This window comes from Prionailurus viverrinus, chromosome D4 (assembly GCF_022837055.1).
Source record: "Prionailurus viverrinus isolate Anna chromosome D4, UM_Priviv_1.0, whole genome shotgun sequence".
Lineage (NCBI taxonomy): Eukaryota > Metazoa > Chordata > Mammalia > Carnivora > Felidae > Prionailurus > Prionailurus viverrinus.
The window spans coordinates 17,896,218-18,472,933 of record NC_062573.1 but is presented as its reverse complement, the minus strand read 5'-3'; the positions used below and the strand labels follow the sequence as shown (position 1 = coordinate 18,472,933).

General features: G+C 41.0%; 6 protein-coding genes, 1 long non-coding RNA gene and 3 pseudogenes across 14 annotated transcripts; 5 read left to right on the top strand and 5 right to left on the bottom strand.

The window, feature by feature from the left end:
- Positions 1 to 203,260: 203,260 nt before the first annotated feature.
- Positions 203,261 to 205,927, bottom strand: LOC125150507 (proteasome subunit alpha type-7-like; annotated as a pseudogene).
- A 56,699-nt stretch (positions 205,928 to 262,626) lies between these two features.
- Positions 262,627 to 264,201, top strand: LOC125150506 (keratin, type II cytoskeletal 8-like; annotated as a pseudogene).
- A 12,852-nt stretch (positions 264,202 to 277,053) lies between these two features.
- On the top strand, positions 277,054 to 277,515 carry LOC125150773 (ubiquitin-conjugating enzyme E2 N-like; annotated as a pseudogene).
- A 17,313-nt stretch (positions 277,516 to 294,828) lies between these two features.
- On the top strand, positions 294,829 to 303,143 carry LOC125150461 (uncharacterized). The gene is made up of 3 exons (XR_007146350.1): positions 294,829 to 294,999; positions 296,494 to 296,626; positions 303,019 to 303,143. It is a non-coding gene; the product is annotated as an uncharacterized LOC125150461 (long non-coding RNA).
- Positions 303,144 to 330,237: 27,094 nt separating this feature from the next.
- On the bottom strand, positions 330,238 to 343,946 carry ACTL7B (actin like 7B). Of its 2 annotated transcripts, XM_047829252.1 has the most exons (2): positions 343,852 to 343,946; positions 330,238 to 331,626 (listed from the first exon to the last, which is right to left on the bottom strand). In XM_047829252.1, the coding sequence occupies exon 2, from the start codon at positions 331,583 to 331,585 to the stop codon at positions 330,332 to 330,334; it is 1,254 nt and encodes a 417-aa protein (XP_047685208.1). In that variant the 5' UTR covers positions 331,586 to 331,626; positions 343,852 to 343,946; the 3' UTR covers positions 330,238 to 330,331. The 2 variants fall into 2 exon arrangements, with proteins under 2 accessions (XP_047685208.1, XP_047685207.1); XM_047829251.1 differs by lacking the exon at positions 343,852 to 343,946 and having other exon boundaries at positions 330,238 to 332,699.
- ACTL7A (actin like 7A) lies at positions 336,800 to 338,122 on the top strand. The gene has a single exon (XM_047829254.1). It carries the CDS (start codon positions 336,800 to 336,802, stop codon positions 338,120 to 338,122), a length of 1,323 nt encoding a protein of 440 aa, XP_047685210.1.
- ELP1 (elongator acetyltransferase complex subunit 1) lies at positions 343,871 to 401,507 on the bottom strand. 3 transcript variants are annotated; one of them, XM_047829247.1, is made up of 37 exons: positions 401,041 to 401,505; positions 397,057 to 397,219; positions 396,090 to 396,242; positions 395,774 to 395,855; positions 394,953 to 395,033; positions 391,634 to 391,719; positions 390,073 to 390,169; positions 389,662 to 389,752; positions 388,479 to 388,602; positions 386,781 to 386,874; positions 382,861 to 383,091; positions 381,404 to 381,574; positions 380,514 to 380,613; positions 378,171 to 378,353; positions 375,311 to 375,417; positions 374,886 to 375,004; positions 373,706 to 373,759; positions 373,516 to 373,621; positions 372,565 to 372,680; positions 372,159 to 372,232; positions 371,351 to 371,429; positions 371,173 to 371,252; positions 369,382 to 369,519; positions 369,173 to 369,258; positions 368,716 to 368,864; positions 366,617 to 366,740; positions 365,637 to 365,734; positions 363,920 to 364,121; positions 361,874 to 361,935; positions 354,932 to 354,994; positions 354,499 to 354,559; positions 352,863 to 352,976; positions 352,227 to 352,338; positions 350,790 to 350,917; positions 350,174 to 350,328; positions 347,287 to 347,362; positions 343,871 to 344,005 (listed from the first exon to the last, which is right to left on the bottom strand). In XM_047829247.1, exons 2-37 carry the CDS (start codon positions 397,204 to 397,206, stop codon positions 343,938 to 343,940), a joined length of 4,014 nt encoding a protein of 1,337 aa, XP_047685203.1. In that variant the 5' UTR covers positions 397,207 to 397,219; positions 401,041 to 401,505; the 3' UTR covers positions 343,871 to 343,937. The 3 variants fall into 3 exon arrangements, with proteins under 3 accessions (XP_047685203.1, XP_047685204.1, XP_047685205.1); XM_047829248.1 differs by having other exon boundaries at positions 374,886 to 374,989; XM_047829249.1 differs by lacking the exons at positions 343,871 to 344,005; positions 347,287 to 347,362 and adding an exon at positions 347,380 to 347,548 and having other exon boundaries at positions 401,041 to 401,507.
- A 37-nt stretch (positions 401,508 to 401,544) lies between these two features.
- On the top strand, positions 401,545 to 408,265 carry ABITRAM (actin binding transcription modulator). Of its 3 annotated transcripts, none has more exons than XM_047829255.1 (6): positions 401,545 to 401,692; positions 403,066 to 403,117; positions 403,819 to 403,948; positions 406,889 to 406,965; positions 407,043 to 407,112; positions 407,206 to 408,265. In XM_047829255.1, the coding sequence occupies exons 1-6, from the start codon at positions 401,614 to 401,616 to the stop codon at positions 407,341 to 407,343; spliced, it is 546 nt and encodes a 181-aa protein (XP_047685211.1). In that variant the 5' UTR covers positions 401,545 to 401,613; the 3' UTR covers positions 407,344 to 408,265. The 3 variants fall into 3 exon arrangements, with proteins under 3 accessions (XP_047685211.1, XP_047685212.1, XP_047685213.1); XM_047829256.1 differs by having other exon boundaries at positions 401,564 to 401,692; positions 402,982 to 403,117; XM_047829257.1 differs by lacking the exon at positions 401,545 to 401,692 and adding an exon at positions 401,833 to 401,954 and having other exon boundaries at positions 402,982 to 403,117.
- Positions 408,266 to 409,346: 1,081 nt separating this feature from the next.
- On the bottom strand, positions 409,347 to 472,253 carry CTNNAL1 (catenin alpha like 1). Its single transcript, XM_047829250.1, has 19 exons — positions 472,063 to 472,253; positions 452,584 to 452,773; positions 445,293 to 445,480; positions 443,523 to 443,642; positions 441,359 to 441,448; positions 440,187 to 440,357; positions 436,701 to 436,901; positions 434,125 to 434,211; positions 430,906 to 431,064; positions 429,220 to 429,312; positions 425,299 to 425,449; positions 419,776 to 419,813; positions 418,028 to 418,078; positions 417,781 to 417,935; positions 414,222 to 414,270; positions 411,395 to 411,451; positions 411,136 to 411,249; positions 410,386 to 410,469; positions 409,347 to 410,249 (listed from the first exon to the last, which is right to left on the bottom strand). Exons 1-19 carry the CDS (start codon positions 472,183 to 472,185, stop codon positions 410,184 to 410,186), a joined length of 2,187 nt encoding a protein of 728 aa, XP_047685206.1. The 5' UTR covers positions 472,186 to 472,253; the 3' UTR covers positions 409,347 to 410,183.
- Positions 472,254 to 477,532: 5,279 nt separating this feature from the next.
- TMEM245 (transmembrane protein 245) lies at positions 477,533 to 575,228 on the bottom strand. Of its 3 annotated transcripts, XM_047830475.1 has the most exons (19): positions 574,622 to 575,228; positions 564,253 to 564,370; positions 562,424 to 562,525; positions 548,786 to 548,902; positions 546,049 to 546,267; positions 543,473 to 543,642; positions 535,049 to 535,153; positions 529,077 to 529,159; positions 523,473 to 523,563; positions 516,387 to 516,485; positions 513,823 to 513,954; positions 509,966 to 510,088; positions 509,691 to 509,836; positions 496,412 to 496,512; positions 494,381 to 494,555; positions 491,932 to 492,126; positions 484,586 to 484,692; positions 483,050 to 483,141; positions 477,533 to 479,372 (listed from the first exon to the last, which is right to left on the bottom strand). In XM_047830475.1, the coding sequence occupies exons 1-18, from the start codon at positions 575,204 to 575,206 to the stop codon at positions 483,050 to 483,052; spliced, it is 2,760 nt and encodes a 919-aa protein (XP_047686431.1). In that variant the 5' UTR covers positions 575,207 to 575,228; the 3' UTR covers positions 477,533 to 479,372. The 3 variants fall into 3 exon arrangements, with proteins under 3 accessions (XP_047686431.1, XP_047686432.1, XP_047686434.1); XM_047830476.1 differs by lacking the exon at positions 484,586 to 484,692; XM_047830478.1 differs by lacking the exons at positions 483,050 to 483,141; positions 484,586 to 484,692.
- Between the last annotated feature and the right edge of the window lie 1,488 nt (positions 575,229 to 576,716).

Genomic DNA, 576,716 nt, shown 5'->3' with positions numbered 1-576,716 from the left:
GAGGAAAGCGGAAGATTTTTCAGGAGGAGGGAAACAGTTTCAGCAAAGGCAGGGAGACAATTATTTACAGCTTCCTAGATGTTTTCTAACCGCAGAAACCAAAACCTGAAGAATCTGTCAGCACATTCGAGGATTGCTGACTGAATCTTGAAAATTTATAAGCAACTGAAACAGGAGGGTTGAGCAATTACATTGATTTTATCATAGTACCTGTAATCTTACATGGAGAGCAAGAGGCATTAAATGCCTTAAAGATCTCAAAAGACTTTTCTTAGATTCTGCAATTTGAAAATTCTTTTGCAATGAAATACCTTAATGTGTTTATAAATACCATATTACAGTAAAGTGATCCCTTCCAGACCAGGCATTGGGAAGCAGGGGAGTAATTTCTTAATGGAAAATTAGGAAATTCCTGGAAAAATTAAAACTTAAATGACATTTAAGGTACTTGGTTTCTGGCCACATGTTCAAACCACAGCTGGCTTGGTTACCTTTCAATCCCCAAATATTGCAAGGTAGAAGAGTTTGCTTCTATTGATGCGAAATTCTTCCCCGTAACGACATTAGTGCACAGGAACTAATCCTCTCGATACTGAGAGGTGGAATAAAAAGAGGAAAATGTTGATCTTTAGAGAAAAATCTCAGGAAAATAGTAAATAAAAGGTATCTTCTTAACTCTGAAATTAAAGTGCTGCTTTTTTTTTTTATAATTAAAGTATAATTAACATACAATGTTATATTACTTTCATGTGCACAATATAATGATTTTAAGCAATTCTATAGATTACTTAGTGTTCATCATGATAGGTGTATTCTTAATCCCCTTTATCTATTTCACTTATCCCCCACCCCCCACCATCGACCTCCCCTCTGGCAGCCACCAGTCTATTCTCTGAATTTAAGAGTTTGGATTTTGTTTGTTTGTCTCTATTTTCTTTGTTCCTTTATTTATTAAACTCCACATAGGAGTGAAATCATATGGTTTTGTGTTTCTCTGTCTGACTTATTGCACTTAGCATTATATCCTCTAGATCCATCTATGTTATTGCAGATGGAAAAAATTATTTTTTTTATGGCTGAGGAATATTCCATTGTATACATATATCATATCTTCTTTATCGATTCATCTACGGATGGACACTTGTGTTGCTTCCATTTATCTCGGCTATTGTAAATAATGCTGCAGTAATCATAGGGGCACATACATATTTTTCAAGTAGTGTTTTCATTTTCTTTTGGTAAATATCCAGTAGAGGAATTATTGGACCATATGATAATTCTATTCTTAATTTTTTAAGGAACCTCCATACTGTTTTCCATAGCAGTGTACAAGGGTTCCTTTTTCTCCACATCCTCACCAGGACTTGTTATTATTGTCTCTCTGATTCTAGCCATTCTGATAGGTGCATGATGATATCTCGTTACGGTTTTCATTTTCATTTCCTTGATGATTAGTGATGTTGAGCATCTTTTCATGTGCCTTTTGACCATGGAAAGACGACCATGTCAACTTACAGTCAGACAGGGGCAAAGGTAAGTGTTAACTTACCCTTCAGTCTCTTCAGTGGCCTACCACTGGGGTCAACAATGGATGCTCTCGGGGATACTGAGGTGCACACAGCCTGGGCAGTGCTCATATGCAGCCTGTTATCTTGGCAGGAAGATGGACACTTGGGTAAGTCAGAAAATAAAACAGCATGAAATAAGTACTCCCACACCAGGACTGTGGGAATGCAAAGAAAGGACTGACTCTTCCTGATTAAGAGAGTCAAGAAAAGATTTGTGACAAAGGTGATTTTTAAGCCCAGCCTAGAAGGGTATATATGAGAAAGTGAGGAGGCTGTTGCTGGTCAGCATGAGTGACGACAAAGGTGCCTGACTTGAAGGTTCTGGAACACCATGCTCATGAACTGGGGCCTCATTCCATACACTGTGGACACATTGTCAAGTACTTTGAGAAGGGATATGATGTGAAAAGAGCTTTGCTTCTGAAAGCTCACGCTGGTGCCTATGCACAGGGTGAATGGGACACAGAGAGATGGAGCAGGAAGGCTGGTTAAGGAGCTGCCACCATATTCTGAGAAGACCTGAGGGACCCTGACCAAGATGGGGATAGAAGGACTGCAAGACAGAGACTTTAAGAAGGAAAAATCAACAGAGTTAACAATTGACTGGCAATGGAAGAAGAAGTAAAAGGAAGAATCAGGATGACTCTGAGCTTTAGAACAGTGAATAGAAGGAATTTTGTACTTATTAAAATTGGAAGCAAAAAAAATTGGGAGGGGAAAGATCATTTTTCTTTGGGTCATTCTGGCCTGGGGCTCATCATTACTTGGATAGATTACCAGAGCTGAACATCAGATTTTGCTATGACTGCCGGGAATGGTAACCGACTTTTTTTTTTTTTCCCAAATAGATAATACTTAGGACTGCTCTTAGGATAGGTCTGTTACCAATTCCTTCACTGACCGGCTCTAATATCAGTAGCCAAGGGGCTGTCAAGCTTATCACCATATTTCTGCCAATTTACCCCATCCCAACATATTAACTAACCCCTTTCCTTCAGCCCCAAAGAAAGCAATGAGAGGCACAAAGAATGCAAAACAAAAAGAACAAAAGCTTTGAATCAGATAGTACAGGACTCCAAAACCAACGCCTTCACCTCTCAGCTGCATGACCTTAGGCAAGTTTCTTAATGGGTCTGTGGATGCTAAGACTCTAAATGCAAATGGACTTTGTATTCTCCATCATAAGAGGCCGGTAGTGACGGCTTCTGTGACTACCCAAGATTGCCTTCACAGTGAGCGATGGCTTCATCCATTGCATGCTTATTGCAACATCATCTTTGTCATCAACTGCCAAGAGAGCAGACCAAATGCCCCACTGGGGGCAGCAGGGGAGGAAGAGCATTTATCAGCTAATTCCAGGCAGTGACAGAAGCCAGAACAGACAGATCAGGCCAACCATCTCAGAGGAATGAGCTGCTCCCTCAGCAATCACGCAACACTGGCTATATATGCGTGCCTGGGGAGCATCTCAGTTTTGAATGGGTCATTGTTATCATCATAATTAATATCTTACATCTGTACAATGTTTTCCAGTTTTAAAACACTTTTGTGTGCATTATTGGATCGTCACAGAAGCTCTCAGAGCTACAGATTTTTACCCCCATTTTACAGTTGTTAGTAATAATTATGACTATGATTAACAATACAATATGGCAATTACATTAAATTATTAATTAGTTTCTATATTCCATGCCTGGTGCTAAAAGCTTAGCTTGCATTACCTCATTTAATTCTCCTAACTCCTAGTGGTGGGCAAAGCTAGTATATCTGCTTAACCAAGGAGGAAACTGAGACACTGAAAAGTTAAGTCACTTGCATAAGGCCCTACACAAGGCTGCACCAGCTCCAGACCCTCCGTGTCAACCACTGACCAGATTGCTTTTCTAGGAGTAGCAGAAGGGGGCACAGTGTGGTTAAGAGCTGCTTCAGAGGTGACAGGATTAGTAAGTATAGATCTGCGACTCACTCTACCTATCTATTCTAGACTTCATGTTATCCCCTTGGCCTCCATGTGTGTTTGGAAGGACAAAATAGTGAAGACCAATTCCCATTACTGATGCAGGAGATAAGAGTATAAGAAGTGATTACTGGGCGCCTATGAACTCCTCTTCGGTGTCACTAATCACATAGTCAGTCCTTCCGCCCTCACAGATGCTATAGCTGAGGGCTGCTTGCATTGGGACAGCTGCTTCTTCCATACGACCTCTAGCTAACCCCTCTCTGGTTTTACCAGGCTTCATGGTCCCGGATTTCAGCTGCACTCTCATGACTTCTCCAATTGCTTGACCCCCACAGCCACTCCATGAGCCCTGGCAAATGTAAGCCCAGATATTGGTCATTCTTCCCAATCTTCTTGAGGTCTGTAAACATTCCTAAGATGATGCTCAAATAGTTTGTTCTGTCTTGATTGCTCGAAGGAGGCCATGGCCTCTGAGGGGGCAGCTAAGCAGTTTGTAGAATTGGTTACTGCAATTGCTTCCTAAATGGGCTCTTTTCATTCCTTCTCTTTGCCCATTCAGATATGATCTGATATCCCTGCTCAGAAACCTTTAGTGACTCCTAGTTGCATAAGAATACATTCCACACTTCTCATACCATATTGATTCAGAACATGACCCCTGCCTTCTTCCCTTCTGTTCCCAACCACTGCCATCATTTCAGGTATTCCTCATGGGTCCTGCACTTTCTTGCCCTCTACCTCTGCTCAGGCTCTTACCTCTGCCAACAATGTCTTTTCCCTCATGCTTAAATCTGGCCATCGTTTGCCAGGGCCTAGTTCAAAATAACACCCTTTCATCAATTCTTTCCAAAACACTCCTCTTGTAATCCTTTCTTCCTCATGGTTTTCCCAAATATGTTATTTGCACTCATCATACTATATACTACAAACCGTGCTGTGTTAGAATTATTTTTATGAATGAAAGTCACACATGTGTCTATAATATCCCCCACTTGATTGCGAGTGCATGGAAAAAAGCGATTTGGTATTATCTGCTTTCGTCTTTTTTTTCCACATATAAAATAATGCATGATGCAATATACAGCCTGACAAGGTGGGAATTAGTAGATGGGTAGATAAAATGTTAGCTGATGACTGATGAACATGAACTAGCAGAGAAGTGGCTCATCCTTTCTGGGTTTCCTTCCAGCCCCACACTAAGCCCAGGGTCCCAGGTTGTCTTCAAAGAAGTACCAGAGCTGGTGTGGGGTGAGCACTGATCCCTTCTCATTGCCACACCAGGCTCTGCTTCTCATTGACTCTGGCCACTATGTGATCACTGCCTCTTGGCAGCATTTCAGTCACCAAGCCAGGCAGGACTCTCACGTCTCTCCCCTGGTGATGAGCCCTGGCTGAACAAAGTGATTACTGCATTAGGAAGCATAGAAGGTACCAGGTGGAAGTGTTAGGAGTTCTTTCTCTCTCTCTCTTTTTGAAATTCAAACTGGGCCAACAGTTGATGGCATTCTAAACACTCTCTTCCCCTTAATCTGAATTTTCGCAACGAGAAAATTGGTGATCTTGTATCTCACTCACCTCATTTTGAAATTACAGAAACTGAGGTACAAAATAAGGGACTACATCTGTCAGGATCTAGTCAGGAAAATAAAGCCTAGTGTAGCTCTACAAGAAATCAGTCACAGTTTTCAGAAGAGCCTAAAAGCCAAGTACAGGATAAAAAGTCAAGCTAAAGATTATCAATAGCTAAAAGCCCACCACCATCCCAAGAGCTAGAGAAACGAAGGAAGGAGATAGAGGCAAAAAAAAAAGGTTGCAAAAAAGGCAGAGCTGCTTGGCGAAAGTGGGGACCATGATATGGAAAGGTTATCCGATGGCAGCGAGAGCTATGCAGGAGACTTGGCTACTTCCTGTTGGCGACACTTCCAGAAGCAGAGAAGGGGGGAGAGACACACCCTGGCCTCCCCCCTTCCCCTCCCGCCAATCTCTCACCAGTGCCTCTTAGTGGCTGATCTAACCAGAAACCAGATGGTAAGGGTTCTTGAGAAATGTAGTTTGCAGGGGTTGGGCCTCAGTTACACACAACAGAGCAAAGAAAGAACAAGAAAAGGATCTGAGACTTCTCAATGTCAGTTCTTTTCTAATTCATCTACCCAACATCTCTTATCCTTGCTGCCTGTGCCAATATTTCTTGAGTGTGTTTTCTGCACCATGCTCTGTGCCAGGCCCTGAGCACAGAAGACTTAGGTACAATGCTGTCTCTGCTTGTCCTAGAGGGCCTTTAAGTCCTGAGGGGGAGAAAGAAGGAAACAACCTTCATGTGATCAGTGCCGTAATAGGAAATTGGCAATAAGGAACACATGAGTGGACCCACGAGGCTAAGGAAAGATTTTACAGGGATGGAGACTTTTCATGTACAGGAAATCAGATAAAGCAAAGGTACAGAAGCCTAAAAGTACATGGAGAAGGCAGGGAAGAATAAGCCACTTCGCTTCAAGAAGTCATAGTGGGTAAGATCTGTCCAAGAGTGGCAGGAAATGAATTGGCGCATCAGGTAGGACCAAGAAGTAATAGGCTCAAACTGGATAAAGTTGACGCCAGGGTATAGGCAAAAGAGATTCCTCCGAGCTTTTTTGGTGAAAGAGCTTATTTTGTATCAGAACAAGGACTAAATAAGGGCACTTCAGTTTATCCTGTTCTAATTACATCCCCTCTTTGTGTGTCTATTCACTTCCCAATATTTTTAATGAAATTTTTGAACTGTACATGAAACTTGAAAGAGATCCATCACACATACCCATGATATCCACCACTCAGATTCTCCACTGGCTTTTACTACACTAGCTTCCTTACATACCTAACCACCTGTGCCTGTCTATCCATCAAGTCTTTTATTTCTGATGCATTTTAAGAAAAGTTACAGACTTTTTAAGAAAAGTACAGGTAAGTACATTTTACTTCTAAACACTTCAACGGGCACATAATTAACCAGAGTTCAATATCTGTTTGCAATTCTTAGGTAAAATTTACATACAATGAAATGTACAAACCTTAAATGCAGTTTTCAATGAGTTTTGACAAATGCATTTCCCTGTGTAGCTTAAGCCCCTATCATGACACAGAACATTTCTATCACCCCAGAAAATCCCCTTATGCTTTTCAAGTCATCAATCCCAAAGGTAACCACCGTTCTTATGTTTTTCTACCAACACAAGCCTGTTCTAGAGCTCCATTTAATGGAATAACAGAGTATGTACTCTTATGAAAGTATACACTCTTCATTCAGCATGATTTGGAGATTCATCCACGTTGTTGCACATATAAGAGCTCCTACCTTTTTATTGCTCAGTAATATTCCAATATGCCATAGTTTATTTATCTACTCTCCTATCAATGGATATTGGGAATGTTTTCAGTTTTGCTATTATGAATGAAGCTAATACTCTTATGCAAGTATGTTTGATTTCTCTCATGGAAATATGTAAGATCAAGAGTGCTGGGTCACACAGTATCTACGATAATCACATCTACCTCACAACGTTGTTGTGGGGATTAAATGGGATGATACATAGAAAGTAATTGGCATAGTGCCTGGCATGGAGAAATCGCTATAATGAGTTAGCAGCACCACTATTGAATGGATTTTCCTGGTAATAATAACATAGAGTGATAACATAGGACTGTTTCATCATGTTCTCATGTTTCAGAGTACTTCAAGACTATTCTTTTTCACAATCGCTCACCCACTCTCTCTCTGTTCCCTAGTTGAAGAAATTATACAGAAAACACAGTTGAAGTTGCCACTTCTAGACAGAATGTCAACATGAAACTAGTGATACTTCGTGTTGTAACAGATGAATTACGTGGCCTTTCTTTCAAAAGATAATATAACTGCTTCCAAAAATGTCCTCCACTTCTAATAGGTAAGTATCTCCCATCACCTGTATGTGTAGAAAGTATCAGTACACTGAATTTCAGCAGTAGGGAGTAATAGGAAGAGGGAGAGCTCTGGAATGAGGCTGCTCAGGTTCAAATCCTGGTCTGTCATGTGAAAGTGTATCACCTAAGATAACTTAGTTTAACCCTTCTAAGCCTTGCTTGCTCCACCAGCAAAATGGGTATATCAATACGTATCTCATGAAATTATTCTGAGGATTAGAAAAAAATGAATGCAGAGCATGGCACATGGTAGGACCTCAATCAGTGTCTACTACTGATGTGTAAAGGGACAGATGGAAATAAGCGGAAGTCTTCACAGCTGCAATTAATAATCCATTACAAATTAATTCATGAGTGGCACCAACTCAGCAATGAAAAGCTGAGCATATTAGGAAGGAATGTGGTCACTTATTATCATTACTTTGCTGATTCTCTTACAGAGGAATTCACTTTCATTTTGCCCTCAACCCTTTTCTCAAATGAAAAACAAAACATGTAGCAATATTTATTCATTCAACAAGACACTGAATGAAGCCCTCCCTTACAGTTGGCCTGTGCTAGGCATAGGGTCCACCCAGATGGCAGACAGAGCCTCTGGCCTTAAACTGCTCTCAGTCTACTGGAGGAGTCAGACACATACGTCAATAGCTACAAGGAAGTCACCTCTTACTTGGGGTGGAAGCTGTTTGGAGCAACTCTGATAGTACTTCCAAGAGAGGCTGCATAACTTGCCTGATAAGCAGGAAGTCCTGGAACGCTGATGTTGACGTGCCAGCTCTTAGTCAAGCAATTAGAGCATGTCAGGATAAGCGGCAGAATACAGCAGAAAGAGCTGTGGGAGCAGTGTCCATTAATCTGCCACCAGCACAGAGTTTCCTCACAACAGCCAACACAAGCAGAGCCCCAGCCTCCAGCTTTTCATGGGAGACTGCCTGAAAAGAAAATGTGCCACAAAGAGAAAAAAGAGAATCAGAGAAAATGGGAGTGGAGGAGATTTGGTTAGGAGTAAAGAGCGAAGAGAAGGAAAGGGAAAATAATATGAGGGGAGTAAGAAGAATGCAAGAAAAATGGGACAGGAGAACCCACAGAAATGATATACTGTGCCTAGAGACATTACAGACAAGGGGACACCTGAGCTTGGTTTTGTTTCATCTTTTTTATTTTAATTCCAGTTAGTTAACATACAGTGTTATATTAGTTTCAGGTGTACAATATAGTGATTCAGTGCTTTCATACATCACCGGGTGTCATCATTATTTGAGCTTTGTTTTGAAGTCTGAGTGGAAGTTTGAGAGAGTAAGATATTCCAAACAGAGTAAACAGGATAGAAAGGTGTACCTCTGTCATGGAAAGTGTTTGGGTATAGCTGGAATATAGCGTGTTTTATTAGGTCATGGACAAACGTGAGAAACATTGCCAGAAAGAAAGAATGAAAATGGGGATCAGATAGCAAAAGGCCTTGAATGCCAAAGTAAGGGTTTGATCCTTTTCCTATAAGCAGTGGAGAGCCACAGACGGGTTTTCAGAAGCAAGTGACATTCTTAAATTCATTTTTTAATAAAAAATAATCTGACTGTAGAATGGAGGTAATGTGCCACCCAGATCCCACTTTAAGAGTGAAGGACTTGAGGGGCGCTTGGGTGGTTCAGTCAGTTGGGCATTTGATTCTTGATCTCAGCTCAGGTCATGATCTCGCAGTAGTAAGACCCAGCCCCATGTCGGGCTCCACGTTGGGTGTGGAGCCTGCTCAAGATTCTGTCTCCCCCTCCATCTCCACCTCCCCTGCTCACACTCGCTCTCTCAAGCATGCTCAAGAGAGAGAGACAGACAGACAGACAGAGAAATTTCTGGGAATACTATCAGCTCCTTTTTGGGACAACTCAGCTGAAAAGATATCCCCTCACCCACAGTCATGCCCTTTCCCTGAGGTGGCCAGCTTCCAGCGTCTGAGTGATGTACGGTATAAAGGTCCAGCCCTATCACCCTAACTTCGAACAGCTCTGAAGGATTATTCTCTCATCTTGACAACTCTCTGCAGATCTGCTGAGGCTTCTACTGAGCCTGCATCCCAGCCTGAGTTCTCCCTAGACCCAGTTCTCCCTAGTTCTTCCTTTCCTCCCCTCCTCTTTCCTTCACGCTTTCCCCCTTCTCTTCTTCCCTTCCCTTCCCCAAACGTTGGTCCCAAGAACACTCTTCAGTACACCTCTTGTACACTAACCGAAGTCTCAGTCTGCCTTCCAGGAAACCTAACCTAGGACAGTGAAGTCGATTGAAAAGGAAAGAGAAAAGAAGCAGGGGGTGAGATCCTATTGGCTTGTGCTGTGCCTGCTGGGACCACACAGCTTGGACTTTCCGTGAAAATCCTCTGCCCAGTTGTAGACCCATCCGGCCACATATTTCCTGTGTTTTCCCTAACTCCTGGCTGGTCTCCTGGCTTCTGGATTTACCAAAATGCTCCAGTGACCGAATTAAATTTTCATCATTTTTTGGAAAACAGAAAGGAGAGTCTTCCAGAGACAACTAAGACACAAAGAGAAGAAAGCGGTGCTCTCACAGGGCAACACAGAGTAACAGAGGATGAATCAACCTTGCCAGAAATGGGGGGAAATGAAATAAACCAACAGGACAGTGGCTTGTAAAACCGATATTCTCTTCTGAAAACAAATGATTCAAGAGATAACCCCTTTTAAATACTGTAATAGACACTTCTCAAATCTTTTTAATGTATGCACGTAAACAAAATGTTTTAACAATATCAGAATGAATATGAATAGCAGAATGTCTTCATTTTTTTTTCACTTTACATTATTTCATTCCTATTTCCCATGTCAGGAAGAGAAATAACCATTTGATTCAACAGTGGCAGGTGGGGTCAATTTGTACACTTGAGTTTAATCACAAAATGTAAATCAATTGCTCATATAAGGAGACCAGAGTCATAGTGACTGACAGTAAGGTGGGAATCAATCAAATGTCCTTCCTTCAAATGTATAAGCATCAGACATACGCTTCCCTCCCTACACAAATCCTACCCCTGCTAGTTAGAAGAGTTCAGTTTATTAAACATGGTAGATGTAAGTAATATTCATAAAATACTTGTAACATATAAATGATTACCATAAAATGAATACCTCTGTTCTCACTGCCCATTTTTTAAAAAAGAACATTATCGGGGCACGTGGGTGGCTCAGTCATTTGGGCGTCTGACTTCGGCTCAGGTCATGATCTTGCAGTCTGTGAGTTCAAGCCCCACGTCAGGCTCTGCACTGACAGCTCAGAGCCTGGAGCCTGCTTCAGATTCTGTCTCCATCTCTCTCTGCCCCACCCCCACTCTCACTGTGTCTCTCTCTCTCTCTCTCAAAAATAAAATAAAAACATTAAAAAAAAGTTAAAAAAAAAAGAACATTATCATTACTTTGAAATCCCCTGTGGGTGTCCCAACCTATCTCAAACATTCCCTCTCTCTCAAAATTAGTAATTATCTTCTCAAATTTTGTGTTTTTCATTTCCTTGCTTAATTGCATACAAATATACATGTTTTCATCTTTATACTACACACGTGTGTGTGTGTGTGTGTGTGTGTGTGTGTGTGTGTGTGTGTGTGATTTAGTTGTATATTTTTTGAGTTTTGTATAAATGAAATCATACTGTCTGTATTCTTCCCTGGCTTTGTTTTTCCACTCAACAGTGTGATCCTGAGGTTAACCCATGTGTATTTTAATTGAAGGTAGAGTTATTTCATCAACTCTGAATCATAAATACCATGGTGTCCAATGTTAATAAAAGCTCCAGGTAGTCAGAGAAAAGAGACATTTGCAAATCAGTGTCAGGGTTTCCATAATGTAATGGTCCTGCTGAAAATATTGTTTTTTCCATTCCTCTCACCACTCCACTTCCTGCAGGGACACTGGGCACTACTGTCAATGTCACCATGGAAAAATGTGTCCGGTGAAACACCTCTCTCAATGATCCAGGGAATTCAACATCCTCTGCATCTGTAGGGGTGGGACAGGACCAGCACGCAGCCCCATCCCTCTCTTCTCTGCTCTGTGCCTCTCCTTCCCAGCTCTGCAACCAGCTGAAGGGTACCAAACGGTCCCCACTCATCTCACACCCAGATCATCGTGTGCATCATTGCCGAGCGCTGGAAGCATGACCATGCCTCTCTCATATAACACACATGAAGAAGAATGGTCTTGGGGAAACTACTATCCACTGATGTTCTGGACACATCAGTTCAACTGGCATTTTGTTTCTGAGCCAGTTTTTCCAAGTCCGAAAGGCAACCCTCCATGGAAGAAAGGTCATATCAAGAACCATTTCCCCCCTCATTTCAGCCACATAAAATAAGAGTCTGTTCTGTTGGCCTTCTACATTTAGCATTTCCACTGCAGCCGCTGCTGGGAATTTCCCCTCTCTGAAGACCAAATTAGATCCTCAGCCAGGCTGCCTGACCACGGAGCACTCTGGATCCCAAATGTCAAAGATTTCCACCCACAACGCTCTGATATCTTTTTCACATTACTCTGTCTGCAAAGGCATAATTAAAAAACCATTGACTTCTCCTTTTCAGAGAATCTATTTCCCAGTCTCAGGGAGGAAATTTGGTTCTGTAGGAGACATACTTTCTTCACATAGGATGTGAAGACTCAGCAATTTATCTCTGAAGCCTTCCCCAACAATCCCCACAACCCTGGTACAAATGAATTGTCTCCTCTCTATGCCCTTCTCTCACTCCCTATGAATTTCTTTCAGTGTACCCACCATACAGTACTACCTTTATTTATTTAGACAATTTTCTTCTCCACTAGATTATAGGTTCCTTTAGGGCAGGAGAGTATCTAATCCATCTGCACATTCCCAGATTAACCCTAGGCATGGCACAGTGGAGCCACTCAGGGAATACACCGTATTTGTCCTGAATTCCCTTCTCCTGACCTGTCCCAACAGGTAAAATGGAAGGCCAGCCACACAGTGCCAGATGAGCAACCTGGAACCAGAGAGTAAGTTCCAAGAGGCTGACATGGTATCTTTCTCCAGGAGAGAAGCTAAAGAACATGAAGTAAACCCCATCAAGTCCTTGAGACAAAGGTAAAAAACAGTCCAAACTGGGGATATTGAGTACTCATGTTGAGTATGAGATGTTAGGGTGGGATTAATTACTGGACACAGAGTCAAGTGTCATTTGGATACCAGAGTAAATCACAGCAGATCAAGAACAGGCTGGAAGACTTACAAGCATAAGCCAAACAGGCTTAAACAAGTTTAAAGCAAACAGGTTGTAACTAAAGTTTGAACAGCCTTGAATGCCATGCTATGGCGTTTGGATATTGTTCTGTGGGACAATGACAAAATGACTCTATGGCACCTGAGGTGAAGTGGCTTCCCTCAAATGGAGCCTGGTGTGAAGCAAGAATGTCTGAGAAGAGCAATGGCACTTCTTGGATCCACAGGAACTTAATTTGAATTCTGCCTCTGACTCTAACACAGGGGGAGACACCCATGTGGTTTACAGAGTCTTGGCATTAACTCCATAAACTTATGCTAAAATGGCAGGTTTCAAATGGGGATGGAATCAAGCCATCAGAGCTCTCACACTCATTCTCTGGACCTCAAGACCATCCAAGGATATGAAGCTTTCCTCAGAGTTCACCATCTATGAAGCCATGAGGCATGTTTTTATGTTTTTGTTGTTGTTGTTGTTGTTGTTGTTGATTTTAAGAAACAACCAGATAGAGTCTGCAAGTCTACCTGTTGACAGTTTGCTAAGGGTTGTTTGATACACTGAAAGCATCCATATTCCCAGCCTGTCAAATCATACACTGAGCAGTGTAAGAGCCACAGCACCTGACACAATGTCTACAGGGATCTGGAGTGGAGAGGGTTTTGCCTGGACAATTTCTGAGAAACCCGGACACCATATAAAAACTATCCCAAACTGAGATCATCTTGGCCAGACCCTCCTGGTTCCCACAGTCCCTTATCTAAAACAAGATAATCAAATCCTGCTAAACATTCCTAGACCAAAATGCAAGGAGAGCATTTCAGACCAGGAAGAGCCCTTACACGTCATCTGGTCTGACACCCTAATATTACAGGTGAATAAATTGAAGCCCAGAGGGGGACTAGGCTTAACCAATGTCACAAATCTGTAGAGAAGAAGAACTGGGAACTAAATCATGTCTTTCAGTCTCAGATATCATGTCTTAAACACTGACTCAAATATAGTTTTATTTCTTAAGTGACAGAATAATAAAAGTGTAATAAAATGGGAATAAAATAGGAGAAAAATTCAACTCAAATACTAAGGGGGAAAGTACAAATAACCAACAAGGGGGCCCCTGGGTTGCTCAGTCAGCTAAGCATCCAACTTTGACACAGGTCATGACATCATGGTCCATGAGTTTGAGTCCCACATGGTGCTCTCCGCTGTCAGCACAGAGCCTGCTTCAGATCCTCTCTCTCCCTCTCTCTTTCTGCCCCTCCCCTCCTCATGCTCTCTCAAAAGTAAATAAGGAACAAATAACCAACAAAATAAACTCTTCTAACAGATGATACAAACCACAGAATACTAAGGCCCTAATTACCTGCATTTATCTTATGAAAATATGAAATGAGGGTGATCAAACCTGGAGAAAACCTAAGGTCTCAACATATCTGGACAACTATTGTTGAGTGCAGGGGAAGGTGAAGTGATTAGGTTTGCCAAACTGAAGGAGACAAAGGAAAACCTGGATGGGCCCAAAATGGGGGCTCCGGATGAGAACATAGTAGGTGGAGGAAGGTGGGAGTCCCCAGTCCTATTGCTGCCTCTCTGAAACTTGACTTGCACAGAATTCCCTTCCTGAGCTGTAGTTTCCATAGCCCTGAAGTGGGGATCATAAGAACCATTTCCTACAGCATAATAGGAGCAGCATGAAATCCCCTGGTAAGCCATGACTTACAGGAATGTAAAGGCATTGTTACTCAAATGTCGATGGAACCAGAAGGTTTGCTTGCAATTCTATGATTTTGTGTACCTGCTTTTGGTAACAAATGACAAAAAAAAAAAAAAAAACCACAGAGAAATAGCAGAAAAATCTCTTCAGAAGGAAGTAAAAGACATATATAATAACCTAGTAAAACAACCATACATCATGCTGCCTGCCAGACCAGTAACAAACCATAAATTTAAATGGCAAAGCCACAAAAAAACAATGTGGAGTTTTTTAGAATAATGGAATTTCAATGTGCCATACATCTTCTGTACAATTATCTAAGCTGTTTCTTGTTTAGGATGATTTTTGGAATTACACTAGTCAAAAAAGGCAGCTGCTAACATGAATTGCTTCATTTAACATTGTTCCCAATCGTGTTACCTTGAGAGGGGCATCAACCTGGTAAACGCGGGAAGTGAGTGCTACTCTCAGTTCTACACTTACTTCACCGAATGGCCTCAAGCACATCCCATCTCCTCTCTGGGGCTCAGATTTCTCATCTATAAAATGAATGATCCAGAGATACCATCATTGTTAATGATGAATCTCTCATTCCAGCTATTGAGTTTGGCTTGTGGGCTTCCTAACATACCTGCGTGTGAAATCCTATAACGAGAAAGGCTGGGCTGCCCAAGTATGGGCACCAAAATGCCACCAAATGACAGATGGCTTGGCTTCCCCCTTCCTCTTCTTTGGACCATTCCCGAAGCAGATGAAATGAAAAAAACAGCTGATTGAGGGTCCCAGCTTAGGACAGTTTCCTCTTGTCAAATACTTTCCTTCTTCATTGTTCTTTTTATACCACCTCCCACCCCCACACGAACCATTTCAGAATGTCAGTCCCCTTTATGCTGCCCTTCTCAAAACCAGGATATAGAGAACTACACATTTACATATGACATTTGAAATACATTATTGACTGAAACTAAAATGCAGCTATTGCCTGGTACATGAGAAGACCTAGGAACCATTTCTAATCCTTGACAATCAATCATGGAGACATATTCTGAGTAGCCCCAAGAAGAGAGAACTAGGACCAATTAGTTGCAGGAGAATAGTTTTAACATAACACATACCAGTCCATTTTATGCTATTCCTAAACGGAGCCAATGTAATAAAACTTTTTGTCTCTGACATATTTTCTAAAAATAAATGTGTAACTATCTAAAAGCGCCCTGGGTGTATGTATTTTCTTAATATGCTCTACGTGCTGTTTTATGTTTTCAGCCAACACGAGCTATCAAGCAGGCTGTATCAAAGGGAACTCTACTGTCAATCTTGAAATGAGTGCACTCTGTAATGGGTATCGTTTATCTATCGTGGCTTTTTTAATGCTTCTATGTATGTGTGCCCACACATGTGCATACTGACAAAAATTTTGAGCCACAGTGGATTTCAAAAGCTATTTAACAACAGATCTGGACTTTGCAGATTTACTTTTCCTGTTGGTTGTTACTACAACTAAATTGTAAATTTTACCACATCTTAAGATTTCTTTTAAAAAATGGATAACGAAACCAAAGATGAAGATAAGCAGATAATCAGGAGGGTTTACCAAATTGTCTCTGTATTTAGTTTGCCTGTGCTACATGCTGATTGAGGAAGTTCCTGCTCTCCTCTCCATGCCTTACTACTTGATTCAACCAAGGTCACTCCTTTTGTCCCAGAGAAGTGTCTATGTGGGCCAACTCTTCCAAGCTGGAAGGTGTCCAGGGTGAACTCAGACACAGGAAATACAGAGTAGTTCACTGCTCTGACCACTTTCCGGCCAAATGTCCAGAATCTTACCTATACCATAGTCCTGCCAGATAGCCCAGCTATGGGAACTCCTTACATTTTCTAGCTCTCACTCAAGATCCTGCCCCCTGACTTCCTTGGCAAGGCATCTTCTGAATGTTCAGAGAAGTTCTCAAAGGCTATGTTCAGCTTGCCACCTGCTGGGAGCATCTACCTATCAGTGGCTTAGTGCTTTTTCTTACATAGTTAAGTTTGTGTTTATAAGTAAGCTTTTTTTTGCATTGCTTTTCATTTTCACTTACATGGACATAATCATTGATAAAAGCAATAAATTTGTGGTTGGGAAAAAGATGGCAACCTGTCAATTAGAAATTGGTGGAAGACCTTTGATACTGTGTGGCATTGTTAACATCACAAATGATCCTGCAGCCTGGGAGGACTAAGTAACCGCAGTCTGATGGAGGAAGCCATAACTGGAACCATGTGGTTGGTGACTTTAGAGAATATAAAGGGAACAGAAGAGCCATGGCAACACATATGACAGGAACCATGCTACAGAGACCCTATATCATACAGATTAAGAGTCTCATTTCCAGAAACCATGCCCTAGTGAGATTTGCTGTAGGTTGGTCAGGGGCAGGGGGCTGTTTCCCAATACTGGAAGTTTTCAAACATCAGTTGGGTGGGGAAAGATGTATGTATAAGGATGCTCCTTAACACCATTTATAATAGGAAAGATAGAAATAAACTAAAATCCAACAATAGGGAATCAGTTACAAAATCTATGGTAAACTCACACAATGGAACACTATAAAAATCAGATGTAGCTATGTATTTATTTATATGGAATAAATGTTCAGGGTTCCTGCATGGCTCAGTCAGTTAAGCATCTGACTCTTGATTTTGGCTCAGGTCACGATCTCACAGTCAGGACCTCATGGTCGTGAGATCAAGCCCTGCGTGGGGCTCTACGCTGGGTGTGAAGCCTGATTGGGATTCTCTCCCTCTGCCCCTCCCCCACTCACATTCACTCATGTGTGCTCTCTCTCTCTCTCAAAAAAAAATTTAATAAAAAATAAAAATATATGCGGGTGCCTGGGTGGCTCAGTCGGTTGAGCGGCCGACTTCAGCTCAGGTCACGATCTTGAGGTCCGTGAGTTCGAGCCCCGCGTCGGGCTCTGTGCTGACAGCTCGGAGCCTGGAGCCTCTTTCGGATTCTGTGTCTCCCTCTCTCTGACCCTTCCCCGTTCATGCTCTGTCTCAAAAATAAATAAACGTTAAAAAAAAGTTTTTTTAAATAAAAATATATGGAAAAAAGTTCAGAATATTTTGCTAAGTAAAAAAAAGCATAGTACAATCTCATTCAGAGAAGAGACTGAACAGTTATGTACCTAATTCCTAACTATACTTATTCCTGAGTGGCGAAATTATAGTTGTTTCCGTTTTGTTTATATGTGTATATTGTTTATATATGTATATGTGTATATATATATATATTTTTAAAGTCAACATATAGTTTATATAATATTTTGAGGCTAAAATAAATGAATACAGATTGATTGGTCTTGGTGGCATTTAAATACTCCTCCAAAAACAAGACTGTGAAACTAATTACCTGAAACTATAAATAACAAATGCCATGGCCTCCCCTCCCTGTAACCAACCAACCACACACATGCATATACACATGCACACATGCACACACACCGCTAATCAGGAGGCTCTTCAACTCCTAGATATATGTCACCAGCAACAGCCAGGAAGCCCACTCCTGGGACATTATCAGTCCTGAGCAATGGCAAAGATTTTGATGGCCACAGCATCACTGCAGCAGCACATTCAAAAGGACAACATGGCTGAAATAACACGAGCACTCTGCAAATAATAAACAGGATGGGCGCAGCTTGGAACAGGTGAACGCCATAGCTTGTTTTCTTTTTGTTGTAGCTCCCCTTTCACAAAACAAGAACTTGCCTTTGGACGTCCCAGGCTGAGCAATACTGTTATTTTGACAGTTGTTTGGTGGCATTGCAGAGGATGACAGGGCACTTGTTAGCTCTCCATCTAAACACACCGCCCACTCCAAGCAGCATACACACTATTATTTCGAGTTGATGGATGCGATTTATAAATACATATGCAGAGGGCAAGTTGAAAATTATCAAGGAGAAACAGAATTATAATGAAGATACAAATAAATATGATCCATTTTGTCTACAAAATAGGCCAAAAATTGGATTTTAAAACGAACTGGTGAAAAGAGAATACATTTTAAAATACATTTTAATTAGAGGTTAGTACTTCACATCTCAGGTCAAAGTTTAGGCCAATACTAAACACTAATCCTCATGCCTCTCAGGAGTGTTTCAGATTTCATTCTAAGTAGTTAATGGACCTGAGAGTCCTTTATGCCTCTTGTAAGGAGTTGTTATTGTTATATGAGTAACAGTAAGAAAACAATGTGTAATTATTCTCTAATTTCTTAAGAACACTTACTTACTCCAAAGGCCTGTTCTTGCCTGCTGTGTTAAGATACACAAAACCATGTTAGGAACATGATTGTTTTCCTTTGTTGAAAAACTGAACTCAACATCTAGAACCCTACAAAAACACGTTATTAAAATAGGAGGGAAAACATCTTCATTCAACTAGCCAGATCAGTCTTTTCTTCATATATTAAACATATTGTATCAGAAAGTAAGTTATAATTCAAAATGGTATCTGCACAAAGCCACTGCTGAGACAAATTTTAAGTCCTAAAAATTTTTTTTATACAAGTAATATTTTTGGAGTCTACATATGAGCGCTTCCATATGTTTTCCACTGTTGACCTATGAAAGGAATATCAGAACCATGTTTTATTGAAGAGGATTCTGAAGCTAAGGGTGATGAGGTGATCTGCCCAATGCTCCATAGGCAGACACTTTCAGGGCCGGGATTCCAACCCTTGTTTTTTATTCCAAGATTCATGCCCTTTCTGCTTTAAATGAGCTACCTCCCTTTTTCTGCCCCACTGGGTAGTGCTGTGACATACAGTATAGGTTTACTACTTGAAAATCCCTAGTTTCTACAGAGGAGTAGCTTATGGAAAATGGTTTGTACTAGACAGGTCACCCTATGCCCCACATATGACCTTCTAGTTGCCTAACTCATGATTGTGGTGAAGTCACATTTATCCTAATCTCCCATCATCTCATGACCAAGCCATACAGGAAAGGTGTTTCCTCACAAATACTGATTATTTGGAACATTGTTTATGATGGAAATAATGTGAGGGGCTGGCCCAAGATAAAACAGCAGTCATATAATTTTAAGTCACGTTCTATTAACAGGAAGATGTGCAGGTTACTGATGCACAGGGGTTGATTTCAACTGTCATTCTTACCCAAGTTCCATTTGAGTTGAAAAAAATGGAAATAATGAACTGAGGTCCACACTTACTTTGTTAAAATTAAGAGAAAATTTCCCTTCCCACCAAGAAAAACCAGTTGAAAGAAAACATTTGAGAAGTATTTGGGATAATGGAGAAAGCCCAAATTCTATAATCCCAATACCCGGCGATTTAATACTTACTGAGTTATAAGATCTTGAGCCAGTTATTCAACTTTTTTGATCTGTAATTTCTTCATGTATTAATGAGTTTCTATAAATCTCACAGCTAGGTCCTGACAGAGCCAGGACTCAAAATCAGATTCCATCAGACAGAAGACTGTTACACATCACTTGCGTGTGCATTTCAGAAGATGAGTGAGCCTACACAAGTGGAGGGTGAGCTGGTACAGAACAGGAAGCCTGAACCTTTCCCTGAAGAATACCAGAAACCAGGTATTGGTGGAAGGTACATGAGAGAAGTTGTTTTAGGAAAATAAAATGTTCATAGAAAGGTAGGTGTCCACATGAGGAATTCCAAGTCAAACTTAGTATAAGACTCAAAGTCCAGACGTTTTTGATGAGGCCATTTGAGGTTCCCAGGACATAGGTCTCTAAAGAAAATTGGTACACCAGTTTGTGGAGAACCAAAATTCTATAAGCTCCCCAAGCAAATTTCAGTCAAATGACTTCTATATCTGACCTTCATTAAGCATTTATGCTAGGCAGACATAGGGGTCTTGTGCATAGGGGAATTTAGAATCTGGGGGAGAAACAGACACACAGACATGTACACAAAAAATGTCCAGCTGTAAACTAAGTAGAGTGGAAAAATAAGAAGTATAAATGAGACCTAAGGAGAAAACTTGCCCAACGCGGGGCTTGAACCCACAACTCTGGGATCATGACCTGAGACGAAATCAAGAGTCAGACACTTAACCGACTAAGACACCCAGGTGCCCCAAGTTATGTTTTATCTCATGGAGTAATGTCCTCCTTGATCCACTTTGTTGTTTCCACATCATTTCTCCTCCCTACTCCTGAATTCCCACTCCAAAACAGACAAAATCCCAGCTTCACCGAAGGGTGTGCCATTAGAACTCCCTCACTGTCGGTGTCCTCATTCACAAGAGTTTAGAATATGGTTACTCTTTTTTTCCCACCACTTCCCTTAGCATCTGTCCTGGTGACTTCATCATCCATGTAGATCACTCATCCATTGCCTGACTTCTCACTGTCATCCTTAATTACACCTTATCAACCAATATCATACCAGGCTGAAATTTCTCTTCTGAACACTCTACTCTTAGATGCCCACCTTCTATCCTACCAGTTCACATCCTCTACCACATCCACATCGATAATTCTTTGGCCTAATTTAGAATTCTAATCCACTGGATCCACAAATTTGTCACCATCCTTCACCTCCATCATATTCTCACTTTTTTCACCCCCAGGTGAATTTCTATGATGTATTTCATAATTGCCCCCTTGTCCCTTATACTCCCTTGCCTCTCTCCATCAAACTCCCCTGGAAAAACTCCAACCCTGGTCTGCGTGTTGGGTAAACCCATCAGCACAAACTCTCTACATTTGTGAGAATGTATGGTTGTAGGAATTGGACCCCCGAAGAGATTCTCTCTGGTGTGGAAATTCCCTCCAGGTAATAAATTGTTTAGCTCTTGAAAACATGTTGTTACATGCAGGTAAAAGAAATTAAAGCATTATTGATAGAGACAGATTAGGTGAAGGAGACTGAAGGGAAGTAAAAAGGAGCATAATTTGAAATTACAACTGAAAAATAAGTCTCTAGTTTCAAAATTAATAAAGTAATCAGAACCACTAAAGCATTGCCAGGCAGAGGTCAGACCTATGAAATAATAAAAAGCTTTCTCATTTGCATTTAGCAAATTGTCAGATGACTTGTAAATGGTAGGTGCTAAATTTCTTAACAGAATTGGTCTCTTAGTCAAACATCAGTCACGGTCACCTGGTTAACCCTCAAGATTTAGTTAATATGCTTTTTGTAGAAAACAGAAAAACTTCAAAAGATAAAAATTTATGGGACTTCTATGATCATAAAGTTAATAAATGTTCATCATAGAAAATTTGAAAAAGAAGACAAGAAACTCCTGGAACAAAGTGAGCACCCAGTAATTATATTCCTACATCATTAAACATTGTAGATACCATAAGGACTTAATCCTATTGATATTACTAACATTGAATCATTCCCCTATTTTTTAATATTTATGTTGCTTTAAAAAAACAATTTTAACAAACACTGCCAAGAATAATTTTGTAAAAAAAAAAATAAGTATACAGAGTTTCTTTTTCTTTTTTTTTTTTTTTAGAGAGAGAGAGAGAGAGATGGTGCATAAGCAGGGGGTGGGCAGAGAGAGAGACAGAGGGGAGAGGGAGAGAGACAGAGAGACAGAGAAAATCCGAAGCAGGCTCCACACTCAGTGCAGAGCCCAGACTCAGGGCTCGATCCCACAACCCTGAGATCATGGCCTGAGCCAAAATCCAAGAGTCGGACGCTCAATGGACTGAGCCACCAGGCGCCCATACACAGTTCTGATTATTGGTTTTTGTTAGATCAGATTGGAAAAAAAAAAAACTGGAAAAAAAGGACTCAAAGGATATGATTAGTTTTAAGGCCTTTTATCCTGCAAAGCCAACTTGTTTCCCAGAAAGTTTGTACTTGTTAGTTAGTGGTTTTTACTCCCCATAGTGAGAGTTCCCTGGAGGGTAGATAAGCACACAAGCAGTTTAAAAAAATGAGGAGGTTTAAATCAGACACAGCCAACATTGGGCCCCTGGGATAATCGTGCAGCTCACTTCCCCTCAATGGAGTAATTTTATATAAGGATCATACGGTTCTAAAAGATGCACAATGGTGCCTGAGAGATGCCAGCATGAGAAGCCTTCTACAAGAAAATCAGCAAAGGTACTGGCTTGAGGCAGACCTGAGATCCCCATCCATACCATGATCTCCCCCCACGAGTAATTCTGAGACTCAAAGCCACATCCAAAGTCCTTGGGAGCATGTTAAAGTTCACCCCCTCCCCCAACACACACACACACAACCTGAGGAGATGTATCCCCTGAGGAATCTGACTTGGTAAATCTCAGACTGGGGCCAGGAATTCATATTTTGAACACTGTCTCTGTTCACTGGGCAATTCTGGCAGAGATGAGCCTCTTACAAGAGCTAACTTCTAAAAAGCTATCAAGCTTTAAATCTTCACAAATTTCTCATAACAAAGTTATCACTGCTTTTTTTCAAACTCCATTTTTAAGAAAGGGGTATTTAATTTTGCAAGTTTTTGAGAGTGATTTTGCCCTCATACTCTATTACCAGTTTCTTTCAAAAGATTCTCAAATGTGTTTAAACACTGATTTTCATAAGCCTGTGGTTTTGTAATCAAAAAGCCAAACGCTGGAGAAGAACTAACTGCAAGGGAGCTGACCACCAGCGAGCACCGCTACAACCAGATGCTTTCCAAACACTGCTCCTGGTAAGGTAAACGTTATCCGCTTCCTTTTACCAAATGAGGAGCCGAATTTTCAGTGGATGTAAGCAACCAGCCCGGAATCACAGAGGACGACACAGCAGGAACATTTGCACGGCAAAATTCACTTCAGTTGAAAACCATTCCTTCAGGCTGTTGGCCAACAGGAAAGCAAAGGTGCCTCTTGCATGATCTATCTTTGAACAAGACAAATCAGCAACGGTATGTGGACTCTGGTGTTCTAACCCCAAGACCAGACTCTTTGTCCTACTCCAGCAACCTGAGACAGAATGACAGGACCTCTAAACACTGTGGATATTCTAGTACCTAACAGCTCTATTCAGTCTGTGGTTCAAAAGGGAAGGCCTGCTTCTCTGAACACATTTTGTATTCTGGGTGTGTCCACACAAGAGTGTCCAGCTCCACCATATCTGCAGTTCCCCACTTAAATCACACAGAGGCCTCTCTAAACTCCAAATGCCCACACAAGTTTTGGAGAGAGCCTGGAACATATGTCTATTGTTTTTGTAACAACTGCTCTAATTCTGGATATGATGCTAATGAGAAGCAATGAGAATTTCATAAAACAATCCCTGCTCCCCATTCGCTGAGAGTTCATATTTTAAACCTTTGTAATTAACCATTCGACAGGTATATTACCAATGAGACTTGCCAAAGTATAAACAATGACCTGTCAAAATCCAGAGCTATGACAGGAAAGAAAAATAACAATTTAGCTGGCCATCCAAAAGCAACAAAAAAGATACAACTAACTTTTGAGAAAATTGACAAGCTAAATTTTACTGAGATTTATTTAGATGGAATGGTCTTGAGATGTGGTTAGTTCTGATGATCCACTATTGCCAGGGGCAAGAAGCTTTGTATGAATTAGTCTGAAAAACAGTTGTTATACTTGGTAAGTTTTCATCAGGGTTTAAGTGATCAATCTTAATATACTTAATATGCCTCACCTACTCTGGAATACGATTTGTAGATAAATCAACCTGACTTGCCTCACAGGGTCCGGTTTCTCAAAATTAAACACCATACTGGAACCACAGTGCCACATTTGAATGAATGTGGTGGACAACCCATCAATTCTCAGCTTTTTCCCAAGATAAACTCTCAACCATGCTTCGGTCATTCTTCTCTGGGCAATTAGCACTTGTTTGGAGTCAGAGTCCATGAATGGCACTGAGAACCCAGAAATAACCAAGGCACAGTCCTTTCCTCCAAGAAGCACAAAGTCTGCTTGGGGTACAATCAAGAAAACCATCAACTCCAGGGTAGTCTGATGGTGTAAATTCAGAGAATCTGTGGACATCAGGCTCAGAACCATCTTCCGCCAAATTGGGGAAAGGTTTTTAAGAAAAGGTGAAGTTTGATCTAAGTCTTGAAGAACAAGCAGAAGCTTACCAGATAGAGAAGGAAGACTAGAATGACAGGTAAAGGGAACAGCATGTGGAAAAGCTCACAGGTAGCAGAAAACACTGTTTGAATGAGGCATGGTGCAGAGTCCTCTAGTAAATGCACCATGGACAAATCACATGACCAAGAAATAAAACTTTGTTGTGCACAGAGAATTTGGTAATTCTTACTACTGCAGTATAATCTAGACAATCTTGGTTGATATAATAGCCATGTGTCCTTGGGCATAGAAATGCAAGCCTCAATTTCCTCATCTGTAAAAAAAAAAAAAAAAAAAAAAAAAGAAGGCAGGAAAAATGATACCACTCTCCTCTCTGGAGTAATATAACAATTAAAATAAACTAGTATATGTAAACTCGCTTTGTAAACTAACAGTTGATTTTCTTTATTCAGTAAACTCAAGGTAATATTTCTTTTTTAAAATAGAGCAAATAGCAAAAGACGGAAGAATCACTACCCAATGCTACTTTTTTCTTTCACTTAAAAGAAAACCTTGTTTTCCATTTTGACTAGTCTTCTACACTGCCCACAAGGTCCTTAGACAAAACTCTGTATACCTTGAGTGACAATTCAAGGAAGAATCACCTTATCCTTTGCTGACACAACATGAACAGACCACCAGCAGCCTAAGCCTCCTTTGATGAGCCTTTCTGAAATGTGTACATTAGTATTATTAGAGACATACCACTGTCAGCTTTGGTTAGAACAAAATTTCCTCTGATACGTGATTCTCACTTCCACCAAATTGCCCATTCTACCAAACTTTGAATTCATTTATTTATTCAGTTAGCAAACGAGAAATTGATTGAGTGCCTTCTCTATGCACAGAACATTGCTACAGTCAGGTGCCTGTATTTTCTGAAACTCAAATTAGGACAGATGTCCAGACAACTAAAAATGTATAAGCAAGACCAGAATGCATGAAATAAAGCCCATTGAGGATAATCTGACATACATGACGGCTAGGAGACATTTCTTCATTGATTCATTCAACAAATATTTATTGATTCCCTACTATGTGCTACGGCTTCAAATGATAAAAATAGACACCACTCCTGCCCTTGATTTACTTAACATCTGGATTAGAAAACAGACACAGACACAAGTAAATTGGCAACTGTGACAAGTGACATGGCAGCTATGATATCATGAAGTGTCAAGGTATTTAATTTAGTCAGGGAGGTCAAGGAAGTAATGCTCCAGCTGAAATTTGAAGGTAACCAAGTGGAGACAGGCAGGGACAGCATTCCTTGCAGAAGGAAAGCATATGCAAAGGCATTGTAGCAGGATAAGTAGAGGAAAGAAAGCTGAACAGAGAATGCTAGGAGGAAAATGATATGAAGGGAGATTAGATCCATGGAAGATCCAATAGGGAATGCTCAGCATTAATGTCCTTATACCAAGAGCAATCAGAAGCCACTGAAAGGATGAATAGAGGTATCAGACATGACATCAGCCTGACCTTGAGTAGCATGATATGTGTCAGGAGAACTAGATACGTCCAGCATTAGTAATAAACTATGAGAGACACCAGAAAGTAAACTCTCCAAAGTCAGGGATCTTTGTCCACTTAGGTACCCCAAATATCTATAATAGTGCCTCATTCATAGGAAGAACTCAATTAATATTTGTTCAGTGAATAATGAGACAGGCCTTTGAGGGGCCATAAGAAGGAGCATCACTTCCAGAGATCAGATATGATGTCAGGAGGTAGCATGTGAGTTGCATCTTTGAAGAGCACATAGAAGCAGACTAGTGGAGATGAAAAGTTCAAGTATTCCAGAGAAATATTCCAGGGAAAGAGACCTGTTTGAGCAAAGGCAGGGAGGCCACTGGAACCCAGATGGGATGAGCAGTTCGCTTTGGCTGGAACACCGGGTGCATAAAGGGACATCATCCAAGGAAAATCACAAAGGTAGGCTGAGGTTAAATACTAGGGGGCCACATTAATTGCCAAAGTTAGTTCCCAAGCTTATCCATATGGCTTCTCTTGGCACTTGGAATTCCTACTCATGGGAACACTGTGTACTGTAGCAGGAGGAGACAGGCTCCAGGAAATCCAATTCTTGAGAAGCAAGAACTCTACACCAATGTGATGATAGCTTTTGTTTGTTTGTTTTTATTCGAGAATTCCAACACATGAGCCAGCCCTCTTCAGCACACCCTCCAGGGAGCCATTGGGACTCTATCTGACACGTGGATCTCTCCACCCCAGCATGCACTTGTCCTACCCTTTGGGAGGCAGAGAAGAGGATGTGAAACTGAACAAATGTAATCCGGAATTCTGGGCACCATCTAGGAGGAGCATATGCAGCAGCTCAGTCATGCAGAACTTCTAAAAAAGTGCTTCCCCCATGGAGACTCCAGACTCTGTCTACTTGCCATTATTAATATATGTTGAACCGCACTTGGAGAAATCAGAACTGTTGGAATGAATTACTGATCACAAGAGTTGTGAGTGTTAGCTGGAGGCCAGGATGAAATTCAAGATATGCTGTTTTTCTCTGAGTGTGGGTGTATCTCATGCCTTTCTTAATTTTTAGATATTAGGTTCACCAAAGGAGTAACAGTCTAGCAGTCAGGAGCCCTAGATGGTAATCCTGGGTTGCCACAAACTAGCTTAAGACTTAGTTACTTAACCTTTCTGGGTTTCCTCATCTGTTAAAAACAAATAAAGTGGGGGGAGTAGAGAACTAGGGTAGAAAGGAGAATAACAGGAGGCCCACAGTGTCTGGAATATGCCAGAGTTTTTCATTATGAAACTAGCATTTGGGTGAGGGATGGTCTGGGACAGCAGAAAGTGCATGGTGTGTGGACTTAAATCTGGCTTTGAGTCCCAGCCTTCTACTTACCAACTATCTGTCCTTCCAAGTTAGGCTTGACTGAGTGCTCACTTTGCACCTATTCCAAATGCTTCATGGGGAGAATTATCCCATTTTACAGGTGAATAAACTGAGGCACAGAGATGACAACTTGTTCAAGGTAAGCAGAAGTGACTGCAGAGTCCTACCATTCCTTACCACTCTGCTCTTCTGCACCACAGGGAAGATGGTGAGTAACTCACTGAACCTCTGTTAAGATTTTATTTTCCCATAAGATATACAATTAACAATAATACCAATAACACTCACCTTATGAGATTATTGAAAAGATTAAGTGAGATATTAGACTCAGAAGTGTTTCTTTAACTCTATTATAAAGAAATGCTATAGGGGTGCCTGGGTGGCTCAGTCAGTTGAGCGTCCGACTCTTGATTTCAACTCAAGTCATGATTCTAGGGTCATGAGCTCCAGCCCCGTGTTGGGCTCTTTGCTGAGCATGGAGCCTCCCTGAGATTCTCTCTCCCCCTTCCTCTGCCTCTCTCCCACCTCATGTACTCTCTCTCTAAAATAAATTTAAAGAACAAATACATATTTAAAGAAAAGAAATAGTACATCAAGATGAGCCAGAAAACACTTTAGTCAGATCATAAACTGACATCTAAAGGACCTTCCAGCTCCAATTCAACAACATTAATAATCACATTTATTAACCACTTAATGTGATCCAAAACTATAAATCTGGTATCTTAACTCCTACTTTTCAGAAGAGGAAATTGAGGCAGCTGGTAAACACTGGTACTAGCATCTCTCTGGAGCATCTGAACCCAGTCTACTTGGGTTCTACAGGCCATATCCAGAATTCAATGCTGAGCACCTCCCAGAAAAGCCAGGAATTTCAGCACAAAGATGCCTGAGTACACACAGGTAAACTGGGACAATATGTGCCTAAAGTGTTTCCAGAATTCTTTGATCTTCAAACTGCTCTAAAGTGAGAAATGAGAAGGGCAAGGAGTGTCCCCAGGTCACTCAGTTGTGGAAGACAGATGTCCTCAGGAGCATTCAGAAGATGTTTTTACCTGCCTTCTACAGTCACAGAAGGATAGATAGGTCTCCACGCCAAGGACCTGATGCCCATTCTCATTCACACAGTCACCAGCCTGGAAAATCAAACTGAACACCCAGAGGACCAGAATATGACTGGCCAAGGTTGATCTGCTGCCTAGACCATGATAAGCAACAGCCCTCAGGTCTCCACACGTTTAAGACAGCCCAGGCAGATGACCTTGTACTAAGTGGGTGCTAAGGACCAGGCACCAAGAAGCTGCTCAGGTGTGTGTCCCTGGGGAGAACTGTAGGCCCGGCACAGAAGCCTGAGTCAGTTCTCACCATAACCCTGTCAAGAGGCCAACTTGGTGCAGTATACAGATGACCAAGTCTTCGGAGCCAGGTGGACTGAACTGTTCCAAATCCCTCCATGCCACCCACCAGCTTATGTCCTTGGGCAAGTGATTTATCAATAAGAACCTTAGTTTCCTCATCTGTAAAATTCCTTATACCTCCTTCACAGGGTTTATACGAGGACTGCCTACAGTAATATATGTAAAGTGCCTGGCACACAGCAAATGTCCGATAAATATCTTCACATTCCCTTCCCTGTTGAGGAAGAAAGGCTCTTCTCTAACACTTGGTCCAGACCAGAAGATGAGAGGTGACCAGGGAATGTGTCAAATCACTATATTGTACATCTGAAACTAATGTAACATTGTGTGTCGACAATACTTCAATTTTTAAAAAAAATATCAAAGCAGGATATTGATTTTTTAAAAAATGGAGTGACCAGAGAGACCTAAGATAGAATACCAGCTTCCTCAGGGTCAATATCAGTTGCTTAATACTTGTTCAATCCTCATTCATTTGTTTAGCTAAGATCTACTGAGCACCTACTGTGTGCTGAGCACTGTATTTTATGCTTGGGAGGAATTAGATATGGAACCTTGACAACAACACCCCACCACACTACATATACCATCCCACTCCTTGCCAGACCACCCAAGGCAGAGAAAAGTCTCAGAAAGAATCCTCTCCCTCTATAGAGGCAAGGAAGCCAAAGAACAGAGCTATTAGTCCAGTGAATGCTTGGTACAGCTGCAGCCAGGAAGGGTAGGAGTGTTCAGGCGCTCAGGAATCCTCTATCTGGAGAGAGAGATGGAACAAATGCCACTCCATTCACCCCTCCCTGCAGTCCTAACCCTGCATGCACTTAGAAGGTGCTTGTTAGGAAGACAGACCAGATACTAGGGCAAAGTAAATTGGAGAACATTGTGGATGAGGCATTTGGGGCCTAAAGCAAAGATCTGTAACTCATGATCCTAGCCTGGGGAGAAAGTCCCAGTAGGAACCCAGAGCATGCTCAAAAATTCCCTTGGAGACTGATCACTGACTTTTCTACTACATGAATCATAAAAGGTCTCAAAGGAGTTGGGGATTGTGAGGTGTCAGACTGGTGGAGGGGGTAAAAATTGTTTTGTTTTCTTTTAATGTTTGTTTGTTTATTTGAGAGAAAGAGCGCGTGCAAGCAGGAGAGGGGCAGAGAGACAGGGAGACACAGAATCCAAAGCAGGCTCCAGGCTCTTAGCCATCAGCACAGAGCTCAACCTGGGGCTCAAACTCACAATCCATGAGATCATGACCTGAGCCAAAGGTGGACACTTAACCGAGTCACCCAAGCATCCCAAAAACTTCTTTCTGATATTTTCCACATGTACCCCAAATCCAGTTCCATCTCTAATCAATACTGTGATCCACATTCTGAGCTATGTTAGGCCAAGGCACGGTCTCACTGTAAAGTTACACTATGAAGTTCAATAACACCTCTTTCATATCGGGCTGCTCATGTGTGTTGCCTTCTGGAAGCAATATGGACAAAGAGGAACATGAACAGAGCACCAGACATAGGATGTTAAGTCTCCAGCAAAGATGACCTGGGCCAATGGGCATGATCCCTGTTTTCAAATATTAGCATAGCTATAGAAGGGAGGAGGAAGTAGGATGGTTGCATTCGGGACACCAATGGGTAGATGTCTTGGAAGTTCAGTGCCATGTTCTCAGTGCTTAGCACATTGCCTGGCTCAGAGTAGATAGTCAGTACAAGTCTGTTGGATTTCATTGAATTGAATGGAGAGCTTTCAGAGAATCAGGCTGCTGATAGGCTGGGATGGGTAAGCCTGGAAGGATCAAGCAGAGCACTAGAGGTATGTAAGCCAGATGCCACGTGGCAGGCTAGGGGAGGCCAGACTGGACAGCCATCAAGGCTTCTCTCGACCTTGAGATTTCTCACCCTTGGCTCCAAGAGATAAAGGATTCCCATTCCCCCTGGATGCTTTGGGCCTCACTACTTTTATTCTGCTCCTTCCACTGCAAGCCAGTCCAAGAACACACATGGTTTAGGATCAAAGCTGCTGGGAGGGTTCCCACTGCACTCTGTGCTTGGCTGCTGACGGATGCCTTGAACTGCCAGGGAGGTCTGGGGAGTGACTGCCGGCTCCGCGGTGGGGCTCAGGCCCTCCATCCACAAGAGGCTGCCTGAGGGGAGAGGGGCCTCATTGTTCCGCAGCTTGGCTGTCAGCTTGGGCCCAAGAGGACTTCTTTCTCCTCTCCTTCAACAGAAATCAGGCTTGAAAGCAGAAATGACCTCAACCTGCATATTCCTTTGAGCTCTCACTTAGGAGCTGACAGTCCAGAGCCCTGAGGAGGAACAGGGGACCCTACGGCTTCTATGGGATTTAGAAAGTGCTTACCCCTGGTTTCACCCAGAAAACAGCACATAAAAAATAGCATCAGAGGCCATCTCTAAAGCTTCTCGACCCCTTGAAATAAAGGTGAGGCTAGTCCTTGAGGGGAGTGAAAATGGGAAATGGCTTATTAACTGCTGCTTCCATATCTGTCACCCCAAAGCCAGTGCAGAAATTGGCAAGGAACTCTGAAAGGGGCTTCACCTCATGTCTTGAATCCCAGGTAAAAATTTCATGCTGGGTGGTCAGGACGGTTTCAGCATGTGATCAGGACATTCAGAGGCAATAATGTTCAGTAACAAGCATGAGCATGAAATAAGGAATCTGACAAATGCTGAAAGAAAAAAAAAATCCCGGAATTATAATGTGTTATAACTATTTTGCTCTGCCATGTTTACTCAAGTATTTGATCTTTCCTTCCTCCCAATCTTCTGAATTTCGAGAAGGAAATACTTTTAAATGTTATTTTCATACCATATCCTCCCGCTGAGATTCCAAGGCTGTCAGCAGCATTACCTAATGCGGGAAGACTTGGGAAGAACATTTGAAGACATAAGAACAGTGAGGCATCAAGCATCACTGAGGGAATGGAAGAGAGCCTGACCACATCACCACCATTACTATAATAATCACTTCCTCTTTAGTTTAAAGGATAGCAATAACTTTCCTTTTGGTGCATTTCTGTAAAGCAGCTTATTTGCCTGTTAAAGAATAATAACCATCAAGAAAGGGAAAATTAGGAATTAGTCACATTTATTGTTAAATGAATAAATGTGCAGTAACTACCCTGGGCTTGGGTGCGGCAGCAAAATGGAGCCAACTGAACCGGCCTTAGGAAAGGGAGAAGGCAAGTTTCAGCGGTCCACGCACCTGTAATGCTGAGCAGAGCAGGTGGCCAGGCCCCATAGGCCTCAGGTACCTTGTCTAAAAACAGAATGATGGTCTCTTCTTGGCCTGAGGATTATTGTGAGGACCACGTGGGAACCTGGTAAGTGAAATGCCTTTGTAGTATACCTTCTCCAATGTAGGGCCTGACAGACACGAACAACAAGGTAAAGTAATAAGTGGTGATGATGATGCCAAACCTAGCAAGTTGAGCCTAAATTCTGCTGAACTGTTTTAGGTAAATGCCACCCTTCATTCATCTGGCACTTCTTTGGGGTGGTAAATGGAAACTGAGGCCCTAGTGTAAAGGGACCTGAAGAATGGAGCAAGAGGTGACAACAGCATGTGTTACAATATGGGTTAAACCTAGGGGAGGACACCTGACCCAGATTGGGGTGATCCAGGACAAATTCCCTCCGAAAAAGATCTGATGACTGAAATTCAAGGGTACACCCCACAGAAGCAGAATGAATCACCTTTCATTTGCTCCACAGTGCCCAAGTTCACCTTTCCTTTTCACCCCAGGAGCCAGCAGCCTGTGGGAACTATTTGGCATAATCTTGTCTTCACAGGGACACTTGTCATCCCCACTTGCTTACTGTGTTGGTATTTTTTCTGCAAGGCAGTCAGGTTTTAGCTACAGGGACTGAAGGCAGTGGACGTGGTGGCTAACATCAGGCTTGAGCTCCCAGGGAGACACTAACTAGGAGATACTCGTGCCATGTCCCAGGGGAGGTACCTAGGAGTGTCTGAGTGAAAGAGTCAAGTCCAAAGAACGCCTCCGCTATTGTTGGAGAGCTTCTCCTCCCGGCTGCTCCCTGTGTCATTTGGGCAGAGGATTAGGGTGTGCCTTAAGGTCGGCCTGGGGAATGCCCCATTTCCCCAAACACAGCACGCAATTATAACAGAGGGAGGTCACAGGGCATGATCTTGTGAGCAAATAATGCTGTCAATGGAGAATGGGAAGCTAATGATTTATGTCATTTCCCTCTAACCCTGTACTTTCACAGAGCCCCATTACTCAGACCTAAGACAAAGGTCTAAGAAAGCTGGGGCCCCACTCACACACAAGCCATGACATGATGAGCTGTTTTGGGTCTTGTGCATTCTGTGTAGAGGGCCCTACCTCTGCTTCTGGGCTTCATGGAAGCTCCTACTCAGACCACAAGGCCCCCCCTCAAACAGCACTTCCTGTCATGCAGTCCACATAAACCAAGCTACCTAAGCTACAACACCAAGCCCTGAAATGCCAGAGATTAGCTGCCAAGTGGCTGGGCATATGTGATGCCACAAGAAGAGGGGGTTCTTATAGGTAGGCAATAAACAGTGCCTGCCACCAAAATCCTGCATCTTATACACTCTACCCACAACTCTCCCTTTTGGGTGATCATAAGATATTTTAACATATTGAAGGTTTGAGAATTTCATATATTATGCCCAACATAAACTTTCCTACACTCATGTAGCCACAGGATAGATGTTTCTCTCACCTTCTAATAACACCTAACAAAAATCTATAGAATATACAGTGAGAAACACTAGCATGGTACATTTGAGCCTCATAGTATCCCTGTGAGATAAGCATTATGATTCCCATTTTATAGATGATGAAATCAAAGCATCAATGGATCAAGTGAGTTGCAAAAGTTCACCTCACCAGGAAATAGTGGAAGGTTGGATTAGAGCCCTAGGCTTCCAACTCCAAAGCTAGATCTTCTTCCATTAAAACCAGAGAGACAAAGAAACCAAGAGGAAAAAAGAAGGGTGGATTATGTTGGAATTATAAACATAAAGAACTACAAAAAGGAGAGAAAGTGAAGGAAAAGGTCCTTCTCTATTAAGGATATGTCTAAGTCAACAGATGAAAAGCAAAGAGCTGGCATCAGTAGCCCCAGCCCCATTACAATCTAACAGAGAACTGATTAAAGTGAGCTATTCAGGGCATTAAGACTTTCCATGCTTGCTTTCTTTCCTTCATTCATCCTACCACCAACAAATTTTGCAACAAATTATGACTGAACGTTCACTTGGGTTCAGCCCTTGCTGGCTCCCATGGAGAGGACGAAGCCTTTGGCCTCTGGCAGCTTCTGCTCTCCCCCAGCATCCTGACTTCCAGCCACATGAATCTGCTAACTATTTCCCTGATCATTTGAGTCTCTCAGGGTACCATCCTTTGTGCATGCCATTCCCTCCCCTGAGAAACCTCTTCCCCATGTTCTTACCCTGGAAAATTCTTGCTCAATTTTGCAAGTCCAGCCATATGGCTCATCTCAGGTATAGGATGGCCCAGGACCCCCAGGGACAGTATGGCTGCAAAGCCCCTCTGAGTCCCTCCTTGTAGTGCCCTGGCCTCTGCTTTGGCTCTGTGCTCTGCAGTCTATGTAGAGGAGCTCATTATTCAGAGCCCTATCCTTGTGGGGTAGGGGTGGCGGGGTGGGGGGTGGGGGAAGAATCAGGAAAAGTCCCTACAGCATGAAGAGACTGCCATCTTCCCAAGTCAATTTAACTTACCTTCCAACTCAAAGCTGGGGGAACAGAACACAACCATGCAATGATGAGGAAAGATATACACCAATCCATGTAAGTAATCATTGTGGAAGAGAGGCTGATTAAGAGAAGGAGGGGGTCTGTATTCTTTTGTAATTCAAAGCATCCCATGCCATATCATTCACCCTCAAGTCTGTGAAAGTATAATTGCTATAGTTCCATGTCAGTATTGTAAGTTAACATTCTGACACTCTGAATCTGAACCAGTACTCATATCTGAAGAACATGTATGAGTCTAGCAAAGACAACCCTAAAAGAAGAATTCGTCAGAGCTTGTGCATCACTGCCCAGGTAGCCAACACTGACCCTAGGTGACAATAGCCTTCTGGTCACTGGAGAGGAAGCTCTACTGTGGAGCAGGGGTTACCATGGCTCCAAATCATTCAACTCCACCTGCTTTGCTTCCATGTTCACCAATGTACTTTGAGGATTAATTTCCTCTCCTTGCTAGACTAGCAGAATGAGAGTGAGAAGAAGCATGGCCTATGATATCAAAATCTGCAGGATTCAAACCCAACATCACCATTTTCTTAAAGACCTTAGACAACTAACAGAAGCTCTTGGAGGCCCAGTTGCCTCATCTTTGAAATTGTAACACGGAGGTAAATACCAACATCCTGAGGTGGTTGTGAGATTTTAGATTAGATGGCATAATGCACAAGAAGTGCACAGTGCATCACATGTACTAGCCTTCAAGAGACAGCAATTATTATCAGTGATGTATTTCTATTGTTACTTCCCTGACACAGCATCTGGAAGTTATTTTTTCTATCTTATAAATTCAGTTGTTGACATTTAGCTTCTATATGACTATGAGAGGTAAGAGATCACTCAGCATCAGAGTGAACTTGCTAAGATCTAGGGGCAGTGACTAGATAATGTTCTTGGACCTCGAGGCCTTGGGTCAGTCCCCAGTGACATTACTACCCTAGCAGCAACTTCCACCCCACCCCACAGCCCCTCATTCCCAGTCGATTGGCCTTTGCAAGTTCTACATTGCTTTCTAGGCTCCCATGAACTGCAAATGTCCTTCTCGGTGAACGCTACCCCTATCAGAATATCAACTATTGGTGGCCAATGCATGTGCCCTTCCTTTTCTCTATAGCCCAGGATCTGGCCCAGAACAGATCTTAATTGTATATGGAATGGACAAATGACATTAGCAGGGAGACAGGAGTGAATCAATGAAGATATGGTTGGTTGATCCTACGAATGACCATGTTTGCTAAGACCAGAGTGGAAGACAATTACTTTAGAACATTTGTCATTCCCACAGTGTCCTATTCTGTCCTCTCCTTCCCACTCCTCTTTTTAACCTTTACTTCCCCCTCTACTTCCTATCCTCAAAGCCCCAAACTGGAAGATCAGCAAGGGAGACGAATATTATATGGGTTGTTGGCAGCACTCATCAGCCCAGAATTCGCAGAGCATCCGTCTGGAGAGTTCAGTGAGAACTGAGCCAAACTGAGACTGGCCATGAAGCGCCTTAGGTTACAAACAGAGAACAGAGGAACATGGGATTAAGTCATAAAAGGGACACAACATCCAGTCAGAGAAAGGAATGGGCCAGCCAGGTAGTTCCCAGGACACCAACTGTATGGTGTTAGGATGCCAAATAGATCTCCCAAATCTCAGGGACAGAACACCACAAAAGATTCCTTCTTGGTCATGGCACATGTCTAATGCAGGTTGGCAGAGACTCCATCTCCATCTAGTCGTTCAGGGACCCAGCCTAGCAGTAGAGCAGGCCATCATGTTATAACACTACTATGTGAACTCAGGGCTTCAGGGTTCAGCACTGCCAGGAGAGGGAGGGAGAATCACTTTTAAACCCCTTGGCCAGAAATGACATGTATCACTTACACTCAGTGCCCATTGGCCAGAACTAGTCAGTAATCCCTCTAACTGCAAGAAAACTGGGGTGTGAGGTCCTCTGTGTTGCTCATGAAGGAGAGAAGATGAGAGTAAATACCACCAGAAGTCTTCACCACAAAATTTTAAACATCACGGGATAAGTCAAAATATAGTGGCCTTTACCTCAGGTTTCCACTTACACAGACTGATACAAATGAACTTAGTTCTACCCTCATTGAAAAAGAACACCCTCAATTGGAAATTTATAACCACTGCTCACCAGGGTCACCCTATCTTTATTGGCTAGCTTTATTATGGAGGTTGTTCAGCATAACAACAGTCCGGCCATCAAGCTTGAGACCAGCCAGCTGAGAGTTAGTTCCTGGAAGCCAGAAGAAAATCTGCAACCAAAAAATACCTGGGGTCATGCCATTTACTGGCAACAAGTGACTTTGTGTAATGTTTAAATTTTAATCCCTCTAATGGGCTTCCCAAGAAGAGGTCTGGTTCAGAAAATCATGCAAAAAAAGCTGAAGACAGAATGAAAAGGAGAAACAGAAAAGCAGGGAACTTTTGCCAAAAGCAAACCAGGAAAAGCAATTTTTAAACTCCTTTTTAATTGCGACTGTGCAACTATATTCTTGGAAGTTACCTTGATCCCTCTGAGTGTGAGTGACTTACACAGCCAATTATGAGTGATGGGAAAACTGTGAACTGGACGGCTAGGCCAAAGACATTAAAACATTACATTAGCGTCAATGCATGTAATGAATTCCTCGTTTTACATTTAAACATAAGGAAAAAGGAATTCAACTTAATAGAAAATCAGTTTCTCTCCTCTCCCCCTAAAACAAATAACGAGCAAATGTATTTTAAACACTGACACAAGCAAATGACAAATTAATTGCCTGACGTACCCACATCTCAACACAAGCTTGGGCACAATGACAGAATCAGAACCAATTCTGTCCTTCCCCAGGTAAAAGGAGGTATTTTGATATAAACAAAGACACTGAATTTGGATACAACATTGTGTAAGTAGTTACATGGCAAGCCAATTTGAATATAATCTCTTTAAACTAGTAAATGGCAATAATAATGCTTTTCTTATAGGATTATTTGTTGGGTGAAATACATTATCTACTACATATGTAGCACCTAGCATGAGCCTGCTTGGTAGATAATAGGTCTGCAGTGCCTACTCTAAATTGGTTAATGAGTATTGTATCAGGTAGGAGATTTCAACTTGAGCCAAGCAACATCAACATCAAGTGGGTCAACTCACCAAAATGTGCCTCGGCTTTCCTTTCGCCAATAGGGATGATAACACCTGCTTTTGCTTTCACAACAGAGTTCTAGAGATAACCAAGATAAAGTAGATGAGAGACCTTTGAACTCTTAGACAAGAGACACTGGCGAAATCCAAACTATTATCACCTCCCTTTGCTGAGTAATACTAGGGTATTTTCCCTACCAGGAAACAGCTCTCCACTCCTGAGAATGCATATTGTCCGTATCAAGCAAACGCTACAGTGATGACCTATTTGCCAATGTCAAATAGAATCTTGGCAATGCTTTCAGTTAACCGAGTTCATTATGCTTAAGGACACAGCGTCAGGTGAACAGGAAAATACCAAGAGGGCCTCCTCTTGCATTCTGTGTGTGGGAGTGACACAGAACAGGTTTGGATGCTGACTTGTCAGCAACAAAAGAGAATACAACCAAGGCTTCTTTTTTAGCCTTCATGCTATTTTGACATGAGATTTCCCATTTTCTATTCCACCAGCCAATGGCAAAGCCTTTCTCTCCCAGGGAACATGGATCTAAGCACACTTTTCTTGGTGGCTTGTATTTGGCATTTGGCCAACAAGCATTCTGATAACTGCTCTTTTAGAACCAACAAATGGGATTTCAGTCAAATAAAAATCAGAATATTTACTTCCACAATGAGAGACAAGCATCCATGTAAACTTGGGTTTGAACTGATTGAGAGCCCACTTTGGCAAAGGGGGAAAATGTGTTTTCACAATTGCTCTGAATGGTAGCAAACCCTGACACAGGCCCACAGCCTAAAAGAGGCAGCTTGTAAAACCTGCTTAGAAACCTTGTCACTTAAACAAACTTTATTTCTCTAGGAATACCATGAAAACACCATGCCAGATCCTTACTGGAATTTTGAACCATGAGCATACTACTGAGAAAAATATAAGTCTCTGTCTTCAAAGAAACTAAAGTCTTTTAGCACACACTGTCTCATTAATCCTCATGACATATCTGTAAGGAAGTCAAAAACAGTCATTATTTTTTTCCCATTCTGCAGATTTTATGGGATCCAACACTTGTAAAAGGACCCATTTGTGGCAGAGCTCAGCCTCCAGGACTGGCCAGCCTCCTGGGAAATTAGTGCTTCCGGTAGGCTCTTGTGTCATCATATGGTCACTCACTTGTTCACATGCTGGGCAAACATTCATTGAATGCTGACTCCATGCCAGGCGCTAAGCTATGTGCCAGGGGAGGGAGCCAATTAAGGAAAAGTCCTGCCCCAGAGAAACTTACAGTCTAGGAGAAGAGTCTGAGAAGTAAAGAGATAATTCCAAGAAGATCCCAGAACTACAGGCAACATAAGTAAATGGTTAAGAACATGCCAGGCCTAAGGGAGATCTGGGCTCAAATTCCTGCTCAGCCTTACATTTGCATTTTTTCCATAGCACTTATCTCCTACTAACGTATTATATAATTTACCTTGCTTGTGTGCATACACACACACACACACACACACACACACACACACAACACTAGAATATAAATTTTATGAGGACAGGGATTTTTTGGCTGCTTATTCAGAAATGTGTCTCAGGACCTAAAACAGTGTCTGCATATAATAGGTGTTAAAAAAAATATCTTCTGAACGAATGAATTCACTCTATATGCCTGGGAAATGTTCTTATTACCCTCTCTAAGCCTCAGTTTCCTCATCTATAATGTAGGAGCTGTTAAGAGAATTGGACTAGATAACAGACACAAGTGCTCAGCATGGAACCTAGATCATAATAAACAAAGTAAATGGCTATAATTGCTAAATATTGCTGATTACAGTAGTCTCTGATGCTAAGGAAGCATGAATTAGCATTATAATCCCTGCTGGGGACATCAGGGAGACCTGTGGTACTAAGTCCTGAAGAATGAGGAGTAGAATGTTGCTAGAGGAGACAAGGAAAGGAAAAGGACTCAAATCAGCAAGAAAGATGGGACCAAGGCCGAGAAGCCTTCACTGGAAGCTTCTCTGGAGACCTGGTGTTATAAAACACTATCCTCCATTTTTGTTCCCCTAAAGACTCCTGTGCTTCAGACGTGCCTTCTCCTGGATCTTTTCCAGGGCCCAGCATAGAGCAAAAGTCCCCTAATTCCTCCTACCCAAGGGCCTCTCCTTCAGGACACCCGCCATGGGCTGGGTTCTGTGTGCTCGTACAAATCTACCCAGATGAGGCTGGCCATGTAATGACTGCAACAAGTAAAACAAGAGGCTTTCCGCTCGATGACACACCTCTGATTCAGTCTGCCCTGACAAAGCTGGAGATTAAGTTTCCTTGCCTAAAGCTGCAAGGAGAAACATGACACCCTTTACTGGCTACGAGTGGAACATGCTTTATTAACCCAGCCTTAATTATATTCCATTTTGAGATTCAATAGTTTCGATTGCAACACCACATGAAACCAGGGTGAGTTGCACCCCATGGGACTCCGGCCACAAACGAGATCGGAAAAGCGCCTCCGAGGCAGTGACCCGCTTCTGCCAGCCAGTCAACAGTGAGCAGCCTGGAGCCGTTGCCCAGCACTGGGGGAGCCCCAGAGGTGGCCAATCCAGGGCAGGGCTGGGACAGCAGTGAGCTGGGTCACGTGAATCCAGTCTCTATTTATGAAAGAAATGATGTCTCAGTGTGAAAAGTAAGAAGCAAATGTGGCAGGATTTACACACAGCCTAAACCTGCCAGGGAAACAATGAACACAACTATCTCCACATGGATGAAATTCTTTTTCATCTGATCCCAGCAATCTCTCTTGTATCCTCGCCCCCAGTTCTACATAGAGGCAGAAAATGGCCTTTTCAGTAGAAACATTAGAATCAACCTTATCTGAGGCAAGGGCACTAATCTTGCACTATTTTTTTTTTTGAGGTCAAATATTCTCCAAATATTTTGCCTGAACTCCTGCAATTTTCAAACATGCTTACTGAGGCAGCTGATTTGTCTAAGGGTTAAATGTCTCCATTAGAATACTAACAGCTGAAAATTACTGAGCATTTTCCAGGTAGTATGCATGGGTTTAGGGTTTTACATGAATTGTCTTATTAAATCTTCACAACAGCTTTATGAGGTGGACATATGCATTTCCTTGTTCTAGTTCCACAATCAGAAAGGGACAGAAATGCAGCTCACACCTAAATCAAGCTAGCACCATTACTGCTACACTCTGCCTCAGGATCCTAGATTGTAGGATCTAAGAAGACAGGGAGCATGCCTGAGTCATCTGGGTCCCCCAGTGGCCAGCAGAAGCCCGGATGCATGGATGGCCTCAGTGATCTTTGGTTGGTTAGTTAGTTAATTAATCAATTAATTGGATAATTTTAAAGAATCTTAGACTGGGAACAAAGGGGCTAGTTGGAAGCCGGCTCTTATAATAATAAGCACATGGACTTGAGCCAGGTACTTCCCCCTGGGCCTTGGCCTTCTCACTTGAACAATGAAAAGGTTGGACCAGATGATCTCTGATGATATCTGATTCAGGGTCTTGCCCCCAGTTCATCTAGCCAGCCAGCCTCCAAAGCCTGCATTGGAAGGCTTTCTACGTCCCCATTTCCCACCCCAAACTTGAATCTGTATTTACAGAAATGGGCCCTTAGCCTGACAGCACCTTGGCCTGAGCCCCGGTGAGTCATATGTCAAGCTAGGCAGGTAGGTAGGTGTACACATGAGTTACTGCTAAAAACACAAGCCTGGGGACTGTCTACCAAAGGGAAGAACAGTTAGCACAACCAGGAACCAGGGTTCTCTTTAAGCTCTCAAATGGGAAGGATGAGACTTTATGAACTCAAGGGGAACCCACCCCTCAAACAGGGAAATGTGCAAATGTCAAAGGAACCATCTTGGACACAGCTTAGGTATTTAAAATTAAAGCATTATCATTTAGTCATGGTCACTAATGAATTCAGGTCATTTTGCTACATTCAGCAAATTGTTTTTTAGTGCCCGCCCTGTACCAAGGACATGATGAGGCAAAGAGACTATAAAGGAGAAAAGATAAATTATTCTTGCCTCAAGAGCTAACAATCTTGTGAGATTCATCTATCATCCAAGTTGGACTTGTAGGAGAGAACAAAGAAAGCGTTAATTCTGACAAAGGAATGGGAAAGGAGGAAGGTAGCTGGACACTGGGGCTGGTTTCTCAAAGGACATGGCATTTGATTTAAACTTTCAGGAAGAAATGAGCTTCAACAGATGAAAGTGAAGGAAAAATATTTAACCAAAAGTCAATGATTAACGAGAGTTTGTTGTCTCACCAGGGCATGCACATATATGTACATGAGCATGCACACACACACACACATACACACAGGTTATCATATTCAGAATGTCCTTTTCCACACAGATGCACTAACTCAACTAGGTTTCTGTGGGCGCAGCCCCAGAAGTTCCCACTAGACATTAGGACAACTGGTCAACTTCTCAAAACAGCAAGACTGAAACACAGGTCTCTGTTAAATACAATTTAAACTATATGGAGACACCCATTCTGCCTTATTTCTGCCTAGTTCACCAAAATTATATTTTACATTTGAGTTCAGATATCCAGAAGCCTTCCAACATCTTTTTTTTTTTCTCCTTTGGGTGTGCAGGAAGTTGTCTTTTTCCAAGGGGAAACACACTGAAATCGCAAAAGATTCCAGGATGCTATTGGAAGGAACTAGATGTGTTTAGATTCACACACATAGTCTAAAAAAGTTGAAGATTCTTCCAAGTTGGGTTTATTCATTCTGCATGGTCCCAAAGTGCTCTGTGTTTTCCTCCATTTAATATTTACTGTAGTGTGAATATATCATTTCATAATGGGATACAGGGCCCTAGTGCACGGGTCAGCAAACCAGAGCCTGAGGACCAAATCTGACTGGCCACCTACTGATGTATGACCTGCAAGTTAAAACTGGTTTTTACATTTTTAAATAGTTTTAAAAATGGAAATAATAATACTATTTTGTACTATGTGAGAACTATAAAAAATTCAAATTTCAGTGTTTCTAAATAATTTTTTTTTTAGAATATAGCCATGTTCATTTATTTTTCTATGGCCATTTATTCATCTGTGGTCACTTTTACACCACCATGGCAGAGCTGAGTCATTTTGGCAGGGACTATATGACCCGCAAAACCTAAAATATTTACTATCAGGCCCTTTACAGAAAATGTTTGTCAACACCTGCTCTAAGGTAATGGGATTCTCTTGCTGAACTGAACACTAGGATTTTTTTTATAGGTCTTGCTGCTGAAAAAACAAAATCTCCTAAAAGTTCTCAGTAGTTTTTATCTTTTAGGAGCTAAAGGATTGAATTTACCTTTGGGTCACACTCCCCTTTGTCATTTGTTCTTTACAAATGAATCCAGTGGGCCCTTTAATTACCCAGATGTAAAGCAATATACCCTGCTATTATATTTGAGGAAAAATGAAGTCACCATTAATCTGAATGTAAATGTTTACACTAAGAAGTAAAGAATTCTCTTTGGTATATAAGTTAGATGTTTATTTTAACATAGCTGTATCTCTGCAGACTCCATAGCTTCTTTAGAGAAAACATTTCTTTAGTTTTAATCTTTCCTATGATTGTATATTATTGCTTATTCTTGGAGAGAGAGAGAGAGAGAGAGAGAGAGAGATTGAGTGTGAGTGTGTGTGTGTGTGTTCTGGAATTTTTTCACATGAGATTGGGTATACAGACCTAAAAAACTGCAGGAAAAATGGGGAAGACATTGTCTTTATTTTAAGCCACAGTTGAGACTAGTTGGCTATGTTTAAGTAATCTTGAACTTGAATGTGATGTTATTCAAGATAAACAATAGCTTAAATCAAAAAGAATGAAATCTTGCCATTTGCAACTACATGGATGGAACTAGAGGGTATTATGCTAAGTGAAATTAGTCAGGGAAAGACAAATATCATATGACTTCACTCATATGAGGACTTTAAGATACAAAACAGATGAACATAAGGGAAGGGAAGCAAAAATAATATAAAAACATGGACAAAAACATAAAATGTGGAGAACAAACAGAAGGTTACTGGAGGGGCTGTGGGAGACGGGATGGGCTAAATGGGTAAAGGGCATTAAGGAATCTACTCCTGAAATCATTATTGTACTATATGCTAACTAACTTGGATGTGAATTAAAATAAATAAAATAAAAAATAAAATAAAATAAATAAACAATAGCCTAGGCATTGTGAAATAATGATGAAATGTTGCATTTTGATATGATGGTCTTTTGAGGACCACAAGCCCAAGGGCAGAGTTCCTCTGTAAAAGACTGGATGTCCTGGTGGCACATTATCCTCTAAAGAAGGACAAGATATGAGGACTAAGGAGGCAATACTGGTGAGAGGGGGACAGGGGAATAAAACTCTTTTCTCACGCTGGGCCTTCATAAATTGAAGTCTAGAATCTGGGGAGGAAATATACTGTAGGCCAGAGAGACTCCCATAGAGAAAGTAAAAGGGTCTCTCTGAGATAGGTAGGATGGACCATGACCATTCAGAGGCCTATGGGGGTGAGTCTAGACCTATGGTCCTTGAAAGCAGACATAGCAACAATTTTTGTGTATTTTCTGCTTGTACTTATCTCCTAGAATCCCCAACATTCAATAAAATTGTATTCAAAATTTACAACCTAGGTTCAAATGTGTGGTAATAAATTAGGAGAAGAAATTACTGCATACATGGGTGAAATGATAAAGAGGAGAGTAGGACCCTCTCCTGAGACCAGTGAAGAGCTGAGATGGCCATGCCCAACAGAGCAGTGAGTGACAACAATAGAAGTTCCACAGCAAAGAGCAAAAAGGTCATAATAGGTCTAAGTGTCCAAAAGAGTTGTGAGAACCAACTGAGACTGTTTCAAGGAAGAGAGACATGTTGGCCATCAAAGCTGACAAAGGTTCAAACCAATAGCAACAGGTGTTAAAGGGATGTGACCTCATTTTACAGCCAGGTTGATGTGGCTTGATTGCACTAGTTACTTCTGCTGACAGCCTCCACACAAATGCAAGCTCCTCAAGAATGCACCCCACCATTACAATTCCTGACTCAAGGTAGGATTTGAATACAAAACATTTTCCAACAGAAAGATGTGGGGGTTATTCCCAAGCATTCGCATTCACATGACAAAGCAGCCCCCCCCCCCCCCCCCCCAGCTCAATCAGGCTCAGGGGCTTATGTAGGCACTGGAAGTTCTTTGGACAAACCATCTGATAGGTATTCTATTGTGAAACAGATACTTCTGCCTCCAATACTTATCTTAGAAATCTGTAAGATTAAAAGTGAATAATTTCTAATGCATCAAATGGCATATAAGCATATCTTAGAACATCTTAATTACCCAGAAGGTATTAAGGATTACAAATAAAATATTCCACAAATACAGCCTATCTACTTACTACTGTTTAATTGATTACGTTTGAGATTTTTTGCAGATTTGGGAGTCATATCAACATGTAATTAACACCCAATAGATTAACTATTAAAAACAATAATTACTGGGGCGCCTGGGTGGCGCAGTCGGTTGAGCGTCCGACTTCAGCCAGGTCACGATCTCGCGGTCCGGGAGTTCGAGCCCCGCGTCAGGCTCTGGGCTGATGGCTCAGAGCCTGGAGCCTGTTTCCAATTCTGTGTCTCCCTCTCTCTCTGCCCCTCCCCCGTTCATGCTCTGTCTCTCTCTGTCCCAAAAATAAATAAACGTTGAAAAAAAATTTAAAAAAAAAAACAATAATTACTTTCAGCTTGATAGATATAGTTTGTATACATACTAAACACACAGTCTCAGAATGTTCAAGTGGTAAAAGTTACACAGACCATCTAGCTCAATACAAAGCTCACACCCTGATGCTCCCCTTTCCCATGACTGTGGCAGACAATCATTCATCCCTCTTTCTTGCTAAACATGACTGTAGCATAGCAGCACAATCCCTATCAGCAGAGTCTTTTGGACCATACATTTTCAACCAGGCAATACAGCAACCAAGAAACCAAAACCTGGTTCTAGGAAAAAAAAATTTTTTTAGATATTACAATGGTGTGTTGCCTTCCAAAGGGTCACAGTACATAAACAGATATACAGTATATGTGTAGCATTAGAATTGTATGGGGATGGGGTGACTAGGAAGAAAGAGCCTCCAAAAGACTCCTTATGAGGCCAAGAACTATCACTCTGGGCAATCTCTGTCAACCCCATCCGTTTCACTGATGGGGAAAATGAGTCTCAGACAGATAAAATGAATTGTCCCAGGTGACATGTGTAACAATTAGCCAAGCCAAGTCTTGAATTCTGATTTCTAATTAAGTGCCCGGTTCACTTTACGATGTACCACTCATTACCAATGTATAACACTCTATATTACAAAGACTCTAGAATGTAGTAGACTTTAGAATGAGTTTACTTTGCAATCTATTCAGTTAAAATTATATTTCTTTTTAAAATACACAGGGGGCGCCTGGGTGGCTCAGTCGGTTAAGCGTCCGACTTCGGCTCAGGTCGTGATCTCGCAGTCCGTGAGTTCGAGCCCCGCGTCAGGCTCTGTGCTGACAGCTCAGAGCCTGGAGCCTGTTTCAGATTCTGTGTCTCCCTCTCTCTGACCCTCCTCCATTCATGCTCTGTCTTTCTCTGTCTCAAAAATAAATAAAGGTTAAAAAAAATTTTTTTTTTTAATAAAATACACAGAAAGCGGGGGGCACCTGGGCGGCTCAGTCAGTTAAGCGTCCAACTTCGGCTCAGGTCATGATCTCATGGTTCGTGTGCTCAAGCCCTATGTGGGCCTCTGTGCTGACGGCTCAGAGCCTGGAGCCTGCTTCAGATTCTGTGTTTCCCTCTCTCTCTGCCTCTCCCCTACTTATGTTCTGTCTCTTTCTCAAAAATAAATAAACATTAGGGGCACCTGGGTGGCTCAGTCAGTTGAGCGTCTGGCTTCGGCTCAGGTCATGATCTCACAGTCCGTGAGTTCGAGCCCCACGTCAGGCTCTGTGCTGACGGCTCAGAGCCTGGAGCCTGCTTTGGATTCTGTGTCTCCCTCTCTCTCTCTGCCCCTCCCCCACTCACGCTTTGTCTCACTGCTTCTCAAAAATAAATAAATGTAAAAAATTTTTAAAAAATAAACATTAAAAAAATAAAATGCAAGGAAAGGAATAATGTAATATACTAAAGGAAAGCTAAATTGTTAAATCACAGGGTAAATGGTATGGGGGAAATAGTACCACCTATCCTCAAAGCATCTGAGCATCAGCGAGTTGAGGGAATTGCAAACACACACACGTACACACACAGTCCCTGATCATTCAAGTTATTCAGTCAAAAGGAGGCTAAATTCCTTATTAATGTTTGGTTGTGAAATAGATGTTGTTGTTTTTTTCTAAGTTGCCTTAAAACAGCCCACATGGACTAGATCACTTTTATAAAGCAGTTTTACAACAGTAAAAATCCCACAGCAACTCCACCAAGGCCAAAGCAAAGACTCTCCATTCAGACCTCATCCACTCTGGCCAGAGTGGCGGCTACCAAAACTCTTTACATGGGCAAGGAGAACTAATGAATAGAATTTGCATGGAATAACTTAAGCTAATATTGGCATCCCAAGGAGACATCTGTGTTGACATCTTACTCTCTCCTCTCATCTCTTCTCACTATTACCAGAGTGACCTCTCTAAAAGGCATGTCTGAGCATGTCATTCCCCCGCTTATATATTCTGGATGGCTCCCTACTGTCTACAGGATCCGTCCAAACTCCCTGGCAAGGGATTCAAAGCTCTTCTCAAACTGGCGTGGGTCTACCACCTCTGCCTCCTTTTCTGACACCTCCCTACCCTAACCATCTCTCTCCCTTTTGGCTCTACACTTTAGCCAAATCAAAAAACTAGTTGTTCCTCAAGAGAACCATGCCTTTTCCTACCATTGTTACTTTGTAGAAGCTGTACTCATCCTGGGAGATACACAATTGTAAACCCTTATCCTTTAATAGCCAGCTAGGGTAGCACCACATATTTGGAGCATTTCCCTCCTTCACCCTCAAGCAAGGTTGACGATACATACCTCACAGTGGGCATCTTAGAAGTTCACACCATTGATAATATTAATGAGACCACAAACTCCCTTCAGGAAGTGTCGTATTCATCTTTGCATGGCCAGCACATAGTAGGTATTCATTAAATGTCACTGAGTAGCTGAACAGATACATATTGATTTATGGAACAGAACTAGCTAGCCCAACTACTACTGATATCTATGTAGTCCACCAGAACTACCCAACTTACAGTCAATGTTTACTCCTTAATTATGTAACTATGGGATTTTGTAGTGTTTCCCAGAGAAACAACATAAGAATTTTTAAATTATGTGTGAAAGAATTCTACACGGACACAATATTGAGTAAAACTGATTTGCATGTTGGAAAAGTTATTCCTTTTCCAATTCTGTTTTAGTCCTTCGGATGACATATAGGAGAAAGTCTCAGTTTGATGCCATAGGACTTCAACACCTCTCTAAAAATATGCTAAAATTTCCCTTTTTAAAAGAGAGAGCAGAACTTAGGCTTAGAGACTTCAACGGGAATCAAAATTTAGCTAAAATATAAGGACATTGCTTCATTCACATTTTTTTCTTTTAACAGTTACTTTCCAATTATAGAAAATGGTGTTTGTTTTTAATTTAATGTAGTGATACAAAATTTCCTTGTTAAATATATTTATTTAAGTTAAAAAATGAGTTTCCAAAAACACAAGAAGGAAATATTATTACAGGTACTTCTGAGTATTGCAAAAGAGATGATGGCATCCAATACCTAGCTATCTAGAGAGGATGGTCTTAGATGGCATAAGATCTGGGGGTTCATGAGTCCTCTACTTTTAAGTAAGTTACTAAACTTCTTTGAATATTGTGCTATGAATTAGCACGGCACAGGTAATAATCACAACTCTTCCGATCAAATCTGTTGTAAAACTCAAATTAAATAATGGGTGTGGAAATGCTCTGGACGTGCAGAAACCAACACTGACCATCAAACAACCAGCCCCAACACAGCACACGACTCCTTTCCATCCTGCTTCACCCAGGGTGGCTAAAATTTTGCTTTCTTGAGTTCTAGTTCAAGATATGCATTTGTGTCCGTGGATTTAATCCTTCTCATTCCCGAACTCCTGCTTAAAATGACCAAAGACATTTTAAAAAGAAAGAAAATATCACAGAAATCGTGCCATTAATTGATCAAATTATAAGAGGAATTACTGCCAGATGTAGGGCACATAGGCCCATTTGAGGAAATTGCTGATCAGCCCACCACCCAAAACAAGTAAAGGAGACCATAGGGCCTATAACAGCACCCCCAAGGCAGCCCCACATGCTGGGCAACAGGGGCAGGAGACCCCCCAGTAGGTTAGGATGCAGAATGGATTTAAGGGCCAACCTCAAACCCAAAACTGACTTGTGGGAATAGTCCAGGTGGGTTGGGACTGAGTTTGGGGGGTTGGAGGAGGTCTGTTGGGAGTCACCAGAGTTATTTCTGCCCTTCAACCACACACACAAGAAAGACAAAAACACTAAGCAAAAAAGTTATCTTTCAACTTCCAAGTAACTGGACCTCAGATTTAACATAAGAGAACAATAAGAATCTAACCTTTTCTTCCGTTTTCCCTGATACCTTTTCCAAAAAGCTTCAGTCAGGAATCCATGGAATCTGCGAATCGTAGAATCTGTGCCCACCTCAACCCCAGATCCTGGATAAGTTCCATGATGCTTTTGAGTTTGTGGAAAGTTTAATAGGAGACACCAGGAAATTGGTCTGACCAATCGTCAATGATATTTGAAACTCTGTTACTAGAAGTCATGCTAAGAAGAAGGGAGGTAAATGGGTTTGCTCTGCTTTGCATGGATCAGGCTTCACTTCCAGTCATTCACTCTGATGAATTATAAATCCATACAAAACAAAGATTTTTTTTTTAATTATGTGTGTGCAATCCCTCCTACCCACCTCACCTTCCCTCTGCCCCAATAACAAAGAACTGAGCCTAAGATGGGAGAGAACAGGAGACATTAAGAGAGTCTGGTTGGGCTGGTTTAGGAAGCTCTCAGAATTTCAACAGAGGAAGAAAAAAGACTAAAGTGGAAGCAGAGAAAAATAGAGAAAGATGGAAAATGTGAATTTCATATCTGGTGGTGAGTCAGGAAATGAACCCTTTTGGGGTTTTCAAATAATTTCATTAAAGATCTCAATTTCTTCTCAATCACTTCTGGTTGGTGACAAGGGCTTCTTTGAGTGTGACATGAGCCCTCCTGCTCTAACTGGGTTACACGTATTTCAAGAGGGCGAACTGGAAAGTGTTCAAAGAAGAATGGCTCAACTGGTAAAAGTCCTGAAATGGTGTCGTGGGAAGGAAAGCTTAAAGAAATGGACTATTTAGTGAAAAGAGCATAGCCTTGGGAATAGGGGCTAAAGGGACTTTTTTGTTATATGTGGCCCTGAGAGGCAGAATTGAAACAATCTGTAGAAACGACAGCAGGGACCAAAATCTGCTCAATATTAGGGAAAAAATGTTTGTTTGTTTGTTTGTTTTTAACTAACAGTGTTGTGTAAAAAAGAATGGGCTTCCTAGACTGGAAAGGGGAGGTGGGAGAGGTTGGGGGTTGCCTGTCAAAGAAAGTGTCCAAACTTAGTCTGGAGAACCACTTCACTGGGAAAATTCAAGCAAGAGGGAGCCAGGGGATGGCCCTGGGTTTAATGACTCCTCTAATAAATACAAAGATTAGTATAAAGGTGGTGAGGGGATGTATCTGAATTTTAAAGAGCCCAAAACTTTAAGAACAATAGATGCCCAATGCCAACCTTCAAATGCCAATGGCATTTTTCCAAATAGAGTCATTGGAAGGCATTCACTTTTACTAAATCAAAAATATTCCTCTCTGTTCTCTTGAAAGAAAAATAAGCAAATGGTAACTATCCCTAGCTTGCTTCTCCGATTCCCCTTAGGACTTAGTCCCAGACATAATTTGTCTCCTCCATGGTGACAAGTTATGTTTCCATAATCCACTATACTTCTGATCTGAGAAAGATCTTAGGCTTGCCTGGTAGGTCTGGGCTGCAGCTGAGCATTCATAATCTCACCTTGGCTTAAATACAGACTCCCAAAAGACAAATTCTTCCCTTAAGGTATCTACCTCAACAATCTCATCTCAACCAAACCCAACTCAAAATATCCCCAAAGAAGGCTAAGGTCAGGAGTTGAAAACAGAAGCTGAAATCTCCAGAAGAGACTTCAGGCAGGAGCCAGGTCTTCTCCATCCCTGGACTAAGACTCAGGCAATAGCTGGCTGAGCATGACTCAGAAGACATTTCTGTGCCTGTGAACAAAGCCCAGACCTCTGGGCTGCATGATCAACGCATCACATTCATATGGTGAGCCAACAGGTGAGCTGCTCTGACTAGCACATCAGATTGCTTTCTGGCCAGGATTTCTGCAGAGTTCGCTCCTCGCAGGGAAGGCAAGAAATCTGAGTAAGACAGCAGCAGCAACCACAATGAATCAACAATAGGATGAGTAAATATGCACATGCGCACCTACTACACCCTTGACACTCAGTAGGCTCAGAAGACTCACAGATGAAGGAGTGATGGCCGCTACGCTTGAGAAGACCACAGTCCATTCAAAAAAGCAGATAATCTCATTAGAGTAACATAAGGTGGTGATGCCATCATGAGGGTGAGTCCATTGCAGGAACACAGATAAGAGAGCAGTGTATTATTCATGGGGAGTTCTCATGGACATAATGTCATCTGAGCTAGAGCTCCCAGGTTGGTCCAAAAAGAAAAAGTATGCTAGTCAGAGGGAAAAACATAAAGAAAGACATGGAGGCAAGACATTTGTTACAGAGTAATAAGGGCCTTGAAGTTCATTTATGGAACTAAATAAAAATAAAACTTCCACAGATGATGATCCCAAAACTAAAAGTGTTTTTTTTTTTTAAAGTGTTTTTGATAAGTAGACCTAATGCCTTCCATGGATGGAATACCAGTGAAAACAGACTGGCCTGAAGAACATGTAAATTTGACTTTAGAGCAAATTATATATATTTATCCACAACCATAAAAATACACAAGGGAAGTGAATAAGAAAGGATAAACTTTAGTCTCTTGGTTATGTAATATTTAAAAAAAATGCTTGTTGGACAGAGACTTTCACTTTGGATGTAAAGAAGTAAAATAGTGGAGTTGAAGAGGAGTGGTTTAGAAAATGCTAGAAAAGTAGACAAGTCAGGCTATTAAACAGGAATATGACTTCTTTTGCTCTCTACAGGAACACTAAATAAATACATGAAAGATAAATTTCCATCAAAATTCAGCTGCCTCACTTCTTCTTTGACCACATTTTGGACGAAAATGTTTGACAAGATGCTCATGCATCTTGCTTTAAGCGGCTCATGCTTTAAGCTGACAGGCCCACTGGCTTCTATGCAGGATGAATACTGTCAGTAAAACTATCCCTTTCCAACCTCCCAGGACATTGCTGAATGGGGCTACCAGAATTCCCCAACTTTTTCTCCTTAAGAGAAAGAAATTACATCACAGGTCACCAAATGAGCTGTCATTGACTCGGTCAAAGGGAAAATGATAAACAGAACAATCAATTCCATCAAACACAGGGGGCACTGCTCTCATTTTATCACCAACTTTACCTGAGAGGCAACTGGACAAGCGTACTTTTCTTTATATTTCATTTTTGAAAGTATTTGAGGACAGTTCCCTCTCTTGGAAGATCAAAAGAAGTGTTTTTGGAATGATAGAATGTACTGTAGATCAAGAGTAAAACGTAACTGGGCTTACCTGAAAGCCACTGGATCTTTATGCCATCCTGGACAGGTCACTCTGCCTCTCTGAGTCTATTTCTCAGAAGATCTTTTCATTGATTCCAGTGTGTTTTAAGAGACTATAACTTTCAGGTTGACTGATAGATTTGTTTAAACATCAAATTCAATCTTCCGATTTAGATAAAAATACCATTTACTCATTTACTCAAAATTATTATAAGCTCCTACTATGTACTAGGAACTGTTCCAGACATTGCCTCAGATTTAATGTTTTTCCATTCCTTGTTCCAAAGAGAACTTGAAGCAGCTTGCAATAATAATTCAGTACAATAAATATAAAATCTGAGAAAAGTAAAGTAAAATCAAGCATAAAATCATTTAATTATCACATATAATCATTTAATTGATTATACACAATCACATATGATCATTTGATTATATAATGACATATTTAGCATAAGATCTTTCTTAGTTATTTGCTACAGATGGGCCACTATGTTATCTCTGAGCTTCCTAGCAGCCAATGCAAAGAAGGAAACACAATCTATTTCAGAATTTTCTATGTCTATAAGACACAGGTAGCATCAAAACTATTTCTGATGCTGAAACCTGAATACTTAAAATTGGCTTGACATAGTTGAATACCTCAAACTACAGAAACCTTAATTCAACAAACATTTACTCACACCTACTCTCTACCAGGACTTGTGGCAGGTATTAAAATGAGTGAAATGAGTAAGATCTAGTTTGTGCTATTAAGGTTCTTTCTTAAGCATAAACTGTAGATCAGGACTCACAAGATATCATTGTTGATACTTCCCTATTCCAGAATATGCCCCATCAACCCCCCACTTAAAGGGAGAGATTACGAAAACAACCTTCTAGAGGTCATCCTAGCTTAGGAAAAATTCCAACATTGTGTTGCAGCTAAGAATGGAGAGATGGAAGTAGGAATGGGGCTTGAGGGGGAGGAGGGTTATCTGTGGTCTGGAGATGCCCTCCTCTATCTCCAGTCACTGCTACTCTGGAATACATATCTGGAAAATAAGCACATGGAATTTGCGTATGTTCTTAAAGGCTGAACCACCAACAACTAATTTTCTCTATAACGAACTAAATGCTACCATTGGCAAATGAGGGGAGCCAGACCTCAAAGCAGCAGCAAGGACCCCTGTGTCCTGCCTGAAGTGCTGAGCCAATGCCAGCCCAAGAGAGTCCATCCCTTCCCCAAACAGCCAGATTGCTCCTGGGTACACAAGGAACTTGACTGAGGAAAGATGCTGCTCTTAGGAACACACACAGCTAAATGGATCATTGGAGACATCTAGCTCAACCTCCTTGTTTTTCCAGTGAAGAATTCCATCAAAACCCACTGAAGAAAGTATGTCATGGAGTGGTCACGCAACTTACTCGAAATCATGCAAGGTAGATCAGGGACTGCACTACAGGAATACTTCACAACATAACTAGGACCCTGTTTGGAATTTTAAATCTCAGCTCCCTTGAAACTGTGGCTTCTGGAGTACAGAGATCATGTCTTAATGTCTCATTCATTTCTGCAGCCTCAGTGCCTGGAACATCTTTAGGAACTCACGTTGTGTTGTTTTGATTGGGTTCTTGCAACCCTGGGGGCTGATGGCCTCCACCTAGCACAGATTATTGACACTGGGAGTACACTGGAGCTCCTGGGAAGCTTTAACAAAAAATACTGATGCCTGGACCTCACCCCAGACCAAGTGAAGTTAGAATACCAAATGACTCTGTCAAGTGGGGCTGAGAACCAATGCTCTAACTTGTCAGAGAACCAAAGCATAGCCATCCTGCCTCATGCTGGAGCTCAAAGTCACAATGATTTCCAAATTCACTGTCCTTGGAAGGTTAGCTCCAATGGGATGTCCTTGCCAAGGCTTTTACCATGGCACTCAGTCCCAAGGTACTCAAAATCAAGAAAAGGATCCTTTTCTCTGTTAATGTTCACACACTGCCATCTAGTGGTTTCTTTGGCTTTTCTGTGTCTCAAAAAGACATAATGATGCCTCAGTTGTAACTGAGACACTTCATGGGGTGCCAGAACCCCAAGCCATTTTATTATTTGAACACTTTTTGTTTTCAAAGTGTTCCATGATTTCTTCTCATAGGATATGTCCTTTGTTGTATTTGGATAGAAAGCCCAGGGTGGAATTGTTAAACTAAGAAGCAGGATGAGAGCTTTGCAAGTTCAAGAATCTATAGCTGAGCCCTGGCTCAACAATGTGCAGGTCATGTGGCCTTGGAAACATCATTTCATTCTCTATGCTTCAATTTGCTCATTTGAAAGACAGAAAGAATAACTCTTCTTTCTACATGGCCAAAAACATTTTACAATTAATGAGGTCACTAATCCATAAATTTGTTGCAAATATCCATAATCATTAAAATAAATAAATGCACACACACACACTGATAAGTAGATAATTGTTATGCAGGTTTTGACACATATGAAAACACGATCAATAACAATTTACTGATTAAATATCTGGGAGCTAATCTTATGATCTTGAGAATGACAAAATTATCTTTCCAATGGGTGACTATTACTTTTTTTATATATTGGATAAAATTCACACGCCATTGAATTTTAGTGAAGGCATATTTGCTTGACTGAAATATCACCAAAGCAGAGAACCCCTGAGATGAGGTCATCCATCAGAGGCTCCATAACCCCATTGTCAATTTAGAGAGATTACCAGGGAAGACCTGTGAGAGGACGTGAATCAGGAAACCCGGGTGGGACAATTCTAACAAGGAAAAGCCAAGGCAAAATCTTCATCCCAAGAGAGAAGTCCTGCAAGAGCATTCTAACCAGGGAAGTTCTGTGTGCTGGTTCTACCTGGGCACTGGGCTGCTTGATCAGGGGCACCTCAGCAAAGTCCTGCAATTTTGAGACCCACAGGAATATAAACTTATTCATTGCACAATTTATTATTTTTGTGACAAGTTAGTGGTTGGCCTAATTGTCCATCTTTGAACGATTACAGTGGATTCTAAGAGATAAGAGTCTGCTTAAGGCAACTCAAGGGGGAGACTTGAAAAAAAAAAACTGTTTCAGTGCTTTAGTTGGAACAGCAGCAACTCTTCGACTCTGGAATTTGTAAGAACACCTGAAAGCTAGTTTAAAATGGGCCTCACAGAAGAGATCCTAACTCCAGAATTCTGGATGGGAGCCAGGAATATCCATTTTTAACAGATACTTCCAGGTGATTCTGTCCAGGTGCTCCATAGACTGTACCCTGAGAAATCCCAGTCAAGAAGCCCCTTTTCTTCCAGGCTTCAGGTATTAGAGGGCCACTGATTTTTAGCCAGTGAAGTGGAGCAAGAAGTAGGTTAAGCTCAGAATGGGAAGCAAATTGCCCTAAACATGTAGACTAGAAGAAAATCCAGCTCAGCAAAACAGAGTAGCCAATAGTTTAGACATCAGACAGTAGGTGAAGGTCAGTATCAAAAGATGTCAACAGGCAGGTCACAGGACACAGTCTAGCACTGGATGTTTGACACGCAATTTCTCTGATTCTCACTATGGGATGGAAGGTTGCTATTGTCTCCATTTCACCATTAAGGTAGAAAGAGTTTACCCCTTGCTATTCCTGAAATGCAGCTACCCAAGGAATGCTGCAGCAGTTTCCGTGGTCCCCTCAACAGATCATCAAGACCTTCACATATGTTCCTTCCTAGACCGAGTATTCCCCTTCTAGTCTCCAACCCCACCTGCTTCTTCTGTCTGTGAGACTCAGATCTAAGGACTAAACTCAAACATCTATTTTCTTATAAGACCAAATAAGAACAATTATTGAGATTTTTAAGTAATTTTTTAACAACTAGTCATGGACTAGTTATGTTGCAAAGGTACCTTATATAATACAATGATTGCACAAGCTAGGAATCATCATCTAGAACAGAAGTTGGCACAATATAGCCCCCAGGCCAACCAGACAGGCACTGTTTTTGTAAATAAAGTTTTATTGGAACACAGGCACACCTAACTGTTTACATATTGTCTTTGGCTGCAGCAGAGTTGAGTAGTTGAATAACTGCAGAAACTATATGGCCTGGAAAGCTGAATATTTACTACCTGCCTCTTTACAGAAAAAGTTTGCTGACCCAGGTTTAGAAAGATGAGTAACACACCTAAGACTGTCCAGCAGGCATTTTGAATCCTTCCTAAAAAAAATAATTTGAAGCCAGGTTCTCTGACTCCTGAACTAATGCATAATCCTGTTTCAACTCCTGGCATCTTGTTTCTATCTCATTTAAAGTATCTGTTATAATTTTATTCCTATAGAGGCCATTCACTTATCCAACTAATTTTTATTAAGTTCTTACAAATAAGATAGGGTTCATGCCTTCCAGGATGTAACTACTAGAGCAATGACCCTCCAACTTTTCAGATTATTAATCCCTATCAGTAAAACAACTTGTGAACACACAATCACAAGACAGGCATATTTACTAATCATGAAGTACATATGTGTACCACTGTACCAACATATTAGGCATATGGCACACCAAAAAACAAAGATGGAAGTTCTATTTCATTTTTCCCATATCCAGCTCTGGAAACTACTGGACTAGAAGGTTTATAGGATGTTGTAGAAAGCATTAAGAAGAAAAGTGAACATGGCTGAGAGAGAAAAGAGGGACCAAATGCAAGAAGGGGATATTAGAGGAAAGATATTTGATCTGAGTCTTGAAAAAGGAGTAGGAGATCATCAGGCAAAGAAAGAGGAGAAGGCATTCTATACAAGGAAGACAGCTTGTCCAAAGACACAGAGGTGAGAGATAGCATGCTGTGTTCAAATAAATAGGGTATTGTTATTCATAAAAGAGGGACAGAGGAAGATGAAGCAGGTCCATGTGATTGAAACCAGACTCTGAAGGGCCCTGTGTGTCAGGTTAACTCTGAATTATATCCAGAGAGCAAAGAGGAGATATTTCACAGCATTAGCATTATTCGGTTTCTGTTAGAAAGATCTCTCTCGAAGGTGGGTGAAGAAAGGATTAAAGGGGGAGACTGATTGGCAGGATTAGTCCATAGTATTTACCACATACTTGTTTGTTCCAGTTATACAATCATATCTCCCTTTTAACTGAGAACTCCTCAAAAGTAATGGTGGCCATATTCATCTTTCTATTCTCTCCTCTGCACCCAACACTGAGCTGATATATAGAAGCTAATGACTGGGGCGCCTGGGTGGCTCAGTCGGTTAAGCGGCCGACTTTGGCTCAGGTCATGATCTCGCGGTCCATGAGTTCGAGCCCTGCGTCGGGCTCTGTGCTGACAGCTCAGAGCCTGGAGCCTGTTTCAGATTCTGTGTCTCCCTCTCTCTGACCCTTCCCCGTTCATGCTCTGTCTCTGTCTCAAAAATAAATAAACGTTAAAAAAAATTTTTTTTAAAAAGAAGCTAATGACTATTTGCTGAATTATACTGAATTGACACTTCCTCGCACTGCAAGAATGACATTTCCCAGAGTGAAATCTTTGCTGCCTCTGGAAAACCATCATGGCTCCAAGCTCTGCAGGAGATGGGGAGATAGAGATCTTGAGGAGACACGACTCCATCGTAGAGGATCACAGGCCTCATGTGACCAACACCTGGGCTGACTTGGCGCTTGGGGAAATTGCTGAGGATGCATGTCAGACCAGCCTGGCTGAACCCACACCTCCAGGCTGTGGTTCGGTGAATCAATGGGTGCCAGTCATGCCCTGGGCAGTGTGGGGAGGCTGTCTGCTAATGACTGCTCAATGGCAAGCAACTAAAAGACTGATATGAAGAAAAGTCAGGAAGGAACTCAGCAGTGCTGGGTTGTCAGAAATACAAATTCAAGAAATGGCTCTTCACCCTCCACCTCTTTCTAGCTGAGCATTAAAGAGTAAAAGGTTTGCCAAGGGCTGCAGAAAATGAGTTTCTCTAGAAGGAGAAATCAAACTTGAATGGAAAAACTACTCAGGTGGCTTGAACTAAGGGCCCTATTTAGGGGCTTTAAAGAATCTCAGAAAAGAAAAAGAAAAAAAAAAAAAAACAAAAACAAAACCACAAATGCATTAATACCCTGAATAATCTGCCTCCTGGGCCTTTAGCTGGTAGTGTAATGAAAATGACACTGAGGATTATAGAGGAAATCCTTCGCATACTAGATAGATATCAGAAGATGATTTCAAATATTCAGTTTAATATAATTCATCACAATAATAGCTCAAAGAGAAAGATCATATGCTGGTCCCAATAAACACTGGAGAAGTTGAAAAATTCAAAACTCATTCCTGATTTAAAAAAAAAAAAACGTAAAAGTAAGTACAGAGGGCTGCTGATTCAACACTAGAAAATATATATTTCAAACAAAACCCATCATGTTTATCAGGAAAACACTAGAAAAAGCATTTTATTAAAGTCAGAAGACAACAAAGTTTTTTGCCACCAATAATACTTACACTTATTCTGAAGCTACTAACCAACAAAATAGATAACACAAAGAAGTAAGAAACATAAAAACTGGAAAAGATATATAAAGCTATGAATACCTGAAAATATTATTTCCTTAGAAAATTCAAGAAAAGCAAATGGCAAATGTTTAAAAACAAGGAGAGAATTCATTAAGGTTGATAGATACAAAATTAATATACTGAAACTAATAGCTTTAATATATGCAAACACTAGTCAATTAGAAGGTATAATAAAAGGGAAAATCTCATTTACAATAGTAACAAAAAAGATAAAACACATAGGAATAAGCAAGATCTACATAAAGAAAACTTTAAAATGCTACTCGGAGACAAAAGGAAGCAAACAAATGGAGGGCATGCTGTGTTCTTTGATAAGAACACTCCATATCATTAAAAAATCAGTTATCTTAAATCAATCTATAAATTTAGCACACTTCCAATAAAAATACCAATGGGGTTTTCTTTACTCAGGCAAGCATAGAGAAGCACATTCTAAGGTTCAGATATGAAATAAACAAAAGTAATCCAAAAAAAAAAAATGTCTGAGGGGAAAAAAAAGAGAAGAATAATCAGTGGAGACCAGCCCTACCAGGTATTTAATGTTTCAAAAGCTATCAGAAGTTAAAATACTGTTAGAGATGCTCAAGAACAGCTAGACCAATGGAACAGAGTAGCAAGTCCAGAAATAGACACAATTATATGCTAGAATATATATATAGGAACAGGTAACATTTTAAGTCAATGGGTAGGAGGAGAATTATTTAATAAATGATGTTTTGTCAACTGAGTAGCCATTCAGAAAGAAAAGTTGGATTTATACCTCACATCTTACATGAAGATAAATTCTAGATATGCCAAAGATTTCACCATGAAAAATAAAAATGAAAAAATATTGGAAGTAAATAGAAGGGAACTCTTCCTTATATTTCAAAGTGGGGGACCAGGTGATTCTACATATAACAGAATACACACACAAAAACACTGATAAATGTAACTACATAAAAATGATTGTCTGACATTTTAAGACAAAAGTAAAACAATGTGGGGAAGAGGCTTGCAACTCACATCACAGACACATGACTAATTTCCTTTAATTTATAAAGAACTACCAATCAATAAGAAAGAAGATGAACAAATAGTTCTTGGAGAGGAAACGTGCCTGCCTCCTAAACAATGACTAAGATATCTCAGTATCACTCATAATACAAAATGCAAATTAAAACCACAATGAGCTATCATTTATCACCTATCATTTTGGCTAAGATCAAAGTGTTTGGTAACATAGGATATGGACCAGTGTCGGGAGAAAAAACAGCATCTCATATGTGGTTCGTGGGACTTCGGACTGCCACAACACCTATGGAGAATAATGTGGTACTATCTGCCAGAACTTTAAATCTATGTCTTGTGATCCCGCCATTCTGCTTCTAAAAATTTATCCTACATGTTTGAAATGAAGCATTTCACAGCAATGTTTTTCTTGTGCTAGCAAAATTTTGGAAATGATTACCAATCGATAGCATAGCATAATTATACCATATATAACTATATTAAATTATAATATATCTATATGCAGTTGCTTTAGTTGTACTAATATAAAATCATTTATATGATATATTTTCAGGTGAAAAAATCAAGGCATACAAAATAATAAAATAATAAAACACATGTTTGTACATGCATAAAATATATACACACATAAAAATAGGTAATAGTATTTCTATAGAAAGGATCAGGGTGGCTTAGGACACAAGAGAGGAAAATTTCTTTTTCACTGAGTACCCTTATGTGACTTTTAAATTTTGTAGCATAAGCACAACCAATTTTTTAAAAAGTACCAGTGTAACTTTTAAAATATGTACCACCCACCCTAACCCTACCCACCCCCCCAACTGGTACGCTTCCAATTTGTGGAACTGTGAATGATCTGTCTAGGCACGGATTCAAAAGATCTGGAGACTGAAGGAAAAACAAAACAAAACAAAACTCTGGAGACTACAGAGGTCCCACACCATATCATCTAGCCCAACCTCCACTAAAACTCTTAAATTTCCCCCACAATCATGTAACTAAAAATGTGGTCTGCAGACCAGCAGCAGCAGCATCACCTGGGAGCTTGTTCGAAATGCAGAACCCCAGGCCCCACCCTAGATCTACTGTATCAAAAACTGCTTTAATGGAGCACCAGTGTGGCTCAGTCAGTTAAGTGTCCAACTTTGGCTCAGGTCATGATCTCACGGTTCATGGGTTCAAGCCCCACCTCAGGCTCTGTGCAGACAGCTCAGAGCCTGGAGTCCGCTTCAGATTCTATGCCTCCCTCTCTCTCTGCCCCTTCTCTGCTCTCATTGTCTCTCTCTCTCTCATTCTCTCTCTCTCTCTCTCTCTCTCCCTCTCTCTCAAAAATTAATAAACATTAAAAATATTTTTTAAAAAAACCTGCTTTAACAAGAACCCCAGGTGATTTCTGGGCATGTCCAAGTCTGAGAAAGAACTCCCCTACTATGCTCTTGTTACATCACCAGGGAAGGAAAATTGTTTCCCTCTGAATTTGCTTATTCATTTTTAATAATTACCATATACTGAGCACTAGTAATGAGCCAGAAGGTCACATAAGTAATTAATCTTCATTAATCTTCACAATAACTCTATGAGGCACACAGTCTACCACGGTGAGGAACAGGTAGCACCAGCAGTGTGAGACAATTCTAGGCAGAACCTTTAAATTGCATACCATTTTCTTACAGAGGGAGAATATTACTCCTTTTCAAATCCTTTCAGTGCTTTTAATTATTCAAGAAGTCACAGTTTGGTGCTAGTGTGTCTTTCATGGCTCTTTAAATTTTTTACAATCACCCCTCCTATTTTCCCCTTTACAACTAGACTCTCTCTTTCAACAATTCAGTTATTTTCATAATGAGCCTAAGCTATCTTCCTGCAGCTCCCACTCATGGATTATAATTTCACCTCTTAGGTCCACATACAGAAAAGAACTGAGAAGGGAACTTGCCCAATGAGACATTAAATTGTCCACCGAGAAAACAAATGGATGGTACTGATGCAGAAAAAAAAAAAAAAGCAGGTTAATAGAAAGAAAAAGACAGTTCAAAACCAAATTCAAGTTTATTCTAGATTATGACTATCAAGTAGCCTTTAAAATCAAAAGTGGAAAAAATTTAATGGCGTTAATTGGAAAATACATTGGGAAAATGTACACAAATAATTATTGGATAGATAAAAGATTTAAATGTGAATAAAGCCTATATTAATGTGTATTATTTTAGAGAGGGGAGGATACCCCTAAATACAGCACTTAAAACACAACCTGAAGAATAAAACTGATCTAAAATTTTTAAATTTCTGGTGCAGCCCAACCTCTACAAACTTAAATGATAATTGATGCCTCAGATAAAATACCCACAATATACATGACATCATAAATATCCACACAATATAAATCTTACAAATCAGTAGGAAAATAAACCTTCTAAGTTTTAAGATGAGCAGAGAAGAGCAAACAAGACTAAAACAAGAAATACACAAAAAAAGCTTATCACTATTAATTAAACAAATACAATATAACACTTTATCAGCTATAAATTAGAAAATATTAAAGAGCATTAGGGGCACATGGGTGGCTTAGTAGGTTAAGCATCCAACTCTTGATTTTGGCTCAAGTCATGATCCCAGCAGAGTTGTGGGATCGAGCCTCACATCAGGCTGTGTGCTGAGCATGAAGCCTGCTTAAGATCCTCTCCCTCCCTCCCTCTCTCCCTCTCTCTCTCTATGTCTGTGTGTCTCCCTCTCCGCCCCCCCCCCCCCCGCCGCCAACTCGCTCACAGGTGCACAAGTTCTCTCTGTCAAAAAAAATAGATATGTAGATAAATAAATGATAAAAATAAAGAGCAATAAACCTGGATCTGTGAGGATATAGAGAAACTGGTATCCGTAGATACCAATGGCAGACATTTAAGTTAGTATGATTTTTCTCAAATGCAATTGATTATTTTTTTTAATTAAAAATAGTCTGACCTGGAAAATCTAGTTTCAGAAATTGAACTTGTGGAAATAAATGTAGGAAGGGAAGGGAAGGGAAGGGAAGGGAAGGGAAGGGAAGGGAAGGGAAGGGAAGGGAAGGGAAGGGAAGGGAAGGGAAGGGAAGGCAAGGCAAGGGAAGGCAAGGGAAGGCAAGGGAAGGCAAGGGAAGGCAAGGGAAGGCAAGGGAAGGGAAGGGAAGGGAAGGGAAGGGAAGGGAAGGGAAGGGAAGGGAAGGGAAGGGAAGGGAAGGGAAGGGAAGGGAAGGGAAGGCAAGGCAAGGGAAGGGAAGGGAAGGGAAGGGAAGGGAAGGGAAGGGAAGGGAAGGGAAGGGAAGGGAAGGCAAGGGAAGGCAAGGGAAGGCAAGGGAAGGCAAGGGAAGGCAAGGGAAGGCAAGGGAAGGCAAGGGAAGGGAAGGGAAGGGAAGGGAAGGGAAGGGAAGGGAAGGGAAGGGAAGGGAAGGGAAGGGAAGGGAAGGGAAGGCAAGGGAAGGCAAGGGAAGGCAAGGGAAGGCAAGGGAAGGCAAGGGAAGGCAAGGGAAGGCAAGGGAAGGCAAGGGAAGGCAAGGGAAGGCAAGGGAAGGCAAGGGAAGGCAAGGGAAGGCAAGGGAAGGGAAGGGAAGGCAAGGCAAGGGAAGGGAAGGCAAGGGAAGGCAAGGGAAGGCAAGGGAAGGCAAGGGAAGGCAAGGGAAGGCAAGGGAAGGCAAGGGAAGGCAAGGGAAGGCAAGGGAAGGCAAGGGAAGGGAAGGGAAGGGAAGGGAAGGGAAGGGAAGGGAAGGGAAGGCAAGGGAAGGCAAGGGAAGGCAAGGGAAGGCAAGGGAAGGCAAGGGAAGGCAAGGGAAGGCAAGGGAAGGCAAGGGAAGGCAAGGGAAGGCAAGGGAAGGCAAGGGAAGGGAAGGGAAGGGAAGGGAAGGGAAGGGAAGGGAAGGGAAGGGAAGGCAAGGCAAGGGAAGGGAAGGGAAGGGAAGGGAAGGGAAGGGAAGGGAAGGGAAGGGAAGGAAAGGCAAGGGAAGGAAAGGCAAGGGAAGGACATAGGGAAGGAGGAAGGAAAGTAAATAAATTAAAGAAGAAAGACAGGGAAGAAAGGCAAGGATGGAGGAAGAGGTAGTACATCTAAATGTCCAACAACAGGGAATTGGTTGAATAAATTATGGTATGTCTGTGTAATGGGATACAATGTAATCACTTAAAAGACATTATAGAAGTAGATTTATACAAGAAAAAATGGTCATGTATCACTGATGTAAAAAAAAAAAACCCTGAAAAGATCATTTTCAAAGTAATCCCATATACAAATATGTGTACAGGATTTCTATTGTTGCATTGTGATAATAGCAAAAACTAAAACTTGAAACAACCCATATTTCAAACACAGCAGACTGATTAAGTGACCTAACTATGATATAGCTATACCATACAAGCACTAAAAAGAAAGGGGTATATCTAATATATGCTGATAGGGAAAGATTTCTGAGATATTTAGGAAAAAAAAAAGGTAGAATACAGCATGAAGAATATGCTTTCATTTATAGAAACAAAAAGACTTAGTTACAGACATACTATGATTATATATCATCTACATAGATTTTATACATAGATATATGTATATACATGTATATATATGTGTCTATATGTATACATATATATACATAGATATATCTTCATATAGAGATAGACATAGAGATACAGATATAGATGATATAGATATATCTTCAAAGGATATCAAAATCTATAAACAATGGTTAATTACAGAGGTGGAAGCCTAGCTCAGAGGAATGGAAAGGGAGACTCATCATTGCCTAACTTTCTGTAGTGCTTTAATTTCTCCTATATGCAATTACTACTATGTTCTTATTACTATACATATACTACCATATTATATATATATATTATATATAGTATGTATACAGTATGTGTGTGTGTATATATATAGTATGTATATATATATATAGTGTGTGTGTGTGTATATATATATATATAATACGTATATGTATGTATGTATACATATATAAGGATAGAGCCCAAAAAGCTAACAGCAATTACCACTGGCTATTGAGACCACGATTTTATATATTTCCCTATTTTTCTATGGTTAACATGCATTAATTATGGAATTAATATATTTTAATCACTTCAAAAATAACTGATGAGGGGCACCTGGTGGCTCAATCATCCGACTCTTGATTTCAGCTCAGCTCATGATATCATGGTCCTGGGATAGTTCTGAGTTGGGCTCTGTGCTGACAGTGTGGGGCCTGGTTGGGATTCTCTCTTTCCCTCTCTCTCTGCATGCGCACACTCTCTCTCTCTCAAAATGAATAAATAAACATTAAAAAAAATAACTGATGACATGGGAAAATATGGTATAGGACATTATAGTAAATTTAAATTTCATATGAATATTTATTTTTAGTATATATTTAAATATGCATAGAATGACTGGAAGGAAGTGTAAATAATGGAATTATCTGTTGATGGCTTTAATAGATGATTTTTACTTTCTTCTTCATACTTTCCTTGTTAACCACTGTTTTCCATATTCAATATTCACTAGTTTATAATCATAAAATGACATGTTTTGAAATAAACACGTTTGAAATAAAAAAGGAATTAGCCCATCCCCATGTTGGAAGAAGTAGATTCAACAGAGCAGAGAGGACACAAGGAGAAGACTCTTGGCATTAATAGACAAGAGCACATGTCATAGCCTCCTTGGGCACAGTGACATTCAATAAAAGTGGGAGGGGAGGTGTAGGAGCCTGATGCATACTCAGAGAGCTCTAGAATCTTGAAACAGGAAGAGATTTTCTAGGTTACTTAATTAAATCCTTTAGTTGAAGTCTGATCTTGCAGAGGCCTCTGTTACTCCAGCTACATGAGAAATGCTGACCTGGTCCTTCACTGGTCAATATCCTTTAGGATAGGAAGGGAAAGTAGATGTTGTGCACTAATGGGACTGCCTGTTCCTTTGAGGGGGCCCAGTTCCCTGGATATGTCTTCCAATCATTTACCTTTCTAATAATACACAAAAGTATTAGATATGGTGAGCTCAGTCCCTACCTTCATCTTCTCCAAACTCTGGCTCCTCTGTTTCCCCTCCACAGTACTTATTTCTACTCAGGTGTGGGAGAGAGTAGGAAGTTTGTCTAGGAGAGCCTTCCTCCACAACTTAGGACCAAAGGGCAATTATGATACAAGGGTATTCTATAGAGGACCACAGTGCCCATGGGAGCATCTGACACAGCAGTCAAGTCCATGACACCCTGGTTGTGTGTGGGAAACCATTCAACTTCCTTTAAGTTCCAGCTTAGTTCAGATGGGATTGGGACACTCCCTAGTGACCAACCTCACACATTACTCACTCCTGCACAGGTAGGTGGAAGAGAGTTGGCCACCACAGTGTTTCCATGGGCTTTGGCACGCAAAGACATTCCATTAAGCCCAAAGGGCAAAGAAGTCCTTTGAGAAAGGAGGCAACCAATTTTAAAGGGAACCTATCTGTGTGGGCATGAAACAGTTAAATTGCAAAATCCCGAAAGGATACCAAGTAGGTAATTTTCACTCCCAGCTTCTCCAGCCCAAGGAGACATTTGCAAGTAAGAGACAGGAAGTAACCATTAAGAAAAGAGCTTCTGGGCTGTGATGGAGTGTATCCCATGTAGTCCTCAAACCAGAAGTTGGTTTTCCTCCAATAAAGTCAGGGATATTTGTAATATCCCTCCAATCACCAAAGTGCAAGAAATAAGGAACAAAGAATTTGCATATTGGGAGAATGATGGGGTTAGTGCTTACCTCCTAAATATAATTAGTTCACCAATCTCTGTGGTGACACACAGAAATAGTTCACAGTGGTTATCAGTCCTTAGGGTGCATCAGAATCACCTGAGATGCATCTCAAAAGTATAGATAACCAAGTTCAAATATTTTAATTTAACTGGCTGGAGACCACAGCTGGGAATTGGTGTTTTTTTCAATGATCCTCCCAAGTGATTCTAATGAATAGCTGGGATACGAACCACTGTGCAGGTGCCCAACAAAGTCTGATGGATGAAATCTGTGCATAGAAAAAGAACAGGCTTTGGGCATCTTTGCACAGAGAGGCTAACACCCAAGTTTGGACCCTATAATCCGCTTCCACTTAGTTGCTGGAGGGGTCTTTCTAAAAGGGAAATTTTCATCACCACACTCCCTGTATAGGACTCTTGGCCTATAGAATAAAAGCCTCCCCATGGCCTATAGAATGGCCTATAGAATAAAAGCCTCCTTAGCCTAACTTATAAGACCTCTCATGATCCAGCCCTTGCCTTCCTCTTCCTGCTTATACTCTATACTCTCACTGAGCTGAACTATATATTTCTCCCTAAAGCATCATGCTATATTAGGTCTCTGTTTCTTCTATCCAAAATTTCTTCTCTCAACGGGAACCCTCTTGCACTGTTGGTGGGAATGCAAATTGGTGCAGCCGCTCTGGAAAGCAGTGTGGAGGTTCCTCAGAAAATTAAAAATAGACCTACCCTATGACCCAGCAATAGCACTGCTAGGAATTTATCCAAGGGATACAGGAGTACTGATGCATAGGGCCACTTGTACCCCAATGTTTATAGCAGCACTCTCAACAATAGCCAAATTATGGAAAGAGCCTAAATGTCCATCAACTGATGAATGGATAAAGAAATTGTGGTTTATATACACAAAGGAATACTACGTGGCAATGAGAAAAAATGAAATATGGTCTTTTGTAGCAACGTGGATGGAACTGGAGAGTGTGATGCTAAGTGAAATAAGCCATACAGAGAAAGACAGATACCATATGGTTTCACTCTTATGTGGATCCTGAGAAACTTAACAGGAACCCATGGGGGAGGGGAAGGGAAAAAAAAAAAGAGGTTAGAATGGGAGAGAGCCAAAGCATAAGAGACTGTTAAAAACTGAGAACAAACTGAGGGTTGATGGGGGGTGGGAGGGAGGGGAGGGTGGGTGATGGGTATTGAGGAGGGCACCTTTTGGGATGAGCACTGGGTGTTGTATGGAAACCAATTTGACAATAAATTTCATATATTAAAAAAAAATTTCTTCTCTCACTCTCACACCAGACTCATATATTTATCTTTTAAGGCTCAGATCAAAATGTTCCTCTTTCCCATCCCTCTAGTAGAGCAGATCTCTCTTTTCTCTATATGCCCTATACAAACCTCGCTTTCAGCATTGGTTATTATAATTTTCAGTACATATATTACTGTGATTGGACATTTGCTTGTGGCCCCAATAAACAGAGCCCTTTGAGGCTTAGGGTCTCATTCATCCCTAAGAACCTAAATCAATGCAGAGCCTAGAGATACCACACTCAAATGAAGATCAGACCAGCACCTAACATTTGCAGGTCCCAGGTCAAGAATTCAAACAGAGGTCCAAATAGCAGGTATCTCAACTACTAGAAAGGTACAAGTCAAGCCAGCCCCCTGTTAAATAAAATATGCTCTTCTTCCTACCTTGAAATATATACCCTCAACATTCTGGAAGGTCAGGTTCAAGTGTAGACTTCCAGGACTACTCAGAGATCAGCACTAGAACTGGGAGACCAAGGGAAAATAGACTCTTGACCAAGCCCCCAGCCCACCTCCTTCCCTGAATCAGTTATTATTTGCAGTTTGAGGGCCCTCCCGTGAGCACAAGTGGTTGTCCAAACACCATCTACACCATCCCCAAACAACCACTCTTTGACCACCCTTCAACCTGAGGAGTTTACCTCTTGATGCAGTGAGCCCAAGGAAGACAGACCTGGCAAAGAGGCCTAGGCAGGATCTGGAAGCAGGCTCTGAGTTATTTGAGCAGAAAAAATTGGGTTCAGTGTATCCATGGAGAGCTTAAAAAGAGCCAGAATGAGGCCCTCCAAGGCTTGGAACTCAGGGCAAGCATCCTCCTCCTGAAAATCTAAGGGTAGTTCTGCTTAAGACTCATTTCAAGTATCATCATCTCCTCTAAGAAGCTTACCCAGATTCTCCAAGCTAGGAACTGTCCCTCCCTATTTTCAAAGTGCCTTGTGTTGTGGGTATATCAAACTCTGCATTTAGCCCAGTGTATTACGTAAAATTATCTTTTCCTAGGTCTCAAGAAGCAAACATGGACTATATTCATCACTGTGGACCCCAGGCATCCACCACAGAGTATGGCATAGGGCAAGACCTTAGCCAATGCCTAAAGAGTTGTAAATTCATGAAACAGATGACAACAGAAGGAGAGGATACCCACCAGACCCAGACACCAACTTCCTTTACCTCTCCAGCCTAAGAGTTTTACAGGAGACCTTTTGAAGGCAAAAAAGCAATTAAAATTTTCAACTGAAGTAAACTCTAGTCCTACCTATATACAACTTGTGATTTATTACAAACACATTTCCATGGGGAAATTGAACTGTTTCATTTTAGTTCAATAAAGTGACCCTCTAAAAAATAAAATGACACTCTGAGGTGCTCTTAAGAAGAACCTGAACCATAAGTGCATGGGGTAATCTCTGAACAAGCCATACAAACAACACTTCTCATCAACAGGATGTGAACTGAACTACTTCTAAATAAGTGAGAAGGGCTCTTTCGCTTATTGACATCCTTTATTCCAAAGGACAATCCAAGAATTTGCTGATAGAACCACCTTGGAGAAAGCATTTCCCTCCAGTAGTAAATGCCTCTACTAAATCTCTGGATGATGACAGAAGCAATTTGCAGATGAGATTAGAGTAACTCTCCTATGGTAGTATGCTTTTTGATTCATGTAGTAGTGACTGAATCCTTGGTCTGCTGGATTTTTTTTTCATCCTCTGACGATTCACCCAGAGATGTTCTGAAGTTGTGCAATAGGCAGATTGTAATCGCCTGCACCCAGGGAGCGGCAGAGGAGTGAGTGAAGTAAGTGAGTCACAGACCACAACAAAGCCCTTCCTGGCATGTCAGGCTCACTTGGCAAGCCCAGAGGATGTAAAATTGACAGTAAGACAAGGAGCATCTTTGTTATTTGTCAACAAATTGTGGTGGCCATTGCAGAGACTTGGCAACCTGACATGGGGAAGCCTTGAGGGAAAGAACGGGGGAGCAACTAAATAAGATGGTGGAAAACCCCATTCTCTGCATGACCAACTCTTAGACAAGTGTGTCAACAAGGATTTTTTTTTTACCCCAATGACCTATTTATTATGTTCAAGGAAATAAGAGGGTATTCGTTTAGTGACAGTGGGACCCTTAAATAGATACGAATAATCAACTGACCTTGAAATAAAAAGACTTTAACATCTGGCTCTATTAACTACCAGCTGTGTGACTTTGGGCAAGTTATGTGATATCTGAGCACCTGGTTCCATTTGTCTATAAAATGGGAGTGATATCTATCCTGCCCAACTGAGGGAGTTGTCTTCACTATCACATAAGATAATGGAAGTAAAACAGTTTGTTAACTACAAAGTTTAGTACAAATAACCTTTTTAGGGAGGAGCCAAGATGGTGGAACAACATGGAAGTTTTTTGTGTGTCTCGCATCCATGAAATAAAGCCAGACCAACACTAAACCATCCTCAACACCTAGAAAACTAACTGGAGGATTAACATAACAACCTTATGCACAACCTGAACCACAGAATTCAGCAGGAATTCACCCCAAAAGAAAGAGCATGAAGAAACGACAGCCAGGGATTTAACCAACACAGATACAAGCAAGATGTCTGAATCAGAATTCAGAATCACGATAGTAAGAATACTAGCTGGAGTCGAAAATAGATTAGAATCCCTTTCTGCAGAGATAAAAGAAGTAAAAAATAGCCAGAATGAAATTAAAAATACTATAACTGAGCTGCAATCACAGATGGATGCAGCAACGTCAAGGATGGATGAGGCAGAACAGAGAATCAGTGATATAGAGGACAAACTTATAGAGAATAATGAAGCAGAAAAAAAGAAGAAGATTAAGGCAAAAGAGCACGATTGAAGAATTAGAGAAATCAGTGATTCATTAAAAAGGAACAACATCAGAATCATAGGGGTCCCAGAAGAGGAAGAGAGAGAAATAGGGGTAAAAGGGTTATGTGAGCAAATCATAGCAGAAAACTTTCCTAACCTGGGGAAAGACACAGACATCAAAATCCAGGAAGCACAGAGGACCCCATTAGATTCAACAAAAACCAACCATCAACAAGGCATATCATAGTCAAATTCAAAAAATACTCAGGCAAGGAGAGAATCATGAAAGCAGCAAGGGAAAAAAAGTCCTTGACCTACAAGGGAAGACAGATCAGGTTTGCAGCAGACCTATCCACAGAAACTTGGCAGGCCAGAGAGGAGTGGCAGGATATATTCAGTGTGCTGAATCAGAAAAATATGCAGCCAAGAATTCTTTATCCAGCAAGGCTGTCATTCCAAATAGAAGGAGAGATGAAAAGTTTCCCAGACAAACAAAAATTAAAGGAGTTTGTGACCACTGAAACAGCCCTGCAAGAAATTTTAAGGGGGACTCTCTGAGAGGAGAAAAGATGAAAAAAAAATATATATATATATACACATACATACACATACACATATACATATACATAAACACACACATACCAAAAGCAACGAAGATTAGAAAGGACCAGAGAACACCATCAGAAACTCCAACTCTATAAGCATCATAATGGCAATAAATTCATATCTTTCAGTACTCACTCTAAACTTCAATGGACTCAATATTCCAATCGAAAGACACAGGGTAACAGAATGGAAAAGAAAACATCTAGATGCTGTTTACAAGAGACCCACTTTAGACCTAAAGACACCTTCAGATTAAAAATAAGGGGATTGAGAACAATCTATCGTGCTAATGGTCAACAAAAGAAAGCCAGAGTAGCCATACTTATATCAGACAATCTAGACTTTAAAATAAAGACTGTATCAAGAGACGCAGAAGGACATTATATCATAATCAAGGGGTCTATCCACCAAGAAGACCTAACAATTGTAAACATTTATGCACCAAATGTGAGAGCACCCAAATATATAAATCAATTAATCACAAACATAAAGAAACTCATTGATAGCAATACCATAATAGGAGACTTCAACACCCCACTCACAGCAATAGACAGATCATCTAATCAAAAAATCAACAAGAAAACAGTGGCTTTGAATGACACACTGGACCAGATGGACTTAACAGATATATTCAGAACATTTCATCCTAAAGCAGCAGAATATACATTCTTCTCCAGTGCATATGGAACGTTCTCCAGAATAGACCATATACTGGGACACAAATCAGCCCTAAGTAAGTACAAAAAGATCAAGATCATACCATGCATATTTTCAGACCACAACGCTATGAAACGCAAAATCAACCACAAGAAAAAATTTGGAAAGGTAACAAATACTTGGAGACTAAAGAACATCCTACTAAAGAATGAATGGGCTAACCAAGCAGTTAAAGAGGAAATTAAAAAGTAAATGGAAGTCAATGAAAATGATAACACCACAGCCCAAAACCTCTGGGACACAGCAAAGGTGGTCATAAGAGGAAAGTATATAGCAATCCAGGCTTTCCTAAAGAAGGAAGAAAGATCTCAGATACACAACCTAACCTTATACCTTAAGGAGCTAGAAAAATAACAGCTAGTAAAACCCAAAACCAGCAGAAGACAGGAAATAATAAAACATTATAATTTAAATTTTAATTATAATAATTTAATTGTAATAAATTAATTTATAATAAATAATCATATAAATATAAATATATTTTTATATATTTATATAAATATAAATGATTTATAATAAATATAATTTGATTATAATAAAAAATTAGAACAGAAATTAATGCTATCAAAACCAAAAAAAACAGCAGAACAAACCAATGAAACCAGAAGTTGGTTCTTTGAAAGAATTAACAAAATTGATAAACCACTAGCCAGTTTGATCAAAAAGAAAAAGGACCCAAATAAATAAAATCAAGAGTGAAAGAGATCACAACCAACTCAGCAGAAATAAAAACAAGAGAATATTATCAGCAATTATATGCCAATAAAATGGGCAATTTGGAAGAAATGGACAAATTCCTAGAAACATATACACTACCAAAACTGAAACAGGAAGAAATAGAAAATTTGAACAGGACTATAACCAGCAAGGAAATCAAATTAGTAATCAAAAATCGGCCAAAAAAACAAGAGTCCAGGGCCAGATGGCTTTCCAGGGGAATTCTACCAAACATTTAAGGAAGAGTTAACACCTATTCTCTTGAAGGTGTTCCAAAAAAAAGAAATGGAAGGAAAACTTCCAAACTCTTTCTATGAAGCCAGCATTACCTTGATTCTAAAACCAGACAGAGACCCCACTAAAAAGGAGAACTGTAGACCAATTTCCCTGATGAACATGGATGCAAAAATCCTCAACAAGATATTAGCCAACTGGCTCCAACAATACATTAAAAAAATTATTCACCATGACCAAGTGGGATTTATACCTGGGATGCAGGGCTAGTTCAATATCCACAAAACAACGTGATTCACCACATCAGTAAAAGAAAGGACAAGAACTATATGATCCTCTCAATAGATGTGGAGAAAGCATTTGACAAAATACAGCATCCTTTCTTGATAAAAACCCTCAAGAATGTAGGGATAGAAGGAGCATACCTCGAGATCATAAAAGCCATATACAAACGACCCAATGCTAATATCATCCTCAATAGGGAAAAACTGAGAGCTTTCCCCCTAAGGTCAGCAACAAGACAGGGACGTCCACTCTCGCCACTGTTATTCAACACAGTATCGAGTCTTAGCCTTTGCAATCAGACAACACAAAAAAATAAAAGTCATCCAAATCGGCCAGAAGGAAGTCAAACTTTCACTCTTGACAGATGACATGATACTCTATATGGAAAACCCAAAAGATTCCACCAAAAAACTGCTAGAATTGATTCATGCATTCAGCAAAGTTGCAGGATATAAAATCAATGCACAGAAATCAGTTGCATTCCTATACACCAACAATGAAGCAACAGAAAGAGAAATCAAAGAATCGATCCCATTTACAATTGCACCAAAAACCATAAAATACCTAGGAATAAATCTAACCAAAGAGGTAAAAAATCTATACACTGAAAACTATAGAAACCTTATGAAAGAAATTGAAGAAGACACAAAAAAATGGAAAAAGATTTCATGCTCCTGGATAGGAAGAACAAATATTGTCAAAATGTCGATACTACTCAAAGCAAACTACACATTCAATGCAATCCTTATCAAAATAACACCAGCATTCTTCACAGAGCTAGAACAAATAATCCTAAAATTTGTATGGAACCAGAAAAGACCTAGAATAGCCAAAGCGATCTTGAAAAAGAAAAACAAAGCAGGAGGCATCACAATCCCAGACTTCAAGCTATACTACAAAGCTGTAGTCATCAAGACAATATGGTACTGGCACAAGAACAGACACTCAGATCAATGGAACAGAATAGAGAACCCAGAAATGAACCCACAAACGTTTGGCCAACTAATCTTTGACAAAGCAGGAAAGAATATCCAATGGAATAAAGACAGTCTCTTCAGCAAGTGGTGCTGGGAAAACTGGGCAGCGACATGCAGAAGAATGAAACTGGACCACTTTTTTTACACCATACACAAACATAAACTCAAAATGGATGAAAGACCCCAATGTAAGGCAGGAAGCCATCAAAATCCTCGAGGAGAAAGCAGGCAAAAACCTCTTTGATCTTGGCCACAGCAACTTCTTACTCAACACGTCTCCAGAGACAAGGGAAACAAAAGCAAAAATGAACTACTGGGACCTCATTAAAATAAAAAGCTTCTGCATAACGAGACAATTGGCAAAACTAAAAGGCAACTGACAGAATGGGAGAAGATATTTGCAAACGACAAATCAGATAAAGGGTTAGTATCCAAAATCTATAAAGAACTTATCAAACTCAATACCCCAAAAACAAATAATCCAGTGAAGAAATGGGCAAAAGACATGAATAGACACTTCTCCAAAGAAGACATCCAGATGGCCAACCGACACATGAAAACATGCTCCACATCACTCATCATCAGTAAATACACATCAAAACCACAATGAGATACCACCTTACACCTGTAAGAATGGCTAACATTAGCAACTCAGGCAACAACAGATGTTGGCCAGGATATGGAGAGAGAGAATCTCTTTTGCATTGTTGGTGGGAATGCAAGCTGGTGCAGCCACTCTGGAAAACAGGATGGAGACTCCTCAGAAAACTAAAAACAGAAATACCCTACGACCCAGCAATTGCACTACTAGGCATTTATCCAAGGGATACAGGTATGCTGTTTCGAAGGGACACCTGCACCCCCATGTTTATAGCAGCACTATCAACAATAGCCAAAGTATGGAAAGAGCCCAAATGTCCATTGATGGATGAATGGATAAAGAAGGTATGGGGTGTGTGTGTGTGTGTGTGTATGTATGTATGTATGTATGTATGTATATATATATGTGTGTGTGTGTGTGTGTGTGTGTGTGTGTGTATATATATATTAGAGTATTATTTGGCAATCAAAAAGAATGAAATCTTACCATTTGCAACTACGTGGATGGAACTGGAGGGTATTATGCTAAGTGAAATTAGTCAGTCAGAGAAAGACAAAAATCATATGACCTCACTCATATGAGGACTTTAAGACACAAAACAGATGAACATAAGGGAAGGGAAACAAAAATAATATAAAAACAGGGAGGGGGACAAAACAGAAGAGACTCATAAATATGGAGAGCTGAGGGTTACTGGAGAGGTTGTGGGAGGGGGGATGGGCTAAATGAGTAAGGGGCACTAAGGAATCTACTGTTGAAATCATTGTTGCACTATATGCTAACTAATTTGGATGTAAATTTTAAAAAATAAAAAATAAAATTTAAAAAAGTAACCTTCTTATCATCATTATGTATAAAAGATGTTATACAAAAATCAAATCCAAAGAGACTAGACAGAAGCTGACTTGACTGTATTAGGTTTGCAGAAATAAATGCATTTATAAACTAACGCAGAGCCATCAGAATATTCACTGGTGGCCATACATTATATTTCTAAAACGAAAAAGATTATGGAAAAATGTCACTTATAGCCTCCCACAAGGGACTTAGCGCTAGCCCATCTGTGCAGTTTCACTCCTATGATGTAACTAAACCTTAGGTTCCAATTTTCTTTCAGTCAATATTTACTGAACACCTACTACAATCCAAATACTTTGCTGGCCACTAGGCATACAAATATAACCAAGATAGCCATGTTTCCTGTTCATGATGCAACGGGGGAGAGAGACAAGTAAAGCGTCCAGAGTACTACACGTTACAGGTACTTGTATGCAAGGTATGGAAAATGGGAACAGAAGATAGAAACAGCTATTTCTGCTGTGTAATCAGGAAAGCTTCAGAGAGAGATGATTCTTAAACCAAGTCTTAAAAGAGAAACTGGCTATGGGACACCTGGGTGGCTTAGTTGGCTAAGTGTCCAACTTCGGCTCAGGTCATCATCTCACAGTTCATGAGTTTGAGCCCTGTTTTGGGCTCTGTGCTGACAGCTCAGAGCCTGGAGCTTGCTTAGTATTCTGTGTCTCCCTCTCTCTCTGCCCCTCCCCCACTCACACTGTGTCTCAGTCTCCCTCTCAAAAATAAATGAACGTTAAAAAAGAAGCTAGCCAGGGGTGCCTGTGTGGCTCAGTTGGTTGAACATCTGACTTCAGCTCAGGTCATGATCTCATGGTTTGTGAGTTTGAGCCCCACATCAGGCTCTGTGCTAACAGCACAGAGCCTGAAGCCTGCTTCAGATTCTGTCTCCCTCTCTGTCTGCCTCTCCCCCACTCGTGCTCTCTCAAAAATAAACGTTAAAAAAATTTTAAAAATATTAAAAAAAAATAAGCTAGCTAAGTGAAATAAGTCAGAGAAAAAGACAAATAACATGATTTCACACATGTATAATTTAAGAAATAAAACAAGAAAAGGAAAATAGAGACAAACCAAGAAACAGACTCTTAACTATATACAAACAAGAGAACAAACTGATGGTTACCAGGGGGTTACCAGAGAGATTAAAATAGGTGATGGGGATTAAGGAGGGCACTTATAGTGATAAGCACTGGGTGGTTAAAGTAAAAACATAAATAATAGTAATAAATAGAAAGAGAAAAGGAAAAAAGAGAAACAGAAGCTGGCATTTACCAGAGAGCTGGCAGCTGGGATGAATACCCAGAGAGGAAGCTGTGAGATCAAAGGCTTGAGTATTCTTGGGAGAATGGGAAAATCATCGGACTATGAGAGGGAAGGGGACAGTAGTAGAGAAAGGTAAAGGGACAGGCAAGGATCATATCATGAAAGCCCCAATACGGAAGCTGACATTTATCCTGTAGGCAATGGGGATTCAAGAAACATTTTATGAACAAATCAGGAGACTACAGATGCTGGCGAGGATGTCGAGAAACGGGGGTTTCTTGCACTGTTGGTGGGAATGTAAACTGGTGCAGCCACTCTGAAAAACAGTGTGGAGGTTCCTCAAAAAATTAAAAATAGATCTACCCTATGACCCAGCAATAGAACTGCTAGGAATTTACCCAAGGGATACAGGAGTGCAGATGCATAGGGGCACTTGTACCCCAATGTTTATAGCAGCACTTTCAACAATAGCCAAACTATGGAAAGAGCCTAAATGTCCACCAACCGATGAATGGATAAAGAAATTATGGTTTATATACACAATGGAATACTACTCGGCAATGAGAAAGAATGAAATATGGCCTTTTGTAGCAACGTGGATGGAACTGGAGAGTGTTATGCTAAGTGAAATAAGTCATACAGAGAAAGATGAATACCATATGTTTTTACTCTTATGTGGATCCTGAGAAACTTAACAGAAGACCATGGGGGAGGGGGAGGGAGGAAAAAAAAAGTTAGAGAGGGAGGGAGGCAAACCATAACAGACTCTTAAAAACTGAGAATACACTGAGGGTTGATGGGGGGTGGGAGGGAGGAGAGGGTAGGTGATGGGCATTGAGGAGGGCACCTGTTGGGATGAGCACTGGGTGTTGTATGGAAACCAATTTGACAATAAATTTCATATTAAAAAAATAAATACGGGCACCTGGGTGGCTCAGTCGGTTAAGCGGCCCACTTCGGCTCAGGTCATGATCTCTCAGTCTGTGAGTTCAAGCCCCGCGTCGGGCTCTGTGCTGACGCTCGGAGCCTGGAGCCTGTTTCAGATTCTGTGTCTCCTTCTCTCTGACCCTCCCCCATTCATGCTCTGTCTCTCTGTGTCTCAAAAACAAATAAACTTTAAAAAAAAATTTTTTTAATAAATAAATAAAAGAAACTGAAAAAAAAGAAACATTTTTAACTTTGAAATGACATGATTACATTTTTATTTTATTTTATTTAACGTTTTATTTATTTTTGAGACAGGGAGAGACAGAGCATGAACAGGGGAGGGTCAGAGAGAGGGAGACACAAAATCTGAAACAGGCTCCAGGCTCTGAGCTGTCAGCACAGAGCCCGACACAGGGCTCGAACTCACAGACTGAGAGATCATGACCTGAGCCGAAGTGGGCCGCTTAACCGACTGAGCCACCCAGGCGCCCCTACATTTTAATTTTAGAAAAATTTCTGTTGTGTGTTTGGAATAATGGCATGGAAGGAGAAAAGCCTAGAAGCTAGAAATCCAGTCAAAGATTTTCTAGGCTTTTCTCCCTCCATGCCACAAGACAACCCATTCCATCTTCAAAACATCTCTGTTCAGAGGAACCAAGATGGCGAAACAGCATGAAAGTTTTTTGTGTATCTCATGTCCATGAAATATAGCCAGACCAACACTAAACCATCCTACACACCTAGAAAACTGATTGGAAGACTAACACAACAATCTGCACAACCTGAACCACAGAATTCAGCAGGTACCTGGCGCGGAGAGGTGAACTTAGGAAGAGAGAACCCAGTGGTGGGCAGGGAGCCGCTTTTGCAGGCGGAGAGAGGACGGAGATGGGGGGAGGGGGGGATACGGGAAAAGCACCCCTCCCCAAAACATCTCTGTTAAAAAGTTCTTTCTTGCTGAGCTAGACTCTTTCTTCCTGTAGCCTCCACATTAGTTCTTCCTCTTAGGGTCACACAAAGCTGGTTCATTTGAACATAAAAATGGTGTCCTCCCCCATGCTCTCTCAATCATGCTCATACGCTCTAAAGGAAACATATCAATCACTCTCTTCAATCAGTCCTTCTAGGGCATGATTTTGAGTCATTTCATCATCCCTGATAGCTCTCCTTTGAACAGGGTTACATGATTTATTCTAAACCAGCATAGAGAAGACAGGTTGCTTCAGCTTTTAGAGTAGCTGTGTAGAAATCATGTAGCACTAATCTGGAAATGCCTGTCTGGTCTCCATCTGTTTCCTCAGTCCAGCACCTCCACCCCGTCTCTGACCTCTCAGTCTGTGCATCCATGCTTAGCTTTTCCTCGTGTGGGAAGATTCATCCAGGTTTCCTGCTGCTAATGCCTCTGGCTTTCTCCTACTCCATCCTGCACCTCCATTTTGGAAAGGTAGGAAGAGAACTAACATATATTGACTACCTACTACGGGCCATATCCTGAGAGAGGTGTGTTTTCATGTGCCTCATCTCAGAAGTCTCATGGCCACCCTCCAAGATAGTAATTTGCTCAAAGGAAAGAAATAATAGAGTAGGCATTCAAACCCAGGCCTTCCTAATTCCAAAAATCGCCCTCATTGAAATCCAGAGCTGTACTGTTGAACACAAGAGGCATTTGCCACATCACCTATTGTACATGTGAAATGTGGCTGTTTGAATTGACATGTGATGTGAAGGTAAAAATACACACCAGATTTTGAATGCTTAGTTAAAAAAAAAGAATGCAGGGGCGCCTGGGTGGCGCAGTCGGTTAAGCGTCCAACTTCAGCCAGGTCACGATCTCGCGGTCCGTGAGTTCGAGCCCTGCATCAGGCTCTGGGCTGATGGCTCAGAGCCTGGAGCCTGCTTCCAATTCTGTGTCTCCCTCTCTCTCTGCGCCTCCCCCATTCATGCTCTGTCTCTCTCTGTCCCAAAAATAAATAAAGGTTGAAAAAAAATTTTAAAAAAATGCAAAGTATTTCATTAAAAGTTTCATGTTGACTACATGCTAAAATGATAACATTTTTGGTACATTCAGGTAAGTAAAATATTAGTTTCACCTGTTTCGGTTTTTTGTTGTTGTTTTTGTTTGTTTTTTTCTTGAGAGAGAGAGAGAGAGAGAGAGAGAGAGAGAGAGAGAGAGCCAGAGCATGAGCAGGGGAGGGGCAGAGAGAGAGGGAGACACAGAATCTAAAACAGGCTCCAGGCTCTGAGCTGTCAGCACAGAGCCCGACGTGGGGCTTGAACCCACGAACCATGAGATCATGAACTGAGCTGAAGTTGGACGCTCAACTGACTGAGCCACCCAAGCACCCATTTTGTTTTGTTTTGTTTTAATGTGGCTACTGGAAATTTTTAAGTTATGTTTGTGACTTGCATTGTATTTCTTTTGCATTGCACTGATCTAGAACACTAGAATGAAAAGTCCCAACTCTTTGGAAATTATCCTAGAATAAGAGCACATAATTGAAGGAGTAGCCATTTAATTAGTCTGGTATCAGATGGGATTAGAAGTTCCTACCACTAACAAAATCTAAGTTTTGCCTTTCTGTATTCTGTTGTTGTTTTATGTTTTCTTTTATTTTTCAAACTTCCCAAAGGCTTGGCATGAGTGTAGTTTTATAAATAAATGAAATAAACTCATATCTCTTGCGTCCATAGGTACGTGTATCTTTTCATCTAACTAACGTGTTATAACATGTCACAATATTCCATGTAACTTACTACATCCTAATAACACCATGTATGTTCAAATTGGGAATATTCTTAGCAGGGATGATTGAAGCTTTGGAGAAATAATCCTATATATGATATATTTTGTGTTCTTCTGAGTTATTTGGATGCTTTGTAACCTTATCATTGTTGTCATTACATTGCCTTAACCCTCTGGTAAAGAGAGCTTTGACTTAAAAACTCAAAATCTAGATGAAGGAAAATTAAAGGATAGGAAACCACCTGCTTGATGATTATCACATTTATTATCTAGAGTAAACCTCTTCATGGTGACTTGACAAACCATCAGGTTCTCTGTGAAATCCATATCACCAACCAAAACCTGCAAGGATGAAATGCAACAAATGCCAGTCATGGGAGCCTGCCTATAGCTGCCAGTGCAAGGCTTTGATATGAGAGAAACACAGAATAATCTATTAGGATGTCAACATATGATACTAATTATCATAATAATGACTTACATTTACAATTACTTTAGAGTGTAAGCAAAAAATGCTTTCACTTCCATAAACTCATTTAACTTCCAATTTACAGATTTGGAAGTTGAGATGTTAAATCTTGTAGAACCAGCCCAGCAACACAGGCTGCCTGCCTCTGATTATGTTAGTTGGGACTTTTTCAACTGCGAAGCTTTAACATTAAAAGTAAGTTTTTGACTTTGTAACAGAGAAGTCAAGAAATGGTGCCAGATTCATAGAAGCTTGATCAGGTCAATGATATGGCCAAGAACCTGACTTTCCCCATCTTTTCCCTCTGCCTTGTGCCAGGTCCACTTTACCCTAGACCACCCCCACATCATAGTTGCCAGACAGATGTCTATAATTCTGAAAGTCTTGCGTTTCTTCATCCATAACCAGCAAGAAAATTTTTGCCCCAACGCCCCTGGAAAAATCCCTAGGTTCACCCTGACTGGAATAACTTAGGTTATATATCTCCCCAAACCAATCACAGAGGCCAAGGGAAGAGATTCAGGCGGCTTCTATGGAACTATATGAAACCCTGTGGGAAACCAGGAGCCCTTGAGAAGGAATAAGGGGACAACAGAAGCTGAAGAGGCAAATCAACAAACGCCCACTACCCTGGTCTAGGGCTTTTCTCATTAATGCGCACTGGTAAGGAAGATAAAGTGGACAGTAAAGACAGATGTCCTGATATATTTTGTAGCATTGGAGATGAATTGGAGAGTCTATGGATATATGGGGATTTTCCTATTAGCTGTGTTAAGCTGAGTAGGCTAAAAGTTACTTAAAAGATTTGCTTCCTAAAGCACTTACTTACCCTGCATTCCTGAAGCAAAAGGAGACCAAAAGACACATGTCAACATTAAAACTTGTCTAACAATTGTGTAGGAGACAATGCTCTCTCCCTTGCTCCCTATGCATAATCAGAGCTAGGTGATGGTAGTATCTTAACTACAGACCACACCAATAACAGGCTGACTACTGCCTGGTACTAGAATCAAATGTCCTACACATTCAGTTAATACTCAAAAACAACCTTATGAAGTAGGTACTAATTACCATCCCTCATTTCACAGATGAGGAAACTGAAAATCAGAGAAGTTAAATGATTTACTCAAGCGTACTCTGGATAGAAATGCAGCTCCATTTCAGAGTCTATGCTCTTAAATATTGTGCTATTCTGTCTTAGGTAGACAGTGACAAATGTTGCTTCTCTCTGGCTCTCTTGGAGACTTGTGCCATTTGCAGGTAGGTTCTTGAAAATCAAAACACTTCTTTCATCACAATGCAGCTCTTATTTTAAAAAGGGGTGGGGGGGGGGGGAGGTGTCCAAAGAACCACTAGAATCTTTCTTCAGATTTTCATTGTTTTGAGACTTTCAAGAAAGTAGCAGGGTTCTGGGGTCCCACAGACCTGTATTTGAATCCTGACTTTGCTACTTACCAGCTGTTTGACTTAACAAGACAGTTAACCCTTGTGAGCCTCACCTTCTTTATCCGTAAGCTGTAGCTGTTACCTGCCCTCTGGATTGCCTGAGACATAAACAAGGTCACAGGCTGGTTCATAGAAAATGTGCAGCAATTATTAGCTGTTTTTCCCTCCTCTCCCATGAAGAATAGGAAGCTCAGAATGCATTTGCAAGGTCTTCTTTTTCAAAATATATTCCTTCCCAGAATTCTAGGTAAACATATACACCAAATAGGACAATTTTATTTAAAAGTCTTCACTCTTACTTACTGACATCTTAAAAATCTCTTTCCTATTGCCAGAATGGTGGAGAAAAAAATAAGAAAACTTGTTTTTTCACTGAACCCCTTGGGCTTGTTTTTAAAATGGATTCACATGCTGTTTTGTGGAAATGGGAGTATAGCCCATTTAAAGGGGGTCTTTCAGAGTGAGAGGAAAGGCCAGGGGCCAACTCAGGCCTTAATGAGTTAGCTTAAGTATGTAAGCTAATTAGTAAATTCAAGTTTCCAGGGCAAGGAGCTAAGCTAAAGAGAGGTAGCCAGGTGGTTTAAAAATGCCTCTGGAAAAAGCACATCATTGGGAAATCATGCTGTTGATAGACCTTAATCACTTTCTCTTCTAGTTTCTGCCAAATTATGGATAATAGAAGATAATTTCATTTTGTTATATTTTGGTTGGCTATGTTTCCCCTGAGCTAAGATGTGGGAAGAAACTGGGCAGATAGATCTGTGAGTGTTAATAACTAGGGAAGCCCATAGATGTCGAAGAAGAAAACACTTCCATAGAATAAAAGTTTGGTGCATGTGGTTACCCCTTGCTTGAGTTGACACCACAGCCCACTTGGTAGCAGCTTCCCCAAATTGCAGGCGGAGTAATTGATAGGGAACGACCAGAACTTCCCAGAAAGTAGGAGCATCACAGCAAGCCCTCAGGAAGTAGATCAGAAGAATTGAGTTCATGCGCCTGTGTTCTACACACTGAGTGGTATATGTGGATGAAGTTGAGTCCTTGTGGAGGGCCTTGATGCAGTGCCAACATGAAAATGCATATGCAACAAGGACAGAACTGAAGAGCAGTTTAGAAACTAACTTTCTTCTGGAGAATTTATTAAGTGGGAAATGTGCAATTAGAAATCTTAATATGAGAGAAGAGGCTAGTAAAAGCATGCCCGTTTTAGAATTCAGTTACTAAAGTGAACCATACAAAATTGCCATTTCATAGGTTGAAAATGGTTCAGGGGCACCTGGGTGGCTCAGTCAGTTAGCATCCTGCTCCTGATACTAGCTCAGGTCACAATCTCACAGTGGTGAGATCAAACCCCGTGTCAGACTCTGCGGTGAGCAAGGAACATGCTTGGAATTCCTTCTCTCTCTCTCCCTCCTTCTCTCTCTCTCCCCCCCCCCCCACTCTCTAAATAAATAAATAAATAAATAAATAAATAAATAAATAAATAAATATTTTAAATGGTTCAAAATTGGCAGTTTCCTGTGGCCTGATCAAATGCCATTTAGGCATTTTATAAAAACGGAGGATGATACAGACACTGACTGACACTTCGTAACCACTATTATGTGGAACCATGCTAAGTGAAAAAAATACACATGCACATACATATAATGCATATATATGCTATCTCACTTAATTTAATGATTACCACAATTCTGTAAGAGTAGTTTATTATTTTCATTTTCAGAAGAGAAAGCTAAGGAGCAGAGGAAGAGAAATAACTTGCCCAAGACCATACAAGAAATAACTTGCCCAGACAAGCTCTGGGACCATGTTGACAAAAACTAATGGTCAATTCTCAGTAGTAATGGACACAGCAGATCACTCCCTCCTCCTTGAAATAGTTTCTTCCTTTGGTCTCTCTTTGCTATCTCCTATCTCACCAGCCACATACTGGCTGGAATCTCATCTTCCCAACCTGTAAACATGCAATGGGTCCAGAGCTTCCGCCTCAGACCCACTCTCTTCTTTATACACTCACTTCCTAGATTATTGTATTCTGTCCTTGAGTTTTTAAATACCAGCTAATTACTGATGATTCTCAATTTTTTAAAGATTTTTTAAATGTTTTTTATTTATTTTGAGAGAGAAAGAGCGTGACAGGGAGGGTTAAGGAGAGCAGGAGAGAGAGAATTCAGCACTGACAGTGCAGAGCCTGATGCGGGGCTCGATCTCACAAACCATGAGATCATGACTTGTGCTGAAATCAAGAGTCGGATGCTTAACCGACTGAGCCACCCAGGTGCCCCTGATGATTCCAAAATGTATATCTCCAGGTCCAACCTCTCCTCTGAACTCCAGACTAGCACATCTAACCAAGTACTTGCCTCCTTCACTTGGAAATTCAATAAGCAACCTGAACCTACTATGTCGAGTATTGAACCCTGATCTCTACACCCACCCCCCCAAAAACACTAATCCTTCATCTGCCTTCTTAATCTTAGAAAATAGCAGTTCTATGCCTTCCTGCATAAAGACCAAAATAACCAGAGAGGAGGTATTTTTTACTTCCTCTACTTATGTCACAGCTCACATCTAATCCATCAGCAGATCCTGAAGTTCCTCCCTTCAGATTATATGCTGAATTGGAACACATCTCATGATCCCACTATACACTGGCCCAAGCCATCATCATCTCTCACTGAACTTTTACAAAAGCCCCCTAACTGGTCTCTCTTTCCACCTTCATCACTCTATAGTCTGATCTCTCTCTCTGTATTGCAGTCAATGTGACCTTTGTAAAACATAAACTAGGTCATGCCATTTGTCATTCAAAACCCTTCAATGACTTCTTATTGTACTCGGAAAAACATACTCCAAAGTTTTCTCCATGCCTTGAAATGACCCAAAGGATCTGACCCCTCACTACTTTTCTAATCTCCTCCGTGATGGATGAAAATTGGCCACTTGTCATTGAGAAGGTAGAATCTATTGTCCCTCCCCTTGAATCAGAGTACATTAAGACAAAGAGCATAATGGAAGTGATCCTATATCAGTTCCAGGCCCAGTCTTTATGAGGACTAGTAGCTTTGACTGCCTGCAAGGCATCTGAGAGTCCTGAGCCACCATGTTAGAAGTTCATTGCCCTCAGGCCACCATGCTGTTGGAAACCCAGACAATATGATAGCAGCAAGGCTCTGGGTAGGCACTCTAGACAACACCTGAAACTGAGATCCTGGGAAACAACATCAACTGCAGCTATGTAAGCAAGCCATCTTGTTCTCCCAGCCCAGTCAAGCCTTCATATGTTTTCATCCCCAAATGCTATTTGAGTGTAACCACATGAGTGACTCTAAGGAAAAAACACCCAGTCAAGCCCAATCAACCTACAGAATGATCACAGATAGTAACGATTGTTTTAGCCCACCATGGTATAGTTTGCTGCACAGCCATAGCTACCTGGAACATACTTTCCTACCATTCTCTCCCTTGCTCTCTCCACTCCAGTCACACAGACCTACTTACTATTCCTCTGACATGCCAAACACATTACTACCTGCAGTTCTTCATACCTGCTTTCCCTGTATGTGGCATGTACTTCCTCTGGATATCCTCATGGATTTAAAGCTCTGCTCAAACATCAGAGAGAGCTTCCCTGATGAATTTATCTAAAATAGCACCCCATTGCTGTCTCTTATCAAGCTTTTCTTCTAAGCATTTACCACCGCCTAACATATTTTAGACTCATTTATTATTTGTCTCCTACTAACAAAATGAAAAATTTGCAAGAACAGTGAGACTGACAGTTTTCACTTGTAGCTCTTTCTTTCACTGCCTGGAGCACTTCCTGGTATATCCTAGGTATTTAATATACATTGGTTAAATGAATAAGTGATATTCCATAGGCCAAGCACTTCCTCTGCATTACACTAGTATGCAGAGAAAAGAACAGAAGAAAAGAAAAAAATGTAGGGTCAGGGAGGAGACAAAGAGGCAATCACGTAAAGAAGGTCTATTTCTAGAGCGCCTGGATGCTCAGTCGGTTGGGCAACCGACTTCGGCTCAGGTCGTGATCTCGCAGTCTGTGAGTTTGAGCCCTGCATTGGGCTCTGTGCTGACAGCTTGGAGCCTAGATCCTGCTCAGATCCTGTGTCTCCCTCTCTCTCTGCCCCTCACCCACTCACACTCTGTCTCACTCTCCTTCAAAAATAAATAAACATTAAGAAGAAGGAGGAGGAGGAGGTCTACTTCTTTGCAAATTCTGATCCAGATGTTCCTCTTTCTTTTGGGCCTTTGCTACTGGGGCTATTATAAATTTCTGTCCATTGCCTCAGTCAACCTGAGGTGAAAATGTCACTATGCATAAACATGAGTTGCTACCTGCATATAAGACAGTCCAAATTCAAATGCATGTTTCCTATATATTCACAGAGACAAATATAGATTCCTAGCAGGTGTTGGAGGCCTAGGCAATTTGTGGGAAAGACTGAGAAAAGTTCAGTGTCAGGGTCGGTCACCAATGAGACCTCCACAAAAGATGATACTGTAATACTTTTTTAAAAAAAGTACAGTTCTGAGGTCTCCTGTGTTCAAACCCTGACATTGCTCCTTATAGATATTTGACCTTTAACAAACAATCCTTGTGAGCCTCACCTTCTTCATCTGTAAAACACATCCCATATGGCCTACAAGATAAAAGCACGGGTTTTATAGTTACACTGACCACAGTTTCAGTCTTGCCCAAACTCTTCCTTAACCACTCAATTTCTTAGTTTTCTCTTAGGTGAAATGGGAACAAGACATTTTCAGAAAGCTAGCATGAGGATTATACGAGATCAGAAATGTAACATAATGGTAGCTAGCACTTATGGAACATTTAGTTACCATTATATTACATTCCTGATCCCATAAAATCTTCTGTTCTAAACAACACCAATCTTATTAGGTAGGTACTAATACTATCCCGTGCCCCAAATCACAGAGCTAACAAGTACAAATGGAGTGGGATTTAAACACAGGCAGACCTAACTCCAGAGCCAAGTCCTTAAACACTCCATTCTATTGCTTCTCTGCATGCTTAGAGCACTACCTAGCACATAGTACACTCTTCAAAAAAAAATTACTATTTTAAGTACTGCTAAGTCTATGTATCATCTTGATCCTCATGAACATCATTCTCATTATCATGTTAATGTCTAGGCACTATTTTCTTGTCCATAGAAGAAAACTCCAGACTCCCGCCTCTGATAAGTCCAAAGTTGGCAGGATGTCCCTACCTGTTCAGTTATAAACCCAGAAACTGAGCAGAACTCCTCAGTGACCCTGAATATGAGCAGATGGGTAAAAGCAGAGCTGTTGCAGTGATTATGTTGTCAGTGGGGCGTATTAGCTCCATAGAACCACTTGTGCACATCTCTTCCCAACTCTATAATTACCTTGGTAGCTGGAAACTGGCCACAACGGGGATGCTCACACCACAAAAGTCAGCAAACACAAGAAATCAAGGCTTTGTTTTTCCCCACAGAGAGCTGGTCTTTAAACATTTGCTTGCACATCACTGCTTTGAAGTCAGATAGGCGTGAGTCTGAATCCTCATGCAATCAAGTGGGATCTCAAGAAAATTACTTAACTTCTCTGAGCCTTACTTTCCTCACATCTTCAATAGAAATGAGAGCTCTCTACTGGATTGTTGTGAAGTGTAAATAAAGTACTATTTGTAAAATTCTTGGGAGAACATATGGCACTTAGTAGGTGTTCCCTAAGTAACAGCAGTTATATTAGTTTTATTATTTGCATTGCATTAAATAAAAGTGGACAGCAAAGACCATGATATAAATAAGAATATACAAGTACCAGCTTAGCAGACATTTACTTCACCAGAGTTGGTCTCACCCTTCCTGAAACTATCCTCATCACATCCCCATTCAAGAGATCTGAACTTAAGTGCTTCCTACTCCCTGCTCAAATAACGCGTTCTCATTTGGATCCATTTCTCACGTTACAAGCCCCTGCCCGCACCATTCAGTCAGGGTCAGGGTGAACCTTACCTAATTAGTGGCATAATCAAAACAAATATTGTTTCATTTCCCCATGACATGATTAATTCCCATATGCTTCAAGGTTGGGCCTGCTCTTGATGAGTAACCAGAGAGAAAATCACAAAATCACCAACCATTTGAGCTGGAAAATAATTGTGGACTCCTCTTATCCACTTTGCAGATGGAGAGATTGAGTAGGTAGGTGACTTGCCCTCTAGAAATATGTGGCTCCACATCATAAATTTCTTGCAATTTGTAAGAGGCAAATGATGCAAAGGGGATAGTCAAAGGCTTAGTGACCCCTTCAACTCAATCACCAAGGCCTACCCAACCACCCTTCCACTGACACTGCTGGGTTTCAGTATATCAAATTTCATACCACAGAAATTTAAAGGTTTAATGACATCATTTATTCTCCAGTAGAACCACTGCGTTTTACTGAATTCAACAGTTTCAGATCTAGAAGGACCAAGTCTACCGCCCAGCTCATTCTTTGAAAACTTTTTTTTTTTTAACGTTTATTTATTTTTGAGCGAGACAGAGCATGAGCAGGGGAGAGGAAGAGACAGAAGGCGACACAGAGAATTCAAAGCAGCTCCAGGCTCTGAGCTGTTAGCACAGAGCTCAATGAGGGGCTTAAACCGTGAGATCATGACCTGAGCCGAAGTTGGCCACTTAACCAACTGAGCCACCCAGGGACCTCTCATTCTTTGAAAACTTTAAGAGCTATATAAATTGAAGGACACCCAACTGCTCTGAATGCTCATAGACTCTCAAGATGTCTAAGCCTTTTCATGCTACAGCTCCTTAGAGACAATCATTTGTATTAGCATATTAGAGGCTCTAAGAAGCCCCACAGTTCAGACAACTTTTAAAATTATTAATCAGATGTTTATTTTTAATTAGCCCAATGTTTTCCAAGTTTTTAATTGTTGTTACTACAGAACTCCTTTTGTGCTGAATGTCTATAAATCTCAGAGAATATTCAGTATAAGGCCAATTTGATAAAAGCTAATTTAGTCTATCCATTCGAGTTTAGAAAAGAAACTCAGGTTCTAGATAAAGATCCAGCTCTTCCACCTCCCACTTCTTGCCATGGCCACTCCTTACTGACCCCTTGGTATGCAAATAGGATAGGTCTGGGCTGTGTGACTTCACTGAGGACCTATTCTAGCCAATCACTGAATGAACAAATGAGTGGATGAATGGGTAGATGATAAAAGAAGGGAATAGATGAGGTGAAAGAGTAAAAGAACAAATGAAGAACCAGAAAAATTAATGAGTAAGTACATAAGTAAATGAGAAGGCTGGCCCTGCATTGTGCCATGATTCAAGTAGCAATGGCTTCCCCCTAGCAAATGGCACCATACCTTGTTATCACTCACAGGCAATGCATAAGAACATATATACATATATATACATATGTTCTTACATATATATATTCTTATGCAATGCCTGTGATATATGTGTGTGTATGTATGTATATATATATCATATATGCCTTCCTGTTTTTCTTTCTACAGAGGGATGAATTTTACCCTGACGATGGAGAGACAAAGAAGAATGTAAACAGGGGAGGAACATGGTCATATTTATGTTTTAGAAGTACCACTCAAGGGGAAAGAGTTTGATGGGAGCTTCTTGTGTGACCCTCCCCAGTGGAACTGAGAGTAAGCCATTTATTAGTCTTTGCCTCTCCTTCATCTAACCAAAAGAAATCATCAGAACATCTTGAAAAGCAGTGACAATATTAGAACTATCTTAGCAGTGTGGAGTTTGCTTCCACTACCACTTTCACTAATTTCACCTCTTCCTGGCTTTGAAACCTAATAGAGGCGGTAATACCGGAGACATCCACCATTTGGCTTACTTTTCTAGGACTTTCAAATGTAGATGAGGACAGTACTGGAGAGCTCTTGGGAAGTAAACCCTGGGAGCATGATTTACTAAAACTGACTAACTACATCCCTGACTTATCCTTAGTAGATGCTCAATACTGAATCTAAATACTGAAAATTTTAAGACCATTTTATGACCCCCCAAAAAACTGCAGAAAATGGGGGGGGGGAGGGGAAGTTATGCTTACTAGTATATGACGTTAGCAACAGACTCAAGGTTGTCTGGTGCCCTGCACAGTGCCTGGCACATAAGAGGTACTCAACAAATAACAGTTGACTAATTGGCGCTGAGTTTATAAAGGAAGCAGATTCATTCATGTACTTAGTAAGTGTATACTAAATGCCAACTATGTGCTAGCACATGTTCTGGGTCCTGGGGATACTTCAGTAGTAAACAAAGCCCCCACCTTCATGAAACTTTCATTTAAGTCAGGTGTGACAAAATTCCATAATGTTAGAGTCAGAAATTACCTTACAAATACAGTTCAACTCTTTCATTGTTTAGATATGGAAATTCAGATCCAGACAGGAGAAAGAAATTCCCCCCAAGATCACCAAACAAGTTAGTAGCAAAACTGAAATTTAAGCATCAGTTTCCTGACCATAAATACATTTAGTGCTTACCCACTCACAACAGTCTGCCTAGGTTAAGGTGGTTCCAGAATGTCTGACATCATGATCTTAAAGAGAAGTCATGGTGCCATAAATCACTGTTAATTCATAAAGACATAAATACTATAGTCCTGGCCCCAGTTTAGCATCTAAATATCCTTAAGAATCTCATGTCTTGGCCAATGTTTCCAGTTTACTAGAGTAAATTAATTACTACTACTTTAAGAAAACAAACTCAGTTAACCAGAGATCTGGGATTACCAAAATCAGCAAAAACAGACAGAAAGAGGACTGCCATTTTGTATTCTTTTCAAAAAGGTGACCAGAAAATAGGAAGTGGATAAGGGCATGGGTTTTGGAATCAAACCATTTTGAATCCCAATCCTGCCTCCAAATAGCTATATAACCATAGGAAACTCACACTCAATAAGTAAACTTACACTCAATTTCCCCACTTGTAAAATGAATTCTCATAGAACTTTTATATGAATTCTATGAAATAATATATGTAGAATATAATAAGGGCTAAAAAAGTGGTCATTCCTTATACCTCCCCACACCTCTTCTTTTGATTGCCAATTTCTCTACTTTAAGACTTGTCAGTGAACTAGAAAATGTTCAAACACTAGTTTTGTAAAACATAAAAATGTAATAGTCCTAAAAAGTCTGAGGAAAATGCCCCTAAACTCATGGCATACACAACAGGCCTGGAAGTTAGATTCTTTCATTTGGTGGAGTTTTCATATTTTCAGCCTTTGGTCAGACTTAAATTCCAGGGGGACTACCTCGTCTGATACTTTGGCACCTTCCCTAGTCACAGTTGGAAGCCAGAAGTATAGAAATGAGTAAAATGGAAAAATAATGAAAAACAAGAGTCAATCAAATCTTTTCATTTTTTCTTATTCCTTTAGTAGGATTAAAAAAAAAATCTGTCTTTCAGTCAAAGCTTGGGATCAAGTTTTAGCTCTGCAAAGCTTTTTCCCATGCTTTGATTTAGTAGGGGCTCCTCCTGCCCCATGCTGGCCACATTTTTGAAACCCAAGAGCTCCCTTTGCAGGTAATATCTTATCATCACAGTGATTCTTGCGACTAATTATCTGGTTATGTTCTTTGGAACGATATATCCATACAAGTCTTGCTAGAGCTGAGAAAAAACAAAGTTTTTTGGTTTTCATCAATGTCCTCTGCTTTAATGTTGGTACCAACACAACCACGTGAAAGAGGCAGCCATCTGAATATATACTGCAATAAGCATCAAGATTTTTCAACATCCCTCAAACAAACCGTGTATCTGCAGTTTAATTTCCTTACCATTTATAAGAGGAGATCACCCTCTCCCATCACACCAGTATCCCTTCCCCAGGCCCCATGCCTGAAGGAAATCACATTTTCTCGTCGGCAGAATCGAAGACATGGAAGAGATGTTAATGAGGGAGCTGGACATACACAAGAATTCCAGCTCTTGTGTGCTCCAGAAAATGAACTGATAAAACTCTGATAGGGATACTTGCTAACTGTGGGTTGACATTAACAAAGGAAGAGTAACAAACCTAAATTTAAGGAAAGCAAAAAGAATACTAACAGCATCAGTTAAGGGTTGGGGTGTCCACTCATGGCTGTGCTCTAAGTCCCGTGTACCTTGTCAGAGTCTCCTCCCCACTAGACCTCACCAAGTGATCTCTGGAAAATGAGGGAGCAGTGGACCAGATGGGTTCTAGGGGCCCTCTTAGATCTGATACTCTGTGAGTGGATGAAACAACTTGATGTCCACCACAGGACTCTGGGAGTTGGGCAGTGCTGACAAGTCAGATGGTGCCAAAAGACCATCCATGTGGAGATCATCAGTATAGTAGTGGATGGGCCAAGAAGTAACAGTATATCTCCCCAATTTGCATAATAGTGAGAAAGGAGAACAGGAGGCATTGGAACCACTCAGAGCACATTGCCACTTTGGAATGTTTTATTCACTACGGAATGTGCTTTCTCCTCCTTGTTCAAAATAGCTATCAGAATGCCTAATTGAAAGATTTTTCTAAGCCCAGTCATGAACATATTTAAAATCACAGAAGCTAAATTTGGAGGGGGGTGGGGGGAATGTGTTTTAAGTAAGCTCTTTGCCTAACATGGGGCTTGAACTCACAACCCTGAGATCAGGAGTCTCAGGTTCTATTGACTGAACCAGCCAGGCTCTCCCCTCCAAAAAAATTTTTTTAATTAGAAATCCAACAAAGGAACAGGTAAAGCATCTCTGGAAAAAAGGGTCACAGCATCAAGCACCAAATGTTGACACTCATAAATGGAAACCAAGAGGAATCAACACAACCCCCAGCTCCCATAGACAGGTACATAGTCCCTAAAATAAAGGTCAGAGATCATAAAGAATAAGAAGGAGGCCATTCATCCTTCATGAAGGTATTAAAAGTGACACAGTAGAGTAGACCTAAAAATGGTCATTTTATTATGGACTCTGGCTATGATAAAAGTCAGTGTAACAAGTGGAAAAATGAAGAATGCTGCTTTATTTACAAAGGATAAAATCTTCAAAAATTGAATTGAACTTCAGTTTCTTCATCTGTAAATTGGGAATAAGGATACTCCCTGTTTCATGGTAATAGAGCTTTTTAGTTGAATTAAGTTTTAGGAAGCATCTCCCTGAAATACAGAGTATGCTATTTGATGTGATACATGTATAACATCATGATAAAATCCAAGGGTGAAGGGATAAATGATATAGGGGCCCCATTTCCATGAGGACAATGATCAACCCTAAAATTACAGAGACTTAATTAAGGTCATATAATTAAGTGCCTGCAGTCTTTCTTCAGGGGACCATAAAATGCTCCCTGTATAAACTTTCTCAATATGATTCCTAAGGCATCTTTGGAATTAGAAGAGAAATAGAAAAGGTATTGTAGTTCTTCATGAATAGGTTAAATCTAGTCTAGCTTAAAAGTTAGACAGACGCCCTCTCACCACCTCTATTTCCAACCAGTTTCTGTTTTAAACACCATGATGAAGATGGGAAACCCACTGGGACTCATGAGCCTCCAAGATCATCAAGCTCAATGCCAAATGCAAATACACTGAGTCCCAGTGGAACTACATTTACTGAGTTCCAAGCTGCACGTCAGGCCCAAAGCTGAACTCAAGCAGAGCATGGTATCCACACCTGTGCTCACCAACTTGAGAGAAGTCAGATATACAATTAAGGAAAATTCAGTAAGGAATATTCTAGAACAATTCCATCTGAAGCAGTCAGAGACAGGGTTACAGAAGGGGTGCCATTTGGGTTATCAAGCAGAGAAGGGAGTAAGAACATCTCAAACAAAAGGAATATCTTGAGCAAAGGCTCAGAGGGGTAAAGGAGCATGGGAACCAGTTCAGTTTCTTGCTTGAAAAAACAGTGAGTCGTCTGGAGGCAAAGACTGTGGAGGATGCAACTAGAGATGCTGGCAAGATCCAAGTCATAAAGGGCCACCCTGTGTGCCAAGGCAAGGAGCTTGGCCTTTGTCCAATAGCCATGGCGAGCCATTGAGAGATTTCAGACATGGGCTTTAACAGAGCTCCTTCTGGGATACTGTAAAGGCAGATTGTTGGGGGAGATACTAAAGGCAAGGAGGCAAGTTAGGAGGAGTTTTATTGCTATTTTTGTGTGGAACATCTGTTCTGAAAGCAACAATAGAGGACTAAGTCATGTGGCTTAATAACTTTCCACGTGGGCTACTATGAGGGCTGTTTAGCACCAGATGAGCAGACACATATTGAAGAGTCAGGACACAGTAGCATGTGGGAGGCCAGCAGTACAGAATGGTGGTCTTAGAGGGAGAAAGATCCAATAAAAAACCCAGTTCTACAACTTATCAGTTGTAAAACACTGGGAAACTCAGCAAACTTCATGGAGCCAAAGGTTCCTCATGTGTAAGACGGCAATCATAACACCAACCTGGCCAGTCGGTTGTGAGCTAGATGCACACAAGGTCCCTGGCAGAGCATCAGGCACAGAGCAGGTCTTCTGTAAGTAGTAGCTGCCATTATTACAGTGGAAAAGCCTTTGGCCAAGATTATTCACAGAAAAGATCCATTCACCAAGACAGAGGCTTCTTCTGCTGAGCACCAGTAACCAAAGCAAACAGAGCAGTGGGGACGAACACAGAGTTCTTACCTACACAAGAGGCTCAGGTGTCCCTTTCAAAGGAAAGCAAAAACCAGCCTGAGTCTAACAAGCCCATACACACTGATCAGAGCTGCCTATTCTCAGCAGCCCTGGGCACATTCCCGTGTAACCTGGTTTGACAAGCTGTACTGGCCCAGTGCCCAGCTTGCAGTCAGAATCTACCAGGCCCAGGGATTATTCGATAATCTCTCTCTCTCTAACAGGGTAGTTATGGTGCAGAATGGAGGCATCAATATTTGTTTTAAGCACATATGCATCATTCCTTGATTTCCTATCTCACCTAGAGGCTAAATTACTTCTTCTAGAGAGCAAAAGCACCACCTTCATGGCCCAAAGCTCTGAACATAGCTTCCACAATTAGCACAGCTAATTTACCATCCAGGAACAGTTTTGGTTCTAGAATTATGGCTCATGGTTGCAGATATTCTGATATTCCCAGTTCATACAGTACTGAGATTCCTGCTCCAAACCTCTTGCTTGGAAAATAAGGGCATTCATGGATGAAGATATTGCTCATTGTCAATTATGATCTCTCCTATCCTTTGACTCTTGTCTTCTCACTTGCAAACACTCTGGAAACTTCGCATGCCCCCATTTCTGAACTGTCTCCTTCCATCTACCACTGTATGTTGCTCAAAGTACCCCACACCCACTGCTGCCTCTCACCTGGTAGTCACCCTTCAGCCTCTGGAAACGACTTTCTGCCTTCCCCATGAAACTGAAATGTTCTGGGCAAGTCACTAGTGACCTTTCCAAATCCAACAGGATCTCATTCTACTTGGCCCACTTCAGCATTCTCCACTGTAACCACTGGACACTTGTGAAAAGCTGTCCCTCTTTTGGCTACCTAGCACTCCTCCCACTCTCCTGCCCACCCCCACGCCACTCCCTCCCTCCCACCACCCACCCCCAGCTCACATTGGCTGACTCTTCTTCCTCTGCCCAACTCTGAGTGTGGGCTTTCTGGGTTTTTTCCCAGGGCCCCTTCTCTTTCCATATCACCCTCCTCCTAGGAGATACCACAGCAGCCCACCCTAGTTCCAGATGCTTCCTACTTCCATAGAGTACAGAATCTTCTTTGACTCTAGCTCAATTCTCTCTCTCCTGAGTCAAAAACAGCAAAGCCAACCCCATCATGGAATCCCTGTAGGACCTGTTTGCCCTACACTGGCCTCAAATATTGCTATCCAAATTGAAACTTCCCTCATCTGCTGATGCTTGTGGCCTTGTTGATGGCACCACCATCATCTCCAGCCAAGATAGAAAGCTCAGGCACTCTTGACTTCTCCTTCTATTTTATTCCACTGTTACTGAGCTGCATCGGTCCTTTCCCTCCTTCCTAACTGCCCCAGCCCCTGGCCAAGAACTCTTGCCTGGGCTTTTGCCTTCACTTCATAACCAGTCTTCCTGCTTCCTTCTTCTTCCTGTCCAGAGGTTCCTCATCACCGCCATCTTTATAAAGCACAGAGAATATTACCTTCGGGGCAAAAACCCTCACTGCACCCACTGCCACACCATCTCCTTAGCATGGGACCCAACACGCCTCCACAATATAGTAAGAACATACATTTGGGGTTTTTCTCTCCTATTAGATCATAAATTCCTCAATGGCCACAACTGCTCCTTCGTGGCTGAGTGCCAAACAGCCTGAGCCACAGTAGATGCTCAATATACACTAGGAGAAATGAATGAATTGTCAGGCTGTCAGTATTCCCAGCTTATCCAGCCTTGCTCTCTAAAATCAAAATGTCCTTCTCTGATTCTTTTAGGATTAAGAACTCCTTCCGAGAAGTTATGTAAAGTGTACCCAAGTACCCCAAATTTTTTAGGAGTGCTGAATGCCCTACCTTAACTTTCTATAGCATTGAGCTGCTTATAATTGGTTATTTATCCATATCAGGAAAAAAGAAAAACTCTTCTCATTATGTATTGTGGAAAATAAAAATAATTTTCATGAAAAAAAAAATTTTTTTTTACTTTAACTTGTTTTAACAGTCAGGGTCCAAACTGAAGAAATAAGAAATCACTCTACTTACTCTACACTCTACAGACAGAATCCAATTAATTGATTCTTTAATAATCCAAATGATTGAGAAATTGAGACATTTAAGCAGATGAGGTGAGGTGAGCCAGGAAGCAAGAAGTTGCTACCACTTCCAGGCTAGGCTAACAAAGGGGAACTGGGGCCAGTCACCTAGCAGAAGCTGGAACCTTGGCAGGTGCAGATTTATCATGAAGCTAACGAGGCTTATGCTTTGGGACTTCTTGCCCTCCTGCATCCCTTCTAAGGCTCTAGATCTAATTTTGTATTCTTTTTCCTTAAAAGGGTCCCCCAAATTGTATAAACTTCAGTCTTCACAAAACCTAGATCCTCCACAAACCATGGGGGAAATATTACCACCACTAGAGATGCTGCCCAAGGCTGAGATGGGGGAGAAACCCCCTAGATTTTCCTTTCTGTCCACTTTCCAATATCCTGCCAGTACTTCCCATTGGCCAAACTCAGCCACGAGCCAACTTGCATGCAAGCCTGGGAAACACAGACTTTAGGGTCAGCCACCCTATAATATGGAGCAAAGCAGGGAAGGGCAAGGAGTAGATGTGAGAGCAAACAATCCAAGGATTGGCATTTCAGCCTCATTGAGGCTCCCTTTGGTACCCAGTATTAAGGCTGAATAAAGGCATACAGAATTGTAAGGGTGTTACCAAGAAAATGCTAAATGACTCTCTCCCAAAGTGTCCTACACGACAATGTATACACAACATACCTATATCTGCCTTCCAATCCTGCAGACTCTGAAATTCAATCTTGCATCATCTTACTAAAAGTAGTCCGATTTCAGGAGGACAGCTCACACTAACCAAGCTTATAGAAGCTTGAAGCATAAACCTAAAAACTAATATGTCTATATATAAGAATATCCCTGTAATGTGGAGCAGCAGCATGCTTGTATTGACAAAATTAGTTCAATTCTTTTGCTCACTATAGCACACAATTATTGACTATTAACACCCATGGCAGTTAAGCAATATGGATACAAATTAATAATACCCAGCCCCTCCCCATAGGGGCCTGGTGATGAATTTATGGTAACACCATAGACAAATATAGATTGAAAAGAAATTAAAATTCTTATTGAGCACAGACCCACAGCCAGTCTAGTTAACATGATTTGAACACATAATAACATGAGGCTCTGACAGATACAGATGTCAGTCTCTAACCATAGATACAGATCTGGCAGGGAGACTGTCCAGAGTTGTTTGTCAGAGCACAGACTCCTCTGGAGAGAGAGCCCGTTTCCATCCCTGACTCAGTTTTTCTATGTCCCACACTGACCCCCACCTCTTCTGAGGGGTACGTGAATGCAATATGCCATTCATTTGGTAACGATCAGGTTCAACAGACCTCAGAGACATTCACTCACACTGGGGCAGACTTCTGAACCATTCTTGCTCTTTGAGAATCTCATAAAAGCTTCAGACTCTCTCTGAAATCCATATACAGTAAAACCTTGGATTGCAAGTAACTCCTTCTGCGAGTGTTCCATAAGACAAGCAAATATATTTTAACTTGACAAATGAGCGTTGTCTTGCGATACAAGTAGTATGTGACAGAGGATGTCACATGATCACAACTGAGCCAATGGTTCTTGAAATTCGCTTTGATATACGAATGCTTTGGATTACAAGCATTTTCCTGAACGAATTATGCTCGCAAACCAAGCTTTTACTGTACATACAAATTTTGTATATGCTTTCAGGGGGTTCTTTGACTGCATCACCTTCAGTTCTTTTTCCCTAGAGCAGGGCTTGTCAACCTCAGCAATACTAGCACTTTAGATTAAGTAAAGCTCTGTTTGGGGATCTGTCCTGTCCATTCTAGGATGCTTAGCAGTGTCCCCAGCCTCTACACACTATATGCAAGTAGCCTACACCCCACCAGTTGTGACAACCAAAAACGTCTCCGGACAGTGTTAAATGTTCTCCGGGGGGGGGGGGGGGTGTAGGGGGCAAAACTGTCCCAATTGAGAACTACTGCTCTAGAGAGACATTCGCTGCCTCAGCTCTTACTCCATGAACAATGCATGGAGGGTCCAGCTCTAAGAGTAGCCAGCCCCCTGGCACCTGCTCTGTCTAGACTTTAGGCTATCAGTCAGTTCAGTAGACAAGTTACTTTAGAAAGAAGAATGTTTAAAAGCTTCTGAATTCTGGTTCTACCAACATATGTAAGTGTCTGCATGTGGATCAGGGTTGGGAGGGAACTTAAAAACATGCGGTCAGGTTATTTACCAGGATGGAGAGATTTTAAGCTTATTTTGTTTGTTTATTTCCATTTGAGGGGAAAAGAAAAACCATCACTATTGATGTGCATGCGTTTACAAAACATTAGATGACTATATCCATTAGCCAATTAATCTAGAGTCCACCTGAAGCTGCTTGTGGTCTTTAGCCATCTGGAGAAGCTCCACATGTTTCTGGTATAGCTGGCATTATTGTCCCTTCTAAAGGATCAGAAACCTGCAGCCCATGCCAATTCTCAAGGCCACCTATAGCCCTTAAAAGATGGCAAAGAAGTCATCATTCCTCCCACCCCATCCCCAACTCAGACTGAGGATTTGGCGTGGGCCAGACACTATGATTTATGTACATCAAATCACTTAAACCTTACAACAAGCTAGAAAAGTAGGTACTGTTGTCCCCACTCTAGAAAAGGACTGAGCCTCAGAGAGGTTTAGTAGGTTGCTTAGAGTCGCATAGCCAGTAAGTGGCAGAGCTGGAATTAAAACCTAGTTCCTCTGACACTAAAACCAATGTTCTTTTCCTGACATTGTCATGTGTCTGGTCCAGTTGCATATTTTAGCTAAGATTATTTAAGACAGGAAGAAGCGGCCTTTGTGACATGTATGAAAATTAAGACAAACAGCTCAACTCTTTCACTTCAATGGGGAAATGCATCAAAAACAGATATTTGACATCAAATCAACATAACTCCTGATTGACATAATATTTTTGTAAATATCTGAACTCAGAGCATAGTTGGCTGTCATCTTCAGACTCCCAGTCTTCCCATAATACAGGCAGCTACATGCAGTGCTGAGGGAAGGCAGAAGCCCAAGAATTCCGACTTGGAGGGCTTTTCCTCTACCCCGATCTCCTCATCAACAACTACAAGTCGCTGGCTCTGAGCAGGAAAACATTCATTAGCTTTTAGTTACCAATTCAAACCAGGGACCTCCTCATTCTGCCCACACAACTCCAGAGGAAGTCTGGGACAGGAAGAGAGAGACCAGATTGATGGGGCTAATCCAAAACACAAATAATGTATTTCACCCCAAATATGTTGAAAAAAACACTTGAAGCCAGGGTGTAATAATAGGTTTTCCTAGTAAGACTGCTTCCATAGAGAGTTACAAGTGCCCCTTGATTATACTTCTAAGAATATCGAGTCTGGATTTCTTCCTTCCTTTCCTTTTTCTCTTGCTTTCCTTCCTTCCTTCTTTCCTCCCCCAACAGTCACATCCTGACCTCCTCCTTTGCACTAGCCCCTATGCTGGGAACTAGGGGTACTGAGAGGAATAAAACTCACACCCTGTCTTGTCTTAAAACCTAGTGGAAAAGACTGGCAAATATTCCCAAGGGAGTATGACAGGCACTGGGATGAAGAGAGTTGTGCTACTGCCCCTTCCAAAAGACAGAAACATTCAATACAGTGTGGGGAAATCATTTGTTTGTTTGAAACATTGGAGGTCAGCATCAAAAGAAGCATCTTGGAAGGTATGATATTTGTGCACAACACTGCAACTCTGGGCCTCAAAACTTGTTAGGAAAACGTGCCTTTGATAGGATCCTTAAATATTCTATGGTACAAAAGTCCTAATAAAAAAGAGATGAGAACAAAGCTATTTTCTTTTTCCTTTAGAGAGCAGAGTGGGAAAGGATAAAGACTATGGTTGATAAGTTATGCTGCTCTTATTCATTACGTTCATTAATATTTTGTTTTAATTTTCAAATTACTCTTGAATTCATTATCTTAATTTTGCCTTACAACAACCCTAAGAGACAGATCTTATTATTTCCATTGCACTGGTAAGAAAATGGAGGGTCAGAGAGGTTAAGTGCCTCTCTTAAGGGCTCGCAGGTAGCCGAAAGAAGAATGGTTCTCTCAAATTCACCTCTGTCAGCCCATGTCCTGTCCTCTAGACTGCAACGCCTCCATGCGTGCCATAAGTCCTGGGAAAGGAGTAATGTTATTCAACTACAGTCTCCTAGGCATCACACGTGGAGTGGAAGGTGTGTTCAAGAGGCTCTGGGGTGTTGAGAAGACAGTAAAGTGAGTTTTAATGGAAAAGATTGTTCTACTTATAGCGGCTCCAAAAAAAAAAAAAAAATGATTCACTCTTCAGGCCTGACATGTTTTGAGAGACAGACATGCCTGTAAATTTGGCCAGACTCGTGGGTGCCAGATGATAATTGACAAAGACCCTAGGGCTTGGCGATCAAGCCAGGACTTCCTCATGTTCTTCACTGGGCTCTCCAGGGGCCAAGTGCAGTGCACAATTAAGTCAGCTGGTTGCAGAGGGGAAGAGATGGGTCATTTTCTCTATGGAGACGTTTTCTTCTTGGCAAGATGCAGAATGACACACTTCAGGCAGCAGGAAGATCATTTCCATAAAAGCCAGCAAGGAGGGAGGGAAATCGCACAGTTACTGAAAGACAAACAAAGCCCAAATACCATAAACAGAGTATGGAGTTCCCAACCAGAGGCACAATTATCTCTTACCTCAAACTTGGACAGGGCTCAAGTGAGCATTATAAGAGATTTTCTCATGCACATGAGTAATTGCCCCACTCATTAAAATGTTATAGATGAGCCTCACTTGGAAAGCAACAAAGTGTGAATTCCAGTGGAGGGCCTGGAGGAGGTTTAAAAGGGCCCAAGGAAGTCCTAGCAGAAAGTTTCAAGACAGCCCAACAATCTTCTCGGAGACAATACTGTGACCACAGTGAGAAGAAAGATACAAGGAAGAACAGGTATCATTCATATGAACATCAATAGATGCCTGCCATTTTACTACCTTCTATTTAATGAACACACAAATTCATAAGTAAACATGAGATTATTTATGTCCATTGCAATGAAGGAAAATGCACTTATCAGTTTTACTCAGTGTTTATTTAATCGCTTGGGACTCTTCTTGGACCAAAGTCGATACCTGTTAGAAAGAACTGATCGGATGGATAACAATGTAATTTAAGGAAAATGCAATTCACATGGGATTTAATGGCATGTCAGAAGACCACATTGATATCCTTAACCCACAAGATTTGGGGTACCATCTTCTCATCATAGATGTCTTCATGGTATTTCAAGGCTGCTAGCCACCCAAGAAGTGCACAGACATGAATTTCAGTCTTAGAAGGTCTACTGCAATAGCTCAATAGATCATATCATTAGCTGATCCTGGAATTTTAAATAACCAGATTTGAATCTTTAACTCTACATATCATCCTGTAAACACTGTGACTTTGTTGATAATAGTAACACTCACCAAGATAAAGAGTAAAAAGGAGAGAGGGAAACAAAAATTAATGAGTTTAATATAAGACCTGCTGAACCTGAGACACCTACAAGACATTTCCAGGTGGGAGGCATCCCAATCCCATAGACAACTGATTACCAACATTTTAAACAGTAGAAACACAAAGAACACAGTCAAAAATTAGAGATGATAAACTTCTCTCTGCTTTCATGTGTGAATGTGCTACTTGATTCCTGCTTCCTTGCTGTTACATGTGCCATTTGTCATCAGATGTAGTAAGTTTACTCCTTTGGATTGCAGCACAAAGACTTCTGAGTTGGAGCAAGCGTCCTCCCTGGAAAATGTTAGGCATATGACACAGACTCACCTTGTCCTTAAAGGGCTAAACAAAGTAAATATCATAAAAAGGTAATCTTTTTATCTCCATGGGATTTGGTAGGATAAGGGACATCCATTCAGTTACTTTGTATAAAGGACCAATGACCTTTATCAACCATGACAACTCACCTGAATATATACCAAGTATACCAGGACACCCTGAAAATATAACAGAATGCCCACAAGGGATGAATATCTTTCCAGATCACAGATAGTTCTATTTTGCTTTTTATGATGTTTCTTCTGATTATAAAGTAATATATGTCCATTGTGTCATGTTTGGCAAATGTAAAAAGAATAACAAGAAAACAAAAATCACCTTCAACCATACCAGAGATAACCACTTTTAATAATTGGCTGTATTTCCTCCCTGTTGATTTCTACTCATTATAAACATATGTACTTGGGGGTATATAACACCATTCTGTACATAACATTTTATACCATTTTTTCTTCTTAGCATTATATATTGAATATTATCCCATGATAGTAAATATTTTAATAACATGATTTTTATTGGCTAAATAACACCTTATGATAGGAGTATATCATAACTAATGTAACCGACTTTTCAGGAATGGAAATTTGGTTTGTTTCCAGTTTTTTGTTGGTATAAATAACAAAACTTTAAAAATCCTCCTACTTAAATATGGTTATGCTCCTGTATTGGTTGGACCCAGACATGATGGCAGATGCAAAAGGAGTTTTATGAAAAGAATATTTATAAAGTCATTGGTGGGTTTAAGGGAAACCAACAAAGATGGTGAGGCAAAAAGGCACAGAGCCAAGACACAATGGGGAAGCCACCACTAGTCAGGCTTAAATAAGCAAAGAGGGGAGAGGGGGTTCTGGAGCTACTAGAACCCAGTTAGGTCTGCAGCAGAATGAAGAGCCACAGGACAGGGGATGTTGCCTTGGGTGAGGAAGGCAGCCACTCCCAAACCATGTCCCAGGAGGGAGGGAACATGGAGGACAGCCTACTACCCTCTTTCCACTTGCTCTCTGACTGCCTTGGCTTCCCAACAGCAGAATCCAGCAAGCAGACAGAGGGCTAAGGAGCTGAGTTGATGTCATCCATTGAGTTCAACCTCCCTGGGCAGAGAGCAGGGTGAGAAAGGTGTTGGATGTAATCAGAGAGACAAACAGAGAATATCCAGCTAAACATTTTTGCTTATCCCTTTCTAAGTTAGAGACATGAGTCCTATGAAGGTTTAAAATAGAGGTTATGTGGCCAGTACCTCTGAAGTTTCACTCTCTGAGTTCCAGATGGCTACAGAGCAGCCCAGCTTGTCTATGTTTGTGCCAAGTCTAGGACTGGGTCAACCCCTTCTCCAAACTTTATTCTGCTGCATCCTCTGAGGAGCCTTTTTTTTTTGTGTGCAAAAAGGTGGTTTTATTGAAGCAGGGGGATGGGATCGTGGGCAGGGAGAGCAACCTCGGAACCATGAGGAGAGACTATATACTGTGGAGTTGGGGGAGGTAAAGTACAGGGGAAGTTTCCAGTGAGTGAGTTAGTTGGTTAGTTCGTTATGTATTTTTAATTTTACTTTTTTAACTTACATCCAAATTAGTTAGCATATGGTGCAACAGTGATTTCGGGAGTAGATTCCTTAGTGCCCCTTACCTCTGAGGAGCCTTCTACTACTTGGTCCCTGAGCCAGAGTTTACTGGGACAGCCAGTATATTAGCACATTCAGGAAGTTCTGGAATTAAGCTTGCTGCCTACGTCATTTATACAATGCATCTACGGGTGATCCCTATCATAATTACACAATTATTACACAATTAATTAGTTGATATGACTGAGATTCTTGCCTGGGTCCCAATTTTTAGTTAATATTCTGTTATAGAGTGGAGCCCTTCTCTTAACACTGGCTACGGGGCTCTGGAAAATAGTGTGGCAGTTCCTCAAAAAATTAAAAATGGAACTACCCTACGACCCAGCAATAGCATTGCTAGGAATTTACCTAAGGAATACAGGAGTGCTGGTGCATAGGTGCACATGTACCCCAATGTTTACAGCAGCATTTTCAACAATAGCCAAATTAGGGAAAGAACCTAAATGTCCATCAACTGACGAATGGGTAAAGAAGATGTGGTTTATATATATAATGGAATACTACTTGGCAATGACAAAGAATAAAATCTGGCATTTGCAGCAACGTGGATGGAACTGGAGGGTATTATGCTAAATGAAATAAGTCAGTCAGAGAAAGACAGATACCATATGTTTTTACTCTTATGTGGATCCTGAGTAACGTAACAGAAGACCATGGGGGAGGGGAAGGGAAAAAAAGTTACAAACAGAGAAGGAGGGAGGCAAACCATAAGAGATTCTTGAATACAGAGAACAAACTGAGGGTTGATGGGGGTGCGGAGAGGGGAAAGTGGGTGATGGGCATTGAGGAGGGCACTTGTTGAGATGAGCACTGGGTGTTATATGGAAACCAATTTGACAATAAATTATATTAAAAATTTTTGGAATAAAGAAAAAACAAAACACTAGCTACTGGTCTGTGGCCTTGACGTTCTGCCTAATTTTGGCCAGCATCATCTTCCTGGAGGCTGGTGCCTGCTTCCTTTCTAAGAAGTTGGCTGATGTCCTGTCCCAAAATCAACAGACCATCTATAACCATAGCTGTGCCCATGAACTGAGTAAAATCACTACTTGCTACAAATACTTGCTGTCACGCTCTGCTGTCAGATTGAATACCTTTGGCTGTAAGTTTAGCCCAGATGGAAGCAAGTTTAAATTATTTTTAGGTAATGTGTTTGGGGTCAGTCCTACAGTCTGGTTATGATTCTAGACATAGCTCAACAGAGCCTGAATCTTCTTCCCACTGAGGTCCCATTATGTCTTGTAGTTGATTGTGCAATAACTGGTTAAACCCTAAGGTTTACTGTGAGAAAAGACAGTAAAAATCCAGGTTTTGGCTGCTGACTTTTGGTAATGACATCACCTCCCTTATATGGCCTCTAACCCTCAGGTTCAGCAAATGGGGTTTGAAGGTTCTGCTTTAGGACCTGGCAAGTAATTTGGAAAACTATCTTCCCCAATGCAGAAAAATACTTCATTTTTTTTTCTTGTCTGATCTACAGCAATGAACTCTTTTCCTGGTTCCTTGGCCATGAAATATGCCTCCTATATTATTATAGGAAGATTTGCCTCCTTGGGGTCTACATCCTGATTGCCTTTGAAGTCAGCAACATCAGAAGTTAATTCCAAGCAGGTCTTCTAGGTCCTGTGCATGGTTTGGTACTTTATAAATTGCATTAGAGGTTAGTTTAAGCTCTTGCAGCCCAACAGACATTGTACTGTGTGCCTCTATTTCTTTGTCTCTTTATTTCCAACAGTACACGTTCAAGTCCTGTCTTTGTTTTGTCAGGTGGGTCCCATTAAAATCTTGTATTAAACTTTGCCTCTTTTGAAGTCCCAGACCTCATCCATCTGTTTTGTTTTTTTTAATGATTTTGTTTAGAATTTTTTCAAAGTTAATGGAAATGTTTGAGGGATGGAAAGTCTGGTTAATTGATCTTTCAGTTAACTGAAGGTTATTGTCAACCAATATTTTTAGATTTTTGTGTTTCATTTCATCTCACTTCAAATATTGCTCCTGTTTGTTTCAGCTACCCATCCTCCACTGACCAAATTCCCAAATTTCTCTCTTTCTTAAATCCTATTTTGGGGCACCTGGGTGGCTCAGTCGGTTGGGTGTCCGACTTTGGCTCGGGTCATGATCTCATGGTTCATGAGTTCAAGCCCTGCGTCAGGCTCTGTGCCGACAGCTCAGAGCCTGGAGCCTGCTTCAGATTCTGTGTCTCCCTCTCTTTCTGCCCCTCCCCCACTCACAGTCTGTCTGTCTCTCTCTCTCTCTGTCAAAAATAAATAAACATTTTAAAAAATCCTATTTTGGTCCCTTCTGCTCCCAAAATTGGGATTAAATTCCCAGAAATTAGGCTCCATGGGGACTGGCTGAGGAAAGTAAACTATAGAAGAGATGCAAACAAGGGAGGGCCCCAGAAAGAATGTATGCCCAAACTTGTGAATCAAACCTGATAATCATAGACCATATATAAGCATCAAATCTAAAAGTGTATGGCTAAGATTATAAAGAAATAGCAAGAGTTTAAGGCCAAAGACAATGGATCATAGAGAAAGCAAATGGAAATGACAGCAAAAAGGACTCCAAAATATCGATCCAAACACTGATGGGTATTTGACCATCCTTCCCAGGATGCTTCTCAAAGGTCAACTTGTACAAACAACAACAAAACTCAGGCTTGCTGAATGTACTGAGAAACAACCCTTTTCTCACAAATGTTAGGCAATGCCCTTTACCACTATACTTTATTTAGGAAATGCCAATTCCAGCATTGTTGCTTAAAAAGAAATGTTTAACTACCGTTGAAAGAAACTTTTGGTAAGTTCCTAAAGAGATGAGGCAGTGATGGAGAAGTATTATTAGCTCCAGCATTTGAAGGTTGGATAGCAAGGATGGTTATACCCAATTTATGACAATAATTTACTGAGTTCAATGAGACAGACCCCTGAATCAATACTAAACATGAACAAAAGTATACCCTACCCTAAACTGGGAATGAAGTAATTTAAAAATAGTGATGGTAAATTCACATTGTCTAGGGGATGCTTAAAGCATTATGGGGGAACTGTCAGGGTGTTGTGCAAATAGGAAAATGTATATTCAGTTCCAACGCCACAGAAAGAAAGTTTAACCAAAGGAATTTTAAAACGTCAATGTGATCAGAACAGAGAGAATCCAGCCACCAAAGGGGGAAAAAAATTGAGGGTGGAAAGGCAAAAGCAAACTTCATGAAGACATTCAAGGTTAACAAGATAAAAGGGAGGGGGTTGAGGGGGTGGATTACACAGACGATAGGGATTAAGGAGAGCACTTGTTGTGAGGAGCATTGAAAGCTGTACGGAAGTGCTGAATCACTCTTTTGTACACCTGAAATTAATATTACACTGTATGTTAACTAACTGGAATTTAAATAAAAACTTTTTTAAAAAAAGATAAAATGACTCTGAACCCAAATGGTACAGACTAGATTGGTGAAACTAATCAATCTGGGACATGTTGGAGGAAAATTCAGATGAAACCAGAATGATCTCCTAAGCAACTTCAGGGCAAAAGAATCAAATGCATATTGGAACCTCTGGGTTCTTTGAAGTATATTGGTTGTACTCTGTATTTATGTACTGTCCTTATTTTAGAATTAAAGTTAAAGCACTGTCAACAAGCCTTTTTGTCTTCTTCATAAAGCACCACTCTGAGTATCTTTTATATACAGATACTTGAGCAGGACACACCTGGCTAAGATCATTGAGATTCTGGTGCTCAGAAAAGAGTAAAAGCAGATAAAGAACACTCATTATAAATCTCTTAAGACTCTTATTTGTAAATTAGTTAAATAAATTCTGTTTCAAGAGGGAAAATCAAGAGATAAACATCCCTTCTTTCAGATGCTATGAGCAGTTAGAAGAACACATTCTCTCCTCTATTCTTTCTAGATTGCCGGGAAATACAACCAGATGATCTTGGTCTTGACAAATACAAGTACCCCTATGTGCACTTATCCACAAACCTGGGCACAAGTGTGATCACATGTTTATGTCCCCAGTTAATTGTTTGAGCTCCATCTGCACTGGTTAGTACTAGTCCCACACCTACCACCATAGGGATCCATACCCATCATTCCCTTTCTTTCCCAGTGATCAACCCCAGAGGACTGGGCAGGCTTTTCATGGAAACACTCAAAAACTACACAAAATCATATTACATTCCTTATTCCTAGACAGCCTTGTGAGGAAGGCTACCTATTTCTAAGTCGTATTTCTCTAGTAATTGTAGTATCAACCCTTCTAGAGGGACTAGTCACAATGACTCACTACAGGGGAAAAAAACAAAAACAAAAACACGAATAATCTCTTGAATGACCTCCTTTAAACACAACTCTGATTATGCCACTCAGCTTAAAAAGCTTCAGTGTCTCTCGAGTATCTACAGAATACAGTTCAAGATATTAACTTGACCTACAAATTCTTCTACAGTCAAATCCCTGTCTATCTTTTCAATGACACATTCTGCCACTCAGCCATTAAGAAATCTTCAGCCATGCTGATCTTGCAGGGCTTCAGGGAAGAAGAGGCTTTCTCATGCCTCTGTGTTTTTCTACTTGGTGTTCCTTCTCAATAAAATGCCTCACCATCACCTCCTACACCACTACCATCTTCTGCTTCTTCTCGAACTGAAAAATATTCATCCTTCAAGGCTGACCTAAACATCAGCTTAGGAAGTCTTTCCTGGTCATCGGAGGCAAAATCTACATGATACGCAACTATTACACAATTCAGTATTGTATTTATCCTGTTTGTTGTAAGTGCCACAGTTTTTAATATTGTGTAACTGAAGCCCTGTGGAATGTCTGATACAAAGACTACATTCCATTAGTATTTGGGGAAGTGAAAGGATTTTGGAAATATGACATATAAAAAAGAGGCAAAGAAAGTGGGCCTAAAGAAAACTCAAGGAAGATATAAAAGCTATTAGTAATACAAACAATAACCTCAGGTAGGTTACCATTTATTTGGGTGTCTGGTATGTGTTGGGCACCATACTAGCTACTTCAGGAACATCTCATTTAATATTCTACAAGTCCCCTGTGAAAGCAATATGTTTATCAACCTCATCCCCATCTCAGAGAGGTAGAAGAAATTACTGAAAATCAGTTTACCAGTAGCATGGCCAGCATTCAAAGCTGGGTGCCTACTGCCAAAGTCCAATCCCCTCACACTATGTAGCATCCTGACCCACATCCTGATGTTAAGTTCATTAGTCTTCACCCCTTTTTTCTGCTTTGTAATTAGCTGGTCTTAGATAAGTCATTTCCCCTCTATCTGGATCTCTTGACCCCTCCTTTCTTAAAACCCTCTCCTTGAGAACGGACTGAGGGTTGGTGGGGGTGGGGGAGAGGGGAGAGTGGGTGATGGGCATTGAGGAGGGCACTTGTTGGGATGAGCACTGGGTGTTGTATGGAAACCAATTTGACAATAAATTATATTTTAAAAAAATTAAAATAAAAAAATAAAATAAAAAATAAAAATAAAAACCCTCTCTTACCCCAGAAATGCAATCTATCACAAGTTTTACTTCTACCTCCTGAGTATGTCTCAAATCTGACCACTCCTCTCCATCCACTACCAAAACCTTAATCCTCTCACCCTTGTCTCTCACCTAAATGTGTGCAGTAAGTTCTTCATTCATCACTGGTGTCCACACCCACTCAGACTGGCCTCTAATTCAAGAATTGCACTATAGCCCAATTGACCCTTAAAAACGCAAGCTGATCATGGCTCCCCATTTAGCCCTCAGATAAAGACCAAATCCTTACCATGGCACAAAAGACCTCTGGCCCCTACTCGAGTTTCATCCCACCTATCTCCCCACTGTTCCCTGAGCTCCAGCCTTTCATTGTCTCAAACTCCTGCCCTCCTTACTCACAGCCTTTGCAGATGCTGTTCCTTAACCTAAAAGGCTCCTCCCTGCCCTCATCCGTTCTCTACTCTTTTGACCATCTCAGGGATAGCTTCACTCAGGATGCTTTCCCTGACCCCCAAATCAGGCCCCCATTAGATATCCTGTCTACTCTTTATTTCCTCCATAGCATTTATCAGGGTGTTGCTAAATGACATACTGCTGTGATAATTTAACCAGTATCTGTCTGTCTTCTTCACAGGCTGTAACCTCCAGGACAGCAACGTTCAAGTCCACTTTTATTCCTGGGTCCCCATGGTCTGGGGCTTGCCAAAGAATAAGCGCACAACGAATTATTTGTTAAATGAATGTTGAAAAAAATGTATGTCAGTTTCCTTATCTGAACAATGAAAAGATTCAACCATGTGATCTCTAAGTTCCCTCCAGCCAGGAGAGCCAACTCCTTAGGACACTAAATCACATTCCTTATTGCGCTGGAAGTCCTAACCAGACCAAGATGGAGGTAGATTTTAGCTCAACAGAACAAAGTGCTTTCTAATAAGAGAAACAACCCAGCAATGCAAGAAGTTTCTGCATAGAGGAATGAAGCTAATCAATTAATAGTTACTTGACCCTCTGCCAGGGATGGTATAGTAATAAGTCCTGTGTCCAGTGAGAATGAGAGGAAATGATTTCAACATCTCTTTTAACTCGGAGCCTGTGACTTTGTACCTGTGTGAAATAATCAGACCCAACTCTAAATCCCAGGTGATTAAACAGTAAGATCTTTAAGATTAAATAATAAAATTATATAACCAACCAGGTGACTGAATGGTAAGATATTTTATATGCAAGATCCACATATATTAAAATGAGATTTTTAACCCCAAAGGGAATTGATACCTTTTATTTTAATATATAGTAAACCACCTTTGGACACTTGGTAAAAATACAAATTCTCAGACTCCCAATCTGTAGATTTTGATTCAGCAAGTCTGGCTATTTTTAATAAGAGCATCCAGGTGATCCAGGTAAGTAAGAAAATTCTTGCATAATGAAAAGAGCTCTGAGCTTGAAGTTAGAAAACTGAGGTTCTAGTCAGAGTTGATGGCTAATTAGCTCTAGGACCCATGTGATCTTTCTAGGTCCCATGACATTAGTATCATCTTGGAAAGAGGAGCAATATTTTTAAATGGCCTAACATGAATTGGCATGGAAGCTGATTCTTAATGATATCATATGCTACATTGATCCTAATTTCACTACCTCTGCAAAGGATTCAAAAGCCCTTGTCTCAAAAGCTTAGAATGAATCCATTTAATGTTCTGTCTCCTTCATAGAATGGAGGCATATTTTGCTTCCCTCAAAAATTATGAGAATTTTGGCAAAGATAAATTCAGCCACCTCAGTGACCAACTGTCAAAACAAGGTTTCAGGATTTCAAAAGCTTCTCCCCACAAATGAGCCTCTTAGAACAGATGTGGGATTATAAATGACATCCATCTAAGGTAAAAACCTGCCTTTGTTTTCCCTTCCATTCACTCTTATTTTGTTCAAGACACTACCACCTTTGGAAAATGCATTTGAAAAGTATTATTAAAGTAGGAATGCAAGAGCCTACCAAAATCATCTTTTTCTGCTTCTATCCTGGAAATTTGTACATTTGATACGCTTTGGAACATTTGAAGGGAATAGTTGGCACTTTTCTCGAAAAGCGTAGACACTGGGAATTCAAGCCTCCTATCAGAGTCCACAATCTTAGCTAAGTTTCATTCATTCTCTCAAGCTTTCATTAACCTCCAGACGTGTGGTTCGTTTCTACATATGGAGAAGTAATTTTGACATGGTCCCAAACTTCAAGGAGCTTATACTCTAGCACAGCTTCACTCATTGGAACTTTGTGCAATAATGGAAATATTCAATATCTGCACTATCCAACACAGTAGACATTATAGCCAAATGTAGTTACTGAACATTTAAAATGTGGCTGGGGAATGGAAATTTTATTTAATTTTAATTAATTTAGATTTAAAGTTAAAGAGTCACATATGTCTGGTAGCTACCAGTTCTAGAATAAAAACAGATACTAGAAGAAGAAAAAGAAGAAGAAGGAGAGGAGAAAGAAAGAGGAGGAGAAGGAGGAGGAAAATGATAAAGAATAGAGTATGCAGAGTATAAGCGTATATGATAGGCTACTGATTATCAATCGTGGGATGACTAACTTTTCACTGAAATATTTGAGGGTAGGAGTGAAGGTGTTTAGAAAAAGATGCAGAGTGAAGATTTCATTTGAAGAGTAAGGGGTGTTCACCAGATAGAAATAAGGAGGAGGAGCCTCAAAAAAAAAAAAAAGGAGGAGCCTTTGGGTAGAAGTCACAACCTCATAGAAGCTTGAAAGCATACAATGGGTTTTTAGGATAATGGCTTGCTTTGGTTAAAGCACCACACACTTGGGGAAGAGAGAGTGAGAAGGGAGGGCTAATCAGGGGACATGACTGGGATGGGGCCAAATCACAAAGGGCATGATGTATAGTTCCGAGGAGTTTGGGCTTTGTCCATAAGCAAACATTTCTCTTGGGTATACTCTAAAGCTTTCCAGTGGTGGTTGATTTGCTTGTTGCTTGTTTGTTTTCCCAGGGATGGAACAAGAACTGGTGTTTTCATTGTCTTTAACTTCCTGCTTGGGCTTCATGCTTGTATTTTCTCATTGCACAACATTTTTGGTTTCTATTTTCACAATGCCCCAGAAAAACATAAATAGCAAAGTTAAGTTTAATTCAGCTGTAGTCTCTTTACTTGTCACAAACAACTACTTCAACCTAACCTTTCCAGGCTACGGATGAACCTCATTTTTCCAGTAGGCACTACCATGCTTGCAGACCTGCCAGGAGCCACCAAAAAGGCTCCAGCTGCTGAGAAATAAAGTGTTCCAGCTCTTTGCAATGTGTAGAAATTAAGGAAATTTATGCAAGGTTCAGTCAAAAATAGCACAACTCCGAATGACCTGGGAAAGTAAGGGAACAGGACAATGGTCTATGATCCACTTAAGTCTCAGGAAGACTGGATAGTCACTTTTAGATCAGCACTGAAACATTGTTATTTATTAATTACAAAAATAAACAACAAAAAAACCTGCCACCTTTTATTAAGCATCAACTCTGTGCCAAGGCAGTATGCCGAGCACTTTGCCTACAGTATCCCATGTAGTCCTCCTAATACTCTGCAAGCTAACTCTTCTTATCCCTAGCTCACCTGTAAAAAAGGTGAAGCTCAGAAACACTGGATAGCACGTTATTTGTCCATAGTCACACAGCAAGTAACCGACAATGTCAGGCTCAAACCCAGGGTAGGCCATGTGTGACTTCTGCTACTGAGAGGCACTGCTGTTACATAACTGGTGAGGCAAGTCAAACTGAAGGCATTCCCACCTCCTTCACTTACCCTGCCTGGTGATCATGGCTAAATCCCTTGACATTTTGGCCTCTGTTATTTCACCCATAACATGGGGATAATGAGATCATCACTTCAATTCTTAAAGGTATTAAAAAAAAAAAGTTCTGAAAATTTACTTTTAAGTGAGAGGTATTTGGAAGTCACTCAATCATCAAAACAACACATGCCAAGCACCTATAATTTACAGAGCCCTCAGCCAAGACCTAAGGATATTAAAGGAATATGAAGACCTCAAGAAACTTGCCACTTAGCAGTTAAAAATCACAACGTTTATAACATGCCACTCACCCAGACAGGAATAATAGTCTTTCCCAAACTTCAGTAAAGCAGTAAGGGGGACTCATCCAGGTTGCCCACTCCTGGCACTAGGATCTTTAAGGTTTTAGGCAGAGACACATAACAAGTACAGGGACCTATACTTGTCTGATGCCCTCCATTTAGCCTCCTTGCTAAGTTAATCATACTATCCAATCTTTCTGTAAAACATATGGACAGACACCTAAAGCACACAGAATAGACAGCAGACTACTCCCCCAAGCCCTCCACCAGTCTGATGTTGGCTTACGAAGAGTCATCTGGATATGCATCCAAGTGCATTTATGCCAATTGTACTTACCAGTAAAATGACATAATTTAATTATTTGTGGAATCTAATAAAATCTTAATGTATAAAGAACTGCTTTTATTGAAGGAAACTATCAACAAAACTAAAAGGCAGCCTGAGGAATGGGAGAAGATATTTACAAATGACATATTGGATAAAAAGTTAGTTTCCAAAATCTATAAAGAACTTACCAAACTCAATACGAAAAAAACAAATAATCCTGGTGAAAAATGGGCAGAAGACATGAATAGACACTTTTCCAAAGAAGACATCCAGGTGGCTGACACATGAAAAAATGCCCAACATCAGTCATCATCAGGGAAATGCAAATCAAAACCACAATGAGATACCACCTCACACCTGTCAGAATGGCTAAAATTAACAACACAAGAAACAAGAGGTGTTGGCAAGGATGCAGAGAAAGGGGAACCCTCTTGTACTATTGGTGGGAATGCAAACTGGTGCAGCCACTCTGGAGAACAGCATAGAGGTTCCTCAAAAAGTTAAAAATGGAACTACTCCATGATCTAGCAATTGCACTGCTAGGTATTTACCCAATAGATAAAAAAATACAGATTCAAAGGGGCACATGCAACCCAATGTTTATAGCAGCGCTATCAACAATAGCCAAGCTATAGAGGAGCCCAAATGTCCATTGATTGATGAATAAAGAAGATGTGGTATACATATACATTGGAATATTACTCAGCCCTCAAAAAGAACAAAGTCTTGCTATTTGCAATGACATGGATGGAGCTAGAGTGTATAATGTTAAGTGAAATAAGTCAGCAGAGAAAGACAAATACCATATTATTTTACTCATATCTGGAATTTAAGAAACAAAACAGATGAACATATGGGATGGGGAAAAAGAGAGAGGGAAACAAACCAAGAGAGACTCTTACAGATAGAGAATAAACTGAGGGTTGATGGAGGGAGGTGGGTGGCTAGATGGGTGATGGCTATTAAGGAGGGCACTTGTTATGATGAGCACTGGGTGCTATATGTAAGTGATGAATCACTAAATTCTACTGAAACCAATATTGCACTGTATGTTAACTAGAATTTAAATAAAACTTTGAAAAAGAGCTACTTTTATGAAAAACTGAATACTTTGAAAAGACTCAATATGGATGAGTCACTAAGTAAATGGCTTTGGAAATAGGTGTGGGCAAGATAACAATAATTGGAGTAAAAATCATAAAAGTCTAGAAAGATATTACACCCAAGTTGCTTCACAAATGTTTTTAAGTTCTTACTCAACATTAAAGAAAGCAGAAGCCCAATTGTAGATTGTGCATCATGGCTACGGTTTATGGAAGAAAAATGACTACAGTCAGTGAACCACCCCCCCCCAAAAAAGTTTTGGCCCAACATCAAAAGACTGGCAAAGGCATGTACATGTATGTTGTCTACATTAAAATAAAGTGTTTATGGTATACGTGTGTATCATTTTATCCCCACTTTAACCAACCTGTCAAAAACACCAATCAACTGCTGATCCCAATCATATCTGATAAGAGGGCTTCTACTGTATTACAAGAGCAGAGCTGTTTTGTTTCATTTTGTTTTTTCAGATTATAGTTTCATGAAGAGGCAAGATTTTTGTTGAGTATGGCCAAGCCTATGCTCTGAAATGAGCTACATTTGGTTGCTCTATTATGGGACATATAATAGGTCCTGATTTCAGTCCCCAAGGCCCTTGCATGTGGCTGGGGAAAATCCCCACCCAGACTGGCTCCAGGGACATCACAGTGTCTAGATCACTGTGCCCTGCAGGTCTAGATGCTCTTTGGTGTCAGCTCTTCGGCTGACATTGATTGTTTCTTTCACATGATTTGACCTAGGTTGGAGAAGTGGTTTTTTTTTTTAATCTCTAGGACCATCATTGCTAAATCTTATTGCTAATACTCTTGATCAAATTACTGAGTCTTTACAATTGATTTCTATGATGGCAGCAGTTCCCTCTAAATTGCTGTAAGAAATGCTGGCAGCATGTTTCACTCCAAAGTGGCCCCTAATGAGCAATGAATGAACTATTTCTACTTGGCAAATATTAAACTATTCCATAGGTTTTCATATCCACACATATCTAAGGACTATGTCCTAGTTACTTACTGAGCTATGAAAGATTACTAAAATTGGGCTTTAAATTAATACATTACTAATTAATATATTACTAAATTAATACATTACTGAACTCTTCAGTTCAGTGGTTACCAAAGAAGTCTGGCTATTTCTACAAAATACAAAGCTCTTATTGTCTGTGTACAATCTCCAATGACTGGAATTCTAGCAATTTTCAGAAAGAATGCATTGTTCCCAAAGCTTTATCATTGGGGTCTTAGGTCAAATATGGTCTTCAGTTCCCTCTGCTCTTATTCTAACTAACAGATGTATAAAACGGCTATTAGGTTTTATTTCCGCTGTTAGGTTCTTAAGAAACCGATTGCACTGTTACCATTTTGACTGTTTTCATGAAGATTTACCATTGATGTCAAGCAAAGTTTTTGAGGACCACTGCTAAGCTTGTTAATCAGAATGGCTGAGGGAAGCTATAGCCAGCTCTGTGTCTCTCTGACCTGGGAATTCTATATTCTTGTCTTTTTAGCAGCTGCCATCTCTCCGTCCTCACCATTGTTCTCTACACTGTGGATGGTGTGGGAGCTCAATCCTCTTTTGCTTCAAAAATTCCTTTCCTACTCAGAGTCTAAATTTTTTTTAAAAATCCTCATTTACAGCTCCATAATATTTCCTGGGTCACACCATTAAATATCTCTTCAACAGCCATTACACTTAAGAACACCATACTCTGTATCTCATGGTCTGTGTGTATATAAACAAAAATTGCCATACCCTGCAAAATTTTAAATTGAGATTAATTTTACTATTGTCTTTTCATAGACAGATTTTCTTATTGAAACAACACACTCAGCAATACTCTCCATGCCTTTAGTCTCCTTTGACCTGAGACCATCCCCACTAAACTACCATATTTGATCATTTCGCTCTCCTGCTACAAATAGAAGTAGATAAGGGGTTCCTGGGTGGGTCAATCAGTTAAGCACTCAACTTCGGCTCAGATCTCACAGTTCATGAGTTCAAACCCCACATTGGCCTCGGCACTGAAAGTGCGGAGGCTACCTGGGATTCTGTCTCTCTCCCTTTCTCTCTGCTCACTCACTCGCTCTGTCTCTCTCAAAATAAATAAACTTAAAACAATAGAAATAGATAAGTAATGTATTTTATATGTGTATCTGCTATAAACAGATTAAAGTTTAAGTTTTTTTAGCCCAAAATTCATGCATCCATGATGTAAACCCAATCAAATATTCTCAGTTAACTTTCCCCATTCTTACTTTACTAATCTCACTTTACTCACTTTACTAGGGAAAGTAAATAACTACTTATATTAATTTTAATAAAATTATAAATTTTAATAAAATAATAATTATCTTTATTTTAATAAAATTGAACTGCTCCTAGCACCTGATTTTAAGATGTCCTTCCTGCCTTGCTTTTGGTGATCCATCTGAGAGCCCTTTCCCCTGTTGTGTGTGGGCTCCCATCCTACCAAATCTTCAAAGTTAGTCTTAAGGCTAACTCCTATAAGAAACTTATCCAAATTATTGTAAGCAGGAAGTAGTCTTTCTTGTCAACTCCTAATGATGCAATCCCTGACCAGTCCCCTAAACTCTGCACTTTCAGCCTGGCATCTCAATTCACTGCATCTGTCCTTTGGACTGCAAGCTTCTTTTAATTTTTTTTCAAGTTTTTATTTAAATTCCAGTTAGTTAACATACAAATATCTTTGTTGTTTTTTATTTTTTTTATTTTTTTTAAAGTAGGCTCTACGCCCAATGTAGGACTTCAGCTCATGATCCTGGGACTAAGAGTCACATGCTCCAGGGGTGCCTGGGTGGCTCAGTCAGTTAAGCATCTGACTTCGGCTCAGGTCATGATCTCATCGGCTTGTGAGTTCAAGCCCCGAATCGAACTCCACACTGACATTGCAGAGCCTGCTTGGGATGCTCTCTCTCCTCTCTCTGCCCCTCCCCCACTTGTGTGCACACTCTCTCTCCCAAAATAAATAAATAAACTTAAAAAAAAAAAAAGAGTCACATGCTCCACCAACTAAGCCAGACAGGTGCACATGCACGTACACACACACACACACACACACACACACACACACCCTGCAAGTTTCTTGAGGACAGGATTTGTGTGGTGTTCAGCTTCTTCTGTTGTATCTACTGGGTCTTACAAATAGTAAGCAGTCAGTAAATGAGAAAATGAATGAATGAATCAATTCAATCAACCAATCAATCAATCAATCCAACAAATGTCTAACTAATGGTTCTCTCCTACTATAGCTTCATTTCTTGATGTTTACTCTTGGATGAACTGACCTTGCTAAGAGTATACAAGGCAGGGCTAAGCAGATTAGCAGAAACTCTCTCTCCTGCCCTTGAGGCAGAGGAGTACAGCCTGACTGCAGGGCAGAGCGAGAACACAAAGTTGTGCCAAGGAAATCCTTCCCACCTACACCTGCAAAGGAAGAAAGGCAGGATTTTATCTGACCTCAGGCCCTCACCCTCACACAGGGTGACCATATAATCTGTATCCCAAGTTTCTGACAGTGAAAGAAAGGTTTATTAATGATTATTCTGAGACAATAGGTATGACCCAGGACTGTCCCAAGCAAAAAGGACAAAGGATCACCCCACACTTGGGTACGTTTCATCGCCTATGAAGTTGGAATAATAAAACTAACTCAGAGTTTTTCCCACAAGATGAAATGTGACCATGAAAGTGAAGCACATAGTGTGACATCTGGCACACAAATGGCAGTCGGTAAACAACTGCTCCCTCCCCCACTTCTTAATAAAAGCACTTTATCTTACATATCATTTTTTCTATTCACTGACCTATATAATCTGCTCAATGAACCTTTGTACTAACCAAAGGAGACACCATCATCACCTTTCACTGGGAAGCATGCTGACACACAGGTCAAATGTCTCCACTAGAGTCTCAGGTCTTTCACGATGCAGCCAGGACTTACACCCAGGCATATCTGTCTCCAAACTGAAACTCTTTCTACTGCAACACTCAGGCTTTATAAGCTTCTCAGATCAAATCTGACTGCGCACCTTGTGACATGTGGCTGAAATCAAGGCACAATGGGCAGAGGGCTCAGAAAAGGACAACCAGATATCCACACTCTTCTCAGTCCTAGGGGAGACAGAGATTCCAGCCCAGAAACACCGGTTTCATCAGCCTCATCCTTTCCAGAAGAATTTCCTGGCTCTGTCATAAGATGTCACACTACATCTCAGAGGTGGCTCATTGTAGCAGAGGGTGGGAATACACCCCAGTGGTCTAGACAGATTAGGAGCCCAAGATTGATCAGGGAATGGTAATAATTTGGCAGGAGGCAGTTTTCTGGTAGGTTTAGCAAGCATGCAAAAACATCAGTTACGTGTACACATCCATAAGCATCCTGGCTCAAGACCAACTGCTCACTTCTGTTCCCAAATGAGACAAAACAATTAGAAAAGCCAGGTATTATCCCTTCTGTTCACACTTCACTTCCAAAAGACAAATTGGAATTTGTCTAACTCATATATTATTCCTTATCTTTATGTTCTTATGTGAACATTTGTCTGATCTTAATTCCCATGAGTGGTACAAACCTTATTAAAGTCCAACCCAATTTATCAATGAATATTTCCTACTTCACAGAGAAGAGGAAAGACTTTCAACACTAATGCCATATGCCCCTCCTCCTCTAAATTTAAATATAAGAGTACTCATGCTGGGGTGCCTGGTGGCTCAGTTGACTGAGTATTGGACTGTTGATTTAGCTCAGGTCATGATCTCAGAGTTGTGGGATTGAGCCCTGCATCAGGCTCACACACTGAGTGTGGAGGCTGTTTAAGATTCTCTCTCTCTCTCTGTGTCCCCCTCCTCCCACTCATACAAGAGCATGTGTGCACTCTCTCTCTCCAACATAAAAATAGAAAACAAAGTACTCATGCTTTCTTATTTCCTTTGCTTGTTTGTCCATCTCCTCACCTCCAGAGCTAGCCCATTGCCCTCTGGACCAGAATTCTTCCAGGACTGTGCTCCATCTGCCATCCCCTCTAATACCTGTTCTCAATCACTTCCACTCTGGCTTCTTCTCCTCAGCCTACAAATAAGCATATGTCTTAGAGATCCCTAAAAACAAACAAACTCTCATTTGCCCCTTCTGGTACCCATCTTGCCTCTTGATTATTCCCTTCACCAAATATATTGACATTGTAATTTACATTAGTTCTGTCTACTAGCTCAATTATCATTCATCTCCAAAGCATTACAATATGGCTACCTTAAAGACTCCACTGAAACATCACCACTGAAACACAGTTTGACAATAAAAACCAATACCTCACTAGCAGCATGAATAAACTTGTCAAATACAATACTCTCGCTTACTTCTTTTTCTCCTTCCTTCAGCATTACAGTCAGAGGCATGGGGGTTATCCTTAGAGTGTTCTCATCACCCCCCACAGCCATCAATCACAACTCTTGTATGAAAAGAACCCCTCAAGGAGAATGAAAGAGTCTGGGTCCCAGCCTAGGACTTGCTACCAATTTATGATTTTATTAGCCACTGCCATATCCAAGTCTCAGAATCCTCCACTGTGCAAGTGAGAATTAAGAGGGAGTAAGTTCAACCCAACCTTTGGGTATAATCCACCTGAGTCATGGCCTTCGAGGCCCAATTTGCCTGTTGAGCGTCCAAAGACTGTTTACTTTAGAGCCTCATTCCCCTCTAAACACTGTCCATCTCACTTCTCCCTACAATTCTTTTTAATTATTGATAGCACAGCTGAATCCACCCATTGTGCTCCCCACAGCCCCAGTTCTGAATGTTCTCAATTGGCTAAGAACTGAGGTTTCCATTTCATCAAAGCATGTTTCCTTTAACAATTCAATTATCGTTGCATTACTGAGCCCTTGTTCTGCTATGGATGAGCGAAATCATAACATTGAGCAGTTTCCCAATGAAGAGCCAAAAAAAAAGCAAAGGAAGTAATATCTGATGACATCCAGTGATTGAGAAGAAACTAAACAACTTCAGAAACTACATTCAGTCAAGACCTGGCACCAAGCTGCAGCTGAACCAAGGTCCAGGTTTCTAGCCACTCATCTTACCTAGCTAGAAGGAGGAGAGATGGCCAATATGGGGCCAATTCCATTTAGATCAGCTTGTATTCATCACACCAGACACTGGGCTTGGTATCAGGCACTGTGATTGGGGAACATAAAGATGAAAAGACATAATCCTTGTTACCAGAGCCTTTACAGTCAAAGAACCAAAAATCCATCTTTTCTTTTGGCAGGTAAGAGTTAGTACATTGGAGCAACAAGGGTTTTGGTCTCAAGCAGACCTGGTTCTGAATTCTGTTAACTCCATTACTTAGTCATGGGTGTTGAAGCAAGTTATTTAACCCCTCTACACCTCACTTTTGCCACCTGTAAAATGGGTTTAATACCTTACAGGCTTGCTAAGAGAGTTAGAGTTAACATTACAAAAAAAAACAGGCTTCTTGGCACAAGGGAAGTGCCATACAAATGATAACAATCAATAGTACTAGTAGGAAAGTAGTGTATGAGGTGTACTAGGTGTATGAGATGAAACAAATTACTCTGCGTCTCCTACCCTCAGCATGTTTAACTTCAAAAGGAGCTAACAGAACCTAGCCCACAAAATTCTGTGCAGGCAAAATTATATAATGCACATGAAATTATACAATAAGCTACAAAATATCAAGGCCCTATAAAATGCTGTCATTGATGACAAAAATAGGGTAAGGAGTAAGGAAATTCCAATCTCACAGTCTCATGGGTCATTTTCTCTTGTAGCAAAAGCTAATTTTTATTTTCTAAACAAACATTCATATGCCAGTCAACATGCGCCAGTCATCATCCTAGTGGCTCATAATAATAATCTCTCTGGTCTTCATAATAAACCTTTGAGGGTAGGTCCTTTTACCATCTCCATTTTGAGATGAAGAAACAGAACCTTGAAGAAGCTAAGGGGACACCTGGGTGGCTCAGTTGGTTAAGCATTCAACTCTTGATTTCAACTCAGGACATGATCTCACAGTTCATGAGTTCGAGCCTCACATCAGGCTCTGCACTGACAGCATGGAACCTGCTTTGGATTCTCTGTCTCCCTTTCTCTCTGCCCCTCTCCTGCTCATACTTTCTCTCTCATAAATAAATAAACATTTTTTAAAAGGGTTTTTTATGGGGCGCCTGGGTGGCGCAGTCGGTTAAGCGTCCCGACTTCAGCCAGGTCACGATCTCGCGGTCCGTGAGTTCGAGCCCCGCGTCAGGCTCTGGGCTGATGGCTCAGAGCCTGGAGCCTGTTTCCGATTCTGTGTCTCCTTCTCTCTCTGCCCCTCCCCCGTTCATGCTCTGTCTCTCTCTGTCCCAAAAATAAATAAACGTTGAAAAAAAAATTAAAAGGGTTTTTTAATAATAAAGAATCTAAAAATAACTCACCCAAGGTTGTATGGATGGTGGGCACTCTTACATACTATGCTTTACTGATAACTGAACTGTCCCTAAAACCCACACTGTGCCTACAGTGAAATGTTCAAATTTGGGGCTCCAAAGCAAATTTCCCCCAAAGGATCTGAAAGCTAGCTACACGGTCCTGTTCTATGCCTCAATTTCCTTCTTCTATAAAATTCCAGAGAAATGTTAACTGCTTCTGCCTGTGGCATGCTGGTTTGTTACTGGTTTTGGTTTGGTTTGGGTTTTTTTTTTTATGTTTTATTTATTTTTGAAGGAGAGAGAGAGAGACATAGCGTGAGCTGGGGAGGGGCAGAGAGAGAGGGAAACACAGAATCCAAAGTGGGCTCCAGGCTCCGAGCTGTCAGCACAGAGCCCAACGTGGGGCTCAAACTCACAAGCCATGAGATCATGACATGAGCTGAAGTCACATGCTTAGCCAACTGAGCCACCCAGGCGCCCCTGGGGTAGACTGGTTTTTGAAGATTAAATCATACAAACCAATAACATTGCCATCTAGCTTCATCACGCTAATGAAGAAGTTTCCTACATATTTCCTATTAATTGCTATTAAATCTTACAAACTACTTGGTCAGTAGAGAGAGCATTTTGAAAAGTGCAATGATGATCAACAACAACAACAAAAATAGTACAGACACAGGCAAGGGGCATAAGTTCCATTAGTGTCAATAAAGAATACAATAATCCAGCTATGTGAAGGCAGCTGTATGATGCAGGAAGCTCAGTTTCATCATCCCCACTGGAAGAAGAGTTTCCCCAGCCTTCAAGTCTCCATAAAGCTGCTGGTAATAGTACTTGACTGCACCGCCCTTCAAGATATTCCCACTGGCATTCCTATCCATGGGCTGAGACCCACTATGGCCCTCTCTACTGTTCTGCAGACTCTGGCTCCATGTCTGCCTGCTCACCCATGCAGAGATTTGGCAAAACCAGCCCACCTACCCTAAGTCTGGGGTAGGGGAAGGTCAATTTCAGGTACATCACTCTTACCTGAAGTCTCTTCCTGAGGTAGTTAGGGAATGAGTCCTATTTTGTAGCTGAGGAAAACAAGCATCTTCAGAATGGAGTGACCAAGAAGATTGACCAGCAAGGTATGGTGGAAGAGTACAGTCTTGTCCCCCAACATACCAAGACCAAATTCTGCCTGCACTTTAAGTAGGAACTTAGAGAGATGACCTGTATAGGCGACCTCCATAAACCTGATTCCTTACTTGCAGAATATAAAGCATATCAGCCTCCACACAGGGTTGTTGTGAAGGTTGAAATAAGATAATGCATATAAAAGTCCTAGCATTGTATCCAGCACATAATAAGCCCTGATAAAAATGTTATTTTCCTCCTTATTTCTTTCCCCAAATCATGTTATTTGGGAAACAGCTGAAGAAGCATAAGGGCTTTTCAGTCTGGAAAAATGAATCCTCAGAAAAGAACAGAAAGATGGCAAGCAGAGGAGAGCACAGAACAGGAATAGTTTTAGGTAGTTCTCAAAAGACAACTAAAATTGGATGGATAAAAGTTCGGGGTTGGGGTTGAGAGTAAGGATGAGGGTGATATAAAAGGTGACTCACTGTAACAGCGGACTTCCTGGTATTCAGCTGCCCTGAAAGTTTTCTGAGAAAAATCATCCTTCATCTACAAGTTATGACCTTATAAGTAATTTTGTTCATTAGCATTAACAGAAAAATCTGATTACTTCAAAAGGAAAACTTAAAACTCTTCTGCAAGCATAAGAGGCACTAAGAATCAATGCAAGGACACAGTATAAGCCTGCATGCAGATGGTCTCTTTCCCAAATGCTTCACAAAAGATTGTTCTAATTAAAGGGCATGCTTTTGCCTTTCAAGAGAGACAAAGATCTCTAGGAATCTGTGCGAGATTGAGAATCCCAAGCAGACTCGTACTGTCAGCACAGAGCTGGACGCAGGGCTCAAACTCGTGAACTGTGAGATGAAGCCCTGAGCCGAAACCAAGAATCGGGCACTTAACCAACTAAGCCAGCCAGGTGCCCCTACTTCTGTCCATTTTCAAAATCAATTGCAACTTCCTTGGCAAAGATGGCAATCACTTCCTAAAATCTGTTCTCCTCCCATCTCCTCAGTAAATGCAAAACCCTGAATTCCTGAACTTATTCAGAGCAACCATATAGTCCGTTAAAGAATTTATTTCCCAGACTTCTTAAAGGTAGATATGGCCTTGTGACTAAGGCTGACCAATAAAACTTAAGAACTGTGTGGTACTTCAGCAAGTTTCCTTAAAAGGAAGAAGAAAAGTCCTTCTGTCCTCCCTCCTTCCTGCTTTTGGAATATAACGGGTGGAGCTCCAGCCACAATCTTGGACTGTAAATACAAGGGTTGGGATGGACATGCTGTAAGCTGGAATAGTCCAAACTCCTGAGGACTCTGTGCGGCTGCCATACCATCACTGGGCAACATACTCCCAGACTTCATTTATGCAAGAAAATAAACCCTTAACGGGGCACCTGGGTGGCTCAGTCAGTAAGCGTCCGACTTTGGCTCAGGCCATGGTCTCGCAGTTTGTGGGTTTGAGGCCCGCGTCAGACTCTGTGCTGACAGCCTGGAGCCTGCTTCAGATTTTGTGTCTTTCTCGCTCTCTGCCCCTCCCCCACTCATGCTCTGTCTCTCTCTGCCTCTCAAAAATAAACATTAAAATAAAACTTAAGGGGCGCCTGGGGGGCTCAGTCAGTTAAGCATCTGACTTGGGCTCAGGTTATGATCTCGCGGTTCATGAATTCCAGCCCTGTGTTGGGCTCTGTGCTGACAGCTCAGAGCCTGGAGCCTGCTTTGGATTCTGTGTCTCCCTCTCTCTCTGCCCCTCCCCCACTCATGCGCGCTCTCTCTCTCTCTCTCTCTCTCTCTCTCTCTCTCTCTCTCTCAAAAATAAATAAACATTAAAAAAAAAAACCTTGGGGGCGCCTGGGTGGCGCAGTCGGTTGAGCGTCCGACTTCAGCCAGGTCACGATCTCACGGTCTGTGAGTTCGAGCCCCACGTCGGGCTCTGGGCTGATGGCTCAGAGCCTGGAGCCTGTCTCCGATTCTGTGTCTCCCTCTCTCTCTGCCCCTCCCCCGTTCATGCTCTGTCTCTCTCTGTCCCAAAAATAAATAAACGTTAAAAAAAAAAAAAAAAAAAAAAAAAAAAAAAAAAAAAAAAAAACCTTGGATGTTTGAAATATTTCATAGGGTCTCTGCTAATCCTAAAGGATCCTGCTCCTAAGCCCATTCTAGCTTTTCGGGTTGTAACAACCAAATATCCTGTGACTCACAGAGCTGCCTCTAACACGTAAGTCTGGACAAACAGACAAACTTCCCATGAATAATTAGTACCTTGATACCTTAATCACAAAGCTGACGCTTTCTGCAAGGCTACCTTTTGACTTTTACAGTTTTTTAAATATTTTTCTCTAACAAAACCTACCCATTAACCCTCTTCTGACCCCTATTCAAGGGCTGCCATTTTACTTTCAGAACACAGCTTAGCAAGGTGTTTGCCATCACATTCAATGCTATCTCTAGTTCAAATCCCCTCCCTTCTCTATTTACCCACCTCAGCACTGTTTCTAGTTGGAAAATCTCACAAATAACCAGTTGACACTTGCTTCTGATTCTGGGGCTCCCCCCAGAAAATGCCACAGTTCTTGGATGGAGAGTCATCATGAGAGTGACTCAATCCACATTCTAAAGCAAACTTCCCCTGCCACAGGACCAAACTTGATGGGAATTTGGGGTGTTGGTCTGACGTACCAACTCCAGGAACGTGACTTTTTAGTCAGGCCTAATCACTAACATCACACATAAGACACCAAAATAATTTTATGATGTTCCCAGCTATTTATGGTGAGGTGTAGTAAGTGACATTTCACAAAATGTCTGTCCTACATCTTCGTGTTTGACTTTGTTTTTAAACTGAAGCTGCAGAGGACATTTCATGTGCTGGGCAGCTCACATACCTACAGACTCCCATGTGATTTGTGGGTATGCTTTTTCACTTGAGTATAAATCCATATAAGGTCTTCTTTGCTTTCTAAAAGTCAGAAAACTGTCTCACTCACAGAATCTCTAAAGAACAATTCGGACTCTAGTTACCACATTCCATCTGGTATGTGTTTACCTGCCTGTTGGTTTCCCTCCGCTCTGTCCCCACCCACCGTTCTGCCCCAACCCCACATTCTCAGACCACAAGAGCCCTCAGAGGAGGAAGTCACCTTTTCCCATCTCTATGATATGTGCACAGTAGGAGTTCAACTCACATTATTTGTTTATAAGTTCTTTACTTGAGAAATAATATAAAGATTAAAAAGTTAACCTAGTTAGAAGATTACATATACCATATTTTTATTACATATAAATATAAAATTAATCTAAAGTGCTAGGAAACCTCTGATATAAAATCTTCCAGAAAATCCCACCTCATTTGAGGAAAGAACACACACACACACACACACACACACCCTTCTATGAATTTCATTTTATCTTTTTTTTTTTAACATTTTCCCTTTCACAAACTCACTTTTGCTTCCTTAACTCTTATCAGTAGAAATGTGGAGGTCAAGCTACACTCAAATTAAATAAGAATGAGTCCTCCTTAGGATCCTTCCCTAGAGAGGGCAGGAGGGCACCGGGGATAAGGGGTGACAAATGATGATTGTGTCACACTCAGCTCAGACTCCTTCCTCATAAGTTAAGGAAGATTTTACTTGGGACTTTTAAAAACAAATGGGAACTCAAGAGAAAGGAACCTCATCCTATAAAATAAATTGTGGACTGTTCATTATGTCCTTAAGCACAAATACCAGAAAACAAGCTGCAAATAATTTACCAGGCAAGCCACACTGTGGCTCTAGTATTAACTATCAATCTCTCCTTATTAAAAAAATTTATGGAGTCCTTATCTAGCCCTGGCTTTGCTCCTCCACTTCTGTTAAGTTCTGCACCTTTTCATCTGCTGACCTCCCTCTTTGCCCCATGCTGGTATACTTCCAGAGAGTCTACCTCCTTACAGGAGAGCTGACAGAGACCTTACAGAAAACTCTGTCTCCTATCTGCAGTGGTATGCAGTTTAGTCTTTCTCTCGTGCATGTGCTCTCTTTCCTTCTTTCTTTTTAGTAACTCAGTAATTCTGTCATAACATTTTCTGGGCTCCTCTATATCAATCCCTCCCCGAACCACAGCCTGGAAATTTCTCCAGGCAGTAAACTGGGACATTCACAGGGTTCACCTCATTTGTTCCTCATCTCTTAGGGATCAAAGATACTTCATTGCCTAATGTCCAGTATCTTGAAACTGTTGTTTCAGACATTTGTTGTTTCAGACAAATCTGGTTTGGGAGGGTTATTTAGGGAAGATGTAGCTAGACTTTTTCCTCCACCTTGATGAGAAGCAAAAGTCCTGTGTTTACTTTAAAAATCAAATCTCAAACAAGATAAAACTAAACAAATAAACTACACGTTTGATTGATTGACAGACGGACGAGCAGACAGAACTGAGATCAGATAAACTTGCCAAGATATCTTTAGAACATATTTTGATATTAATTTGGGCAAATAACTACTAGGTCCTTTCTTGCTTGAAAACAACTTCCTTCTTAAACACAACAAAGCATCACTTGTTTAACAAAGTAAATCATCCTTAAGTCTGTTGTGCTCCAGCTGACAGCCAACATTCAACCATCTTTTCCAACCAAAGAAAGTCACAAACATCCTCACCAAGTCCAAAATGTAATCACACACTGTGTGATTATCTAACCTATTCCTCCTCCGCCTCCTCCTCCTTCTTTGAGATGCTTTTTTGTGCTTTTCCTGGGTGTTCCCTCTCCTTGGCAGAGAATAACCATTTCTAAGACTGATTGTAAGGGTGAGTTTTGTGCTCCTTGGTTTTTGGTTTTGTTCTGTTTTTCCTTTCAGGTTTTTACTCAGAAAATATTTTTTTATTGTCCTACCTTTGCTTGTGTTCTGGCTCTATTTGAACAGTAATGATGTGTTCTTTTTTTTTTTTAATTTTATTTATTTTGAGAAAGAGCATGCACACATGAGCAGGGAAGGGGCAGAGAGAGAGAGACAGAAAGACAGAGGAATCCCATGCAGGCTGCCTCGATGTCAGCATGGAGCCTGACGCGGGACTTGATCCCACAGACCATGAGATCATCACCTGAGCTGAAATCAAGATCTGGACGCTCAACCAAATGAACCACCCTAGCACCCCAGTAATGATGTGTTAATTGTATTAATATGAAATCTCTTTTACACAGAGGAGTGGAAATATCGGCCATTCTATTAATCCTATGATCTCAGCTCTCCTTTTCCTGCACCCTACTCCTTCAGAGGTCTTATACTGCTTCCTTCTCCAGCTAATTGTCCTTATTGAGCTCCGGTTGATTTCTGAGCTTCTTGGCTCTAGGATGGCTCAGGAAACCTCTAAATCCCCAAGAGGGTAAATGGGCTCAAAAAGAGTAGAGAAGCAAGGACAGAGGAGTAGAGCTGTAACAAAAGGCTGGGCCTTTGTTGTTCTACTTTGAGTCACCCAAAGTTCAACATTTAAATTAGTCTGTCGTCCTGCTACAGGACTTTTAATTTTAAAACTAGACAGTCCCTTGGGGTGCCTGGGTGGCTCAGTCTGTTGAGTGTTGATTTCAGCTCAGATCATGATCCCAGGGTCATGGGATCAAGCCCCATGTTGAGCCTCAGCGTAGAGCCTGTTTAGGATTCTCTCTCTCCCTTTGCCCCTCTCCCCTGCTCATGCTCTCTCTCACTCTCTAAAATGTTTATAAATATATACATATATATATACATACATATATATATATATATATATATATATATATACATACATACACTAGACAGTCCCATGTACATGAGGATGTTAGTCTATCTAGCACTTTCTGGTTGAATGCCATGTCACTTCTGGTTCACCCTAACAATTATTCCCAGCTATGAGAGGATTTAAAAAGATGATCAAGGCAAAAGATTAATCACAATCATGTTCAAAACTGAATATCCCCAATCACTGATTCTCCAAGTATTGCTACTTGAATGCATAATATGACAGTTTGGCAAACATTTCAAATGTCTTCAAGCATATTTATCTTTTTTTTTTTGAAATATCTCACAGGTTTATTCCATTTCATTTTTAAATATTACACCTTTCCTTCCAAGATTTTAAGAGAGAAATTTTGGAGCCACTTTAATGGCCAATGTGATGAAACACTTAAAAACTTATCATCCAAATTCCAAGCATTTTTTGCTTTGTGACAAACATAGCATAAATCCTTTGTGGAGAAAAATACCAACATGTACACATATATTACTTAGAAAAGTGTTTATATGCTTATATGTACATATGTTTGTATGTTAGAAGTTTTCCAAATAACATTTATGTACTTGTTGGTATTTTTCTCCAGAAAAGATCTATGTTTGGCTATGATTTTATTTTTTGAACAGTGTAAAGTGTGTTTAATTCATTTCAACTAACCTATTTTTGCCACTTACGTTCTTCCAACTAATCCTCTATTACTGATTACTTCATTTTTCCAATGAACCACCTATTATCATACATACAGGTTATTTCAGCTCTTCTTTGTCACAGAGAAGCATGGGAAGTACAAAATCATCCTCCTTGTGCACCAATATTAGACTTCTTTGAAAAAATTATGATTGTAAAATTTTCATTTTTTATTAAATCATCATTGCAGCTACCTCATCATACTGGCAAAGTCTTCTACACCAAACTGATTTGGCAAAATGTTTTTAACTATATCATCCAGAATTCTGAAGTATGAGTTACTCATTTTGAGGAGGAAACTGGAGACTGGACAAAGGGCTTAGAGAGAGAAAGAATAGAGATGTGTTGAGATGACTTTCTTTAAAGCCACCTGAATTTACTGAGGATGTGAGGGACTGTGGCCATTACAGAGAAGTTTCCACAACCTCACACCCCCCCACCTCCACCCACCCCTTTCCAGACAGCATCCCAATTTAAACAGACAACATTCTGTCCCCCAACACCCTAAAGACTTAGAACATCTACTTCTCATTTTTATATTAAAAGTTTATATATCCCAAACATTCTCCTTTATATGGCAGTACCCATTTGATAAGTTATGAAGCTTTTAGCTGCCTGTACTCTGACTCAAACTGGCTCAAGCAATATGGAAATTGGGTATCTCACATAACAAAGTCCAGAAGTCATGCAGACTTCTGAGCTGCATGATTCAATGACAGGTCTGTGCCATCAAAAGCTTCCTTCGTCTCCCTACTCTGGAGCCTCAGCACATCAAATTTGTGCAGAGATTGCCTGACTGCATGGTTGAAAACTGGCTGCCAACAGCAACCAGGCACATTTCCATGTGCATACCCAAAGAAAGAGAAGGAGAGGGTTGGTCTCCCAGTCGTGGAATAGAAAGCTTCCATTTAGTCTGTTGTGGCCAATTTAAGACACACATTCTACCCAGAACCAATAACAGTTGCCGGGAAAATGCTGTGTGCTGATAGACCTAGACTCAGAGTAATTGTTTTACCCCCTGAGCTGGGAAAGTGGAAACTAAACAAAATCAGGATTCTCTTAGGAAAAAACAAGAGGAAGAAACCAACTGGATCTAATATACCCATGCTGCATTTTCCTTACATGATCCCTTCATTCCATGTTGATTAAATTACCCAGTCAGCTGCTGACTCTCTACCTCTCTGGGTTTTAGAGTTGAATTATAGTATGGTGGTGAACAACTCTGGAATCCCAAGGTCATGGTTCACCCTCTGGTTCTGCCTCTTTCTTCCTTCGTGAAGCTTTATAAGCTTTAGAAAATTATTTGATCTCTCCATGCTTATTTCCACTACTGTAAAATGGATAGTCATCATTCCTATTTTGTGGAGCAGGTATATAGATTCCGTAAGAAAGTCCATGCAGTACCTTACATAAAGTGATGGCTTAGCAAATGTTAGTTTTTCTTACTAATATGAATATGTTAATTAGATGGTAATCAATCTTTCCAGAGGTTATCTAAGCATGGTCCCCGAACCAGCAGCATCAGTATCACCTAGTAACTTACAGAAATGCAAATGTTCAGGATTCACAGCAGACCAACTAAATCAGAAACTCTGGGTGTGGGGTCCAGCGGCTGAGTCTTAACATGCTCTACTGGTGATTTTGAGGCATACTCAAGTTTGAGAATGATGGCTCTACACCATCTCTACCTCCAGCCAAACTACACCATTTGCACAAAGTGCTTCCCAATAAATCTTCACTCTTGGTTTTCCGTCTCCCCGCTAAACTCCTTCCACTACATCTCTATATTCAAGGTTCAGCCCAAACATGACTTTACACTGATGTTACCTCTGCCAGGAATGTCCTTCCTCCAAATGTTTGCAGGGCTTAGTCCTTCTCATTTCTGAGGGCTCAGATCAAATGGTTTCTTTAGAGAAACTTCCCCAGACCACTGAGTCTAAAGTAGCCAGAGTCTCCCCATCACATGACACTCTTCTATTGTTTCCACAGCACTTATGACTAAAGGAATTTGTTATCTATTTGTTTATTAATTAAGTGGTCTCCCACTCACTATGACATAAAACCAATAAAGGCAGGGGCCTTGTCTACTCACCACTACCTAGATCCTTAGCACCTAGAATAGAGCCTGAAAAGTAGTAGTCACTCAATAAATATTTGTTGTATGAATGAATAAACAAAATGACAGTAAGCTTTCTGTAACACCAACATAAGGGCTGAGTTAGGTCAGGGTTATCACATGACTGAAGTCATCACGTTATGATGCTAACCAGTAGATGCAGAAGTGTCTCTTCTGAGGTCAAAGAATTACAGGTTCCACAAGGTACAGAGAAGGTCACCAGTTCCTTCCCTTCTCCATGTAAGCAAGTAGGAAACGAGCCAGACAGTTGTATTTATTCTTATCTGTAAACCTATTCAAACCTTTCCTCATGGTCTTGGAGGTTTATTTGTTTAATTACCCTGACAACCCAGAAAGTTCTTCTGCCTCCACATTAAGCCCTATTTCCTGACATTCTGATGTTTCTGGAGATGGAGAGCAATTTGTCCATCCCTACCTCATAATAACCCCTCGTGGCTGTAAAGCGAGTAATGAAATCAATCCTCAGCTTTCTCTTTTCCAAAATGAGTGACTCCAACTCCCTTCAGTGCTCCTCCAAGGGCCCATTTAAAAATGTCTGATGCTATTCTGTGGAGCCTCACCAGATTTTTCCTATTATTTCTAAAATGAGGACATTCAAACTGGGAGCAATAAGACAGACTTTGAATGTTTCTTCTTCATCAAATTAGAGGTGTGTGCAAACTCTGCCCTGCAGTGACAAAATCTGGAAATAACCATGGCACGGGTTCACGTCCCCACTTAGCCACTTATAAGCCCTATGCTTTACACACACTGTTTAACCTTTTTGATCCCTATTTTGATCCCTCTAAACTGAGAGTTCTTACTCTTCAAGATTTTTGTGACAATCACATGAGAAGATGAACATATTAAGTGTGTAAAATGTGAAGTGCTTCACAAGCATAAGCAATTGTTCAAAGAGAGAGTGCATGGAGCACCTGGCTGGCTCAATCAGTTAAGGGTCCAACTTCAGCTCAGGTCATGATCTCATTGTTCTTGGGCTCGAGCCCAACATCCAGCTCTGTGCTAACAGCGCAAAGCCTGTTTCAGATCTTCTGTCTCCCCCTCTCTCTAACCCCCCCCCCACATGCACTCTCTCTCTTTCTCTCTCCTCTCTCAAAAATAAACATTTTTAAAATATTTTTAAAAATTCTTAAAAAAAGAACGTTTTCATTTCTCTCTAAAGTCAATGGATGCAGAGGTTGCTATCAATAAATTCTATTGTATATCAAGAAAGAAAAGGTACCGGCTCTAAGAGAGAACACTAACCTCATCCCCATTAGCTCTTTCAAGGATCCACTTAAGATAAAACCAGTAGCCATGCTCACAAGTTCCTTTAGTTCATTATCAGAGTGCCACATGCTATTTTTTACTTTCACTGAAAGACCAGCTGCATCAGACTTGTTAGAAAGAGTTCTCTTACATATTAAGAAGTATCAGAATAAACAGTTTTATTTGCAAACAGTCTATTCTCCTATTAAGAAAACAGATTCTTCATCATGGCAAATGCTTTGGCTGTGAGAATGTACCAGCTACAGGGAAAAGAATGACTAACGGCCTCAGCTGCCACACTGAAATCCATCACTTCTTTGTGCTAAGGCCACACGTCCCACAAGCTCCTCCCATGCAATCACTGAGCTCAACAGGGAGAGCTTGGCTACCGCATTCAGAAAGACAGGCAGTTCCTATACACCAACAATGAAGCAACAGAAAGAGAAATCAAGGAATTGATCCCATTTACAACTGCACCAAAAACCATAAAATACCTAGGAACAAATCTAACCAAAGAGGTAAAAAATCTATACACTGAAAACTATAGGAAGCTTATGAAAGAAACTAAGGAAGACACAAAAAAATGGAAAAAGATTCCATGCTCCTGGATAGGAAGAACAAATATTATTAAAATGTCAATACTACCCAAAGCAATCTACATATTCAATGCATCCCTATCAAAATAACACCAGCATTCTTCACAGAGCCAGATCAAACAATCCTAAAATTTGTATGGAACCAGAAAAGACCTGGAATGGCCAAAGTGATCTTGAAAAATAAAAACTAAGTGGGAGGCATCACAATCCCAGACTTCAAGCTATACTACAAAGCTGTAGTCATAAAGACAGTATGGTACTGGCACAAGAACAGACACTCAGATCAGTGGAACAGAATAATGAACCCAGAAATGGACCCACTAATCTTTGACAAAGCAGGAAAGAATATCCAATGGAATAAAGACAGTCTCTTCAGCAAGTGGTGCTGGGAAAACTGGACAGCGACATGCAGAAAAATGAACCTGGACCACTTTCCTACACCATACACAAACATAAACTCAAAATGGATGAAAGACCTAAATGTAAAGCAGGAAGCCATCAATCCTTGAGGAGAAAGTAGGCAGAAATCTCTTTGATTTTGGCCGCAGCAACTTCTTACTCAACACGTCTCCAGAGGCACGGGAAACAAAAGCAAAAATGAACTACTGGGACCTCATCAAAATAAAAAGCTTCTGCACAGTGAAGGAAACAATCAGCAAAACTAAAAGGCAACCGACAGAACCGGGAGAAGGTATTTGCAAACAACATATCAGATAAAGGGTTAGTATCCAAAATCTGTAAAGAACTTATCAAACTCAACACCCAAAAAACAAATAATCCAGTGAAGAAATGGGCAAAGATATGCATAGACACTTCTCCAAAGAAGACATCCATATGGCCAACCGACACATGAAAACATGCTCAACATCACTCAACATCAGGGACATACAAATCAAAACCACAATGAGATACCACCTCACACCTGTCAGAATGGCTAACATTAACAACTCAGGCAACAACAGATGTTGGCAAGGATGCAGAGAAAGAGGATCTCTTTTGCATTGTTGGTGGGAATGCAAGCTGGTGCAGCCACTCTGGAAAACAGGATGGAGGTTCCTCAAAAAACTAAAAACAGAACTACCTTACAACCAGCAATTGCACTACCAGGTATTTATCCAAGGGATACAGGTGTGCTGTTTCGAAGGGACACCTGCACCCCCATGTTTATAGCAGCACTATCAACAATAGCCAAAGTATGGAAAGAGCCCAAATGTCCACTGATGGATGAATGGATAAAGAAGATGTGGTATGTGTATATATATATACAATGGAGTATTACTTGGCAATCAAAAAGAACGAAATCTTGCCATTTGCAACTACATGGATGGAACTGGAGGGTATTAGGCTAAGTGAAATTAGAGAAAGACAAATATCTTGAGATTCATTCATATGAGGGCTTTAGGAGACAAAACAGATGAACATAAGGGAAGGGAAACAAAAATAATATAAAAACAGGGAGGGGGACAAAACATAAGATACTCATAAATATGGAGAACAAACAGAGGGTTACTGGAGGGGGTGCAGGAGGGGGGATGGGCTAAATGGTAAATGGGTAAGGGGCACTAAGGAATCTACTCCTGAAATCATTGTTGCACTATATGCTAACTAATTAGGATGTAAATTTTAAAAATAAAATAAATAAAAAATAAAATAAGCATTAAGCATGGAGGAAAAAAAAAAGAAATAGAAAGGCCAGAAAGTTAGTGTAGGCAGTATACTTTTTTTCTAAAAATTGCTTTGTTTAATTTAATAAAATCTGGTTGGAGTTGAACAGAAAAGAATAAGGTATTTTTCCAAAGATTACTAACAATGGTGTAATGTTGGCATATGAGTACAGATAGTCTTAAAAGTACTTCAATTTTAAGATTTTATTTTCAACAATCAGCCGATTATACCCACCTAGTTATTTAAAGTCAATGCTTTTTATTTGTGACAGTGCCCTGGAACCAACATCATAACTAACATAACAATACCTCATTGTTTTTTATAAACACAGTATCTGACTTAAAAAAAAAAAAAAAAACAACAGACAGACATGCAGGATTCCTCTAATTGACTGACTTTGGTTCAAGGTTGTCCCCCATTGCCAAACCTTCCTTGAATGACACAGCTTCCACCAAATGACCCCACCTCTCTACTTCCCTCAGGTCAGACCTCCATTGCCATCTGACAGCTCTGTCCACTTCTATAGCTCCCACCCCATTTTGTCTCACAAGTTTTTTACCTAATAAAGCCCTTGGAATCTCTTTCTTAGAGATTCCAGACTCTAATGCTCCAGACTAGCATTGTAAACAAAACAAAATAATAGTTTTCAGAGGACTTTTGCATCTAAATCACATCTATTCCTTATAAACATCCAATAAATTACACAAAAGGGAAATTGTAGTCCCCACTGTTTGGATGAAGAAATGGGTTAAGTGACTTGACCAAGATCAATTGCCTCATTTTTTTCAGTAGATTCTCTATTTGCCGAAAAGAAAGGACTTTCAGAAAAGGACTTGGAATATGCTTTCCCTTTTGATTATTTTCCTACTTAAACAAAAGCACCCATAATTTATTAAGCAGATATTATGTAAGTGTTTCACACATATTCCATTATTCATTTAATCCTTACAACTCAAGGAGGTAGGTACTTTTCCCTTTACACATGTGAGGAAACAGCTCCAGGAAGTAATCTCTGCCCAGTGTCACTCACCTATTAAGTAGAGGACCCAGGACGAGCCCCTGAGTCTAAATCTAGTGCTATTAGCACAAATAATAATACCTCATATCTGTGGAGCATTTTACTAAGTACATCTATATGCATTAGGAAGTGGGATGGGCACCCAGTGGTAATTCTCCCTGCAGAGGTCTAGACAAGACAAGAGCTAGGAAAGGAGCAGGTGGTGATAGGAGCTGACAAGGTACAGGCAAAGGTGAGGATGATTAACCTTCTCTCAACAGCTTTATCTCAGGTTTCAAAACCGTCATTTCTGACCATCTCTACTCAAGGGCCCTATTTCAAAGAAAGTATGGAGCAGGGAGTAAGTTTTTATTTAAGAAACTGCTAGCAAATATTTTCCCAAGTAACTATCCTAAAATCATTAGGAGATTGAACCCAGCTCCCTCCCACCTACCAGCCATTTGATGGGGAAGAAAGCATTAGGCACTCAAGTTCTCCATGATCCAATTCTTAGCCTCTTCTCCAGCTTCATCTCCCCTCATACTCTCTTTCACTTGATGCTTAAATACAACAGCCTCCAAAGTATGCAGTTACACACCTCTGTACATTCGGCCATGCAGTTCACTGTCTAGTTCACCCTTCCTACTCTTTCTCTAGCGAACTCTTACTCATTCTTCAACAACTCAGCTCAGCCACCATATGGCATGGTCCTGACCTCTCCTAACTCCCCCTCTTGCCCTTGTTTGCTGTCATACCACCATCTGTGTTCAGATCCATTACTGTACCAAATTCTTTCATGCATTCACACTTATTTCCTCAGTGCCAGCAGAGTTGTTCCTTTTTATCCTCCAAATCTTTGTTTGAATGCTGCCTTCTTACAGGTACTTTCCATCTCTACCTCTAGAATTATCATTATCTTCTCCCACTGTTTCCTAATCATTTTCTTCATTGCTATTTCAGAATTTTATAATTAAGGGTATTTATTTATTCATTGATTTGTTTCTTATTTAAATCTTGAATTTGGTGAAATCACATCCTCAACTCCTCAGGCTACTTGAGAGCAAGGATTCAGGCTTATTAAATTGTATCCTTCCAGGATGTTAGGTGCACCAGTATATCTTCAAAGTTGTTGAATAAATGAATGAATAAGAAAAATTCAGAAAGCACATAAAAGGACAGGGATTTACAAAATAGCAGAGTTTTGGGGTGCCTGACTGGTTCAGTCGGTGGAGCATGTGACTCTTGATCACAGGATTGTGGGTTCAAGCCCCACACTGGGTGTAGAGATTACATAAAAAAATTAAATATTTTTTAAAAATAGCAGAGATTTATAAAAAATGAAATATTACTGTTAGTTTCCATAATTACTTATGTTGTGGGAGCCCTAAGTGTTTTATAAATATTAATTTATACTTTATTCACAGGAAGAACTCATTATCTCTAACTTATAAGCAAAGGAAATAAAGCCAAGTAAAGTGACTTTTCCAAAAGCAATATAATGAGTTAAACAAGGATATTGGTCTTAACTCCAGCTATCTTTATTTTATACCCTGTCTCGTTCCCAAAGGATTTGAGATGGCTTTGGAAGACACATACAGTTACACAATTTAGAGTGTCCACAAAAACAAAACAAGCCAGTTGCTCTGGCAAAGCACAACTATTTCTGGTATAAGGACTGAAAGAAACTTCTCCCTTGAGTCCTCACAAAGGGTAGCAAACCACATCCTCAAATACATCCTCTTTGACATACAGCAGTGGGGCTCACAAGGTTGTTTGCTAGCATTTCTCAGTGTGGGCTGATGGCACAAGGCCAAAGCTCAGATCCATGCAGCAATTCTCCAAGAAGCCAAATCAAGACAGGCCAGGTGTGCAATTCTCCAATGGTCTTAATCCAAAAAGGACATCTGGAGATTCTGGAGGAATCATTTAACTACACACTCTTCATATGCTGGGTTCTGTGAATTTTACTTCTCATGGGAAAACTTCTAATAAATAATAAGTAATAGTGAATTGGAAGTGACAAGCATCCAGATCGCAGTCAACATTGTGGAACTATGGAGAGTTCCATAGGATTTATCAGTCAGATGACCTTTGGAAGTATCTATTAGCTAGAGTGTAGGTTCAGCTGCTGTAACAAAGAGGCTCCAATATACAGTGACTTAGATAATACTAAAGTTTATTTCTCTGTGAGGTAACAGTAGTCTAGGTACAGAGGGATCATCCAAGGTAAGTGGGCAGCTTTGCTCCACAGAGTTATGTAGAGACCCAGGCTGGGAGTATGCCCCTACCATCTTCAACAAGCAGCTTTCTCTTAATCCAGGGCTGCTTCTCTGGTTGTCACCATTTTAAAGCCAAAGGAAAGAAATGAAGAGAGTAGAAGGCTAGCTGCTTCCCTATAAAAATGTGATCTAAAAGTTCCACATATCAATTCTGTTTGCATTCCATTGACCAAATTTTAGTGATATGGACAAACCTAGGTGCAAAGGAGACTGGGAGTGAAATTTCCTTGGGCAGACTCATATCTGCCTAAAACTCAAGGAGAATAATATTACTTCCAGGAAGAATGGAAGAGTGGATAAGGGAAACCATATAATTCTGCAAAGGGAATTCACATCTGCTTAAACAAAATTATCCCTGCATTAAAGGCCAGTGTACTACTTGTCAGAGGAAAATACAGATAGACACCTATTACAGATTCAAGTTTTCTGCATTCACGTGTTCTGTCCAGTACACAGACAATGAAGGATTGAGACCCTAAAGTTCTACATCACATACATGATTATGCTCATTTTATCCAGGAAAAAATTCAAAGTTGTTTTTAAATGCCAACTATGATCATAAAAGAATCAACAGGGCCTCTGTATAATATCAGGTACTAAGGAATGTCATTTCCTTGCTCACTACCTCCAAGGTAAACTAGATGCAATTTACCAATTACAAGGTAAGTGAAGGTAAACAATAAGATGACAATTGTATAGAATTCTTAACTCTAAGGTGGTCAAATGCCAGAGAACTTTTATCAAAATTCAGGAAATTGGTTTTGGAATAGTTGATATTCAGTGATCTTTTCCTAGCAAGCCATAGATGACACATTAGTTTGCCTTGTTGAGGTTTTCTTACTTTGAAAGAATAAAAATCCATGATGCAATCAGGATATTGTTATTCTCTCTGTCAAGGGAAGTAGAAAGCATATGTCCTGTCACCCAAGTGGGATGTCACATTATCACCATAAGGTTTATAAAAATGGGGCAGCAGGGGTTCCTGGGTGACTCAGTTGGTTAAGCATCCAACTTGGGCTCAGGTCATGATCTCATGGTTTGTGGGTTCGAGTCCCTCATCAGGCTCTGTGCTGACAGCTTGGAGCCTGCAGCCTGCTTCAGATACGTGTCTCCCTCGCTCTCTGCCCCTGCCCCTCCCCCACTCATGCTCTGTTTCTCTCTGTCTTAAGAATAAACATAAAAAATTTTAAAAAATGTTTTGAACGTTTATTATTTATTTTTGAGAGAGAGAGAGAGGCAGAGCATGAGCGGGGTAGGGGCAGAGAGAGAGGGAGACACAGAATCTGAAGCAGGCTCCAGGCTCCAAGCACAGAGCCTGACGCAGGGCTCAAACTCACAAGCCATGAGATCATGACCTGAGCTGAAGTCAGACGCTCAGCCAACTGAGCCACCCAGGCGCCCCGACATAAAAATTTTTTAAATAAAATGGGGCAGCAGGATATATCACTTACCCATACATCATCTCCTCCCTCAGTTCCTATCTCTGCTGACTTACATGGTAGTATTAAGGTTTAGATTCTATAGGAGTATTAGTCCACTGGGGACATAGATTTTTCTCCCACAAGCAATTCTTTCTCCATGAGGTAAAAGTGTAAGAAAAATTCAATGAAAGATAAAACTCTTAGTTTGTTCTAATTTTCTCCACAAGGTAGTAAAGAATATAATGTTGTCAACAGTGTTTAAAGCTGACCCACTCCTCAGGTAATAGACTGGTCAAAGATATCACATGTATACTTTGTCAGAAGCAAACAGGTATTATAGACATCAGGTTGGTAAACATATAGGTCTATAGTCTGGAATGAGTAGGTGGTTGCCCTATTAAAGATGGAGGGGACTACAAACTACCAGTTGGCATGCTTCTAAGTATACTCTGATTACTAGAACAAACAGCCATTGTCAACCCTGAATAATATGCCTTAAGCATCAGTCAATGTCCTTCCAGCTATGATTTCCTCAAATGTGATGTGTCCATATGGACATACATATGTATATGTATGTGTAAAGAATGATGAGTCCAACAGAGCTAGGTTCTCTTCAAGCACAATTGGATAAGAGAAGAAAGAAAAGGGCTAACATCTGTTGAGTACCTCTTTGTGCCAGGGATACTACGATATCCTTTTCTTTGTGTTTATATTTATTTCTCACAAGTATGCCGTGAGGTAGGGATTACTATCATCATCTTAGAGATAAAGAACCTGAATCAGAGACATGTGAAATGATCTGCTCAATGTCACATAATTCATGCACAGAGAAGCTGAAGTTCAACCCAGTCTGACTGCACAATACAGGCTCTTCCAAATAAACCACACTGCTGATCTGAGATTCCATTTATTCCCCACTTACTCTAGGCACCACAATGTTAACCAGAAATGGGGCTTCAGTCTACCCAGTTCATGTAGTGGCACCTAAAAGGGAATTTTAATTCCACCAGAATTTTGCTAATAGGCTCTATGAGAATAAAGACCTTATCTATCTTATTTACTGCTATATACGTCACTTAAAATGGTGCCTGTAACCTCCCCTCAAAAGATGTTTTTTTAAGTGAATAAATGAGACTATTCACTTCCTTATAGCAAGAATAGCATACTATATCTAGAGAAGTCTCAGTGTCTTTACCTATAATTGTATGTATCTCAGCTTGGATCTCTTCAATATGAGAAGACTTTCTGCAATGAATTTCATAAAATTCAATGACTATTTCTATTATTATCATCAAACTGTCATTTATTGAACATTTGCTATGTTCCTGTTATTGTTCTAGCTACTTACATGCATTATCCCATTTAATCTCACAATAACTCTACAAAGGATATGCCTTTTTCATTCATGAGAAAGTTTAGGTTTAAAATAATTCAGTAACTCATGGGCGCCTGGGTGGCTCAGTTGGTTAAGGGTCCGACTTTAGCTCAGGTCATGATCTCGAGGTTCATGGGTTCTAGCCGCACGTCTGGCTCTGTGCTGGCAGCTCAGAGCCCAGAGCCTGCTTCGGATTCTTTGTCTCCCTCTCTCTTTGCCCCTCCCCCCGCTCACACTCCGTCCATCTGTCTGTCTGTCTGTCTGTCTGTCTGTCTGTCTCTCTCTCTCTCTCTCTCAGAAATCAATAAACATTAAAAAAATTGTTAAATGATTCAGTATTCAACAGGACTTGACCCAAAACTGCCCAATCCAAAGACCAGCAGGGGACTGAGAAGTTGTAACATCTAAAGCAGATAATGTTTTAAAACTTCCACTTCTATACAACAAAATTATTTCCAATAATTACCACAAAAGAATCACCATTTTCTTTGGTCTTTGGTTTTAAAACAATTCATTCAAAAGAAGAATACATTTCGATTTTAGACCTTATTATTCAAGGTCTGTAGGATATTTCACATATGAATTAGAACTTGCACTTGCCAGGGTCGCCTGGGTGGCTCAGTCAGTTAAGTGTCCCACTTCAGCTCCGGTCATGATCTCATGGTTTGTGAGTTTGAGCCCCGCGTCCAGCTCTGTGCTGACAGCTCAAAGCCTGGAGCCTGCTTCAGATTCTGTGTCTCCCTCTCTCTCTGCCCCTCCCCCACTCACATTCTGTGTCTGTCTCTCTCTCTCTCAAAACTAAAATAAAAACACAAAAAAAATTAATAAAAAGAACTTGCACTTACCAAACAAAAATATTTTACCTTGCAGTTCATATGTGGTCTGTTTTAAATTTTAAGCACAAATAAAATCCCTAAGTGGTCATATAAGCTACAGAATAATGTAACTTAAATCCTGTTTCTTCATCTTCATAATCACTGTGCCATCACTGTTAATTTCAAATCTTCAGTTTAAATACAGAACTAGATGTGCTACATTGGAGATGCAAAGTGCACATGAAAGGAGCAGTAAAAATTCCAAACCACTATGAACTGATTCTCAAAATCAACACATGTAGCTGAGTCCACATGTTCTCAGTAAGCACCATTTATATAACTTGGAGTTTTCTGAATTAACTTCCATGTAGAAGACAATGCTCATTAAAAGATAAAATATAAAAATGAGCTCTGGGAAGCTTACATGTATATTAGTAATAGTTACCCTAGTAATTATTCTAAAACTTAGAACAAAAGATTTTTTTGAAGTGTATTTTATCACGGGCATCATTGAGAATCACGAGAGTATGTAATGATTAAAAGCAAACCCACTTTTAGTGCTTTCCATCATTGGATTTTTTTAAATGTTTATTTAGTTATTATTTTCAGAGGTGGGGGGCAGGGGGAAAGGCAGAAAGAGAGAGAGAGAAAGAGAGAAGAATCTCAACCAGGCTCCACGTTCAGCCCAGAGCCCAACGTGGGGCTCAGTCTCATAAATCATAAGATCATGACCTGAGCCGAAATCAAGAATCACTCTACAAAATGAGCCCACCCAGGTATCCCATCGCTATTTTAAAATTCTCTATAGGTAATACACCTCAAGTCACCTGCCTCTGAGGCTTACCCCTCCCAGTGCCACCTACCTTAGTAAGCCACTCCCCAAAACTGCTCTCAGTCTCCCAGTCACCTTTATACTCACTATGTATTACTGGAGCTCAATTATGCTCTTTCCTATTCATCCTTTAAATCCATGCAAATCTCTGCAGGGTAGGAAAACCAGTTCTTCTTCAACACAGAACCCCAGGAAGACCTCCCTGCTTTTAGAAGAAAAGAAGAGCTCCTACTCCCAGCTTTCTTCAAGACCCACCTGTTACCCAGTAAAGCTCCCTGTTGCGTTGCTTCCACTGCACCACTTAGAAAAAACTGCCTCCTTGCAGCCACTAAAGTGACAAACTGCCTTCTTTCCTGTATTTGTCAGTGTCCTGCTGTCTGTTCACGCCCTCTTACTTGTAAATTATGTGCATAAACTAGCACAATCTGGAAAAGTGGCAAAATCTTACAGTCACTGTTTATTTGGTAAAAACTAGATCATAATCTTTAATGTCCCTTTCCAATTTCTGAACATATCCAAGAATCCCTCTGAAAAGAGAGCCTGAAATAAAACACCAAATGGACTGTAAATTGAGGGAGGGGAATAAGAGATTTAGAATAATTCTGATTAAGTCCAAAATATTTTATGGAAAAAAAACATTTTGCTTAATTACTTTTTGTGTATTTGTACAGTGTTATTTATATATGCCACATACGTTAGAAAAAATTCTTAGTGTTTATATGATTTCAATAAATATTTCAGAATGAATGAGTTTGTAAAATAGTTATCATTTATACTGAGTCAGAATATTTTGTCATCTGTGGCTATTTCTCCTAAAATGATTCACCTAAACTGCAGCCAAATTATTTGTCCTCAGGGAAATTTAATCTCTTGACAATTCTTCTTTACTAATCTTTGTTAATCCCTATAATAAAGTGAGATAGTTAATAATGGGTCATTAACTTCCTTATTTTGGTAATGGTGATATTGAGACATGGTGACAGGGAATAACTCCCTTGAATGCCTCAGGGTGGGTGACAAGAAAGGAGGTGAGGGTGGATCCCAGAAACTTGCTGTCACTAACTAGGAATAAAGCTCCAAGAAGAGTTACGGAATCTCAGGGGTGGAAGGTACCTCAAAGACCATCTCTGACCTTTGTGACACCAGCCTCAGCCAATACTGTGTCCCCACTTGAGCCTTCAGCCTCTCTGAAGTTATCAATACCTCCAAGAACAGTGAGCTCACCACCTCCTGAGTTGAACCCTCCTACTTTGAGACATCTGTGACTATTAAAAAATTCTTCCTTGTATTGAGCTGAACTTTATCACCTGATATCTACTACTCATTGTTCTAAGGCTGAACAGGTCTACTCTCTCTTCTGCTTGACCTACCTTCAAAAATATTAAGGCCACAAGCATTTCACAGTCGGTTGATCCAGCTCAACCAGTCCTCATGGGACGTGGTCTCAAGCCCTCTCACAACCCAAGTCAGCTGCCTTGTACTAACTTGTCCATACAGGAGGGAAGCCTTTGTGGCCACAGGCATATCTCCAGTAAAACTGGACTTTGCTAATTCATCCTTGCTCTTTGTTTCTTTACTCAGAAGTGAAGAAAACACATGATATCATAAACTTTCTGCTCTAAATCATTCCAACCATGCCAACTTTCAAATCTGTTTTCTAGCAACTAAAGTGATCTTGTGGTTAAGATCCACTGATTTAGACAATGTCCTGCAGAGCATAAAATATAATGTGGCTCCTCAGATAGTAAAGGGTGGAACTCCAGTCAGAGGTCACTGCCTTACAAATGAGAAGGGAAGAATTTTCTTTCCTTAAAAAAAACATTTTATGTGACTATTTATATAATAAATAATCTTAGAGTGATGGTAATGAAAATGAAAATGAAAAAATATACCCAGAATTTCATCAATCACCAAAAATTCCTTTTCACTTTTCTATTTTGCCCACCAATTCTTGCCCACATGCATAAATATATTTACATTTTTATAAGCATAGTGTAAATTCAATTTTGGATCCAGCATGTTAAATCTAACATAAGTTTCATTCATATCACTTCATGGTCTTGTTATTGTAATGATGCACCTTGTATCATTATAATGAGTATATAATATCTCTCAGTATAGATAGTAATTTACTTAACTCATTCTCTGTTATAATACATTTTAAGTGATTTCCAAAATATTTTTATTACAAACAACAATGCTACAAACTTCTTAATGCTAATAGCTTTTTCATTCCTTAGACGAAGTATCATTGTCTCCATTTACAGATTACTAGACCAAAAGACGTAAGCATTTTATGGCTCAAAAAATAGTCTGACAATGAAAACTTTTTTTTTTTCATGGACTGGTTAGTCCTATGAGGTAAGAATATCTATCCTTTACTGGGCGTCCAGTATGCACATATCCCTCTGAGGAATTTAAGAAGAGACTTCAGTTTAACCCTCAGTGGAACTAAAAAGGAAGGCTTTGCTTTATCCTGATGGTAGGAATGAGGTTTACAGAAATTATGCAATCTGTCCAAGGTCATTTAGCTAGAAACAGTGAGAGACAGTATCATCAATTTAGAGATTGAGGGTTTGAACCCAAATCTTTCTGGCATTAAAACACATATTCTCTGAACCTCAGTTTGTTCATCTGTAAAATATTTAGTTCATCTGAACTAAATATTCTCTCAAAGCTGTCCAGGTTGAAGTAGGTTTCTGACAGCTTCAGATCACCATGACCCTTTCTGAGCATTAAAACTCTGTTAACAGAAATTTCCCTCATGGATTATGTGGGAGGTGTTTTAGCACTTCTTTGCGTATAAAAGATGGTGACAGCAGGTACTTTCAACTGAAGCTACCTCATTAGCAGTGGCAGCTCCAGTGTTACCTTCATATCAATAACTCTTATACTGATTGTTTATATTATGTGAATTCCCTCCTTGGATTATTTGAAAATTTTGCAATTTTCCTCAGTCTCTATTAAGTCTCTTGACAAAAAGTACTTCATTTTTTGAAACACACCTACACCATCCTCCTAATTCTACTAGGAACTTGTTTTTGGTTTGGTTTGGTTTCTAAATGCTCTCCTATCATCAAAATAAGTTCTATTTATGTTTAAGTATATACACCTATGGATACTACATAGCATTTACTCTTTAATCACTTGAGGAAATAATCTATATGACATGAGATTTTTTTTCTCAGTGCAATCTGTAATCTCAGATTATATGGTTTGGAGGAACAGACTCCCTATCTTTGTAACTTTAGCTGTGGTTGACCATTCATCCTATGTCACACAGCCCATGTATTTAAAACCCATACTCTTACCACCATCCCAAATTCTCTTCCTGGGTGAACTGCCACTCACCAGAAGTATCCAGAAATGACAGGAATGACCATCAGTCCAATAAATGAGAGAGGGAATAGCAGGACAAGTATTTCACATATTACAGGGTTCAATAAACTCTGGTTAAACTGACAAAAGTGGAAGTTCCAACTCTTTGGACCCCTTTGGTCCCTTTCAATCTAAAGTTTCCCTAGTCATTGCTACATGTATTTTCAATCTACAATTGATAGTACTGGGTTTTTTTGATAACTGTACATGTCACAAGCAAGGTGTTAAATCTGGTGTTTTGAAACAGATCAGAGAAGATATACAAAGCCAGGTGAGGGGCAGAAGATGGGGACATGGAGCACATCCCCATCCTACCTTTAAGCTCATTTCTACCTGCTTTCTTTTTTTTATTTATTTTTTAATGTTTATTTATTTTTGAGAGAGAGACAGAGCATGAGCGGGGGAGGAGCAGAGACAGAGGGAGACACAGAATCTGAAGCAGACTCCAGGTTCCAAGCTGTCAGCACAGAGCCCGACACGGGGCTCAAACCCACGAACCACGAGATCATGACCTCGTTAAGTCGGACGCTTAAACGACTGAGCCACTCAGGCTCCCCTACCTTCTTTCCTTTCCTGAAGAATCCACTGGCTGATGCAGAGGGTGTTCAGACTGCAAGGGAAGCAGGCCAGGGACTGGAGTAGGGGGAGCAGGAAATGAAAATGCCTGTGTATTTGCTTAAGCCAAACATAAACCAGGTATGCAATATCTTTGCATAACCCTGTTGCTAATAAATTCATAAGCAATCAGATTGCATGTGGGATCCTGCAAAATAATAGTACAATAGAGACAGTTCTTGCCCTCAAGGGGTCCTGCTCTGAATTATACAAAAATAGTGCAAACCTGGACTAGAGAGCATAATTTATACCTGCCAAGATATGGAGACAAACTTAAGTGTTCATCAATAAATGAATGAATGAAGAAGATGTGGTATATGTGTGTGTAAACAGACACAGACACAGACACACACACACACACACACACACACACAGAGGAATATGACACAGCCATAAAAAAAGTATGAGATCTTACCATTTGTGACAGAACGGATGGACCTAGAAGATATTATGCTAAGTGAAATAAGCCATACTGAAAAAGACAAATACCATATGATTTCATTCATATGTGGAAACTTAAAAACAAAATAAATAAATAAAGCAGAAGACCTATAAATATAGAGAAAAAACTGATGGCTTCCAGAAGTAAGGGGGTGGGAGAGGGGAAAAATGGGTGAAAGGGAGTGGGAGATACAGACTTCTAGTTATGGAATAAATAAGTCACAAGAATAAAAGGTACATCCTAGAAAATATAATCAGTGGCATTGTAATAGCATGGCATGAAGACAGATCGTTACACTTGTGGTGGGTAGAGCATAATGGATAGAGATGTGAAATCACGATGCTGTGCACCTGACACTGATGTAACACTGTGTGTCAACTATACTCACATTTAAAAAATTTTAAGTAACTAATTAATTAACTAAAAGTGGGTTCGAGAGGCAAGCCTGGCCAGGTACGCAAGAGGAGGTGTCCATGACTGGGAAAACAACATTCAGGAAGCCCAGGGTCTGCCCCTGAAAGTGTGGAATTCCCCAAACTTAAATCCAGCCCTATCTGACTCCCATCCATAAAACAGAACTAACTTTAACCACGAAGCAAGATTGTGGTGACTGAGAATTAGGTGAGATAAAGTACAGAGAAAGAGCTCCATGAATTATGAAGAAATAAGCAAATATAAACTAGAATACAATCTGAAGCTTGGAAGCAGAATTCCCATGAAAATGTCATGTTCAGTCTATGGGTTGATAATCCTCACACCTGTCCTGTTAACTCTATGTTAACATTCATTACACATCTACCTACATGCCACCCACATGTACATGAAGTAACTTTAATCCTTCTAATAAAAGCCTGCCAGGTAACTATCATTATTGTCAATTTACAGAAAAGAAAACATGATCTGATGAAGATGATAATAGATTTAGAAATTGTTTCGCTATCTAATCATCTTTCCATAATTTTCTTAGTCTGTTTTAGTATTTCTTTCAGCATATTTCCACCAGAAAGTCGAGTTTGGGTATCAATAGCCTAGCCCCAATCAATAATCTACTTTATTTCATTAGCTCATTTAGGTAACATTTGTAGAATCCCTACCAGATGTCAGGGATTGTCCCAGGTACTGCAGTTACTGTGTTAAACAGAAAAGAGAAGAGCTCTGCTTTTTCCACAGATCATATTCTACATGAAGAAGACAGCTGATAAATAACTAAACACATACATCAATACTGTTACCACATATTGACAGGTGCTCTGAAAAACATTTAAATGGACATTTGAACAACGACTAAGTGAACAAATAAAACTGTCATTTACTCTATTAAAAATTTTAATACAGGGGCGCCTGGGTGGCGCAGTCGATTAAGCGTCCAACTTCAGCCAGGTCACGATCTCGCGGTCCGTGAGTTCGAGCCCCGCGTCAGGCTCTGGGCTGATGGCTCAGAGCCTGGAGCCTGCTTCCGATTCTGTTTCTCCCTCTCTCTCTGCCCCTCCCCTGTTCATGCTCTGTCTCTCTCTGTCCCAAAAATAAATAAACGTTGAAAAAAAAATTTTAATACAGATACCATATGTTTTCACTCTTATGTGGATCCTGAGAAACTTAACAGAAGACCATGGGGGAGGGGAAGGAAAAAAAAAAGTTAGGGAGGGAGCCAAACCATAAGAGACTCTTAAAAACTGAGAATAGAAGATGTCGGCTTAGGAGGACGCTGGGCTCACCGCACGTCCTGCTGATCACTTAGATTCCACCTACACCTGCCTAAATAACCCAGAAAACCGCCAGAGGATTAGCAGAACGGAATCGCCGGAGCCAAACGCAGACGAGAGGCCCACAGAAGAGGGTAGGAAGGGCGGCGAGGCGGTGCGCCCTCCACGGACTGGCGGGAGGGAGACGGCGCGGAGGGGCGGCTCACCCGCCAAGCAGAGCCCCCGAGTCTGGCTTGCAAAAGCGGAGGGGCCTGATGGACTGTGTTCCCACAACAAGCGTGACTTAGCATCTGGGAGGTCATAAGTTAACAGCTCTGCTCGCAAAGCGGGAAGGCTGGAGGACAAAGGGAGGGAGAGCTGCTGAGCCCCCCTGACGACAGAGCTCAGTTTGGTGGGGAACAAAGGCGCTCGCCAGCGCCATCTCCCCCACCCATCCCCCAGCCAAAATCCCAAAGAGAACCAGTTCCTGCCAGGGAACGTGCTCGCTCCGCGCAAACACCCAACTCTGCGCTTCTGCGGAGCCAAACCTCGGGCAGCGGATCTGACTCCCTCCCACTGCCACAGGGCCCCTCCTGAAGTGGATCACCTAAGGAGAAGCGATGTAAGCCTGCCCCTCCTGACCCCGTGCACCTTGCCTACCCACCCCAGCTAATACGCCAGATCCCCAGCATCACAAGCCTGGCAGGGTGCAAGTAGCCCAGATGGGCCACACCACCCCACAGTGAATCCCGCCACTAGGAGAGGGGAAGAGAAGGCACACACCAGTCTGACTGTGGCCCCAGCGGTGGGCTGGGGGCAGACATCAGGTCTGACTGCGGCCCCGCCCACCAACTCCAGTTATTCACCACAGCACAGGGGAAGTGCCCTGCAGGTCCTCACCACACCAGGGACTATCCAAAATGACCAAGCGGAAGAATTCCCCTCAGAAGAATCTCCAGGAAATAACAACAGCTAATGAGCTGATCAAAAAGGATTTAAATAATATAACAGAAAGTGAATTTAGAATAATAGTCATAAAATTAATCACTGGGCTTGAAAACAGTATACAGGACAGCAGAGGATCTCTTGCTACAGAGATCAAGGGACTAAGGAACAGTCACGAGGAGCTGAAAAACGCTTTAAACGAAATGCATAACAAAATGGAAACCACCACAGCTCGGCTTGAAGAGGCAGAGGAGAGAATAGGTGAACTAGAAGATAAAGTTATGGAAAAAGAGGAAGCTGAGAAAAAGAGAGATAAAAAAATCCAGGAGTATGAGGGGAAAATTAGAGAATTAAGTGATACACTAAAAAGAAATAATATACGCATAATTGGTATCCCAGAGGAGGAAGAGAGAGGGAAAGGTGCTGAAGGGGTACTTGAAGAAATAATAGCTGAGAACTTCCCTGAACTGGGGAAGGAAAAAGGCATTGAAATCCAAGAGGCACAGAGAACTCCCTTCAGACGTAACTTGAATCGATCTTCTGCACGACATATCATAGTGAAACTGGCAAAATACAAGGATAAAGAGAAAATTCTGAAAGCAGCAAGGGGTAAACGTGCCCTCACATATAAAGGGAGACCTATAAGACTCGTGACTGATCTCTCTTTTGAAACTTGGCAGGCCAGAAAGAATTGGCACGAGATTTTCAGGGTGCTAGACAGAAAAAATATGCAGCCAAGAATCCTTTATCCAGCAAGTCTGTCATTTAGAATAGAAGGAGCGATAAAGGTCTTCCCAAACAAACAAAAACTGAAGGAATTCATCACCACTAAACCAGCCCTACAAGAGATCCTAAGGGGGCCCTGTGAGACAAAGCCCCAGAGACATCACTACAAGCATAAAACATACAGACATCACAATGACTCTAAACCCGTATCTTTCTATAATAACACTGAATGTAAATGGATTAAATGCGCCAACCAAAAGACATAGGGTATCAGAATGGATAAAAAAACAAGACCCATCTATTTGCTGTCTACAAGAGACTCATTTTAGACCTGAGGACACCTTTAGATTGAGAGTGAGGGGATGGAGAACTATTTATCATGCGACTGGAAGCCAAAAGAAAGCTGGAGTAGCCATACTTATATCAGACAAACTAGACTTTAAATTAAAGGCTGTAACAAGAGATGAAGAAGGACATTATATAATAGTTACAGGGTCTATCCATCAGGAAGAGCTAACAATTATAAATGTCTATGCGCCGAATACCGGAGCCCCCAAATATATAAAACAATTACTCATAAACATAAGCAACCTTATCGATAAGAATGTGGTAATTGCAGGGGACTTTAACACCCCACTTACAGAAATGGATAGATCATCTAGACACACGGTCAATAAAGAAACAAGGGCCCTGAATGAGACATTGGATCAGATGGACTTGACAGATATATTTAGAACTCTACATCCCAAAGCAACAGAATATACTTTCTTCTCGAGTGCACATGGAACATTCTCCAAGATAGATCATATACTGGGTCACAAAACAGCCCTTCATAAGTTTACAAGAATTGAAATTATACCATGCATACTTTCAGACCACAATGCTATGAAGCTTGAAATCAACCACAGAAAAAAGTCTGGAAAACCTCCAAAAGCATGGAGGTTAAAGAACACCCTACTAACGAATGAGTGGGTCAACCAGGCAATTAGAGAAGAAATTAAAAAATATATGGAAACAAACGAAAATGAAAATACAACAATCCAAACGCTTTGGGACGCAGCGAAGGCAGTCCTGAGAGGAAAATACATTGCAATCCAGGCCTATCTCAAGAAACAAGAAAAATCCCAAATACAAAATCTAACAGCACACCTAAAGGAACTAGAAGCAGGACAGCAAAGGCAGCCTAAACCCAGCAGAAGAAGAGAAATAATAAAGATCAGAGCAGAAATAAACAATATAGAATCTAAAAAAACTGTAGAGCAGATCAACGAAACCAAGAGTTGGTTTTTTGAAAAAATAAACAAAATTGACAAACCTCTAGCCAGGCTTCTCAAAAAGAAAAGGGAGATGACCCAAATAGATAAAATCATGAATAAAAATGGAATTATTACAACCAATCCCTCAGAGATACAAACAATTATCAGGGAATACTATGAAAAATTATATGCCAACAAATTGGACAACCTGGAAGAAATGGACAAATTCCTGAACACCCACACTCTTCCAAAACTCAATCAGGAGGAAATAGAAAGCTTGAACAGACCCATAACCAGCGAAGAAATTGAATCGGTTATCAAAAATCTCCCAACAAATAAGAGTCCAGGACCAGATGGCTTCCCAGGGGAGTTCGACCAGACGTTTAAAGCAGAGATAATACCTATCCTTCTCAAGCTATTCCAAGAAATAGAAAGGGAAGGAAAACTTCCAGACTCATTCTATGAAGCCAGTATTACTTTGATTCCTAAACCAGACAGAGACCCAGTAAAAAAAGAGAACTACAGGCCAATATCCCTGATGAATATGGATGCAAAAATTCTCAATAAGATACTAGCAAATCGAATTCAACGGCATATAAAAAGAATTATTCACCATGATCAAGTGGGATTCATTCCTGGGATGCAGGGCTGGTTCAACATTCGCAAATCAATCAACGTGATACATCACATTAACAAAAAAAAAGAGAAGAACCATATGATCCTGTCAATCGATGCAGAAAAGGCCTTTGACAAGATCCAGCACCCTTTCTTAATAAAAACCCTTGAGAAAGTCGGGATAGAAGGAACATACTTAAAGATCATAAAAGCCATTTATGAAAAGCCCACAGCTAACATCATCCTCAACGGAGAAAAACTGAGAGCTTTTTCCCTGAGATCAGGAACACGACAAGGATGCCCACTCTCACCGCTGCTGTTTAACATAGTGCTGGAAGTTCTAGCATCAGCAATCAGACAACAAAAGGAAATCAAAGGCATCAAAATTGGCAAAGATGAAATCAAGCTTTCGCTTTTTGCAGATGACATGATATTATACATGGAAAATCCGATAGACTCCACCACAAGTCTGCTAGAACTGATACAGGAATTCAGCAAAGTTGCAGGATACAAAATCAATGTACAGAAATCAGTTGCATTCTTATACACTAACAATGAAGCAACAGAAAGACAAATAAAGAAACTGATCCCATTCACAATTGCACCAAGAAGCATAAAATACCTAGGAATAAATCTAACCAAAGATGTAAAGGATCTGTATGCTGAAAACTATAGAAAGCTTATGAAGGAAATTGAAGAAGATTTAAAGAAATGGAAAGACATTCCCTGCTCATGGATTGGAAAAATAAATATTGTCAAAATGTCAATACTACCCAAAGCTATCTACACATTCAATGCAATCCCAATCAAAATTGCACCAGCATTCTTCTCGAAACTAGAACAAGCAATCCTAAAATTCATATGGAACCACAAAAGGCCCCGAATAGCCAAAGGAATTTTGAAGAAGAAAACCAAAGCAGGAGGCATCACAATCCCAGACTTTAGCCTCTACTACAAAGCTGTCATCATCAAGACAGCATGGTATTGGCACCAAAACAGACACATAGACCAATGGAATAGAAGAGAAACCCCAGAACTAGACCCACAAACGTATGGTCAACTCATCTTTGACAAAGCAGGAAAGAACATTCAATGGAAAAAAGACAGCCTCTTTAACAAATGGTGCTGGGAGAACTGGACAGCAACATGCAGAAGGTTGAAACTAGACCACTTTCTCACACCATTCACAAAAATAAACTCAAAATGGATAAAGGACCTAAATGTGAGACAGGAAGCCATCAAAACCTTAGAGGAGAAAGCAGGAAAAGACCTCTCTGACCTCAGCCGTAGCAATCTCTTACTCGACACATCCCCAAAGGCAAGGGAATTAAAAGCAAAAGTGAATTACTGGGACCTTATGAAGATAAAAAGCTTCTGCACAGCAAAGGAAACAACCAACAAAACTAAAAGGCAACCAACGGAATGGGAAAAGATATTCGCAAATGACATATCGGACAAAGGGCTAGTATCCAAAATCTATAAAGAGCTCACCAAACTCCACACCCGAAAAACAAATAACCCAGTGAAGAAATGGGCAGAAAACATGAATAGACACTTCTCTAAAGAAGACATCCGGATGGCCAACAGGCACATGAAAAGATGTTCAGCGTCGCTCCTTATCAGGGAAATACAAATCAAAACCACACTCAGGTATCACCTCACACCAGTCAGAGTGGCCAAAATGAACAAATCAGGAGACTATAGATGCTGGAGAGGATGTGGAGAAACGGGAACCCTCTTGCACTGTTGGTGGGAATGCAAATTGGTGCAGCCGCTCTGGAAAGCAGTGTGGAGGTTCCTCAGAAAATTAAAAATAGACCTACCCTATGACCCAGCAATAGCACTGCTAGGAATTTATCCAAGGGATACAGGAGTACTGATGCATAGGGCCACTTGTACCCCAATGTTCATAGCAGCACTCTCAACAATAGCCAAATTATGGAAAGAGCCTAAATGTCCATCAACTGATGAATGGATAAAGAAATTGTGGTTTATATACACAAAGGAATACTATGTGGCAATGAGAAAAAATGAAATATGGCCTTTTGTAGCAACGTGGATGGAACTGGAGAGTGTGATGCTAAGTGAAATAAGCCATACAGAGAAAGACAGATACCATATGGTTTCACTCTTATGTGGATCCTGAGAAACTTAACAGGAACCCATGGGGGAGGGGAAGGAAAAAAAAAAAAAAAGAGGTTAGAGTGGGAGAGAGCCAAAGCATAAGAGACTGTTAAAAACTGAGAACAAACTGAGGGTTGATGGGGGGTGGGAGGGAGGAGAGGGTGGGTGATGGGTATTGAGGAGGGCACCTTTTGGGATGAGCACTGGGTGTTGTATGGAAACCAATTTGACAATAAATTTCATATATTAAAAAAAAAACTGAGAATAAACTGAGGGCTGATGGGGGTGGGAGGGAAGGGAAAGTGGGTGATGGGCACTGAGGAGGGCACCTGTTGGGATTAGCACTGGGCGTTGTATGGAAACTGATTTGACAATAAATTTCATATTAAAAATTTTTATATTATCCCCAACAACAAAAGCCATAAAATGGAGTCTGTATACTGCCATCCATCTTATTCTCCTGCCAAAGACAAATGATCCATGGGCCAAGACAAAAGCTCCCAATATGAGAGGGAGACAAACACCATTCATGAACATCTTGAGGAAGTGTCCTACAAAACGCATATGGATTCTTGGCTAATGATTCTTAGTTTATTACCATCAAAATTTACTCTGGATTGGTTAATTACATTGTAACCAAAATATGTACTATAATCCTATGACTTTCTAATGATCAGAATAAATTCCAAAACATCAAGCAGAGCTCCTGGGGTATGACATATGCAAATCTTTCTGGTATATTGCCCAAGATAATGTGATTAGTGCCTTCAACAAAAATAATTCAACTTCCTCATTTTAAAAAGCACTCTCAATAAGTAACCCTCATTGACAGTTTACTACTCCCTGGGTGGAGAAGTAAAACAGAAAAAGCATAATATTTGGAGATTAGTACCTAGTTTAAGACATATCTCTGCTACTTCCTGGGTGAGTCATCTTCTATAAGCTACTTATGCTCTCTGAGACTCTGTTTCCTCATCTGTAAAATGAGAATAGTAAGACCTATCAATCAACATTTTTGTAAGGATTAAGTAAAAGAATGCGTATCCACACACATTATATAGGGCAAAACATCATATATGGGGTTATGAGTATTCCTGGGGAGCCCTGCTACAACCTGGATAAGATATGTGTCAATCTGGGAGCCTCAGCAATTATTTACAATTTTTTTTCATCATGAGAAAACAGATGATTTAGGCCTTCTAATATTAAAATGTGTAGCAGAAATGGCAATGCCTTATCTGAGCTCTGCTTTGGCACTGCTACTCTGGGCACCTCAATGCCAAGTTAGGTGCTATAACAATCATCATAAGCACTGAGCAAATATTTCATTTACCTCCTAATTCTTTCATTAATTTCCCATCCATCATTAGACATCATACATTCATTCAACAAGTCTACTGTGAGCCCAGTACTGTGCTGGAAACTGTTCAATGGCTGGGTTCACAGTGCAGGAAGTAGATCAGTCAGTGATCCCACTGTACTGTGATGAGGGCAATAGCAACTATTAGAACTATAAAAGTTAACTCTGTGGCTAAAACAAACAAATCAGGAGACTACAGATGCTGGCGAGGATGTGGAAAAACGGGAACCCTCTTGCACTATTGGTGGGAATACAAACTGGTGCAGCCATTCTGAAAAACAGTGTGGAGGTTCCTCAAAAAATTAAAAATAGATCTACCCTGTGACCCAGCAATAGCACTGCTAGGAATTTACCCAAGGGATACAGGAGTGCTGACGCATAGGGGCACTTGTTTATAGCAGCACTTTCAACAATAGCCAAATTATAGAAAGAGCCTAAATGTCCATCAATTGATGAATGGATAAAGATGTGGTTTATAAATACAATGGAATACTATTTGACAATGAGAAAGAATGAAATCTGGCTATTTGTAGCAATGTGGGTGGAACTGGAGGGTATTATGCTAAGTGAAATAAGGCAGAGAAAGACAGACACCATATGTTTTCACTCAAATGTGGATCCTGAGAAACTTAACAGAAGACCATGGGGGAGTGGAAGGGGGAAACAAAAGGTTAGAGGGAGGAAGGTAAACCCTAAGAGACTCTTAAATACTGAGAACAAACTGAGGGTTGATGGGGGGTGGGAGAGAGGGGAAAGTGGGTGATGGGCATTGAAGAGGGCACCTGTTGGGATGAACACTGGGTGTTGTATGGAAACCAATTTGACTATATATATATATATATATATATATATATATATATATATATATATATATATAGTTAACTCTGTTGATCAGGCTTCTGATTGTAAGCAGAAAATACCAACTCTGACTTATTTAAGTAGAAAAATGATTTATTGGGAGGGAGGAGGGGAATTAGCTCACAGAATTTTTGAGAAACTTGGAGAACCAGATGCTGAAAATGAGCAGGAACTAAGAGAGGCTACACAATGGGACCACAGCCAAAATCCCACCACAGGAAAGATCCACTGAGGACACAGTGGCTGGTCCTGTTTCCACAGCCACTCTGGAAAACGCTGCTGCCAAGTTCAACAGGATAAATTCTCAGGCAGTGCAATAACTCTACTCATCAGGCTAGGGAACCTGATGAACCAAGCCCAGGTCCTGGGTCCCAATGGAGAGGGAAAAGCAGCAGTTGGCTTTTCAGCTTTAAAGGTGGATGCAGATGGATACATCTGCAAGACTTCCTGAGACTCATCCTGAGAAAATCCTCCTAATGTAAGGATGGGTTTCAGATGCCAGGCAGCCAAATGTTTACTGAGAACTTCCAATGTGCCAGATACTGGGCTAAGCCACTTACACACAACACCTCATTTAATCCTCACAGTTGTCCTATAAGACAGGTACTTTACGATCAAACTTTACTGATAAACTGAGACCTAGCAAGAGGAATAAACCTGCAAAGTTGTACAGCTAATAAGGGGGAGAACCCTGACTCAGACTTGATTTTTGAGAACTGCTCTATACAACAAAGAGAGAAAGAAGTACAAAGGTTCTCAAGGATCACAGACAAGAAGTTCCTGAATTGGACTGGGAAGTGAGGAAAGGCACCCCAGAAGAAGAGGGGCTGTAATCAGATTTAATAGATAAGTTGAAAGGTGTGTGAGAACCTAGGGTAGGGGCTCTGTGAGTTAACAGTCCCCAAGGATATGGAACAACCTATGGAAAGAAACAGTGGCATGAAACAAACTCAGATATTTTGGAACCAAAGGTCGTTTTTTATGCAGTACAGTTAAGGACAAAAGTACAACAGGAGGGGGTGTAAATGGCAAATATGCTGCCCCAACTTCAGGCATGCTTGTCCCTAGAATAGAATGCCAGAAGAGATTCCAGGTCATTCCATTATTAAAGAGAGCCCATATCTAAATTCAGGCATTAGAGAATGACACTGAAATTGTTTAATGCCTTTGTCTTCACTGAAAAAGCAGAGAGAATGACATGAGCAAAACATCCTGTCAACTCTCAGCACCATTTTCCTAAGGTGATCCTACCATCCCAACCCTACAATCCACAGAGCAAGGGATTTTCCAGGGACAGTAGGAATTCCAAAAAGAGAGTGCTCAACTTAAGAGTGATCCTTGGGTCATGATCCAAGTATTTGCTGAGAGTGATCAGTGACCAACTCCTGACAAGTCTGGCCAAGGTCAGGATTTACTGAGACCATCTACCAGGCAAGATCAGCAAGAAGCAATGTTTAATGCCTTATTCACTCAGTCCAGGCCATTGCCCCAAAGTCTCATCTCACAATTAGCACTAGCACAAACTCAGTGGGTAGACGTGACTAGTTCAAGGGTGCTTTGTCAGTTAGATTAAATTTTTAAGCACTTCACTTTATCCACAGAAAGTTATGTCTTTAGTTTTATGTAGCAGTATGTATCAGCAACTGGCAAATGTTCTCCCAAATCCATTCTTTTCTTCTTCTATTTAGTATTAGAATATGCACATACATGCCACACACACCTCTACTCTGAGGTTTAGCAGAATATATACACAATCCACCAGAAATGTATTTCCCAGACTCCCTTGCAGCTAGGTACACGCATGTGACTGTGTTTCCCTAATAGTGTGTAGGTCAGTAAATTTCTTGCCTTCCTGTCATTCTTTCACCCTCCCCAAAGGTTAAAACATGTACGTGCTGTTGGCAAAAAATCGACTATGAAGATAAAGACAGCATTCTAGGAGATGGTGGAATAACACCAATTAAAAAGGAACCCAGGTCTCTGAATGACCTCATGGAGCTGTCTAGCCATCCTGGGCCATCCATCTGTAATAGACCTGTTACATGAAAGAGAAATAAGCTTCTATTTTATTTAACAGTATGTTAATAATATATATTACATATTTTAATAGTATATTTAATATATTAACATTATACATACTATATACAGTAAAATATAATGCATTAATAGTATAATACAGTATATTAATATTTATAAAATTAATATAGCATATTGACAGTATAAATAAATAATATATATTTATTTAATCCACTGTGTATTTGGGTTACTGTGATACAGCTTAGCCTTTCCTTAACTACACAGGTTTCACCTGAAGGTATAAACAGAAAGCATGTGTGTTTTTATAAGACATAAAAATCTAGGTCCTAATTCTAGCTTTACCACTAATTAATCATCTACAGTCAGTTAATCACCCTAGATCTCATTTTTCTCACACTAAAAGCGCGCAAATGATATCAAATTCTCAGACTATTATAAATAAAGGACTTTGTAAGATTCTGGTACACAATGAGTGCTATCATTGCTACTACTTTTATTATCTTATTTTAGGACACTGATAAGGCCTGTTGCAAATCCCACAGTGCCCTGAGGCATCCAACTTGGAACCTTCCAAATACGTTAGCATTCTCAGGCTCCAATATCCTGTGAACAGTCAAGTTCATCTGATGGAACATGATAGGAATTCAATTAGCTGGCCCTGCACTTCATCCTACTTCTGAACATCTACAGCCTTTCAGCTTGGCACTTTGGATGTCAACTCAGTAACTAGAATGTGAGTGGTAGGCTTTGCAACTGAGAAGTAGACAGTGGGTCTACATTTACTGAACCCCTGCAGGTGGGCAGGCACTCTCTGCCCACAGTCAGTTTTAGTGAGAAGCTGCTCCTTTCATTTCTAGGACATGACTGATTCCATCTCACCAATAGGGCTTTTTGAGACCAGCTGAAGCGGTAAACTTGGGTCAAAAGGAGACCCATGGAAGGACTTTATCATTGGCTCTACTACCTTCTTGCATTTTATTGAAGGAGTTTCCAGATTTGCAGCATGGAGGCAGCAATTATACCCTGCAACACTAGTAGCACACCCTGGCCAAGCTGTTAATTCCATTCATGAAATTAAATCTCTGAACCATGTCAGTGCCGAGGAGAAATGAAAAACTGCCAATTCCTCAGAGTTCTTCAAGTATGCTCATATTGTGTGAAGCATGAGCAGTGAAAAGTCCTCTCAAGGACTCCCTCATTCACCCACTCCCACAGAAGTAGCAGACTTTGCCATCTAGAACCCTATGTCTATCAGGCTTTATTTTTTTAACCACTTTATTAAGGTATGATTGACATATAAAAAGTCATACATATTTAATATATACAACTTGATGAGTTTGGAGATAAGTATAAATGCATGATGTAAGCCTTTAGAAGGAACAAATTCTCCTCAGCTCATAAATCTCAGGTAACATCCTAACTGAAATTAATTTTTTCTTTAGACCGCAGAGAAGCCAATTGTGTCTGCTCCTATGCCAGGATAGATATAATAGCTCATTGTTTGCCATTGGTTCTCCAGATTCGATTTATGTTGCCTACTGTTGGCCAACACTGTAAGTAAAACTTCCTTGAGCTCATTGCTAGAAAATACTGTACTGGGTATCAGGACCCAGGCAAGGCTATGGGCAAGATTTCAACAAAGATTCAACAGCCTTTACTGCTGAAAACACTATTCTGATTGAATCCACTCTATATTGCTGAAGCATGAAATACTGTGAGTTTACAAAGAAACAAAACCCCAAATGCTAAACCACTGCAGCCTCTGGCATGCATAGCAGCACCCTTTCAATTTGCCATTCCCTTCCTGTTTCTATTTCTCTTTTATACATAAAAAGATCCCTGGTGCCATTTTCCCTAGGTCATCCCCAGGAGCTTCATAAGGCAGGAATGAGGCCGTCACAGACAGTGAAGGAAGTCAGCTCCAGCACTTGCCCGAGGTCACCTGGAAGGTAAGTGGTAAAGTCATGATCTCGCTGCTCACCATCCAAAGTGCCCAGGGTGCTGGGTGTTTTCACTGCTGCAGCTGACAGGTTATCTGTCATGTTTCTCCTTGGCTCATTCACTTTCAAGGCCCAGAACTACACCAGTGCTCATGTTGAGACCTCATTGACAGTGGCAAAACACACACACGTGCGCACTCAGGCACACACCCACACCCACACCCACACAAGTCCTTCCATGCAAAGGGTGAGAAATGTCAGTTCCCAAGAAAGGAGAAACTTATTGCACAAAACTCAGCTATCCCCAGAGTTGTGCATGCCGGGAGGTCAGAGGCCAGGAGTGTTCTCGGGAAAGTGTGTGTTCTGTGTGGAATGCCTGAACTTGCCGGTTCTCAGGGAAGCTGGACTTCTACCAAGGAGAGTTTTGCCCTGACTCTTGATAACTGTCAGCACATCTCACAGAGACAGGAACTCCTGAGACACAGATGCCAAGCAGCCGGGAACCATTAAGAATAAAACTTGAGCTGCCGAAGGAAACTGGAAACTACGTGATTCCTCTTCTCCGGGTTGTAACCTGCAGACTTTAAGAATGATGTCCCATTTGGGGCGCCTGGGTGGCTCAGTCAGTTAAGCATCTGACTTCAGCTCAGGTCATGATCTCACGGTTCATGGGTTCAAGCCCCGCATCGAGCTCTGTGCCTGGAGCCTGTTTTGGATTCTGTGTCTCCCTCTCTCTCTGCCCCTCCCCCACTCGCGCTCTGTCTCCCTCTGTCTCAAAAATAAACAAACATTTAAAAAAAAAAATGATGTGCCATTTGTTGTGGATCTGCTCTGGGCCTGGCTCTTAGCACACCTGACCTCACTGAGGCCAGACAGTATAGTACAAGGTGTTTCAACCAAGACACTATTAGCATTTTGAACCAGATCATTCTTTGTTGTGGGGGCTGTCTCATGCACTCTGAGATGCTCAGGAGCATCCGTGCCCTCCATGCACTAGGTGCCAGTAGCACTTCTTCTCGCCACTTGTGACAACCCAGATTGTCTCCAGGCATTGCCAAACATCCCCTCAGAGGCACAGTCACCCCAAGGTTAAGAACCACTACTACAGTAGCTAATTCTGTTCACTGTGGAATCAGACAGCCAGAATCCAAATCCTAACACTCTTTCCCTGTTTATCAGGTAACCTGAGAAAATTCCATAGCTTCTCTGTCCCTCAGTGTTTTTTTTTAATTTTTTTTAATGTTTATTTATTTTTGAGACAGAGAGAGACAGAGCATGAGCAGGGAAGGGGCAGAGAAAGAGGGAGACACAGAATCCAAAGCAGGCTCCAGGCTCTGAGCTGTCAGCACCGAGCCCGATGCGGGGCTTAAACCCACGAACTGTGAGATCATGACCCGAGCCAAAGTCGGATGCTTAACCGACTGAGCCACTCAGGTGCCCCATGTCCCTCAGTGTTCTTAACCAAAAAGACAGTTGGCATTAATACCCACACATAGTGGTCAAGAAGATTAAATGAGACGTCCCACATGAAGCTTGTACAATCAGGCCTGGCACAGAGAAAGCCAACATTAAGATACACACTTATCATCCTCATTTTTCAGAAAAGGAGAGTGAGGCTCAGAGAAGTGACTGAGAGATCACACAGCCAGCAAGCAGCCCAGCTGGGATGCCAACACAGGACCATGTGATTCTTCACAAGCTCAGTAGCCATCAAGCGGGCTGCTACCATACAGCAGGTCCTGTTCTGGGCTCTGTAGATAAAGCACAAATAAGAGATGATCCCTGTGTTCAAGAAACTCCAAATCCAGCAAAAGAGACAGGCAATTTCACTAATGCCTATTGTAGGCCATGGTAGAAGGGCAGGGAAGTGCAGGAGTTGTTCTTGTGCAGAGGTGAGGCACCTGACTCAGCTCAGGTCGTGGGGGAGGTGACATTCAAAGGGATCCTGAAAGCCTCTAAAACTCTTTCCACTTCTCCACACTGCTTATTTCATCAGATGATAGACAGCTTTCTAGAGTGACTGCAGATATACTTCTGAAGGGTAAAGTCTGCAGTAAGTCTAGGCAGGGACACCAGCCTCCAAATATTTGTGGAAAAGGAAAGAAGCACAGAGTCTTGCTGAGACTGAGTCAGATCTCTTCATTCAGAATTGCAGAGTGAGTCCGTTGAAAGCTGCCCCTTACCTGGAGTCAGTGCATTCTTGAGCAGCTTGGTAAGAGACGTTAGCACACCCCAGTCACCTGCACTGGGCTCTTTGCTCAATTTCAAAGACAATTAAAACTTACTCAGCATGAATGGGTAGTGATGATGAATAAGTAAAAACCCAAATTGCACGAGAGCAAGTCCTTTTCCTTAAAGAAGCTGATTGCATAAGAAGGAACCATGATCCTTGTGATAGACAAAAGGGTTTCACAAGCAGAGATATTTTAATAGCCCTATATTTCACTTAACGAGCTGACTGCTAAAGGCACACATTCATACTTCCACTCGTTGGCTTAAACACCTGTATCAGGGCTATGTTATTGTACACCTGTATAGAACCCTATTCACTTAGACCTGTCCTGTGTGATAGCCCTGAGCCCCTACTAAGAAGGTGGGGAGAGCCAAGTCCCATGGCAGACCTATGAGAACAGGATCCAAAGCCATTTCTTATCATTGATCTCTGATAGGAAAAAGACCCCACTGGCCAGTGCTATGCAAAGTGTGGTCTTTACAGCGGCAGCAGCAACCAAACCAACTGGGAGCTTCTTAGAGATGTACATTCTCAGGCTCCACCCCAGACCTACTGAATCAGAGTCTTTGGGGGTAGGAATCTATATCTCAACAAGCTCTTTACATGATTCTTATGTCAAAGTTTGAGAACCCATGTCACAGACCATCTTCCCTTCACCTGCCCCTTTATTAATTTATTCAACAAGTATTTATTGAATATCTACCCTTTAATAACCTTGCAACTAGATGCTGGGTTTATAGTACTGAATAAAATTGGAATGGTTTTTGCACTTGCAGAATTTAAATTCTCTCCTGGGGCACAATGGGAGTTGGTGGCTACTTTTGATGAGAAACCAATAAGGAAATTAAAAACAAACTCTTATTCCTGACAGATATCCAAGTGTAGTCATATCACATCATAAACGTAAGCAGGCTAACCCAGAACAAATATGTAGTAGGCATCAGAGTTATGCTGGATGAAAAACAATGACAAAAACAATGAATGAGAAATAGGTGATCCCTACTGTCCCTTTTTACAGCCCCCTTGCCTACCCTGCCCTAAGACTCTGCATTCCATTGCCTATTACATTCCTGTTTCTCCTACATGAGTCTGAGCCCCTCGAGAATGGGCCAATGTGCCACTCGCTCTGGTTTCCCCAGGACTCAGCACAGTACCTGGAACTCACTCAATATTTGCTGAATGAATGAGGAAAGGAATAAACCCCAATTAGCCTGGGAGGTTGCCCAGTGCCCTCTGTGCCCTAGGAACTCCCAAGACAGCCTGCAGCCTGCCCTCCAAGCTAGGAAAGGGCCCCCTTGCTCACCAGTGACTTGCAAATCTACAAAAATTCTGCAAGCAGGACCCTAATTCTATTTAAAAGCTAGATCCCCACCTAGAGGGTTGTGGAGCAGAGCTTCCTTCAAGGAAGTCAAATCTCTCTGGAAGCACCTGACTCTATGCTGGAAGGCTGCAAGGGAGACTGAAAAGGGAGGGCTGGAGAGATGGGTCTCCCTGGGGAGCTGCTCCAAGGGCAAAATTAGAAATAAGCCTGGGGGGGGGGGGTAAGACACAGAGAAGTGCTGTTCCCTACCCAGCCTTCCTGGAAAACAGGAACAACAACCAGTTAACACTAACAGTAAGGAGCTCAGATCTCAGAGATTTCATTCAACTTGATACCCTTAGGCAAGCTCATAGTGGCAGATTTTTGCCTCATTTGGACACTTGATGGACTTAAGCCAAACTGTGTATTTACTTAGGAAGAAGAAGAATAAAACATTCAAACATACTCTTCACACTGAAATTGCATTATCCAAAAGCAAGATAAAAAAACAGAGTTTCATATCATTTTTCAGCTCTCCAGGAATAAAATCCCCTCTGAGTATGTGGATGTGTGTTTAGGTTTGGATCATCCACTTTCTTAGAAGAAGAACATGATACACGAAAGTGGGAGCTTTCAAACCTAATGAAAGCAAAGATACTCAGGGGCTACAGGAGGGTTCTGAGAGAAGAATAAGAGGGTGCGAAGAGCTGACAGAGCCTCCAAAGTGGATGCCACCCGTGAGCTGCAGTTGAATGGAGGGGGCTTTCTGCTTTCCATCTTGTGCCACAGCAGGATTCTCCTCTGGCTTAAAAGAGTAGGCCGGAAGTTAATACAAGTCTTGCTCACGGCTCAGGTGTGATGACAAGGGGCCCAAGCAAGGCCTACTCTTACCCTCAGTGTGCAGAAGTTTCTAAGACAAAGCATGAGCGAACGCTTTATGGAAGGAAAAGAATAGAAGATGAGGAAAGGAAAGGCGGAAGGGCCCCCCAGCCAACCCCCCCCCCCCCCCCACCACTTAACTACTACCCGGAACAGGAGTCCCAGGTCTGAGTTCACAGCAGGGATGCTCAGGAGCGCTCTGGGAGAAAGAACCACCAGGCCAGGCTAGAGATGACACCAAGGCCCAGGCAGCTCCTACAGGCTCGGGGGACTTGGGTCTCCTAAGGGAGCCTAGAGGCCTCATGGGCCCAGACCAAGTACTTAAGACGCTTCTGCCTGTCCAGCACCAGCCTCCCATACGGTGACTCAGGGAGGGACAGTGAACTCCTAGAACTGGGACCCCAAGGGAGAGGAAAAGGAAAAAAGACTGAGATTGAGAAAAAGAGAGTTAATGAGACCCAAAGAAAGAGAGGAGATAAACGGCAAAAGAAAAGTAAAAACAAGAGTCACTGAGGTTGACTGAACGCTGTTTCAAGAGTGTCACATATCTTAACTCATTTAATTAACTCCTTACAACATCCTCTAGTGCAGGTATTATTATTGTCCCCTATTTTATACATGAAGAAATTGAGTTTTAGAGCTAATAAATGAATCAAGATTCAAACCTAAACAGTTTAGTTCCAGAATATGAAAAGGAAAAAGAAGATAGGAAGGGACAAGAATGGGAGAAAGAAAAGGGAAAGAAAAAGAAAGAAAATCTTAACATGGAAGATGCTTCACGCAGTGGATGGATGGACGGATGCCAGGAAACAGAGAAGTGCAGCAAGCCCAACATCTCACTGTTTAATCTGACCAGTGTGACTCTGAAAACTACCAGTCACTGCACAGGGCTGCTCCCAGGTTTGTCGAGCTCTCTTTCTATTCTGTCCAGAGTCTATTACTTCAAAAATTTCACTCCCCCAAATCAAACATTTCCAAAAAGTAGGAACTGGCAGAACACGTATAACCTACAAGGTGGGAGTTAGTACTACCCTCCAAGGCTAGAGTCTGAAAATGTGTTCCTTCGATTATTGCACTCGGAGCAAGCTAAATGGCTCAAAGTTTTTTAAATTCCGTTCAAAAGATGGTTGCTGCGTCAGGCCTGGGTCAGGCCCCCTATCAGGCAGGACAGAAGAATGAAGAGGACTCTGGGCTCTTCAGGGGCTCAACAATTGCTTCCACAGTTGATGCAGTGAGCCCTATATGTATACTTGGAGTAAAGCCCACATTAGCACAGAGCGGAGAACAAACTATGTTGCCTGAGAGGGTTGAGGAAAGCTTCATGTAAGTGGCATTTGTGCCAGACCTTGAAAGATGAGCTGGAGTTTCCCTGGTGAGGAAGAGGACATCAGGCAGTACCAGTAGAGGAAACCACATAAACACAGGCCTGAGGTATGAGAGTGCAAGGAACCTTCCAGAAAACTGTAAAAAGTTCAGGACAACAAAACTACACAGGGAGGAAGTGGCAGGGAATAACCCCAGTGACAAATGTGGAGGTCTAACAATGATGAGTCTTAACTGCCTAAGTACATTAGCCTTTGAAGTCAGAGACCCTTTGAGAATCTGGCCAAACTGGATCCTTTCTCCAGAAAAGACACTCACATACAAATATAAAATTTTACATTCAGCATCACAGTGTTCTCACATCTTGGGTTAGACACCCTTGCTGTAGACAATAGGGAGCTATAGATTGCTTTTAGCAAGACAGCAATATGATCAGATCCATGTATTAAGAGATGACAGGAGTACAGAAAGTAAAAGCTCCTATTTTAGGATCAAACACACCTGGATTTGAGACCCTGCTCTGTCCCTTATGAACCGTAAGACCTCAGGCACGTTGGTTTAAGAAGTAGCAATTCACTTTCTCATTACAAAATGGTCATAGCTACAGTTCCTACTTCACAAAGCTGTAGGAAAGATAGAGAAAAAAAGTACTCAAGGAGCTTAGAACAGAGCCCCGAGCACAAGGCGAGCACTGGCCCCACAGAAGCTTTTTAAACAATGAACACAGTTCTGGTAAGGGAAGAGGGAGGCTGCAGGGAATGATCCAGGGAAACAAGCTCACCTACCACCCCTGGAGGCACCCAGTCCCAGGTCCCAGCTCTGTGTCTACCTGGCAGTATTATGCACATTTAGAATCAGTTCTGTACAAAGTAGGCCCATACTTTCTTTATGAATAGAGGGTTCCTGAGCCTCCTGAAGCCAGAAATATGGGATTGGAGAGTGACTGAGCAAAGTAACTCACTCATAGTGTTTCCAAACAGATTTCATAACCAGATTATGCCTAAGATTTAAACTTGGCAACCACAGGTCTATTCTTCAGATTGTGAAACCAATATTCACATAGCTGATGAGGCAGATTCCCAATCAAATGACACAGGTCCCATTGAAGATGCCGACCATAGATATAGCACAGGCACTTCACTCTGTCTCATTCAGCAGGGAAGGGCACAAACCATTGGAGAGAACTCTGCTTACAGAGCACAAATTGTGCCTGGCACACAGTAGGCACTGGATAAGTATATGTTAAATGAATGAATGAAAATAAAGTTACCACTGGATTTTCCAAAGTGAAAGAGAATGTATTAGAAATGAGGACTTAGGGGGGCACCTGGGTGACTCAGTCGGTTAAGCATCTGACTTCGGCTCAGGTCATGAGAGCACAGTTCGTGGGTTCGAGCCCCATGTTGGGCTCTGTGCTGACAGCCCAGAGCCTGCAGCCTGCTTCAGATTCTGTGTCTCCCCCTCTCTCTGTCCCTCCCCTGCTTGTGTTCTGTCTCTCAAAAATAAATGAACGTGAAAGAAAGAAAGAAAGAAAGAAAGAGAGGGAGGGAGGGAGAGAGAAAGAAAGAAAGAAAGAAAGAAAGAAAGAAAGGAAGGAAAAGGAAGGAAGGAAAGCAAGAAAGCAAGAAAGAGAAATGGGGCCTTAGGGTTTATCTAGCTAGTCCAGTCTCCCATTCTGCAGGCATGGAAAGGGACACTCAGAGAGGCATGGTCATGTTCCCAATGACATGACACTTATTATAAGTTGAATTGCACCCCCAAAAAGTCATATATTGAAGTCCTAACCCCCACTTCCTCAGTGCAACCGCACTTGGTTCCTTACAGAGCACATTTTAATCAAGTTAAAATGAGATCATTAGGGTGGGCCCTAATCGAATATGACTAGCATAGAGCCCTACTGAAAAAAGAAACTTTGGACCCAAGCACAGGAAGAACACCATGTAGAGATAAAGTCAGAGATTGGCTTCTACAGGCCAAAGAACTCCAAAGGTTGTCAGCAAACCACCAGAAGCCAGGAGAAGAGCATGGAATAGATTCTCTCTCACGGTCCTTAGGGGAAACCAACCTTGTGACACCTTCATCTCAGACTTCCAGTCTCCAGAACGGTGAGACAATACATTTCTGTTGCTTAAGCCACTCAGTGGGTGATACTGTTACAATAGCCCTTAGCAAAGTAATACAGTGCTCTCTCTGCTCTCTGCTACAGATCAATAGTTCTGAAGAAAATGGGAGGCCATTCAGCTGACTTTCAACGGGCAAGCCTAATATCATGCTTCTTTGTGAGACAGAAGGTCAACGAATTACAGGCTAGGGATTTGATTATCCATTCATGTGACTAAAAGTTCCTGAGCACACACAAAGTGCCACCATAAGCACAGCTCTGTCCTTGCAGTTGGTGAGCACACACATGAGCCACGGAGGTGGACTCACACCAGGCGACTGAAACACAGCCCTGTCTGGCTCAGAGGATTCCAAGCAGCCAGGTAAAAAAAACAAAAACAAAAAAACAAAAAAAACAAAAAAACAAAAAAACAAAAAACCACTTTCACTCTATCTAGGAAAGTCAGGGAAGATTTCACTGAAATGTGACATTTGAAAAGGTCTTAAGTGAGGATGAGGAGTTTCCCAAGCAGAAAAGATGGATAAGGGCATTCTGAAAAAACAAAACCCCACAAGCAAAGATGTGGAGTCCCCACAGCAGGAGTATCTGGAGGGTGTGGCTAGAAGGGGCTCCTACATGAAGAGGAGGCAGAGGGGGCTGTCCATCACAAATGGCTGAGCTTGGGGTGTTCCCCTGTACAGAGAGAACATTGGGGCCTTAAGCAGGGCGGTGACGTAATCAGACCAGTTTTCAGGATGTTCACTTTGAGGAAGGAGTCTAGAGGCCAGGAGAGCAAACAATGAGAGGCTCTTATCACCGTCTTGGTGACAGAGAAACTGCAGAGGGGATGAATGGATCCCCAGGCCAAATTAGCAGACTGTGTCGACCTAGGCTCCACAGGATATAAGGCTGCCAATAGCAGGTGACACTGGCCCATGAGGGATGGTGCCCATTGTCTTCTTCCTACCTTCAGGAAAGAGAGAGGTGCCCACAGGTTGTCAGATATCACCCCTTTCTTAATTATTCGAGGAAGAAACTCATAAGGAAAACGTTCAGATTTGAGGAGCCCCCAGAAGGCAAAAGATAACGTGAGTTCTGTTCACCTTCAAAGCTCGTGCACACCCAGCTAGATCTGCCTCATCTATGGCAGGTGGTGCTCCACCAAGGGCTCTCTGCCATCCAAAGTTTCTCCAGATCAATCTACCCTGTCAGTCCCAGGCCTCATAAAAGGAGGCAGCCCCACGCCTGCAGAAATAAGTGCGGTGTCAGAACTCCAAGCAGGGGAGCCAGGCCCATGAGGGAGTCATGGCAGATCAGGTGGAACTGGAGTCCTCCTAGTCATATCCCACTTTGTCTTGGAGCTCAGAATCTTGGGATTCAAGGGGACTTGGCAGCCTTCTAGCCTAGTAGGCCTCTACAGCCTTCCATCAGCTGCTTGCCCAGCTCATACTTAAAATCCTCCAATAATGGGAAAGACTGGCTCTCACAATCCATTCAATCTTTAGACAGCTGTGACCCTTAAAAAGTCCCCCTTATTTTGAGCCCATGAGACCTTCCTTAATCTACCCCTGCATGCCCCAGGAGAAAGATTTAGTGCTACTTCTGCTGGACTCTCTTCAAGCATCTGAAGATAGCACTCATACACTACCCCTTCTCCTGGTTAAAGCCATGCAGTGGCTTTAGCCTCCCCCCACAGAGTGACTTTATATCCACCCTCACTCTGTTCATGCTCCTCTGAACTCATGCCAAGGCCAGATCACTTCTAGTTTATCACTTGAGGTTTTTACATTGGAAGGAATCTTATTTCAAAGAGTTCTCCTTACTTCTCCAGCACCCAACATCACAATTACCTCTTCAGCATGTCACCACACCTCTGTGCATTCCAAAGACATCTCTGGTCTTTTAATATAAAATGCACAAAGGATACAGATTAGAAGACAGAGGCAGCCATGGGGAAAAAAGGAAAGTTGGGGTCAATGTGTGGAGAAAGCAAAATAAGGGTGACAAATGGGGCTGGTGGGTAGAGATGATCCCCTTTTTCTCCAGTCCGCTTTTGAGTGCACACCCAGCATGTCACTGTCATTCTCTGGGAAGTTTCAAAAACGGTGAATTTAAGCATGGTGCGGGGGTGATCATAACTGGGAGTTCAGTTCTTTCATACAGAGATTTGCTTTGTTTAGCAGAAGGACACAGGGTGTTCTCAATTCTGGGGTAAACATCCCCAGGTAGTGTACAAGATGATCCAATAAGAAGTTTTTATTTCTGATTGATTTATCTCATGCTTTAAATTTCTGATTTTTGCATGTGCTAAATTACATGTTATATAATTTATAAGTAAATAAATACACACATATCAGAGATGCATGCTCAATATATTTTTACTGAGGCACTCACATAATCAAAAAGGTTTAAAGAATGCTGCTCCAGATGACAGTCAGTTGGCACACAAATGCCTTCTACTGGCTTCGGGGTGGGCAGATGAGAGTATGGCTACTCATAGCAAGGCATCTGCACTGTTGTAAAAACAAGTTATTCTGCACAGGACCTGCTGACTTTTGATAGGTACATTATTAAGAGGGCGTTATTTAAGTTGCATTAATAGTAGTAGCACATCTAGAATGAGGGAGGGGGACAGTCACATTCAACCTTACTTGTCCAGACTATACCTGGAGGACTGTGTTCCATGTTGGAAGTTATATTTAAAAAAAATAATAACAACTCCAAAATTAGAGTCCTGTCAAAGAACAGTGACAGAATATGTCAAGAACACTTGAAACCATGTTATCTGGATGGAACTGGATGGAAATCGTGTCACTGGGTAGAACTACGGTGTCCAGCCAGGCTGGAGTGTGGGGTACCTGAGAACTGGCTTCATATTTCTTACAAGCCGTGCGGCGAAGTGAAAACAGACACAGTCTATGTGACGCGAGAGTTAAAGCCAACGGGTGGAATTACAAGGAAGAAAATTTGGGTACAGTCTACAGAAGAACGTTCTGTCATTGCTGCCCCAAGAGAGGGAGCTCCCTGTTACTAGAGACATGCAGACACATGAGGGCTGACTGCGTGTTGAAGATGCTGCCGAACAGACTGTCTTCAGAAGGATGGGTCACGTGAAACTCAAGTTTATAACAAAGTCAGCGCATAGACGACGTGTGGTCCACAGGGTAACTTTAGGTGGTACATGAACCGGTATTTTTCATTTTAATAGTTACAAGGTGATCTCACAGATATCTTTGATTTGGATGAGGCTGGATTTACTTAAGTTAGTTAATGTAAAGAAATTCATCAAGCAAAATACAGTAGGGGGAACACAAAGGCACGGTGAAATTTTTGAATGACTAAAGACAAGAAAACAATGTTGACGATTAAAGACCAAGAGAACTCTTCCCTGCCTCAAGATTCTCTGATATTCCATACTCACCCTCCAAACAGGGATCACTTTTGATTCTGCCTTTCTCCTTCCAGCAAAGTGCAGGCCCCAAGGCTGGAGTCTCCAGATCCCTTGTGTTCATCTGGCCTCCCAGAACATCCAGTCCTGGCACCCTTCCCTTCCTGCTACCCAGCCAAATAAACCTGTCCTGGATCCTGAACAACCTGCTTTCCTATTATAAGACTAGATGAAACTGATATTTGGGCCCCTCATTTATACCTGGGCTACCCCTCCCCACTTCCATGTCAGGGAATACAGGTTTATTTTAGCAACGGTGTCCTACAGGGTGTATTTGAATCCTGAGAAGAAACTCCTGAGCCAAGAAGAGTGATCATTAAGGCAGCTTTGAGGGCAAAGATTTTTAGTCAGAAACAGCCTTAGGACTGCCTCTCCTCCCAATTATGTGCTTAAAATGACATTAGAATCATGCATTCAGCTCTTCAGTTCACAAAGCATTTTCCACATCCATTTTTCATCCAATACTTACAACAGCCTGACGAGGTATGGGTTACGGTGATTATCCCCATTTTGGGAAAAGGAAATTGAGCCACAGAAAGGTTGCTTAATTTACTCAAGGCCACACAGCTTTCAAACCCACACCCAAATCCTCTTACTCCAAATCCCAAACTCAAATCACTATACCACACTGCCCTCCAGTGTCCCAGAAGAGAGATTCTAGACCATCTACAAAGGCAACAAGAGCAACTGCCATTCTTACACTCAACAAACAAGGGCCCTTTTTAGTTTTTCTGCACTATCCGGATTGTGATGTGGGTGGTTAGCCTCAGAATGATTCTGCCATAGCTCACTTCTGCCCCTCAAAGAGCCAAGAAATTTCCACATCTGCTTAATATATGTGACTGATATCTACCTGTCTCCTAGGATGGTTCTAAATGGACTAACATAAGCAAAAAGTCGGGTATACAATAGAGACACAAGAACTGCATGCTGGGTCTGTTGGCACTCCTTTTCTACCTGAGATTCTGGTTAGAAAAAGCGGTGGGAAACAACTAGCTAAACCTATAAACTAGACTAGAACCGAAACCCAATTTCCAGATCACACATTTCCATGTGAACTAAATGCATGCCTTTTCTTGTCTGGCCTGCAGGAACTTTATAAAATGAATCATTTCAGCAAAATGCATCTTCTTATTAGGGAAGGCAGAAACCCAGGAATCTTGGGGGAAAGGCAAAAAATGGATACTATTAAATTCCACTGACTTGGTGCACAGGGTGTCTTAAGCATGTTTTTACCATGTGTCCCAGACTTTCCAAGATGGTCCTTATTTCAGATGCTCTGTACCTTGCTCAGACCACGTGGTGCACACTGTGCCAGGCCACATGACTCAATCTGGGGTGAGAAAAAAATGGTCAGTGTCAGTGTATGCCAGACCGCAGCCCTCTGGGTGCTCACAGTCTAGAAGAAAGAACATAGAGAAAGAAGGGACCAGTGTGTGAATTAACGCTGTGGGGAAGGGAACTGAGGGGATGTCAGCAATTCAGAGCACACCGGAAAAGTCAGAGAAGGCTTCAGAAGGAAGGGGCATTCAGCTTGGATCCTGAAAGTTGACTAGGAATTCACCTGTGGAGAAGAGGTAAAAATGTACCCATCTGCACCCGCGCTCTGCCTGCAAATCCTTCGCCCACCAGCCGCAAAACTTCCACTCCTTATCTGACCCTGGTGGCTCATATTTCCCACCCATCCCCTAAAATGGGCCCACCCCCCTTTCTTCCCCTCTGATTCCAATCCAACCTATGCCTCCTCCCTCCTCCACATCTTGCTTTCACCATAAATCACAAGGCCCACTCAGATCTTCTTTCCCTCTGAAACACTCAAAATGGCTTCTTCATGTAAGTCTCTTCCTCCACCCCCAGTCCTCTGTCCTCACAGGACAGCAAAGTGAGGAAAATGCCAGACCCAACAGAGAACAGAGTGTGGAGGTGCCACTGGCTCGTGATTCATGATTCAACAGAGATGAGTGAGAGGCTGTGGTGGGTGTGGGAGCAGTGAAGGCACAAAGAGAAGGAGAAGGATTAATTGAATCAAGCCAAGCTCAACCTTAAAGATCCTGGTTTGGTTTGTTCCCAAAATAGGGTTGAGCTTATGGCTGGTTCCTACTTGTTAGTAACCAGTCCACCCATCCCTTCTCTTAAGTCCTTGTTCATTAATCTTCTTAAAGAAAGCAACTTGACTGTTGGGTTTACTGGCTGTGTGTCAAAAACCTGTTCTTCCACTCAGAGATCTCAGAGGTGAAATGTGCATATAGAAATCTTCAGAAAACTTCCACATAGTAGGAAAATCATTCTATTCTCCCCACCCAGCGTTGTGAGGATCCCACCCATGCTGGTGAAGACCCATAGGCTTAAGCACCAAGAAGCTGCATTTACTTAACTCACTCACTCGTTCATTTATTCACTTATTTTAAAAATATGTATTGACTGTGATCCAGACATGAACTAGATATTGTGAACATGAGCAACAATGAACAAATCAGGTGTGGTCTCTGTCCTCATACAATGACGAGGAAGTTAGATGCACAAATAACTGCAACATATTGTAATCAGTGGTGTAATAGAGACCCTAAGAGCATGCGTTGGGAATTACCAAAGGGATTAAAGATATTTTCACAGAGAAAGTAATATCTGCGGTCTCTTTGAGGTCAAGGACTGTGTCCTACTCATCACTGTGCCCCCCCAGCCCCCAGGCATAGCACAGGGTTTTGCTCATCAGAGGTGCTCATAGATGTGTGCCAAATAAATACTCAAGATCTCAAAGAATGAGTAGGAGTCACTAGACAAAAAAAGAGAAAGGAGGTGCATTACAGGAGGAGGGAACCATGATGAAAAGGCTCAATGCATGGGCCTTTGGGGGAAGGACAAGTATTTCAGTAGGGGTGTGGCATTGCTAACAGCAAAAGATGAGGCTGGAGAAGGAAGCTGGGCTCAAATTGGGAAATGCTCAGTATGCCATGCAAAGCAGCTAGAACTTCACCGAAGAAACAAGGGGTACATTTATTGGTGTGGGCTCACCATGGTAGATCCACGTGGACATACTTTCTCAATTAAAAACACTGTGTCTTGGACTCCAATAAATTGCAGGGGCTTTTCTTTAACAATGAAAGCGTTCATTTGGTAACTTGTGGCCTAGACCAGGGAGCGAATGCTTCAGGATTTCAATCCAAGTCTGCCCAGTGTCTGTCCATCATCCTGATCTCTCTTACCCAGAGGCCCCATTTACACTGAGGGCCCAAATCCTCCACCTTATCCTTCAAATGTATCAAAAGTGTCCCTGCTGACTGGCTGCTGCTCCTCTGAATGAGAGCGAGCAGCAGAGGTGGAGAGCAAGAGCCAGAGAGACATGTGAATGCTCCCAGGCGTCCCAGTAAGAGCCCCAGTAAGTACACTGAGGCATTAATTACAAATCAGTGTTCTCTAACACTTCAGCCATAAAACAAAACAAAACAAAATGCAAGGATGCTCAGTTTCCCTTTTCTCTTTTTACTTTTTAGAGAAAACTCATCTGTGTGTGTGCATGTGTGTATATATGTAGGGGGAGAGAGAGAGAGAGAGAGTGAGAGTGCCACCAGAAAACCTGGGTACAATCCTAGCTCTCCAGCTCACTATGAGACATCAATCAAGTCACTTAAAGTCTATGACTCTCAGTGACATCATCTATGAATGGTAATAATGCACTCTCATAGTTACTAGGGGACGGACAGACAAGAAGTCTCTAAAGCCTCTGTCAAGGGGTCTGATGCTTAGGACATACCAACACATTTCACACCTCTCTCGGACTCCTTACTCCTCCCAGTAGAGAAGTACATTATGCCAGGTTTACAGGGCTCGGTGTTGCTTCTCTCATAACCTCAGGCTGCAGGAACCCTAAAAGGAAAACCTCAGGGCACCTGGGTGGCTCAGTCGGTTAAGCGCTGGACTTTGGTTCAGGTCATAATCTCATGGTTCATGAGTTCAAGCCCTGCACCGGGCTCTGTGCTGACACAGCTCAGAACCTGGAGCCTGCTTCAAATTCTGTGTCTCCCTCTCTCTCTGTTCCTGCCCTGCTCACACTCTGTCTCTGTCTCTCAGAAAGTGAATAAACGTTAAAAATATATATATTTAAAAAGAAAAAAGAAAGGAAAATCTCACTACTATTTGCTTTACCAGATAGTGATGTGTCATTTCCTAGTGACTGGGGACTGGTGTATCGATAACCAGGAAAATGATACACGTCAAGTCTGTGCTCTTTAGCTGGGTGCACAGGGCTGCCGTATTCTTTCTCTCCCCTTTGTAACCCCCTTTGTAACACTCCCTTTGGGAGCGTCAGCTCCCACCTCACCCAGCCCACACTTACACTCCTAGGGCTTGTAGACACTGCATGTACATATGTGCCCCGCTGTTCCTTGCATGGTGCTTTCACCTGGGAACGGCCGTCCCACATTACCCCTGCCAGACTGGATCCTCATCACTCAAATCTCAACTCAGGTGTCGTCTCCTTAAGAAGCATCATGTGAGCTCCTAGATCAGAATAAACCCCCTTCCCCATGCTCCTTTCACACCTTATGTTCTCTATTCCATCACACACCCCAACACACTGAAAAATCTCTTGTTTTGAGTCTGTCTCCCCAAATAACCTTCAAGACTCTCCAAAACAGAAGCCATGACTTACGTTTCATTTTATCAGCGCATCTCACAGAAATGGGGACAGAGTGACCATACTGCAGAGAGTCATTAAAAGGAGCTGGCAATAAGCATAAAAGGAGTCTTGGAACATCACTTCCGTGAGTGCCCTATTAACTAACCTCTAGCTTCCAAAGGTGACTCCCCTTTCTCCCCCAGTAAACCATATCTCCCTGTATTCGTGCCCTTATATAGTCCTTTCCCCTTGAATCTGGGCTGGCCCTGGGTCTCACTTTGGACTAGCAGAATACAGAGACAGTACCTCTGTCTAACTTCCGAGGCTAGGTCATAAGAAGCCCGGCAACTTCCACGTGGGTTTCTTACAATACTCACTCTAGGCCAGTGGTTCTCAGCCCACGGCAGTTTTGCTTCCCAGATGACAACTGGCAATGTCTAGAGACATTCTTCATTGTCACAAATTGGCAGGGGGAAGAAGGGTTGTTACTAGCATCTAATGGATAGGGGCTGGGAATTTTGCTAACCATCCTAGAGTGTGAAGAAAACACCCCACAACAAAATGGCCCAAAATTAGTAGTGCCAAGTCAGAGAAACACTGCTCTAAGGGAAGCCAGATGCCGTGTAAGTTCTATCTCCTCAGACCGCCATGCCAGAAGTCCCAACTAGTGTAGACAGAGTGCGATCCCGACAGCCTCTAACTACTCCAGCCATGTAGCACAGGTACCAGAAGTAATCTGAAGGGCCAACCCACTCAAGCCCCAGTCCCACTCTCAGTTGAGTCCAGCCCCAGCCACTTTCAGGGGACAGCCACATGCGACACCCCAAATGAAAGGCAGCCCACACACTGAAACACAGTAACATATTGTTGTTTGGGGGGCAGGGGGTGGTTTGTTGCACAGCAAAAGTCACCAAAGCACCTGAACTCTGATGTTTCTGTGGCTCCTGCCTTTCCCACATCTCTCACTCTTCTTCCTCCTATTCCGAAGTCTGGGATGGCAAGTCTTCTCACAAAAGTCAGTCAGCTGTTTCCTCAGATGTTTTAGAGATACCCTGCTAGTTGCTTAGATCCTACCATTTGGGGCAGTGGGAATCTTGTAGCACTTTGTAAATGAGGAGCTGGGGCCATTTTCATTTTACTGGGAACATTCTCCCTGGGAAAAAGGAGACAGGAAAAGTCAGGCTGCTCACATGACAGGCCTCAGGGACAGCACTGACCAAGGTGCAAAGATTCTGCCAGAGGAACAAGAGCGAGCTCTGGCTGAGAATTAGAGTCAGTATAAGGGGAATCTGTGTATAATGTAAGGACACACGCTGGTGTCCTTGGCTTCCAAACCACACTAATCTACCACCCAATTCAATTCAACTCAGCAAGCATTTGTTAAATACCTGCTGTGTGTAGAAATTAAGCTTACTCCCATTGGAAGATTCAGAGATAATGATCTAGTTCCCACATAAAGGGGTTAATATTTCAGTCAAAGGGACTAACATATCAACAGCAAGTTCTAAAACAAAATGACAGGGGAACCTGGGTGGCTCAGTCGGTTAAGTGTCCAACTTTGGCTCGGGTCATGATCTCATGGTTCATGAGTTCGAGCCCCATGTTGGGCTCTGTGCTGATAGTTCAGAGCCTGGAGCCTGCTTCAGATTCTCTCTTTCTGTCTGCCTGTCTGTCTGTCTGTCTCTCTCTCTCTCTCTCTCTCTCTCTGCCCCTCCCCGCTCACGCTCTGTTTCTCTCAAAAAGTAAAAAAAACATTAAAAAAAATTTTTTTAATGACAAAACAAAATCAATGTTCAAGCGAGGTGCCAGCAGGTGAAGGGACTATGGGTTTACACTACTATTTTAATGAAGGGACACTCATGCACCCCACCATTTGCCAAGCACCCACTATATTCTAGGCACAACACTGCCACCAAAATCCAGCAGTCAGAGGGTGATGACCCAGGGTAAACTTGCAATTCAAACTTTCAGAACAGTATGAAGTCCTGGGCATTTAGTAAACAAAGAGCTGTGAAAAGGGTGAGATATTCCAAAAATTAATAAATGACAAGTTGATTTGTATCTCTCTGTTGAGATTCTAAATCTGAGAATGACTCACAAATATCATACTATCTGTTGCATTTTAAAGATTAAGAAGAATAATCTTTTTGAGAAAGTGGGGGGCAGGGAACCAGTATTTGAAATGTTCCATTTCTCGTGTTCCTCGTCTTTCAAAATGTGTGATTCTAAACAAGATGCTCAAGGCCACACTTTCAAAATGGAGGGTGGGCTCCCCTCCAGAAACATGATGGACACGGAAAGGGAGGAGGAGAATGTCAACTGGGATGGGCTGAGTCATACAGCTACAATGGCAAACAGCCATGACTCTCATTGGCTATTAACAACAGGATTTATTTCTTATTTACCCAGCTTGTCCAGCCCAGTCCAGTAGAAGAACTTGGCTCACCAGTCATATGGTGACCCAGGTAGCTGATGGAGGCCTTCCTTCTTGCCCACGATTCTACCTCTCCACAGCAAAGCAATGTGGCAAACTGCACACTTGGCCACAACTGATAGACTTTCCTTGGTCAAGCTAGTCACACGGTTGGTCACACTTCCGACAGGGACTTGCAGTCCTACTATATGCCTTGAAGGGAGAAGAACCAGAAATAGTTGATGAACAGCACGGACAGCTATCATAAAGAGTCATAAATTCAGAGGCACACCGCACCTTCCCAGAACATCAGTTCTACTGAAAGACTGATCATTCAAAACACTGACTGAACATTAAAACAGACATAGATATGTAATGGGCTGAAGTTCAAAACATGTATAGATTTTCAAGTTAAAATACAAATTTGAAAGGGAATTCAGGCTTCTGGATTCTTAAGACTACAATCTCCAAATTCCCCTCAGTCACTATACTTAGCCATTTTTAGGGGTTCTGTGGAAAAAAAAATTGAGAAGCGCTAGCTTAGCATAAATATTCCATTTGAAGAAAATGGAAGAAATAGATGCTTTGGAGCACTCAAGATAGGCACTGGGCAATGTTTTAGATTTCTTGACAGTTTAGGCAGAAAGAAAACACAGAGACATCACTCATTTTTTTGGCAACAGAAAGCAAACATATCCATGGACAGAGGTAGGTGTTTTTTCTGGGAATGCACTATATGGGTAATGAAGCCATCTCCAACTGCCATGTGTAAATGAATAGAAATGCTATTCTTGCATCAACTGCTAACAACTAAAGGAATCACATCAAAGACGAGTCAGTGAAAGTTGGTTGCTCTCTGTGGATCAGACCTAATTGAGAGGTAGGCTTGAGGGGATCTTAAAAGATCAACAATCGCTACACATATCGAGTGCTTATGATGTGCACTGTTTGAGGCCACTATGTGTAATAGCTAACTAAATCCTCAAAACACCCTATGCAGAAGGTGCTATTATTATCTCCATTTTACAGGTAAGGAAATGGAGGCACAGAGACATTTAGATGCCCAAAGTCACAGAGCTCAGAAGCAGTGAAACTGGATTCTAACTCAGGCAGTCTGACTTCAAACTCTCATTCTTACATATCAAACAACTCCACCTCAACTTGATTGATTTTAGCCCATTGGGCATCTTCTGTATTCGGTGAGTTCTGGACAAGTGTTGGAACTCACTCAGCTCCTTATTAAGTTACCCAAGTGGGAACAGGACAAACCGGTTGTGCTATCAATTACAGCAGTCAGTGGGCTTTTATTTCTTAATGATCCCAGGGAAACCCTGCCCCCTCCAAGGACACTTCTGGACCAGATTCCCCTTCTGCCCATGCCCAAAGCAGTACAAGTCAGGCAGCCTAGCACGGACGTCCAAGGCCAATGTGATTTTTCTGGAGGGAGATTTACGTTTTCTCCAGCTCACTTCCCAGTGATTGATGGAGACCCCAAAGCTCCCACACTACACTAAATGGAAGAGATGACCTCAGCATGGAAACATTTTAGAGGCTATAATGCCAGCTACCCACCCTTTCCGTTAGAGAACTGAGAGAAGTGAACAGAATATAGCCCTAGGAATGCTCTTTACTTTAAAAAGAAGGAAAAACCCACCTTTTTAATTGGAGTTCTTATAAGAGGCTAGCTTCAGAATATCTTCCTTTTATTTGGGATACACTCACCAAGCGTCTAGTACGTGCCAAGTCCATGCTATATAATGTCCCCACTACCATCACCACCACCATGATCATCCCTGCCCCCAAAAAAGTCCAGAAACTGTACCAGAATCTCTACTTCCTGTCTATTTAATCCCAAACTGACAGTCAGCCGCTGGGATTGAATTAACTGTAACAGGGATAGTGGTGACCATCAGCACTGGGTCAGAAAAGACCCAGAGGGATCAGTAATGCGAGTCTCAGCCCTGTCAGAAGCAGGCAATGTATCTATAAGCCCGCTGGAAACAGCACTGGGTATGGAAACAGTGAATCTGAACCAGGATCACGTACTCAGCGGCCATGGGTTAAACCTTGAGAGGAGAGAGACCCTAGTGAACTGGGAAGCACATGTCCCTTCTACAGGCATTCCCACTCCCTATCTTCTTTCTTGACAAAAAATAGGCAGCCCAAACAAAACATGTGTTGAGGCAGAACCGATCTGTGAGCTGCCCACTGGTGATTGCTGGTGCTGAGTTCCACTTAAGGTGCCAGCTCTTCGGGCTGCAGGGGGGCTGGCCATGGAGCTTCTCTGAAGTTTGACTTCCTTATCACTCAATGAAAAAAATAATTCAAAGCGGTTATGTGAAGAATTCAATAATGATAATAAAGTCCCTCACATCCACTGAATGTTGAGCTCCTAGTGACTTTTCCACCACTAGCTTGTGACATTAGTTCTGGCACATTGTAGGATACTGCATAAATTTTGAATGAATGAAATGCATGCCTCTTGTGTGCCAAACATTGCCCTAGATGCTGTACAACTATCTCACTAAAAAGAAAGAGGTTCAGGGGCACCTGGGTGGGTCAGTCGGTTAAGTGTCCACCTTCAGCTCAGGTCGTGATTTCACAGTCCATGAGTTTGAGCCCCACGTCTGGCTCTGTGCTGACAGCTTGGAGCCTGAGACCTGCTTCGGATTCTGTGTCTCCCTCCTTCCCCCTGACCTCTCTCTCTCTCTGCCCCTCCCCAGCTCATGCTCTGTCTCTGTCTCAAAAGTAAATAAATGTTTAAAAAAAAATTTTTTTTAAAGGGGTTCAAATGCAATCCTGTTGGTCATATACCCATGTCTTCCAGCACCATTCCTTGTCTCTTTTTCACCACACATGCAGCCTGTTCTTTAAAATGGGAGTGGGTTTTTAGGCAGGAATTGGCTAAGAGGGAAATGGGGCTGGGGATGGTGTCTTATTTTAATTAGCTTGATTGGAAGGGACTTTCCTGTCCTTGTACCAATTTCATTGCTAGCTTCCCTCACTTATTCATTTATTTGCCTCAAACTCTCTAAGCCCCTATTTTGTGCTGGGCCCCATGCTGGGCCAAAGGACAAAGAGGCAGTGCCGTCCATCCTGCCCTCCAGGCACTCACCTTTTAGGGTGCTGAATTTGTAGTACTCTAGACAAGAACACTACAGCCTATACCAAGCCTCCAAATTACAGCAATGTTCTAAGGAGCAGCTGTGGTTTTATTTTTTATTTCCTCAGCACACCCGTCTCTCCACATTTAGTTGATATGCTCTAAAGAACAGGCCCTGACACCTGGGGGTATGTTTTTGAGAAATGTGTGGACCATATGCATACCTAACATGCAACAGGGCCATGGAGAAATTGGTACAATGCGGCTTGGCACCAGCCAGTTTTGTTTTTTTTTTTAATTCCTTAACATCTTGCCTACAAATTGCATCCTCAAGCACTTCAGAGAGTTGAATAACCCCCAAATGCTTATAGCTTATTTCATTATGCTTTATTTGGGGCTTTAAAGGAGGGGGGGACCAGAGAATGTCAGGAACAGTTTAGCAGCATCAGGGCTGATTAGGTTGAAGAGCATTCAAAGAAATTTATTTCTGTATTCCTTTTGTTACCAAGATCATGTGTTTCGCTGAAAGCGATCTTGTGATTGCCTCACAAGTATGCTTCCTAACCTCTCATGAGCCCATTAGCCATTGCTTGGCTGCCTTTTATTAATTTTTTAAAAAGAAAAGGGGGCAGGGGGAAAGACTAAAGAGCACTTAAGGCAGCAGCCAGAGTGAAACAGGCCATGCTCTGGGAATGAGGAAACCTAGCTTCTAGGCCCCTCTATCACTCCTAAGCTGAGTGAGCTCAAGCCACCCATTGCACTTCTCTGGCCTTCAGTTGCCTCCTTTGTTTAAATGCAACAGAAGTGATGATGTCCATCTCTGTGGGCCTGTACTGCTTACAAAGTCCTGCTATATGCATGGTCTCAGGGGCATCAAGTCAGGCCTGGCATGGAATCCCTGCTCAAACTTGTGAGCTATGTGGCCTCAGACAAGTTAACTAACCTCTCTGAATTTCAGTTTCCTTGTAAAATAGGGAAAGAAACAGAAGAGTAGGTGTAAGTCTCAAATTAAACAGGGGGTCAAAATTTCTCATTAAAAAGTTATATAAGCATTTAGACTCAACCCTCCTTTGGCCCCGCCTCCCTCTCCACTACCTTCACCAACATTTCCCCAGCTGCTCCACACAAACAAGTGCATGATACATGTAAAAACAGTGTTCTGTGATGCAAGGACAGCTTTCAGACAAGTCTCTTACCATCTACTTCCAGCCCAATTGCTTTCCTCAATTCCTTATATATAGCAGCTGCCACTTTGAGTTATGCAAATATTGTCATAATCATCCTCCTCCTCTTCATCATCACCATCCACTGTATGATGCACACAATTATTCTGGACTCTCATGACTTTGTGATGTAAAGACACCTTTCAATAATAGCCACAGGGAGGTTGTAACTCAGGTGGGTTATAATAGGATATAGCATTCCAATAAATAGCTAACATCAATGTAGTAATTTACCAGAACTTCCACATGCATTCATTTTCCCACTTGAACCTCATAACAGCGTCATGTTATGTTTTATTTTGTTACACCCATTTTACAAGTAATGAAACAAATTCAAAGAGATAAAGTGACTTGCTCCAAGTCACACAGGTAGTAAGTAACAGATTGCAGATGGAAGCCTAGGTTTTTAGATTCTGTGTCTGGTAACTTTCCACTTTCCCACTCTTCCTCTGACACCACCCAGAGGGCCATATTGCAGACACCCGCCCTAGCTCTGCTTCCAAAAGCCACCCTCACTTGAGGTGGGGGATCCCACACCCCTAGCACTTTGCTTCCCTTCCCAGGAAAAGTAAGAGATGGAAGGAAGGGGATGGTTCTAGCTAGAAGGTTTCTGCCTGCTCTTCCCCCTTAATTTTTTTTCTTGTGACCATTTAAAACAGCTTTTTGGCCTACACTGGCAGAATGGCCCTAACATTTATACATATGAAAGCTTTTTGCTTCCTACTTGTTTTTTTTAAGAGTGGTGTGTTTCTCTTTAGACCAACTTCTGAAGCTAGGCCCAAGGCCATTTTACTCTTCGCTGTCAGACACATGATTCGTCTGTACTTCTCACTTTCCAAAACTCAATGGCCACAACCTGGGCAAAAAACTCATAAACCCTCATCCATTTTTTATATTGTTATCAGGAACCAAAATTGCTACTAGGATCACTGGAAAGGCCGTTTTAAACAATGCTGTTCATAAGGAAAGGAAGGAGCCAATTTACTGAGCCCCATCCCCTGTAAGAAGCCATCCCTGTAAGAGGCCATCCATCCTCACAACATTAGAGAAAGAGACCATTACCCCATTTTACAGATAAGGAGAATCACTCAGAGAAGCTTGCCCAGAGTCTCACAGGGAGAGGAACGCAGAAGTAGAAGCCCAACTTGAGTCCAAAACCTAAGCTTTCAGCTGCAGCGCACGGACGCACACTGGTTCTGTGACCTGGGTTAGGTGCTTCCCCCAAAGGCCTCTCCATTTTTAGCTGGTTATACCTAAGGGCAGAAGGAAGGACTCTGTTTCCTGGTAAAGGTAGTTTAGGTAAATTAAGAACTGGGGAGGAGGAAGGATGAGAGAGGTCAAGGAAACCACAGAAATCTCACTAGATCAAGGCATAAATACCATGTAGAAGGAACAGTAGAGATTAAACTGAAGAAGGGATAAAGAAAAGACCCGAGGAGCGGCTTGTCTCCAGCCCCTCTGAGAAGCACACTCATCACTCCTACTGCAACTCCTGCTGCTGAGCAGAAGTGGGGGACAATGGCCAGCAAGCCCCACCCTGCTAGATTTGCTCAGGATCTGCCCTCCTTCCCACTACCTTGAATGTAAAACTCACTGTCTGCCCTCCTCCCGGCCCAGCCTTCCAAGGGCATGTGTTACAAGAAGAGATTGATTTAGTTGGTCTTTTATAATGTTTTCATCCACAGAGATGCCCTGGAAAGCATCCCGTCCTCCCTGTATCCCTTGTACCTCTGAGAGATTACCTCTAATGGGATTCATGAAAAGATACATCTCTTGGTAATGCATCCTCTCAGTTTGTAAAAAGTTATCACTGTTTTACTATGTCTTGCAAAACTTCCACACAGTACTAAGTACCAGCTCTATTCCAGGCATTATGTTTTTAGGCACAATTTCATTTTAACCGTGTCATAAATGTATTAGTAGTAGTAGTGTTATTCTCCTTTTACAGATGAGATAAATGCACCTTAGAGAGACTGTGACTCGCCTGAGGTCATCCAAGTAATACAAAAATTCTACTCTGGGTCTTGCAGGTCTAATATCCTTTCCAATATCCCTGTGGCTTTCCTGGAGTCAGCTGAGAGAAAAGGACCTTATTCAAAGGTATAACACTGTCTCATGCTACAGACTTATGTAAATGATAATGATTGTATTGGTCTGGGTCATCTTGAGAAGTAGGTTCCAAGATGGGATTAAATGCCCCAGAAATGTATTATGAGAAACAGCTGTGAAAAAAGATGGCAAGGGAGTCCAAGGAGACAGGGAGAGCTGTCTGACCATGATATCGGCCTGACCCTGAGCGGAGAAGATAGGGAAAGAAGGAAAGAAGGAAAGCGGGATACAAGTATCTCAGACTGCCACCCGGCCCTAAGGAAAGTTTGATCATGCCACTGGGGGAACTCCTCAGGCCAAGTGCCTATCAGAGAGTACCCTATTGCACAGGAACAGGCCTCTGTCAGTATCTCTACCAGGCTCCTCACTTGCCAAGAGTAACTGTGAGAAGAGCGGCTTTGGCCTGAATACAGTGATAAACTTCAGAGTAGCTGAGGGACTGATCAGTCATACTCCCTATAGTCAGAGAGGTACATTCTCATAACTGCCATGGTAATTTTGTACAGAATCAAGTAAAAACATTTAGAGATCTTTTCAAACACGTGTTTTGTGAGGCACTTGAAAGGCCAGGCCGATAGACAAATTACAAAGGTTCATAATGGCCGACAGACCCTAAAGTGATCTCCAATTCCTAGTGTTCACACTCATACATAATCCCCTCCATGAGTATGAGTGGGATCTGTGACTTGCTTCTCACCAATAGAATATAGCAAAGATAAGATGTCACTCCCACAATTACACTGCATTACATAAAACTGTCTCTCCAGAGTCTCTCTTGTCCCACTGGCCCTGAACAAATAAGCTGCTATGTTGTAAACTCCCAAATAGGTCATGTGGTAGGGAACTGTAGGCAGCCTATAGAACCAAGGCCCTCAGCTCCTACAGGCCACAAGGAAATGAACTGTGTCAACAACTTGATCTCGTTAGCAAATTCTTCCCCAGTTGGGCTTCCAAATGAGAATGCAATCCAATAAAAACTCTGACTGCAGTTCTATAAAACTCTGAACTGGATAAGCCAGGGTCAGACAGGTAAGCCACATACACTGTGAGATAATAAATGTGTGTTTTTTAAACCACTAAGTTTGTGGTAATTTGTGACACAGCAGGACCTAATTAATACAGTCATAAACGTACTTTTAAGTTAGGCACTGTTCTAGGCACAGTTGTCCTAACAGCTTGATTAGACCCAGTCCTAGGTGGGGACAGTGGGAAGTGAACTAAACAAACATAATGGTTATACCTAAAGTACAATATAATTTGCAAAATGTTATAATAGACTTATAAACAGATTTCTGAGTGTGTTCAGTTATAGAAGCAATTATTTCTGCCCTAGAAAGCTAGAGAAAGCCTTATAAATACAACATCTGAACTCTGAAGTATGTTCTAACACAGTGAAATTGTTTCACATTCACAGAAAATTCTACACCTTGGGTTAAAAGGATAGCATCTTTGATATGATGGATGTTCTCTTTTTTTTAATGGCCATTTAAACTCTAAGAGAAGTAGCTTCTCCATCCTGGAAGAATTCCATGATTAGGAATATTTTTATATTGGACTTTCTCCTATATACTTCCCTAGCTTAGCAAAAGACACACCTGTGCCTCCCTCCCACATAGGGTGTGAAAGAATTGCTTGTGCTCAAGACCCAGAGGAATAAAACAGCTGTTGACCACGTCACTGAGGAGGTTTCCCTCACCAAACTGCCAGTCTCCATGGCAACTGCCAGCTACAGCCTACAAACAGTTACCTCGATTGCATTACACATCCCTGCAGAACTCCCACAGAGGTAATCTTTGTTGACGTCTTGGTCACCATGGTTTCAGTTCTCACCATGATATTAGGTGTTCTCTAAGCATGTGTGTGCATGCATGTATATATATTAATGTGTGTGATGAAGCTGAATGCATACTGCCCTTTGCTCTTGGTGGAAGCCAAAACATGCTTGAGGAGTGACTAGTGTAATCTTTGTGATGAAAATGACATAGTAATCCTTACCCCAGTAAAAGGTCTGTGGTTGCTCACAGGATCAGCTGAAAAATTCCTTCAGACTGACTGAAGGGAATACACTATGACTGGGTCTCCCTAGAGGAGAGGACATCTGCAGGCACTAAAACTACTTTTTAATTTTGGACTTGTTAGAGAATAACTCACAATTGATGGGTCATTTCAACTAAGATTCCAAAGACAGTTAACTTTGGATTGGAAATTAGTGTGCATATTCATGATATTTGCTGTAAAGGACATTTATAGTCTCAACAGTGCCACCATCTCATCCAGAATATCAGAAGCATGAACAAAAGAGAGTTATCATTGGAATTATTTCTAAATGCCACATTTATATTTCTGTTCTGATGCTGTGGAACCTGCACCACTGTGAGATGGGAGCCATCAGTGCTTCTCAAACTTTAAGACGAATGTAAATCACCCTGAAGATCTTATGAAAATGCATTCTGGTTCACAGGGTGAGACTGGGGATTTGGTAGTTCTACCATGCCCCCAAGTAACGCTGGTGATGTTGTTCCCTGGACCACTGCTGCAAAGCTCCCAGGAGTCCTCATTGTGCCTGGAGCATATAAGGATTATAGTGAGAATTCTTAGTAATGACATCATTTATGTAAAATGCCACAGGGCACCTGGGTGGCTTAGTCGGTTAAGCGCCGGACTTTGGCTCAGGTCACGATCTCGTGGTCTGTGAGTTCAAGCCCTGTGTCAGGCTCTGTGCTGACAGCTCTGAGCCTGAAGTCTGCTTTGGATTCTGCGTCTCTGTCTCTCTCTGCCTCTCCCCCACTCATCTTCTGTCTCTCTCTCTCTCTTTCTCTATCTCAAAAATAAGTAAACATTAAAAAAAATTTTTTTTTAATGCCACAAGGCACCTTACATGGAATAGGTACTCAACAAATGTTTCTCTCCTCTGCAAAGTATTTCTATTCTCATTAGATAACAGGATTGTCCCAACAATCTGGCAAAGTAGTTGGGGCAGAAACTGGGTGTAATCCTCATTTCAAGGACAAGGAAACCGAAGTTTAGGGAGTTGAAATTAATTTGCCTAAACTTACAGAGTGAATGGGACAGAGGCAGGAATTAAACCATGATCTTTTAATTCTCAGTCTTGTGTTCTTTCCATCACACCATCCTGAGAGCCTACATGTCCACGTTAGGAATGTCACTTAATTGATTCAAGATGAAGACCATCCCATTATATTTTTGAAAGCTAGAAAAAACCCTCAAATCAAAACCTGGCAGACACTCCTCTCAAAAACTCTATAAACTGATCTCAAAAACATAGAAGCAAAACTCCTAAATAAAATATTATCAAATCAAATCCAGCCGTGCATTTGAAGAAGAATACAGAATGAGTAAGTAGAGTTTATTCCAGGAATGTAGGATAGTTTAATATGAAGAAATCTATTAACATAATTCATCACATCTCTAGGTCAAAGGAGAAAAACCATATGATCATTGTAAAAGATGCCAAAAAGACATTTAATAAAATTCAACAGTCATTCAAGATTTTTAAAACAACAACAACAACAACAACAACAACAACTGGGAATGAAACTTACTTTTTTAACATGAGAAAACTTACTTTTTTAACTGGCTGAAACTACCAGCCAGTAATCTACTTAACTGGGAAACACTCAGAATGAGATATAACTGCCAACCCTCACTCCTATTTTTAACCTTGTTTTAGAAGTTTTAATCAATGCAATAAGACAGGAAAAATAAATAAGAGGTAGAAATAGTTGGACAGAGAAAATCAGGTTATAATTATTTTCAGATGCTAAGATTTTCCTTCCAGAAAAAATCAAGAAAATTTATTTTAGAACCACTAAAAGAAGTTCAGAGGGATCAGCAATAACCAGGTAGAAAGGAGGATTTTTAAAAAGATATCAATCAATATAAGGAACCAAAAAAATGAAAATATCACTAACACACTTAAGTAGTATTCCTTAAACTTAAGAATTTTATAATCAGGCACACATAGACAAAGATTCAGGTAAATGGAGAGAAATCTCCTACACCAAGATGGGAAGTCAGACTTTATAAAGGTGGTAAGCCTTCACATTAATTTACAAACTTACTACTTTTTCAATCAAAATTACAATGGTATTCTTGGAACTTGAAAAAGTAATTTCTAATCCAGCTAGAAAAATAAATGCATGAGAACCATCAAGAAAATATTGAAAAAGAAGAATAATGTGGCTTAACTTGCTCTACCAGATTTTAAAATATACTATAAACCTACAACAAATAAAATATTGCTGTACAGGTGCCAAAAAAGAAAGATAGATCAAAGAAGCAGAATAGAAAGTTCAGGAATGGTTCCAAGTATAACTATACAAGAATTTATTAAATGACAAAGATAGCATTTATGTTCCATGGGATATTTGGTTGAACTAATGCATTAACTCTGTAAAGGTAAATTAAGTCACAATTTTACTTACATCCTAGTCCAAAATAAACTAGAGTTGGACTCCAGAGTTAATGTGTTTAAATCATAAAATAAAGAGAAAAATATATGTATGTATATATACATATATTCCTCTTAAATATAACAACAAAGTCAGAAAATTTAAAGGGAAATATGGATATATTGAACCATCTGAAAATAAAGAACTTTCATAATAAAGAGTGGGGAAAAAATCAAATGATACAATACAAAACTTAAAATATATATGTTAGGTAAGGAATATCTTTAATACATTAAAGAGATTTTATAACACAATGATATAAAGACTAACCCTCATTATAAAAATGGGGAAACAATATGAGTCAGTTTCCAACAGAAGTACAATTGATAAATATATGAACAAATGTTCAACTTTACTATTATTCAAAACCACTCACATTACAAGTTCAAGATGGGGTACATTTCACATAAAGTTATCAAAGACTATAACTCACTGAGGGTGTTTGGATATTCACACTCTTCTACACTGCTCAGAACACAAATTGATACACACTTTTAGAGGCAAATAGCAATATATGTCAGAAATCTTCAAATGGGTGTACTCTTCAACCAAGCAATTCTATCTGTACAGATTCATTCCTCCTTTCCCCTAAAAAAGTATAAAATACATGCTCAGAGGACATATGCACAGGAATATATTTTATAACATTATTTATAATAGAAAATAATCAGTGCTTTATAATAGGGAATTAAGTCAATTATGGTAAATGTATTCAATGGGCTATAATGAAGCTACTGATTCATTAAATCAGTCTACCTAATTACCTGACAAAATGTTCAGAATATATTACTAAAGGAAAAAGCTAGGTACGAAATAGTATACATTGTTTGACAACATTTTTATAAAATACAGAAGCACAGAAAAAAAATGGATATGCTTACAGTGATTATCTTAAAGTGATTGGATAATAGGTGATCTGTTTTTTTCTCCATCTGCTTTTCTGTATTTTGCTATTCGGGCACATCAAGCATGAGTTGCTTTTGTAATAACCACAAAAATCGTATGTGAAGTATTTTGTATGTATATTACAGAGGCAACTGGGAGCCAGTGTTTAATTCTAAGAAGTGGAGTGACGCAGGCTAAGTGAGGCTTAAGGAAATTTGTTTTCACTGCTGAGAGTGAGTTAGCTCAGAGGATTGAGAACTTGAAAAGAGGGTGATGCTCATCTGAACTTGGCTGTCACAACTGCAGGGTAAGATCTTGAGGGCACAGCCTGCAGATGGTTACCAGGTTGGAACAGGTGAAATTTGAGGAAGCCCATTGGAAGTGAATCACCAGGAAAAAGTGACACAGAAATAAAGATGTGGTCACCTGTGCGGAAAGAGGGTGGGGTGGGCCCTAAGGACAAAAGGCTGGTGATACAAATACAGCCACAGTAAAGTAGATGTGCATGGATGTAGAGGTGGGTCATCTTAATGAGGACACAACCATACAAGGTAGATCCTGAACATGAGGAAGTTCAGGGCGGAAGCTTTGCTGAGATAGAGGCTCAGAGTTTCTCTAAAACACTTCTTCCCACGTGAATAATTCTTTACCATTTACAAAAGTTGCTCTCTCGTGTGATTCCCACAGGTGACCTGGTGAGACAGACACAACAGTCATCACTCCAATTGTACAGACGAGTGAGTGGAGACTGTCTTAATCAGTTTACCCAAGCCTCTGTGAACTGGTAGAATCAGGACCAGCCTATCTTCAAATCCATTATTCTTTCACATACATCATGCTGTTTTGCTATAAATATAGGGAGTAGTTGAAATTACATAAGCATATGAATTTGCAAAAAAAAAAAAAAAGTGAAAGGTGGACAAAATAGGGCTCTAAAAGTTAGCAGGCACCAAAGAGAGTGTAATTATACAAATGAGTAAGAACTAAAAAGACTTAGGCTTTACAATGTAGTAGGATTTACCAGGACTTACAGTGGTGAGAATAGAAAGTAGGAATGGATTTATTCATTCTATAAACAATCCTCAAATCTGTCAGGGTAGTCTAGATTATAATATGATAAAAAACTCAGGATCTCAGTGTCTTAAAACAATAAATGTTTCTTTCTGGTTCATAGTACAAGTTGATCAGAGGATGTCAGAAAAGCTCTCTGCTCAACAAAATCACTCAGGAAACCTGAGCCCAGGAAGCTCAGCAAGAAGCCAGCATCTTCAGTCATTGCTCCAGAAGGAAGAAAAAACACCAAAAATTAAGTGCTTTGAGATAGAAGTGACATGCATCACTCCTGGCTGCAACCCATTGGCCAGAAGTGGCCACGTGCCCCACCCAGCCACAGGGCCAGGAATCTGGAGAACCACAAAGACATGGTGAGCAGCACTCATGAACAGCAGGGCTACAAAACACCTGTGCTCAACAACAGGAAAAGTGCCACAATTTATTGAGCTCAAGGGTATCCCAATGAGGACCTTGACAGGTAAAGGCAGGCAGAAATGGGAAAGTCTATCTAAGAAAAGAAGAGACCATTTTATTGATTTCTAATAACAATACAAATTAGTGAAATAATTTGAAAGAAGATTGCCTCTTGGGGCACCTGGGTGGCTCAGTCAGTTGGGGGTCCAACTTCAGCTCAGGTCATGATCTCACAGTCCATGAATGTGAGCCTCGCGTCAGGCTCTGCGCTGTCAGTTCAGAGCCTGGAACCTGCTTTGGATTCTGTGTCTCCCTCTCTCTCTGCCCCTCCCCCACTCACGCTCTGTCTCTACCAAAAAAATAAACGTTAAAAAATTAAAAAAAAATTTTTTTTGAAAGAAGGTTGCTTCTCTTTGCTAAATGGCAGGACTTAATAAAATCCTGGTTCTTCATCTTCTAGCACAGAAGTGAGGAAGGATATCAGAAGAGAACTGAGGGTCGAAAACAAATCAGTAACTGAGTTGTAAATAGCCAGTCAATGTTCATTTTAAAAGCATCCACTGCATACAGAGCATTATTCTAAAACCAGCCCCCATATTCAGCACACAGTGCTACACCACTCCACCCACACAGGGCAAATAGTTTTACTCATGGATGTTGAGGAACCAGAATCCTTCCTCTCCCCCAGGTGAAACTATTTGGTGCTTCTGGTAAACTGTTCAATATACTTGGCTTGGAGTTGCAGGAAGATGCATTCAGCAAATTATTAAATTCAAATTTTAACTTTAAGTTATTTACCATGAAAACTAATGATAATAATGGCCTCAGCTCACATGGCTGCTGTAAAAAGGTGAAGTGTGAAAAAGCTTAACACGTAGTAGGTATTCAATAAAAGCTCTTTTCCTTGCTTTAATATAGCATCTCCAATTTTAGAATATCTGCCACAGGCAAGATTCCAGATGTGCAAAGCATGTTTATGACCTCAGATTTCATTTTACAAGACTTATATCTGGACCTTGTATAGTAACTTCGATAGAGAAGGTGTTAGATTTTTTTTTCTCACGTAATTTCTTTTGCATATTGTACCTCCTTCAAAGGCCAAATAGCTAGTTATAAAGTAACCCCTTCTAGAGGTTTGCCTCATATCATGTGACAATTAGACAGCTCAAGAATAAAGTTCAAACATAATTCAGCTAGTGATGAGTTTGAGGGATTTGCCAGTTGACCAAACATGAACACCAGGAAAACTGACAGCCTGTTAGTGATGCACAGGCCTCTCCTTTGAGCCAGGTTAGGAACAAAAGCATTTGCCATAAGGACCTAATTTATCATTGGAAAAGATAGCAAATATGTTATTAATGAACGAATAAATCACTCTCAGGCAAGCAATGACTTCATTTTCTCTCGGGGGTGCTCAGCATAATATTTTTCCTGCAAACAGTACCCTTAGGCGAGCTCACAAGAGTCTTACGGGAGAGGCCAGAATGCATCTCTCTGCAGACCTCAAGCACTGCGCTCTGAGCAGAGCAGCAAATGCCCAATGCCCTGAAGTGCAACGCCCTATCTGTTGGCAGAGAAGTCAGTCTGCCACAGACTGAGTGTTTGTGTCCCCCCAAAATCCGTATGTTAAATCCTAACACCCAATGTGTTAGTACTTGGAGATGAGGCCTTTTAGAGGTGATCAGTTTATGAGGGTGGAGCCCTCATGAACTGGATTAGTGCCGTTATAAAAGAGACTACAGAGAACATCCTTGGCCCTTCTGCCATGTTAAAACACAGCAAGACGACAGCCATCTATGAACCAGGAAACAGGCTCTCACCAGACACTGAATCTATTGGTGCCTTGATCTTGACTTACAGCCTCCAGAACCATGAGAAATAAAATTTCTGTTGTTTATAAGCCACCCAGTCTATTGTGTTCTGCAATAGCAGTCTAAACAGACTAAGATACTGTCCATCCTAGTGAGGCATGGTCTGAAGATCAATCTCTTCTCCTGGACCTTTGGCTTCTAATTGTGCGAAAAACTAGCCAAAATATGGATGACCACATACTGCATTGTGCATGGACTTCCTAGGAAATACAAACCCTCAGTGACTGAATCAGAAATTGCAGAGAGAGCAGAAGCAAGCAAGGAGAGGGAGATAAGAGAATAGAGAGGAGAGGAAGGCAGCTGGGACAGGGAGAAGGGACATCACAGGAAGATCCTCTGACAGAAGGATACCATGAAATGGACAAATGAGTCACAGTGAAACTGCTACTAAAGATCTGGTAGTAAGGGCAACAGTGTGAGACATCCAAGGGCAGGGGACAAACATGGGATATGGCAGCAGCAGACCATCCTGCAATTCAAACTTGGCTGTGGTACTTTGGAAAAATCACTTAGCTTCTCGGAGCCTCTGCTTCCTCTTATGTAAAACAGGGATATTGTTTGTTCGTCTCAGAGGGTTGGAATGAAGATTAAATTAGATGGTATAAATGAAACCACAGGCAAAATAAATACCAGTCATTATGATTATTATGACAGTTTCACTTGCTCTTTCATTAATTATTCACTGGGTGCCTTCTATATGCTAAGCCCTATGCTTGGTGCCAGTGACACAGTGACGAATACGTTAAAAATAACAAATAAAACCCTAGCATCTAAGAGCTCTAAATCTAGAGGAGCAGACAGGAAATATTGCAGAAATATTACAATTCTAGGATCAGTAAGTTTTTTTTTTCTGTTAAGAGCAAAATATAAATATTCTAGGCTCTATAGAAACTACTCTGTAGATATAGGCTAAGAGCAATCATAGACAATATGCAAATGAACAAATGTGGACCATGTTCCCAAAAAAGTTGGCAGGAGGCAAGGACAGAAACGTAAGCAGGGCTGGATTTTGCAGGGCCTTCGAGGCCATGATAAGGGCTTGGATTTTATCCTACTAGGGATAGGACAAAATAACCCTTCCCCATTGTGTACTGTGGCACTGTCCCAAGTCTGTTCTTGAAGAACTGAAGATGTTGAAGAGGGTCATCAGAAAGCTTCCCGTGTCCTCTGAATCTCCATCCTGGATATTTTCAATATACATGGCAAAAGCTCTCAGAGTTCTCACAAAAAAAAAAAAAAATCCACTTAATTTTATGAAACTTTTCACATTCACATTTGCTTGATCAGAGAAGTCTCTTTTCCAAAGAACACCAAACACAACCCCCTGGACCCAATGTTCTGTGATAGATACACTTTGGGAAGCACCAGGCAATGAGTCAAAAGCAGACCTTAGCAGCACATTCACAGCCATGATCTGCCTCCTGACTCCTTCTCTGTCCTCACTGTCAGCTGTACCTAAACACTCTAGACTCTACCAACACCAAAACACTTATTGTTTCCTATGGATACCATGCTGTTTCATGCCTCCTTACATTTACACGCTCTGTTCAACATGACTGGAAAGTTCTCATCTTTCTTGTCTACCTGCTGAACTAATAGATCTTAAAATCCAGCTCAACACTGTCCTCGTTTGTAAAGTCCTGAACAACATCTCTCCCTGAACCCACCCTGCCTTCCACAAGACACATGCACATATGCAAACATGTACACCAGCATGCAACAGGCATACACACATATGCATGCATGTACATGCACACATGTACAAAAACACACACAAATAAGGGCACTATTCCCTTCTCCATGTAACTTCATATCTTGTGCTTGATTCTGCTACTGTCCATATTATATTATATTGTAAGACTCTACCTGCTTATGTCCTCTATTAATAAAGACTGTTCCAGTGGCTTCTCAGTACTAAACACTATGCAGCTGATGTTTAAGTGGATAAATTCATTCATTCATTCACTCATTTCATCTGTGGAAAAGCATAATATGCATTTCACCACTACTGAGGTCCTAATTCCCTCATTCTTCTGTGGGAAGGTAAAGGTTATTTAATTGGGGGGTAAAAACAAGGTAACATAAGAAGGCATTTCTAGTCTTTGATCCTATGTTGAAAGACACAGGCTTCATTAACTTAATTTCAGGTACAGCACATGCAATTGCAGCATTTTAGTGAACTGACCTCCCTTGCTATCCTTGTCGCCAGTTAAGTGCATGAGAGACCATCATCAAGAAGAGAGTCGGGTGGGGCGCCTGGGTGGCGCAGTCGGTTAAGCGTCCGACTTCAGCCAGGTCACGATCTCGCGGTCCGGGAGTTCGAGCCCCGCGTCGGGCTCTGGGCTGATGATGATGGCTCAGAGCCTGGAGCCTGTTTCCGATTCTGTGTCTCCCTCTCTCTCTCTGCCCCTCCCCCGTTCATGCTCTGTCTCTCTCTGTCCCAAAAATAAATAAAAACGTTGAAAAAAAAATTAAAAAAAAAAAAAAAGAAGAGAGTCGGGTGTATCCCTGCCTCCCCACCATTCAATACCAAAGTCAGACTGAGTGAAGAGCAGCAGGACGTATGTCTCATGATGATGAAGACCACAGCTTCTCAAGCTTGAATGGGCATCAAAATTACCTGGAGGGCTTGTCAAAAACATACGTTGCTAGGCCCCAGCCTAAAGTGACTGATTGGGTAGGTCTTGGGTGGGCCTAAGAATCTGCATTTCTAGCAGTTCCCAGGGGATGATGGTGCTGCTGGTCCAGGCAACACACTTGGACAACTACTGATCCATGGTTCACTGACTACTTCCCAATGCCCCAACTGTACTAGCAATATAAATGTGCACGCTGCCTGACTGCTCTTCTCAGGGAGATGGCAAAGAGGACCAACACTAGATTTAGATTCCAAAGACCAGCCTTGTGACAACTGGCCAATCAAAGAACCTCAGAGCAACTTAGCTTCTTCCATCAAAAAATGGCAATTATAAGCCCATCACTGCCTACCCTCACTGGTTTGCTAGGGGAATGTAATGGAAAAATGACCTACAAATGTCTATATCCTAGAAATTCAGAGGAAGAGTTCAAAGATGAATTTCTCCACATTAATCAAAAAGGTTTTCATACATGAGCACATAGCCATACAATTTTAACCACTGATGTGTTCGTTTGTTTCTTTTTATTGTTAAGTATTATTCACAGTATAGATACATGTGCCATGGAATTTAACCATTTGCTCATTGCATGAGACACCATTTTTTTTAAACATGGCTTTAGGTCTCGTATGCAGGTCTTTAATCCATTTTGAGTTAATTGTTGTGTATAGTGTAAGAAAGTGGTCTAGTTTCATTCTTTTGTATGTTGATGTCAAGTTTCACTCACATGTGGAATTTAAAAAACCAAACAAAACAAAACAAAGGAAAAAAGAGACAGGCAAAAAAAAAACAAAAAAAAAAGACTCTTAAATACTGAAAACAAATTGGAGGTTGACAGTGGGGAGATGGGTAGGGGGGTGGGTGAAATAGATACAGAGCATTAAGAGTACACTCAATGTGATGAGCACTGAGTGATGTATAGAATTGTTGAATCATTATATTGTACACCTGACACTAATACAGTGTATCTTATTATATTTCAATTAAAAATTTGAAAAATTTTAAAAAGACATGGATGGTAAGAGAGTTCGAGTAGTATTCAGGAAACAATGAACATTTTTAAACTTATTGTATCTTGTTCCATGGGGCGCCTGGGTGGCGCAGTCGGTTAAGCGCCCGACTTCAGCCAGGTCACAATCTCGCGGTCCGGGAGTTCGAGCCCCGCGTCGGGCTCTGGGCTGATGGCTCAGAGCCTGGAGCCTGTTTCCGATTCTGTGTCTCCCTCTCTCTCTGCCCCTCCCCCATTCATGCTCTGTCTCTCTCTGTCCCAAAAAATAAAACGTTGAAAAAAAAAATTTCTTAAACTTATTGTATCTTGTTCCAAAAATTCTTTAAGACAGGGACAAAGAGTAGATCCATTTGGTTAGAAGAAGGGGTTCATCTAAAGCAGAGGTTAGCAAATGTTTCATAAAAGTTCAAACAGTAAATATTGCGAATTTTGTGGACCATACAGTCTCTGTCACAACTATTCAGTTCTGCTGCACAAAAGTCACCATAGATAACACGTAAATGAATGAGATTGACTCGGTTCCAGTAAAACTTTATTTACAAAAACAGGCCCAGCACTTAGTTTGTTGATCTCTATTTAGAGGAATCATGGAAGGTATAGTTGAAAGGGCAGGTTGGGATTGTAATAATCCAAAATGTCAATGAATTTAGACTTTCTTTGGTGAACATTCAGAAGTTCCCAGAGATTTTTTTGAGCAGGTATTTGATGGAGAGAGGAACATTTTAATCACAATCAGAGTGAAATGCTTGCAAGATTCATCTGGTAATGACAGATAAAATTAATTCAAGGTGTGAGAACGGGAAAAATGTTAGAAGGAAAGAAGTTAAGTGACTACTGCAAAAGTCCAACCTAAGAATAAAAAGGGCCTGAATGGGGCTGGTGTAATTGGACATAAGAGGAAAGGATGGAAATAAAATAAACTTAATTTTTTTAAGTTTATTTATGTATTTTGAGAGCCAGAGAGAGAGAGAGAATCCCAAGCAGGCTCTACACTGCCAGCACAGAGCCCAACGCAGTGCTCAGTCTCAGGAACCGTGAAATCATGACCCTAGCTGAAACCAAGAGTCGGACACTCAGCTGACTGAGCCACCCTGATACCCCATAAATAAACTTTAAAGAGAAGAACTGACAGACTTTGAAAACTGACTTAGATACCATGGCAAGGGAGACAGAGAAAACAAAAAATAACTCAGAGTTTTAAGTACACACTTTGGAATGAAGCAGACCTGAGTTTGAATTGTTTGTTCCAACATTTACTGAGCAAGTTACAAAATTTCAGTTTCAGTTCCCTCATCTGTAAAAGGAGTAAGAGCAGTGCCTCAGAATGCAGTTGGGCAGATGGAATAAAAATAATGCCAGTAAATCCCCTAGCACCATAACTAATATTTAGCTACTATTCATTAAAGGGCAGCGACCATGACATTGATTATGCCAAAAGATCATTCTCCAATCCCCACCCCATTCTAGTAACAATTTTGTCACCAAATTTTTTCATTTTAAGTATCAAGAGCATTGCATGGTATCCCATTGTGTGTAGGTTCCATAGCTCCTGAGCCAAAGTCAGACACTCAACTGACTGAGCCATCCAGGCACCCTGAAGTTTCCATAGTTTAACCAATCCTCCATTTTTAGACATCTTGTTTCCACTACTTTGCTGTTTTTTAAATCATTTAGGATATTTTCAACTCCAAGGGAAATAAACAATCCAAATCAAAATATTTTTTTTAAATAAAGGAAATAGGTTGGGGAAAAAAGAACGCTTCAGTGGAGAATGGAACAAATCTTGTCAATTGTCTCCTGTTAATTCTCCCACCACCCTGTATGGATTATATTACCCTTGGAATTCAACATTCAACTTTTTTAATTGCAAAGACTCCAAATAATGGGGCTATATCAAAGGCCACAGGCAAAAAGAACTTCTCTTAACAAAGCTATATTTTCCTCCCTTTCTGCATTCAGATGGGCCACCTTCAGCTCAACTTGTCCCTTTCTTGTAGAATCCTACTGAAGACAGAATTATGCCACCCATGTTAACACCCTGAGTTACTCCTATCACACCGCCCCCACCCGGTACTATATCTCTGAAGGCATACAGTCAAGATTCTAAAGTGAGAGGTTAAGAGGTTAAGAAAAAGCTTTGCGATGATATAACAAGAGTCACCAACTTCTCAACCAGAAAAAATTGGGTCATCTTAGCCCAAGACTCTTCCTCCATGATTTGGCCATTTCTACATTTTAGGTCACTTACAGTCCACTCCTGGTACCAAATTATGGATCAGAAAGGGTTGCAAATAACAACAACAATAAAAACAAAAACAAAAGAAGAGCGCCACTCAAAATAACTTAAATGTGCATTATTTCACACAGCAAGAATAACTGAGTTGAAGCAACTCCTTTATTGGTTAATTTGACATTTATATACAGGCTCATCATCTATCTTTCTCAGTTCATCACTTGCCTATTTATGTCCTGTATCCATTCAATTGTGATATTTGACTTTTTCTTTTGATTTGTAAAAGTCCTTTATATATTAAGAATTTCAACTATTTTTGCTATCACACATGTTGAAAACATTTTCCCACTTTGATAGCTCCTTTTCAACTTTGTGATATTTTTGATATACAGAAGTTCATACTTTTGTTCATATATTATAAAGTTATCAATCTGTTTTCTTCAGAGTTGTATATTTAGTTTATTTGCTTAGAAAGCCCTTTCCTAAGACTGAATAACTCTTATATTTTCTTCTAAAATATTCATGGTTTAATAACATAGAAATATTTAAGTCCATCTGAAATTTATTTTGGTGCTAAGTGTAAGACAGGAATTTATTTATTTATTTATTTTTCCTAAACGGTAGCTAGTTATCCCAAAACACCTTTTAGGGTACATTCCCTCTCTCCTCTGGAATTCATGGTCACCAATGATATACACTAAATTACTATGTAAAGTGTTTAGCCTCTTTTTTTTTTTTTTTAGTCTTTTAAATCTTTTTATTTATTTTTGAGAGAGAAAAAGAGAGAGACAGAGCCTGAGCAGGGGAGGGGCAGAGAGAGAGGGAGACACAGAATCCAAAGCAGGCTCCATCCAGGCTCCAATCTGTCAGCACAGAGCCTGACTCAGGGCCCAAACTCACAGACCACGAGATCACAACCTGAGCCAAAGTCAGACACTTAACCGACTGAGCCACCCAGGCGCCCCAGTGGATTTAGCCTCTTGAGCTCCCATTCCATTTCTTTCATATGTCAGCCTATTCATGGGCCACTGTCACTATTTTCATTGCTGTAGCATGATAGTTTGTTTGCTACAAGGCATGGAAATTCCCTACACATATCTCTTCTTTTTGAGAAGACTCTTTAAAAAAAAAAAAAAAAAGGTTAACAAATATAGAAGCTTACTGCAGGACACTGAGACATTAGATGAATGGAATAGAAATACCTACATATCATTTTGAGAATCATCCATGATCTGAATTTAAAAATCACTACAAGATTGTCAACATCATGATGCTTTCTCTCTTTTTTTTTTAATTTTTTTTAACATTTATTTTTGAGAGAAAGAGAGAGAGCACAAGTGGGGGAGACACACACACACACACACACACACAGAGAGAGAGAGAGAGAGAGAGAGATACACAGAATCCCAAGAAGGCTCCAGGTTCTGAGCTGTCAGCATAGAGCCTGACATGGGACTGGAACCCACAAACAGCAAGATCATGACCTGAGCCAAAGTTGGACACTCAACCAACTGAGCCACCCAGGCACCCCATCATGCTTTCTTTTTATTTCTTCTTTTCGTTTTTTTTTTTCTCTTTTTCAATTTCATACTTCTCAATTTCTTCAGGATTTAAAATCTTGAGGGTTGATCTCATCTCATGACAACCAGTTCAATGTTTTTGTCACCAGACTGAACCACTTCCAGGAAAGCCCTGATAACCAGTATAATGATCAGGTCATCCCTCTCTATGGCTTCATCAGTGTAATTGGTCTCTAGAAACTCACGCGGGGGGCACCTGGGTGGCTCAGTCGGTTAACTATTGGACTCTTGATTTCTGGTCAGGTCCTTATCTCACAGTTCCTAGGGTCAAGCCCCACCCCCCCTTCAGGCTCTGTGCTGTCAGTACAGATCCTACTTGGGGTTCATTCTCTTTCTCTCTTTCTGTCTCACTCTCTCTCTCTCAAAATAAATAAACATTTAAAAAAAGAAAAAGAAACTCACATATGGACTTGGAACCCCAACCTATGGCATTGGCTTTCCAAGCATGGTATGTCCCTGCGGGTCAGTCTGATACAGCCTGAATATGCCACCAAAGTCAAAACCCACAATAAGAGCAGAGATGCCAAAAGGCCTATGCCCATTGCTCTGTGTGCAGTGTTGCTTCAGGCTGGCCATGTAGCAGGTCATTGTACTCCACGGTGACTGGGTCCTCCATGGTCAGTCAGCCGGTGACTCTGGCATTCCACCCCGGCCCTGTTGATGACCATCCTCAGATCGGCAGTGAACCCTGCAAGTACCACGCAGACGCTGTCATCCAATGCACAGATCTTGCACATGGTTCTCTCATCCTACAGTTTGGCCACTGACTTCTTCTCCATGCCCAGAACAACAACGTCCTTTCCTCACAGGCCAACCGCAGTCGAGCCCCTCTTCATGGCCTCCTGTGCATACTCCACTTGGAAGAGGTGACAGTGGGACGAGAAGACGGTGATGACATGGTCGTAGCTCAGGTTGGTGGCTTGGAGGCGGGCCTGGGCAAAGCGCACACTCACAGCCACACGGCCCGAGGTTCACAATGCCTCTGAGAAGACTCTTGGTCGATTGGAATTTTTTTCTCTCAGATGATCTTTGCATTTGTTTTTGTCAGGCTGCCCTCCCCCAAACTATGGTTTGGTTGTAATAGAAATAAATGTTGACATTAATTATGGAGAGAAATAGAATTTTTATAATATTGAGTCTTTCCACCCTGAAACATCTTCATCATCCCATTTATCTAGTTGTCTTTAGGAACTCCCTGTGAAGTTTTATAGTTTTCTTCATATGATATACATATACATATACATGTATTCCTTAATTTCCAGGGCTTGGGGGTAAGGGTAGTCTTATAGTATTATTATAGTCTTGCTATTATAAGATATTTTCTATCATCTTATTCATAATTATTTTCTAGTTGGCTGTATTTTGTATGTCCAACTTAACTAAACTCATTAGGACTCTTGATTTTTCTAAGACTCTTAATTTTTCAGGTGATTGTTATTGACTCTGCAGGTAGGTAATCTTATCCTTTGCAACCAGTATTTCCAATATTATGTCTGTTTTTTTCCCATTTTATTATGTTGAACAGAATTGAATTTTCAGGAAAATGTAATATATTAGTGACAGCAACCATCTTAATACCTTGCTGTTAATGTTAAAAGGAATGCTTCAAATATTAGGATAAAGCACATGAAATTGCCGTTTTCCAGCCCCCATTCCACCCCCCCAAAAATCAAGTGTCAGCAATTTCCTATCTTTCAATCTATTATTTGGCCATTTGGGAATTTCAAATAGGAATTCATATTGATTAAACAAAAATTTTTTAGTGCGTTCAGTGTGACAGACATGGAATTAAGCTGTGGGGATATAACTCTAAGTGAGACAAACACAGTTTCTGCCATCTTGGAGTTAATATTACTATGGGAAAAAGCAGATATAGTTCAGCTAACCAAAAAAAAAAAAAATTAATGAACCAATTAGAATAGTGAAAAAGCTGAGAGGAATTATGTGCTAGGAAGTGGAGCAAGGGCACAGCTCAGACAGGATCAGTCCTTTTAAGGTGGGACACTGAAGCTGAGAGCCAAAGCCTGAGACACAGCCACCCACACAACGAGCTCTGAGGATCAGTCCAGGCAGAGACAGCTAAGAACAGGCTCTGAAAGGAAACTTGGCTGGTGAGTTCCTGAATCTATGGTCATGTGGCCAGAATGCCACCAAGTGGGTCCCCAAGCCACAGGCCAAACCTGAGCTGGTGACGGTGCGAACAGAGTTTTGAACTGAATGTGGATTAAGATTTAGGTTTGGAATGGGCTTGTTAATTGAAAATTAGATCTCTTTCACTGATAGAAGTGACAAGCAAGTGACAGGATCTGTTCCGAGTTGGTACACAGGGTGGGAGAAGGGGTGTGATGGAGCACCTTCAGAGGCACTGGTGAGAGAGATAAATAAAACCTGATAGTACCCTACTGCATTCAGTCATCCTATAAACCAGTTCCACAGGCTGCAGAGGCAAGCTGAGGATACATCTGTGTAGGTGTTGAACTTCATTTTGCAAACCAAAAGGAAGCAGTAATGCTTTCTGAGCAAACGCTTGATTCTCCAAAATCAGAGAAAGGATCACAGGACCCTAAGACAGAAGAGGAACAGGGATGTGCCTCTCTGTGGCTCTCACCTGTGGCTGGGCCTGCATTATTTGTACATCTTTTAAAATCCAGCAAAAAGTCCCAATGAAACAAATTTTCACAGCTACCCCCCAGGCCAGAAAGTGACATAAAAGTTGTTCCACTCGTCTGTTGTAATATTTCAGAAAAGATGAACAAGTTGTATGTGAAGCTGGATGAAAGACCAGTGGCAGAGAAAAGCCAGAGCTGGGTTCCAGCCAAGTCTATAAAGACAAGGGAAAATTCTGGAGGGTAAAGCTTATATTACAAAGGACATTCTAGCAGGTAGGTAAGGCATAAGCATAGGGTCCAAAGGAGGAAGGCTCAGTAAACGGTGGGAGTCCTAGAGGAACATACATATGGTATGGTTAGGAAGAGGCAGAGTGTGACAAGGGTCAGGGGACACTTGAAAGCCCAGGCTTTAGTGGTTGATACTATATGGCAGAAGTGGCAATGAGAGGTCATCACATCCCTGTCCCCAGGAGGCAACTGGGTCCCAGGCCAGATCAAGGCTCTAGACCTTGCAACAGGCTTATATGACCAGACAGATCATTTGATCCAGAATATACAACACAAAAAGAATCTCCAAGGGGCTGAGGGTGTTTACTCAGGTCCAAAGGGATCTAAGGCCTGGGCAGAGGCCAGTTGAAAGAAGGAAAGTCAATGAGTCTAGCGTGGGAGAAGGTAACAAAGCAGAGGCAAGGCAGGGACAAGGTCTATTTGGCCTCACAGGACTTTCTAGGCCTGATGACAGCAGCCATCCAACCTCACCCCTTTCCCTCTCCTTGAGGAGGCTCTCCTCTCCCTCATAGCCTTTCCCTGCTTATGCCTGGGCATGTTAAAACTCTGACGTGAGTTACTGGAAACGTAACTTGCTACTTGCATGTAACGATGTAACAAAAGAACAAGGAAACACTGTGAGCGTCACAGGAGAGACTCAGGACCAATGGGCCACTGGTCGCCACGGTAACCACAATCAAAACAAGGATTCCAGCTTTCCTGAAGCCCTTGTTTAATGATGATTGTGTTACAGAGAGAGAGTAACTAATCCCACAGTGCATTATAAACAGAGTTGCTAGTATCCAACATCATCAATGACGGAGAAAAATAACTTGTAACTGGACAAAGTACATTTCTCAGGGTTTATGTGCATCTCATGCCAAAAACAAAACAAAGCAAAACCACCAACCCATGGAGGGAATCTCAGCTCAGCTTGAAATCATTGTTTTATCCTTGTGTCCTTTTTTTTCTTTTCCACCCCAGTTTTCAGAGAGAGATACCTTCCTGAACTCCTAAGAAACATGATACATTTGCTTATAAACCCAAACATGCATATCCCTCCCCTGTGGGTAAAAAGGACAGAAATGTAATGATTACTATGAAATACTCGCATTTAGAATGGATTTAATACTTTTTTTTATGTGATCAGGGCAATACATAATCCAGGCTTATCTCTTTGAAGCAGATTGTTCCTTTCTAAATGCCTGATGCAAATGTGAAACCCAACCTTCCCTCTCCTTTCCTAGCTTCCCTCTCCCCTGGCTGGGAACCTCTTAAGGCCCACTGCTGCCACCCACTGGTTGGGAAGCCAATACACAGCTTCCCTGGCTTTGGGTTTCTTAGTCTCTCTGAGGCCGCCCCGCAAAACCACTGCGACCCTTGGATGGGGTACAAGTTCACCAATCTCTCTTCTCTGTTTCAAAGCCTGTTCCACTTTGCATCTACCATACAGCTCTCATAACAAGAGAACACTCTGGATAAGTGAAAATAAGCACACAGGGAAGCCAACTTCAGTTTTCTTTTCCACTCTGACTCATCATTTGGGCCAAAGGCCCAATACCAACTTACTCTAGTTCCCATGTCTCATTTATATTTGCATGGAGAGTCTGATAAGTTGCTGATCAGGCGATGAATTGACTGCCTGATAGTCAGGTGTCTATCCCTGGACCAATCGGCTCTGGCCAGAGGTAAGGGTTATCTTGTACTAATATGGCTGTCCAGTCTGTCCCCAGAGGCCATTTTCAAAGAATGGAGGTGAAGTAGGGTTCTCAGAAAACCACATTCTTTAACAGACTCTGACACAACTTAACCTTCAGCTGTCATGCTCTTTCATTGTGCGTGCTATTCTCTTGACTTTAACATGGAAGTGGTATCATACACAGAGTTGTAATAAGTGCCTTTCCTTGGTGGCTGCACCATTTTCTGGTATATAACCACAAGCAATGACCTAGCCCCTCTGACCTTCCTTTTTTTTTTTTTTTTCACCTTTAAAATGAATCTGCCCCATGAGATTTTCATGGGGATTTAAAAGAAAAAAGATCACATATGTAAACTACTCAGCATGGAGCGTGGCACAAAGTCAATGCAAAATTAACATCAGTTGCTATTATCCCCATCATCACTACATCATTACCATCATCGAGTCAGGAAGGCCATTTTCAGAGTTTCAAGTTGAACATTAAATTTACTCCCAGTCAACTTCAGCCTCCCCGTCCTATTTATTACACCAAAAATAATCAGCTGGTAATGAATTCAAATGCTTGCAATTACTACCCAGGATACGAGTCTTCCCATCCAGCATGGAAAAAGGAACAGATAAAGTCAGTTCTGACCAAATTTTACCAGAAACTGGATAGGCCAAAGAGTAGAAGGACATCATGTGAGATGAGGGAAAAGAAGCACATTCTCCAGCTTTATGAATTCCTGGATGCTAGAACAGGATTCCTCAGAATGATGTGAAACTAAATAATCAGCAAAGATGAAATTTTTAAGGTAATCTGATCCAGTGCCAAGAAGTTTATTTGGGAGGAAAATATTCCCTAAGAGCCAAAGGATGTTTCAAAGGGCTCATCAGTAAACCTTCAAAAAAAGAGGCTCCTTGTTGGGACTCTGTGAGTCTGGATGACTTTGCAAAGCAATATGGTGTGGTCACACCCTCAAGATCCTAAAGACCCAATAATTGGGAAAGGAATATATGGCCAAAGATACTTAGCACCTTACTTTTAGTTGCACCTTGTGGAAAGAACTTTGCCTGCAAATGCAATTGTATAACATCTCAAAGGAGCTTACAGTCTACATCAGAGCAGGAACAGTGCAGGTGAGAATGGGAAGACACATAGGCCAGGCCACTGCCCTGGATCTTGGAGAACAGACTCTGCAATATACCAGCTCAGAAACCCTGGGCAAGTAACCCAACCTCTATGTAACTGGGGAGAACTGAATCAGATCAATGATTTTCAAGCTTCGCCACCTGGCCCTACAGTCCCTCTATAAATTCAGAAGCCGTTGCAGGTTTGGGAGGAAAGATAAGGAGTGCAAGTAAGACTGAGCCTCGGGTTCCCACCACTACCATTATAATGCCTTCAGCTAGACAATCTCTGCCCTTTTGATGATCCAGATAAGATTCTGTTAAGAAAAATCCTTCATGTTTCTTAAGAAAAAAAAAAAAAAGAACTACGTGATTTCCAAACCCATTCTAGTTCTAACAGTCTATGGTTTCAGATGGAGGGAACGGGATTGCTTCACGAAGAGGCTGAAATGGAGGGTTGACATGAGATCACGAAGAGCCTTGCACACCATGCTAGGGCATTTTTGCTCCACCCAGTGGGGAGCCATGAAAGGGGAACAATACGACCAGGTCACTATGTTCGCAGAGTGCCCTGAAGACTTGGATGAGCGGAGTATGCACTGAAAGTTGGTTGGCAGTGTTCCAACACCGTCCAAACAGAAAGTAGTTCATCAGTGTTTTATCAGAGAGGTGAAAAATAGGAAAGAAAAATGGATGGGACAGAGGCCAGCATCCTCCATCCTGTTTGGGGTTTTTTTATTTGTCTTCTAACTCCATTCCCATCCTCAAAAAGCTGAGTAAAAATGATGCTTTTCACTTGCCAACAATGTTACTGACCAATCCTCTTACACGAGATGAGCACAATGACACCATGGTAAGGGGCGTGTCATCTTCAGCTAATTAACGAAGGCCAGGACACTGTTCCCCAGCCAGATCATGTCAATGGTTGGCCACCCTGTTCAACTTCCCCATGACCCACATGCTCCCAAGCTCCCAGCTATGCAGCTGCACATCCCGAATCAGCTTTGAAGAGGGACTTCCAGAATGTCTCTGTCCCAGCAGCTTCCTAGCTCACCATATCTGCTCCCACCATCTGCTCCATCAGGGCAGGGAATCCCCACAGATGTCCTAGTGGGCTTGTTGAAGACAGAAAAGCCATATCCAGGCCTCTGATTTACGATGTGGCATGAACTGAACACTTTTCTCATGTTCTTGAGTCCAACACAAATGAGCAAAAGCAGATATGTAAAGCTGGCGCTAAGAGAATATGCTACACCTTTAAAAACACCTCAGCTGTCTGGCAACCTGCTGTGGAGGGCTCACTGGGAAGCAGGACACCATTCCCTTGACTGTAGCTATGAACCTGGTTCTGGAAAGAGCTGTCAGCCCACACCCCTGGCACCAGGCTTCTCCTATCATTCCCTCCAGGTTGCCTAGCCCTTGCCAGGGTGTATACACATGCTATTCCTCTGCCAGGAACACCCTTCCCCCAGATTCTTTTTAGGTGTTCATAAATTCAAATCATTTTTGAGCTAATTCAACAGAGTAATGAGTAACAACTTCTTCCTGCAATCCATCTTCTTGAAATCAACTTTGTTTCATATGTTAGCAACAAAATTTTGGAACCAGAGAATTGAAATGCAGAATTTTCAAGAGTTATCAAGTCCAATCCATGCATTTTGAATTTGAAGAAATAGACCCAGACAGGGGAAATGACTTTTCTAAAGTCACACAAGAATAACCAACACTAACAGATATTGATGCTAGGGGCTATGCTAAGTGCTTCACACATATTAACACATTTAATCTCACAATGTCCCTCTGAGGTAGGTGCTATTTATTACTAGCCTCATGAGAAAACTGAAAGGGGAAAGGACTAATCCAAGTTATATAAGCTTGATGATATCAGATGAAATTCTAGATGGGTGACCCCTGGGGGGTGGGCAGGGAGACAGAGAGAAAAGATGAGTGGAGGATGGTCTCCATGAGTAAGCCAATCAACTTCTCCTCTCTGAGTTTCAGTTACTAAATCTGTGAATTGAAGATAATTTTCTTAACTGCAAAGCACTATGCAAATGAAAGAGAAAAGGGTGTTTTTACAAAGTGAAAAGAGGATTTATTGTTATTTTCTACTTAAAAGACATTCTTATGTTAAAAAATACTACAGAAAGAAAAACATGAGGAAAATAAACATTATACATTCCATTATCCAGAGATTATTAGCATCTTAATGCTAATACAAGAAATCTGTTTGTGTTTATATGTGTGTGCATATAATTATTAATGAATGGGATCATACTCTTCATGCTGTCTTGTGATCTATTCTTTTCACTCAAGTTATACCTGGTGAAAAATCAAGAGAATTTTATTTTCAGGAGGCCATTCTTCTGAGCTTAGATCAGCCCTGTAAGAAGAACCAGGTGGTTTACTTATCATCCTCTTGATGGCTTATGCAACTGGTCCTCAGAGGCAGCATCATCACCGATAGGGCCCTTGGTCCTGCCCAGAGGCCAGGGGAACACATGAGAGCTGCAAGCCAGCCTGCTCCAATCCAGAGGCCAGGGGAACACATGAGAGCTTCAATCACCTGCTCCAGGCGAGCCCCCTGGCACAGCTACAACATCCAGGGTAGGGGGCCCTTGTGTGATTTCCATGAAGGCACTGCGTGTGCTGGTGTCTGAATAGGGTTGACTCTAGCCATGCAGACCCTGGATCCAGAGAGCCTGCTTCTGACAACACTGGAGCCAGCAAGGGCAAGCACAGTCGGCGCCATCCATCTGTCCCGTCTGTGCCAGATCTATGCCCCATGCCCCAGAGCACAGGGTCAAACCACAGCATGCGAAGAACAGGCTCTGAGAATGGGTGCTAAGTCAGTTCTGCTCTATGCATGGAGTGCTCACAGTGGTTTCATTCTTTTCCTCTAAACAAATTTTAGGAAAATATCCAAATGATAGGAAATTGAGCAAAGCTTCAGCCCAAATGCTTGTTCATGTACCACCTGGGAGAACCAGGAGGCTCTGAGTCCAGTTTCCCTTTAGGCTGTCTCTGGTGGTCTCTATATTTATCCAAAGTTCACTGAACTAAAGCAGTTGCAGGGTGAATTCATTTTCTATTACAGCACAATAAGTTACCCAAAAATTCAGCAGCTAAAAATGACAAGCATTTCATATCTCAAAGTTTCTGTGGGTCAGGAATCTTGAGCACAGCTTTAGCAGGACACTTGGAGTTCAAGGTTGCTCAGGAAGTTGCTGCTAAGCTGTCAGCCAGGGCTGCAGTTGTCTCAGAGTGTAACTGGGACTAGAGAATCTGCTTTTAAGTTCACCCACATGGCTGTTGGCATGCTTTGGTTCTTTGCCAAATGGGCCTCTCCATTGGGCTGCCTCATAACATGGCAGCTCACTTCCCCCAGCACCAGGGAAGCTGACAGCGGGGTGCGGGAGAGGAGAGGGAAAAAGGAGAAAAGGGAGGGGGGTGGGAGGGAGAGAAGAATGGATATGGTCTTTTTGGGTTTGGGTTGGGTTTTTTTGTTTTTTTTTTTTTGTTTTTTGTTTTTGTTTTAGAGAGAGAGAGTGAGGTGAGAGACGAGCAGGTGAGAGGGGCAGAGGGAAAGAGAGAGACTCTTAAGCAGGCTCCTCAGTCAGCTCAGAGCCCAATGTGGAGCTCGATCCTATGACTCTGGGATCACGTTCTGAGCTGAAATCAAGAGTCAGATGCTCAACAGACTGAGCCATTCAGGCACCCCAAGTCTGTTTATAACCTAATCTGAGGAATGACCTCATATCACTTTTGCAGTATTCTATTCAGTAGATCCAGCCCATACTAAAGGGAAGGGAATTACAGAAATGCACCACCCTCCATCCTCTTGCCTGGAACATAGATATAATAGCTAGATTCTCCAGTCACCTTGGCTGGTGAGGATGAGGGCCACACCCTAGAGATGGTGGATCAGAAAACAGGAAGGAGAAGCCTGAGTCCCTGATGACTTCATCACATCATCATTGCCTCTTACTCAAAAGATAAAACTTGGGGCGCCTGGGTGGCGCAGTCAGTTAAGCGTCCGACTTCAGCCAGGTCACGATCTCGCGGTCCGAGAGTTCGAGCCCCGCGTCAGGCTCTGGGCTGTTGGCTCAGAGCCTGGGGCCTGTTTCCGATTCTGTGTCTCCCTCTCTCTCTGCCCCTCCCCCGTTCATGCTCTGTCTCTCTCTGTCGCAAAAATAAATAAACGTTGAAAAAAAAATTAAAAAAAAAAAAGATAAAACTTTAAGTGTTGAAGCCATTCTTGACTTGAGGGTTTGTGTTTTTTTGGTTTTTTTTTCACATGCAGGTGAGTGTAATCTTATCTGAGCTAGGTTGTTAGCACTAACCTCAATTAAGGGTTCACATTCAACCAGAATATATGTCTTTTAAAGAGGAACATCTAAACTCAGAAAGGTCAAGTTTTCACCCAACATCACCCAGCTAGAGACTGATAGGAATGAGACCCAAACTCCTGGTCTCTACACTTACCCAAGCTGGTTCTGAGTGTCCCCAAAATTTGTTGAACACTCAAAGCTCTGTTTGGGATGTTCCTGGCAGCTGGAAAGGTTCTGATTTCCCTCAGGCTATGTATTTGTACCAGAACATTCTCTGCTCTGTTTCTCTGCTTACCAAGTAAACAAGTTAAATAGAAGAGGGAAAATATTTTGGACGAATTGATGATCTGCAGTTCAAACACTTTTGTCTTATGCACACTCAAGCCGGTAGCCATGGAAACCCTCATTTCATTTCCTCTGCCTCTTTGAGCACCATTCCCTCTTTTAGAGCCCAGAAGTTAGCAGCAGCTATAGATTAAATATGTTTCACAGAGGACCAAGGTGGCATAATTTTTCAAAGAACTTTGGTACACATGTCCGTAACCTGGAAATGATCATGTTTTCATTACAGAGTTGTCTCAGATGGCTTGTCTCTTTAGAAAGAGCCTTCCACCCCACTTGCCAGAGGAACTGTCAACAGAGCCATTCAAGACAGAATCATTGTAGGTGTAATGTTAAGCATTTTATGTTGCAGAAGACATGCTTAACATCCTTGTCCAGAAACATCCCTTGCTCCAGGACTGGCTATGCTCAGTACCTGCTGAAGGACTGGGCCTAAGCTGCCATATTTGAACTGTGTGATTCCTGCTTCCTGCATCCATGGTCTCAAGCTTGTCCCTTGACCCAGGGGAAGCCAATGTATTAGTTAAGAATCCTTCTCTTGAGGGGCACCTGGGTGACACAGTCAGTTAAGCATCTGACTTCAGTTCAGGTCATGATCTCACAGTTCATAAGTTCAATCCCCGCACTGGGGTCTGTGCTGAGAGCTCAGAGCCTAGAGCCTGCTTCAGATTCTGTGTCTCCCTCGCTCTCCGCCCCTCCCCCACTTGCACTCTGTCTCTCTCTCAAAAATAAACAAACATTTAAAAATTTAAAAAAAGAATCTTTCTCTTGAGAACTTGAAATTAAAGATGCAGAAACTGGCATTAATTGATCAGGAGCAGTTAAATTAAAAGCTTATGTAGCTTTAGAGCTGGAACTACCCTTCTTGCCTAGTACATAAGAAGAAGAAAAAAGAAACAGTCTACAAAGAAGAGGGAGATAGGCTTAGGTAGAAAAAAAAAGGAAAATAACTCATGTGGCCCCAGAAAGGGAAGAAAGTAGCCACTTCAATTCCTTCTTCTTTAATTGACTTCTAATTGACATACATTATATTAGTTTTAGGTGTACAACGTAGCGATTTTATGTTTTTATATATTATGAAATGATCACCTTGAGAAGTCCAGTTACCACCTGTCCCTATTCAAAATTATTACAATATTATTGACTATACACCCTATCCCTACATAATATCACCCTACATAATATCCCTGTGACTTATTTTATAAGTGGAAGCGTGTACCTCTTAACCCCTGTCATCTATTCTACTTGTCACTCCATCCCCCACCTCCACCACTGCTGGCAATCACCAGTTTGTTCTCTGTATTTATGCACCTGTTTCTTGTTTCATTTTGTTTATTCATTTGTTCTGTTTTTTAGATTACCATATAAGTGAAATCACATAGTATCTGTCTTTCTTTGCCTTATTTCACTCAGCATAATAACTCTAGGTCCATCCACATTGTCACAAATGACAAGATTTCATTCTTCTTTATGGCTGAGAAATATTCCATTGTGTGTATGTGTGTGTGTCTGTATGTATGTGTGTGTGTAAATCTTTTTTAAAATCTATTCTATTGATGGACACTTAGATTGCTTCCATATCTTGGCTATCATAAATAATACTGCAATGAACATAGGAGCACATATACCTTTTCAATTAATGTTTTTGTTTTCTTCAGATAAATACCCAGAAGTAGAATTGCTGGATCATATGGTAGTTCTAGTTTTCATTTTGGGGGGAGCTTCCATACCATAGGGACTTCACCAATTTCCACTCCTACCAACAGAGCACAAACCACCTCAATTTTTAATAGCTTCCCAGTTCCCAGCTCCAATTTTCACAGGCAAGGCTATGCTCCATTCCTGTGTCATGTTTCAGAACTCATTCAGGGCTTAGAGTCTGAATGGCTTTTTGCTCCTTGCCACAATGATGCACCTTCACCTTACAAATCTTTTCCACCTATATTATCTTGTTTGCCCTTCCTCAAATCCTGGAAGACCAGGAGACCAGGAATGATTACCCTCACTCTTCTTTTGCAGTTAGGGAAGCTAAGGCCCAAAGAGGGGAGGGAAGTTTTCTAAGATTACTAATCCAGCCAGCTATAAAGGACAGAATTTGAACTCAGGTATTCTGACTCAAAGTGTGGTGTTTTTCCCACTATATCACATGATCAAGAAAAACAGAAATTGAGAGTAAATTTTACTAGAACTTCTGTAATTCTCTTGGACACTCAAGGAAGAGACAAGTAGATGTGGATCCTCAATGGCGAAAGAAGCGAAATCATGAAGCTGGTTTTATTTTAATCATTTCCGTTTACCTCTTGAACTGCAAATTCAACTGCCTAAAGAACCAGGCTGGTAAAGAGAAAAGAGTAAAACAAACCAGTGTGTTACAGTTGGGAATGGTGGAGACTGGAGCAAACTACAGAGCTCATGACCAACTTATAAAGGTCAGCTGCTACTCAACTTCAGCCGTGTGGGAAGGCAGATTTTATATTACCAGATCTTCTCAAGTTCTATGAGAACCTAGAAATCTGACTTTTTCTAATTGTTAGTGTAATTACTAATCTGAAATTTCCTAGTTGTTAAAACATGTGTCAGCCAAACAAATTACACACATGCTGGCTAGATACTGCCCTTGTGTTGCCAGTTTGCCACCTCTGCTCTGGATTGCAAGCTTTTGATGACAAGACCTTGCATTATTATTCATCTTTACATCTCTAATACCAAGCACAGAGGAGGCACTCAGGTAAGTTGATTAATTAAATGGATTAGATGAAAAGCATGTCGTCCTGGTCTCTATTCAGATGATGGCCCCTCAGAGAGGTCTTCGCTCACAACCTATGGTTATCCCCCATTATCCACTCTCTATTTTTTCTATGAAAAAGACCCCTGAGTATTATCCAGGCATGGAATGAAGCCTGGAATAAAGAAAACATCTGCTCGGCCTTTCTTGCAGCTAGGTGTGGCCATGTGACTAATATCTGACCAAAATAATGAAAATAGAGATAATGTGCACAACTTCCAGGAAATACCTTCAAGAGAGGGCCATGTCCTTCTCTTTCCCTTTCCTCCAGATGTGACGGCTGGAGCTGAAGCGGCCATGTAAAGCCACGATGTGCAAGCTACCTATTGAGGATGGTGGAACAAGGGGATAAAGAGCTGGACTCTTTGATTTTGCATGAGAAAAAAAAATTGTATACTTCTACCTTGTTCAATCTATTGTTTTAGGGGTTTTCTAAAAGGACAAATCCTCCTCTATCCTCTCCTCCTGCTTTATTTTTATTGAACACTTAACATACCTAACATAATAACATGTATCTTTTATTTATTATTTTTGTTCTGTACTAGATTATAAGCTCCCTGAGGGCAGGGGCTTTGTTTTGCTTACAGTTGTTTCCTCAGTGTTTAGAAGAGTGCCTGACATATGGTAGGTGCTTAAAAAATAATTGTTGAATGTATCAATGAAGTGGATTAGATGGGATTAACAGTGAAACTGAATTAAATGACAACCTAAACCCAGTTTCGTACCAGCCACCATCACCCAGATTTGTTGAATACTGCCAACAAATTACCCCAAAGGTTTTGGTCAAATGCAAAAGAGGGGGAAAACCTTCAGCAACACAAAGGACTGCCCCCAAAGTTACAAAGATTATGAAAAAGGGGGAAAAAATCCAAAAACACATTTCCACTTCCAAAAGCAGCACTTTAACAACAGCTGCCCCATTTCTGCTCTGTGACAGCCAGACCCCAGGTCCAGGCAGGGCTCCAGGGCAGCTGCAGCGTGAGAAAGCACACACTCTCAGTCCAGCACTGCTGGAGCCACTCGGTATACTAAGTTCAAGACTGGCCTCCTTGATTCTAAATAACATATATTTTTAATTGTTTAAGCCACATTCCAAAAGGGGAGTGCTGCCTCCCATGTAGGAAGATAAGCCTCTACTCAAAAAAGGAAGCTGCTAAGCAAGGCCAGGCTCAGCCAAGTGAAAGCCCGGGAGACTTGACCCAGACCACCAAGGAAGGTGGCAAGGCCCAAGGCCCTGTGTGACTCCTTCTCAAAGCAGTAGCAGTGACTTTCCTAATTAACAGAGCAAGTCTCCGGAGAGCTGAGGAACTCCCCTGCCCCCACTTCCAGAAGAGGTAGGACGACCAGTTAAAAAGATCCAAACTCACAACACTGGTTCAAAGGCCCAGGCCTAGAGCTGGGGGCCAGAGCCTGGACCTTTCCTGAAAGAACACTTGGGGTGGAGCAAGGGGGTGGGGGAAAGAAAGACTGTGTGTGCTAAAATGCCACATTATATACTCAAAATAAACACCTGGCAGAACACCTCCACATCTGGAGCACGTCACAAGACTCAATTACATTTGGCCAGGCCAAGTGCCCCACAGCTGTTACAGAGTATAGATGGATAATTAAAAACAGCAGGTTGCCATGGCACAAAATTGGTCGCTGCTGAACAAGTTGTGTGTTTGTCTTTAGAGCTGAAGTACTAGAAGTAAGTTATGTCTTTGAGGGGACAGGAAGGTGATTTCTCAAGACACCCAAATGAGAGGAAATAAAGGATAAAAGGTACTAACTTATTAAGCACCTCCCTTGTGCCAGGCACCACAAGTGTAGTTTTTCCTTTAATCCCCACCACAATCCTAAAAATAGGAGTTATAAACCCCTTTCTCTAGACAAGTGATGGAGACTCAGTGACATGCCCAAGATTCCCAGAGCAGAGCCAAGTGGCCAGGCCAGCATTCAACTCAGGTCTGACTCCAAAGCTGTCCTCTTTTCCTTCTATCACCAGATCACTAGTCTAGACCCAAAAATGCAAATGTTGCCAGATGATGCCTGGGCAAAGAACGCCAATGAGCCCAGGGTCACGTGGGTAACTTAAATGTATGACTCTTGATTTCAGCTCAGGTCGTGAGATCGAGCCTCACATCAGGCTCTATGCTGGGCATGGAGCCTGCTTGGGATTCTCTCTTTCTCTCTCTCTCTCTCTCTCTCTTTCTCTCTCTCTCTCCCTCCACCCCCTCTCTCTCTCAATAAATATTTAAAAAAAAAAAAAAAGAATGCCAATGAGCCCATAGACATGAGTAAAGTGCTGGTCCCCTAAATCATTTGCTGCAAAAGGATAATCTTTGAACACACACACACACACACACACACACACACACACACACACACACACATTATATGTTAATCATCTGGTAAAGAAGGGGCCTCAGGCTTTGTGAAAATCAGCAAATTGTTCTTTAACCAAAATGTGAAGGCTTTAGAAGATGGTGTATGATTGCAGGAGTGCGAGGGGCAGGACCAAGAAGGGGTTCTGGCATTCAGGATCAAAGTGCATGTATGGCTAAACATGGGGATAATTCATGAGGCCATATGCAGCAGCATGAGGTGAAAGAAGGAGTCTCAATGACTCTACTCTCTCTAGCTACACTCCATCAGCCAGATCATTATTAGGCCTCTGACCCTGAACCTCTTCAGTGTGTTGGATTGGGTCTCCAAAAAGATACGTCTACATTAACTCCCTAAAACTTGTGAATGTTGTCTAATTTGAGAAAAGGGTCTTTGCAGATGTAAGTACACTAAGAATCCCGAATTACCTGGCTGGGCCTGAAATCCAATGACAAGGATCCTTATAAGAAAAAGGCAAAGGCCAGGGGGCACCTGGGCGGCTCAGTTGGTTAAGCATCCAACTTCAACTCAGGTCATGATCTCAAGGTTCGTGAGTTCGAACACCACATCGGGCTCTCTGCTGTCAGCATGGAGCCTGCTTCAGATCCTCTGTTCCCCTCTCTCTCTGGCCCTCCCCCCTCATGTTCGTTCTCTCTCTCTCTCTCTCTCTCTCTCTCTCTCTCAAAAATAAATAGATTTTTTTTTAAAAAAGGCAAAGGGAGATTTGAAACATAAAGAAGAGAAGGCAACGTGAAGGCAGAGGCAGAGACTGTAGTAAGGCAGCTACAAGGTATGACAACAGCCACCAGAAGCTGGAAGCAGCAAAGAAGAAATTGTCCCCTAGAGCCTTTGGAGGAAGCGTAACCCTGCCAACACTTGAATTTCAGACTTCTGGCTTACAGAATGGTAAGGGAGTACATTTCTATTGCTTTAAGCCATCCAGTTGTTTGGTAATTTGTTACATCAGTCCTAGGAACTCTGTTCAAAGTTTCCGCTCTGTTCCAGTAGGGCAGGGTGACCACACAAGGGCACACAAGCAAGTTCTTCACTCTGACCACCATAGAGCGTCCACCAGTTTCCTCTTCTCCTGTTGTGTCACCCTCTATCAGTGCTTGGGCCTCTGTTGAGTGGCAAGTCACATAACTGTGCCTCCTACCACCTCACTGCCAGCATCCACCAGCAAGGGCCTGGTGAATCATGGCAAAGGCTTTGTCCCTTGATGCTCCCAAAGCCACCAGCCCTGCTTAATGCTGTTGCAAATACTTCTGCAACTGTGATCCCCCATTAAAGCCCCTGATGCTGACACCTAACAAAGCTGCTGGTGCCACCTACCATGGGAGAGCCTCGGGAAAATCACCCAATGGTGCCTGAACACCTGGCATCAGCCTCAACAGGATTCTTCCTCCCTAGGGGCACAGGGGAAACTAATAAGTCCAAGGTAAGCCCCCTTCTTTTAAGATATCTGCATGTCTACATGAAAGGAAAGGGGATGCCATCCACTAAATCCACACAAAGACATCTTCTGGTGTCAGAAGAATACTGCTTGCTCTTCTGAAATGTTAGTCTCCCAAAATAGATTAAAGAGAAACAGGTCCCCATGTCCCAAATGAGGCAAAACAGTCTAATTGAATTTCACCTTGAGTCTGCAATTTCCACACCAAAGCAAATAATAAAAAGCATCAGAGGAGCGCCTGGGTGGCTCAGCTGGTTAAGCATCTGACTGGTTTCGGCTCAGGTCATGATCTCACAGTCTGTGAGTTCAAGCCCCTCATCGGGCTCCGTGCTGGAAAAGCGGAGCCTGCTTGGGATTCTCTCTCTCTCTCTGCCCCACCCCTGCTCATGCTCTCTCTCTCTCTCAAAATAAATAAATAAACTTAAAAAGAGGGAGGGGGATCAGAGGAGGCCCCTCTCTTTGCTGCTGGAGGGCAGCCTTGGCCAAGAGAGACTTGGCAATGAGAACAGCCCCTTTCTCTTGCTCAGCTCTGGGGCCTGGGACCACTCAGGCAATTGAAGACCCTCCACTGTCAAGCAGGGTATTGCTTGAGCATTGAATTTGATAGTGAATTAAACCTGAGTGAGACTCTTTACCAACCTATCTTCAGTGGCCCAAAATTTCCATCCCATCCACATTCAGCAAAATACAAGAGTCAGGCCCAGAGAAAGGGGGTATCCCTGCATTGGGAAGACCCTTAAAAGACACCACAGTGCTCCAGCTTAAGACTCTACCTCTACCCACTGATGTCAGTCACTCAGCCAAGACCCTTACTAAGATAACCAGCAACCTGTGCTGCCCACTGCCAAGTGAAAGAATATCTCTCTCCTACTCTCATGCCACATACTATTGCATTGATCCTCAAGTTACATGGGCTTGGACTTAGCATCATAGAATTATTTTATTTTAACTGACTTACTGAAATATAATTGATATGCTAAAAAACCTGCATGCTTAATGTATATAACTTGATAAGTTTGGGCATGTGCATACACCTGTGATGCTATCATCATAATCAAGGTAATAAACATATTCATCACCTCCAAAAGTTTCTTTGTGTTCCTTTCTGTGGGTGTGGTAAGAATGCTTACCATGAGATCTACCCTCTTAACAAATGTTCAAGTGGTACAGTAAAGTACAGGCACTAAGCTGTACAGCAGATTTCTAGAACTTACTCATCTTGCAGAGCTGAAACTTTATACCTATTGAGCAACGACTCACCTCTGCTTCTCTCTGCTTCTATGACTTTGACTAAGGTAGATAACTCATAGAAGTGGAATCACACAGTATTTGTCCTTCTGGAACTGGCTCATTTCACCTAGCATAATGCCCTCCAGGTTTATCCATTTGTCACAAATGGTAGGATTCCCTTCTTTTTTAAGGCTGAATAATATTGTATATATTCACCACATCTTCTTTCTTCAATTATGATCAAAGAAAATTTTAATTTTTTATCCTCACACTTAAGAGGTTATCTGATGGCCACCAGTTTCCCAATCTTAGCACTGGTTACTAGCTTACAAATCTTAAGGTAAATTCTTCTCATTCACCTAACGTTCAATTACCATCAGTTTTAATACACACCAGTGCATATACCATGACTGACTACTCTGCATGAAAGTCAGGATTCTACAGATCCCATGGAGTCGTGGGACAGAACCTGGAGGCTCCACCTTTTATGTGAACATCAGTGGTCCTGTGGGGACCAAGACAATTTTGCCTGGGGTAAGTAGGAATTATTTTCACTTGTAAGAGAACCCTCTTGCGATGGGTTTAGTCAATTCTCCTGAAAATGGTGGCATTATTCCTCCTGAAGCAGCAGTTAACATAAATGGAATTATCGGATTCAACCTAAAAAGGTACACCATATCTTCTTTATCCATCCATCAATGGACATTTGGGTTGTTTCCATACCTTGGCTATTATAAATAATGCTGCAGTGAACATGAGAGTGTGGATATCTCTTTGAGACCCTGATTCCAACACAAAATGATTTTTATACCAAAGAGAAAAGAACTACTTTTACACATAGCACTCTCTTCTCAGGACCACTACAGGAATCCACAAGGGCTGATGCTGAAGAGAAATCTAACTGAGAACAGGATAAGAGTCGCCCCTGCCCTCAAGGCCTGGACCAAGCTATGAACCTGACTTCTTCTCCCCTTGGATGAACTTTATACAGGAGGCTCCATGGTAGATAATGAAAATAGATGACTGTGGCGCACACCCCCCAACTCTCTATCCAGCTTTGGATCTAGTGGGTTACTTGCTACACAAATTCTGAACAGCCCCATACAGTCTGTACATGAAAACAGGAAACTCATCCTCAATTCTGAGAGCCCTTTTCTTCTAACTAAAGGTATTAAGAGGCTGTATTTCTTAAGTACCTGCTACATGCCATCCATGTCATAGACATTACCTCATTCCGTCATTACCAGCCATGTAGGATAGGTTTTATTCCTATTCTACCCACTTCTGCTGTGACCCATCCTCTTATTGGGGACAAGATTGCAGGCAGCCTAAAACAGAACATGAAAAATATTATGGCCGATAAACATTAGCTGCTGTAACAAGTCCTGGGCAGGGTGTGTCACAGGCTAGAAGTTTTCATGCTTTCTCAAAACACGAAGCCCACAAATTAGAGGGCACCCAGCCCTGACCATCACGTCAGCATCCGCTTCCCTGAACTCTTTTCTTTAATAACCAAGCTATTTTTCCTGAGGAGAGAACTCTTTGAATCCAACACAAAAGCTGAGTCTGGCACGTTCTATGAGCATTTAAGACTCAGCAACCACATGACTGATGGGATGGGGAGGGGGACGCGGAGGATGATAAGTGAGAACTCACGGGTGTTGAAAGTTTAGCAAGGCTTTGCAGCCAGATCTCAAACCAAAATAATAATACTCAGGTTCTGGGTATTTGTTTAAAAGTTTGAAGCAGTTCCAGTTAGAATGCAGAGAGACTAAAGAGGCTATCAGACCCCCCATAACAACAAGACCAAACCAGGTATACTACAAAATCATGGTTTCTTAGAAACACATCAGAGGGCCAATGATATAAAGAAACCCAAATGAACTAAATTCCAGAAAGTGGCAAACCTTCCCTGGGGGAGAAGAGAGATCTACTATAGGTAAGAAGAGACAGCTGCTGAACATTAATGAACTGTTAATGTCTAAGTATACAGTACAATAGTGGATCAGAATTCCAGGGGTGTCAGTCACGGGAGAAGTCCGACCCCATCAACCAGTTCCTTGCCCCAAGTCTTTCCCACGTGCATGGGGATGGCTTCCAAAGGCTTGAAGTATAGCAGAATTTCTGAGAAAGATCCCTTCGAGCAGCAGAGAGACTTGCCTAGTACAAGGCAGGGACCTACTGACAGCTGAGGGTGGGACCAGAAGAACTGAGGAACATTCCTCACAGTCACTCTAGAACTTCACCAAGTGCTCAGCAGTGGCCTTCAAAAAAAATGGAGGCAGTCAAAATATCTAGGAATGAATCTAGTGAAAAATGCACAAGATCTCCACACTGAAAACTACAAAGCACTGCTTAGAATAACTGAAGCCTTAAATATGTGAATATCAGATTCACGGATTGAAAGAGGCAATTGTGTTGGGTATCCATACCTCCAAACTGATGTATAAATAAAAAGAAATCCCAACCAAAATCCTAGCTGTCAAGGTGACTCTAAAATGTATCCGGAGGGGCGCTTGGATGGCTCAGTCGGTTAAGCATCTCACTCTTGATGTCGGCTCAGGTCATGATCTCACGGTTTGGGAGGTCAAGCCCCACATCGTGCTCTGTGCTAACAGCCCAGAGCCTGCTTGGGATTCTCTCTGTCTTCTCTCTCTGCCCCTCCTCTGCTCATGCTCGCTCGCTCTCTCTCTCTCTCTCTCTCTCAAAATAAATAAATAAACTTTATAAAATGTATATGGAAGGCAAAAGTCCTAAGAATGGCCAAAACAATCTTTAAAAACCGAAGCAAAGTGGGAAGGTTCCCACTCTCTGATTTCAGGGCTCACTAGAAAGTTATCGCAATCAAAATAGTGTAGTACTGGCATTAAACAAGTAGATCAATGGAACAAAATAAAGAATTCAGAAATAGACCCACACAGAGTCTCAACTGATTTTTTTACCAAAGTACCAGATCAATTCAACGAGAAAAGTTTTTTTTCAGTAAATGGTGCTGACACACTGGATATCCATGCAGGAAAAAATGAGTATATAAAGAGCCCTTACAATGTAACAATAAGAAAACAACCCAAGGGGGCCCTGGGTAGCTCAGTCTGTTAAGCATCTGACTCTTGGTTTCGGCTCAGGTCATAATCTCACGGTTCATGGGTTCGAGCCCCACAGGCTACACACCCGCAGAGCCCGCTTGGGATTCTCTTTCTCTCCTTTTCTCTCTGTCCCTCCCAGCTTGCATTCACACTCTCGATCTCTCTAAAAATAAACTTAAAAAAAAAAAAATTAAAATGAGCAAAAAACTTAAATATTTCACAAAAACAAATATACAAATGGCAAATAAGCATAAAAAAAGAAACTTAATACCATTAGTTATCAGATAAATACAAATTAAAATCACAAGGAGACCTGTACACCCTTCACAAAAACCAACTGAAAATGGACCATAGACTTAAAGGTAAAATGAAAAACTATAAAACTCCTAGAAGGTAACATGGGAAAAAATCTAGATGACCATGGGCATGGTGATGCCACAGACATGGACAAAGACCAAATACATATTTTTTATTGTAAATCACAGTATCACGGGGGACTTCAGGGGTTCCATTAACTCCCTGAAATTGTGTGCAGAATATTGTATAATATACGTATTTGGAGCAGGATGGGAGGGTGTCCTTAGCTTTCATCATATTTCCAAAGATGCTTGGGACCTTTTTGAAAGCGGTTTAGGATAAACACTCCAGCCTCTATACTGTCTCCCTTGACAATTTCCCATGACTTAAACTCTTTGCTACATTCTAGTGACTCTCATACTATGTAATCTAGGACAAGTTACTTAACCTCACTAAGGCCTTCATCTTTAAAATGAGAGACAATAGGTGTGCCTGGCTTGCTCGGTTGGTAGAGCATGCAACTCTTGATCTCAGGGTCATGAGTCCAAGCCCCACTTTGGGCAGAGCTTACTTTAAAAAAAGAGAGAGAGAGAGAGAGAGATAAGCTAATAAAATCTGTCACACAGGATTGTTGTGAGAATTGAATGACATAATTATATAAGCAACTGGATGCACACCTGCTCTGTAATAGACCAGGGGTCAGCTAACTTTTTCTGTACAGAGCCAGATAGCCCACATCATTCCCTTGAGAAACATTCTTTTATGCCTTTACATCCTACCTCTAACTACCTCTGACTTCAAAATCCCTCTTCAGAGCCCCACTTCCAGCATCTCTAACCTCCTGCAGGGAAACTTCACTTGAATATTCTCAGAAACACACCAACAATGGAAATAACCATTGCTCTTATCAGCTAAACAGTTCTCATTAAACCTAACACCAACCTGTATGCATGCCCCAGACATGTCAGCACTCTCATGCTTTTCTGCTTCTCAGACAAATCCCCCTCTGCTTCCCTTCCACCATCTACCTGCCGACCAGCTGTTGAACTCTCTTACCCTTCAAGACCTCAGTCAAAGGTCACCACTTCTCATACAATTTCCCAACACCCATCCCACTAACCAGCAGCAGCAACCCTGGGAGATGGACTGGGCCCTTATGTACTGTGTTATGGTTATTTGTGTACATATCTGCCTCTCCAACAAGAATGTGAGCTCCTTAAGGGCAATATTTTTAAGTCAAAATTAATGCTGAAATTAAGCCAAAATAATGAAAACTTAGTATGACAGGGCCAGTATCAGAGAGAGGCAATTGAAGTAAGTCATGCAAGTTCTGAGTCAGATCCTGTCTTTATTTCAAATTTTGTACATCATGGATTTTTTGCATTAATGTTGATTTTTTTTAAATATTGCATTAAAATATTATTTATCCTGATTACTGAGTTTGTTGATGCCCCTTTACCTAAGGTGAGTGCCTCACTCTCCTCACTCTTGTCCTGACCCTAAATTAGTAACCAGCAGCTTTGAGATTCAAATCCAGGTTTCTCTGATTCCAAAGCCATACTTCCAAAAGCCAAAAAGGACCAGACAATATTTAACCTCTCAAGGAGTTCACAGCAACAAGTAGACAGAAGAAGTGACACTGGGGCAACCAGTGGTGTGACTACAAGGGGCTGTGCACAGAAGAGTGAGTGGCTAATCTTGCTTGAACCCATCAGGGAAGAATCCACAAAAAAGGAAAGGCTGGAACATAAGGGGTTTCCCTGATAAGGATTACTCTGCTCCCCTGAGAAGGCAGCAGCCTCTACAGTAAATTTTGGACAACTTTTCATCTCTGTACAAATTATAATGGTCTTTTACCTTCTGTGTTTCCCACTGATTGAGTGACACACAGTAGATGCTCAGTAAGTCGGGGTGGAATGCATGAGTAGACAGACCAATGAACGAATGGCAATGGCTATAATACTGAAGCCTCCCCATCTCCATGCAAACTGAGGGAGCACCCAGGTTCCAAGCACCAGGGACATTTGTGGACAGACAACAGGGGCAATCCTGCCAACGTCTTTCCTGAGAGGCATACTGAGAGACTGTCTGATCCCAGAGGCCTCACCTGGGGACTGAGATGCCTGGGCAAGTACACACACGTGGACCCACACAATGGTGCCTTTCAGCACTGCGTGGAATGTGCCCCTGGACAGCATGTGCTAGAAAGAGCCTCCAGTGTCCACTGGGCAGACAAATGGCACTGGCCCGGGAAAATTCTAGCTCTGTGCCCACAGCAATAAAAATACCATCCCCAGCCACAGTGGGCAGGGCTGGAGATACACCAAGGGAGGAGGTGGCACGTGATGAGGGTTGAATAAGACACCACTGTCAGACCAAACCACAGCAGAGGACAAATGCAGGAGTCAGCACTTCTTCCTGGAAGAAGGCAGCCCAGGTCTAAAGAGAGTGTGATGCTCCACATAATAAATACTTGTACTTGAACAACTAGCGCACTTTCCTCATCTATTAAATGGGGGGTAAAATTTCCCACCTGGTTATAAGAATGAAAAGACTTTAGGGAGAAAAATTCATTCCACAGTGCTTGGCAGATATTAAGTATCTTATAAATATTAGTTCTATTTTCAATCTACCTTCCCCATCAGTCTAATTATACAAGGGTTTCCTCAGAGCTAAAAGTAACAGCTATATGGAAAAATACAGCAAAACTCACTTGTGCTGCTTAATGGAGCTCTAATATAAGACCCAGCCCAGCCATTTATTGACTGCTACCTCCTGCAATTGACCAGATCTCAACTCTGTTTCTTCATCCATGTAGTGGGGATAATAACAGTGGTGGGGACTGACAGCTCTTTGAAAGGCATAAAATTCATTCCAAGTCTGCTCATTCACATAATGATTGGGTCCACGCTTTTGAGCCTCCTGTGGGTCTGGTGCTTTGTGTTCATAGCTCATGTGGAGCTGCAACAATTCTCTGAGGTTGAAACAGTTCAGACAGGTAAAGCAATGTTCAAAATGCCCAAGAAGCAAGGGGCAGAGCTAGATTTGAATCCCGGATGTGTCTGACTCCAAAGCCTCGGTTTATTCCATGACCGGTAAGTAACTCACATGTTGAACAAGGCAGCAAGTTCTGTATTTGTAACAGTAAAAAGCAGTAATTTTTAAAGCCCTGCCCAGTGAGTCACAAAGGAGACAATATTTGAGCTTAGTCTTTAGAGGTGACGCTGTTGGAGCCTCCAGCCCAGCAACCCTTGGCCTGATCCACATACCCACCCTCCAGCTGCTGTGTTAGCTGGTAAGGACTCACAGGCTCACACTTTCCAGAGAACTACCTGCAGCAGCACAGGCTCACACTTTCCAGAGAACTACCTGCAGCAGACAGAAGTCGAGTGGCCTGACAGAGCCTGAGACGGAGCCCCTCCCCCATCCCCACAAAAACCAGCACCAACCCCCAGTCAATGCCTGATTCAAAGTAGAAAAGGCTGGCCCCTTGCTTCAGGGGTGCTCTTCATGCCCAGAGCTGCCTGTGAGATCAGACTGAGGCAAGAGTTCAGGTGAAAGACCCTCTTTGATTGGCTCTATCTCTGCCTTATCCTGTTAGCCTCACCTCCTTACAGGATTTTCTTCCGAGAGCACTCCCTCGACAAACCACATGCAAAACTATCCCCATCTCAGGCTCTGCTTCAAGGAAACTGACCCGAGACAGTCTTAGGAATGAGTGGCAATGTGTTTTAATTGAGAAAAAAGGAAAGGACGTTTCAGGAAGATGGAGTGTCTTCAACAAAAAATTATAAAGCCCCTGATTTGTGTCAGGCACAGCAGTATGGCTGAGAGAAGGATAATACACAATCGAAAATGCTCCCAGCTTCAAGGGGGAAGAAGGGTTCACAGACTTCTGTCAGAATAGAGGAACTTTGTGAGGAAAGAGGTACTCAGGATTGCACTTGAGAAAGACACCCCTTGTCCTAGCAGGTCCGTGGGAGATGAGTCAGATTGGAAGAGGGAGGGATTAGAGGGAGGCAGGAAGACTGGATATGAGATGGTGTTATCATCCGAATGACTTAATTAGAGTGAGGACACAGACTGGAAGAGAAAAGAGGATAACATTCAGGCAAAAACAAGTAACTAAAAACGTGAAACACTTATTAATAATATTTTTCAAACTTGAATGTAATCTGTTCCTGATGACTTTCCCTCTCTCCAATGAGTGTTTATTCTAGGGCTCAGGGATGTAAACGATTGCAAATCCAGCTCATCTGGAAGCCCCTGGGTGCAGGGCTGGGTGCTGCTCCCTGTCCTCGAAGTACCCACAGTGTGGTGGACATGAGACCACAGGACAGCTGCCACCAAGCCAGCAATAACCTTTTCCTTTTAATGTCAGTCCTCCCCAGGCCCCATTTGTAATACTTCTCATGTAATGGACTCTAATTCAATGGGTCATTGATAAATAATGTGATTTGGGCAAGACCAGAGAGTCCTGACAATCCAGTGTTTTTATAAAGGCTGCTGCAGTTTGAAAAGGGGTTCAAACATCCGAAAGACCTGGAATCAAATCCTAGTGCTGCCTCTTGCTGGCTTCTTGCTGTAGGCAAATACTTTAACCTCTTTGGGCTTCATTTTCTCATCTGAAAGTTGAGGACTATAAAAATGTATCTTTAGAAGTATTTGAGATGGGGCGCCTGGGTGGCGCAGTCGGTTAAGCGTCCGACTTCAGCCAGGTCACGATCTCGCGGTTCGTGAGTTCGAGCCCCGCATCAGGCTCTGGGCTGATGGCTCAGAGCCTGGAGCCTGTTTCCGATTCTGTGTCTCCCTCTCTCTCTGCCCCTTCCCCGTTCATGCTCTGTCTCTCTCCGTCCCAAAAATAAATAAACGTTGAAAAAAAAAATTAAAAAAAAAAAAAAAAAAGAAGTATTTGAGAGAATTCAATAGGACAAGAGAAATAATGTGCTTAGGACAGTGCCCGGCTCAAAGTAGATGCTCAACAAGTGTTAGTAATTTTATTACCATTTTTTCAGTCCTGCTTTGGTCATTTCCACATGTGGACCAAGGGGAGATGTCGATCTCTAGCCAGCTTCCTCATCTGACCTTTCATCTCCTGATTTGCCAATCACTATGTCACTTGAAGAGCTACTGTCGAAAACAGATGCCATCATGTGCCATGAGAGCTGGTATGTGGTTTCAGGACAATTATTGGCTCAGGAGGCTCAAGTGGCATCTGAAAAATGCATAAGAAATATGTATCCTGGCGCAACATTCTGAGAAGCAAACCTTTGTTCTCTCCGTCACTTTACTCTCAAAGCAAGAGGTGACATCTGTCCATCCTCCACATGCCTGGGATGCCAGAAAGCCGCAGCCAATGGGTGGTGCCCCACGATGCAAGGGCCCAGTGTCTCAGCTGTACCCAGAGGCCAAGAACTTGGGAGAATGGGGCAATTACCTACCCAATCACCCTGAAAGACCTCCTCCAGGCCTGCTGCAAGGAAAGACAGAAACTGAGGAGGCCATTACTGCATCCCCCTACTCCAATCAGGATTCTAAGATATGAAGTCTCAATATCTCTGCTAGTTTAGCTCAAGAAAGTGGGCATATGAAAGCTCAGGGCCATGGGCCATTCTCCTAAATTCCAGAAGGTCCTAAGGATTGGATTCACTGCCATTAATAGAACAGGTCACACCATGAAGTGATGGGCTTCCCATTGAAGAAAGAATGCAAATACTTTCTGGGATATTACTAAGAATATATGCAATCCCTATCAAAACTCCAATGGCATTTTTCAGAAAGAGAAAAAATAATCCTAAAACTTGTATGGAACCACAAAAGACCCTGAATAGCCAAAGCAATCTTGAAAAAGAACAAAGCTGGAGGCATCATGCTCCCTGATTTCAAGCTATATTATAAAGCTATAGTAATTAGAACAGTAATAGAAACATAGACACATAGACACATAGATTAATGGAACAGAATAGAGAGTCCAGAAATAAATCCATGCATATATGCTCAATTAATTTATGACAGAGGAGCCAAGGACATACAATGGGAAAAGGATAGTCTTTTCAATAAATGGTGTTGGGAAAACTGAAGAGCCACATTTAAAAAAATGAAACTCGATCACTAGCTTACACCATACATAAAAATTAACTCAAAATGGGGGTACCTGAGTGGCTCAGTCTGTTGAGCATCCAACTTCAGCTCAGGTCATGATCTCGCAGTTCACAGGTTCAAGTCCCGCGTTGGGTTCTGTGCTAACAACTTGGAGCCTGGAGCCTGCTTTAGATTCTGTGTGTGTGTCTCTCTCTCTGCCCCTCCCCTGATCACACTCCGTCTCTCTCTCTCTCTCAAAAATGAATAAACGTTAAAAAAAAATTTTTTTAATTAACTCAAAATGGATTAAAGACGGGAAACCATAAAACTCCTAGAAGAAAACTGGGTGGTAAGTTCCTTGACATCTGTCTTGGTGATAATTTTTTGAACCTGAAACCAAAAGCAAAAATCAACAGGTGGGACTACATCAAACTAAAAAGCTTCTCCACAGCAAAAGAAACCATCAACAAAATGAAAAGGCAGCTTACTTAATGGAAGAAAATGTCTGCAAATCATATATACATGAAAAGGGGCTAATATATAAAATATATAGGGGCGCCTGGGTGGCGCAGTCGGTTAAGCGTCCGACTTCAGCCAGGTCACGATCTCACGGTCCGTCAGTTCGAGCCCCGCGTCAGGCTCTGGGCTGATGGCTCGGAGCCCGGAGCCTGTTTCCGATTCTGTGTCTCCCTCTCTCTCTGCCCCTCCCCCGTTCATGCTCTGTCTCTCTCTGTCCCAAAAATAAAATAAAACGTTGAAAAAAAAAATTTAAATATATAAAGAACCCATACAACTCAATAGCAAAATAACAAACAACCCAATTTAAAAATGTGCAGAAGATCTGAACAGACATTTTTCCAAAGAAGACATACAGATGGCCAACAGTACATAAAAAGACATGCAACACCATTAATTACCAGGGAAATACAAATCAAAACCAAAATGAGATATCACCTCACACCTGTTAGAATGACTATTCTCAAAAAGACAAGCAATGACAAGTGTCGGTGAGGATGTTGAAAAAGGGAAATGTGGTATACTTTTGGTGGAAATGTAAATTGGTGCAGCTACCATGGAAAAGAATATGGAGGTTCTTTAAAAAATTAAAAACAGAACTTCCATATGATCTAGCAATTCCACCCCTGGGTATTTATCCAAAGAAAATGAAAACACTAACTCAAAAAAATACAAGTACCACCATGTTCATTGCATTATGTACAATATCCAAGATATGGAGACAACCTAAGTGTCTATCTATAAATGAATGCGTAAAGAAGATGCAGTGTATGTGTATATATAGAATATTACTTGGCATAAAAAAGAATGAGATCTTGCCATTTGTGACAACACGGATGGACCCAGAGGCTATTATGCTAAGTGAAATAAGTCAGACAAAGACAAACACCATATGATTTCACTATATATGTGATCTAAAAAACAAGACAAATTAATAAACAAACTAAAAGAGCAGAAACAGGCCTACAAATACAGAGAACAACCTGATGGTTGCAAGGGGGAGGGCTGGATGGGTAAAACTGGTAAGGGGAGTGGCAGGTATAGGTTTCCAGTTATGGAATGAAGAAGTCACAGGGATGAAAGGTACAGCATAGGGGATGTCGTCAATGGTTTGGATAATAGTGCTGTTTGGTGACAGCTACATTTGTGGTGAGCGTAGAATAAGGTATAGAATTGTCAAATCACTATGTTGTACACCTGAAACTAATGTAACATTGTGTGTCAGGGAAAAGAAAAGGGAGGGAAGGCCACATTATGAAGTAGTGAATTACCCATTGAGGGGGTACTCAGTACTTCCTGAAATATCATTGAGAAAAGGATCACATTCTGAGAAAGAATCTCTTTCTTCTCAGCGCACCTGGGTGGCTCAGTCAGTTAAGCGGCTGACTCTTGATTTCGGCTCAGGTCACAATCTCACATGTGTGAATTCAAGCCCCGTGTCAGGCTCCACACTACCAGTGCAGAGTCTACTTGGGATTCATTCGTTCATTCTCTTTCTCTCTCTCTCTCTCTCTCTCTCTCTCTCTCTCTCTCTCTCTCTCTCTCTCTCTCTCTCTCTCTGTCCCTCCCCTGCTCATGTGTGCATTCTCTGTCTCAAAATAAATACATAAAAACTTTTAAAAACAGAATCTCTTTCTTCTCAAAGAGCTGATGTTTTCTAGCTCCCTAAAGTGTGTGTGGTAAGTCACAAAAGGAATTCTAGAATCACAGTAAGGTGAAGGCTAAATCCTGTATTTCACTGACTACTGTAATTCCAGCCAAATTTTCTTCAATACCCCAGGGCAGGCTAGTTTGAGGCAAACATTTTGATGCAGGGTGGATTGGTGGGGGGAAAAAACTCACATTTAGAGAGCAAGCTCACATTCCCAAATGTTTGCTTGTACCTAGGCAAGAGCACCAAAATGGGTACAAGGTGGTGTCACATGGCAGAAAGAGTATGAGCTGAGACTCAGGGGCCATTTCCTAGTCTCAGCTCTTACATCAGCACTGGATAAACTTTGCCTATTCTAGCCCTTTTTGGACTTAGTTTCTTCCACCATAAAATAAGGCAATTGGACTACATTATTTTTTCCCAAACGTTCTTCATGTGAGCCCGTCGTCACTGTTTTCCATATCAACATATGCCACATAGTAACTTTTGTGATATCTACATCATCTGCATTATTTATGTATTTGGCTAAAATTGCCTCACTTCCTTACTTTTGTCTTCCTTGAAATTGATTTTAAAAGAAAACTTGATAGAATTACTGTGAACGGAAACCACTATCACTTGCCAGAACAGAAGGCAGCCATAAAAATAAATACAATGAAAAGAGAACAATGCTTTTAATTATCTCTGGGAAGTGTTGTCTGTTGAGGTCTGGCTGCCTGAGATCTCCCATCCCTGAAGCAGGGAGATTCATAAATTGTAAAGAGGTGTTAAGGACATCCCAGCACCCACTTGAGACTTTCCCTTGACTAATCAAAAAAGATCGAAAGAAATGTAAATGAGAATAACTTCTCACTTCAGGACTTGATATTAATGTCCTGTCTTTATCACCTAAATGATCTCAATATTCCTGTGGTTTAGGAAACAATTGATAATTTCTAAGGTCTTCTCCCACACTGATATTTCATTAAAGCCCTACTGTAGAGCAAGGATGATCATAATTAGTGGAAAATTTGAGTTACACACTATTCTGAGAGAAATTACTTTCAACATCCAAACAAACACTGTCAGAACACTTTCCAATTAGAAGGACCTTGATTGTATATCAATTAGCAGATAGAAACCATTCATAATTTGCCTGGTCATCATTATTTTCAAATAAACACTTAAATGATTTGGCAATACCTAAAAAGTAATTCAGCCCCTTAAGTAATTTAAACACTACTCCCCCCAAAATCTTGTTTATATTATCAATGTGCCTAATGAAGCATTTTGTCAGGCAGTATGCAAAGATAAATTTAACCAGAGCCTATGTCATCAAATTAACACAACTTCCAAATTAGTAAAGTTCAGATGAATCCTGACATCAGGGAGATTGTTACAAAAACAAAACACCAATGGATGTTTTGGCTGTATTTTCATTAGGATGAGTTCATTAAATAGATTCACAGTGCAAAAGTTTCATTATAGGACTCTCCGAGTCACTTACCTCCTCGAAATTTTTTTAATGTGACAATACTAGTCTTATTTGGAGACATATAAAATAAGAGAGGGCAAAGTACCTCAAATGTCTCTGAATAGTCTTAGAATAATTGATTTGTTTAGCCTCTGGACTTAGATTATTCACTAACCTCAGTTGTTTTCTTTCCTAAAAGCATTTGCCTTTTTGCTTTTGCTAATTCGTTATGTGATCTTGGGCAAGTTCCTTTCCTTTTCTGGAATTAATTTCCAATATTTAAGGAAAAAGGGAGGGGGATATTGGACTAGAGCAGAAGTCAGCAAACTTTTCTTGTAAATGGCCAGATAGTAAATATTTTCAGCTTTCTACACCATATGGTCTCTGTTGCAACTACTCACTCAGCCTTTGTAGCAAGAAAGCAGCCACAGGCAATATGTAAACAAATGAGTGTGGCTGTGTCCCAATATAACTTTATTTACAAAAACAGGTGCTGGACCGGATTTGCCTCACTGGCCTATAGTTTGCCTTTCCTAGACTAGAGGACCTCTAACTTCTAGCCCTGATACTGCCTTTCTCTTAAAGGGAAGGAAGTTGCCCAAGGTCTTTCATTTGACAGAGCCAGGATTAAAACCAAGGTCTCCAAATTTTCAGTTGAAGGATTATTCCTCCATAGCAGACTATCTACCCAACCAAGAAACCTATAGCTCGAAGTCAAAGTATCATGTGCCTTTATGAAGAATGCAAGAATTTACCATTTCAGGCATAATTAATTTAAAATTACTTTAGCAAGAAGTCATTAGGTTCCACAATTAAGGTGGCATTAACTTTTCCCCAGTCCCCGAAAATTGACCAGATTGGAAGAGAAAACTTCAAGAAGGGTGTTGAGGGAACAGATTTCGACATTCATTGAAGTCCCACAGTGAAAACGAAACTATTTCTCTTCACCCAACACTTGAATAGTATTATATGGTTTATAACAAAGCACTTCCCTATATGTTATTTGATTTCATGTTCACAGTATCTCTGTGAGATGGGACTCATTGCTCAAAAGAAACTGAATCACTGCACTATGGTCACTTAGTAAGTGACAACAGAGTCCAGAAACAATGGTCTATGCCATAGCCACCATTCATTCATTCATTTAGACAACATTTACCAGGCAATTGATAAAGCAGGAGATAGGCTGTTAAAATAAACAACATTCTCTTAGCCCTCATGGAGTTCACAGTCCAGTAGGGGTAAGAGACAACAAACAGAAAAAGAAACCATTAGCTAAGTCATTACAAACAGTGACGGATGCTAAAAAGAAAAACATGGTGAGGTCACAATGGTGCTAAATAGTGGGATCATGATTAGAACTCAGGCTGGGTGATTGCAAAGCCATGCCTACCCTCTCAGTGTCATTCCAGTGGAATATCACAAATCCAGTTCTGCCCTACAGAGAAGGCCTCCCACCCTGCATTGGTCCCTCAGGAGTTGAGGGTGTCGTGGAGATCATAGCTCTGCTCAAAGTGAATACAGCAGCCATCTAAGCTAGTCAAGGAAGACTCTCAGTCCCAAAAGCTCCAGGCTCTATCTACCCGTCAGGGTCGCCATCTGTCCATCATAGTCTCTACCAGGATCCCCCAGCCAGTCAGGTTAGCTAAGCACTTCCCAGCCCAGTGTTCCCTTTGTTATCTTCCCATTCTACAGACAAGGACTCTAAGGCTCAGAGAGCTGAAATGGCCAGCTTGGAGATGACACACATGGGAGGTGGTGTGGAGTCCTAATTCAAACGCTAATTAGCCTGATTGAAAATCCACAATTTTGGCCTCTCATTAGGCTGCTTCTCCTTAAGAACAGAAAACATTTGGTGTAGGCATTTTAGAGACTTCAAATTTTAATGGATAGGATAGGATAGGGGTAGGGGTCGGGGTCAAGGTCAGGGTCAGAGTCAGGTAGAGAAGAACAGAACATTTTCCCTCAGATAACACAAAAATTAGGCAAATTGAGAAGCTGTAGTTTAATAAATTATACTATTTTTCCCCCTTTTCCACTTTACTTTCTAACCTTTCGTTCCATCCACCTATCCATAAAGGTGCTCTTGTGGACCTCCCTAGAGATGCTTAAAGACTTAATACCATTTCAGTCACTTGTAGACTCTCAAAAGAAATTCTATTAGAACCACTATTTATTGAATACCACTATAAGCTAGGCACTATGCAAGGTATTTTCCTAACATCGTCTCACTTAATCTTTGCGAAAACTCTACTAGGTGGGCAACATCAGTCCTATTGTAGACAAGGAAACTGAGGCCCAGAAAATTAGGTTCCCACAGACACAGAGAAAAGGCCAGAACCGGGATTAGACCCTGGACCTAACTCTAAAGCTGTCAGGCTGCCTCTCAAGAAATGAAAGTGGATTACTTCACAGGGAGTGGCTGTAACCTGGTCCTTACCCAGGTGCCCCTCCGGAACAGCATCTGGTGATCCACCTGGGAAAGCTGTGCACCAGTGCCACTCAAAGTGTGCCCACCCCCAACCACAAGCAGCATCACCTGGGGGCTGGGTAGAAATCACATTCTCAGGCCCCACCTAGGCCTACTGAATCAGAATATGTGGGGACAGGGCCCAGGACTTTGTGTTGGCAAGCGCTCCCGAGTGATTCGAGCACCCATCAAAAACTGAGAACTTTTGCCGTATATGGCATCTCTGTACCACCAGTGCAACTAGCACTGTTAGCCAGCCACAGATTGAAAAGATTAGACATGGAAAAGGGATGCATCTCCCTCCAAGGATGCAAGTCCCTAGTGGAATGGGGAACTGAACCCAGAAAGCCTCACTCAAGGTTCTGTTCCCACACTTAGGAACCCATCCATCCTCTGCAGTGAGAAAGAAATGAGGCTGAAACAAACAGGCAAATTAGAATGTTGTATGGCGAAGCCAGTCCCGCCCTAGGAAACTTTGGGCCCTATTTTGCTTGCCCTCACTGCACCCTGAGCTCACCAGGGGAATTCTATGTCTGGTCAATTAGAGAATCTAAACCTCCCAACAAACCAGGGCTTGCTTTTCTCTCTGTGGTTCTTTATTGTTCGTTTGCGTGCTTTCTCACAGTAGATACTGGAAACAAAAGTACTCTTCTCAGTTTCCATCTTGGCAGTCCTTTGGCTTTTGAGTTTGTTGATTGCCTTGGGACTGATGCTACAAAGTATGGATTACAGATGCTTGAAGAATATTTATTAACTCCAAGGGAGGAAAAAAGTTGTGAAATAAAGTAGTTATTTCAATCCATTTTTACTGCTAATAATGTCTTGCCTCATTTTTCTTAAATCCACCTTATATGTGTGGTCAAAAATTATCTGACTTCACTTTATTTTGGAAACATCTTAATGTTGGAAAGCGGTGGCCCATAATCGCAGCACACTAACATAATTATTTTCATTTTTGCCCATTCCATTTCAGGCCTTGTTTTCATATTCATATAAAATTTTGCATGGTGGTAATTACACAGAAGTGATATTTAAGTCTTGTTTTTCTCCTGGTTAAAGTTTCAGCATATGTGAGTTTATGTATTACCTTCATGAGGATCATTTTAAATTTCTGGACAATGGACTCATGAGTTGGCAGGCCACTTCAGCATGCCACAATGAGTCAGGAAGTATTTATTGCATTCCTACTGTGTGCCAGCTGTAATTCCAGGTCCCCAGGAATCTACCAGTGAACAAGATAAGGTCCCTGCTCTCAAGACCGCAGCAGCACACAACTCCAGGGGATGCCACTTATACCCCTGTGTATTTGAGTGACATCCCCAAAGTGCAGTGCACAGCCTGTATGGGTCACAGTGCGGAGCTGCTTCCTTGGGGCAGATTCCTTTATCCCTTTAGGGGGTAGGTGAATGGAACTAAGGGCCAGGAGCAGGCTTAGGAATATACATATCTTCACTGCTAGTTGCTATATATTACCAAACTGTTCTCCTAAGGCACTGTGCTGATTTTCACTGCTACTGGTAAACAAAAAATGTGTTGTTTTCAACAGAAACTCATCAGCATTAACTTTTTGTTTTTCAAAAATTTACCAACTGAGTTAGTTCACAATCATCCCTGAATAGAAGCTATGAATTTAAATATTCATGCTCCCTGGTGATTATATTCTTACTTTCAGATGCTTCCTTTAGTACCTAAGATGACCCTGTCAGATGATGAAGGCCTAAGTTAAAATGGGACATTGATAGGTACGAACACTCTTCCTAGAGTTAAAGGCAGAAGAAGGCTTTTTCACTGACTTTAAGTGTTCTCTGTGGGCTAACCCTTGTGTTGAACGTGAGAAGGAAGGCGAAAGCATGGACAGCCTCCTCTAACAATCCTGACCATCTCCTCCACTCTGAGACACAGCATACTTCTCCTCAGGAGCTGGCTCTCTCCTCCCCCATCACTGGCTCCTCCATGACCTTCTCCATGCCCTCAGTAGCCTCTACCCAGCCCAGACACTTCCTCTTTGGCCAGGTCTTCCCTGACCCCTGTCTGGAAGACAGGGCTGGATGCTCCCCACACCTCCCTCCTTGCTGGGGAAGGCTTCAACTGAAGCTCTTTGCTCAAGGTATAGTCAACTTATCTTCTCAGCTGGGTCTTCTCCATCAGACCACGGAGGCTAGGACCTGTCCTTGGCCTCCAAGTGTCCCCAGAAGTGATATATACCTGGCTCATGATGGATGCTCAACAGATGTCTGCATGGCCCAATAAGCAAAAGAGTCAGAAAGAGGATAAATATTCTGGCAGAATGAAAACAGAAGAAGCTATGGCTACCAGTTTGACACTATCCTTGGCAATCTGGCCCTTCAGGAATTCCCAGTGAACTCATGATTCTCACTTCCCTTCTTTCAGAAGCTCAGGGACATCAGCAATTAGTAGGTCTTGTTTATTTTCCCCCACATAAACCCAATCACTCTTTTCTTTTTATGTCCAGTTATCCCTAATTCAGACTCTGTTGCTGCTCACTTAAGTTCTTCAAGTTCTCACATTATCCTGCCTCAGTTTTTTAACTCTACCTAATCCCCCAATTCAGGATAGAAAAGTATGTTTCACTGCCTTTGGGCTTCAAAATGAAATAAATAAAAATAGTCTCATATTCCATGGAAACCTTATAGTAATCCCCCCTTCTCAATCCTCAAACCAACCTGGGCAGTGGGTGGTTTTACAATCTCATTTAACAGGAAGGGAAGTGAGCCTCAAAGAGGTTAAGCTACCTGCCTGAACTCAGCCAGTAAACAGCAGGCAGGATTTAAACCCACACAGGCTCTGTTCCGAGTTGTGGGTTCTTTCCTCTATACTCCCACTGCAGTCAACCCCAAATGCCTCACATGTGTCAGAAAACTGAGCTCTTTTCCTGGGTTGGCCCCTTACTTCCATGAGAATACTCATAACCATTGCCTTCACATGGCATGTTGCCCTGCTTAGCAAATGGAAGTAAATGTTGATGTTGTCCCAACGTCACAGGACTATAAAAAGGAGAATCACGGGCCTCAAAGCCAAGCAGGGGAGCTAGAGTGTTTGATGTATTCTTGTGTTGCTCATCAGAACAGCTTGTTCCAAGGCATAACGTCTACTTTGAGAAAGCCCCAACATGGCTCCAAGGGTTAGGTTGCTACAACACCCATAAATCACAGTGACATTCAGATTTACAACATCTCTGCCTGCTCTTCATAACCGGAATTCACACACCCCAGGTGAGTTGGAGAGCTGTGCTTGTGAGCATGTCATCTAGACTTGAAAGTGGAAAAATGTCAGCATTGGAAGTATATTAGAAAATAGCCCAATCCTCATGTTTTACCCAGGAAGAAACTAAAGCCTAGAGTCCTAACTATACTCTGACCCTCAATCTCCTTTTCTGAGGGCAGCTTAGACTCACTCCTCCATGAAGGCTCTTCCTAACCCACTATCTCTGTGGTCAACAGGCTCCATTGAGACTCAAACCCCGTTCTTTTGACTGGAAGTGCACTGCTAAAGTTCAAGGAACACAGCCAGAGACAATAAACAAAAATGGAGCTGAGACGCTTCTTCTAAAGGCAGGAAAGAGGAGCCACAGCATAGTTGGGGCCACAGGTGGATATCTTTGATGGCATAAAAGATAATGGAGAAAGGCCAATTTCACTTCCCTTCCCATAAACAGTGCAAACTATCAGACCAAGACACAAGGTATTGGTCAAGGGTATTAAGTCTACGCAGAACAAAATGAAGGCTACACTTTGGATAGCCAGCTAACAAGGCTAGTCCCTCACATGGAAATGAGCAAAAAACAAAAAGGATCCAACATTTTACTAGCTAGCACCACTATCTTAATGTAATGACAATAATTTGAATAGGAAAGGAACACAGGAGCAGGCCATTCATCAACTCTTAAATAATAAACGTAAAGTTACAGAAGTTGAAATACTACTGGCTTTGAATAGGAAGAGAGCCAAAAAAAAATTAATCATGGAGCTCACACGCCTCCTAGTGGCATTTCTAGGGATTACTGCCAGGGAAGGCTTCCTCTTCATCCACTTGGAGCCATCGGCCAGGATTCACTGTGACATGGTCACTGGATATCAGCTGAGAGCCTTCCACATACCGGGCTCTGGGATATGTGCCTTCATATATCTAGTCTCACTGATGCTCACACCAGATGACTATCACTAGATTCATTTTATACACAATGAAGAAGCTCAAAAAGTTTAAATCACTTGTCCAAAGTTACCAAGCTAGTAAGGATTCCAACTAAGATCTGGGGAATTCCCAGTACAGGACTCCTTCCTCAACATCACACTGAGTACAAAGTGTTGAGGACACAGAGATGAATAAGATCCAGCCCCTGCTGGGCTGTTTGATCGTACTGTGTTCCCATATTTTAACTAGGCAGGCCGGCTCGTATTAAATAATCAGACACTAAGTCCTAAGTGCAGTTCGCACAGAGGCAGGAACTGAGTGAGGGCAGTCAATGTGCTCAGGGATCCCAGCCCTCCCCTACTCCAGGGCGTCCCAGATGAGAAACCAGGTGGAGCAGAGAGCTGGTGCATGAACTTCTCTGCTTATTAATGTTCATGGCTTGAAGAACAGCCTCCCTTCAGTCTGACATCTGGGTAAGAAACGAGGCCCTGGGCTGAGTAACTGTAAAAACAGACATCATTAACCAGCCTCAACCTTCAAACACTCCAAGTCAAGGCAGAGTCAAAAGAGAGTTAACAAGGCTTCCAATTTGTCTTTTACAGGGTTTGACATGTCAAGTCAAGGAAGATAGGAACCCTGTGGGAACTTGGTGCAGAGAAAGTCAGGCTATTATTTCGGCTTGTTGATAAGAGTGACAGGTTAAGAAATGACCATGGCCAAAGAAGACCTGGGCATCTATTTTCGCAAGGTACCAGAGTGCCATTTTCTGCCTGGCAGTAGTAGCAAACCATCCCACAAGAGAGAAAAGCAGTCACAGATTTCTTCAGGTGCTAGCTAGCCTTCCCTCACACATACATTACTTACACTGGGGATGGGGGAAGTTCTTCTTTTGTTGATGCTTATAAATACATTTTATAGAAATAACATCATACTTTGGACACTATTTTGCGAGTTGTTTTTTTTTTAACCTATGTTGCAAATAATTTCTCATATTACTTAAATATCCCTCTCCCTCATTTTCTGGTAATTGCCGAGAGTTCCAATTTGTAGATATAATTAATCTTAAAGTATATAATTATTTCTATGTAGAAAAATAAATTCATGTGGCTTCAAATTTTTATTACAAAAATGTTTTGTAAAAATCCCTAAAGCTATTAAGTCTTTGCTACATTTTCATTCTCTACATTTAAATCTATGTGTGATTCTTTTTTCCAAATATTTAGGAATGTAAGATAGAGGTGTCAGAACTGGGTTCAAATCTCAACTCTGTAATGTACAAACTGGGGACTTCAGGCTGGGCAGTGACTGCACTTTAAAGCATCTGACTCATTCCCTTGTCTGTAATGAGTAATGATAGTGCATGCCTTCTGCAGCAAGACATAAATAAATAATGGATAATGCTCAATAAATGTTAGTTATTTGTACTTTTCCCTAATTAATTCAAAATACTACCTTTATCCCACTCCAGCTCTGTATACCTACTTGTGTTTTTTTCTGAGGTTTCTATTCTGTTCCATTTCTCTGATTACTTTTGCACCTGTATTATACTGTTTTAGTTACTTTATAATTGGTTTCAATAAAGCTGGGGTATGCCTCTCCTTGGTATTCTTCTTTTTCATATGTTTCTGAGCTTTTCTCACTTTATTCTCCCAACGTATTTGAGAACCATTTTTGCCAAGTTCAAAAGGCGGCTTTTATTCTGTAATCACAATTAAAGTTATGGCCCTCTTTTTAACAGAAAATCCTCAGATCAAGTAATCAGAGACTATCTCATTTACTCCATTCTTTCATGCCTCTCTATAACATGTTACAGTTTTTTCACACAAGCCCTGCATATTTCTCAGATTTATTCCTTTTTTAAAACCTTTTTCTATTGCTATTGTGTTTGGGACCTAGACCTTCATGCCATTATATTTTCTAGCTCTTTTTGCTGGTGTTCATCCATTCATATATGCACTCAAAAATATCTATGAAACTCTTACTAAGAGCCAGGCACTGGATGAAGGGCTTAGGATACATTTGTGAATTAAACACTCACACTCTCTCTCTCTCTCCCTCCTTCTCTCTCTCTCTCTCTCTCTCTCTCTCTCTCTCTCTCTCACACACACACACACACACACACACACACACACACACCTGCCTTGTGAAGCTTACATTCTAGTGTCAGGGAGACAGAAAATAAAAACAAACATGATCAATGTGGGTAATATATTTTAGGACATTAAGTACTATAAGGGGGAGAAAAGGCAGAGTAAGAGGAATCAGTTGTTTTGGGTAGAGCACAATTCTAACTTGGGTGGTTACAGTAAGCTTCATTGATGTGTCTGTGAGAGAAGATGCAAAGCAAGTGAGGTAGAGCTACCCAGGGCAGTGTTCTAAACAGAAGTTGCGGCCAGTGCAAAGGCCCTGAGTGGTGCGCACGGCCAGCATGGAAAAGCAAGGAAACAATGTAAATAGCAAAGCCAGAGATTTTTATATAGTGCTTTGAGGATATGACTCAGTACCCACACCATCAGTGAAATCTTGGAAAAGGCAGCACCCACAAAGACATGCTTTGGCCTCAACAGTCTTAGTTTCTTAGGAAGCACCACCATCCACACCTGGATTAAATCTTAATGACTCTGAACCAAAGACCCCTCTCTCTTAGCCCTCGAACCCAACATTGCTCAGTGTGGATGCCATTGGTGTTTGGGGCAGAACAATTCTCCATTGTGCAGGACTACCTCATGTACTGCATACTGTGGGACAATTAGAATCCCTATGCCCTGCCTGTTAAATGCCCACAACACCCACAATTGTCACTGTGACAATCAGTCATTTTCCAAATACCTCCCAGCTGAGAACCCCTGTGGTCCTAGTCAGGAACCATTATCTTAGGCAAATCTTGGTATCACAGTTTTGCTGACTTATTCATGAAAAGGCATACCATGTTGGTGACTCAATGGGGAGCCCAGTGCTTCACGTACCAGCCACGTTTGCAGGAAAACTGACGTGATGCTTTGAAAAATGGAGTTTAGAGTAGTGAAGAAACTTGTTGAAGGTGACACAGCTGGTAAGTGAAAGAATCAAGACATAAGCCCAGATCTTCTGGCTCCTTTTACACACATATAACTAAACTATCAGCAATTCTACATTCACTCAGCTTATTTCATACTCAATAAAACTTTTCACATAAAGAGGGAGACAAAGGGTAAAAATAGACCTAATCCTATGTAATTTAACATTATTAATAATACAGCATTAATAATAGCTAATGGTTACTAAGGGTGTAATGCCAGGTACTGTGCTAACCAGCTTCCCTGTACTCCTTACTTACACTTCTACATTATAGGTATAGTTATAGCCACTCTTTCAAAATTTAGAGGAATAAGCTTAGAAAAGTAACTTTCTGTCACTCAGAAAGGCAGAGGTGGGGTTTGATATCCACAGCTAAACCCTTAACTATGAGACTACACACATTCAAATACTCATGCTTCCTTAATGTTTCTACAGAAGCAATTAATAAATTGTACAGGAATATTATATTATGTTATATATTATATATTATATTATTTTCTAATAGGCTTTCATAAGAAATTCCAATCCAAAGTCTCTTTTTAAAAAGTTTTCTCTACAACAAATCAACCAGTCCAAACAACAGAAAACCAGAGTAGTGTCTAAAAGCTAATTTACTGGGGTGCCTGGGTAGCTCAGTCAGTTAAGCATCCAACTCAGCTCAGGTCATGATCTCACGGTTCATAGGTTTGAGCCCCACATAAGGCTCCGTGCTGACAGCTCAGAGCCTGGAGCCTGCTTTGGATTCTGTGTCTCCCTCTCTCTCCGCCCCTCCCCTACTTGCACTCTCTTTCTCTCAAAAATAAACTTTAACAAAGTTTTAAAAAATAAAAATAAAAGCTAAATTATCCCCTAATTATCATTAGGAAAGTGTTTGGTTGAATTTATGAGCACTTGAGAGTCAATGGTTGCCTTTTGCTAACTTTTAGGCTCTAAGTTATTTTTAAAAGCAAATCAAACTTAAAGCTTTTTATATGTCAAGCCATAGAGGTTTCACAGATGTCAAGTGGGTTTTGATGAACACTGCGGATGAGCTGTACTATGAATCAGTGCCATATGCTTTACACTTCCCTAGAAACACTGTACATCTGGATCTTAACAACAAGGGACAATGGCTTGCCAATATCCATCACTTTTTGCCAAACTGACAATATTTGAAAAAATCTTAAACCACACTAAAAGAGATCGGAATTCACCGTTTTCTACTAAGCCATTGAAGACACTTAACAGCTGGACTAAATCATAAAATATAAAATGTTCAAGTGAAAAAGTCACAGGAGAAACAGTTTGGGAGTTATTAAGTGCCAAAGGGACTTGAAAGATCACTTGGTCCAATCTTATCTCAACATTTTATGCATAAGGGAAATTATTTTTTAAATGCTTATGTGATTATTGTTTTTTTTAATGATTATATAACTTCTTAGCAGCAAAACTGAGATTGCTTAATATGTTTATCTGTTTGTTCATGTATTTGTAATTTTAACCCCCAAAACATTCCCAAAAAATTAGGATTAAAACAGAAAGATAACATTTGGTAAAGAGAGAGAGGGAAATAAGTGTATCAAAAGCCATAGCTAACAGGGCTAAGAGTTACTGTAATAAAACATTACATTTAGGGATGCCTGGGTGGCTCAGTAGGTTGAGCTTCCAACTCTTGATTTCAGCTCAGGTCATAAACTCACAGTCATGGGATTGAGCCCCATGTTGGGTTCCACACTAGGCACAGAGCCTGCTTGGGATTCTCTCTCTCCCTCCCTCTTTCTGTCCCTCCCCTGCTTGCACACACACACACACACACACACACACACACACACACACACTTTCTCTCTCTCTTTCTCTCTCAAATAAGTAAATAACCATTACATTTAACGTCAGCTATTTATACCATCCAAAGCCAAAAAAAAGAGAGGTTATTGATTCTTACTGCCTTATAAAGAAGACTGATTGATTACCCTTTTCAGGCAAAATAAGCATCTTCCTGATACTAATTTCTGGAAGGAATTTATCATTTGACACTTCATATGAGCGACACTGAAAATCATTCCTAATAGCATTCTCCACATTGATTCTACTAAAGATATACAGATCTCTTCCAATGATCACTTTTCATATTGACCATGAATGAAAGTCAAGGGCATGACATTAAACTATTACTTGCTGATGCTTTTTCCTTGCAGGTGGCTGAGTTAATGCAATCCAGGTATGCATGTTGATGCTGATTGGCCTTTATTGCTACGATGATAGAGCTTAGAGCACAGAGATGAATGGAAGAAATGTCATTCATATTTACTTCCTCAAACTGCAACAGCCCTGGCCTAGTGCTATACAAGGACTGGATCAGTTTTCACTGAGATACACTCCGTGAAGTGAGACCCAAAAGTGTAGTGACTCCTTTACTGGTTGACAAGATTTGTACCTTTTGGTGGCTATTGTTTAACAAAATGTGAACATGAAAGTGACAAAAGATTTTGAAAACTCCTGACACTGTGGTAGTAATGTTCAGTAATCACCCCTAGTGAATCCAGCCTCCCTTAGGCAGTTCCCCTCCCATTCTGACTCCAGGCTCAGCCATGTAACTTGCTTTGACCAATGAGATTTGTCCTCAGATCACCATATGCAGAAGCCCAGGCTAACTTATTGGGGAATGAGAGTCCATATGGAGAAGAGCTGTCCCAGCTGAACAACCGGTTTGCCAGCCACCGGACACATGAGTGACGTCATCCTACGCCATTCAGCTCCAGCCAACTGGTCAGAACAGCTGACTACAGTCAACCACCAATTCATTAACAATAATAAAATGGTTGCTGTTGTTTTAAGCCATTAAGTTTTGGGGTGGTATTTCTACAGCAATGTGAACTGAAGCAAACACCCATTACAAGCAAATTCTGAGAGAGATGTGAAAATATACTGGTCATCTTAATCTCTAGATTGAGCAGTCCTATTCCCCCAGTTTACAAGTGAATGATGTCCCCATAATGTGTGGAAGTGCTGTACAGAACTCAAATGCATTATCCCATGGAAACTCTGACCTAGATGATGATGGAGTTCTTAGGCTGGTCCAAAAAGGTATATTTAACCAATATGAGATATTGTTTAAGAAATACATTAAGGTATAAAAATATTTAAGTAATTCTTATAATTAAAGTAGAAAGTGGAATTGAACAAGCAAATCTAAAATATGAATGATGGTGTTTGACAAAAATAAGTTCATTTTCAGATGTTTTCGTAATTACTTAAGCCAGTGGTTTCTGTGGTAAACGGGATCCTATGTGGCTGTCAGTGATCCCCCACATCCTGGTATTCATGTCATTGTGGAATCCATTCCCTCTGTAGCATTGGCTGGACCTAGTGACTTGCTTCTAATGAATAGAATATGACAAAGTGAGGGCACGTTACTTCCATGATTAGGTTGCAAAAGACTGATTTCCATCTTGCTGGTCTCTCTCTATTGCCTTCTCAACTCACACACTTTGATGAAGCAAGCCGCCATATTAGAAAGGCTCACATGACAAGGCAATGAGGGTGGTCTTTGCCTAATAGCCATAAAAAACTGAAGCTCTCAATCCAACAGCCTATGAGAGATTGAATTCTGCCAAAAACAATGTGAGTGATCTTAAAAGCAAAGCCTTCCTCAATAGACTGATGAAATGAGATCACAGCCCCAGATAACACCTTGAGAGCAGTCTTTTGAGAGATCCTAAAGCAGGGAGCTAGGTAATCCATCCTTAAAAAGTATGTTACTTTAATCTGCTAAATTTTAAATTTAAGGTAATTTGTTACAGAGCAATAGATTACACAGTTTGGCCTCCAAACCTGTATAAACATCAGAATCACATGGGGAGTTTTTGTGGGTTTTAGTCATAATTGAATTTTAAAATGTTGTTTTTTTAAATTTTCTAAGTAAAAACATCCTAATTATTTAATTTTTTTTCCTAAAAAACCCACTTTCCTCTCCAAAAATAACCACTCTTATCAATTTGGAGCATATCCTTCCACATTTTTTAATGTAATTACATATTATATAATAGTATCGTACCATACACATTGTTCACCATCTTGTGCTTTTCACATAACACTGTCTTAGATACCTTTCCATGTTGGCAAACATAGATCTATCACATTTATTTTTAACTTCTTCAGAGTATTCCATAAAATGAATGAACCATTAATTCATTTAATCATTTCCCTACCAAGAAACACTTGTGGTTTTTTATTATAAATAATGCTTTAGTAAATATTCTCAAACATGCCTCTTTGTTCATACATCCAAATAAAGGATAAATACATTTTTTATTCTAACAGATTTGGCCAAAATGTTCTCCAAAAGGGCTGCATCAATAATCACTTATTGATGCAAAACATTAGTACATAATATTATATATATTAATTACCATTAACATAATAGTATATAATAATATAAATTTCCCTTCACCTTTATCAATAATAGATATTATAAGTATTTGTTATTCTTGCCAATCTGATGGATGAAAAATGTTATTTCACTTTTAATCATGTTTTATTACAATCTAATAACACTAAAGCAAAAGCATATGGATTTCATTTTCCCACACACAAATGAATCATGACCATAAGTATATTATACATGCCTCTAGGACTTAGGGAGTTTTTTATATTTATGGATAAAATAAAAAGAGAGATTTTTTTTCTGGGGTAACTGACATGTGTTAGAAGATACAGAAGAAGGAAAAGGATTATTTTTAAAAATGGGTACAGGGGTGCCTGGATGGCTCAGTTGGTTAAGCATCTGACTTCAGCTCAGGTCATGATCTCATGGTTCATGAATTCAAGCCCCACATCAGGCTCTGTGCTGACAGCTCAGAGCCTGGGGCCTGCTTCAGATTCTGTGTCTCCCTCTCTCTGCCTCTCATCCTCTCTCTCACACTCGCTTGCTCTCTCGCTCTCTCTCAAAGTAAACATTAAAAAAATGTTTTAATTAAAAATGGGTACAGAAGTAAAGTAAACCATGGACACTAGGAGGCGAATGAGGTATTTGGCTAGGGGGGCAAATGAGGTGAAGGCGCAATGACAACCCACCAAGTGTTAAGAGTCAAACTGGTCAGCTTGGGAGGAGGACGGTGTTGGCCTGGGAAAGATATTTGTTAACTCAGGTGTTTAAAACTGTGGACTTTGAAAATGCCTATATTTGTTTCTTGGGTCTATACTTGTCTGTATCAGTGATCCTTGAACTGATTCCGCTGAAGAAACGATGTGCTCAAATAAAGCCTAGCAAGAGCAACTTTTTTTTTTTTTGATCATCTGAAGGAAGGATGAAATATAGTATTTCTAATATCACAGCAGTTCTTTAAGGTACCTGCTATTCTCCTCAATTTACAGATGGGGCAACTGAGATTAAGTAACTTTGTCCAATTTTACAGTCAATAACTAGCAGAGCAAACACATGAATCCAAGGATGTCTGGTACCAACACCCTCATTTTTTCCACCAGGCTCTGCTGTCTCCAGTCAGAAAAACTTGGCCCTGATGCTGGTGTGTCTTCATTCATGCCATTACCTTGGGAATACCATTGGATTTCCCTCTCTTTGGAAGAAAGACGTAAATCAGATCATCTATGGGGTTTCTTCCAACTCTAACATTATTTGACTCATTTACTATCTCCTGGATTACAACGTTGAATTAGGACTGTATAGAGAGAAAGCTTTCATCTGGAGACTAATTTTGTATCACAAATGTGCCTTTTACAGATACAGTTCCAGAAAGATATTTCTTGCTCCTAAAGGAGAAGGAAATCCTAAGTTTGGGTATGGGAATCGGAGCAGGACACGGAGGCAGCTCCAAGAGACTGTTCCAGGAATCAGGAAGTTTTTAGAAGACTCTGACATTCAGTATGATGAAACATGGTTTGGTCAAGCTTATATAAGAGAAAAAGAAGAGGAGAAGGGAAGAACAAAAGAGCTTTTTTTTTTTTTTTTGGAAACTCTGATGAAAACTCACTTAATTTACATTCATTTTGATAAAGTCAGTTTTTCAATTACTATTATCTACTGGGAACCATTTCCTAGAATGACTATGAAGTCTCCCCTTATGCAAAATTGGAAACTGGAAATTAAGAATGAGAAAATGACACTGTTTTCTGTCACAAAAAAGAAAGCCACAGTTCATCTCTTTTAATGTGACAATTTTTTCTCATTATAATAACAGCATATATACATTACAGAAAATTGAAAATGGACAAAAATTAAAGATATCTTATAATCCTACCACTTGATTGTATACACGTGTTCCCCTTTATTTTCATATTCACATGTTTTTAAAACAAAATTGAGATTCTAGCATATATGCAGAGCTGCACTTGCATTTTTTAATTCAATACTATAAAAAGAGCATTTTCTCAAGTCATTAGAAATTCTTCAGGAATGCCTGGGGGCTTCAGTCAGTTAAGCATCTGACTTCAGCCCAGGTCATGATCTCACAGTTCATGAGTTCAAGCCCCACATTGGGCTCTCTGCTGTCAGTGCAGAGCCCACTTCGGATCCTCTCTCTGTCTCTCTCTTTCTCTCTCTCTCTCTCTCTCTCTCTCTCTGCCCCTCCCCTGCTCATGTTCTCCCCCTCTCCCTCTCAAAAAATGAATAAACATTAAAAAATATATATAAAGAAGTTCTTCAGAAATATCATTTTTAATGGCTGTAGGATATTGTGCATTTTGAGTGTGCCATGATTTACTTAATAATTCTCCTGCTGAGGGGCGGAAGACAACATACCCACATGTCTAACAAATGACAGAAGCCAGATAACTCTGGCATTTTGTGTTCTTGTTACCTGATATGTAACAAACTACCCCAAAACTTAGTGACTTAAAACACTGCAACATTTATTTCTTTCATGAATCTGCAACTTGGGTAGGACTTGGTGATGGCAGGTTGCATCAACAGGGTAGGGTCAACAGCTGAGGGCTCATCTCATTTCATCTGAAGGCTCTCTCATTTAATGTCTGGCAATGGAAGCTGCCTGTTAGGTGAGACTTGAACTGGTCCTGTCAGCTCAAGTACCCACACATGGCTTCTCCTTGTGGCCTGCACCTCCCTACAACATGGCAGCTTCGGTTCCAAGAAGTTGTATAGCCTTTCCAAACCTAGCCTGAGAAGTCAGGTAGCAACCCCTCTGGCATGTCCCATTAGTTAGAAATGAGTCTAAAGGGAAGCCCATAATCAAAAGCAGTTTAGGCTCCACCTTTGGAAGGGTGGTGTCAAATAAACTGTAAACTTGTTTTAAAACCACCATTTTCAATACTACAAAAGCTTCATATTAGAGTCCTTTCTGGAAGCCAAACCTCCTAGCCCAGGGAGTGTACATTCCTCTCCTTCTCAGCCCAGGCCAGACTTTAGGCTTCCTGGAGGAAAGATCTGAGGACTTCACAGATAGGGTTGTGTTAGAGTTAACCATGGCTCTTGAATCCAAAGCTAGAAAGCAGGAAGGATCTTGCCTCGAGGTATAAGCTTCTCCTTCTCTTGCCCCATACTAAAGACCTGTCACCCAGCAAAGCTCTAGGATTTTAGTTCCCACTCTTCCAGAAGCTTCTTCCAGTCCTATCAAGTTAGATTCATGGGCCCAACTTCTGGGGCACCGATAACAGAACTTAAACCATAAGCTCACAAGGGTATTATGCTTAGGGAAATAAGTCAGACTGAGAAAGACAAACACCATGTGATTCCACTCATATGGGGACTCTAAAAAAATAAAATAGGGGCGCCTGGGTGGCGCAGTCGGTTAAGCGTCCGACTTCAGCCAGGTCACGATCTCGCGGTCCGTGAGTTCGAGCCCCGCGTCAGGCTCTGGGCTGATGGCTCAGAGCCTGGAGCCTGTTTCCGATTCTGTGTCTCCCTCTCTCTCTGCCCCTCCCCCGTTCATGCTCTGTCTCTCTCTGTCCCAAAAATAAATAAACGTTGAAAAAAAAAATTTTTTTTTTAAATAAAAAAAAAATAAATAAATAAAATAAAATATACAAACAAAAAACAGAAGCAGTTTTTGAAGTCCTATAAATACAAAGAACAAACTGATGTAAGGGGGTGGAGGCATGGGCAAAATGGGTAAAAGGGAATGGGAGATATAGGCTTCCAGTTATTGAATGAATAAATCACAGGAATAAAAGGCACAGCCTAGGGAATAGTCAATATGATAATAGCATCGTATGGTGATAGACAGTAGCTACACTAGTGGTGAGCACAGCATAACTATACAGATGCTGAATCACTGTTATACACCCAAAACTAATACCACATTATGTGTCAACCAAACTCATATAAAAAAAGTTTTAAGTCAGAAAACACAATAAACTAAAACGAAAAAGACGAAAAAAAAAACCACCATAATCTCATGCCCCCCAGTTTGCTGAGACCCCTCTTCACCCACGTAGCCTTCATATGGTCCCAGGCCTCACCACACCCATGATATAAGTCAACTCAGGCAAGCAAAACTGTCTTCTGCAACCTCTCCTTCTTCTCCACCAAAGGACTGGTAAGGCTGGCTAAGCCAAGTCTGATCCCTGGGACAGGCTCTGTACATGCAGTTCTTCCTTCTAGAGCTTTCAGACTACTATCATAGCCAGCAACCCCTCCCAGGGACTGGTGCAGGAACCATATCTCTTCTCATTCCCCTCCCTACAAGCACACAGACAGGTAGACTAAGAAAGCCCTCTGACTCAGAGTGGTATTGAATGAGGAAACGCCCATCACATTGGATAAGTTACAACTCCCCACCCCACACCCTTTTCCCCAAGATTTCAGGCTTTATGAGGGGCCCAAGTGGTGGTTCTGAAGACAGCAGATTAGGGCAGGGTGTGTGACCAGCAGGTCTAGTGAGAAGGCCACCAATCTGGGGCAGGAGGCAGCTGACAGGAGTTAGGAGAATAGGCCAGGGGAAGTAGGTGACACAGGCTGAGGGGAAAAGGAATAGGAACACTTTACAGAGAAGCTGAAATCTGAGGTGCACTCTGAAGGAGGAATAGGAAATACCACATCAGAGTAATTACCTTTCATAATCCCAGTTTGCCTATAAATGGCCAATCTGCTTTGAACTATGCTAATAGTCTTTGGTCTCACTCATTTTAAAGCCTCTTCATCTTGGGACAGGGTCATTGTGAAATACACCTTTAAAACGTAAGCAATATAACTGGGGATTACAAATGGATTTGTAAGTTTGAATCCCCAGTTATATTGCTTACGTTTTAAAGATCACAGATGATCTTTCCTAGCCAAAAAAAGAAAACATTTTCTCTGAGCAGGTGACATCACAAAACAACTCTTGATTGAACGCTCTGGAAAGGAGAACTATTCCCCCACATTACCTTTCTATATCTCTCAGTTACAAAGAAAGTTTTACCAATAGGTCTCTGATTCTAGGAAAGGAAATCTTCAGAATATTATTTCTGGATGATTATATTTTAGGTCAACTCCTTCATCCATGAGCCTGGTGAAGCTTTTTTCTTTGAACCTGGAAATCACCATCCCCTCCCTTTTGTTTCCCCCTGCTAAGTTTCAAGAGTTTAAGACTTCGTGGTTTGGATTTCATTCCAAGTTCACACTGTGCAGAGAGAGGCCCGGTGGGAGCATAAGTTGGCAAAATAGATCTCTGTTCCTGAAATTAAGCAACTGTTACAAACATCTGAGCTTCCACACTGGTGCTGTTGAAAGGGCATTTTCATATCACAAGTGGAGACTTCCCTGCTGGGCAGTGGGCGGAGAGTAGAGATCTGGGGATGACCAGATGAGAGACCCAGATGAAACCTTTTCATCCCCAGAACCTTTTTATCCACACCCCACCACCCCTAACCTCTTTAGATTTGCTGGGCCTGTCATTTGAGACTAAGTCATATAGACAAATTCAAAGTTCACTCAGGGACGTGGGTAAGAAAACAAAACACACATTCTTCTCACCAAAGTCTTTTCCCAGACTCTGGGATATTGCCTGGCACACAGTAGGCATCCAACAAAGTTTATGAAAGGAAGGAAAAAGAAGGTAGGAAGGGATGGAGGGAGGGAGGGAGGGAGGGAGGGAGGGAGGGAGGGAGGGAGGAATGGAGGAAGGGAGGAGGAAGGAAAGGAAAAAGACAAAACAGAGGGGCAGAGGAAGGGAGAGAAGAGATAAAGGAAGAAGCAGGGAGAAAAGAGATTTTGAAGTGATTTTGAATAAATGCTTATATATTCACACACACTGTGTTTTCTAATAAATGAATTATAAATGAAGTTGAGGACTTATGCAGCATACACTGTGCTAAACTTCATTATACACTCTAAAACCATAAGAGACAAAAACCATTATTAACCCCAGTTTACAAATGAGAAAACTAAGGTTAGAGAGACTAAGTAACTTGTCCAAAATCCCACACCTAATGAGTGAGAGGCCAGAATTTGGACTTAGATCTGATAAGAATCTGACTAATTCCTACCTTCCTTCCTTTCTTTTCTTTCCTCTGCTATACCTCCTCAAGACACCAGAATGCTTTGTTTCTCTTTTCTTCACTCTTTTAAAGCATGGTGACCACCCCACAGGCACACACGTGTAAGCCTTATTAGCAATAAGCAATCACATGGCTCAAAGAGTTCATACACCAGAATCCAAGGTTTCCCATCTCATAGGCTAGGTGGGCTGACAAAGAGTCAGGCTGGCTCGTGCATGTCAAAACTGAGGGAGTAGCACTCTACACAAAAGAAATAATATTGTGAAGTTCTTAAAGCAGGAATATATCTTTCAGGAACTGAGAGCACCCAGTGTGACTCTAGTGACATGGACAGTGAGACCAGTGGGAGCCAGGGACCACCATCATAAAGATCCAACTCAGAATGCAAAAGGAGATGGCACAAAAACAGACACTCAGATCAATGGAACAGAATAGAGAGCCCAGAAATGGACCCACAAATGTATGGCCAACGAATCTTTGACAAAGCAGGAAAGAATATCCAGTGGAATAAAGACAGTCTCTTCAGCAAGTGGTGCTGGGAAAACTGGACAGCGACATTTAGAAGAATGAACCTGGACCACTTTCTTACACCATACACAAACATAAACTCAAAATGGATGAAAGACCCCAATGTAAGGCAGGGAGCCATCAAAATCCTCGAGTAGAAAGGAAGCAAAAACCTCTTTGTTTTTTTTGTTTGTTTGTTTTGTTTTGTTTTGTTTTGTTTTGTTTTTGGGACAGAGAGAGACAGAGCATGAACGGGGGAGGGGCAGAGAGAGAGGGAGACACAGAATCGGAAACAGGCTCCAGGCTCTGAGCCATCAGCCCAGAGCCCGATGCGGGGCTCGAACTCACAGACCGCGAGATCGTGACCTGGCTGATGTCAGACGCTCAACCGACTGCGCCACCCAGGCGCCCCGAAAAACCTCTTTGATCTTGGCCGCAGCAACTTCTTACTCAACACGTCTCCAGAGGCAAGGGAAACAAAAGCAAAAATGAACTACTGGGACCTCATCAAAATAAAAAGCTTCTGCACAGCGAAGGAAACAATCAGCAAAACTAAAAGGCAACTGACAGAATGGGAGAAGATATTTGCAAATGACATATCAGATAAAGGGTTAGTATCCAAAATCTATAAAGAACTTATCAAACTCAACACCCAAAAAACAAATAATCCAGTGAAGAAATGGGCAAAAGACATGCATAGACACTTCTCCAAAGAAGACATACAGATGGCCAACTGACACATGAAAACATGCTCCACATCACTCATCATCAGGGAAATACACATCAAAACCACAATGAGATACCACCTCACACCTGTCAGAATGGCTAACATTAGCAACTCAGGCAACAACAGATGTTGGCGAGGATGTGGAGAGAGAGAATCTCTTTTGCACCACTGGTGGGAATGCAAACTGGTGCAGCCACTCTGGAAAACAGTATGGAGGTTCCTCAAAAAATGAAAAATGTAACTACCCTACGACCCCACAATTGCATTACTAGGTATTTATCCAAGGGACACAGGTATGCTTATTTGAAGGGACACATGCACCCCAATGTTTATAGCAGCTCCGTATTGAGCATGGAGCCTGCTTGGGATTCCCTCCCTCTGCCCCTCTCCCCAGTGCTTGCTCTCCCCCCCCTCCCATCTCTCTCAAATAAAAAACATTTTTTTAATAAATTAATTTTTTTTTTCAAAATAAGAAAGGCATTCCAGGCAGAGAGCACAGCATGGAAAAAAGCATGGAAGCATAAAACAGCATATTCCCTTTAGGAAACTCACCAAAGTTTTGTAAAAAGGGAGCATAGGGCCAGGGTGGGAGTCAGAGAAAAAGTAGTGGGGAGGAGGATCAGGGGCTAGGGTCCAGCACAAGCCCACAAAGACCTTGTATGTCATCTTGCAGGGATTGTACTTTTCCTGAGGGAATGGGAAGCCATGGAAAATTATTGAGCAGGGGGACTTTCCTTTTACAATGATCACACTTGATGAGAAGGGAGAAACACTGAGGGTCAATTAGAAGGGAAAAATACAGACTATCGATCTCTAATCTAAGCGATCAGAGATCCTCCAGCCATTACAATCCAGTTTTGAGCAGCTGCCCTCAGTCCATGGCATCTCACAAAGGCTTAGCTCAGAGCAGTCTTCTCAGTCCTACTAGAAGCCAAAGATCCCTGGGGAGAGAGGTAACTGCAGGAAACCATAAAGGAGCTCTGGTGAAAACCCAACTGAGAAGAAATCTCAGAGTCCTGTATTGCTTCTACTCAGTAAGCTCCTCCCAGGGAAGCTCTGCTGTTCGCAAAGTCCCTCCAGGCTTATCCCCTGGGATCCTCTTCTGCATCCCTGAGGTTGCTCATTTCCTGCCCTCTCCATGCTCTTCACGAGGCTCAGTATGGTGTGGCAGAAAGAACACAATTTTGCCCAGGAGACTAATGACCTAGATTCCAAAGTCCCAGTTCCAAACTTATTAACTACTCTCCATCCCTGGGCCTCGGTTTCCCTGTTTATACTTCCACCTCCCTCAAAGAAAATAGATGAGAAAGAGCTTTATAGAATATCAAGCACCATTAAAGGAGAAGAAATCTACTACCCACGTCAGAAAGTTTTTGTACTGGATTTTAAATCTGCCTGATGCAGAGTTGTTTTTTTCAGCCCACAGCATGGGTGCTCAAAAAGAACCATGCTATAGAGACTATGGACTTTTCCAGAAGAACAGTTGTGAATCATGGGGCTCACCACATGCTGATGCTTCCGCTTCATTTAACAGTCCAGACCACTTAAGTCTCACAAGAAGAAGGAATAGACTCAAGTCATTTCCTCCAGATCCCTTGGAATTTAGGGGACTGTCCCTTCTTCCAGTGCCAAGGACTCAGCTGTAGAGAGAGAACCCTGCCATCCTAAGTCACAGATGAGCCAAAGGCTATTCTGCAAAGGGAGGTCGGCTTCCTTGCAAAAAGGAAACCAGGGCCTGAGTACAAGTAGGCATTGTCTGCCCCCTGGGGTCTGGCAGGAAGGAGTCTGAGTGGGCACAGGAGTGGGCTGAAGGCTCTGGCAGCATGGGCAGCAGCCTCTGTGGTGGGGAGGGAGGCACGGAGTTGTGTGTGAGAGCTGGGCTTACAATGTAGGCATTGTTCCCTCCCCACGCTATATCTGCTCCCCTAAGGGTGGAGGGCAGAGAAGAATGGGAGTTGGGGAGCATCTGCCAGGGTCCGGGGAGAGAACTGTGCACTGCTCATTTAGAGGAAAGGGAACTATTGAGCAGGGCCCACCCATAAGCAGACCTGGCAAAGGTCAGAGATGCATCAGAAAAGTACTGACTTCCTCTGCCACAGCTTCCTCAAAGGTCAGTCTCTTTGATCCTTTCTCTTAGTTCTATCATTTCATACCGTGCTGTGCTTTGCGTACTGTGGTAATTTATTTATTTTACTTTTTAGTATCTAAGCATTTCTTTTGCACACTTCAGAATATCCCTCAGTATCTTTTAATATATTAGGTCTATTATATTGACCTTTAAAATCATAAAATTCAATTCTGGTAAGTTTGCCCTCAAATCTGCATATACTCATTGTCACTGATGATTCTATCTTCTGAAAAAGAACTTGGTGATATGGAACAAAAAGAATAAAAATGTCTATCCTCTTTCAACTAACTCATCTAAGTATGCTATGTGCTAATACTTATGATTATCTCATCAATGCTCCTCAAAATCCTATGAGGTATGAATTAGTATAAGTCAAGTTTACAGGTGAGAAAACTGTAGATTATTGACATGCAGTAATTTGCACAAGATCACACTGGTAGTAGATCAAAGACCAATCCTAGGTCTCTGACTCTAAACCCAGTGTTTCTTCCGGAGCTAGCCTTCCCACATCACCCAGTAATCCCACTCTGGGGATTTTTGCTGAGGAATTTTGCATTTTGATTATAAAATCAAATATAAAAAAATGTTCACTGAATTATTGAAAATGAGAGCAAAAAATGGAAACAATCTAAACATCCAATTATAGAATAAATTAAGCAAACTGTGGCAAATCCACTAGAAACACTATCACTCAACCATGAGAAATGAAAAATGCCACAGATTACAGAAACATAGAAACTTTCCATAACTGAAAAATGTGTGTGTCTATCATTTTGCACACAACTGTGCAAAAGTTTACCTATGTAAAGATGGACGGGCAGAAAGTCAAAGTGAAAGTATTATTTACAGGGAAATACAATTCTGACTATATATTTTTTTTCTTTACAGGTGTTTTTTTTCTTTACAGGTGTTATTAACAATAAACAGGTAATTTTGCTTCATAGAAACAAACATAAAATGAAAAGTTTCTTCAAGCTAAGATTTTTTTTTTTTTTTTACTTTCACACTCATAGAAGATCTTTCATAATTTATCGCTTTCTTTTGGAACCTTAGCATATATCAAAATCAGGCTGTAGTTGCCGCTGCCTTCGACCACATTAATGGTGCTATAAACAATCGTTTGGCATTCAACCACTCTGGGAAAAGAGGGGTGAAAACAGTGGAAAGCAACTGGAACCCTGCCATAGCTTCTGGACAGACAGGGGACTCCTATGGAAAGGTGCCTGCTCATTCACAGGGTCATTTGCTCTCAGGGCCTCGGCTATTCCCAGTCCGTAAACATTCTGAGACTTCCAGCGTTTTAAATGGAGACTATTTTGGTCACAAGGAGTTGATGGGGGGTGGGAGGGAGGGGAGGGTGGGTGATGGGTATTGAGGAGGGCACCTGTTGGGATGAGCATTGGGTGTTGTATGGAAACTAATTTGACAATAAATTTCATTTTTTTTTAATTTTTTTAATTTAAAAATTTAAAAAATTTTTAAAAAGGAGCAAGAATTTTGGTCACAAGGAGCAAGAATCCACTTAGACTAGCTCAAAGTATGTGGGAGTTGATTATAAGATTACTAGTGACACTTCCAAAGCACCCCAGCCTCGTGGGACTATGGAAGCCATGGAACCCAGAGCTTATCTCTGCTCCTTGCTTCTCTTCTCTCCTCCCTCTCCCTCTCTTCTCTCTTTTCCTCTCTGTACCTCTCCCTCTCTGTCTCCAGCCTGGATCCTTCTCCTCATTCAACAATTCACAGGAGATGCAACCCTAGTCACACACCCCGATACCAGCATTTTCCTCTTTTTCAACCCAGCTTCCTCTGTTCTCCCCTCCCCACCCATAGGACCTCGGAAAAAAATCAGGTTCTCTCACAAAAAACAGGGTACCAGTCTGATGAGAACAAGGATTTAGCAGAAGAGTGCTCAGTGCAAACCCCAAAGGGGAGGTGATGGTCAAGGAGGCTGATGCAAGAACGCTATCCTGTCAAAAGAAACCAAGACTGGGTAAAAAGTCAGGAGTTGAGAAAAAACCCAGGGCAACAATCTAGAGGACAGAAAAAGAATATCCTCAAAGTCAACAGAAAAAGGAGTAAGTCAGTAAATGTGAACAGGGTCACAGTTAAGTCAATGTGACAGTGCTTCCACTTGTTAGCCCAGGCTGTGCGGTGCTGGGGCATACTATAGGGTGCCAAGTGCCAGCTCAGACTTCAGGGGAAATCAGGGAGTTAAGAGGTAAAAGCAATAAAAAAGAGACCACGGGTATTTGTTAGACAGGATCAAATGACCAAACACAACAAAACTAGCGGGTAGAAAACCTGGCTCAGCCACTAATTTGCCAAGTGATCTTGAGTAAATCATTCTCCTCTTTGGGTCTCAGTTTCCCCATCTATAATGTGAAGATATTGGACTAAAGAACTCTTAAGGTCCCTAAAGCAATGACCCTTCGGGCAGTGGTGTGCTAATGTCAGCTCCTACCAGATCATGAGAACCAACTATTCAATTTGGAGGAACTTTGTGGCTTGTTAAACACGGCTGTTATAAAAAATTAAATAATATACATTAACAGTTAAATAAATAATATTAAAACCCAACAGTAAAAAAATTCAAATTTTACTGTTATCTATGCTGGAGCCAGTAAACTTTTTCTGCAAAGGGACAAATACTAAATACTTTAGGTTGTGAGAGTCACAGATAGTCTCTGTCATATATTGTTTTTTTTTTAACAATGCTTTAAAAAACTAAAAACCAATCTTAGCTCACAGGCTGCACAATAACAGGCCATGTGTCAGATGTGGCCTACAGGCCATCACTTGCCAATCACTGATCTATGATCTTGAGGTTACTTACACCTATTTCACTCATATGGTGGAGACGCTATATAATTGTGTGCTATTGCATGTCTCTGTCCAACTCCATTTTCAGTGATCTCACATTAGTAGCTTAAAATGAGCTATGATGATGGGACAGCTGGGTGGCTCAGTCAGCTGGGCGTCCCACTTCGGGTCAGGTCATGATCTCATGGTTTGTGAGTTTGAGCCCCACATCGGGCTCTGTGCTGACAGCTCAGAGCTTGGAGCCTGCTTTGGATTCTGCATCTCCCTCTCTCTCTGTCCCTCCCCACTTGTGTTCTCTCTCTCTCTCTCTCTCTCAAAAATAAACATTTTTAAAAATCTTTTTAATCAGCTGTGGTGAAAGTATCTATACTACAGAAATGGGTAAACACTGCAAATCAGGGCTCCTCTTCCCTGAGAGCCGGTCAGTAAACGTTTACCAGCACACCACTGCCTTGAGGTCACTATGGGAAAGAATCATAGAAAACTGGGGTGCCTGGGTGGCTCAGTCGGTTAAGCATCTGACTTCGACTCAGGTCATGATCTCGCGGTCCGTGAGTTCGAGCCCCGCTTCGGGCTCTGTGCTGACAGCTCGGAGCCTGGAGCCTGCTTCGGATTCTCTGTCTCCCTCTCTCTCTGCCCCTCCCCCGCTCATGCTCTGTCTCTCTCACTTTCAAAAATGAATAAATGTTAAAAAAAAAAAAAATCATAGAAAACTGATGTGCTTTACCAATTCACCCAGAAATGCTGACAGAGAAGAAAAATGTAAAGGAAAAATGCAGTCCACGGAGTCAGAGGAAAAGAAAGACAGGAACACCCAGCCAGGTATGTCTGGTCATGGCTTAATTAACAGGTGGTCTTTTATGACCACCCTCAGAATTCAGGCTTGCTTTTCTGTGACTGAGACGTATCCTATTTTTCTCTTCTCTCACTTTGAAAACACTATTTCTGGCTTTGCTGCTGCCCCAGACAGTAACAAAGCAGCTGAGGTCTGCCCAGAAGTTGCCGGGGACAGACAGCATACAAAGGGTTCATGGCTGTGAGGGAGACAAGCAAATGCCATAAAGAAAGGCAGTTTTGTGTAGAGCAGCCACCTCTGCTATTCTGGTGTGGATTTGGGGCTTCTCTTAAAATAGAACAATAAACGTGCAGGTCTAGACTAAGCAGCAATTTTGGTTTTAGGGAAAGCTGATACCCAGCAGGATGAGGATAACCCCGAGAAAGTTTGTTTTCAGCAATTTGGGCTCAATTAACCAGGAAAAGTGCCTGGCAAGGAACAAAACACAACCCAAACCAGGAGGATGCCTTCAGGGCATTTATGAGATGACCCTCCTACAAATTCCCTGACTGTAAACTCTTTCTTTGGGGAAATGAAGTGTAGCCTTAACAGTTTTAGAAGAAATTGTTTCTGTGACCTATTCCTCTCTCCAAGTCCCAGGAAAATCCACCCTGAGCATGTATACTACCTCTCACCCTCCTGCTCTGCTTCTCCTAGCTGGTCATAAGGAAAACTAATAGAAACCAGAAAAAAGTGGTATCTTTCCCCAAATCCCAGTTCCCTAATTCAAACAGCACAAAATACTGGGTAAATGGAGGGGTGGAGAAAGCAAGGTTTGATAGGGGAGGTGAATGAAGACAGTCATGGTTAGAGATAGTTGCATGGACAAAGGGACCCTAGAAGTGACCCTTGAAGAAACAGGCAGAGCATAAAAGGAAAAAGCATTTCAGACAAAGGCAATGGAGCAGGTAAATGCAAAACATGGTTGTTATATTAAAAGGTATTCAAGGTCCCACACCTAGAAACAGCTTCTCAGTGTTTCCTCAAAGTCTCTGGTTCAGCCTACTCACCTCCACTGCAGCCTCCATTGTGTCCATCAGGGTGACCCATAAGTCCTACAAGGTGTCCACCTCTGGCCCCTGGGCCTTCAGCTGCTGTTCATACACAAGTGTGCCTGATACCCACATCAGTTCCTCAGCCCTCTCACAGGTGGGCATCAGTATGAGTGTGGTCAGGGGCTACAGCAGGGCCACGGGTATATACAACATCACAGCTGTCTCAGTAAAACAGAGCCTGCTGAGCCCATTTAAGCTGGGAGTAGACTCCAACACCCAGGCCATGCCCACTCAGGATAAGGAGCAGATCAAGAGCCAAAATAACAACTCCACAAAACAATTCCTTTATCAACAAAGTGTAGAACCTAGAGCAGCAGAACCAGTTAGAGAGACCAAGTGGAGTCTCTCACAGGACCAGAAAATGGCTCAGAGCAACATGAACAACATGTTCAAGAGCTGCATCAACAGCCTTGGGCAGCAGCTGAACACAGTAGCCCAGAAGAAGCTGAAGCTGGAGACAGAACCTGGCAACATTCAGGGGCTGGTGGAGGACGTCACGAATAAGCATAAGGAAGAGATCAAAGAGAGATCAAAGAGCTTGCAGAGATGGAGAATGAATTTGTCCTTGTCAAAAAGGCTGGGGACGAAGCTTACATGAATAAGGCAAATTTGGAGTCCCACCTGGAGTGGCTCCCCAACAAGATTGACTCCCTAAGACCGCTGTATGAAGAAGAAAACCAAGAGCCTCAGTCGCAGATCTCTGACACCTCCATGGTCCTCTTCATGGGCAACAGCTACTCCCTGGACCAGAAGGCGTCAACACGGAGGTCAAGGCCCAGTACAAGGAGATTACTAACCATAGCCAGGCGAAGGCTGAGACCACGTACCAGGTCAAGTACAAGGAACTGCAGACACTGGCTGGGAAGCACGGGGATAACCCCTATCGTACAAAGATGGAGATTTCTGAGATGAATCGGAACATCAGACAATTCCATGTTTAGATCTAGACCCTCAAAGGCCAAAAAGGGCTTCCCTGAAGGCCTCCATCACTGAGGCTGAGCAGTGCGGGTAGCTTGTCATTAAGGACACCAATGCCAAGCTGGCTGAGCTGGAGGCTGCCCTGAAGCAAGCCAAGAAGGACATGGTATGGACAGGATCCAGGTACTGCATGAGTACCAGAAGCTCATGAACATCAAGCTGTCCCTGAACATCAAGATCTGCTTGAGGGTGAGGAGAGCTGGATGGAATCTGAGATGCAGAACATGAGGATCCATACAAAGATGACGAGCAGATACTCAGGTAGGCTGAGCTCAGTCTATCCCCATAGACTCACGAGCCCTGGCCTCAACTATAGCCTGAGCTCCTTCCAGTCCAGCTTCAGCTCTGGCAGGGACTCCAGCTCCTTCCGCTGCTCAGCTACTCCAAAGCCATGGTTGGGAAGAAGATCGAGACCTGGAATGGGAAGCTGGTGTCTAAGTCACCTGATGTCTTATCCAAGTGAGCAGTCACTGACGTTCCCCCTCCCCCAGCCACCCTTCCCCTGTGGCTGCCACAGGAGAGCCTTTGGGGGAATGTGCAGGGGAGTGACTGGGAACAGGAGACCCACCTGAGGCTCAGCCCCAGTCCTCATTCTACCCTTAGGAGTAGTCTACTGCCTAGGTATCTTCTCTTGCCCATGGCCCTAACTAAAAGTCAATTCAAGCATCTTTTCTTAAAGAAAGATTCAGCTGGCTCTGCAAAAAAAAAAAAAAAAAAAAAAAAAAAAAAAAAAAAAAAAAAAGCTCAAACTCATTAGTCATGAAAGAAGTTCAAATTAAAACCCACAGTGAGGTAGAAAGCCACGCGAGAACATACCTCCTATCCCAACAATGAGAGAAAACCAAACAATCTATAAAATCATAACTCCCCTTGAGCCCATGACAAGGCAATCAGGAGATCTGAATTCCTAAGAATGACAAGCCCTGCCACACAGACACAGTACGCAAGAACTGTTCCACCTTTGCCAGAGCCTCTTTGGAGCAAGAGGGTAAGAAGAAAAGAGCTAGCACTGCAAAAAATTCTTAAGAGCAAAGTGTGCGTTGGCACGAAGTTAAGAATCCACGGGAACCTCAGACACAAGAGAAATTCATGTTCCCAAGCTCTTTTCCGCAATCTCTACCAGGTACTCAGAAAAAAGACTGAGGCAGTCAGGACAGCTGAGAGAGAGTCCTCACTGGCCTGCAGGCATGAAACACTGCCCATTTTCCAGAACTTTCTCTCATAAGAAGTCAAAACCACTACAGAAGGAGTAGACGGGCTAAGATCCGCTGTCTGCAGAAGGGATAGGAACACAGCCATCTGCCTCTGGGGAAGAAGTGGGAAACCTCTCTATCCCAATGGTAACCCTGAGTGTATCCCAATGGTATCCCAATGGTGCACTGAGTAACAAGCAACAGCACTCTCCTGCTGGGGGAAAGAGCAGAAAACTCTCTTGCAACCAGTCCTCAATGATGAGCTGCCACTATACACCCCACCAGAATGACTACAATTAATTAAACTGATGCCAAAAACTGGCAAGGAGGCAGAACAACAGGAACTCCCCTATGCTGCTGGGAAGGATGTAAACTGGTGCAACCACTTTGGAAACAGATTTGGCTGTACCAACGAAAGCTACACATGTGTATAGCCTATGACTCAGCAACTCCACTTCTAGGTAGTAATCTAAGTGAAATGAGTACAGATGTGAGCCAAAAGGCATCTAAAAGAGCATTCATGGCAGACCTATTTGAAATAAACAAAACCATAAATAACCCAATAATCATCAATAGTACCATGTATAAATGGTATAATTACAGTTTTTTCACACATTAGTACAGCAATACACGGCTACCTGCAACATGAATAAATCTAATCAAAATGTTGAACAAAAGAAGTTAGTTAAGATGAATCTATGAATTCATTCATTTGAAGTTTAAAAACAGGAAAAAAACAATGGGATAGAAATCAGATAGCAATTATCCTTTGGAGGGTACTAAATGAACAGGAGGAGGAGGAGGGAGGCTTCTGGAATCCTGCTGATGTTTTACTGCTTGATCTAGTTCTGGTTATATGAGTGGCTTCATGTTATAAAACTTCATTAAGCTGTAGGGGTGCCTGGGTGGCTCAGTCAGTTGAGTGTCCAACTTTGGCTCAGGTCATGATCTCGTGGTCCGTGAGTTCGAGCCCCACGTCGGGCTCTGTGCTGACAGCTCAGAGCCTGGAGCCTGTTTCAGATTCTGTGTCTCCCTCTCTCTCTGACCCTTCCCCGTTCATGCTCTGCCTGTCTCAAAAATAAATAAACGTTAAAAAAAAATTTTTTTTTTAAATTAAAAATTCATTAAGCTGTACCTTTGTGATTTGACCCCTTTTCCATTTGAATGTTACACTTCAATTAAAAAGAAAATTTTTGGGTTCCTGGGTGGCTCAGTCAGTTAAGTGTCTGACTCTTGATTTACATTCAGGTCATGATCTCACATTTCCTGAGATCCAGTCCCACATCAGGCTCCAAGCTGGATCCTGCCTGGGATTCTTTCTCCTGCTCTCTCTGCCCCTCCCCCACTCACATATATTCTCTCTCTCAAATAAATAAACATTTTTAAAAAGAAACAAAATTTTACTTTAAAGAAAAGTGACTGGTATGGGAAATGTTGAACAGGTCAGCCTTGCTGAAGTGGTGAGAGAAGACTGAAGGCAGGGGAGCATGGAGCCAGAGCATGGAAGGGCCTTGAATGACAGATCAAAGGGTTTATCCTTTGTTCCACAGACAGTGCCACCAATTGTTTTGTGTTTTTTTTTTTTTTGAGATAACTATAGATTCATATGTAGTTGTAAGAAACAATATATATAAATCCAATATATCCTTCATCCAGTTTCCCCCAATGTTGACAACTCTCGACCTATAGCAGAGTCACAATTAAGAAGTTAGCATTGACATGATCCACCCACCTATCCAAATTCCAGCACGTGCACGCACTCATGTGTACATGTTTAGCTCTGTGCAATTTTATCACACATGTATATTCATGTGGCTACGACCACGGTCAAGATACAAACTAACTCCCACCACAAGAATCCCCTGTACTGTCCTTTTGTGGAATGGTTAAACGAACAGCGGTGCATGTATACCATTGGGCACTACTCAGCAATAAAAAGGGATAAACTATTGATACACAGAAAATTATGCTAAGTGAAAAAGCCTACCTCAAAATGGTTACAGATGATACAGTTCCATTTACACAACATTCTTGAAATGACAAAATGATAGAGATGGATAGTGGTTGGTTGCCAGGGGGTAGGGGCAGGGGTTGGGAGGGAAGTGGCTATAAAAAGGTAGCATTGCAGGTTTTTGAACAGAGGAGTGATATGAATAGCACAGACCAGAGAATCTGGCTCATTCTAATGGCCTCAGCTCTGAGTTTCCACTCAATCCTCCCACCCTTCACCTATACCACCCCGATCCCGGCCCTACTGCCCACCCCCCCTCAGTATCTGCCTCTTGTTGCTTTAATACCTAGTTAATTAGCAGTGGTTTGGGTTTTGATTAAAAGGTCCTGTTGACAACAGATCCTCCCCACTGGCAACCCAATAGTTTCATCTGCCCAGTCAGTTCAGGCACTAACCCCTTTTTTGTTCTCCTGTAGACCTCCTAGTGGAGCTGAGAGTCCTTGGATATACTTAGTGCATTAGCTGTCTTATGAATTTGCGAGGCTGTTTTGGGTTATTTCCCCCTCTTGCTCCTGTTTCTTCCCTGAAGATTATTCTCTTAAACTGTTTTAAAAAACAAATATGTTGCTGAGGGGGGCTGGGAGGGGTGGTTAGTATGACATTTCTCTGTTATTTTGAAATGAGACCCATAGGAAGCCTCCAGGCACATGGTAAAGTCAGACATAATCCAGTTAGTTACAAAGCAGGATTAAAGGAGCTGATGATCTCGCACGAAGAGGCAACTCCCTTACACACTAATGGATGGCACACTGTCCCCAGAAGCCAAATAAGGAGAGAAAGTGCATTTCATAAACACAATCAGGGAGAAAATCTATGCCCCATAGAGAGGCACACCAGGAACAACCAACCACTAAGTAGAACTTGAACTCTGCTTCAACACTGTGAGTCAGTCCTTCTGGCTCATCCTGCTGGGGAGGCCTTCCCCGAAGTAAGGAGACAACTTAAGATATCAGGAGGGAAGGGCTGCTTAGAGGAGGACATGTGAGCTGGGTCTAAAGGCTGAGTAGTTTCCCAGGTAGTAAACGCAGAGTAGAGGGCAGTATACCAGACAAAGGGAACAGCATGAGGAAAGGTACAGGCTTGGAGTAGACTGATGTGACAGGAAGTATGGCACACAGAGGGAAGTAGGGAAAGTAGAGGCAAGAAAAGTGAGGTAGCCACCGGATTAAGAAAGATCAGAAAGGGAATTGGCCTTTAAGTGATGGGCAAGCAGCACAAGTTTTAAAAACAGAGGTATGGGGGCGCCTGGGTGGCTCAGTTGGTTAAGCGTCCGACTTCAACTCAGGTCACGATCTGGTGGTCTGTGACTTTGAGCCCCACGTCAGGCTCTGGGCTGATGGCTCGGAGCCTGGAGCCTGCTTCCGATTCTTTGTCTCCCTCTCTCTCTGCCCCTCCCCCACTCATGCTCTCTCTCTGTCTCAAAAAATAAACGTTAAAAAAAAAAAAAACAGAGGTATGACTCAGTACTTTAGAAAGATTACTCAAATGGCCCCATGCAAGCAGATAAATTACAGGGGTGAGATTCTGGTCTGAGAGATAAGTTAGGAGCCCACTGCCTTTCCTCATTCTCCTCACAAAGATTGAGCTAAAGAAATGATCCAACTTCCCATGAAATTTACATGTTAAGGTGGTTTGACTGCAAGAACGATCTTTTCTTGTTGGGACACAACTTGTCAAAACAAGGATCAGGGTTTTGTTGACTGAAAAAAAAAAAGAAAAAAAAAGCATTGAACATTCTTTACAAGGATTAGGGGCTCCCAGCTCAAGGCTGAAAGATTCAGGCCTTCCTGGACATGTATGGTAAACCATCAGTAAGCTACAGAGCCACCCTGAGAAAGACCTACTGCTGTATCCAGTCTGGAGAGTCAGGATGTCTGGACACAGCTGGCAAATGGGAAGTGGCTGACAGCTATCTGCATGGAGATAGGCTAAGGAGCTTCCTCAGAAGGAACATATTTTAAGTAGGCTTCACGCCCATCATGGAGCCCAACACAGGGCTTGAACTCACAACCCTGAGATCAAGATCTGAGCTGAGATCAAACGTCAGACACTCAACTGACTGGCACCCCAGGTACCCCATGAACATATCCTAAGGGAAGAAAAATCCTGTTAAGTTGTAGGAAACTCCTAAGGATGGGAAAATTCTGACCTCAGCCAGGTATCTGTCCTTCTAATTTGTCTCTTGACTCAGCCCAGTGGGATCGTGTCAGACTCTTCTGTCAAGCAAAAGGCTGTAAATAAACAAGCACCTTGGAGCTCAGGCACCTCTGCTTGGGGACCCTCTAACAGAGCGGAACAGAAGTAAAGAAGCCAGTCCTCCTCCATACACTGCTGGCAACTGAGGGCTGGGGGCAGCAGCCAGGGAAGAACTGCAGGAAAAGCCACAGCCATCTACACACTGGCACAGAACGGTGTCCCTGGCAGTGCCTCCCTTATAGCAGAGGTGTCCACCACAGGAATGCTCACACCCTGCAGAGTCCATCGTGGTAGCACAGCATGAACACTGAAAGCAGTGCATATACTGTGAACTCATCAGAAACATACCCTAAAGGGTGGCAAGGCCCAGATGGAGCCTCTGCACAGGCAGTGGGGGGGCCAAATTAGGTTAATTTGCAAACCAGTGTGAAGGCATGACGACCTCACCAAAGTAAGGCTCATTTGTCAAGTTCTGAATGAGTGTTCATACAAGAAAATATTAATACTTGTGGGACAGTCTAATGTTAAAGCAGAAAACTTCACGAGGGTGGGAAGAAAACAATCTGACGTACCGCCTCTGTACATAACAGCTCTGAAGGGCAGATGTTTGTGTAACAACTTCCCCAGTGTTCCTACTGTTTCCGGTTATGTAAGTAACCCCTACTATCTCTGTTATTTCCCTACATCCCTTCTCAGAAATCAACCCATCCTATATTCAAATGTTTAGGTAACTTGGGATTTTTCAAGCACATCGTCATGACGAAATCCTGGAATATAAAATGTCAAGACCAGGGCCCTGGACAAGATAACAGGAGGAGCTCTTGTTTAATGGGTTGCCATGGTGAAAGGAGGGAGGTTGATGGAATTGAAAAAAAAACCTAGGAGAACTATTGTAGTGTGTGAGGTTATAAAATATTTGTGAAAGTCCCTATATCTGAGTTGGGCTTGGACTAGGATAAGTGCCCTCCTTGGATGTGGTGAACACTATGTAATCAGTAAAATACCCAAAGATTTTCCTGCTAAGACTCTCTGCTCCAAGTTACTTTGGGATCCTAAGAGCCCAACTTACTGATAGACGGGGCTTGGACAGCAGTTATAATCAAAGTGTGGCTTCCTTTCCCATCCCAAGCGGAGAGTCATATTACAAACAGATAGCTCAAATATTGCTGTGCTAAATCAACAAACTGGTACAAACTGGCCTTCTTTCTGCTGCTCAAACATGCCAAGTTCTTCTTACCTTCTCAGTTGTTCTCCTCTTTTATGAGAACACTCTGAACCTATATCTTTGCACAGCCGCCTATTTAGCACGCAGGTCTCAACTCAAAAGTCACCGCATGAAGGAATGAAGGTACTCCTAGGATATTGGCAATGTTCTATTTCTTGGCCTGAGTGTTAGTTAACAGGTTGTGTTCACTGTGCAGAATTTCATCAAGGTGTCCACGTTGACGTGTACATATTTTTGCATGTATGTTATACTTCAATGAAAGTTTATTTTACAAAATAAGTCACCTCCTCTGAGAAGCCTTCCCTGACCATCCCATGCTCCCCACCCTCTGACTCTCATGTTAGCCTTATTTATTGTCTTCATGATACTATGATTATCTCAAATTAACTTGTCTATGTTTATGTTTACTTATTGATTTTCTGTCTCCTTCTCTAGAATATAAGCACCAAGAGAGATCAAGGACAATATCTGTCTTGTTCCATGCTGTATCCCTATTGTTTATAACAGTGCCTGGCAAAGAGTAATCAAGAAAGAATGAATACATGATTAAATGGATAGCAATTCTCCCCCAGCCCTGTTGTGAATTATCTGCATACTTGGAATGTTTCTTAATAAAGAATGAAGATGTCTCCTTTTGTGAGTCACAGAAACCAAGGATTCTCAAGGTCTTTGAGAACACTTTACACTCTGGTCAGTGAAGGATCATCCATTTCTTCTATTCCTAGTGGAGCAGCAAAGACCCTGCCCTGAAACTCCTGAGTCCTGGGACCCCCTGCAGGACGTGTGATCTCCCTAAGCTATGTATACTCACACCTCGTGTATACAGTGGTGAAAATATCCTTACCTCAGTGGAAGTTGTGAAAATTAAGTTAGAAAATTTAAAAAAAAAAAAAAACCTTTTAAAATAATTTTAAGAGAATACAAAACTATTTTTAAACAGACTATTATCAATATTATTATCTTGAGAATAATTCAAGGAACGGCTCTGCCTTCCGTAGAATTCACTTATTTTTCTTTATAGTTTGAGCTCCCCCTAAGATAGACAAGGCATTATGAGGGGTTCAAAGATGACTGGGTCTCATTCCATGGAGCTCAACTACCAAATTACACGGAGAAGGTCAAGCAGTTGTATACAGAGTTTGTTGTGAATTTCTCCTCTATCTTGGGGTCCCTGTTACCACCACTGTTTTTTCATAGATTTGTTCTTCCATTCTTTCATACATTCATTCAACAAACATCTATGAAGAACTTTCACATGTCAGGCATCAGGCCAGGTGATGGAATCACACTGGAATCACACTCATGCACTGAAACAGAGGCGGTACATGTCCTCGTGAAGTTAGCACAGAGTGATGCAGTGTGGTGTAGGTACTTTTAGTTCTTTTGCTTCAGGGTACTTCACTCAGGGAATGGGAGCAGGAAAGTCTCCCCTCCAGTTTCTCGTTCTTCTTTCTCTGTTACAGCAATTGCAACTTGAACTAGCCACATTTCATGTGCTCAATAGCCACACACAGCTCATGGTCATCTTATTGGACCTTGCAGCTCTAGATCCTTGCCACTCCAAGTGTGGCCCACTAACCAGCTACATCTGTACCTCTGGGGGCTCATCAGAAATGTCAGATCTCATTTATTTTTAGATGGTAGTAAGAATAGATGGAAACAAAAAGGAATTTCCTTCTTTCTGTGCCTTAGAAAAACGTGTGCTTGTGTGTCTACCAAAAAATAAAAAACAAGGGCACCTAGGTGGCTCAGTCAGTTAAGCATCCGACTACTGATTTTGACTCAGGTCATGCATGATCTCACAGTTCATGAGTTCAAGCCCCATGTTGGGCTCCGTGCTGACAGTGTGAAGTCTGCTTGGGATTCTCTTTCTTTCCCTATCTGCACCCTTCCTCTCTCAAAATAAATAAACTTAAAAATAAAAAAAGAAAAGAAATAAAATTAAAAACAAACAAACAAACAAACAAAATAAGAGTGGCAGCCTGCAAGAAAGCATGAAAGAATTTTCTAGGACACTGGTCACATTCTGTTTCTTAATCTTGTACTCATTACATGAGTAGATTCCATTTATAAAATTTTGAGCTATACACTCATGATTTTTATGTTTTTCTATATGTAGTTATACTTTAACAAAGAAGCTTTTCTAGTATGTGGCAAATCTGGCTATATCTCCACTGGCTACGATAAAGAACACCTACACTCCTCGCGTGTGTCTCCTGTACTCTCACCCTACAGCCACACTCAGAATACGTCTGCCGCCAGGTGTGTATGGCTTTTGCCCCACACCAATCAGCTCTCTGACACCAGTTGGGCGTCCTACAATTTAACTCAATTCTGACACAATCTACCTGGAGAGATAGTGTCAGATCCCACAGATTAAGGGCTCAGCCCCACAAGACTGTCCCCCAACCACCACCACCACCACCACTTCAGATGTCAATAGGAAGCCCAGTTTGTTACCTGTGCTTCTGACCAATGGGCTCTAAATGGAAGGTCCCTACTACCCATTCCTCAGGTTCAATTATTTGCTACAACAGCTCACAGGACTCAGGGAAACACCAGCTTACTACATAATAAAAGATATAATAAAGAATACAGATGAACAGCCAGATGAAGAGATACTCAGGGGCAGATTTGGGGACTTCTGTCCCCATGGAGTTGGGTGTGGGACCCTCGATATGTAGATATGTTCACTAATCTGGAAGTTCTCCAAACCCCATACTTCTGTGATTTTTATGGAGACTTCATCACATAAGTATAACTAATCATTAACTTCATGTTCAGTCACTGTCCCCTCTCTGGAAAATAGGGGGTGGAGCTGAAAATTCCAAGCATCTAACCATGGCTTGGTCTTTCTGGCAACCAGAACCCATCCAGGAGCCCACTGAGAGTCATCTCTTTAAAACAAAAAATACTGTTATTACCCAGGAAACTATAAGGGATTTAGGGGCTCTGTGTCAGGAATCAGGGTCAAAGACCAAATATTAGAAACAAAGATACTCCTAGTGCACTTATCATTCGGGAAATTAAACAGGTTTGATTTAACATATTTTTTCTATTATTTCACAGCTACTAATAAAAAATACATAAGACAAGCTTCTACAAGATGCCCCTAATTGCTGATATTTTTAATTGGACAGTCAAAAGATTCCCCATTGGCTATAAGACTGACCTAATGGAAATTACCTATTTTGCCAATCAATTCAAATTTCTATTTTTCTGTCACTGTGGAGAACTGCTTACATCCTTATTTACGTAGAAAGTTCCTGATTACAATTCTCTTGTGTTAAAATAATTTGTTAACCCTGGTCCCTGCTATAATGTACATGATACAGACACATAAACAGAGTACAGAGAAGTCAAATATTTTCACTTATTTATGGGCACTGATTCTCTCATTCAGAGCAAAACCATATGCACAAAGTTCATAAACAATTAGAACTGAATAAATGAAACGTGAGGCTAGTTAATTAACTTGGAAATTGATTTATCCCTCAGAATGGCCGAAAGTTTATAAGGTTCTCATCAAAGCTTTAAGACATGAATCAATTAGGTACATTAATAAAACTTCCTACTACTGGTATCAGTTCAATTCTACACACATGTGCCCTTGGTTGTGCTTATCTCTGTGCTGGTTATTAAAATAAGTACAATAAGTCCAATGTCATAGCTCTGCCCTACAGAGCCAGCTTACCAGGCAATCCTGCATGCCAAAAGTCAGTTGAACTTCAAATAACTAATGGTAAGCATGATTAGTATTAACCGGGTTTTAGTAAAACAATATGAAATGACTCATTTCCTGATATTAAAAAAAAGTTATTTATTTATACATTTCTCCCTATTTCTGCATTCTATGTGTTTTCCCGAAATACTTCCAAATGAACTAAAATTAAATGTGTGCTTTTACATTTCCTGTGGAAAACAACTAGAGAAGTCTTTGGAAATTGCCTGAAATTTCACCAATTCCTTCAAAGCCTTCCCAAGAATCAAAGAAACCTCTGGAAATTTTCAAATAAATCAATGCGCGCTTTGTTTTTCTAACCACTGGCTCAGACTCTGTGGATCTTTTCTCCAAATGGGCTAATCATATCACAGGTACCAATAACCACAACACCTAAAAAACAAACAAACAAAAACAAAACAAAACAAAACAAAAACCCAAGTCAGTTCCTTCTGAAGGGAATGGAGAAAACAGTAAGTCCCCAACTGTATTTGCTCTAGCACTAGCAGCCAAGTAAGACAGCAGGACCATGTCCATAGGTGTTTGATGCACTTGAAGAACTACAACATTAGATTAGCTATAGTTTCCAGGAAAATGCAATAGCTGTAGCAAGCACCTCTTCTTTCACCCTTCTCAATGGCCCTTTTCCTGCAAATGAGGTGAAAATCACATTGAATTGTGTTTTGAACATATGAGAAGAACTTGGTAAGACAAGAGAAATGCTTTTAAAAGCAAGGAGGAGGCAAACAGAGATTTGAGGGGACCACTTTCCAGGGATTAGAGCTGCATTTCCAGATCTTGACCAGTGGTTGGGATCCCCTTCCAGGTACAGAGTGAGTAAATCCCACTCCTGACCTCAGAGAGGAATTGTCGGGAGAATAAGGGAGAGTGCTGCCTCCACAGAGGTTTCTGCAGGTTCTAAATCCAATGCCTACAAGTAACATATGTGTGTATTAGGTCAAGTTAAAGAGAAACAGGAGTAGAAAGTAGGCTAGAAAATGTGCCCTTCCTAAAGGTATTTTAAAATATTCGTTTATAAAAAGAACTCTATACAGAAAATCTTCCTATCCCATATCCAAATTCCCCTCCTTTCTTACCAATAGAACTCAATTTTTATTAAGGGCAGAAATGACCCACTTAAAGACTACATTTCCCAGCCTTCCTTGCAGCTAAATGTGGTCATGTGACTATATTCTGGGCAAAGAGATAAGTTCTACTGGCAAAGAGGAGGAAAGGAGTGGCCGATGAGAGAACCAAAAGTATTTGCCTCAGTCCCCAGCCTCAAGGAACCTACATAAACTGAGGAAGACAGACAGGTGCATAACACAAGTCATAATGTGTATTATATTCTATTGTGTACAAGAGGATATAGGGATCCCAAGTAGAAATTACTCATTCAAATGCTGAGGGTATTTTCCTAGTGTTACGTAAACAAATGGATTTTAGAGCAATGCCTTGTTACCGGCTGTGTGACTTTCAGCAAATGGTCTACCTCTCTGAGCCTAGGACATCTCATATTTGAATGGAAAAATATATCCCACCTCCCAGAAATACTATGGGGATTCAGTGAGGTTAGTCGTTTAAAGTATTCAGTATGGCAAAAATCATATGGTAAATAATCTAAACCTGACATGCCCCATCCCATTTTTTTTTTTTTTCACATACTCTGAGAACTAAATGCCATTTTGCAGGGCCAAAGAAGTTCAATGGGGAGAAGGATGAGGTCTGATCATCTGTTTATCTGCTTTCATTCTTAGGACAATTTGATTAACCATTCACTTGCACAGGAATCTTAGCTTCTGCCCTCTCACTGAAACCAGATCTTGTTTGGAAAAGTGGGAACTTCTTCTCCAGTAATAAAATAGTCATTGACATAGTGTCACTCATGCCCATCTGAGATGCTGGAGCTGTTCTTGCCCCATCATGATGCCAAACATGCCAAGTAGGACCAGGGAGTAGGGAGCAGGGAAGCAGGGTGTTCAAGAGCTTTGCAGTCTGTTTTTATGTATGTAGCAAGTGTCTCATACATCACTGTCTTGGTTTATGAGAAAAACTTGGCCAGAAAAATCATCTGTGATCTTCGGGGAATTAGACAGTGAGGGAATAAAACCAGGTTATTGAGCATGGAGTAAAGTGTCTCTATCTGTAGTTTTCCTCCTGCACCCTCAAATTACAGGCATGTTTTCATAGGGAAAAACACAAAAAGCCTCCCTCTAGGACTGTCCAGTGTGGGATTCAAGAATCCAGCAAGGACCAATCAAGCCAACTCCCACATTTGTATATTTCACTCTGACAATCATAAACCAGCTTTCAAAAACCAATTTCAGGCTACTGTATATCAGCTCAACAACATCATGGTGGCACCACCTGTAAGCCAACAACGATTTCAGCAGCATCACCTTCTCTGTCCTAAAGAAGGGTCTGTGCCTTGCATGAATAGTTTATTCCAGTGACTTAGTGATTTCTTTACATGTTGAGTTGGCAGCAATCTCTCTGCTCCCATCAGGGCCCCTGCACTGCCTTCGGGATCCCCCCAACACACATACATCCACTGTTCCAACTACAGCATTGCTGCACTGCTCTGCTTTACTTATTGGGCATGTACATAAGGTTTCATTTGAAAAAAATGTTAAAAACCCAAAGTTAAAATTTTTAAGAAGCATTGTTTTCTTTACCCTTAAAGTTTTGAAAAATGGACAATGGGAAAAAATGAAAATATTGACACTGTTGTTAAAAACTGTGGGATTTACAAACAATATTTTGAGAAAAATGAGGGCACTTATTAGGGGTGCTAAATCTGTCAAGTCTTTAGCCATAGTGGTACATTTGGCTAGTTAATTGTGTTTTCAACCATGAAAATTAAAAAGCATATATGAAATGTCAGAAAGATAGCATCAAAGATTGTGACTAAAAGACAAAGTATAGGAAACCACAGTCAAGACCAGAAGCAGAACTCAGGATTTGACTAGATGGCCGGGCTGCCCTGAAGAATTTATCAAAAAAAGCCCAGCTCTTGCTGGCAGAACCAGTTCCTGACATTAAAACAGAACCAGAATAGAGCAACGCCCATTATTTTCATGTGGTCACTGCTGGCCCCCAGGATTCCTCCTTTGAGGGAAGGACTTTTAAATTTAAACTACTCCTTCCAAAAGAATACCTGACAGCAGCCCCTAAAGTACATTTCAGGACCAAAATTTATCATCCTAATGTAGACTAGTTGGGAAGAATATGTTTAAGATATCTTGAAGGATAAATGGTCCTCAGCACTGCAGATCCACACAGTTCTGCTATGGATCCAGGCTTTGTTAAGTGCTCCCAATCCAGATGATCCATTAGCAAATGATGCCGCGGAGCAGTGGTAGACCAACAAAGCCCAAGCCATAGAAACAGTTAGAGCATGGACTAGGCTACATGCTATAAATAATATTTAAAATCGATCTGATCAGGAAGTGTGCATCGCTTCTCCTAATCTGACAAGACTTAATCCTTTTCTGTTTGCATTTAATGGATACAGTCTTATACAGAATAAAAGTTCAGACATTTCAGTCCTTTGGTGATTAATGCACAATAGCAAATCTATGTCTTGTCCTGATTCACTGTTGTAAAGCATAAGCAAAGGCTAGAGGTACCATCAGGATTGCTGTGGCCCCTCTCTGCTGTTATTCATTTCCTCCACTATGGATTAAGTATAAAGCACTGTGAATGAAGGTAGTTGTCAGAGCTAACTGCAAGGGTGCGGGTGTTTTTCTTTAATATTTTTTTGAGGGGGATAGGTAGTTTTATTTTAATCTTATGGGCTCCTTTCCCCCCTTTTATATGGTGATCTAATTGCATTTATTTAAAAGCAGCTAACCAGTTCTTTAGAATATGCTCTCCAATCAAGTCTAACTTTATTTAGATGTGGGAGATGGACAAGCTTGACTGCCTGAACCAAAATGGTAACATTAAACAAACACCACAGCCCTCACTAATAACACTGTGGCTTTGCTGTCAAGTGTAGAATCCTCCCTTCAAAAAAAAACTTGTGACCATTTTGTATGGCTTGTCTGGAAACTTCTGTAAAATATTTTTTGTTATTAAAAAAAAAAAAGAAAGACAAGGTATATAATGGGAAAAGGACAAACTCTTCAATAAATGACATTGGAAAAACTGGGCAGCCACATGTAAAAGAATGAAACTGGACCTCTACGTTACACTGCACTCAAAAATTAACTCAAAATGGATTAAAGACTTGAATATAAGACCTAACATCACAAAATTCCTATAAGAAAACATGGGCATAACGTTAGTCTTGGCAACAATTTTTTTAATCTGACAGCAAAAGCAACAAAAGCAAAACTAAGCAAATGGGACTACATCAAACTAAAAAGTTTCTGCACAGCAAAGAAACACAAACAAAATGAAAAGGCAACTAATGAACGGGAGAAAATATTTGCAAATTATATATGCGGTAATAGCTTAATATCCAAAATACATAAAGAACTCATACAACTCAATGGCAAAAAAATTTCAATTTAAAAAATGGGCATAAGATCTAAATAGACATTTTTACAGAGAAGACATATACTTGGCCAACAGGTACATGATGAGGTACTCAACATCACTCATCATCAGGGAAATGCAAATCAAAACACAATGAGCTATCACCTCACACCTGTTAGAATGGCTATTGTCAAAATGTAAGAAATAAGTGTTGGCGAGGATGTGGAAAAAGGAGGGAACGCTCTCACACGGTTGGTGGGAATGTAAACTGGTGCAGCCACTGTGGAAAACAGCATGGAGGTTCCTCAAAAAATTAAAAACAGAACTACCATATGATCTAGCAACTCCACTTCTGGTTATGTATCTGAAGGAAACAAAAACACTAATTCAAAAAGATATCTGCATCCCCATGTTCACTGCAGCATTATTTACAGTAGCCAAGCAAGATATGGAAACAACCTAAGTATCTATCAATGGGTGAATAAATAAAGAAAACGTGACATGTGTGTGCAGATATAGATACAGATACAATAGAATATTATTCAGCCATAAAAAAGAATGAAATCTTGTCATTTGTGACAATATGAATGGACCTTGAGGGCATTATGTTATCTGAAATAAGTCAGAGAGAGAAAGACAAATACTTTATAATCTAATTTACATATGAAATAGATTATTAAAAAAAAACATAGATACAGAGAACAGATTGGTGGTTGCCAGAGGCAGGGGGTGCAGAATGGGCAAAATAGGTGAAGGTCAAAAGATACAAATTCCCAGTTATAAATAAATAAATCATGGGGATGTGATGTACAGCATGGTGACTATAGTTAATAATCTATACTACAGGGGCGCCTGGCTGGCTCAGTCGGTGAAGTGTCCGACTTCAGCTCAGGTTATGATCTCACCGTTTCTGGGTTCGAGCCCCACGTTGGGCACTGTGCTGACAGCTCAAACCCTGGCACCTGCTTCAGATTCTGTGTGTGTCTCTCTCTCTCTGACCCTCCCCTACTCATGCACTGTCTCTCAAAAATAAACATTAAAAAAATTTTTTTAATAATAATATTACAAAAAATATATAATAATAATAATACTACATTACATATTTGAAGTTGTTAAAGCAGTAAATCTTAGGGGCACCTGGGTGGCTCAGTCGATTAAGCATTGACTCTTCATTTCGGCTTGGGTCATGATCTCCTTGATCTTGGGTTCAAGCCCCACATCAGGCTTGGTGCTGACAGTGCAGAGCCTGTTTGAGATTCTGTCTCTCCCTCTCTGTCTGCCCCTCCCCTGCTCAGGCTCTCTCTCTGAAAATAAATAAATAAACTTAAAAGTTCTCATCACAAGAAAAAAATTTACAACTATGTATGGTAATGGATGTTAACTAGACTTGCTGTGGTGATCATTTCACAACATATACAAACACTGAATCAAAATAAAATAAAAGACAAGAAATTACTTTCGACTTACATTTCAGCTACTGGGTTTACAGTCCTCACCTTATATAGCTGTTTTGGGTGTGTTGAACTTTCACATAAGCTTTCAGGAATGTAGATATGTATAAAAGGATTACCTACAATCTAGCTTTTTCCATAGCTATGTGCAATCATGTCCTGCACAGTGGGGAACACTCCAAGCAAATAGCCAAGCCAGCACAGACCCAGATGGAGGCTCGCCAGGAAGCATCAAAACCAAGCATGGATAGAATTAGATAGAACCAGCTGGAGGCCAGGTCAAAGTGGAGTCCAAGTCCACCAGCTTGGGAAGCCTTGAGGACAGGAAGGAGAGTTAGGAGGCTACTCCTGCCAGACTGGCTGCTGGGACTAAGCACAAGATTGTTCAGAAAGTCTGAACAAACCTCAGTGAGCACCCACAAGAGTGTCTGCTTGTTTGGAAGGAACAGTAATTAGCCAGTGCCTAATATACAGAATAGGTTGCTCCAGAGATTCCTCATTTGAGAGAAAATGTGAAATGTGAACTATAATTTGCACTAGTCTGGTCTGGAGATACCTAGTCAAGAAAACACAAATGTTCTTTCATAGCTAATTCTAGAGCAATGCTGTCCAAGAAATACTATGCAAGCCACACACATAGTTTTAAATTTTCTGGTACCCACATTTAAAAGTAAAAAGAAACAAATGAAATTAATTTTAAATAATATATTTTAACCCAATATATCCAAAGTATTATCATTTCAAAATTTAATCAATATAAAAACTATTAAAAAGATGTTTTACATTACATCTGTTGTACTAAGTCTTCAAAATCTGATGTATTTTTTACACTTCCAGCAAATCTCAATATGACTGCTAAATTTTCATTGGAAATACTTATCTGTATTTAGATGATAAAATTCACAGCTGAAAAAAAAAAGAGATTCACACACCCAAATTGTTTCAGATATACTTACAAGTTTTCCAGTAACTAAAAAGCTGAGCTTTAGTTTCTAAAATTAAATTCATTAAAACTGCCCAAAATTTAAAAATTCAGCTCCTCAGTAATATCAGCCACACTTACAGTAGTCAGTAGACATATGTGGCTAGCAGCTCCAAAAATGAAAAGCATAATTCTAGACAATCAAACTGCATGTCTGTTTATTTTCACAACAAAACCACCACTGAATGTCTACTCCAGAATAGACAGTAACAAAATGCTTTGCTTTTGAAGAATGCTTTGAGATTTATAAATTGTTATATAAACCCAATGGCATATGACGGGTGGTGTATGGGCTTTGACAGAAAAAAATATTTGAGTTCAAATTCCAGCTCTGACACCTCCTATTTAACTCTTCACATCATCCTTGTACAGCCTCAGTTTCCATGTATGCAGAAGGGGATTGATATTATATGCCCCATCAAGCTCATCAAGTTGATCTGAAGATCAAATAAGATGGTATGTGGAAAAATGATTACAAGTTATATAGGTGTTACTTATTATTATTGTAACTATATGAAGTAGGTATCATCCTCATTTTATAACAAGGAAACTCAATCTTGGGAATTTAATTAAATAACCCAAAGCCACGTAGCCAGTACACTGCTGAGCAAGGACCCAAAACTGTTATCTTCTAGCTCTAAAGCAAATACTTTTTCCACCATTGGTACCACAGAGGCCTCATATAAAATCTAGACACTCAACTCCAAGCTGAGGATACTTAGAGGTTAAGTAGAGAAATGTGAATCAAGAAATTAGGATTCAATATAGCAAAAGATGATTTTCAAAGGTGAAAAAAGTCCAACATGCTCTAAAAAGAAATACTGACCATGAAAGGAATGACCAGTTTCATCACACAAAGTTTGAAAGACTGGTTTACCAAATTATTTCCCAAAACTGTCAGGAAAAAAACCAAAGATTTCTCAAGTGTTTTGAAATCTAGATGGTTATTTGTCCCTTAAAGAAACTATCAGCTCCTAAGGAGACTGACTCATTTCTTGAAAAGGTACAGAACCTTTGGGGAATCAGAATCAAAAAACATTTCTAAACCTACTAACACTTTCAAAGACAACTATTGTTTGAAACCTAAGGTTTAAATAGTAAAAGGATTGCTTCTTTTAACAATGTGAGAATCTCCCTGCTTTAGTTTACTGCATCGATTTACCTTGAAGTCAAAGGTGATGTGTTATGGATAAATCTCTCTGTGAAAGCAGACAATTGTTCAGTTAACAACAAAGTGGCTATCTTCCAGAGGCCAGGCATCATGTAGAGTCCTAGCAGGAGAGGAAGCAACACATGATAAATAATAAAACCCAGTCCCTCTTCCCACAACCCCCAATCTCAGTTGATGTCCTTGCACCTTAGTTCATGAAAAAAGTGAAACACCAGGAGACAAGCACCCAATGCTCTCACCACAAAATCTACCATCTTTCCTACAGCTAAACCCATACACTCTGCCTTCCTTCCAGTTGCAGTGGATGAAGTCAGAAATAGCAAAGGCAAGACCTCTACCTTAATTTTGCCTTCCCAATCTCACATGAGTGCATCTGATAGGTGGAAACTGAATTACATCCAGATCTCTAATGACAAACAAACCAATGATCATTTTTTTTTCTCACATCCCACATATAAAGCAGAAAATTCTGATGATTCCACCTTCAAAATATATTCTGAATCCAACTATCTCTCACCTCGTCTACCAACAGATATCATCCTAGTCGAAACCACCATCATCTCCACCCAGATACCAAGAGCCTCCTAAGTGGGATCCTGATTCCAATTACACTCCCTCACAATCTCGTCTCCAAACAGCGGCCAGCATGATTTTAAAAACCAAATCATACCATTCCACGCCTCTGCCCTCAACTCTCCAATGGCCTTCCATAGCCTCTGACACGGAGAAAGGAAGGGAGGAAATGGCCATGCTTTTCAAGAGAAACACAGGAGCAGCAAAAGCATGACATCTACCTCACTCTTGCCTTCCAAATCTTAGGTAAGTGCAAGTGATTGGTGGAAACTAAATTACATCTAGAACTCAAACTGCAAGGGGAAACAGTAGCCTCTTACTATAAGAAGGTCCTGGAAAAAGAGGTTGGAATATATATTAAAGCCAATATACCATGTGCCCACAATGTTCATTGCAGCAGCATTTACAAGAGCAATCAATAAGTAGAAAGCAAACTAAAAGCCGAAAAGTAAAAGGTTGGTAAAATAAAGTATACTATATCCAGGGTAATAAACATAACATGCTCATTTTTGAGGGACATTTTACCAATGAAGTGAAAAATCTTACAATATATCATTTACCAAGACAAAATCTGGTCAAAAAGTAGTGCATTCAATCTGATCTCACTTTTGGGGACAACTGGGTAAATCTAAATATGGCCTATATATTATTTTTAAAGATATTATAACGGTATTTTGATCATTAGGAGATTTGATCATGTAGGAGAATTCCTTGTTCTTAAGAGATGAATTCCCAAGTGTCATGAATTTTTCAATTACTTTCAAATAATTCAGAATAAAAACATACAGAGAGAGAATTTTAACAACTGATGAATCTAGGAAAATGACATTCGACATTCATTGTGCTACTTACTCTTTTACTTTTCTGTTGGTTCAAAATTTCTCAAAATAAAAATTCAGGGAGAAAACTGCTGGCGAACAAAGGCTAGTTTGTAAGCCTGCTCTGAGTTCAGGCTGTTTCCTTTGCTCATGCCACATCTTAAAAAAAATCTGTGCTCTCAGATTGCATGTATACAATGTTGTCATCTCCAGTAACCCAATATGGGTTTAGGCTGCTCTTTCTTCCTGTTCCCATTCTTGTACTAGGCTCTGAGAAACTGCAACTGTTCCAGGGAACAACACACACACACACACACACACACACACACACACACACACACACACAGAGGGAGAACAAAACGGTGATGCCAAACGTATAGCAAATATGTCACTAGAACTCCTACCATACCAATGGCAGTCATAACTCTAGGTACTCTTTTCTGCTGAACCTCATTATGCCTCAGAATCCTTCTCAACACAGCTCTCCAAGTAACCTTGATTAATGCATGGAAGCTGGTGAGACAATACCTTCGCCATTCATTTATTAAATAGACTACTTCAGCAAAACCTTAAAAAACTATGATTTTCATGAGGGGGGTCTCAGAGGCAGCTGTGCAAAAAAGAGCTCAAAACCTGAAACTGGCAATAAAAGATGTGGTATCCATACACAAGGAAATGTTATTCAGCCATGAGAAAGCAGGATATCCTGCCTTCACTTTTAGAATAAAAGTCAATGTTCTTAGAATGCCTACACGATCTAGCCCCTAATCTTTTTCAAACCTCATCTCCTACCACTCCCACTTGCTTGCCTTAATCAGGCTACACTGGGCTCCTTGCTTTTTGTCAAACACACTAAACACTCTTCCAACTCAAGACTTTTCTACTTGCTGTTCGTTAGGCCTGGAATTCTCGTCCGCTTTTAGGTTTCTGCTCAAACACCCTTTATCAGAAGAGCTTCCCCTAACTGCCTAATATAAATAACAACTCCATCTTCCTTCTTCCCCTCACCCTCCTCTCCTATTCCTGAACTCCCTCTCTTCCTCTTTTCACTATTTATATCCATTCACTTACAGCCACACATTTATTTGCTTTATTGTTTGCCCTCCTCTACCAGCATGTCAGCAATCCAAGGCTATAACTGTACTTTGTCCACCACTGTAGGCACTCAGTATTTTCTGAGTGAATAAGTAATTTACATTAAAGTATTTATGGGGTGCCTGGCTGGTTCAGTGGGCTAAGCATCCGACTTCAGCTCAGGTCATGATCTCGCAGTTTGTGGGTTCACGCGCCGTGTCAGATTCTGTGCTGACAGCTCAGCCTGGAGCCTGCTTCAGATTCTGTGTCTCCCTCTCTCTCTCTGCTCCTCCTCTGCTTACACTCTGTCTCTCTCTCTAAAATAAATAAATATTAAATAATAATAATAATAAAGTACCTATCTGAGCTCCTAACCTACAATCTTTTTATATATATTTTTAAAGATCTTCCATGGCCCCTTGTAACATCTGTAAACAAATTCTGAAACGGAGAATAGCTGGCCCAATGCAGCCACCTCCTGACTGCTTTCAGGCCTACCTCCCCTTCTTCTTATCTCTCAACAGGAACACAACCCCTTCTCACCATAGGAGCCTTTCCAGAAAGAAAGATGGGGGTGGGGGCGTCTCTCCTTGAGAACTGTGGCTGCACATCAGGACTTGACTCTGACACATGCAGGCACCAGGACCAGATTCAGAGCTCTCCAGGCCTCTGTTCTGACCGCCAGACAAGAATGTCTGTCTCTGTTAATTTGACTTAAGCTCTGTTTAATTACTAACTTGGTAGTTTCTGCTCTCTGCTTAGCTGCTTGTCAAGTATGTGGCACTTTTGATAATTTAAGGGTTGGAATTTAGTCTATTTTTGCAATTGAAAATCAGCCTGGAGCCAGAGTTTCCCTTTTATTCAGAAAGACGAAACAGATGGCACATCAAAAGCGGGCATTCTGTAATTTTGTCTTTTCTGATACATTAAAAGCAGGCCTTTGCACACTGGCTGCTTGGTGTCCTTTGGAAACCTCTACTGGGCCTGTAAACATGAAGCCTAGTGCTTTCATATCATTCATTTTTGTCTTTCTGTGCCCAGCTTAGCCCAAAAAATTGCCCAGCAACGTCAGGAAGCCACACTGAGAGGCAGCCTCAGGGGTGCCCAGACACCATTAGGACTAACAGTGAGCACCTGAGTTCCAGGACTGCCCCCCCAACCCCCCACGGCCTCTGAGCTCAGTGACTTGAAGGTTTACCTAAGATAATTTTAGCTGGATGGATGACTTGTACAGCATTTGTTCATTCAAACCAGCATTTATTTGCTTACTCATAGATATCAGGCACAAGGGTTACACAAGTGAGAAGATGTGCTCCCTGTCCCCAGGGAGCACTCCGGCTGATGAGAAGGCAGGGAGGGAAAGAGACCATCTGGATGACTATTGGAACCAAGGTGTGCAGAAAGCAGGAAACATAGAGATAACAGGGAGTCAGCCTATTTAGGAATGGGTAGGTATGTACTTGATTCAGGAAGCAGGCTCAGGATAGACAGGATAGCACCTGTAAAGCCTGAGACAGCCCACACAGTGTAGGAAAAGGAAAGTTCAGCGCAGGCTATGTGTAAAGGGCGAGTGAGACTGAGGTGGGTGTGGAGGCTGGGAGGAAAAGGCGGGGGTGGATGGATAAAAATAAAGAAAGTAAGGCTTGACCTGTTAGGTTAAGGACAAATGGAAAAACTTGAAGTCACTTAGTAAAATGGGCATAACAGAAACACTAGCTAACAATTATTGAGCTCTTATGAACCACTTTTAAACTCCTTCCTGCTTGAATCTATGGGGTTCAGAGACAATAAGTTACTTGCCCAAGATAATTTAGCTGGGAAGAGGTAAGGATGGGAATTTCAAGGCAATGTGCAGGCTCCAGAGCCCAGTCTTTAGCCATCACACTAATATTTGCCAGGATTCTACAAATATTAAATGAGCTAACAGATATGAAAGGATTCTGCAAACTGTAAAGTACTGCCCAAATGTAGCCACTGGTGTTTATTAGTTCTGTTACAAGCATCCCAAACGGGAGGTCTTTCTTCTTCATTAATATTTGGCAGTATTCTGAGCATCTGAGCATCTTCTCCCAGCTCAGAGTGGCAAGCAAGAAAGGCCCTAAGAGACAGAAATCACTCCGGATGAAAAGAAAGGAAGTCTGGGCTTTCATGAGTCAGTCACACTGAAGGATGGAAGAATGACAAAATCAAACGAAGCAGCTCTTCTGAAAGCTTAGCCTGTGCTGGCACCTACTGGTGCCCATAGTAGATGTGCCAGCTTCAACAGGGATTTATCCCATGGAGGGCAAATGCCCCAGGGCAGCTGAATGTGTGAACAGGATGGTAGGGGGAGTAGGGGAAGAATTGCAGTGAGGCTAAAAGGCACCGGGAGACTTCTTTTCTTACCTGAAACGTTGCTGCGCATTTATGAAAACACTTCAGCCTGGAAGTCACTAATCATAACCACTACCAAGTAACTCGTATGGGCGTGCACTGCTCTGAGTGTTTTACACCCCCCCCCCCCCAAAGAGCAGCACTGCCAGCCCCACCAGCTCTGTAAATCACCCTCCTTGTTCTAGAAATGCAGACAGCTCCAGAAGGTGACTTGATTTGACAAGGACCGCATTGACTCATAAATGGTGATCCTCATTCAGGATCAAAATTTAATTTAATTCATACTCTTTTTACAGAACCAGGTTGTCTCCCCAAAATTTAAGTCCAAAGCTTAATTCTCCCAGTTGCCTGCTATGTCTGAGATCCTGGTCCTATCAATTCACCACTGGGAGTTTTGTTCTGATTGATTGATGGGTTTGTCCTTGCATTATTCCAGAGGTAGTTTAACATCTTAAATCCTTTTTTTTTTTTTTTTTTTTTTTTTGCAATACGGGGAGAAACTCCTCCTATTGTGTTTGTAGAGATCCTGGAAAGGGGATTAGGTCAGAAACAGAAATAACATTGTAACCTTCAAAACCTGAGGACCTGCTACCTCATAAAATAGATGCTTGAACTTCACGCCTCCAAAGAGAAATGGGAATTCTAAGGTGCCCCCTCAAATGGTTTCCAAACTTACCAAGCATGGAAACCTCTGCCCTAGGTCATTTGCCAGTTAATACTCACACCCTGGAAAATTCCCTTCACCCTGAGTGTCTCCAAACAAAAATCTACATAACTCATTTTCTAGTGCTCAGTAGAAATTTAAAGAAAACAAAGATACTAGGTTGGACCATATGAAGTTACCAATATTTGACTATTTTTTGACTTACAAGAAAATACATAGCAAATTGATAGGGCTCAACATAATTGATGCAGGTTTTCAAAAAGACCGTTCTTTTATCACTGCAAAAGGGTTGACAAGCCCATCCTGGGCCAAACATCGGCAGACAGGCACAAGAATCACCTGGACAATGTTTAATATGAGCATTCCCGGGCCTACCCCCATAGTCAGTACTGGAGTTGGGCTAGGGTAGTTCAGGAATTTGCCTTCTTAAAAGGCATCCCGGGCATCCCAAGGCACAGAGATTGCTCTAAAGAAAACTCCCATGGAGCATTTCTGAACTGGAAGAATATTCTGTTCCCAAGTACTCAGAAGACAGCACCCCAAGATACTGTACTTCTCAAAGAGCATCCTTAATCTGCTTGCAGACAGGCCAGTTTGAGGACTTCTGCTGTAATAAGTAGGCAAAAGCCTGATGACAGTCTCAAATCCTTCTTCCACAACTTTCCAGCTGGGAGAAGTCTTTTGAGTGCCCAGTTTTTTCGTTTTAATGACCCATGCCTCCTTTTGTTGTTGCTGTTTCATTTTGTTTATTTTGTTTTGCTGCCTGAAATTAATGATTATTGCAAGGGGATCTAGACCACTCTTTAAACAGCAGTGTTTGGGTAATGTGCCCAGCCCCCATCCCTCTACCATCCAGGAGAGAATTACTGCGGCTCCACTTGTTGGCTTAGAGACTATTTATTCCCATCTTCCACATCGCAGATTCAAACCAAAGCCTCATTATTTCCACTACGTTTGTTTTGCTGCAGAATGGTAACATTTACATGGAAATGGGTCTTTTTCTCTATCCTATAATTTGGATTGTTTAGTTTTCCTTTTTGGACTCCTTTGAAGCTGCTGAAGAAAGAAGTCCGCAGGAATCTGGAGAAAGGAAGAGAGTGGGCTACAGGGGGCGGAGTAGGCGGCAATGTTGTCTGCTTCTCTGTCTCCTCGGTCCCCCACCACCACTTCCTAGCCGGACTACGCTAACTCCTTCCTGCTTCTGCTCTTCTGCCTCCCATAGCCAGGCCAAAACAGGTTAGCATTTAGGGCTGGAGCTCGGGCTTTAACACTGACTTGATAATGGGCCTTGAACAAGTCACCTTTCTTCTCTCAAGGCCTCTCTTCCCATGTGAATAGTGAAGGTGTCTAACCAGATGACCTCTGTATTCAATTACTTTCCCAAGCCCATTGGGCTGTCCCTCATTCTGCTGTGAGGTAACCACAAAATAAACCCTTTACTAGCCTTATGACTTGGGGCAAGTTATTTAACCCCTCTGATAGACCATCAAAGTGAGTCACACCATTCCCTTATCTATTCACAATTTAGAAAAAAAAGTGGATTCTTAAAATTTTTTTATTATTTATTTTTGAGAGAGAGTGAGACAGAGTGCAAGTGGGGGAGGAACAGAGAGAGAGGGAGACACAGAATCCGAGGTGAGATCCAGGCTCTGAGCTGTCAGCACAGAGCCCGATATGGGGCTTGAACTCATAGACCGCAAGATCATGACCTGAGCCAAAGTTGGACGCTTAACTGACTGAGCCACCCAAGCACCCAAAAAGTGGATTCTTTATACCCAAGCCATGAAAAAAACACCCAATCCATGACCCCTCAGATGTCCCTGCATTCCGAAGATTATGCCATTACTGCCTAAGATTTTCCAAAGACTTTCCAAGGCTTTGAATCCTCTCTCATAACCCAAACACACCCACCACCCCTACTACCACACCCACCCAGCAGCACCCACCAGGCTGCTAATTTCTGCTCCCCTCTCCCCTTTATTTCTGGCTAGAGGGTTCTATGAAAAAATGTATTTCCCCTTCTAGGCAGGTATTCTAGGGAAGAACTTGCATATGTCCACAATAAGGAATACAGAAGGATCCTCACTGGAAGCTTGTTCAATATAATGAATAGAGAACAAAGGTCCATCAACTTAAATAACATGGTAAGCAACTCATTTAACAGAGTACTATGTAGCAATTCAAGAATGAGGCAGATCTATGAGTACTAATATGAGTAGACAGACAAGATATGCTGTTGAATAAAAGAAGAAGAAGCCATAGACTGATATGGACAGTATGATATCTTATATGTAAAAAAACAAAACAAAAACAAAACAAAAAAACTGTACATATTCTAAGGGTATATATATGTATACACACACACACACACACACACACACACACACACACGGTACACACATAGAAAAGATTTAGAACAATGTATAAGAAACTGATAACACTGTTCACCTCCAAGGGAGGGATGGTCAAGGGGACTTCAGACTGTGAAATGTTTTAATATTTTTACTCAAAAAATCTTATATTACTTAAGAAATTTAAAATAATTTGAAATAATACAGCCCCTAGGTATATGATAATAGCACAAAGGATGGGGTAAAGGAAAAAATATCTTGTTGTAAGGTTCTTACACTATACATGAAGTGGTATAATATTATTTGAAGATGAGTATTTTTTTGAAGATGAATATTTTAAAATGTGTAAATTAAAGATGAATATTTTAAATCTTATGATATGCAGTGTAAAAAAAAATTAAAAGAGGTTTAACAAGACAAGAGTTAAGAGAAAACAGAGTCATAAATAATCCAAAAGCAAGTTGGCAAAGGAGGAGAAAGGAACAAAGAACAAACAGAACAAAGAGTAAACAGCTGACAGGATGGTAGATTTAAATATAACCATATCGGGAGCATGGGTGGCTCCATCAGTTAAGCATCAACTCTTGGTTCAGCTCAGGTCATGATCTCATGGTTCTTGAGTTAGAGCACCACGTGGGGCTCCAAATGTGGAGCCTGATTGGGATTCTCTCTCTCTCCCTCTCTCTCTCTCTCTCTCTGTTTCTCTCTCTCTACCCCTCTCTCTACCCCTCCCCCCTCACAAAATAAATAAGCTTAAATTTTTTTAATAAAAAATAAAATAAATACATAAATAAAACCATATCAATAATAGCAATGTTAAATGGTCTATGCACCTCAATTAAAAGACAGGGATTGTAAGATTGGATAAAAAAGCAACACACCATGATACGTGGTGTACAAGAAATTTACCTTCAAGATGAAGACATAACTAGGTTAAAAGTTTAAAAGAAGCAAGAAGATATACCATGCAAACACTAATGCAAAGAAAGCTGGGGTGCCTTTGTAAAGATCAGACAAAGTGCACTTCAGAACAGGAGTGTTTATTGACCTAATGTTTATTGAGAACTCTATCCAACAAACAGAATACATATTCTTTCCAAGTACACATGAAACAGTCACCAAGATAGAACATACACTGTTCATAAAACAAACCTCAAGTCTAAAATATTGAAATTATACAAAGTATGTTCTCACCATAATGGAATTAAATTAGAAATCAAAATAGAAAAGTATTTGGAAAAATCCCAAAATTTGAAAATTAAAAACATACTTCTAAATTACTCAAAGAAAAAGCCAAATAAGAAATTTAAAAAATAGGGGCACCTAGGTGGCTCAGTCGGTTCGGTGTCCAACTGTTGATTTCAGCTCAGGTCATGATCTCACGGTTCATGGGTTCAAGCTCCATGGGGGACTCCTTCCTGATGTACTAACAGCATGGAGCCTGCTTGGGATTCTCTCTTTCTTGGTTTCTCTCTGCCCCTCCCCCACTCCCACACTTGCATTCTTGCACTCACTCACTCTGAAAAATTAACTTTGAAAAAAAGAAATTTAAATAACAATCTCAATTGAAAATAAAAACGACGTATCAAAATTTATGGGCTACAGATAAATCAGAATATATAGGGAGATTTGTAACATTAAACATGTATAATGAAAATAGCCATGCAAACATGGTAAACATTCCTAAAACCCACCAGACTTTCTCTAAGAAGTGTGGCAAATGCCAACAAAATAACACAGTACAAGAAAGGCAAGGATTGTCACGTGTCCAGGGGAAGCAGTGCTAGGACAGGAGGCAAAGTGACTGTGGCAAGCAGAGTAAGCCAATTTTCCACAAAAAGGTTAACACTACAAAGAAGATTATACTGAGGCTAGAATGCATTGAGCCCAGCTATGGATCTAAAAGAAAGCTGGCTATTAGGAACTGCAGGCATTTTGAACTAGGAAGAGATAACAAGAGAAAAAGCTAAATGATCATTATTATAAAGACAATACAATCTTGAGGTTATGTTCACTTAAAAAAAAATTATATTAAGGGAAAAATGGTCTCAAATTAGTGATCTAATAAGTATTACCTGAAAAAATAGGAAAAGGAAAGAGAAGGAAGCAAACAGAAGGAAGAACGTAATAAAAATATGAGCAGAAATCTATCAAATAAAAAACAAAAATAAGAAAATCAAAGAAACCAAAAGCTATTTCTCTGCAAAGAAAATGACAATAAACCTCTAGTCAGCTTGATCACAAAAGACACAACTACCAAAATCAAAAATGAAATAAGGAACATCACCAGATCTACTAACATTAAAAGAAAAATAAGGAAATATTATGAACTATGACAATAAATTCAACAACTTATATGAAATAGGCAAATTCCTTTAAAAAAAATAATAAAGCCTATGACCTACTGTAGTAGACAGTGAGAATTCTAGTATTTATCTTCCTAAGGCGCTCCAAGTAGAAAAATCATAATGAGTAAAGATGTGGAAACACTGAAAAAAACAGGTGTTTATTACCGGAGTAAAAAAATGCAGAGTAGAGAGTAACAAAAGAAGCTAAAAAAAGTAGAGGTCAGCAAATAGAGGATAAGTTAGAAACCGAGATTAGCTAAGAGGTTACTGCATAGTTTGGTGACAGATGATGAGGGTCTGAACTACCGGGGGGGGGGGGGGGGGGGGGGGGGAGTAAGAACTGAAAGGAGATTAAAATCTGAGAAATATTTAGCAGATAGTTGCTAAATATTGGTGACTAATCGTGGGAAGAATGAAGGAGGTGGAGCATAGAAAAGCTCACCTGTTTCTGGTGTGGTGACCAGGTGCTACCAATTGATACTGGGACTAGGACAGCAAGGGCGTGATGGCAGAGGAAGATGATAAGCTAAATTTATGGATTTTAGGTGTGGGGCACCTGTGGGAAACCAAGGTGGGGAATGTTTAGCAAGCAGCGGGATGTATAAATTTGAAGCAAAAGGGAAAAGTCAGCATTGAAATAACTTACTTGATGGGTAGATATCTCACCTAAGGAGACCATAAGAAAAGAAGAGAAATGGCTCAAGGGTAGAATCCTGGATTAGAAAATCATCTGAAATTCACAGGGCGCCTGGGTGGCTCAGTTGGTTGAGCAACCCACTTGGGCTCAGGTCATGATCCCACTGTTTATTAGTTCAAACCCCACATCAGGCTCTGTGCTGACAGCTCAGAGCCTGGAGCCTGCTTCAGATTCTGTGTCTCCCTCTCTCTCTGCCCCTCCCCAGCTTGTGCTCTCTCCCTCTCAAAACTACATAAACATTAAAAAAAAAAAAAAAGAAAAAAGAAAGAGAAAAAATCATCTTAACTTCTGGAAAAGCTTTGTGATTTTTTGGAATAACAGTTCAGAACCAAGTGCAATTATGCACAAAATGTATAATATCAAAAACTTAGAACAAACCTGAATATCAAAGAAAAAATAGAAAGGCTGAGCTAATATGGAACATATTTAAAATGATGTTTACGAACAGTATATAGCAATGCCGAAATTGCTTACGATAAAACGTTAAATGTTTTCCCACCTTTCACAAATAATATACGTATGTATATTATTTAAACACTGAAAATAGGCATAGCAAAGTCTGGAAAGAAATGCAACACGTGTTAGCATTAAATGTTTGGGGTCGAGCCTACGAGCACGGCTATTACGGGGTAATCCGTATCGTGTAAACTTGCTAGATAACACTCATGCAAGAAAACCTGTCCAAAAGAAGAAACGCAGCGTTTGCTCCCATCTCTGGCGACGACCATCACACCCGGAGACCCCGACGCTGAGGGCCCTCCCACCAAAGCAAGGCTGGAGTAGAAGCCTACCTGAGTCGTGAAGGCAATTCCACGCGCTGTGCTGGAGGCCTGCGCCGCGCGGTAGGACCTGGGACTCTGGAGTCTGCACGGGCTTCCGTCTCTGCCACTCAGGGGTGACCTCGTGCCTCCACCGTCAGGCTGTGCTGAGGGCCTTCCCCTGGTCGCTCTCAGGAGCCATCGCCCGGCCTTACTGGAGGCGCCCGGGCCTTCCTGGCAGCTTCCCAGAAAACAGTTTCCAGCGCTGGCCCAGCACCCTCGGTGGATACTGGTCGTGGGGGAGCATGAGACGCTGGCCTCGCCAAGCCCCCGCGGCAGCTGCAGCACAGTCTGTGGGCCAGCCGGAACCCGGCGTTGAACAGAGGCTCTCCGGCCCCTTCCACTTCTTCCACTCCTGCGGCGGCCTCACTAGGCGGGTGTGCGTAGCGCTCCAGCCCCTGGGACCATGACACTGGGACCTGGGCCCAGGGACCTGCCGGGTAGCCAGGGCAGTGCGGCCTCAACAGGCAGCAGTCAGTGAGGCTGATGGAGGTGACCTGAGCCGAGCTCCTGCAGAGAGGGCGGCAGGCGCTCAGGGCCTCTTGAGGCCTCTCCGGGCCTTCGAAGGCCGACCCGGGCCCGTGCGGCCCCAATGTAATGCCCTGCGGGCTGAGGTCAGGGACTGCTGGTGAAGCCCCGCAGGCAGAGCGGGAAGGCCCCATCCTAACCCGGTCCGTGAGGGGGAAGCCCCAGCTTTTCCTTCCCGACTCAACACCCTGAAGGGAAGCCAGGCTGACCACCACCTGAAAGCGTGAAGAGAGCCCCAAGCGGGCCCCGCCCCAGACTTCAGCCCCACCCCAGACTTCAGCCCCGCCCCTGGCGTGGCCCCGCCCCTGGCGTGGCCCCGCCCCGGGATGCGGCCCCGCCCCCAGAGGCTTCCTCCAATCTCCGTCGTCAATTCTCTCACGGTTATTGACCGTTACCTGGGTGTGACACACAGGCCAGCAGTGAGGGAGAGAGAGAAGGCCCCCCAGGGAAGCTCAGAGAAGAGGGAAGGTCGCCCAGAGTTGCAACATAGTGCAACAAGAGTTGTGATGATGAAAGTGAAGACACCCATCCTTCTTTGGGAGGGTCAAGGAAGGCCTCCCGGAAGGACCCCTCCTTCACACAGCAGTAAGGAAGGAGGAAAGGAGGGTGGGATGCAACCCTTTAGAAGATCTGATGACGAAAGGCTCCCATGGGAAGGCTTGCGGTACCTTTCAGGAGCAGGCCACAGAGCAAAATGTGTTGAGGAGGTGTTGAGGAGGAGGCTTGAGGAAAATGAAGGAGGTCTGATAGAGTTTTGAGCAATTTGAGGGGAAGGAGACTCAAGAACCAATGATGTAAACTCGACAAGGGCAGGGAGTTTTGTCTTTCTCACTGATGTGTCCCAAATGCTTGTAACAATGACTGTGATACTTTACCCAGACCCCTCTGGTTTCAATTTGGATATGGACAATGCACAGGTGATGGAGTTTTTGGAAGCAAGCTACTTGCCCTTAGCCTGTGTCCCAGGACAAAGCCGCTGAAACAGCATCTCGTCCTTTGTTCCCAAGTGATGTTTTGTACTTTATTCCAGCTGGGGCAAAAACTATGGGTCTTGTTCATTAGGGTGTCACCTAAGTCCCTGGGCTGGGAGGGTGACTGCTTGGATTGATATGTCCCCAAGTCCTACCTCCTTTCTTTGATTCATGTATGTTTTGGATATCCTAAGGGCCCTCTCATCCTTTGGGGCTACATTCTTTTTCTGGCTTTTCCTTGGGGCCTGAAGCTTATGGACACAGGGCTTCTGCTGACCCAGGCTGCTCCAGAGCTGGGGATGCTTTGACCTTGACTATCTCCCTCAACTGTTTAATCCTTGAAAGAATTCCAATTCATTCCTAAATTTATCTCCATTATCATATTCCTAAAGTGGAAACTCAACTTAGAGAAGGTACCCTCCTTCTTTGGTAAGTTCTTCCTCTCTAGAACTTTCCTCCAAGGGTGGGGGAAAAGGTCTGGGGATTGGTTATCTGCATTTGGGTTGCAGGAGGAGGGCATTAGAGACTAAATAAGAGAAAGTGGTGAGGGACAACGGTCAAACGACAGGAGAGTAGCCAACAGGGACTTGCTGTGCAGAGTAAGGACCTCAGAAGAACTAGCTACATTTCTGCTGCAGAGTCTCTGAAGGTTTGGGGATTTGTAAGTTCCTACAGACTATGCAATTTCTCTAGTTCACCTTCACATATCCAGAAGAGTCAGAGGGCTATGGAACAGCAAGTGACACTAAGGGAATCACAGAACAATGGAGTTGGTAATGTGTCCTCTGTTGTTTTAGAAATGATCCCCTCCTTAAGAAAGGGGCGCCTGGGTGGCTCAGCCGGTTAAGCATCTGACTTCGGCTCTGGTCATGATCTCACAGCTCGTGGGTTCGAGCCCTGCATTGGGCTCTGTGCTGACAGCTTAGAGCCTGGAGCCTGCTTTGGATTCTGTGTCTCCCTCTCTCTCTGGCCCTCCCGTGCTCATGCTCTGTCTCTCTCTCTGTCTCAAAAATAAATAAATATTTTAAAAAGTTTTTAAAGAAATGATCCCCTCCTCTTTGTCCTCCCAAATCTGGAAATCTGTACTCTTTATGACTTGTACCTCCAGGAGCTTCTGGACAGTAGAGCTGAGGAAAGCATGTCTACCTGCATCTACATATCTGGTTACAGGATCTACCCAGAGATAGAACCTGATGGACAAAGAGAAAAAAAACTCCTGCTGGAAATCACAGTATGAGAAGGTAGGGAGAAACAAGTCCTCAGCAGACACCTGCCACCAGAAGGTGGAAATGAGCAAGTGTTTCGAGCAATCAATGCTTGAGGTTGTTGCAACAGAAGAGGCCAGACAGAAGGGGGTTTTCTGAAGATGAGCTCTCTGGGACAGTGCTCAGTAAGACTGAAATCAAGCCAAAAACCAACACTGTTAGAGTCCAGCAATGATGGGGTAGAGACAGTTGGTGGAGGGAGCTGACAGGCAAATGAATCAGTGGGATTCATGGAGTGAATGGAATGAGGTATTGGTGAGAAATGGGAAGCTGAGGTCCTTACAAAGAGGGTAGCATCATACGAAGAGGTGGGATCTGGTTGCATAAGAGGGTCTAGTAGTTCTGTGTGTTCCAGAGGAGAGGAGGAAGGGTAAATGAGGGGAGTAGAAGACGGTCTGTTACGATTGTAGCTCCAGAGGCAAAAAGGGATCTGGTGCCCAGTGATGAGACTGAATAAGGGAGCCTGGGGTCAAATGGAAGCAGAGGGATCTTGGGGGAAAAAATGAGGAAACTGGTTTGTGGGGATGAAGGAAGGATAGTGAAAGATGAGGTGAGACCAAGGCAAGGAGGATTCCCAGGCAGAGGAGATAAAGCCATCATTGGAGTGGTAAAAGAGAGGATTGAGAATTTGGGAGAGCCTCTGGCGGCAATAATAGGGGGAAAGCAGTGAAGGGCAGAGCACAGAGAGAAGGAAACAGGCTCTGTGGGAGCAGAGTCAGACATGAGCTAGGGAGGTGCAAGGGTTGACAGGATTCTGCAGGGTCCTGGGAAGGGAGGCTGATAAATAGACCAGAAGCGAACGGGCTCAGAGGCACCTGGGTGGCTCAGTTGGTTAGGCGTCTCACTTTGGATCAGGTCATGATCTCACAGCTCTGTGATTTCGAGCCCCACATCAGGCTCTGTGCCACCAGCTCCGAGCCTGGAGCCTGCTTTGGATTCTGTGTCTCCCTCTCTCTCTGCCCCTTCCCTGTTCACATGCTGTCTCTCTGTCTCTCAAAAATAAAACGTTAAAAAAAAAGTTTAAAAAAAACAGTGAATGGGCTCAGCCTGAAGGGCTGGTAATGGGTTTTCTGGAAGGTCTGGTAAAAGAGTGGAGGCCAGAGTTAAAGACAACTCAGGCAGAGGAGCCGAAGGAACAAAGGGGACACTGACAGAGCAGCATCTTTCACAGGCCTGCTAAAAACAGAAGGTCACCCTCCACACGGATGCCTTCCCAACCCTCCCTGCTCAGGTCTTGACCCAGCAGTTACTGACACAGAATAGGAACAAGAGGATCTGGAGAGGGTAAGGGCCCCTAAGGCATACTATCCCTACCCATTAGAACATCCTATATCCATGATACATGTACTTCCCTCACTTTGCTTTTATGAAAGACCTACATTACTACCTGTTTTCACTACCCAAAAGAATTCCAAAGAGAATTTTTGCTTTTACCATCAAAAGGTGAAGAGTGAAAATAGCATTCAGCATTTGTGTTGCAGTTATAGAGGCAGGCCACACCCCAAGCAGTAGCAGTGGCAGTGAGAGCGACCCCACCAAGTTCCTTCCCCAGGAACTACACTCAGCATCTCAGCCTCCAGCCACCAGAGCTCTGAACTATGTCTGTGAGCATCTGTGCTCTATCTCAATTTATTCTGTGCCTCCCTTAGCAAGATGTGCCCTAAGGTATCAGAAAAGCCTAAGAAGTTTTTTTTTTTTGGGGGGGGGGAAGGTGGGAACATTCAAAATAATTTCTAGAAATGGTAATGTTTGCTTTATGCTATTTTTTTCTTCTTTGGCTTATGAAAATTTTCATAGGAACACACTAGTTTGGGATAGTGGAGAAAGCTGTACACCTTTTATAAACCTCATCCCAAGACTTGCTTTCTCATTCTGTTCCCTGTGGGTTCCTCCTTCAGGAACAACCGCAGGCAGCACTGGGGCCCCAAAATTGCACAGCCCATCTTAAGAAGCAGGGAAACAGAAAAGAAGGGAAGAGATTAATCACTTCCAGAAAAAGTCCCATGCCACCACAGCTTCCTTCTGGCAAGTTCTACAGGCTGGTAAAACAAGAGACTGAGTTACATGTTGAGAAAGTGAAAATTAGTTTGGCCTGAGACAATGAAAATCCACCATGTCATTCATCAAGCTGGGAAAACAGACACAGAACACAGATAAAGCCAGCTGCAAAATTAGCAGAAAATTCTATTTCTCCCAAGGAAACACTGCAGCTGTAAAGTGTCCTAATGACACTCAGTAGCATGACTATTACTTTGTTACTAAGAAATCTTGCTTTCTAAAATCATAGTTTATCAGAAACTTCATTTTTGAAATAATTTCAGTAAGAACAACACATCCTGCTGTTGCCTACAGGATCTAATTCACTCTGACACAGAGCAACTGCCTTGATATCCAACCCAGGTACAGATTCAAGATAGGGGTTCAGGGGTATAACATTCTACATCTATCTTAATTTGTAGTTTCTAAGAAAAGGAGACCTTGTGTCCCATTTCACCATCCAGACCTGATGTTATCCCTTTTACAAACAGCCCTCCTTTGCTTTAACTTACCAAAATACTGTTTCATATCAATTTCAGGGGCGCCTGGGTGGCGGTTAAGCATCTGACTTCAGCTCAGGTCATGATCTCACAATTTGTGAGTTTGGGCCCCGCATCAGGCTCTGTTCTGACAGCTCAGAGCCTGGAACCTGCTTTGGATTCTGTGTCTTCTTCTCTCTCTGCCCCTTTCCACTCGTTTTCTCTCTCTCTCTCTCTCTCTCTCTCTCTCTCTCACTCTCAAAAATAAATAAATGTTTTAAAAAAATAAATTTCACCTAAATGCCATCCCTCCTTAAAACTGCATCATAATTTTTCCCTTTCTTGGTGGCACATGCCATGGTTCCTCTGGTATGTGACCTCCCTCGTTGCAACAAGCCAATAAACCTGACTTTGTCAACTATAAGTTTGTTCCTGGTGTCCTGATTAGGACACTTGGAGGTTCTCTTGATACTCGGTCAATACCCTCCCTACTAAGCTTTGGCCTCCTTAACTCAGTACTAATGTGCATATCTGAGACTCCTTGAATCTCAAGACATTGAAGGTCTCTTTGTCTCTGATTGTGTGATTTTACACTGAATTTAGATTCCGATATCAAAGGACCAAAGATACAACCAGTTTAATATTTGTCTGCTAGAATTTTTGGTTTCTGGTCAGACCTGAGTGTCCCCTGGTGAAGTTTGACTTTTAACACCATCTTCTGCCTTATGTTTGTCCACCAGCTTCTGTTTGTCTATGAGAACTTTCTCCAGTCTTCTCTGGGTATGAGAAATTGGCTTTGAAAGATCTCTCCACACAGAGCCAGGTGGCTGCTGATTTCCCAGGTCAGCAAGTAGAAGCAGCCTAACCTTAGGGCTGAGGACTTAAAACACAAGTGATATTTTACCTCTGAACAACAGTCAAAAAATCTCTCATGGGCTTGTCTGCTAATAAGTCTGTGCTAGCACCTGGCATAACTTCACCGAGGATAAATTAGAATTATAGTGGCCACTAGGGGAACTTTGACATGAACAGGAATGTTCATTTGAGAAATGCCTAAGGCAAAAAGGGAACAGAAACTCTCAGGAGATTGTATAACTGGTCTAAAAGAGAGAGATCACTGTGATTAATGTAGATTTCCCCTCTGTTTCCATTCTGTAGGGATTAATAAACACTGGCTTTTAATTGTATGGCTTGATAAAATTGTCAAGGGCTTGAGTTACTGTTTAAACCTATAATGACTTTCTCTTTTGGGTCTATGTATAAATGAAACAGGTTTTCCTGCATCTAAACTTTCTCTCTTCTCCTTACAGAGAAAAGATAACCTTTTTTTTTTTTTAATATTTATTTATTTTTTGAGAGAGAGACAGAGCGTGAGTGGGGGAGGAGCAGAGAGAGAGGGAGACACAGAATCCAAAGCAGGCTCCAGGCTCTGCGCAATCAGCACAGAGCCCGATGCAGGGCTCAAACCCACAAACCGTGAGATCATGACCTCAGCCGAAGTCACTTAACAGACTGAGCCACCCAGGCGCCCCGAAAAGATAACCTTTTACATTGATAATTTCATATTTGTCTAAAGCTACCTCTTACTTTTTTTTTTAAGTTTATTTATTTATGAGAGAGAGAGAGAGAGAGAGAGAAAGCAGGGGAGGGGCAGAGAGAGAGGAGAGAGAAAAAATCCCAAGCAGGCTCCACACTGCCATCAGGGAGCCCAATGCAGGGCTCTAACTCACTAACCACAAGATCATGACCTGAGCAGAAGTCAAACATTTAACCAACTGAGCCACCCAGGCACTCCACTCACTTTGTTGTTGGTCTGTCCCTCTGTTTTTCCCTCACTCGGGAATTTTTAAAGATCAATTGCTCAGAAAAAAAAAAAAAAATCATGGTCATTATTTTGCATACTATATAGTCAAAAATGTCAAAGAATAAAGAAAATAAAAATGTCAGTAAACTATTTTGCATTATAAAATGTAGACAAATGTATTTAAATAGTAGCCTTCATTACTATAGCTATGAGAGAACTTAGCTTCAATGTAAGAGCTTTTAAATTTTTTTTTAAGTTTATTTGTTTTTTATTTATTTATTTTTTAATTTTTTTTTAACGTTTATTTATTTTTGAGACAGAGAGAGACAGAGCATGAACAGGGGAGGGTCAGAGAGAGAGGGAGACACAGAATCTGAAACAGGCTCCAGGCTCTGAGCTGTCAGCACAGAGCCTGACGCGGGGCTCGAACTCACGGACCGCGAGATCATGACCTGAGCCGAAGTCGGCCGTCCAACCGACTGAGCCACCCAGGCGCCCCTTAAGTTTATTTATTTTTGACAGAGACAGAGTGCGAGCATGAGCTGGGGAGGGGCAGAGAGAAAGGGAGACACAGAATCCCAAACAGGCTCCAGGATCCAAGCTGTCAGCACAGAGCCTGACGCGGGGCTCGAACTCACAAACTGTGAGATCATGACCTGGACCAAAGTCAGATGCTCAACCGACTGAGCCACCCAGGTGCCCCTAATATAAGAGCTTTTAATTATGACTTTAAGATTACTTAAATTTTGTTTCATGAGTACAAAGTTTATAAAGTGTTTTTTTTTAAAGTATCCTGTAATTGTCTCATAAATAAATTTTGGATAAATTAGAATGAGTTAATTCTATTGATTAGAGACAATCTATGCCTATATTACCTTGTGGGTCTTTTTTTTTTTAATGTTTATTTATTTTGAGAGAGAGATAGCACATGAGCAGGGAAGGGACAAAGAGAGAGGGAGAGTGAGAATCCCAATCAGGCTCCATGCTCAGCATGGATCCCAACCCGCAGCTTGATCTCACAACTCTGAGATCATGAACTCAGCCACAATCAAGAGTGGCATGCTTAACTGACTGAGCCACCCAGGCGCCCTTGCCTTGGTTTTATTATATAAAGTTATTGCCCTGGTTTTATTATATAAGATTAATGCTAAGACAGTATTCTAGTTCATATAAAACTAAGATTAAAACTTCAAGATTTAAACCTTCTAAGTTTTGTATGTTGGTTTTATGGGACAAGAAAAGAATCACGGTTGAAGCAAACTTTTCAAGATTACAAAATATAAAATTGTGTTTACGTAAAATCATAGGACAGATGTCTTTTAAAGGGTTCTGATCTTGTAAAATTCTTACAATACTATGAATCATAAGGATTTAATGTTTTAACTAAAATTATAATTTCCATATTCTTAATTAAAATGTTAAGACTTTAGAAAATGTTGAATTACTTGATATATAATATTTGGATACCTGAACAGTTTCTAAGCTTTGAAATATATATGTAATATATATAATAGTTTTAATTTATCCTTATTCACATACATTATATAAGGACTGTAGATTAATAGTATGTATAAATGTTTAAAGATTTTATTTTTTTTAAAATAATCTGTACAACCAACGTGGGGCTCAAACTCACAACCCTGAGACCGAGAATCACACACTCTACTGACTGAGCCAGCCAGGTGCCCCTTAGATAAATTATATTTTAAGATTAAAGTTAACTTTATTATACATACATATTTATGTATGTCTACATATGCATACAGAGGTACATTAATAAACTTTAATTCTATAAATGACAAAAAGATAATTTCAAGGATATATTCAATGTTAATTGATTTATTCACAGAAAAGGCTTCTAAATCTTACTGCAAATTGTAACATAGACAATACACAAAAAGAATAAAATTCGTGTTTTCTTTCCATAAAATGACCTCAGTTATTTTGTGCCTAGATAAGAGTTTTCTTTTGAATCACCAAAATATTCTATTAACTCTCTGTCCTAGCATTCTTTTGAATAATAACACAAATTTCCTTACTTTTTTAAGTTACTACGTCAGACCTCAAAGAAAGAATGCAGTCAAACCTCCGTGAGAAGGACCTTACTAGGTACTGTTAACAACTAACACAACAGGGAACCCATGCCTCCCAAGTCAAAAGGCATAAGCCACATGAAATCCCTGGGAGGCTGTCCTGAGACCTCACACAGAGAAATCTGAGGAATCATTCCAGAACAGATAACAGCAGAAAGTTGCACCTCCCACCCAAGACCATTGGGACCGCACTGGTAACCACAGGAAGTGCCACCTTCCCTCAAGATCCACCAGACAAGACCACCAGAGCCACCCGCTGCGGCGCTTTAACCGGCAAGTGCTTTTGCTCTTTTCCTTTGTTCTTTCCTCTCTGCAAAGTTAAGGTTTCAGTTGTTAACACTTCTTGTCTGTTAACCAGGATACCTCCAAGGTCTTTATTTTTAATACTCTTTGTTTGTTTGTTTGTTTGTTTGTTTGTTTTTTTACCTTAGTCACTCCTCCGTACGAGTCCAGTGCCCGGCTACAACATGCAATTAATTACACTGTCTGTTGGGTTTGTACTTACTTTCCTTCGGTGCCATCCGACTTCCTTTGCTAGAAGTATCATGGAATTAATCAAATGATTTCCTAGGTGATAAGACTCAACCAAGAAGGGATCTAGGGATGGACAATATTGTTATCAGGCCAAACAACTAGAATTCTAAAATTCCCTGTCATGTCATACATAGAAAGGAAGTATGGGTTCCTAAACAAAACAATGCTCAGAAACCTTTTGTGAAATTAGCTGTTCCACGCAAATTTTCACAAAAAGAAAGCCAGTGGTGGTGGTAAAATAAGTGACAAGTAGATGTTTTGAGAAAATAGGACACAACGTGGGGGAAAAGATGGTAAGAGTTCACTGAGGGGAGATAGGCTCCAAAAAGGTACTCAGGCAAAGAGGCAACAGATGGAAATATTCCTCTGGAGAGTCCAGAGACTATATTCCCTACATTCCCTATAGGTTTCTGAGCCAGTATCAATCCCAGGCTGCACTGGGCCCTGTCACTGCATAAGTCATCCTAGGAAGAGGGATACAGGAAAGAGGGGAGAGAGATTCATCTCTGGTTCACCAGAAAAGCTCGTCCTGCGCTTCATTAGGTTCTTTCAGTCATCCTCTCCAATGTGAGAATCCAAGAGCTTGGGTTACTTGTGCTGAAGAGAGGAGCAAAGTGATATTTTAGGAGGCCGAGTGGAATGATCCTTTGGGGCAGACTCTTGGGGGACTAAGACTCTGAAAGCAACAAAATTAACACACAAGATAGAATAGGCCATGACAATAATAGGAAGGCCTTTCACAGACATTATCTCATGGGATCCTCACAACAACCCTGTGAGGTATGGAGACCAGATGATGCCTCAGAGGAGGAACCTGAACCTTGGTAAGTCAGACAGCTTGTCCAAAATCAGGATCTGGGGTTTCTGCCTCCAAAACCAGTAGTGTTTCCAATATATCTCATGTGGCCCTCCCCATGGCAGAACAGGGAATCCTTGTTGTGAACCTCCCCTCTAAGAGTTCTGTTTTCTAATGGGAATTGCTCTAAGAACTGCCATCCACAGAGATTGTGGACCTGGGTCCTCATGGACAGGTGAGATCAAGGTTGACGATACAAAACCTTGCCTTTTAATGCTAGACCTTTGTTCCTCTTTCTGACTGTGCACTGATCTTAAGAGACTACAGTGAGTGGCTAGGACCAAATTTTCATGCTCTTCTCTCTAGATTAGCTGCAGACATTCATTATTCATTATTCACGGATAATCTGATTTTCTAAATTAATAGAGCTCTGTTAGTCACTTTAAAGTGAATAGAATATTGTCCACTTTTCCTTCTACAAAAATTTCAAAAAGGGTTTTCTGTATGTCAATCTCAACTATTTTTCAGTCCCTATCCTCTTCAGATAAAGGACACAAATTGCCCAGAACAGAAAGCTCATGTGTATTCCTTCACATTGGACTTGACCCTGATGACAGAGCTTGGGTTCCAGCATCTGATTTGAGGCTTTCAAAGGCGAGGAGCACTGTTCTCCATATCAGCCCCAACACAAAGGGAGGCCCTGGCCCAGAGATACCGGAGTTGGAATCACGACTGATGAATAGAGTTGAGGGACTCTGTCCTCCACAGGTACCCCGAACTCTCTTTATAATCCAGTCTATGGCAGGTGACTCACTGTTATCAGGGTTCTATAGGAGCCCTCTATCATCCCAGATAGAGGGACTGTGAGCTTCAGATATAAACCCCAGTTCCCACTCCTATGCCTGTCCTGTGCTCTGTGATGACATTCTAGCCTTTCCTGAGAGTTTCCATCTCAGGTGGCTCTCTGTATCAACATAATTGGTGTAGAAAAGTAGGAAGAGGAGAAGATTCCTCTCTGCTGGGGGCTGGCCCTAAGGTTCCTTTGCCATATTGATGTGTCTGTTTTTCCTAAATGGTGGTAAAATTTGCTTCCTCTGTAAATAGTAGAGGAATAGAAAAAGGAATCCCATACTCACAGAAAATATAAAATGGAACTAGTGCCCCAACGCTCATTGAGAAAGTATCTGAAAGCAGAGTTTATCTGAAGTGCACAGAAGCCTCAAACAACTGAGCGCTGAGAAAATGTACTGTAGACTAGAGTTCTAGGTCCCCACCATGGAGTTATGGAAAAGTGACAGTGTTTTCGATGTGGGAGAGGGTCCTTAAAGAGGAAGGTGAATCCACAATCCCTCTCCACAGCATCCAGCCTAGTAGAACCCTTCACTCCTCCCCGGCCTTCTAGATCCTTCCATCCTTCTCTGGGCCTTAGTATTTTTCCAACTCCATCCTTTTTTCATATCACAGATATACTTATGCCTCCTACAACCCAGATATTATCTGAGTTGTCCCCCTTGGTCACTTCAGCTTTGATCCTACCAATTACCAATTATATAGCCTTTGAAAATGTGAAGTTGTTCCAGGAGTTTTTACTAACTCCCAGGAATTTACATTCTCATGATTTCCTGTTCTCAATTCCAGATTCCTAGCCAGCATTAATCCAGACATAGGATACAACTCCGCCTTTATGTTTACCCAAAAGTGTCCACTTTCACATAAAGCATTAGTGAGCAATGTAGCCTTTACAAAATGATGATGAAGAGGACTGGGGCAGACCTCACCCCTGGCAAACAATTTTAAAATCCCAACTGCTATAAACACTGACTTATTTCCTTACCTGAAACAGTCTTAGCCCGGGGCACCTAGTCCTTTCCTACCCATGTGATGAGGCTTTGCTAAAACTGGCAGCAAAAACAAGAACGAAGGATAGATCCTCAGTTAACAGTGCTACTGGGATACTGTTGCTTTTAGGTACTTTCAGTGAACAGAGAAAGTAAAAGAATCTAAACCTTGAGTTCGTATTAATATATCAAATTTAATACAGGATTTTTACTTTAATTTCTTACATGTATCTCCTTTCTCCCACAGTGAAAAGTTTGGATCTTAACATTAACATTCTTATTTGTCCTTTCCTAATATATAAATTATATATTTCAAAATTATCATACAAATATTACGCCTAATAATAAAACTATTGCATGAAGTTTGAAATTATTTGCAATTCTTTTGTCATTAGAATATACCTCACCAGGAATGTATACCAGAAGAACATGTTCCAGAATGACTAGAAATAATTCTTTCCTCTGTATGGTTATGTAACCAATCTGATAAAGAGTTACGGTTATTAATTTCAATTAATTTTCAATTTTAGGGTTAGCATTCTTTTTCCTGCTGATTTTAGTCTTCAGAAAAAAACAAAACGTTTACATAGTTCAAAAGTCAAAAGTAAACTATACTTAGAGAAGTCTCACTTCCAAGCCTTTCCTTTGATTCATCAACCAACACATACAGATGATAACCTAGCTTGGATTTCTTCCCTCAGGATGTAGAAGGGATATGAAGAAAGGCAAGAGAAGAAAGTAGAAAGACTATGGTTCAAATCCCCTACTGTTTGAAGGTGGGCATTTCCTAGGCCTTTGAGACTTGATTTCTTCACATGAAAATGGGAAATGCAATACCCATCTCCTAGAAATAATCTACAGATTAGATGAGGTAACATGTGAAATGCCTGGTCCACAGTAAATGCTCAAAACGTGAGAGCACTACTCAGTATAAAAAGATCAATGGGACTTTGAAATGTTAGACCAACTTGTCACCTAATTTTGGCATCTTTTAAAAATCCTTCTACATAATATAGAAATCATAATAATGTATGCTAACAGTCTGGAACAGAGGTCAAAAGACTAAACAAAAACCTATATTTGAAGAGAAATAAAAGTAAATTTTTTTTTTTTTTCCAAAACAAAAACACCAGACTTGTCTGGATGGCAGTGGTGAGGTAGACTAACAAGAAAACACATAAAAAGAAAACTCAGACTATGACTATGTTAGGGACTGAATATTTGTGTCCCTCTCAAAATTTATGCCAAAACCTTACCCACCCTGCAGTGTATAGTATTAGGAAGTAGGGCCTTCAGGGGGTAAAGAGGATTAGATGAAGTCATCAGGGTACAGCCCTCATCCGAACCCAAACCCTAACCCTAACCCTAACCCTAACCCTAACCCTAACCCTAACCAGAGCTTACTTCTGGTCTCTTTTCCCCCATGTGAGGACACAGCTGGAAGAGAGCCCTCTATGAACCAGGAAGCAGGCTCTGACCAGGCACCCAATCTGCTAGCACCTTGATCTTGGACTTCCCAGCCTCTAGAACTGGGAGAAATAAATGTTGTTTAAGCCACCCAGGCTATGGTCTTTGTGTTACAATAGCCCAAACAGACTTAAGGCTTTTTGAAATAACAATACAGAAGCCAAACAAACATCTGTGATAGCACTACATGAAAGGGAAATAAAATCCTTAGAAAATGAAAAACTCAGACTGCTTCAAAAAATGAAACCACACTCTAGGCTGTCTGTCTATAAACTACATGCCTAAAATAGAGACTCAGAAAAATTGGAAAAGCCAAGAGGCCTCATAAAACAATAAAAGAATAAAAGCAGCTTAGTAAAAAAAAAAAAAAACTTCACAAAGTCATGAGTTTCTAAAATTCTACTTAGGGACTTAAAGGAGAGAAAATTTATTTTTGGAGAGGAAGATACACGTTATTTTAGGATGGAAAGATACAAGATTATGAAGATATCTGTTTTCCCTAAATCTATATATCATTACAATTATAATGAAAACACCAACATGATTTGTGGCGGTTTGGGTCAAATATTACCAAAATTAATATAAAAAGAAGAAAGTCATAATACAGTCGGAGATATTCTGAAAAATAATAGTAATAAAGGGGGAGGGTGAAAGTGGCCCAAAGATATTAAAACATTTTAATAAAGTTAAAGTAAATAAAGCAGTATGGGGATGCCTGGGTGGCTCAGGCAGTTGAGCGTCCAACTCTTGATCTCGGCTCAGGTCATGGTCCTGTGGTTTGTGGGATTGAGCCCTATGTCGGGCTCTGAGCAGACAGCATGGAGCCTGCTCGGGATTCTCTCTCTTCCTCACTCTCTGCCCCTCCCCCATGTTTGCTCTCTCTCGAAAATAAATAAACATTTTAAAAATTAATTAATTAAAAAGTATGGTATTGACACAAATGTACAGGAATGTGGATGTGAATGGTCCATAAATTATCCCAAATGTGTATGGAAATTTAGCATCTTATAAAGGTGGTATGGCAAATCAGGGAGAAAAGATGGGATATTCAACAAAGTTGGGGCAATTGCTTAGCTGTTTGGGTGGAAAAACTGGCTATAACTCTCGCCTTAAATAAGCATATATTTTTTTAAACATAAAAAGCTCTGTAAGATTATCATCTTGGAATGGGAAAAGCATTACTATGTTTGAAAAAAAATATTTTTTATCCTTATTTATTTTTGAGAGAGAGAGAGAGCTGTGGAGGGGGACACAGGATCCAAAGTGGGCTCTGCACTGAGAACAGAGAGCCCAATGAGGGGCTTGAACTCGCAAACAGTGAGATCATGACCTGAGCTGAAGTCAGACACTTAACCAACTGACCGACCCAGGTGCCCCGAAAAGCATATTTTAAAAAGCATAATAGTAGAGGATGGTTTTTATAATAAATCCAAAGAACACATAAATGTATAAATTCCACAGCATAAGCATTCTCATCCCTTCACACTCCGTGGAAGCGGGCACAGGTAACAATTAGGTGCATCTGGAAAGGCATTTTAAAGCATAACCTGAAACCCAGAAATCTTAAAGAGAAAAGACTGATTTGTGGTTCAATATAAACGGGTTTAATATTTCTGTATTAAAACAAAAGGTAAAAACACAGTGAAAAGCAAATGACACACTGGGAAAAATCAGAGCTCAAATGATAAAGAATATATTTTATGCCATATTCTTACAAACCAATCAGTAAAAGGATTAATTCACAGGAGTTCACACAGAACTATATACGAAAAGCTCTTCAACTCATTTGTGAAACATAAAATCCAACAATGAGGGTATCTTTTCCTCCCATGAGAATAGCAAAAGTAATGGAAATTTAAACCAACATATTTTTCCGTACCTGCATTAAAATAATACTGGGGGGCGCCTGGGGGGCGCAGTCGGTTAAGCGTCCGACTTCAGCCAGGTCACGATCTCGCGGTCTGTGAGTTCCAGCCCCGCGTCGGGCTCTGGGCTGATGGCTCGGAGCCTGGAGCCTGTTTCCGATTCTGTGTCTCCCTCTCTCTCTGCCCCTCCCCCATTCATGTTCTGTCTCTCTCTGTCCCAAAAATAAATAAACGTTGAAAAAAAAAATCTTTTAAAATAATACTGGGACCTGCATATTTTCTATTGCTATGTTAAACAATATTGAGAACAAGCAAAACTAATGTAGCTATTCATTCCAGGAAATGCTTTACTCCTAAAGATTACAATACAAAACAACTAAAATTATTTACTCTTCAGGACTAACTATTGTTCATCAAGTCTTGCTGCAAGATCTTCACTTTGTTTTGTCCACTGATCCAAAGCTATTACATCACAAACTAAACAATCCCAAACAATTTCCCACCTTGCAAGATCTGGCTAAGTTTGTTCTTCCCTGGGTACTTTCTCACAGCCCTAGAGGTAGTGGCTGCTCCCTACATTTGCTGTTTCTATATTCTTTAGAATTCTCTTTCTTATCTGTTAATCACCTTTTACTCATTAACAGTTCTTTACAAATTCTTTGTAAATTTGTTCAAATTACCAGTGTGACTTAAGCTCCTAACTACACGCCAACTGGTGTGCCTACAAACTACGCAGATGAGGGCCAATATTTGTTTGTTATGCTACCCTAACAAATTATCACCAATGTAGGAACTTAAAACAGCACAAATGTATTACCTTATAGGTCTGCAGGTCAGGCGTCCAGTACGGATCTCACACTAGACTAACTGAAGTGTCATGAGGCTACATTTCTCTCTGGAGGCTTTAGCTCAAAATCTGTTCCCTGTTCATTGGGTTTTGGACATAATTCAGCTAGTTCCTTGTGGTTGTAGTACTGAGGTACCCATTTCTTTGCCGGCTATCAACTGAGAATCATTCCCAGCGTCCAGGGGCTATCACATTCCTTGGCTTGGGGCCCCCTTCCTCCATCTTCAAAACCAGTAATGGAGGGCTCAGCTCTTCCCTCCCTTTTTCTCTATCTGATCTATCTTATCTCTCTAACCCAGCCAGTAAAAGTTCTCCATATTAGTGATTCTGTGATTGGATTGGGCCCACCCAGCTAATCCAGGATAATCTCCCCATCTTTTATTTTTATTTTTTTATTACTTATTATTTTTTGTTTTATAAAGCATGAGCAGAGGAGAGGGGCAGAGAGAGAGAGGGAGAGAAAGAATCTCAGCAGGCTCCATGCTCAGCATGGAGTCCAATGTGGGGCATGATCCCATGACCCTGGAATCATGACCTGAGCTGAAATCAAGAGTTGGATGTTCAACTGACTTAGCCTCACAGGTGCTCCTCTGCATCTTTTAATCACATCTGTAAATCTCTTCTATCATGTAAGGTGATAGTCACAGATTCTTGGAATTAGGGCATGGACATCTTTGGGAAGACCATTATTCTGCCTATCACATTCAAAATTTAATTCATCTCCCCATCTCAAAACCAACTTTTCTTCTTGTGTTCCCTACCTTAGCACCAATATGCACCCAGTGCCCAAGTCAGAAATCTATATTTATCTCCATAACCTGCACTCGTCTCTCCTTCTCTATTGTGACTACCTTTGTGTTACTACCCTCATTCATCTATGAGTTACATCAACAACCTCCTGCTTCCAACAGTCTCCCTGAGTCCAGACTTGTTTTCTGAGAATTCATTCACATTGCAACCAGAGGGCTCAAAGTAGTTAGCTCAGGCTACTATAACAAAACCTCATAGACTGGATGGCTTAACCGAGAGAAATGTAGTTCTCAGAGTTATGGAGGCTAGAAGTGGAGATGCCAGCATGGTTGGTTTCTGGTGAGAACTCTTTCCCTGGCTTGTAGAAGTCCATCATCTTTTTTTTTTTTTTTAACATTTATTCATTTTTGAAAGGCAGAGAGAGACAGAGTGCAAATGGGGGAGGGGCAGAGAGAGAGGGAGACACAGAAACAGAACAGGCCCAGGCTCTGAGCTATCAGCACAGAGCCCGACGCAGGGCTCGAACTCACGGACCGCGAGATCATGAGCTGAGCTGAAGTCGGCCACATAACAGAGTGAGCCACATGGGTGCCCCAATAGAAGGCCACCATCTTGCTGTGTCCTCACATGATAGAAAGAGAGAGTAAGAGCAAGCTGTCTGGGGTCTTTTCTTATACACACACTTATCCCATCATAAGGGCCCCATGACATCAAGACCTCACCAAAAACCTAATTCCTAATTATCTCCCAAAGGCCTCATCTCCAAATCAAGGGTTAGGGCTTCGAAATATGAATTTGGGGGAGGGACACAATTCAGTTGATAACAGAGCTTTTCCCCAAAAAGCAAATACCTTTCTTACAATCTTTCTATGCCCCCCTGTGCTTTTAGCATAAAGTCCAATTCGCTTGACTTTCAAGATCCTGTATCATCTGTCTCTACCCACCCCATCTTACACCAGTCCCTCACATACTCTAGTTAACTGACCTTCTCTGCCACCTGGAATGTGTTGCATTCTTTCTTGCCTCTGAGCCTCTGCTTTTGGTGCTCCCCTCTGCCTGTTTTGGCTAGATCCCAATTTTTTGCTTCTCCAGGGAGGCTTCTCTGACAGTCTGGGCAGTTCCTGGTCTAGGTCTGGTGCTCCTCCAAGGTATTCCCATTGCACCGTGTATTTCCACTTGCCCCACTGCCTGTTATTCTCTGCCTTTCCTATTAGCTATCAGCTCCAAAAAAGAGGTATTATCTTTTTTGTTCAACATTATACTCCAAATGTCTAGCTCATGAATTTGTATATGGTAGCATATAATACATGTTTGTGTATATTTGGACGGATGGATGGATGGATGGATGGACGGATGGACGGACGGATGGATGGAAAGGTGGATGGATAAACGTGCTGAATTTGAGGTAACTGTTGGGAATCCAGGTAGGGCCATCCAGTAGACAGGTACATGGACATGGAGTTCAGGAGAGAAGTCCAGGCTACAGAGAAGCCAAGTTCATCCAAGAACACATCATCAGCTTTCTCTTAGAAATGTATACTTTGAAAAGAGTCAAGAGTACTATGCCAGATCCTAGTTTCAAGGGTATTTATCTTTATCGCCTGGGATAATCTTTCTTACCACAGCCCCCTGGTATTCATGGTCCTGAATGTATTACTAAACACGAGCTGTTTCCCAGCTACCTTACTGTAACATTACACTTTGAAGAAGTTACCCTCATTTTACAGGTGTGGAAATAGAGGCCATGAGGGTTACCCTCCACAGTGATTTTCAAGGATTATAATCAGTGTTATGGATCCTATGAATTGCTCCTTCCACCTCCATTCCAACCTCCTTCTGGATCCACAGTAATTAATACCTTGGCTACCAGATACATGTGACTCTTCAAAATTAAGTTTAAATTATTTTAATTAAAACAAAATAAAAATTTAAATTTACTTCCTCAATTGCCTAGCCACATTTCAAGTGTTCAGTTGCCACATCCAGCAACTGTACTGGACAGTACGGATGAAGAACAACACTTCCTTCATCACAGAAAGTTCTACTGGACCATGTAGATCTAAAGTGCCTTCCTGTATGGCAGAGATCAGAAAGCTAAAACTATACTTCCCACACTCCTTTGCAGGTTCTGGATGCAAATATTGTTTACCAATTAGATATGCTTGTAGGAGTCTGATGAGGCGAAAATAAGATAGACATGGGGCACCTGTCTGATTCAGTCTGTAGAGCATGCAACTCTTGATCTCAGGGTTGTGAGTTCAGGCCCCACATTGGTCATAGAGCATACTTAAAAAAAAAAAAAGATATGGGGCGCCTGGGTGGCGCAGTCAGTTAAGCGTCCGACTTCAGCCAGGTCACAATCTCGCGGTCCGTGAGTTCAAGCCCCATGTCGGGCTCTGGGCTGATGGCTCAGAGCCTGGAGCCTGTTTCCGATTCTGTGTCTCCCTCTCTCTCTGCCCCTCCCCCGTTCATGCTCTGTCTCTCTCTGTCCCAAAAATAAAAAAACAAAATTAAAAAAAAATAAAAAAAGATAAACACAACCACGAAGACACCAAGATTTTCTGCAGCAGCACACTAGCGCCTGTTTAGCTTTCTATGTGTCAAGGTAGCCATGGCATTGGCATTGGCCTTGCCAGCAGTGTCAGCAGCTTTGTGATGCCCACTTCCTTATCCCAGCTCAAAGCTCCAGTGTAAGTTCTTGAACTCAAGTTCTTAAGGCTTAAGAAACGGTAGTTTTCCAGGTGCGTCATTTCCGGAGTGTTCTATATACCTAGAGGCCCAGAACCAGAGCCAGTTTCCCCAACACTCATCACTATTTTGGTAAGCAAAATTTGATAAGATTTAACATATTAAAATGTCTTCCCGCTTAAAATATTCAGAATGGACACCAAATTTTGATTGATGTGGAACAAAGCAGATTTACAGCATAGCTCTTGTGTTTCCAGATCACTCCTTTGCTTTCCAAACTCCATAAATGCAATCCAGTCTTCTAGCAATTGAACTAGGTAGCTATGTACTTAACTGCCTTTTGAAATTGTTTCCCCACTTCACTCTCTTTTAAGATATTACTTATGCCTTTCCCTATGAAACTTAATCTGTCTGCAAAAGGGGTGCCTAGCTGGCTTAGTCAGTTAAGCGACTGACTTCAGCTCAGGTCATGATCTCACGGTTCTTGAGTTTGAACACCGTGTCTATCTCCTCACTGACAATGCAGAGCCTACTTCAGATTCTCTGGCTCCCTCTCTCTCTGCCCCTCCCCCACTCAGACTCTTCTCTCCCCCCCCAAAATAAATAAATGAACATTAAAAATTGTTTAATATTTTCTTATGTTTATTTCTTATTTATTTATTTTATTTTGAGAGAGAGAGAGAGAGCACGAACTGGGGAGGGGAAGAGAGAGAGAGGGAGACATAGAATTCGAAGCAAGCTCCAGGCTCCAAGCTGTCAACACAGACCCCAATGTGGGGCTTGAACTCACAGACCATGAAATCATGACCTGAGCCAAAGTTGGATGCTTAACCAACTGAGCCACCCAGGTGCCCCTAAACATTAAAAAATTTTAGAAAGAAATGTGTGGTCAATAAGATACTAATTCTTTGACCTGATCCAAGCATGCTTATAGACTACAAGTGCATTATAAGAAAATACACTGAACAGAAAGCAATTTTTTCTAAGTCCACCCTACTGAATGGCATAGATTTTCTTAGATAACAAGCATATTAGCGTGAATTAGTTCAATCAGGTTGCGTTCTAATTTATTCCTTTGTGAAATGAGCTAGACTAAGGAGTTGGGGGATTTGGCTGAAATGTAGGGGAGGTGGAAATTTGTAGGGAAGACAGGCCAGAAGCCTAGGGCAGAGTGGGCATGAGGCATCTGGTCATTGGAGAACCATCATCACTATCATGACTCTCTTTCCTTGCTCTCTAGACCCACAACTCAGACTATGAGTTATAAAGGTATCTGGGAGCTAGCCTGGGTATGTGTCACCATGAATCACACTGATTCTATGGAAAAATATGGTCTCAGTTCCAAACAACAGGAATGTAAATGAATTGTCAGATCACTTTTCTAAATTGGGTACAGCTTGTTTCAGTTCCCTGCCAGCCTCTACCTGTATGAAACAACCAAACCCTTTCTATTTATGAACTTAAGACTTTAAAACTACCAAAGCAGAGTGAGCACCTATTTTCAGAAACATATTCTGGCTTATGGGGGGTGGGGCACAGCATGCCACAGAACAAAGCTCCTGGACCCTGGAGTCACAGAGACCCAAGTTCAAATCATCTTCCCATGATGTTTAACTGTATGATCTTGAGCAAGTTACTGCCATGTTCTGAGTCTCAGGTTTCTCGTCCTGAAGATGGGAGAAAACCCTATTCACAGGATTATTATAAGGGTTATATGAAACAGCTGATTTGCTTACTCAGGAAACTGTCAGAAAAGGAAAAGTGATGGACAATAGCCCTACAGAGAAATTCCATGCCCAGTCTAGTAGTTTTCCAAAAGGGAGGGACTTCTACCTGCTCTGGCCTAGAGTCCTTCCAGTTTTGCTCAAAATATCACCCATTTCCTATTGTGCTCGCCCCAATAAAGTCAGAGAAAAGGATAAACTTCTGTGTCCAAAAGACCCCCAAAATATAGTAGTTTAAAGAAGATGGAGATTTCTGTCACTAATGGCCCTGAGGTCCAGGTTGGCAAGGGGCTTTTCTCTATGTGGCCATTCAGGAATCCGGGCTCTCTTCATCCTACTGCTCTGCCATCACCCGTCAAGGGCATTATCCTTGTCTGCATGGACAAGGCTGGGTCACAGGCACATTCATGTCCAGCTCAAGGGATGAGGAGAGGGAAAGCTGCTGAGGACATCTGTTTTAAGCTGAAGATGACCCAGAAGTCGCATGTAACACCTCCATTCACACCTCATTGGCCTGAATTTAGTCACATGGCCACACTTAGCTGCAAGAGAGGCTGCTAAATGCAGTCTCCAACTGCACAGCCATGTGCCCAGCTGCAAATCTTATCAAAGTAGAGAAATGTTTTGCTAAACCACTATCATTCTCTGCCACAGCCTTCCTTCTGCTTTACTCTTCTTCAACAACACTTGACTTGTTCTTGGTCTAGCTGTGAAGCTTTACCATTTACTAAATTGGAGCTCGGCTAGGGGAAACTTCCTTAATGTCCTTGGACCCTCTGGTGAGATACAATTGGCCATTTGGGCTCTCTAACTCTGATGAAAAACTGGGGCCCAAAGAGGGAGCCATGGGAGCTCAGACCAGGGACAGGGCTCTTCCCAAAGCACCACCCAGCTGTTTTATGAAGACATGATTTTTGAGGTGTGGGGCCTTTTCCTCCAGTGTGGTGAGAGATTCTGGCTTGCCTGTTCCTGGAGGTGACTCATTCCCGCTCTTTGTAGAGACAGCACAATCACATCGTTTCTGCAAAAAGTATGCTCCTGTGGCACCCACAGACATGTCCATTCCCCTTTAAGCGATTCTTAAAGGATTAAAAAGTACACATCGTGAAGGCTTCAGGTGTGCCGAGCTGCACGTAGCTCAACTAGAAGATCGAGTGGTGTGGAGAGAGTGCTGGACCAAATGCTGGGGAATCTCACAATGGTCTCAGCTCCTCTATTCATCAGCTACATATCCTTGGGCAAGCTGCTTCTCAACCTGGGCCTCTATTTTCTCATCTTAAAAAAATTGACCAGATCATTTCTAGACTCCTGTTCAATCCCCCAGTTGTCCATGACCTTTTCTTGCCTGTTTCTTATTGGGAACACCTCAGCAGTAACTAAAGAGAAAAGATACCTCTTTGCTTCTCATTCATTTATCCTATGTCAATTACTCAATGTGTGAAAATCCAAGGTTTCCAAAGAGACTAACTCTGTACACTTCCTGGGGACTGGGACCCAGGGCTCGCAGTTGTTTGGGCCAGTCTCAGCCAGATGTCAAAGGAGTTTTGACATAGTGTTGACTATTGTCCCCATAATCCAAGTCTGCAGAGAGACTGAGGTAGACAGCAGGCATTGAGAGACATGAACAATGTATGCAATGGCTGAAGTAGTATTTCTCTTCTTAAGCTAAGACTCTGTGGACACACCCCAAAACAAGAGATGTCCTGAGGCATAAATCCTTGTTTCTAAGGGTGAAAATGCCCAAAGCCATGGCTGTCCAAAAAACCCACTCTAAGAGGACAAAAGAAAGAATGAAATGTAAATGGGAGCACCTTTTTCAGGCTCTTACAATAGGTTACCACAATTTCTAGTTTTTCTCCTTTTCTTAAAAATAAGTTGAGCAGATGGCATGTTTGGTTGGGGGAAATCAAAAGGCACAAAAAGCTGTAAAGTAAAAAGTGAGTTTTCCTCCTACTGTGTCCAGGGATCTCTGTTCTCAGCAGATCCCTCCTTTCACAGACAGCACATGTCCCCATACACACATAAATGTGGCGTTGCAATTTTGGGGGCTCTTCATAGTTGCCTTAGTTTTTACGGAATTTCCTTAGTGAATGTAAATCACATTAAACATTTAAAATATCTCTGTGCCGGGGGTGCTTGGGTGGCTCAGTCAGTTGAGTACCTGACTCTGGATTTCAGTTCAGGTCATGATCTCACAGTTTGGGAATTCAAGCCCCTTGTCAGGCTCTGCACTGGCTGTACGCAGCCTACTGGGATTCTCTATCTCACTCTCTCTCTTCCCCTTCCTGCTCACTCTCGCTCTCTCTCTCAAAAATAAATAGACATTAAAAAATCTGTGTGCTGGTGAGGATGTGGAGAAAGTGGATCTCTTTTGCATTGTTGGTGGCAATGCAAGCTGGTGCAGCCACTCTGGAAAACAGTATGGAGGTTCCTCAAAAAACTAAAAATAGAACTACCCTACGACCCAGCAATTGCACTACTAGGCATTTATCCAAGGGTACAGGTGTGCTATTTCTAAGAGACACATGCACCCCCATGTTTATAGCAGCACTATCAACAACAGCCAAAGTATGGAAAGAGCCCAAATGTCCATCGACGGATGAATGGATAAAGAAGATGTGGTATATATATACAATGGAGTATTACATGGCAGTCAAAAAGAATGAAATCTTGCCATGTGCAACTACGTGGATGGAACTGGAGGGTATTATGCTAAGTTAAATTAGAGAAAAACAAAAATTATATGACTTCACTCATATGAGGACTTTAAGAGACAAAACAGATGAACATAAGGGAAGGGAAACAAAAATAATATAAAAACGGGGAGGGGGACAAAACAGAAGAGCCTCACAAATATGGAGAACAAACTGAGGGTTACGGGAGGGGTTGTGGGAAGGGGGATGGGCTAAATGGGTAAGGGGCACTAAGGAATCTACTCCTGAAATCACTGTTTCACTATATGCTAACTAATTCGGATATAAATTTTTAAAAAATAAAAAATCAAATTAAAAAAAATGGAAAAAATATTTTTAAAAAATCTGTGTGCTGCAAGTAGAACATCAGTGAGGCCGCCCTTGGGTGATTTCATTCATGCCCTTGGCTTTCCTCACCTCCAGTCTGTAATCTTCTAAGCGCTACCCTTGACCCTGCTCTGTTCCTTGAGCCTGCATTTGGGTTCCAGCCACATCTCTCCACCTGGAGAGGGCACCACAAACACAGGTGCATGTGGAATTGGTCACCTTCCCCCAAACCTACTCTTCACCTCTTCCCAGGCTCCAGCTTATCCCACTCACCCCCACTAGGAATGCTTGCTCTGCTCCTCCGGTCAGTTGATTATAGTCACTTGAACCTCTGGAAAGTCCCTTCCTCTTCCTCATCTTTCCACTGTCCTAGTTGATTTCACCATCACTCTCACTGGAGCAGATACACATACAACATTTACTCTGTGCCAGGCACTGTCATAAGTGTTTTACACATATAAACCCATTTCACTTCCACAACCACCTTACAGGGGACATGCTATTATTGTCCCCATCTTATAAACGAGAAAAATAAGATCAAAATGATAAGTAACGCCATTCCCTAAACTCACCAGACTCTATCGTGCCTCCTTTGACTAGATTTCCTGTGGCCTCTTCCACCTTCCAGACCCAAGTTAGTCATTACTTCTTCCAGAAAATCTTCCCGGAGCCCCCACTATTATCTTGATAGTTTCAGACTTTTAGTCTATCTTCCTCCATGCAAAATACTGCCAGATGAAGTTTCATAAGACGTATTTATACTGACAAATCCTTGTTTGTTGAAATTCCAACTTAGCTGGGCATCCTTACCATTAACTTGCTAAATCTGGCAACCCTACCCCCATGAAACCATAAGCGACTTCACAGCAGGGCTTATTCATCTTCATGTCCCATTGATCTCCTCCCTCCCCCAGCCCAGGGGCTGGCACAGAGCCTGGGCCAGTTCACCATGCTGAATGAAAGTTAGATGCTCAGTGAATGGTTGACTCTGCCACGGTATTTTTTACTAACGTTCCTGTGAGAAATCACATATCTCTTATACACCCCCCTCACCAATGCACCAGACGCAGGGCTATGTGCACAATAACTGATTTCAACATGTCTCTGAGCCTCACTTTTCTCATCTATAAAATGAGAATAATGGTTAACACCCACGCACCCCTCTTTCTTCTAGGCTACTTATAAGGATAGAAGGTCACAAGGAAGGTGCTTTGTAACTGAAAAAAGCTGCACAGTTGTTAAACATGACTACTAGTACCAACATCAGCATTTCTAACTTAGTGCTAGAGAAATACAAAGCCTGTATCTAATTTGATTTTTCAATAGTTTTAAGTACTGAAAGCTACTAATTGTCTCCTAAGGAACAGCATGACATTTGGCAACCTATGAACCAGGATGACATAAAACTTCAGATGCAGAGGGAGAAAGAATTGAGAAGGTAAGAAAAGCGAGGTATTCCCTGTTAGCCAGGCAGAGGGGAACAAGGAGAGCAGAGGGGAATATCCGTTGGAGACAGGAGCAGACACGGCCTCGAGATGGTGGATGCCCCTGTGGAAACCCCAATCTACAAGGACTCAGCCCAATGTCAGGAAGCTCACCTGAGATTATCAGATGGTTTTCCATGTACTTTGTAACCATTTCATGGGTTTGGGAAAATAAGACCCAAGAATGGTGCGATGCCATGTCCAGCTTCTTCACGGCTAATGCATCCTCTGGTCAGGACTGCATCTGGCCATTTCTCCAACTTGGGTCAGTCAGTAGGAAGGTTCCTTCTTGGTTTCAAAAGGAAAAAAGGAACAGGCTGCAAAAATATTCTCCTGATTAGTCTTTACCTTCCCCTTCCCTAATCTCTGAAGATTCATCTGGTAAATTGCTTTCAATCTATTTAGCCAGAACTTTAAAAACTTACTTGGGAACCACCACATAAAACCAGAGACTAACATGGATGGAAAAACATCCTTAGAGGTAGAAAGATGGTGGCTGATTCATACAAAACTTCAAATTCATGTTAGAGCATTCGAAAAACTGCCAGGTGGCCAATAGTGAGACTGATCCCTTGTTCCAAATCCATCTAAGAGGTGGAAGACCTTGAATTACTTAGTCTCTATTTATACACATGCAGCTGGTCAATCAAGTAACTATCTTAATCCAAAAAGCACACCAGTGATCAAGACATTTCCAGTTGCATATGTGGACTTTTTAACATAAATCTGCCTCAGTTCTCCAATATACTGGAACTGATCTCTCTTAGACTTAGTTTGACAAATGTTCCAGTAGCTTAATTAATTATATTTATAACCAACACACAAAAAGATGGTAGCTTCCTTCTCCTTTACATTGGTATTCTTTTCATTTTGTGGAAGTCTGATGCCAGAGTCAGCTGGCTTTTCTGCGCTTCATGCATTTTTTAACTTACTTTGTAATCAAACACAGGCATTAAGAGAGATTTAACATTCACTAATGGGATGTCACAGGTCCTAGCCTGTTCTTCTCCCCAGTGGCCTCTGTCTTCTGGCTACCTGTCAGGCAAAAATCATTTGGGAACCAGGTGCTTTCTTATTCTCAACTCCTGTGTGTCCCTCTCACACTTAGCTTCATCTATATTGGCAAAATGAAGTAAAGAATTCAGACTATTAACCAGATAATTCAACCAAAATTGTCCTTACAGGAATTTTATTCATTTGTGTCTCTTGGAAGTGAAAGTAGGAGCTGACTTTTTCACCTAAATTACCTTGATAATCACTTCTGTTGGCAAACCCATGACCAGGGGAGTTTTGCTGCGACAGAATCTGTTTATACTCCTGACACCAAGAGTGTTATTTATCCCTAAGAGCCTCATGCCCCTTCACTCTGCAAAATCAGAATCACAATTCCTACATTGTCAGGTTGTTGCTGAGATTAAATGAGACTATTAATATAAGAACTGCTGCATGCAGCAAGTATTCTGTGCATATTTAAACACACATACATTTGCATCTAGGTACAACACACATTGCACATTGACCAGAACATTTATTTTGCACGATACAATTTATGAAATACTTACCTACATTTTCTCCTCAATCTTTGGAAAAACACTGGGAAGTAAGGACAGGCAGCCACTATTATACAAATGAAGAGCCAGAGGTTAAATGAGGTTAAATGGCTTTCCCAAGACCACCCAACTGGTCTGAGTTGTTGGTCTGTGTAACCCATGACCTCTCCACTGCCTCTCCACTGATACTCCATGCTCCACACAGCTGGCTAAAGTATTGGTTCTCAAACTTGGTTGCACACTGGAACCACCTGGAAAACTTAGAAATTAACACTAATACCTGATCCCACCCACAGAGATTTTGATTTAATTGGTCTAAAGTAAAGCCTGGGCATGAGGATATACTTTTTTCTCAGTCTATCTCTTCATTTTTTTTTTAATGTTTATTTACTTTTGAGAGAGAGAGAGAGAGACAGAGTGCAAGTGGAGGAGGAGCAGAGAGAGAAGGAGATGCAGGATCTGAAGCAGGCTCCAGGCTCTGAGCTGTCAGCACAGAGCCCAACGCGGGGCTTGAACTCAAACCGCGAGATCATAACCTGAGCTGAAGTCGGATGCTTAACTGACTGAGCCACCCAGGCGCCCCTATCTCTTCATTTTCAATTCAATTTTTTATTGTGAGATCAGTGTAGATTCACATGCAGTGTGAGCAATAATAGAGATGGATCCCATGTACCTTTTAGCCAACTTCCCCCAACAGTAACACCTTGCAGAACTGTAGCATAATAGCCACAAACATAATACTGGCATTTGTATAGTCAACATACAGAAGAGTTTCACCCCCACAACGACCTCTTGAATTTCCTTCTATAGCCACACACAACTCCCTCAACCAACCTATCCTTAACCCCTGTCATAATCACTAATATGTTCTCCATTTCTATCATTTTATCATTTCGAGAATGTCAATTATATGGAATCATACAGTATGTAACCATTTAGGATTCGCTTTTTTCACTCAGCAAAACTCCCTGCAGATTCATCCCAAGTTGTTTCATGTTTGAATAGTTCATTTTTTCTTTAATTGCTGAGTAGTACTCCACGGTATGCATGTGCCAGTTTACTTCTTAACCATTGAAAGACATCTGAGTCGTCTCCGGTTTCTATTATGAATAGAGTTGTTTTGAACATTTGTGTACAGGTTTTTGTGTGAAGGTGAATTTGTGTATCTTTGAGATAAATGTCAAAGTACAGTTCCTAGGTGGTATGGCACTTGGATGTTTAGTTTTATAAGAACCTGCATAGGGGCACCTGGGTGGCGCAGTTGGTTAAGCCTCCGACTTCAGCCAGGTCACGATCTCGCGGTCCGTGAGTTCGAGCCCCGGGTCGGGCTCTGGGCTGATGGCTCGGAGCCTGGAGCCTGTTTCCGATTCTGTGTCTCCCTCTCTCTCTGCCCCTCCCCCGTTCATGCTCTGTCTCTCTCTGTCCCAAAAATAAATTAAAAATGTTGAAAAAAAATTTAAAAAAAAAAAGAACCTGCACAACGATTTTCTGGAGTGTACCATTTTACATTTCCATCAGCAATGCATGAGCAATCAAGTTTCTCACCTTCACCAGCTTTGGCATTGACACAATTTTTTCTTAAAAGCCAATCTGACAGATGTGTGATAGTTCTTCTTGTGATTTTAATTTGCATATATTTCCCTAATGGCTAGTGATGCTGAATATCTTTTCATGTGGTTATCTACCAATTGCATATCATTTTTATGCATTTTATCATTTTTATGATATCATTTGAAATATCTGTTTATGCCTTATGTCTATTTTTTAATTGGACTGCTTTTAACTGTTCAGTTTTGAGAATTCTTTATATATTCTAGATACTAGTCCTTTCCTGGATATATGGTTTGCAAAAACTTTCTTCTGATCTACAGATTGTCTTTTGTTTGTTTTATTTTTTTTTAATTAACAGATTATTTTTTAATTATTTTTAAACGGGTTTAGATTTGTAGAAAAATGAGCAGAGAGCACAGAAAGTTTCCACATACCACCCCCCCATCCACCCATCCATTTTCCCTATTACATTTTGCATTTAGAGTGGCATATTTCTTCTAATTGATGAACCAATATTGACACATTTTATTTAGCTAAAGTCCATAGTTTTTATTGCTGAATAATGTCCTGGTGTATAGACAGCAATTTATCTATTAACCTATCTAAGGACATCTCAGTTCCTTCCAGTTTGGGGCAATTATGAACAGAGCTGCTATATTTGTGTGTAAGTTTTTATGTAGATGTAAAATTTTAATTCAATTGGGCAAATATCTAGGAGTGTGATTGTTAGATCATATGATAAGAATATGTTTAGCTTAATAAACAACAATAACAACAACATAAACCCCAGCCAAATGGCTTTTCAAAGTGAATGCACCATTTTGTACCTTGTATATCGTGTTGAATACCTTTTCATATGCTTATTTCCATCTGTGTATCTTCTTTGGTGAAGTGTTCATTCAGACCTTTTGCCTGTTTTTAGTTGGGTTGTTTTTTGATTGCTGTGTTTTAAGAGTTCTTTAGATACAAATCCTTTATCAGATATATGTTTTGCAAATATTTTCTCCCATTCTGAGTCCTGTCTTTGAATTCTCTTAACAATTTCTTTCACAGAGAAGTTTTTCATTTTAATACAGTTACCAACTCAATAGTTTCTCTCGTGGACTGTGTTGGTGTTATATCTGAAATTCCATCACCAAGCTGAAGGTCACCTAGCTTTTCTCCTATGTTGTCTTCTAGAAGTTCTGTAAGTTTGAGTCCTATGTTTAGGTCTATGATCCATTTTGAGTTAAATTTTATGGAAGGTAAAGTCTGTGTCTAGATTCTCTCTCTTTTTTTTTTTTTTTTTTTGCAAAAAGATTTCCAATTGTTCCAGCTCCATTTATTAAAAAGGTTATCTTTTCTCTATTGAATTGCCTTTATTCTTTTGTCAACAATTGACTATATTTGTATATTCTGGAGCTCTCTGTATTGCTTCCATTGATCTATTTGTTCTTTCACCAATACCACACTGTCTTGATTATAAGTAAATCCTTGAATCAGATAGTGTCGGTCTTCAAATTGTCTTTCTTCTTCCTCGTTGTTGTGGTGGCTATTTTGAGACTTTTGTTTTTCCATATAAACTTTAGAATCAGCTTGGCAATATCCACAAATCACTTGCCTCCAAGTGGAGGTGGAAGATTAGCTCCTCGAGGGGCTGCATAACCACCAGAGAAGGAGGAGGAGGAAAAGGAGGAGGAGGGAGGTAAGTGCCAGCTAGCCCCACCTCTCATCACTTTATTCCACTTCACTGCTGCTGGGTGGGGCTGAAGGTACGACTTAACACTGGATGCACCAACACTATCCCACTGGGGGAATCGGAGCATGGCAATCACAGGTGGGGACCAGAGGGTGGGGTGGGAGATCAACTCCTCATTCAGCCCCATTGAAACCCATTCTAAGTGTGTTTCCTTAGACTCTGTGTTTGTCTACTTGGCATCTAATCATCACAGGGCCAATTACATTAACTATATTTTCTTTAGAGATCTTGCAGAGTTCTGGAAAGGAAGAACAAAAAAGTCAAGACCTATCAGGTAGAAATTAAGAAGTCTTGGAGCAGTACCTACAGCACACCTTTCCCCAGGTCCCTGCTCCATGCGAGACACAAGCCTGCACCAGGACTCAAAGGTGGAAGAGACACAGGCTGCCCTTTCCACCAAGTTGTGCAGACAAAGGAGGGCAACGCAGACCTGCAAGGGCCACAGCAGCGCAAAGGGGCGCAGGGAGCAAGTGCTCTGCTTGGGCATGTCAGGGAACGCCTTCCAGAGAAGCGGACATTGGGCTGTGCCTTTGAGGGAGACTAGAGTTTAGATAGGTAACAAGAAGCATTATGACCCAAAGGAGCAGCATCTCAGACACCCAGCACCTTTGGCTTGTCCCACCTATGCCATAGTTCCTGATTTACTTCTGAACATTTACATTGTACTTAGTGTGGCCCCACACACTGTTGAGCAGCTTCTTTACCAGGCCCCAGGGGAACCTCTCACTTGCAGATTCTGAGGGGCTTCCCCAGATCTACCAATTCAGTCCAGGAGGATGGTCCACACCAGTTTTGTTGTTTGGTTTTTTGGGGGAACTAGCTCCCTAGACAATTCTGCTGCCCCCCATGCCTCGTGCACTCTCCTGCTCCCTGCTGTAAACAAATTCTCGGTGGTGGAGGGGACCCTGATTTGTAACATCTGCTGATTTCTGTGGGGGCCAATACTCCCACCCTGCCCAATTCAAGCTACTATCACAACTTAACAAATGGCTTGGAAACAGGCTCTCACAAGCCATTTTAAGAGCTAGCTCCAGCATAACCAATGGCCCACACTCCCACTTCCCCATGGTCAAGAACCCCTACATTTCAGGAAAATGTAGGATCAAACAAAAAACCCACCTAACGTCAAGTAGAACATCATTAATAGTTTGTATTGTAATAAAATTAATCGCTTAAACCCATCTTCTGCAGATAAGTCTTAGAGCAGACTTGGTAATTAACACTAGGGGAAAAGAGATCAGGCTGCCCAGACAGGCAGTGACGAGGACAGGCTGCTTGCCACATCTAAATAGTAGCATTTCACTACATGATGTCACTCTAATACTTGCTTATTTATGTCTCTGGCAACCTCAGGCATTCCTAACTTTTATACCTCAAGTTGAGTATGAAATTATATCATATGTGTTGATCGTTACTTGAAAACGATTTTTATGTCAATCTTTTCTCGTGGTTAAAGAAATCGGTAATTTGCAGGAAGGTAGGAGACGAAGGCAAAGAGGCATTTGGGAATCACAAGACTTTGATTCAGCACAAGACTGATTTATCAGGCAGCTGAACTGGGACACGATTTTTAGCCCCACCAGGCCACAGTGTCCTCCTCTGTAAAATGGGGAAAATACTTGTAACTTCTACCTCCCAGACTGAGAGTAAGTCATTTCGGTAGGCATGTACTAAGCACCCACCCTGTGCTGTGCCCTGCACTGGGCTTGCAGAAAACGAAGATGAGGAAGTCAGAACTTCCTGCCCTTGAGGAGCTCCAACTTCAACCTCGGGGACAAATATCTAAACCAGAGAATACAGCACAATGGCCAGTAGATACTCTTAGGTTTCTGCACTTCAGCCTGTTTCCTGACACTCTAAAATCTTGATAAAAATTCTTCCCGTGTAGTAGCCTTTTTGTTGGTAAATAAATGAAGTGTTGGTCTTAAAATTTCAATTATAAGAGCCCTCTCTAATCCCAGCCCCTCCTCCACACAAACTGCCCTGGAGGAACACCACTATTCAGAAGGAAACAGGCGGAATGTTCCCAGTTGCAAGTGGCCGATACACTCACTGATGAGTCACGAGGAAGCTGAATGCATCGGCTCCTGGAAACACCGTCTGACAGTAGAGGGAGCTCTAGGCTCTGTTTCATTCTGATGTCACTTACCATCAGGGCACTATCTACCCGAGTTCCATGCTCCCTGATGGATCAGCTTCAAGTTGGCTTCTTGGTAAGAAACGTTGCCACAGCAGTTCTAGGCCATACCAATCCCATGTCAACCTTCCCAGTGAAAGGCCTGTGCCTCAGCTCCAGCACACTGAGGTCACGTGCTCGCTCCTGGCCCACCGTTGCAGCCAGGCAGATGGTGGCTCTGTGACTGGCTTAGTCCCTTGGCTCTGGAGAGGGAGTCAGCCTGGGGCCACGTGTGATGCCCATGCAGAAACTGGAAGTTGTGGGATAGGACTGAGGCGGAACTGAAGGCATCAACTGTTGATTCCACGAAGTGTGGCTTGTGCTCTGGGGGAGGAACAAGGGGATGCAGGCCAAGTTCATGACCTGCTCTTCACCCACACTCCTCCTCTCTCTGTATCAGCACTGCCCTCATAGAAAGGGCTCTTCAGTGTTTTGCCTGTGAACGTCATACTTAGAGGCTGACCATTCTGCTCACCCCTCTACCTGCAGGGAGAGGGAGGGGGACTGTGCTGTCAGAGACCATCAGTTCTCATCCCCTCCCCTATCCCATTGTGTCCCACAAACTTCACTTTTAGATCTCCCCTACTTGGCATTTCCAAGTCCCCAAACCCTACTTGTTCTGCAGGACAGGAAAGTCACCTTCCCCTACTGGGAGCCTCTTGCAAGCTTCAGACTGCAACCTTCCTGCCCTGCATCCGCTTTCCTTCTAGAATCAGGCAGACATCTCTGGCCTCCTGCAGTGTCTCTACCATCCTCATCTGCAGTGGGAGTCTACATCTGTATTCTTCCACTATCACGCAGTCTTACGAGGGAGAGGAAATAAACACACGTTTGGTTGGTCATTTTAGGCAGGAAGTCACTGATCCATATTTTCCCACCAAAATTAAATGTTGTGTCTGTGACTGGCTTGAACAAATTCATGTCAAGTATTAAGTGATTAGTGTTTTTACAGCCTCTGGCACACAGGCATGACTTTGGAGGAGATAACCAGGCAGCAAGGGCAGCGAAGCTATAACTGGAGACGGAAGTTGCTGAGGGTGTGGGGAGCAAGGAGCTGATGGGGGTCAGGGGCTAGACACAGGCGTGGTGTCTGGACATCTTCAAGATCAAATGTGCAAGAGGGTTGCAGTTCAGTGCTAGCTTTCTGCCTGTGACTTGAGGCACGTCACTTTCCTGTTTCCTTGTCCAATCTCATCAGGATTTTAGGATTAGTATTTGTCAAAGGTATTTTGGGTGCAAGCGATAGAAATGAATGCTGGCTAATTAAGCAAAAGATGTTGCAGCAGCAGGTATGCATGAAGAGATCAGGGTGGTAGAGACTTGGGCGACCTGAAGAATGTGAGCCCCACTGAAAGAATTCGCATTCAGGAAAACACACATACACTGTGCCTGCCAAACAAAATGTGCCTACTGGCACCATCAACCTACTGGCCCCCGGTCTGCATCTCTCTCTACAGGAAGAGCCCAAGTGCCTGCACAGCACCAAGGCCCTGCCAGTCCCAAGGGGACTCAAACCCCAGGCTAGAAACCCAATTCTGGGCAATGGGGAAGGACTAAATGGCAAGGCATTGGGCAAGAAAGACCATATCTGGTTCTTTCACCAGTCCACAGCCTCCAGCATAGGCCCAGGACAGACACAGCCTCATGGACCACCCCAAATCAGGACTCTGTCTAAGGTAAGAGGCAGCTCAGGGAAAATTAAGTAGCCCATCAGATTACAGAGCTCACCAGTGTCCAAGCCCACAGACAGCAGAAGGGAGCAGGGAAATAGGAAGGAGCCACCCTCTTATAGCTGGACATTCATCCCTCAACTGAAATCTCATGACACTCACCCTCAGTCTTGAAGCCAAGTGATCACCCCACCTAGCCCTTCTTCATTTGCAGCTTTCCAATACACCACCTCCACCTTCCCACCCCAGAAACACTGAGCTCAGGCCTCATCTCCCTACCAACATGGGTGACCACCCAATCTGCCACTGGCTGTGTGCAATCCCAAGGGAAGGGCCACATTCTGGTCATTGTGTCTCCAGCTCTGGGTTCCATCCACAGTAGGTGCTTGGTAAGTGCTTAATGGTTGCTAACCATGAAGAACCATTGCTCTAGACTCCCCACCCCCCACCACCTCCCTTGGCCAATTCATGTTGGAAACTTAATGTCCAAGATTAACAGTATGAGGTGGGCCTTTGGGAAGTGACTAGGTCTGAGGGCAGCCATCATGAATGGGATCAGTGCCTTTATAAAAGGCCTCAGAGATTTCCCTAATCCCTTCCACCATGTGAGAACACAGCAAGATGTGGACAGTCTGCAACCCTGAAGAGGGCTTTCTCCAGAACACAGCCATGCTGGCACCCCAATCTTGGACTTAGAGGGTCCAGAAACAAACTTCTATTGTTTGCAAGCCACCTGGTCTATGATATTTTGTTATAGCAGCCCACCCTAAAGCAACCATGTTTGCCCTTCTGGAAACAATCATAACCTAGGTCAGAAAACTTGGGCTCAACCATTGACACAGGCACCTCCCTCCTGGTCCTGTTTCCCCATGTCTACAGCAGGGAGAGAATCACATGATTTCTAAAGGGCTTTCTGGTTTTTCTAGATTCAGTGGCTTTGCTCTGAGTGCAAAAGTAGCTGCAGTTTTGGCTGGGGTTGGTAGGGAAATGGCCCCTCACAATCAGAAGATGCATGCCCATGGTCTACGCCCCTGAAAAGGGCAGGCAGTGAGGGGTTAGAGAGCGAGCCTGGGAGATCAAGCAAGGATGAGGCTGTTTGCAGCGGTAGGAAGATGTGACCATCAGGGCCAAAAACAGGACACCTGGCTAAGCCTCCCACCCCCACCGGACAACAGGTCCCAAGCTAGTCCCTTAATATGAGCCTTTGTTTGCCTCTTGGCCCACAGACAAACAAGCAGTATGTCGCTGAGCTGTGTTTTGAGCTCCAAGGAGCTAAGGGAACACACTGGGCTCTGAGACGATGTCACCTTCATGCCGGGGGTTCAGGGGGATGGGTCAGTGAGGCACAGCCCCCTGCCCCACTGCCCATCTGCTACTCTTGACCCAGCAGAGCCAAAGGTGCTGAGATTTCTAAGCCCAAATCCCCACCACCTGCTGTCAGACTAGAGCAAGAAATCCAGACCACACAAGAACCAGTGCACGTTAAAGTTTTATGTGAAATTCTGTAAATGTGTATAGAGTGGCCAGAGGCCACCTGACCGCCAGGCCTCGCCTACCAGGGCACCGCCGCTCAGCACTTGCTGTAGATGGCCGCCCCGCCCCGCTCCTCAAACTCTTCCTTGCTGACCCACAGCTGCTGGAAGGCCTGCAGGGAGGCCAGGATGGAGCCGCCAGTCCACACGGAGGTCTTCCTCTCAGGAGCAGCGGCCACTGCAGGGCTGTCCCCGGGGCAGAGGAGGCTCAGCTCCCTCTGGAAGCGCTCGGGGAAGCCTTCCAACATGGTGCAGCCACCACACAGCAGCACGTTGGCGGCCATCTCCTCCTTGAAGCCCGCCTCCTGGCAGCGGTCCAGGCAGGCGGTGGTGAGCGCGGGGAGGCCCGGCTGGTTGCTGCCCACCAGGGTGGGCTTGAAGAGCATCTCGGCGCACTGGAAGCGTTCCTGGCCGATGGTGATGAGCTGGCCGTCGGGGAGCTCGTAGTCCACGCGCACCTCCTCCAGGCCCAGGCCGAGCTCTTGCTCAGGCACGAGTGCCGAGTAGCAGCACTTCTTCTTGATGTGCTCGATGATGTGCAGGTGGTCGTCCGTGAACTTGTGGCCGGCCTCGTTGAGCAGCTGCAGCAGGTAGGTGGTGAGGTCGCTCCCAGCATAGTCGGCGCGGCCCGTCAGGCCTGGAAGCACGTCTCCTTCCGAGATGGGCACCACGTGCGAGACGCCATGCCCGCTCTCCACGACCAGGCCCGAGGTCTTGCCATACGAGTAGATGGACAGCAGCGACTGGGACGTCACGTGCATGGCAGGGATACCAAAGGTCTCGAACATGAGCTCTGCATACTTCTCCCGGTTGCTGCTGGGGCTGAGCGGGGGGTCAGAGACCAGCACAGCGTGCTCTTCGGGGGGGATCTTCATGGCCGTGTGGAAGACGTACTCCCAGATGCTCTGTACGCAGTCCCAGTCCACCACGATGCCATACTTGAGTGGGTTCATCAGCTTCAGGGGCGCCTCCATGTTGAGCAGCTCGTGGCCCACGTAGGTGTCCTTGCGGGTGTCGCCAGCATCGGCGGCCTCAGAGTAGCGCTTGCCCACAGTGGAGGAGATGAAGTAGGTGGGCCTCGGCTCCCCCGCGTAGCCACACTTACAGTACTGGGAGCCCAGGTCAATGATGAGTGCCTTGATCTTGCGCACTTTCTTGGGCTTCAACTTCAGCTGAGTGGCTGACCCAGTCTCCCGGATGCCAGCATCAGGACCCGGCTGTGTTCCTGCCTCTCCAGGATCACCCTGAGCCGTGCCCACGGGCATGGGGCTGGGGCTGCTCCTCGTCGCCATCTGCCTTCTTTGCTCACCTTTCTCACATCCACATCCTAGAGCTCCGTGGGGAGAAATAAGAGGGTTCGCCTCCAGCAGTGCCTTGGTAACCCCTGAGGATTGTGATGTCACTGAGGGCTGATCCATTCTGGCAGCCCGGGGAGGGCTTGGCCTTGGCAGGCCCTTGATCTGTCACCCCCACCACCATCTACCTAACTCCACTTGTCTCCAAGACAGAGCAGGCAGCCAGCAGTTGTAGAAATCAAAGCACACTGGGGTCTTAGGCTTCTGTGCCCTCCCCTATGTCCCTAATGCCCCGCTCACTGACTGAACACCTCTTCCTCCTCTGCTTCCTGGCTTGGAGGGTGATAAGTATTTGAGCCCCTACAGTAAGCCAGGCACAGTATCAGGTACCTCACATATGTTACTACACAGAATCCTGAGGCAGGGCAGAGCTGAGGAAATGAAGGCTCAGAATTTAAATGATTTGCCCAAGAGCAAACAGCTCTTCAAAAGTGTGTATTTTCTCTCAAGTTCACTCAACTCTAGTTCGCCAGGTCTTAAAGAGTGTAAGGGTCTCAACAGTACTTTGGTCCCTTCATTCAACATTTATTGGGGTTTGTGACAGGTCCAGCCCAGTGCAGCCTGCTGGCGACAGATGACAGAACCCTGGCTACAGCAGTGTCCAGTCTAGGTGGGACAGAATGGACAGAGAGGCTTGCAAGTGGAAGTCTACTGGGAGAACAAAAGTATATGAGGAAGGAGTGGTTACTGAAGGAAGGGAGTAGCAGGTTCTCCAGAGAAGTGATGCTAAGTCGACTGCTAATGGGTATGTGGGTATTTGTCAAGTAGCTAGGAGGAGGGACGGGGATCCCAAGCAGAGAGCACAGCCTGAGCAAAGGCTTGGGGTGATGTGGGAGGACATGGTGGGAAGGTTCCACTTAATAGTTAAGTGTCTGGAAAAATAGATGGGGCTAGAGAGGTAATGGAGCCAACTAGGTTGGGACTCAAATGCTAGGAGTAAGAGTTTGGGGTAAATGGAGGAGAGTATGCTAAGCTAAATCAGTCAACCAGAGAAAGACAAGTAACACATGATTTTACTCATATGTGGAATTTGAGAAACAAAACAGATGAACATAGGGGAAGGGAAGGAAAACTAAGATAAAAACAGAGAGTGAAGCAAACCATAACAGACTCATAAACACAGAGAACAAACTAAGGGTTGCTGGAGGGGAGGTGGGGGAGGGATGGGCTAAATGGGTGACTGACATTAAGGAGGGCACGTGTTGGGATGAGTTCTACTCCTGAAACCAATACTACACTGTAAGTTGATTAACTTGAATTTAAATAAATAAATTAAAAAAATAAATGGAGGACCAATGGGGAACCAATGAAGACTTTAAGCAGCGGGTGGTCAGATCAGACTTCTGGAAAATTTGAAAAAGACTTGTGTTTAGCTGTAATGTAGAGAGGGCAAGACTCTGAGACCTGAAACACCACTGAAGATATTCTTGTAAGACTTGAAGGTGATCTAAGCCAGGCTGTGATAATGAGGAAGAGAAGGAGGAACAGGTTCTACAGAAGTTTAGAAGGTAGAATCTCATCTACTTGGTTGGTTCCCCAACTATCCTCACTTCAACCCAAGCTCTTATTCTAGCATTTGAGGCCTTCTCTCATTACTCCTATGACATTTTTAACCCCAAACACTGCATTTATGTCAGATGATTAAACTAGATGTGGAGAGTGAGGGAGAGGGATGAATCCCTCACCTGTGCCAAAGCAAAAGATCCACAGTGTCTGTCATCCACAACAGACGAATTCATTAGGTTTCCATAGGACCCTCCACCCCAAACTGTCTTCCCTCAAAAAACAAAAACAAAAACAAACTCCTCCAGGTAATTCATAAGGAACACTGTGCTTTGGCATTTTCTTTACTAGATTCTTTCTTCCCTTCTGTAGCTGTTAAAATTACAGGGGCCTAGTTCACATTTCTTTTAAAAATTAAAAGTGTGCGGAGTCCCAAAAACCAGAGCAAGCATACCAGCTCGGGGAAAAATGTGTTTCTTGGTCTCATCTTCCCAGTTTTCTTTTTCCATTACAGGAGAGCCTCAGGGTTGCTTTCAAGAAGGGTTACCTCATGGTTTTCTAGCCTTGGGCTAGAGGAGCAAAAGTAGGTGATAAAATGTGGCCCAAGATAGTTTGAGCAATACAGGGTGCCTCTAACCTTGAGGGACCTCACCAGAGACCCCAGGGAGCCCACAAGTACCTTAGATGGCTAGTGACAAGTATGGGGGCTTGTGCATGCCACGGACTGTAGGTTTTGGGTGCAGTGTGCCAACAGTCTCCATATTCTCCCATCATCAATACCATTAACTGTGTCCTGACCCCAAGAGAAGGAACACAAGAGAGTGGGGGGCAGGGTACATAGAAGCTAAGGGAAAAGGATTTCACTTACGAAAGAGCATTCAAGCATGCAAAATCCTGAGAAGTGAAATAAAAGGAGCAAAAAATGTCCAGCAACTTTAGCCTGAAGGATGTGGTGTGGACCCTGAGAGTCCCTGTACTCTTGGGCTTTACAAACAAGATGGGACAACTGGCTTTAAGCCAGCACAGCACCTCTCCCACCCCTAGTGAAAGAAGGAGCTAAGAAGGGGCGAGCATGGGCAGTGGGGGAGGGGCGTGTGAAACAGCCTGTCGGGCTATAGTCTCTCAGTGAAGTAGGAAGAAAGGTCAGGTGACAGGGTGAATAATGGCTCCCAAAAGATGTCCACATCTTAATCCCTGGAATCTGTGAATGTGAGCTTTCATGGTAAAAGGGACTTTGCAGATGTGAGTTAAGGAGTTTGAGATAGGTTACCCTGCATCATCTGACTGGGCGGAAAGCAATCACAAGGATTTTCCTAAGAGGCAGAAAGGAGGGTCAGGTCCCAGAAGATGTGACAACAGAAGAAGTCAGAGAGGCCTTGAAGTTGAAGGGGTCACAGGCCAAGGAATGTAGGTGGCCTCTAGGAGCTGGAAAAAGCAGGGAAACGATTACTGCCTAGGACCTTGGGAAGGAATGCGGCCATACTGATGGCGCGATTTTAGCTGAGACTGACTGTGGACTTCTCACCTCCAGAACTGTAGATAATAAATTTGTGTTTTAAGCCACTAAATTTGTGGTAATTTGTTACAGTGGCCATAGAAAACTGTAAGCACATGCTCTTAGAGAAATCCAGGGCAATAAAAATGTGCTGAGCAGGGGCGCCGGGGTGGCTCAGGTGGTTGAGCATCTGACTTCAGCTCAGGTCATGATTTCATGGCTCGTGAGTTCGAGCCCCGCGCTGGGCTCTGTGCTGACAGCTTAGAGCCTGGAGCCTGCTTCGGATTCTGTGTCTCCCTCTCTGAGCCTTCCCCACTTATGTTCTGTCTCTGAACAATGAATAAACCTTAAGAAAAAAAATTTTTTAAAAATGCTATGCAGCTGCAGATCTGTCAGAATTCAAGAGGAGGGTTGCAAAGGAAAAACAGGTCATTCTAAATTAAATATGCCTTTGGTTATCACACATTCTTTTGATATGATGTCAAACAATCCAAGTTGGCCATGCAAATCCCTACTGAACAGCAGAGGCAAGTAAACAACTTTTCAGGCAGCCAGGTGTACAGAAAAGCACTTTCCTATCCCAAAATTCAACACCATCTCATCCTCTACCCACCGAACCAAAAAGTTGTGACTTTGTCTTTGAGAGGACACCTTGACTGCTCCCATCAGCAGTCACAAGACTGGACTTGGTCCTTTTCTTCTCTCACACCCCTCAGGGAGCTAACAGCACCTCCAGCAACCTCCTTAAAAAGTAGGCCCACCATTGTAATGACTGCTCTTTTGTGAAAAGTATGGGACTACATAACAAAAAGCTGGGTTCGGGATGCTTTCACAGTGACCGGTGTCAGCACCAATGTGCCTAGCTTCAGAGATGGCACGTGAGATGGTGGCCATGCAGCTTCAGAGACACATTGTGGGTCTCGTCAAGGTGTGTCCACCCCACACCCCTGGGAAGTAGTCAGAGTTGGGAGAGCTTGGCCACCGCTGGATGGATATCCATGGGTGAGCTCCACACCCTAGAGCCTCAGTGTTCTCATCAGTGCAATTCTGCACGGTCCAATCTCACTGCCAACCTGCATGGAGTATGTGCACAGATATGGGCCTAAAAATTATTCTTCTGCAGGCTGTCCTGAGAAACAAGGGAGACAGAAGTGCTCAGTCACCAGAGCAGCAATTAGTCCTGCTAAATAAACTGGGTAGTGTCCACAGTGCTCAAAACTCCCTAGTGCTTTCTGATCTCACGCAGAGTCAGAACCAAAGTCCTAGTCATGGCCCAAGAGGATGGATGTGGGCTGCTCACCCTTCCCGCCCCTTCTCCCCCCTCATGGTTTTCCTTGCTCTCCCCACTCGGCCACGTGGGTCTGGGGATCCTTTAACTCAGGGGCCAGCAAACTTTTTCTATATGGGCCTGACAGTAAAAATTTGCACTTTTGTGGGCCATGCAGTCTTTGTGGCAATGAGTCCAATTCTGTGGTGGTAGCACAAAAGCAGCCATAGACAAGATGTAAATGAGCATGTGTTTAAATAAAAGTTTATTTACCAAAACAGGCAGGCCCTAGTTTGCTGACCCCTCTCTCACTCATCAGTCACAGCTGCACCCCCATCATCTGCACCTGCTGCTCCCAATATGCAGGATGTACACGTGGCACCCAGCGTCCCTCACCTCCTCAGGTCTTCATTCAAGTGTCACCCTCTCAGGGACCTCTGCCCAGGCACATTAACACAGCCACCTTCCCCAATCTCTTTCTCTGCTTTTTCTCTTTTTGCCCTTAACATTTTCTGTCATCTCTTTGTTTTGGCTATTGTCTATCTCTTCCCAACCCCCAGTGACTAGAACGTAAACTCTACAAGGGCAGAGATTGTTTTTTTTTCTCCACGGCTGCCTTTTATTCCCAGCTGCCTTGCCCATTGCATGTGATCAATAAATAACTGGTTGGCTAAATCAGGTTTATTACAAAATCTAGAAAAAGGTAAGTCACCTCTGAAACAAGTCCACCCCAACATGGGACACAGGTTCCCGGCATCTAGAAAACCCAGGTCACCAGATTATGTCATAATCAGTGATGTCATCGCTGGGAAATTCTCAAGTTGCCATCTGATATAAGCCTTTCAGGCCTTGAAGCCTGTGGGATTGAGGAACTTTCTGAGAGCAAATGGCTCTTGATAGCATGTGGGCTCCACAGGCAGCAGTCATCGGGGACGGGCCTGCCAAGGGAGTCGGTGAACAGGTCTCCCCACAGACACACATCCTCCAGACTGCCTCCTTAAAGGATGGCCCGGCAAAGCGGGCAGTGTGGGTCCGCTGTAACTGTTCAGAGCCAGAAGAACCTAGTAACTCAAGAACGGTTAAGGACAAACCCAAGGCAGAGGTGACCAAAGCAGTGGTTGTGGACCTCGGCACTGGCTACTGCAAATGTGGCTTTGCCGGGCTGCCAAAGCCCACCCATAACATCTCCACAACAGTGGGGAAGCCCTACATGGAGACGGCTAAAACTGGGGACAATCGCAAGGAGACATTTGTGGGGCGGGAGCTCATCAATCCAGAGGTTCGTCTCAAGCTACATAACCCTCTGCGACATGGCATCATCGTGGACTGGGATTCCGTGCAAGATATCTGGGAATATCTCTTCCATCAAGAGATGAAGATCGCCCCAGAGGAGCATGCGGTCTTGGTTTCAGACCCACCCCTGAGCCCACACACCAACAGGGAGAAGTACGCTGAAATGCTGTTTGAAACCTTCAACACTCCTGCAATGCACATCGCCTATCAATCCCGCCTGTCCATGTACTCCTATGGAAGGACCTCAGGCCTGGTGGTGGAAGTTGGCCACGGCGTGTCCTACGTGGTCCCCATCTATGAGGGTTATCCCTTGCCCAGCATCACCGGACGGCTGGACTATGCGGGCTCTGACCTGACGGCCTACTTGATGGGCCTGATGAATAACTCGGGGAAACGCTTCACCGAGGACCAGATAGGCATTGTGGAGGACATTAAGAAGAAATGCTGCTTTGTGGCCCTGGACCCCATCGAAGAGAAGAAAATCCCTGCCACTGAGCATACAATCCAGTACATACTGCCTGATGGGAAGGAGATACAGCTGTGCCAGGAAAGGTTCCTCTGCGCAGAGATGTTCTTTAAGCCTTCTCTGATCAAGTCCATGCAGCTGGGGCTTCACACCCAGACAGTGTCTTGCCTTAACAAGTGTGACATTGCCCTCAAACGGGATCTCATGGGGAACATCCTGCTCTGTGGGGGGAGCACTATGCTCAGTGGATTCCCTAACCGGCTGCAGAAGGAGCTGAGCAGCATGTGTCCCAATGACAGCCCCCAGGTAAATGTGTTGCCCGAAAGAGACACTGCAGTATGGACGGGCGGCTCCATCCTGGCATCACTTCAGGGCTTCCAACCACTGTGGGTCCACCGCTTTGAGTACCAGGAACATGGGCCTTTCTTCCTGTACAGAAGGTGCTTCTGAACTCTGATAAAGCATGGTTGCCATGCATCCGCTTTGCTGAGTGAGCGCCCGCCATACACACAGAGAGCGGAGCCCGCATGTTTGCTCCCGTAGTATTAAACAATCCTCGTGTTCCCTCCACAGTGTTTCTCTATTTCCTGACTTAGTAAGAACAACTTCACAATATGCAGCATGCACCTTAAAATATACTTTTGTCACACAAGAGTGGGAGGGGTGGTGACACAACAAAGACACGTATTACGTGCTGCCTGCTTAAACATTCCTGACAAACAACTAGCTCTAACATTATTCTGTCCCTTTTGTGTATTCCCTTTTAGGAACTATCTCATTGTTAAATCTGCTCAGGAGGGGCATGTGATGAAGAGAGAGGAGACAGTATGTTAGGGCATGTAAGAACAGTTCTTTTGGTAAACAGCAATAGGAAGTATGCTATAATGGCTCAACTTCCCATAGAGCAGCAGAATACATATCATGCTTCGTGGAGGCTTGTAAAGAGCTGATGAGGGTGTCTGATCCCTGTGCTAACTGTACTTCTAGTTCTGAACGTGAGTCATGCCTCAATACCAGTTCTTATCAAGCCACCATGGTGGCTGCTTGCTGAAACCTGGCATATTATGAGCAAGATATGCGTGTGTGTCTGAAGGGGATAGCTATACAGCTGTTCATCTCCTACTAGATGGGATTCCTCATCAACCTGTAGGATATACAGTTAGAATCTGGGGTGGGCGAGGATAGAGGCTGCCAGTTCTGGGGCTAAGGGTATGGGTTTATAGGAACCTTCCCTATGCTGGTCATTCTAACACAACTGAGGAGCCAGAAGGAACGCACAGCCCTCAGAACCCGAGAAGCCCTTCCAGGGCCCAGGCACGTTCTGTGGTGGTCCTGTGGGGTCAGTTTGTAAATGGAACACAGATTTTTAGAATAGTCCCCAATACATTCTCTGCCCTGTCTAAACCTCAGCATCTGAACACTGGCAGGGAGCAGCATCAAATAGAAGGAAATGGGCTTTGAACTCTGCGATTTAAAACTGATTTCACTACCACCTAACTCTGATCTGAGTCTACTTACCTATAATATTGAATTCAAATGCCTACTTCACACAACTGATGTACAAAACAGAGATAAACACTCAAATACTAGAATTTGGCCTCTGGGAGATGACCACAAGAGCTAGCTAGAATTACCTTGCAGACTTCTACCTCTTATACAGGTGCCCCAAAGTCTTAACCATGCTTCTTAGTCATATGTACACCCAAAAGTACACATTCAAGCACTCACAGGAGAGGTACGGCATCTCTACAATCCCCAGGGAAAAGCCCTACAGAGCCATCTTCATAGTATCTGCCTTGAAAGACCTGATCCAGGCACAGCTGACTGGCACCAGCAAGCTGGAGTAGAGAAGGAAAGACAACACAGAAGGGCATGCGGAGTTCCTACAGTTGACCAAGGATGACTAAACCTTATCCTGAAGTATCAAAGGATCACCTAGAAGTTGGGTACGTTGACTTGAGAGAGAAGTTTAAGGTCTTATCAACCTCAGTTTCTGCCCAAACCACTCTTAACATTCCATGAACACTACTGGGCAGATTGAAATTTGTCTAATTCCTCCAGCAGGGGTGGTAAAACCTATGGGCTCCACCTAGGAATAATATTTTTTGTTTGTTTTTTGAAAGAGAGAGTGTCTGCGTGCAAGTGGGGGAGGGGCAGACGGAGAGAGGGGGAGGGGGGAGAGAGACAGAGAAAGAGAGAATCTTCAGCAGGCTCCATGTGAGATCATGAAGGACCAAAGCCAAAATCAAGAGTCAGATGTCCAACCGACTGAGCCACCCAGGCACCCCAGAATAATATTTTAAAATCTAGAAAATAAAATGGGATTACAGAGAAAACCAATCATATGTCTTTAAATCCCTTAAGTATCTATGATCCCCAAGTCAAGGATCCCCAAAAAGGTGAGTCTTAATGAAGGGGAAGCATGGGAGGTGGCTCTGGAGGGAATCTTCAGGCCATGGTAGGCCTAAATGTTCTGCTGCACTTTAAAATGGAAAAATTCCAGAGACACCTGGGTGGCTCAGTCAGTTAAGCGCCCAGCTCTTGATTTCAGCTCAGGTTACGATCTCATGGTTTGTGAGATCGAGCCCTGCATTGGGCTCCACAGTGATAGCATGGCACCTGTTTGGGGTTCTCTCTGTTCTCCTCCCCCTCTCATGCTGCAAGCTCTCTCTCAAAATAAATAAACCTGAAAAAAAAAAAAATGAAAAAATACCAAAAAAAGGAAAAACACCAATATAAAGCTGAACAACTACTTATCTTTTCAAAACAGTATGAATTCTCACTTGATCCTTACACAATTCCCCTTGTAGGAAAGAAAGCCATCCTCACCAAAAAATAAAATAAAATAATAATAAAAATTAATTAATTAATTAAAAATGAGAGAGAGAGTGCTATGAATAGTTTTGGTAACTACGTGAAAGTCATCTTAGCCTAGTGGTTCTCAACTGGAGGCAATTTTGACCCCCAGGGGACATTTGGCAATGTCTAAAAATATGTTTGGTTACCAGAACAGGAGTGGGGGTGTATACAGTGCCAGCATCTAGTGGGTAGAGGCCAGGGTTATTGCGAAACATCCTATAATGCACAGGATAGCTCCCTCCAACGAAGAATGGTATGACCCAAAATGTCAATAGTGCTAAGGTACACAATAGTGCCAGTGGGTACACAAGGTTGGAGGAAAGCAAGATTCAGTGAGATTAAGTATCTTTGGGGTGGGGAGAGGGGAAAATGGGTGATGGACATTGAGGAGGGCACTTGTTGGGGTGAGCACTGGGAGTTGTACGTAAGCGATGAACCATGGGAATCTACTCCAAAAACCAAAAGCACACTGTACACACACTGTATGTTAGCCAATCTGACAATAAATTATATTTTAAAAAAAGTCTTTGTCCAAGGGCACTAAGATGGGTGGACCCAAGGCCTTGTTCTTTCCTGTATACCAGAAGAACATCTGTTGGCCTTAAAATGTGGGGGACTTTAGAGCCAATAAGATTAATGGTGGAGTAGGCATGAGGCACAGGCAAGGGCTCAGGGAGCATAGAAAACACAGAAATCAAGAGCAGGTCTTCAGTGTCCCCAGATGTCACCGTATTAGCTTTGACTGGTCTACAGCATCTCAGAGATTAATGGTTACCTAGCTTAAGATGTTCAGGTTCCTCACCTCAGTTACTAACAAATACCACAGACAAGGAAGGACAGCCAGAAACTCCCGAGGGCTTGTCCAGGTGGTGCTTCTAGTGAAGCACAGAAGCTTATGGACTGGTACAGGAGGCAGAAAAAACAGCTGATTTTGTTCCCCAAACTGATAATCACCTTAAATTACTAAGACTCATTAGTTTTACTCATTTAAAAAAACAAAACAAAAACCTTCAATTATGGCTATGAATAAAAGGTGAGCATGTGTGTGTACATACACAAATATGTGTGAATATATGTATGTGTAGACATGTACAGAAAATGAATTTACTTAAAAATATGTGGCAGTACTGGGGCGCCTGGGTGGCGCAGTCGGTTGGGCGTCCGACTTCAGCCAGGTCACGATCTCGCGGTCCGTGAGTTCGAGCCCCGCGTCGGGCTCTGGGCTGATGGCTCAGAGCCTGGAGCCTGTTTCCGATTCTGTGTCTCCCTCTCTCTCTGCCCCTCCCCCGTTCATGCTCTGTCTCTCTCTGTCCCAAAAATAAATAAACGTTGAAAAAAAAAAAAAGTTTAAAAAAAAAAATATGTGGCAGTACTAAGAAACTACACCAAGCTACACTCATAAACACATAATGAAAATATCACCTCCTGCCTCAGTTTTTTTTAAAGTATAAATTTAAAATGGACTTTGTCTGTAGGAGACAGTCCTCTGCAAGTTGCCTCTTGATGTCTAGAGCATCCAAGCAAAGATTAATCAATGGAATCAACAAAGTAACTGAGGTTTTTTTTAGCTTATTGCAGCATGAACTTGTTTTGGGACAGAGTCCAAATTTGGGGGAAGAGTTATATATTCTTTTCTAGAACCCTGACAGAACCCTTCCCCCAAATCATGTGTTCATCACTTCTAGGAGTTTCTCCTCCTCCCATACACTGCACTTTCCCCATAAATTCTTCCTGGACTCTGCCTTCAATTCAGGTCTGCTCCAGCCTGCTGCTTCTCCAAATGAACAAAATTCCATCTTGCTCACAGGAAAGAGATAGCAATTGACAGTAACTTATATTCACAGAAATTCTTTCTTGCTGCTTCAATACATTATCTTCAGGGAACTGAACATCCATAAAAAGTCACACCATTACCAATCCACTTCTATTTCCAACCACTTCTATTTCCAATGCATCAGGCATGGATGCCTTCACTATTATCCATAGCAAGAGCACTACATTGTATTAGGATGTCATCTAAGTTACTATGTTCATTTACCTAGGACAAAGAGTAGTCACAAAGCACTTTCAGCCTTTCAGTGTGGAGCACTCAATTATAGCAAATCCATTATGGGCAGAAGTCAAAAAGTACATTTCTACAAGGCAGGAGATATCTTTTTTTAATGTTACTTTGTGAAATTTTTCAGACACATAGGAAAGCTTAATTACACCAGCAAACACACCTAGATTCTACAGTCAACACCATGCTACTCAGGGACCATCTTTCATTACAATTCTGGGCATATCCACATTCCGAGGACCGAAGGCAGCATTCTCAGTTCATGTGCAGTCATGAAGGTCTTGTTCTGGTACTAAAAGCATGGAAGAAAATTTTAACCTTACCCAAACATCAGCCACAAAACTGCTGTCTAAATGAACTGAGCTTTTTCTAGATTTACCCAAAAGAAAACATCCTCACTTTTTCCAAAGAAAATAACTAAAAGACAGAGATCAGTGAAGCACCATAAAGAAAAATAAATGAAATGGCCTAGACACTGACAGAAAAAACCTTTTAGTTAAAAGCAGCAATTATTTGGAGAAAAAGGAGTAACTTACAACTGTGTACACTGCTCACCATACCAAATGTGCCTGATACTGTTACAGAAATTCTCATCTGTTCCAGCTCTGACACTACTAACTCTCTAGCAGAAAATTCACAGGCAGTAAAGAGAGTCCCTGTAAACACTGTAGTGACAGGAGCTCAATGCAGTTGTAACTAACCAGAAGCACATAACCTGGTAAGACATTACAAGATAACAGCTGTCAGCATAGGAACGCTGAGAATTTCAAAGGATATATTTAGCTTTATACTCTGCTTTAGCTCAAGGTGAAGAAGTCATTTAAGTGATTGTCACTACATGTTGACAGAACAGCCACGTTGTGTATATATATAATGCTCTCCTCCAGGTACATAACACAGTTTAAAAACATTATTTTCTTTTCCTCACACTTTTGAGGGAGAAGCCATGAAACATTATTCCCAATTAACTGAGGCACAAATCAATTATGTGACTTATCTAAGGTCCCAAAATGAATCAGACTTGTAGCTAGGTATGAAAGCCAATCTTTTGATTACCATAAATACCAAAAAAATGCTCTCACACAGCACTAAACAAAAGAACAGTAATTTGTACAAACTGATGCTACATTGGTTAAAGCTTAAAGTTTTGCTAATGATTAAAGTTAGGCACAAAATAACATAAAATGGAACTGCTTGGTGTCTGCTTAGGTCTGCTGTATAGAGCAGCTCTCTACAATGCTAAAGTAGATTATTGTCTTACTCTTCCCAGTTCCCAACAGCCAGGCCTCAAGGAGTGAGGAGCGGAAGGAAAACAGTCTCTGCTGGGGTCCTCCTAACTGGGGTCAGTCACTCTAGAAGGCTCAGTTTCCACGGGGTTCTTTTGTTGATCTTTGGGGGTATCAAAAGCTCAGCATCTAAAAGAAAGGAAAGGGAAACTGTGACAGACACACTCTCTTGTTGCTGGGAGCTGAGGCAGGAACTCTAGCCTGAAAGTAGACGACTGGGCTTTGCAGCTACAAGATAAACATCAGACCAGAGCTAATGTCTGTTACCCTTGCAACCTTCAGTCAGAAGAAACACAGCCTAGAGGCCCTGCCCCAAGAAGAGGAATTTCCATTTCAGGCATGTGGAAGGATATAAGAAAAAATGTCCACTGAGTGATTCAAAGTAGAAGTATGTTCTAGGTTTTGAATGGGAGAGGGTGGTGGTAGTGGTTACAAGGCTGTATAGGATCATTAAATCTCATCACACTGTATACCTAAGATCTGTACATTCCACTATCTACAAAATTTACCTCAATTATAAGAGTAAAAACAAAAAGTGGTGGCATGTTATTCAGTAAATAAAGTTAATCAAGAGAAAATATTTTATGACCAAAAAAATTCTACAAACATACTGATCAATAAAAATGTCCTTACTTAAAAAAAAAAAAAAAAAAAGTCCTTACTTTTAGAAAAAAGCAAATGGAAGAGGGAAAGATGGTTGGGGTAAAATTATGACTGTTAGCTCAAACTCTAAAACTCCCAGGCCCTCTTTCTTTTTTTAATACTTTATTTTTTAAGCAATCTCTCCATTCAACGTGAGGGTCGAACCCACAACCCCGAGATCAAGAGTCACACACTCCACCCAGGCCCTCTTTCAATTAGATTTGTGGTAGCAAGAGATATCTATAGGTAGCAGAGATGTGAGAAAATATGTACATATAAAGGTGTTCTTTCTCAGCACTATTCGTAATAAAGTGCCAACAAAAGTACACCTGTATATATGAGCCACACAGACATTAAAAATTATTTTCACGAATATTTAACGCAAGGGGGACCTGGGTGGCTCAGTCAGTTAAGTATCTGACTCTTGGTTTTAGCTCACGGTTCATGAGCTCAAGCCCTGCATGAGTGCAGAGTCTGCCTGGGATTCTCTCGCTGCCCCTCCTTCCCACTCCCCCCACCCCCACCCCCACCTCCCCCCCGCCAAATAAATCAACTTAAAAAAAATAACATTTAACCTGAGAGAAATGCTCAAAATAAAATGTGTTTAAAAACATGATTGCCATATTACACATAAATACATGTACTAGAAATTATCAAATTTTAATATTCTTTGACATAATTTTCTGTACAATCCAGATTTTCACTACTATTCACATCAGTTTGATAATTTCATGTACAATTAGTGTTTTCTACTCCCCCAAAGAGCTATACAAATAAAAATACCATAGGAGGTTTTCCTTATTTCAGGATACTGATACTGGAAATTCATTATCAGCAAGGCCCATCATTCCACGTGAGACAGTTGGTTAAACTTTAAATGAGACCATCTTTTTTATAAAAACATTACAAAATACTCTATTTTATTAACAAATTAGACGCAACTACGTTTGATTTCTATACTTAACTAAGAATACCAAGTATTGACTTTTTGGCAGGAAAACATAATTGTTCGGCAAACTGTATAAGGACAAGACATGACATCTTTTACCTTTCCACATTTGAATGTCACAGCTACAAGAGTTATTTTTACAAAAATACTTTGAGAGTTTTATCAATTTTTCTAAGACTTTTCTTAATTTTTTGATTGTCAAATCATTCTCATTTGGAACACTTACTTTGTTATTATCAATTGTAACTAATAAGTCCAATTCAGCTATGAAGATTCAAGCACTTCTGATAACATTTTAATCCATTTTCCGAAATTCTACATTTTTGTAAGACTTGTAACTGATCTGTATGATAACACATTGTAAGCATAAAAGAGACAATGCCCATCAAGTCCTGGATCCCAGCAGCAGGAAGTGTGAGTGTGCTTAAACTCCCCTTAGCTGGGGGAGGGGCAGTTGAGGAATATTTGCATGGGACTAATTTTGTCAGTAGTTCCTCTGCCTATTTTTAGATTATGAGACCCTCTCTTTCCCTACACTATCTTGTAATACCCCCAAGGACGTTGATAATATTTATGTACTCAGATAACGAGCCTCAGAATATTACTGTCTTTAAGGCTGAGCTGGAAAATGAGAGTGCTCTTTGATAAAGCCACCAAACTACTCTAGAGAAAACAGTTGACTAGACTTGACTGGAAGGTCAGCATCTGGCCAGGAATGAGGATAGTGGGGCACAAATCACAACTGGATTGGACAAAGTACAAACTGAACAATTACTAAGCTGCCTCAAGTCTAAGATGAATTTTTAGCATCTCAGACGTTAAGTGTATGCTTTGGGACTGGTAACAAAAGCAGCCTGTCAGCCTTCAAGAAGAAGGGGAGCTAGGAATACAGTAGTTACTCTCCAGATATAGGAGTTGAGCTGGGATGGAAAGTAGTTAATTTATTCCTGGCAGCAACATAAGCTGTTAAAATTAAACTTAATGCGAAACCCCAAAGGCTACTTCAAATGTCATCAGAATGCTAGTATAGAATAGCATTTAAACGGAAAAAATTCAGAATGTTGTTGCCCGTCATATGCTGGAAAATGCAAATCACAGTAGCAAAAACTACCAATTATTTCAGAATAGGTCACTAATGTTTGAAAGCTAAGAGGTTGTTGGTATGCTTGACTGATCCACCTGAAGGGTAAATACTCAGGTACCAAACTGATGTGTCAAAAGTTTCTAACCAAATAAAAAAAGAAAGGCTTTAGGGCTTTTAACTTTAAGGGCTGTGCAGTCTAATCAGGAATCATCTCCCCCACCAACAACACAAAACAAAAAATTTTAGGGATTAGGAAATGCAAATAAAATGCTAGCATTCTTTGGGTTTGCTTTCAAAGTTTAGTATCAATCCTGAAGATGATTAAAAAGGTTCAGTTCTTAAGTAACAACTATGAAAATGTCCCCAAGATGCAATGCATAACTACCAACAGCCAAAAATGGTAATTCAGAAGAATCTTTAAAATATATGGACTATGTAGACTCAGACTCCAACTGTGATGTGCCTGTATGGACAAGTGTATGCCAGGGTACAGACAAGATGGTATCAAGATAATTTTTTAAAAAAATTGTACGTTTAATGTCATGTTGGATTCCCTACCCCTCGGGTTGCTCTTACTAGAAACACTAAACCGATTTTACTAAAGATATAGTCCTAAAATTGAAAGAAAATTGTAGTCAATACCCTATCTCTCCTCATACTGCTGATCATCTGAACACTTACAGAAAAATACTCCTCTGCTTAGTTCTGTGATAATCTGGAGAAAAAAATACTAACCAAGAACAGGAACTGCAGTCTTCTGTTGTTGGTAAGCGGCCATGATACTATTGGCAGTAGCATTGGGACCTAGAACCTAAGGAGAAAGTAGAACAGCAAAGATCATTTTATACTTCCCATGACCGCAAATACCAAAGGCCGCATCTCTGCCAGCAGTAAGGAGCTTGTCATTTTCATGGTATCAAGCGCAGTGATTCTCTTTTCCTTCTGATTTTACTTTGCCAGTTTTCCCACTCTCAACTCAGACCTCCACATCTCCTTTCTTCCAGAAGACACGGTGATGAGGAGGGGAAAACAAAAAAGAAAATCTCAACAATATACTCCTGGTCCTTTCCAAATAAGCAAACCATACACTGCGGGGAGGAGTAGAGTACAAGAGGCTACAGAATACACAGACCATGAGGGACGCCTGAGTGGCTCAGTCGGTTACACGTCCGACTTAGGCTCAGGTCATGATCTCGCAGGTTTTGAGTTTGAGCCCTTTGAGCCCTGTGTCCAGCTCTGTGCTGGCGGCTCAGAACCTGGAGCCTGCCTCAGATTCTGTGTGTCTCCCTCTCTCTGTCCCTCCCATGCTCATGCTCTGTCTCTTGGTAATAAATGTTAAAAAAATTTTTTTTTAATATAAAAAAGAACAGACCATCAAATCGCATTCAAAGATTTGTGGGAATTTTTATATTAAAACAAACGTGCAGGGGCGCCTGGGTGGCACAGTCGGTTAAGCGTCCGACTTCAGCCAGGTCACGATCTCGCGGTCCAGGAGTTTGAGCCCCGCGTCGGGATTTGGGCTGATGGCTCAGAGCCTGGAGCCTGTTTCCGATTCTGTGTCTCCCTCTTTCTCTGCCCCTCCCCCATTCATGCTCTGTCTCTCTCTGTCCCAAAAATAAATAAACGTTGAAAAAAAAAATTTTTTTAAACAAACTTGCATATCATGGATGCACGTGTGCAAACTCTGCACACGTGTTCAAGGTAAAACAAGACACATCATAGGAATTCCACACCTATATGAGCCTCAGTGGGCACATGCCAGTCCCTCTGCTTTGGCTTCACTTGGTTCAGTGTGCACACCCTCGGGGGCACTGTCTCAGCAGCAATGTCAATGTCATGCTCAAAGCACCTCCATGTGACTCATGGTATCCTGCACATATGCCATTACCATACTTTACCAAGCAAAGCAAAACAATTTTCTGCTCATTTTCCCTAGAAGACTCTTAAAGCCCGTGTCTCAGAAATTAATAGGATCTGAATAAAAAAGGGTAGGGGAGGACATGAGGACGTATTATACATTGTTAAACTTCAAAACCAGTACAGATTTGAAGATGATTACATTTCTTCTAGGCAATACCTCTTTTAGTAAATTCAAGTATTTGTGGGGTGCTGATTCTCAACTGCTTTTATTTTTATGGTACACTACATGCACCTATATCTGCCCTCTTACCTAACCTTCAGAATATTCCAGTGAGGTGTATAGGGAAGTATATCCCCATTTACAACTGAGGAAATCAAGGCCCAGTAAAGCTACGTGTTTCTAATCAGTGAGCTGAATACCAATTTCTCTTCAGGCTTCAAAACCACCCTTCCCTACAGTGCTTGTGATGCTGAGAGCCTGAGAAAACATTCGCCTTTGCACCTGGCTCACGATGCTCTGACCATAGCAGACACCAGAGGGACAGTGCAAGACTGGAGGAAGAAGGAATGTGTTGGGGTGTCTGGGTGGCTCAGTCAGTTAAGCATCCAACTTTGGCACAGGTCATGATCTCATGGTTTGTGGGTTTGAGCCCTGCATCAAGCTCTGTGCTGACAGCTCAGAACCGGGAGCCTGCTTCATATTCTGTGTCTCCCTCTCTCCCTGCCCCTCCCCTGCTTGCTCGCTCTCTCTCTCTCTCTCTCTCTCAAAAAAAAAAAAAAGAAAGAAAAAAAAAAAGAAGGAATGTGCTCCTTCATTCACTTGCTTTCATGCAATGGCAGCTCTTTACCCTGGCAGCGGCTGTTCATTCCGGTTTATTTCTCTACACTTAGAGCCATTGCGCTCCCTCAGAAGTATCAGCACCAGCTGCCTGGCACCCTCTTCTCAGAGGGAGGAGAGCCAGCTTCGTGGGGTCCCATCTCCAAACTTCTAAACTGCTGTAATCCCAAACTCTTCTTTGTTCCCTCGAAGTTACCATCTCGAGTTCCTTCTCTGAGCTCCCATTTTGGCTCTTCAATTCTCCAATACCTGTTCAACCAGTTCCATGTATTAAATTCTCTCTGTTAAAATAACAGCTGTGGTGGTTTTCCTTAATGGATCATGCCTGACACACCAGCCTTTCTGAATCAAAACAGAAACTTAACAACAGGCTTGAGGTTTGAGAGACTGAGCAGAGGTATAACCAACAGATGGTAATACATGAGAGTTCTTGATAGGACACAACTGCCTTAAATGTAAGTAGCAAAGGTCCTCATGAGAACACAGTAGAAGTGACAAGTCAAATTTTCCATGAAACAAAAGAGAAAGTAATTGTTTGGGTTACTTTAAGAAACTCTGATCCCACCCAAAGTCTGAATAGGGAGGTGAAGAGGCTAACTCTGGCCCTGGCTTCCCCCTTCCCCACCCTGATCTCACTGAAGACAGGGGGCAACAGTCTGAATTGCCCATCTTCTCCACAACAACTGCTTCATGCAGAACGGAGAAATAAAAGCAAACTTAACCTAGGCCAAGGTGTACCTGAATAGAAGATCTTCTTACTGACAGCTTAAACATAAGCCTAAGATAATTTAACTATGGTATGTTGTGTTTCTAATATAATATGAAAGAAGATCTTTTGCTTTGACTTTTAAGAGATTGTGTGAATGTAATAACCTTGAAAATGATTTTTTAAAAATGCACATTCTGTCTCTGAAGGAAACTTACCGTCGTAGCTGAATTCTGCTGGTGGGTGAGAGTCCAAATTTCTGGAAGTGACCTTTCCATTAGCTGGAGAGTATCTTCAAAGGCCTTCTGTAATTCCCTTCCTTGCTCATCAAACTCAAACAGAAAGAGCACCTTTAAAATCTGGTATACTTCATCTAGAGAGAAGAAATTTGAGAAAGTGGTAACTTGGGTCCCCAACTCCATTGCTAGAATCAACCTAGTTTCTTTCCCAATTAAGAAATATTTAATATCACACTACAGCTGCCATCTCCCACATTTTCTTCCTTCTTCCCAAATGCTGGAATAATTCAACATATCTACTATAAAAAGAAAAAGGGACACACTGGGGCCCAAGCAGGAAGCAGTGTCTTCTCAATCCTTTACTCCAGTTTCAGCGCTAATGTCTCCCAGGCCGGGTGCATGGAGGCCAATAGAGGAAGGCTCCTATGTCACCAGCTGAGAGTGGTTCAGGAATGTGCCCTGACAAGATGCGTCCTTCCTGCTGCCAGTTTTTGTCTTTCTTCAAGTTGGGAAAATTGCATCTTAATGTTTATTAAAGTCTGTGCTACCCATTTACTTTTTTGTGTGGCAAGAATCATTAGTATTGAGAATATACCTTTCAATTTTTCAGTGCTCTGTACGATTTCATTCAGTGCCTCCAAAAGGGCCAGATCCTCTAGTGGACTCCCTTCTTTGAGGCTATGCTTCTTCCTCTCTGCTTTGCGGCGATTCTTAGACGATCGCCTGTTAGAAATCAGAAAGAGGTTATAAATCTTGTGCTGCACAGATTAAAATGAATGTACCTGTTGGCCACCAACTTTTGAGGAACCCAGAGAGTCTACAGATGGTATGTATATTTGGGGGAAAATGGTGATGAGGTGTTTAAATGATGCCTAAAATAAAATTGGGAGAAGCAAATCTTATAGGCAGGAAGTAATAAGGAAAACCCTAAAAGGTAGTATCTGGCCTTAAAATTATGATTAAAATGCAGAGTAAAATGAGGTTGCATCTGATCATAAGAGTGAGAACAACAAAGAGAAGAACAACAAACTTGAATTTTCTAACAAAATATAAATTCAAAGGCAACAAAGTAAAATTTAAATCAGGGGACATATGAGAGCCTGAGTGGCTCAGTCGGTTAAGCGTCCAACTCTCAGTTTCGGCTCAGGTCACAATCTCATGGTTTCGTGGGTTTGAGCCCCGCGTCAGGCTCTGCGCTGACAGTGCAGAGCCTGCTTAAGATTATCTGTCTCCCTCTCTTTCTACCCCTCCCCTACTCATGCTGTCTGTTTCTCTCAAAATATCAATCAATCAATCAATCAATCAGGGGACATAGACATAGCACACTGAATTTGAATGCACTAAAATGAGTCCTGTATCTTTCCTGCTCAGAGGTCTTTAATTATGCCACCTGTCTCTCGCCCTGACTCTTAAAAGTCCAGTTTCTAGTTACTTCTCTAGGAATTTCTGATCACCCCACATAACCTCAAAAATCTCCATTCTGAATTCATAAAGTATGAGTCACTTCGAATACACAATATGCATTGTTTTATGCTTCCCAAGGGTGACTATAAAGCACTTATAAACCCATAGCTCCTTAAAAGTTTTTGCTAACATCCACTACAACTAGCATCTGGGAGTTCTGACCAGCTGCTACACTTGAAGTATGATGACTTATTTTATGTTTATAACCTCTTCCAATCCTGACTTTGAACTGAAGATGCCTGAATATTTTTTCTTTATCATCTTTTAATTTTTTTTAGTGCTTACACATTATGGTCACCTAGTATTTGTTAAACAAATGAAATCAAATGTCATAAAAACTGAGTTCCCAGTGTAAGAGCCTTGTGGGCATGAGCAAACGCACAGTCCATGAAGAATCAGCAGAAAACATTTCAACACCAAGTCTAATTTCTTAGATATGCAGGGAGAGTCCTTGCATAACTATATCATGGCCCTGCACTGTCCTCCTGATGAAAAACTGACCTACTTACTTGCTCTTTCTCCATACACCCAGGGCATGGTCAAAACGCTGAATAAACATGATACATACGCTGATATCCTCGAGTTGCTATGGGAATATCTGCCGCTCATGTCACTGCCACTCAGGACACTGCTGGTTTCAGAGAAGAGGTCTGACTCTTGACCCTGGGGCACCTCATCATCTAGAAAAGTAGAATCAGATGCAGAATGAAAACTCCCTGCTAATGTGAGTTTACTTTTAATGGGGTAAGTGGACTGTGGTTAACCAGGGCATATCTGAGGATGGATGACAATTATCATAAAGTAGATCTCAAAGTGAAATGAGAGAATATTAGTTATTATTAGCATATACAGTACCAAACTAGTTATTTTTTCTTTCTTTCTTTTTTTTTTCAAAGGAAAGGAACCTCTGGAGACAAGGTGGCTCATTTTGTGAAACAGAGAAGTCGGCTACTCTGCTTGGTGGGGGTGGAGGGCACATGCAGCAGAGCTCTTTCCATTCCTGCTTGGTCCTGCCCCTCAGCCCTCCTCTACACGCACAAACACAGGCACACACAGGCACACACAGCCCCTAAGGGGTTTCACAGAGGCCTCAGATGTCCCCCGGCACAGTAATCATATTGCAGAAGGCACAACAAGCAGCTAAGACAAGGTGTGACATGTCCCCACCGCACCCAAGCGCCAATGCCGTCATGCAGACACTCACCCAGGTTCACCTGCTGTGCTTGCTCCTTGAGCTCTCGAACCACCAATAAACGTTGTTTATGGCGACAGAATGTGGCTGTCTGAGACTCCAGAAGTGCCACATAATTCTTCTGGGCTAGGAGTGCAGATGGAAAATAATTTGAGGATATTTAAGCAGAAAAAAAAGAACTAGAGGAGGGCAGTGAGGAAGTCAGAATTTAACAAAAAGAAAACAAGTTACTAGGTTTTCCAAGCAAGATTTTTTCCTTAATGAGAATTAACCTACATCATTTTCAGAGAATGAGCCAGACATTGAGACTTCAGCTCTTAGTGTTCATCAACATCATCCTGGAACATTCGCTACCACTAAATCGATAAAATCACCTGAAGAAAGACTAGGTAACTAACCCAAGAGAGGACTAGCAAAGAAAAGGAGTATACAAGGAAGTTGTTAACAAACACAAACAGTCACTGAACTGCTTCCTGAACATAGGTATGAAGCCCATGCAGACGAACTGTCAGTATTTTTCTAAGTGCTCAATAGGGGACAAAATCCAAGTTTAAGAGCTGGCTAGATGGACTGCTGGAGGGCCAGGACGGAAGCTTTCAGTAACCAGGTAGAGATACCTACGTGAACGATAAGAAAAGAATCCTCCCATGGTGTTAATGGGGAGGGGGAGGAGGATGCAGGCAGGGTAAACATGTGAATATATATACATGTCAGAAAGGCCAGATCTTACTCACAGGGCAGACTGTGTGAAAATTGGAGGGCTTAGAACCAAACCCCACTCCCAGAAATTTCTGTTAGCCAAACTGATGCCTTTCTTTCCCATTCTGCTTTTAAGGAGTCACAGTGACCATCTGAGTATTCTAGAACTGGTAAAACTCATCTGTTCAATGTACAAATATACCCTTCACTTAGATTTACCAATTGTTAACATTTTGCCCTATTATTTTGGCTTCCTGTTTCTCTCCATTCATACACACAACTACTATTTTTATGGAACATTTTGAGAGTAGATTGCAGATACGATCCTTCCCTCCTAAATACCTCAGCATAGCTCTCTTAAGAATAAGGACATTATCGGGGCATCCAGGTAGGGCTCAGTCGGTTAAGCGTCCAACTCTTGGTTTCAGCTCAGGTCATGATCTCACAGTTTGTGAGTCTGAGCCCGGTGTCGGGCTCTGTGCACAGCATGGAGTCTGCTTGGGATTCTCTCTCTCCCTCTCTCTGCCCCAGCCCTGCTTGTGCATGTTCTCTTTCTCTCTCAAAATGAATAAACTTTAAAAAAAAAAGAATAAAGGACACTAATATGACCACAATACAATTATTAAATGCAAGAAACTGGCCCCTGACAAAATACTATTATTATCTAATGTCTAGTTCATATTCAAGTTTACCAACTATTTCCAAATATGAAGATTCTTAATCATATCTTATCATGTGTTTTTAACATTCAAATATTTTCTATACTACCATTTAACAGTTCAGCATGCTTAAAAATCCTGGTCAGAAGAAAGTATTATACCCAGTGGACAGTTTTAATCACCTCTATGTAACACCTGATTAAAGGATGTCCTAACAAAGTAAGTACTGTTATCTTGCTCTTCCACACCTCCACACTTCCAAATGTGGAATTCTAAGATGTAACCCTTACCTTCTAGAATGGAAGGCTTTACATTGGTTTCTATAATATCTGGTCTGTTGTATTTGTATACCTAAAAAGAAAAATACAGTAATCTCAGGCAAGAAAACTGCAAATCACTGGAGAGTCAAGATACTTGGAAGGAAATGGATCACTTTCAGAGGTCACCAGGATATTTTCAAGAGCAGTAGGCCTCTAATGAATATTTAATTCACTTCAGTAAAGACCAGTAATATTTCACATTTTAAAAGTTGATTAATTCAAAACATCAAGAATACATTTTTAAAATGGCTTTAAAAATACTATTTATCCTTAGACCAAGAACCTAAACTATTTTTACTTAATTTCACTAGCCTCAGAAGACCAGGGATTCTAGCTGACCCTTCTCCCCCGCACTCTTGCTCTAAGCACCTAACATAGTGATGATTTTTAAAGTTTTTCTTACCAGTCTCAGAGCTTCTTCCCAGGCAGCTCCTTCTAATAACAAGAGCACAGCTTCTTCATAATCCTGACAAGGCAAAACCAAGGAAGATTACAGGTAAATGGAGCAGGCCCGTCAGATGCCACCATGACAAACTGCCGACAGAGTGGCCTCTCTGCCCTTCCAGCCCCTTCCAGCCCCTTCCAGCCCAGTCCCTAGTAGCATGTCTGGCCCAGAGTACCTGCTCAATAAATAAATACTGATGCAAAAGACAAAGGAGTGAGGGGCGGTGTGGATTCTGGAAATAACCACAAAACACATGGTATCATCTCCCTATCTCCCTGAGCATCAAAACCATCAGAGTGCCCATCGCCCCAGCTATACTACCCAGTTTGAGTCAGCAGGTTTGGGGGGGCTCCAAAATGAACAAGTTCACACTTCAAATAAATGGCAAACCAGAATAGTAAACTTCTAATCTTTTTACTCTTTGATGTTTTTTTCCCCAACTTTTATTTTTAAAAACTTCAAACCTACAGGGAACTGAAAAATGTGTGTAATAATGAGTGCAATAAACACCCACATATCCTAAGTCTTCAAACATTTTTGATGCTTGTAGCCTTACCAGTAAAAAATTGTGAGTACATACTGCAGTATGTACTTAAGGTACTTATGAAGTATATAAAACACAATATTTTTATATGTACAATTCATGTTTATCTTTTTACTGTTGAAGTTTAGTTGACCTACAATGTTATATGAGTTTCAGGTGTACAACAGAGTGATTTGATAGTTCTATACATTACTCAATGCTCACCACGGTTAAGGACAGTCATATCTATCACCACACATTATATTATTGATTACATTCCTCATGCTATACTTTTTTCTTTTCCGTGACTTATAACTAGAAGTTTGTGAAACTGGAAATGAGTGAAATAAAACACATTTTAAACAGATGAAATATTTAAGACAACTGGCTGGGTTTCCTCTAGTAATCACTGTCATAAGAAGAGGGGGGATGGGTATACATTAGATTGAAAGAGATTTAAGGGACATAAGATGCATAACGCAATACATGACCCTAGACTGGAACCTATTTTGTATTAATCTACTGTAAACAATTTTGGAACCACTGAGGGAACTTGGATTTTAATCGTTAGGTAAATAAAATGTGCTAACATGGAAAGATGAAGATCATAACCAAACAAAGCAAATTTAAAAACACCACAAACAATGTAATTTCATTTTGGTTAAAAGGTATTTGTGTGTTTGTGTAGAGAGAGATCGCACTCTAAGAAGAATCAGAAATAGGAGGGAAGAACAGCAATCTTCTGGGTGGTAGGAATGACGTTTTTATTTCCTTGTATCTACTTTCAGCATTTTAAACAATCTAAATATATGCATACTACTATATTTTCAATTAAAATTATTAAAAATAAGTATTTTCTTCCCAGATCCAATGCATATGCTGCATGAATAGGCCTACACCACAGGTATAGCAGGACACAGCAGGAGGATGTGTTGCCTGACTCAGGAAGAGAGAGAGAGAAAAAGAGAAAGCTGTTTACCAAGGTGACAACCACATGACAGTCACTTTAAAGTGTACAACTAGATGGCATTTGCTGTACTCACAATGTTACATAACTACCAACATTTTTTTTAAATCATCCCATAAAGACATTCCCATTTCCTACTCTTTACCTCCCCTGGTAACCTCTAATGTGCTCTTTCTCTGGATTTGCCCCCTTGGGATATATAATAGAAACCATACAATAGGTGATCTTTTGCATCTGGCTTCTTTCAGTTAGCAGAATGTTTTCAAGATTTATCCAAGTTGTACCATGTATCAGTTCTTTGTTCTTTTTAAATTAATTTTTGATAATAAAATATATATGACATACATTTTACCATTCTCACCACTTTTTGCTGTAAAGTCCAGTGGCATTTAACAAATTCACACTGTAGTGAAACCATCACCACCATCCATCTCCAGAACGTTTTTCATCTTGCAAAACTGAACCTCTATACCCATGAAACAGTAACTTCCCTGCTCCTCTCCCCCAGCTTCTGGCAACCATCATTCGACTTTCTGTCTCTATGACTCTGACTACACTAGGTACCTCGTAGAAGTAGAATCCTACCATATTTGTCCTTTTATATCTGATTTATTTCACTTAGCATAATGTTGTCAAGTTTTACCCAAATTGAACCATCCATCGGTTTTTCATTCCTTTTTATGACTGAATAATATCCTACTGTGTGTATAAATGTTGTGAGCATGTATCTCACGATTTATCCATTTATCTGTCATTGATGGACATTTGGGTTGTTTCCTTTTGGTTATTATAAATAAAGCTGTTACGAACATTTGCATACAAATTTCTTTGTGGACATACGTTTCCATTTCTCCAGAGTATATACTTAGCAGTGGAACTGTTGGGTTATATGGTAATCTATGTTTAACTTTTTAAGGAACCAACAAACTGTTTTCTACAGTGGCTGTGCCATTTTACATTCTCACCAGCAATGTACAAAAGAGTTCTATTTCTCTACATACTTCCAACTTTGCACTGTTTTTGATTAAAGCTATTCTAGTGAGTTTCATGGTTTTGATTTGCATTTCCTTAATGAACAATGATGCTAAACATCTTTTTAAGTGCTTGCTCGTTGGCCATTTGTAAATTTTCTTCAGAGAAGTATCTATTCAAGTCTTTTGTCCATTTTTAAAATGGGTTGTCTTTTTGTTGTTAAGTTAGAAGAGTTCTTTACGCATTCTGGACACAACAAGAAAACTATAAACCAAAATCCCTCATAGACAAATACAAAAATCCTCAAGAAAATTTTAGGAAATTGAAATCACCAGTAATGAAAAAGGGTAATACATTACGAGCAAGATGGGTTTAACCCAGAGATGCAAGATTAATTTAACATTCAAAAATCAATGTAATTCACCCTGGCACTGGTCTAAAACAAAAATACCTTAACTGACATTGTACTTGAAAAATTTAATATCCGTTCACAATAAAAACTCTCAGAACCAAGACTAGAAGGGAATTTCCTCAACCCAAGAGAGCAAGAACTGGCAAATTTTTCTGTAAAAGGCTAGACAACAAATATTTCAGGCTTCGTGCACTAGACCATCTCTGTCAGGATCCCTCAACTCTGGTTGTAGTTACAAATTAGCCACAGAAAATATGTAAACAAATAGGTGTGGCTACATTCCAATAAAACTTTAGTCATAAAAACAGGTAGCCAGCTAGATTTGGCCCACAGGCTACAGTCTGTCAACTCTAAAAGCCCTACCGGGTTCTCATATCTATTAAAAAACAGCAGCACAGGGGCGCCTGGGTGGCTCAGTTGGTTAAGCGTCCGACTTCAGCTCAGGTCATGATCTCACAGTTCGCGAGTTCAAGCCCCACGTCGGGCTCTGTGCTGACAGCTCAGAGCCTGGAGCCTGCTTCGGATTCTGTGTCTCCCTCTCTCTCTGACCCTCCCCTGCTCATGCTCTGTCTCAAAAAATAAATAAAACATTTAAAAAAAAATTAAAAAAAAAAAAACAAACAGCAGCACACATCAAACTTAATGCTGAAAGACCAAATCCCCCCCTAATATCAGGAGAAAGGCAAGGTGTCTTATCACTTCTATTCAATGTTGTACTGGAAGTTCGATTAATTCAGTAAAGCTAGAAAAAATATAAAGGCATACAAATTGAAAAGAAAGAAACTGTCTTTATTCACAGAAGCCATGCTCATTAACATAGGAAATCTTATAAAATTTACCCCAGTGTTCCTAGAACTAAAAAATAAGTTCAGCAAGGTTGCAGGATATATAAAGCCAAAAGCCAAAACAAAACGATAAACTATATTTGTTTACTAGCAACAAGAAATTGGGAAGTGGGGGAAAAATACTAGTCAAGTCTTAAGATGACCCCAGCTCTGGCCAATACCTTGACTGCAGCCTTGTGAAAGACCCTGAGCCAGAGGCCCTAACTAAGCCCCACCCAGATTCTTGACCCATAGAAACAAATAATGAGTGTTTGTCATTTTAAGCTAAGTTTTGGGGTAATTTGTTATGCATCCCCTGATATGTGATACATCCAGTGTGGGTGAGTACTCACTAAGGCACTCACACATCACTTGTGGGAACACAAGTGATGGAAGCTCTGCAGCTCCTTATAAAGTCACGCATGCACTCCCCACGTGACCAGCATTCCCACTCAGGTATTCACCCAAGTGAAACGAAAACATCTGTCGTCACGAAGACTGGTACCAGATTGCTCACAGCCGCTTTATTCTAACTTTAAAGTGAAAACAATCCAAATGTACATCAACTTGTGGATGAATCCATAAATTACGACCTGTTCTTACAACAAAATACCATTAGGCAAAATAAAAAGGAATGCACATATACACATGACATAACATGGACGAATATCAAAAGCATCATGATTTCCAGTTCCCAGTCCAACACACAAGGAACCTGGAAGAAATCATCCATCCTAACGAGTAAAAACCTGAACAAACTGAAAATCAACAATTCTCCTTAGACTGGAGAACCGAGGTCATAGGGCAAACTGCTGCCCCTAAAACTGGAGAAACAGACAGGCAGACACGGAGAATTACAACTTGGCAGAACAGAACAGAGACTCACAAGTAGAAATCTCTACCAGAACCAGTACTGGGGTGGGAACATCTAAAGTGTAAGTGACCAATGGCTGAAGGATCACTGCGGACGAGGCTGGAGGTGAAAACTCTATGGACATCCAGGCTCAGGGAAGCTCCTTCACTTCTGTGAGTTTTTACCTCCACGAGCCCTACCAGAGTCTCATAGTGAGTATCAGATAGATTCTCCTGCTTCTGGCAAAAACAAAAATGATGTCATTTTGAATAAAACCAGAGCACGCTGCTCTTAACAAGACCAAGAGAAACTATTTTGCCAGAACCTAACTAAAGTGGAATTTATCAGGGAGGGAAGAGAAATAAAACTCCAGCTCCCCCTGGCCTTCCTGTCCTACCTAAGGAGTGAAAAATCTAAGAAGCACCGGTGAAGTCCAGGGACACAGGCTCAATAAAAGACTGAGACTTAATCATAGGGCTGCAGAACACTTCTACCCTCACACCTTATCAGAACATCACTAAAAGCCTACTTACTGGATTTCCTTTTACCTAGGACATCATGGCAGGCTTTCTACAGAAGATTACAAAAAGGACAAAAAACAGTCTGAAGCGCCAGAGGAAGCATCAGAACAAGACTCAGATAGGGCAGGGATACTGAAATTATGAGGCCAGGAATTTAAAGTGAGTAGGATGACACCTGAAACTATTATGACACCACATGTTAGTTATATTTCAATTAGAAAAAGCAAATAAAAGAAAAGAAGTATGAAAGGCTCTAATGGGAGAGTAGACAACAGGCAGGAACAGATGGGTAATGTAGCAGAACGATGGAAACTCTAAGAAAGAATCAAAAAGAAATGTTAGAAAACAAAAGCATTATGTGAGTGAAAGAAGCCAGACTAAAAAACTACATACCAGATGGTTCCATTTACATAAAATTCTAGAAAAAGCAAAACTGTAATGATAGAAAGCATAGCAGTGGTTGGTAAGAGAGTACCGAGAGCAGAGGGAGAAGACTGACTGCAAAGGGGAGGCAGAACTTTTCGGGGTGCTGGCAATGTTCTGTTATGGTGGCTGTAGTAGCACTACATGGCTGTAAGCATTTGTCACAACTCATCCAATTGTTAATTTAAAATTGGTAAATTTTATTATATGTAAAGTATATCCAATTAAAAATATACAAGTTATAAATGTATAAATTAAGTACAAATATGAATTAAAATCTTCATTTACAGAGGGGGAAAAAAGATGGTGGCATCTTATCCATTCAATTAACCACCTTAGGTAGTATATCTTTCTACTCTAGCCTCATTATTACGCATAGTTTATTCGTTGATGTTTTCAGCTCAATCATCCAACATAATTTCTTGCAAGGATCTAATGAGATCAAATTTTACTGATCTTCTCTCACTCACCCTTATTACATGAAAGACATTCAGGTATTGTAAAAGCACAATTATGTTATACAAATGTGCCCACTAGTAACGACTGTAAAAAATAACACTCTCTTGTCAAAGGCCAAAACTCTAGAAGGCAGTAATCCCTGGCGTCAACTGCGTACCTACATCCTGTTAGTCCAGGGCCAGTATCAATGCATGGTTTTATTATTTTCATAATAAATTCTATAATTCTATCAAAAGCTGGTATAGGTATTCATCTTTATAATCTGCTAGAAAATTGGATCCCATCAGGCTGTCTGAGATAAAAAGACACTTCCAACAGACAGAACGGTTGTAAAGGCCAAAAAAAAGTATCTGAAGTTTAATCTCTTTGTTTTAGAATGGTCCTTTCTCACTGTTTGTACTTGGCAAGTTCACATAAAAAGCACAACTCCCTGCAGATTTAATTTAGTACTTTCTGTCAGGGTCAAATCACTAGTGCCTCACAGAGGTAGTGCCTCACTACCTCACAGAACTTACTATTTAGAGAACTAATTATTTAGAGGCCTATTAAATTTAGATTTCTAAGTCAGGTCAGCAAGATGGAAGACCTGCAGAGCAAACACTGTCTCTGGACTTCCTAATTACCCTGAGTTCCTTTAATTTTCCTGATCAGTGAAGTACAACTGGGAAGACCTTGCTTGTTGGTTGGGTGGCTTAAGGAGGGGGGAACTGAGAGGCACCTGGGTGGCTCAGTTAGTTGAGCGTCCAACTCTTTGATATTGGCTCAGGTCAAGATCCCAGGGTAGTGGGATCAAGCCCTGCGCCTGGCTCCATGCAAGAGTGTGGAGTCTGCTTAAGATGCTCTCTCCCTCTTTCTCTCGCTCTCCTTCTGTCCCTGCCCTGCTTGCGGGTGCATGAGCTTGTGCTCATTAAAAAAACAAAAAAGAAGGGAGGAACTGAGAGGTTACCTGGGCGTACTGTTCCAAGACTGTGGCTGCATCACCATGCTTCCTCTGCTCAACCAGCTTTCCTGCAAAGATAATAAACATCTGACCATAGTTGGCTTGCTAAGAACAGGATTACCAAAGCTCACGTTGAAATGGTTTTTGCAGGTACTTTTTAAACAAAAATGGCCCCCTTACAAATTGGAGACTGAGCTCTACAGCAGACATCCAAACAGAGCTGCTTTAAAACAGCATTTTCCAAAGTGCTCCCTAAGAGTGTTCCGTAGAATAATAAAAGGCAATACCAGAAAACAACAACATTCGCAGGTCAAGTAAGTTTGTGAAGCACTAGGTCAAACAAAGCTACACAGATTCCTTTGCTTGAGTGGTTCACTAATATATCTGTATTATGTATCAAATGGCGTATGTTGTGAACTTGTCAGGAAGTAGGCAGGAATACCATGGAGTCCTATCTTAAATGGCAGTTACAATCTAAATTTAGCAGAAAATGTGAAAATGATGTATAGTCAAAATTAGCCATGAGAAAAGCTTACAAAGGCACACATATGGGAGACTGACCTAACATCTCTCCCTCATCCATTTCTTCCTCAAATAGGAAGAGACTGCTAATCTTTGGTTGAGCACTAAGATGAAGGCAGCTGGCTCAGGGGTCATGCAGTGTCTTTAGATCCTCGAGTGACTTAGCACAGTTGAGAGAATCCTGCTGTAAGAAGCACCCAGAACCTGAAGCTGACTACGGGGCTGGCAGATTCATGCCTCCCATCTCATTCAAACTCCTGTGCATATCATCCCTGACAAAAACAGGTAAAATCATCTCCACAATTTAAACAGCTATCTTTCTTTTCTTGCGTAAACTGCCTAAGTTCAAGTGTACATAAAGTGACTCTACCTTATAAAATTTCTCAAAAATCTTTGACCATCACCTCCCCTTACCTTTTTTTTTTTTTGCTAAACATCTGGGAGAACTTGGTGTATACCATAAAACAAGACAAATAGCAAGCTCAAGTTGTAAAGAATGTAAGAGAAGATAGCAGGTCCTAAAAACAGAACTGGAAGGTATAAACAAACTACCGAAACCTGTTTCTAAAGCAGAAGTAACAGTGGAGTCACAAAGAATACCTAACAGGCCTAATACAGAGAATTCTCAAAAACTAAAAAGAGTTCACCATGGAAATTACGAGGGCTTAGAAGAGCCTGCAGATCTAATTACCAGAAAAAAAATACAAATAACTAAGGAAAATATGCACATATATTTAACAGGATTTAGTCTGGAATTTTCAGGACTACGTATTTTTTGAAACAACAACAGTATTTTTAAAACTCTAAAAAGGACCGGGGGGAAATATACTGGTCCGTTACTTCAAGCACAGCTGAGAGGACAGAGCCCCTGTTCACCTCTTCTCCCAAGCGGTCCTGAAGCTCTCCCTGACTCAAATAAGTTACACTCTGATAGAGCCTCCCCGCTGGATCAGACAACCCCTAGACCCTGACGCAGCTAAACTGCCTTTGCATTCAGAACGCTTACACATTTAGCCTCTTCTTTCATTTCTGAAAAATGCTATTCTTGTTCCCCACGATCTACCGTTTATAACTGAAGGGCCCCACCCCAAAACTCACGTTCGCCTTCTCCTAGGGCCCATGGCTGTGCAGTTACTCTGTGCTAGGTGTGCCATGTGATGTAAGCTTTGGCAAATGAGATGGAACAGAAGTAACGGTGTAACTTCGAGATCATTTCCAACTTAAAGCGTTCTCCTACGGCTCTAGCTTTCTCCCCTTCCTGAGGACTGCGATACAGAGGTGGAGAAAATCCAGCTACAACCATCCGTCTGAGATGACAGAGCCACACAATGGAAGAACTTCTCAGTCCTCACGTGAGAGAAGATAGAAGCTTTCTCTATTACGCCACTGCATTTGGGGGACTCACTGTAGCAGTGAGACTGTCTCAAGGTATGCTGCTCTAAATTTACTTGCAAAATTGCCAAAGAAAGGGAGAAACAAAAAACCTCTGGGGAAGTTCTCATTTTGGAGAGCCTAAACCACCGTGTTTACCTGCCAGAGTTCTGCTGAGGCCAGCCAGCTGGTCTTTGGTCCAGTTAAGTTGGGCTGCCATGCAGAGAGCTTGCTGCCAGCTGCCACTGGCCAGAAAGGCACTGAGAGCTTTCTCATGGGCACCACAGCGGGCAAACACGAGCCCTGCTGGCTCGTAGAGGTGCTCCTGTGTCAGGTGTTCCCCATAAGCAATGCTGATCTCCTGTGGTAAGAGGAGACATTGGGTTGGTAAGGAAAGGTGACAGTCATTTTTTAACCTCCAATGGAGGCTGCTTCAGTTACTACATTTGAAAATCTCTTGAATTACTTATGAAAATCCTGTAGTTTATCAGTGAATTCAATCATTCTTCCACTGAAAACCTTACTGAGGATGTGTCATGTGTTCACTCAACAAGTAATTACGGCGTACTATTCATGGCAGTGGGAATCACATGGCGATGTAATAAATAAAAACAAGCGAAACACCAAATACTAACAAAACCACCACCAAGTTCCCGCTCTTGTGGTGACAGGGAATGGACTTATAAACACAATATAGCCTGTGACATAGTGCTAAAGGGACAGAGAGTGAAGACAGTTGTTATTTTGGAGGGCTGTGAGGAGAATATGCTACATAAAGGGTTACAGGAAGAGTATTCCAGACTGACGGCTACAGAAAGCACCATGGCCAAGAGGCAGGAATGTGTATGGAATACCCAGGAAGGAAGAGCAAGAAGGCTGGTATGGCTGGACAAGAGACAGCACCAGAGGGAGGAAGAGACAATGAAAATAAAAGCAAAGAGGCGGCCACTGGCCAAATTCTCTATCCTGGGCTCCACGCAGGTAGGGACACAAAGAGGAATACAACACAAAGCCACCACCTTTAAGCAACCCATGGTCAGTTGGGGAGACAAATCGGTGTGTCAGCGGTTTGTTACGTACCACCACTGACATGAGAAGGTGCTCTGGAGTTCGGTGTGGGGCACCTCGCCCCGGAACAGCTTTGTCACAGAGGAGACCCAAATGTTGAAAGACAAGTGGGGCTAAAGAAAGGAGCAGGGAGAGGCCTGGAAGAGGCAGCCGATGCTAACGAAACAGGCAGGAGCCAGATCATAGGGACACAGGCAATTTGCAGACCAAGTGCACACGGCCTGAAGGTGGCAAGGACGAGGAGTGGTCACTGGCACAGGCTCCGGGCTCAGACAGCCTGGGCTCCGCATCCCAGCTCAGCAGCCTCATACTCCAGCTCCTGAGGCAAGTTGTTTCCACATCTGTTTATCCTATCAGGTTGTTATGACACTCATACAATTCATTTAACAAAGTACCTGGCATATAAGAAAACTAAATGGATGTTTGTTCAGACAAACAACCAAACTTTATCCCTTTATCCTAAACCACCTGAGAAAGATCTACACGCTTCGGGATGATCAGTCATGTGGTCGCAAGGCTGGGCTGGAGCAAGGAGTGGGACGTAAGCAGGAAACCCTATTGAGAAGCTGCCGCTCATCAAGCAGAATTCATGATGAGAAATGGGAGACAACTCCTAGGCTTCCAGCCTGGGCAACTTCTTCAGAACAGGAGCAGGTCAGGGCCATTCTCCCAGATAAGAGTTCATGATAAGGCTAACTTATTTCACGATAAACCTTGAAACCAAGGATGGTGTTACAGACTCAGGATCCTTACACCCTTTCCAGCTAACTCACATCACCAAAAGAGCCTCATTTCACACACCACTCACCTTGTATTGCTGCGAGTCTGATGGAAATAACTTCAGAGCTTCCTTATACAAGTTTTTATCTTTTATTAAGTTTAAGCATTCTGGGAAGTATTCGGGTCCTGAGGAGTGAGATTCATGCACACACAAATTTAGGACTTTGGAAGCATAATGAGTTTCATTTACACCAGTGGTCCCTAAACAAAGTCTATAAGGGACCTTTATAGACCTGCAGAACCAGAGTATCAGGAGAACAGAATCCAAGAATTTTAATTTTAGCAAAGCACCATGGCAGATGTGAGGTATGACAAGCACTGGTTCGGATGAAAGTTCTACTCAAAAGGAATTCTTCATACACGACCCCTGATAAATGACCATCTCACCTTGTGTTTTCTCAACTGCCTTCATTGGAATCCTCTGGGGAGCTTGTCAGCCATACAGATGCCTGAGTCCTATCCCAGCCCAGCTCAATCAGATTGTTGAAGGAAGCTTAATAACACCCAAACAACTTCCTTATCCCCATCTTAGCTCTCAGGAAAGAGCCACAACTGCTGAAGCCAGCAGCTCCAGCATGGGACAGGGAGTGTGTCCTAACTACGAGTATGTCCTTCTGGGAGCTGCCAGTGGGTATGGCCACTCACTCCAGACAAGCCACGCTTCCCACAGGTGTCTGTAAACACCGTGGGAGAAGAGTGCACTATCAACCAATTTTCGTTCCGAGATACTGAAATGAATTTAGGACGTGATCATCCTCAACCCAAAACGGATCTGCTCTATATTTTTAGTTAGGGAGCTCCTCCAGTTCATTAAAATTCATTTGCTTTGCTTTCAGCTTTTTAGAACATATGATAAAATAAGGTGCACACAGGTAACCGTGTTTCGGTTTGAGGAGTGGAAACTGACATCCATCTACGTCTATGTCTAAACTGACACTTTAACTTATACCCTGCCTAGCTCCAAAGAAGATCTGAAGCAGAAATAAACATACTAATCCTCACGCTTACCACATTTGCTGAGGTGCCCGATGGCTTTTTCATATCGCTTCAAGTATTTATCTATGGTGAACCGCTGATAATTGGTTTCCATTTTCTTAAGTGTATTAAGAAATGGCAGATATTCTTTGGGATCCTAAAAAAACAAAAACCAAAAACCTAACAGGTCAGACCTTTACTACTTATAATTACATTTACTTATAACAATACAAATGATATATAATAATTGTAACAATCAATAAACCCAAAGCTACAAAATTTTTAAAATATGTACTGTGCTGATATATTAATTACATATTGTATAATGAAACTACATAAAACAAGTTTTGGCAAAAATGCTTTAAAATACAGGCATTATTTGTTTTCATTCAGAATAATAAAGATGAATTCTCATATAGTCTCACAACAACCATTTATTTCCTAAGCTAATAAGGAAAACAAGGTTCCAATCCAGAAGAACAAATGCATCCAACTTCTCTGGAAGTGGAAGGTACTTGGAGCTCTTTGCATGACATTTCATGCCCTCCGTCTTCAAGTTTTAAAACAAAGGTAAAACTGTACTGAGTTAAACACAAAACTCTAAGGTCCTGCCAACCAAGATTTTATTAGCACTGACTGTCTGCAGCTTTGTACTATGCCCTGAAAATTGTTTTTTTTTTTTTTTCTAAAGAACAGACGCTCCCTGTTCTTAATGTAATTTCACTGGGCAGATAGGATAAATACACATTAAGTATACAAAAAAAGACCAGAGAAAAAAATAAATACTTATGCATGTGATAAAAAGCACAACTACAGGCCGAAGTATTTAATCAACAAACAGTTAGGAAGAATTCACTACGTACAAAAAATACAACAAACCCCTAACCTCAGGAAACCTATAAGCTAGTAGAGGAGCTAGAATGATACGGAGGGAGGGGCAGGCACTGGGTGCAGTGGAAGCACATGAGGCCCATCTCATCTAGTCCCTGGGTGGTGGGCAGGGAGGCAAGAATGGATTACTGGGAAGATGCTACCCTGGCATCCTTTGCCTTAGGTGAGTGAGAATTAGCCCGCTGAATGGAAGGGTGAGAGTGGTGAAAGCCCACAGGCCCACGGGAAGCAGAAGTAATGCTACCTGCAAAGCTAAGTGGTGGCTGTGGGGACAAAAGCACTGCCTCCCCTCTGCAGGCTGAGAAAAAAGAACAACATCAAGAGATGAGCATAAGCATAGACACCAGACCTGGGTGGGGGACAAGGGGGTGTTAAGCAGTATTACGGCTTGTAAGCTCTATCCTACAGCAATGGGCAGAGCCCATGAAGCATTATAAGCCAAACAATGAAAGAGCAAAATTTCCTTTCAGCAAAGATCACTCTGGCAAGAGCAAAGAGAGGAGTGACAGGATGAAACTAAGACTGCAAAAAACAGGTTAAAAAATGTATAGGGGCACCTAGGTGGCTCAGTCGGTTAAGTGTCTGACTTCGGCACAGGTCATGATCTTGCTGTTTTCGAGTTTGAGCCCTGCATCAGGCTCTGTACTGACAGCTCAGAGCTTGGAGCCTGCTTTGGATTCTGTGTTTCCCTCTCTTTTTTCTGCCCCTCCACTATTCAATGCTGTCTCTCTCTCTCTCTCTCTCTCTCTCTCTCTCTCTCAAAAATAAACATTAAAAAAAAATTGTTTTTTAAATGTATAAACCAGGGATGCCCCAACTTTTCTACTATAGCATGCTAAGGTGGGACAAGAGGCCTCAAACCTTTCCATTCTGCATGTTCCCACTTTCCACTGGGAAAAACAGCTACATACCAAGGAACTGGATTGGAATAGGAGTCATTTGCTATATTCCCTTTATAAGAGGAGACTTTGTTCACATACATGACCATAATCTTAAAGATAACGAAGTAACTTAATTCACTTGTTCAACCTAGCATTCAAAACACTTTGATAAGCCCAGAACTGACAGAGAATGAGGCTTAGAAGCGTGAGCCCTGCAAACTCACAGATCTGCCTCTAGGCCTGTACATGGAGTGTTAACATCAGACAAGATACTGCAGTATCAGGGACAGACAGGGTTTCATACCACCATGATAACAAAAATAAGAACCAAAAGGATGTTAAAGTGGAAACTCCACATACCTTCTGTGACTTCTCAGCTACCATGAGGACCAAATCAAAGTCATACGTCCCAAGAGAATGATCATATAATTCATTAACGTCTACCAGAAGCAGCAAATACTTCAGGGCTTCTTCAGCACTCACAGCATCGGGAACAGGCGAAGCACTGCCTGTCATGTCAGTGTGTAAGAAAACAAGACCAATCAAAGCCATTTGGGAATAAACCCGTGCATCTAGCCAGATAACCAAAAAGACAAAGTAACAACATTTCTTGGCCGAACTGAACACCATATGACTTCTTTTGTACATGCTTTGTAGGGCAGCGCTCAAAGAAACTGACACAGGTCTTCAAATGTCCAATAAGCCACATATTAAATCTGTGATGTGGCACTGAACCTGGTCAGTGAGATCTCCAGAAGACTGGAAGTCTGGTGACATTCGGGGCCCTGTTAAACACTCTCCGTGAAAGGGTCTCTACCTTGAAGCTCGTGTACCTTCTGCAGCACAATTTCCAGTTCTGGGGTTGTTTTCTTCACGTGAGAGGTGAGTATTGACAAGCAGTACCTGAGGTAGTGAGTGAAGAACGCCAGAATGAGCAGAGTGAAGAAGGACATTCTCAGTCCCTGCGTAAGGACAATAGCACACTTCTGGGCCTCAAAAGACGCCAACTAATGACAGCACACATACTTGTGAGGGTTTATGCTCTCCATGGCTGCTCTCAGAGCATCGCAGATGAGGTCTACTTTTTTCTCATCAGGATCCTTGGACAGCTGGGCAGTGCTGGTAACCGGTGGAGGATACATGGTCTTTGTAACATCTTCTTCCCTAAGAACAGGTCATTAAAAGGTCACTAACTGAACATGTGTCCTAGCTATCAAATGACTACCACATACTGGGACATGCTGATGAGGTAATAAAAATGGCTTTTGGAGAACAGTTTCATTATATTCACATTAGGTGAAAAATGAAGAAACAAACTGAGCAATGAAAACATGTCCCAAAAACGGTGTACAGTGATATATTCACATTAGCCCCTAACTGGGAACAGACCAGGTGCCCAACTACAGAGGAACAAATAAACAAACTGTAGTATATTTGCACTATAGCACACTACATGAACGAACCTGTGATACCAGCAAAAACACGGGTTACTTTCAAGGTAACATGCCGAGTGAAAGCAGCTTAACTTACAAAGAAGAGCAAATACTATCTGATTCCACTTACATTTAAGTTCCCCGACAGGCAAAATTGATCTACGGTGACAATCTCCAAACAATGGTTGCCAAGGAGGTAGGGAATGGGACTAACAAGAGGTTTGGAAGAACTTTCTGAGGTGAAGGAAATGTTCTCTATCTTGACAGGTTTGGGCTACACAGAAGTACACACTGGTCAAAACTGCCTATACAGTACACTTATGGTCTGTACATTTCATCACACATGAATCTGACCTGCTGGGGGGGGGGACCCTGTACACGGAGAATGCACTCTAATCAGTGTTACACAAAGTGGAATACTGAGACATAAAGTGGACTGATATCTACAATTAACTTAAAATTTGCCTCAGAGTGCCTAGGTGGCTCAGTTGGTTAAGTATTCGACTTCGGCTGACGTCATGATCTTGCGGTTCACAAGTCTGAGCCCCACACTGAGCTCTGTGCTGACAGCTCAGAGCCTAGAACCTGCTTTGGATTCTGTGTCTCCCTCTCTCTCTCTGCCCCTCCCCTGCTCATGCCTGCTCTCTCTCTCTCTCAGAAATAAGTAAAAACATTAAAAGAAATTTTTTTTAATTTGCCTTAAAAAAGGTGAATGATGGATAGACAGATGGTAGATCATGATAAAGCAAATATAGGAAAATATCAACTGCAGAATCTAGGTGGGGGTATAGGATGCTCACTGGACATCTCAACTTTTCTTGTACGTTTAGAATTTTTTTTTTTTTCTCATTTTTTTTTTTTTTTTTTTTAATTTTTTCAACGTTTATTTATTTTTGGGACAGAGAGAGACAGAGCATGAACGGGGGAGGGGCAGAGAGAGAGGGAGACACAGAATCGGAAACAGGCTCCAGGCTCTGAGCCATCAGCCCAGAGCCTGACGCGGGGCTCGAACTCCCGGACCGCGAGATCGTGACCTGGCTGAAGTCGGACGCTTAACCGACTGCGCCACCCAGGCGCCCCTAGAATTTTTTAAATTGGAAAAAAGTCATTGCAGAAAAACACACCATTTGACTTCAATTTCATATACACCTAAAAATAGTCAATTATAATTCTAAAGGACACATTTTTGAGTCTTAGTTTTAAATAGGCTATTTTTAAAAAGAAGGAAAAAGAGCAAATATCTACTGTCAGTGGCATGTTAGACTTATAATGATTAAAAAATACCAAACAGAAGGTTAATTTTTTTCCTGTAGCTATTTATGCTTTATTTCCAAAATGAGATAAATAATGGATATGATACTCATAAATCATTCAAAATACTTACTTCAATTCTGTGAAAAACAAATTGATATGATTTACAGAATCTATCTGTCTTATGAAGGTTTCCACATTTTCAAGAAATACCTACCAAAGACAAAAAAAAAGGACAAAAAATTTTAGTTCCAATCACGTCAGTTCAAGTCTCAGGTAAGCTAGAGTTAATATGAGATTCAGAAATTTACCTTCGGGTTATGGTCATGGATCAGATTGAGATTAATTCTCAATTTTCTCATGCATTCAAATGCTTCTTTAAACATAAGTCTGTGAAGAGACATAATGAATAGACATGTCATTTTACAAAGATAATAACCTTCCTGGATCCAACATGTTTTCATTATGATACAAACCAGTTATAATTAGATTACAGTCCAAATGCCAAACAACTACCACTGGACTTCCGCTCTCAATTCACAGAATGAAAAATCAGGTACCAGCTTCACTTACCTTCTTCACTTAGTCCCCATGGCAGTCTGAGGACTACTTCCCCACATACACATGATAGACAATCATCATAGAACTTAGGTCTACTTTCTCTTTTAGCAAAATGTTAGTAAAGGTCTTTCTAATATAAAGTTTTCCCAAAATAAACTCAGACAATGGATCATTTCCTTCACAATAGTGTCTCAGGCATTTGTGGGTCAAAGGCCCCTCTGTACATCTGCCCAAAGCCTTAAGCCTTCTGCCTGAATAAATACACCCAGACAGTTTGGTGCACAATTTCCCTGGGTTCGCGGGCCATCTAAAACCCATGTGGACCTCCTCAGGCTAGGAAACACTGTCTTGTATGATGAGTCTCACGATTCTTCCTACTAGGAATATTTATTGCACCACATAATATTAAAATCAAAGTGTGGGAGGAAAAAAGCCTCTGAGAATCTGAAGACATGTGTAATTTCATACTTTCATGTTTTAAAAACTTTAATAGAATACATATTATGTTCACATATAAGTCATAACAACAAACAAACTAGTCATATACATGGTTCTTACTTGTCCAGCCACTTCCGAATCTGAGCTAAAACCAGAGCTCGATGATGAACAACTTCTAAGTTTCCCCTTGGCATCTTAAAATAAATAAATCAGAACAGTAATGTTTTTAATTTAACAGAAAAAATTTAAATACCCAGGATATACTATTTCACCTAACTCAACTCTTCACAGAGAACTACCACAATACTATAAAATGCGCACACTTCCAGCAGAATCTAGTTGTGCTCAGTAGTTATTTTGACTTCCAAGAGAGGCTTCCCTTTTACCCATGCTGGGCACAACCTGTATCAACAACCTTTGTATAAAGCTAACAGAGAATTCAGCAAGAAATGGCCTATAGTAAATTATTACAAGTGTAAGAGTATCTAAAACACAACCAGAAACACAGCCATAAAAATGAGCTTACCTGTAATATAAGCTTGGTGTCCTGGGGCACAACGGTGACAATACGTGAACCCCTCTCCACCTTCCGCAGAGATTCCCCTTTAGACACGTGGTTGTTGCTCAGACCTGCATGTAATGCTAAAGACACCACTGGCTAAGCCATGAGAATCACCGTCATGACAAGTCACTTTCCATTTACTGCAGTTGAAACTGAACATATTCTCCAAACTAGAAGAAAGCAATTAACAACCACATCCCTTTGCTCTCCCACACAACCACAAAACCGGTAGCCTTCCTAACAAACAACCTTATCCCTGGAACTTGCCCTCTCTTTCACAGAGTGCTCATGCATATTCACATACACAGCTTCTCAAATGATTTAGAAAACACAGGGAGGACTGGGCAGCTTCTCTATGCACATTATCAGTACACTATAATCACATCTGTGAAATTCCCAGTTTTCAAGTTGGAAGCAAAGAAAATAAGGGGAAGTTTTCTAGAATAAGGAAAACACACAAACAGTAGGGGGAAGGGATACGTGGAATTCAAGAAAAAATGGGACAGTTTCCTACAAACCACTAGATAGAGTCTTTCAGATATACGATGGAGGGTGGCCACAGTGAGCAAAGGAAGATTACAAAGAAGTGACAGCCGGCTGTATCTACATGGTAACTCAAAGTACAACACTGGATTAGTTATATACTCCTGAGAGCAGTTTTGTTTAATTTTACAATGTTCTGGTTGAGGAAAGACCTCCTTCATTGGAAGTCTTTGCTAACTGGCATAGAATACTGAACTGAGATACTGTGTTGTGATTAGGGGCCAAGTATATGAACTCTAAAGGTTTGCTCACAATCTAGGACTCTATGATAAAAAGCCAAAGTAAGTGGTGAACTTTAAAGTCATCAAGGCTTCAAAGGGAAGAAGATATTAGAAAAGGGACTATTTCCTAATTTATACACTGAACACTTACTGTTAAATGAAGCATCTCTCAAGCAAAAACACAGGCAGGTATGGGAATGGGTTGTCAACAACAAGAATTCACCATATACAGCAAACGATGTGATATTTGAAGCAACCTACAATAAGACAAAGGGGAAAGTTAGCTGTATTTCTTGGAGCCGACAGTAAAAAGGATCCTGCACCAAACCCAGCTTTGATACCTCAGTGTCACTGATGAAAAAGCGGCATCTGTCGGTCAGACCAAGGACACATTCCTGCAAAGAAACAAAATTGAAATTACAAACAATTCTAACCCAACTAGTTAAACCTGATTTGTCTATCACATAGTTCTATTGCCCTGTGGCTTCACCTCTAAGTCCACGTCATCAAGACTGAATACAGACACCTGAGATGGTGAATACAGACTGAATACAGACACCTGGCTCAGGGCAAAGTGGAGCAGCATGCCATCCAATCCATCAGCAAGCCCCATATTCCCATCTGCTACATGTGTCTTGACTAGATCCCTTTCTGCTTGTCACCACCTCCTCTCCAACAGTCCGTCCACTCTCGGCCCATTCCTACCTACTCTCCACTGGGCAACCAGAATAACCTTTCAGAGCATGAAGCAGATCGTACCATTCCCTGATTAAAAACAGCAACAATTTTCCAATCTTTGTGAAATAAACAAACCCACACTCCTTCCCACAGCCTATCACAAAGGTCCAGCCACACTGCTTCCACTCGGTTCCCTGAATAAGCTGGGCTCTTTCCAAGTTCAAGGTGCATGCAGTTCCTTCTCCCTGGAACACTCTCCCTTTCCCAGGGACAGAGATTTCTTTCCCTTCATACCTCAGCATGTAACCCATGTCAGAGACGCTTTCCTGTACCATCTTCTAATTAGCCCCCCAAACCACACCCTGGTCATTTCCTTCATTCTCTTATCAGAGGGGATAGTCATACCCACATTGATAGATTACAAATTCCAGAAGAGCAGGGATTAGTTAGCTGTTTTGTTCTGTAACCACTGTATCCTATCATCTGCCATAATTATAGACATTCCAATATTTGATGAATCACAACCCACGGAACACTATTTTCGAGATTACATTTCTGTTGTCCCCAAACAGCATTTAATAAAACTAACTCTGAATTATCTACACAACAGGGCATAAAAGTCTGCCAACTGCATTTTTCTACCTTTTAATTCATACCCCCAAGGAAAGGAATCAGCTAACTCCTACATGTCAATCTCTTAATTCCATTTCATAGATGAAGAAGCTGAGGCTCAGGTACTTTTTTCACTGTTGCCCTGAGAGTAAGTGGAGACTTTTACCTAATGCCATCAGTTCCTGGGCCACTGTTCTAAGTGGTAAGTCTTTCTGCCCTGTGTTCACTTACCTCTCCTCCAATCATGGCCAATTCAGTCTGTGTGCAAGGATAAGGAAACCGAACAGGAAATCCACTAGGGTTCTTCCATGGTTCAACAGCCAGAGAGGGTGACTCTGCAGGATGGGCAGCTGAGGTTTACAAAGAGTTGGTATGCTCACTGTAAAACACTGTCACATCAATACTTGCTGGAACACTTAACATGCAATTTGGATCACTTTCCAAGTGTATTTTGGAAACTCATACAATACTCCAATCCATTACAGGAGAACACAGAGGGAGAATATACCTGCCAATTCCACTCTACAGCTTTGGGTTTTCCAGGATAGTTAAAAGACCTAACAGTCAATGCAGCACTGACAAGAAACTCACAAGTACACATTCTCAAGAATTAAACATTTATCATAAACACGCTTTCCTAACATTCTGATACTCACCCCAAAGGTACTTAAGCATTTGGCCACCAGCCAGCTGCAGTGCTACTGACTTGGTCTTGGAACTGCAACACAGACTGATTATGACTCCATCCACTGCCACAGACGAACTGACAAAAGTAAAAAAAAGGGGAATGGGGGTGTGAACAGACTACTTGATTCTCAAAAGTAGTAGCACTTCACTCATTTTGCAGAATGAAAAAAGAAGTAATTTCCCTTTGGGCTGCACTGCCTATTTCAATACAATATATACATAATGCATACACACAATGATAAATACTGCAAGCAGGGGCCCACATAAATTACCTGTCACACGACACTGTTTTCCACAATGCCAATAAGCTAGGTGTCTACACTGTGAGGTCATCACTCCCATCTGGCAGCAACTTAATACAATTTATAACAACTTAATCGCCTTCACTGGACATGCATGGTATCATTTCTGTCTCCTTAAAATATACATTGCCTTAAATAAAGCAGTGAATCTGTAGAAAAATGAGTATACTCAATATCTCTTATTGCTATCATATTCATTCATGACAGTCTGTGGGTCTTCATTAAAGGGAAGAGGAGAATCTGTTACTATCATTATGTATTTTCCTGCGTCGATGAACAGAAAATAGACATGTCTGGACAGAAGCAGAAGAGAACAATAAAACCAAATGTTGCTGATGCTAACATTTATTCAAAGAGTTTTTAGCCAATCTACGAAAAACTCAAAATGCCCCAAATTTTGTGGGGAAAAATTATCTGTGACTGGGTTAAGAGAAGAGATTCTGGAGTGAGAATGAATGGGACTGGATACAGGCTCTACCTGCATGATCCCAAGCAAGTTACTTAACTGCTCAGTGCCTCAGTGGTCTCAGCTGTAAAACACGGGTGCTAATGATACACACTTCGAAGAGGTAATGTCATAAGTAAGTGAGTTACTGTAGGTAAAGCACTTAAAAGAGTATCTTTTGCAAAATACAAGCTACAATAAATGTAAGCTATTAAGACCTGTAAGCTGATTGAGGAACTTTATATTCCCTAATGACAGTAATATTTTGTATGAAGAGAATAGCCTTTTTTTGAGAAACAGAAGTCAAAGCAGCACAAATATATTTTAAATGACTTCTCATTTCCGTACAACAAATGAGATGACCTAGCTTTTCCTTCTATGAGCTAATGATAAAGAATTTCAGGGGCGCCTGGGTGGCTCAGGTGGTTGAGTGTTCGACTCCTCATTTTGGCTCAGCTCATGATCTCACAGTCATGAGATCGAGCCCCTGCACTGACAGCACAGAGTCTTGGAACTCTCTCTGTTTTTCCCCAACGAGCATGTGCACTCTCTCTCAAAATAAATAAAAATTTTTTTAAAAATTTCAAATTTGGAGAAGCAGAAATTTGTACCATTTAGGTATTTCTGATGTAAAGTGCCTTGTTTTTTATTACCTTATTTTTTATTAAGTTTTTATTTCAATTCTAGTGTAGGTAACATAGTGTTGTATTTGTTTCTGGTGTACAATGTAGTGACTCAACAATTCCATCCATCACCCAGCTCTCATCACAACAAATACTCTCCTTAATCCCTTTCACCTATTTCACCCATCCCTCCCGTCTGCTCTGCTTTTTTTTTTTTTAATTTTTTTTTTTTTTCCACGTTTTTATTTATTTTTGGGACAGAGAGAGACAGAGCATGAACGGGGGAGGGGCAGAGAGAGAGGGAGACACAGAATCGGAAACAGGCTCCAGGCTCCGAGCCATCAGCCCAGAGCCTGACGCGGGGCTCGAACTCATGACCGCGAGATCGTGACCTGGCTGAAGTCGGACGCTTAACCGACTGCGCCACCCAGGCGCCCCCCGTCTGCTCTGCTTTTTAAACGTAAGCTCCTGGCTACCTATGAGTGTTGCATATAGCTAGAACATATCCTTTATACGGACATATTCATAAAAAGCTTTTTAAAAATATGAAGCACTTTGAGTCAAAGGTTAGGAGTTAATGACTACCTTATGGTTTGTGTATACTGTAAGGAGAGGTTCCTAATTTTGCAGCAAGGGTTTCTAGAATTAAGATCTAACCAGGAGACCCTGAATTACAAATGAGTCTGAGGAATAATATCAATTTAGGCTTATTGTGCCAAGTTTTGACGCTGGAAGCCTGAGGATTCTTGGAGCTGTCAAGGCAACACCATCGACCTCACAACAGGGTTTGCGTTACAGAGAACAGCACCCATTAAATGAAACCTGTTTTGAGACACAGATGCAGTCTGGAATCAAAGCAAAACTCAGGGGCCAGGAAGCAGTGAAATTTAGCAAAGAAAAACAGACACTCTCTAATAGTAAATGCAGTCAAGCACCAAAAAGAACATATAGATGAGGAAGCCAGAAGAAGCATCTTAAAGCCACTATATCAAATGAAGCACACAGATATAGACTGAGACTGGGTGGCTTGCTGGGTTAGCATCCAACTTCGGCTCAGGTCATGATCTCAAAACTGGTGAGTTCCAGCCCCACATCAGGCTCTGCTGTTAGCACAGAGCCTGCTTCGGATCCTGTCCCCTTTGCTCTCTGCCCTTCCCCAGCTTGCATGTGCACGTGCACTCTCTCTCTCTCAAAAATATATAAAAGCGTTAAAAAAAATTTATCGCATCTTACAAAAGGTTCTGCCCCATCTATTGGTATTTGCCCTATGTTTCACCACTTCTTGATACATATTAAGGTTTGTATTTTGACATGACTCAAAACTACACTTAACCCCCTTGCTAAGTATATTTAACAAAGTTACTGCCCTTAACCTCACCCCCCAGAAGTCAGAAAAAGTCCTATACTCAGAAAAGACACAAACATAACTCTGTGTGATAACAGGGAAGTGCTACAATACCTAATACTGAGCTGTCCGGGCTCATCATCCGTCACAGAAGGCATCACAGTCAGATGGTGAATGACAGACTGTGGGCTGGAGTGACTGTGGCTTACAGCCAGGAAAACATCTTCCTGAAACCAGGTGAGAAGGCTGAGCTTCAATGGGTTTACTTCTTGATCTTCACCATTCTCAAACTGAATTCTGTTTTAATATTGAAGAATATCCAACACATAAATAAAACTTTAATATCACTGAGATTTTCCTAAATGAAGGAAGAATGAACCACCTGCTCACAGTCAACTAATTTGGAATGACAAAACCTGAAGTAATGCCAAATATTACAAAATCCAAACAGTACAAAATCCAAACATAATTATGTCTCCCTGGCTTAAGAATGTTTCTCGGGTGCCTGGGTGGCTCAGTCTTAGCATCCGACTTCGGCTCAGGTCATGATCTCACGGTCCGTGAGTTCAAGCCCCGCACTGGGCTCTGTGCTGACAGCTCAGAGCCTGGAGCCTGTTTCAGATTCTGTGTGTGCCCCTCTCTCTGACCCTCCCCCAATCATGCTCTGTCTCTCTCTGTCTCAAAAATAAACGTTTAAAAAAAAATTTTTTTTTAAAAAGAATGTTTTTCTATTTACTTAGATTTCTTATATTGAGATCTTTATATTGAAAAGAATACTTCAGGAAACTGACTACACAAGAAAATTACCTGCCCTAGGCCCTAGAGTAACAAACCCCAGAGGTTGTCCACTGCCACCACTTATTAGCATTCAAACAGGCTCCAGCAGATATCTGAGTCTCAGTAGAATGCGTTATTTTTAAGTATTTCACATCAAAACGACTAATTAGCCTGAAAGATGGTATCTTGGCTTCTAACACCTTCCTCCTGTAGAATACATCAGAGGAGAGCACGTTTTTGCCACATCAGGCAAGAACTCGTAATGGCTACTTATCCTGCCTTTTAGCTAAAGTGGCAAGTCCTCAGCACGCACTGAAGAAGCTGGATCACTACCCTGCTCTTCGCACCCAACCAGCTCTCCCTGGACTCAGCCCCTCCACTGTGTTCTTCCCCACACAGGGGCCTTCCCATCTCTGGTTCCCACCAACACGTTTCTGCCCACCATAGCCAATGTTCCTGGACCATCTCTGCCAGTCCTAGCCAGATCTGCTCTTTAAGGACCAAGTATTCAAGTCCTTCATAAAATCTTCTAAATGACGTGGAGCTATCCTTCACTCAATTTTTAAAAATGATACTATATTCTAAATTGTCACACTGGGGCACCTGGGTGGCTCAGTCGGTTAAGTGTCCAACTTCAGCTCAGGTCATGATCTCATGGTTTATGAGTTCGAGCCCCGCATCCAGCTCTGTGCTGACAGCTGGGAGCCTGGAGCCTGCTTCAGATTCTGTGTCTCCCTCTCTCTCTGCCTCTACCCACTCAGCCTCTGTCTCTGTCTCTCTCTCAAAAATAAATAAACATTAAAAAATTTTTTTAATAAAAATAAAAAAATAAATTGTCTCACACTTCCAAGTTTGCCTTAAATCTGCCCTCAAGTGGTTTCAATTCTGTGAAATGAAATAACCCACATAAATGTTCTTTGAAAATGACTAAGTGTTATACAGACAGCCCCCACATTATACACATTTATTAAACATATTGCATATATTTAAGAGAAATATTACTTATTAAATTCAGCTACTTATTTTAGCCTGTTTATTATTCCTATTAACTTACAAATAAATGGTCTCAGGAGGCAGTATTTAGTAATTCAGAACATGGGCTTGTCAAATAGAATAATCAAATCCTGGATTCTCACAGAAGTGGTATTATAATTAATAATTGGCTTCAGGGTCATCTTACAATGTCTACAGTGTACCTGAGATACTGAGTTATACCCAGTCATTTATACTACTGTTTCAGTGGGAAAATGCATTCTGATTTCCAACCCGGGAGACTCAAAACACAGCAACCCAAAGTTCTGGAGTGTGGGATGCGACAAAGACAGAGACCGCATTCAGTCTGCCGTGTGGTAACAACACGGAACCCCTCACGCATGTAGGCATATGCAGCTTGGCCCTATCATGCTCATCTCCACCTTTACCGTGTGGTTTTCCCTGGCGAGCCAAGGGTTGTCAGAGGAAGTGGGTTCTAAGCCAGCTAACAGCATGGCTCCACAGTCACCCATTAGCATATGGCATTCAGATATCCAGGTAACTGACTTCCCCAACCAGGCTGAAAAACCAGGGCCCAGGGGTTCAATCTACTTGTTCCACTCAGCTACAGGCACAGGTTAGTAAGAGTAGGCTGAATTTAGAACTAAATGCTGTTCTCGTGGTCCAAGGTAATTAAGAACAACCTACTTGTATCTCTTTTCCAGATGAGGTGTTCCAAGAGAAACTTTAAATCCATTTCCACCCACAGCTCCCAGTTTCACCGTAGGGTCCACACTTGGACTATCACCTAGAAAACAAAAATGCAGACACTATCGTAGTAAACAACACACATTTTCCCTGGTACTAAGGGTAATGAATCCTCATTTAACAGGTTCTAGAAGGTAATCCACTTTAGCAATAAAGCATTCTAGAAATAACCACATCTCAACCTCTTTCTTAAATCTCTGCATACCTTCCAGGCTGGGGTTTCAGGATGCTTTGAAAACAAGGCTATAGTATCACGTGCCAGTGTAATTTACAGCATGCCACTGAACTCACAAATAAAAAAATCAAGAGAGCAAATAGAAGCTGGCAGCAATGGGACTGTGGAAGGGCAAGTGGATTAGACGCTAGAACACCTAAGCTAAGGTCCTTGTCCACTCTTGCTCAAGCAAACTGCAAACATGCTGGCATTCTCTTCCCTCCCCTACAGAACAGAAAAACCCCAGCTCTGACAACACTCATAGGATGGCTGTGAGATCAACTGCAAGTATGTGAAAAAGGCTATGAAAACTGTAAAATGTGATAAAGATGCATTAAGATACTACGCTACTCCCAGGGTTGAATGTTACTGTTAACTAACTTTTCAAGTTCAACAAGCAAAACGAATTGCTTTTATAAGCCAGAGTAGGATTAACCCCCTCCCATTCCAAACCCCACAAGCCAATTAGATATCATCATCATAATGACATTAATCACAAACTTCACAATTTTTAAAAACACTGGCAAGGCACCACCAAGGCAACACCATAGTATAATCTGCTTTTGTGTAGAAGGAACTTGGTTCAGAACATCTTGGTAACAGTTTTTGAACATACCACATTTATACACAGAAATCTGGTTACTGGCATCTAGGACCGCTAGGTCATTACTCTTCTGGGGGTGTGCAGAGAACATGACTTGATTCACAGGGTGTGGGAGCAGCAGCCGGTAGGTGCACATGGGAGGTGGAACTACACTCTGCCGGAAGACTGTCACCAGTACCCTGCCTGCGTGTGAGAGACAAGACGAGATTAGGTAAGTGGATGTGTCTTGTAAAGAAAGCATCTGACAACACAGCACCACTATCCAATAATGGTGGTAGAAAATACACAGCAGTTTCTAAAAATGTTTGGTGCTTTTATCATAAATAAACTTAAACACGGTATACAAGGAAAACTGAGTGTGTAACCTTCAGGCATGGAGCAGTCCAACTCTTGCAAACAAGGGCCAGGTGGCCAAGAGTTCTAGCTTGAAACCCGGGCCTGCAACCAAGCCAATGAACCGAGGGAATGATTCCCTTCCAAATCCTTGAAATATTTCCCTACATGTTTTCAATAATAAGACATACCTGATTAAGTCCTCTGTACAGAGCATATGATTGTAAAATCAGTATTAGGACTACTGATTAGAACAAATCAGAACTAATTAGAACAAAATTAGCACACCACTGCAGATCACAATCTTAGCAACAAGTTTTCCTTTACGTTACCAGCGGTAAGTACACTGTCTATTGAAGTAACCCCTTCTTGCTCCAATTTCCTCCCCCTCATCAAACAAAATACACCAACCAATCCTCATACTAGACAGATATCTGTGACTTGAATTGAACATATTGGAGATTATATAATTAACAAATATTGTACCAAATAACAAAGCAACCCAAGTGGAATGGTGCAAGGATCAGTGTAAATCTGTGTCAGAGCAAAAAGGTAAGACTGACACACCCAGTGCCACAAGATTACTGTTGTCGTCCTCTGTACCTGAAGTCAAAATGTTCAACGTCTTGGGGCGCCTGGGTGGCGCAGTCGGTTAAGCGTCCGACTTCAGCCAGGTCACGATCTCGCGGTCCGAGAGTTCGAGCCCCGCGTCAGGCTCTGGGCTGATGGCTCAGAGCCTGGAGCCTGTTTCCGATTCTGTGCCTCCCTCTCTCTCTGCCCCTCCCCCGTTCATGCTCTGTCTCTCTCTGTCGCAAAAATAAATAAACGTTGAAAAAAAAAAAAAAAATGTTCAACGTCTTCAGAGGTCAGACAAGTAAATTCGTGAAGACCATGGATGGAGTTGGGCTGGGCAGGGGTAAGGATGAGGAGGAAGGATTATGGTTCTCAGGAGAACACAAGCCCCCACTAGGGGCATTCCCATCCAATCAAAACAAAACAACAAATAAGTAAAAATAAACCAAACAACCAAAGCACCAAACAAATCAAAATTCTCCAGTTTTAGTCAAACCATGACATCTGCACGAACAGACTCAGAACCCCCTACAGGCTCATGGAGACGCTTTCCAGCTCCTTACTTCCATCAATGACAGCCACATTTGCCATGTCGCTCGAATTATCTCCTGAGCTCCGGTCAGTCGTCCAGTGCCAGTCATAGCAGAGGTAATGCCAGCCCTGACAGAGAACATGCAGCCGGTACGGGGTCACCAGGTCCCACATCAGAGACACCAGCTTGCTCTTCCCACAGGTGCTGAAGGGCAGACTTTGCTTGAGATACCAGTGGTAGTTCCCAACAGTCCAGAGCTGCACTGCAAGGGGGAGATGAGATGAAGGCCATCAGGCTGGAGGACCAGACTTCATGCCACTTGCCAGATGGGGAAGAATTTTTTCTTTTTCAAATGACCTTTCCTGCTCAGCCTCTTCATTAAAATCATAACATTAACAATAATAACTGTCAAAAAGTAGTTTTCCATGGGGATAAGCTAAGGTCAGAAGCACAAATGTTCAGTTTCCCTCTACTTTCAAACTTTAGGATCATGAGGACAGAAAGGTACTAGGACAACAGTGCTTTAGTGAGTTGTTTCTTCATAAAGATTTAGAAAGAAGAAAATTTGACAATTAGATTAAAAGTATTAAAACACTCAATCCTGGATGTAAGGGCAATCTGGCTGTGACATCTGTCACCCCATTGATTGCCAGGGTTGATTCAGCTGATCTGGCTGGCTCCGGTGTCCCCTTCCTCCCTCACCATTCCATGTGTGTCCCTCCCAAAGCTGCGCACTCCAAGAGGACGACTTTCCCTGAAAGAGGAGGACCGTTCTTCAGTCAAGGGTATACGAGTAGCTGCACTCCCCTGCTAGAACCTCCAAACAAGCTCTCAAGGTCCATTTGTAGGAGAAGGTAGGGTAGTCAAGGTTCTAAGACTCCAGACTAACAGAAGACCATGGGGGAGGGGAAGGGGGGAAAAAAAAGTTACAGAGAGGGAGGGAGGCAAAACCATAAGAGACTCTTAAATACTGAGAACAAAATGAGGGTTGATGGGGCATGGGGGACAGGGGAAAGTGCGTGATGGGCACTGCGGAGGGCATCTGTTGGGATGAGCACTGGGTGTTGTATGGAAACCAATTTGACAATGAATTATATTTAATAAAAAAATAAAAATAAAAAATAAACCACTCAATCCAAGTGCACTAGATTACTATCACTATGCTGTTTTAGGCTCAAGACACTTATTATTTTCTTCCAGGAGCTTTACGTGCAGTTATGTCCACGGCTATCTGGTATTAAGCATGATTCAGCTATCCAAAGAAGATCAGTACTCATCCTTTATCAGCAAGTATCCCTTCCAACATCTGTTAAAAGAATAAGACCTAATCCTGGGGTGGGAAGGAAATGGGGGGATGTTGGTTAAAGAGCACAAACCTTCAGTTATAACTTCAGGGGACCTAACAGACAGCATGGTCACCATAGTTAACGATCTGTATTGCATACCTGAAAGTTGCTATGAGAGTAGGTCTTAAATGTTCTCACCTTAACAACAACCAAAATGGGAATTACGTGAAGTGAATGAAGCATGTTAACCAACTTTACTATGGTAAACATTTCACAATATATATGTGTATCAAATCATCACAGTATACATCTTGAACTTACACAATGTTGTCATAGCAATTAAATCTCAATAAAGCTCGGGGGAAAAGACCTGATCATTTTGAAACCAACCTTTATTAAAGAGAAAACACATATAAACAAATACCTTGACTGTATTAAGGAATTTCTTTTCTTTAAACATCTCCCTGCTCTTTTTTTTTTTAATTTGTTTGTTTGTTTGTTTTGTTTATTTGAGAGACAGAGAGAACAGAGAAGGCAGAGAGAGGGGAAAGAGAGAATCCCAAGCAGGCTCTGTGATATCAGCGCAGAGCTCGATGCAGGGCCTGAACTCACGAACCATGAGATTATGACATGAGCCAAAACCTAGTCTGACACTTAACTGACTGACCCACCCAGGCGCCCCTCTCCCTGCTAATTCTTAATTAACCTAGCAACCACAGCGAATGTAACCTAGTTCTCTAATTAAGCTATTAGAACACTTCTACCTATCTGTGGGTTGCTAAGTTAGACCACATACTCATGCTCTATAAGGACAGATGATGTGACTTCTTATGCAACACTTTTGTCCTGAGCGTATCACAGCACCAGCCCTTGACACCCTGGCTCAAAACTGGTTCTCAACTCTGGCTGCACATTAACAATTGCCTGGGAGCTTTTTAAAAATTTTTTAATGTTTATTTATTTTTGAGACAGAGCACAAGCAGGGAGGGGCAGAGAGGGAGGGAGACACAGAATCTGAAGCAAGCTCCAGGCTCTGAGCTGTCAGCACAGAGCCTGATGCAGGGCTCAAACTCATGAACCATGAGATCATGACCTGAGTCGAGATCAGACACTTAACTGACTGAGCCACCCAGGTGCCCCTATTTTTTAATTAAGTACTGATGTATGGTCCCCATTCTAAAATTTTTTTTTTTTAAACATTTATTTATTTTTGAGACAGAGAGAGACAGAGCATGAATGGGGGAGGGTCAGAGAGAGGGAGACACAAAATCTGAAACAGGCTCCAGGCTCTGAGCTGTCAGCACAGAGCCCGACGCGGGGCTCAAACTCACAGACCGTGAGATCATGACCTGAGCCGAAGTCGGATGCTTAACCGACTGAGCCACCCAGGCGCCCCTGGTCCCCATTCTAACACACTGACTCCAACTCTGAGATGAGGCCTGGATAGTAATTTTTTTCTAACGGAGCAGCCAGCATTGAGGTTTGTGTCACGAATGAATGAATAAATGAGCTTTTAAATAATATTCCAGTTAAAGAAAAAGTTCTGTTGATTAAAAAGTTTGGAAGCCACTTAAAAAATAAGTGAAATGCTTTATGAACAAAACGATTCGGTGCATTGCTGTTGATATGAAAAAATTACAAAACTTTCAACGCCTAATAGCATGAGATTTAATAAGGTGTGGCACAAATACCATACAGCAATTTAAAATTATGCTGATGGGTATGTGAAATGGAAATATGTTTGTGACTTAGTAAAAACAAGTTATAAAACTACACGTATGGTGCCTATATACTTAACAAAAATGAGATCACAGCCATACCGATACACGCACATAAAATATGGAACACAAGAAAATTTTAACAGTGCTCATTACTGAGCAAAAGAATTATGGAATAACTTTTGTTTCTTCTCATCTTTACTTTCTAATGTTTTCACATATTACACACACACCGAAAAATACTATTTACGATGTGATCTACAGTTAAAAAGGCATACAGACGACACTTACTTATATCTAATGCCATTTGTCTTTCGCTGCTACAGTTTTCCTTTAGCTAGCACTTTAACTTCCTGCATAACACCATCCATGCAGAGAAAGCAATGACTTGTGATGGTTAATTTTACATGTCAACTTGGCTAGGCTATGCTGTCTAGCCATTTGATCAAACACTAGTCTAGATGTTGCTGGAAAGTATTTTGTAGATGTGATCACGCTTTAAAATCAATGGACTTTAAAAACAAAAGATTATTTCGTGGGTAGCTCTCATGCAAAGAGTTATGGCCTTAAGAGTTTATGGCGTTAAGAGCAAAAACTGAGGTTTCCCAGAGAAGGAATTCTTCCTCCAGACTGTAACACAGAACCTGCCCGAGTTTCCAGACTGCATGCCTGTCCTTACAGATTTGGGACTCAAGACTGCAACATCAACTCTTGTATTTCCAACCTGCCAGCCTGTCCCCCGAGTCTAATGTCTACAGAGAACCCTGACTGATACCTGACTAAAATTCATAAATAATCAAAACCAAACCACTCCCTCATCTCCACCTACCCCCTCAGTTATCTCTGATTCCACTACAGGACTAAGTAGAAGGGGTAAAGGCAATTCCACAGCCTACTTTCAATTACATTTCATGTGGCATAAAGCTGAGATACTAGTGCTGTCTTACCATAGGTTTTTAGAGTACAATTTTCTTCCCTCTGAAGGTCCTCCAGCCAAACTGCAAGCACAGTGGAATCTGCATTCCAGAACAGGCCGTTTACCTAGTAGGGAAAAAAGACATGTCACTGGCCTTTAACTATATACATATTTCATAATCTTTACGAGAGCTAAATTCCCTGCTCTCACAAACCAAACACTTGAGCTGATCCCTAGCAATAAATTATAAACCTACAGAATCAGTATGAACATACAAAATCAGTATGAACCTACAGAACCTACAAATCTACGTAATAGATCATTATATGCAGGGGACTTTAAAAAAAATGCACTGTGGTTAAAAATTTAAGAGACTTAACAACCAAAAAGAGAGAGAGAGAGAGAGACAGAGAGAGAGACTTAACAACCAAATGCAAGTCGACAGTCTCAGACAATCAGGGAAATTTGAATATAGACTAGGTATTAGGTACTACTAAGGAAATTATTACTAATTTTGTAAGGTGTGATCATGGATTTCTGGCTATACAAAGTATTTTCTTACCTGTTAGAAATGGATATTAAGAATACAATTTCCATCGCTTCTCGGCCTTTTGGCTAAGATCAAGTGTAAAAATACAATTTCCAAAATTAAAACCCCAGGAAACAAAAATGTGTGAGTGCGTGCGTGCGTGCATGCGTGTGTGTGTGTGTGTGTGTGTGTGTGTGTGTGTGTGTGTGTGTGTGTGTTTAGGCTAGAAAGGGGTGATTGGATGAAAAAAGCTCTGCAAAATGCTAATATCTGTTGAAAGTAAGGACATGGGAGTTCATTAAACTCCTCTCTCAACCTTTAGCTTAAGTTCTTTTTTTTTTTTTTTTTTTTTTCAACGTTTATTTATTTTTGGGACAGAGAGAGACAGAGCATGAACGGGGGAGGGGCAGAGAGAGAGGGAGACACAGAATCGGAAACAGGCTCCAGGCTCTGAGCCATCAGCCCAGAGCCCGACGCGGGGCTCGAACTCACGGACCGCGAGATCGTGACCTGGCTGAAGTCGGACGCTTAACCGACTGCGCCACCCAGGCGCCCCTTAAGTTCTTAATTTAAATGTAACATAACTGTATTTATTTTTTTAACATTTATTTATTTTTGACAAAGAGACAGTGTGAGTAGGTGAGGGGCAGAGAGAGAGGGAGACAGAGGGAGAACCTGAAGCAGACTCCAGGTTCTGAGCTGTCAGCACAGAGCCTGATTGGGGGGGAGGGAGGTTCTCCAACCCACGAATCACAAGATCATGACCTGAGCTGAAGTCAGACGCTTAACTGAGCCACCCAGGTGCCCCATAAATGTAACATAATTTTAAATCATTTTTATGTTTACATAATTAAAGATCACCATTCAGTGTTTCTGCTTCAGTAAAAATCCTAATGGTACACAAGTGGCTTAAGGTTTAAATGTTATCAATGAAAAGTATCTATCATTGGAAGCATTATTTTTGTCCAAATAAACAATACTAATTAGGATTTCTATTTCTATCTATGTTTTAACTAGAGTAAGAAAGACTGCCATTTCTTTGCAAAACATCCTTCAAAACAAAAAATTCAGTTATAAGAAGCCACTATTTTTATTACTATCTACTCTGGAGCTTCTGTTTTATACGCCCACATCAGACAGAAACCTCTACAGCTGAGGAAAGTCCCCTAAATTTGATGGTGAAACAACTCAGGCACTTACCTTAACCTCATCTTTGAGGAAAGGAAGTGTAAAATGTCCATGAAGAAGGCCGTTTTTCTCAAAAAACACAATATCCTGCTGACTGGGTTTCTCTTGTGTGGATGCAATCAAACTACCTGAGGGCCTTAACGCAAACATTGAGTGTTAGAATGTCCAAAAGTGCAGCCAACTGTTAAGAACAAGACGAAAGTAAGAGAAACGATTTTTCCAACAAAAAACCTCTACCCAAGGAAGGTTTAGAGCCCACATGACTCTTGGCAAGCAGTTCACATTAGTGATGTATTCCACCTGCCCAGGGAATAGAGTGCCTCTTCGTGATTTGCTCAAAGGCTCCATCTGTCCCCCAAGACTACGGATTTAGACTGCACCAGTGTGACTTTTTAAAAAACCAATACATTATTTAAACTATTCTATTCTAAATATTACATCCCATAAAAACATAATGTATTTCTCCTTCTATCTATGACTTCAGCAACTATGCCATGCTCAGACAGGTATTTAAGACTTCTCAGCCTACTTAAAACATCCCAATCACCTCATCCTGTTTGTATTTGTCTCTATAGCTTTAACTTCAATACCTTTCTCTCTTTGCTCTGTCATCCAATTGTCACTCAAATACAGGTGGGAAAAAGATATCTGAAACTCAGAGACCTAGGGGTTTGGCATATAACAGATGCTACTGAGACAGAGGAGACACTTCTGTCTTTGACCAGGGCAGTTGCGGGCACTAAGCAAGAAGTTTACTGGGCCCAGATCCAGCCTGCATGTTCCTCAGCAAACAGAACCCTCTAGCCTAACAGCTTGTGGCTTGTGCCGACAAAAAAGCCCTTTTCCTAATTTTCACCAAAGCTCCACTGCCCCTGAGAGCCTTGCAGACTGTGACTTCCCTTCTAAGCACCATTTTCTGTTATACACAAGGATTTCATACAGAAGCTCCCTATAAGCTGTAAAATGTGTATATCTTAGAATGACATCTGTGAAGAAGCTGTGAATCTACTATTCAAATTGAATTCAGACTTCAGAAAAACTGCAAAGAGAGAGATATGGGCCTACAGTCAAATGAGTAAAAGTTAATATCCTTTTGTGTTATATAAACACCTGTACCCAACAGGTATCACCACCCCTACCCCGGTTCCAAAATATTCGCTGAGGAAGAAGTTACAAGGTTTCTTTTCGCACTCACTTCCAAGCCAGAGCTGGTCCCAGTCCTGCCACAGGCTCACTGGTGGACTGTAAAGCAAACTCTCGGTTCCATACCCTCACTTTCCGGGCTCCTGGGTGGCAGATAGAGTTAAAATAAAGAAACAGACACATTTAAAATGTTGTCAAGTCAGAACTGTTCCAACATCTTATTAATAAAAACTGCCATGGTTTTACAAAGCTAATTAGATTAATCTTGTTAAGAATTTGTACCCACAAGTAGGAGGCTGGAGCAGATGACCTCAAAGAATTCTTTTAGTTCTTAGCTCTAAATTCACTTAAAATCTAAAGCAGCACCTTGTATGTATAATTTTAAAAAGCCTAAGAAGAAAACCTTCTTGAACTTAATAATAAAATAAAAAATATTTTCTTTAACTGCAATTTATTTCCATACCTGTCTCTGGGCAAACAACACTCACAGCAAAAAACTGGCCGTCACCACGCCAGGTCACTTGTGGTCTATGGTCATCCCAGGGCAAAGCCAACTCGTACTAAAGAGAGGAAGAAACACAAATGTTACTGGGGGACTTAAATGGCCCCAAATCAAACAAACCCCAGACTATTAAAGTTACATCTTTTACATGACATTTAAGCTATCTAGAAAACCATCTTCATAGAATCGTCAGGTACTCTTCTAGAAGGCTTCTCAGACCCAGAAATCATCAAGAAACCAAGAAACCAAAACAAAATCCATCTTCACACATAAAAAAAGTGGCCTCCAAGCACAGCAACAGAGGAAAAGAGCTGCAGATCTGATACTAAACATAATGAGCTGAGGAATCTACTGGGTAACTACTGTAAGGAAATAGATGTTCTGTTTATCTAAATGTAAAGGGATAGAGTTCTGGTTATCTGATTACTGTATAAGCTTTACAACAGCGCAGAGACAAGTTAAAAAGATGAGAGGAAGGTAGGAAGAGAAAAATCAGAGGCAATAAAGCCAGCAGCAATGATGCAAACACGGAAGAGTTCTGTGTTCCGCAGTACAGGAGCAAGAAAGGGCTCTAGCACCACTTATATCCCAGTCCTGAAGGTCTTGAAGTCTTGAAGACAGAGGCCAAATTTACAGGCTGGGGGACAAAAGATCACCTGAGCATTCATTATCACACTCCCGTGACAGGGGGCAGCGGAACGGCACGAGCACCACACTCCGCACAGCGGGGAATACACAAGGCAGCCTAACAAGACATATTCTCAATTGGCAAAGAACACAAACCCTTCCCCTAGTGAAAGGCTGAGATGAGATAGGAGTTACACGGATTGTAGCCAGTAAAGATCAGTAAAGATCAGTAAAGATGGAAAATGTAAATGACAAGCGGTGCATTATTGATCCGCCTGTCCCACGGAGCTCATGGAAATGTCTACATGGATACAAGTAATATCCTTTTCTATTTGCTCAGCCCAAATCTTGGGATCATTCGTTCTTCTCATTCCACATTTAATCCATTATCAATAACTCTGATAGTTCTACCTTCAAAATGTATTCAGAAAAAAGGAAAAAAAATGTATTCAGAGAAAAGGAAAACAGAGTTTCATCCAAAGGGAAAAATCAGAAAAAGTACCTAATTTATGTATGTAGGAAAAATATACAAACATACATAAGAATGATCTACAGTGAATGCAGGATAGCAGCTCTTTCTGGGGAGGAAAGGGAGAGTATCTGGGAGGGATACACAAAATACTTCATTTCTATCTGTGATGATATATTTTTTAAACTGAGTATTAGTTATAATTATTCTTACACTGAATAAAAAATACAAAGCAACTTGGCAATAAGAAAGGAAAAGGGGTCTTTCTAGAATGACTCATTCCGAGGGCTCTAAAGTTTCAGTTTTACTAAAGCAGAAGAGCTCTATCCATTATCAGCCTCTAACAGGACACCTAAGAGCTCCCGGTAGTTGGCAAAACTTGTATTTGTTCCAGTCAAGGTTCTGTTTCCATCAGACCCATCTTACCATTTGCACCTGAAAGGCCGCTTGCCGACCTTCTGATCCATGGAACTGCGTCTCCTTCCTGCCCCATCCCACAGTGATAAACTTGCCTAGAGAGCAATTGATAGAGAACATGCAAGACAACCAATAAGCTACATGAAATGAAATAAAAACAGTTCCACTGCTCTTCTTCATTAAGTAGGTCACTGGCAATTACTTGGGTCCTCTGAGACCTCTCAATAAACTGACTAGCACTCAATATTTGAAAACCAATGTTCCATATCATACACAGCAGTGATTTTTGAAGAATCTGAAATGGTCTTATTTTGGAAAGCACTTCACTGTCATCTTATATATTCTAAATTCCCTCAAGGACAGTCAACAATTCCCACTTCACAAGAATGAAACATGAAGAATTTATGAGATACATCCATGGATAAGAACATTAAACTCAACACAAGAGCTAGGAATAAAATTCTGATTATAATTATTTGGTCAACTAAATGTATCCAACCTTCCTGTCAGTGGTGGTGGGGACTGTAGATTAAGGAATTCACTCCTCACATAGATAGAAAATGAGACCCTCTAAATTTGGCAGAAGCCAAAATTAGAACACAGGCTGTCCACCTTCCAGCCTAAGGTTCTCTCTAAATCACAATATTTCTCTTGCATAAAGTGTGCAGTCAGGTGCTGAAATAATGCAACCCTCTGTTCCAGTAGGCAGGATCAGGCATCCGCCTGCAACAGGTACTACTGACATGTCTCTGAAAGTATCAGGCAGATCCAGGACCCAATACTTCCCTCCTGCCATTGATTCTGACGAAGCAGAGCTGTTTGTAATTTTTTTTTTTAAAATATGAAATTTATTGTCAAATTGGTTTCCACACAACACCCAGTGCTCATCCCAACAGGTGCCCTCCTCAATACCCATCACCCACCCTCCCGTCCCTCCCACCCCCCATCAACCCTCAGTTTGTTCTCAGTTTTTAAGAGTCTCTTATGGTTTGGCTCCCTCCCTCTCTAACCTCTTTTTTTTTTTCCTTCCCCTCCCCCTCGTAATTTCTATATATTACAGGTCAGCAGGATTTCCTGTGTGCTCTGCATGGGTACATGGGAGTACTACAATAGCACAACTTGCATCTGTCTATGAACAGCAATGCTTACCCTGGTGCACACCCCTGTGCTTCTATCTGAAAGTTTCCAGAGATGTAAAGGACCAACGAATGAAGCAAGAGAACTTTTCCAATGGGATCAGACAATAAGTGATGGGGTAAGAGCAGGGATCAGTAAACTACAGCCTGTATCTACATTTACAAATAAATTTTTATTGAAGCACAGCCATGCCCATTCTTTTATGTATTGTCTGTAACTGCTTTCACGCTAAAACAGCAGAGGTGAGTAACTACAACAGAGGCCATGTGGCCTGCAAAGCTGAAAATAACTGCTATCCCGCCCTTCACAGAACAAGTTTGTCAACCCCTGGGTTACAGGGAAAATATCTATTCACCACAATCACAGAGTGATGAGACAAATATATGTCTAAGACCTACGACCCTGACTTGGACCCCCTCTCCCTTGACTTACACTCTATTATTAAGTTTCTTCTGAAAAAGTCAGTGGGATTAGCCAGGCCCAGTGCACTTTGTCATCCAAAGGTGTGCTGGTTACTCCCTCTGTGGCTGTCCTCAAAAAGGATGCCCAGGAGTCCCACCCTAGATCCTAGACTCTTCTAGCACCACACCTGCTCCTGAGTTAAGTTTACCTCCTCCCAAGACTGTAAAGATTCCCTACATGCCACTGACTCCCAATCCACATCTCTGACCTCTCCTGAGCTTCAACCCCTATTTGCCTACTCCACATGGTGATCCCACATGGCCCTTAAATAAATCCAGAACAGAACTCACCATCTACTGCTTACAAGTCAGCATTTCCCTACCTTCCCTCTCAGTTACTGGCATCTTTATTCCCATCACCTGAGCTTCTGACTGGAGCCCCATTAAACTCTTTCTTCCTCACCTTACATACCCAAACCCGTTTATTTCACATTCTAACTACTATTTCTAATTGGCGAAGACAGGAGGAGAATCATGTATACGTATTCCAAAAACATTTCTCAGATAATTCGAAAAACATATCCCCGTCCTCCCTGAAAATCAAATTTTTCCTGAATTCGTTCCACCTTTCGGCCCCACATTCACCTTCCTTATCTCTTACCCGTTTCTTTTACTACCCCTATCTGATCACCCTGTCTCCAGTCTCTTCCCTCTCTACCAATCAACCAATAAATCCGGCATCATCAAAACCTGTCCAAATTTAATCAAAATCTATCCTGTTTATTTCAATTCACAATCATGTCCTGCCAGCAGCAATACAACAGTACTCACGGCTGCCTGAGCAAGCCATGCCGTGTCTATGAAGCATCCATGCCTGGCAATGGATGAATTTCCTTGCTTACACCACACCCCTACCCTCAACTGTCACCCACCCCACACCAATTTAGCCAAGACTCAGCTCAAGCCAGCTTTCTCAAGTCCTCCCTCTCCATTGCTCCCTTCCCCTCACGCTACCCTAATACCTACACACGTTATTAAGGGACTCCTTAAAGGAAAATCTGAATTATCCACACCACCAAACACATTGCTGTGTTCACAGTACCTACCCAAAAATCATCTCTGAATAAATTATTTTTGAATAAATAAATGAGTAGCAACTTTCTAAATGACTTCTCAGAGTTGGGAGAACAAGAAGGCATGAGGTCAGTAATCAGTAAAAGTTAAAATCCCTTCTCCCCCATCCCTTTCCTCAACCGGGCCATCTACCTGGTGCCTTTGTGATGGCCAGAGCTTCCTATACTCAATAAACATCTCCCCTCTTCTCCCCTTTCAATACTCCCACACATCAGCTACATCTTAGGAAGAAAACAATCTGATGGTTCCCATGAAAATGGAGATTCGGGTCCAATCAGTAGGAACAAAGAAATCAGCCTTCTATCCCACCTCTCTTGTTTTTGCCCCAAAACTGTACCCCAGAAATGCTCACTTTATTTTTGCTAGCACAGTTCCTTTCATTGAAGCCCCAGCCTAAGCCTGCCCTGAGGTTTGGGTAACAACTATGCAGGTGACATTAAGCAGATTTCTATTCCCCAGGTTACTGGCAACCTGAACTCTCAGAGCCGGAAACACCGGAGGAATTCCTTGTATGGTCTGGAAAGGGCTAAAGGACCTGGGCTACCAGACACTGATGCATGAAGCTTCACCTTTCATAGTTCTTTGGGTTTCTGAAAATGATCAAACCTGAGAGGAACTTCAGGTCACAAAATGTTTCAAAAGAAAGCTATACTCACTTTCACCAAAATCATCCTGGTGGATCTTCTGTTCCATGATGGGCTCAAAGTCTTTTGTCATCATAATTAGGGTCTGTTGACCTTGGGTGGGCACAAACAAGAATGATTTTGTTTTCACATAACAAATGTGCTATTTCATAAGTATCTACAGCAATGGAAGCTACAGGGCTGGAGTGGAGGAGTTTTAGAGTGAGAACAGGAAAGACACAATTCACTCAAAATATTTTGACTCTCATTTGAAGGAAAAAAACAACAAAACAGCTCTGCCTGCCTAGGTAAGTTACCTGGTGCTTATTCTCAACTGTTTATGAAAGCTAACATGAAAGTCCACCAGCCCTCCTCCACTAACTTCACACTTCACCAAGGTTATCTCTTCAAAAACATACCTCATCAGGGGTGCCAATTTACAGAAGCTCATCTGGAATGAACAGACTCAAAGGGGAAAAAAAGTAGTTTTCAAGAGCTTATGAAGAGGTCCTGAAAGAGCTAGAAGAGCAGTCTTTAGAATCTGTTTAATAACAATTCTTGCTCTTGGAATAGATTAAATATTGCTGGCAATTTTACTGTGGACCTCAGAGTTTTTCCAAGTTTTAGGACTGTTTCTCATTTCCAAAAATTGAAACAGTTATAAGAAATAATTTTTTAAAACAATATACTAAGAGGTGAAATTTAAGTCAAAAAGAACAAATTCCCTCTAGATTGTAACGATGCTATCACTGTTCAAAGAAATTTTCTGAATAAGTACCCCAAAACTTAAGCCTTTAAGGTATTATGCGTCCCGTTTTATAAAAGTCAGAGCGAGAGACCAGGGACAAGCTTACCTGTAGCAAGAAGCACCAGTTCTTGGTCAGGACTCCAACTCATGATGGAGATGCCACTGGCCACACTCCCTACACATTCCAGCTGCCATCAGTAGACAAAAGTGAGCTTTAGAAATACAGCTAACATATAGCTACAGTACAGCTACAGCCAGGCCAACAACTTTTTGTCAAGAAATACATAATGCAAAGACTCTCATTTGCAAAATGCTTAAGTATTATGGCTTTTTTCAAGTATTATGGATTTTTTCAACTTCTACACAAAACACGTGGCTTGAGGCTGCTGGAGATTTCCTCCTCACTGGACCCTTCCACTTACCTGGCATGTGCTGAGATTGCAGAGTATGACATCTCCGGAGGCTGTGGCCACACACACAGACTCCTGATCCAGCAAGTCCTGAATGCCAACAATGCAGCCACTTCCGTCCTCTGGAAGAAAGCCTTCCGCCACTAAAGAAATTTCATTTTTCACCTTTCACCAAAACAAACACATTAGCAAGTTAGGCCAATAGACTTTCAAGACCAATTCATAACATTTCCAAAAATAAATGACTTTTTGATGCTTCTTTTCTAATATAAAAGTTTTCAGAAATTTTTTTTCTAGATTAAAAGCCAAACCTTCATTTGAGAAATATTACAACCCTACAATCTTTAACAACCAAAAAAATAGTTCGCAGGGATGCCTGGCTGGCTCAGTCAGTGGAACATGTGACTCTTAAATCTCGGGGTTGCAGATTCAAGCCCCATGCTGGGGATAGAGACTGCTTAAAAATAAAACGAAAAAAAAAAAAAAAGCTAGTTTATGGGACTTTTTGCCAAGCAAATACTAAACAAAAGCAAGAAGCCTGGTCTCAAAAAATGCCCAATAAAATATAAAGCTAGTAACTATGGTTTTCTAAAATTTCTATAGTATAGGGAAAAAGAACTAAGAATGTAATTACCTAAAATACAAGTAGCAAATTATAGTTAAGGGAAGATATCAGAATCAACTCAAAGAGCTTTTAAATTTGCAATTTTCATTTGCATTCCCAGTTGTGATCCACTGTTATAAACAGTATTTACATGATAGAAGGGGTAAAAAGTAGAGCACCCACACAAAATATAACGCCAGAGTTTTCCCAACTTACATTTGAAACACAAGTAGAGTTAAAGGCAGGTTACTATTCAAGTAATATCTAATACAACATCAATATAAGGCAATGGGAATATTCATTTAGGAGGATACAAATTCAATAAGATTTAAAATAAGGATTATGGGGGAAGTAAGTTTGGAAAAAGTAACTTACTTCCCTTGTGACGGGGTCTATTTCTATCAGTCCATGGTCTGAGCCAATGAGCACTGTCCTCTGTTCAGTTCGGAGAGAAAAGCACTGAGGTTTCCCTGGAGCCTGAATATCCCTGAACTCCAGGGTCCGAAGTAATTTTAGATTTCTCATGATGAAGCAATTCCTGAAAGTACAAATATCTCTTGATGAAGAATTATTACTCTGAGAGAAAGGAACTGCTTAATAGTGACAAATGACACTCAAATTAAGCAAAATGATATAGGGGCAGGGACATGGTAGTTAGAATAACCAAGAAAAAAAGAAAAAGACCTAATCTGAACCCACAGAGGGTTGTGGTCGCAACCTCACCAACTCATTTTGTTTACCTATGGTCTACAAACGGAGGTTCTGAAATCTACCTTATGTTTTTACCCTTTGGGAGAGGCAAGATCCTCAACTTTAAAATTTTTCTTCAAAAAGATTTAACATCAGTTATTCCTCAGGAAAGTTGAAAAGATCAAAATAAATAAGAAAACATCTTATTTTTGCATATTTGAGTATCTTTATAACCTGACTGATTTATAAAATCAGGGGTGTCTGGGTGGCTCAGTTTGTTGAGCATCCAATCATGATCTCAAAGCTCATTGATTAAGCCCCATGTCAGGTTCTGCGATGACAGCGTGGAACTTGCTTGGGATTCTCTCCCTCTCTCCCTGCCTCTCCCCCTGTTGCACACTCTCTCTCTGTCTCAAAATAAATAAACATTTAAAAAATAATAAAATAAAATCATATAAAAATCCATATACATATCCTATCAGTTGAAGAAAATCTAGAATAAAATGGCTTTAATATTACCAGGTAAATTTCTTTGTAAACTAGTTTTCCATGTTTGTTTAAAACATAAATACTGGGGCGCCTGGGTGGCGCAGTCGGTTAAGCGTCCGACTTCAGCCAGGTCACAATCTCGCGGTCCGTGAGTTCGAGCCCCGCGTCGGGCTCTGGGCTGATGGCTCAGAGCCTGGAGCCTGTTTCCGATTCTGTGTCTCCCTCTCTCTCTGCCCCTCACCCGTTCATGCTCTGTCTCTGTCTGTCCCAAAAATAAATAAATGTTAAAAAAAAAAAAAAATTTCCCTTCTTAGAAAGTAGGGAGGGAAATAATTAAAAAATAAAATAAAATAAAACATGAATACTGATATTTTTTAATAAAAGTATATACTGTTCTCAGAGAGGAAAAAAAAAGACACTACGATATTATGGCACTCACAATGACCAATAAATACTGAGGAGCTTGGTGACTTGATATAACTACTTCACATAATTTGGCTTTCCTGGCCTGGTTTTTATCAGTGCAATAGAAAAGGTGAAAAAAGAATGATAAATAGGAAACCTACTTTGGTCTGGCAAAATCAGACCTGCTTAAATATATAACATTAGCTAAGAGAAAAAAACAAATGAATTTTAACATACTGGATATTTATATTCAGATACCTTTAAAGTTTATACGGTTTATAACTGGAAGTCTCTAATTTATGTTAGGGGTGGCAACATACAGACCACAACGGCCTTATTATCACCTTAATTTTATTATCACCTTAATCCAAGATGAATTCTCTCATGTTGCATTTCATACATACGACAATGCAAGAATAAAGACGAGTTCATCTTCATACTACTACAGCACATAATGGTAAGCATAATATGAAAGTACAACATGTAAAGTGGCTTAAGAGGAAGGCAAGACCATACATCACATGGTGGGAGTGAGGAAGAAAATCAAAGCCAACAATGGTTTTGTAAGCTTTGGTGACATTTATATTCAAGAGTTTCTGGAAATTATTTGAACTGATATTATATCATGTAGGTTTTTAATTTAGATCTAATTCTAGATAGAAAGCTTGGTTTTTCAAGAAACTTAAAAATTACATATCTTTATCTTTAAACATCATACAGATGACCACTGACACAGATCTGAAAGGATGGCTAGATGTGAGATGAGAGAATGCCTGGCTACAGAGGAGTAAGCGAGTGATAGAGAAGGAAGAAAAGAGAACAGATGGGCAAAGGGGTCCAATGTAGAGTCTCCAGTGTGTCTTTGATGCCAGTTTATCTAATAATCATGCTGTTACTGTCGCTATTATCAGATCATCAAATGTCTTCCTATGACTCCTGTGAACTTGGCCTCTATTAACCAAAAACCTGTATATCCCTGGGGTCGAGAGACCCCAGGATAAGAATATGGAGGACCGAGACGGAAAGAGCTGAAGACTTTTTCCTGTTATCTTGCTACACCAGTCATCGTCGTCCCAGCAATGGGCCTCCATCCTTGAGGGGCCCTTGGTCCCAGTCCCTGGCACTCCCAGCACCAACCTCATCAGCCCCACTCCAAACGACACTAGCACTAACCCGGCAGTCTCTCTCCAGACACTGAAATCCAGAACACAGGACTCTTCTGAATTTCAGAGTCATCAACACCTGAAGTCAGAGTCCAGTTTTACGATGCCTCTCCTCCAAGATTAGGTCATGATAACTCCATCTTCCCTTGTTTTGAACCTAAGCCCTAAGCTAAGTGTTACAGCTTCTTTCATCAGTTCACATTTTATGTTACCTCACTGCTTTCTTTTGCTTCTTATTCCTCAAATAGCTACTTAACCAATTCTTCATGCTAAATTCAGTTGAAATATTGTGTGGTTTCTACTTTCCTGATTGGACCCTGCGTGACAAACATAGCAAACAACTGGAGTTCTCAAGTCACAGAGCTTCCAAAATCACCGACAAAGGTGAGCTATTAATTTACCTCGCACCAACCCAACCCTTCTAAGCTCAAAAAACTTCTTTAACTTTTCACACCTATCATCCTATTCCCTTATCTTCTCAGAAGCATCCCCTACTCCTTTTCAAGGCTAGGGAAGTAGCAGCCTCCACACTTCCCTGGGACCTCAACTTATTAGTACCCTTTCTTTTACATCTGCAATATCCAGCTCCTCAATGATGAAACCTTTCCCAGTCCTTAAGTGTGCTAAAGATCTCTTCATACCACAGATCAATCCTGTATCCTCTATGAAATTTCTGGCAACTCCTCCAGTCTTTCGCCTCTTGGCTAATTATCGTGCCCATGACTACAAGTACCAGGCAGCTCACTAATGTGCTGACTAGATCTAAATGTCTAGCCCTGACCGTCCCCAAAGTGAACAACGAACCCACATTTTCAACCTTCTGATATTATCACCAAGATGTCTCACAAGCACATCAAATACAACCTGTAAATGGAAGTACTGCTATTATCCTATTCAAGTGAGTTCCTCCTGCTTGAGGACGTGGCATTTCTGTTCTCTCTGTCCCCCAAGATGAAAACGGTCTTTCCCTCGTTTTTGCTCATATTTCATATTAAACTATTCACTGGTTAGCTCTGTTGCTGTCAATACAGTTTCGATTCTTTGCACAATATCTAATTAATCCCATGACCCGGTGTGTGGCCTACACAAACACCTACTAAGCTCTTGGTAAGTGCTAGGATCTGAAGACAAAAGAGGACTCTGTCACTGCCTACAAAGAGGTCACAGTTTAAAGAGAGAGGACCGCATAATATACCACATTAGGTCGAGAAGCACAGGGGGCACCTCCACGAAAAAAGATGCCAGAAGCAGCGCGCAAGACAAATCCAATTCACTAACAGTCGCATATTAATTGATTCGCTTTATTTGGTGCATTAATTGTTCAGCGATATTGTCCCCTCCTGCAAGGAATCCGGAGGCTGGTCAATGTGCCGACCGGGGAGCAACACGTCTTCCCCAGCGTGCCGCTTGCCGCAGACCCCGGATGGCGCTGATGGCAAGTCTCCAAAAAGAGAATTTAAAGGCAAAGGTTATCACGCCATACTCCACTCCCGGGTTTGCTGCAGCAGGGAGAGTTTGCACGCTCGGGGGTCCTCTTCATCAGGACATCCCTTGAGGACACGCCAGGTTCCGTGCCCGCCCATGCCCCGGAGTGAGTCGTTCGAATGCTCACCTGCGCCGCGCTGCGAGGATCCGCAAACAGCGGTGCTCTGCCCTCGCCCCCTCAGCCACGCGTAGCCTGCCCTTCCGGAGCCCGCCCGGGGCTGCACACACGCCCCTCTAGGTCCGCGGCTCTCCAGCTTTCGGGACGCGAATTGGGCCCCCGGGCCGCTGGACCCCCGGGAGGAGTGGCTGGAGAGGGGTCGAAAGGACAACCCGTAAGACTGCAAAGAGCGTGCGAAGCAGACGGGACACACCAACAGCGGCGCGGGAGTGACGTCACGAGGAGGCGGAGGCGTGGCCGGCCTTCTCCGTAGCCCCGGCAAGGTAGGGTGGGGAGCTGTGCCTCCCCCCGCGCCTCTGTCCCTCTGCCCTCCCGCCCACACTACTATTTTCGGTCCCCGATTTGACGTCTGACTTCGAAACACCGTACTGAGAAGCTTCGGTGGCGGAATCTGCCGGGCCAGGAGAGCAGCACGCGTGCGCACACCGTGGCCCGCGCGCCGGAAGCACGTCCTCGCTTCGGGCGTACAAAGAGGAAGTGCTCGGGTCCCGGAAGGCGGGGGTAGTGGCGACCGTGGTCGCCATGGCTACCGAGCCCGGGGCAGAGGGACCCGCAGTGCCTTCGCTCGTGGATCGTTACTTCACTCGTTGGTACAAAGCCGGTAAGAGGGGAATGATGTAAGTCTCTGTTCGGCCGCATTGGCCTGATGTTGTAGGGACGGTGGTGACAGATCATAAGCCACGGGCGCGCGCCCCGGTGCTTTCTCGCCACGTCTGGAGGAACTGGAACTCTCTGTTCCCTTCTAGACGGAAGGAATGGCAATTGCAGACTCAGGGGCCTGAAATACAGCCGGGCGCACTCTGGGGCTGGCGATGTAGTGCGAGTTCAAGGGTGGGTCGCTTGCGGTAAGATACTAGTTTAAGGTGAGATCTCCACCAAGGAAGGGAGGGGTTGGATTGCATTCGCCGTGAGGGCCTGAAAAGCTTCGAGGGGCTCAATCTTATAGCAGTGACCATACACACAATGATTTAAATGAGGTCGAAAACTATAATAGAGGCAGGGATGGAGAGAAGAGGTGGGTTCGAATAGAGGCATTTGGAAAGCAGAATCTAACAGTTTTACTAAAAGTTGCCAGTACCATACACGTGTCAGTTGGAAGTCGGTATCGTGTTGTACTGCTTTGTGTACGCAGTACATATCAGTGGTGGGAGCATCGTTGAGGACTCTTCTCTAGGCCCTACTTGCTCCCTTTCATTCAGGGATAATAGGTGTACTCATTTTTTAAATATTGTGGTATATAATTTTGTAGCCAAACTGAGGTGTTTCCCAGAATCTGAGACTTTCAGAGCTAACATCAAGACCGTCTTGGGTAAATCAGAAACAGTTGGTCACTCTAAAATTGACTAACAAAACATATACTACTGTATTATATAAAGAATGCATTGCTGATGGCACTTTTTCTAATAGAAATAATGAGTGTACTCATTTTAAATATCCATCTATCTATCTATATATAAATGTTTATTTTTGAGTGAGTGAGAGAGAATGAGTGGGGGAGGGCCAGAGAGGGAGGGAGACACAATCCGAAGCAGGCTCCAGACTCTGAGCTGTCAGCACAGAGGACATGTAGGGCTCAAACCCACAGACCGTGATATCATGAGTTGAGCCAAAGTCTGATGCTTAACCAACTAAGTCACTCAGGCATCCCTGAGTGTACTCATTTTCAAGTGAGGATGGAGCAAAATGGAGCAAAGAGTTAGCAAACACTTTAATATTTTTTTTTCAATATATGAAATTTATTGTCAAATTGGTTTCCATCACAATCACTTTAATATTGAATGAATGATTCTTTCTGGGCCAGGGCCCTTTAAGTACTTTACAGGAAGCCTTTATGTATATCTTTTTGGGTAATAAAGGGATACCAAGGATCAGTATGTGTTCAATCTTCAGAATTACCTGTACAAACCAAAGAAAGTACCACACAGTGGGAGTAAATGCCGACCCACCAATCAACAGAGTCATTCATTCTTCTAGATGTCAAAGGCAAACCCTGTGAGGACCACTGTATACTACAGCACTCCAACCGGTAAGCAAATTGGGAATTTTGAATTATAAAAAAAAGTTTCTGGTATTGTAGCCTGGTATGGTCTTGGATTGAACAAATGGTCATTAAATGATTATCTAACACTATATTGAAATGGCATTTATTATAAGAGTTGGGCTGACAAGAATGAGCCTTTCAGTGTCTACTCCAAACAAACTTGATTAACCAAACATCCAAATGGAGGATCCTCATGGAGAGGGCATGCCTTTCTTCTCATCAACCTCAGTGCTACCTAATGACTTCTAATGCTCTTCTTTTTTCTGGGAAGGAAATTCAGTCTCACTTATCCCCCCCCCCCCACCTTTTTTTAAAAAAATTTTTTAATATTTATTTATTTTTGAGACAGAGGGAGACAGAACGTGAGTGGGGGAGGGGCAGAGAGAGAGAGGGAGACACAGAATCTAAAACAGGCTCCAGGCTCTGAGCTGTCAGCACAGAGCCCGACGCAGGGCTCGAACCCACGAACCATGAGATCATGACCTAAGCCGAAGTCGGACGTTTAACTGAGCCAGCCAGGCGCCCCCTCACTTCTCCTCTTTTATTATTGCCTTCCTGTCTTAGTTAAGTTCCAGCAGTAGCCAGAGGAAAATGGGGGAAAACAATAGTGTGAGTAGGAGTACTGTGTCGTATGAGGAAGAATTCTTCCAAACAATAACACAGCACCACATTTTTGCTCCTTACAGAATATGTGTCATCACATTGGCAGAATCTCATCCAGTTCTTCAAAGTGGAAAAACAATCAAAAGCATTTCCTATCAAATCAGCACCAACTGTAGTAGACTTCAGAACAAGGTCTCTGGGAAATTTAAGCGGGTACGTTCCTGTAATTGTCCACTTAAATCTCATAGTAGTCATAGTAGTGACAGATCCAGTCAGTCTTAGAATCCAGGGATATGTGCTCAGCATACTTCCCTGACAGTTTGATGTGCTAATTTTAAGAATACCTTAACCTTAAAGAAATTCTTAGACCAAAAAATGAGGTATTTCAGGAGGAAAAGGATTTGTCATATTTTCGGTTTTGTGCCACCATTCCTGTCACTCCCAGGGTGGAGGATGGAGAAGACGGACCTTTGAAAGGACAACTTTAATACCAATATAACAAGATATTTTTTGTCTCTTCTAGTTTTATGAAGCCAGCATCTTGAGTTGTCTAAAACTTAGGTGACCAACTCTTCTTTAACACGTATTTTCTTTTTTTTTTTTTTTTTTAATTTTTTTTTTTCAACATTTTTTATTTTATTTTTGGGACAGAGAGAGACAGAGCATGAACGGGGGAGGGGCAGAGAGAGAGGGAGACACAGAATCGGAAACAGGCTCCAGGCTCTGAGCCATCAGCCCAGAGCCCGACGCGGGGCTCGAACTCACGGACCGCGAGATCGTGACCTGGCTGAAGTCGGACGCTTAACCGACTGCGCCACCCAGGTGCCCCAACACGTATTTTCAAATATAAATTTAAAAATATCCTGAGATAGTGGGGAAAAAAGTCTGAAAAAAAAAAATAACAGTATTTGCTCCTCACCATTTTCCATTCTTTCATCTTTGCCAATTTGATACAGATCCAGTCACCTTAGCACCTTGTAGCACCACACAGTGCTCAGTTGTAATGTTCTCTCTACCCTCTACAACTCTAGGCAGGGTGGACACATTTTATTAAAAGAGAGCATCACACCAAGGACAATTCAGTAACATACTGAAGTATCCTGACATAGCTACAGGATAGGAAAGTTTCAGTGGATGATTTAGCTCCTTTGTTTTCTGACTTGATACTAAGAGTTTCTGCTAATTACCCTCATCGTTCTAGGAGACCCTGTCTATACTCCCCTTTGTAGGCCTGAAATTCCCTAATAACATACCTTATAAGTATTAATTTTTCCTTGCTCACGAAGCACATGGACTTAGAAAAGCACGAACCTTTCTTAAAAAATAAAGCCTGCAAATTACAAGTATAACAGCTAGTGCTTGTGAGGTTCCTATGATAAATCTTTGTCCAAAATAGTAACACTATTGTTACTGTTGAAGAATAGAGAAGTACCTAAATGTGGAACCCACTACAGATAAGATGTGATTGAATCTCAGCACTGCCAATCATTGATTCTCCCAAGGGAGGTGATACAAAAGGGGTCAAAACATTTCTGCTCTTTTAATACAGACCCAGTGATGGACACACCCTCAGGGACAAATCCTCAGCCCTCCTCGGGAAAAGTGAGGAGCCACACTGACTAGTATTTTGAAATGAAATACCCACGTGTGGAGGACTAAAGCCAGTTGTGGTAGCGTCTGTGTGCTATCTAATGTTTTGAGTGGTAGAGAGGTCATGGAGAATAGCATCTTGACCTCAAATACCCATGTTCACTGTAGGAAAAATTTCTGGGAAAATGAGCAACATGTGAGACATGCATGCAGGAGTTCCCCATGAGCTTCCTTGTAGATATTTGTCAGAACCTCCCCCAGACACACCCATATAGTGGAGTACATGAAACAACAGCCATGCCTTACCCTTCCAACAGATGAATGTCAAAACGCAGTATTCTGGGTTATAGGATAATGGGCAAACTATTCTTATTTGCTATTTAAAATGCTTTTATTTTTCTAAACTTTCCTCAAAGTGAATTCTTTTTAATTAGAAAAATATAACTGCTTCAAGTAGTGTTAGTAATTAACCCTAATAAAGAAGTTCCTTTATCTAGTAAGTTCTAATATAAAAAATAAGTTAGGTCTTAATGAAAGTAACTTTGTATAATATTACTGTCATACTCTGTCATGTTGAATTTTACATTATTGCTTATTGATGGATTTTCTTACACTTTTGAAATCTTTACGTGGCCATGTGTAACTTTCTCATTTACAGTTGATAAAATACATTTTTTTTTAAGTTTTTTTTTTTCTTTTTTTCTTTTGTTAATTTACATCCAAGTTAGTTAGCATATAGTGCAACAATGATTTCAGGGGTAGATTCCTTAATGCCCCTTACCCATTTAGCCCATCCCCCCCTTCCACAAACCCTCCAGTAACTCTCTGTTTGTTCTCCATATTTAGGAGTCTCTTATGTTTTGTCCCTTCTTTGTTTTTATATTATTTTTGTTTCCCTTCCCTTATGTTCATTTGTTTTGTATCTTAAATTCCTCATTCCAGTCATACGATATTTGTCTTTCTCTAATTTCGCTTAGCATAATATCCTCTAGTTCCATCCAAGTAGTTGCAAATGGCGAGATTCCATTCTTTTTGATTGCCGAGTAATACTCCATTGTATATATATATATATATATATACATCTTCTTTATCCATTCATCCAGCGATGGACATTTGGGCTCTTTCCATATTTTGGCTAATGTTGATAGTCATGTGTCCCTTCGAAACAACATGTGTTGATGCCGCATGTGTCTCTTCGAAACAGCACACCTGTATCCCCTGGATAAATGCCTAGCAGTGCAATTGCTGGGTCGTAGGGTAGTTCTATTTTTAGTTTTGTGAGGAACCTCCATACTGTTAAAGTTGATAAAATATATTCTTAATCTTTAAAGTACGCTTTACCTCAGGTGTCTTAGTCTGCTCTTTCCCCTAGAGCCTACGATTATAGCTGCCCTATAGTAGGCACTTACATAAATGTTTGAATAAATGAATATTTTTTCTGTACTAAAGTCATTTTTATTTAAAACACTAGCTCCAGGAGTCCTCATTCTAACACTGAGGGCTGCCTCTCAAAGGAAAGTGAACACATACACTACTTAATAACTTCTTCCCTTTTATTATCAGGGGGCACAGTTTCTAACAGAGCTCGCACCTCTGTGTAAGATTTACTGCTCAGATGGAGAAGAATACACTATATCTAGGTGAGTTACTTTTTAACCACAATTTAGAAGACACAAGGGAGGTAATGTTCTTCAAAACAGTTTTTTTTTTTAAATAGCTGTGTCAGAGGACGGTTGATGGAAGTGAATGAAAACATTCTCCATAAGCCATCTATTCTACAAGAGAAGGTAAAGTGGGGAGAAAAAAGTATGATCCCATCCACATACTTTTTACCTGATTTTACACATCTGACAGTACTAAATCTTCTATTTCCTTTCTAGCCATCCACTGAAGGCTACATTGCAGTTGTGCTGCCCAAATTTGAAGAAAGTAAGAGCATAACAGATGGGTTACTGACACAAAAACAGTATGAAGAAGTCGTGGTGAGGCGCATCACTGCCACGACAGCCACATCATGAGGACCGCAAAGGAGTAACACACAGCGTGGCATGCGCACACTTCCCTGGCCTGAGCGATCAGAGCTCTCAAGACCCAGCACGTGTGAAGCATGCTTCACACCCAGCCATCCGCAGACACGTCTCATCTTAAAATTTAACCTACTTTCCTGTCTTTGTCTTGCATAACAAGCCTCAGTTCCTGTCTGGTCCTCTGTCCTGCCCATGTACTCACTCAATTCTCCTTTTGCTTTTACGTAACAATCGTCAAGCAAGGGGTGTTTTTCTGGTTTTCTTTTTATTGGATTAAAAACAAACAAACAAAAGCACTTTGAGGAAAATTTGGACAAGACACCTATGTTTTAAGTAGCAAAGTAAAAATAATTTACCCATCATCCTGTAACCCGTTGGTGAATAGTACATTTTGACACACTTCTGTTTGAAATGTTATGGCATGATCATTGTTTTTGCCTCAATTTTCCCTCAGTTTGAAGTTAAAAAAAACAATTGGGCTTTTTTACTGAATCTCTGTCTGACGGACGCTACCAAAAATGCTAATGCCGCCCCTTCAGCCCCAGCTCTTCTCCCTCTAGGTTGTAGGGGAGAGGCAGGGTGTAGACTATACCCCCTCTGCCCCTTACACCTCTGGGGTGGCCTTCCTCTCTGCAACCAAATCGAATGGAACACTGTGGCTTTCCTAAACGACGGAATCAGGAAGAGGCTCTCCTAGCGGGGAAGTGCGCTGATACAGTGTTGTAGTCGCTCAGTCTCACGCTCTAGCTACGGGGTAGCCGGCCAAGAGGTTGCTGTAATCCCAAGACACACATGCCTTTGCATGGAACAAAAACTTTCACATCATCTAAACTAAAAACAAAACTGAATAATGGCTTAAGATTGTGTCTTTATTTACACTAAATTTCAAATAAAAGGGCTTCTTAAATTGTAATTTTTTCTTCAGCGCTGCAATATGTATAATTTAAAGATCTCTGTAAATAAAACAGAAGATTTAATTTAATACAGAAGAAATCACCTTACTTGTGAACTCCTTTGCATGCTCAGGTTTCTCTTCAGATCGCATAAATCTTTTGCCTTTTACTTGTGAATTCCTTTGGTTTGGGATCCTCATGCTGTTGAAGTCATGAGTCATCCCTTCCTCACCCCACCTGAACTTAGCAGAATATTCTCACTTCAGGAACATAAAAGTATTCTGTAAATCTACAAGTTATTTTTGACTCACAAGAAAAACTTCTTGACTTGAGTGCCAGCATGACTATCCCCTAAATATACGCACCAGACACAATATAGGTGGTAACTCTACAAACACCTACATCAGTGGTGCCGTGAGCTGAAAATCTAAGCACAAACGAGCAGATCCCCATTTTGAGTAGCTGAAGACACCATAAAACAAAGATACTAAAGACAGTAAATAGTAATTGTGTGTGTGTGTGTGTGTGTGTGTGTGTGTGTGTGTGTATACACACTGTGTGTATGTATGTAATATACACATATGTATTTTACATACAACATTACCTCACACTGTTCTCCCATTACTTCCCTTGTAGTTTTCAAGAATATTTTGGTTTCAGGGCATAAAAACCATGCTTGATAATTTTATACGGGGCACTGACCAAGCTGAATGTATCCCATTTTCTCCTGAAGGCTTACAGTAAGTTTAGTTTCCTTCGATAAAATAGTGACTAGCTAATTGGTAGCACTGTGGTTCTTCAGGATCTTGTCAATATTGATTGTGATGGATGACCCAGATAACGATCATCAGACAAGCTTATATAACTACCACCATTTGGCAACTGACATGTCCTATCGGATTTCAAAATGAATTTCAAAGCACTGGGATATAAGCACTATCAAAAGAGTTCAAAACGAAGTTTACCGTAAGGACAGAACATATAAACCAGATCCTTCAATCAAAACCCCACACCAAACAAAAACAAGAAAAGCTTTAAACCCTAAAATTAAAAAGATGTAAGATGTTTGTTGTTTTATAATGAACATTCCAAAGGCACATATACAAAATGAACGATTATTCAGAATTTATTTTAAAACCTCTCGGTTCCATTACTCTCATGTTTTCCATTCCATCAGCACAGAAAAGGATAGTTCAAAGACTCTTTTTTTATACCAGTAAGATAGGCTTAGGATCCCAGCTAATATTGAAGCAGACTGGCCCGCTATGGTGGAAGGAGAAGTGAGAGCCATCTCCTAGTGAGCTCCTATAGGATTCCGTGGAGTGAGCTCCATGACCCTGCATTTGGGAATGAGGGAGGGACACATGCAGCCCAAGAGACACCTGTGCTATGAAATGCGTGTTAAGAGAACAAATGTGTGCTCGTAGCATGGATGATCTGTGACAGGACAGCAAAGAGGCCAGTCACAATTGGTGCACAGAGCAATTGAAGAATCCACAGACTTAAGGAAACCCCTGCGTTCACCCAGTCGACTATATTTCTGCTGAAAATTAGTGTTCTAGATGGTAAGCTTAAATAAAAAGAGAAAAGAGGAGATTAAGGTATTTTAGGCCAAAGGTGAGCACATATTCAAAGTAGCTTCTTTGGATTAAACTGTCATTAAGACAGTTGGGGTATTTGGTTTGACTTTCAAGAATGTTGTTAGTGGCAATATGCCATTTTAAATTCACACCACAATTAGGAATCTAGAAACTACCATGGCATTTATTAGTTGTCAAAAAGCTTCACAATCACTTTCAAGATCAGAAAATAAAGCAAGATTTCATTACTGCTTTCTTTATAAAATTGTTGAATTTCTGAAAATATAAAGGATCATTTGCTTTTTTAAAATATCAGCTTTGCTACATGCAGTTCCAGAGATCTGCCCCCAAAAGCTTCTCAAGTTTTACCATCCATGGAGTCTTTATTGGTAACTGAGACCCATCTGTTGTTTTCCATCTGAAGCTGGAAAGAGTGAAGGCAATTAGTTTCTCCTTTGCTTTTACAATAAAAATTACAAAATTAAATAGTAACTATTTCTTTTGCATCTTCCTTGAAACTAGTTTTAAGATGTGATTTTCAGACAGAAAAATTATCTTACCTTCTTCAGCAGTTTATAGCAAAGCGAGAGAAGTTGGACCAAAATAGCCATCATGGATCTTGTCTTCGTAATACACTTATCAACCTATAATGACAACAGCCAAGCAAATCAGCTTCTAGAAGGAGTACTTCAGAAGACTGTGTCACTGATTTAGTTTTAAACTGATAACATTTCATTATTATGGAAATCTAAAGGATCTTAAAAGTCATAAGGATTAGGGCACAGGAGGTGACCTGACGCCCCAGAATACAAGTGCAGGACTGCCATCAGGACTCATGCCTATTTCATGGAGCCCCAAGGAAGAGTGGATGGAAAACCAACCAGTTCTATTTCGAGTTGTTTAGGTGCTTTTTAAAACACTCCAAATAGTGGTAGTGAACCCCCTACTTTGTAACTCCTGGCACTCTGCTTTGTTGGCAGAGGCTTAAATTCCCCAAGACAAACAACAGGAGCCCCTACTCTGAGGAATTTTGGCCCTGGTTAGACATGTGATGACATCAGGATTTAAGGGTAGCTGCTCAGTGTTGTGGAATTAATTATGTCCAAAAAGCTAATTTAGTGAACCTAGTGCTCCCCGGAGTCTGTTATAACTACAGATGATAAATGATTCTTAGAATCAAAGCCTGAAAAATGGAAGTAAACTGCCCTTCTGTGGGTAATAACACTCTTTGAAAAATGGGCTAGAAGCAAACCTGGTTAAGTGTTAAAGTTTCTCAAGTGTCTCCCTGAATAACCCACTCTGCCTTTTACCTTTAGAAACACTTGATTTTGCAAAGGTGTCTTAGTTATTGTCTGGAGCTGCTGGCATAAAGGACTTAGTTTGTTTATTTCCAGGAGAAGCATAAGCTTGTCATCATCTTTCAGCTGAAAAATAATTCAGGAAGTTATAATAACTTCAATAAAAATCATCATCTTTTAAACCCTAAATACCCTTATACCTTAATAATATACCCCCACAGTGGGTATTCACATCACCACTATCACCAAGCAGGCAGATCTGTTACATTACCTGTTTTGAGAAAATTTGCACGTTTGAAGCAAGCTTTAAGCCCTCTTCAGCAAAAACCTAGTGGAAAGAAAAAGTATCACTACTTAGATGTATATCTTATGGATAGTTCATAAGAAATATACTCATGGCTAATTGTCATATCTGTCATGGAACTCCTGAAGTTTTTCTTCTACCCAGGAAACACAAGTGTTCAACTGTATTCAGAAGATTTCCCAGACCTGATGCAGAATCAATCCCTGGAGACTCTCCTCTACACCTGGAAACCTCCAGTTGCTCTGGAGGGCCATACAGACACATGACACTTAACCATACAAATTATGTCCAGGCTCCCAGAAGGATCTGGAGCTCATCTTATAATACCCCAACTATAAAAAGGTGATGAATTGTAGAACATGAGATCAAAAGGGTTAGGACTTTCCTACTTCCAGCTAAGCAAGATAAAATTTGTCACCTGTACACATTCCTTAACCAGCCATTTGAGAGGACCGGTTCAGATCGGTTCTTGAGTGTTCACCATGCATTTTATAGTTTAATGAGTTGAACAGGATGACGGCAAAGAACAGTGAAAAATAAGGTTGGACAGATAAGATTAGGAATATTTAGGATGACTATTTTTAAATGGTAACAGAATGTTTCAGAGTAAGAGACACCAGAGGAGAAAAGGGTGGGAGACTTAGCTTTAGGTGGCAGCAGATGAGAACAGGGCAAATGTGAGGGTGGTTTGTGAAGAAAAGTAACAAGCCTTGGTAATGAATTAGATAAAGAACATAAAGAGAAGGCAATACTTTCAGGGTTAACCTTAACCCTTTATCCAACAGCCTTAGCACCTTGCTATCATTGGATGAACTGATCTCAAGGTCAAAAATCCTTCACTCCCTTCCTTATCCTTTAAAAGGGAAACCAGTGAGTTTTATACCTAGATCCTAACCAAAGAGAATGACTCACTTACCCATACATTCCTCATTATCCCACATTACCACTTTCTGTTTACATCTCTTCCCTTCTGGCCCACAAACCTCTCGGGAGCAAGATCCATGTCTGTCTCCTGGAGTATCATGGTTTTACAACCAACTTAAAGCCGATGACTTTCAAATCTCTCTCTCCATTCTTGAACGATCCTGACACCAGTCTTTTATATACTACTTGAACAAAACAGAATGCTTGATTTCCAACCTCTAAATCTGGTTTTCTCCCTCAGTGTTCCCTAGCTAAGTAAATGGCAATACCATTTACCCTGTTAGTTAAACCCAAAACCTTTAAAACCAAAGTCAGATCCTGCCACTCAGGATCAAAACCCTCAATGGGTTTTCCATCATACTTGGAAAATAAAAGTTAAAGTTCTTCCAGTGGCTACAGAGATGCCATACTTTACCACTTTCCTTCTGGCTCATTCCATTGCATCCACACTTGCCTCCTTATTGTTCTTCAGATCCCTCCAGCCTACCCCAACATCTCAGGGCCTTTGCACTTGCTCTGTTTGCCTGAAATATTCTATCCCCAGATAACCACCCTGCTCACTCTCTCACTTCATTAATTACTCAAATGTTACCCCCTTAGAGGTCTTTTCTTGTCACCCTCCTATCACCTCTTTTTATCTTTTATAATTTTATCTCTAAATGCTTATATATGGACATTGTGTACTTAACTCTCTACTGTCTACCTCCTCCCACTAGAATGTATGCTGCAGGGCCGAGGGCAGCAGTGGCTTTGTTTTGTTCTCTTTTCTCCAAACAGCACTTACCCCCAGGAACTGACACACAGTACAAGTTCAATAAATATTTGATGAACACTTCACGTCCACCAGTTAGTAGTCAATTCAGTAGACATTGGTTTAATGAATAAGCTCACACAGGAAGAAGGTGACAAGTAGATCTTTTGCAGTGAAACATCCCTTGTGGTATGGTAGGACTTCGAATGGATATGAGCCAAACTGAACAGAATGAATCCAGAATTTATTAAAACTGTTTTAAGGGGAATAGCTCATTTATAGTTGACTTTACAAAAAATACATATAAGAAATGTTACAAGAAATGTTCTCTATGAGTCTTCCGACTCTGATGATGATCACCCTCCCAAGGTGAAATCCCTTTCCTGACGGGGCTCAGGTGGCAGCACACGGGAATACCAAAGGAAACCATCAAAGGTGATAGAAACTGCACATTTCAAATGCAAGAACACCCTTCGTTCCAGAAAAGCAAACAAACTAATGTGAGAGTTAGGGAAAGTAATCTAGCAACCCACTTGCCAATCTAAAGCCTCTACATGAAGGAGGGGAATTTGAGATGGACCTATGTGGACTTCCACAGATACACAGAGGCACAAGGGTGGGTGCGAGAATGTCTGTCTCTTCCTGAATGCCTTAACCCAGCAGGGATGTGAAAGGGAAGAAGGAAAACTGTACCAAGCACTCTCTGTCTCAAGCATATGACAAATGCTTTCTCATGTGTTGTTCTCATGCAATCAATATCATTCATCCAATCCATTAATGAAGAGGCCAAAAAGCCATTCAGGAAAGCATGCAGGATATGCATCTGCTAACAAGATACTTTCACCTCCTTAGGAAAACCTAGAATTACTGTTATTGCACATACTATCAGCAAAGCCCATTCTGCTATATCCCGATAATATTTGAGTTTTACTCAACAAGATAACCAAAAACGCTCGACAAAATGCTATTGCGAGCCCTCTACTTTTTCATTTTTCTCTACACATGTGTGTGCACAGGTAAGCATACAAATGTGACATGGTAAATCATTTAGAAAACCCAGTTATTACCCACTTTTGGCCCAGAATTAAATTAGTAGCATAAAATGGAAATAAAACATACCTCTAGTTGATGAATTAAATCCTGGGAAGTTTTCAGTGGCCCCTCTCCTCTGAAATAAAATGAATTATCAAGGATGTCTAAGAAAAAGTTACTGCCTGAAATTTGGTTGTATAATATAAAACTTTTAGAGCATTTTGAGTATTAATAGATCCTAAATTTTGAAGAAGAATATTGAACAGACTAATAATACTGTGACTTTATTCTTAAACAACTTTAATATTTAACTATTACTTCTTAGGGCACTTTAAAATTTTTCAGTGAACTTTATATATGTTAATTTTATAATGTAAAGGAACTTAACACTGACAAGTAATATTTAAATTTTATTTTTCCTTTTTAACCTTTTTCATTTTGCTTCATAAATTAAATACGTGAGATATGACAACATGTCTTAACCAAAAGGCCTTTGTTACATAATGGAAAGAGGATCAGACCAAAACTCAGAAAATTCTCATTTTTAATTCTAAAACTTTGATAAGGCATGTCATTTAAGTTTCAATGCTGAGTATATAAAATAGTCATAATAATATTTGTGCTACCACTCTCATCAGAATAGGGAACATCAGATTGAAAACTACCAAGAAACAAGACCTCTACAAATGAAAAGCAAATCACAGCAAAGTGAACAACAGAATGCATTAAGAAGAGCAGTAGACTGGCATGAATCATAAGAAATCTATTAACCAATTCTACCCTTAACATCTGTAAGATGGTGAACAAATTATTCCTCTTCTCTGATAAATTGTTGTGCTGATCAAATGAAATTATGAAGCAGAAACCACTTAAAAACCTATAAGGCACTTGTAAGTTTGAAATTTTTTTAAACTATAAGGTACCAAAAAATCTTAAATATATAAATTATCAAGAAAGAGGGGTGCCTGGCTGGCTGAGTTGGTAGAGTATGCAACTCTCGATCTTGGGATTGTAAATTCGAGCCCCATATTGAGTGTAGAGATTACTTAAAAATAAAACCTTTAAAATCATCAAGAAATATGAATAATCATCTATAAATTACTAAGAAATTCTGTAAATTGTTAAGATAACAATAGCCTGAGGAAAAGCTATAAAAATACCCAGGAAAACTATAAAACTGGATCCTGTGAGGGCTACCAGGTGAGTCTCAGAAACAAGCAACTACATGAGGTCGGTAAACCACAGGTATTAAGGGAAAACAAAACAAAACCAAAATTTGTTGGGGAAAAACAGATACACTGAGTGTGTGGGCAGAAAGTAAAGCCAGTATGAGATTTGACCACAGATAAATCACCAAGATGTGTCAAATGGCACCAGGTGTCACCCATTATGGAAAACCCATTTTTTCCCTGAACTCAGCATTCCTGTGCAATCACTACATCTAGTAACAAGTTCCATTCCACAAAGCTTTAGTGATCCCCACCCCTCATAATGCAGCCACTCGTGCTTCCCTCTCTCTATGGGATGCATGTCATACACTATCCTGACTCTGAAACAAAAAATGTTGACCATATCATCCTGAAATATCCTGAAACAAGAAACAAGAACTAAAAGAGACAGTTAAAAACTTAACAAAGGAGCCACCTGAGTGGCTCAGTCGGTTGAGCATCCGACTCTTAATTTTGGCTCAGGTCATAATCTCATGGTCGCGAGACTGAGCTCCACATCTGGCCCTGTGCTGAGCGTGAAGCCTGCCTAAAATTTTCTCCCTCTCTCTCCCTCTGTCCCTCCCTAGCTTACAAGCATGTTTTCTCTCTCTCTCAAAACATACATACATACATAAAACCTTTAAAAAAATTCTGATGAATTCTCTGTTTAGGATGATTTTATGTGTCAAACTACATTCACTTAGTAAAGATATTTCTCTAGTTTTCACCGATCAAAAAAAAAAAAAAGATTTTGTTTAAAGATCTGCTGATTTTTATCACCATGAGGAAACTAGCATGATTACAGCCAAATGTCAAGATCTTTGTTATCTCTGCTAATCTGTGCACATTTGGTGTGGGCAAACGAAGGAGTTCCATTGTACTTTCTTCTGCACACTTGACTCATCTGATTTTTGAAAGACAGGAACTAAGAAAAAAAGGCCATAATTGTGTTAGGAAGACTCAATCCCAGGAGAAGCTTGCTAAAAACAAGAACAAAAGAAGGAAACCACCAAAGAGGAAAGGTCACCAAAGCTGGAAAGTACAGTAAAGTATTAACAGATGACTGCTAAACAGAGGCAAAATTACTCAACTCCTATCATTTCTCCCTCACCCTCCAGAATACTCTATCTTGAAAAGCTAGAAGATTTCATCAACAGGGAAATGAATGTTTCTTCCTCACTCTGATCTTCCTTCCATGCAAAGGAATCTTCACTAGCACAACATCCCTCACTTCTCTCAGCTCTCCCACTTATTCCATCCTGTAGAAGTGTGTGGACTTTTCAGTTTTTTGGTGACTTTGCAAAAATAAGTTGGACATGTAGCCCTCTCCTTTCTCCTTTTTCTCTTGGAAGTAAAGATGCCTTTGGGAGACACCTGCTCTTCCAGGTGTTCAGAGACACATTCTGTCCCTATGAAGTACAATTTCTTAATTCTAGAGGTCATTTTAAAAGCTACTTGCTTGTGGATATAAACGACATTATCCAATAATAGCTTTATCAATATAAATGTTACTGGCCCCTATCTGCCATTCTTTTGCTTATGTTTTCATTTTGTTCAGAACTTGGGTGGGAAAAAGGGTGCTGTTTATTGAACCCCAATGTCCATAGAGTAGTGGAGATCCTATTTTAATTGAGCTTAAGACTCCAGACCAAATGGATTACATTCCAGAATACTGTAACAACTTATAGATGTGGCCCACTGCTGATAATATTTTCAAAATCAAAATGAGTAGAAGACCCAAATATTTTCCAGGTTTCTAAAAATAAAAAAGACAGATTTCAGAAAGTTAGTGAAAAGTTTGAAGTCATTTTTGAGAAAATTCTAGAACAGATTATTGACCAGATAACTGATGAATGTTTAGCAACATAAATTACTATACCATATGTATAGCTTGTTGTGGAAGATTGTGGAATGTGATCAACATGGACTTCAATGAGGCATGTGATCAAGACTCTTGTAATGTGGACAAGACAGAGAAGGTAGGCCTTGTAACAGTGAAGTTAGGGAAATACTCTGCTATGAATACTGATTCCTGGAGATTTGGCACCCCATTGAGGTGGTAGGCCTCATGGTTGTATTCTTTGATCTCTATAATCTAATCAAGTACCAATCACTTACATAAAGAGTTAAAAGGCAGGTTTTCTAAACTTATTGATGCTGGCTAGGAGAAACAGATACATAGAATGACAAAAAGCAGAATGCAAAATTATTTCAAAATTATGAAAGGGACACAAACCTGAAAGAGGATATCTTCTAAATCTAAATCCTAATTAAATAAATGCCTTCTTGTTGCATTCACTTAATTATAAGAACTTATGGTCTTTTTTTAACCATATATTGGAAGTTGACTTTAACCTGTCAATGATTTAACATGAGTTTTTCTTTACACCGGATACTATCAAATTGATTTAAAAGGATCAAAACATCACTATATTTACCTAGTAAATAAATATAGAGAATAGGCCATACTGGACATGTTCCGCCCATTTCGAACAATCTCATTTTCCTGATCCTCCCATTTCTTGATCTCACAGTTGGCATCAGAGGTAAGCAAACCCAGCTTAAGTCCAAGCTTTGCTATCTTGGCTTGCTCCTATAAAATACACGTTTTCATCACCACAATATTGTCATTATTAATGTAAATGGAAGTTTAGAAGTAAGACTGTTAAAAGGAAGAGGTCTTACCTCAGAGTCAGGCTTGTCTGCCTTTAATGATTTCAGGTTTGCATTATTCTTCTGTGACAATGAAAAGATTAAGACATCTTAAAAAACAGTACAGTTATGGTGAGGAAATACAGTAGTAATAGAAAGCATAACAAAGTACCTGTAATAAAATTTTAATTTGAACATTTTCAGAACATACTTAAGCTACATTAAAGCACTTTGAAACAAACTAATTGCAAACACTCTCCTAGCATGTGCGTTCAGCTTTGAATAGGTAGTTAGTTAGAAAGCCGAGGCCAGGGAAAGCAGATCATGCCCCAGAAGGACTTAAGGACCTGTGCACCTTGTCAGAGTCCAGGTATTATATCTCCAAACATTCCTGGCCCCTCTGTTGAGTTATTCTTATGAAATGATGTCATAAAATTAGCAACTATATGTAGTTTTCCATATACTCCTATTGTTATGATTCTGGAGTTCAGTTCCTTTAACCAATTTGTCCTATGAGGGCTAATTTTGGCCCCCAAGTGCCATTGACATCCCAGTTCTTAATTCTTCACCCCAGGTCCTATAGGAGATCATACTTAGAATTTAGCACTTCATATTTGAATCAACATGTTTGCTGGGCCACTATTTTTGAAATGGTAATTTTTTCTATGTAAGCTATATGGAACTCAGAATATAGTTCCCCTAAGGTGAAAATATTGTAGTAAGGTTATCAGGCTAGCCCACAGATGCCTATTTACATAAGCAGAAACCACCACCAATAGCAATGTTTCTTTGTAACATATATGCAGAAGCTCTTAGGAGACAGCAGCCTAGGTTGGCCATTCTCCCACTCTGACGTCTGGTAGGAGCTCCCCTAGTTGGGCCACAATGGCTGGGGCTAGTGAACAGAAAGGTGCAGGAGAGGCTGGGAGCCCTTTTTTTTTTTTCTCCTTTTAACATATACTTAAACTATAAACACACACACACACACACACACACACACACACACTGAGTAGATGTACACAAAGCATAAATTATAACAGAATAAAACAAAATACCCTAACCCCCTTAGCTAAAGAAAAAGATCATCACCAATACTTTTGAGGCTTATGTGTACCTCCTCATTTTTTGTTTCTCTTATTATTACCATGACTTGATCCTTCTGACCAGCTATTCTGTCAGGAGTTTCACTGCAGAACACTCAAGAGCCTTAACTTTTCCCTTTTGTTTTCTGTCTTATGGTTTATACTTGCTCATTTAACATAGCCCTTTTGAGATTTTCTAATGCTGCTTACTATAGAAGAAATGGGACAGAAAATAAAAACAGAGAAACCATAAAGTTGCACACATGTACAAATACAAGCTGCCTCTTATGTTCACTGGAAAATACAGATGATCTGTGATCTCTGGCCCTTCCTTGTACAGTCACATCATGTGCATCTTCCTCCTTAGTCTGATAGACTAAAACGCAACTGATAGAGCATTTAAAAAAGAATGCCCTGCAAGTTTTTAGATTTTATTTAGAATTTTACACCGTCTCATTCTTTTAAATTTAGTTGTGTTTTCATCATTTTTATTTTTACTTTTACAAGTTATTTTTATTAGAGTGTTTAATGAAGACTGAAAGGGAACGCCTGAAAAGGTACAGAAACCATCTTAATGCATGTAACCAAGCGGGCCACCTAGTGGACACTATTTTGGAACGCAGTCAGACGCATCAGTTTCAATATATAATTTGAATTTTGAATAAAACATTCCAAAATGTACAAAACTCTTCTACTTACCATTGGCCTTGGAAGTGAAAGGTAGCCATACTTCTCTCCTACAAATAACACATACAACTTAAAACAAATTTTCTATTAGCATATTTTCTATTATTCACATTTAATTTTTAAAATATTAAATAGGAATGCTAGTACATTAGTTTTGATAATTTAGTCTATTGATTAAATGTGTCTCACAAACAAAATTGTAATTTTATTGGTGAACATGAAGATTGTCAACAGTTGTATCCCTAAGGTACCTGGTTGGACAATCTCTACCTCCCCCAATGTAATGGCAGAAAGGCAAAATATCTCAGTGATAATTACTTAAATTGACAACAAGCTTCATTCACAGTGAAATCTTTTACAGTAGCTTGCCTCTAATGAAACCAGATTCTTCTTTTCTCAGTATGAGTTATCAGTGCTTACTTGCTTTTCTGCGAGCATCAAAGCAAATCATTTACAGCTCACTTCATAAAGTATTCTTCTAGTCAGAGAGCAACTCTAGTGCATAAGATAGGAAGATGAAATAAACCAAATAACAGTCTCTTCGCTGTGAATTAACACATGGCAGGAAGCACAGTAACTATAGAAAGTAAGGTATGTACAATGCCTGCTTCATCCCTGTGCTTTCCTCTTTCAAACTTCTGGATCATGTATAAAGTCAGATTGCAATAGATGGTAGATTTTTTTTTAAGCTTAGTTTGTTATATCTGAGGAAAGAATTTACAAGATTTGAACAGTAATTACTTCCTGATTTCAAGGAATGAAGTTTTGTTCAGCTGTAATATATTAGGTAGAACTACGTGAAATTGCTGATATTCAACCACTTTGAAATACAAAAATAGCAATTTCATATAGTTTCACCTAATAAAAGTAAATACAATGTCAGAGTACTAAGTCACACACTTTCTTATAGAACAACTATTACATGAACAAGGTGAGCCTGCTCATAACATATTTACATCTTCATCTGGAACTGTGCTGTTGAATATGGAATCCACTAGCCATGTGACTAGTGAGCAACTGAAATATGACCAGTCTCAATGGAGATGTGCTTTAAAGTATAAAATACATATTGAAGGGGCATCTGGGTGGCTCAGTCGGTTAAGTGTCTGACTTCGGCTCAGGACATGATCGCACGGTGTGTGAGTTCAAGCCCTGCATCAGGCTCTGCACTGGATCCTCTGTCTCCCTCTCTCTCCACCCCTCCCCCACTCTCATGCACACTCTCACTCTCTCAAAAATATTTTAAAAACTGAATAAAATACATATTGGATTTTGAAGACTTAATATAATGGGAGAAAATGTAAAAGACCTCATTAATACCTTTTAAGTACTGATTATAAACTGAAACAGTATTTTGGATACATTGGATTAAATTAAAAAATATTAAAATGAATTTCACCTGATTCTTTTGAAAATTTTCATATGCCTCCTATAAAATTTTAAATTACATATGTGGCTCACGTTATATTTCTATTGAACAGTGCTGATCTAGAAAATGAACTGTCATTATGGGTCAGCCATTGGTACTTAGGATATGTTTTATGATTCAAATAATTTGTTTGTAATATCAGAATTGTAAGGGAATTTTATTAATGGTGTTCTGTTCTCAGAATTGAGAGAGAGAAATAAAACTTAAAGAAGACATTATTCCATGCCTCTTCTCCCAGCCCTGATATAAAAAGTGCCTGAATTAGGTGTGAATAGAAGACTTTAAGTCATTTAGAACCTCAAAATTCACCATTTATCTTAATTCAAAGTCCAAATCCTGTCCATAATATCCCTAAAAAAGTGGTCTTAATAAGCTACAGAAATAAGCATAATCATTACTTAACATAATTAGCTTAGGTGTGAGCAGTCTTGTATTATTATCTACTCTTACGCTCCTCCATAGTGCCCATATCCCTGAAATGTTCACCTTTACTCTCCAAGAGGAAAAAAAAGCGAACTATATTAATCTCTTATCTCTCCAAGAATCAACAGAGTTAAAGAAACCAGAAGGCACGGAGAAATAAATGCAAAGAAACAAAGAGCCTTTATATAATCTGGTTTGCTATTCACCAATTAATTAACTGGCACTTCCAGTCCCTGAGGGTGTCTTATAGGTACTTTGTTTTGCTCCCTATTTCCATCATTCAGTTGGACTAAGAATGGTTTGCATATTTGAGGAAAATTGCAAAACTGACCATTCTTCAAATAGTTTTTCCCCATAATGCTATTCAGGTAAGGTTGTCCCTCATTCCCCCAGTTCCAATATAAGCCAAGTTAAGTTGATAATAATACAAAAAACAAAACAAAACAGAACAAGAAAAAAGTTAATAAAGATACCAAAAATCATTAATCTGAATCATTTTATATTAACTTTATAGTTGTTTTTTCCATACAAGTCTAATTATTGCCATTGATTCTAAGCAGAGCAAATGTATTGACTCAGTTATGTTTAGCTATTACATCAAATTAAAGAAGTGGCATAAGCAATTTGTATCTCTGATGAAAACATTAGACAAAACAATTATCTTCTGAATGCAAACATTAGAAGTCACTGGAAAAACAGGAATGTTTATGGGGAAAACATACTTGATATTTGATTTATAAAATGGTTTTCAAAGAACTGTTTTCACAGGGGTATCGTAAGTTTAATACTCCCTAAATCAACACGACAGCTGTACCATCTTTACTTCTCACTTTAACCTCCAGATAAACGAAGTTCACAATTCAGCTCAAAAGCCCCTCTCATCTTATGGGAGTACCAAAATGATTTCTTTTGAAAACCTAATTGAGAAATGCTGCTCTCATTTTCAATACCCAGAACTTTTCTGCATCTCTACAAACTAAAGCTAATATCCCAAGGACAGAAAAGCCTCATTATTTCACTAGAGATGGGCTATGTTATTCCCTATTAGAAGTTCCTACGATTAGCTCTTTTGATTCTGGAAGGAGTTCTACATGGCATGACCAGAATGACCACGTCCCCAGACCCACTTAAAATGAATGGCTAAGTACTGAAGGAAAGGCGATTATTAGGTAACCACAGGAGTAGGACTGGGGTATTCTAATCCAAACCCAGTTGTCATCCTCAAACTTTCCCTCGTCTCTGCATTCAATTAATCACCAAATCCTCCCAATATTACTTATAAAGTTTTTCTTAAATCAGTCCTCTTATCTATCTCCATTTCTATTATTATCATCTCATTATCTCTTGTCTGATGGACCACTGCCTTGATTCAGACTCCATGTCCGCCAAACAAGCTCATATTGTTCCCCCTTCTATGCTCCCTATTTCAGTGAACAGCACCTTATGTATCCAATCTGCCAAGTGACATGGTAAGTGCAGAGCTATGGAACAGGGCTGCTAGGTGCATCCCTATAACCTGAAGCCCAGTCATATTAATTCTAAGATGGTTCAAACAGAACAAGAGAAATTCAGCTTCCTTAAAGGAGAGGTAGAGTCTACAGACTATGAGAGAAGTCTCCTTTTCACATTTAGGTACCTAGAATAAGCTCAAATTCTAAATGCTGTAATTACATATTCAGCACTAAGGGAAAGTAGAATCTTCCTGATTGGGTCCCTTCCAAAAAGAAGACCATGGCTTCCCAGGAGGTTTGGGTAAGAAGGCAGAAATGGATGAAGATAGAAAGGCAGTAAGGCAAGTATCGATTTTTGAGTTCTTAAAACAATCCCAGGAGGCCCTATTGTGCAATTTGAGTGTCTCACGGTAAGGGGGACAATGACCTAGCTCTGAGACTGACTTCAAGTATGAGAACACTAAAGTCTCTTCTCATTGCTTACCATGTTGTGTGCTACTTAATTGGTTGGTGAAACGATACTTGCAACATATCTGATAATTTTTCTAGTAATGAGAGTCAAGATATTCAGAGCAGAACAAAGGTAGCTAGAATACGGCAAAGGCTTTTCAATAATAGCTGTAACGTGAGTTACAACAGTAGCAGAGAGAAATGAGGATCTGAAGAATACACTCTGTCCTTTTAGGGAAGCAGTGGACAGGTGCAAGGTAACAGGCAGGCTTGTCATAATAACCGTACAGCACAGGAAAAACAACACTGCGACACTGGACTCAGTCCAGCCAATAATGGCTAACCCAGAATTGGACTTCTTTGTCAGAAAAGCTATTCTTATGAGCTTAGTGATAAAAGTCAGGACAAAGAAAGGCAGTACAAGAAATCAACCAACTCTATCTCAATTAATTCCACATAAGGATCCTTCTGAACAACAAGATACTTTACCAGTAAACAATGGATGGAGTATTGATTAAAGGCAACAGAATTTCCCACCTAAAGAAGAATTTCTGTTCAGCCCTAAGGAAGTTAAGGTTTTCCAAGGACAGGTTACCCACATCTAAAGAAGAAACTGTTTACATAACATCCAGCTTAAAAGGAAAAGAAACCATAATTGACTATGTAGTCCAAAAATAAGTGTAGGATTTTCCTGTTTCAACTCTGGTCTATCTGTAGTGGATGCTAGTGCTGAGAAGGGCAGGGAAGCCACTTTTCTTCGTTTCCTAAACAAGTCCTATGCCTAAATTATCATTCCTCTTTAAATGTGGATCAATTATAGCACGTTACCTGTTAATATATGAAACTTGCCTCACATAAAAATCCATGTGCCTATTAATGCTTTATAAAAGCATCAAAATGATAAGCCATTTAGACTATCACAGAAATCTTTAAATGTAGAAGCATGGCAAACATTTATTATATTTTACAAATTACACTATATTTACAAAGTCTATCATTTCCTGATTTTTAAAAACAAATCAGCAATTATCCTAAATACATATTTTTTAATATGAAATGTTTAAATGTGCAATTCAATAAAATAAGTATGTAATTTGATGTTACTGTGACTTAAATGACATTTTATTTAAAAAAAAAACAAGCATGCTTGACACTAACAGAAGCCATTCAAAGGGAAAAAAGTACATGACAAGACATAAACATAAGAGGATACACCATACAATGGGAAAGAAACAAAACTCCCAGTTGATATTAAAATAAAGAGGATGCCTTCCTATACACTGTGCAGTGCTATTCTACATGTTGTAGAAATACCAATGAACTTACCCACCACAGGAAATATTCCAAGATTATGCAGTCATCAGAGAAAGAGATTCCATCCAAGTGGAAGGAAAGCAATTCAAAAATCAAATAACTACATTCATTTCATTATGAAGTTAGTAGAATTAAATCAGAGAATAATTGTATTACAGAAGAGCTTTTATACTAAAACTAAAAAACAATTTAGATAAAATATAAAATGACTGGATTTCAATCAGAAAACTAGAATATTAACATTTCAATGAAATCTACAACACTGTTGTACAATAAATTATACTGCTTAGATGCTATAATAAAGGACAGACAACACCGTCCCAATTTTTCTGTGGGAGATATGTTACTATAAAAAAAACCCACTGGGTGATAACAAGATAATTCATCTTGTAACTGAGGTTTGACATTAAAAAACTAATAGAATTAATTACAATAATAATGTGTTTAAATATGTGGATAGTTTCTCACCTCGTCTTCCTTCGAAAACATCATTGATTTCTCTTAGCAGTGTTGATATGTCACTAATTTGGGATTCCCAAGCTTCACAAAAGACATCTAGGTTTTCTTTAGCAATTTTACTAGACGGATGCAATGTCAATGTTTCAGCAGCAGAAATTATCTAATGAAACACAACAGACACAGGTGTGCATTTCAAACTCTTAGTTCTTAGAATCATGCTGGAGACCAAACTTAAGTCTGTGCTGTTCAACTCAACAAACAACTATGGAATGATTTCCACACGTAAGCTCCACGTTGGCCAATGTGGAGACCCATAGAACAAACCTCACTGTTTCTTATAAGCTGATCCACAAATAAATAGGATGCACGATTCTACACAAGCATTTATTCAGGGAGCAGTGACCTTTATTTCAGGAAAACTGGGTCAACGAAGTTGCTTCCATCTCAGAATTCAAAGAGTTATCTACACAGACTACAAAGAGTAGACTGTGTAATGTAGGTACAAGAGACGGGGGAGTAGTCGTGGCAGCAACAACAGTCACAGGGGTAGTGGTAATGGTGGCAGTAGCAGCACTGGTATCAGTAGCGGTAGGGGTAGTAACAGTAATGATGATAGTAGTAGTAATAACGGCAGCAGCAGCAGCGGCAGCGGCAGGTGGGTAGTATTACTGGTAGCGGCAGTCATCGTAACGTATACACACATCTAAGAGTACGTGGCAGGTACGTTCTTGAGATGTTCTTTTAGGTGCTTGATATACATTAGTATTAATCTTCAGAAACACGCAGACAAAATACTGGCTATCCTTCCCAAATACACATTATTCCCGTTATACAGCTAGAGAAACCGAGGCTCAGAGATACCAAGTAACTAATATATGGCTATTCATTCACCTACTATGTGCCAGGTACTGTACCCATGTTCCAGGAGCTGGGTAAACAGCTGTGAATGAAACGGATAAATTTGTCTGTCTTCATGGGGCTCACATTATGAGGGAGACAGACAATAAAAAACATACAAGTAAATGTTAAGATATTTCAGCAATGATAAATTGTATGTATGACAATAAAGGGTAAGAGAGATAGAGGGTGTTAGAAGGTCACCGAAAAGGAGGCATGTAAAAACAAAGAACTGAAGAAGTCAAGGAGGCCGTGAGGGAATCTAGGGCGAGTCATTTGGGATGAGCTGGGAACACTTCTAGTATGTTCAGGGAACAGCCAGCAGGCCAGTGTGACTAGACTGACATGAAAAACAGGAAGGTCACCAGTGGCCATGTGATGAGGAACATACACAGTAAGGACTGGACTTTACTGTGAGATAGGAAGTCACTGAAGAGCTTTCATAAGACTGATATGATCCATGCCATGCTCCCTCTAAGGGAATTAGAGCTACAAGCTCCTCCTGGTTTGGCACAGTCCCACGGGCACAGGGCTTGACAAGTAGGTGGCAGCTTCAGGAGCATAACAAGGTTCCCCATCTTCAGGGAAGGTGGGTACATGGGCTTGCCAGAGAACCACGGGCTAGATTTCAGCAGGAGTGCCCTCTTGACCAGGGCACTATATATATATATGTATATGTATATATATATATACATATACATATATATATATATATATGTATGTGTGTGTATTTTTTTTTTAATTAGAGAGAGAGAGAGAGAGAGAGAGAGAGAGAGGGAGGGAGGGAGAGAGGCAGAGGGAGAAAGAGAATAGGGGGTGGAAAGAATCTTAAGCAGGCTCCACATTCAGTGTGGAGCCCAATCCTACAACCCTGGGAGCATGACCTGAGCTGGAATCAAGAGTCAGATGCTCAGGGCACCTGGGTGGCTCAGTCGGTTAAGCATTTGACATCAGCTCAGGTCATGATCTCAAGGTTTGTGGGTTCGAGCCCCTCATCAGGCTCTACGCTGACAGCTTAGAGCCTGCTTCAGATTCTGTGTCTCCCTCTCTCTCTGTGCATTCCCCCCGCAACCCATGCTCTGTCTCTGTCTCTTTCTCTCTCAAAAATAAATAAATATTAAAAAAAAATTTTAAAGAGTCAGACGCTCAACTGACTGAGCCATCCAGACACCCCTAGGATCTAACATTTTAAAAGAACTATAAAAATGACATAGCTAAAGTAGAGATGTCCAGAAATAAATATAAATTATCCCAGACACATGCTGTTTCACCCTTTGTGAAACAGATAGCAAAGACTAGGAGTAAAAGCTGAGGCTGTGGGAAGAAAAAGACTTCTCAAGTCATAGAAGTTGACAAGTTTGATCACTGCCCTGCGGAAGAAAGTACGGTGGTCCCTGATATTCCTGCTGCAGTAAAATCAGTAAGCAGAGAATTACAGCCAAGTAGCAAGCAGGGCTTGAGGGTAACAAGAGCTGACGGCACGTGGCAGGAGAGTTAAAACTTTCAATTCCACTGAAATACATTTGTAGCCAAGGTGAGCAGGATGAATCTCAAGTGGACAAGCAAATATTAAAGCCTTGGTTTTTCCTAATAAACAGAGATCCTCTGGTTATAATAAAATGTTCAGCTGATGATCATTGCTAAGGGTCACTCATGTAGTTCCTGCTTCCATAATAAGCCTTGGACACTATTCTCTACAGGGAAGCTTATTGTCCTTCTAACGTCCATTCATCACGGTTCTGCTAGAGGACACACGTCACCACTGTCTCTAAGTCACTTGCACTGTTCTCAACTATAAATCCAAGGGCTCTACATCTACCATCAAACACAGGAGTTAGGAGTAAGTCCTTGGTTGACCATGATAAATGAAATAAGAACTCCTGGTAAATTGTATTTTAGAACTTAGACCTAAAAAAGAAATGAAGTTCTGGCCCTCACTTTTCTCTTTAACTTGACAGGGACAGTATTAAATGGGGTATCAATTCTTAAAAGCCTCTTAGAAATTATAAACACAAAGTAATATTTCAGAAAAGTCAGAAAAAAATAATTCCCAACTCTTCCAAACAAGCACAAGAACTTTCATTTCCACATATTCCTATGTACGTTTTCATAGCAGGATTATAGTAAGTATACAAATCTGTATCCTGCTTTTATCATCTAACATTTTAACAAAACACTTTTAAATGTTGCTAATTCTAGTTGTCATAATTATTATTTTAAGGTCATAATGTATTATTTGCCTGACTTCAGATACTTATTTTGCTTCCAACTGGATCTTATTGTAAGTAATGCTGTAACATTGCTTTAGTTTTTGTTTTTCTAATTTGCTTATGTCCTAGGAATCCTAGGTCAAAACACATAAGTAATTTTATGGCTTGGTCCATAATAGTAATTACTTCTTTAAAAGATTTTATTTTTTAATGGTTATTTATTTTTGAGAGACAGAGACAGAGACAGAGTATGAGTGGGGAGGAGGCAGAGAGAAAGGGAAACACAGAATCTAAGCAGGCTCCAGGCTCTGAGCTGTCAGCACAGAACCCGACGCGGGGCTCGAACTCACGGACTGTGATATCATGACCTGAGTCGAAGTTGGATGCTTAACCAACTGAGCCATCCAGTCACCCCTAAAAGATTTTATTTTTTTAAGTAATCTCTACACCCGATGCAGGGCTTGAACCCACAACCCTGAGACCAAGAGCCACACTCTCCACCAAATGAGTGAGCCACGGTCGCCCCGGTAACTTACTTTTCAAATGTGTCATAACAACCTTCATTGTAAACAGCTTCTTGAAAATAAATATAAACTAGGACATCAATTAAATGGGCCGATCTCCAGTTTTGCAGATAAGTAGCTAACCCAAGGCAATGTAATCTCTGTTCAGGCACGCTATCTATGAAAACTCCATTACCTTCATTACTCTCAATAGATTTGGCTTCTAGTTATGCAGAACCATGCACATCTTCCTTCCACAACATTTGTTATGACACTCAGACAAGACATAATATAAAGCAATGATCTGCTATTGATCATACCTGTTGGCCAGTCACCTGAAATGTCTCCTCTGCATGTACACAGGTTATTTCAAGAGGTTCTGTCCCAGATATATGACGCAACAATCGACAGGCCTACGAGAAAACATTTCGATAGTTCAACTTCCACATTCTCATTCTTCACAATACAGGTTTTCATTGTATAATTAGGAAAGAAAACAAAGCCTTACACATAAACTTATTAAAACCTTATTAAATTAAATCTTATTAAAAATCAAGTTGTACATTACTGAGAAGATTATTATAACACTATATTGGTTACCAATAAATTTTCTAGGAATAAAGCAGGAACCAATAAGGGTAGAGCATATTGTCTCTTTGTCTCTGTTTCTTATCTGATAATGGCAAGTGGGAACAGAATACTAGAACCAGGACGAATCTTTGAAAGGATCTCGTAGTAAGTACCCACACATTGTATGTATGAAGAAACTTAGAGTAGTGACTTGCCCAAGATCCCTCAGCTACACTATGTCAAGCTATACGTTCTATCTACCAAGAAACAACACTTCTCCTCAGGGTCAATTAATTAACACACCTTTCACTGGAGATAACACTGGATTAGGCAAGGCTGATGTAGTGAGAACCTTTATCAGAGAAAATTATTGCAAATCTTGAGACTTAGGACACAAAGCATTTTTTCCACTAAAAAAATTGCTGCAGGATTCCTATAAATGCCGACTTTGTTTACAGTCATAATATTTGGTTTATAAACATAACAGCACTGGGGTGGGGAAAATTAAGTGAAGGTGATCAAAAGGTACAAATCTCCAGCTATAAGATAAATAAGTTCCGGGGATATAATATATAAGTCTATAGTTAAAAGTACTGTTTTGTATATTTGAAAGTTGCTAAGATCTTAGAAGTTCCCATCACGAGGAAGAATTTTCTGTAACTATCTGAGGTGATAGATGTTAAGTCAATTTACTATGGTGATCATTTCATAATGTATACATATATGAAATCATTATGTTGTACACTTTAAACTTATGACACTAACATATGTGGTCTACAGCTATGTTTGGCCAACGGGAAGCCCCAGCAATAGACCAGCAGGAATGAAAGGAGTAAGAGCCTTTATTCTCCCGCTCTTTCCTTGCAAGGTTGCCTCGGCCTGTTTCTGTGTCTAGTCCTGAAATCGAACCTCTCAAGGTAGCTTTCTGGAAGACTCTGTGTCCGTCCAGCCTCCAGGAACCACTCATTCCCCCTGTTAATTTGGGCCAGGGAGCAATACCAGCTCTACTGTCACTAACCCCAATTACTGCACTGCCATGGTCCCCCCACACCCTGTCTATGCAGTTGTGAATAGCTCCTTTATTAAAGCCTTTTACATGATCCTAATTCAAGTATGCCATCTCTTTCTGCTGAGACCCCACAGATTCAAATGCAAACAAATCATACAACGTATCTCCATTACTCTACTCCATAGCCTAATCTCTCTGAGAGAATAAAGACAAGATTAATAATAAGTGCATCTGTGGGTTCCAGCATTCTTTGTTTGGTTTTAGAGGCCAGACTGTTGTTAGAACAGATCAACATTATACCTTTAAAACTGCAAAGAAGATGGAGGAAATGCCCGTATAAAGTTAACCAAAAGCTGTTAATATTCCCTGATGATAGTACAACTATCATGAAGCCATAATGACTCTAACAAATGAACCTATTACTCACCTCAACAAGCTGCTCTTTCTGTTCAGAGAGTTTACAGGCATATTCAGCCAAACCTTCTAAATTTCCTTCTACTCCAGTAAGTTTTAATGCTTTTAGAACCACATGATCAGCATGGTATTTTAACAGATCTGCTGCCAGCTGAGTTGCTGTACTGTGAAGCTGCAGATGTGGGGGGTGAAGGGTAATGAAAGAAAGACAACAAACAAGAAGGTTCTGTAATCACGCACCTCACAAGCATTTAAAAATGAAAAAGCAATCTCACTTGATCCACTGAGAGGAAAGTGCAAAGTTTCTTGTGGTAATAGTAGAAGCTGTATAGCACTGGCAGCTTGTAAGTTCTACCAGGGTGGGAGTGACACCGACATCTTTGAGTCCCCAATGTTGGCAGTGATGCTGTGTGTAGAAGATGGACTGCTCAGCCCGTGCAGAGTGGCTGGTCCCTATTTCACCCTGCCATTAACCAGCTCTTTCTCATGCAGCTTTTGTCTTACTTAAAAAAATGCTTCTGCTCCTCTAAAAGTTAGTTAGGAATAGAACAGTTCCTTATTAAGAGGATGGTATTCAGAGTACTAAGAGGAAAATCAAATGGTGTTTCATGATGATTAGCGTTTGTTAGTCATAGACTTTTAAAAAGGTATTGATATGAGATTCAGTCAGTTAGGTATTCAACACAACTTTATTAAATGCTCAGACCATGGCAGACACTGTATTAGAGGCTGGACATACATGACAAGTAGGATACAACTCCTTCCCTCAGGGGGTTACAGCTTCTCTGTAGTTCTATCCAGAACTTTACTCCCCAACTCTTGGGTCACAGGAGAAATGACAGACAAAGGGTAACCAAAAGCCCAAGGCTGTATTTGACTTGGAATGGATTTTAAGCATAGCTCACTCTCAGCAGGTATCTTTGGGTCCTATAACTCTAAAATCTTTTCATTCTGCCTTTTGTCTTTAAAAAAAAAAAAGTGATGTGATGGGTTATTCTGGGGTTCTCCAGGAAGAGATCATTTTTATTAACACTGTCCTAAGGAAAATCTGACTTTGAACTAAGCCCATTGATTTTTTTTTCCTGGAAGTAATCCAACGTCATTTCAGACTATAGGACATTTACAAAATTAACAATAGAGTAGTCTGCATTCACGCTACCAAGTGAGAATAATTACAGTCAGAAACAAAGACATTAATATGTACTTTCCTTTGGAAACTAAATGCCACATAAGAATTTGAAAATATTTTATTTAACCATCAGGGCCTTAGAGAATACCTAATGCCAGCCCTTTATTTTACAGCCTATGAAACAGATCCTTAGGGACCAAGTGACTTGCCCACAATCACGTAAATCTGATAAGTGGGTCTAGAGATAACTTATTACCAACCATAAGGGAGAAAGGACAAACAAACTGGAAGTTCCGCTCTGTGCAATGAACCGACAATAGCTCTACAGACATCATCTGCCTTCCTCCTTCTGAAAATTCTTCCAGGTTGATGTTGTTACACCCATTTCAGAGGTAAGGAAAATGAAGCTGGTAGAAAGCCACTCAGTCTATCAGCAAAGGATTTTATTCTCTTACTGATAGTCAAGTTTTAACAGTAATTTAGCTAAAATTGAATAGGCTGGAAAAAAAAAATGGATAGGCTTTTTTTAAACCAAAATAACCCACAACATCCTTCTATGTTTAACAGGATGTAAAAATGAAGGTTCCAATAGAGGTCAGTACCAAGTAAGATGTGAAACAAATCATCATACATGTAATTTATAAAACCCAGTTTCATTCCCTTGAACCCTTGACTCTGCAGAAGTGTAAACGAATAAAGGGATTAGAGATAAGGAAGCTCTGTTTGGAAAGTGGACAGGTGCCTACTGAGTGCCACCTCCAGGCAACCCCCAAAGTAGATGGAGCCACGTGACATGGCGTTTCAGTGAAGGGCTGAGGGTCTCACAGGAGGGGCTCTGCAGAACACACTCAAGCATCCCTGAGAGACAAAGTCAGCTTGAAACAGAGCCCAAAGCATCCTGTAAAGGCGCCAGTTCCAAAGAACTTTCCACCTCCCCACTTTCTCTCTACTGGCCCTGAGCCACACTTGGCAAAGATCAGGAACAGAAGCTAGATAAAGGAGGGATGAAGAGAATGAAAAGAGACCAGAGACCACACCTTTCCCAAAAGCCCTAGGTGGGGCTGGGGAACAGGGGCTAAGTCCTACAATCAAATGAAGATCAAAGTAGCGATTAATATATTGGAGAAAACATTCTCATTTTTGAACTGAGATTGTGTCTCAGGACCTAAGCCACGAACTGGCAAAGTCACTCTGTAAAGGGTCAGGTAGCAAATATTTTAGGCACAATTTCAACTGCAACCACCTAACTCTGTTGTTGTAGTGAAAAAACAGTAGACAACATGTAAGTACACAGGCAGGACTATGTCTCCCCAAATTTTATTTACAAAAGACAACCTGGTCATAGTTGGCAAACATCTGACTTAAAGAGACTTGCAATTACCTGAGAGTGATCAAGTAAGTCACAGGATGGTCAAGTTTTCATTCAGGAAGCAGGGAAATCTCAACCAGAAGAATGTTTTTAAAAATCAATTTTATTAAGGTTATAGTTTATATGCAGCAAAATATACCAAGGATGCTGTTTGATAAGTTTTAACAAACATATCTATATTGTGGTGGTGGTTACCACTGCAATCAATATTTACTGCATTTCCATTACCCCAAAAAGTTCTTCCCCAACTTCTGGCCCCAGGCAGCCACTGATCTGGTTTCTGTCACTATAAATTAGTATTGCCTTTTCTAGAATTTCTTCTAAATGGAATTACACACACACACACACACACACACACACACACACACACACACACGCTCTTTGTGTCTGACCTCTTCATGTTATGTTTTAGTGATTCACCCATATTATTACCTGTACTGATACTGTTCCTTTTTGTTGAATAGTATTTGTTATAGTTATACCAAAATTCATTTATCGATTCCTCTGTTGATAGAAATTTAGACTGTTTCCAGTTTGGGGCTATTATAAATAAAGCTGCTGTGAACATCCATGTACAAGCTTTGACAATGATGGCACTAATTAAATGGTGGCTTCCAAATGGAAACCCATTTTCTGGGCACATAGACATACTAATACTAATGCATCACATACATACCATACAACATGAAAATTAGCGAAGATTTAAAAGAGGCTAGGTTTCGAACTATACTTACTTCTTTCTTAAGTTCATTGAGACTGTGGCTGATTTTCAATACAGAGAGTTCTAGCTCTTCAGCAATACTTTTTGTTTTCTTGCTTTGCTAATAATAGAAAAATATATATATAGTGTTACTTCATCTTTTTATCTAATCATTCCAATTTTACTTGAACTATATATTACAATAACTGTTTAATATCATTCTGTGAATTATAAAAAAAGTAGATTTAAAAAATTCACCTGTTTATGGCTGGAATGGAAAATAAAATTTTACCTATTTAGTTACATTTTCCCATTCTGACTATAAAAAGATTAATTTTTAAAATCTAATTCTTTAATAAATTTATCATGTCTAAAATGAATCAATTTTATCTTCTGCCTTGAATGCTCATCTCTTCACTCTTAACAGAGTTAAAACTTAAAATCCTATTTACCTTCAAGTCTCTACATAAATGTCTCTTTCTCAGAAAGGCTTTTTCAGTTCACACAATCTAAATTAGGCCGTCTTCTTATCCATTCTAATCTTCTAAGTAATCATCCTCGCTTGCAATTACATAGTTAACTGTTTTGTTTGTTTCTTTCCTTAAAGCCTATATTCCCCCACCAGGCCTTGGTAAATTCCAGAAAGGCTGGGATCACATTTATTTTAGTCACCAATGAATACACAATACCTAGCACAGCAAATGGAAGGTAGTAGGTACTCATTTCTTTGAATAAATAAATTGTTAAATGTCACCTATCTTCAAGAAGTCTTATTTATTTATTTTATTTTAGAGAGAGACAGAGAGCGTGAGAGGGGCAGAGGGAGAGGGGCAGAGAGGGAGGGGGGAGAGAGAGACAGAGGGAGAAAGAGAGAACTTGAAGCAAGCTCCATGCTCAGCACAGCGCCCGATGCAGGGCTCCATCCCACAACCCAGGGATCATGACCTGAGCCAAAATCAAAAGTTGGACACTCAGCCAACTAAGCCACCCAGGCAGCCCAAGAGGTCTTCTTAATTCTTCTCCCTAAATATAAATTCGCCCTCCTTCAATTCCATGCAAAACATGGTCTGTACCTCTGTTGGGCACTTACAAAACTTTCTGTACTTATCTTACCCCTTCCCACATTTTTCTACATTGCAAAATTCTTGCAGGCAAAGATTTTATCTTATTCATCTTTAGATTTCCAGTGCCTGGCATATAAAAGGCACTCAGTAACAAGTGCTGAAAAAAATGAATGGATTAACAATGGTTCTGGCATGCAGAACCAGTGATCAGAGTGCTTGTGAAATATGGGAAAGGTGTTAATTGCAAATTTAAGTATTGATAGACTTGGATTCCCAACAGAGAGAGCACTTCCTCAAAGAAACTCTTTATATTGACTTTTGGGTTTAAAATTTAACACTGAAGCAATCTATACTTTAGATTAGATATCACAGAGGTATTTCAAACTAACCATAAAATAATGCTTTTAGCCCTGACACCACTCTACTCTAGGTTAATTTCCCTGTTAATAGGAGCATTTGCACTGTCAAGATGCCAAGGAATGTAAGAGAAAACCTTGATTTATGTCTACTCTGCATTGATAAACCAATCTTTACAAGAAAGTCAACTGCTGCTTCACTCTCTGTGCTCATCCTTCTTCATCTTTACTGCCAAAACTTTTGTTCATGGCTTTCAGATTTGTTCCATCTATGCTGTATGTTATAAACCATGGTAAACACTTTTTTTTGACATACCCTAGGTCTAAGAAATGAACAAGTGGTGCCAGAGCTGAGTCTCAGGCCTCCACCTTTCAATTCTGTAACCACTCTCTACATGAGTCTGGATACACACTTTCTGTGTTGTCCCACTCTGTCCATCTTTTTTTTTTTTTTTTTTTAATCCTAGGTAAACTCTACACTATGTATGGGGCTCGAATTCATAGCACGAGACCAAATGTCACAAGCTCTACCAACTGAGCCAGGCACGTGCCCCCAACTCTGTCCATCTTTACCGCTCTAGTCCACATAGCATCCCAGGCTTTATGCACACCAGCAGTCTAACCTTCGAATGGGTGCTCACCAATCTTTGACCAGGAATTGGGGCAAGGGTGAAAAATCTTTCACGTGCTAGTGGATCTACCCTTGTCTTCACTGCTTCTAGACCTCAATAAGTTTTCTAAATTGTCGTCTCTATAAGTCAGCTGTCCTCAGAGTTAAGAACTGTGCACGTGTGAATGGCTCTGGCAGTAAGACTCGGGTCCCAAGAACTTGTAGGTGGGGGTCTATCCCTCTGCTCTTCACTCTGAAGCATTTTGGGGAGGAATTTTCCAGAGGTGCGTTTGGTGGACACGGGGGGACTATGGGATGAACTCGTGATAGTGATGGTGGTGCAGAATCCAGGCTGGCCAGCATGGAAACTGAGAAACAACAGGCCCAGAAATGTCAAATACTGTGAGCACTGGATGGGAGGGGCGCTTTGGCCAAGGGATGGGGAGAAAAGACAAGAGATACCCTTGTCCTGTTCCAGGCCACAGTCATACTCCCAGTGATTACGTTAGCTTCCACAGTGCTCAGAGCTTTAGGGAAAAGCTAACGTATAAGATTCACTTGGACGAAAAGAAGTTCTTACACTTTGAATCCACACAGAAATCAACTGCCGCAGTTCCAGCCTCGCCTGAGTGGACAGTTCCAAGATGCGCTCCCTGTGCTCATGGCTGGTGTAGGCAGAATCAGTAAAGTCCTCTGTGCGCTCCAAGATGACTTCCAAAGTTGCAGAAAGATTCTCTTTTGACTGAAAATAAAGATTCTCCCGAAGAGCTTCAATGTTCATCTGAGAACAAAAAGGATACACATCTATGAGTCAATATTCCCACCGAACCAAATGGGCTGTAATTTTTAGCAGTGCCCAGAGAGACACTAGCCATTTCTTCGCTGGTCTGAGGGCTCAGGGGAAATACAACCTCTAGTGATGACTCTGTTCTCCAGTACACATTGCTCAGGAGCCACCAGCGGCCATGCAGAGACTCACTGCGATGGCTGTTAAAACAACATTCCTAGGAGACCAGTAAACACTAAGGCAGAAAAAGCATTATCGTGTAGCAACTGGTAGGAAAAACGAATCAGCTTGCAGGTAGAGAATGTGCATCTGAGAAAATGCTGAGGCCAAGTCCTAGAAGACGCTACATCCAAATACTAACTTGTGCTGAGCCCAGGGGGAAAGGGGTGTGGAGGGTGTGGGAATGGCAAGGGCTGGGAAAGGCATCAGTTTTTCCTTTCTCAATTCAGCCAAACTCTCCTAGGCACCCAATCTATCTCTACATTTTGTCTTATGTCCCCAACAGCACCTCCCTGACCAAAACATTCCCCATCATTCTCTACCTGTATAATCTTTATAAAATGGAAAGTCTCTGATATTGCCAACTCCCTCTAATTGACATCTCACCACCTCTAAAATTAAGCCCAAATTTCTACTGCATAACACAAAATCCTCTAGGGTCTTGACTTTATAGATGTTTCTGACAGTCTGTCTCACCACCCCCCAACTTCCCAAACAACCTGTCACTTCAGCCATCCTGTGCTCAGAGTTTCCTAAATATGCGACTGACACATGCTCACTGGCACAGTCTTTCTCTCTCAGCTTTCTACTGCCACTCTGCCACTCCAGCGGCATTTAACCTCTGGCCCATGAGATGTGTCACAGAAACAACTTGGGCCAAGAGGTGATCCATGGTGATGACCATGACTGTGGTCACAATGAATGTGCTGATAAGGATAGCTTACACTTGTTTAGCACTTTAAAGTCCTTTCATAAATATAGTTTCCAGATAATCCTTACATCTGACCCATTTTCACATGACCCATGGAAATACCCAGATTTGGAAATGCCATGGGGGGGGAAGAGGGGGCTTGCTTTTCCTTCTCCTCTTGGCCCAGGTTGTCTCCAGGAACTACTCCATCCTAGGTAAACAGCATTTTTTTCTTTTAAGCTAGGAAAGAACATGGATAAAAGTGACATATGGAATTAACAATAAGCCTCTGAGATTTAAACAGGATTACAACATAAAAATCAGTCATGTTGACCACACACCATTTATGTTTAAGATTTTTGATTCTCCCTTTTGAGAAAACATATATATGCTTTTAATAGCAACTTAAGGCCGCCTGGGTGGCTCAGTTGGTTAAGCATCCAACTTTGGCTCAGGTCATGATTTCGTGGTTGGTGGGTTCAAGCCCTGTGTTGGGCTCTGTGCTAACAGCTTGGAGCCTGGAGCCTGCTTCAGATTCTGTGTCTCCCTCTCTCTCTGCCCCACTCCTGTTCATGCTCTCTCTCTCAGAAATAGATAAACTTTAAAAAAATTTAAGAAAAATAGCAACTTAGTTTTTTCAAAAGCTATTCATTTACATGGTTTCATAAGATTTGTCCACACTCACAGTACTGAGCATATTAATGCAGCTTCCTGCTACAGATGATACTCTCCATCAGAAAGGAAGGTAAGACGCCAAAAAGATACCCACTGGCCGTGAGACGGAGTCGCTCCAGAATGCCTGGCGGTGAAGCGGCAGCCAGAGCAGCTGGCAGCAGCCACAGGCACAGCACTGCCAAGTTAACCCGGAGCCGAAGTATGGCACCAAGAGGCAAAAGACCTAGCTCTGGCCCTGTTTGTTTCCCTAATTATCGTGTAACCCTTAACAAGATGTCTCCTCCCCCCCTACCCCCCGCCCCTTCAGCCTTTATAAAAAGAGCAATAAAAACTCTAAGAGAATGACTGATCTTTGTAGCTTCTTTCCCCTCGGAAAGAGAGGGCAGGACAGGCAGCAAACTCACAGGTATAACCTGAAAGGTCACGGACTGTGGGATTCGCAAGTCCTGGTTTAAAGAGGGGCTCGGCCACTTACTAGCTTTCCTCCTCAAAAACATGACGATAATAAAACCCACCTAAAAGGGAAGTTAGAGATTAAATTAGATAATTTAATGAAGAGAATGGCCCCTAAAAATAACTGTTCTTTCCATGCCTTTCTTTCACCCCATGGTCCTACTTAGACCTTCACGCAATTAAAAAGATGAAAGAATTCCATCCTCGTTGCAGCCCTTAGCCTATCAGACGACTTCCGAGGGCCCTGTCAGAGAGGGGGTTGTGCTCGATGATGTCCTAGGCCCCCCTGATGCAGCCCCTGCTCTTCCACAGAGAGCGACTTTACCACCTCTCTGACTTCCCCTGAGAAGTTCTGCCCCAAAATGGCAGGGACTCTGGGTCACACTGCCTGGTTTCAAACCCGAACTCTGGCACTTCTAGCTGGCAAATTACTTAATCTCTGTTTCCCAGTCTCCTCAACAGTATAAGGGGGATAATAATAACTGTAGTTCTTATGAGGATTTTACAGGCACATACATTTAAAGCATTCCAACAGGACTGGCACAGAGTAAGTGCTCAGTAATACATGTTAGCATGTATTAGTGTTCATTTAGAAATTTTAATTAATGGGGCGGTGGCCCTGTTGGTAACCATTAGACCCTTGATTTTGGCTGAGGTCACGATTTCACAGTTTATGAGTTGGAGCCCTGCGTCGGGCTCTGCACTGACAGATCAGAGCCTGCTTGAGATTCTGTCTCTCTCCCTCTCTCTGCCCCTCCCCCACCTGCACACATGCACACACGCTCTCTCTCAAAATAAACTTAAACAATTTTTTTTTAATTAACATTAATACTATTAGTACAGTCTCAAAGTATCAACCCTAGAGCCCAGGGAAGAGTAGAGATTCCAGCAGAAATGATTTGCTGTCGGTCATCATCCACGGATAGAACAGCACTAACTCAAAAAACTGGGAACGCCCTTCTAAACAGAGGATAGGAGTCTCCCACTGAACCGGACAGCCACACGGGGCCAGAGCAGTGACCATAACCAAGACCAGTGTTCTTTGTACAAACTACGCCACACCAGATGTTACTGAACATTAAGTTTATACAGAGTGGCACTGTCTGAAAGGAAAAATATCTACTTTTGTGCAGCATCTATTCTAAAACAGCATGCCAAAATACGGATACTATATCTAACGATGTTCCTTTGACATGGAAGGAAGAAAAAAAAAAAAGAAAATACACTCTCTCGATTCTTACCTTGAATTCTTTAATTCCAGTAAAAATACTGACAGATGACATGTCAGTCTCTCCACTTGGTTTGCAGTCAGTCACGATTTCAATCACCTTATCTAATGCCACTTTCATTCGGTCAAATACTCCTTCTTTGTTTTTATGTGCTGATTCGCAGTTGGGATGCCTGAGACAGGTCTTCAAAACAATTGCAAGTTTTTAAGACATGGCCCATACCATAATACACAAAATCTTACAGAGAACACGTCATGCTAATAAAAATGGTTCTTTACCAAAATCTCCTGGGTCCCTGGCTCACCCAGCTGCTTCTCCTCACTACAAGTGGAAGCAGGATGAGTAAAAAGCGATAGCAAGGTTAAGTGAAAAAGGCACAGTGCAAAACTGGATCTTTATACTTCAGTAAGTTTACTTAAAATTTGGGGGGAAAAACTATCTTTATCATGATTAAAACTATTTTAAAATGTTGTCTTACATGTGCAAAAACTAAAAAAGAATGAGGAAAAACGAACAAATGTTGCATGACTGTGGAGGCATCTTTGGCGTTTAAAAAATGAGAATGAAAACTCCTCATGGGCCTAGATGTGAACAGGGCCTTCCAAGTGGGCTCCAGTGGACTTTGCGGCTTCACTAATCCTAGGCTAGAGTGAATATTCTGAGCAGAAAAGGCAGTTCTAAATAAACTGCTAACGAGCTGTTTACTAGTTCGTTCTTGAATTGTACCAATTTGCTGGCCAGCTGCTGTTTGGAATTACAAGCGCTCAATTCACAATTTTGTTAAAAGGAGAATAAGGCATTAAAGGTATGAATTGACAGAATAAACAAATTAAAGGCTGAATTAGTACTCCACTGTTACTCAACAGATTCTAACTCGCCTAGCTTTTTCAAGAGCACGTGTGCTGGCTCCCCAATGAGACTGGCAAACCCTGCAGAGGCAGTGACAGTGTGTGACAGGCCCGAGTCACAGCACCCAATACACCATCTTCCGCTCGGCTGCTCACTCAAAGCTGACTCACGGATTAACTGCTGTTTGGAACTGGGGAAGGAAGTTAGCATTCTTGCTAAAGAATAACAGATTTGACTGCTGTGGCCTGTGTTCTGATTTATCACTCTGATCTTTCTAAAAATGTAAAATACGTAAGTTAGATGCGTTTAATCAGGTAAAACAAAAGTGTTCCTACCTTTGAGGCTGTGAGAAGCATCATTGTACACTTTTCAAGAACTGCCCTTGCTGCTGCCATTTTTGCCTTTTTCTTCTCATCTTTCAGATCCTAAAAATGAAATAAAATCATTGAACAGTCTAGGATCCTATAAACAATCCGATTTCTTGGAAAATCATTTATTCAACGATAACAAGACTCAGCCAACTAACATTGTTTAAAAGGTGACAAAGTGAAAAAAAAAACCAGGATAAAGTTTTATAAAATGTCACCACTTTGATCTAAATACATCAACACGATGTGTGGGAAGAAACAGCTGCCCCTACTGAGGGCAGCAGAGCCAGGGACTGAGACCGAGGGGGTTGTTGCCTCGCGGCTCACGCTCTGGTGGCCTGCATGCCAGACATTCTCATGCCTATGTGGACACACCTCTCTCCTGACCGGAAACAACCATCCTACCCTTTACTCAATTAACAGTTGCTTATTAACCAAGTATTTATGGGCTAATATTTCCTTCCAAATAGATACTTAGAAGTCACCTCTTTCAGAGACCATGTCTGATTAATCCCCTCCAAGTATTTATTCATCTCAAACGGAGTTTTATTTGTCCTAAACTTAACCAATATGCTGCTCTGAAATATTCTTAAGACGTTTCTTGGGCATAGAGTTTCTTCCAAGTAGATTATAAAGTCTGAAGCAGGCACTGTGCTTTGAATTTTTTTCTTTTAGTTTCTCTTCATAGAGCCCTTGATAGAATGTGTGCTATCACAGAAAGTACCTAAATATTGTGATCAAATCTAGAACCAAATACTCTCATAATACTTTGGTCACGACCATCTAAATCAGAGGTCAGCAGTCATTTTTAATAAAAGGCCAGACAATAAACGTTTTAGGTTTTCTGGGTCAAATGGTCTCTGAAACAACTACTTAATTCTGCCATCATAGTATGAAAGCCACCTCTAGACAATATTCAACTAACATGGCTATGTCCCAATAAAACTTTACTTATGGTCACTGAAATCTGAATTACACAAAAATTTCACCTGTCATATTAGTGTTTTCATTTGTGACTTGTAAGTCATACATGAACCACATATTGTATGGTGATAACAAATGATAAAAGAAAATGGCATCTCAATCTGTTAGAAGGCCGGTCCACAGGACACAAGAGAAGTCTCCAGAAAATCCAGATGGTCCAAGAAACACTAAGTTAAGCATACAATTCAGCCTGCCACTTTCCAGGCCAATATGCTTCTTCTAACTTCAGCTACAACCAGGATTGTACATGCCCAACGTGATACCCTATGTGACTATACCAAAACATCTCAAGAAGAGGTCATTATATATTTAACCTGCTAACAAGATGAACTCATGCAAGAATACCCCAACAAAGAAAAGTCAACCCTAGATACAACATGCTTTTCCACCTCCCTAAACTTATGAGCTTATAGTCTAAATTGGGGAACAGACCTACAAGAACTAATATCATGGTGTAGGCTGAAAATTACAGGCTCCAAAATCAGACATAACAGAGTTGAATCTGCTAGAAGAGTGACCTTGGGAAAGTTTACTATCATCTCAGGTTCTGTTTCCTCAGGTGTAAAACAGTAATAACAATACCTACCTTGCAGGAATGTTTTCAAAATTAAATGAGATCATGTACATTAAGTACCTAATACATAGCTAATGCAGATAAACAATGCTTGAGTTATTACTAGTGATCTAATGTAGAAAACTTACAGAAACAGATCAGAGCAGAATAATATATAACAAGTTACAAAAAGAATTAACAAGATATACAACAAAATACTATCAGAATATATATGATGACTCAATTTATTTGTCTGAGCCTGGGTAGACGGTAAAATGTAGTTTCATAGAAGAGGGAATATTAGATTTGAGCCATAAAGGCAAGTATGACCTTTCTTAGTGTGTGTAGTGAGAACATATTTAACAGTTGTATGTATGCAAAAAAAACAAAACAAAACAAAAAAAACCCCACAAAAACAAAACACCATGCAGATTTATTTACTTTATCCTGGCTCTTTTATGAAAGGCTTTCAACAGCAAGGTTACAAGTTTAATAAGCAAAGAAACAAACCCAAATGATCACAAAGATCACACCTCCATCCAAATTAAAAAGTATGCATGTATTTGAAGATTTTTGAATGTGGTAAATACATACATTTTGTCTATCACCAGTTAGATGTGCAAACTCCACCATTTCATTTCCAAATTGACTGAATATTTGGACAAACTCTTGAAAGCTATTCACTTTCTCCAGTCTTTCCATAGTTGCAAGAACCTGCAAAACAGAATATTTTATTGTCATGTGTAGATGTGAAAGAGACTGAGATGTCGAGGCTGAGTACCCAGGGAAAAGGAGAAACTGAATTCTAGGGGAAAGCTAAGGAGGAGAAGGCAGGAAAGGAAGAGCCCAGAGCAGTAGTGAAGCAGACCCAAAAGTTAACATCATCTAGTGAATGATTTGTCTTTAGGATGGGAAGACTGGGTGTTACTCTGAAAGTTAAAAGGAAAAAGAGTACAAGAAATGCCTCAATAGACAGAGGAGATCATTCATGTAGCAAAGTCTGGAGAAGGTGGAAGTGTGCAGGACGGAGGTAATCAAATCTTCAGAGAACTAGGGAGCGAGGGAGGAAAAAGACGACACACAGAAGCCTCGAGGTTCAGTGAACCAGAACCCAGGAACCCCATTCTTCCCAAGAAGTGGAAGAAGTGGAAGGAAGGTCACCTGCACTGTGAGGAGTGGAAAGGGAATTGTGGCACTTCGAGCGCAAGAAAACGGTTTGGATGAATCAGGAATTGCCTGTGTCGAATAAATCAGTTGCCAAGAGGCTTTGGGAAGCTGGGGTGAAAGAAGCGAGAAATCTCTAGCAGAGCCAACAGACAATGTTAGGTGTTTTCTTGATATTAGAAGTAAAGTAAGTAAATGTGAAACATATTTTCAAATCCCTTTCTCTAAAATAACACCACTGGATTAGCTTTCGTCAGGCCAAGATAGGTAAAGAAAACACAGATATCCTGTGTTTACTTTTTTAAACTGAGGATGTGATGGATGTTTGGTGTGTTAATCTGCCCTGGCAGCTCAGGAAGTGCAGGCGCCTAGGACAGATAAGGCCGATGGCCGCCACTGCGTGGACACTCTTATCTTTCACAGACAGGAAGGTTTTCTCTTGTCCCTCTGGCACTGCCCGGTCTACCTCTCCAAATTCTTTTTCTTTGGAAACTCACACTCTGATTCACTCAACACTCCTCTGGTAGTTTTGTCCTCAAACTTGACTAAGACAACCTCTTCCCTGGCAGACTCCCCTCCTCCTTGCCTAGGGAATCATCCAGGGAAAGAAGTGACTGTACATGCCCTAGCCTCCCAGATGATGGAGGAGCACAACCATTAGCTGAAGAGACTGGAAAAGTTCTAGTCTGGGAGAGTTTAAATTTATTCTGTAAGCCTTATGATTATCCATTGTCTCTAGGGATACTGCATGTAGAAATTTTGTAGAAATTTGGATAATTGTGGTTTCAGATGACTGAATTTTTTTTCTGAAGCTCATAAATTATTATCCTCTGACTCTGAAAAAAAAGATACTGAGGAATTTGGTATTTTTATCAACTACGTTTCCACTACATATGTTGTCATGGTGCTTGGGTTTTCTTCCTGAATTTGTACACATGAAAAGCTTTAACGAATAAGCTTAAACAAGTAGATAATGGTTTTCTGAGAAGAAATATTATTTGCATCTAAAAGTTTAGACCCAGAACACACATTGTTTAGGACTTATAGGTACAGAAGAAATACCACTTTTAAGCTATAGACAAGTGGAGTTATAAACATTAAAACTGACAAGCATTGCCAAATTACCTGTAATTAACCTAAAAGATACTTTTTGAACAACCCTGAAAGTCACAAGTATAGAAACACAAGAAAGACAAGTACCTTATTTCTTGATGTTATTATCTGCTTAATGACTACTCGGTCTGCCAGCAACAACACTTTTGTCACTGAAGAAAGAAGTAATCTTGCAGCCTTTATAACGCCTGTTTTATCCGTAAAAATTGTGATCTGGCCATCAGATTCTGGGTGATTCAAGCTGCTTATATCTGTAAGTGCTGCAATTGTTTCTCCTAACAAGAAAGGCAAGGGTGAAAAGTTAAATTGGGAATAAGATGCACTTAAATTAAAATCTAGACTTTACTCTTGAAGAGAGATCATGCTCAACAGTTAGACATTGGCTTTGGAGTTTAATTTCAAGAAGAAGAAATAGCTACTCTTTGATGAACACAAGGATTATCATATGAGGCTCCTGAATAACAAAATAATTAACTTTGAGAACTTTGAAAAATTTGTTGCCTTCACCAAGTTTGAAAAATGTATTAACTTTTGTTTCCAGTGGTATAGCCAACTACATGATCTAAAAAGCCTCCTGCTCTGGGGCGCCTGGGTAGCTCAGTCGGTTAAGCGTCTGACCATGGCTGAGGTCGTGATCTCCTGGTTCGTGGGTTCGAGCCCTGCATCAGGCTCTGTGCTGACAGCTTGGAGCCTAAAGCCTGCTTTGGATTCTTTGTCTCCTCTCTCTCTGCCCCTCCCCTGCTCACGTGTTTTCTCTCTCAAAAATAAATAAACATTAAAAAAACAAAATAAGAAGGGGGGCGCTCTGTGCTGACAGCTCGGAACCTGGAGCCTGCTTCGGATTCTGTGTCTCCCTCTCTCTCTGCCCCTACCCCATTCATATTCTCTCTCTCTCTCTCTCTCTCTCTCTCTCTCTCTCTCTCTCTCTTGCTTTCTCAAAAATGAATAAACATTAAAAAAAAAAAGTTAAGGGGTGCCTGGGTGGCTCAGTCAGTTGAGTGTCTGACTTCAGCTCAGCTCGATCTCACAGTTTGTGAGTTCGAGCCCACATTGAGTTTTGTGCTGACAGCTGAGCCCGGAGCCTGCTTCAGATTCTGTGTCTCCTTCTCTGTCCCTTCCCGGCTCACACTCTGTCTCTGTCTCTCTCTCTCAAAAATAAGTAAACATTAAAAAAAAGTTTTAAAAAAGTTAAAAAAAAGGAGAACCCAAAGCAGAGCAGTAAGCAGCTGCCATGGCTTTGGCCAGGGGTGAGGGGACAGAGGTGTACTGGGGTAAGGGGTAGGGGTCACTGCACATCTCCATACCCTGAAGGGGCTAGGGTTTTTATGAACACCCACGGAAAAAAGACAAAGCTTTGTGCCCCTTGGGAGGCATCTTCAGTGAAAAGGGGGCGTAGAAAAATGATCCACTGGCAAAGGGAAATAACAATCTAGTTTATCTGTTGGGCACCTGGGCTCTGCATGGGAAAACAATGAAAGCATCTATCCTGAGAACTCAAACCACAGGCTGACCCTGAGACCTGCTGTTTGAATTTATACTTCTTACGATGCCTAGCATACCATGCCCATTGTACCAAATAAACTTCCAACCTTCTAGAAAAAGTCTCTTCTTCACTATCAAAATGTTGCCATCAAAATGCTTTGATTTCTGTAATAGCAATTATGCATCAATAAAACAATACAAATATATGTTCTCCTTAAAAATGAAACCAGGCTATAATTTCTTCCAAACTTTACAGTTTAACCTAACAATTTAAAAAAAATAAACTTTCCATCATCTTGCAATGTTCAAGATAATTTTTTACATCCTAAGTAAACCTCAGTACGTAATAGATTGATTTTCTCACAAAAGTCCCCTTGTCAATATCATTATATACATCCAATAAAGTATCTGCCCATAGGTTAATGATACTGAATAAGAGTACCTGAACTTTCACGGACAGGTCATAGGGTGTGACAGAATGAAATCAAGATTTACGATGAGTCTGGTGAAAGCGCCTGGACTAGAAAGGAGAGACTCAAAGTCAGGGTACTAATGAGGCAGCTATGTCATCGGTGGGTATGAAGTAGTAAGGATCTTGCAAGGATGGCAGCCATGGGAACATAAAAAAGATGATTTGAGAGATACCAAGGAAAGAAAATATAAAATTCGTACCTGAACAGTGGTAAGAAAAGGAGAAATGAAAAAAAAAAAAAAAAAAAGGCTTCGAGTTTGTGAACCTAAATCATTTTTTTTTTAATCAGAAAGAAGGTCACAGAAAGGGGTATGATAAATTTACTTTCAGACAACAGGAATCTGAAACAACACAGGAAAACCCAAAGGATAAGCCACTAGATATGTATTGGTTACATATCATGACAACAGCTGGAACTCTACTAATAAGAGGAAGTCTGTGGTAGCCAGCCTCCAAGATGGCTCCCAAAGTTCCCCACCTCCTGGAATCTACATCTTTGTGTGGTTTCCTCCCACATCACACCAGGGTTGGTAGGGTAGAAGTGATGGTTTGTCACCTCCAAGATTAGGTTTTTAAAGACACTAAGGTAGCCATCTTGGTTGCTCTCACTCACTCTCTCTGTCTGAGGGAAGCCAACTACCATGTTGTAAGTAGCCATTCCTACAAAGAGGCATAGATAAGGTGAAACTGAGGCCTCTGGCCAAAGCCAACAAAGAAGTAAAGCCTGCCAAAAATCAAAAGAGGAAAGCAATAGATCCTGCTGTCCAGTCAAGCTTTCAGATAGCTACAGGCCCAACAGACACCTTGAGTACAACCTCATGAGAGACAGTGACCCAGACCCAGCTGGCTAAGCCACTCTCTGACTTCTGACCTTCAGAAACTATGTGAGGTAATAAATGTGGTTTTAAGTTGCTAGGTTTGGGTTAATTTGTTACACAATAGGTTACTAATACAGTTTACATAGCAAAATATACAGAGGAATAGAAAGGTTAGAATTAAATTTTTATGTACACAAAAAGGGGCAAGAGGATTAGTATCAGTTTGCAATAATTTAGAGGATAAAAATGTTTCCTCTCTACCTCTGGAAAATGTTACTTTTTCCTACAGCTCTCAATCCTCAAAGATACTACATATGAGCCTGCACATATGGTATTACATAACTTTTCCTTTTTCTGACTAAACCCAGGCATTAAACTCCTAACTACGTGGGATGGTAACATTTGGTTAGCTCCACCAACATGGTCAAATTCTTCCTTAACATTATAAAGCTATTCAAAGTGTAGACTGTTCAGAAATTAGCTTTCTGAAAAAGTCACAGAGCTGTCCTTTTAGCTTCGTGGTTGCCATTTTTAACTTGTATATGTAATTACTGTTGTGTCTTAATGTGAAAATCCAAAGTCGGTTAAATACAAATATTTCTTGAGCTCCCATATAAAATATAAAACCTAAGTAGACAGGTAAAAATATTGGAGGAGGGGCACAAATTGGGTGGAGTCTAAAATTATAAACTTCTAGTTACCAAATAAATAAGTTATGGGATGTGATACACAGCGTGGCAGCTATAGTTAATACTGTATTGCGTATTTTTGAAAATATTGCTTATTTTTAAGACACTAAATCTTAAAAGTTCTCATCACAAATTTTTTTTAACTATATCTGATGACAGATATTAACTAGACTTACTGTGTGAGTATTTTACAATGTAGTTGACCCTTAAACAACATGGGTTTGAATGCTGTGGGTCCATTTACATGCAGATTTTTTTTCAGTAAAAACAGTATAGTATTACAAATGTATATTCTCTTCCTTATGACTTTCTTAATATTTTTTTTCTCTAGCTTCCTTTATTGTAAGAATACAGTAATAACACGCAAAATATGTGTTAACCAACTGTTTATGTTATCGGTAAGGCTTATGGTCAACAGTAAGCTATCAGTTACATTTTTGGGGAGTCAAAGTTATACATCAATTTCCAACTGCACAGGGGGTCAGTACCCCTAATCCCTGCGCTGTCTAAAGCCAACTGTATGTACAAATATTGAGTCACTATGCTGTACATCAAAACAAACTTAACTTTATATGTCAATTATACCTCAATTTTAAAAAAAAGGTAAAAACACAGTGTAAGAACTCAACAGAGGAGGGGCCCCTGGCTGGCTCAGTCAGTGGAGCATGCGACTCTTAATCCTGCAGGTCATAAGTTCAAGCCCCATGTTGGGTGTAGAGATTACTTAAAAAAAAAAAAAATCTTAAGAAAAAAAAAAAGAACTCAACAGAAGAAAGAAAAAAGAAAAACAGTAATAAGTATAACAACTAATACTTATCGAGTACTTTCTATGAGCCAAATGCATACATGCATTATATCAAAACACTTCTGTAAACACTAACATCACCCCTATTTTATTGGTGAGAAAACTGAGGTTTAAAAAAGTTTAATAGCTTGCTCAATATCACACTGGTATCAAGTGAAAAGCTGGGACTAAAATCCAGGCAGTCTGACTCCAAAGTCCTAGTTCTTTATCACTACTTTACATTATTCCCCTCAAATAAATATTAAATTGTTCAGAAGAGAAATTGATTACTATGGGCTGAGTGGACCAGAAACATTTCAGGAGTGATTCAAGTTAAGTCTTAAATTTGTGCATGTTAAGAGAAATTAGGGCTTCCATATATACAACTCCAGGAGGCGCCATTCTCATTCTCTTACCAGAGTGACATAAGAGGTAGTTCTCAAGAGGGGAAAGGCAACTTCCAAATGAAAAGAGACAACAGGCAGAGCCCATGACAACAGATGGCTTCTGAAAGATTCCTGTATGGAGCCGCCTGGGCTTAGAGTTACTCACAGAGAGCCACAGTCTACAGCAGTGCGGGTCGGTGGACCATGTCCTCTTTTCTCACCATACACTGAGCACAGTGACATCCTACAAAGCCCATAAGGTGAGTAGGACTCAGCTTGCCCTTTCATTAAAAAAACTCTATTCAAAACCTATTCAAAAACCTAATTAAGGGTTGCTATAAAAAAAACAGTAATATGTAGACCATCTCTACATTTTCTGTTGAATTGTCCACTGCCTTATGTAAGGTCTGTTGTATAAGTGCCCACACAATAATTTAGTGCCAGGAAAAAAGTTGCTCTCCTCTTGACGAGCTGGTCTGTTTCCTTTCAACAAACAATGAGAATTATATAACCCTTTCTTTTCCACATTTTTGTCTTGCCTTTCAGGATTTTCAAAGATAAATTTCATGCTTAATTAAAGTAACAGCGTTGGCCAAACTTTCCAGAATATTTATTTTCATCTCCTATTATAACGGGTTTATTAAACATATATCTTTTATTGTAAGCTATTTCAAATCCTCTTTAAAATGTAGGTAAAATACAAGTTATAAATGCAATGAGGCCATCCCTCCTTCCCCACTTAAAGTTTATTCACTATCACAGTGAATGGCTAGAAATTCAAGAGTGAACTCAGAATCCTCCCTTTCTTTTAGCTAATACCAAAGTTCTAGCTACTTAACCACCTTAATATTTTGCACGCCCTCCCTGCTCTTTATTATCTCTAAGACATTGCCTTGGCTCAGCATGGTTTACTGTAGAAGCTTCCATAGTAATTTCCCTCCTTGTGTCTGAACTCTCTAAATCAACCCTCTTTGTTCATTTCCTGCATGCTACCAGAAAGACAAACTATGTCTCTCATCTGGCTGAAATTTCCTCAGTCTGTCATCTGCAGAGTTAATACCTGAAGTCATTCATAGAACACACAGGACCATATATGACCTGGTTGGCCCCTCCATATTTACTTGGCCTTATCTCACCCAGATGACCCTCTAAATATACCTGCTCCTCCCACAGTAAATAGCACCACCATTTCCCTAGCTGTTCATACTCCAAACCTTAGAGTTATCCAAACCTTGGTGTTATCTCTCAAAAATAAACACTAAAAAAATAAAATAAATGTGTATTTATTTTTGAGAGAGAGAAAGAGAGAGAAGAGAGAGAGAGACAGACAGACAGACAGAGGGACAGAGAGAGAGGGAGACACAGAATTTGGAACAGGCTCCAGGCTCTGAGGTGTCAGCACAGAGCCTGATGCAGGGCTTGAACTCACAAGCTGTGAGATCACGACCTGGGCCGAAATCGGATGCTCAACCGACTGAGCCACCCAGGCACCCCACCAGTGACCTTTTTAAAATATGAGATTATGCCACCACCCTGTATGAAACCTTCCATTAGGCTTCCTATTATACTTAGAACACAGTCCAAAGTTCCTATCTCTGCCTAGAAGGACATAACTATTCTCACTCTTCTCCTTTCCAGAAATACCATTCTTTCAGATATTCATTCATTCATGTAGCTGTGGCCCTCATTTTTCAGTCTCTGCAACAATGTTACTTCTTTAGAGGATTTCCTGACTCTCTACCTTAGTAGTTCTCAACTGGGGGCCATTTAGACCCCAAAAAGGACATTTGACAAGGTCTGGAATGTTACAAGATTTGGTGTCACAGTGGGAGAAGAGGGAATCTACTGGCTTCTAATAGGTAGAAGCTAGGGATTCTGGTAAATACTTTATAATGCACAGGACAGCCCCCACCACCAACAAAGAATTATCAACAAATAATTATCTGGCCCCAAATGTCAACAGTATCAAAGTTGAGAAAAGCTGTCCTCTGTAAAACATACCTCCTCTGGTCTCCTAATCCTTACTCTGCTTTATTTTTTCATGAATAATAATTATATATCTATTCATTTGTTTCTGGTCTCCCTCACTAGAATGCAAGCTCCATGAGGGTAGACATTTGACTGATGTACACACAGCTATTTCACAATGGCCTAAAAGAAAGCCTGGCATATAGCCAGCACTCACTAAATATTTATTGAAAGAAAAAAATGGAAAAATTATACTTCAACAACGCTGAACTACTTGTATCCATCAAAATACCCCAGGTTCTCTCAGGCTTCTGTGCCACCAGCTATAGAGAACTGTGGGACTTCATAAAATTTGTAGTCACTATGATTTGTCTGCTATAGAGTATAGGAATACACTAATTTTTTTTTTTGAAGATTTTATTTTTCAGTGATCTCTACACCCAACATGGGGCTCAAACTTACAACCCTGAGCATGCTAATTTGCTCCTTGAGGACAGAGACTATGCCCCACATTCCTCTGTATCTCTGGCATTTCAATGGCTAATGGCAAGAAGGGAAGACCATCTCCCTACCCAGTGAAAGAATTCAGCGTGTCAGATTTAGGACTTGAGCCAAGAGAAGTTCCATATTTCTGGAAGCTAATCCAGAATCTATAGGAATCTATAATCACAGGGCTAAAGCAAAGAACATATTTTTGCTCAAAATAAGACAATAATCTGTCATGGTATCCAAAGCAATAAAATTGGTATAAAAAAAGCTTTAATATCAATATCACATACCTGCTTGTTTAGCTTCAATACAGGCAATAGTTATTTCTTCTTTCAAGTCCCAGTTTTCATTGGCTATAGCTTCCCCTACTTTAACAAATCTTCCAACTGCCAAGTTGACGGCTTGTCCTACACGCTGAATTGCTTGCAGAGTTTTATCAGACTTTTTGGTATTATCTTTATGATTAATAAGCGTGGTGATCTAAAAATAGAAGAAGATAAAAGCATTTGCTTAAAATTTATCTCAATATCTTTTAAAACTATATCACAAAGGCCAAGAAAATTAAGCCCAGAATACTGGATTAAGCCTGGCATACGGCAACAGTCTTTGGCCTAGTAGACTAAATTGACGGCTTTAATGCTTCAACCCAGAGACAACCAGTAAAGCATCCTGCATCCCTCCTCAAGACAATGTTTCTATTAATAACAATCCCAAGTTTACCTGATGATGGTTATCTGGGACATATAGTTCCAGAAGCCCTCCAGGTATTCCAACAAATCTTAACGACAGAAGAAAAGTAGGAAAGAGAGGCTCATTACACTCAAAAACAAAACAAAACAAAACAAACACCTCACAAAAAACCAAAGCACTTCTTAGTGCTTACGGCACAGTAGAGATCTAATTTCCTTGACTATGGCTCGAGCTGCTGCGAGAGTAGCGACGACATTCCATTCCACTGCCTAGCAGTGTATAGGTTGTACAAAATGGTATGCATGCCATACATGCTTACTGAATTAGCCAGACATTTTAGAATGACCACTGTAATCTATGTTTTATACTTCTCTAAGTGTTGTTGTAGACCCAAAGTACATTACATACCAAGAGTTTTAATACCTGATTCCAGGCCCTGAAGTAAAATATAGAAGGTGACAAGTTAAGCTTGTTGAAACAAATATAAATCCTCAAAATGTCCTAGAAAACTAGTACGTGAACTATACCGACATATCAAAATATTTAAAGAATGTTACATGAAAACTATGGATCTTAAATAGTACATGTCCACTAAATATAACTGTGAAATGATTTATGTAAGTGCATTAGCAAATACCAGAATACAGAACTAAGAGAAGAGGAATGGCTCTTTGAGAAACTTTACAGGTTATGGTACTAATAGTTTAGAATCAGGAAGGCCTGGGTTTGAGCCTTGGCTCTGCCACTACTAGCTAAATGACCTTGGGAAATTTACTTAATCTCTCCAAATTTCCTCACCTATATTATTTTTCAAATTTTGAATGTTTCCTAGATGCCAGGTCCTAAGAATGCATCAGTGAACAAGACTAACACAATCCTGCCCTTGTTCAGTTTACAGTCTATCAGAATAACAAAATATATAAAATAAATTTATACATAATTTATAAAATCATATAAAATATATTTGTTGCACATCTACCATATACCAAATAAAATTTTAGGCAATGATGAAAAAGCAATGTAAATCAAAGAAAAGACCCAAACTCTCATGGAGCTTACATTCAAGTGGGAGGGAGGACAGATGATAATCAAAAAGGTAAACAAACAAACAAAAATAATGCAAATACTATACAAAATATTAAAATAGTATAATACGATAGAAGTATTTTTGTAGCTATCTCAGATTAGTTGATCCTCCTTCTATGAGGAAGTGATATTTAAACTAAGATCTAAATGATATAAAGTAGTCAAGTTGGCAAACATCAGGGGACAAAGCATTCTAGGGAGAAGAAATAAATGTTGGAGGGGGGAGAGAGAAAGGGAGAGAGAGAGAGAAAGGGAGAGGGAGAGGGAGGTGAAGAAGGGGGAGGAGAGAGAGAGCGAGAGGGAAGGAGAAGGGAAGCCCATCTTGTTCAAAGAATGAGGTAAGGCTAGAAGTAGTTAAAGAACAGTGACAAGAAGGCAAGTAGAAAACCAATATCCAGCAGGTGGGCAGGGACCAGCCATGAAAGGCTATGTATTTTATTCTAAATATGACTGGCAGCCACTGAAGGGTTTCTAAACAAGAAAGTGCTATGATCTCTGCAGTGATTTTTAAATGTGTCCACAAATTCTTTGATATTTCTCCTTTCAAGAGGCAGAGACTCATTTCTCTCCCCTGAAGTATGAACTGAACTTAGTGACTTACTTCTAATGAATAAAGTGGAAGCAATGGCATACTTCTGAGAGTAGATCATAAAACACATTTTACCTTCCACCTCCCTCTCTCTCTCCCTCTCAATCTCAGATCAATCACTGCCGGACAAAAACAGCTACTATATTGTGAAGGACACTCTCGCAACTCGATGGAGATACCCACATGGGAAGAAACTGAGGCTTCCAGCCAAAAGATAGTGAAAAACTGAGGCCTCCTGCCAACAGTGAGAAGAATGAACATGGAAACAGATTCTCCGGCCTCAGTCATGCCTTCAGATTACGGTGGGCCCAGCCAACATCTGGATTTCAATTTCACAAAAGACCATCCAGAACCATGAGGCAAACCATCCCAGAATTCTTGACTCACAGAAACTGAGATGATAAGTATTTATTTATTGTTTTAAGGCAGTAAATTTGGGGTAATTTGTTATGTATCAATAGATAATGAATACATATTTTGGTATCTCGAATGTGGCAATGCTGTAACAAACCTAAAATGTGGAAGTGGCTTTGCCATCAGACTGTGGAAGTTGAATGGACTTTGAGGAATTAGTAAAAGCTAGAGAGTATTGAATACACTTTGCAGAAGTTCCTCAAGGAAGCTATGGGTAAAAGCTTAAAGTCATAAAAAAAAATCTTATTGAAAAGTGGAGAAAAGAAGATCTTTGTTATGTGGTGTCAGAAAATCACCCCCAGGAATGTGTAAATTAGAGAATAAACCTAATGAACTGGGTGATCTAGCTAAGGAGATTTCAAGACAAATTTTGAAGGTGCCACTTAGCTTCTTGCTTAAAATGTAAAAATGTAAGAAGAGATACAGAAGCGAAAGGAAACACTGTTAAATAAAAAGAAGCCAGGACTTGCTGGATGTGAAAATTCCTTGCTTCTCCAAAAGGCAAATGATGCTAAAATTAAGAATGGCTTCCAGGCAAAAACAAAATCTAGGGCACTGTCAGGAAGCAAGGTCTAAAGATGAAGCTGAGTGTGACTATAAAATTTTATGTTAAGATCTCAGGAAGATTCAAGGTGATGTTCCAGAGATCCATTCACTTAAACAACAGGTCTCTGAGAAGCTTTAAGAGTATTGTCCCTCAGGAGTCCCAGCAGAAGCCCAAGTTAGAGCAGGGCTTATCATAAAGAGACTTGTGGGTATGGTTTGTCTAATTAAGTTAGCCCAATAAGATTCACAGGAGACTCACAAAATTTTGAGGATAATTAGGTCAAGAGACATGGACTGAAGGAGACAGATCAGTACAATTAGGTCAAGAGACATGGACTGAAGGAGATAGATCACTACAAAATGAAGAGTTTTTTGCATCCCCAAGCTTCCATCGGCAGGGAGCAGGCTGAGAAATCACGCAGATATAAATATGGGCTCCCTTTCATGAGTGAGGATGACTCAGAGCAGTGCTAATGGCCATGAAGAAACATTCCCAGGCTTCGTGTCTTCATCAAGGTACCATTAACCTGTGTTTGGGTGGGTTTCAGAATACTGTGAACCAGTGGCTCCTAGTTTCCCCATTTTCAAACAGAAAAATATGGCTGTTATCCTATGCTTACTTCCTGTTTTATTTTGTTTTTAGTTGTTGTTTTAACAAAAATATCCATAGTGGTTATCCTCTGCCTGTCCCACCACTAAAAGTTGTGTGCTTGGGAGCGATAACTTGTCACTTTAGTTCATAGGTCTTTAGATCAAATGGAACTATACTCAAGGAGCTACACCTAAGGAACTCTGCATATAAGAAGTCTCATCTGAATCAGATTTAGATGCCAAAATCTTTAATTTCCAGCTATGCATAAAGGGATGAGACTTTGGGGAGGCCTGGGGGTGCGGGGGAAGAAATGGGAAGAAAAGTAAACAATCTGTGGCCAGAGGGTAGAATGTAGTGATTTTAAAATATGTCCAAAAATTCTTTGCTATTCCTGCCTTTAAGAGGTCGAGCCTCAATCCCCTCTCCTTGAGTGTGGGCTGAACTTGGTGAATTACTTCTGACTAATAAATCAAGCAGAAGTGACAGTGTGGTACTTTTGAGAGAGGTCATAAAGGCATTCTGGTTTCAATCTTTCTCTCTCTCTCTCTCTGAGATTATTCCCTGTAGAGGAGGCCAGTTGCCATGTCATGAAGACATCTGACCAGCCTGATGCAAAGTCCAACATGACAAACAACTGAGTGAGGCATCCAACCAACAGCTAGCAAGAGTCTGAAGTCTCCTGCCTACAGACATGTGAGTAATCTAAAAGCAGGCAGGATTTCTCTTGTTTCTTGAGATAGGCCTGGACTGCAATGTATTTTCCTCTCAGGACTGCCTTCGCTGCATTCCAAAGCATATGGATTGTTGTCTTCTCATTTTCATTTGTTTCCATTTATTTTTTAATTTCTTCTCTAACTGCCTGGTTGACCCATTCATTCTTTAGTAGGGTGTTCTTTAACCTCCATGCTTTTGGAGGTTTTCCAGACTTTTTCCTGTGGTTGATTTCAAGTTTCATAGCACTGTGGTCTGAAAGTGTGCATGGTATGATCTCAATTCTTGCATACTTATGAAGGGCTGTTTTGTGACCCAGTATGTGACCTATCTTGGAGAATGTTCTATGGGCACTCGAGAACAAAAGTATATTCTGTTGCTTTGGGATGCAGAGTTTTAAATATATTTGTCAAATCCATCTATCCAATGTATCCAATGATCCAATGTATCATTCAGGGCCCTTATTTCTTTATTGATCCTATGTCTAGATGATCTATCCATTGCTGTAAGTGGGGTATTAAAGTCCCCTGCAATTACCACATTCTTATCAATAAGGTTGCTTATGTTTGTGATTGTTTTATATATTTGGGGGCTCCCATATTTGGTGCATAGACATTTATAATTGTTATAATTATAATTTATAATCTTCCTGATGGATAGACCCTGTAATTATTACATAATGCCCTTCTTCATCTCTTGTTACAGCCTTTAATTTAAAAACTAGCTTGTCTGATATAAGTATGGCTACTCCAGCTTTCTTTTGACTTCCAGTAGCATGACAGATAGTTGTTCTCCATCCCCTCACTCTCAATCTGAAAGTGTCCTTGGGTCTAAAATGAGTCTCTTGTAGACAGAAAATAGATGGGTCTTGTTTTTTTATCCATCCTGATACCCTATGTCTTATGGTTGGAGCATTTAGTCCATTGACATTCAGTGTTATTATTGAAAGATATAGGCTTAGAGTCATTGTGATATCTGTAGGTTTCATGCTTGTAGTGATGTCTCTGGTACTTTGAGGTCCTTGCAACATTTCACTCACAGAATCCCCCTTAGGATCTAACAGCACACCTAAAGGAAATAGAAGCAGAACAGCAAAGACACCCCAAACCCAGCAGAAGAAGAGAAATAATAAAGATCAGAGCAGAAATAAACAATATAGAATTAAAAAAAACTGTAGAGCAGATCAATGAAACCAAGAGGTGTCTTTTTTGAAAAAGTAAACAAAATTGATAAACCTCTAGCCAGGCTTCTCAAAAAGAAAAGGGAGATGACCCAAATAGATAAAATCATGAATGAAAATGCAATTATTACAAGAATCCCTCAGAAATACAAGCAATTATCAGGGAATACTATGAAAAATGATATGCCAACAAACTGGACAACCTGGAAGAAATGGACAAATTCCTAAGCACACACATACATCCAAAACTCAAACAGGAAGAAGTAGAAAACTTGAACAGACCCATAACCAGGGAAGAAATTGGGTCAGTTATCAAAAATCTCCCAACAAATAAGAGTCCAGGACCAGACGGCTTCCCTGGGGAATTCTACCAGACATTTAAAGCAGAGATAATACCTATCCTTCTCAAGCTGTTTCAAAAAATAGAAAGGGAAGGAAAACTTTCAGACTCATTCTATGAAGCCAGCATTACTTTGATTCCTAAATCAGACAGAGACCCAGCAAAAAAAAAAAAAATTCTCAATAAGATACTAGCAAATCAAAATCAACAGCATATAAAAAGAATTATTCACCATGATCAAGTGGGATTCATTCCTGGGCTGCAGGGCTGGTTCAATATTCGCAAATCAATCAATGTGATACATCACATTAATAAAAGAAAGGAAAAGAACCATCTTATCCTGTCAATAGATGCAGAAAAAGCATTTGACAAAATTCAGCATTCTTTCTTAATAAAAACCCTTGAGAAAGTCAGGATAGAAGGAACATACTTAAACATCATAAAAGCCATTTATGAAAAGCCCACAGCTAATATCATCCTCAATGGGGAAAAACGGAGAGCTTTCCCCCTGAGATCAGGAACATGACAGGGATGTCCACTCTCACCACTGTTGTTTAACATAGTGTTGGAAGTTCTAGCATCAGCAATCAGACAACAAAAGGAAATCAAAGGCATGAAAATTGGCAAAGATGAAGTCAAGCTTTCACTTTTTGCAGATGACATGATATTACACATGGAAAACCCAATAGACTCCACCAAAAGTCTGCTAGAACTGACAGGTGAATTCAGCAAAGTCGCAGGATACAAAATCAATGTACAGAAATCAGTTGCATTCTTATACACTAATAATAAAGCAACAGAAAGACAAATAAAGAAACTGATCCCATTCACAACTGCACCAAGAAGCATAAAATACCTAGGAATAAACCTAGCCAAAGATGTAAAAGATCTGTATGCTGAAAACTATAGAAAGCTTATGAAGGAAATTGAAGAAGATATAAAGAAATGGAAAAACATTCCGTGCTCATGGATTGGAAGAATAAATATTGTTAAAATGTCCATACTACCCAAAGCTATCTACACATTCAAGGTAATCCCAATCAAAATTGCACCAGCATTCTTCTCGAAGCTAGAACAAGCAATCCTAAAATTTGTATGGAACCACAAAAGACCCCGAATAGCCAAAGTGATATTGAAGAAGAACACCAAAGCAGGAGACATCACAATCCCAGACTTTAGCCTCTACTACAAAGCTGTGATCATCAAGACAGCACGGTATTGGCACAAAAACAGACACACAGACCAATGGAATAGAACAGAGACTCCAGAATTGGACCCACAAAAGTATGGCTAACTAATCTTTGACAAAGCAGGAAAGAATATCCGATGGAAAAAAGACAGTCTCTTTAGCAAATGGTGCTGGGAGAACTGGACAGCAACTGGACAGAAGAATGAAAGTAGACCACTTTCTTTCACCATACACAAAAACAAACTCAAAATAAATAAAGGTGGAAGACCTAAATGTGAGACAGGAAATCATCAAAACCCTAGAGGAGAAAGCAGGAAAAAACCTCTCTGACCTCAGACGCAGCAATTTCTTACTTGACACATCTCCAAAGGCAAGGGAATTAAAAGCAAAAAAGAACTATTGGGACCTCAGGAAGATAAAAAGCTTCTGCACTGCAAAGGAAACAATCAACAAAACTAAAAGGCAACCGATGGAATGGGAAAAGTAATATTGAAGAATTGACATATCAGACAAAGGGCTAGTATCCAAAATCTATAAAGAACTCACCAAACTCCACACCTGAAAAACAAATAATCCAGTGAAGAAATGGGCAGAAAACATATATAGACACTTCTCGAAAGAAGACATCCAGATGGCCAACAGGCACGTGAAAAGATGCTCAACGTCACTCTTCATCAGGAAAATACAAATCAAAACCACACTAATATACCACCTCACGCCAGTCAGAATGGCTAAAATGAACAAATCAGGAGACTACAGATGCTGGTGAGGATGTGGAGAAACGGGAACCCTCTTGCACTGTTGGTGGGAATGCAAACTGGTGCAGCCGCCCTGGAAAACAGTGTGGAGATGCCTCAAAAAATTAAAAATAGATCTACCCTATGACCTAGCAATAGTACTGCTAGGAATTTACCCAAGGGATACAGGAGTGCTGATGCATAGGGGCACTTGTACCCCAATGTTTATAGCAGCACTTTCAACAATAGCCAAATTATGGAAAGAGCCTACATGTCCATCAACTGATGAATGGATAAAGAAGATGTGGTTTATATATACAATGGAATACTACTTGGCAATGAGAAATAATAAAATATGGCGTTTTGTAGCAATGTGGATGGAACTGGAGAGTGTTATGCTAAGTGAAATAAGTCATACAGAGAAAGACAGATACCATATGTTTTCACTCTTATGTGGATCCTGAGAAACTTAACAGAAGACCATGGGGGAGAGGAAGAAAAAAAAAAAGAGAGGGAGGGAGCCAAACCATAAGAGACCCTTAAATTTTTTTTAATGTTTTTATTTATTTTTGAGACAGAGAGAGATAGAGCATGAGCACGGAAGGGGCAGAGAGAGGGAGACACAGGCTCCAGGCTCTGAGCTGTCAGCACAGAGCCTGACACGGGGCTCGAACTCACGGACTATGAGATCATGACCTGAGCTGAAGTCGGACACTTAACCAACTGAGCCACCCAGGCACCCCAGGAGACTCTTAAAAACTGAGAATAAACTGAGGGTTGGTGGGGGGTGAGAGGGAGACCAGTGGGTGATGGGCATTGAGGAGGGCACCTGTTGGGATGAGCACTGGCTGTTGTATGGAAACGAATTTGACAATAAATTTCATATTTAAAATAATAATAAAAAAATAAATAAAAGCAGGCAGGTAAGCCACTCACAAATTCCTGAAACACAGAATCTAAGATAATAAATGTTTGTTTTAAACCATGAAGTTTGAGGTAGTCTATTTTGCAATGGTAAGTAACTAACACAATTTCGAATGTATGTTATTTTAAAAGAACACTCTCTTCGGGGAAAAGAGGATTGATAAAGTGGCAAAATCAGAAGGGGGAAGACCAGTTAGGAAACTGTTGCAATAGTCCAGGTAAAAGATGATGCTGGCTTGAAACAAGGTGACAATAGTCAAGATGAAAGAAAACAGGTAAACTGGATTGCTTGATGGATTAGACTGATGTTGTCAAAGATGACCCCTAATTTGTAGTAGAAGAAACAGGGCGCATTGGCATAACACTAACATCTCTACGTGGCAGGCACAAATAATCTAAATTAATCCTCACAATCTTAGCATGTAAGCACTACTTTATCCCCTTTTTACGGATAAGGCAACTGACACTAAAAGATGGTTGTTTAAGGTCTCACAGCTATTAAGAGGTAAAGCCACGATTCACAGTCAATTTGATTCAAAGGCATATTTTATTCTTCCAGTTTTACTGAGATTAACTTACATGTAAGTGATGAGTAGATCCATATATATATTGCAAATGATTCCACAATAAACTGCAAATGTTTCCACAACAGAGTTAGTTAAAACATCTACTACCTTACATATACTTTTTGTGTGTGGTGGTGGTGATAAGAACATTTAAGGTCTACTCTTTCAACAACTTTTAAGTATTTAATACAAAGTTGTTAACTATAGTCATCATACTGTACATTAGATCCCCAGAATTTATTCATCTTGTAACTGGAAATTTGCACCCTTTGGCCAACATCTCCTCATTTCCCCCACCACACAGGCCCTCACAACCATCATTCTACTCTGTTTCTGTGGGTTTGACTTCTGTAGATTCCTCATGTAAGTGAGATCATTTGGTATTTGCCTTCTCTGATGTATTTCATTTCACTTAGCATAATGCCTTCAAGGTCCACCCATGTTGTAGCAAATGCCCAGATTTCCTTCTTTCTCATGGCTGAATAATATCCCATTGTAAATTTATACCACATCTTCTCCGTCTATTTACCAATAGGACATTGAGATTGTTTCCATATCTCTGCTATTGTGAATAATACTGCAATGAATGTGGGAGGGCAGATCTCTCTTCAAGATCCTGATTTCATTTCCTTAGGATATATACCCAAAAGTGGGATTGCTGAGTCATATGAGAGTTCTATTTAAATTTTTTTGTGGAACCTTCATGCTGTTTTCCAAAGTGGCTGTATCAACTTACATTCTCATCAACAATGCACAAGGCTTCTCTTTTCTCCACATCTTCACCAACACTTTGTTTTCTTGTATTTTTGATAATAGCCAATCTAAGTCAGGTGATATCTCATTGCGGTTTTGATCTGCATTTCCTTGATGATTAGTGACGTTGAGCATATTTTCATACATCTGTTGGCCATTTGTGTGTCTTCTTTAAAAAACTGTTCAGTTCCTCTGCCCATTTTTAAATCAGATTTTTTTTTTTTTTTTTTTTTTTTTTGCTATGAAGTGGTATGACCTCCCTATTTAATATTAAAGATACTAACCCCATGGGCATTGAGGAGGGCACCTGTTGGGATGAGCACTGGGTGTTGTATGGAAACCAATTTGACAATAAATTATACATAATATAAAAAAAAAAAAGATACTAACCCCTTATCAGATAGATGGCTTACAAATATTTTATCCCATTCGGTAGGTTGTTTCTTTTGCTGTGCAGAAGATTTTTAGTTTGATATAGTCTCACTTGCTAGTTTTTGCTTGTTACTTGTATTCATAGTGTCATATCCAAAAATCATTGCCAAGACCAAAGTCAAGGAGATTTTTCTCTCTTTTCTTCTAGGGGTTTTACAGTTTCAAGTCTTACATTTAAGTCTTTGATCCATATCCAGCTAATTTTGTGAGTGGTGTTAAAAAAGGGGTCTAATTTCATTCTTTTGGATGTAATTATCCAGTTTCCCAACACATTTTTAAAAACATATTCTTTTAATGTTTATTTTTTGAGAGAGAGAGAGAGAGAGACACAGCCTGAGCAGGAGAGGGGCAGAGAGAGGATAAGACACAGAATCCAAAGCAGGCTCCAGGCTCTAGGCTGTCGGCACAGAGCCCAACACAGGGCTCGAACTTGCAAACCATGAGATAATGACCTGAGCTAAAGTCAGGAGCTTAACCTACTGAGCCATTCAGGCACCCCAACCCAACAACATTTATTGAAGAAACTATCCTTTCCCCATTGTATTCTTGGCTCCCTTGTCAAATACTAATTTACCATATATGCATGGGTTTATTTCTGGTCTCTTGATTCTGTTCCATTAGACAATGAATCTGTTTTCATGTCAGCATCATATAGTTTAATTACTATAGCTTCGTAGTATAATTTGAAATCAGGAAGTGGGATACCTCTAGCTTTGTCCTTCTTTCCCAAGATTGCTTTAGCTAGTTGGGGGTCTTTTGTGCTTCCATACAAATTTTAGAATTTTCTATTTCTGTGGGGAAAAAATGCCATTGGAATTATGACAGGGATTTCACTGAACCTATAGATGGTTTTAGGTGTTATGAACATTTTAATAATATTAATTCTTCAGATCCATGAACATGGGATATCTTTCCATTTATGTGTCTCCTTCAATTTCTTTCATCAAAGTCCTAGAGTTTTCGGTCTATAGATCTTTCACCTCCTTGGTTAAATTTGATGCTACTGTAAATGGAATTGTTTTATTTCATTTTCAAATATTTTGTTATCAGGGGCGCCTGGGTGGCGCAGTCGGTTAAGCGTCCGACTTCAGCCAGGTCACGATCTCGCGGTTCGTGAGTTCGAGCCCCGCGTCGGGCTCTGGGCTGATGGCTCAGAGCCTGGAGCCTGTTTCCGATTCTGTGTCTCCTTCTCTCTCTGCCCCTCCCCCATTCATGCTCTGTCTCTCTCTGTCCCAAAAATAAATAAACATTGAAAAAAAAATTTTTTTTTTTAAATATTTTGTTATCAGTGTATAGAAATACAACTGATTTCTGCATGTTGATTTTTTATCCTGCAACTTTACTGAATTCATTTATTAGTTTTATGGGTGTGTGTGTGTGTGTGTGTGTGTGTGTGTGTGTGGTCTTTAGGAGTCTTTGGTCCTATTCCACACCTGATAAACACTAAGGAATTCTTAGTACCACCTAAAGAACAGAGGACTTAACCACCATTGGCTCTTCCAAACAACTAACTTGGACAAGCCTCTGGAGTGGACAGGAGTTTAAGTTGTGTTTATTACCAAAAGTTTAAAATTTTCAATTATAAAGAAAAGACCTGCAATTAGGCTAAAATGCCAACTCTTGTTCAGTTCTGAAACACACATGTTGCTTTCATTTCCAGCATCCTACCCAGTGCAAAATTATGTGTGGCTACCTTCCTTTTACTTGAAGCAGTCTAGAAAATGTTTAATCCAAATAGAGGTGTGCATTTAAAACTGACATTTACAGAAGCCAAGTCAATTTATAACATTCCTTATTAAAAGGTCGATTTATGTCCTTATTCTCAAACTTTTTAAAAAGGAGGCCCAAAAAAGTTATACATGTTGACTGTTTTTTAAAAATGAGAAATATAGGAAAGACTGAAGAAACAAAAAAATTATCCATAATCACACTACCCTGTGAGCATTTTGCCATAATTTTTCTCAGTCTTGTTTTATATATCTACACACCTAAACACACAGTTTTACAAAACTGAGATAAAAGTTCAATTTCCTTGTCATATGAAAAATAAGAGTAGCTAACATTTAACACTAAGGCACTATCCTATGTGTTTTATATGTATTAATTCATTCAATGTTTACACCTCTATGAGGTGAATACTATTATTATCCTCATTTTATAGATAAAGAATCTGAACTTAGAAGAAGTAAAGAATTCACCCAAGGTCACAGAAGGAGAAAGTTGCCTACACTTTTAGTAACCATATTGCTTCTGTCCACCCAGGAGTATGATAAAGACCAGAGGAAAGATAGCTGGTGAGAGTGCCTTGTAAAATACAGTGCCAAATAAAATTTCAGCTATTATTCTGCAAAACCAGGAGGCATATTTTTAAATCGGGAGTCACAACCTGAAGTTGCCCTCATACCAGAGTCGAGAGAACGCCTGAATGAACCAGAAAAAAGAGGGCAGAAAGGCAGCCCATGGGGAAGAAAGAGATCTGATATATTGAAGAATTCTGCGTGGAATAAAAGAAAGAACGAGTGCTTGCTTGATACCTTCTAACAAAGGGTGTCAACAAGTACCAATCGCCAACGAAGTATATCCTAGCAGTTAAGAGCACGGACTCTGGCTTACTTTGCCTGGGTTTGAAACCTGGCTGTATCATGTGACCACGTGGCAAGTCATCTAGCTTTCTACAAGTCCATGTTCTCGTCTGTAAAAACAGGAATAATAATAGTACATTTCACAAGGTCATTGTGGGAAATACATTACTAAATTAAATAAAGTATTTAGAATAGCATCTGGTATATAGTAAGCACTACATAATTGTTAGGTATTACACAGCTGACATTTCTAGAATCTCTATTTCCTCATGTTTATGATGTCATTCTTATTTTCTATAATAGCTGACAGTAATCTCTTCATTGAACTGGATTTTCTTAGTTTACTTTTTTTCCTTTTTTTTAAGTTTATTTATATTTATTTTGAGAGAGACTGAGAGCAAGCAAGAGCGTGGGTAAGGGGCAGTGAGAAAGGGAGAGAGACTTCCAAGCAGGTTTTGCGCTGCTAGCACAGAGCCCAATGCAAGGCTCAAACTCACGAACTGTGAGATCATGACCTGAGCCGAAACCAAGAGTCGGATGCTTAACCAACTGAGCCACCCAGGCACTTTGTTTACTTACTTATTTTATGGGGAAGCCAGAAAGCAAGTGAAGACCAGGAAGAAAAAAAATTGGTAGCAGCCCAGATAAAAGAACAATGGCTTAATTCTATGGGCCTGAAATATAAGGGAACCAACCCAGTACAGAGAAGTTCATCTCTTGGCTTAACTCAGTAGTGAGTTCTTAAAATTATTAGATATAAAAATTAGGGGTGCCTGGCTGGCTCATTCAGTAAAGTATGTGACTCTTGATCTCAGGGTCGTGAGTTCAAGCCCCACATTGGCACAAAGCCTACTTTGAAATAAAATAAATTAAATTAAAAATAAATTCGCCAATCAGCTATAGAAACCAAAATGGAAGAAAACACACCAAATCATGGGAGGTACTTTAAAAGAAGTAGAACTTACTTTATATGTTTTACCTTTGCAAAAGAAAAAAAACAAAAATACACACACATATTCATATACATAAGTCAGGAAAGAGGGCCTCATATGTACTCTATTCATCTTCAATTATTGAGAGAAGGATCCTGAAAAGCCTCCAGGACAATACAGAGAGAAATGGAAAGACAGGGTGAGCTATCTTAGAAATTCGAAGGGTCTGTCCAATGGTGAATGCAGTAAATCTATCACAGACAGGAAAAGACTAGTGGGTGGTAGAATAACATTCCACACTAGGGTGGAGTATGTGGCAGATATCCCTGTTCCCTTCCTTGGATAAAAACATTTTAAGACTGGGAGTGGGGGTTTTGACAGGAAGAATAAAGTGATTATTAAAGAAGGTGGGGAGTTGCTCTGAAAAAATGTGTTTGGGACCTAGCCCAGGGCTTTTTAAAGAACTATCTGATTTAGAAAATATCTAACAAATGAGTATATATAACATATATATGTATGGTACAAAGACATGGGAAGACATATATGCAACCAGCATTAAGCTTAAGACAACATTACCAGTACCTCTGACAATCCACATGCCTTGAGGGCCCCTCCCTTTCCACACCCCCCACCTCCCTCTCCCCAGAAGAAACCACTGTCCTGATTTTGTGCTCATCTCTTCCTTGCTGTAACTACTGCACAGATGTTATATCCCTAATGATATATGGTTTCATTTTGCCTGTTTTTGAGCCTTCAGTATTTTTTACTGATAATTATAGCTGTGGTTCATTCATTTCACTGCTGCATAGTACCTTACTGTATGAACATAGCACAACTTATTTAAACATCCTATTGTTAAAAGAATTTAGGCAGTTTCCAGTTTGGGGCCATTAAAAGTAAACAAACAAATAAGAAACTGTCAACATTGCAATCCATGGCTAGCACACACTCAGGAGTTTCTCTAAGGGTATGGATTTTGGAGAATTGCTGGGCCATAGGTACTATCCACCTTCAACTTCAGATGACATTGAACTGTCTTCCAAAGTGGTTTACTACTGACATTCCCATTGGCTCCACATGCCTCACCAACACTTGTTCTCATTGTGGTCTTAATGTGTACTTCACTGGTTTCTGATGAAATTGAACATCTTTTTTTTTTTTTTTTAAACATTTTTTTTTTTTTAACGTTTTTATTTATTTTTGGGACAGAGAGAGACAGAGCATGAACGGGGGAGGGGCAGAGAGAGAGGGAGACACAGAATCGGAAACAGGCTCCAGGCTCCGAGCCATCAGCCCAGAGCCCGACGCGGGGCTCGAACTCCCGGACCGCGAGATCGTGACCTGGCTGAAGTCGGATGCTTAACCGACTGCGCCACCCAGGCGCCCCGAAATTGAACATCTTTTAACATATCTTTCAGCCATCAGTTTCCTCTTCTGTGGTAAAGATTTTTTACCAATCTTTATTAGGTAATCTTTCTGTTTTTGATTCATTGCAATCCTTGATTTATTCTGGGTACCACCAATCATTCACTGGTAATTTGTGTTGCAGCCACATTCTTCCACTTTATGGCTTATCCTTTCAGTTTTGATAAACAGAGGTTCTTTGTTCTAAAGGAGTCAAATTTATCAACATTTGCTTAGAATTTTTACTCAATCACTTCCCAGCATGAGGTGGTAAAGATATTGCCCAGTTGTTTTTCCCCTAAAACTGTTACATGTTTTCACTTTCATATTGATGTCCTTAATCCATCTGGAATTGATGTTTGTATATGGTGTGAGACAGGGATCCAAAGTCATGTGTTACTGGATAACCAATTGTCTTAGCCCAATTTTTTAAAAGTTTTTCCTTTCCCTACAGACCAGCAGTGCCAATTCTGTGACTTCTCAATTCTCCACATATATGTGGATCTGTTTCTAGGTTCTCTATTCCCTTTCACTGGTCTATTGTCTTAATTATGAGAGCTTTATAATGTCTTGAAATCTTCCCACTTTGTTTCTCTTCTGGCTATTCTTGGCTCTTTGTTCTTTTATATTAATGTTATAATTACTTTTTATCAAATTCTGTTCAAAAATTCTGTTGAAATTTTCACTGGAATTGTGTTAAATTTATAGATTAAAGGGGAAAATATTGAGTCAATCTAGTCATGAACACGGTACTTCATTCCATTTACCTAGATCTACTTTGGCTTTCAAAAAATTTTTTTTATATCTTTTCCTAAGGCTTGGCCACGTATGTATGTATGTATGTATGTATGTATGTATGTGTGTATGTGTGTGTGTCTGTGTGTACGTATGTATGTGTGTGTGCGTGTATATATATATATATCCATTCCATTCTCCTAGGAACCTCATTTTTATTCTAACAGGCTTCTTTTAGAATTACTATTTTATTAGAGAAATGCAGTTGACTTTAGTATACTACATTCAGTGAACTTACGAAGCCTCCTAGTTTTTATGATTTATCTGTAGACTCTTGCGTTTTCTATGTAGATAATTTTATCAAAACAAGAGCTTTGTTTTTTCCTTCTGTATCTTTACACCTTTCACTTCTTATCTCATTGCACTGGTTAGGATTTCCAGTACAGTGCTGACTAAAAGCCGCAATAGCACACATCTCTCCTCTTGTTTCTAGTTTTAAAGGAAATGTCTGCTTTAAATTTGACTTGTTGCTATAATTTTAACTGTAGGTTTTCTGTGGATACTCTCTATAAGGAAGTTTTCTTTTATTACTAGTTTGCTAAGTGCTTTTTATCATGATTATAAGTTGCATTTAATTGAATGCTCTTTCTGTATCTACTAATAAGAACATATATCTTTTGTAATATGTGAATGCAGAAAATTAGATACATTTATCTAATACTGACTCAACCTTGCATTCCTAGAATAAGGCCAGTAAGCCAGAACTTTGTAGTTGGAGAGTCGGAAGAGGTTGGATGATATCAGAATAGAAACTATATGCTTAAAACTCACTAAATTTTGTGATGCTAGTCTTGTTCACCTCAAGACCTTGTCTCCTCTCTGGCACTGTTCACGAATCATCCATGCCTCCTCTGAGGAACATTTACTATTGATGTTGCTAATATGACACTTAGCATGTGCTAATATATACAGATCCTGTCTCCCAATATGACTACAAGTCCCTCCAGGAGCAGCTAGTAAGTATACAATAAATGCTTAAATATTCTTGGGGATAAAATGGTGAAACATGAATTGGATAATAATGCAGCATCCTTAGAAAATGAGACTCTGGACCTGAATTTCTAGAGAACTGCAGTGTTAATCAGCTAATACTCACTGAAACTTAAAAAATCACTCTAAATTTTACTCCATACTCCCCTGCTTTGTTAACAGTATTCTGGCCATGCTTTATTCATTTGGCTTTGAGCAAATTCAACTTTTACTTATTGAGTACAGTCAATCATCAGGAATGTCACTTAGGGTACTGTGCTAAAGATATGGCTGTGGATACATCACATGTGGGATGCAGAACCTCAGCTATGACCCTGAATCAATCTTTAACAAGGAAGAAAAAAAATTTAAAAAGCTTGCATTTTCCCCCCTGTGGCATTGACCTCTAGTTAACTCTCAGCAGCAATTCACAAGATTCACACATTCACACATTTCCTCCTCCACTCCACCCTCTTTCATTCCAGAATTACACAAGGCAGAACTGCAGAACTGATACATTTTTAACAGGGTTACTGTGAAAAGTTACCTTTTCTCCAAATCACAACTACTTTCCACCTTGCTTTTCCACTGTGGACTCTCTTCTCTGTACCTACCACCAGCTGACCTCATCACTGCTTCTGATCTCTAGAGAGAACACAGCATATGGTGTAGCTAAGAGCGCTGAATCTGGAACCAGGATGCCTGGGTTCAAATGCCAGTTTGACATTTACAGTTCAAAGTCCCAGGGGAAGTTACTTAGCCTCGCTGTTCCTCAGTTTCCTCTCCCATGTAGTGAGAATAAACACATATGTACCTCATAAGATTGCTATGAGAATGAAAGGAATTAATATTTACAAAGTGCTTAAAACATGGCCTAACACATCACACACGTTTTGTTAAGTACATGGATCAAATATTATGAAGCTGAACTCCAACCGCTCTCTTATCTCTCTCCTAAAACTACTCCCGTAGTTCTCATTTTGGGTTGTGGTTGTACTGGTGGCATTCTTTGGGGGAGGAGGGCAGTGCAGACATCATAGCCTTCCTTCCCGGTGGTCAGGGCCTCTACCAGACAAGGAAGGGAAGAGGAAGGAGCAGTGTCAGCTGTATTCATTCACTGTTGGGTTGGCCAGGCTAAAAGTGAGCACAGGTAAAGAAAACGGAGCTGTTTATTTAATCAGCATAACAGGAATCTAGAGACACGTGTGACTGCTATTTTTAAATATGTGGAGGGCTGGGATGGAGAAGAGACAGCATTTAAAATTCTAGGGAACAGCTACAGGCGCCCCATCACTGAACATGTTGAAGCAGGAGCCTGGTGACCAGGTGCAAAGGATGCTGTAAGAAAGAATTTTTTTTTTTTTTTTTTTAATTTAGAGTCAGATAACCTTTAGGATTCCCAGTACTTCTAAAGTCTTGGCAATACCAGCGTGAGTCATCAAGACGTTACAATCTAGTTGTGAGTCACACATCGCCAACGCGCTCCTGAAGGCACAGAATTCTTCCCTCTCCACGGAGCCTGGCACATTTCAACAAGATCTAGGTGAGGAATTCTAGCCCTCAGGCTGCGTAGAACTCGGCTCCCAGGAACAAAAAGTTCTCTAAAACTCGGCGCGTCAATTAGCTGATTCCGGACTTGTGTTATGACCAACGAATACAATAAAGCATACATCCCAGACGGGATTTGGGGCAAAAAGATGTGCATCCGGATCAACTATCAGACAGTGCTTCACCTCACTCCAACGAGGCCAGACAAAGGGCGCCTGAAGCGAGCCGGCAGGTTAAGGGGCAGGGGCAGGCAGGGTGGCCCGGGGTGCCCGGGAGCCCAGCGAGCAGACACGCGCAGGGAAGGGGACAAAGGCCTCGGGGAGCGCACGCCGGACTTGGAGGCCGGCAGGAATGCCCCAGCCGGAGCGGCCGGCAGTCGCGGGGTGCACTGGGGATGCAAACGTGGGGGGCCTCCGGGGAGCCGGGGATGGGGGAGGGCTTCGCGGGCCCGGGGGGAGGGGCAGGGCTAGCCGAGCGGGTCCCGTGGGGCAGGCCGGGCGGCGCACCTGCCTGCCGGGCTCTCGGGTCGGCGGGGGGGCTCCCCGCCCCTCAGCCCAGGCGGCCTCCCCGCCGGATTTCGGATGGTCCGGACCAACGCCGCCGCCGCGGCCGAGGCGGGCCCCCAAGCCTCAGACGGGCCGCCCGACCCGACGCCGCAGTCCCGGTGCGGAATGTGGGGCAGCGGCTGCCTCCCGCCGGGCCCGACCCGGCCCCGGGGCCGTGCGAGCGGCCGCCGCCATCGCGGCCGCGGCCGGAGGGAGACGAGGGGCGGCTCCGGATGCCACTTTACCTGAGAGACCAGCGGGAGCAGCGTCTGCTCCACCGAGCGAGTTTTGATCTCGAGTCCCGAGTCGAAGGCGAAGCCCGACGGGCCGGCGCCGCCGACGCCGGCCGGGCCCAAAGAGGCGGCCATAGCGCTCGGCCCGTCGCGCAGCCGGGACGCCGCGCCACTGCGGGCCCGCCGCCCGCCAGCCAGCACGCCCGCGGCGGCGGCAATGCACCCGCGCCGCCCCGAGGCCCCGCCCCCGCGGGGGGCCCCGCCCCCCAGAGGCCACGCCCCCGCGCGCTCGGGTCTAGGGTTCGCCCTCTCGCCCTGCGAGAGGGTCAGTCTCTGTCCCCCTTCCCCGCCCCGTCTCTCTCTCTCGCCAGGGCTGATTAAACCAGACACCTGCCAGCCTCCCACGGCCACGTGGCCTCTTACCGAGGCAAGGACAATCGTCCCTAGCAAAGCGTTTCGTCCTCCTGATAGGTGACTCGTTCTAACTCCGATTCCCACGATGACTTCTGGAAGCTGAACTAACTGGTAGAGCAGAACCACAGTCCGGTGCGTAGGAAGGGTCTTCTACCCTGAGACAGGAATTCTACCGGTAAAGCGTCTTTCTGGAGCTTCTCCGGAAGGTCCCATTTCCCCCTGCTCCTCTTCTGACCCTTTCTCATAATTTGGGCTCGATTGAGCATGAAACATATGATGATGCAGTCTTAAGGAGTACCTGGGTACTTGGCAAGGAGACAGTGATTTGGGTATCTTTCAGGCTACTTTTCAAAAGGAAATTAACTAGAGCATATGGGAAGCTTCATCTACTGTTCCACACTTGTACATTTTAAAACTACTTTTCAGAATTACTTTTCCTAGGGCTACGCCAGAGCAGTTTCCTAGTAGCTGTTTATTGACTGAAAAGATCGGTCAGCTCAGTTGGTTGAGGCTCTGACTCTTGATTTTGGTTCGGGTTGTGATCCCAGGATCATGAGATCAAGCCCCATGTGGGGCTCTGGGCTGAGCTTGGACCCTGCTTAAGATACTCTCTCTCCCTCTCTTCCTCCCTCCCCCTTCCCCCTGCCCTTCTCCCCTACTTGTGGGTGCTCTCTCTTAAAAAAAAAAAAAAAAAAAAGACCATTAGTGTATATTTCTGGTTAAACTCACTTAAAGGTAAAGCTATCAGGGAGCCCCTGCATGATCAGATGGGAGGGAGGGCTGAACACCCCTTTCCTCAGGAGTTCCAGAAGCAAAGCCAAAAAGGCAGCTGTCAGAAACACACCCAGTGAAGGGGTCCTAGGCTCAAGCAATAGACTGAGAAGCATGGAGAAATATTTGTGAACTAGCCTATCTGCCAATAAGCAACTAGCAGAGTAGAAAATAATCCAAGGCTGGTGAGTCCACCCTTTCACTTTTGCCAGGATCATTTCTCCATCGATGTCAGATTGATGAGCAGAATACCACCAGCTCCAAGTGTCAGAGGCTCTTTCCCAAGCACTTGTTGAAATGTGCTTCCCATGTGGGGGTTCAGCTCCATCTGCCAGTGCTGCACGTTTATCTTTGCTATTGAAGATAGCCATTAACATGGGCTTGTTTTCTTCATGCAAAATGTGCAGTTCCTTTGACCAGCTTTTCCTCGGATTCTTACTCCCCAGCCACTTACCTTACCACCTCCTTGTGTACCAAGGCCACCTTCACGAGTGCACTAAGGGCTCCAGCCTCAGCGTTGGACCTTTTCACCTCTTTAAGGTGCCCAGCATCCACTCTCCAGACACATCTTCCCTTATGTAAGTTGCCCATGTTACATAAAAATTCAGTGTAGGCATTGGTGCCAAAGGAAAATATTTAAGGCCTAAGTAAGAGACAGATGTATTCGTGAAAGTTTCACTTCACTGAAGATCAAATTTCTCAACAGAAATGAGACTAAGTTTACCACCTGATTCATTTAACACTAGTAATTTTATTTCAAAATATAAGTATTTCACATGTACAAAGAAGTTAAGTTACATCAGTAGGTTGTCAAAGCAAGTTAAAGCTAAGAAGTAGGCTCTGTGTGAGAATAAAGAATATGTATTGTATTTGAACAAACTCTTTTTGCCTTCAAACCATCTCTACTTTGCCTGAGAATGCAGAGATGATACCTTTCCAAAAGTTATATAGGCAATTACAACTATACACCCAGTCTTGGTTTTAAAATCAAATGGTATCTGAAATATCCTCCAGTCACCCAAACAAGGGGCACTACAAAGGACAGAAAAAGGATTTTCTTTGGGATAGCTATAATAAGAGTTACACTTTCTGGGCCACTGCAAAAAAAAAAAAAAAAAAAAAATAGGATTTGATAATAAGCCAACATGATGTTATTTGAAGATTCACTTCCACACCTTTCATTTTAAGATATAAAGCAAGAATTAAAATAAGAAACCAGGTGTGGAGGAAAGAACTCTGGACTTGGAGTCAGAAGTTCTGCAAGTGAATTCTGGCTCCATAATTTTGTGGTATAAACTTAAGGGAAAAATCACAAAAAAACCTTTCTGAGCCTCCAATGCCTCATTCAATAATACTTAACACCTGCCTATCTCACAGGGTTGTTATGAGAGCAGTCTGAAAAATATAAAGTGACATACAAAAGCATTATTAAAATGTAATATCAATATACCACCACTGTATTTGCACATTAATAGATTCTTGAAAAACTTGCAAAACTAAACACAAATACTGATTTTACACACCATAATAGGTGGAAAAGAATCTCTATACTTTATGTATAGCTCTGAACAGCAAATATGTTTTCTTTCTGGTATCTCATTAAACTCTGAGATTTATTACAGTTTACATGGAACCATGGTAATAGATTTACCATTCAGGGTTTCCATTAAGGATGTCTCCTAAAAGAGCTGTAAACTTCCTCAAAAGCCATGTTTCCCAAAGGACAAGAAGTCCTTGGAGAAGCTCTGCTAAGAGGGGGAGGGCAGGGGAGCAGTTTAAGGTCAAGTAAGTCTAGTAAACACTCTTTGTCCCCTCATAAATTCACAATATTTAACAGGTTTAAAAACTCTAGGAAGTCCCACCGAAAGGAAACAAACTCAGAATTCCTCAATTTTAATTGACCATAGAGTCCCTTCCCTTCATATACACTTCTTATAACATCTAATAACATCCCTTGGAACTACTGCCATAAGGAACACATTTTTCCAAAAGCTGCTCAACCAAAAAGGAAAGGGAAGAGAAGTAGAACAATGGGCTAAGAGAAAAACAAAACAAAACAAAACACTGGGGGCACCTGGGTGACTCAGTAGGTTAAGGGTCTGACTTCAGCTTAGGTCATGAATCTCACGGTTTGTGGGTTTGAGCCCTGCATCGGGCTCTCTGCTGTCTCTGCAGAGCCTGCGTGGAATTCTGTCTCCCTCTCTCTCTGCCCCTCCCCACTCACTCTCTCAAAAGTAAATAAACATTAAAAAAAAGAGAGACAAAAGAACTGCATTCTACTCAGAATTGTTACTAGCTCTGTGCTAGAAAAGCCTATGGATTTTTCTCCCCTAGAAAAATGACAGGATCACCTAATTATAGAAGGCCCATTCTGGCACAGAATTTTTATGACTCTAGTAGAGAGAACATCTTGATTTACAATTCTTTTGATTATTTTTAAACTGTCAAAAAATAACTGCTCACTGGTTTCAGTTAGCATGTGCATATTTTTGCAGGTCCTCAATTAATGAATATATTTTGATGGCAATTGTGTAAGGACAAAAAATTAATAAAAAATCAAGTATTTGGGGGCGCCTGGGTGGCTCAGTCGGTTAAGCGTGTGACTTTGGCTCAGGTCATGATCTCACAGTCCATGGGTTCGAGCCCCACATCGAGCTCTGTGCTGACAGCTCAGAGCCTGGAGCCTATTTCAGATTCTGTGTCTCCCTCTTTCTCTGACCCTCCCCTGTTCATGCTCGCTCTCTCTCTCTCTCTCTCTCTCTCTCTCTCTCTCTCTGTCTCAAAAATAAATAAATGTTAAAAAAAAAAAAAGTACTTGCTCTTAGCTGGAACTAACACTTGGAATATACTGCCATAGGCTATTTCCAATGTGAAATGCCTACTATAATACTCTTATAAGGGTCTCGAAAGACCCAGAGAGGAAACTGCCAGTCAGGACCAGAGGATGGGAAGTTATGAAGGGGTTTTTCCTATAAACCCTGAGGTTGAGAGCCCTGGATAGCTCACTAAAATTCCTTTGCTCTAATCAAACCCTTCATGGCCTGAATCTCTGAGTATCTCTTGCCCAGTAGTGACACATCCTGAAGCACTAAATGCAACCAATGTGGGACCTAGGGGTAGGATTAGGGTCACAAGGGGTATTTAAGACCAACATTAGCCAGAGGACCTCAGCTGCAAGCCCTTTAGCCACCCTTTAACTGGAATATGCAGCTGCTATTTCCAAAGGTTCTGAGTTTAAATACATCAAGCCTCCATTACACTTCTTGACCTCGTCAAGAGTCCGTCTACACCAGTGTCACAAGTCACAGGAAAATTCTGCCGGCTAACTACCTCTAATGGAAGAGAGTGTTAGGAATCCTCACAAATTTAAACATAAATAAGACTTGTATCTCAGGCAGTCTGACAAGAGATCACTTCCAGGAACAGAGAATGTGACAGGAATTTTGGAACCGAAGAAGAATTTATAGGGCATGGAGTTTATGCTAAAAACCCTCTACCTTATTCTTTCTCAGAAAAGAGAGGAGCACATCTGTGTGGAGACTTTCATTTTCTCCCATCCCCCCCATTTGGTTTACAACTGAACTAGCGAATATGAACTTAAAACTAATCTTTAATGAAGCTATAAAATAAATGTAAGACATTGTGGTAAGATTTCTGGATCCGTTTTTACAGAAGCCACTTCATCAATGCACTGTCTGCTCCTAGGGAGACTTTTTCTGGGACAAACCCTGAGAATCGGGGACACGTCATTTCTGAGACCAGAGCTCGAGACTCGCCCCTTTTCACACCACGTGATCTGTGTCCTGTGAAACTTCTGTAAACCCTCTTCACTATATCCAAAGAGATGTGTTTCTCTGTTTGGGGGTTCCAGGAAGACGTCCCAGAGCTGACTGACTTTCTGAGTCATTACGCGGTCGCTGGAGCACTGGGGCAGTTCCAGTCTCCTGATGAGGACTGTGTAGCACTCTGGGGGTACCTCTGCTCCTGATATTTCAGGTGATATGATGTCATTGTCAATTTTGGCAGCTCTAAAATCTTGTGTTAGGGCTCTAAGTTCCCTTCTATGATCCTGGTATTTATACCAGTAATTATGACCAGCAACAGCCACACATTAGCTCGGGGTTAGTTTTTTCAGTAACACTTCATACAGCTAAAAACACTTTAGAGGAACATAATTTGTATATGCAGACGAAACTCACTGTGTATATAATACTTCTCTCTTTTGACTATGTGCCAACTATAGCTATAAACTTAACCAGCATACAATTAACAAAAACAAATACGATTTCTTTAAGCCTTTTAATGCAAAAATTTTAATTTTAGTAATGCACATGATGTGGCCAAGATTCAAGGTGAGAGAAGGGCTTCTTATGATTGCCTGTGGCACCCTGTACAGTACTCGGCATGGGAACCAGAGCTGGCAAACTCTTGACAAGTTTTCCTGAACAAATGACTGAAGAAAAGCAGGAGTCAGTTAGTGGCCAAAGGAACACTCGGTGTAACATCAGATTGTGACAGCAAAAATAAGAGACCTGCATGTAGTCTACTGTATAAAGTCAAGCCCTCACAGTAGCCTCTTTCCTAGATGGACCTAATTTCTTAAGTAATATCAGAATAAATTTAAGCTAATTATTATTAACTATGCTTTAGGGAGACAATGTTTTAGAAAAAAAAAAAAAAAAAAAGACTTCTACCTTCGTTTTCCAAAGGGAGGTCTTTGATACTTAGGAACCCTTTCTCCTCCATATTCCCTTGGGGACAGATAAAGAGCCTAATGATTGCATTATACAGTGGAAAGGGCACAGAGCTAAGAGCTAGGTTCCAGTCCCAGCCATGTCATTAACTGTAGGACAAACACTAGGAAAACTGTGGAAGATACTGGAAGAAATGTTACAGTACAGCACGGTCCGCAGACTATTAAGTCAGAAAGATTTGAGGTAAAAATCTTACTAAATTTTTCTGAACCTTAGTTTCCCCATCTGTATGAAACAGTTCTAAAATAATATAAAGCTACATGAAAGCTGATGGGGAGTGGCTGTGAAAAAATATGCGCAAAACGACTTGTAAGATGTAAAGCGCTATGCTGGTTATTGTGATATCTGAGATACTTAAAAAAGTCATAATTCAACAAGCCTTCATCTAGAGTCTTATGTGCAAGGCACTGTGCTAAGTGATGGAAAAATACTACATAAATGTAACATTCTACTGCTAATAAGTAACTAATTGGCAGAATTTCAAATAAGCAAACCAGGGATACATTCAACAACTCAGAGAACTGCTACTCCTGAGATTTTTCACTTAAAGTATCTGGAAAGAAAAACTGAACCACAATGTGAATTCTGTCATACTGTTACCATTAATAGCAGCTTAATCAGTATTTTACTTCAAAGTGGTCAACCAAGTTTTAGAAAGTTGGTCATAGTGTAATGGCAGATGGAAGGAAGAGAAAGGCGGTGGGGGGGGGGGGGTGACAGTCTTTCTGTGTCTCCTATGGCTGTAACACACAACTAACTGACATTCAAATAAGCCACCCCGTCTTACACTTAAGATTTGTTCTTTCTTACAAAGGGGACCATACACGGTGGAAGAAGGGAAGACGACTCCTTTTTCCTGCTCAAGAAACTGCAAATTCAAAAGTGAAAACCCTCTTCATTAAAAAGTGACGACCATAGAAAAGTTTAAGAACAGATTCCTTAAAGCAGGAGAAAATTACACTGTAACTACTTTTAACAGCAGGTAGTTTAGGGCTCTTGAAATAACTTTATAAATACGTATTATAATAATATAGATAACCAAAGTGGGAAACTTCAAGCCATGGTACCAGTGTATAAATCGAAACTCTTCAAGCCATCCTAGCAACAATTAAGTGAGCAAACCACAATTCTGAGCTCTAAAGCCGTGCTTTAAAATGGAAAGCACCCCACAGCGAGCTCTCTCTTGTCCAGGCATTCTGTAGGGAAGGCCAGGAGGGTTCTGCTTCTCTTCCGGGCTCTGCTTGCTAGGCACGGATGAAAGGACAGAAGGCCACAGCTGAGCTGAACTCACTATCAAGACGGAGCCTCCTACAGAAATCACTGCGGGGGAAACCATGTCAGTCTACTGAAGATTTCAGATCCTCAGAAATATCATGAAAAGTCCTGAAGGAGAAAAGAGGAGAACGATTAGTTCTACTTTTGGAAAAGGGATGGGGGGGGGGGGGGGTGAGGGGGGATAAAACCAAAGAGATACATGAAAAAACAAAACAAAACAAAACAAAACCAAAACAGTATCCAACCAGTAGTTAGTTGCCATAGAACAATATCTTATTTTTATAACCGGAGAGCCCTGATGAGGTCAGATAGTCACTATTTTTTGCTAAGACTTTCACTGAGTATTACTTCAAAGTCTGCTAGTTATCTCTGTTTTTGGTAACAAGAACTCTAGTTTGTTGCTGGGTCCATGGTCTCCCTTCCAAGATGATTTCCCCAGACTCCTAATATCTGGTCTGGCTGGATGTGGTCTGCTACATATCCAAGGTGCCGACCTCAGGACTGCTGTAGCTAGCTCACCTCTGCTACATCATTTACATGCCCAGGCTAGGAGGATGTCACCCAGTCAGGTCTGTATCTGCAGTAGCCAGGTCAGAGTTTATCAGTGATGTGCTCAAGAACCCATCTTATATGAAAAGACCTCATGCCAAGGCTGGCAGAACAGGATTCAAGACTAAATGTTTGTGGGACAGTCATACGAGCCCCAGACTGCCTACCTCTGGCTTCTTTTGCCTAAGAAATAAACCTCTAGCTCACAGTTCTAAGCCACTGTTATTTTGAGTTCTGTTGATGGTGGGGTTTCTCGCTTTTTGTTTTTCTGCTTATATACAGTCAAATCTATCTTAAATGATAAAGAGACAAAGCACACATGTATCACCCTTTCAGGCAGAAGTGATGTTGTTCCTTTACAACATAATCACCAACTAGGAACTCAGAAAAATAGTTAAGTTAAAATGTTTACATTTTTCAGAACAATTCTCAAGTCTCCAAGTTATATCAATTTGCAGCCACATCACTGTAATATGTTGAACCGTCTTAGTTTATTTATCCATCGAATAAAGCCCATTTTGTTTTCATACCTATAACCAAGTGTTGGTTACTGTAAACAGATTACTCAATGTTCTCATTACAAATAGACCCAAAGTAGACTGTAAGGAAAGTATTCATTCCAAAAAATTCAGAGACCAAGTCAGTTGTAGAAACAAAAGATGACAAGAAGTTGTCATTGGGTGCAGATACATAAAGCAAATAATCTGAACTTCGGCTTCAGTTCCACATCCATGCCACCTCTCTTACCCCTTTTACCTTATTCCTTTGTTTTCTCAATGTTCTTTTCACACAATGAGGAGGGCCAGCGGGGTGGAGCAGAGGTAAAGACTAACACTAGCACGAGCTACGAAGTACTTCAGAATCAAGAGGGCACAGGTAGAATCTTAGAGAAGAGAGATTACATTCAAGGATGCTCTGTTATCTCCAGGCTGCCTCACCGGTGGGCGCCCTAACCCCTCATCCCTCCAACACGCACCCCTAACTAGCACAGCTCCGCTTCCAAAGGAACAGCTCTGAGGAGTGGACAAGCTTCCAGGCTATGGCTTTGAAAGGGTTTGCATGTGTCGTGGCCAAACTCACAATGTTAAATATATGCTGGCAGGTCAAAGAATTGAAATGAATTTTTTTTCCTTAAATATTTTTTACACTCTGAATGAAATCCCCCAAAACAAAGATTTATATACACACAGATTTTATATGTGTTACTATCTCTCCGCACATCAAATTGGGGTTTCTCAACAGCAGCACCATCAACATTTCTGTGCACTATTCGGATGTTTAGCAGCATTGCTGCCTCTATCTGAACTTGTGACAACCAGAATGTCTCTATACATTGTCAAGTATCTCCTGATGGGAGCAAAACTCATGCCCCCCCCAACCACTGCCCCTAGCTGACTATGTATCTATTTTTCACAATCTCACCTAAATTTGTGTTCTTACATTTGTGTACAGTTGTCTACAAGCTGTCTCAGATGACATGAATTTCATAAACAGTACTCAATTTAGGGACCCCTGGAAAATCTTTAAAACCAATAACCCAAAACTGGCCAATATTAAAAGGCATTTCCCAATATGCAACAAACAGGTTTCTAAATTCATCCTGTGACATCTTTTCACATTTCTAAGATACCTGCAAATTTGAATCTCTGTTCAACTCCTCTAAATTGTGAATGGAAATTTCTGCCTCAGGGCAAAGATGCATGAAATAAGATTAAGAGTGTGGTTGGCCTGGTGACTGCTTTCTGTTGACAAGTAAGCTTAGCTGTAACCTTGAAATTTATACCTACTATTCAGTTCAGCCCTCAGGCCAAGAAGGCCTCCAAAAGGACCCAGAAAAAAGAAAACAAAGTGAAGCAAGTTGAGAAAAGTTATTTACAGTTTTCTAACTCAACATTCTATCTTCTCTAGATGTTTAGAGTGGTGATGGTAGGGGAGTGTGTGCGTGAGGGTAGTGGGTAGAAGCCTACAGAACACTGATGTTCAACAAACCTGTATATCTCGGAAAACAAACTCTCTAATCTAGCAACACAGAAATGATTTATTTCGGTCCTCATTGAGAGGCATTGAGCTAACTAATCAGCAGGGCTCATTAAACTTGAACTTCCTAGAGTAGGAAGAAACAAAGGGAGAATACTGCATTGACAGTATTTCTAGAAGTGGTAAATGTCCTACTCAATCATCTAAATACAATATTCTTTTCCAAACCATAGGGATCATTATGCTAAGAACTACAGTGGTGGGGGCGCCTGGGTGGCTCAGTCAGTTAAGTGTCTGACTCTGGATTTTTTACTCAGATCATGATCTCAAGGTTCGTGAGACAGAGCCCTGAGTCAGGCTCTGTGCTGACAGTACAGAGCCTGCTTGGGATACTCTCTCTCCCTCCCTCTCTGCCCCTCCCCTGCTTGTGCAATCTTTCTCTCAAAATAAATAAACTTAAAAAAAAAAAAAAAAAGAACTACAGTGGTAAGATTTCTCATATAAGAGCAAGAAATGCAGAATAGGACATGTGCCTGGAAGGACAGAGACTGCTATTAACATTTTACAGTTCCTTTAATGGCAATGGAGACTGTGTGGTGTGATTTCTCATTTACAATCCCTTGCTCCTTGAAAATGTTTCTGAATCTTCCTCCCTCAAAGTTTCAGTGAGATTTTTAAAAATTCCTTTATGTAAATGTTTAAACTTGTTCTGATTTAACATCTCAAGAGCTGTTGACTCCTTTCTTCCTAGAAATACAGAATAAATTTTGGACATTTAAAAATAAAAAGCTTTAACTGACTTAGTTGGCCTGGCATAGCTGAGTGTCTATTTCCTAAACCCTCACTTAGCACACAGGTACACAATCGTGTGACAGAGCACATGTCATCACTATTATGCACATCCCTTCCTTTCCAACTAATTTGGAACACAGCTCTAAGGCTGGGGTTCACTGTGTTCCATCCTCTTTTGTCAGCCTCAAGGTGATATTGCAAAAATCTTTTTCTCTGATCTGTTCTTGGTTTCACTAACCTATGAATTCATCAAATGTTCACTGGGCATTTTCTATGTGCCGGACGTCATGCTAAGAATGGTAAAAGAGTGGCAAACAGATGAGACATAGTGCCTACTTTGAGAAAGCTTCCTGGTGACTAGGAAAGACAATTAATTAAACCTACACAAATATAATGTGTGTTAAGTTCCAACAGGATAAGTACAAGATGCTGTGGGGCAGGGAGACCATGAAGCAGGGACATCTTACCTAGCCCAGAGAGTTCTGGCAATGCTTCTCCGAAGAAGAGTACTCTGAGGACAGGCCACGGTACCGGGCTTGGCTGGAAAGGGTGTGGTATTCTTTACAAAGAGGGAAAACATGTGCAAAGATGACAATGACTTCAGAGAACTAAAACAAGTTCATTATGGCAGCGGAGAGGGAGAAGAGTCTACAGATATAGACAGAAGGCAGGAAGGAAGTCTGATGGGCCAACCTAAAGTCCCCACTCTATCTTGAAGGCCGTGGAAGCTACTGTGGGAATTTTATCAGTAGACATACATAACATGTATGCCTCAGAAAAACCAGAGAGGCGGGGCACCTGGGTGGCTCAGGAGGCTAAGCGTCCGACTTCACCTCAGGTCATGATCTCGCAGCTCATGAGTTCGAGCCTTCCGTCGGGCTCTGTGCTGACAGCTTGGAGCCTGGAGCCTGCTTCGGATTCTGTGTCTCCCTGTCTCTCTGCCCCTCCCCTGCTTGCACTCTCTCTCTCCCTCTCTCTCTCAAAAAAAAAAAAAAAAAAAAAAAAATTATTAAAAAAAAGAAGAAAAATAAAGGAAAACCAGAGAGGCTGCACTACAGAGCAGAGTGCAGGGACCAGTGGAGAGGCTACTGAGTAACCCCAGCACTGGGTTACACCACTGGAAATACAGAGGAATGAGAGGATTCAGGATGTTTTCAAGTGACAGAAGCAAAGGAGAGCCACCAGTGAACAGAGCGTGAGCCAAGTACGTCCCTTCCCTCCTTCAATTCTCTTTCTTTCCTCGTTAGCCCAAACTAGCATGACAGGGAGTGAGGGGCACTCCAGCTGATATTCTGAACGTTAACGTAAAGGTCTGTGGCAGTGGTGATACTTTTTGGAGAACACCTTTGTAGCCCATTTTGCAAAGACAAGGAAAAAAAAACTTCTTGCTGTATAAAGTTGGACGCATTAAACCTTAGTTTAATTACTACATGATTTCTTTTACAACATGACACTCATTTTTTATTTAACTTCAGAAATTAAACTATGAAAGATATTCACACTCTGATTAAAAGAATGCTTCTAAAAACAGCAATGGGCTACTAATAACTCCTGCTAGTGAAAGATTAAGTTGAGTTCCTAAAGGACCATATTCCAGCGTCGCACTCCGTACTGTCATGATGTGACAGAGGGAAGGAAAACCTTAATACAGAGAACAGCATTCCTGGAGGAGTCCCTGGGATATGTTCCTACTTCCTTCTTGCAGGTTTTGCTGCTCAGTTTTTGGTAGAAGTAAAATAAGTATATCAAAGCAAATCTGAATATCCTGTCTAAAAGTCAAGGAAGTACTGTAAGACACATGACAGCAGGAGAGTTTTTGCCCTCCCCCACACCTCCCAGACAGCCCCAGTGTCGACAGAGAACAGAGGAGGTGATGTGCTCGAATTACTGAATCAAGGCCAAAATAGTTGGGAGCCTTACACTGTGCGGTGTCCGTGACATCCACCCCCATCATACTGCAAACACCACTATCAACACTGAATATCAAAGAAAGGGGGCCCTACCCCCTTCGTTCTTCCTTAGGTGGATAGTTGTCGATCCGTCTGAAGACAGATGGGAGTACACAGAAGCAGTCTCGCAGATGGGTACCGTCAGCTGCCAGTGCCTGCCTCTGCAAACAGAAGGTATGTCTGCCTAATGAAATGTCACCATCCAGCTTCTGCTATCGCACCGCAGCAAGCCTGCTGTGTCTGAGGCCCTGAGAGAACGCCAGTGTGGCAGCAGCTCAGACAGCAAGAACAAACATGTCAGGATCAGGTCATGCAGCATCTTGCAAGCCACGTCAAGGACTTTGATCTTCCTCCTAAAACCAACGGGAGGCCATTTTTGGTAAGTGAGTATTGTGATCAGATATGCTTGCGTTTGGAAGAGAACAAGTGAGCTGCAGTGTGAAGGAACTAGAGAACCGTGAGAGAGGAGGCTGGGAGACTGGTTAGAGACCACGATGACCACACAGTCTGGGTGAGAAACGCAGCAGCTGCACCCAGCTCAGACCAGGGGCATGGCCACAAAAATGGCCTCCAGTTGGCTTTAGGAGGAAGATCAAAGTCCTTGACGTGGCCTGCAAGACCCTACATGATCTGATCCTGACATGTTTCCTCGAGCTGTCTGAGCTGCTGCCATACGGGCGTTCTCTCAGGGCCTCAGACACAGAGGAAGAAGAGATCTGAGGGAAAGCAGACAGGACTTGGTAAGGGTGGTGACTGAGGAGACGGGGAGCAGGAAGAATGACCACAAACTGACATTTGGAAGTGGAGTATAGCATTCCCCGAGGTAGGAAACAGGGGAACATTTGTTCTGGTGGAAGGGTGGAGGATGGCTCAAGAAGGAAGAGAAAGATCATGGGTTCAAAGGCACCAGCTCACCTGCTTTTTAGCTATGTGACTAGGGGCAAGCTAACCTCTCTAAGCCTTGATTCCCTCATCTATAAAACATGGAAACCTACAGCTCCTAACCTCATATGTGAACACTGGACAGATTAAATAAAATCACACACGTAAAGTTTTACCACAGAACTTCATCCCAGCAAGTGTCAGCAGAGGTGATGTTTGTTACTGTTTAAGGTTTCCTTTAGACTTCCCACTGAAGGGTGAGGTTTGGAACTCATGTTTCCTTCAGGCCCTCTCAAAACCCTATTAAAATGCCAGTAAAGGTAATTTTTTTAAGGCATAAATTTATCTGGAAAAAAATTTTTAAGAGAATATAAGAGGTAAGAGCAATAAACCTTTAAAGCATATTTATTTATTTTTAATGCTTGTTTATTTATTTTGAGAGGGAGAGAGAGAGAGAGAAAGAGAATCCCAAGCAGGTTCCATGTTGTCAGCACAGAGCCCGATGAGGGATTCAATTCCATAAACCAAAGATCATGACCTGAGCTGAAAAGCAAGAGTCGGGAAGCTTTGACTGAGCCATCCAGGTGCACCAAGAGCAATAAACTTTTAGAAGATGGAAAGCAGATGGGACAACTGCTCTGACCCAGCATACCCTAAAAAGCTGATCCTAGACCAGTAGTGGAAAAAGCCAGGAAACTGTTTGATTTATTCCATAAAATCTCTCATGAGGCTCAGGAACTGGTGATACCAAGTAAACTTCCGGAAGTGGTGTTAGGTGGGGCTAAATACAGCAGAACTGTCTTAAAGTCTGTTTAAAAAGCAGCACGACTCCACTGCTCCAATATCCTCACCTACCTCCACCTGGCCAACCAACTGCCCCTATCACTGGCAGAAAATGCTTGGCATTCTGTCTCTCCTTCTCTCTGTCCCTCCCCTGCTTGTGCTCTCTGTCTGTCTCTCAAAAATAAGTAAATAAACTTAAAAAAAAAAAAAGGATTAAAAAAATTAATCAAAAGCAGAGCATACTGGGTGGGCCACACCTATTCAGGCAAGCTCTTTAAAAAGGAGTCTTAGGGGCACCTGGGTGGCTCAGTCGGTTAAGCGTCCGACTTCGGCTCAGGTCATGATCTCACGGTCTGTGAGTTCCAGCCCCGCGTCGGGCTCTGTGCTGACAGCTCAGAGCCTGGGGCCTGCTTCGGATTCTGTGTCTCCCTCTCTCTCTGGCCCTCCCCTGTTCATGCTCTGTCTCTCTGTGTCTCAAAAATAAACATTGAAAAAAAATAAAATAAAAAAAAATAAAAAAAGAGTCTTAGTGGTCAGAAAGAGAAGCCAGGAAAATGCTCTTCTGCTGGCCTCGAAGACGCAAACAGCCATGTTAGGAAACTGCCTATGGATAGCTGCAAGTCTCAGTTCTACACCTGCATGAAAATGAACTCTGCCAACAAGAAGCAAGCTTGAAACCCAGCCCACGAATGAAACCCCAGCTCCACTGACACCTTGACTGCAGCCCTGTCAGAGCCTAAGCAGACAATTCAGCCACCTTGTGCCCGGACTCCCGACCCATGAAAACTTTAATATAACAAATGTATGTTGTTTTAAGCCACTAACTTAGTGGTAATTTATTATGCATCTCACACACACACACACACACACACACACACACACACACACACACACTAATACCTGAATCCTAAAATCTACATAGGTAGATTTTACCTATGTAAATAACACCTCAATAAACCAGTCTGAAAAAAAAAATGTGATAAGAATGGAAATCTCTGTGGAGGGACTGGAAGATAAAGTTGAAGAAATCACCCAGAAAATGGAAGCAAAGAATCAGAAATGGAAAAACAGCAGAGATAAGAAAATGAGATGACCAGTGAATAACACTCAACATCAAAATAAGTTTCTGAAAGGGCGAGAAGGAAATCACAGATGAAATAATTCAAGAAAAACTTTAGGACTACAGAACATAAGTTTCCAATTTTAAAGGACTCATCCAGCACCAATCAGAACACCAACAAAAAAAAGTAAAATAAAATAAGAGCATCCTATCGGTTTTCAAATAAATTACAAAGAACCAGGAATCAGAATGGCTTCAGACTTTTAACAACCATGGAAGCCAGAACACAATGAAGAAATAAACAGAAAGTCTAAAGGTAAAAATTTTCAAACATAAAATTCTAAACCTAGTCAAGCTATTAAGTACGGCCTTAAGAGAAAACTTTCCAGTCATATATCATCACCAAAACTCATTTCTTATGCATTCTTTCCCAAAAATCTATAGGAGGCTGTGCTCCAATAAAAAGGAAATAAATGAGGAAAGAAAATGATATGGGAAATTATACAGGAAGGAAGCATTCCAACACAGGGGAGAACTGAGGGAATGACAGCTGATAGCTGAAGAGTAGGCGAAAGGGCAGCCGGCATCCACTGGAGCAGATGAGAAGGCTCCAGCAGAGACTTTACCAGGAAGATAAAGATTGGAGCATACTCACTGCAACTAATATCCTGAGCAAGGAGATGCGGGCACATAGCTTGAGGCTAGTTAGGAGTACTCAGAAAACAAAGTCAACAAAAAACAGGACCTTTGTAACGCAAAGAAAAGCAAAAAGTTGTATAAAGTAAGGAAATACAGAATATACAAGAAGGTTCAAACAGGAATATAATTTACGGTATAATAATTTAAGGGCCAAATACTGATCGAACCAATATCACGGTTCAATAGTGGGAAGGTGGTGGTACAAGAGCTAATTTTTCACCTTCCAACTGGGAAGTAAAAAGAAAATGCCTATTCATGAAAAAAAAAATCAAGAAATAAAGATTCTATTTCAAGATATGCAGAAAAAAATCAAATAAAAAAAGTCAAAAAGTGGTTCTTCTCAGAGAAGAAGGGAAAGGGAAAAGGCAAAGGATATTTTTTGCAACAAGCTTTGTAGAAATTTTTGACCTTTTCAGCTACACGTATATGTAATTTCTAAGGAAAAAAAAAAAGATGAAGACTATAAAAGCCCTCACACTATATTTTTCAACCCCCACTTCACCTAAGTGACAACATCTGCCTTCAAAAGGGAGAAGGGGAAAGAGGTCATTTGCCTCTGGAAGGATTTATATTAGTTTCTTTTGTTTCACCTTAAAAACCAACTCCTGCTTTACTAACTTTGAATCACTGTAAGTTTTTCTAAAATAACAGCAAAACCCAAATGTCCATCAACTGGTGAATGAATAAAGAAGATGTGGGGGCACCTGGGTAGCTCAGTCAGTTGAGCGTCCGACTTCGGCTCAGGTCATGATCTCATGGTTCATGGGTTTGAGTACCACATCGGGTTCTGTGCTGACAGCTCAGAGCCTGGAGCCTACTTTGGATTCTGTGTCTCCCTCTCTCTCTGCCCCTCTCCCACTCATGCTTTGTCTCTCAAAAATAAAAAAAAAAAAACCATTAAAAAAATTGTTTTAAAAAGATGTGACACTTTGTCTCTCAAAAATAAACAGTAAAAAAAAATTTTTTTAAAGATGCGGTGTGTATGTATGTGTGTGCGTGCACATGCACACAGACGCGCACACACAATGGAATACTACGCAGCAATGAAAAAGAATTTTCACTGGAAAATTCACTGGAATTCACCCTTCACTGGAGGGTATTATGCTAAGTGAAATAAGTCAGTCAGAGAAAGACATACATCCTATGTTTTCACTCATATGTGGAATTTGACAAATTTAACAGAAGACCATAGGGGAAGGGAAAGAAAAGTAAGTTACAAAAAGAGAGGAGGCAAACTGTAAGACTCTTACATACAGAGAACTAAGGGTGGGGGGTGGGGAAAATGGGTGATGGGCACTGAGGAGGGCACTCACTGGGATGAGCGCTAGGTATTGTATATAAGTGATGAATCACAGGAATCTACTCCCAAAGCCAGACTACACTGTATACACTGTATATACTTAATTACTCAAGTTTAAAAACATAAATAAATAAAATAACAGCAAAATATTGATCAACCAATGTTCTCTCTGTTTTTTGTATGGACACCCAAGGAGTAGGGTTCCAGTTATCATGTGCTCTTTATTGCTTTCAAGCAACTGTCCACTGGTTTCTCAGGTATCCACATACTTGCCTGTAAGAGGCAAAGGCAGAAATGGGTATCATAGTGTCACCACCTTCAAAATGGCTTTTGTTACAACTGCGTAAGTGCCTCTCCTTTTATTCTTTTTAAGGAAATGGATTTTTTCCCTGCCATCAAGTAGGTGCCCTGCATTAGCTAAAATGGCCCTCTAACCAACTGGGTCTAATTCAGAAACTATATTCTACGTGTTCTGAGTTAAAGGACCACGTCTTCTTCACAACATACAACACAACACAAAATGAGCAGAACCATGTCTCTAAAGAATTTTAAATAAAAAGATAAATAGTTTCAGTAAATATTTTTTCAAAATCAACTTGTTAATGACTCCTCGATTACACTAGAACACCTAATGGCAGGAAAAAAATATTTTCCAGTTGAGAATAAGAAGGACAATGTAGTGTAGTCTCTGAAAAGTTAAAATCCTATATTCTGAGACTTCTTACTTTTTTGCACTGTTAAAAGTTTACCTTACCTTTCGGTTGTTAACATGTGATTTCTGGTACATACACAAAGAAAAACTGCTTAACAAGTATTCACTAAAGTTAAACCAGCTGTGCACTTCGCCCTTCCTCTTCTTGGTATATACGCAAATGAAGTACACATGTCTATCAGGACACACGTACTACAAGACAGGTTCAGAATAGAAACTGGAAGCTACGCAAATGTCCATCAATACTGCAATGAATAAATTGTGGTCTATTCGTATACTGGAATACCAGGTGGCAATAATAAAGAATGACCTTGACGTGCAACAATGTGGGTGGATGCCATAGGCACAATGGTGAGCAAAAGATGCCTGACTCCCAAATACTTAGGACATGACTCCTTTTACGTGAAGTTCAAAAACAGGCAAAGCCAATCTAAGGTGACAGTGGTCAGATTATAAGCAGAGAAGGGGTCTGACTGAGAGGGTGTAGTGGTCAGATTATAAGCAGAGAAGGGGTCTGACTGAGAGGGTGTATGGGGAAGGCTTTTGGAGTAAATACTCTGTATCTTAATACTCTATATCTTAATACTCTATATCTTAATACCCATGCTTACATGGGTATACGTATATGAAAAAAATCATCCCATCAAGTTGTATATTTAAGATGTGCATCTCAGCTCATGTAAGACATGCCTGAGTAAAAAGGTTTTTGTTTTGTTTTGTTTTGTTTTGTTTTTTAATTGTGCCCGAGTGGCTCAGTTGGCTAATTGTCAACTCTTGATCTTGGCTCAGGTCGTGATCTCAGTTTGTCAGATGAGGACCCAGTGTAGGGCTCTATGTTGACAGCACGGAGCCTGCTTGAGATTCTCTCTCTCCCCCTCTCTCTGCCCCTCCCCCGCTTGTGCTCTCAAATAAAAATAAACTTTAAAAATAATTTTTTTTAATTTTGACACAATCAGGGGAAGATTTTAAATTACAATTTACATTACATTATAATTTATCTTAAGGTATGTTGGTGACAGAAGACAGCAATTATGAGTTCAATGTCTGTCTGTACATGCAAAATAAGTTATAACTCCATACTGGTGCACTCAAAAACTTCTCCCCCAACTTTTTAATGTGAATGTTTATTTATTTATTTTTAGATAGAGCAGGGGAAGGGCAGAGAGAGAGAATCCCAAGTAGGCTTTGCATCTTCAGCACACAGCCCAATGTGGGCTTCAATCTTCCGAACCATGAGATCCTAAGCTGAAACCAAGAGTCAGATGCTTAACTGACTGAGCCATCCGGGGGCCCCTCCAACTTTTCAATTTGAAAAAGTGTAAACCTAAAGAAAAATCAAAAGACTGGTGCAATTAGCAACCATATATCCTTCATCTACATTCACCAATTGTTAACATGTTGTTCTAGTTACTATTAGTGTTGGCTGAACTATTTGAAAATAAGTTGCAGACATCTTGACATCTCACCCCTTAAGGATATTCTGCTATACAACCAGAGTGTCATTAATCATCCCAATGAAAGTAAACACTGATATAATAATACTGTTTAATATATAGCTCATATTCAGATTTCTCCAATTGTTCCAGAAATGTTCTTTACAGATTCTCTCCATCACTAATCCAAAGCCCTACCATTGATTACAGCACTGCATTTGGTTGTCCTATTTCCTGACTCTCTTTTAATCGGGTACACCATGTCCAAGTGGGTTTGTTAATTTTTTAATCTACTTCTGGTCTTTCATGACATGAACCGTTCTGTCCCAATTTTGTTTTTAAGTTTTCCTGGTATCTGAAACCCAAATGTCTGCAAACAAATGGTTTCTCTTTCCTTAGTGTCTTCTACAATCTTAAGCAGAGCATGCACACTGAAATACCTATATGCTGACAGACTATTGGGGTGAAAAACTATAGAGACAGGACAGTTCAGTTTCACACACGATTCATGATCATTCTGCTTTAACTCACCGCTGAGTCTGAGCAGGCCATGGGGTCTGGTTTGGCGTGGGCACTGAATTCGTGGGACTCACTAGCATGGCACTGTAGATATTGGAAGCGACCACGAGTATGCAGAGAAGTATGGGCCCAATGATTGCTCCTTCCAGGCCTAAGTAGTACGCCCCACCAGCCACTGCCAAGCCTGTCAAGTAAGGATGCCCACCTCTGGAATAAAGAGCATACAGGTTAGCTCATGGTTTTTTACACACATAAACTTTGAAGTCAATCTGAAACACATCTCTAACACAATGTTCATTCCTAACATATAAGGCCATTGATTGCATGACCAGTTTTATTTAGAGTACATCAGTGCAGGTAACTAAACATCGGTTGTAATAATAATGAGAGGCAAACATTTTCTTACCTAGGTAACACATACAACGTTTTCCTTTTTATAAGGTCCCACAATGGAAGGAGTTAAGTCAGACTGTTAACAGGTATCCTACACCCCTCACACAGCTGCCTGGCCTAGGTGAGTATTGACTGAGGAATCGTTGCTAAGTCACTTGTTAAGTTAACTTCCATCAAGGATAGTTAAGTGGGCACAATGCAGTGTGTAATTCAAATAATTATGCTTTTTATAAGATAATATAACAGCACCCATGATATGCGTAAGTTAGACTTGGGGCAACCTTCTAAAATAGTTATTAAACACAGGTAATGCTAAAAGGCCTCATGAGGAAACTATCCGTCACAAAGCCCAAGATTCTATTTCACAGGAGAGTCCTAATTGCCTTCCAGCTTATCACAGTATCACTTACATAAGTGGTATACAGTAAGGCAGATCACAGCAGCACGGCATACGGATAACAGTAACAAATGACCACGGACATAAGAAGGACTTGGAAATAAGGTATGTTCTATTTCTAGTTTTCAAACACAGATGACTTGAACAATTTACTGAGGGGCAAATAGCTGACACTCTGGAATAATGTTCTGTTCTGAATTATGTTACAATTCAATAAATAACATTTAAGGTGAGCTAGTCTTCAGAAAACCAATACAGTATATTCATAAACTATCTTCCTCATTCAAAAAAAATTGGGGGGAAAATTTTAGGGCAATATTCCACATATGCTACATAAGTAAGCTTTTCCCCTAAATAATACATCAAAAACTTTTTCTCTCAAAAATGCTAAACAGTTAAAAAAGAAAAAAGTGTGGAAGCTTTTAAATTAAGGCTTCCTTTATTTAAAAACTAAGCAATTTACACAAAATCCTTATTTCCTGATGATGCTGGTTAAATAAGGTATTATTAAGATAAAATCACATAAATTTTAAATTGTAGCTAGAAACCTCAATAAAAAATTTATAGCAAAGTTTAGAGAAATGAAATCATTTAACCATAAATCACATAACTACTCTTACTGTTTAAATTTCAACTGTTAAGTACTAGTTAACCATACTCTGATGTCCTCCTTTGGTCTTTCATTTTCTCTTTCAAGTTTTGGACATAAAAGTGCCACTAAGGCTGGCATATGCAGTTGTTGATTTCCTTTTGCTTGGGAAGTCCAGGCCTTCAGTTATATACCATTTGTTTCTGCTTTAACTTACTAGAGAGAAAACAAGGTAGCAATTTGTCCCTATATAATTTCAAATTAACTGAAGGTCACTCTTTCCATGAACACTTACTGCAACACTAAGTTTTACTTGCAGAAAATTTACTATATTACCTATTATGATAGTTTCAGTACGCATATTCTGAACTGGGGTAGCTGATTATAGTTCAGCATGTGGTCACATCCTAGATTCTAACAAGCAATGAGAATATGGATACATGACTAAATGCGAATTGGCTTGATTTACTTAGTGCAATTTTGAAAAGAGGTACCAAAATCTATAAAAACAGGTATTTATTTATTATACGGTCAGTGTTTGGATTCTGTCTTAAATTTAACCTGTATTCATCATAGAACCATACTATAATATCTTAAGTAAAGAGAACTCTGCTTATCAGACATTAACTTGATGAGATTTGGTTGCACATGGATCCTCAGATATACAATTTAATAATGTTTTTCTCCAAGAGCAAAGTAGTTCTGAAAATAACCACTAATTCATTATTGTACTTATAGCTAGTTATGTACATCTAGTAATATTTCTTTCCTAGATTAATGTCACTAAAACAGAAGATTATACATAATTTTGTGTTAACCCAGGGTCTCATACATTTTAAATACTTATGTAATAAGAAAATAGCATACCTTGAAAATGGTATTAATTATATTACATTAAATTTTGATTCTATCAGTGGGATCACAAAAGACTACTTCACAGAAAAATCCTACCACGTGTCCCTTTTCCCATCCCCAAAAGAAAAACAAAACAAAACAAAACAAACAACTCTCCTTAAAAAAAAGGTCACATAAATCCCTGGATAGGATTCACCAACCACTTGAGAAGTTCTATGGGTACTTACCCTGATATATCAGAGTAGATGGCAGTGTCTACAAAGTATGTTGGCAAGAGATGAAAAACCAGCAGTAAGATGGCTTTGCACCCTAAGCCTTGTGTGAGCCACAGGTCTAGAACGGCAGGTATTGCCGCCCAGTATGTCCCCAGAAATGGCACCGCTCCGAGGATTGCTGCTAACGCTAATAAGAAATTTAAAGAAAAGCAACTGAACACCACATTAAAAGAGTGACAGAACATCAGAACCTCACAACTGGTTCCTCCTACTTAAAAGTTTACACCAAAACAAGGGAAATAAATACAAACTCAAGTTTTAGCCCATGATAATGCCCTGTGTAACTGAATCTGCTAGTTAAACGGAGGTCTGATACCTTATATCTTAAAACCCGATGCTGAAAATCTTTCTAAAGTGTGTGTGTCCACATCCTGGGTTTCTTCTTAAGCAACAAAATTCTAGTATCCTGCAGTTGTTGTTGTCTCTTTTTTTCCTCCAAGAGAGAGAGAGAACGAGAAAGAGCACATGCATGAGCAGGGTAGGGGCAAAGGGACAGAGAGGGCAGGAGACACAGAATCTTACACAGGCTCCATGCCTAGCACGGAGCCCCACGTGAGGCTTGATTTCACGAAGTTGGGGCTCAAGTTCATGACCATGAGATCTTAAGCTGAGCTGAAATCAAGAGTCAGATGTTGAACCGACTGAGCCACCCAGGTGCCCCCTGTAGTTGTTATTCTGAATCAATGGTTAGTTCATATACAGTCCTATAATGTAACTGTAAAGCATTGGTCCAAATTTGTACGGGGTCCAAAGGCAAATTAAAAATTAGTTTCTAAACCTCAGAGAGGAATGTATAATCTTCACCTTGCTTCTAATAAAAATGAAATGTAATCTAAACAAAAACAAGAACAAAAGCCCTGCTAGTTGAAGGAGGTTACTTCAAGTTCACCCCCTTCCAGAGCTGTATGCCCACTCTCTCTCATCTGGTTCCCCTCCAGAGGAAAAGTCAGGCAGATATGGATTCTAGTTCTGGTCCTACCACTAACCAGGTATGTGACCTTGGAAAACTTTTGGTTTCTCACCTGCACAACAGGAACACTACCTACCCTGCCTGCCTCACAAGATCATTATAAAACAATGACCTCCATGTGTTGTCAGGCTGCTTGCTTGTCAAAGAGTGGCTTAGCCAAGACTGAAGTAGGAAAGAACATGAATGAACTTGGGGATGTAAAGACAGTGTGTGGACAAAAGGGGGAAATGGTAGAGGGTAGACAAGCAGCCACAGAAATAAAGGAAAAGTGGAAGGAGAGGAGCAGAGATAATGCAGAGGAAAAAGTAAAAGATGGTTATTGAACCATCAAGGTGCTTATGGAATGAGGGCCTTATGGAAAGAGGTATGGAGACAGCTTATGTGCCCTCAGAGGCATTTGTCTTGCCCCTGGGACAGTATCCTTCATGGAACAGAGCTATTCGACCAACTCATTGCTCCCTATCAGTTCAATTCAAACATTTACTGAGTGCCAATTATTACTGAGTACCAAGTATTTACTGAGTACTGTGTGCTGTGCTAAGTGCTAGGACATGCACTCATTTATCAAGTACTTCTGCAGTGCTTTCTTTCTGTTTTTTAATGTTTTATTTATTTTTGGAACAAAGAGCATAAGCAGGGAAGGGGCAGACAGAGAGGGAGACACAGAATCTGAAGCAGGTTCCAGGCTCCCAGCTATCAGCACAGAGCCTGATGCAGGGCTTGAACTCAACACGGACTGTGAGATCATGACCTGAGCTGAAGTCGGAGGCTTAATCAACTGAGCCACCCAGGTGCCCCTTATGCAGTGCTTTCTAAGTGCTGGGTATCATTCTAGCTACTGGAGATACAGCATAAATAAAAATTACAAATCATACTTCTGCTCCTAATCTAGACTAGATTACACCTCAAAATTTAGTATTTTAAATTTGAGGAAGATGACATTTCCCAACGTACGTAAAATGGCTTCATTTTCCTTAAATAGAGGACAGGGGAAGTTAGGATACTATCGTTACCTGATGGTATGAAGACAATATTGATGCCAAATATAGTATGAGTCAGCCAAGTGTATAATCCGTAGAAGCCAGCCATTTTGAGGGAAGCATCAAACACCCCTCTAGAATACCCAAAGATAAAAGGGAAAGTAAATAAACACAGTATCACATTGCGATGCAAAAACGGAAGTTGTTCCAGGCCTCTGGCTACTTCATTCCAAATCTGATAACAACTTCAATTTTTCCAATGGCCTGAGAATGCCCTTTGCATTTTTATTTCAAAGAAACATAAAGCCTTTATTTTAAAACCCCAGAACAAGTTTAGTAAATTTCTCTGATGAAAAAAATAACTGAAATGAAACACCTTAAAATACCCTGCTCGCTGAAATAATTAATCAACTTTTCACCTCTGAAGCACATCTTCCACCACCAAAATAAATGGAAAACAAAAAGTAAGTATGACTCTCTTATTTCTGAGGACATAAACTCTAAGAAATCTGTGGCCAACCCTCCCCTTTGAAGACAAGTGCAAGAGAATTTAACCTGCATTTCACGGGTCTTCTCTTATTAACAAAGTTTTCCCACATTCCTTCAACTCTGCAACCAAGCCTACAGAGTAACTTCTACAAATGCTATCAAAGAATGCAGGTTATTGGGAGAGAATTTATGGAAGAAAAAGAAAATATTATTACCTCCCAAGTAAAATGAGAGAGGAAAACACAAAAGGGGTAAAAACAGATCCACATAGTTGGTGATTAGTAGGAACAAAGTACATGAAAATCTGCAATTGCAGGTGCTTCAGCTTTCGTTTCCAGCTGGAAGATTAAGGTAGTGTTGTGTGAAGAGTAATAAGGAACTGCTCAGAGAGAACACAAAGGCAGCAAACCATAAGTTTATGATGCCAAAGGTATCATAAAATTATAAAACCAGGACTCTGGGGGGTACAGGGGAAGCAGGGTCATATACTCACGAGAGAAGGAAAAGCTGTCTATAATTAAAAAAAATCAGGGAATGTGGCAGCAAAGGGGACACTGTACACACAAAAGGAAACGATAAGCTTTTCCAAAGCATTTCAAGAGATGTGCTGTAAGAGCAAAGCCAACCTAGTGATTCAGTCATTGTAACAGGGTTCTGACACATGGATTTGGTGACACGGTGGCTCCCCAAATTGTGAAACCTTCTTCGTCATCCTGACCAGCAGCTTTCACTCAAGAATATGGGGTTGCCATGTGCCTTCTGACAAAAAGATGCAGATTAAAGTCGTATCAAAAAGACCGAGAGGAAGGGAGAGAGCCCAGAGGAAACAGAAAAGATCTGAACTGAATAGGAGACGGAGGAAAAAGAGAAACTAGCAGAGCTTCAGGTTTTAAACCTGAGGGGGAGAGAATGGCAGTGTCTCAAAGACATGGAAAAGCCCAGAATGAGCGAAGACACGGGAGATAAGGGAATACATTTGGTTTGGGCAATGGTAAGAAATAAGGCTGATGAAAATACCCTTGAGGTAGCTGGAAATAAAAGACAAAGTCAATGGAGAACTTGGGACAAAAACTTTGAGATGTGCCAGAAGAGATGAATCATAGGAAAGGAGAAGATATCCCCAGGGGCAAACCTGGAGAAAAATGGGGCAATGGGCTGCGTTCCCACAGGGGACCCAAGGACAAAAATACACCAGCCAAAGAGATCATGAAATCACTTCTGCAGTAGGGAGAAAAATCACTAGAGTGTAGTATTCCAAGAGACCAAAGGAGAAAGAAGCTTTTGAGAAAGAGGGAATGATATTAAGGTCAAATACCCCAGGGAGATTAATAAGAATAACGTCTAAGGAAAAAAAGTACAGAATTGGAACAGAACTGGGGAGGTCAATGACAGAAGATAGATGTTTTCACCAACCTTAATGTTATTCAAAAATTTTTTCACCAACCTCATGTTATTCAAAAACTCTTAAGCCAAAATGAAGTTGACATCAAAGGTGCAACAAAATATTGCAACTGAATCTCCCCCTCTGGGTGGCACGTAGGCAAAACTCAATCCAAAAAGGACCACTTCTAGGAAACAGCACACAATCTCCCTTCTTCTTTACCTCTGGGAATACTGATTGCTGTAACATTCTCACTAAGGCAACTCGCAAGTAATTTTGTGGATCCTAAATGCATCCCATGCTGTTTACAGTTACTAAACATTTTCATGTAACCCAATGAAGGATGAAAAGGCAAGGCATTCCCCTCTATCTTATTACTTATGATCTGGTACACAAGGTTTTTATAAAACAGCAAAGAAAAATCCCCTAACAATTTACTAGTAGACAGAATTTTTTTTAGCTCCATCAAATTCCTAGCATTTTTTTCTTTTTTAATCAGCTTTACTGAACTATAATTTACAAACAATAAAATTCAACAAATTTTGGCAAATGTGTACAGTTGTGTAACCATCATCACAATCAAGATATAGAACACTTCTGTCACCCCAAAACGTTCCCTCATGCCCTTTGACAGTCTATCCCTCCCTGAATCCTGATCCCTGACATCAACTAGATATGCTTTCTGCCACAATGGTTTTGCCTTTTCTAGAATTTCATATGAACATAATCATACATTATGCAGTTTTTTTTATTTTTTTAAACATTTATTTATTTTTGACAGACAGAGAGAGACAGAGCATGAGCGGGGCAGGGGCAGAGAGAGGGAGACACAGAATCTGAAGCAGGCTCCAGGCTCTGAGCTGTCAGCACAGAGCCGGACGCGGGGGCTCGAACCCACAAACCAGGGAGATCATAACCTGAGTCGAAGTTGGACGCTTAATGGATTGAGCCACCCAGGCACCCCACATTATGCAGTTTTAAAAATTGTGGTAAAATATACATACCAAGCAATTTGCCACTTAACCATTTTTAAGTATATAGTTCAGGAGTGTCAAGGACATTCACACTTTCATTATGTAGCTTTTGTGTTGGGTTTCTTTAATCTCGTTCAATATTTTGAGATTCACCCACATGGTTATCAGCACTTTGTTCCTCTTTAACTGCTGAGTAGTCCATTATTTGGATATAGCACAATTAGATTATGTAATCACCAGCTGATGGACATTTGGGTTTTTCCAGTTTGGAGCTACTGTGAATAATGTTGCTATGAACACTTGAGCAGAAGTCTTTGCATGGACATACACCTTCATTGCATTTCAGTAAATACCTAGGAATGGAGATGCTGGGTCATACGGTATGTTTTAATTTTATAAGAAACACCAGCAATTCCTTTCATCTCTCAATTCAAAGAGAATGGAGAGTCCATGGACAATCAGCCAGAAGTCACTGCCTGCTATATTACACCACATCTCCCCAAGATGTGAGGCTAAATTTAATATTTATAGTATTATGGGGGTGGATACTGGCAGAAAGAGCAATTCAGCTCGTGAAAAGCTAACTGACAATGCATCTGAAGCCCCTACTAAGTGACCCAGTGGTACACTAGGTGCCCAATAAACAGTAACTATTTTTGGTGCTATGGTATTTACTATTTCTTGAGATCAGTATGTTTCATTGATGCTCAGAGTATTCTGATGATGAAGACTCTAGAAAGTTGTAGTGCAAGAGCTGAGTGTTCCTGAAATAAGAAGGTAAGGTCAAGAGACACTAATGTTTGCTAAGTACCCCATGTGGTAAACTGAGTAACAGCCCCACAAAAATGTCTACATCCATGCCCAGGCCCTATGAATATGTTACCTTATTTGGCAAATGGGACTTTGCAGATGTGACTGAGCTAAGTAAGCATTGTGAGATCAAGGTGATTACCCTGGATTACTGGATTGGCACAATGTAATTATAGAAGTCCTGATAAGAGGGAGGTGGCTGATATAAGACAGAGGTGATGGATGCACAAATTGTGAATATATTAAAACCACTGAATTGTACACTTTAAAATGGTTAAAATGGTGAATTTCATGTGTACGCATTTTATCCCAGTAAAAAAAAAAATTATAAAAAGAGGGATGTAGGAGAGTCAGAGTTACAGAAGGAGACATGAGGACAAAAGCAGAGGTCAGAGAGAAGGAGACATTTGAAGACACTACATTGCCAGCTTTGAACATGAAGGACCACAAGCCAAGGAGTGCAGGCAGCCTCCAGAGGCTGGAAAGGGCAAGGAAACCGATTCTCCCATAAAGCTTCCAGAAAGAACACAGGCCTGCTGACAGTCTAATTTCAGGCCTTCTGACCTCTAGAACTGTCAGATAAAAAAAAAAATCTATGTGGTTTAAGCCACTAAGCTTATGGTAATGTTAGAGCTACAATCAGAAACTAACACAATCCAGTATGAGCCAAGCACTGCGTTACATGCTTTGTCTATGTCATTCCATTGACTCCTTGCTGGTGCCTCTGATTCATCCGGAAAAGAGACGCTTGGGGCACTTGGGTGGCTCAGTCAGTTAAACATTCGACTCTTGGTTTTGGCTCAGGTCATGATCTCACAGTTTGTGGGTTTGAGCACCATGTCAGGCTCTACAAGGAGCCTGCTTGGGATTCATTCTTTCTTTCTCCCTCTGCTCCCTTCCCCATTTGTGCACACTCTCTCTCTCTCTCAAATAAACTTTAAAAAGAGAGAGAGAGAGAGACTGACTCTTGGTCAAAAATCAGGTAAATCTGTTAAAATCTTTTCTCTAAAAAAGAAAAAGAAGAAGAAAGTTCAAAATGAGGGTGAGGGTGGGAGGAATGGTACTGAGCCAGTCACAGTTAAAAGGCGAGAAAACTCTTCTGGGAATTGTTGGATCGGTGTACTAGATCACTCTGGTACACTAACTCCAAATCCAGTCACCCAACTCACTAAAGATCAAGATGTTGGATGAAGATGTATTTTTGGTATCCAGATTCCTATTCTATATTACGAAGATATCCACCTGCAGGCCAAACATGTACTTAATTGTCCTCAAGGCCAAGAGACCACCAAGAGAAGCCTGGGCAGCTGCATGACACCTGCATCTGGCTCTGGCCAGGGCCATTATTCGATAGTGGCTATCCTAGCTGACCACTTCCAAAAGGGGACTAAGGCTCAGTATACCCATCCCAAGGCAAACTGGGGTCCTAATCACCGTATTAGAGTGAAACGTTCTGCAAAATAGAAGTAGAACATGGGGAAAGGGGAGAGGAACAGAGCAGCAATGAAAGATGCAACAGGCCACATGTGGCGGCCACAATGTGTGTGTCTGTGCCTTGCTGGTGCAACGCTACGTAGAACTCTATGACCCACTCCGCACCCAACGCACTGGCTTTTAGTCAGGTGGATGCCTATCATGGGAGCTAGTACATCCGAGTGATCTAGTGCACAGATCCAACAATTTCAAGAGGGTCGTTATTGCCTTTTCACTTGGGAATAACTCAGGCCCTCATTTTTTATTCTTTTTCCAGCCTTCATTAAAAAAAAAAACATGAACTACACTCCCAGTTTAAAAGATTTTCTTGATTTCTGACCAGCGGACTCTTTCCTGGGTGAATGAGGGGACCAGACAGGGGATCAATGAAATAATACATGCAAAATGTGTAAGTCAGGGTTTGGCACAGTGGGTACTCAGCATATGTCAGTGTAGAGGATGGACAAAAGAAGGGACAGAAGTGAAGGCCATTGGCCTGGAGGTTAGGAGACCGCTCACAGAAGGAACATATGAATGAAACATAAGAGTGTTGAGGAAGCAAACAGTCAAGAACGCACTCATAAATGAGAAACGTTAGTGAAAGCAAAACAGGACATGGATTCAGCAGGAAGAACAGGGCAACGGGGCCACAAGAGCTCTGGCTCTGTCACCCACTGCTCTGGAATCCCATTCTATCACTGATTAGTGTGGCATGATCTTCAAAACTGTACAACTTCTCTGAGCTTCACTCTTCCTAACTGTCAAATAGAGACAACATTTAACTTCATAATGTTGGCATTACGGCAAGCATTCACTTCATAATGGTAATGATGGACATTAACACTGCAACTCAAGTGGTAAGCTTAGTGACTGTTGCACAGTAAGCACGCAATTAAGTTGGTGCTTTCAGAGAATTGTGTCACTATTACCAGGTAGCATTGTAGTAAGGCTAAAAATAACGCACGTGGTAACTTTCTCTTTTCTCCTGGCGGTTTTTGGAAGAAAACCAATCTTTGCTATGTGCTAAAGGGGTGCAGGGTACGGCAAAGCTGAGAGTGAAAGTAGCATACCACAAAGTTTTAGACTTAAGTTTTTTAAATTATAAGGTACCGATGAAGCTACCAGAGCAAAAATCCAAAATACTGAGTGTATAATCACTCATCTCTCAGGTTCTTTGGAACCTGAAATTCAGAGACTGGGAATTGTTCATTTTCATAATCTAACACAACTTCATTTGACACAAAATTAATGGCATACACAATACAGTTTGAACGGGTTACCAGAAATCACTAGTTTAATCAATGCAGGCGTATTTATTCCTTATAATCATATCAATAAAAGATCATTCTCTCATTTCATTCACTCAATGATGTCAATCCATTAATCAACACTTTTTAGATATTCAAATTCAGTAAGCATTCTTCTATCTTGCCATCCAGGAAAGACACTATGATATACTTCACCAAATCTCTTGTAAAAATCACAAAAGCTCTGGCTTGTGGCATTTTTCTAAGGGTGGTTACATACGACCCGTGCCAGGTGAATGCATGGTGCCGCTGGAAATTACCCTTCCCTTTGTAACTATTCACAACCATATGATCAAGCATCTACTATGGAAATTTACAGGAAAATCTGCATCAAATTCATCAGGCTATAATAGGTATGTAACATTAGTCTTCCTCTACTGTCTACTTCAATCCTCTCTCTTGAATAGAGTGTTTGCCTGTGCTCAGTCTTCTGGGACCTCTTTTTTTCCAGTGATTCTTCAAAACTCATTGACATTATTCTCCAACTGCATCTCCAGGCTTTCCCAGCACTCAGCAATTTAACAGAATCAAATTCAGAAGACACTGGATGCTCTTTTCTTCCCATGTTTTGGTAGCTCAGTTGAGCTGGCTTAGCAGGTCTGATGTAGCTCAAGGGATGCGACTGACACCAGCCACAGAGGTGGAAGCTCCCTGCTTTCTAACAAGGTCGAATCCTCATTCAGAAAGCTTCCACCGTTAGACAGTCCTATCTATTATACACAGAGCCATAAAGGGCAGGGTTCCCTTCAACTGGAAGGCAGGCTACAGGGCATCCAATCCAACGGGGGTCCCTACACATACCTCTCTGTGAATAAAAATTCCAGATTCATTCACAATCAGTCTTTGTCTAAGTTTTCCCCTAATAAACACTATTGTGCATTTATACTGTACGGTACTAAAGATGTGTGTCCATGCCTCGTTTATACAACTGTATGACTGATCCTTAAACAACACATTTGAACTACACTAGTCCACTTACATATGGATTTTTTTTTTTTGATACGGTATTGAAAATGTATTTTCAGGGCACCTGGGTGGCTCAGTCAGTTAAGCATCCAACTCTTGGTTTGGGTTCAGGTCATGATCCGACAGCTTTGTGGGTTCAAGCCCCACATCAGGCTCTGTGCTGGCAGCATGGAGCCTGCTTGGGATTCCCTCTCACTCCCTCTCTCTGCCCCTCCCCCACTCACACTGTCTCTCTCTCTCTCTCTCTCTCTCTCTCTCTCTCTCTCTTTCTCTCTCAAAATAAGTAAACTTAAAAAAATGTATTTTCTCTTATGATTCTCTTAATAACATATTCTTTTCTCTGGCTTACTAAACTAAGAATACAGTATACAATAAGAACAACATACAAAGTATGCTTTAACTGACTGCTTATAAGTAAGGTTTCTAGTCAACAGTAAGCTATTAGCAGTTAACTTTCTGGAGAGTCAAAAGTCCTATGTGGATTTTTGGCAGTGTAGGGCGCTGGTGTCTCCTAACCCCCACATTATTCAGGAGTCAAGTATATCTAACTTCTCTGCACCAGGGGCTTGAACTGGTTTCAAGCGCCTGGTTAAGATTTAGTTCTTAACCAGCTCTCTCCTCACTCTTTACAAACTCTAAGATGAAACTGTTAACTCTTACAAGTTTGCTAATACTTTCCTTCAACTCTTAGCCCACTCTCAATTCTGACCAAAGGGGTGTTCTTGGGAAGAGAGATGGCGAGGAAGCTGGGTTTGTTGTTACTTTTGTAAAAGGAGAAAACTGGCCAGACAACCCAGGATTTGATCAGATGATCTGCTTTTGCTGGAATTCGATTTGAAGCAAGGAGGGGGTTGGGGAGAATGATAAGCCACAGTCAAGGAGCTCTATGCCCTCAGAGGATACAGGACTCTAAACCAATAGACAGGTAGCGTCCACGTGTCTAAGTAAGAAGGAAAGAAAGGAAAGAATCCAAAATCAAATTCTGCCTGCTCCCAACATTTCATTACACTGGTTCTGCCCTCTTTTCTTTCTAAAGGTCAACTAGGAAGGCTATCAGATTATTGTTCCCTCAGGCAACAACAACAAGCGTCACCTTACCAATGTTCTGTACTGCCCCTCAAGAGAAGGCCAGGTAGTAGAGAGGGCAGGCCGGCTTCCAGAAACACAGCATATAAAATTACCAATCGTACATAGTATCCCCCAGCTCTTTTCATTACTACCTAACCTCTCTTGAAGTTACATCTCCCTCCCTTTCCGGGGTCATCTGTCCCAGAGACCCAGCTCCACACAGTAAAAAGCACAGAAACCTGGTTGAGACTGGATTTCCCTGTTCCAGAAGGGAAGGTCACGCTGTACGCACAGAGCTAGCATGCTGCTGAGAAGCACAGGGAGAAGCCGCTTCTGCGGAAACCTTCCATCCCCACTGGGAAAAACAGTGAGTCACAGTCACACACAGAAGGGTACAACAGTGGCATCACATTAAATCATCTGGAATCCTTGGCAGTAGAAATATTAATTCAATGTTTTTATATCATTACTACATGGTTTTGTGTCTTTGACAGTGCCTGCTGATAATGGATGCTTACTCTAATTAAAAAGTGAACAGTATATAGGCAAATAGCAAACATTTGTATCTCAACACTAGTTCTATTACAAGGCTATTAAAATTAATTTAGCAATTCTTTAAAGCATCACAATGAGAAACTAAATACAAGACAAAGTTTCTTAAGGTCATTCCTTTGGAAACTTGATGTAAAGGTTTAGAATTATTAGACCAATCTTTAATCAAGTAGGTTAAAAAGGCATTCTTTTTACTGAGTTGGTTATTATTGAAGAACTCCAGCTAATATGATTTTCCCAAATATGCATAAGAGATTGTGTCACTCTATTCCAGTGTTAGGAGAGCTAGCTCTTCGAATAAATGAAAATACACTCTTACAGCTTTAAACTCTTCCTTACACATTTTAATTTAAACAAATGTTTATAACCTTAGATTCATGAGAATTTCTTTGCAACGAATATTTGTTTAAAGTCAAAAATGGAAATACGGAATTACTGAATGATCAGCACTGATTTTTTTTTTTTTTTTTTTTTTTACCCAATACCTTTAATTCTCCATAGTTGGAGGGATAGAGGTGAAAAGTACATTCATTTTCCAAATTAAAAAAAAAACTCAGTACGTACATTCTCCCATCTAATTCATAAGTAAGACTCCCACCCACTGACACTGAAAACCTGTAATCCCACAAGCAAGAGCCATACCCGTGTGCATGCACTCATGTGAAAATATCACACACACTAAATTGCACTGAGGCCGTGACAACATGCAACTTAGTAATGTGCAATATCTCCACCAGAGCAAGCAGAATGGGAGCATCGGGGAAGAAGGATGTGATGCAAACATTCAGGACACGACATGCTCTAAAGGGACAAAAATGGTTTGGGGGTAGGGGATGCATGCCACTAACTGAAAAATTCATGAAACGAAAACCCAAATGAACACACAAACGTATTCAATTTAGAAGAACACTTATTCAGATCTGAGAATCCTAACTGAGGTTCAACAATTCAACGAGATGGTGATCATCAAGTAGCCACATATTTCATAAGGCAAAGCTTCAAAAGCCAAGACACTGCCACTGCCTGGTCATGCAGTTAACTCCCAATTTCAATTCCACTTTTAACTTATTGATGGATCATATAAAATGAGTTGAACGATTTCCACTTGACTGCAACACTGATGATGACTAATGATTGATGTTTATAAAATCTGAGATCACTGATAATTTGTAGACTGAAGTGCCCTCTGAGGACCGTATAATACCATTTTCATAAACACTTGTTTAATATTTTTCCTCTTAAAATCTTTGTCCGTGAAGAAACATATTCCATCTTGAACACAATCCTTCAGAATGAAAAATGTGACAAGAGCTCTTAAAACTAGAACTTACTATTATCTTACATATGTGAGAAGGTTCTACAGAGGCATCTCTATAAAACCTGTACATTCCAGGTCTTGCATTTGACCAGGAAAGAAAGAGACAATAAGCACGGAGACTGCTAAAAATCGTCTGGAGTTATAATCTTTAATTCACATAACTTGATATAGCCGTAGTTACACAAATGGGCCAGACAAATTAACTAGTCTGTACTGTAGTTTTCAATTTTGAGAGCCATTAAGATTACAGTTCTGGTACTGAGGGTTTAAACTTTTTCCTATATTAAAAACATGATAAAATATGGGGCGCCTGGGTGGCTCAGTTGGTTAAACGGCCGACTTCGGCTCAGGTCATGATCTCGCGGCCCGTGAGTTCGAGCCCCGCGTTGGGCTCTGTGCTGACAGCTCAGAGCCTGGACCCTGTTTCAGATTCTGTGTCTCCCTCTCTGTGACTCTCCCCTGTTCATGCTCTTCTCTCCCTGTCTCAAAAATAAATAAAACGTTAAAAAAAAAAATAAAAAAATTTAAAAAAGACATGATAAAATAAATGGGTTTTGTACTAGTATGCTTTGGAACCAAGACATGGGCTACTGTTACAGTGCATACTTAGTCTGTACAATCCCAAGAAAATGAGGCAAATCTAATTTGTAAAAAGGCATTTATTTCTTATCTCTGTAGATGACCACACTCTTTCTAACCTCAAATGCCCTTGTGGGCCAAAGACCTGAATTTTTAGCCGCCAGCCTCATGTGACTATTTAAACAGTCTTAACAGTACCACAAAGTTAAGTCATCATCTTCTGCCTCAACCAGCTCCTCCTGGAAGAAGGCATTGTGGTATACCGGAAGGATATGTGCTTTCAATCAGCTGGACCGACGTGCAAGTCACAGCTCCGCTTACCAACTCCAAGCAACGATGACATTAAAGTATTAAGTTTAAAACAAAGGAGTTGGCATATTTGTATGAAAACAAAAGTGACTCAATGCCAGACAGACAGAGGACAGTTGACCAGCGGTTCACTCTAAGAAAGCCGAACAAGAGAAAACTCAAGAACTGTGATTTAAAAACAGAAAAGCTTTTGTGAGAACAACAGTCAGTGCTAATAAAGATTACTTCAGGAAAATGAAGTATCAGCTTTCTTGAAGTTCTTAATGGGACAAGGTAGATATTTTTCTGTAAGGCTTGGCTTAAGTTACACTGACTGAAAGGATTCTGCCAGCCTTTGATAGGGTTGATTCACTAGTTTCATCCTACTGGGAAGATTGAAGGTTATTTTTCTTTCTGGTCGAGTTATTTACACAAACTTCTTTAAGCCAGACAGATGTCACTTAAACTAACGTGAATTTATTGCTAAGAGTTTTCAGCATTTTATTTACTCAATAAAGATGATAACCAATGGTCGTGCAGGCTTAAAAGGAATGCTAAAGCCAGCAAGTGACTTCCCCGAAGATAGCTTCACCCTGAAAACTGTTACAGTAGATGATGCACTCCCAAACTTGGAATCTTTACATAGATGGCCCCATGTGGATACCCAAGAGCACCAGAGAGGATAAGGGCATTTTTAAAATTCTACCTGATGGCTAATAAAGGAAGCAAGATATTGAAGACTTTACCCAGGCCTTGCTAGTAGGAAAAAGAAAGAAAACCCAGCAAACTTTCTAGGAAGAATATATTTCAAGAACATGTGTGTTATTTGAATGTAACTAAGGTTTTCAGAGACCAAAATGGTATCCTCAACCAGTTATTAAATAAACACAATGAAGAAATAAGCCAAGATCAGTCAGAGAGAATTATCCAGTCAAATCAAGATTTCTGTGGAAGACTAGTTCAAAGCAATGCTATTTTTTATAATAATTTTTTCATGTTTTATTTTATTTATTCTTGAGAGAGAGAGAGAGTGAGCGCACACAAGAGAGCAGAGGAGGGGCAGAGAGTGAGGGAGACAGGGAATCCCAACCAGACTCCACACTGTCAGTGCAGAGCCTGATGAAGGGCTCAAACTCAAACTGTGAGATCATAAGCTCAGTGGAGATCAAGAGTTGGATGCTTAACCGACCGACTGAGCCTCCCAGGTGCCCCCAAGCAATGCTATTTCTTAAAAATAAGTGGAAACATAAATGCCAACCAATGATTCACTATTCAAAATAAGTTTAAGAACACCTGGCTAACAACTTATTACAAAAAGAAACTCTAACGGATGATATGAGGATTTAATTTGGGTATAGCTATTCATAAGCAGTAAAAATGTAGTAGAACTCTAACAAGTCCCAAGCAATAAGAGGAAAGGGTAGGGAAGGAGCAGAGCTAGGTTTGAGCTGCAAAAGGCCTTTCCCTACCTGAAATGACAAAGAGGAAAAATGAGGGCAGAAGCCAGTGACTTGGAAAGAGCGTATGAAGAAAAAAAAGTTGAGGAATCATCTCATTCAAAAGCCCAGCCTGCAATACATGGACCCCAGAAGACATGGGAAGTTTCTGGCCAGAACCTGTGATGCACATCCAGCCCACGACTTAAAAATAACCAAAATCTTTGCATTTCCAGTTTCCAGGCTAACTTCACGCAAAGGGCACAGAGCCCAGCTGCAGAGGGAGAGAGGAAGAAATAGAAAGACCATTTATTCTTCTGCCGGGACAAGGCCGCAGTTCCTGAGCTCTAAGAGAAGGGGGAGGTGTATGCGTGGTACAAGAGGGGTTTCTCCCCAGCAAGCGACATGAGCTGTGCGGGAGCAAGAGCCTGCACGGGGTGAGGGGGCTGTAGCTCACAGGGCTGACAGCAGGATACCGAAACTGAATTTTTCTTCTTATCGAAACTTGCGCTGCTCACATTATTCTCTCAAAAGGAAATTAAAAATTTTGAAAATATCAGGGTCTGTCACTAGTTTTGCACTGATTATTAGAAAGGCTCAAGACTGAAAACAGGCTTCTCACAGAAAGCAGTGTCTAAAGGAAATAAGAATAGCATAAATCTTATCCCTACCTGATAGCTTCTTCCACAGACTGGCCAATAATATTAGAAGAAGGACCTGGCTGAGATAGTGGTGTCAGGCTTATCACCCACTTCACTGGCTTGTAGTACTCATCACTGGAACTTAATAGATAAAATAGTGTGGTCAGGAAAATTATCTGCAAAACAAAGGACAGTATCTCCTAAAAAATCACATTTGGAAACTACAAGAAGGAAACACAAACGGAACCAAGAAAACGCTTCATTGAAGAAGGAGAGGTAACATGCTCTTATCTACATGTACATACCAGAGATAGCACAAAATTGAGAAGGGCCGTCCCGCTGTAGAAGAGGATGGTCAGGAGGGTGGTGACCGTGGTGAAAAGCAGGCTCACGTTCCGGCTCATGACAATCCACAGAGACTCTAAGATCTGATGAAGAGGGAAAGCTGAACCATTAGAACTAATCCTGAGGAAAGAAGTTCCGACAGCTATCTACTCTGCTTTCAATACAAGAGCGTTAGTACCAGAAAGTGAAAAGACAAGGACGGAGTAGTATATTATGGTGGGAGGGGGATACGTTATCATCTGAAAACACTTGAACGTTGAATAGTAAGGAAAATGGTTAAGAAAATCACAGTGAATCTAGCTCCAAATCATATCAGGTAGCCATTAAAGATATGTGTATCATAACACAGAAAAACATTTTATGACATAATTATAAATTGAAAATGGGGCATCTGGGTGGCTCAGCTGGTTAAGCTTCCCACTTTGGCTCAGATCATGATCTCACAGTTCGTGGGTTTGAGCCCCACATTGGGCTCTGTGCTGATAGCTTGGAGCCTGGAGCCTGCTTTCAGATTCTGTGTTTCCTTCTCTCTCTCTGCCCTTCCCCCATTCATGCTCTGTCTCTCTCCCCAAAATAAACATTTAAAAATCATAATTAAAAAAAGTAAAATGTAGGAAACAAAAATTTTATATATAGCATGATTTTAACTATGTAAAAATGATATGTGTAGGAAAAAAACCTACAGGAGAATATGCCAGAATGCAACCTGTATAGGATCATTAGTGCAGACATGAACATTCTAGTATTTGTCTTATTAGCTGCCTCCCTCTTGCCATCTCCAACTTAGATTCACCTACAAATACAGAAGTATCACTTCGATGATTTCACTAAAATCACAATAAATAGGATAGGGTCAAGGGCAGAGCTCTACAGCTGACTATCTTTCTTCAGATAGACGATGACCCTACTGAATTCCTTTGATCCATCACCTGTAAATTCACTAGAATCAGTTATTAAAATGGTCACTAATATATGCTAAATGCTACTATAATACACGTTAAACACTACTAGAAGAAGATGTACAATATCTGTGGCACACCTAGATGTTTTCATTTCCTATCTTCTCAGGAACTTAAATTCCCTCTTGACAACATCTGTCCCGTGAGAGAAGCAGTGCAGAGGATACCAACTTCATTTTAAAGATAGACAAACTGAAGCTCAGAGCTGTTTTAAAACTTGCCCAAGGGCCTTGGAGCTAATAATTGGAACTAGAGCTGGGACCAGAACTCTAACGTCTGGTTTTATTTTGGTGTGCCCTTTCCAAAACAGCAGCTCTGTTTTTTGTCATATGTGCAAGTTACACCATCTGTTCTATGAAAGGCCTATCCATTCCTTTCCTATCTCAAATGTATCATTTATAAAGGCGTATTTTGTTGTCCCCGGCATTTCTTGCAAACCTCAGCTCAGTCTTCACAGGAGAGCCTTTGCAGGCTGGTTTCATTTACAATAACTCCTTACATAATATCTTCAAAATGCCTTGCAATGCCTACAAAAATATGCATGACTGACCATTTGACCTTGTGGGACAAAGGATGGATGAATAATACCACTGATTCCAAGAAACAAACCAACAATACCCTTATTTGTGATTTTTACATGCATTCTTTTGGGGGCTTCTGGCATTTTGGAATTTTTATTAAAAAAGTTTTTAAATAGTTTCTGGGTCACCCTGATAGGAAATACTCTGTGACAATTCTTAAGAAATTAACTGAAGACATTAATTGTAGACTGGTAGTCTCCAACAACAATCAAGTAACATTTCTGTGTACCCAAGGGGATTAGGAAGAAAGGTTCAGACCATGAGAGCTATCAGATATTACAAGAATATAGGCAGAAATAAAAAATCCGATCAAGGGTTGACTTCGACGCATTAAGATTTTTTTTCTGATGAGACAGGTAGTGACGTTAAAGAATGTGATTTTTTTTTTTTATACTTTATAAGAAAATGTGTTGATATTTAGAGGATGTGCAGAAAATCAGTGAACCAATAGTCTAAATGACCAGTGCATATTACAAAAGCATATAAGAGTAAAAGACCCATTTCTATTCAAGACAGATCAATGGACTTCCATGTAAGGCAGTACAAAAAAGTTTATATTGATATGGTTTCAAATTCCACACTGCAATTAACATTTAAAAAGTACCATTTGTTGAGTTTTGGTGTAGTATCAAAGAATAGCCACAATTATCTGAAAAGGCTATTAAAAGACTCCCCTCTTTTCCAACTACGTATCTGTATGAGGCTGGATTTTCCTCAGATACTTCGATCAAAACAATGTATTCCAATAGACTGAATGCAGAAGCAGGTATGAGAATCCAGACATTAAAGAGATTTGCAAAAAAGTAAAAGAAAGTCACTCTTCTCACTGAGTCATTTTTTGTTTTGGAAAATAGTTATTTTGCAGATGCAAAAAATGTGTTAATATATAATGTTATTTTTTGTGAACTGATAAATATTTTAAAGTTCTCAGGTTTACCTGCTAATACAACAATAATCCATAGAACCCACGTGAACAAACAAAAACTCTGGAATCCTCAGACCAAGAAGTTTGACAACCACTGGACTAGAGAAAACAGATTATCAAACACATAAACTCTTAGAACTGAAGGACACGAATTTCTAGATTTAACTCCACACTGTGATAGCTGTATTAGGTGAGTGGGAAGAAGGGCAAGTGTGAGTGCAGGGATTGGGGGAGGAACCGAAAGAGCTGTAAGAAAACCCCACAGGTGATAGAAGAGAGCACTGAGGGACTTCAAAGTCACATCTTTATCTTCATCTTCCAAATTAGGAAGCCAAAAGATAATACCTAAAATTACAAAACCAAGAAAGACCAGTATAAATATTATTTTGGAAATTTAGAGATAAATACCAGAGAAAGCTAAAAGAATTGACAGCTGTTTCCAGAAAATGAGACTGAAGTGGAGAAGCATAAAGCAGGGCACTGTCATTTTTTTACTGAAAATCTTAAACTATTATTGACTCTCTGCTATGGTCATCTATTAATAGTTTGATAAAAATTTTAAAAAAAAATCTAGCATTGCGGGGCACCTGGATGGCTCAACCAGTACAGGGTGCAACTCTTGATCTCAGGGTTGAGTCTGAGCCCCACACTAGTTGTAGAGATTACTTAAAATCTTTAAAAAAAAAAAAAAATCTAGCATTGCAAACCTCAACTTTTGTTAAACTGATGAAAGTCACCAGTCCATTCACAAGAAAATCCTCTCATCTCTGTGAAAAGCCACATGCCAGGACACTTTATAAAACACACTGTTGAACCAAGAGTGGTTGTTAAAACTTCAGCAATGCTGCAAGCTGTTCCTTGCTGCCTTCGACCGACCGTTAGGCAAACAAGGCAGAGGTGGGTGGTGCATGGTGGGAAAATGGGTGGTAAACAACAAGCTGAGCCTTTGAAGGACATCCAATCTCTCTAATGTAAGTGGAACCAGATTTCTATCTGCCAAAGACTTTGCACACCAGAAAGGCCGATCTCTCTCTAGTGGTCCAGCGACATTCTAGTCAGCCTAAGGGACAGATACCTATCTCAGAATCTGAGAGCCCACAACACTTCACATATGCTTCCTGATTCAGCATTTCTCGGTTACTCTTCAACCACAGAGAAGGCACCAGGGGAGCTACTCCTGAGGCCTATGGTCTTTAGACATCTTTCTAGTGCATTTAGAACTCTCAAAATGGCAAATGTTGTGGCATTAAAAACAAGGTAACTAAAGGCCTCTAAGTGTGCACAGAAAACTGGAAATTAGAATTTCTATTTTTATTTCTAAGTCCAGTTTAACTAAAAATTCTATTTCTTACCGAAAGAAATGTCTCAATGTTCTCGTGAACAAAGGAAGCGATATCCTGCCAGTCCAGGATGTCTCCCAGCCAGCTATTCTGACGATTTATATGCATCTTGTGTCCTTTGTGCCTTCCAGAATGCGTTACATTCTATGGAATAAAACAGTTCAGACATGAAATCTCCAAAAGCATAAGAAGTATAAATACTATATTTTGTTTTATGTCCACTTGAGCACTTGAGTAGTTACTCAAAGGTGAAAAACTTTGCATTATTTAAGAAATCAGCTAAGAACTTTACCTAAAGACCTAAAATATGAAATACATTTTTTCTTCTTCTTTAGATACCTTCTAGATACCACCTGTCAGCTGAGCTCAAGCACTTCCTTTTTAATACATTTATGAACAACCTTCATTTCTCAATACATATTGACTGTACACCAACACAACATTTACTTTCTTTTTTTCCTCTTTTGAGCCCCTCTACCTTTTGGGGGGTCCCCATTTTTGCTTTTTTCTTTCTTTCCTCATCCCACTCCCCTAATTATTAACCTTCCATACAAGATAAAGAAAGCAAGGGGGAGAGAGGAATATAAAGTACATTAAAAACTAGAACAATGTTACATGTCATTTATATCTCAACAAAATGGGGGATAAATGAAAAAGAAACAAAAATGGGGAGAAAAATCTAACTCATCCATATGGAAGAGAAATACATTGACAAGAATGCAGGAATAAATTTGAAAGAGATATGAATAAACAAAATGACGAGTGAGGTTAAAATTAGAAACATAAGTAGGTTCTTAACATTTTGTTTCTGTTCTGACACTTTTGCTAACATCGTAGTGATATATCAACCTTCATTATGCAATGAAGACATTAGGCGTTAGGAAAGAAAGCAACATACTTACCTACTTACAAACCTATGCTTCTAAAACACTGACTTCCCTGGGCCATACAATGAAGCTCAAAAGGGGTGAGGCATAGAAAAAAAGCTGTTTGTAAGCACAAGTCCCAGAGTCAGCAGAAAAAATAGATATAACCTTTCCAATTGACCAGTTCTTCAGCAGATTACTGCCTAGGGATTCCCCAATTAGTTCTAACCTCCAGTCTTTGAAACTCACAAAAACCAGCTGGCTTCCCTCAATTCATCCCAGGAGTGAAAACAGGTCACTATGCAACCAACTCAAACTTGAAATTGAGCTTTCCTCCCTTCTACCCCAAGTTAAAAGGATGATATATACATGCTCTTCTCCTTACCATCAATCCTGTCAAAATTTACCACCTTATCTCATTCTCTACCTCCTTCCCCACTGGACAGTTATCTTCCATAGCACAGCCCCTGAGGGTCCACAGGCCCTGCCAACGCAGTATACAGTATGGCCCCATGCAACCAGCTGCTTTTCAAAACCATCGTTTTTAAATTTAGTGGTAAATGGTATTATTTTCCACCAGAAATTCTGAAGAGTGTTATCAGCACAAGTAGCAGGTAAGGGTGATTAAAAATATACATCTCCAAACTTCTGGATCTATTTTCCTTCCTCAAAGAGACAAGTTCTTAATGTCTAGAGCTCTACTATCTAAAACAGTAGCCACTATGTACATGTGGCTATCAGCACTTCAAATGTGGCTAGTCCAAAAACTGAGATGTGGTATTAGTACGAAATACATATGATTTCCAAGACTTATAGGAAAAAAAAAAAAAAGGCTATAAAATATTGCATTAAGATTTTTCTTCCACTGCTTATATACTGAAACAATAATATATTGGGTATAGTGATGTAAGTGAAATATTTTTAGAATTAATTTCACCTGTTTTAGCTTTTTATTGTGGCCATTAAAAAATTAACATTATATCTGTGGTTTATGTTACATTTCAACTGTACAGAGATGAGATGCTGTTGAAAATAATGAACAGAGGAGGGGTGCCTGGGTGGCTCACGCAGTGACCATCTGACTTCGGGCTAAGGTCATGATCTCACAGTTTGGGAGTTCAAGCCCTCCATTGGGCTCGTTGCTGTCTGGGCAGAGCCTGCTTCGGATCCTCTGTCTCCCATCTCTGCCCCTCTCCCACTTGCTTGCTCTCTCAAAAATAAATAAAGTATTTTTTAAAAAGTAAAACAATGAACAGAGGATGGAATACAATACAGCACAGTGACAGGCAGGTTCTGCCACGGAGATTAACCATCAACTCAAGCTGACTTTTAGTGACCTGAGGTTTAAGACCCTGTAGCTTCCAAATTTCAATAAATGACATCCAATGTTAATATCTATCTAGTCAATATGTATCTAGTCAATGAATCTGTAAAATAAAAGGACTTTAGGGGCGCCTGGGTGGCGCAGTCGGTTAAGCGTCCGACTTCAGCCAGGTCACGATCTCACGGCCCGTGAGTTCGAGCCCCGCGTCAGGCTCTGGGTTGATGGCTCGGAGCCTGGAGCCTGTTTCCCATTCTGTGTCTCCCTCATGCTCTGTCTCTCTCTGTCCCAAAAATAAATAAAACGTTAAAACAAAAAAAAAAAAAATTAAGAAAAAAAAAAAAAAAAGGACTTTATAAATTTAAAATCGAAATCATCTAAGAACTTACCTTTACAAACCAAGAATGATACAATCTGTCCCAAAGTTCTAGTACTTGCTTTTCAATTACAGCAGTATTGTTCACCTTATCTCCCAGAATTTTATGAAGCTGGAAGAAATAGATATAATCTGGTTTAATATCTCAGGCAACAATCCAGTAAAATTAATTCATGCTGGGTCTTTATATTTGTTCCAAATCAAACTAAAATGTTCCAGACTATTTAATTGCCTCTAGCCATCTTATAATCTTTCCTTAAACTCTGTACTCTTCAATATTCCCAGCAAATTTCCTTGCTTTTTTTTGGCTTTTTGCTTTCCTCTATTTCTGGGTCTCTAAGAGAGCCACCTCAGGTTGTAAGAGAAAGGTACATGTGAAGCCATGATCACTGACTTAGCAAATCTTATCTGGCCAGAGACAAATATGTTGCATGTGGCCCAAGTGTTTATCCATTACGCAGAAATCTCATGTTACATTTATCACTGGTGTTAAGAATTACCACAGAACTTCAAGTAAAATTTTAGGACCTTAGCTATAAACACAAATATTTCCCATAGTTTGCTAAGAGGCATCAGGTCTCAGAGTTATGACTGATGATGAGACTGGCTTCCGGGTTTGTGGGAATCAAGTACAGTGAGACAAGATAACTTTGAGGAAAGTTATTCATTATAATACGCCGCATTTTTGTTACTAAAACCATAACATAGGGGTGTGTGGGTGGCTCAGTTGGTTGAACATCCAACTTTTGATTTTGGTTCAGGTCATGATCTCAGGGTCATGAGATGGAGCCATGTATTGGGCTCCATGCTGAGTGTGGATCCTGCTTAAGATTCTCTCTCCCCCCCCTCTGCCCCCCACCCCTGCTTGCACACTCTAAAAACAAACAATAGCATAATAGTAAAAACATTTTTTAAAAGATAAACACTGATTTGTAGTCCCACTTCCTTACCACAAATGCTTCCGTTATTCTATATCCTCTGCGACTTTTTGTGTTTATAAACATAATTTAGAATTTTTCATCACTTCATCACTTTCATCCTTACTTTTAATGGTTCCATATTAGTTTTGTTTTTGTTTTTTTTTTTAAGATTTTATTTTTCAGTAATCTCTATGCCCAAGGTGGGGCACAAACTCACAACCCCAAGATGAAGAGTTGCACACTCTACCTTAAGTTCTGATATTAGTTTATCATTACCCAATCACAGGATATGGAGATGGTTCCCAATTTTTAATGTCACAAGTTAACACTGCAATGAATGTCCTTATACACAACTTTTTTTTTCTTATTACTAATAGCATGATAAATGTATAGGAATCAAAGGAAATAGGCACTTTAATGGTTCTTGCTATGCACTGTCTTCCATAGGGAGTATACCAATTAACATTTTCCAACACTGTATGAATAAACCAGTTTTCCCAAAGCCTTATGGATTGATAAATTTTTAGATAATTTAATAGCTGTGAAATTGTAACCAAATACTTTTCTTCTTCAGGTACGATACTGACAACTTTTCTATGTTGGTTTTCAATGAGTATTTTCTTTTGTGTGGCCTACCCACACCTTTTGCTTACTTGATGCTGTCCTTACAGATATCTGAACCAGTTTTTAGACTTATTTGGTACAAACATATCTGCCCAATGTTTTCCTCTATATTTTATTCTTAAACCAAACACAAATTAGTAAATATAATAGAAGCCATTATCTTCATATAGCATTTTACAACTTACAAATGGTTTTCACCTACATTACGTGATCATTACAACCCCAAGGGTTAGGTCAGAAAAAGGTCTTTATCACCTTTGTTCTTTCAAGATGAGAAAACAGATTTAGAGAGAACCTACGACAGGCCCAAGTCAGGCAGCTAACTGGTAGAGGCAGGATTAAAAACTCTCTAGTACTCTTTCAACTACAGCATATATAACCTATGAACAAAAAACACCTAACACAGCAAATTGTCCAAAATAACTAAAAGCCACAATTAGCCCTGGTCTTCTTTTAATTACTTTAAATTTGTCTTTTGGGTATCATGACTGCCAGATACTCACAGACTGCCTAGTACCAGTTCTTTCTGTCCCTCTACTCTCAGTTTCTGAGACACCCCCCCCCCCACCCTTTAACCAGAAGAGCCCCCAGTCTAGGCTGTCCGCATAGCGGCATTCACCACAATAAAGCACTATCGCAAACTGGCACCCACTTCAGCACAGCTCAACAGTAAACAAGTCTACAATCACCAAAGCACAGCTATTATTGGTGGTGTCTGAGATGCTCTTTGCAGACGAAAGACAGTGAAGCACTAAGAGCCGTCAGAATGCCATTTGAATGCTGGGTAACTTAAGGTGAATAACCTCATCTATAAAATGGGGATGGTAAGTCAGTGGGCAGTTCTCTGTTCTCACTTTGCTTGGAATCTTAACAGCCATTTGCCACAGGCTGACCAAGTCTTTCTGGAAACATCTTCTCTCAGCCTCTAAGATAAACACAGGCTGTTCCCCCCCATCTCACAGACTACTACTCCTCCACCTTCTCTGCTGGCTTGCTTCTGTGACCTTCAAAAGCTGCTCTAAGAACCTATCTTTGGTCCTCTTCTATATGTACTTTCTCCTTAGGCCATGTCATGGGATACATTGTGTCCCTCCTAAATCCTAACCCCCCCCTCACCCTATACCTTAGAATGTGACTGTATTTGGAAATAAGGTCTTTAAAGAGGTAATCAAATTAAAATGATGTCATTAGGGTGGGCCCTAATCCAACAAGATCAGTGTCCTTATAAATTAAAAAAATATATTTTTTTTAATGTTTATTTATTTTTGAGACAGAGAGACAGACAGAGTAGGGGAGGGGCAGAGAGAGAGGGAGACACAGAATCTGAAACAGGCTCCAGACTCTGAGCTGTCAGCACAGAGCCCGACACAGGACTTGAACTCACAAACCATGAGATCATGACCTGAGCTGAAGTCAGTCGCCTAACCGACTGAGCCACCCAGGCACCCCTGATCAGTGTCCTTACAAAAAGAGGAGATTAGGAGACAGACACACACAGACAGAAGACCATGTGGAGAAGACACAGGCATCTACAAGCCAAGGAGGGAGGCCCCATAAGAAACCAATCCCACCAACACCTTGATCTTGAACTCCCAGCCTGCAGAACTGTAAGAAAATAAATTTCTGTTGTCTGAGCACCCAGTCTGTGATACTCTGTCATGGCAGCCTTATCATACTAATACAGTTCACCTCCACCGATGGGCAGAGTAACAGGTAGAGTGAGTCTGACAACATTCAAACTTCCACCTACAGCCCAGATCTCTCCCCTGAGCCCCAGCTACGTGTGTCCAAATGCCTTTTCTGATATCTCGACTTAGAAATCTGACAGGGATCTCAAACTTCGCATGCCCCAAACAGAATTATAGCTCGATCTATCTGTAACCCACCTGACCCCCCACAACCTCCAAGATCTGTTCATCTCAGTAAATGGCACAGCTACCCTTCCAGTCAGGCGAACCAAAAACTTCTTTCCCTTTCATTCCATACCCAATCCAGGAGTAATTCCTGTCATAACCACCTCAGAAATACAAGTTAAATGTGACCATTTCTCTCAATTCCCACTTCAACCATCCTAGTCAAAGTTCTCAAAATCTCCTCTAGACTGTTGGAATAATATTCTTTTAGCCAGGGCCCTGCCTTCTCCATTCCTGCCTATCTCTCCATAAAGGAGCCAAAATGAACTTTGAATATCCTAAATCAGGTCACATCCCTTTCTGTTTTAAATCTGTATTTACCTTTATAACAAAAATAAAATCCCAACTTCTTGTCATGACCTATGGCTAGTCTTGTTACCACATCCCCTGTTCCAGCCACGTTGGCCTTCTTTCTTTCCTTAAACCAATCTTGCTCCAATATCAGAGCCTGTGAATTTTCTATGCCCGCAACTTGAAACTTTCTTTTCCCAGATCTCCAGGGTTAGTGGAAAGATCACCTTCTCAGAGACATTCTGTGGCATTCCAGCTAAAGTATCACCCCAGGTCATTCTCTACCATGTTACCTGATCACAGCACTTTTCTATCTGAAACGGTTACCTGTTGACATGTTTCATGTCTACCCCCGCTCACCAGAGTAAGCTCCAGGAGGGTGGTAACTCTTTCTGGTCTCCTGCTTTCCCCCAGCACTTAGGACAGTGCCTGGCACATTTGTGGACTGGCTGTCACTTTCTTCATTCTAGTCATAGTCGAGAAGGGACAGAGAAAACCCATTCATGACTTATTCTCCTGCTGCCTCCAGGTACAAATTTTGGAAAAAACTTATGAGGCAGGAAGGTTAGCTCAAACAAGGATGCTGAATGAAGAAAGTAAGCTGAATTTGAGAAAACAGCAAACTAGCAGGCCTTGGTAAAACCCAAATAATGCATAGAGGATACAGGAGATAAGGCTGACAACATAGACGGGGGGAAGGAAGACAGGAACCTTCTCTGCTCATACCTAACACACCCCAAAAAAACTGTCTTCCCTTTCTGAGCATGACCTTTTTCCCTAGCTTCAGACCCTTCCACACTTTTGCTCCTGAGACCCAATTCTTACATGATTCTTAGCTGGATAAGATCTGAGCTTATTAGAAAAGCTACCCCTAGAGGGGAAGGGAAAATTTAAAAAAAAAAGGAAAAAAAAAAGAGGTTAGAGTGGGAGAGAGCCAAAGCATAAGAGACTCTTAAAAACTGGGAACAAACTGAGGGTTGATGGGGGGTTGGAGGGAGGGGAGGGTGGGTGATGGGTATTGAGGAGGGCACCTTTTGGGATGAGCACTGGGTGTTGTATGGAAACCAATTTGACAATAAATTTCATATATTGAAAAAAAATTCATAAAATAAAATAAAAAATAAAGAAAAAAAAAAAAGAAAAGCTACCCCTATAATTTCAATGGTTCTTTTTTTTTTAAACAACCTCATTGAGATAATTCACACACCTTACAATTCACCCACCTAAGGGTAGTAATTCAATATTTCTTGTAGTATATTCAAACTTACACAACCATCACCACAGGCAATTTTGAAACATTTTCCTTACCCCAAAAGGAAACGCCATACTTCTTAGCAGTCACTCCACCATTTCCCCCAATCTTCCCTACCCCTGGAAACCACTACTCTACTGTCTCTATAGATATGCCTCTTCTGGATGTTTCATACAAATGGAATCATACGTATGTGTTCTTTTATGACTGCTTTCAACTGGCATAATGTTTTCAAGGTTCATCTATATTGTAGAATGTATCAGTGCTTCCTTCCTTTTTATGGCAGGTAATCGTATATAGATACACCACATTTTATTTATCCATTCGTCAGTCAATACACATTCAATGGCTGGTTTTAGATATTATCCTCATGTCTTCTAAATCAGGACCATGAGTATGTTACCATCTTTGTTACAAATACTCTTCTCTCTTCAGCTGTCTTTCCTTTTAGAGTCTTGAACAAAAGGTTTCAAACTTATCTTTTCTCTAAGTAATTTCTAAGGAACATTCTCCAGCTTTCCCCAAGTAGGTAGATTTTCAGAATACAAATTATATACCAAAACAAATATATAAGCCAAAAAATTAAATACTATGCTTTCAGCAGAGTAAGTCAGCCAATATATTTCTAGAAGTCTAAGAGGCTTCTGCAATGGCTGGATCTTCTTCTATGATAGTTATGAGATCTATACCAATAGACTTATCTTTCACTTATTCACCAAATATTTTTTAAAGACTTCCATGTGGCATTTGATTTGGTTACCTGGTATGGGCTCAAGAAAATCAGTAACACAGATCTTTCTCTTAACTTTTTACTCAACAATAATTCCATCCTTAGGTTAGATTACTATACACAGGTGGACAGCGTAATTTCCAAGATAATTTTTTTTTGAGACTTCGTTCTTGAATTTTGAACAAGGAATCACATACCAATACTTTTTTTCTGGGCATACATCTAACTGCAACAAACCTTGTTAATCCCTAGATGATCCTAATTACTTCAATCTATTAAAACTCCAAATTACCGTCCTTCTCATAGGCACTATTGGGGGGTAGAGAATAAAAGGATATCCCAAATTTGTCCCATGGAGTCTAACCCTCACCTGCAATAACTGTGCCTTTTCCTCTATCCTTCATTTCCTTCTGCAAAGCTTCAGATAGACTAATCTCCTCAAGCAGACTCCTGTCTCCACATCTTGGCTCACAAAAACACTCCTTAATATACACTCTTCCTTCTCTTTATTCATCTAAGATATATCATTCCTTCAGCGTTTCTCTCAAGTGCCATGTTAAAGCACCTAACCCAGTTTTGGGCATGAACTTCTAGCATGCTATAGTAGAAACAACAAGGGATTTAGAATTAGTCTTCAGTTTGAAACCAAGTCTGCAATTCACAACGTGACCACTGGGAATTTACTTAGCCTTGCTAAGCCTGTTTCCTCCTCTGTAAACTGGGTGAAATAATTCAGACTACTGCAAATTTCTTGGAAAGATGAAAAGAAACAAACTAGAAATGCCAACCACAGTCACCAGCAGATAATATTTAATATTTGCTAACAACGTTTTCTTTTCCACAAATCCTTATTTGACCAATCTTAATGATCATTATTTGTGCATTAGGACAAAATGAATATCTACCTTGAACAAGAAGCAAAGGACAAATCTCTCTGTTCAGGCTACTAGCACTATTTTTTTTTTTTTAATGTTTTTATTTTTTTTTTTTTGAGACAGAGAGAGACAGAGCATGAGCAGGGAAGGGGCAGAGAGAGAAGGAGACACAGAATCTGAAGCAGGCTCCAGGCTCCAAGCTGTCAGCACAGAGCCTGACACAGGGCTCAAACTCACGGACTGTGAGATCATGACCTGAGCTGAAGTCGGACACTTAACTGACTGAGCCACCCAGGCGCCCCACTAGCACTATTAAATACAATCATCCAGAAAGTTTAATTTCATTGTACATTTCTTGTTGTCTGGTAGATTTAAGCCTATTTCAAAAACAAACTGTTCTAAACAGAATCTCCATTTATACTTTATTAAAGCAGTAAGTCCTACCAATGAAGAACCTACAAAGAGAAAGCCACAAAGAGAGGCTCTTCCCTTACCTTGTGGGTTATCCACTCTCTTCCATACTGATACACGTTGTTAGCCGCAGAATTGAGGGCTCTTTGGACTACCTGAGCTTCAGGAAGCCAACTAATTTAAAAGAAAAAAGAAAAACTTAAAAACTAGCACATTTTTAGTGTACTGCACCAATAACTCTTGGAATTCAATGTATTTAAACAATCATTAACTGACAAATTATTGATCAGTTATCACACATGGCTACAAATGAATCATATGTAGGAAGCCTTGACTTCCGACCCTAATGCTTATTTCTACCATTTAGCATTCCTTTCAAGCTTTCCTTAGCTATTAGACCCACTCTCCCCCACAAACTCCCTTTCATTCTGCTCTGTCCATACATGTATCTGCCTTATTCAGCCTTTCATTCTGCTCTGTCCATACATGTATCTGCCTTATTCAGCACCATCAGAAGTGATTCTGGGACACTGGGATAGTCAGTACCTGGGCAGAGGTTCTCAATGTGTGGTCCATGGACCAGCAGCATCAGAACTGCTTGGAAACCTACTAGATATGCAAATTCTTGGGCTCAATTCCAGATCTACTGAAAAAGAAACTGGGCAGGGGCCCAGCAATCTGTACTTTAACAAGCCCTAAAAATGGTTCTGATACATGCTGAAGTTTGAGAACCACTGGTCTAAGAATGTGAAAAACTCAGAAAGAAAACAAGAAAATTAAGAGGGTGAATCATTGTTTTCAATTTCGTACTCACTGGAGATCTTTTTAAGATATGAGGACCTCCTGAGCAGCATTTCAGCTATACTAGGAACTCCATCTACAAGCTTTACTCCTTGTGCTTTGAGAGACAGACTCCTCACTTTCCTGTTAACTACGCAGGCTGCATCATCTGCCTTAATCAAGAATATGTTACATATACTCAATGTTTCCTCAACAAGAAATATCTTCATATATTCTTTAAATTGTACCTCAAGAGATTGTTTACTAGAGATGTTGACATTCACAAATATAATAGTCCTGATCTCAACTATACATGAGTGATGCCCAAAGGCCAAGGCAAGCAGTAACTAAGTACTTTCCTGAGGCCTAAATATGACACACATCACAAAGCTGGCTTATGGGAAAGAGTCAAATAGTGAGTCAAGTCAAATCTGCAATGTTCACAACTCACAGCAGTTTTATATACTTGTAGTAATTTATATAGTAAATCAGAAGTGGTAACTTGCGTGTGTGTGTGCGCGTGTGTGTGTGTGTGTGAGAGAGAGAGAGAGAAAGATGGTCATAAACAGAAAACCAACTGCCACTACGGCCACAAAGTAATGATGCCTAGGACAGCAATGATCTTTAATCAGAGCAAAAGGCATTCTGGATACATTAGAAAGTGGAATGTCAGGGCGCCTGGGTGGCTCAGTCAGTTAAGCATCTGACTCAGTTCAGGTCGTGAACCCACAGTTTGTGGGTTCAGGCCCCACATCGGGCTCTGTGCTGACACCTCAAAGCCTGGAGCAAGCTTCGGATTCTGTGTCTCCTTCTCTTTCTGCCCCTTCCCCACTTGTGCTCAGTCTTTCAAAAATATATAAATGATAAAAGAAAATTTAAAAAAAAAGTGGAACATCAAATTAGTAATGGTTTCAGCCTTTAATATTAACCAGTTCTTCCTACACTCCAAATAAAATATTTGTGAAACTTTCGGCAAATTCTCAACTATTTCTCAGCAAGTAGGACAAAACTTGCTATAACTGTATTTCTCAGCAGGTAGGACAAAAAGAGATGATTACAAATATAATAAGTATGTGAACAGGAAACTGGGATCTTTAAACACAGATGGGATTTGGGAGAAATTAAGTACTTTTTAAATTATCCTAGTATTTACAGGTTCATCAGTGCTCTGAAGGGAGCTGAATGTTTTCAATTAACTGGTAGTACATTTCATGGGGAAAATTATAACCTGTAGTGTTTTGCTTTTTTAATGTTTGTTTATTCTTGAGAGAGAGGCAGACAGAGTGTGAGTGGGGGAGGGTCAGAGAGAGAGGGAGACACAGAATCCCAACCAGGCTCCAGGCTCTGAGCTGTCAGCACAGAGCCCCACGCAGGGCTCGAACTCACAAACTGCGAGATCATGACCCGAGCCCAAGTTGGATGCTTAACCGACTGAGCCACCCAGGTGCCCCATAACCTGTAGTGTTAAAGTAGGAAGATTGACAGAAGTATCTGAATAGATCCTTAATGACTAACAAGCATCTATAAGGCCTGATAAACTCTTGCTGGCTACTGTGAAAACACTTTGCCAACGTCATCACACAGGTGTCCTAAGAGCTCCAGATGAGAGGAGAGCTGATGAGAGGCTAAGTCAAAGGTCTTGGCTCCATCCAGACCTCCTCAAAGTGAGCACCCTGTAGGAGACACAGGGCCAGAAACACCTGAGCAACTCTGGCTGAGACAAACTGGGATGTGCTTTGGTCTTATTATCAACCAGAACCAATCACTAATTCTACTACACTAAGTCGAGAGGGATCAGTCAGGAGAAACCAAGTTCCTAGAAATTGGACTGGCCTACCCTCATCTTCCTGGGGAGAGGTTAATCTCTATCACAATGTGACTTACCAAAAGAACAGCCCCATTAAAAACAACTTAGCTTAGCCTGGGGGATTCCTCGCAAGTAAGGGAAGGCTAAATCACATTCAGTACCATTTTAATGCCATCTCCTGAGGAGGGTCATGAGAATCAACAGGCTTGAGACTAGTTAATAGAAAACAAGAAATGGGCTCCAAGTGAACAAAATTGTTCAAGACAAGAATAAAGATGTGCTCCAACTTCATTTTCTATGAAGCTCTGTGAAGATGACCCTACCCTGCCTATGTCATTTATCCACCAGCTCACAAAACATACTCATGGGAAGTCGAGGTACCTATGTAGGGTATATAAAACGTGCATCACATTGGAAGACAGCATATCTAACCAGTTCTTAACTGTATCTCCCCCACTAGATATATCTACGTGAATTTTCCACAAAGTCAACTGCCATCTTCAGGACAGGAATCCACTGAGTACTGAGACTGCAAGAACCATTAGTATTCATTCATGTCTACCTCCATTAATCTTTCACAAAAGAATCAGACTTCCCACAGATGATCAAAGCCTAAACAGCTTTTAATTCCCTCCATCTTCCTGCTTGGAATATTACACAGCAATAAAAGGGAACACGCTAATGATACCTACAACGTCTTCAACGAACTTCAACAGAATTATGAGTAGTGAACTTTGTTCACTACCAATCTTTCAATCTCACAAGGTTACATACACTATGATTTGATCTATGTATCAATCATGAAACAACAATATTATAGATACAGAGAACAGATTATTGGTTGCCAAGCGTTAGGGATATGCTAAATGAGAAGGTAGAGGGTAGGTGTGGCTATAAAGGGGTGGCATGAGGAAGCCTGTAGTTATGGAACAGTTCTGTTCTTGATGGTCTTGATAGCTTATAGGAAGCTACACATATGATAAAATTATAAACACACATATACACAAATGCATGTAAAACTAGCAAAATGTCCATTTCCTAGTTTCGTTATTGTATCATAGTCATGCAAGATGTCAACATTAGAGGAGGTGGGCTGAAGAGTCCATGGACCTCCCTATGGCTTTCTTTGCCATGCCTGGTGAACCTAGAATTATTACAAAATTTAAAAATAAAAACAACCAACTTTCTAAACTGCTCTGATCTGGGGCTCCCCAGATTGTGTGTGTGCCTTTAATACAGTAGCAGCGACAGTCCTATTGCCATTGAAAACCAGTATAGAGGGGCTCTGGGCTTATTTCCATTACAGGAGAATGACCGCCGAAAGAGGAGCCCTTGAAATATTAACGCTGCCTGATTTTTAACTTCACTCCAGATCCCTCTTCTGAACTAAACACCAACACAGCCAATGGTCTTCAAGATGCCTCTGCCTACCATAGGCACCTCAAACACAAAAGATAAAAAAAGGAAGCAAATTCTTTTTCCTACCGTATCTGCTCCTCTACTTCCTATCTAGGTGAATCTACCATCATCAACCAACTTTCAAAGCTAGAAACAAGTCATGCTAGATTTCTTCCAACTATATCCAGTTGACCACCAATCAACCTCCTTAAGATCTTACTAACCCTATTCATTTCCACTACAAATGTCCACAATTAAGGACTTCATCACCTCTCATCTAGTTCTAAAAGGCTCAAATCTTATATGCTGTGCATCTTTTCTCCATAGTATAGAGGGAAAGACTGTTCTAGAATGAAATCTGATTATGCCACTTCTCTTCTTCTGTCCTTAATCAAGATAATAAACATTATCTATCACCTTCAAAAGTTTCCTTGTGCATCTATGTACTCCCTTCCTGGGGCCCACCCCTATCCACAGACACCACTGATCTTTCTGTCACTATGGATTAGTTTGCATTTCCTAGAACTTAGCATAAATGGAATCATACTGTATCAGTTGTTGGTTTTTTGGGTTTTTTTGGTTTTTTTTTAATTTTCTGCCTGACTTCTTTCACTCAGCATACTTATTCTGAGATCTATCCATGCTGCTGCATGTACAGTTTATTGTCACTGAATGCTAAGTGAAATGCTATTCCTTTCTACGGATATACTGCAATTGGTAACTAACCAGGAATATTAAGGACAAGCACTTTGAATGTGAAACACATTTTGCAAGATGTCCTTTTTAAGGATATTCAAATATGATTCTAAACCAAGTTCAAGAAACGTCCTTTGCAGGTTTTACATAAAGGAATAAAGTCAATTCAAAGTAGAAAAGCAAGTGAAATCTCAATTTGCAATCCTAAAACTGGCAGAGTACTTCCTACTTACATTAGTGACTACTTTGAAGGTATTAAAAAAAAAAAAAAAAAGGCCATACAGTTTGTCAATCAAACTCAACAGGGTGACATAAAACCCTTGTCACAGAAGCCAAATTAAACAAGTAAAAAAGAGACCCTATCTAAGACAGGGGTTGGCAAGTGTTATCTGTAAAAATATTTCAGGGTTTTCAGGACATAAAATCTGTATCACGACTACTCAATTCTACCTGTTCTTGCACCCCCCCTCCCCCAAACAACCACAGACAACATGTAAATGAATGGGTATGGGTGTGTTCCAATAAAACAGGTGGCTAGATCTGGCCCTGAGCCACAGACTGCCTACCCTGCCTCCAAAATGACACAATGTGAAAACACTACTGACCCTGCCACTGGGGGATTATCTCCAATTCTGGAACCTTTGATTCTGCTTCCTCATCTGTGAAATGGGGATAGTCTCTTCAACCTCCTCAGTCACTGTGATGAACACCTACATACAAGTGTAGGTGAAAGGCCTTTGCAAGTCATATACATGTTGTAAACTATAAATCTCAATTCAAATACAAAGTCATTTACCATAAACTGTTCCCAAAATCGTACACACTTCCCTCTCCCACCATCCCCCAATACATGCTGTCCTGATGCAAAAACAACAACATTCATCAAAGCTTTGGCAAACTCCATCTTTTCTCTTCCAACATAGATACATCAATGAAGATAAGATCGTTTTGTGCAGATACTGAACGTAGGCCATTCATTTCTATTTTGCCAAAATAATACTCTTACTTTGCCCACTCAGGGTGATTTGCTAGAGTCTCATTAATCAAATTGCTTGTGACTTCAATCATGTGCACACTCTCCTGATGCACCTGTATTACAGATAGGAGAGAAAAACAATCTCAATAAAAAATAAGCCCAATTTAACATTTATTTTTCCACACTATTATTGGAACAATGCTTTTAAATAATTACACATCTTAGTTTCAATTAATTTAGAAACCTGTACTGAACAGCTGTTACACATAATGTCCTATGACACTCACCATGGGAAACAAAAAGTACATAAAAGCTCCCTACCTTCAAGAAGCTCAACAACTTAAGGAAAAACAACATGTGAATAGGTACATACAAATATTTATACATATACACAAGACAAATACATAAATATATTAATTCCACACACGTGTGTGTGTATAGTACATATAAGCAATATCAACACTGCATGAACAGTGCTTATAGAATTATGAAACAGTGTGAGACATACAAACAAGCAAATAAAGAACTTAGCAAGGTTTCTGAGGGGGGCGGGGAGGGAAGCCAGCTGAAACTGTATCTCAGAATTTACCTTGCTCAATAACCAAAAAATGAGACAGACAAAATGGAACAAGCCAGCCTTAGAGAATATGCTCTATATTTTACTATTTTCAAATAGGGCATACCAGGCAGTTTGCCCTGGTGAGTATTCCGTGCTCACTCGACAAGAACATCATTCTGCTGTTGTCACTTCACATTGACTAACAGTGTTTTCAAGCCTTTTCTATTCCTAACTAATTTTCTATCTACTTATTCTCCCAGTTACCACAAGAAGAGTATTACTGAATCCCTAACCATAATCACTGGTTTGTCGATTTCTCCTTTAATTCTGACTATTTTGCTTCACCTTCTATTTAGCTCTACCGTTAGGAATACACACGTTTTAAAACTGGTAAATCCTACTGCAGTGTTACCTCTTTTATCGTTATGACAAGTCCTTATTTCTTACTTACCTTCAGTAATGTTTGTTTAAACTATCTGCTCTTACATTAATATAATCACCCTACAAACCTTACATTTACAGTGTGAGTGGTGGGTGTATCTTTTTTCATCTTTTGACTATCAAACTTTTTAGGGCTCTTAACTAACTTTACAGATACCACTTAGCTGGAGCTTGCTATTTTATATCCAGTCTGAAAAATCTCTGCCATTTAATTGCTTCATATTTAATATACGCATTGATATGATTGGATTCAGCCTGCCATTTTGCAATTTGTCTTCTGTTTCATCCCTACTGGTATTCTTTTACTGCCTTCTTTTGTGTTAAGCAACATTTCTTAGTATACCATTTCAGTTCCTCTAAAATTTGTTAGTGGTTGCTATTTACCTTAAGCTTATTTATCTTAAGCTTAAGCTTATCACATCTTTAATTCATCATAGATCACCTCAAGTTAATGCTGACTTACTTCCAATAAAATATTTATAAGAACTCCATGCCACTATGGTTGTATCCCAGTCTTCTCCTTTGTGCTATGGTTATACATACATAGTCCATCTATGTGTATTATAAACTCTACAATACAGTGTTAAAACTTTTAAATAGTCCTGTTATTTGAACAAACTGAAAAAGGGTGGGGGATATAATTTTTATATATATGCACATATCTACCAAATGCTCTTCATTCCTCCCTTTGGACGTAAGTTATTTCTAGAGTCATTTCTCTTCAGTCTGAAGGAATTCCTTCAGCGTTCTTTAAAGTGCAGGTGTGCTATTAACAAATTCTCAGTTTTGGTTATCTAGAAATATTTTTATTTTGCCTGTACTTTTAAAGAATAGTTTCATTGATTATAAAATTCTTGACTGACCACTTGTTTTTTTTTCCCCAAAACTGAATATATCATTCCAATGTCTTGTGGTATGCATGGTTTATTATAGGAAGTCATTGTTTTGTTGTTCTCCTGTGTGTGATACATAATTTTTCTCTTGCTTCATTAAAGATTTTTTTCTCTTTGGCTTTCGGTGACTATGATCTGTCTAGGTATGGTTTGTTTTGTATGTATTTGTTTTATATGCATTTATTCCACTCAGGGTTTGTTCAGCTTCTTGGCTATTTTAATGTTTTTCATCAAACTTGAAAAGTTTTTGACCATAATTTCTTTTTTAATTTTTTTAACGTAGGCCATAATTTCTTCAAATAATTTTTGCACTCTTTCTCCTTTCACTTTCTGGGATGTCAATTACGTATCTGTTAGAATCTGTGATATTGTCCTACAAATCTTTGAGTCTCCCCTCATCCACTATTTGACAAATATTGTGTCAGATTGGATACCTTCTATTCATCTTTTTCCAAATTCACTCATTGTTTTTTTTCTGGATCCCAAATCTGCTGTTAAGCCTATCTAGTAAATTTTTCACTAGTTATTGCTCTCTTCAGCTCTAGGATTTCTATTTGGTTCTGTTTTATAGTCTCCATTTCTCTGTTGAGCATCTGCATTTGTTTACATATTATTAACATACTTTACTTCTTTTGATATATTTATATATAGATACATACATATATATATGCAGATCTATTTATAATATCTGCTTTAAAATGTTTACTAAATCCAACATCTGAGCCACTTAAATATCCACTTCTTTGACTGTTTTTTTTTTTTTTTTTCCTCACCAGGTCATACTTTTCTGTTTCTTTGTGTGTCTAATAATTTTGGGTTAGAAATTAGACATTTAAAAAAATGCATTGTAGAAACTCTGGATTTTGTTTTGTTTTTCTGAGAGCTGTTGTTTCTTTCAGTAAGGAATTAACTTATCTACAGTCAAACCGCAAAATCTACCTTCCCTGTCATTGATGTCTCTGCTCAGTGTTTTCATCTTATTATTTTTTTAAAGCCTAAAGCCTTCCCCTGAACCTGCACAGCTTAGCAGTTAGCAAACGATTTTGGCAGAAATCATGCCCAGATATTTCACAATAGGAATCTTCATCCCCTGCAGCCTGAGATGTATGAGAATTGAGAAATGCAACCAAAGGCATAATCAATCTGCAAATCTCTCCAGGCTTTCAATGTTCACAGGACTCCATGGGGTCTCCCATATACCAGTCTAGGATGCATGGTTTATTAATGCTCTTATTATTAAGTTCTTCATGGCTCTCTTGCTTCTGGAATCTCCCCCCTTTAATTTACAGCTACTCTGTTGTCAGCCCCAAGTCAAGTCTACCACCTCCATGGGAAAAGCTACAGGCTTCTGCTGTCCAAGCTAGGCGGGATAAGAATATCTCCAAGCAAGAAAACCACAAACTATCTGTTTTTATAGATGCAGCAACAGTTTTTCATGAGCAAATACTCCTCCAACTATTGCATAATGGTTTTCCAATGCCCTGGTATGGTGTTTTTAATCATTTTATACTGTTTTATTCTTGCTTTCGATGGAAAGGAACTACCTGACATTGCTGCCCTGCTACTACCCCCAAGATGAAGCCAAAAAGGATTTTCTGACTAATTGGATGTGGATACAAAAGGGAAGTAGTCAAGGATGACTCTGGGGCTTTTCATCTAAGCAAGTGGGATGGAGTAGTCATTTACACTGAAATAGACTATGAGGAAGAGAACAGATAAGCAAGGGAAGATCTGAAATTCTGTTTTTGACATACTACATTTGAAATGGCTATTAGACATTAAAGTAGATATCCTCATGGTGTTTTAGAGAATAATCCCTTTATTGGCTGGGAGAAAAGACCACATAACCAGTAAGTTTCCTTCAAAAACTCAGTTTGCATGAGTCCTAGACCACAAAGAAGTGGTTCGGTAATAAATGTTATCAAAGTTCAGGAAAGTAAAAGCTCACTGAAGCATGGGTTGAACAAAGAAAAAGGACTTTAAAAAAAATGAACATAATTGAGATAAGCAGGCAAGAAGACCCCATGCAAAGAAATACAAAAGGGAAAGAAGAGCAGGAGAGAGGAAAAAGGAAAACGGAAGATCATACTGGTGTAAAATTTCTCTAGGAGCTAGGAGATAAGAATATATAATGGCAGGTTGAGGCAAAATAAAAACAAAAAAGGTCTTTAAAAAGTCTATACAGTCTCTATAAGTGACTATACATGATTCATATCCAAAGAACAGATAAGAACTACACAGAAACTGAAACAGAAATATGGAGAGCACAGGCTGTTAGGAGAAAATGGTAAGACTGAGGACACACTGAGGCTGAGAACGACTGAGAACAGGACCTCCAAGTGGTAACTGACAGAGCAGGAAACAATGCAATGCTTTAGTAAAGTCTACGTATCAGATTATCCATTGATAACGTTTACTACCATACCTCTACAGCACTATATGAAAAAAAAATGTTTTTATTTTTATTTTTTTAATGTGTTTATTTTTGAGAGAGAGAGAGAGAGAGCGAGCGAGCGAGTAAGCGAGCAGGGGGAGGGGAGAGAGAAAGGAAGACACAGAATTTGAAGCACGCTCCAGGCTCTGAGCTGTCAGCACAGAGCCTGACAGGGTGCTCAAACCCACAAAGCATAAGATCATGACCTGAGCCAAAGTCAGACCCTCAACCCACTGAGCCACCCAGGCGCACCTATATGAAAATTTTTCATGTCCATGATTTCACATAAACTTCACAACTCCTAGAAAAACAACATATCAAAACCTAGGATGAGAAGTTCAGTGGATTTCAGATAAAGATTAAGATACAGAATAAACATTTGTTTTAAAAGTCAGGAAGATGTATCAAATATAGAGAAAATTTTAGTCGCACTTTGGAGAATGGTTTTCTTAGATGAAAGAAGGGTGTTAAACCCTGAATGTCTGTAGACTCCCAAAATTCTTATGTCCAAATCTTAACCTCCAATATGATGGTTAAGAGATAGGGCCTTTGGGGGGCTCCTGGGTGGCTCAGTTGGTTAAGCAACCGACTTCGGCTCAGGTCATGATCTCACAGTTTGTGAGTTCAAGCCCCGCGTCAGGCTCTGTGCTGACAGCTCAGAGCCTGGAGCCTACTTCAGATTCTGGGTCTCCCCTTCTCTCTACCCCTCCCCTGCTCACACTCTGTGTCTCTCTCTCAATAATAAACGTTTAAAAAAAAAAAGAGAGAGAGAGACAGGACCTTTGGGAAGTAATGAGGTTGTGAAGGTGGAGCCCTCATGATGGGATTAGTGCCATTAGAAGAGACACAAGAGAACCAGAAAGAGGCCCTTTGCCAAGAACTTGACCATACTGGCACCCTGATCTGGCACTCCCAGCCTCCAGAACTGTGAGACATAAACGTCTGTTGTTTAAGCCACCCAGTCTGTGATGTTCTAATAGTCCAAACTAAGAAGAAAAAGAGGAATTGTAAGCTAGAAAGTAAGAAATAAAGATTACATGGTAGGGGCACCTGGGTGGCTCAGTCAGTTGAGCATCCAACTTCAGCTCAGGTCATGATCTCACAGCTTGTGAGTTCAAGCTCCATGTCGGGCTCTGTGCTAACAGCTCAGAGCCTGGAGCCTGCTTCAGATTCTGTGTCTCCCTCTCTCTCTGCCCCCAACCCTCTCACACTCTGTCTCTCTCTCTCAAAGATAAATAAATGTTAAAAAAAAAAATTAAAAGAAAACAAAAAAGATTCCATGGTAAATTAGTAGAAAGACTGATGAGACAAGAAGGGAAGGAACTAATCAAGAAATTCTGATCTAGGAAACAAAGAACTAATGAATTTAGGAGTCATGAGACCAGATCATAGTTCTCCTTTTGAAAGAAGAAGCCACTTATTCTTCAGTATCAATTTTTTCATCTGCACTTACTTCTGAGGATTTTGATAACAAAATTTAAATGCACATAAAAAAAATAAAAGTTAGGCAAATTCATGACAAAATTACTAATCCAAAAATCTTAAATAATTTAATTGTTAAATATATTTATAAGCAAAGTAAATTTTCCATGCTGGCTTCTGCCAACTTCTTCTGCATACTACAATTATAACAATTAAGAGTTTATTAATGGCAATAGTAATTGTTATACTCTACCTTTGCAGTCAGGAGTAGGGCTAAAAGAAGGGTTCCTATCACTAATAAAAATATGATGAAAATGCTAATTATTTTGTCTAACATCTTCTCCAACCAGATGATCATCTGTACAGAAATGAAAAAGAGAATTATTTATCTTTCAAGCACAACTTAATAAAAATGCATATGTATTCAAACATTGTTAAGACAAAATAGGATATTCAGCATTGCAAATCAAACTATGGCATAACGATTAAAGCAGTGAAAGCCATAAGCAACTTCAGAAAATTAACAGCATTAATTACCATTCTTATATAAAGAATTTATTATCATCATATCTAAGAAATGGCAGTCAATTTGAACATAACCTGTATTTATGTTTGAATTCTCACACAGTGGTATATTTACATTTCAAATTGTAATTTAGAATCTGGTAAATATTCTAAATGAAATTTTAAAAAAAGATCTCGGGGTACCTAGGTGGCTCAATCCATTAAGCGTCCAACTTTTGATTTTGGCCCAGGTCAAGATCTCACAATTTCAGTTCAAGCCCCCACAGAGCCTGCTTGGGATTCTCCCTCTCTCTGCCCCTCCCTCACTCACACGCTTTCTGTCTGTCTCAAAATAAACTTTGAAAAATATACATTCTAGGGGCACGTGGGTGGCTCAGTTAAGCATCTGACTTGGGCTCAGGTCATGATCTCACGGTTTGTGGGTTCAAGCACCGCGTCGGGCTCTGTGCTGACAGCTCAGAGCCTGGAGCCTACTTCAGATTCTGTGTCTCCCTTTCTCTCTGTCCCTCTCCTGCTCGTGCTCTCTTTCAAAAATAAACATTTAAAAAAAATTCTTTTAATATTCTAAAGGAAATAATGGTAATATATTAGCTGACCTCAAATCTCATGAAATTTTACTATCAATTAGCAAATAAAGATAGCTTTAGAAAAAGTATGCCTCTTATAAAACAGGTATGTCCTAAATGACACAACATGAAAGAGAAGCAAATTAAAGTGGAAATTATATTCAAAATATTTTTTCTTTTGGGGCGCCTGGGTGGCTCAGTCGGTTAAGCGTCCGACTTCACTCAGGTCAAGATCTCACGGTCCGTGAGTTCGAGCCCTGCCTCAGGCTCTGGGCTGATGGCTCAGAGCCTGGAGCCTGCTTCAGATTCTGTGTCTCCCTCTCTCTCTGCCCCTCCCTGTTCATGCTCTGTCTCTCTCTGTCTCAAAAATAAATAAAACCATTAAAAAAAAATTAATTAAAAAAATATTTTTCCTTTTGATGCCACTGGGGTTACAAAAACAGTAATAATAAAAATCTAATGTTAAGGTCATGATAAATATCAACTTCAGAATATTACGAGGGTGGCTGGGAGGGGAGAGTTAGGAGGTGGATGTACAATCAGGGAGGTCACAAAATGGGCTTTAATTATACAGGTAATGTTTTATCAGGCTGGAGGACAGACTCAATGTTCTCTACATCTTTTTGTATTTGAGAGACTTCATAACCAAATACTTTTTAAATCTGATATTCCGCTTGACATTTCCATTCTTTTTAAAACATAAGCTTTAGGACAAATGGACTATAAATAAAAACTAATCATTAATGTAATGGTTATTCCTTAATCAATAATTAAATTATGCTCTCCCTAACTGCTACTTGACATTCCATTTTGAATATAACTTCTCTCATCTTTCACAATCACAAATAATCCTACATCAAAAACAAAATTTTTGTTTTCCGAATATATAATAGTTCTGATAGATATCTAGAATTCCTGCCATGCAAAGCTGGCATTTAACATTTCAAAAGGCCAATCATTTACATTGACTGCTGAATGTACGTTGCTGAATTTACATTGGCTGCTGAAACCACACTGGGCCCTCAACCCCTGCAAGAGCTACAGCATTGAGGAGGAAGTGAGTTCTAATTTAAATCTGAATTATGCTCTCCAGTGAGTTAAACACTCAAGAGCAAAGAATGGTAGTTAAAAACAAAACATGACTTCTAAAACATCTGTTTTCCATTCCATGCAATAAGCTTGCATCCCTTTATCTTCCATGACGGATACTGTCACTAAGAAATCAATGCTGCAGTGAACTCAAAGATAAAAAGTTCAACTTTTATCTTGACCATTACAGCTTCAAACAGCAGAGTTAATTTTCAGTGCATGCTACCAAAGCATCAAAGACAATGTAGAGATTAAAAAAGTAGTAACACATTTCTAAGATATGGAAGGTCAGATGTCATATTTGAATGTACATTCTAAAATCAATGAAACTGAAAAGTTTCACAATCAGAAACCAATTCTACACATAGTTCTTGAGACAGCTTCTGATGAAAGAGCTAGTGCTAGGATTCCTCCCTGTCGTTCCCAAGCCTGGCAGTGCATGGCACATGGTAAAAGCTCAAATATAGATTTAAAGAGCCAAGCATAAACAATTTCAGAATTAAGACCAGAATTGTATTCACAAATAACAATTTCTGAAAATAACTTCGGAGTCCCAATTTTTTAAAAAAATGTCTATTCTGAAATATGTTTTAATGTAAATGATGCTTTATTTAGAAAGTATATCTAAATTTGTATCTGGGTATTTCTAACATAAAACATGAGATATTTACAAACAAATTACGTATATCAGCATTACAAAATCAAACTTTATGTTTTTAAACCAGGGTAGAATTTTCCTATCACAAGCCATTTACCTAAGGGTTGGAAAAAATCCACACTAAGAGTCATCTAAATGAAAATTTATATTGCAAAGGTAACAGTGAGGGTTAGATGTTTCATTCAAAATTTAAAATAAATAACACCATATAAGATGCTCAATACGTTAAGCTAAAAAAGACAGGGTGGGGAGAAGTGTCTATTCATATTATGGCCAGTTAAAATAAGGTTAAAAAAAAAACCAGGATAAAAAGGGAGAGAGGTAAAAAGAGAGACAGGGAGAGAGGAGTGGGAAAGAGACAGAGAAAGTATTAAAAAGTAAAGGGAGATTAAAAAAAAAAAGTCAAAATGGGAGGAAAAAAATGTGTGGCTAGGGGGTGTTGGTGCATAGAATGAAGGACCAATAAAAAGGAAACAATAAAGTGGACAGAAAACTCAGATGGAGGAAAAGAACCCCTGGAGTGAATGGACCAAAACTCTCAAGGAAACAGCAACTCAGACACAGAAAGAGAAACGTGGGCAAAAGATGGTATGGAGAAGAGGACGGAGGAGAGAATCCCTAAAGAAATGCCAGAGGCACTGTCCCAGGAGGCAGAACTGGTCCTGGGCTCAGCTTTGGGCAGTGTCCACAGCACCTGTTATCACTGCCACCAGCTGTCATTACTGCCTACCCAATGAAATCACTCAGTCCCTGATATCTCCTCAGTCTTCCACATTCTGAGAAATTATTTTAGTTTTTAAATTTATTTTCTTAAAGGGGAAGAGGAGTCATCTTAAAATGACATTCTGAGTGTTTCAAGTGTGAATAAAGGGAACGCTCTTTTTTTTTTTTTTTTTTTTTAATTTAGAGATGTCAGTAAATGTACGGTTATACTCCAAGACTCTGAAAATTCCAAACTAGCTTTATTTATGTAGCAAGCCTATTAAGAAAGTATCGTTCCACTGCTGAGTTTTCCTATTTCATTATTCTGGGCCTGTAGGCTTTTATTTCACTTGGTTTTTTTAACCAAATTCTGGTTGAGGTTTAGTGCAAATAATCAATACTACAAAATAAAACAAGCCCTGGGAAATAGGTTGTGTTTCAACTAACCATAGATGTGTTCTCTCTCACCCTCACTTCTCTTGAATTCGTTTCCTAATTCACCCAACTTGAACTTGAAATACCAAATACCCAGTGCTTCAAATTTTCTGGCCGTGGATGTATTGTAATAAAACAGACATCAACTTACTTATGTGCTTTCCTCAAACATATAGCCTCAGAACTTAAAGCACTTACTCCTGCTCAACACCAATGTTTTATTTATGCTACACCACATCATCAAAGAAAAGGAAAACGTCACGTGATCTCTTAGGAACCTTTTATAACTGAAGTCACCACTAGTTAGACTTCTAAATTAGGTAATCTAATTCATGTAGTCACCAAAGGTCAAATCAAATTGAATATAATGATTTTAACTCTACTTCCTCTCATCCCTTGAGGACAATTTAATTTCAATATACACAAGTTGGAGAAGTGTTTAAAACCACCTACTTTGCTCAGAATGAGAAAGTGGACTTCCATTTGCAGCACTATGATTTGCCAAGGATTTAACTCATTTAATCATATTAGTTTTGCAGGGAATGGAGGTATAGACAGCAGCATATATGTTGGGGGGTGGTTTATAAGTGTATTTATTTATTTTACACACTGTTTATTACACACGTTTAGGCATTGTCAAGTCTCCCCTTTCTTCTACAACTGAAAGAATGAAATCCTGGGGCACCTGAGCGGCTCAGTCGCTTAAGCGTCCAACTCTTGATCTCGGATCAGGTCATGATCTCAGGATTTGTGAGCTCAAGCCCCGCATCGGGCTCTGTGCTGAAAGCAGAGTCTGCTTGGGATCCTCTGCTTGGAATTCTTTCTTTTCTTTTCTTTTCTTTTCTTTTCTTTTCTTTCTTTCTTTCTTTCTTTCTTTCTTTCTTTTTCTCTCTCTCTCTCTCTCTCTCTCTCTCCCCCCCTCCTTCCCTCCCCCCTCCCCTGCTCACTCTAATAAACATTAAAAAAAAAATTTAAAAAGAAGGAAATCCTAATCTCTACACTCAAAAATGTCACCTTGATCTACTTCCAACAAGTACATCTTTTTTTAAGACCTGTTTTAATATTTCCAGTTAAAATTTTAGGGTCTTATCGTGTTTAAACACAATACGCATAAATGTCATCTCTTGCTATCTGTCCCAGAGATTTGATGAATTTAAGTCTAGAACTACTACATGTGGACGTGTCAGAGGTACAGCATTAATTTATCTAGATTAGCCTTTATCAAAGTTATTAAAAATGTAACCTATTCCATGCAAATCATGTGAAGCATTTACCATACATACAATCTCATACCTTGGGAAATACATGAAATTAGATGTCACAGGCCACGACCACAATCTTTTTTAAGTTAAAAATGAGATTCTGGAATACTAGTTATATTAAAAAAAAAAAAAAAAAAGACACTATATAAAATTACCAGCCAAGTGAATCAAATATTCTCACACATCAAAGAAGAATAGAGTTATCAGGCTGGGCCGCATTACAGAGCCGAAAAGGAATGGCAATCACTTACAGTGGACAAAAGGACTACAAGACAGAACTTCTTACACACACCAAGGCAAGGAGACAGCATCCATGTATCCTAAAATAAATAGCTTTGGGTGTTTAGCAAACCGTACTGTGACAGTATTAATGCTTCACGACCTTCCATAGCTTATTAATTTGAACTTTTAGAAGCATAAACTAAGTTTGACATATGGACAGAAACAGAATGAGAATAGAGATAAAGGGGGAATTCAGTAGTAAAAACCAACATCCATGTGTTCATTTACCTTCTTATTTAGCCAGTGCCAGAGCTTGAGGACAGGGGGTAAGGTAAGAAAGAAAAGATAAGAACAGTGGAATATCATTAGAGAATGCAATAATAGTATGAAAAGAAAAGAAAGTCACCAAGAATATGAGGAGGAAATAATCCCAGACCAAAAACAAACAAAAAAGAGAAAACAAAAAACTAGGAAAATAACTGTAATGCATTAACAAAGCTTTAAAATCAAGTGAATAAAACATTCCTTTAAGATATACAATGACAGAAATAAACACAAGCTTTGTTGGCAATTCAACATTAAAAATACATAAAATAACCTGAATGCTTATAAGCTTAAACAGTCACACCAAATTCCAAAGATCACAGGAATGATTAAGATTCTTTCACATATCATGCACCAAAAGGATTTTTAGTCTCTGTATAAATTAATTCACGTTCATATACTATGTGTTCACTGAACTTTTAGCTTTATAGTATTAATTATTTCATCTTTTTTAAACAGTAAAACATTCCAGGGCTCATCTGGAACAGTGAACACCTGGCCATCTAAGATTCTGTTAATATTGGGTCTATTTCCTTCCATCTCAATTACTTAAGCACATATCTTTCTACTTTCTGTAACATCCTTTCTTTCACCTAACAGTCACCTCATCTAAACCTCACAATATTTAGCACTATAATAACTAATGCTAGTTGGTGAACACAGGATCTAAAAATCACTAAACACAGGATTTACGGCATTATTAGTGATCCAGAAAGTACAAAGGCTAAAAAGCATAATTTCATCAGAGTAAATGTAAATGCTGTTTGCAGAGTTTTGACTAAAAGTACACTCGATGCATGTTTAAAAATATACTTCAGACAATCTCTTATAGAGGAATATTTTTAAAAACACTGTACGATCAATTAAAATTTAACAGAAATATGAAAGAGATTTATTCCCCAAAGCAGCAGCCCATGTATATTATTATACTAAATAAAACATAATTATGGTATCAGTTATAATTAAACAAATATTCAGTTTTGATAGCCATTTGGTAGGTTTTATTATACAAAACCACAAATTCTAGTTTGATTCATTTTACTGTCTCCCTTCCTTTGTAAGATGAACAAACTGACATACAAATTTGAATAAAAAATGACAAGTTTTCACAAGGCTGCTCCATAGAAAGTACTTTTGATGCCCCTGGAACTTCAGTTGACACAATTGTAGAGTTTTCTTGAGTAAAGGGTTCCAAATACAAGTACCTGGGGTTCTGAAAACAAGATTTAGTGTCTATCCCTTCTGATAGTGCTAAGGCTTTCAAAAATTATCTGAAATAGGAGTCATCCTCTTTAAACAGTTTGAAGGACTGTATCTGTGCTAGTAAGACAAAGCTTCACCCCGATACCAGGAAGATGTGATCAATATGTTAAAATCTGTGAGAAGTCTTTGAGTCTTTCTTATTTAAAAAGTTGAAAAAAGAAACAAATAGGCAAATCACAAAAGTAAAATATTAATAGCCAATAAGCAACCTCATTTTTATTTTTTAAAATTTCAAATTAAAACACTGAAATCCTTCTTTTTCTGAAATAAAAAGGACTTTTTGTTACATTATAATATCTAGTATTGGCAAGAGCTCAGGAAATGGGCATTCTCATAGGTTACGCTGGTGGGAATTAGAACTGGCAAACTTTCTGGAAGACAGAAAGGCAATACAATATGTAAGGAAACCTATCCCCCTGCATCTCTGTTGACCCAGGAGACTTTACTACGGGTTTAAAAGATTTATTTCCTTCCACCTCACATGAACTCCAGTTACTATTCTCATCCCTATCTATGCTGGTTTCACCTAACAGTATTTCTCAACCCGAAGTTATGGATGGACCCGCTCAAAGATTTCCGAGCCTCTGTGAGGAAGTCCAACTCACATGGCACAGCACCCACGAAGGCCTCAATTCTGTCTCACCCGACTCTCCAGCCTCACCTCTTCGCATATTCCAGCCATGACTGTTTCCTTGGTGTTCCCTAAGAAGTCATGCTGTGGCCATCTCAACCTGTGCACTGCTCCATCCACCTGTTCTTCTTGCCCTGTCAACCTAATAAACCCCTACTTGCGCTTCAAAATCTGCTATGGCATCACCTCTTCTGCAAAACCTCCCTTCTCCCACTACCTCACCAACAGTGAGTCCTTTCTTGATCAGTATGACCACTGTATCCTGTACATGCGTTTCCCCCCCCCCCACACACACACAAATTACAACCACAGCTATCACTTACACAAAGCTTACTGTATACCGGGCGCTGATCTAGGAACTCACTTAACCCTCACAGCCATTCCTTGAGGTGCATTCTATTGTATTTATTGTATCGATAAGGAAACCAAGGCACAGAAAGGTTAAGAAACTCATTCAAGGTCACATAGCTAGTGAGTAGAATAACCGGGATCTGAAACCAGTGTGGAATCAGGGTCCATGCTCTCAACCACTGCCTCCAAATTTTAATGGATTGCTGTCTCTCCACTAAACAGGGCTGCTGCACCCAGTTTTCTGTGATTCACTAGATTTTCCTGAGGACTTATTAGCACATTATTTGACCTGTGGGAATTACCCCAGAAATACTCACTGCACTGAGGAGGCATTACCTGCCAATATAATTTTAGGCAAGTCACTTAGTCCCTCTAAATTTCAATTTGGTCCTTATAAAATGAGGGAGTTTAACAAGGTGTTCTAGAACATCCTTTTCTCCCACTTTTAAGAGGGAAAACTACTTACATAATACTTAAACTAAATCTATCCTATACTCACATAAGGCGTAATTCTAAACTTTAAATCTCATCACAGATTTAGATGTTAAATGTGTTATCAACAATCCCAGTATGAACACCAAATACCAGGAAATGGAATATGTGTATTATAAGCTCCATCAAAACAGCCCAAGGTCTTAAAATACAATACCTTGCTATCAACTTTTAACAAGAATTTTCCAAGCCCAATAACCGGCCATGGTGCGAGAGCCTCCTGCCGCTCCTTGAGGAAGTGCTCAGCCACCTGCCACCACACCTGGCAGCGTTTTGCCAGGAAGTCCACGACTCCAAAGTGAATGACAAGCTTTTTGAGGATCCAGACTATAACGAAGAAAAGCATACAAAGCCAGAATCAGAACATGAGAAAGGTCCTTTCTCATACAAAGAACATACAAAGTCAGAACATGAGAAGGTCCTTTAATTTCACGTGACCTTTCAAAAAACAGTGAAGCTAATATTAAATAAAGACCAATTAAGGGGGAAAAAAGGCAAGGGGGAGAGATAAAAGTTCATGGTATTCCAAACAGACAGAATTAGGGACGATAACTTTTCCTACAAGCCCCATCTGCCCATACATTACCTTCGTGGTGAAATCTGAATCCTTGAAGGAGCCATGGATTCTTTCATAGCCCGTATAAACATAAAACACTGATCATGAAGATTTAGGGGACTACAATCTTGGCCCCTTGCCCCTCACCCTTCTTGGGTAAAGAATACTAACCCCTGACATGTCCTAATTTCCTTAGCTATTATCACTGCTCTTGCCAAATGTGATTCTTTTCCTTGGATGTTTAATATTTAGTGACCCGAAGGGTAGAAGGTATTCCATTCGCATCATGATTTTACACCAGTGCGCTGCACTCCGATTTCTCTACCTGATGCTGCTCTGTACATCTGCCTCTCTTAGCAGAGTGGGCTTAAGCAGGGCTGTTACAAGTGGCCCCCAGGCTGTGCACTGCACAACTTCTGCACAGACCACTCACAGAGCACAGTATGAAGATACCCCTCCACTCTGGGCAGCAAGGGGGCCCTGCAAGCAGACGTTAAGCTTCCTGTTAAAAGCCAACTAAGAAAGTGGTGGGGCCAGAAGGAAGAGCTACTCATCTGTGGGGGGGCAGGGGCCTTGAAGTCTGGACTCTGGATAATTGATCTCAACTACTATAATTTCCCTAACTCCAGAGATTTCTGTGTCCTTAGCCCTGGCCTTGCAATCTAATGATTCACAGTTTACTCTTTTGAACCATGAGCTCAGTGTTGCATACCAGTTCAACAACTTCATCATTAACATTTTTAAATCTCTAAAGAAGACCTAGGAAAGCTCCTAGGGCTCTAGAATAAGCCCAGAGTAATTATAGGCTGTGGAAAATGTTCTGGGGGCCACCTGCTTACAGCCTACTCTCTCAAGGACATGTCAAATTCCTATAATGGCCTGAAGGTTAAGAAATGACTGGGACAAATGGAACTCCTACTAACAAATTTTAAAGAAAAGGGGTTCCAACAGCACCTGATACCATTTGGCAGCATAAAATAAATCATCTGGCAAAACCAAAAAAGTATAGAGCAATCCAGAAGAGCAATTTAAACGATTTCACTAAGCTTTTCTATGAATTCCTTAATAGAAACCATGGCTATAGTACATACCCTGTGGCTTGCTTAATGACAACTGTGTCTTACTCCAACTGCCAAACAGAAGTTCTGTTTGAGGATGCAAGAAGCAGAAACAAACTTCAACCTCTTATATTCTATGTTCCCTAAGGAAAGGCACTAAATAGTGTTCTGGTCATAACAAATCTTTAACAAAAGGCGGGGGGGCAGTGCCTGGGTGGCTCAGTCAGTTAAGCATCTGACTCTTGGTTTTGGCTCAGGTCATGATCTCACACTTCGTGGGTTCAAGCCCCACATCAGGCTCCCCATTGATAGCACACAGTCTGCTTGGGATTCTCTCTCTCCCTTTCTCTCTGCCCCTTCCCTGCTTGCAACTCTCTCTCAAAATAAATAAATAAACTTAAAAAAAAATAAAATAAAATAAAAAATAAAATTTTAAAAACTGTCCAAGTTAATGAGAATAAGTTTTAAAAGTAATGATCTAGAAGGCAAATGGTCCAATGAGTTTAGATTTTTAAACTGCGGTGGAAAACAGGCTTCCAAAAATCAAATTTTGTTTAAATCAATAGTGAAAAACTTTGATAAAGGATAAAGAACTAATCAAATGTAGGAGGTATCTGGATGTCAGGTTCCTAAGCATCAATTCAGGACTTAATAAACTTGGCCAAGCTTCTGACTGTGGTAAGAGGTAAGCCCAAACAATCAAGAAGGTACGAAATAAACAAACTCTTCAGTAATGCACCTGAGTCACTTACTTTTCCAGTCTTAGAATACGCCTTTAAATATACAATTGTTTTAGTTTTAAAAGAGGGTAGCATTATCTCAAACACTAAAATCCAAAAGTTAGGGGCGCCTGGATGGCTCAGTTGGTTGAGCGTCCGACTTCACCTCAGGTCATGATCTCACGGTCGGTGAGTTCCAGCCCCACATTGGGCTCGCTGCTGTCAGCACAGAGCCTGCTTGGGAGCCTCCGTCCCCTTCTCTCTGCCCCTCCCCCACTCACTCACTCTCTCAAAAATAAATAAACATTTACAAAAATAAAAATAAGATAAATAAATAAAATAAAATCCCAAAGTTAAAGAAAAAACGTCTTCGGAGACAAGACCCTAAGTGAGCAACTACCTGCCACAGGCACCGGCAGCAACTGTACAATCCACAGGTTCAACCAGAGCTGGACACCAACGATGGCCCACACGAGCGACACGAAGTAGATGTCACTGGTTTTCTTCTTCCTGAGAAATGTTCCCATTTCAGCCCTCTGTCTACCCAGAGTAGGGGAGGGGGAAGAAGGTGAAGGAGATGAGGACAGTGGTGCGGGCGGTTCTCCTGTGTCCATGGTTTCTGAGGAGGAGGAAGAAAGTTACCACCATATTAGTCCACATTAGTTGACAGTCCCACGGAGCAACTTGCTACTCTGTTTCAAGCCTGCAAATGGACTCTGATAGTATGATCGCACTGGGTTAAAGAAGAAAAAGAATCTGGACGTGCCTGCATGTGCACTGAAAAGTGTGTGCAGAGTTACACTACTGACCGTATTTAAATCTAGGGAAATTAAGTTTGTTAGGGGGTGGGGCTGGGGATGGGGAATTTCTTACTCTTTATACACTTCACGCTGTTCAAGGTTTAATGTCATCTATTTCATGTATTCATCTATGAATCATTTAAATGCAAAACTAAGGAAAAACATGACAAAATAGCTAAGAATTATAATTAGCCCATGGAAACTACTTCAACTGTATAAAGCAACAAATATTAACATACCGAAGTCCTACATTTAAAAACGTGTCTTTTAACATAATTTTATTAGATCTATAATATTTCTGATGCAACATGGCTTTTCAGTGTCATTCGACTAAAATGGAGCCAACTGCTCTTACAAGAAGAACCCAGGGCTTTGAAACATGTCTTTCTCTCAGAATGAGGAATAAAACAGTGACAGATTGCTGGGGGTGAGGATTCAAGTAATGGTGATCACACTGAATTATTTCACATAAGGCACTGTTTTCTAACAAAGCAACTACTAAGTTACATTTTACTATAGGGTTATATTTTTCTATTTCCTAGTTTTACCAAAATATACCACATGCCTCAGAAATCATAGAACTCTTAAAGCAATATTACTCAGTATATGCCATGATGATGGAAACTATAAAGACCCTACAACTTGCATTTTGCCTTCCATAAAAAAAAGTTAATGACAAAAGTAGACTGTTTGGAGCACCTAGATGGCTCAGTTGGTTAAGCGTTGGACTCCTGATTTGGTCATGATCATGAGATCATGAGTTTGAGCCCCACATTGGGCCTAGGCTGATGGCACAGAGCCTACTTAGGATTCTCTCTCCCCCTCTCTCTCGGTGTCCCTCCCCCGCATGCTCATGTGCACTCTCTTAAAATAATAAACATTAAAAAAGTAGATATTTCATAAAGTCTAGAAAATAGAGGAAAGAAACAAGAACACTCATAACCCCAACCGCCTATTTGTCCCAGTCTTTACATAGTTGTATGTAGTTATACCACATTCCACTTACCCTTTCACACTTTCTTCCTTCAGTTGAATGTCACTTCTAGGAGAGCTAAGACCTTGTCTGTCTTGTTCTCCCTCTGCTGAACAGCACAAAGGATAGTACCTGATGCTCACTAAATAGTGGACACTCACTAAATAATACTCAAAGACAGCCTTCCCTGTGATTTCATAAAGTTCATAAGAAACTACATAGTAGCACTCTGATAGTTATATCATAATCTCCTTAGTGTTTATAATGTTCAATGTTTATCTGTGAGTAAACTGTTACTACTGATATACTAGCATCGTGGTAAGTCAGCCCATCTTATCAGAGGTAACATTCTATCCTGAGGTTTGGGGCTAAAGCCCAAGCTAGTTATAATACGCTTCTGTTTGACTTTGCTCTTTGAGAATCTTTCTAATTTGGAAACTTCATGCTGGTAAGTGTGGTAGATACTCAGAAGAATAATAAGTCCCTAACCAAAACATTATCCCCTCTTCATTTTGAAAACATAACTCAATGTGCAATAAATATATGTTTTCCTGCTACCCCAAATGCTTTTTTCTTAGCTGATCTCTCCTTTTAAGACTTTTCTGAAGTCCATTCTTCAGGAAGAGCTCACCAAAAATATTCCTTAACTCCAAAGCCCCTGGCACTAATAAACTTCTTGGCACAGAGATGGCCTTTTACATTTCTGAACTCTGTGGGAGTACAGTATGACTTTAAAGCTGATATAAATCTACCAGCTGATCTTGCAGGAGCATGGTATCCAGAATAAGCAGACAGGTTGGTTTCAGGGGAAACAGTCAATGTATTAACAGCACAAGACACGCAAAGCAAACTTTGAGAAGCAAGAAATGCCAGAGAAATGGGAGAACTGTAAGACAGAAAATAAAAACCAAAAGAAAAAGTTGGATCAACAACAAAAGCAATGTAAAGAGTTAGAACAAAACCAGAACAACAGAGAATGGATGGCTACAGAAGAAATGGAAAATAAGGACAGGATTAAGTGCAGAAAATAATGGAAAACGTAGAAGAGGCACAGAGAAAAAGGAAATAATATGAAGGGAAAGTGAGAAGGAATAACAAAAGAAAAATTAAAAGAAAAGCATTTTTCTTAAAAAAAGGGAAAAGATGAAGATTCAAGAAAAGAAACAAAAAAGGTAAATAATTAAAAGCATGAAAAAAGGGATACGTGAGAACAAAGATGAGAGGAGGAAAAAGTATAAAAATAGAAATCAGAGGAAAATGAAGGACTAGTAAATAGCATTCTGTGATGCTCATGTCCTTAAGTTTATACTTTATGTGTATATGTCAATTTCCAGAATTGTATTTGAAAACATCCCTTCAGTCACCTGCAGGCTGGTCGGAGGGCTGGTCATCGGCACTTGATTCATACCCTGTGATGGAGATGGCCAAGGTTGCCAGAGTAGAAGCTGCCATGGAGATAACCTGCCCTGGTAACTCCGCTCCTGTAAAACAAGCACGTGTTTGCAAAACTTTCTAAAACCAAGTGGGAAATAACTGCTACAAACTGAAACATAGTACTAAATTTTCAAAAGCAATACAACAAAATGGTTATTATTGACCCACTGGACCAGGGGTTCTTCACCAAGGGAGAATGCTTTAGAATCAACAGGAAAATCTGCTAAACATTTGGTTCCTGGACTCTGCTTATCAGTCACTGGTGCATGCAGCAGAGAGTGGATATATAAACGTGGAGTCCCGCTCTCTTACTTTTTAACTTCACAATCTGAATGCACATTGGAAAACACTGCCACACCAAGTCTGTGAGCTTCCCGAATGCAGACCGTGACTGTCTTACTCTCTTTTGTATCACTAGCTCCCAATACGGTATGAAACAGCCAACACTCAGTGCTCTTGATAATAGCATTCCATGAATGCATAGGCAAACACCTGGGTACTATGCAAAATCATATAGCTCTATAAAGTACATAATTCAATACAGGCAAAATCCACCACTGAAAATCTAAAATAATCTTATTACTCTGTTTCATTTTATATGTTCCCATGTTAAATTCCTAATACATAGTACACCAAGCTTAATCATTTGCACTAAAGTCAAATAAAACATTTACTGGCCAATGAGGTCTGTCAACTGTCAGTCTTTAATCTACTATGGCAAACAACAGATGAGCTCATAAATACCAGGTTCTAGCATGTTCTCCTCCTCCTAGAGACTAGAAAGCTTAAAGATTGTATTTCTTAGACTCCCTTGCAGCTAAGGTCCCATGTGAAATGCAGTTTCCACCAATAAGACACACCTATCAAGACCCAGAAGACCAAAGTGAGACTCACTGGAATTTGGATGCTCTCAAGTCAAACAGTCATGAAGGCATATGGTTTTTCTGTCAAAACTTAGCAGAAGTTCTAAAAGCAATGCTACCTGATCTTAACTTTGTGGCAGGTAGCAGCAGCCATGGGACTTCTGCTCAAATAGTCCTTTGGTGTCACTGAGCACTTCTCCTGTTTGCAATCCTTCTGCCTGTGACACATCTAAGTTTGTTTAACTGTCTGGTCTTCCCCGAAATTTTATATGTAAAAATTCTATGTGCTAATCAACACCTCTTTCCATTTAGACTAGCTAGTGCAGATTCTGTTGTCTACAACTAAGAATATAACACTCACCAAATCATACACCCACACTCACGGAGATGGGACCTTACTTTGGGTAGGTCAATACACAGTGTGACAGCACAGAATTCTGCCAAGCCAGTGAAAACAGCCATGGCCATTCAGAAAACTCCAAATGAGCTCCACCTACTTAGCAAATCCCAGGCTGGCTATCTCCCAGAGACAAGTAGGCCAGGCCCTAAGATGGCTCTTTGGTGGACTGAACCATGAGGATCAAGAGCATTCGTCTTACTCAGCCATACCCTAACCTTCCTCTAATAAATGCCTCTGTGATCTGACAAGAGGTTTATCTTCAGACGATCCAAGAGCAAGTCAAACTCCTGATCTAGGAAGAGAACAAGATATCTGGATTGGGACTTATTCCCCTGGCCTAAGGATCCAAATTGTTTCTTAGATACCAAGAAGGGAACAAAGAGGGAAAGAGGGCATCTTTCATGTCTTACACATTCTCACTATTCACTGAATTGGATGCTGAGGATAAAGACACAGACCCTGCCCCTGTGGAGCCTTGGTGGAAGAGACACATAGGGATTGAAGATCCACATGGAAAAAAAAAAATTCTTACCACAGTTGGGGATAATTTGTTAATTCACCTTAAAAAAAAAAAAAGCACACAAATGTGAATGTACACAAACTATAATGACTGCTGTAAAGGAAACACACTAGCTATTTTATGAACTCCTAGTGGAAGAAATCTTAGTCTGGAGAATCAGGAACATCTTCTCTTTAAGAAATAAAAATACTGTGGGGTGCCTGGGTGGCGCAGTCGGTTAAGCGTCCGGCTTCAGCCAGGTCACGATCTCGCGGTCCGTGAGTTCGAGCCCCGCGTCAGGCTCTGGGCTGATGGCTCAGAGCCTGGAGCCTGTTTCCGATTCTGTGTCTCCCTCTCTCTCTGACCCTCCCCCGTTCATGCTCTGTCTCTCTCTGTCCCAAAAATAAATAAACGTTGAAAAAAAAAATTAAAAAAAAAAAAAAGAAATAAAAATAATGATATACAAAGGATGAGAAGGAATTGATCAAAGGAATGTAAATAATATTTGGGGCAGAAGAAGTGAGTAGGAAGGCCACTGAGTGAAGACACTGGCATGTTAAAGACAGTGTAAGAAGGTCAGTGTGTCTGGAACACAGACAGCTAGTGGGAAAGTGGTATTGAGTAAACAAGGCCAGACGTGTTGAGCCAGATGATCCAAGTCATAGAAGACCATAGTAAGTACTTTAGTCTTTATTCTAAAAGGTGTAGGAAAGTGCTGAGGAGTTTTAAACAGGAAATGATCATGTTTTTACTGAAATTTAATTGAGATACTTACAGCTTTACATGCAGTTATAAGAAATAATAGAGAGAGACCCTCTGTACCCTTTATCCAGTTTCCCCCAATGGTAACATCTTGCAAAACTGTAGTACAATACCACAGTAAAGATATCGGCATGGATACAAGATACAGAACAGTGTCATCAATGCAGGGATCTCTCATGTTGTCCTTTCATAACCACACCCACCTTCCCAGTCCATAAATAAATGATCAGCTTTGAAATATGAAAAGAATCATTTTTGCTGTTTGGTCAAGAGCAGATTGGGAGGGACCAAGAGCGGGTACAGGGAGAGAAGTTACTGCAACACTGCAGGCAAGACATGATGACAGCATGCTCTGCAGCAGTTTAAAGGGGAGATGTTGGAAAAGTGGCTGCATTTAAGACATGGAGTGGTCAAAGTGGACCAGACTTGATGATGAACCCATAAAGGTAACGAAGGAGATGACGTGTCAAAGATAATAACCCCCAAGTTTTCAGATTATGGTTAGATAGATAACCATAGGGAAATACCATGTCAACAACCAGGGAGGTGAAATGGAGGAAAATTTTGGACATTTTAGGTATATTTTTTAGAATTCTAGATAGAAGTTTCAAAAATAAACTGATTACACCAGAGACAAGTCAGGATTTAGCTTCTTGTGCAGCTAGGAAAGATTTCTCAGGCTCCACTCAAGAGCAAAGAAGGGAATACATGATTAATAGCCTGGGACAGCAGAGTACAGAAAGAAAAGAAAAATGCTTCCAGTAAAATTTTAAAAAGCAAAGTTTTCTTTCTTATATAAGATTAAAGACTACTCTGGAAAACAGTATGGAGGTTCCTCAAACAATTAAAAACAGAACAACCCTATGACCCAGCAATTGCACTACGAGGTATTTATCCAAGGGATACAGGTATGCTGTTTCAAAGAGGCACATGCACTCCAGTGTTTATAGCAGCACTATCAACAATAGCCAAAGTATGGAAAGAGCCCAAATGTCCATCGACAGATGAATGGATAAAGATGTGGTACATATATACAATGGAGTATTACTCGGCAATCAAAAAGAATGAAATCTTGCCATTTGCAACTACGTGGATGGAACTAGAGGGTATTATGCTAAGTGAAATTAGTCAAAGAAAGACAAATATCATACGACTTCACTCATATGAGGACTTTAAGACACAGATGAACATAAGGGAAGGGAAGCAAAAGTAATATAAAAACAAGGAGGGGGACAAAACATAAGAGACTAAACATAGAGAACAGAGGGTTACTGAAGGGATTGTGAGAGGGGGGATGGGCTAAATGGGTAAGGGGTTTACTGTTGAAAAAAAAAAAAAAGACTAGTCAAGGGTCCTAAATTACTAAACCTACCTCTTCACAAATTATTTAATGAAGTAGTGACTCATCTTTGAGAGAGCCTGAAAAATAAGTCCTTTGTTTTAAGTAGCTCCAAAGAAACAATTTTAGAGATCCTCCAAAGTAACAATTTTATAGATCCTCAAATATGGATTCTCAGTTTGGCTGTAGTTTGACTTACATTTCTAACCCCCCGCTAAGTCCTCATTCACTAAACAGGTGACTAGGCTACATGCTAAGAGACTGAGACCCAAGCCCCAACCTCAGTCTAATATTTAGTCTACCAGTTATGATTCAGTATAAAAGCTAATGTAAAGACAAGTGTAGCATATTTGGGGAGCACAGAAGATGGCAACCTAATCCATGCTTGGGAGGTCAGGGAAGGATCTCCAAAGATGCTACTTAAAAGGAATGGTAAAAGATGCCACCCTTTAAATCCACTTAAATATGTTAACCACTGGGTGGTTCAGATGGTTAAGTGTCTGACTCTTAATTTCAGCTCAGGTCATAATCTTACAGTTCGTGGGTTCAAGCCCCACATCAGGCTCTGCACTGACAGTGAGGAGCCTGCTTGAGATTCTCTCTCTCTCCCTCTCTCTCTGCCCCGCTCATGCTCTCTCTCTCGTGTGCACTCTCTCTCTGTCTCTCTCAAAAATAAACAAACATTAAAAAAAAGTATGTTAGCCATATTAAAACAAAACAGAACCAGTCTATCTTGGAGGGGAAAAAGAGGCTTATGTCTTAGAGGGCAACAGGAGAAAAATTTTTCAGAAAGACAAAAAAGCAAGTGTAAAAGCACAAAGGCAAGAAAAAAACACCATGTGCTGTTCAAAGAACTCTTAAGAAGTCTGATAAGGCCAGGACATAAGGTACAATGAGAAGACCGGAGAGATACCAGGATGCAGAGGGAGAACGGAGGGTCTCATGTTTACTCTGCACAGAGGCAGCACGATCAGTACAACTCACTGTTTGGGAGCACAGGTGAGGAGACAAGACTGCTCACATTCAAATCCCAGATCTACTCCTTACTAGCTAGATGACCATTGGCGAGTTACTTAAAATCCAGGTGCCTCAGTCTCCTCATGTACGAAATGGGGCTTCTCTAAATTCTGATTTCATATGAGAATTAAGTGAAACAGTACATATGAAATATTCAGAACAATACCTGGTATGCAAGACTCACTCAGTAAATGTTAGCTATCACCACCACCTATTTCAAAGCCTTTGGCTTTGGCACAATAAACTATAAGCATAAGCCACTAACACTTGTGCAGTATTCGTCTGTGCCTCTCATCCCCTTTCTACTTCATATTATAGCCATTTCCCTAAATGTCTTATGCTCCTAGCACACATCTTCAGATATTTATGCAAAGTATCTTACCTACAGTAGGCACTGAAAGACTTGAGGAAAAGTTAAGGCCAATAAATTAAACCCTCACACCTTAAAGACCCTGTCTCCAACTTGCTGATATCACTAAAACAATGCAGTAAATATTCAGTGAACCATAGCTAAACCAAGGAAAACTATGCAGCATTATCCTAGTTAATACACAAACTAATTTGGCAAATTTTTAGAGGGCCTGAAACTTGACAAAGGAATGGAGTAGCAAGCAGGAAAAATCCAAAAAGCGTATTTGAAAATTATTGATGTAAGATTTGGCAACTGCTCTTACTTATCAAACAGGCACTTCAATGACTTCTGTCTTAGTGATATCCTCCTGAGCTTCAAAAACCCCAAGGGTTCTGGCAGAAATGATAAACCAAATGCAAGAATGCCAGGACTGAGAATCTAGGCAGAGTCATGGTATTGGAAAAAAACCCAGCTAAAAATAGGCATACAGACAAGGGAACATAATCTTGGGACCGAAGAACTGTAACCTAAAAAAGGAAAGAACATCCAAGGTTTCAAGTGTCCCTCTACCCAGGGACAGGGCCAGCATCAAGGGGAGGCCCAAATAACAGGGATCTACACAAGTCCAAACAAGCAGGCCACCAACAGCCTAGCACTAGGGGACAGAAACTCACGGTCTGGCACAGTAGAAACAGATCACATGTCCTGACAGATTAACAGATCTGTTAATACGGCTAACTCAACAATAGGCAGAATAACGTGTTCAATAAACAGAGGATAATTTGTTTTGAAAACGCTCTAAATAAGGAGATACTCAATCTACTTAGTTCTCTTTCACAGTGACAGTGGCAGTTGCCAGAAATACATCCAGTGATGCCTACTGGAAAGAGGCTGTGCATACCAAGTAAAATCTCCCTAGCACGTAAAGCTCCCTTTGAAGAAGGCTTCTGTTTCCGTTGCTAATGTGGAAAATACACCTCCCTCTCAGTGGCTTCTAGCATCACTTCATTATGCTACTGGTCAGTAGCAAGGGCTTGGATATGGACCAAAGTTTCCCTAGGCCTGTTTGACTGTGTCAGATAGGGCAGTAGCAGATGAGCAGTAAGAAGTTTACTTTGTTCCTTTTCTTTTTCCAATTTAGCCTCAACTGAACCAAACTTGTTCACTCACGTTGCATGTTATTGCAAAATGATGAAGGCAACCACCAAGACTTCCCTGCCAAGGCATTTCTGATTTTTTTATAAACAATCACCAGTGTTGGGAGGAACAGATCCAGCTGTACTTGCTCATGCTTCTCAGACTGTGGGTCCAGCGTATTAAAGATACACCTGATGCTTGTTTGCCTAGCTTTGGAAAAAGCACTTCTTAGTGTAAATTTACTCAGAGTAAATGGCTGAGTCTATGTTTCTTCATCTGTAAAATAAGTAGAAGTACGAATCCCACTGATCACTAAGAAAATTAAGAGGGATGCCTGGGTGGCTCAGTCGGTTAAGCGTCCAACTCTTGATTTCTGCTCAGGTCACGATCTCGCGGTTCGTGGGTTCAAGCCCCACATCAGGCTCCATGCTGACAGCGCAGAGCCTGCTTGGGATTTTCTCTCTTCCTCTCTCTCTACCCCTCCCCTGTTTGCACACACACGTGTGCTCTCTCTCAAAGTAAGTAAAAAGAAAACTTAGAAAAAGAAAATTAAATAAGAGCATGTTTAAAGAGGTTGGCAGGGCCTCGCCCATGTTGCTATTATTAACAATAAAGCAAGGCCAAGGGCACTCACACTGAAGCTGGATTCCAGGTTTCTACCAAGTGAGACATCTAGGATCCAGGAAGCAGAGTAGCTAGTCCCTGCACTTGTGGGAGGCAAACAAGGCCCATGCGTAAGACAGAGGAGCTCAGTCAGCTGAGCGTCGGACTTTGGCTCAGGTCATGATCTCAGTTTGTGAGTTCGAGTGCCACATCAGTCTCACTGCTGTCAGCGCAGAGCCCACTTAAGATCCTCTGTCCCCCTCTCTCTCTACCCTCCCCACTCAGGCTGGCTCTCAAAAATAAAACGTTACAAAAAAAAAAAAAAAAAAGACTAAGAACCATAAAACTACTACTGAGTACAAGAGGGATCAGCAGTCACTACACCTTTTCTGGATGACTGATGCTTGTTCAAAGAGCCTGGTGAAAGGAAAGAGCACCGGAGTCCTTGACCCTAAGCTTTCATTCTTAGCTCCACCGCTCACCTGTGTGACTGTGGTTAAGTGATTACTTAACCTCTAGAATTAAAGGTCTTCATCAGTAAAATGGACATATCTACTTTACAAGGGTCTTTTTTTGGAGGGGTGGCAGGGAGAGGAGGAGTGTTTGTGGATTAAAAAAGTACATTTTAAAACACAGTTGACACTTAATATTTTTTCCATACATTATCTTGATGTTCCAGAAAATACCAAGTAAGAGCTCCCAAGGCCTATGAGAAAATCACTGAGGAAGGCCCCTGCGCTCAGAAAGTACAGCTGAAACTCCACAATGATCCACAAGAAGACTCTATCAGATCTAGGAACTAAACAAACTTCATGCTTTGAAATCTGAGCAAATCCAAAGTATTAATTGTGTGAATCCAGTGAATCATAGGTCATAAAAGCTTCTACAACAGTGAGATTCAAAGCTCAAAAGACACAGAGAAAGATGCCTACATAGGTGCCTAGGAACAAGTACAAGTCGTACAACAGGACGATGGAAGTGATCAGTGAGGAATAAATGCACGTACCGCCCTGGTGGAGCACTAAAGCATTCCTGTACCTAACTATAGTACAGTGACATCTACAGGAGGGAACTGGCTGTAATAAAAGGGAAAGGTTGTCTTAATTTGGATTAGATGTTTTGAGTTCTGATGCCTAAAAGAAACAAGGTTCTAGGGCAAGAGGAAAAACAAATACTCAAATTAAGAGAAAAAAAATGTTTAAAAGATTTATTTTATGATGAAGATTACCTAGACTAGCAGTCTATAAAAAGGATTCTAGATCAAGAATAATCTGTGCTCGCTTCGGCAGCACATATACTAAAAAAAGAATAATCTATTCTGGGGGTGTCTGGGTGGCTCAGTGGTTAAGTATCCGACTTTTGGTTTCGGCTCAGGTCATGATCTCACAGTTTCCAGAGTTCGAGCCCCATGTCGGGCTCTGTACTGATAGCATGGAGCCTGCTTGGGATTCTCTTTCTCTCTGCCCCTCCCCTGCTTGCATGCATCTCTCTCAAAATAAATAAACTTTAAAAAATTAAAAAAGAAATGAATATTCAGAAATTGGCTAGAATAAAAGTAAACAAAACAAGAAAACCCAACATTTATAAATCTGCTTTCAACATATGTTCTGTGTCCCTGTGATTTCCTTCCTTGTTAACAGTCTAGAATACAAATACCAGAAATCTGCTGGGCATGCCAGCACATCCCCATGCTGGGTTTATGGTTGATAATAATAATCAAACATGGCCTTCTTTTTCCCACAGCTCAAAACTTGGTCTTAGAACCCTGTCTGCATGGCTCCCTGAGCTTCCTTCACCAGCTGATGAGAATTTACACCTAAGAGAAAACCTACTTGAAACCACTGCTTTAACCTAGATTATTCATAACTTACAACAAAGTACTTACTTGGCCCTGTACAAAAGCAGTCAAAAGGAGAAAACTGTCCTTAAGAAGTGAAAAATAGAACTCCATAAGATCCAGCAATTCCACTTGAGTGTATTTATCCAAAGAAAACAGAAACACTAACTGGAAAAGATCTATATGACCCCATGTTCATTACAGCATTACTTAAAATCCTCAAGATATGGAAACAACCTAAGTGTCCATCAGTGGATGAATGAAGAAAATGTGGTATAAGTACAGAATGGAATATTACTCAGCCAAAGAAAGAAAGAAAGAAAGAAAGAAAGAAAGAAAAGAAAAGAAATCTTAGATGGACTTCAAGGGCATTATGCTAAGCTAAATAAGTCAGACAAAGAAAGACAAATACCATATGATCTCACTTATATGTGGAAATGTTACACACACACACACACACACACACACACACACACACACACACACACAAGCTCGGTGGCCAGAGTTGGGAGAAGGAAATAGGAAAAATGGGTCAAGGGAGTCAAAAGGTATATGCTTTGTTATAAGTCACAGAGATGTAATACACAGCATGGTGTCTAGAGCTAATAATGCTGTATTGCATATTTGAGAGTTGCTAAGAATAGATCTTAAAAGTTCTCATCACAAGAAAAAAAAAATTTTTTGTAACTACACAAGGTGATGGATGTTAACTAGATTATTATAATCACTTCACAATGTACTATTCAAACATTGAATCATTACGTTGTACACCTGAAATTGATACAATGTTATATGTCAAAAACACCTCAAGTAAAAAGGTAAATAAGGATAGAAAGACAAGAAAAGAGAAGAACTGATTTCCAGAAAAACAAAAAAAGGAAACCATCCTGGGGTAAGTGGTGAGGGGTGAGGGATAAGCCAAGCTCTATAAACCATTGCTATTAGCAGAAACGGCAGGGAGGAAGGGAGATAAAGTTACCCAGAGGAACAAGTGGTGAATACCAAGCTTCATACAGTAGTTGTCAAAACAGAAGTATACTTCTACTGGTCTGATATATAACCACAGAGACTAATAGATTGTGACCAGGAAGATTGGGCGAATAAAGAAAACTGGAAAAAAAACAAAAAAATCTCTCCTATTTTCCACTCTCAGAGAGAGATGGTTTCCAGACAAAAAAACAAAAAACAAAAAAACAAAGAGCAATTTAATTAAACACACACACACAGGGCCTGGGTGGCTCAGTTGGTTGAGCAGTTGACTATTGATTTTGGCCTACATCATGATCCCAGGGTTGTGGAATCAAGCCCCACGTCAGGCTCTGCACACGGAGCATGGAGTCTGCTTGGGATCCTCTCTCTCCCTCCCTCCCTCTCTCTCTCTCTCTCTCTCTCTCTCTCTCTCTCTCTCTCTCCCGCCCTCCCTCTCCCCCTCTCCCCTGCTTGCACTATCTAAAAATTAAAATTAAAAAAATCTTAAAAAAAGGAAACACACACACAAACTATAAGGTAGCTATACAAATACACAAGGATGCCACAAATAGCCTTGTGATTAGCATAAAATGAAGATGCTAAAAATGTTTTAAAAGTGTATTTGACATAGAAAGGTGCTCATGAAATAAGATTTAAAATACAGATTACAAAATAGAATGTTCACTATAATCCAATTTTCTTGTGTTTTAAATTCTGAAGGCATAAAAGTCTTAAGGCATTAGTAAACATTTAGATGCATAATGGGATTTTGAGTAATTTTTATTTTCTTCTTTTTGTTTCTCTGTAGTATTCTCTAATCTAACTATACAAAATGATATTTAAGAAATTAATTTTTTTCTTTTAACAATCTGCTGCAATTAATTAGTAATTTGCTTTTTCTTGATGTATAACCATCAGAAAGAAGTAACATCAGTTGCTGTAGAAACCATGTGCTGCTCAGATTTACCTCTCCAGCCATAGCTGTTTCCACGTGGATGGGTAAGGAGAAGTCCAGTCTGATCGATGATGTGCAGACCATTAATATCCGGCCACCCTATGCTCCATCTTACAGCTCATTAGAAACCTCTATCTTTAGAGGCACCTGGGTGGCTCAGTCGGTTGGGCGTCTGACTTCGGCTCAGGTCATGATCTCACAGTCTGTGAATTCGAGCCCCACATCAGGCTCTGAGCTACAGAGCCTGGAGCCTGCCTCAGATTCTGTCTCCCTCTCTCTCTGTCCCTCCCCCGCTCGCATTCTGTCTCTCTCTCAAAAATAAAATAAAAACATGGGAATGCAAGCTGGTGCAGCCACTCTGGAAAACAGTATGGAGGTTCCTCAAAAAACTAAAACTAGAACTACCCTATGACCCAGCAATTGCACTACGAGGTATTTATCCAAGGGATACAGGTATGCTGTTTCAAAGAGGCACATGCACTCCAGTGTTTATAGCAGCACTACCAACAATAGCCAAAGTATGGAAAGAGCCCAAATATCCATCGATGGATGAATGGATAAAGAAGATGTATATATATACAATGGAGTATTACTTGGCAGTCAAAAAGAATGAAATCTTACCATTTGCAGCTACGTGGATGGAACTGGAGAGTATTATGCTAAGTGAAATTAGTCAGAGAAAGACAAAAATCATATGACTTCCCTCATATGAGGACTTTAAAAGACAAAACAGATGAACATAAGGGAAGGGAAACAAAAAATAATATAAAAACAGGGAAGGGGACAAAACAGAAGAGACTCATAAATATGAAGAACAAATAGAGGGTTACTGGAGGGGGTGTGGGAGAGGGGATGGGCTAAATGGGTAAGGGGCACTAAGGAATCTACTCCTGAAATCATCGTTGCACTATATGCTAACTAATTTGGATGTAAATTTAAAAAAATTCAAAATTAAATTTAAAAAAATTATAAAATAAATAAAATAAAATAAAGTAAAAACATTAAAAAAAAAAAAAAAAGAAACCTGTATCTTTAACAAACTGTTTTTGGATATAAATCACTTGCAACCATAGTATTTCAAAAATAATCTTTAAAAGAAAATGATGTAGGGGCGCCTGGGTGGCGCAGTCGGTTAAGCGTCTGACTTCAGCCAGGTCACAATCTCGCGGTCCGTGAGTTCGAGCCCCGCGTCGGGCTCTGGGCTGATGGCTCAGAGCCTGGAGCCTGTTTCTGATTCTGTGTCTCCCTCTCTCTCTGCCCCTCCCCCATTCATGCTCTGTCTCTCTCTGTCCCAAAAATAAAAATAAACGTTGAAAAAAAATTTAAAAAAAAAAAAAAAAAAAAAAGAAAATGATGTATTCAACATTGTACTGGAAGTTCCAGCCAGAGCAACGAAGCAAAAAAGGAAACAAAACAAAACAAAACAAAACAGCACCTAAATTAGAAAGAAATAAAAGTATCTTTATTCACAGATGATTCTCTTACATATGCACAATCCTAAAGTAACCACAAAAAATTATTAAAGCTGGGGCGCCTGGGTGGCGCAGTCGGTTAAGCGTCCGACTTCAGCCAGGTCACGATCTCGCGGTCCGTGAGTTCGAGCCCCGCGTCAGGCGCTGGGCTGATGGCTCAGAGCCTGGAGCCTGTTTCCGATTCTGTGTCTCCCTCTCTCTCTGCCCCTCCCCCGTTCATGCTCTGTCTCTCTCTCTCTGTCCCAAAAATAAATAAACGTTGAAAAAAAAAAAAAATTATTAAAGCTTATGAATAAATTCAACAAAGTTACAAGACACAAGATCAACAGGACACAAGATCAAACACTCATGATCTTGGATTTGGCAATGGTTTCTTTTAGACAGAACACCCACCAAAGCACAAGCAACAGAAAAACTGGAAAACTCACAAATATGTGGAAATTAAATCGTAGAATTCTCATTAAACACTGTGTCAAAGAAGAAATCAAAAAGGAAATCAAAGAGTATCTTGACCCAAAGAAAACAGAAACACAACAAATGATATTTATGGGACGGAAAAACAGTTCTAAGAGGACAGTTTAGAGTGATAAATGCCGACATTAAGAAAAAAGATCTCAGGGCGTCTGGGTGGCACCGTCGGTTAAGCGTCCGACTCTTTATCTCCACTCAGGTCATGATCTCGGCGTTCATGAGTTCAAGCCCCACGCTGGGCTGTGTGCTGATGGTGCAGAGTCTGCCTGGGATTCTGTCTCTTCTTCTCTCCGACCCTCCCCCACTTGTGATCTCTCTTTCAAAATAAATAAACTTAAGACTTTTTTAAACAAAGAAGATTTCAAATAAATGACCTAACTTTATAGTTAGCTGTGAGTACAGGGTTTCCTCTTGGGGTGATGAAAAGATCTTGAAACTAGACGGAAGTAATGGTTACATAACATTGTGAATGTACTAAATGCCACCTTAAAAAAGTTAATGGTTAATTTTATGTTATATGAATTATACCTTTAAAAATGCAAAAAAAAAAAATTTTTTTAAAGGCAGGGGAAGGGAAGTGGGGCACTGTCTTAAAACCTAAAATATTTTAGGGGCTCCTGGGTGGCTCAGTCGGTTAAGTGTCTGACCCGATCTCAGCTCAGGTCTTGATCTTAGAATTCAAGCCACATGTTGGGCTCCATGCTACATGTGAAGCCTACTTTAAAAACAAAAAACAAAAACCTAAAATATTATAAACAAGTTTATTTTCTATTCAGAAAATACAGATTTTTAAACAGATGTTAAGCAGTTTCATCTTTGCATGTTTTTAAAATAAAGCTACTTTCTCAAACACTTCTTAAGAGTAATATTAATAGAATGTTCCATTTCTTACCAGAAGACTCTTTTCCATTTTGTTTTTCATAGAGGGTGCCCACAGACATCAGGAAAACAATAACCAGGAATACTGGAATTCTCCATGAGCCCGCCAAGGATGCTGAAAATTATCAAGAGTTAACATTTTTAGTTGAAAACCTAGCACACATCTTTAAAAGAATTAGTAAACTGACATAACAATTTGCCATAGAGGACGTTAACAAAATTGTTTCACAGGGAATTTTTTTTTTTTAAAGGCCCTAAGAGAGATGAAGCCTCAATTCAGGGTTTGTCTCAGTTAAAACTAGCTCTGCTGAGGCCCCTCGTCTAAAATCGGGTATGTGCCAGGGGAGCTTGGGTGGCTCAGTTGGTTGACCATCCAACTTCGGCTCAGGTCATGATCTCATGGTTCGGGAGTTTGAGCCCCGCATTGGGCTCTGTGCTGAGAGCTCACAGCCTGGACCCTGCTTCGGATTCTGCGTCTCCCTCTCTCTCTGCCTCTCCCCTGTTTGTGCTCTCTCTCAAAAATAAACACTAAAAATATTTAAAAAAAAAAAAAATACAATTGGGTATGTGCCAGCCTCCCCTTAACAGGCTCATATGACCTGAGGAATCAAGTCCATTCTAATGCACACCTAGGATTTAAGACCATCCTGAACTCAAACCTTCCATTTAACCTCAAAATTACCTGCATCAGTTACAGAACCTAAACTCATGGAGCCTGATTTCATTTCCTGAAAATACCACTGGGTGTGAACTCCATCTCTCAAGAGAGGGTGAAATGGCCCAGAACAGCACGGCAAAAAGCTTCAATGTATCCTCAGTTTAAAAGGCAAAAACGCTAACAAGCGCCAAGGACCAGGAACCTACCCACAGGCATTTGCGTTTCCCTGAGTAAATCTAGAGCTTCCTGAACTGCTGCCTCCTCCTCTGCCTTCCCCAAATTCAAAATGAGTCACATCGGACATTAGGGGATCTTGCTAATATACTCCTCTAGGATTCCAAATCAGCAAAGCTAGAAAGCAATGCTTTGTTCCACATCAGTCTCTAAGCAAAGAAAGACTTTCAATCAGCTCTGATGTTTTATTTTTAACTGTAAGTAGCTCTAAAAACTACTTTAAGTAGGCTAACTACTGCTCTAGGTTACTGAATTTTGTTTTTAAATTAGAACCTAATGTTCCCTAAGTCTTAACTTGGAGATAAGAGTCCCTGAAAAAAATCACTCTATAACATCCTAGCAGCCATTCAGCTAACAGTAAAGAGTCCCAAATACCAGGAAACTCATTCTTTTGAGCAGCTGACACTAATCGTCTTTACGTTGAACAGATTTGTCTCCCTGAAGCTACTCCTTGCTCTGACGTCTCTCCCCCATAGGTAGAGAGATCTGTTTAAACCATTCTTTCACAGGACAGTCCTTCAAATAGGCTTCCATATTTTATTTTCTCCTTCCCTCCTCTTCCTCCCCACTCGTGTAGCCCAGTCCCCTTCTCTTACCCGGCGTAAATACGTCTGGTTCCTGTAACTGTCTCTCACATACTTAACTGCTTATCTATATCCTCCTGAAGTATGACACTCATAAATGGCCATGACACTGTAAGTGTGCTTTACTTTTTAAGGTATATTTATTTTTAAAGGACCTTTTGAAAATGAACATTCAACATAATCAAAAGATAGACATGTTACAACATCTTTATCAAAGACTAAAGAAAGATTAAAGCAGAACATTTTCTAAAGATTATTTTAAAGAATGTTAAATGCAACATACAACACTACAAAAAAATTCACTTCAATTCAAACAATCAGCCTCTGCTGATCTTAAGCTAGACTTTCTTAGAGAAAAGGACCCACCTAAATGAAAAAGCAATATAATCCAGACAGGAATTGAAACTGCTCTCAAGTAGCGTTCAGTGCTTGCATTCCACTTGAATGAGACAGCCAACACATAGCCAACTACCAGTGTCCAGATCTTAAATAAATGAAATACAGACACAGTTGTTAATATATACACATGAAAATAAACATACATTCGTACAAAATCTGCAAACATCTATACAGCATGAGAGCTGTGGATATAACACAGATAAGATGAAGGTGGTGGTGCTAAATGACATGTGTATAGATCTTCTGTTTAAACGAATCAAGTTTTGAAATAAACAAGCATTTGAAATCCAGCATATATGGTTATATTATTTCAATAGTCTTGGGGCACCTGGCTGGCTCAGTTGGTGCAGCATGTGACTCTTGGTCCCGGATTGCAAGTCCCAGCCCCATATTGGGTGTAGAGATTACTTAAAAATAAAATCTTAAGGGCACTGGGTGGCTCTGTCAGTTAAGCATCCAACTTCAGCTCAGGTCATGATCTCATGGTGAGTTCAAGCTCCACATCTGGCTCTCTGCTGTCAGAACAGAGCCTGCTTCGGATCCTCTGCCCCCCCCCCCCACCCCCCACCCCCGCTTGCCCCTCCCCTGCAAGCGCTCTTGCTTTCTCAAAAATAAACATTGAAAAAAATAAAAAATAAAAATAAAATCTTAAAAGGCAAAAAATCTTAACCAAAAAGAAACCCACAAAGTTTTAAGATACTTTAAAGTTCAAAACTATTTGATGCATAAAGATACTTAAGATAAAATATTCAATTTTTAAGCCATGGACTTAAATCAAGAGCTTAAGTCATGGAATTCTTCGAGTTTGCTCTATAGATGAATATTTAGAAAAGTACAGCAACAAAAAAGAAAGCTTTCCCAAAACAATCGGGTTAAAAGATTCCATCACAGCCTATGAAATACGTTGTTAACTGTGAGAAGAATTTTTTTAAAGCTAGCAAGAAGGCAGCCAGCTGAAGTGTGACCCCTGAAGTAATCTAGGTAAGAGATGGTTAAACCAAGTCCAGAGTTATGTGGACAGCTGAAGAAGTGTAGCTGAAAAAAAATATTACCAGAGGAAGAGACAGAGAGAGTTGAGAACAGAGGAAACACCAGGGTCCCCCTCTTAGTTTTCCCTACACCAAAACTAAATGACTCTAGCACTTGGAAACACCTGCACAGCCCACACAGAAACTCTAATATTTACAAAAGATGGAAACCAATGTGAGCATCATAAACCTATTAAAATAACCTGAACCCTGGGACAGGGTGGGTAGGCAAATTAAAGCAAAAAAAAAAAAAAAAAAAAAAAAAAACTTTAAGTTCCAATTCAGAGAATGAAGAAAAAGGAACTGATGTGATTACTACAAAAGACAGGGAAAAAAAAAAAAAAAAAAAACCATCTCCTACTTTATTTGGGTTGTATCAATCAATAAAAACAGTCTTCTGGGGGAGCCTGGGTGCTCAGTTGGTTAAGCGTCCCACTTGAATTCAGCTCAGGTCATGATCTCATTGTTCCTGGGATCGAGCCCCACGTCAGGCTCTGTGCTGACCAGTGCGGAACCTGCTTGGGATTCTCTCTCCCTCTCTGCCCCTCCCCTCTACTGTATAAATAAATAAAACAAAAAAATAATAGTCTTCTGGTCTTAAAAATGTTTTTAGCTTCTGACCTTAGACCTCAGCTTTGGAACCTTACTAAATAATAATAAATTCTGAAAAAGTCTCTATAATATAAAGAAGCTCACCTAAAAGTTCAACTGGGAAGTAACTACAGAGGATTCACTCAAAAAAATGTTATTCAACCATTACAGTGTTGGGTTTTTTTAAACAACTATAGAGTTAAAAACACTCTTAAGATACACTTAAAGAAAAAGCAAAATATAAAAAACACATGTGACATGATTATAGCTACTGCATGGTGGGAGGAAAAGTAAATGTACTAAGAAGTTAGTAATTGTATTTGGGTGATAAGATTCTGGCTTTCCTTTTCCTTTTTCTGTATCTTCCAAAGTGCCTTTAATGAGCACAAATTCTTTTATAATGGAAAGGATATTTCTTCAAGCAACTCTATTAGATGAAATATTCAAGAGATCTTAAGCCCCAGCTATATGAGCACATGGGAAGTGGAACTACAGCTGCATCAAAACAGTTCAAGCTTGCAGAACCACACAAATTTAACCTGGGAATTCAGGGAATTTGAAGCAGGGCTGTAGAGCTCAGAATGAAATCAGCGTATAATAATAGCACACTTGCATACCAAATCTGTTAAAAAATGATCCTCAGCAAACGGTCAGTCTTCGGTGCGCACAGGGGTAATGAGTCCCACGCCATGAAACATTGAGTCAGTGATTCAGGTAAGAGACTAGAAAGCATATTAATTGAATTCACAGATTACACAGAATTGGCAACAGTCAATAAAAACGGAGATGACTATAATGATTCAAAAAGATATTCAAAAAGATAATAATTCAAAAAAGATTAAATTTAATAAAAAGATACAAAAATCTGCTCTTAGGTTCAAACTCACCTGCAAAGTACTGAATGGGAAGAGGATGGCTAGGCTACTTTTCAGTTCAGTGTGAGTCAGGAGTATAAATAGTGTGAGTGCCTATTAATAATGCTCATATCAGGAAAAATGATTGTTTCAATGACTTCCGCACTATCAAAACCACAGCCATAACGTTCAGACTGGGAAAGGAAATAGAAATCACCACATAGGAGATATAAACTATAGTTGGGGGGGGGGGGGGTAAAAAACTGCTCCATTTAGGAAAAAAAAAAGAAGAAAATATGAGGATTTGATAGCTATCTTCAAACAGCTGGGAAAAAGTCATCTGGGAGAGGCATTCACCTTAACCCCTGTGGTCCTGAGAGCAGAAACAATAGGTGGGAATCAGGAAACACCACACTGCAGCTCAACATGAGGATAAATTTTTCTAACAAACTATAGCTGTCTAAAAATGGAATATTTTGTGTGAGCAAAAGCTGACCATAAGTCAGGGATAACAAAGCACAAGAACCTGCTTTCAGAGATTAAGCCTATGATGGTTTTTAAACTGACTTCTAGTAAGTTTCTGTTTCTTACCTGTACTCATAAGGAATCAGTATCACTTACGGGGAGAGAAAAGAGACTCCATACTTCAGAGGGAGACTCATGGTCTAAAGAGAAGCACATGTTTTCACCTAGTAAACCTGAAACCCACTGATAGCCTTATTTCAGTTTAAAACACCCACTTATCGGGGCGCCTGGGTGGCGCAGTCGGTTAAGCGTCCGACTTCAGCCAGGTCACAATCTCGCGGTCCATGAGTTCGAGCCCCGCGTCTGAGCTGATGGCTCAGAGCCTAGAGCCTGTTTCCGATTCTGTGTCTCCCTCTCTCTCTGTCCCAAAAATAAATAAATATTGAAAAAAAAATTAAAAAAAATAAAAATAAAACACCCACTTATTAAATACACTCCCCAATTCTACTTCTAGGAACTTGGTTTACGGAAGTTCCTAGTTTGGTTTATAGAAGTTCCATATACTGTGCACACAGATCTGAAAATGTTCACTGCGGCTGCAAAAAATATTTTAAAAAATAACTTAAATGTCATTTTGTAAAGGACTCTTTAAATAATGGTACCTCCAGAAACTGGAACAATTTTTCAGACTTTCAGAGGTATGATGAATATCTACATTCAATGACAGTATAAATGCACACGTGTGTAAATCTGTATTGGTGAAAATACACTCAGCCCAAATATTTAAAAATAGTATCTCTGGATAGTTGGATTTCAGGGGGCAATTTGCTTCTTTCTGCTTTCCTTCAAGTGTTGAATTTTCTAAAAGTATTTTCATCTTTATAAACAGCATATGTTTTTTGAGGTTTTTTTTTTAAAGATTTTTTTTAAGTTTATTTATTTATTTTGAGAGAGAGAGAGTATAAGCAGGGGAGAGCCAGAGAGGAGGAGAGAGAGAGAATTTCAAACAGGCTCTACACTGACAGCACAGGGCCCAATGCAGAGCTCAATCCCACAAACCATTCGTTGACATCATGACCTGAGCTGAAATCAAGAGTCAGATGCTTAACTGACTGAGACACCCAGGCACTCTGCAAACGTTTTGAACTTAAAAAACCTCTTTTGGGGCACCTGGGTGGCTCAATGGGTTAAGCGTCCGACTTTGGCTCAGGTCATGATCTCGCGGTTAGTGGGTTCGAGCCCCACATCAGGCTCTGTGCTGTCCATCCAGAGCCTGGAGCTTGCTTTGGATTCTGTTTCCCTCTCTCTCTACCCCTCCCCCACTCACACTCTGTCTCTCAAAAAATGAATAAACATTAAAAAAAATTTTAAAAAAAAAAAACAACCTCTTTTGACCTATGGATATTTTTCCCCCAATATTAAACCGTTATGATTACATAAATTACCAATGTTTGAAAAATGTTTATCAGATTATCCTAACACATATTCAGAGCTACAATATTTTCTAAAAGACATCTGGAAAAAAAATTTTTTTTATACTATAGTACTATTAAAAAGAAAGAGCTGGGGCGCCTGGGTGGCGCAGTCGGTTAAGCGTCCGACTTCAGCCAGGTCACGATCTTGCGGTCCGTGAGTTCGAGCCCCGCGTCGGGCTCTGGGCTGATGGCTCAGAGCCTGGAGCCTGTTTCCGATTCTGTGTCTCCCTCTCTCTGCCCCTCCCCTGTTCATGCTCTGTCTCTCTCTGTCCCAAAAATAAATAAACGTTGAAAAAAAAATTTAAAAAAATAAAAAAATAAAAAAAAATAAAAAGAAAGAGCTGTATCTATTAGTGCTAACAAGGAAAGATGTGTATAATACAAAGATAAATGAAAGAGCAAGGTGCAAAATTGTATATATATGTTACCCCATTTTTGTTTTGAAAAACAAATGCCCCATACTTTATATGTTCATATAAGCACAGAAAGAAATTTTGGTTATTCATCAGTTAACAATAGTAACATGTTACCCGGTGGGAATGGTGGCAAAGAAACTATTCACTTTACCATACAGACTTCTATGTTGCTTAAGTTGTTTTGTATATAACATGTTTTACTTGAACCAATTTTTGAAATTGCTAAATATTCTTTAAAATAAATTCACCAAAAATAAGGATTTTGTACTTTCAAATTACAAATATAATTTCTAGTATGGATTTCTAAAAGTCTGTCTTTAAGAGTTTTATATTTGTCTCTACGCTTAGCATCTGAACAATCCTGTTCAAGTATGAATTTGCTTCCAGCTATGGAGGAAATCAATGAACCACAGTTTATATATAAGAGGGCATACTTTCTCAAATGTGTGTTCTTTAAAACAATGTATCCTTTTCAAAATACACATTTAATACTCACTTTAAAGCACCAATGTGTGCTCAATACCACATAAAATGTCCCATAAAAACTGGCAACATTTATTTAGCACTACAAACTAATAATCACATTTTCCTTTCATCAGGCTTATTAACCACATAGGCTTTTCTGATAAAATAACTAAGTGCATAAAACATAAGTAGACTTTGCCTTTTAGACGGTTTTATTTATTGCCATGTGGGCACTAACCGGAAAAACAACTGGGCTTGCTTCTGTTGCACGTTTTTGCAAAAACAGTTTCCCAAGTCTTTCACAGCGAGAACAACCTCCCAGCAGCAGCCCCTGATGCATAATCCCAACTGCACAAATGTACAAATCTCAATCAGTGATTGCTTCGGCTATTTCATTCTCCTTTAAAACAGCTGTATCCCAATTTGAAAACTATTCTCTTTTGTGGTGTGGCAACTTAGAGTCAAGTATCTTTTATAATCAGCGTCTTTGAGAAAGAACCTAAGCACTGGCAACTTTCCTCCTTACTGATGCCAGGCAAGCAAAAGCACACCTAGACAAGGGTTCAGAAGTGGAAGGGAGTGGGCCCAGCTGGCTGACTAAGAGCCTCTTGGGCAGTAGTACCGCCAAACACTTGGGAACGGTGCAAGGAAGCTGAGAAATCATGGAAGCCAACCCTAGGCTTCACACAGCTGGAGTGGAGTAGCCCATAGAAGAGCCCTGGCCGGTCAAAGGTCACAGAACAAGCTATTGACAGAGCTCAGTTGAGAATTTACAGTCTCGGGGCACCTGGCTGGCTCAGTCAAAAGGGCATGGGACTCTTGATCTCAGGGTCATGAGTCTGAGCCCCACACTGGGGAGATTAGTTACAAAAAAAAAAAAAATTAAATAAGTAGAATTTACGGTCTTCTCACCTTCTGCCACTGTTATTTCTACCTCATACTTCTTTATAAAGTAAAATGGAAACAATAGGATCAGAAACCGTGGAAGAAATCAAATCTATTACTATTACACAAAAACTATAGAGGGTCTCCAAATCTTCTAATATGTATGGACTAAGTAAGAGGGACAGGAAGATCAAAACACTCCCAGCAAAGAAGAAGTGGCAGGGGAGGAGAGGGAATTTGCTTTTCAGTTTTATCTTGATAACTCTACATCATGGGAAGACGCCAAGGGCCCCAAGGACTGTGTCACAGGTGAGCTTGGTGCAACAGGTGATTTTTTTTTTTTTTAAGTGCTTAGAAATCACTTCTGAAGTCGCTACAAAATTCTAAGGTATTTCAAACTGTTTAAAAGAATTATTCACACCATAAATGCTTCGTCTTTCACTTGCAAGCAGAATAGGGTGTTAAGAGACTGAAGAAACCCAAAAATGAGGTGAAGAGGAACAGAACTAGAAGGATAAATTGGCAACAAAGGAGAACACAGGTATGGAAGCCACTAGAGAGGAAAACTGTACAGGACTTGGAAATAGCTGAACAGATACAAAGATAAAAGAAAGAAAGTGATGACCAAGGTTTCTAGAAGACTAGAATCCAAGGGTCTTTGGGGGAACATGTGTGGCTAGTACAGTCCTGATATTCTTCTACATTTTTCCCCAAATAACTAAAATCAGTTTGTATTCTAAAAAGTTAAACTGAAACATTTAAACACAACAAAGTAGGGGCGCCTGGGTGGCTCAGTCGGTTGTGTCCGACTTCGGCTCAGGTCATGATCTCGAGGTGAGTTTGAGCCCCATATCGGGCTCTGTGCTGACAGCTGAGAGCCTGGAGCCTGCTTCAGATTCTGTGTCTCCCTCTCTCTCTGCCCCTCCCCCGCTCATGCTCTCTCTGTCAAAAATAAATAAAACATTAGAAAAATTTTTTAAATAAAATAAAAATAAACACAACAAAGTAGGGAGAAACTTTTAAAAATTCTTATCAAAGGTTACTAAGAGTTTTGCTGACAAAAGAATTTTGCTGATTGGGCTGCTGAACCATTTACTGTCGGAATGAACAGATCAATCTCTAAACCAGTCTTTACATCAATGAAATCCCTCTCTCTTTCTTCACAGGATAATTGTAAGTAGAAAACAACACCCATGAAAGCACCTGATACAGTGCCTGGCATGTGATAGATGCTCAAAAGTTGGATCTTAAAGGTATGAAATGTCGGCTCCCCAAAACGTAGATTTGCTTAAATGTAACTTTTCTCCCTCCCTTTCCTATCTATGTCTCTCTTCAGCAGCAGGTTCAAATTTACAAGTTGTCTAGAAAATATGGACTCTTTCTCTATACCAAGACAGCTCTGTGTGGGCTCACAGAACCACACCGACTGTGAACTCTGAGACAGGAAAGTTACAGAGTGGGCTCCTTGCCCAGTCACACGACGTTCCTTCACTTCAGGTCAGGCCTTAATCTGCCCTTTTCGAGGAGAGCTGAGGACTCCCTGTCTCTGCCTCCCAAGTACACCTCTCCCCCACCTACCCGCCCACCCCTAAGGGTTGCTGCAAGAAACCACAACTTCAAGCCTTGTTTCTCTCAAATTCAGATCAACCTAGGGGACCCACTGGTTCAATTTAAGCCCCTCTACCATTCCTATGCACTTCTAGTTAAGTCATACTCTCTTTGACAATAGTTTTGTTTTCCTCCACTCTTTTCCTGTGCCCCCATCACTGTAGCCAAACAGCTCTTGCAAGCCTTTTAAAAATCACTAATCGGGGGTGCCTGGGTGGCTCAGTGGGTTAAACATCAACTCTTGATGTCGGCTCAGGTCTTGCTCTCATGGCTCATGAGACAGAGCTCCAGGGCCAGGCTCTGTGCTGACAACAAGGAGCCTCTTAGGATTCTCTCTCCTTTTCTATCTGCCCTTCCCCCTGAGCGCGCTCTCTCTCTCCCTCTCTCAAAATAAATAAACAACAAAAATCATTAATTGGCTAGACCTTCCTCCCGCCTTCTAGCCAAATTAATATTGGCCCTTACTCCTCTTCCATTCATTCACAACTCATACAAGGGTATTCGAGTAAAGTACAAAAACGAGGGTTTCTCCTCTGTAAAAAAAGATATTCAGAACTACATACATTCAGCTACAGGCACTTCTTCACTGGTACTCAATTCCTCATCTCATTTTTCACTGGAGTAACTGGCAGAAATGTCGTTATTCCAGAAATTCCACTAATCTTGCCAATTTATCCATATATTCAACTTCTTAGTATAGTATGACATTACGTTATTTATACGTTAGATCTTTTACCTTGCAATTTCCTATAGTTTCGTGGATATGCTATGTGGTCTTGCCAACAGTAATTTACACTAAATTGCAGTATCAACAGTCAAAACGTCAGCAGAAACTGTACATGCATCTGCCTTTGACAAGACTGAATTTCTTGAGGGTAGAAATCAGGTCACAGTATTTATATTTCTTAACAGCATATAGTATTCGGTCTTATATGAGGCAGTCAACTGAACTGTGAAACAAGAAATAGCACGGAAAGTATAAATAACAGGGTAAAGAAGATGAAGCATACTCTGGATTTCTTCACAAGTTATGTGACTTTGGGACGACCACATTCTCTGTGCCTCAGAAGCCTCTCCTGAGAAGTGGCAGGCATCTGACAGTAAAAAAAAAAAAACTCCAGGATCACTCCCACCTGACAATCCAGCAAGCCCCAGGAGTTCAAAGGTCATTCCACATCCCTCTTTTCTACAACTGAAATAGCCCAGGCCACTTGGAGGCCAAAGCTGGTCTGATCACTTAGCAGTTGCACACACAGACAGCATCCCAAAATTATGGATGAGATGCTCCCCAATATCTCGCTGGCCCATAATGGGTTGGTAATGACGTGTTTGTCTGCCATCTCCACAAGAACATGTTCACGTTATGATTCCATGACCTTGAAGACAAAGCCTGCATCTTACTCCTTTTAAACCCCTACAAACCCTAGCATCCATCAACACGTTCAATCCCCTTTTAATGGAAACTGAGAGGTGGTAGTGACAGAACAAGAGAATACAGGAGTTCTGGAATCAATTATCACTCCACCAATAACCTTAGCAACTCAAAACTTTGTTTCACACATAAGGGGTATCATTTTGCAACTTGATGTCAAGGTGCACTGAACACCGACAAAAGCAAAGAAAATTATTTTTAAATGGTACTGTTTATTGACAAATTAGCATTCTCATGCATTAAATATTCACCTGTTTTTAATAGCCCTCAGTTAAATAGTTGGGGGATTAACTGGTCTAGAATCTAGTCTGAGTTAGGAAATGTGCCACTAGATTATCTTTGAAATCCTTTCCAATTCTAAAGCTCCCAAATTTTCTATGAATAAGCGCAGGGCGATCCAAGAAACAAATCTACCTCTTCTTTACTCAGTCTGCTTAAGTAATCCAGGCGGGAGGCAAGGTACTCTGGTACAGCAGTCCCTGCACAAGTGGTTCCCAAGAAGTCGAGTGTGGCGTGGGAGCAGGCCCAGGTGCCTCACACCAAGTATACTCGAAAGCTCCTGAACTCAGAAGCAGCAACGGCCTTTGAAGCAAACTTCATCTTATGACTTGAGAAACTTGAGTCAATCCGTCCCTTCTTTGTCCCTAACTAGCCCTAGCCTGGTAAGTAGTCACTTCTCCCATCTGCAGGATGACAAGCTGGACTGGGATCTCTAAGGTCCCTTCCAGCTGATATCCAGAAAAGTCTCCCGTGAGAACTAAAGATGGTCGGACCCCACCCCCGCCGCCCCGCACGCTGCCCAGGGGTAAATTCAAGTCCACCTGCCCATGCTCAAGTCAACCTGAAAAGCGGAACTGCGATTCCCAAACTAGGGACACAACCACCTTAGAGTATTAAGATGGGGGCGGGGACAGGACAGCTGTTTCAAACCACACCCGCCCTCTCTTTGGAAGGAAGTGGGCCAAGTTCCTTAGGTGCAGGGGAAGGAGGGCGGAGACTTCTGATGGTCCCTGCACAGTGAGGAGGAGCTGCAGGATGGCACCCTAGGGAGCCGGGTGTGTGCTGAGGGGTGCCCTGGGCCCACGGACCGTGTCCGAGTGGCCGGCAGCTCACTCACCCACAGGCTGCTGAAGTAGTCCAGCCCGCGGCAGATGAGCGCGCCGGCGTGCGCCAGCAGCACCTGCACGCCCAGGTAGCTGCCGAGGCAGTAGAGGCCGTAGAGGAGCGGGCCGCCGGCGCCCAGCAGCAGCAGCAGGCGGCGGCGGCGCAGCGCCTGCTCGCCCAGGGCCTCAACGCCGTAGTCCGCGAAGCAGAGCGGCAGCAGCAGCGCGGCCAGCACGATGGGCGTGTGCGCGCGGTGCAGGCGCTGCAGCCAGTGGCGGCCCAGGCGCGTCAGCGAGCTCTTGAAGGGGTGCAGGAAGGTGCCGCACAGCACGGCCCACAGCAGTGGCCGCAGGAAGGCCTCCAGGATGAAGTAGACGAGCACGGCGGCGCCGCAGCACAGGCACACGAACAGCACGGCCCCCGTGTTGTAGAAGGCCTGCTTGATGGGCTTGTCGAAGCGCAGGGCCAGCGCCGGCGTTCTAGGGGTCTCCCCGCAGCTGGCCCCGCTTCCCGGCCCGACCGCGCGCGGGACCCGCGGCGCCCGACCCGGGGAGCCCCGTGGGCTGGGCGCCTCGGCAGGGCGGCCGTCGTCGGCCATGGTGCCTCTGCTGCCGCCGCCAAGAGGCGGTACTGGAAAGCCAAGCGAGAGTCGCGGGAAAGAGGTAAAGGCGCTCTGCGCGCAGCATTATGGACGTTGTAGTTCCTAGCTGGCCACTGAGCGCCTACAGGCCCCATGGGGAACTACAATTCCCAGAGGGTGTGGAGAGTGTTCTTTCTCCCCCAATTTCCTCCGCCCATTGGTCCCTGCAGAAGCAGGTAACAGGTTTCTGGGCTCATCATCTGCAGAGAGAGAGAAAAAAAAAAGTTCCTCACCCATTGGTTAAAGTTAACTTTTCAAGGGGCGGAATTCCAAGAGGCACTACGTTCACAGTTTGAAAATCCAGGCTGTACATTAGAATCCCAGGGTGGAGGAGCACTTGTGCAAGACGATCCCCACATTCAATTCTATTGGTTTATTTAAGAAGCAAAGTGCTTGCTCTGGTGTAGGACTTTAAATAGCAGGGGCACCTGGCTGGCTCAGTTCATTAAGCATCTGACTCCATTTCGGCTCAGGTCATGATCTCAATGGGGTGATGTAGCCTGCATCAGGTTCTGGGTCAGGTTTTGCGCTGACGGCTCAGGTCGTACCTGGGATTCTCTCTCTCTGTCCCTCCCCTGCTCGTGCACACACTCACTCTCTCTCTCTCTCTCTCCTTCAAAATAAATAAACACTTTTTTTTTTCCTAGCGACTACCGGGGTGCACCTAGGTGGCTCAGTCGGTTAAGCGTCCAACTTCAGCTCAGGTCATGATCTCACAGTTTGTGGGTTCGAGCCCTGCGTGGGGCTCTGTGCTGACAGCTCAGAGCCTTGAGCCTGCTTTGGATTCTGTGTCTCCCTCTTTCTCTGCCCCTGCCCTGCTCATGCTCTGTCTCTGTCTCAAAAATAAATAAAACATTAAAAAAAAATTTTAATAAATAAAATAGCGATTACTGTATGTCAGACCCTGTTCTAAGTGCCTCATTCACTGAATCCTTAGAACAATCCTACAGAGAACATGGTGTTATTATCCCCACTTTACAAAAAGGAAAACTGAGGCACAGAGAAGTTAAGTACCTAGCCAAGGTCACACAGCTACTAAGTAGTAAAGGCTTAATTCAAACTCAGAATCTGGCTCCTAAGTCAATTGTTTTACCTACTATGCTAACTGGTCTGACAAGTGATCTTTGGCATGTTTTTTAAAGCTCCTCAGTGGACTGTAATGTACAGCTACTGTTGCCATTGGGATAGGTGTCAGTGAGCGAGCTATCTAAACTCGTAAAAGAGCCCTAGACCAGAGTCCCAAACTGCCACTATTTCTTTTTGAGACCTAAGGTCAGGTCGCTTGAGGCCCCAACCCCAATTTCCCCTCTGTCACATGGAAATGACAATAACAGAAGCTCTTGTCTCAGAAAAGAAAAAGAGGAAGCTCTAGGGGAGTGCAAAGTGCTTCTGTTATTATGTTGGAAAGGTCCTGGGATCCAAGCCTACTAACACTTCAAACACCACATAAAAACAACATTTTTGTTAA

What these genes read in the sequence shown, in the direction of transcription:
- ELP1 (XM_047829247.1), bottom strand. Translation starts at nt 397,206, where the DNA reads ATGAGAAATCTAAAATTACTTCGGACCCTGGAGTTCAGGGATATTCAG. An exon ending in TTTTCATCAGTGACACTGAG is followed by an intron (nt 373,622 to 373,705) that starts GTATCAAAGCTG and finishes GTCTTATTGTAG; the next exon opens with GTTGCTTCAAATATCACATC. An exon ending in AAAGCCTTCCATTCTAGAAG is followed by an intron (nt 352,977 to 354,498) that starts GTAAGGGTTACA and finishes CTGCACTCCTAG; the next exon opens with CCCAGAAGAATTATGTGGCA.
- TMEM245 (XM_047830475.1), bottom strand. Translation starts at nt 575,206, where the DNA reads ATGGCCGACGACGGCCGCCCTGCCGAGGCGCCCAGCCCACGGGGCTCC. An exon ending in ACTACTTCAGCAGCCTGTGG is followed by an intron (nt 564,371 to 574,621) that starts GTGAGTGAGCTG and finishes CATTTATTTAAG; the next exon opens with ATCTGGACACTGGTAGTTGG. An exon ending in GCTGCCGGTGCCTGTGGCAG is followed by an intron (nt 543,643 to 546,048) that starts GTAGTTGCTCAC and finishes TCTTCGTTATAG; the next exon opens with TCTGGATCCTCAAAAAGCTT.
- ACTL7B (XM_047829251.1), bottom strand. Translation starts at nt 331,711, where the DNA reads ATGGATCAGCCCTCAGTGACATCACAATCCTCAGGGGTTACCAAGGCA.
- ACTL7A (XM_047829254.1), top strand. Translation starts at nt 336,800, where the DNA reads ATGGCTCTTGATAGCATGTGGGCTCCACAGGCAGCAGTCATCGGGGAC.
- CTNNAL1 (XM_047829250.1), bottom strand. Translation starts at nt 472,185, where the DNA reads ATGGCCGCCTCTTTGGGCCCGGCCGGCGTCGGCGGCGCCGGCCCGTCG. An exon ending in CTGGAATTAAAGAATTCAAG is followed by an intron (nt 436,902 to 440,186) that starts GTAAGAATCGAG and finishes TTTTGTTCTCAG; the next exon opens with ATGAACATTGAAGCTCTTCG. An exon ending in TGCAAATTTTCTCAAAACAG is followed by an intron (nt 411,250 to 411,394) that starts GTAATGTAACAG and finishes ATTATTTTTCAG; the next exon opens with CTGAAAGATGATGACAAGCT.
- ABITRAM (XM_047829255.1), top strand. Translation starts at nt 401,614, where the DNA reads ATGGCTACCGAGCCCGGGGCAGAGGGACCCGCAGTGCCTTCGCTCGTG. An exon ending in GAAGAATACACTATATCTAG is followed by an intron (nt 406,966 to 407,042) that starts GTGAGTTACTTT and finishes TTTTTTAAATAG; the next exon opens with CTGTGTCAGAGGACGGTTGA. An exon ending in CATCTATTCTACAAGAGAAG is followed by an intron (nt 407,113 to 407,205) that starts GTAAAGTGGGGA and finishes TTTCCTTTCTAG; the next exon opens with CCATCCACTGAAGGCTACAT.